At 41.4% G+C, this 576,716-nt stretch overlaps 2 protein-coding genes and 1 long non-coding RNA gene across 4 annotated transcripts; 2 read left to right on the top strand and 1 right to left on the bottom strand.

Annotated features, from left to right (window-relative positions):
- Positions 1-200,585: 200,585 nt before the first annotated feature.
- LOC139574437 (leucine-rich repeat and immunoglobulin-like domain-containing nogo receptor-interacting protein 2) lies at positions 200,586-528,378 on the top strand. 2 transcript variants are annotated; one of them, XM_071398999.1, is made up of 5 exons: positions 200,586-201,249; positions 266,649-266,720; positions 329,215-329,332; positions 412,112-412,184; positions 524,625-528,378. In XM_071398999.1, exon 5 carries the CDS (start codon positions 524,637-524,639, stop codon positions 526,479-526,481), a length of 1,845 nt encoding a protein of 614 aa, XP_071255100.1. In that variant the 5' UTR covers positions 200,586-201,249; positions 266,649-266,720; positions 329,215-329,332; positions 412,112-412,184; positions 524,625-524,636; the 3' UTR covers positions 526,482-528,378. The 2 variants fall into 2 exon arrangements, with proteins under 2 accessions (XP_071255100.1, XP_071255101.1); XM_071399000.1 differs by lacking the exon at positions 200,586-201,249 and adding an exon at positions 201,250-201,365.
- LOC139574436 (uncharacterized) lies at positions 335,799-336,160 on the top strand. The gene is made up of 2 exons (XR_011674773.1): positions 335,799-335,896; positions 336,009-336,160. It is a non-coding gene; the product is annotated as an uncharacterized lncRNA (long non-coding RNA).
- On the bottom strand, positions 433,633-435,672 carry LOC139572650 (uncharacterized). The gene has a single exon (XM_071395327.1). The coding sequence runs from the start codon at positions 435,670-435,672 to the stop codon at positions 433,633-433,635; it is 2,040 nt and encodes a 679-aa protein (XP_071251428.1).
- Positions 528,379-576,716: the final 48,338 nt, after the last annotated feature.

Here is a 576,716-nt window from a genome sequence, read left to right as displayed (position 1 = left end):
AGATTGTCAGTATGGCACATACCTTGTGCAAACACTGCAAACACAAAACAAACATTAGACAACAAGCCTCTTGAACCAGGAGGGGATTATCTGCTGTTAAAAAGAGAAGCTTGATTTTGCAAGAAGCTAACTGGCTAGATACAGTGGCAAGAAAAAGTATGTGAACCCTTTGGAATTACCTGGATTTCTGCATAAATTGGTCATAAAATTTGATCTGATCTTCATCTAAGTCACAACAATAGACAAACACAGTCTGCTCCAAATTCAAATATAGTACTATTAAAATCTATCTTTCATGAAATCACACATGAAAGACACCAAATTAAAGCTACACATGTTGTGAATCCAGCCAACATGTCTGATTTCAAAAAGGATTTACGGGGAAAGCACACCAAACAATTATGTTAGCTCAGTACATAGCCACAGAAAAACACAGCCATTTTCCCAGCAAAAGATAGTAGTCACAAAAGCAGAAATAGAGATAAAATTAATCACTAACCTTTGATGATCTGCATCAGATGACACTCATAGGACATCATGTTACACACTACATTTATGTTTTGTTCGATAATGTGCATATTTATATCCACAAATCTCGGTTTACATTGGCGCCATGTTCAGAAATGACTCCAAAATATCCGGAGTTCTGTTATACTCACAGACATCATTCAAGCAGTTTTAGAAACTTCAGAGTTTTTTCTACCCAATAGTAATAATACTATGCATATATTAGCATCTGGGACAGAGTAGGAGGCAGTTCACTATGGGCACGCAATTCATCCAAAAGTGAAAATGCTGCCCCCTATATCAAAGAAGTTAATAACTGGTTGACCCTCCTTTGGCAGCAATTACCTCAACCAAATGTTTTCTGTAGTTGCGTATCCTTTTTACAAAACTGTTTCAGTTCAGCAATATTCTTGGGATGTCTCGTGTGAACTGCTCTCGAGGTCATGCCACAGCATCTCAATCGGGTTGAGGTCAGGACCTCTGACTGGGCCACTCCAGAAGGTGTATTTTCCTCTGTTGAAGCCATTCTGTTGTTGATTTACTTCTGGGTTTTGGGTCGCTGTCCTGTTGCATCACCCAACTTTTGTTGCGCTTCAATTGGCGGATAGATAAGCTTACATTCTCCTGCAAAATGTCTTGATAAACATGGGAATTCATTTTTCCGTCGATGATAGCAAGTTGTCCAGGCCCTGAGGAAGCTGCCCCAAACCATGATGCTCCCTCCACCATATTTTACAGTTGGGATGAGGTTTTGATGTTGGTGTGCTGTGCCTTTTTTCTCCACACAGTGTTGCATGTACCTTCCAAACAACTCAACTGTAGTTTCATCTGTTCACAGAATATTTTTGCCAGTAGTGCTGTGGAACATCCAGGTGCCCTTTTGCGAACTTCAGATGTGGAGCAATGTTTTTTTTGGACAGCAGTGGCTTCTTCCATGGTGTCCTCACATGAACACCATTCTTGTTTAGTGTTTTACGTATCATAGACTTGTCAACATAGATGTTAGCATGTTCCAGAGATTTCTGTAAGTCATTAGCTGACACTCTAGGACTCTTCTTAACCTCATTGAGCATTCTGCACTGTGCTCTTGCAGTCATCTTTGCAGGACGGCCACTCCAAGGGAGAGTAGCAATAATGCTGAACTTTCTCCCATTATAGACAATTTGTCTTACTGTAGACTGATGAACATCAAGGCTTTTAGAGATACGTTTGTAACCCTTTCCAGGTTTATGCAAGTCAACAATTCTTAATCTTAGGTCTTCTGAGATCTATTTTGCTCGAAGCATGGTTCACATCAGGCAATGCTTCATGTGAATAGCAAACTAACATTTTGTGAGTTTTCTTTATATTGCAGGGCAGCTCTAACCAATCTTCAATCTCATCTCATTGATTGGACTCCAGGTTAGCTGAGAACTGACTCCAATTAGCTTATGGATAAGTCATTAGCCTAGGGGTTCACATACTTTTTCCAACCTACACAGTGAATGTTTAAATTATGTATTCAATATAGACAAGAAAAATACAATAATTTGTGTGTTATTAGTATAAGCACACTGTGTTTGTCTATTGTTGTGACTTAGAGGAATCATTTTTTGACCAATTTATGGAAATCCAGGTAATTCCAAAGGGTTCACATACTTTTTTTGCAACTGTACCTACTAAGTTAGAAAATTAAATGTACAACTTCAGAGCATTTAGCGTATTTTAGACAGTTAACTTAATAGTTATAAGATATCTAGCTGGCAAACATTAAGTTGTGAATTCCATACTGTAACTTGATCACCTGGTGCGTGCTGCAGTGAGTGACTCACAAGGCTCCGGTCTCTTGTACACTACCGGTCAAAAGCTTTAGAAAACCTATTCATTCAAAATGTTTCTTTATTTTTACTATTTTCTACATTGTAGAATAAAAGTGAAGACATCAAAGCTATGAAATAACACATATGGAATCATGTAGTAAGCAAAAGTGTTAAACAAATCCAAATATATTTTATATTTGAGATTCTTCAAAAAGCCACCCTCTGCCTTGACAGCTTTGCAAACTCGTGGCATTCTCTCAACCAGCTTCAGCTTTGCACAGCACACATAGCAATTACCTGTAGCATGTAACTAAATCATAGTATTGTCCTCAGAATCCACCTGGAATGCATTTATATTAACAGGTGTGCCTTGTTAAAAGTTAATTTGGAATTTATTTCCTTCTTAATGCGTTGGAGCCAATCAGTTGTGTTGTGACAAGGTAGGGGGTATACAGAAGATGGCCCTATTTGGTAAAAGACCAAGTCTATATTATGACAAGAACAGCTCAAATAAGCAAAGAGAAATGGCAGTCCATCATTACTTTAAGACATGAAGGTCAGTCAATATGAAACATTTCAAGAACTTTTAAGGCACACCTGTTAATATAAATGCATTCCAGGTGACTACCTCATGAAGCTGGTTAAGAGAGTGCCAAGAGAGTGCAAAGCTGTCATCAAGGCAAAGGGTGGCTATTTGAAGAATCTCAAATCTAAAATATATTTTGATTTGTTTAACACTTTTTTGCTTACTGCATGATTCCTAATGTATTATTTCGTAGCGTTGATGTCTTCACTATTATTCTACAATGTAGAAAATAGTAAAAAATAAAGAAAAACCCTTGAATGAGTAGGTGTTCTAAAACTTTTGACCGGTAGTGTAGTTGTGTGCTTTTAAACAAACACCATGTGACTGAGGACTACCGTTAAGCTTCATAATAAAAAATTATGTGACTGGGGAAATCAAGAGCGCAATCTGCATTATTTCCTAACGTATTGTACTAGTTGACTGCAGGTATTTACTTAAAATGTCGCTACAAATATATTGATGGTATTGAAAAACCATCACTTGGGTATTTCCAAATATTATTCTATTAGTATATGGTATATGTCTATTTGACTGTACACAATAGCAGACACAGTGAAGAACATGATTCAATTGTAATGAAAGGGAACTGGCCAAATAGGGTTTCAAATCAGTACTAGTAAACTAGGTGCACAGCACACATAGCAATTACCTGTAGCATGTAACTAAATCATAGTATTGTCCTCAGAATCCAAATGGAGGAAAAAGAAGTAGATGTTAACTTGACATGTCCTAGAGTCACCTACATGAATGCAATATATTTGTTTGTGTTGGTATGAGGTCTCCTCTCTTTTAGAGCAGTGTGGAGTAGAATAGAGTTATTAATCACATGATATTAAAGCTGTGAAAGGTTCTTCCACTGCTGAGACTCATCTATCAAGCGTAACTCAAACAAACACATCTGTCCAAATTCATCCACACACTTCCAATGCAAAGTATGAGACCGAGCTTATTGCATGGATATTTAGCATGCACAATATTGCGGATTAGCATCATTCTCCCCATATCGACCATATGGATACCAGCATCACCAGCATCAGAGACCAGATTCAAGGGACTTTGTTTTTTTCCCACAAACTATGCAGTTTAGGGCTTAATGACGACGTCTGGGAATATTGGGCTATTGCCTGGTCCAGTACTCATTTAGTCATGTCAGTATTCAGGGCAATATTACGATTATGCTGTGTTTGAAATGCTTATTCAGCCTATGCATCTAGCTATACTGGGTATCGGTTTATTTGAACTATATGTCTAAAAGCATATTCCACATCTTAAAGCACATCAAAACATGACATTTACAGCTATTGTGTTATGTTTAGATGTCGGTATTCCACAAATACTGTGAATGTTGTGGTACCAGTTTACCAGTTTACTCTGAATGAAACCTAAGGAAGTGGTTGTTTCTACAGTCAAGGTTCTGAGCCTGTTTTTTATTCTGAGTTTATTCAGTTCCTGCTCCTTCCTCTCCCTCAGACACCTTGGCTATAGCCTAATCCCTCTTGTAGGGACTGTCTGGGACTGACCTGCAAAACACTGACCTAGTACCTCTGTCACACCCTGATCTGTTTCACCTGTCTTTGTGATTGTCTCCACCCACCTCCAGGTGTCTCCTGTTTTCCAAATTAGTCCCGGTGTATTTATCCCTGTGTTTCCTGTCTTTCACTCTGTGCCAGTTTGTCTTGTTTTGCCAAGTCAACCAGTGTTTTTCCTAGCTCCTATTTTTCCCAGTCTCTGTTTTTCCTAGCCCTCCTGGTTTTTGACCCTTGCCTGTCCTGACGCCGAATCCACCTGCCTGACCTCGAGCCTGCCTATCCCCTTGTACTGTATGGACCTGGTTTATGAACTCTCGCCTGTCCCCGACCTGCCTTTTGCCTACCCCTGTTGTTGTAATAAATATCGGAGCTCAACCATCTGCCTCCTGTGTCTGCATTTGGGTCTCGCCTTGTGCCCTTATAACCTCAGTAACAGGAGCCACACAAACACCGTGCTTCTGTGAACACTTGGGGTGGAGATGTCTCTGAAATGGGGTTGTAACAACATACAGTATTTGCTAGACTGTAGGCATTACTTTGAGATGGATAAAGCGAAAACAGAAGATTTATTTACCACCCCTGGAGTCGAGTGTCAACTCAACCAATGTATCCTGCCATGTGTCTCCTACCATGTAGTGTAAAATGTCTCGTGTCAGTCAGCTTATGTCCAGTTTGTTGTTTTCCTTTGCTGCGGGTCTTGAGTGGATATAGTAGACACCACTGGAGGCTTCTGAGGGGAGGACAGCTCATAATGTCGAAGGGTGTAAATGAAATGACAAACACATGTAAACCATTTGTTTGATGTATTTGATACCATTCTACTCATTCTGCTCCAGCCATGTTGGTGGCACCCAATTAAGGTGCCACCAACCTCCTTTGGTAGACACCCAACCGTGTTGCAGACAACCAAGTCGCAGTGGTGTGTATCCATGGGTGCCAAGGGAAGCCAGGCTTCCCCTGAAAAATTACAGAAAAAAAAAAAAACATGATTTAACATTTTGTCTCTGTATCATCATTTTCCTTAATTTTGCTAGAGGCTGAATGTCTTTCAACAGAAAAAGCATTTGAGCCAATATATCTGATGCACTGGTCAAAAAGAGTATCATATTGTTGCCTCCTGTAGCATTAATTGCAAAGGAAGCCAGCGAGAATTTGGCCTCCCTTGATAAAAAAAAATTGTTAAACAGCGCTGAGCTAAACTGAGTCAACTGTGGTGCAAAAAAAAAAGTGTCAAGGGAAGCCAGTTTGGATTTGGCTTCACCCTAATCACATCAAAGGAAAAACGTCATAACAGAACTTGAATTGTTGTGTCGTTGTCCATCAGTGGCTAGCTATCTTAAATTGACCCTTTTTGAAATTAGCCATTGCTGGAGATAGGGATTTGGAGTTTTGGTTTTACCTAACCATTGGCCAATATGGATAATTATAACAGCGATTCTGATCCAACCATAAATTCATACATTGTGCACCTGGCCTGAGGATGGAAGTTCAGTATGCAGCTAGATGTAGTAGGCTAATGCTAACTAGCTGGCTCATTGTTGCTCATCAAAAGTAGTTAGTCTAGCGAGCAAGCATTTTAGCCAGGTAGCATAGGACAAAAAAATTAAAGTGTGTACTGTATGACAGTACACACTGTTTTTTCTACTTGCGCGCACAAACACACACACACACACACACACACACACACACACACACACACACACACACACACACACACACACACACACACACACACACACACACACAGAAATCAGAACCATGGACAGCCACATATTTAGCTTACGTTGATTGGACTAAATTGTTTTTGGTATCTTTTCACTGTATTAGACTAAGCATAGGTGAGTGGAATGGTGCTGGAATAGTGGAGTCAACTCCTGTTTTCATTCAGACTTGTGGTAACTCCCATTGGTTCTAAATAAATGGTTGTTTAGTAGTCAAATGAAATTATCGTTAATTTACTTGACCATGCTGTAGGTCCTTTAACTGTTTGTTACATGCAATATGCTTTACGGACTTCACTGGACAGTGGTTGCTCTCCAGTATTGTGAACAAAGGGGTGGTTGAATCTACTCTGCCACTGTCTTCTTATTGTCTCGGCCTCAGTCCTATATATCACAGTGGCAAGACATATGAACTAACAGGTTATAGAGCAAACAACACAATTCTCACAACACAGGTCCTAATCTGGCTTTTTTTCTGTCTTGGCTTCCACAGTGATTGTTACCCACTCATCGCTACTGCCAAGTCGTCTCAATGTTTAAAGATTTGAAGTCAAAATTATAAGAGAGGCTTTCTGGAAGGACTATTCTCTGAGCTGGATCCATCCAGCAGACATTTTAAATGTAATTGAAAAATACAAAATATTTAAGCGGATGTGAATGACTGGTCTCACGTACACCCGGCGGAAATTACTCCTTTCACCAGAGTCCATCTCTCAGGCGCTTTGTGGAATTTAAAAATTATTGAAAAGAGTGAGTGAATTACACTGATAAAGCACTCTCGAAAAGTCAGTGCTAAATGCTTTATCTTGAGCAAGTCATGCTTAGCACAGAAGTCTTTGTTGTCTTCCTCCCATCCTTGTTGTAAGGGTTAGGACCAGGTCTGAAAAGAGCTAACACGTTGGTTCGAGTCAACACATTCCTATCTACTAATGAAATGTACTGTCTGTTTAAGAACAGTAACGTAAATCACTTTATGGTTTAACCACAGTTTTTTTCTGTACTTTGGTACAAATGAAATTGTACCAATCATATGTTGGCTGAGAGCTTGGATCAGAGGTCACATAACTAATGACAACATTAACAAATGTTGACATGGCTTCTAATGCATATTTGTCCCACCGACCTGCACAAACTCCCTCAAGGGTTTCGACTGTGCCATGTCCAATGTAAACATAAACAGATATGGAGTTGCATCACATTAGCATTACCTTACGAAGCAGGACCCTATGTTCCAAAAGTTTAGATCATCCACATCCAATATATACCCTTTTTACAATGTTTTAGTTTGATCTGCTCATGACTGGGTTGTTTTAGTATGTTCAGTCATTTGTTTACTGAGATCTCGGATGAATTCATCTTTTATATCTTGCACGCATACTCATGACTGGAATGTATTTCTCATCTGAAAGGAATTAATTTGTTATTTTTTGGGGGAAAATGAGAGCACCAATAATATCTCCCCTGCTATAATAACCCCAATGGCAGCAACCTCAGGTTTGTCCTTTGTACAATTCTCAGCTGCAAACAATCAAACAGCTTTTATCTAGCACATCAATGAATGAATGAATTAAAGTCACTACATCAAGCACTAGCCATGCCTCAAGTCTATCTCTGGATAACTCTGGGGTATGACATGGCCTAAATCTCAATGTTAGTACTATATTATTGTCATCTTCTTATAACATCCTAGAAGTGAATACCTACTCCTCATGGCAAAAACCTCAGTGTGAAAACTCCCATGAAAGGGAGACACTGGAACATACAGTAGATAAGGACTATTTTTAGGTATTAAAATCCCCTGAAGGGGCTGGAAAAGGTTTTCATCTCTTAAAATACCTCTTATTTTTATCCTGTAATGCTTAACCTAGAAAATCATACATGAAATGTGCCTATTTTCCCCCCCATGTTCAGCATAAAAGTATGGCAGAGCATGTGCTTGCCACTAACATGATAAGAGGGGCTGACATTGAAGGCAACTTTCTTCGATCAGCATCAGTGGGAGGACAATCTCTTCCCGTCAGCAGAGGGAAATGAAAGCGCTCTCAAATATAATGGCCGCCTCATTTCTCTAATAGTAATATTAGGTTGGGTATACCACCACAGAGATCTGATTATGTAATAAGTTGGCAGAGGGATGAGATTGGGGGGACGTTGCCAGATATTGGCTAAAGCAATTCCGAAGCAAATAATTGTACATTTTTCAATCCACTTTGCCAGGGTCACAATGTGGGATGTTAAAATACCTAAAATATCTTCCAATCGATTCGTTCTGAACAGAAATACTATTTTCGTTCCGTTCCAATGTTCAGTCCAGCAAAATAAAGTTCTTAACCGGTTAGAAAAAAAAGATGCGAATGAAATTTTGCGGGTGGGGAGAGAGCAAGAGAGGTTTGATTTGAGAAGGTTTGAAGTACTGGGCATCTTATGACTTGCATTATCTGAATTAGGTCCACAGAATTATTCCTAGGAGTAGCGGCTTCTATGGAGGAACTTTGAATGTCCTTTGAGCTAGCCAGCTATCAACCTTGTGTGCAGAACGGCACCAGAATTAAAAACACGTCTTACCTTTTTGTAGTTAATAAATCCAATGTGAAACTTGATAACTAGGCCTGTAGTGTCCTTAGTAACTAGCATTGAAAAAGTTTAACCAAATCTCTCTCCTTATCTTCTGAATCATGCTTGTAATGTCAGTACAGTAGCCTATGCACACACACTGGCAAAGAGTTTCAGCTTGCAAGCAGACACTGGAAAAAGCTGAGTGACAGAGTGAGAAGTTTGCATAGGTGCTTTAAGTATTTTTTTTGTTGGAACTGAAAAAAAGGCATGGAACGTAAAATAACGTTATTAACCGCATTCAATGCTTTTAAAATAACAGTTCTGTTCCGGAACATTATAGATCACTTTCGTTCCCGGTTCTATTTCTGTTCAATGAAATGTTATTTTCCGGTTTACTGTTCTGTTCCCTGAACCAGTTCCAACCCCTGTCAGCAACTGACTTTTTAGATGAATATTCACTTCAAATTGTTATGATGTCTGTGTCATTGTTTGTCTCAATAAGTTTCTTTAATTGAGTAGCATTTACCACATGCCTGTGATGTTTGCTTGAGGCATTGTGCTCATATTCAACCATGCATAATTTAACTGTGATGCAGTCTATACCTAACATTTGAAATACCTGGGTACTGCAATATGAATAAAGTTTCAGATGAGAGAGAGAATCATCCATTGTATAGAGTATCCATAAAACCTGTAAGTGGATCATATAAAACTGGTCATTACAGTTAGTAGCTAGTGTGGCTAGAATTCGAGCAACACATTAGAGGACATCCAACAAATGCCAGGGTCAGAGGAAAGTTGACACCATCCCCAACCTTAGCATGGTTCCAAACATTATACCCCATTCATGTCGGTAAAGTTAAAGTATCATATTACTCTATAAATCCCAGCGAATTCATTGGCTATGGCTCATGAAGCGATAGGTAATGTTGTTATTCAGATTAAATTAAATGCATTCGTTTGCAAAGACCCCTATACATCATAGTTGCACAATCTGGCATTTCAGGTGCCCACGAATGGCTGACTGTTTTCCCTTTCCAAGGCAGCACGGAGGTGGCCTTATGTGGTCTTCCTTGTCCGACGGTTTATGTAACCAGAGTTTTTGAAATATCACTCTGAGGATTTAGCCAGGCTGAGGCTTTGTAATCCTCAGCACAGATACTTTTACAAATCCTGTATTTAATTAGATTTCCCCATTAGTCATCTGCAGTCTGAAGCCTAATTCCAGCATAATGCCCACAGTGAGAGTGTGTGTGTATCCCTGGCAGCCACAAAAACTGGAGTCTGTGTTATATTTCAGTGTCTAGTGGTCCAAGTTCCATTTCACCTTGCAGACCATATTGGCGTAATTTGACTGAAAATACAGTACAGGTATGTTGGTGTAGTCTTTCCCTTGACTGACAGGTCAGCCATTTGTGTATGAATAATTTCTCAGTCTCACCTAGTGAGTGACATTTTATCAGAGAGATACAGAGGAGATTTAATTTCATGTTAGAATTATCAACAATGTCCATACAGGGTAAACTTTAATAGAAATCGCGTTCGATTTGCTTGCAGTGATAACGGTTGTGTGACAAGGAGAGGTTGAATTACTGTCAGTCAATGAAAAGATCATGTGAGCAGTCATATTACAGACAGACTGTTAGATTGCTTCATTGATTTTGTGACACACTCGCCGACTTAATACTGTTACCTTGGGGTCCTTATGAGACCATTGACAACGAAATTACGTTGGAGATTCACAGTGGTCTGCAGTCGCAATTGTATATACAAATTCTGAGATTATGGAGCAATTTTGTATTGGAAGGTTGAAAAATGAATTAACTGGACTTACTTTCACAATGTCAGCTTTGTTTAGTGTTTGCAGGAAAATTTGATGAAAATACGTCTTTATGCTCAGAGTAAATCGTTTTACACAGCTACTCAAGCAGTGATACGTTTACCTACACTACAGCCTTCAGAAAAGCCTTGGCTATTATGGGTCTTTTGAAAACGGCTAATTCAGTAATGTGGAGATTCAACCCGACATAACCTCTCATCACTCAAGGGCACCTTATCCCGAGAGGTTTTTGCCACTGAATATATAAAGACCTAAATTTAGCGAGTTCAATTATTATTAGCTTGTGAAATAATTCACTATTGATTTTTTGTTTAACACCGTCTTTGTTCAAATCCATGACATTTTCAGAAGAAAATTATTCTGAAAGATTAAGCCTTGGGGCAGTTCCATCAATAATACCCCACATTTGCCCAGTCCACGCCTGGGCTACCCAGACCCCTCTTTTATACTGCTGTTACTAAGCATAGTCACTTTAACTCTACCTACGTGTACATATTACCTCAATTACCTCGACTAACCGGTGCGTCCGCATATTGACTCTGTACCGGTACATCCTGTATTTACACAACTACTGTTATTTTACTGCTGCTGTTTCATTTTTCCTTTAATAATCTATTTTCTACTTAACACTTATTTTTCTTAACTTCTTAAAGATTTGTTGGTTAAAGGGTAAGTAAGCATTTCACTGCAAGTACCTGTTTTATTCAGCGCACGTGTTAGGATTGTGTATTGGAGGCGAAGTCAGGTGCAGGAGAGCAGAGTGTAGTGAACAGGCGCACAAAATGACAAAATGACAGCACAAAGTAACATAAAATGTGCCCAAAACACGGAACATAGACAAAAAGTAATGCGCGTAACAATATCCACAATATCAAAATACACGTAACACAAACAATCCTACACACAGACATGATGGGGAACAGAGGAATAAATACATATCAATTGATTGGGGAATGAAAACCAGGTGTGCAGGGAACAAGAAAAAACAAATGGATATATGAAAAATGGAGCAGCGATGGCTAGAATGCCGGTGACGTCGACCGCCGCCTGAACAAGGAGAGGAGCCGACTTCGGCGGAAGTCGTGACAGCATGTGACAAATACAATTTGATTTGATTTGAAGGAGGTGCTGTGATGGTGTGGGGGTGCTTTGCTGGTGACACTGTCTGTGATTTATTTAGAATGCGCTTAGTGGGACTTTCATTTGTTTTTCAACAGGACAATGACCCAACACACCTCCAGGCTGTGTAAGGGATATTTGACCAAGAAGGAGAGTGATGGAGTGCTGCATCAGATGACCTGGCCTCCATAATCACCCGATCTCAACCCAATTAAGATGGCTTGGGATGAAATGGACTGCAGAGTGAAGAAAACGCAGCCAACAAGTGCTCAGCATATGTGGGAACTCCTTCAAGACTGTTGGAAAAGCATTTCAGGTGAAGCTTTTTGAGAGAATGCCAAGAGTGTGCAAAGCTGTCATCAAGGCAAAGGGTGGCTACTTTGAAGAATCTCTAATATAAAATATATTTTGATTTGTTTAACACTTTTTTGGTTATTACATGATTTCATATGTGTTATTTCATAGTTGTGATGTCTTCACTATTATTCTACAATGTAGAAAATAGTAAAAATAAAACCTTTGAATGAGTAGGTGTGTCCAAACATTTGACTGGTACTGTGTATATACTAGTCATAAGTGGCGCAGCGGTCTAAGGCACTGCATCTCAGTGCAAGAGGTGTCACTACAGTCCCTGGTTTGATTCCAGGCAGCATCACATCTGGCTGTGATTGGGAGTCCCATAGGGCGGTGCACAATTGGCCTAGCTGACTTGCCTAGTTAAATAAAGTTAACTTTTTATTTTTCTTCTTCTTCTAAATAACACGTTTTTGACTGCACTGGGCCTTTTTAAGAATTTTGTGAGCATGACTCAGGCCGAAAGGCTTCACTGCACGCTTTTGAGGAGACGGACATCTCAAAACAGAAACATAATTTGATTGATACAGTTGAAAAGGATTTGTTTTATTTACCTTGGGAAACAGACCTGCAGCATTCTGGAGATGTTTGCAGTGTCCATATTAGGTCAGTCACACAACCTTAGTTGTGTCAGAGAAGTTACTTGGAGTTCTTAGAACACTGGGTTCTTAGAACACGGATCCCGTTACCGGGGTCAAAAAAAAAACATCCGGGGAAGCTGGAGCGCGCCAAAATCAAATGACAAAATTGTAATATTAAACATTCATGAACATACAATTGTCCTACATTATTTAAAAGCTTAACTTCTTGTTAAGAATTTTATGTTTGGAAAAATAACGTTCCCATTGTAAGCTGCCTATTTATCAGGTCCAGATGCTAGGATATGCATATAATTGACAGAGTAGGATAGAAAACACTCTAAAGTTTCCAAAACTGTCAAAATATTGTCTGTGAGTATAACAGAACTGATTTTGCAGGCAAAAACCTGAGGAAATCCAACCCGGAAGTGACTTCTATTTTGAAAAATCACTGTTCCATTGCCTGCCTTTCATCCATTTAAAGGGATATCAACCAGATTCCTTTTCCTGTGGCTTCATCAGGGTGTGACCAGTCTTTAGACATAGTTTCAAGCTTTTATTTTGAAAAATGAGCGACATTTATCAAGACGTGTCAGTGGATAGGCGGATGTCCATCCATTAGTTGTTGCGACAGACACTCGTTGCTCGACATTTTCTTTCTCTCCAGTATTGAATAGTTTACAGTCCGGTTGAAATATTATCAATTATTGATGTTAAAAACAACCTGAGGATTGATTATTAAAAACGTTTGACATGTTTTTACGACCTTTACGGATACTATATGGAATTTCCGTCAAGCCTTGATGACTTGCCTAAGGCTGTGGAATACTGAACATAACGCGCCAAACAAATGGAGGTATTTTGATATTTAAAAAATCTTTATCGAACAAATGGAACATTTATTGTGTAACTGGGAGTGTCGTGAGTGCAAACATCCGAAGATCATCAAAGGTAAGTGATTCATTTTATTGCTTTTCTGGCTTTCGTGACCATTCTACATGGCTGCTAGGTGTTCTTACTGTTTTGTCTAGTGATCGATAAACTCACAAACGCTTGGATTGCTTTCGCTGTAAAGAATATTTTCAAAATCTGACACGATAGGTGGATTAAGAACAAGCTAAACTGTGTTTTGGTATATTTCACTTGTGATGTCATGACAACAAAGGGATCCGTGGGTCAAGAACTTAATCCAGGCGCTATGTCAGATTTCAAAAAGGCTTTATGGCGAAAGCATACCATGCGATTATCAGAGGACAGCGCCCCGCATACAAAAGCATTAAAAACATTTTCCAAACCAGCAGAGGCGTCACAAAAGTCCGAAATAGCGATAAAATAAATCACTTACCTTTGAAGATCTTCCTCTGTTTGCAATCCCACGGGTCCCAGCTACACAACAAATGGTTGTTTTGTTCGATAAAGTCCTTCTTTATATCCCAAAAAAGTCAGTTTATTTGGCGCGTTTGATTCAGTAATCTACCCGTTCCACTGGTTCAACATGCATACAAAGGAATCCCAAAAGTTATAGATAAACTTCATCCAAACAAGTAAAACAACGTTTCTAATCAATTCTCAGGTACCCTAATATGTAAATAAATGATACAATTTAAGAGGGAATGTAGTATGTTCAATACCGGAGATAAATAACGAGGTCCGTGCCCTCATCCAAGCGCGCCACAAGACTACAGTCAAAATGAGAGCCACCTTGAAAAACTACAACTACTAATTCATTTTTCAAAAAACAAGCCTGAAACCCTTTCTAAAGCCTGTTGACATCTGGTGGAAGCCATAGGAACTGCAATCTGGTAGCTATGTATTTGTATATCCCATAGACAAGCGTTGAGATGGACAGTGACCTCAAAAAAAACATTTCTGGATGGATTTTCCTCTGGTTTTTGCCTGCAAAATCAGTTCTGTTATACTCACAGACATTATTTTACCAATTTTAGAAACATCAGAGTGTTTTTAATTTAATGCTACCAATTATATGCATATCCTAGCTTCTGGGCCTGAGTAACAGGCAGTTTACTTTGGGCACGTCATTTATCCGAACTTCCAAAAACTGCCCCCTAGCCCTAAGAGGTTTTAAATGGACTGACAGCACTGTTGCCAACAACTTATTTCAAAAATATTTTTATAGAAGGCCTACTACCATCAGTAAACCAATGGTACATACAGTAACTGTATTCCAAAAAATCAAAAATCTAATCTAATTTTATTTGTCACATGCGCTGAATACAACAGGTGCAGACCTTACAGTGAAATGCTTACTTACAAGCTCCTTAACAAACAATGCTTCAAGTAGTTAAGAAAAATAACTGTTAAGTATAAAAAAACAATAATTAAACGGCAGCAGTAAAATAACAATAGCGAGGCTATGTACAGGGGGTACCGGTACAGAGTCAATGTGCGGGTCACCGGTTAGTCGAGGGAATTGAGGTAATATGGACATATAGGTAGAGTTAAAGTGACTATGCATAGATAATAAACAGTATCAGCACCATAAAAGAGGGGTCTGGGTAGCCCTTTGATTAGCTGTTCAAGCGTCTTATGGCTTGGGGGTAGAAGCTGTTAAGAAGCCTTTTGGACCTAGACTTTGCGCTCTGGTACCGCTTGCCATGCGGTAGCAGAGAGAACAATCTATGACTAGGGTGGCTGGAGTCTTTGACAATTTTTAGGGCTTCCTCTGACACCACCTGGTATAGAGGTCCTGGGTGGCAGGAAGCTTGGACCCAGTGATGTACTGGGCCGTACGCACTACCCTCTATAGTTCCTTGTGGTCGGAGGCCGAGCAGTTGCCATACCAGGCAGTGATGCAACGAGTCAGGATGCTCTCGATGGTGCAGCTGCAGAACCTTTTGAGGATCTGAGGACCCATGCCAAATATTTTCAGTCTCCTGAGGGGAAATTGGTTTTGTCATGCGCTCTTCATGACTGTCTTGGTGTAGTTGAACCATGATAGTTTGTTAGTGATGTGGACACCAAGGTACTTGAAGCTCTCAACCTGCTCCACTACAGCCCCGTCGATGTGAATGGGGGCGTGCTCGGTCCTCTTTTTCTTGTAGTCCACAATCACCTCCTTTGTCTTGATCATGTTGAGGCAGAGGTTGTTGTCCTGGCACCACACGGACAGGTCTCTGACCTCCTCCCTATAGGCTGTCTCGTCGTTGTCGGTGATCAGGCCTACTACTGTAAACTTAATGATGGTGTTGGAGTCGTGCCTGGCCGTGCAGTCATGAGTGAACAGGGAGTACAGGAGGGGAATGAGCATGCACCCCTGAGGGGCCCCCGTGTTGAGGATCAGCATGGGGGATGTGTTGTTACCTACCCTTACCACCTGGGGGCTGCTGTCAAGAAGTCCAGGATCCAGTTGCAGAGAGGGGGTGTTTAGTCCCAGGAACCTTAGATTATTGATGAGCTTTGAGGGCACTATGGTGTTGAACGCTAAGCTGTAGTCAATGAATAGCATTCTCACAGGCGTTTATTTTGTCCAAGTGGGAAAGGGCAGTGTGGAGTGTAATAGAGATTGCATCATCTGTGGATCTGTTAGGGCGGTATGCAAATTGGAGTGTGTCTAGGGTTTTTGGGATAATGCTGTTGATTTGAGCCATGACCAGCCTTTCAAAGCACTTCATGGCTACAGACGTGAGTGCTATGGGTCGGAAGTCATTTAGGCAGGTTACCTTAGTGTTCTTGGGCACAGGGACTATTGGCTTGACATCACAGTTCAGTTATGTTCTAAGGACTGCAGAATGATTCCCATGGTACCTCATTGAGCACCGAGCCACTGTGTAGAAGCCTGATTTCTGAAATTAATTACATTTTGAGCACCAGGAGGATAACCAAAGGATGGCATAAAAATAACATTATATATCATTATTACTATGGAGTTTTTATATTGAAAGAGATCTTTAATATTGACACCCATTCACAAACCCTAGCAAACACCATGGCATATACAGTACATCAAGGGACAAACGCACTCAACTAGTCTATAGGCTGGTTCCTCTATGCAGTCAATACAAGCTCAGCAGCACTGGTACTTTACCAGTTTTGTGACAACTTAATTTGTGATAGCTTAATTTGTGGAATGCGGCTCATTTGGCTAATCAACACTCGATTAGAGCTCACGTTGTGTTTCCTTAATATGGATGAAAATAACAACTCTTCATCATTGACATTTGATGGGTATTTAGATTTGTAGTGATGATCCCAAGTCATGCCGAATCCAAGCCAACACTGAGTGGATATTTCACTGGGTGAATTTCTTTTCCCTTCCATGGCAGAATTAATTGGAGAATAAGGCATTTATTGCACATCAAGTGCTTGGCTTGATTAGAGGAATACGACAGGGTAGCCTGAGGCCACATAACAAGCTTTGTTTTGAAAGGAGAGCTATGAAAACAATATTACATCTTAAAATACAACAAGTACCATGATCTCTCTATTACTCACCCTCCTTTCACACACACACACACGCACCAGACTGCATCCCTAGCCACGTCCTCAGAGCATGCGCAGACCAGCTGGCTGGTGTGTTCATGGACATATTCAATCGCTCTCTATCCCAGTCTGCTGTCCCCCAGGCTGCTGCCTACATAGACTCATATCACTGGCCACTTTAATAAATTGATCACTAGTCGCTTTAAAACAATGCCACATTAATAATGTTAATATTTTAAAATTTCTCATCTCATATGTACAGTTGAAGTCGAAAGTTTACATACACTTAGGTTGGAGTCATTAAAACTCGTTTTCCAACCACTCCACAAATTTCTTGTTAACAAACTATAGTTTTGGCAAGTCGGAGAGGACATCGACTGTGTGCATGACAGAAGTAATTTTTCGAACAGCTGTTTACAGACAGATTATTTCACTTATAATTCACTGTATCACAATTCTAGTGGGTCAGAAGTTTACATACACTAAGTTGACTGTGCCTTTAAACAGCTTGGGAAATTCCAGAAAATTATGTCATGGATTTAGAAGCTTCTGATAGGCTAATTAACATAATTTGAGTAAATTGGAGGTGTACCTGTGGCTGAATTTCAAGGCCTACTCAGTGCCTCTTTGCTTGACATCATGGGAAAATCTAAAGAAATCAGCCAAGACCTCAGAATTTTTTTTGTAGACCTCCACAAGTCTGGTTCGTCCTTGGGAGCAATTTCCAAATGTCTGAAGGTACCACAATCATCTGTACAAACAATAGTATGTAAGTATAAACACCATGGGACCACGCAGCCGTTATACCGCTCAGGAAGGAGACACATTCTGTCTCCTAGAGATGAACGTACTTTGGTGTGAAAAGTGCAAATCAATCCCAGAACAACAGCAAAGGACCTTGTGAAGATGCTGGAGGAAACAGGTACAAAAGTATCTATATCCACAGTAAAAACGAGTCCTATATCGACATAACCTGAAAGGCCGCTCAGCAAGGAAGAAACCACTGCTCCAAAACCGCCATAATAAAGCCAGACTACAGTTTGCAACTGCACATGGGGACAACGATTGTACTTTTTGGAAAAATGTCCTCTGGTCTGATGAAACAAAAATAGAACTGTTTGGCCATATGATCATCGTTATGTTTGGAGGAAAAAGGGGGAGGCTTGCAAGTTGAAAAACACCATCCCAACCGTGAAGCACGGGGGTGGCAGCATCATGGTGTGGGGCTGCTTTGCTGCAGGAGGGACTGGTGCACTTCACAAAATAGATGGCATCATGAGGATGGAAAATTATGTGGATATATTGAAGCAACATCTCAAGACATCAATCAGGAAGCTAAATCTTGGTCGCAAATGGGTCAAATGGGTCGACCCCAAGCATACTTCCAAAGTTGTGGCAAAGTGGCTTAAGGACAACAAAGTCAAGGTATTGGAGTGGCCATCACAAAGCCCTGACCTCAATCCTATAGAAAATTTGTGGGCAGAACTGAAAAAGCGTGTACGAGCAAGTAGGCATACAAACCTGACTCAGTTACACCAGCTCTATCAGGAGGAATGGGCCAAAATTCACCCAACTTATTGTGGGAAGCTTGTTGAAGGCTACCCGAAACGTTTGACCCTTAGTTAAACATTTGAAAGGCAATGCTACCAAATACTAATTGAGTGTAAGTAAACTTCTGCCCCACTGGGAATGTGATGAAAGAAATAAAAGCTGAAATAAATCATTCTCTCTACTATTATTCTGACATTTCACATTCTTAAAATAAAGTGGTGATCCTAACTGACCTAAAATATGGATTTTTCACTAGGATTAAATGTCAGGAATTGTGAAAAACTGAGTTTAAATGTATTTGGCTAAGGTGTATGTAAACTTCTGACTTCAACTGTATATACTGTACCTTATACCATTTATTTCACCATGCCTATGCTGCTCATCCATATATATATATATTCTTCTTCCTCCCTTTAGATCTGTGTGTATTAGGTAGTTGTTGGGGAATTGTTAGATTACTTGTTAGATATTACCTTACTGTCGGAACTAGAAGCACAAGCATTTCGGTACACTCGCATTAACATCTGCTAACCATGTGTATGTGACCAATGCGATTTGATTTGATTTGAAGAACACACAGTGTTGTATTGCTATCCTTGTGGGGACCAAATAAATTATTACCATCCAAAATCCTATATTCCCATCCAAAACTCTTAACCATAACCGTAACCCCAAACCGTAAGCCATAACCCTAACCCTAACATTAACCCTAAAGCCTAAAATAACATTTTTCCTTGTAAGGACTGACAAAATGTCCCAACTTGTCCAAATGTTCCTTGTTTTACTATCCTTGTGAGGACTTGTACCACAAGAATAGTTAAACAAAAACACACACTGTATGTTCAAGTGTCAGCATACATACACAGCCTAGGGCAATAAATATGTCAATTTAAAATGAAATCTGTTTTGATGTGGTAGGATTAAATGCTGTGCTGTATTGGTCTGGGATGGCAACCAAAGCTAACATCTCTTTATTATCTGCACACCACAATATCCGTCCATTATCAATTACAGGACAGTGGACTTAAAGAATCCCCAAATCCCTAATTTTATGCACCATGTTGGGAATGTAAACTGAGAGCATCTTATCTTCGGAATAAAATTCCTTGATCGGTCTGTGGCTTTTCACCAGGGCGATGGCAAGTAATTTCCTGTCCTATAAACCGTTGTTCTCCTCATGCATCTACTGATGTCAATCCAGATGATGTGTAACTGCATAGCTCCCAGGTCAAACACCTGTATTCATCTACCCACTCACTCTTCCTGTAGCTGTTCTCTGTATTGGTAAGGACGACAACTGTGGATACTATTTGTTGATCTACATCTACATTGCCTAAAGACAATGAACATCATATTTTATTCTTATTAACCACATATGTTAGTTAGTCACATGTTAATGTTGTGTAGTGATTGTCTGTATGAGTTTGTGATTTAATTATGTCTTTACGCTCTGACTTTCTATCTGATTATGTGAGTATCTGAGTGGTTTCTATCTCGGATTAAAAAACAATTAGTACATGTCAAAATGCATAGCATGTACTCTCTGATGCTTGCTTGCCTTGCAGCTCATAGATTTGTATTGATGTCACTGAGATGACTTGGTCTCACACGCACACAAGTGTAGGTTTGCCTGCCAATAACTTCCCATCAGAACAAATCGTTCTCCTCGTTTCAGTTAATGTTATCTGGCTGGTGGCTACACATGGACTTCTTTACACAGAGCGTGTGCAAGGTCGCCATGACCATCGCTACCTGTTTGTTGCACAGCCTTTGGCGTTGTTACAGAATCTGCTTTTCAAAGCAAATCCCTCCGTCATAGACAGCCTTGTGTATTCTCCTTGTAATTTTTATGGGCAGATACCTTTAGTGTAGGTTCTTTGAGTTTTTCAATAAAGCTGACCCCTTATTGTCCTGGCAGCTTGCATTTTAAATGTCAGCATTGACATGATTTCCTCCATAAGGACAGAGGATGACTGAGCTTAACATAAAAGCCCATGGTATTTTTAACCCAAAGTCAATGGTATACTGTTTTTGGGACTCACTTCAATACCGAGTCTGTTTCAGCCCAACCACAACCTCACCACATGGTTTGGTATAAAACTGAGGAAGGGGTCTGGGGAAATGTAACTACTTCAAAATTAACCCCCTAAGGTCAATGTCCGCGCCCCCATGGAAATCTAATTGGCATCGTAAAATAATCCCCATAAAAATCTGTCAGTTCAAACTAGAGATCTGTTTTTTTTGCATTGGATGCTGTGTTTGTCAGACCATAACTGTTTGTCAGACCATGAGATATCCTGAAAATTGGTCTTCTCACAAAATCGTCAGTAGCATACAAATGGTTTGGCTTACAAACTATTACGAGACTCTCACAAACACGACGGTGTTCTCCGTTTTGCTCTACGACCCCCACAAGCATCTTGGTACTTGTCTGAAGTCGGTACAACCGATCTGTCAACTTCTGTCTGGAGCATCCGAACAGTTTGGGCTACACACTAATATGACCTCTCTGTGAAAAGGTGAGCCTCTCACGAACACATCGATTGTTTTGCTCTGCGATGCGGACAGGCCTCACAAGACTCGTCTGAAGGTCCCCCAGTACCAGTTGAAAAAATATATGGAAGTACATATGGAGACTGTTTAGTGTCAAAAATAAGGGGTTAAGTGCAGTGCATTCGGAAAGTATTCAGACCCCTTGACTTTTTCCACATTTTGTTAGGTTACAGCCTTGTTCTAAAATGTATTAAATAAATGTTTTCCCTCATCAATGTATACACACAACCCAAGAATGACAAATGAAAACAGTTTAAGATTTTTTGCAAATGCATTAAAAACAAAAAATAGAAATACCTTACTTACATAAATATTCAGACCCTTAGCTATGAGACTCGAAATTGAGCTCAGGTGCATCCTGTTTCCATTTATCCATTTATCATCCTTGATGTTTCTAAAACTTGATTGGAGTCCACTTGTGATTCAATTGATGGAACATGATTTGGAAAGGCATACACTTGACTATATAAGGTCCCACAGTTGACAATGCATGTCAGAGCAAAAACCAAGCCACGAGGTCGAAGGAATTGTCCGTAGAGCTCCGAGACAGGATTGTGTCGAGGCACAGATCTGGGGAAGTGTACCAAAACATTTCTGCAGAATTTAAGTTCCCCAAGAACACAGTGGCCTCCATAATTTTTAAATGGAAGAAGTTTGGAACCACCAATACTCTTCCAAGATTCTCTGATCTGATGAAACCAAGACTGAACTCTCTTTGGCCTGAATTCCAAGTGTCACATCTGGAAGAAACCTGGCACCATCCCTACGGTGAAGCATGGTGGTGGCAGCATCAGGCTGTGGGGATGTTTTTCAGTGGCAGGGACTGGGAGACGTCAGGATCGAGGGAAAGATGAACGGAGCAAAGTACAGAGAGATCCTTGATGAAAACCTGCTCCAGAGCGCTCAGAACCTCAGACTGGGGCAAAGGTTCATCTTGCAACATGGCAACGACCCTAAGCACACAGCCTAGGACAATGCAGGAGTGGCTTCGGAACAAGTCTCTTTGACTGGCCCAGCAAGAGCCCGGACTTTAAACCGATCAAACATCTCTGGAGAGACCTGAAAATAGCTGTGTAGCGGCTCCCCCTATCCAAACTGACAGAGCTTGAGAGGATCTGCAGAGAAGGATGGGAGAAACTCCCCAAATACTGGTGTGCCAAGCGTGTAACGTCATACCCAATAAGAATCAAGGCTGTAATCGCTGCCAAAGGTGCTTCAATAAAGTAGTGAGTAAAGGGTCTGAATATTTATGTAAATGTTTTATTTTCAGTGTTTTTTATTTAATACATTTGCAAAAATGTCTAAAAGCCTGCTTTTGCTTTGTCATTTTGGTGTATTGTGTGTGTGTGTAGATTGATGAGGGGAAAAAATTATTTAATACATTTTGGAATGTAACGTAACAAAATGTGAAAAAAGTCAAGGGGTCTTGAATACTTTCCGAATGCACTGTACATGTAAAAATAAAGTAAAATGTTTCCTGATCTTTCTTTAATCTCTGAGATATAGGACAGACACTTCAGAACCAAATTCATTTTGATTTTTAGGGGAGGACAATCTGTTGTTCCATATAGTGAATCTGTTATTCAATATGTTTATTTGTGTTTGTATTTTTTAAGGATCCCTATTAGCTGCTAAGGAGTATTGGTGTCTCTGAGGGGTCTTTGGCCTGGTTTGCTAATTACCTCTCTCAAAGAGAGTCAGAACATCTTCTGTCTCAGCCACTGCCTGTCACCAAGGGAGTACCCCAAGGCTCGATTCTAGGCCCAGGTTCTCAATATACATCAACAACATAGCTCAAGCAGTAGGAAGCTCTCTCTCATCCATTTATATGCAGATGATAAAGTTTTATACTCAGCTGGCCCATCCCCGGATATTGTGTTAAACGCCCTACAACAAATCTTTTTTTGCATCCAACAAGCTTTCTCTGCCCTTAACCTTGTTCTGAACACCTCCAAAACAAAGGTTATGTGGTTTGGTAAGAAGAATGCACCTCTCCCCACCGTGTGATTACTACCTCTGAGGGTTTAGAGCTTGAGGTAGTCCGCTCATACAGGTACTTGGGAGTATGGCTAGACGGTATACTGTCCTTCTCTCAGCACATATCAAAGCTGCAGGCTGAGGTTAAATCTAGACATGTTTTCATCTATCGTAATCGCTCCTCTTTCACCCCAGCTACCAAACTAACCCTGATTCAGATGACCATCTTATCCATGCTAGATTAGAGACATCATTTATAGATCAGCAAGTAAGGGTGCTCTCGGACGGCTAGATGTTCTTTACCATTCGGCCATCAGATTTGTCCCACTAATGCTCCTTATAGGACACATCACTGCACTCTATACTCTGGAGAGTAAATTGGTCATCGCTGTATACCCGTCGCTTATTTATAAAACCCTCTTAAGCTTCACTCTAATGCACTCCTCACCCTCCACATACAACACCCGATCTGCCAGTCACATTATGTTAAAGGTACCCAAAGCACACACATCCCTGGGTCGCTTCTTTTTTCAGTTCGCTGCAGCTAGCGACTGGAACGAGCTGCAAAAAACACTCAAACTGGTCCATTTTGTCTCAATCTCTTCATTCAAAGACTCAATCATGAACACTTTTACTGACAGTTGTGGCTGCTTCGCGTGATGTATTGTTGTCTCTACCTTCTTGCCCTTTGTGCTGTTGTCTGTGGCCAACAATGTTTCTACCATGTTTTGTGCTGCTGCCATGTTGTGTTGCTTTCATGTTGTTGTCATGTTGTGTGGCTACAATGCTGTGTTTTCATGTGTTGCAGCCATGTTATGTTGCCTTAGGTCTCTCTTTATGTAGTGTTGTGGTGACTCTTGTCGTGATGTGTGTTTTGTCCTATTTTATTATTTAAAAAAAAGGTAACAGCTACTCTTTCTCGGGTCCAGCAACAATAAGGCAGTTATATACAATTGAATATATTACATGACATTAAGTGTGTTCCCTCAGGCCACTTTTCTATTATCACATATCTACAATACAAAATCCATGTGTACTGTGTGTGTAGAGTGCGTGTCTTACAGTACCAGTCAAAAGTTTGGACACACCTACTCATTCAAGGGTTTTTCTTTATTTTTACTTTTTTCTATATTGTTGAATAATAGTGAAGACATCAAAACTATTAAATAACAAATATGGAATCATGTAGTAACCAAAAAGTTTAAAACAAATTAAACTATACTTTAAAGTAGCAACCCTTTGCCTTGATGAAAGCTTCGCAAATGCTTAGCATTCTCTCAACCAGGTAGTCACCTGGAATGCATTTCCTTCTTAATTAACAGGTGTTCCTTGTTAATTTGTGGAATTTCTTTCCTTCTTAATGATTTTGAGCAAAACAGTTGTGTTGTGACAAGGTATGGGTGGTATACAGAATATATCCCTATTTGGTAAAAGACCAAGTCCATATAATGGCAAGAACAGTTCAAATGAGTGAAGAGAAACGACAGTCCATCATTACTTTAAGACATGAAGATCAGTCAATCTGGAACATTTCAAGAACTTTGAAAGTTTATTCATGTAGATGTGCAAAAATCATCAAGCTCTAAAATGAAACTGTCTCTCATGAGGACCGCCACAGGAAAGGAGGACCCAGAGTTACCTCTGCTGCAAAGGATAAGTTCATTAGAGTTAACTGCACCTCAGATTGCAGCCCAAATAAATGCTTCACAGAGTTCAAGTAACAGACACATCTCAACATCAGCCGTTCAGAGGAGAATGCGTGAATCAAGCCTTCATGGTCTAATTGCTGCAAAGAAACCACACTAAAGGACACCAATAATAAAAGACTTGCTTGGGCCAAGAAACAATGGACATTAGACTGGTGGAAATCTGTTCTTTGGTCTGTTGAGTCCAAATTTTTGATTTTTGGTTCCAACCGCCATGTCTTTGTGAAAACCAGAGTAGGTAGGTGAATGGATGATCTCTGCATGTGTCGTACCCACCGTGAAACATGGAGGAGGAGGTGTGATGGTGTGGGGGTGCTTTTCTGGGGACACTGTCAGTGATTTATTTAGAATTCAAGGCACACGTAACCACCATGGCTACCACAGCATTCTGCAGCGATATGCCATCCCATCTGGTTTGCGCTAAGTGGGACTATAATTTGTTTGTCAACAGGACAATGACCCTAAACACACCTCCAGGCAGTGTGAGGGCTATTTGACCAAGGAGAGTGATGGAGTGCTGCATCAGATGATCTGGCCTCCATAATCACCCGACCTCAACCCAATTGAGATGGTTTGGGACCGCAGAGTGAAGGAAAAGCAGTCAACAAGTGCTCAGCATATGTGGGAACTCCTTCAAGACTGTTGGAAAAGCATTCCAGGTGAAGCTGGTTGAAAGAATGCCAAGAGTTTTATATTTGGATAATCTCAAATATAAAATATATTTTGATTTGCTTAACACCTTTTTGGTTACTACATGATTCCATGTGTTATTTCATAGTTTTGATGCCCTCACTTATATTCTACAATGTAGAAAACATTTTTTGAATGAAAAGGTGTGTCAAAACTTTTGACTGGTACTATACGTGTATGTGTATGTGTATGCGTGTCTGTGCTTGTGTGTGTCTCTTCACAGTCCCCGCTGTTCCATAAGTTGTATTTTTATAAACAATGTTATCTGATTCGTCTGATTCATCAGTACCTGATGTGGAATAGAGTTCCATGTAGCCATGGCTCTATGTACTACTGTGTGCCTCGCATAATCTGTTCTTGACTTGGGGATTGTGAAGAGACACTTTGTGGCATGTCTTGTGGGGTGTACATGGGTGTCTGAGCTGTGTGCTAGTAGTTTATACAGACACCTCGGTGCATTCAGCATGTCAATACTTTATGAGCAAATTGCAGTAAGGCTGAATAATAATTAAATACAATGTTATCCTCCAAGGCATTTTAAAATTCAAAATCCTATAGCAGATTGATATGACCTTCTTAAAACAATTCCACACATCTCTTTGTAGAACATCTCCCCCCTTATATTTTCGATTATGCTGGGGGAACTAGCCTGGAGATACATTTGTGTACTCCCCTAGGTTGGGAAGTCTGGAGGAAGACAAATATTAAAGCGGGAGTGCACCAGCAGAAGAAGTAAATATTGATATATCCAAACAGCTTTACCCAAGTTAAGTATCTCAAAGCTTCCACTGAGTCCTAGAAAATAGTAATGTCCATTTGACACTATTGGGTGCTAGAAGGGAGCAGATGTGTTGCTCACAAAATAACATGAATGCATACCCTCAGGTAAAAGCTTTTAAAGCAAGTTCCTCCATTGTGTGTCGACATTACAGTACTTCAAAAAGGTCTATCAGTACAAAGAATGAATTTGAAGTAGGTCTATTTATATTCAACTGGGACTGTTATTTACTTAACTTGGACTTCATTTCACCCTTCAGTGGGTTGTGGTTTTGTTTTGTGTATCTTTCTGCCACATCCAGAACGTTAAAATGAATCCATTGTTTTCCATCCAGAGTAGTTGAAATGTTTGACTCAGAGATCAAATAAAGGTTAAAATGTATCAACGGAATTGCCACTTCTTCCCACTATGACAGTTTGTGAGAGAAAGGTTGTGGTGTGTCTTTGTGTTAGGTGCTACGTGAGCCCATCTTCAAAGAGTTTTTTTTGACTGCTGTAACATGCAACACCAACTGGATTTCAGTAGACTAAACACTAATAAACCAGGTGCAATAAGCCAGAGAACTGTATCGTAAGTGGGGGAAATGAACAGAGGAAGCCTTGCTGCTTTTTTATATTCCGAGGGCGTGCAAGGAATGCTGATGAATGCTGTTTCAGTTGGGTTCTCTCTCCCTTGGTGGGGAGTTGGTGGGATCTGGAGAGTAGGTTCCATCATTAGGCAAATGCATCAGTGAGTCGACTGTCAGACATTGAAAGGGAGTCAACCCTCATTTCTGATTCTGGGGGTGTCTGTGTGGCCCAAGTAGCCAAGCACAGCCGGGAGTGACTCGCAAGCAGATGATCTCTTTCATCGCCAGAAATATATTTGAAGCTATGGAACAGTTGGCGCAGTCCTTGAGCCCGCTGCAGACGCAATAATCAACTTAAAAAAAATATGGAGAGAGACATTGCTGTACTCATGACAAGTGTAAGAGGCAACATGTACATTCTGAGTTGCGAGGCTGCTGAATCAGTATTCAAGTCAAAACATTGTTCAGAGGGGGCACATTCATGTAAGTAATTGGTTCACGTTGCAGTTATTTAAAAGCAAAAAATTGAGTTAAAGAACAAAGAATTAGTTTTCACTCTAGGGCTAGAATTTAAAACCTCTTCTCTTATCTCAAGGTAACCAGGCAATCAAGAGCGCAGTCTGTTTTTTGGGAACATCTCATGGATCAAAATCGGGAAGTAAAATCCCCATGAAAGTTCCTAATGGTGTTAGAAATGGAAAGCTTCACAAGTGCTCGGGTTTCAAAAAGAAAGAGAAATTGCATTTATACCCAAAAGGCATTCTTTCGCCATCACAAACACATGCTGTATTTGGTATTCTCGCCTCATTTTTTCTCTTAAGGGTTTGAAATACTGTATAACAACATTCAAGTAAATTAATATGGTTAAGGTAATCTATGTTAACTCGATTAAGTCCTGGGTACACAATTGTTAAGAGAAGAGATGGAGATGCTAAAACAATGAGTGGAACCAGAATGAGGAGCTCCACCCTCTCTCTGGTAAAGTCTATGGGTCGAATGTCCCCTCCCTTACGTAACTTCGAAAGATGCAAAATTGTGATTTGTCCAATTAACCAATGATGAAAAGTCCAAGCACCGCAACTATTGCTGCTCGTAAGCTATTGTTGCCAATAGTATAAAGACCGATCTACGGTAGCATTTATGTTTACAGTGGTTATAGAGGGTGCAACAGGTCAGCACCTCAGGAGTAAATGTCAGTTGGCTCTTAAGGAGTCATCAGGCCAGGTAGTCCTGAGGCTGAGGCATGGTCCTAGGGCTCAGGTCCTCCGGCAGGGCAGGGCAGAGGGAGAGATAATTAAAGGGAGCATAACTAAGATCACACAGGACACCAGATAAGACAGGAGAAATAGGGCAGACTGACCCTAGCCCCCCGGCACATAGAATATTGTAGCATAGATACTTAGGACTCTGAGACGGGACGGGGGGTACCCCCGGACAGGGCCAACCATGCAGAATATAACCCCACCCACTTTGCCAAAGCACAGCTCCCACACCACCACGGGATGTCAACAGACCACCAACTTACTACCCTGAGCCAAGGCAGAGTATAGACCACAAAGAGCTCCCCCACCGCACGAGCCTGAGGGGACGCAAAACTGGACAGGAAGATCACATCACTGACCCAACCCAGTGGAGAGAGGGGAGACAGCCAAGCTGAGACAGCAAGGGTGATTCGTCATTCCAGTGCCTTGCCGTTTACCTTCGCACCCATGGGCCAGACCACACTCAATAATAGGACCTCCTGAAGAGAATAGTCTTCAGTAAAGACTTAAAGGTCGAGACCAAGTCTGCGTCTCTCACATAGATAGGCAGACCAATCCATAAAACGGAGCTTTATAAAATAAAGACCTGCCTCCAGCTGTTTGCTTAGAAATTCTAGGAATAACAAGGATTCCTGCGTCTTGTGACCATAGTGTAATTGTAGGTACATTATGTACGGCAAGACCAAATCTGAGAGATAGGTAAGAGCATGTCCGTATAATGCTTTGTAGGTTATCAGTAAAACCTTAAAATCAGCCCTAGCCTTAAGAGGAAGCCAGTGTTGAGAGGCTAGCTCTGGAGTAATATGATTGAATTTTGGGGTTCTAATCAAGATTCTAGCAGCTGTATTTAGCACTAGCTGAAGTTTATTTAGTGCTTTATCCGTGTAACCGGAGAGTAAACCATTGCAGTAGTCTAATCTTGAAGTGACAAAAGCATGGATTAGCTTTTCTGCATCATTTTCAGACAAAACTATTTTTGTAATGATATGAAGATGGGAAAAAGGGTGCTCTTGAAATACTTGTGATATGTTCGTCAAAAGAGATCAGGGTCCAGAGTAACGCCGAGGTCCTTCAGTTTTATTTTAGACGACCGTACAACCATCGAGATTAATTGTCAGATCAAACAGAAGATCTCTTTGTTTCTTGGGACCTAGAAATAGCTTCTCTGTTTTGTCTGAGTTTAAAGGTAAAACATTGGCCCCCATCCACTTCCTGAAACACAGGCTTCCAGGGAGTCGATGATGGCTCCGAAAGCCTTTTGGTGTGGGTCTGCGGACTTCTCCATGTGAATATTGAAGTCACAAAATGTTAATGTTATCTGCCATAACTAGAAGGACCAATAGGAATTCAAGGAACTCAGTAAGGAACGTGGTATACAGCCCAGGAGGGCTGTAAACAGTAGCTATACAATGTTAGTGAAAAGGCTACATATATTTCTTGACTAGAAGCTCAAAAGACGAAAACGCAGTCATTTTTGTCTCATAAATTGACATTTGCTGTCATAAATGTTAGCAACACCTCCGCCTTTGTGGGATGTGCGGAGGATATGGTCACCAGGAGAAGAAGCCTTATTTAACATAGTAAATTCATCAGGCTTGAGCCATGTTTCAGTCAGGCCAATCACATCAAGGTTATGATCGGTTTCCTGTTAGCGTCCCACCTCTACTGCTCTTATGAAGTTACTTTTCTGATTTGCTTGTAACATCTCTGGGCTCAAAAGGCTTATATACTGCCTGGTAAAGCTGTGTAACCTAATACTGTACAGCCTACTGTATACAGCCACCTATAGCCTAGCATAGCAACATAATTGTGTGGGCATGGTTTCTCATAACAGACCCTGTGCAGGTAGGGAGACGCACCATCACGCTGAGCAAAATGTGAGGGAGTATTTTTCTGCCCATCCCCACGCATCCTGAGTATTGCAGTGATTAGTAGTTGCAAGGCTCATTAATCATAAAGGCCAATCGGACAAAGAGGATCACACTGCACCCAGGGGCACAGTGGCTGCCGAGGGGTTCAACTTTGCGACGATAACAGCCACGATGAGAGGAGGGGCTGCGGGAAGTAGATTATCAGTACAAGCGAGGTCAGGGCATGAGAGTATAGAGTATAATTAATGCCCTATGAGGTAAACCTATGACATGCTCCTTCTGTGCTAACCAGCACAATCCGATACAAGTATAAAGGACAGAGGAGAGAAAAAAAGTTAACTGAACTGGGAGAGGGGGAAAAAAAATCTATGAGGAGCTAGGAAACGGTTTTCTCCCCTTTTCTGGGCTTAGTATTGCGCCGTCTCATCTTATTAGAAAGCTAATGCAACTGTCTGTTCTAATACTGGAGAGCAGCTTTTACAATTTCTCTTTCTCCCTCACACCCTTTTTCTATTCACCACTAATCTGTGCTGTGCCAGCAGACGATAAGACTGGGCACGTTCGTTGCTTCCTGTCCGTGGTTTAGCCGGGCTTTGTGAGAGCTTGAGTTGTACAATCATTTGTTTCAAGAACTTTGGAGTAGAATAAGAGAGAAAAAGTTTCAACCTTTCCAGGTGTATTTTACGTTGAATTCCGGTGTAATTCTTATGGTTTTGGGTTGATTTTTGCTTTCCAAAAACCTGAAAGAATGAAAAGTACATCCCTTTTGTTTTACATACATAGAAACCTCAGTCTTAGGGCCTTTGAAGTACACAGAGTGGTAGAGCTTATGGAGGTATTGTTGCTGAGGAGAGGGATGAATTGTGGAATGAATTGAAATCTACGTGATTAACTCCTACTGGCTTAGCTATTGTAAGGATAAAGCGCGTGTTACTGGACCTTGAATGCAAACTAAGAACCCCCAGGCAAAATGTGAAGGACTCAAGCTCTACTCCTATAGGGAATTCTTCATGAGTACTAGGAAAAGTATTATTGTAGTACAATATATCTTAAACTTATATGGAAATACAATTAAAGACTCCTAATTCATTCTTAAGGGATTACATTTAATAGTCTCTGTAGACACTAGTAGCTCACAGTTATACTTCGCACACATTTTGATGACAGGTGGTGAAAGACAATAGGGCTCATGATAAGTCACAGCCCCCACTGGTATCTGCAAAATCCCTCGCCGCTGGAAGTCTGCACGGGTTTAATTCACTCTTGAAAAATCTCTCCGGCAATAGAACAGTGTAAATCATGTACAGACTTTGCTCGTGATGAAGGTGTTTGGCATAAACGGGAAAGAGAAACAAGATCTTTTATTATTCTTAATGAATATTTGAAATATATTTGTAATATTTGTAATCTCTCTATCCAAGCTTAAATGATGCACCATTTACGAGTTGTGGTGAGAAGTAGTTTTAAGGACTTGACATTTCCAGATGGGTATTTAAATACTTACATTCCTTTGTGGATTTGTCAGACTAGGGGATCTCTACTTATTGCATGAAGTCAGTCTTTTGCAATATAGACTGATTCTCAGTGGATTTTGGCATGCCATGCATTTTGTCAAGAGTCCAGTGTTGGCAGCCAACTTGGCTGTATTGATGTTGTATTGATGTTGTATTGTTTGAGAAATTAAGTTGATTTGGCTGACAACACAACTGATGCAAGTTGTGGAATGAAGCCTTTTCATGTTAAGGTATACAGACTCCAACTCCTGGGGCCCGATTTTCTATACTTATCTATCTGGATTTCACCTATAGGATAGAATTAAATTCATAGAAATATAATGAGTAGAACAGACAAATAATTGACGTGAATGGGGACGGCCGTTCTGTTCATTCTATTTCTACGCATCAGCGCTCCCGAGTGGCACAGCAGTCTAAGGCACTGCATCTCAGTGTAAGAGGTGTCACATCCGGTGATTGGGAGTCCCATAGGCGGTGCACAATTGGCCCAGCGTCGTCCGGGGTAGGCCGTCATTGTAAATAAGAATGTTTTCTTAACTGACTTGCCTAGTTTAAAAAAAGGTTACATTAAAATAAAATCCTCTCCGATAGCCGAAATCCAGATAGTTAACTTTTGAAAAACTAGGCCCTGAGGATTGAGGAAGTCCTGCACATTCTATATTTACCTTTGGAAAGTATAATCCCTTGGACAAAATCAGCAAGGATAAAACATGACTGGGGTCTTGTTGTCTTGTCAGCAGAATTATATTGCATTTCTAAATAGCGTAGCTATTTGAATGAATCTGGCACTTTTTCAACTTTGTGAAATGTGGTACTTATTCTGAGACCACAACAAGGTGTTGGTTTCTCAAAGAGGGAGCAGCACAGGATCCAAGAGCCTACATCAATCAATCAATCAATTTTATTTTATATAGCCCTTCGTACATCAGCTAATATCTCGAAGTGCTGTACAGACACCCAGCCTAAAACCCCAAACAGCTAGTAATGCAGGTGTAGAAGCACGGTGGCTAGGAAAAACTCCCTAGAAAGGCCAAAACCTAGGAAGAAACCTAGAGAGGAACCAGGCTATGAGGGGTGGCCAGTCCTCTTCTGGCTGTGCCGGGTGGAGATTATAACAGAACTATGCCAAGATGTTCAAAAATGTTCATAAGTGACAAGCATGGTGAAATAATAATCATGAATAATTTTCAGTTGGCTTTTCATAGCCGATCATCAAGAGTTGAAAAACAACAGGTCTGGGACAGGTGGCGGTTCCATAACCGCAGGCAGAACAGCTGAAACTGGAATAGCAGCAAGGCCAGGCGGACTGGGGACAGCAAGGAGTCACCACGGGCGGCAGTCCCGACGCATGGTCCTAGGGCCCAGGTCCTCCGAGAGAAAGAAAGAGAGAAGGAGAAAATTAGAGAGAGCCAAGATTTTCAAAATTTCCATAAATGACAAGCATGGTCAAATAATAATCAGGAATAAATCTGTTGGCTTTTCATAGCCGATCATTAAGAGTTGAAAACAGCAGGTCTGGGACAGGTAGGGGTTCCATAACCGCAGGCAGAACAGTTGAAACTGGAATAGCAGCAAGGCCAGGCGGACTGGGGACAGCAAGGAGTCACCACGGCCGGTAGTCCCGACGTATGGTCCTAGGGCTCAGGTCCTCCGAGAGAAAGAAAGAGAGAAGGAGAAAATTAGAGAGAGCCAAGATTTTCAAAATGTTCATAAATGACAAGCATGGTCAAATAATAATCAGGAATAAATCTCAGTTGGCTTTTCATAGCCGATCATTAAGAGTTGAAAACAGCAGGTCTGGGACAGGTAGGGGTTCCGTAACCGCAGGCAGAACAGTTGAAACTGGAATAGCAGCAAGGCCAGGCGGACTGGGGACAGCAAGGTGTCATCATGCCCGGTAGTCCTGACGTATGGTCCTAGGGCTCAGGTTCTCAGAGAGAAAGAGAGAACGAGAGAATTAGAGAGAGCATACTTAAATTCACACAGGACACTGGATAAGACAGGAGAAGTACTCCAGGTAACCAACTGACCCTAGCCCCCCGACACAAACTACTGCAGCATAAATACTGGAGGCTGAGACAGGAGCGGTCAGGAGACACTGTGGCCCCATCCGAAGAAACCCCCGGACAGGGCCAAATAGGAAGGATATAACCCCACCCACTTTGCCAAAGCACAGCCCCCGCACCACTAGAGGGAAATCCTCAACCACCAACTTACAATCCTGAGACAAGGCCGAGTATAGCCCACAAAGGTCTCCACCACAGCACAAACCAAGGGGGGGCGCCAACCCAGACAGGAAGATCACGTCAGTAACTCAACCCACTCAAGTGACGCACCCCTCCTAGGGACGGCATGAAAGAGCACCAGCAAGCCAGTGACTCAGCCCCTGTAACAGGGTTAGAGGCAGAGAATCCCAGTGGAGAGAGGGGAACCGGCCTGGCAGAGACAGCAAGGGCGGTTCGTTGCTCCAGAGCCTTTCCGTTCACCTTCACACTCCTGGGCCAGACTACACTCAATCATATGACCTACTGAAGAGATAAGTCTTCAGTAAAGACTTAAAGGTTGAGACCGAGTCTGCGTCTCTCACATGGGTAGGCAGACTGTTCCATAAAAATGGAGATCTATAGGAGAAAGCCCTGCCTCCCGCTGTTTGCTTAGAAATTCTAGGGACAATTAGGAGGCCTGCGTCTTGTGACCGTAGCGTACGTATTGGTATGTACGGCAGGACCAACTCGGAAAGATAGGTAGGAGCAAGCCCATGTAACGCTTTATAGGTTAACAGTAAAACCTTGAAATCAGCCCTTGCCTTAACAGGAAGCCAGTGTAGGGAAGCTAGCACTGGAGTAATATGATCAAATTTCTTGGTTCTAGTCAGGATTCTAGCAGCCGTATTTAGCACTAACTGAAGTTTATTTAGTGCTTTATCCGGGTAGCCGGAAAGTAGAGCATTGCAGTAGTCTAACCTAGAAGTAACAAATGCATGGATTAATTTTTCTGCATCATTTTTGGACAGAAAATTTCTGATTTTTGCAATGTTACGTAGATGGAAAAAAGCTGTCCTTGAAACAGTCTTGATATGTTCGTCAAAAGAGAGATCAGGGTCAAGAGTAACGCCGAGGTCCTTCACAGTTTTATTTGAGACGACTTTACAACCATCAAGATGAATTGTCAGATTTAACAGAAGATCTCTTTGTTTCTTGGGACCTAGAACAAGCATCTCTGTTTTGTCCGAGTTTAAAAGTAGAAAGTTTTCAGCCATCCACTTCCTTATGTCTGAAACACAGGCTTCTAGCGAGGGCAATTTTGGGGCTTCACCATGTTTCATTGAAATGTACAGCTGTGTGTCATCCGCATAGCAGTGAAAGTTAACATTATGTTTTCGAATAACATCCCCAAGAGGTAAAATATATAGTGAAAACAATAGTGGTCCTAAAACGGAACCTTGAGGAACACCGAAATGTACAGTTGATTTGTCAGAGGACAGACCATTCACAGAGACAAACTGATATCTTTCCGACAGGTAAGATCTAAACCAGGCCAGAACTTGTCCGTGTAGACCAATTTGGGTTTCCAGTCTCTCCAAAAGAATGTGGTGATCGATGGTGTCAAAGGCAGCACTAAGGTCTAGTAGCACGAGGACAGATGCAGAGCCTCGGTCTGACGCCATTAAAAGGTCATTTACCACCTTCACAAGTGCAGTCTCAGTGCTATGATGGGGTCTAAAACCAGACTGAAGCATTTCGTATACATTATTTGTCTTCAGAAAGGCAGTGAGTTGCTGCGCAACAGCTTTTTCTAAAATCTTTGAGAGGAATGGAAGATTCGATATAGGCCGATAGTTTTTTATATTTTCCGGGTCAAGGTTTGGCTTTTTCAAGAGAGGCTTTATCACTGCCACTTTTAGTGAGTTTGGTACACATCCGGTGGATAGAGAGCTGTTTATTATGTTCAACATAGGAGGGCCAAGCACAGGAAGCAGCTCCTTCAGCAGTTTAGTAGGAATAGGATCCAGTATGCAGCTTGAAGGTTTAGAGGCCATGATTATTTTCATCATTGTGTCAAGAGATATAGTACTAAAACACTTAAGTGTCTCTCCCGATCCCAGGCCCTCGCAGAGCTGTGCAGATCCAGGACAGCTAAGCCCTGGAGGAATACGCAGATTCAAAGAGGAGTCCGTAATTTGCTTTCTAATGGTCATGATCTTTTCCTCAAAGAAGTTCATGAATTTATTACTGCTGAAGTGAAAGCCATCCTCTCTTGGGGAATGCTGCTTTTTAGTTAGTTTCGCAACAGTATCAAAAAGAAATTTTGGATTGTTCTTATTTTCCTCGATTAAGTTGGAAAAGTAGGATGATCGAGCAGCAGTGAGGGCTCTTCGGTACTGCACGGTACTGTCTTTCCAAGCTAGTCGGAAGACTTCCAGTTTGGTGTGGCGCCATTTCCGTTCCAATTTCCTGGAAGCTTGCTTCAAAGCTCGGGTATTTTCTGTATACCAGGGAGCTAGTTTCTTATGACAAATGTTTTTCGTTTTTAGGGGTGCAACTGCATCTAGGGTATTGCGCAAGGTTAAATTGAGTTCCTCAGTTAGGTGGTTAACTGATTTTTGTCCTCTGACGTCCTTGGGTAGGCAGAAGGAGTCTGGAAGGGCATCAAGGAATTTTTGTGTTGTCTGAGAATTTATAGCACGACTTTTGATGCTCCTTGGTTGGGGTCTGAGCAGATTATTTGTTGCGATTGCAAACGTAATAAAATGGTGGTCCGATAGTCCAGGATTATGTGGAAAAACATTAAGATCTACAACATTTATTCCATGGGACAAAACTAGGTCCAGAGTATGACTGTGGCAGTGAGTAGGTCCAGAGACATGTTGGACAAAACCCACTGAGTCGATAATGGCTCCGAAAGACTTTTGGAGTGGGTCTGTGGACTTCTCCATGTGAATATTAAAATCACCAAAAATTAGAATATGATCTGCTATGACTACAAGGTCTGATAGGAATTCAGGAAACTCAGAGAGGAACGCTGTATATGGCCCAGGAGGCCTGTAAACAGTAGCTATAAAAAGTGATTGAGTAGGCTGCATAGATTTCATGACTAGAAGCTTAAAAGACGAAAACGCCATTTTTTTTTTTGTAAATTGAAATTTGCTATCGTAAATGTTAGCAACACCTCCGCCTTTGCGGGATGCACGGGGGATATGGTCACTAGTGTAACCAGGAGGTGAGGCCTCATTTAACACAGTAAATTCATCAGGCTTAAGCCATGTTTCAGTCAGGCCAATCACATCAAGATTATGATCAGTGATTAGTTCATTGACTATGACTGCCTTTGAAGTGAGGGATCTAACATTAAGTAACCCTATTTTGAGATGTGAGGTATCACGATCTCTTTCAATAATGGCAGGAATGGAGGAGGTCTTTATCCTAATAAGATTGCTAAGGCGAACACCGCCATGTTTAGTTTTGCCCAACCTAGGTCGAGGCACAGACACAGTCTCAATGGGTATGGCTGAGCTGACTACACTGACTGTGCTATTGGCAGACTCCACTAAGCTGGCAGGTTGGCTAACAGCCTGCTGCCTGGCCTGCAACCTATTTCATTGTGGGGCTAGAGGAGTTAGAGCCCTATCTATGTTGGTAGATAAGATGAGAGCACCCCTCCAGCTAGGATGGAGTCCGTCACTCCTCAGCAGGTCAGGCTTGGTCCTGTTTGTGGGTGAGTCCCAGAAAGAGGGCCAATTATCTACAAATTCTATCTTTTGGGAGGGGCAGAAAACAGTTTTCAACCAGCGATTGAGTGCTGAGACTCTGCTGTAGAGCTCGTCACTCCCCCTAACTGGGAGGGGGCCAGAGACAATTACTCGATGCCGACACATCTTTCTAGCTGATTTACACGCTGAAGCTATGTTGCACTTGGTGACCTCTGACTGTTTCATCCTAACATCGTTGGTGCCGACGTGGATAACAATATCTCTATACTCTCTACACTCGCCAGATTTAGCTTTAGCCAGCACCATCTTTAGATTAGCCTTAACGTCGGTAGCCCTGCCCCCTGGTAAACAGTGTATGATCGCTGGGTGATTCGCTTTAAGTCTAATACTGCGGGTAATGGAGTCGCCAATGACTAGGGTTTTCAATTTGTCAGAGCTAATGGTGGGAGCCTTCGGCGTCTCAGACCCCGTAACGGGAGGAGTAGAGACAAGAGAAGACTCAGACTCAGACTCCGACTCGCTACATAATGGGGAGAACCGGTTGAAAGTTTCTGTCGGCTGAATGAGCGACACCGGTTGAGCATTCCTACAGCATTTCCCTCCAGAAGCCATGAGAAAGTTGTCCGGCTGCGGGGACTGTGCGGGGGGATTTATACTAACGTTACTATCTGTACTTACTGGTGGCACAGACGCTGTTTCTTCCTTTCCTACACTGAAATTACCCTTGCCTAACGATTGCGTCTGAAGCTGGGCTTGTATCGTTCTCCTGTATATTATGAGTACAGCGACTGCAATTAGAAGACATCATGTTAATGTTACTACTTAGCTTCGGCTGTTGAAGGTGTTGACGAACCATGTCCAGATAAAGCGTCCGGAGTGAAAAAGTTGAATGAGGGAAAAAAGTTGCGATGGAAAAAACTAAAAATATAAACGGTAATTAAAAACAAAAACAAAACAAAAAAACGTAAAGTTGTCAGCTAGCAAAGTAAAGTTGGCAGCAAAACGCACAGCAACAAAACGCACAGCAACACGTCTGCAGATTCAACAGGAAGTACATGAGTGCACCATTGGAATAATAATATTGTTTTAAACCACATGGAACATCCCTCAGGGTTTCTCTGCATGTTTAAGGCAACAGAGACTGATACTGTTGAAGTCATTCTTCTAGAGGTTTCCCAGTTGGAAATTGGAAAGTCTACACATGCATTGACGTAATCGGAATGCAATATGGAGGTATGGCGTGGGAGGAATAATTTTAATTGGCACCTCTCCCCAATGAAAACCGTAGTCTTTAACATTTATGAGTGTACTTTGTCACCTACTAACACATTAAAAGCCCAATGTCTTAATTGGCAAAAGCTTTTTGGTATTTATTGAGCTCATAGGGATAATGTAGTTAGCTTTGGGGGGGGAAGCCCTCGCGTGTCATCTGCACTTCATCATGCCGACTCTACCCCTGGTGACATGATTAAACTTTCAGGGAGTCACCAGATTTTCTGACACGGAGATTAGATTGATCTTGGTCAATCCCTCAGGCAGGAACTAGACTCCACCTTTGTAATGTTATTCCCATAGAAAGATATCACTCACAATGTAGGCAAGTGGTGATTCCAAATCTCTCTCAGACCCAGGCAGAGCTAATGCTGCAGTGACTGCTTCCAATTCATGTCATCTACATATGAGTTTTAGGATTGTGCTTTTGTAGAGGGCTTTCATACATGCTGTAAAGGCACAGGGAAGAAGATTTAGGCTAGATGCGGCTTAGATTTTAAAGAAGAAAAATAAATTTCGAAGTGTTCCAGCTGTATTTGAGTCTGACTGAGGTTGAAGCTAAATCTGGATTCACAGTAACAAATGGGATGAAACCCAAAATGTTAAAACAGTTAAAGAACAACTTAACTCTGAGACTAAATATAGGAATACTTGAAATTAAAATCACAAAGTGGACATAAAACCCTCCACTCATCATTATGGAGGCAACACATTAATTGGCTGACCCTTCTGAACTTCTCTTTAAGATCAGAATGTCCAATTTGGCATGTTTTTGAAAGCTTCCCATGTTGTGTTCAAGGGTTTAAAAAACGCTGAATCCCAAGCTTTTAAATCAATATCAGAGGAACTGCACGTGCTCGGATTTCAAGTCTTTTGATTTCAGCTGGCACGAAGTTGAACTCAGCTGGGAAACATGAAGCACTATCCATCTTCTCCTAAAGCTGCTTGGAGAGGTTAAGGTTATGGAGCTGTGGAGAGGCTTGAAGGAATATTCAAGATTTTATGGCTCTGCTCCAAGACATAGTGAGTGTTTCCCTCGATTACCACCAGGAGGATATCAACACTTGTCTGGTAAATCTATACTATTACAAAAAAACAGGTTTGGCCACTACACAGACAAGATTGTAAAGGTTTCAAGGAGAGCTCAGGGTTTACACCATTCACACACACACCTGTCCAAATGCTAAGTCCCAGAGATATAGTCCATGCAGTGGTGGGAAAAGTACCCAATTATCATACTTGAGTAAAAAATAAAGATACCTTCAAAGAAAATGACTCAAGTAAAAGTCACCCAGTAAAATACTTCTTGAGTAAAAGTCCACAACTATTTGGTTTTGACCGTACTGGTCTCGCTTTAAATTATGTTCAACTTATAAAGGCTTCATAAAGCCTTGATAATGCCTTCATAAGCACTACAAAAGTGTTACAATGCATCTATAACTATGTCATGCTTTATGAAGGGTTCATAGATGTGGCATAACTGTGTGACAATCACCAATGTCAAGTGCTTTATAAAGGTTGACATGTCGTGCTGAAGGATGACATACTCTCTAAAGTGAAGTCATGTTAGTCACATTACATCTCATTTCCAGACACTTCTGCCCAGATGTGCGGAAGGTCTGGTGGATCAACTCATCAAACTTGGCCTAGTTAGGGTTAGTTTAAGAAGATACATTGTGGAAATGGGCATGGCTTAGACATAATTATGACTTTTTGAACGTTTACTAGTGATGATGGGCCCTGTCAGTTCTTTGACAAATTCACCCACTCCCCCACTGAAAGATCAGCAACAAACTGTTGGCAACATTGTTAACAGGTTGTAATCAAGCCCTGGTCTCCAGCATGGGAACAGCAGAGGAATACCTGGTGAGGTAGTCTCAGGTTGGACTACTCCAAATCATCTTGATTCTGACACACACAAACACAAGCTTTGCAGGTCTATCAACCCATTTAAATATCTCTCACACCCTACCAGTAACCTCTGGATCATGAGAGATCCTTCAGAAATCAGCAAAACCTTAACCTATTTATTGACACCATGTAGTGACACATCCATAAAGACTCAATATTGCATGACGCTGTAATTATTTAAAAATCAGAAACATTTGTTCATTTATAACACTTACAGTTCCAGTCAAAAGTTTGGACACCTACTCATTGCAGTGTTTTTTCTTTATTTGTACTATTCTTCCACATTGTAGAATAATAGTGAAGACATCAAAACTATTAAATAACATATGGAATCATGTAGTAACCAAAAAAGTGTTAAACACATTTTTGGTGGAGGAATTGTCATGTACTTCTAGACGTAGTGGGTGGAGGAGTCAGGCGCAGAGAGCAGGGTAGAAGATACGTGGATAGTTTATTCCCAAAGCAACAGTGTCGGTCAACACCACACACACGGGTGCTAAAAGACCCAGTCCAAAACAACACGACGAAACGGTTCGGGAAAAAACATCATCCACAGAAATCACACACACCAAATAACAGAAAAAACAAGCCCGCACAAAAGCCGGCAGGCCTACCGGGTTTAAATAGCCCAAAACCTAAACAAGAAACAGGTGCAACTAATCAGACAACACTAAATGAAACAGAAAAGGGGATCGGTGGCCGCTAGTAGGCCGGCGACGACGACCGCCGAGCGCCGCCCGAACAGGAAGAGGCACCATCTTCGGCAGGATTCGTGACAGGAATAATGGTATGGGGCTGTTTTTCATGGGTCGGGCTAGGCCCCTTAGTTCCAGTGAAGGGAAATCTTAACGCTACAGCATACAATTACATTCTAGACGATTCTGTGCTTCCAACGTTGTGGCAACAATTTGGGGAAGGCCCTTTCCTGTTTCAGCATGACAAAGCGAGGTCCATACACAAATAGTTTGTTGAGATCGGTGTGGAAGAACTTGACTGGCCTGCACAACCCCATCGAACACCTTTGGGATGAATTGGAACGCCGACTACGAGCCCGGTGTAATCGCCCAACATCAGAGCCCAACCTCACTTATGCGCGTGGCTGAATGGAAGCACGTCCCCTTGGCAATGTTCCAACATCTAGTGGAAAGCCTTTCCAGAAGAGTGGAGGCTGTTATAGCAGCAAAGAGGGGACCAACTCCATATTAATGCCCATGATTTTGTAATGAGATGTTTGACGAGCATGTGTCCACATACTTTTAGTCATGTATTGTGTATGGTGTCATTTCATGGGGCTCTGAATAATACGGAGTGTTCCTGGCCTTTTACTCCACCCATTCCATTGGTGGTCACAATGCGAATCCCTGCATATGAAATACATAATCCTGTAACAGCTGTTTGAAGAAGAGGACCAAGGTGCAGCATGGTACGTGTTCATGATTTTTAATACAGCTGAACACTAGAACATAAAAAATAACAAAGCGGAACAAACGAAACAGTTCTGTCTGGTGCAGACACACAAAACAGAAAATAACTACCCACAAAACCCATGTGGGCAAGAGCTACCTAAGTATGGTTCTCAATCAGAGACAACGATAGACAGCTGCCTCCGATTGAGAATCACACCCGGCCAAACAACAAAGAAATACAAAACATAGAACACAAAACATAGAATGCCCACCCCAACTCACACCCTGACCAAACCAAAATAGAGACATAAAAAGGATCTCTAAGGTCAGGGTGTGACAAATCCTCACATGTGCACTTACTGTTCTACAGAAAACCAGCTAACCAAACAGTGCAAGGCTTATGGTACAGAAATTAACATTCAATTATCTGGCAACAGCTCTGGTGGACATTCCTGCAGTCAGCAAGCCAAATGCCCGCTCCCTCAAAACTTGAGACATCTGTGGCCTTGTGTTGTGTGACAAAACTGCACATTTTAGAGTGGCCTTTTGTCCCCAACACAATTGCACCTGTAATGATCATGCTGTTTCAGCAGCTTCTTGATATGCCACACATCTTGGCCAAGGGATGTAAACAAATGTGGCCAAAATTTTTGATAAATAAGCTTTTTGTGCATATGGAACATTTATTTCTGTGATCTTGTTTCAGCTCTTAAAATATGGGACCAACACTTTACATGTTGCGTTCAAATTTGTTCATTGTAGTAAAATAAAGTATAGATTACCCCCCAAAACTACTTAAGTAAAACTTTAAAGTATTTTTACTTAAGTACTTTACACCACTGGGTCCATGTTGCTGGAGGTCGTCAAGATGGCTGCCCCCACCACCCGTCAGTTGCTCAGCTGCTGTTGGTACGTTTGTTTGCCGGTAGTCTTTTGGCAGTCATTCCTCGTCGTCCTTTGGCATCAAGCGTCTGTGGCACCCAGCCCATGGTCCAGTCCATTGCAGGCCACAGAGAGGAAAACATGCATGAGCAGCGAGCCATTCTGAGCAGACGTGTTCAAACATCACTCATGTATGGTCCCGCTCTGGTTGCAAGGTCACCGGCAGTGGTGTGTGACGTGGTCTTCCTCCTCCAGCAGCAGTCCAGCAGTGAGCTGGGAGTTTCATTATATGGGGCTCAGGTAGCTCATTAGTCAATCAGGCCCAAGTGTGGCAGATCTGGGCCAACTCCCTTCTGCAAGAAGACCAGCCAAGGGGGAGGAATTTACAATAAATCAATTAGGAAACGTGAGAAGCACAGTAACCCATAGAACATCATGTCAAAGAATGGAGGCTGGTGGGAGGAGCTATAGGAGAATGTGTTCATTGTAATAGCTGGAATAGAAAAAAGGGAACAGAGTCAAACATGTCGTTTCCATATGCTTGATGTGTTTAATACCGTTACATGTATTCCATTCCAGCCATTACAATGACCCTGTCCTCCCATAGCTCCTCCCACCAGCCGCCACTGATGTCAAAGTATAGTGTATGACACAAACTATCTTCAATATAATGTCACTGCAAACTCTCAACACATTAAATACACTCAAAAAGGGCTGGTCTCCAATTTGGGGAAAATATAAGGGAGGGCAATATTTGACACTCATATCACCCAGAAGGAAAGTTATGACTAGATGCTGATACAAGCTGCTGATAGCCATCCTTCAAGATAAAAGGATCAACTTTCCAATCACACCTAAAAAGCTTACTTCCACGTTACTGTTGAGGTGAAAGTGCAAGTGTGGCGCTTCTTTATGAAAACCGGAGAGCAGCAGAACAGAGCAAAATGCCTTGCAGGGTCTTAGCGTGCAACTAGCACGAAGCACTATTTATCAGGCTTCTCTTCTAGCCGCCCACATGTCAACCTCATATAACCTTGAGTGGGTGGACTACATTTTCTGTTCCATCCTAACTACGGAGCCAGCAACCTTCTCAAGATAGGCAATTAGGAGGGAAGTGTTAAAGGGATGGGGGATCATTAATAGTTAGACTGAATGATGTTATCAAAGAGGCAAAAATTTATTATTTGAGGGATGGTACATATTCAACGGATTCATATGAAGGCTGAGGGGATATGTGCCAAGGCCTAATATTACTCTGAAGATATGCATGCTGAATCAACAACACACTAGCTGTCCCTGGGGCCAATGTCCTTACTTACCAATGTATGATTTGGAACAACCTCAATGGGAATTGACTTGATGTGCCAAACGGGTTGAAATGTGAACGCAGCTCTTTTAGGCAGAGCCTGTGGAATAATGTACTGTGCATGACAAGGGGAAACCACTCTGAAATGTCTGAAAGTAACTCTAAGCGGAAATTATTGACTGTATTTAGTTTAGAGGATGTGTCACACTGGACCCCTAACTCAGACGTTTGCTATTTTTCGTACATTCTTGTGCCTCCATTAAGTATGTTATGTTACACTACGTTAAAAACTGAATAATAGTCTGGATACATAAAGATGTACTCTGTTAAGCACAACAAGTTAGTAACATATGGCACAAATTGTATTTGTAACGTACCACAATAGTTGTATGATGTAGTACACAATTGGATGGCAAAGAACACAAAAAATGGGGACCCGTTTTGGCTCATGAGCACCACTTTCAAAACTACTGGCTGAAATGATACAGAAGTTTGAGAGTGCATCTTTGATAAACTAAAGTAGGGAGGTTGGTCCGGGAGGATAAGTGGGCCTATACCACAACCATCTAGTAATTCAAAGCTTGTGTGTTTGAGTCACGTCGGGGATAACTGTAGCATTTTAGCTAACCCTTTTCCTAAACTTAACCTAATTCTCAGAACCTTTTGCATAAAACCTCCTAACCTTTGTCGTAAGTTCTCCTAACCAGCAATGTACATTTTCCTACGACACAACAAGCAGCCTAGTCTCAAAGAAAGACATATAATACTGTGTCCTTGAAGACGTATGATAACTTATGTCATCCATTTCCTACGATATTGTACAACCACTATTCCATTTGTATGTAACGTAATGTAACATATCATACTAAATGGAGGTAGTTAAATGGAAAAATGCTATGAATTGCACTGACGCCAGTTTGGATGTGTGGGTAACTACCTTGAGCCACACTCACATGCAATAGCCTAAATAAAATCTAAATAACTTCATGTCTTACAAGGCCCAGGATGGATCAATAGCTATTGATCACTCCTGGTTGGCAGGCATTGGACTTCTTCTGAAGAGGTCTTTGACCACATGGTGTACGTAAGGTAAAAAAAAATGCTTTGGAAAAGCCAGAGTAGGTATGGATAAAAATAAGTCAGCCTAAGATACAAATATCAAAATGTCTACTTTAAGTGTTTTTCCCAGAATAATTAAGTTACTCCAACTGCTATGATTTCCTGTTTATCAATGTATATTTCTTATTGTCTGTGTGATTGTATAGTAGTCATTCAGGTCTTGTCAAATGTTAAGCCTACAATAACAATTGTATTTAACGCTTTATAATTGCACTGATGTCACTTTAATAATGTTTGCATACTGTTTTATCCACTTCACATGTATATACTGTATTCTAGTCAAGGCTCATCCTATATAACTACTGCTGTACACACCTTTTCGATTCATATACTGTCCATAATGTCTATACACACCATCATATACAGATATATTTATATTCCGGACTCTGACATTATAGTATTTCTATATTTCTTAATTCCTTTATTTTTTTGCGGGGGGAGGGGGGGGGGGTTTGCATACTGTTTTGTATTGTAAGGTATTGTTTCGCTACACCTGCAATTTGATTTTATTGAATGCTTATAGAAGTTTCTGTGCAATCAATCTACCTCGCATACACCCCCCATCAGCCCTTGAATCATCTTTATAATACAGTTGAGAAATATAACAGAATATCCTCATGTGTTAGTGGACCGTACCACCTAATCATCACCCTTATGTGGTTCTTGGCAATGAGTGGTATGGCCCAGGGAACGGTGCCCAATCAATCAAAAAGGGCTGGGAATTACTCGGAGCTGACAGGTGCAAACAGCCTTGCAGACTGTGGAGGCTCCCCAGTGGACCTGATCTCCAGTCGCCACTACACTCCAGTGCACACAGTCTCCCAGCCCATCTCTCTGTGGAGTCCTGCTCCAAGATGAGAGGAGGAAGATGCTAACCTAGTGGTAAGGTTGGCCACCATTCGCTCGTCACTCGCAAACAGGACATCGCCATCGAAATCCCCCAAGTGTGTAATAGTGGGAGCTTCTTTGAAGCAATACTCAAAAGACTCCAGCTTTAAAAAAAAAAAATGGGGACACATTGCCACACACTGCCACGCTGCTGTGGGAAGGTGGAGTAATCGTTCACGGTCCAGGCACAAGTTTCACCCAGGAGTCTAATTTAGATTTTCTCCGAAGACCCTGAGCTAGGTTGCAGTCACAGTGGTATCTATTGCTTTGCTATAATAACGCTCAGTGGTGGCCGAATACTCTAGTCACATTGGCACAAAAAGAGTGAGTTGGAAAATAGTCAATCTTTGTTTAATTTGTGGAGAACAGTATATACCAGTACATAATGTAGTGTCAAGAAAAAGGCTTTGGACATATCTGTGCATATCAACCTTCGAGATTAAATCTGTGAGGCTGATGGTCTCGAATAGGGAGACCGGGAAACCTCTTAACTGCATTACTTGCTATATCAAAGTTTAATGGTCATGAAAGCCATTTTACAGTCTTACGCATTCTCTTTGTATGCCATTACCTGGTCTCAATGAGACCCCTAGAGCTAAATGTTACATAGAAAAACATTAAAGGAGACATTAGACAGTTTGTCAGGCCCTTTCATTCATTTCCTATTTTTCTTAATTTCCTTCTCCCACTCATGAGGCAGGAGTGTATGTACAGTCAGGTCCCAAATTATTGGCACTGTTGATAACACTGAGCAAAAAAGACAGTATAAAATAAATAATACAAATACTGAGATATATTGTCTTCTAAAAAGAAGGGGAAATTATTTGATTTGATACTAATACAATTGCTCAGAGAAAGATTTTGTTTAACAAGTAATTGTTTTTTCTAAAAATTGGGGTTAAAAGTATTGGCACCCATGTTTTCAATACCTTAACACCTCTCCTTGCGAGGAGGTACTGTGGGTACTCTCCTTGCGAGGAGGTAAATAGGTACTGTGCCTATTTCGAAAATGAGTTTTATGAGATTGGAGAATACATTGGGAGGGATCTTAGACAATTCCTCCTTACAGAATCTTTCTAGATCCTTGATATCCTCCGTCTGATTTTGTGGTAAATTAAGAATTTCTTTGTGGATGTTGATGTGCTTGGGGTTATTGTCTTGTTGGAAGATCCACTTGTGGCTAAGTTTCAGCCTCCTGCCAGGGGCAACCATGTTTTTGCCTAAAATGTTCTGGTCCTGGGTAAAGTTCATGGGTAAAGTTCATGATGCCTTTGACCGTAACAAGGGCCCAAGGACCAGTGGAAGCAAAATAGTCCCATAACATCAAAGATCCACTACCATATTTTACAGTAGGTATGGGGATCTTTTCTGCTTTAATGAATCCTTATTTCAACGCCAAACCCACCACTGGTGTGCTTGGCCGAAGAGCTCTATAAACATGTTATCCAACATATGTAAACGTCTGGAGTTTTCTAAATGGCATTGGCACTTGGATAGGATTCTGTGCTATGGTCAGATGACATGAAAATAGAGCTCTTTGGTCATGCACACCAATGGTGTAGGTTTTCAAGTAGCTATTCAAGAGTATGCTGTGTCTCAACCGATGGCAGGCACAACACAAACACCTCATATGTGAAAAATAATAATAATATGAGTTTATGCGTTTCTATAGATAATTGACATTAAAGGCAAAAAAAAGAAATAATAATAATAATCAAGAAATGATACATTATGAAAACCCTGTTTACAAGATTTTATATGATATCAAAAGCAACCGTTTATCTTTTCCAGTGATGGAGACATTGATGTCTCATGGTAGGGTGGGGTATGCAAAACGGGTCAACTTTGATCACCTTTATCTCCTCAATGTTTTGGGAAAAAGTTACTTTCTGACCATTTCTACCATGGGCAAACATGTATGGGCAGTTTTGTTCAGATCAAAAGGGGTGAGGTGAAAAAGTGATTGAAATCACGATCTAGTATTGTAAAATAACATATTTTTTTATATAGCTCATTATTTGTGTTTATTTTATGCAGTCTTTTTTGCTCATCTTTATCAAGGGTGTCAATTATTGAGGAGATGACTGTATATACAGGTAAGCAAAATAATGGAAACAATTGAGTAAATGAGGGTGTGGTTCCTGGTTGTGGTTCCTGAGTTAATTAAGCAAGTAACATCCCATCATGCTTAAGGTCATTTATAAAAAATGCTGGGCAGGCCATTATTCTGGCCATTATTTTGTCTACAGGGCACGAGTGGTCTCTGAATGGTTTGATGATTATGAAAACGATTTAAACCAATAGAACACTTATGGGACATTTTGGAGAGGCGCCAGAGACAGCGTTTCCACCACCATCAACAAAACACCAAATAATGGAATTTCTCATGGAAGAATGGTGTTGCATCCCTCCCATAGAGTTCCAGACACTTGTACAATCTATGCCAACGGGCATTGAAGCTGTTCTGGCTTGTGGTGGCCCAATGCTCTATTAAGATGCTTTATGTTGGTGTTTCCTTTATTTTGGCAGTTTCCTGCATGTTTATGGCACAGCAGCTGAATGTCATTTTTAGATTGACAATTTATAACAAGATGTGCTTGGAAAGGTAGATCTATATTCACTCTGTGTACACCTGAATAGGCTGTGAAGGAATTGAAATTCAGACAATGTTATGCACTAGGCTGTATGATAAAAACCCTGAAGCCTTGAGTGAATACATGAGGCAAATATGTATGCACTAAATCATTTATCCTTAGCCCATGTTGCTATATGATGAAATTATTTCCTCTTTCAGAGGTGTAACAGTATTGCTTCCGTCCCTCTCCTCGCCCCTACCTGGGCTCGAACCAGGGACCCTCTCTGCACACATCGACAACAGCCACCCTCAAAGCATCGTTACCCATCGCTCCACAAAAGCTTGCAAAGCAAGGGGAACAACTTCTTCAAGGTCTCAGAGCGAGTGACGTCACCCATTGAAACGCTATTAGCGCGCACCCCGCTAACTAACTAGCCATTTCACATCGGTTACACTCACCCCCCTTTTGACCTCCTCCTTTTCCGCAGCAACCAGTGATCCGGGTCAACAGCATCAATGTAACAGTTTAGCTTCCGTCCCTCTCCTCGCCCCTACCTGGGCTCGAACCAGGGACCCTCTGCACACATAGACAACAGCCACCCTCAAAGCATCGTTACCCATCGCTCCACAAAAGCCACGGGCCCTTGCAGAGCAAGGGGAATAACTACTTCAAGGTATCAAAGCGTGTGACGTCGCCGATTGAAAGGCTATTAGCGCGCACCCCGCTAACTAGCTAGCCATTTCACATCGGTTACAGAGGCAGCTGCTATTCAATCTTGCATACTTTTTTTACATTGCTTTCTTGGAAGCAAATATCTTTGTACACTTTTCTTTTACACATACTGTAGATGTTTCCGTTGTTCCCTCAGTATGGTCACTACAATACCATTTATCTGAACACGCAGTACAGCATATAATAACAGATGGCATTTAACGTTTTTTTCCCTCTCAAGCTAAAACTAAAATGGCTTCAAATTCCATATGATTTATTTCCTAATAATATCGTAACTGACTGTGAAATTACCAAGTGGATCTGCATGACTATGTGCTAGGACTGAGTTGCCATTGAGAGGGCAGCGGTGCATTTTGAATGACTACACTAGACTGACTACTATATGCCATCTGCAGATCACATGAATTAGACTGTGGTTCATTTGATATGAGCACTGAATCAACATTGTAAGTGGTTTTACTGAGTGGGATATGTTCAGTTCAGGGTGGATGAATTATACATAAAGGAAGACTTCTAAAAACAGCTTTGGTAGAAGTAGAGTGGTTCACTGGAATCTGTCATTTGGTTTATGTGACTGGAAACCTAGTGCTAACTACTGTAACAGCCTTCCCACATACAAATTTAGTACCCTAGTACGCTGTACAAGTCTACACTAGTAACAGCCTTGTATCTCTAGAAATGGTTTGGCTCAATTTTGCAGACATATTGTAGTTTAAGGAAATTTACAGACATCCTTTAGGTTTGCATTTACTGAGTGGAATTGGTATCAACAACGAACTGATTTGTCACTACCAGAGTAAAGTAGTTCTCCAAATTCAGGAAAGACAGCGGTGACAATTTTCAAAAGCGTTCTAGACCTGCTTTATTTGTTCATGTGAAGCCTTGGGCAAGTCTCACCTTGACATATAGGACTGCTTTTAGCACAACTATGAGATAACATATTCTGCAGGAAAATCTATAAATACACAGATAGACCTGTCAGTCTGTGGACGCAGCACGGGACGAGCTGTCTGACTGTGTTTCTGGTGTGGAGAGAGAGAAAACACAACGCCCCGGGCTGATAAGGACTGGCACTGATATGGTGGCCAAGCTAATTAGCCAAAGAAGAAGCTAATCTAGCAGGGAACACTAGGTGAACAACCCCAGTGGAGCTGCCTGACATGGGGCTGCCATCGATAGCTGATAGTCGAGCCGAGTTCAAGTGATTTTTTTCGTGGGAAATAAAGTGTATTTTCTCAGACCGCCATCTGGCTCCTAGACAAATGTGTATAGCAGTGCCAGTTTCACTTTGGATCCAATTCTTGGAGGTTTCTCTGATGCAAATTGTATGTGCATACAGTGCACTACTTTAACAGTATGCACACTAACGCTTTCCTCCATTGTGTTGCACATGTACAAAGTTAGACTGTAGAAAAGTAATTAATTATTATTACAGTATGTCAATTCTTACTGCATTTCTCTCTTAGTTGGCTGTTGTTCCGCGTCAAGTCCAGCTATTCGGCTAATTTGGACTGTGGCTGGAGCACTGTGGGGCAGCTGGAGCTCTATGCCTCCTGGCAGTTATATTTTTTAGAAAGTGCTCATTAAATCCACAAACCAATTTGTTTGGGGGAGAGGAGGGGCAGGCTGAAGGAGCAACACACACACAATGGATCCAGTTTCTCTGTTGGCCCCCTCAGCAACCCCCAATGAGATGCCACATGTGGCACAGTGCCAGTGTCCGCTCAAAGCTGGTCTTTCATTGGCTCATACACATAAAAGGAGGATTTGTTTTTGCTAGAAAGATACTCTTCTCATTTCCTCCACACCGTGTTTGCATATTATGGACTGTGTAGCCTACGTGGGATAAATTATAACCTCATGTTATCAGTGTTACAAATTCAAATGAGATTTGCACGATGCTCCTTATGCACATACAGTGGCTTGAGAAAGTATTCACCCCCTTGGCGTTTTTCCTATTTTGTTGCCTTACAACCTGGAATTAAAATAGATTTTTGGGGGGTTTGTATCATTTGATTTTCACAACATGCCTACCACTTTGAAGATGCAAAATATAAAAATATCTTGTGAAGCAAACAAGAAATAAGACAAAAAAACTGAACGCTTAAACGTGCATAACTATTCCCCCCCTCCTCCAAAGTCAATACTTTGTAGAGGCACCTATTTCAGCAATTACAGCTGCAAGTCTCTTGGGGTATGTCTCTATAAGCTTGGCACATCTAGCCACTGGGATTTTTGCCATTCTTGAAGGCAAAACTGCTCCTGATCCTTCAAGTTGGATGGGTTCCGCTGGTGTACAGCAATCTTTAAGTCATACCACAGATTCTCAATTGGATTTAGGTGTGGGCTTTGACTAGGCCAAGACATTTCAATGTTTCCCCTTAAACCACTCAAGTGTTGCTTTAGCAGTATGCTTAGGGTCATTGTCCTGCTGGAAGGTGAACCTCCGTCCAGTCTCAATTCTCTGGAAGACTGAAACAGGTTTCCCTCAAGAATGTCCCTGTATTTAGCTCCATTCATCATTCCTTCAATTCTGACTAGTTTCTCATTCCCTGCCGCTGAAAAACATCCCCACAGCATGATGCTGCCACCACCATGCTTCACTGTGGTGATGGTGTTCTCGGAGTGATGAGAGGTGTTGGGTTTGCGCCAGACGTAGCGTTTTCCTTGATGGCCAAAAAGCAACATTTTTGTCTCATCTGACCAGAGAACCTTCTTCCATATGGTTGGGTAGTCTCCCACAAACCTTTTGGTGAACACCAAATGTGTTTGCTTATTTCTTTCTTTAAGCAATGGCTTCTTTCTGGCCACTCTTCCGTAAAGCCCAGCTGTGTGGAGTGTACGGCTTAAAGTGGTCCTATGGACAGATACTCCAATCTCCGCTGTGGAGCTTTGCAGCTCATTCAGGGTTATCTTTGGTCTCTTTTTTGCCTCTCTGATTAATGCCCTCCTTGCCTGGTCCATGAGTTTTGGTGGGAAGCCCTCTCTTGGCAGGTTTGTTGTGTTGCCAAATTCTTTCAATTTTTTAAATAATGGATTTAATGGTGCTCCGTGGGATGTTCAAAGTTTCTGATATTTTTTTATAACACAACCCTGATCTGTACTTCTCCACAACGTTGTCCCTGACCTGTTTGGAGAGATCCTTGGTCTTCATGGTGCCGCTTGCTTGGTGGTGGTGCCGCTCGCTTGGTGGTGTTGCAAACTCTGGGGCCTTTCAGAACAGGTGTATATATACGGAGATCATGTAACAGATCATGTGACACTTAGATTTCACACAGGTGGACTTTATTTAACTAATTATGTGACTTCTGAAGGTAATTGGTTGAACCAGATCTTATTTAGGGGCTTCATAGCAAAGGGGGTGAATACATAAGCACGCACCACTTTTCAGTTTTCTATTTTTTATATATTTTTTCATTTCATTTCACCAATTTGAACTTTTTTGTGTATGTCCATTACATGAAATCCAAATAAAAATCAATTTAAATTACTCGTTGTAATGCAACAAAATAGGAAAAACGCCAAGGGGGTTGAATACTTTTGCACGGCACTGTACAGTAATGTACAGTGTGGAACCGAGGTAATTATTTTTAACAGCACTCTCTGCTATTGGATTTGAGACTCATTGAAAATGTACAGACAAACATATTTCAGAGATGAACCTCACTGGATGAATTGGGGGTTGGGATTTGAGCCGGAGCAAAGTGACAAAGTAATTGGATTGCGACAAGCGAGCAGCGTAATTCCGTGGATTTAATAGAGCTCCATTCCTCATGTTATTTCCCAACAGCACAATAATAGACAGAACATGATTACAGTTTCATGGATGACCGTTTCGTAGAACATGTATGGACAGAAGCAATCTCAAAGCACAATTTTAACGTTCGGCTCTGTATCTGAGCTTCATGTAGCAAATGAGACTAGTAAGGCATTATCGGTTTTGATGATGAGTTCATTTTAGTGTCATTCACATATAATGTATGATCATGCTTGAGTCAATTGAATATCCGTGAGTTAATAGAATCCAAAGGGAAATCTATAATACTCTCTACATCTTCTGGAATTCATAGGAGCAGTGTCTGATGGCTTTAAGGCTGATTCCAATACTTAAAGGGGTAATCTGTGAAGAATACAACTTACAAATGCCCCAAGATGTTAGTTCAACTGTTGTACCCCATTAGAACACAAGTTAAAAGCTTATTTTACTGCATTGTTTTAAACAATGTGATTGTACATCCGTATCCGAATCAGAATTAGAATCACCTTTATTCTCCAAGTTTTTTTTTACAGATACTCAGAGCACTGCTAGTGATATACAATTTATAAAAAAAATTAACTCGGCAAGTCAGTTAAGGACAAATTCTTATTTTACAATGACGGCCTACCCTGGCCAAACCCTCCCCTAACCCGGACGACGCTTGGCCAAACATTTAGAGACAGTGGAGTTTAAACAAAGTTTCCATACATTATATACACCTAGGAAGACTGAGCATAGAGCTATAAGGGGTGGCAGGTAGCCTAGTAGTTTGAGCATTGGGCTAATAACTGAAAGGTTGCTAGATCGAATCCCTGAGCTGACAAGGTAAAAATCTGTCGTTCTACCCCTGAACAAGGCAGTTAACCCACTGTTCCTAGGCCGTCTTTGTAAATAAGAATTTGTTCTTATCTGACTTGCCTAGTTAAATAAAGGTAAAAAAAATAATAAATAATAACATCCCTGATCCTCCCTACTGCCTCTGATCTGGAAGATTCATTAAACACACATGCTTCATTTGTAAATCTGCTGGAGTGTGCCCCTGGCTATCCATAAGTAAACAAGAAAATGGTGCTGTTTGGTTAGCTTAATATAAGGAATTTGAAATGATTTATACTTTTACTTTTGATACTTAAGTATATTTAAAATCAAATACTTTTAGACGTTTAGTTAAATAGTATTTTACTGGATAACTTTAGTCATTTTCTATTAAGGTATCTTAATAGAAAGTAAGAGAATTGGGTACTTTTTCCACCACTGGTTTTAAGGCTATACAGCTTATTCTCTTATTTAACCTTTATTTAACTAGGCAAGTCAGTTAAGAACAAATTCTTATGTTCTCTTGATAAGCGTGTGAATTTGACCATTTTCTTGTCCTGCTAAGCATTGAAAATGTAGCAAGTATTTCTGGGTGTCAGAAAATGTAGGGAGTTTTCTTTAGGAATATAGTGAAGTTAAAGTAAAAGTTGTCAAAAATATAAACAGTAAATTAAAGTACAGATACCACAAAAAACTGCTAAACTAGTACTTTAAAGTATTTACAATTAAGTACTTTACACCACTGCTTAAAACAATGGTTATAACTATAATTTTTATCTCATGGATTGGCCAGTCCTTGCCTCCATTGCTCTGTCTATAAATGTGAGAGTGGGTATATTTCTCTTGACCCATTCTTCAGCTGTTTACCAAAATAGTGGCTGGTTGGACGCTTTGTTGTTTTTTTAAACTGCAGATTGCCCGTTTAAAGGGATATTACTGTCTAAATTCAAAGTTAGTCCGATTTTTTTTTTCAGACCTCAAAAGTAGTCTGATGTCAAGAGGAATCAATATCCCACATCATCAGCTTTGTAGATCCAGTTATCAACTCTAAATTAATTGGTAAAGATATGCACTGAATAAAATCAGAAAATGATATGGTGGTTATCTTTTTAATTCATTTTCAACACTGTATCTATACAACACATGACCTGGGACATGGACAATTCGCAACATTAATCTACTTTTGAGGTCTAAAAAAACTTTGGACAAATTTTGCTTTTGAAGCGAAATGTCCCTTTAATCCCCTGTGTGGGTTAAACCCAAAGATTTGCCAATATATTTAGGAGATGTGATTGTTCATGGTTGAGTTTTACCTGCCCTTTATTATTCACCCATCTAGTCCAGTAACAGATTTAATTGTTAATGTATGCACTTGCTTGTGTCTCTACTACCCATTCCCTTTGCCCTCTCTTGAATACTGCAGGCGTGTTCCTCTGCCTAGGCGTTGCTGACGCATACCAGATCTTACAACGCCTGGATAGGTATTTTAAGTATAAGCTAACCACATTGTATGTTATAGCAATCTGGTGCCCGACGGCACAGTCAATGACGTGGCATGCAACCATTGGTTGATGCATGTAACGTCTGAGCAGGGGAATTCGACCTACATCTTCACCACTTTGGGCTGTCAAACATGTGACACATGCAGGTGTTCTTGATGCAGGCACTGTGTGATGAAGTGATGCTGGTCTCAGTCTGTGTTGACCAGAAGGGGGAGCCATTTTGTTAACACAGTGCCCTGCACTGTCCCCCTATGTGGTGGCACTACATATTTGTGAATCCTCATTTCCTTCAGCTCACAAGATGGTGAAATGTAGTGTTTGTGTGATTATTTATTATGCTTTGTAAGAGATCTAGGTACGTAACATAGGCCTACCTCTGGTCTCATACATACAGCGAGAGCTGCATCTGTGTAATACATTGTGTGTGGGAGAAGAGATACAAGGTTATGAGAGATGTAGTCTTTAACATAAAAAATCTATAATCAAAGACTTGCCAAGGTCTGAATAGAGCTTACATGTTTCACTGTTACCTTTTCAAGTTTTACATTTATGTGAATACTTCAGAAGTGAACCTATTGCTTCATCACATTTTTATTTCATATGAAGCACAATTAATTAAACACTGTAAATCTAAGCAGGGTGTAATAAGCTGACATATATAATTATTTTCAGATAATGGATCATTTAGCTATTTCATTTAGAATTGTAAGTATTATAAAAAATACATAAAACATGTATAAAAAATGTATAAAATATACAATTTGGCCCATAGAAAAGCATTGAATAACACATTCATATATGGCAAAAAAGAGAGTCATCAAATAAATCATAAGGAATAAGGTTTTGAAGTGTCTGTCCTATATCTAGGAAATATACTGTATATATACACTGAACAAAAATATAAATGCAACATGCAACAATTTCAATGATTTGACTGAGTTACAGTTCATATGAGGAAATAAGTCAATTTAAATAAATAAATTAGGCCCTAATCTATAGATGACTGGGCAGGGGTTGGTGGGCCAGCCATGGGTGGGCCAGGGAGGGCATAGGCCCACCCACTTGGGAGCCAGGCCCACCCACTGGGGAGCCAGGCCCATCCACTAGGGAGCCAGGCCCAGCCAATACATTTTTCCAAAATAAAGGCTTTATTACAGACAGAAATACTCCTCAGTTTCACGTTGTCTGCAGTTGTGAGGCCGGTTGGACGTACTGGCAAATTCTCTAAAACGACATTGGGAGGCAGCTTATGGTAGAGAAATTAACATTAAATGATCTGGCAACAACTCTGGTGGACATTCTTGCAGTCAGCATGACAATTGTATGCTCCCTCAAAACTTGAGACATCTGTGGCATTGTGTTGTGTGACAAAATGACACATTTCAGAGTGGCCTTTTATTGTCCGCAGCACAAGGTGCACATGTGTAATGATCATCTTGTTTAATCAGCTTCCTGATATTCCACACTTGTCAGTTGGATTGATTATCTTGGCAAAGGAGAAATGCTCAATAACAGGGATGTAAACAAATTTGTGCACAACATTTGAGAGAAATAAGATTTTTGTGTGTATGGAAAATTTCAGCTCAGGAAACATGGGACCAACACTTTTGCATTTTTTGTTGTTGTTCAATGACGGTGGTTTCTCTTTGCTTATTTGAGCTGTTCTTGCCATAATATGGACTTGGTCTTTTATCAAATAGGGCTATCTTTAGTATACCACCACTACCTGGTCACAACACAACTAATTGGCTCAAACGCATTAAGAAGGTAAGGCACACAAGCTAGTTGAGAGAATGCCAAGAGTGTACAAAGCTGCCATCAAGGCAAAGGGCGGCTACTTTGAAGAATCTAGAAATAGAAAGAATAGAAAATATATTTTGATTTATTTAACACTTTTTTGGTTACTACATGATTCCATATGTGTTGTGTTATAGTTTTGATGTCTTCACTATTATTCTGCAATGTAGAAAATAGTAAAAATAAAGAAAAACCCTGGAATGAGTAGGTGTGTCCAAACTTTTGATCGGTACCAGTTACCTTCAGACTAGTGTTTACCGGTTATCTTCAAAATAGAGAACATCGTGTTTGTGACGGTCTCCCCTTCCGTACATTGGTCATAATAGTTTGTAGGCCAAACCATTCAAACATTACAGATGATTTCGTGAGAAGATCGATTTTCGGGGGGGCTCATTGTCTGACAAACATTGCTGTAGCTCGGCCACCTTCCACTGCAGATGCGGCAGGCCGCCATAGGTGGTTGCGGTGGATTAAGACGCAGCCCATGCAAAAAACAGATATCTCTAGCTTAAACTGATGGATTTTGATGGTAATTTTTTTTTTTATTAAGAAAAATGTATTGGCAGACTAATATATGAATTTACTTAGCGTTGTGCCAATTAACTGTATTTGGACATTTAAACACATATCAGTTCAAGTAATGTTATGTATTTATAACGAGTATAGAAACAGACCAATGGCAACCACTCTACTCAACATGTGACCAATTGCATATACAGTAGATGACTCAGGTAAAAATACTCCACTCGCCACACACAATGACCATACATTTTTTACCACTGTGCAGAAACACAAAGACTGGTTTTAAGACACTGAAGTGAGCACGCTTAGTCAAATTTACCTGGGTACAGTTATTCTGGGGAGGCGAACAAGTTAAAATGTCACCAGGGACAACTCTCACCATTTGGTTAAAATAAGTGAATGGCAGACACAGCCTTAGCTCTATTCCTCTTCATTGCACACCATTTCATGGGAAATATACCTTAGGTTTCTGAGGAGGGACTCTGCCCTCAACTTGGTCTTTTTGTTTCTTTCCCACGTCTTATTAAATATTTAAACAAGTCTGACAATGGCTGAAAAGCTCAACCTACCATGGAAGAATGGGAAATGCACGAGAGGACTTAGAAAGAACAAACCCAGGAGAGAGAGATAGAAAAAATATATTTCATCAAAGTAACCACAGGTTACTGTGTGTGTGTGTGTGTGTGTGTGTGTGTGTGTGTGTGTGTGTGTGTGTGTGTGTGTGTGTGTGTGTGTGTGTGTGTGTGTGTGTGTGTGTGTGTGTGTGTGTCAGAGAAAAATAGTTGAATAGTTAAAAGTTGACAGCATACAAATAGATTTGATTTTCAGCAGTATTCTGGGTCAGGGATGCACTCGCAACCACCACAACCACCAAGATGCACAGTCAGCAAGATGCTTGGCCAAATGATGAAAAGATCAGTAGCCTAAACATCATTATAAACACCAAGTGTGCTTGATAAATCGTGAAAATCAGCACAAAAGCAATAATACGTTATAATGCACGTGTTGATATGACAGCAGTCAAAAATAGTCAATTATTATCAGCTCGTGCTTACATGGTGTGCATATTCAAGCAATGGCATCAATTGGAAAATGTCACATAAACAAGGAAAGATGGTGAGTGCGTTGCTGATGTTGTTTTTTGCTTGAGATGTAAGGCCTGCTCTTTGTGTGAACATTTTGTGCTGATAATAGCCCGTAGCATTGTCACCGGCTTTTTCTATCCAAACAATATCCTCCCTCCTCTTTCCTGTGTCACCATTTCATTTAGTGTTGGCACATGCTCAGTGCGCATAGTTCTGGCTTTTTTGGCTTAGGCCTCTGAGGTGTAGCTTCAGTCTTAAGCACAGAATCAGAAGAATAATCATCAGAGATGTCATGATTCATTTCTTCCCCTGCATCTGAGTCGTTTTCATTCAGATTTTTTAGCAACGCTAACGCAGCATGTGCATCCATTCGTCTTGGTCTTCTTGCCATTGTAAATTACACACACTTTCACTGTGTACTCCAAGTATTGTATTTGTATTTATTAGTGGTCCCCAAGGCAACAATGTAGGGTCCCCCTTTCTCTTCCTGGGGTCCAGCAACAGTGCAGTGTGGAGTGCAATTGAGATTGCATCATCTGTGGATCTTTTGGGGCGGTATGGGAATTCGAGTAAGTCTATGGTTTCCGGGATGATGGTGTTGATGTGAGCCATCCTTTCAAAGCACTTCATGGCTACCGACATGAGTACTACGGGGCAGTAATCATTTAAGCAGGTTACCTTCGCTTCCTTGGGCACAGGGACTACGTGGTCTGCTTGAAACATGTAGGTATTACAGACTCAGCCAGAGAGAGGTTGAAAATGTCAGTGAAGACTTTTGCCAGTTGGTCCGAGCATGCTTTGAGTACACGTCCTGGTAATCCATCTGGCCCTGTGGCCTTGTGAATGTTGACCTATTTAAAGGCCTTGCTCATATCGGCTACTGAGAGCGTGATCACACAGTCGTCCGAAACGGCTGGTGCTCTCATTTATACTTCATAAAAGGTATTTAGCTCGTATGGTAGGCTCGCGTCACTAAGCAGCTCGCAGCAGCTCGCAACAGGTTTCCCTTTGTATTCTGTAATAGTTTTCAAGCCCTGCCACATCCAATGAGTGTCAAAGCCAGTGTAGTAGGATTCAATCTTAGTCCTGTATTGATGCTTTGCCTGTTTGATGGTTCATCTGAGGGCGTTGCGTGATTTCTTATAAGCATCCAAATTAGTGTCCCTCCATGAAAGCGGCAGCTCTAGCCTTTAGCTCGGTGCGGATAGTTGGGATATGTACGTACGTACGTACAGTCACTGTAGGGATGACGTTGTCGATGCACTTATTGATGAAGCCGGTGACTGAGGTGGTACACTCCTCAATGCCATTGGATGAATCCCAGAACATATTCCAGTCTGTGCTAGCAAAACAGTCCTGTAGCGTAACATCCGCGTCATCTGACCACTTCCATATTGAGCGAGTCACTGGGACTTCCTGCTTTAGTTTTTGCGTGTAAGCAGAAATCAGGATGATATAATTATGGTTAAATCTGTCAAATGGAGGGAAAGGGAGAGCTTTGTATGCGTCTCTGTGTGTGGAGTAAAGGTTGCACGTGACATGCTGGTACAGTGGTTCTTCCTTCTCTCCTGCTAGCAGGACACCTTCACACGCAATTCAAATAAATAATCATACAAATTATGGATATTAAACATTTAGGTATATATAAGTGTCTTATATCGGTTGAAAGCTTAACTTATTGTTAATCTACCTGCACTGTTCGATTTACAGTAGCTATTATAGCGAAAACATGCCGTGTGATTATTTGATGACGGCGCTCCACATCAAAATATTTTTCCACCGGCACAGGTTTCATAAATTCACAAATAGCGATTAAATATTCACTTTCTTTTTGAAAATCTTCCTCTGGTTTGTCATCCAAAGGCTCCCAGCTATAACATGTAGTGTTGTTTTGTTAGATAAAATCCTTCTTTATATCCCAAAAAGTCTGTTTAGTTGGCGCCATCAATTTGAGCAATCCATTTGTTCAACATCCCAAGATAGGTATCTGAATATCTACCACTTAACTTCGTTTCAACAAGTCAAAAAATGTTTCTATATAATCCTCAGATACCCTGAAATATAATCAAACTATAATATTTCTTACGGAAAGAAGTATGTTCAATAGGAAACGTTAGCAGGTGCATCCTGTCTTCATGGCGCACAAACACAAATTTCCCAGACTGTGTCCCTTTACTAAAACTGATATTTCTTATTCGTTTTGGAAGTTCCAAGCCTGAAACCTTGTACATAGACTGCTGACACCCTGTGGAAGCCATAGGAATTGCATCATGGGAGCTAATTTTATACTTGCCATTGTAAGAGCATGGTCTCTCTCAACAACAAAAAATTCCAGTTGGTTTTTCTTTGGATTTCCTCCTAGCATATCTACTGTGTTATATTCTCCTACATTAGTTATAACATTTCTACAAACTTCAAAGTGTTTTCTTTCCAATGGTACCAATTATATGCATATCCTGGCTTCAGGGCCTGAGCGTCAGGCAGTTTACTTTGGGCACGTCATTCAGGCGGAAATTGAGAAAAAAGGGGCCTAGCCCTAAGAAGTTTTTAAAGTTACGAGTTTATGCTGCGACTGTTTGTGGTAGATGGTGGCATTCTGTCATTGCACCGCACTTTCACAAGGGGAGTTAGAACGCTGATCTATTGGTAGTCTAAACTGTGGCAATTAATGGAGGCATTTTCAGTCCGAGAGTCTCTCCTCTGGTTCTAGAGTCCTGCATCAGGCAACAACAACAAAAACTGTTGGTGGTCCTGGAGTTAAGAGAGAATTTGGATAAATACACTGGGGGAATTTCACTTGACATATGTGTCAGGACCCGGTGCGAGAAACAGTCACTAATAATCGTCAGAACCCAGAAGATGAGGCAGACACAGCAGTACTAGAGATGGTGGTTTAATTAAAGAACAAAATCTTCAGGCAAAGAAACTAAATCCACAATGTCCAAAAATAAAGCCAAAAGGCACAAAATGGAAATCCTCCAAAATACAAAAGAAACTCCACAAAGTGGTAAAAAACCGCAGGGAAAAACAAACCTCAAAAGACTACTCAAATAATACACAAGAACTAAACCAGAGAACCTCTGGAAAATCCAACAAGAGAAATATCTGAATAAAACAAGGCTTGGGCTGGGGCTGGGTGCTAACATACAAACACTGAGCAAGGAACTGAGGAACACACAGGGTTTAAATACTAACAAGGGAATGACCTACAGGTGCAAACAATAATTAGAGCAAGAAAAACAAAAGGTACAAAAAAGGTGCAATGGGGACATCTAGTGACCAAAACCCGAACAGTCTTGGCCAAAACCTGACAATATGGACTGACGATTTTCCAAAAAATAGGCACGGTGGGATTTTGGTTTCTCTCCCTCTAAAAACAGAAACAAATAATTCTGAATAACAAACTGGCTATATTTACAAATTAGTAAGAATGTCTCACCTCATGTTCAAGAATGGCCTTTTTCTCTTTATTCAGATTACAATTGCTCACTTTCGGTTATTTGAAATGACATCATCTCCAAAATCTTGTTATTTTTTAAACAAAGCGATTATTATTATTATCATTAACCCTGCATTATAATTATATAAAAGCCCGTTAGATATTCTCACATATCAGATTTGCCCTAACGATGCCCCTTAGATTTTAATGTAGAATCCTCCAATCCTCTAAATGTAATAATTGGTGGAGAGTCAGGTGGAGTTGAAGAGGGTGAGGAACGAGATGGAGTCACAATCCATGCCAGGCAAACATGCAGATTATTATTTCAACTACATTTTAGTTGCAAAAAGTTTGATCGGGTTTAAATCAGGAGACCTACATGTAGAGATGAAAAACATATTTTTAGATATACTGTAGGCCTACAGTAGGCGACATGAGTCTCACTAATGTTGAGAAATGTGCTTTTAAAAGTGTTGTAGGTCTTATTTATTTATTTTTATTTAACCTTTATTTGACTACTTAAAGGTCTACTTACTCTGCTGGCATCTTGACCCAGTTTATGCCCTCATTTGCAATGCATACCATGAATTATGAATGAATTACTATGGGAATAAATGGAAGAGGCAAGTGGAAGGGGGGGAAGTAAGGAACTTCTGTCGGCCCTGGAGGCCATTTGAAAACATGTTTTCACAAGGGCTATTGGCAGGACAATAGACACGATGTGGTCCCAAAAACACCTCTCTGACATAGGGTCCAGCATATCTCTTGATGATGATCGGGCTCGGGCAGATTCCGATGTGAGTTATCTGGACCAAATGTATTACTTGGGGCTCGGGTTGATTGTGGCTACTCTCTGGCAGATGATTACATGGGCTGCTTTATATAATTAACATTTCATTATTTATTTATTTTTCCATATTTTCTCATTGTTTCTGTGATCAAAAAATAAAATTAACATTTAAATAAAATTCTTTAAGAGTCCTGTTTAAGTAGTATTTTTGTATTTTGATACTTTGTGGAAGACAATTGATCAACAATGGCTGACACAATGGCTGGCAAATAGGTGTGGCAATATCATCTGCTATTATCCTCCATAATATCCATCCAAGTTGTCAGACCCCGGTGGCTTGTCATTGTTGATAGACAACACTTTACGGAATAAAAAATTACAATAGTCTTTTATAATTTGATCAGTTATACTTGGATGTGTAGTGTCAGCATTTGTTACTGGCATGTCATGCTTAAGTTTGCTAATCTTGCCAATTCAAAATTATTTAAGTAGTTGGCAATATTAGTGGGTTTTGTGATGAATGAGCCATTTGATTCAATGAATGATAGACCTGAGTTTGCCTTTTTCCCAAAATGTAATTGAAGGTGCTCCAAAGCTTTTTACTATCATTGTTTGTCATTTATCTTTGTTCCATAGGGTAGTTTATTATTTTTTTATTCAGTTTAGTCACACAATTTCTCAATTTGCAGTACATTTGCCAATCAGTTGTGCAGCCAGACTTATCTTCCATTCCTTATGCATCATCCTTCTCAACCTTAAAATGTTTCAATTCCTCATCAATCCACAGGGATTTAACAGTTTTTACAGTCATTTTCTTAATTGGTGCATGCTTATTAGTAACTGGGATAAGCAATTTCATAAATGTGTCAAGTGCAGCGTCTGGTTGCTCCTCATTACACACCACAGACCAACAAATATTATTTACATCAACAACATAGGAATCACTACAAAAGTTATTATATGACCTATTATTTACTATTTTAGGCCCAGCCTTTGGAACTTTGGTTTTCCTAGCTTTGGCTACTATATTGTGATCACTACATCCGATGGATTTGAATACTGACTTAAAGTACATTTCTGCAGCATTATTAAAGATGTAATCAATACATATTGATGATTTAATTCCTGTGCTGTTTGTAACTACACTAATAGGTTGACTGATAACCTGAACCAGGTTGAAAGCACTAGTTACAGTTTGAAGCTTTCTCTTGAGTGGGCAGCCTGATGAAAGCCAGTCAATATTTAAATCACCCAGAAAATACTCTGTTAATATCACATACATTATCAAGCATTTCACACGTTATCCAGATACTGACTGTTAGCACTTGGTGGTCTTTAGCAAATTCCCACCAGTATAGGCTTTGGGTGAGGCAGATTACCTGTAGCCATATTACCTCAACAGTATTTAACATGATATCTCCACTAAGATTTATAGGAATGTGGTTCTGAATATAAATGGCAACACGTCCACCTTTGGCTTTTCTGTTGATGTTATAACCATGTTTTTCTACCACTGTATCATCAAAGGTATTATCTAAGTGAGTTTCAGAGATTGTCACAATATGAATGTCATCTGTTACTAGCATATTATTCATTTCATGAACCTGTTTCTTAAACTACATATGAAAACATGGGCTATTTTTAGCACTTTTCTGGGATGCTTGATTGTTTTCATTGCTTTACTGGGAAGCTTAGCAAAAGTAGACATGCTCATGTTATTTATGTTAGTGATAGGGCACACTGCCTCAGTGCTAACAGTATCACTCTGGTTTATAGACACATGATTACTGCATACAATAGCTGTGGGATTTTTTTATTTATAATTTTTTTATATAACCTTTATTTAACTAGGCCAATTGTGCGCCGCTCTATGGGACTCCCAATCACAGCCGGATGTGATACAGCCTGGATTCAAACCAGGGACTGTTGCAGCGCCTCTTGTACTGAGATGCAGTGCCTTAGACCACTGCTCCACTCGGGAGCCCAGAGAAGCGCTGGATCAGCAGAGGCATTCAGGGCAGTAAGAAGGACATAAATTAGGTTACTTACATTGTGTCTTCCAACGCCCCTAGGATAATGTACAAGTAGGCCAGAGTAGACTGATAAGACTGTTTGGATTCAGTGGACTGATATAAGGTAGGCTTACATAATATTTTGAGATTATAATTACAATAGATCAATACAATATAATGGCCTCCCTGTTCTTCATTCATAATTATGCATCGTTCGCTTCCCCTCGCTCATTAACTCACCCATTCTCCCTTTTTCTCCCCATCATACTTTATTTAATCTGTTATGTGTGAAATTAGCTAAAATCTCATTTTATTGGTCACATACACATGGTTAATCTAACAATTCCACAGCAACTACCTAATACACACAAATCTAAAGGGATGGAATAAGAATATCTACATATAAATATATGGATGAGCGATGATCGAGCGGCATAGGCAAGATGCATATGAATATGTAAACATTATTAAAGTGGCATTATTAAAGTGACTAGTGATCCATTTATTAAAGTTGCCAATGATTTCGAATCTGTATGTAGGCAGCAGCCTCTCTGTGTTAGTGATGGCTGTTTAACATTCTGATGGCCTTGAGATTGAGAAACAGCTTCTGTCTCTCGATCCCAGCTTTGATGCACCTCGCCTTCTGGATGGTAGCGGGGTGAACAGGCATTGGCTCGATGGTTGTTGACCTTGATGATCTTTTTGGCCTTCTTGTGACATTGGGTGCTGTAGGTGTCCTGGAGGGCAGGTAGTTTGCCCCTGGCGTTGTGCAGACTGCACCACCCTCTGGAGAGCCTTGCGGTTGTGGGCGATGCATACAGCCCGACAGGATGCTCTCAGTTGTGCATCTATAAAAGTTTGTGAGAGTTTTAGGTGACAAGACACATTTCTTCAGCCTCCCGATGTTGAAGAGGCACTGTTGCGCCTTCTTCACCACACTGTCTGTGTGGGTGTATCATTTCAGTTTATCCGTGATGTATACACCGAGAAACTTAACTTTCCACCTTCTACACTGCTGTCCCATCGATTTGGATAGTGGGGGGCTCCCTCTGCTGTTTCCTGAAGAGTTTTGTTGACGTTGATCCCTGTAGGCTATCTCGTCGTTGTTGGTAATCAAGCCCACTACTGTTGTGTCGTCTGCAAACTTGATTGAGTTGGAGGTGTGCATGTCCACGCAGTCATGGGGGAACAGGGAGTACAGGAGGGGGCTGAGCACCAACCCTTGTGGGGCCTCAGTGTTGAGGATCAGGTTGAGTTTCAGATTTGAGGCAATTATAGGAGTGTTTATCAACTGGGGCACAGCCAGGGCCGGTGCCAGAACAAGTAATTTGTACAGGCATTTCATTGTCATAGGGGGGCACGTTTTTTTCACGAGACCTCCTATGTGGATATATGTCAAATATATATAATTAAGTATTCAATCATTTGTGGAGTGCTTTTGTTACAACTATGAAACAGAAAGCGTTGGAGTTGGAACCTGTTATAATACATTTTTTAACAACAAAATAAAAAGAAATACCCCAATCACCAAGACGCATGGTTAGCAAGACACACGGTCAGCAGGAAGCATGGTCAGCAAGGCGCACGGTCAGCAGGATACATGGTCAGCAAGATACATGGTCAGCAAGACACACGGTCAGCAGGAAGCATGGTCAGCAATGCGCACGGTCAGAAAGATGCTCTGTCAGCAAGATGCAAATGAGGAAAAAACATCAGTAGCCTGCCTAAACATCATTATAAGGACCAAGTGTGCTTGATACTATTTAAAACATCTTCACAAAAGCAATAATGACATTATGAATATAAGTGTTGATAAGACAGCAGTCAAAAAGTAAATTATCAGTTGGTGCATGTCCATGTCACATGGCCGAAACAATGAAAGCTATTGAGTGCGTTGCTGATTTTATTTCTTGCTTGAGATGTAGGGCCTGCTCCCTCAGTGATTACATTTTTATAATTTTTTACAATTTTTTAACGTATTTTTTCTCCCCAATTTCGTGGTATCCGATTGGTAGTAGTTCATCGCTGCAACTCCCATACGGACTCGAGAGCCATGCGTCCTCCGAAACACAACCCAACCAAGCCGCACTGCTTCTTGACACAATGCACATCCAACCCAGAAGCCAGCCGCAACAATGTGTCGGAGGAAACGCTGTACACCTGGCGACCTGGTCAGCATGCACTGCGCCCGGCCCGCCACAGGAGTCGCTAGTGCGCGATGAGACAAGGATATCCCTGCCGGCCAAACCCTCCCTAACCCGGACGACGCTGGGCCAATGGGCCTCCCGGTCACGGCCGGCCGCAACAGAGCCTGGACTCGATCCCAGAATCTCTTGTGGCACAGCTAGCACTGCGATACAGTGCCTTAGACCACTGTGCCACCCGGGAGGCCCCAGTGATGACATTTTGTGCTGACAATGTCCTGTAGAATTCTCACCGGCTTGTTCTATTCCAAACGCTGTCTCACCTTTATATTTGGTTGTGGTGTGGGCACCAGCTCAGTGCACACAGTTCTGACTTTTTTGCTCTTAGGCCTCAGAGGTATAGGTTCAGGTTGAGGCTCAGAATCAGAAGAATACCCATCATGATTCATTTCTACCCCACCATTGGCGTAGTTTTCATTCAAATTTTGTAACAACGCTAATGAGTGCATTCATTCATCTTGGTCTTCTTGCCATGGTAAATTATGCACGCTCTCACTGTGTACTCCAAGTAGGCGAGAGTAGACTGACATTATAATTAGAATAGATCGATACAATAGAATGGCCCGCCCTGTTCTTCATTCACAATTGGTGATTACATAATTATGCATTGTTCGCTTCCCCTCGCTCATCAACTCATCCATTCTCCCCCATCATACTTTAGCCTACTTCATTTATTTCAGCTGTTATTATGTGTGAAATTAGTTTCAGGATAGTTTAGTTTCACTTTCGAGGCAATTATCGAGGTGATTTTCAGCTGGCCTTGGCATCTTCAACTATCTGTAGAAGGAGGGGACTGCTCCTACTGTCAAGAGGGGCAACAGGGAAAACCATAGATGAATTGGCCTCTGTCTATGTCACCAGTTTTGTTTATGATATTAAGATTTTAACAATGGCAGTGTGTATTATGTAGTTACTTAGGAAAAGTCAAGGACACAGAGGGGGGCATGACTTTAAAAATGGCAGAGTAATATTTATTTATTTATTATTGAGCAGTCCAAATGACTGCTTTAGCATTTACTGTGGGTTTTATAGTAATGACATGTCATTTAACTGTACAAATGTATTAGCCTACCCTTTGAAAGCGGCATGAACACAACCAGTCATGATGTTTTCATCTGTCTGTAAAACAAATCACTTCAAAAAGTAGGTTACCTTTGCACGTTAGTCCAAAATTGTTATGCTGGTGAATGAGGACCCAAAAGCGACGTAATAGAAACAGAGTCTTTATTCCAGTCTTAAACAAACAATGATTCTCCTGGATATTATCAAAGGTAAATCCAAAACAGGAAACTGAAATCCTCTCGTCAGTAGAGAGGAACGACTGGAGACGCGACCACAGACTGCAGGTCGCTTCAGGAAGGCACAGGCCGTAGCTGACAGACACCTGCTCACACGCAGCATCTGAAGAAGGCAAAAACACGACAGGGCGGAACAAGGACACAGAACAGCAAACATCAAACAAGAATCCGACAAGGACAGAAGCGGAAAACAGAGGGAGAAATAGGGACTCTAATCAGAGGGCAAAATAGGGGACAGGTGTGAAAGAGTAAATGAGGTCGTTAGGAGAATGAGAAACAGCTGGGAGCAGGAACGGAACAATAGAGAGAGAGAGCGGGAGAGGGAGAGAGGGAGGAGGAGAGAGAGGGATAGAAAGAGGGAAAGAACCTAATAAGACCAGCAGAGGGAAGCACAGGGACAAGACATGATGATCAAAGACAAAACATGACAAAAATAGTATCTGAAACAGCGCTGTTTTGTCTTACAATATATAGCCCCATGTATTTGATGTGGTCTGGCAAAAAAATGAATGTCCAGGCAGCATCAGATACATGGGCTACACATACTGACACAGAGAAGCACTGTGTTGCTTGCTCGGATGCTTTATCTGACAATGATGGGTCTTTTTGTCAGCGCTCATCTTGGTCAAATAAATTAACAACATTTCAATATTTTATTTGGACAGACAAGGAGGTACGGTAGGGTGGGCCAGGAGGTACGTTATGGCGGGCCAGGCCTCTTAAGGCCCGCCCATAATGCCGGCCATGGGCATGGCACCTTCAACTATCTGGAGAAGGAATGTCGGGAGAAGGAGGGGCAATGGGGGGAAACCATAAAAAAATCACATGCCCTCCTAGGAGTGGTTATAACAACTAGTGTGTTTTATAGACATATTTAAGAAAAGTCAAGGACGGAGGGGGGCATGACTGGCAGAGTAATAATTTGTTTAAATTCATGAGCAGTCCGTTACTGTAGTAAGACAGAGGGGCGCTGTTTCGCTTCCTCTGATAATTTATCTGAGATTGATCCGTCTTTCTGTTGGCGCACGTCTCGGTCAAATAAATGATCAATATTTTAATATTTTATTTGGACAGGCAAGGAGGTACGGTAGGCTGGATATCCTGATAAGCGTATAACACCGACAAGAATACAAGATACTGATCAACAGACACGAGCCATAGAAGAGGTAAGACAAATCATGGCATCAAGCATCAACTACATTTTATGATTTGCTACCCAGTCAAACAGCAGGTCATCATTTTGAATGGTGCTCATGAACATACAGTCTCTGCCTAATTGGCTTCGCTAGCCTACTGTGAGATTGTATTAGAGCGTAGAGGTCATTGCATTTCGGCTGCCATTTGGTGCCATCTTGGCATTGAGCTGGGCAGTTCTGCCCTAGCACATGCCTGTCAGAATTGGCTTTGATGTCACGTCACAAAATAAACATCTGTGACTCACTTCTGGCAGGGAATCCATTGTGACAAATGTGTGCCCTCATGGCAGTCTGGATGCCACATATTGACTGCGTACTGGCGACGGGTTGAGGCTAGTGGCAAAGACTTCCCATGTCACATGCCAGAGGGACATGCCAGAGATGGTTGAGATAGAGGAAAAGGCTGTGTCATTGTCTTTAGCAAAGGGCAACCATCAATATCTTGGGAGATAGTTTCAGATGATAGCTGTGTTTGATGTTTGGCTGTCTTTCTAGAGATTCTAGGAGAATGTGATAGAGGTCAAGTAGGATAGGAACAAAGGCAGATCTTACGATAAAGATCTTCAGCTATGATGACGTTAAATCGGCTGACATTTCTGTCTTTCTCTCCTCCTCTGCCTCTCTCTCTCTGTGTTTGGAATATAACAGTCTGACGATGTACTGTTATTTCTATAGAATTTCAATGCAAATCTATTCCCCCTTGCACAATGTTACCCAAGCAGGGTTCAGTGCACAACCTAAGCAGGGTTCAGTGCACAGTGCACACTCACAGATCACTGCACCTGTACATAGCCCATCTGTAAACAGCTCATCTATCTACCTACCTCATCCCCATACTGTATTTATTTATTTATCTTGCTCCTTTGCACCCCAGTATCTCTACTTGCACATTCATCTTCTGCACATCTCCCATTCCAGTGTTTAATTGCTATATTGTAATTACTTCGCCACCGTGGCCTATTTATTGCCTTAACTCCCTTATCTTACCTCATTTGCACTCACTGTATATAGATTTTTTGTTTTCTTTTGTTCTACTGTATTATTGACTGTATGTTTTGTTTATTCCATGTGTAACTCTGTGTTGTTGTATGTGTCAAATTGCTATGCTTTATCTTGGCCAGGTCGCAGTAGCAAATGAGAACTTGTTCTCAACTAGCCTACCTGGTTTTAAATAAAGGTGGGGGAAAAAAAGAAAAAAAAAGGTGAAATCAACTGAACCCATGATCTTATACACTTGCTGTGGAAGCAAGTGTGGTTTCCACGATACCATCAGACACCATCACATACCAAAGAAATGCATCTCATCAATTGAAATCACAGGTAGATGCTTATGGTTTTCAGATATACTGCATTTCCTTTCATGCATTAGTATCCAAATGCCAGGCAATCTGTAAAGGCTTAAAGAAAGTGTTCTGGTTGAGGAGGATGTGTATCCGGTTAGCATTGTCTCTCGAAAGTTATGCCTTATTACAACGTTTTCTTGCGAATAAAATAGAAAATGATCCAATGACAAGGCCATATTCCATTTCAATGAAAAGTCTCAGACAGATAAACATGTTCCCTGCCTAGCTGAAAGTATTAACCAAATTAAAGAATCTGTCTCACCACTGAACTGAACAGTTCTTCCTCCTAAACCTTATTCATTAAAACTACAGCACAATCGCCTTAGACTCTATGAAATGGATATACAGCTTTTCGAATGAACAGAGCCACTCTGCGCCATACATTCTCTTGATTGCTGCTCTGGAGCGGAAACAACTCCCTATTTCACTTAATTTTAACAGTGAAATGTAGAATCAGTCTAAACACAGAAAAGGTCTGTGAAATGTCTGTGAAGGTCCAACGATTTTCTTTTCTCTCAAATAGTCGGCCTTGACCTTCTTCTGACCTTGACCTACTCTCCATTCATCACGTACCAGGATCAATTTCAGAGTTTGATTTGAATGATATGCCAAGTGAATTGGGCCAGCTTTCCCCTGGCTCATATCCAAAACATTGCTCCATTAATATACAGTTTAAATGACACGTTTTGAGTGAGTGTACTCCACCAGATGCATCTTAAAATCAGAATAATCACCAGGCATGGCGGTGTTTAGACGAGTCGTGCACCTGCCATCGGAAATGTGCCATATCAATCAAACCTGAGGCGCTAATGATCATCTGCCAGAAGTTCTAGCAGAGGGGACTTCCATCTCCCCCCAATCTGTAACCTCGCTCCTCCTCCACAGTCCTAATAGTTCCGGTGCTTTGTCTCCCCCCATCCGCTCTCCTCACTCGAAGATGAATTATTCTCATCCACAATGGAGGTCTGACAGGGTTCACTGTGCCTTTGTCAAAAACAGACAAATAAATAGAAAGGGGAAATTCCAAAAGTAGCGTGCTTGAGACACAGCCCTGTTGCGCACCAGCTTGTTGCAGGCTTTAAGTACTGGGTAATAAATTTACAATATGAGTGTGCTCCCTTCCGTCAGGGTGCATCAGAGGTGCTGCTTAACCCATGTGTTGTCTTAAGGGTCAAAAATGACCCGCCACTATATTTAACAGCAGAGGAAATTTGATGACTTTTCCTAGATTAGTGACATTAGAAAAGGTGAAGCATCGCCTTTGTTCATATTTCCATGAAAGCTGTACACCACCAGGGTACGAAGATTTTCTTAGGGTCATTTTTGACCCGGCAGTTATAAAATAATTTACACACCACAAAAACCACAAATAAACACACACAAATGAGAAATTGAGATTATGTGTGCTACAGCTCCTGAAGAGGAAGATCACCATGGTTGGCACAGTTAGAATGAACAAGCCTGAGCTCCCCTCTGCACTCCTCGCAACAAGGGGGAGAGAGGTGTTCTCATCAGTTTGCTTTCTCCCCCACCACCACTCTAGTTTCTCACCTCCCAAATAGGAACACGATTGTGGTTCTCCTGAGCACACTGCACAAAAAGGCTGAGATCTGTGATCGTGAGAACAGGAAGCCAACCATCATCCTGGACTACAACCACAACAAAGAAGGTGTGGACAACCTGATTGGAACTGACAGCTGCAGGAGGATGACTGCCCGCTGGCCCCTGGTCATCTTACATAACATCATTGATGTGTCCTCATACAATGCCTTCGTGATATGGAACAAGATCAACTCTACCTGGATGCCTGATTAGCGGAACAAGAGGAGGGTGTTCCTGGAGCAGCTGGGAAAGGCACTTGTAACCCCACACATTCAAAGAAGGGAACGCCTCCCCCGCACAGCAGCCTCTGCAGCGCTTGTGAAAGCTGTTCAGGGGGCTGAATCTTGTCCTGATCCACCTGAGGCTGCAGCTGGGGCAGGCAAGAGGAGGAGATGCCAATTCTGCCTCCCCCAAAGAAGGACTGTAAAACAAATACCACGTGCTGCACATGTGAGAAATACATCTGCAAAGTCCATGCACACACACTTGCATACTGTCCTACATGTGCCAATTAGAGTTGATTGATTTATGTTCTTCACGTTTTTGTTTTGTATCTATTATCTTATTTTATTCCTATTTATTGTTGTTTATGGGTGGGGACAATGGTTCAAAAAATGTGAGAAGAATAGTATTTTGTAGTTGAATTCGTCATTGTACAGTATAAGAATATCACTATTTTGCCAAAAAAGTTCAAGACTTTTATTGTTCCCCTTCAATAAAATGCATTCAAAACTACTTTTTGCACATTTCTGCTAATTTATTAGGCTATACAAGTGCTATCTCCTGCTAAAAAAATTATGTTTACACCTATGCAGTACCTTTAGCAATAATACTAATTATAATAAACATCTACTTTAGTAAAGAAAACAATTATGACATGTGTGTTGTAATAAAAAAGAGTGGTGTCCACTGATTATATGCATTGTGAAGAGGGAAAACCCAGATATTCACAACGTTTGTAATGAATGACAGGTTGTTTCTACATGCAAAATAGATTTGGGGTTTAACATTCAATTCAGCTGCTTTATTTTAGGTGTTTTGAGACGGCGGGTCATTTTTTACCCTTAGGACAAGGGGAGTATACAGAATGTTGAGACTACACGAGGGTTAAACTTTTACTGCAGTGGCCTAAATCAGGGTCACACAGAGTGTTTCTTGGTAGTCTTAAACAAATCTATTTGAAACAAAGTATACACCTCACACACATGGCTAGGGGCTTACAAAGAGGGTGTTTGGTCATGTGACTATAGGAAAGGACTACCATCCCACTAGAGGGCATTTGGTCATGTGACTGCAGGAAAGGAGTGCCATTCCTAAAGCACTTGTTTGTGTTCAGTTGATTTCTTACCGGTGTGTTCTTGACTTTGATTTGTCTGACAAAACTTAGAAAATTTGCTGGGGAATGGTCCCGCGAGAAGGAGTTTGGTATAGTTCTATAAGATTAGACTAATTATAAAAATTGTCAAAGACTCCAGCCACCCAAATTATAGACACTTCTCTCTGCTACTGCATGGCAAGCGGTACCGATGCACCAGGTCTGGAACCAACAGGACCCCGAACAGCAACTACCCCCCTCTGAATTGATCCCCCTTTCCACTAACTCTTTTAACTCATCACATATGTTGCTGCTGCTGCTTATTATCTATCCTGTTGCCTAGTACCTTGATTTCTAGTTATATGTACTTCTCTACTTCAATTGCCTTGTACCTCTGCACATCAACTTGGTCCTGGTACCCCGTGTATACAGTATAGCCAAGTTATCGTTACTTGTTATGTATTTATTCCTCATGTGATTATTTTCTATTATTTTTCTCTCTGCATTGTTGGGAAGGACACCGTAAGTAAGCATTTCACTGTTAGTCTACACTTGTTGTTTACTAAGCAAGTGACAAATACAATTTCATTTAATCAATGTTTACACAGACATGGCTCCTCGGGTTCCGCAGGGATATTTTCAATATCGGACTAAGCTACTCAGGACAACGGGGTCACAGGGCATCTGAGTACGGGTTTTCTGGATGGAGGGTAGATAGTCTTTTGGGGAAAGGCTCTGGTGAGTGAAGGAATACTGAGTAGCCTAAGTCCTGTATGGTTTAGAGGGTTGAACCAATGATGTAGTAGTATGCTGTCCCGGGTTATGGAAATAGACCAGTCAAGCATCAGAGCCCTGGAAGTTCAAGGCTCAGATGGAATTACTGTGATGAGCCTAAACAATTGTATAGTGTAACATCACAGTATACATTTGCTTTAAATACAAAACAGCATTTTTAGATTTCAACAATTGCATTCATGTGCATGTCATTGTTTTATCTATTGAATTGGGGTCCCTCTACTGAATTTATATTTCAGAAATGCATTTTCTAATCTAGGTTGCTATTACAGACTGAGTATCTGCAGTGGGTTTGCAGTCTGTTGAAGATGGCCAAACAGAAAGTGATAGGTACAGTAGCAAGCCTCGACGTCTGTGCGGGGGATGAGATAGATCCATAGAGCATTCATTGGACGCCTCCACACATGTGCTATGGGAAAAGAGATGGAAACGCTCTTAAATGACACAGATGTCCTCTTTATCCCACTCAAACATCAAGACATCTCCGATCAGCAGGTGGTAGAACACTTCTTCTCCTGAACAAACTCATCTGAGCAGATGCCGGATCAAATACTGTAACGCTGTCATATTATGGTTTGCAGCTATCATAGAAAGTCCATTGATTCTTAGCATGTGGCATGACAGTAAAAATGGAGGATACAATTTTACCCGTAAAGCATTCTAAAGGAAGCAAATTAACACTTTGTCAAATTCACAGGCCTTTTATCCGAATGAATGTGCACAGAGTGTTAGTCATGCAGTATCGAGCTAGACTCTCCATCACTGCGGGGTGGTAGACGCCTTGCTCCCAGAGGCCCCTGCACTTGTTGCTGCACATACACAGACATCTAATTTCCCCTGGATGTTTCATCATTAATTCGCATTGACAGCTAGGGCATTGACACACACCTCAAATAACACAATTACATCCATGCCCTGACTCAGAGTGGCAGTATGAGGATATTATACACCATCTCTGGCATACCTTGGGATTTGGGTCCTGTATACATACAGTATATTATTAGTTCAAAGATATTTATTTTATTTCAAAGCTTAATAATATATTTTCTGATAGTGGTTGCTCTGAGTTTACCCGTAGGTTACCCAATCGATAATTTAGTGTTGCAGCACTACATGAGGCCCATTTTTCAGATTTTACTCCAGACAGACATCAGGTGTGGTTCCCTGTTTGATTGTTTGAATACTTTGAAAATGCAGCATTACTTCTGTCCCTTCTTTGAGATAATCACTGATCTTATATTAATAGGTAGGGGAAAGATTGAGTTTCACTAAACAGCTTCCACTGTCAGATCAGTGATTAGATAAATTATTTGCACGGGACAAATGCCTTGTACAGTACATTAAACAGTTACTTGACTACCAGACTACCTGACTATGAGAGGAATTGTACATGGAGCTCTTAGTACTTTGATTTCCAGGTGTGGGTGTTGCTGAGTTGCCATGATTAGAGGTGCTTAATTTAAATAGCTTCATCACAGCTTTATGAATGAGTAATATGTCAAATTGGACCTTTGGCCTGGCACTGATGAAGCAAATTAATCTTGACAACAATGATGAGGAAAACCATGGCTGATTGACAACATCACTTTTCACCCGAGTCCAACTCTGTGTTTGCTAGCTAGTTGTATACAGAATATATGGTAACAAGTCATTAGACTTTACTGTGTTTATATTCTCAAAAGTTTGTGGTATGTGTATGTGTTGGTATGTGTATCTGTTGCATCCGTTTCAAATCAAATATAGTAGGAGTCATTCATAGAAAGCAGTTGGTCATAAGAGTTGGATTGCATTTTAGCCCGAAATGAAATTATATTTAATTCATGGATTGGAAAAACAGAAAATGAATGTGCAGGCTTTTTTCAGGCATGCAAAATAAATGAGTGAGTTGTAAATTCACTTCAAAACAGAAATTTCTCCGCTTCTCTCTCGCGCTCTCCTCTCTCTCTCTGTACAATTTGTTTGTGTTAGCCTACAGTCTAATCCGCAGCAGACATTTTAGCTCTGGCAGGTTGTGTGGAACTAAGCCAAGCTGCAGCTGCCCTGCAGGAGCTGGGATTAAGCCCAGGCAGGAGGCGTGGCCATCTACCCAAATGGTCCCTCAGCTGACCCCTCTTAGACTTGATATTAACCCCTACTACCAAACACTTCAATACTACCCGCCACCGCCACCCTTTTCTGTAACTGAAAGAGTGCTTTTGTAGTGTTGTGTGTTTTGTTGTGTTGTGTATTGGTTGGCAATGCTCGTTTTGAATCTCAGGTCCACTCTGGCAAAGCTGGACCATGTACTGTGTTACATTAAGAATAGTTTGTGTAGAGTAGAAACAGAGAAATCCCTGAATGCAGAGTATTGTTTGTCTCCAAAGGCTTTCCCAAGAGGGACAATGGGGGCCACTTATAAACCCTGTCATTAGTTAATGTTTATTAGAGTCTGGAAGAGACAGCAGAGTGCATGGCCAAATCCAACCTCATAATGATTTCATACAATGGCCACCATTAACGTCCAGCAGAGTTTGCACAATGGAGCCACAGAGCATCTTATCCAGATGGGTCTCCACCTCCACCTGGACTTTCAGCACATCTCTCAGTTCCCCCAACAGGGACCTGGAGGAAGGCCAGTGGCCCGTCTCTTTCCAAGAAAAGGGAATGTATTATTTGGTGGAGATGCCCACCCGTGGTGCCAATACCTGTCAGAGGAAAGGGAGCCATCTGAGGTAGGGCAATGAGAGGAAGCTAAGTTGGGTCTGGAAATGAGAGATGCTTAAAGATACAGTATATGTGATATAAAATAAAATAGAGTTAAAATAGTTATTATAACGCCTTATTTTCTTTTAACATTTATATCTACATTTCTACAGACGGATTCAATTCCTGTGGTTTTGCAGCATTCTAGGAGAAAGATACTGGAGCTAAGATGTCACGTTCTGACCTTTATTTCCTTTGTTTTGTCTTTATTTAGTATGGTCAGGGCATGAGTTGGGGTGGGCAGTCTATGTTTGTATTTCTATGTTTTGCTATTTCTGTGTTTGGCCTGATATGGTTCTCAATCAGAGGCAGCTGTCAATCGTTGTCCCTGTTTGGGAACCATATTTAGGTAGCCTGTTTTGTGTTGGGTTTTGTGGGTGGTTGTTTTCAGTCTTTGTGTGTCTGCACCAGATAGAACTGTTTCGGTTGTCACTTTTGTTGTTTTGTATTATGAGTGTTCACCTTTATTAAAGTAAGATGAACAATTACCACGCTGCACATTGGTCCTCCGATCCTTCTAACTTATCCTCCTCAGACGAGGAAGACGACAGCCGTTACATAAGAAAAGCGAGAGCTTTGCAGAACAGTAGCAGGAGGAGTTATTCAAACACGTGTTTATCCAGTCTTGTGTTTACAGTATGTGATAGATGCCTCTATTTACAGTAAGATCCTGTTTAACATGACCTTTGTGTTCTTGGTCTACTAGCAGGTCTCAAGCCGAGCCTCTTAGTCACTCTGTGTGTAAGCCATGTTAGGAACATTCATTATGATCCCTACAAGGAGTTCTGAGGCACCTTTTCCATTGGCAAGTTTCATTGATTAAACCTTGGTGATATTTTACTGACGTGATGATGCTCAGCTCACAGACTATTGTTTGAACCATTTTCATTGTATTATACTGGGACTGAAATTACTTTCCGTAATTTCATTAAATGGAAAATGGAAAACGTCGGGTACAAATTTACGGCGGTATTGACGAATGGAACGGGCATGTGATCCGTCAAGCCTTGTTACCTTTGAGCCTGAATGGATGGGTGCTGCTGACAGTGGTGTCAGTGTCACCTCCAAAATGGAGGTAATGTACTCTGAACTGCAGTGATTTCATCAGAGTGAACTTAATTAAGCATCTTTATTATCCTGACATTAGTAGAAAAATATTGTGAGGGAATGTCTTCTCAATGTCTTCTCCTGTGGATTGAAAATTAACAATTTAATATTAGATCTGTCGTGAGGTGACATGCCATGTAAGTAGATAAGTCAGGATGTGGAAAGTGAAATCCCGAACACTGCACTACTCTTCAAAGCCACCATATGACCCAGTTTATTGGTTGAAGGAGAAGGATGCCAAGGGTCTTGACTTGAGACTGTCATCAAATGGCCCTTCATGGATGTTTGACCTGTTGCTTATTGGCAGCCACTAGCCCCCTTAGGCCCCCAGGGAGGCCCCAGATTTAGCATTGGTTCACCCACAAAGCCAGTAATCTACACCCCCCCCCCCCCCCCCCATGCCAATAGCAATTACAGAAAGCCATAATATTTGGCCCCGCTTCCAGACAGGATAATGTCGCTTGCATCCTGGGGGGGGTGTGTGTGCGTGTGTGTTTGTGTGCGTTTTTGTGCCATTGCAAATGTCGTCCCCAGCTGCCTCCCAGACACCCAATTGTCCTCTATAAACTCAGACGTGTTATTACTTTTGACATTTACAAAGCCATATTTACATTCCCAGGTTTATATTATCCCCTTCTCGTTTCCTCAGATTTAGTGCATGTAAAACTGTGTTGTTGGATTGGCCCCGAATTTCATATTAGCACTGAGAGAAACAGTGATTGAATCAGTGAATATGGCTTTCTAATTATACATTATGCATTTGTTCCCTGTTTTAAATGATCACATTTTTAAACATGATCACGTTCTAAGTCAGTGTTCCTGAACTGCAGTTGTTGAGGCTGCTGTGTGACACTGTGCTTTTTTTTAAAAACCTTTTTACCTAGGCAAGTCAGTTAAGAACAAAATTCTTATTTACAATGACAGCCTAGGAACAGTGTGTTAACTGCCTTATTCAGGTGCAGAACAACATATTTTGTCAGCTCAGGGATTCGATCTAGCAACCTTTCGGTTACTGGCGCAACGCTCTAACCACTATGATCTGAGAGATTGTAACACCTACAGATACATGTTGTATTCTGCTGGGCCTTGGTCAGACAGGGGGGAGTCTACTGTTTAATGGTGACCAACATGCTCATTTGTTACAGCCTCTGCCTTGTACACATTTTGTGCAGGCGTAGAGAGATGTTATCTTCGCAACTTTCTGACTGTCTATCAGAGTATGCGTCTGTGTCCGAAGCTTTGTGATTGGTTCAACCAAGTGAGCATTGTGCATCAGAAGGTCAGATTCAGCACGTGAGAGCCAGAAGCAGGGACGAGTGTTCAGGCTTTTTTCCCACAGAGGTGTAGGTGGAACTTTTAATGAAAATACCTCAACCATGACTAGGTCTAGGGGCGGGTTTTAATGTAGCACATTTTCTACCCCCTTTCAGATATTAAGAAAAGACGGTATAAAAATACATTATTGGTTAAAGAAGGCAGTGTTTTGTCAATATATAAACAGAATAGCTCATTTAAAGGTGAAACAAATAAAGCTAAAATGATTATATGACACTAATCCAAAGCTCCCTAATAGATCATTTGACCTTCCTGAAAAATGCAAAGGGAGGGATTTATGTAATGATATTCTAAAACATTGTATTGAGTGGGAGTTATACAACTGTAAAGTGGATTAAAAAAATTATACTGACTGCAATAATGCAGGCACTAGAGATTGGGGTGTGAGCATTCTTGTCTAGGCAGAGCAGATGTAGTCGTTGTTTGTGTACATCTGTAAGTTGTTGTTTGTATGTGTATGTTAGTATTTGGTGTGGAAAAAACAAAAAAAAACAAATGGGAGGGAAAATATAACAAATAATTATACCGATTGCAGTTTGGAGTTGTAGCCAGTTTTCTCCCCTTATTAAACATCTCAACAAGTGTTACAGATTCATTTTAAGGTGTCAGATAGTATTTTTCACCACGACAAGGTGTTATTTCAGGATGAATCAGGAGAGATTTGATTTCCTCATGGGAGGAAAGTTGGTCTAGCACTGACCAGTACTTACTACCTGCAGTATAGTCACTTACTTTCATCCTCCACTGGAGAAGAACTAGGTTTCTCAACTGGCTTTACATGTGCAAATATACAATACCAGGAAATAGTGTTACAGGTATTGCCATATTCCTTGACAACTGTATATAATCTACCCCAGCCCCTCACACATGTACAGTTGAATCTACAGTACAGCTTCTCTCTGCATGCTTGAAGTGAGAGTACTTTTGCACACATTAACTATACCATGACTAAGTGGAGAAGTGGAGCCTCTATAATATAAATGAACACCTTGTTCAAATTAGGGATTTAAATCCGCATGAAGCAGATTTAACTTCTTTAGGAAAACAGCCCTAATGTTGGAAACAAACATCATTATGTTGTCATCCAAATACACATGTATTTATTTTCCAAGCTATAGCACACAATATTTTACATCCAGCAGGTTTTTAAAGGAACAAAGAGTTTGGTCTGCTTTGTGTATTCATGTTTGCCATGGAAAAAATATTACAATACTGGTATTGTAGGCCTCCAATACAAATGGAGGCCTGGGTAACCCAGTGAATTCACCCCACAGGCACTGCATAGTTGGCTTCATACTGATGTACCTCCCAATGAAAATAAACCTCAGCAGCTCTGAAGTGGCACCAAACAGCAACTCATTACGGTTGCCCATTGTACGTGCATGAAAAAGAGCTGTAGCACTCATGCTGCAGACCTCTATGTACTGTGTCGATTTTGGACACCCAAGCTGACTTCTGACATCTATTATTTGAAAAAGTGACATGGTTTATCAGTTTATAAACATCAGCTGGATTGTCAGGTGACTGTTTATCCATCTGGAAATGTGTTTTCTTTGTGTATCTACTGTATATATAAATTCATTAGCATACTTAATAAAGGACAATATTTTAATAACTATATGATGAGATAATGAGAGTAGAGTATTCAATATAATAATGTTTGAGGGTGTAGAATAGATCAGTTCCAGAGTCTGGGAGTAGAATTGATCAATTCCAGAGTCTGGGAGTAGAATTGATAAATTCCAGAGTCTGGGAGTAGAATGGATCAGTTCCAGAGTCTGGGAGTAGAATGGATCAGTTCCAGAGTCTGGGAGTAGAATGGATCAGTTCTAGAGTCTGGGAGTAGAATGGATCAGTTCTAGAGTCTGGGAGTACAATGGATCAGTTCCAGAGTCTGGGAGTACAATGGATCAGTTCCAGAGTCTGGGAGTACAATGGATCAGGTCCAGAGTCTGGGAGTTGAATTGATCAGTTCCAGAGTCTGCGAGTAGAATGGATCAGTTCCAGAGGCTGGGAGTAGAATAGATCAGTTCCAGAGTCTGGGAGTAGAATGGATCAGTTCCTGAGTCTTGGAGTAGAATGGATCAATTCCACAGTCTGGGTTTATAAAAGATCAGTTCCAGAGTCTGGGAGTAGAATGGATCAGTTCCAGAGTCAAGGAGTAGAATGGATCAGTTCCAGAGTCAAGGAGTAGAATGGATCAGTTCCTGAGTCTGGGAGTAAAATGGATCAGTTCCAGAGATTGGGTGTAGAATGGATCAGTTCCAGAGTCAAGGAGTAGAATGGATCAGTTCCAGAGTCAAGGAGTAGAATGGATCAGTTCCTGAGTCTGGGAGTAAAATGGATCAGTTCCAGAGTCTGAGCGTAGAATGGATCAGTTCCAGAGTCTGGGAGTAGAATGGATCAGTTCCATATTCTGGGCGTAGAATGGATCAGTTCCAGAGTCTGGGAGTAGAATGGATCAGTTCCATATTCTGGGAGTTGAATGGATCAGTTCCAGAGTCCGGGCGTAGAATGGATCAGTTCCAGAGTCTGGGAGTAAAATGGATCAGTTCCAGAGTCTGGGCGTAGAATGGATCAGTTCCAGAGTCTGGGCGTAGAATGGATCAGTTCCAGAGTCTGGGCGTAGAATGGATCAGTTCCATATTCTGGGGGTAGAGTCTGGGCGTAGAATGGATCAGTTCCAGAGTCTGGGCGTAGAATGGATCAGTTCCAGAGTCTGGGCGTAGAATGGATCAGTTCCATATTCTGGGAGTTGAATGGATCAGTTCCAGAGTCTGGGCGTATAATGGATCAGTTCCATATTCTGGGGGTAGAGTCTGGGCGTAGAATGGATCAGTTACAGAGTCTGGGCGTAGAATAGATCAGTTCCAGAGGCTGGGAGTAGAATGGGTCAGTTCCAGAGTCTGAGCGTAGAATGGATCAGTTCCAGAGTCTGGGAATAGAATGGATCAGTTTCAGAGTCTGAGAGTAGAATTGATCAGTTCCAGTGTCTGGGAGTAGAATAGATCAGTTCCAGAGCCTAAGAGTATAATAGATCAGTTCCAGAGTCTGGGAGTAGAATGGATCAGTTCCAGAGTCTGGGAGTATAATAGATCAGTTCCAGAGTCTGGGAGTAGAATGGATCATTTCCAGAGTCTTGGAGAAGAATGGATCAGTTCCTGAGTCTGGGAGAAGAATGGATCAGTTCCTGAGTCTGGGAGTAGAATGGATCAGTTCCTGAGTCTTGGAGTAGAATGGATCAATTCCACCGTCTGGGTGTATAAAAGATCAGTTCCAGAGTCTGGGAGTAGAATGGATCAGTTCCAGAGTCTGGGAGTAGAATGGATCAGTTCTAGAGTCTGAGCGTAGAATGGGTCAGTTCCTGAGTCTGGGAGTAAAATGGATCAGTTCCAGAGTCTGGGTTTAGAATGGATCAGTTTCAGAGTCCGGGCGTAGAATGGATCAGTTCCAGAGTCCGGGCGTAAAATGGATCAGTTCTAGAGAGTGGGAGTAGAATGGATCAGTTCTAGAGTCCGGGCGTAAAATGGATCAGTTCTAGAGAGTGGGAGTAGAATGGATCAGTTCCAGAGTCTGAGCGTAGAATGGATCAGTTCTAGAGAGTGGGAGTAGAATGGGTCAGTTCCAGAGTCTGAGCGTAGAATGGGTCAGTTCCAGAGTCTCTTAAGCTCCTAGGGTTGTGGCCTCCTTCAAGTGATGGGCCAGAATGCAATGCATTCTATGGCAGGTCAAAAGCAATGGGCTTCCCCACTGTTTGCAGAGAGAGTACTAAGGCGGGGGGGGGGGGGGGGGGGGGGGGTTGTGTTGGAGACTGATCTCAATGTCTGTATTGTCTGTACTTTTGTTCCCCACAGGGTATGAGTCCGGTGTAGTATGCATACCAGACCACAGGACTCCTGGTGTGAATTGGAGAAGTATTCAGATGCATTGCTGGTGTTGTCTGCACTATATGACCTTATGTCTCCATCTTTGCTTCAGATTTGATACTTTCTTTTGATAAGGAGTACAATGCTTGATAGAGTGACACAAGGAGTCAATAAAAGATGTCCCAACGTCCACTATAACATGTAAAGATCGGCAGGATAGGGAGGTATTGTATGCTTTCTCATGTCGTTACTCAGCTGCTTAGTTGTTGGATGTTGAAGCCTTTCTATGTATAGTACCAGGGACGCTTTGCTGCAGTATGGAGACAGTAGAGTGCCGTGTAGTACCAAGAACTAAGTTCAACGCGAGTTCAATTCTTATCTTCTAACATTGGGATTTTAAGAGAATTAATATCAATGTGGCAAGATGAGGCTGTTGCATTTCCTTATAAAATATACAGTACAGTGTGTTTTGATATTTGAATGCGAGGTCGCCTGTAGATTCTCAGTGCAGTGGCAGGTAGCCTAAAGATTAGAGTGTTGGGACAGTAACCAGAAGGTCGCTGGTTTGAATACCTCAGGCGACAAGGAGAAAAATCTGCCGATGTGCCCTTGAGCAAGGCACGTACCCCATATTTGCTCCAGGTGCACTGTACTTCTATGGATCACCCTGTAGAACAACACATGTCACTTCACCTATCTGGTGTATGTGACAATAAAAAATGTATTCTATTTGTGACTCAAATATAAGCTACCTCCTATATCCCCAGCCTGTGATATTGACCACATCCGGGCCTCAACTGTAACACCTCTTTGCTTCATTTGTATCATGTCACTTTTGGTTGGGAGCCTACATCTGAAACGAATGTCCATACGTCTGTCAGATCCATTAAAGCTATCGTCACCAGGGCATTGCTGTTGGGACTCCAGACAACTTGTCAAACAGCAAGGCCTCCACTCTACCTTTCTTCTTCACTCCACAGTTAAAACCTCAGAGTCAATATAGGATCCCAGGTTAGCAATAGAGGCAGCAAAGAATCAGGGTGAACACAGCCACTTTGACATTGGTTTTTAGGTCCGCTATGTTTCCACCAGAAATGATTGTAAATGTAGCTAACGCTCAGGCCCACTTAGTCATAATGTGATGGGGAGTACCTTGACTTGCGCTGTTGATAGAAAATCAAGATTGGTTTTCTTTTGGGGAAATTACTTGAGACAAAGACGTTGGATTGAAAATCAAAACGGGTGTTGTCTCGCCCCACAAGAGGTTGACACTTAAAGACCTGTGATTTATCTATACACCACAGTGATGTATGGCTTCTCTTAATGTGAGGAACGAATAGGCGGCAAGGTGGGATTATTTGAGTCACTTTGATTAAGGCTCCGCAATGAGGGTTAATTAAAGTGTGTTTTTCCCTTGGTTGAATTCTAATTTAAGCAATAACTGACTGTGCGCAACATTAATTTCCAATCGCCAAAAGGCCACTGCGTGTCTGCGAGAGTGTGTGTGCATATCCTTGGGTACAAAAGTGTTTGAAATGAAAAATGTAATTAAGATTGTGGCAGTGCAATGGAAAAAGGATGGGTTACCCGATGCCTTTAGTGTGGGTTTGTGCCCAATTACTTTTATTCCAAATGATCCTACATTATAGTGCCTCTGTTTGTCAGAACAACCATCTCACTGAAATACTAGGTGAATTTAGATGCTATCACTGGAATTTAAATGACAGCGATCCTGCGTACTATGGAATATAATGGTGCCTTGTAATAGCGATACACTCTAAAAAGAAAAGGTTCCTGGAGTATCCTTTAATTGAAACTGTGGGGGAACCCCTATAAGTTCCCATTTTAATTGATCCTCGAAGAACCTTTCGAATTAAACTTTTGGGGTACATTTTTTAACTACCGCCCCTATTATTATTATTAATAATACGCATAACAATATTTTTGTTGTCATTGTTTATTATGATTTTTGTGGATAAGCAGAATAAAAAAAATGAAATATGAGGTAAACTCCCAGCAGAGGCCGAAGTCCAATGGGTACTGTTGAAGTCGGAAGCTTACATACATTTCGGTTGGAGTCATTAAAACTCGTTTTTCAACCACTACACAAATTTATTGTTAACAAAGTATAGTTTTGGCAAGTCAGTTAGGACATCTATTTTGTGCATGACACAAGTAATTTTTCCAACAATTGTTTACAGACTGATTATTTCACTTATAATTCACTGTATCACAATTCCAGTGGGTCAGAAGTTTACATACACTAAGTTGACTGTGCCTTCAAACAGCTTGGAAAATTCCAGAAAATGATGTCATGGCTTTAGAAGCTTCTGATAGGCTAATTGACATCATTTGAGTAAATTGGAGGTGTACCTGTTGATGTATTTCAAGGCCTACCTTCAAACTCAGTGTCTCTTTGCTTGACATCATGGGAAAATCTAGAGAAATCAGCCAAGACCTCAGAAAAAAAATTGTAGACCTCCACAAGTCTGGTTCATGCTTGGGAGCAAATTCCAAACGCCTGAAGGTACCACGTTCATCTGTACAAACAATAGTACGCAAGTATAAACACCATGAGACCACGCAGCCGTCATACCGCTCAGGAAGGAGACGCGTTCTGTCTCCTAGAGATTAATGTACTTTGGTGCGAAAAGCGCAAATCAATCCCAGAACAACAGCAAAGGACCTTGTGAAGATGCTGGAGGAAACAGCTACAAAAGTATCTATATCCACAGTAAAACGAGTCCTATGGGCTAACAAACCATACTGAAGTGAAACTTCATAAAATGAGACACGAAATTTGGAAAATACAGAAGCCTATTAAAAGATAAGTATGGATCTGTAACAGAGCAAGCCTCTGAGTTTACTGGCTAGAAAACAACCACTTTTAATTTGTTCCCTTCAACAGCAGCTTTGGACCTTTTTGACGAGTTCAACGAATTAGACAAGTGGGATAAAGCCTATGATCGATTGCCATGGGAATGCACAATGCCAGTCAGGAATCCATCCATTCTAATGCATCAACTCTCACATTTAAATATATTTCTCCCGCTGCCATAAAACTGGCATAACAATATCAAATTGATGCATTCTAAGCATGTTTCCCATGATTTATACCCCACACCAGAATAGATTGGAGACTCACTGAAGAGGTATTTTCCCCTCTCCGATGAACTAAAATACATTTATTGAATAAAGTTGACAAGCAATTTAAGACGCAACGTTTTCTTTGTCTCGGTGGATTTATTTTGTAGAATACCTTGAGAGAATCACTTTGTCTTCCACTCTGGTGCAATTATGCTTTTCGTGCTAGTGGGTAACTTCAAAAGCCAGAGACTGAGGTGATATTGTTTCTGGTCCATAGTTCATGAGGGCCATACTATCTGTTTAGTTACCTTACTTCATTATTAGAGATGCATTTTGACTGGATTTTGACGTTATACTATCAAGCATATGAAGCACCTGGATGAGTGCTATTATTTTGCTATCTATTATGAGTCAACCATTATTTTTATTTCAATATTTACATATCCCACGGACTTTGACTGTCCAATGTTCCCTTTTCAGGTGACATCCTTTTTCTCTTCTTCTTTCTGATAGTGGGGGCAATTCCCACTCCTCTTGTATTTTTACAAGCTAACCGCTAGACCACAACAGGCCACAACATCCTATTTTTCTAATTGAAAAGTCTCTTGAAGCAGGGGGGTTATACTCATCAGAGGGTGAAATCAATGACCTTCCTTGACACATGGTAGTTCTACTCCCTTCTCATTGATAAGGCCAAGGCTACTAAAGACATGAAACATTTTGATCTTTCCAACTGACCTTGCAGTAAACTCTCACTGTATGGCTTTCTCTTGTCTGTCCCTGTCGGATCAGTTTGATTGCCGATATAGGACATAGGATATTTTGAAAATGACAGATTCACAGCTCATGTGATCTGCTAACCCTGACAGACACACACACACACACACACACACACACACACACACACACACACACACACACACACACACACACACACACACACACACACACACACACACACACACACACACACACACACACACACACACACACACACACACACACACACACACACACCTCATCACCTCATCAGCCAAGGGCAAGCTGCCAACCACCCCCTGCTCTGCCAGTCTCAGAGCAAAGACAAGTTGTGTGTTAAAGTGCTCTGGGGTCTGATCTACCCACCAGTAAAGAATACTAGATGCACTCCGACATCTTCTGTTACTAGACTTGGTGTTCCTTTTCCATCATCAATGTCAGGAATACATCTCCTAAAGCAAAGTGTCGACCTCTTCTCTCTCTAGGCGTATGTTTTATGTAAAATATCCTCTGAGTGGCGTTACTGAACGACTGATGGGTTGAACTTTTAAGTTAGGGCAAAACGTATATTGAGTATTTTAGGTATCTACACTGAACAAAAATATAATATATGTTTCATGAGCTGAAATAAAGATCACAGAAATGTTCCACACTGTTCTACACTGTTCTACACTGAACAAAAATATAATATATGTTTCATGAGCTGAAATAAAGATCACAGAAATATTCCATACTCACAAAAAACATCTTTCTCTTAAATGTTGTGCACAGATTTGTTTACATTCCTTCTACTTAGCATTTCTCCTTTGCCAAGATAAGCCATCCAACTGACAGGTGTGGCATATCAAGCAGCTGATTAACTCAGGGATCGGCGTCCTGTCAACGGGACAGTTGTAAATCATGCAGCGCCTTGTGTCATTTAGCAGAATTTAGAGAAACAACAAATGCCGGTACATAAAAGTGTCTTATATCGGCTGAAAGCTTAAATTCTTGTTAATATAACTGCACTGTCCAATTTACAGTGGCTATTACTGCGAAAAAATGCCATGCTATTGTTTGAGGAGAACTCCTAACAGCAAAACACTTTTTTCACCGCGATAGGTTTGATAAATTCACCTCTGAAGGCGAAATGTGTACTTACATTCTGAAATCTTGCTCTGATTTATCATCCGAAGCATCATGGAGATAACAAGTGTCATTTTGTTAGATAAATCCTTTTCCATATCCTAAAAAGGTCCATATAGCATGCACAATAAATTTTGTATTTCCACTCGTTCAATTTGCAAAGAAAGGAATCTGTGAAAATCTCACCCTAAACGTTGTTTCAACCAGTCAAACCGCGTTCGTATCTATTCCTCAGAGATCCTAGAACTTAACAAGAATATTTAGTGTGGTAGTGTATCCTGTAGGACAACATATTTGGTCAGAGAGCGACGCCTTCATGGCACGCCGATGAGGCGGGCGGTCTTCACTTGAACAACTTTATCTTTGTCAAACAAAGCTAGCTAGATAGCCAATGAGCTGGGCTTTACGGGAGTATCCGGAAACCATGTATCTGTCGTAAAGTCTAGCTACTTACCTTGTACGACAGCATACCTTTTCATTTTGGACAAAAATTATAAGATATTCAGAGTTATGAAGTAATGAAAACTGATTGTTTTGCAAATGTTGAACTTATAATATGGCTACTAATACTGGAAAAGCTAAATCAAATAAAAGTATACAGATTTAACTGTAATATGAAGGCAAAGGTCTCCTTTAAGATTTGCCCAAATGTACCTGGATGACTTCACACTAAATGTCATGGAGAACGCTCATACTTCAAGTTATCCGTCTGAAACTTTGCACATACACCATATTGTGGACACCATTTGAATTACAACCAGAGTGATGGCTAGAACTGGGACCTTTCTCTCGTATTTCATAGATAGTGGTAGAAAATAAAACGGTTCGTTTTTACTTTGTATTTACTTCTACCATATCTATTGTGTTATATTCTCCTACATTCAATTCACATTTCCACAAACTTCAAAGTATTTCCTTTCAAATGGTACCAAGAATATGCATATCCTTGCTTCAGGGCCTGAGCTACAGGCAGTTAGATTTGGTATGTCATTTTAGGCAAACATTTAAAAAAAAGGGGGCTATCCCTGAGAAGTTTTAAACCGCATGATCAATCAATCAAATGTATTTATAAAGCCCTTCTTACATCAGCTGATGTCACAAAGTGCTGTACAGAAACCCAGCCTAAAACCCCAAACAGCAAGCAATGCAGGTGTAGAAGCACGGTGGCTAAGAAAAACTCCCTAGAAAGGTCAGAACCTAGGAAGAAACCTAGAGAGGAACCAGGCTATGAGGGTTGGCCAGTCCTCTTCTGGCTGTTGGCCAGGTGTAGATTATAACCGAACATGGCCAAGATGTTCAAATGTTCATAGATGACCAGCAGGGTCAAATAATAATAATAATCCCAGTGGTTGTCGAGGGTGCAACAGGTCAGCACCTCAGGAGTAAATGTCATTCACAGTATCTCTACCGCTCCTTCTGTCTCTAGAGAGTTGAAAACAGAAGGTATGGGACAGGTAGCACGTCCAGTGAACAGGTCAGGGTTCCATAGCCGCAAGCAGAACAGTTGAAACTGGAGCAGCAGCACGGCCAGGTGGACTGGGGACAGCAAGGAGTCATCAGGCCAGGTAGTCCTGAGGCATCCTGAGGCTCAGGTCCTCCGAGAGAGAGAAAGAAAGAAAGAAATAGAAAAAGAGAGAAAGAAAGAGGGAAAAAGAGAGAATTAGACAGAGCATACTTAAATTCACACAGGACACCGGATAAGACAGGATAAATACTCCAGATATAACAGACTGACCCTAGCCCCCCCAACACAAACTAATGCAGTATAAATACTTGAGGCTGAGACAGGAGGGGTCAGGAGACACTGTGGCCCCGTCCGACGATACCTCCGGACAGGGCCAACAGGCAGGATATAACCCCACCCACTTTTCCAAAGCACAGCCCCCACACCACTAGAGGGATATCTTCAACCACCAACTTACCATCCTGAGACAAGGCCGAGTATAGCCCACGAAGATCTCCGCCACGGCACAACCAAAGGGGGTGGCGCCAACCCGGACAGGAAGATCACGTCAGTGAAGCACCCCTCCTAGGGATGGCATGGAAGAGCACCAGTAAGCCAGTGACTCACCCCCTGTAATAGTGTTAGAGGTAGAGAATCCCAGTGGAGAGAGGGGAACCGGCCAGGCAGAGACAGCAAGGGCGGTCCGTTGCTCCAGTGCCTTGCCATTCACCTTCACACTCCTGGGCCAGACTACACTCAATCATAGGACCTACTGAGGAGATGAGTCTTCAATAAAGACTTAAAGGTTGAGACCGAGTCTGCATCTCTCACATGGATAGGCAGACCATTCCATAAAAATTGAGCTCTATAGGAGAAAGCCCTGCCTCCAGCTGTTTGCTTAGAAATTTTAGGGACAGTAAGGAGGCCTGCGTCTTGTGACCGTAGCGTATGTGTAGGTATGTACGGCAGGACCAAATCGGAAAGATAGGTAGGAGCAAGCCCATGTAATGCTTTGTAGGTTAGCAGTAAAACCTTGAAAATAAATGTCCTTAACTGGAAGCCAGAGGCTAGCACTGGAGTAATAGTAATTTTTTTTTGGTTCTGGTCAAGATTTATTTAGTGCTTTATACCCGGGTAGCCGTAAAGTAGAGCATTGCAGTAGTCTAACCTAGTAGTGGCAAAAGCATGGATTAATTTTTCTGCATCATTTTTGGACAGAAAGTTTCAGATTTTTGCAATGTTCGTCAAAAGAGAGATCAGGGTCCAGAGTAACGCCGAGGCCCTTCACAGTTTTATTTGAGACGACTGTACAACCATCAAGATTCATTGTCAGATTCAACAGAATATCTCTTTATATCTTGGGCCCTAGAACAAGCATCTCTGTTTTGTCCGAGTTTAAAAGTAGAACATTTGCCGTCATCCACTTCCTTATGTCTGAAACACAGGCTTCCAGGGAGGACATTTTTGGGCTTCACCATGTTTCATTGAAATGTACAGCTGTGTGTCATCCGCATAGCAGTGAAAGTTAACATTATGTTTCTGAATGACATCATCAAGAGGTAAAATAAATAATGAAAACAAGTGGTCCTAAAATGGATCCTTGAGGAACACCAACATTTACAGTTGATTTGTCAGAGGACAAACCATCCACAGAGACAAACTGATATCTTTCCGACAGATACGATCTAAACCAGGCCAGAACTTGTCCGTGTAGACCAATTTAGGTTTCCAATCTCTCCAAAAGAATGTGGTGATCGATGGTATCAAAAGCAGCACTAAGGTCTAGGATCACGAGGACAGATGCAGAGCCTCAGTCTGATGCCATTAAAAGGTAATTTACCACCTTCCCAAGTGCAGTCTCAGTGCTATGATTGGGTATAAAACCAGACTGAAGTGTTTCGTATACATTGTCTTCAGGATGGAAGTGAGTTGCTGCGCAACAGCTTTTTCAATTTATTTTGAGAAGAATGGGAGATGCATGTATGCATGTTGAACGACTGGAACGGGTAGATTACTGAATCAAACGCGCCAACTAAACTGACTTTTTTTGGGATATAAAGAAGGACTTTATCGAACAAAACAACCATTTGTTGTGTAGCTGGGACCCTTGGGATTGCAAACAGAGGAAGATCTTCAAAGGTAAGTGATTTATTTTATCGCTATTTCTGACTTTTGTGACACCTCTGCTGGTTTGGAAAATGTTTTTAATGCTTTTGTGTGTGGGGCGCTGTCCTCAGATAATCGCTTGGTATGCTTTCGCCATAAAGCCTTTTTGAAATCTGACAACGTGGTTGGATTAAATAGAAGCAGCAGGGTAGCCTAGTGGTTAGCGCGTTGGGCTAGTAACCGAAAGGTTGCAAGTTCGATTCCCCGAGCTGATAAGGTACAAATCTGTCATTCTGCCCCTGAACAAGGCAGTTAACCCACTGTTCCTAGGCTGTCATTGAAAATAAGAATTTGTTCTTAACTGACTTGCCTAGTTAAATAAAGGTTTTAATATTTTTTATTTTTTTAAGTTAACCTTTTAAACGATGTAAGACACTTGTATGTTTAATATTACGATTTTTGTATTTTGAATTTCGCTCCCTGCAATTTCACCGGATGTTGTCGAGGTGGGACGCTAGCTCCCCATCTATCCCAAAGAAGTTTTTAAAGTCACCAAAAATGTGAATATTACCTGCCATGACTACAAGGTCTGATAGGAATTCAGGAAACTCAGTGAGGAACGCTGTATATGGCCCAGGAGGCCTGTAAACAGTAGCTATAAAAAGTGATTGAGTAGGCTGCATAGATTTCATGACTAGAAGCTCAAAAGACGAAAACTTTTTTTTTTTTTGTAAATTGAAATTTGCTGTCGTAAATGTTAGCAACACCTCCACCTTTGCGGGATGTGCGGGGGATATGGTCACTAGTGTAACCAGGAGGTGAGGCCTCATTTAACACAGTTAATTCATCAGGCAATGTTTCAGTCAGGCCAATCACATCAAGATTATGATCAGTGATTAGTTCATTGACTATAACTGCCTTGGAAGTGAGGGATCTAACATTAAGTAGCACTATTTTGAGATGTGAGGTATCACAATCTCTTTCAATAATGGCAGGAATGGAGGAGGTCTTTATTCCAGTGAGATTGCTAAGGCGAACACCGCCATGTTTAGTTTTGCCCAACCTAGGTCGAGGCACAGACACAGTCTCAATGGGGATAGCTGAGCTGACTACACTGACTGTGCTAGTGGCAGACTCCACTAAGCTGGCAGGCTGGCTAACCGCCTGCTGCCTGGCCTGCACCCTATCTCATTGTGGAGCTAGGGGAGTTAGAGCCCTGTCTATGTTTGTAGATAAGATGAGAGCACCCCTCCAGCTAGGATGGACTCCGTCACTCCTCAACAGGCCAGGCTTGGTCCTGTTTGTGGGTGAGTCCCAGAAAGAGGGCCAATTATCTACAAATTCTATCTTTTGGGAGGGGCAGAAAACAACAGTTTTCAACCAGCGATTGAGTTGTGAGACTCTGCTGTAGAGCTCATCACTCCCCCTAACATCTTTCTGGCTAATTTACACGCTGAAGCTATGTTGCGCTTGGTGACCTCTGACTGTTTCATCCTAACATCGTTGGTGCCGACGTGGATAACAATATCCTATAGTCTCTACACTCGCCAGTTTTATCTTTAGCCAGCACCATCTTCAGATTAGCCTTAACGTCGGTAGCACTGCCCCCTGGTAAACAGTGTATGATCGCTGCATGATTTGTTTTAAAGTCTAATACTGTGGGTACATTACACAGGTGCATCTTGTGCTGTGGACAATAAAAGGCAACTTTAAAGTGTGCAGTTTTGTAACACAATGTCCCCCAGAGCCGTCGCCAGAGAATTTTAATGTTAATTTATCTACCATAAGCCTCCTCCACGTAGTTTTTGCGAATTTGGTAGTACCTCCAACTGGCATCACAACCGCAGACCACGTGTAACCACGACAGCCCTTCAACTGCGGAATCGTCTGAGACCAGCCACCCGGACAGCTGATGGAACTGTGGGTTTGCACAACTGAATAATTTTTGCGCAAACTGTCAAAAACCATCTTAGGGAAGCTCATCTGAGTGCTTGTCGTCCTCACCAGGATCTTGACCTGACTGTAGTTCTGCATCATAACCGCCTTCAGTGGGTAAATGCTCACCTTCAATGGCTACTGGAACGCTGGAGAAGTGTGCTCTTCAAAGCTTGTATGGCGGCGTGTGGGTTTGCTGATGTCAACGTTGTGAACAGAATGCCCCATGGTGGTGGTGGGATTATGGTATGGGCAGGCATAAGCTACAGACAATGAACTCAATTGCATTTTATGAATGGCAATTTGAATGCACAGCGATTCCGTGACGAGATCCTGAGGCCCATACTCGTTCCAGTCATCCGCCACCATCACCTCATGTTTCAGCATGATAATGCATGGTCCCATGTCACAAGGATCTGTACACTGTTCCTGAAAGCAAAAAATGTCCCAGTTCTTACATCGCCTGCATACTCACCAGACATGTCACCCATGTTTGGGATGCTCTGGATCGATGTGTACGACAGCGTGTTCCAGTTTTGGCTAATATCCAGCATCTTCGCACAGCCATTGAAGAGAAGTGGGACAACATTTCACAGGCTACAAACTACAGCCTGATCAATTCCACGAAAAGGAGATGTCGCGTTGCGTGAGGCAAATGGTGGTCACACACTTTTTTAAGGGTATCTGTGACAAACAGATGCATTTGTGTATTCCCAGTCATGTGAAATTCATAGATTAGGGCCTGATTAATTAATTTAAATTTACTGATTTCCTTATATGAATTGTTGCATGTTGCATTTATATTTCTGTTCAGTGTAATTGCTATTAGTTATATGATTCTCATAAGGATGAGGTAAAGCTTGATATGAACTGCATCCATTTTCCATGTTAACAAAATATAACTAGTAGTAAGCAGTGGACACATACACAGAAAATAGTGAACAGCAGTGGAAATATCAATGGCTCCTTTCTTTGTAGAAAATCACTCTACTCTTTGTCAAAGTATTCCTTAGATCTTAAATCCACCGATCATAAAGGATGTTCAACTCAAACTTTTTATTCATGAGTTCAGTTCTGTTAGTTGCAGGGAAGTCTCAAGTAAACATACAGCTACTAGAGGAAAAACAAACTTCTTTGCTGGTGTTTGATTTTCTATATTTGTTTTCTGAAAATGTTCTGGGTCGAAAGAAATTTACATTTGTATTGATGTCTATAAATTGAAAGTGAAGATGGAATATGTAGACATAGACTAACACAAATACATAGTGGACGTCTACACCAGTGTTTCCCAACCCTGGTCCTCCAGTAGCCCCAACAGTACACATTTTTATTGTGACCCTGGACAAGCACACCTGATTAAACTTGTAAACTAATCATCAAGCCTCAATGAGGTGTGTTTGTCCAAGGCTATAACAACAATGCGTACTGTTTGGGGGTACTCAAGGACCAGGGTTGGGAAACACTGACCTACATGATGGCTTTGAAACATAAAACTCTCACTCAACCTATGATGTATTGATGATAGGATAGTGAAATGTTTTCAGGGAAAAATCCACCACCTCTGATGTCCTGCTTAAACCATTGATATTTGACAACTCTGCTTTGGTTCCTACAGAAAATGACATGTGACATGGCTCAGCGTTGCTACTGTGCATGCATGAATTGGATGATTCAGCCCATTGTTCGCTTTCTTGCTCTGTTTTACAAAGTGCCTGGAGGGTTTAAGAAGAGGAATTGAGAGCCGTGAGGGCTGTCTAGCTATCTCAGTCTCCAGCTGCGTCTGAAATAGAAAATTGTGGAAACTTAAAGTAAACAAGAAGCACTAAAGTGTAATATGGGTTGACAATGCCTCCTGAACTCCACATTAAGAATAATAATTCACACTTGCCCATGTGAAAATTAATGTACAATACAGTATGTCTCTAAACTGTGTACTGTATATTTGAAGTGTATATGACATGTAAGGTGTGAAGACTGGAGTGCATGTATTGTATATTATACAGCGTTGACAAAATCAAATTCCTTCCAAGGATATAGTTATTATTTCTGATATGCACTCGAGATGAATTACAATGACAAGCCGGGCTAGTCTTTTGAAATGTTGTTGTTATGTGGCAGGGATCCTTGGGTAAGCAGGAACAAATCCTTGTTATTATTGACGTCGGGACCGGCTTGCGTTGACACTTTTCCGCATGGTGACTCAGTATCATCTTTTCTGCATGTAATCTTTGTGTCACCTCGACAATCGAAGGGAGACGATTCTCTCGCTCCATCTCTTCTGCATCGCTTGTAACCCAATTAACTTTTCTCTTATCAATCCTCCACTTCTGTATTTAAGACTCTTGTCATTTAGAAGACAATATTTTCTGTATATTAAATGCCAACACCTAACATTAAGTTGATGTTACATCAAGTGATGCTAGATTTTAAGTAAATGGCCATTATATGAGTCGTGACTGTGTAGTTACATGTAGTCATGACTGTGTTACATGTAGTCATGACTGTTACATGTAGTCATGACTGTGTAGTTACATGTAGTCATGACTGTTACATGTAGTCATGACTGTGTAGTTACATGTTATATTTTTTTATTTAACTAGGCAAGTCGGTTAAGAACAAATTCTTATTTACAATGACGGCCTACCTCGGCCAAACCCTAACCCGGATGACGCTGGGCCAATTGTGCACCGCCCTATGGGACTCCTAATCACGGCCGGTTGTGATACAGCCTGGAATCGAACCAGAGTCTGTAGTGATGTCTCTAGCACTGAGATGCAGTGCCTTAGACCACTGCACCACTCAGAAGCCCAATGTAGTCATAAACATATCTGGGATAGATTTAAAAACCTGGTATTTAGATTTAGGCCTTATGCGTTTAGGTTAACATACAGTACTAGTCAAAAGTTTGAACACACCTACTCATTCAAGTGTTTTCCTTCATTTGTACTATTTTCTACAGTACATTGTAGAATAATAGTGAAGACATCAAAACTATGTAATAACACATATGGAATCATGCAGGAACAAAAAATTGTTAAACAATATATTGAGATTCTTCAAAGTAGCCACCCTTTGCCTTGATGACAGCTTTGCACATTCTTGGCATTCTCTCAATCAACTTCATGAGGTACTCACCTGGAATGCATTTCAATTAACATGTGTGCCTTGTTAAAAGTTAATTTATGGAATTTATTTCCTTCTTAATGCGTTTGATCCAATCAGTTGTGTTGTGACATGGTAGGGGTGGTATACAGAAGACAGCCCTATTTGGTGAAAGTCCAAGTCCATATTATTGCAAGAACAGCTCAAATAAGCAAAGAGAAACAACAGTCAATCATTACTTTAAGACATGAAGGTCAGTCAATCAGGAACATTTTGAGAATTTTGAAAGTCTCTTCAAGTGCAGTCGCTAAAACCATCAAGCGCCATGATGAAACTAGCTCATGAGGTCCTCCACAGGAAAGGAAGACCCAGAGTTAGATTTTTGGAGGACGCACGGCTCTCGACCTTCGCCTCTCCCGAGTCCGCACAGGAGTTGCAGCGATGGGACAAGACTAACTACCAATTGGATACCACAAAAGTGGAGAATAAAAAATAAAAAGTTAACAACAGCCAACTTTCCGGGACATAGACATGCCTTATATGGGCAGAAAGTTTACTGTCCTGTTAATCTAACTGCAATGTCCAATATACAGTAGCTTTTACAGCAAAAAATACCATGCTATTGTTTGAGGATAGTGCACAACAACCAAACACTTTTATCACAGCAACTGGTTTGATACATTCACCACTGAAGGTAAATAATGTACCTACATTCAGTAATTTTGCTCTTATTTGTCATCCTGAGGGTCCCAGAGATAAAATGAAGTGTAGTTTTGTTTGAAAAAACTGGGTTCTACAGTTTGACCCCACTGCTATCTCTGGCTCCACACCCACCACGCCCGGCCATCTAGATGTGTGAAGGTTAGTGTCTTTTCTGTAAGGAAGCTAATTATCCATCATGTATGACATTCCTGGGAGTGAGTTAACTTACATTTTTATTACCATGGCATTTTGTATGTTGTCTACATTTATGTACTTGAAAATGTATAAATTGACCAATTCAGCACATTCAGTCAAACTCCTGGCAGACTTGATACAAAATATTGTGTAGTGATGTAATTATTCACTGGATCAGTCTGACATTTTGCACACACACTGCTGCCATGTTGTGGACAACATCTAAATTACACATAGGATCCTATCAATGTATGGCCTTTCTCTTGCATTTCAAAGATGATGAGAAAAAAAGTGGAGAACGCATGTTTTTCGTTCATATTATCTTTCATCAGGTATAATGTCATATATTATCCTACATTAATTTCACATTTCCACAAACTTCAAAGTGTTTCCTTTCAAATGATATCAATAATGTGCATATCCTTGCTTCAGGTCCCGAGCTACAGGCAGTTAGATTTGGGTATGTCATTTTAGGTGAAAATTGAAAAACACTTTTTTGGTTACTACATGATTCTATAAGTGATATTTCATAGTTTTGATGTAAAATTTTTAAAAAGCCCTTGAATGAGTAGGTGTGTCCAAACTTTTGACTGGTACTGTATACCTCCAGTCTAATATTCACCTAATATTAGTGTATCAGACAAGCCACTCACAACACCAACAGTACAGCTACAAGTTATTTTGTACCACACCACAGTTGCCTTCCCAAATCTTTGCAGTGAAGTGTCATGTTGCTTTTACAATGCTTTGGTAATATAATTGATATTGCCAGACAAGTCTGATTGTCAGATCCTGACGTCATTACAGAAAAGTTTGGGATCAGGATCGTAGACTCATCAGTTTTGTCTGTTTTAAAGTACTTCATGAAATGTAGTGGTAGTGGGCCGTGGGGAGGGACAGTCAGCCTTGGTGGCTGCAGTCATGTGTGACAGTCCTCTCTCTGCAAGCTATCTTTCGCTGCATATTTCATTCTCGCTCACCTTTTAATGGATCTAGAGACTCCAAATGTCACTGATTCCTATCATTTTTATCCCCTAAGCCTTACAGTACAGAGAAAAACAGAAAACCCATTGCCCTATACTTTGAGAGTCAAGGCAAACAGAAAGCACATTCCCAAGAGTGCACTGCACACCACTTATGATCTGTATCACAATTAGAAATCAAAGGTCTGCCTGTCAGTTCAGTGCCAAACAGTTCACCATTGTTACCCTTTCTCCATCTCTGTTAAGAATGAGCCAGAGAAACGGTAAATGATAAGGATCATTTGAATGATCTTCAGTGTCTTTCATGAAGGGCTGAACAGTTTGATTGGTGCGTGAAACAGCAAGAGGCGTCCATGCTTTCTTAAGTCACACAGAGATAGCCCCAGTATAAAGGTGTACTGCTGTAGGAAGAGGCAATTTAGTCATATTCGCAATTAATATTAAAACTGCGGACTACATATTTTATGCAAATGATGCAGAGCATCGAAAATGAACATATAAACAGTCAATATAAAATACATAGTTAATTCAGGGAGATCATCAAAACAATACACAGTTAATTCATTCAATAATTACATTTGTTTTTTTAAACAACACAAGGTCACATGCAATTAGAATAATATACACAGTTAATTCGGTGTGATCAGTATTTCTATCATATAACTTTGTCACTGACTTGACTTTACACACAAAACCGAGTATTTGAAAGTTAAAGGAACTGATGGTGTCCAGTTTATTCAGAATTCCAGCTGAATTGGACAACCACAGGTGAGCCATCTACAGTACCTTCAGAAAGTATTTACACCACTTGACCTTTTCCACATTTTGTTGTTACATTCTGAATTTAAAATGGATTAAATGTCGTTTTTTTTGTCACTGACCTACACACAATACCCCATAATAAAAATAATAGAAACACATGGATACTGTTTGCAAGAAGGCACCAAAGTAATAATGCAAAAAAAGTGTCAAAACAATTCACTTTTTTTCCTGAATATGAAGTTTTATGTTTCGGGCAAATCCAATACAACACATTACTGAGTACCACTCTCCATATTTTCAAGCATAATGGTGGCTGCATCATGTTATGGGTATGCTTGTTATCTTTAAGGACTGCAGAGTTTTTCAGGATAAAAAATAATTGAAATGGCACAAAGCATATGCAAAATCGAAGAAGAAAATCTGGTTCAGTCTGCTTTCCACCAGACAAGATGAATTCACCTTTCAGCAGGACAATAACCTAAAACACAAAGCCAAATCTACACTGGAGTTGCTTACCAAGAAGACAGTGAATGATACTGAGTGGTAGAGTTACAGTTGAAAATCTATGGCAACACCTGAAAAATGGTTGTCTTGCCATGATCAACTACCAATTTGACAGTTTGAAGAATTTTTTAAAGAATAATGGGCAAATGTTGCACAATCCAGGTGTGAAAAGCTCTTAGAGACTTACCCAGAAAGACTCACAGCTGTAATCAATGCAAAGGGTGATTCTAACATATATTGACTCAGGGGATTGAATACTTATCTAATAAAGATATGTGTTTTACAAGTTTTTACAAATGTTAGAATTTTTCTCCCAGTTTGACATTACAGATTATTTTGGATAGATTTTTGGAAAAAAAGACAATTAACAACATTTTAAGCCCACATTGTAAGACCGCAAAATGTGGGAAAAGTAAAGGGGTGTGAATACTTTCTGAAGGCACTGTACTCGATGTTCAACATGTGTAGAGGGATTTTCTGCACACCCACATTACCTCCTTAAAATGACACTTACTCATGTCACTCATTGGATACATGTACTGTAGTTGAAGTACCCACAGCTATCAGTGTGAATAATAGAAATGCATAAATGCATAAAATGATGTATGCAATCTCTAAACACGCCATCATCAACACAATTGTCTGTGTATTGTGCGAAATGGGTGGGTTGTGTGAAATCATCTGCTCATGATTTAGGGTACTGTATATTTGGTTTGACCATAAGACAGTCAAACCTATGAGATTGTAATGAGGTTAATGTCTACAAATGCAGTTTATCACTGTGTGGCTCATGAAAAGAAAAATCCATGTATTCCTTTGATAATTAACGAGTCTATTTTCTATGAGGTATTTATTTATATTCCTGTCACTGTCTTGAGCCTGTCAAACAGCCACTTGAAACCTATTAGTAGAAACACACAGACAGCCAAGTCAACGCTATCAATCATAAATGATACATCCATGACCTGCGGCGCACCTGTGGGATACAGAATACAATGTTGAATACAACATGATCATTTGACAGACACGAGGAATTGATGGATCTCATTGAGATTCAATCAGCTTCGATGTCTGATTATAGTACAGAGTTGGACCTATTGTTGGCTTTCTTAGATATTGACCATTTCTGACCATAATTTGTTTTTAAAAAGACACCTGAAAACATTTTTACTTTCTAGAACCTAGCTTAGAAGAAGTAATGTATATTTTTGTTTTAACACAAAATTATTCTGTGGAGATTCGACCAACATAAGTTGGTTTATTTAATAAATCTCATTCAATGGGAATGAGGCAGTTGATTTGGCGGGAACTGCTGCAAATGTCTCTTACACAAGGATTCTCTTAACTACTTACGTAAGTGCAACTGCAGAAGACGTCACTGAGGACAGCACAATGAGCCCATTTTGAGAAGTCGACGTCAGATCAACCATCCAATTTTTGGTTGAAATCTAGGTTAAAATAAGACTTTTTCCCCTGGTAGTACATTTTACAGGGTACATCTTTTGTTGACGGAACACTTTGTTTAGTTTTTTGCCCAACACAAAGAGAACTTGTTTGAGGAGAATAAAGCTGTAACCTATGAGGTGGAAAATCATACCTGCGTACTGATCAATCCAACTGCAAACAGTAACGCTTCTTGGCAAGCCTTTCAGGGACACAGCTGAAAACAAAAACTCTGGCCTGATTTCATATCGTGTAGCTACCTTTTTATCTCACTGGCATAAGTCTCAAAACCCTTGCCAGTGTGTGCACTGCTGCATACGACAGGTTTTATTTAATTTCATTTGGTTATCTCTGTAATGACCTTGCAAGAAATCTGTACCCCATTCTCAAAATTCACAAAAGTTAGTTGTGAGTCCAAGCCCAAGGAGTTGTGAGACTTTGAAGAGATCTGTCAAGATCAAACCCAAGCTATGTCCCTTTCTCAAATTTGTGATATCTATTTCACAAGGTAACAATTAAATTGCAGCTGTCAGCACTGGAGATATTAAACTGTCTTCCTCTGACAGTGACCTTGGCTGGTAAGACAACGGCTGTCTGGTGAAGCCTCATGCTGGTTGAAGGGTTTGCTTGTTCTGACTTGTGTAGGGTTGGCCATCTGGGATAGTGGAACCACACACAGTGGAACCACACACTCAGCCACTGGTATAGACACTATCATCACATCATTTTACCAGCACCATCACATTTTCACAGGGCCTGGGAAAGTCAGTGACCACCACATGTACAGAAGGTTGCTTCTGTGGAACAATATGTTTGTTGGGTGGAAATTTGAAATGTATTAACTAAGCTAATGTCAGAATTATAAAACACAGCAATGTCTTTCTTCAATTCTGAACCGTCAAGAAATCTGTCGATTTTACACTGTGAATATAATTTTTCTTAAAAAACACATTTCCAGTCAATTTAACAGACTTCAGATTTATGAGAATATATTGCTTGTCGTCCTTGTCTCTTGAATACAAGCCAATGGCCTTGTGAATATCGACTGAATGATCTGTAGGCTACTAGAACATGAGTCATACCAGAACTTCCAAATAATAGTTATTTATTGTCTAATATTTTATTTTTAATTGAAATATTTTAAGTTATTGACCTCTATGGACTGTTATGTAGCCACTCAACATTATACCCAACTGCATGGTGTCCATATTAGAGTCATTCAGAAGTGGAAGTGAAAGACGTAGAATGTTACCACAAAAAAACTTTTTGAGTTCGCAAAGAACTGTGGTGGGTCAGTCAACGAGATATGATCATTACACATCTTTGAATAAATCTGCAAAGATTCAAATACTGCATAATGTCCCATAGCTATACACCACACCTTTGGCTGTCTATTTTAACACCATTTTGGGGCAAAACACTGGATGCTCCCAACTTTTTTCTAGTTAAATAGCTCTATCCATACATACTTCACTGCTACTTATCTCCTTTCAAACCCAGCCTGCTTAAGTCCACTCTGTCTGCGTGGCTGGAGGTGTATGGGTGTGTTTCCTGGTGAATGACAACCCTGCCACTAGAATGGCACCTCAGATCCCATGCATTATTAAAGAATGTCAGCTCTGCCTCTGTGTTTGCATCCAAAGATCCTGTGTTTGCATCCAGAGACCCTGTGATGATGCACAGAGGCACACTGCCATGCATTATCATGGACTTGGAATATCAAAGATAAAGAAGAAAATGAAAAAGGAATTTCAATGCATAGGGATCTGGACACACGGTTTTCATTCCTGTCCATGCCTTCCATCATGCTGTTTGGTATTTATTCAATCACCTAGACATAGAGTTTCTACAGTTCTAGTGTGTTGGTTTAAGTTGGGGTACAGTATGTGCCAGGACTTAATACGGAAGTGTCAACCTAAAAACCTAAACAGAAAACAGAGGTAGTCTTAAATCCTGTATGACCTGTGTTGATATGGATTTTAAGGTTCTGAAAGTCCAGCAAAAGCCTCAACACAGTATCAGTCAAGTCAGTGCAACATGAATAAACTTCAATACAAAGGATAGTCCTTTTCTTGTTGCCTTCTACCTTCTATAACTCTGACATACCTATTCAATATTGAATGTATTGAGGTGATTGCCCCTGTCGTCTCATGCTATGCTTCTATTCTATTTTTGTTGTCACGTTTGAGTTTCCAGCGTTCACAAGCAAATATGTTGAGTCTATCATTCTTTTGGGAGGGGTTTTTGTAAAACATAGAATATTTCAAATAGGAAATAGGAATGGCTGCCCTGGCACATTTGAAGATATGAAATCACTGAGAATAAGATCCATCCCGTTAGTTGTTTTTGTTGCACACTTGAATTAAGGTCTCTTACCACTGGATTGCATCATTTAAGTTCCAGGTTTCGGGCGATATGATGAAATCATCATTAAGCACATTATTGTTTTACCCTCAATCTGCTTTTTATTTATTAATTGAATTTTAAAACATACAAACTACCTACAGTGTAGCCGCTCAACATTTACATTACATTCAGTCATCTAGCAGACACTCCATCCAGAGCGACCTACAGGAGCAACCAGGGTTAAGCGCCCCATCCAGGGGCACAAGGACAGATCCCCCACCCAGTCTAATCGGGTACTCTAACCAGCGACCTCTCGGCCACCGGCCCAAGATCCCAACCGCCAGGACACCAACCATATTGTTTTTGTTAGGTTTTTTTTTCTTTATTTTTTACTTTTAACTTCATTTTAACGTAATTTTTCCCGTCCTCCCAGCAACTTCACTACCACTTGTCCCTAAGCCCATCCCAACTATCTCTGCTGGCCACCCTGAATGTGTTAGTTAGTTAGAGGTAAAGTGCTGCATTACATGATATGTATAGGTCATATGGTTGATGCAATTCTTTTGTAAGATTTGACTTGTTAAAACTTCTTCTTAATAGGCAGCGCTATTTTCACTTTGGGAAAAAATCGTGCCCAAATTAAACGGCCTCGTACTCTGTTCTAGATCATACAATATGCATATTATTATTACTATTGGATAGAAAACACTCTGAAGTTTCTAAAACTGTTTGAATTATATCTGTGAGTAAAACAGAACTCATTTGGCAGAAAACTTCCAAACAGGAAGTGAAAATTTTGAAAATGGGGCTCTGTGTCAGGGCCTGCCTATTCAACTGGCTTATATTTATGGATCTGTATGCACTTCATACGCCTTCAACTAGATGTCAACAGGCAGTGGAAGGTTGAATGGGGTGTCTAGCTTGATGTGAGACCGAATGAGAGCTTTTGGAGTGACAGGTCCGCCTTATTGGCAGTATTCAACTGCGCACCAGGGAACCCCACATTGTCTTCTGAAATGCGTTAGGTATACACGATGAAATGCTCCGGCTCGGACTTTATTGGATACATATGAGAAAAACATCATAAAGATGGATTTTCAACCGAGTTTGACCAGTTTATTCAACGTTTATTGTGAATTCTGGAATTTTTCGTTCCATGCGCCAAGAGTTCTTGGACATGTGCGCTCATGAATGCTAATGAAATGGACATTCTAAAACAAAACAACGATTTATTCTGGTACTAGGACTCCTTGCACTACATTCTGATGGAAGATCATCAAAGGTAAGAGAATATTTATGATGTTATTTCGTATTTTTGTGGTTTATGTTGGCTCCAACAAGGCGGAGAATTGCTGGGCGCTGTCTCACAATATTGCATGCTGTACGTTGTACTAAAGTTATTTTTTTTTAAATCTAACACAGTGGTTGCTTTAAGAACCAGTGTATCTTTCATTTGCTGTACAACATGTATTTTTTAGTAAAGTTTATGATGAGTTTTTTGGTTAGATTACGTGACTGTCCAAAATTTCTCCGGACAATTTGGGGCATTATGGCTACGTATTCACAATGTAAAACCACGATTTGTAGCTCTAAATATGCACATTTTCGAACAAAACATAAATGTATTGTATAACATGATGTTATAAGACTGTCATCTGATGAAGTTGTTCAAAGGTTAGTGATTCATTTTATCTCTATTTGTGGGTTTTGTGAAAGCTATGTTGGCGGTGAATAAATGGCGTTGTGTGTTTGGCTATTGTGGTGAGCTAATATAAATATATATTGTGTTTTAGCTGTAAAACACTTTTAAAAAATCAGGAAATATTGTCTGGATTCACAAGATGTTTATCTTTCATTTGCTGTACAACATGTATTTTTCATAAATGTTTTATGATGAGTATTTATGTATTTCACGTTGCTCTCTGTAATTATTCTGGCTGTTTTGGTGCTATTTGTGACGGTGGCTTCAATGTAAAACTACGATTTATACCTCTAAATATGCACATTTTCGAACAAAACATAAATGTATTGTATAACAAGATGTTATAAGACTGTCATCTGATGAAGTTGTTCAAAGGTTAGTGATTAATTCTATCTCTATTTCTGGGTTTTGTGAAAGCTATGTTAGCGGTGAAAACATGGTGAAAACATGGCATTGTGTGTTTGGCTATTGTGGTGAGCTAATATAAATATATATTGTGTTTTTGCTGTAAAACATTTAAAAAATCGGAAATGATGGCTGGATTCACAAGATGTTTATCTTTCATTTGCTGTATTGGACTTGTGATTTCATGAAATTATATTATATGATATCCCTGTGGCGCTAGGCTAGGCTATGCTAGTCAGCTTTTTTGATGAGGAGGATCCCGGATCCGGGACGGTGAATCGGTAGAGGTTAAAAAACTGAAATATTGATTTGAACACACATATGCATTTCTTTCCCAATGAAAGACACATTTTCCCTCATTGTCTGATCATATCCATGCATCATAATTAATATGCCCGTGTTGATTAGAGCATCCCTTGCTTTATTATGAAAGAGATTAAGGCAAACGTTCTGAACATTACCTTGGAAATAATTGATGACGCAGCCAAATGAGGCGTTGTTTTGATGAATTTATTAATACTATTTCATGCTTCGACAAGATATATAGTTGAAGTAGGAAGTAACATACACCTTAGCCAAATACATTTAACCTCAGTTTCACAATTCCTGACAATTAAGTCTAATAAAAATTCCGTGTCTTAGGCCAGTTGGGATCACCAATTTATTTTAAGAATGTGAAATGTCAGAATAATAGTGGAGAGAAAGATTTATTTCAGCTTTTATTTATTTCATCACATTCCCAGTGGGTCAGAAGTATACCTACACTCAATTAGTATTTGGTAGCATTGCCTTTAAATTGTTTAACTTGGGGCAAACGTTTTGGGTAGCCTTCCACAACAAGTTGGGTGAATTTTGACCCATTCCTCCTGACAGAGCTGGTGTAACTAAGTCAGGTTTGTATGCCTCCTTGCTCGTACACACTTATTCAGTTCTGCCCACAAATGTACTATGGGATTGAGGTCAGGGCTTTGTGATGGCCACTCCAATACCTTAACTTTGTTGTCCTTAAGCCATTTTGTCACAACTTTGGAAGTATGCTTGGGGTCATTGTCCATTTGGAAGACCCATTTACGACCAAGCTTTAACCTTTCTGAACCACCCATCCCGGATCCGGGATAATTGTCATCAGAAACGCTGACTAGCATAGCCTAGCCTAGCGCCACAGGTATATAATATAATATAATTTCATGAAATCACAAGTGCAATATTGCAAAACACAGCTTAGCCTTTTGTTAATCCATCTGTCGTCTCAGATTTTGAAATTATGCTTTACAGCGAAAGCAATACGAGCGTTTGTGTAAGTTTATCGATCGCTCAACAAAACAATAAGTACACCTAGCATCAGGTAACTTGGTCATGAAAATCAGAAAAGCAATCAAATTAATCGTTTACCTTTGATGATCTTCGGATGTTTTCACTCACGAGACTCCCAGTTAGACAACAAATGTTCCTTTTGTTCCATAAAGATATTTTTTATATCCAAATACCTCCGTTAGTTTGATGCGTTATGCCCAGGAATCCACCGGAAAGAGCGGTCGCGACAACGCCGACAGAAATTTCAAATTATATCCATAATGTCCACAGAAACATGTCAAACGTTTTTTATAATCCATGCTCAGGGTGTTTTTCAAATATCTATTCGATAATATATCAACCGGGACAGTTGGCTTTTCACTAGGACCGGGAGTAACAATGGCTGCCTTTCTCTTTTGCGCACAAGTCACTCTGAGAGCCCCCACCTATCCACTTACGCAATGTGGTCGTTCACGCTCATTCTTCAAAATAAAAGCCTGAAACTATGTCTAAAGGCTGTTGACACCTTAGGGTAGCCATAGAAAAAGAAGTCTGGTTGATATCCCTTTATATGTGCAATAGGGATGCATAGGAACAGAGAGGTTTCAAGAACAGGGGCACTTCCTGATTGGATTTTCCTCAGGTTTTAGCCTGCAATATCAGTTCTGTTTAACTCACAGACAAAAAAAATACAGTTTTGGAAACTTCATAGTGTTTTCTATCCTAATCTGAGACTTATATGCATATTCTAGTTTCGGGGGCTGAGAAATAGGCAGTTTCAAATGGGTACGTGTTTTTAGCCAAAAACGAAAATATCACCCCCTAGTCTTTTAACTTCCTGACTGATGTCTTGAGATGTTGCTTCAATATATCCACATCATTTCCCACCTCATGATGCAATCTATTTTGTGAAGTGCACCAGTCCCTCCTGCAGCAAAGCACCCCCACAACATGATGCTGCCACCTGCGAGCTTCACGGTTAGGATGGTGTTCTTTGGCTTGCAAGCCTCCCCCTTTTTCCTCCAAACATAACAATGGTCATTATGGCCAAACAGTTCTGTTTTTGTTTCATCAGAATAGAGGACATTTCCCCAAAAAGTACGATCTTTGTCCCCATGTGCAGTTGCAAACTGTAGTCTGTCTTTTTGAATGGCGGTTTTGGAGCAGTGGCTTCTTCCTTGCTGAGCGGTCTTTCAGGTTATGTCGATATAGGACTCGTTTTACTGTGGATATAGATACTTTTGTACCTGTTTCCTCCAGCATCTTCACAAGGTCCCTTGCTGTTGTTCTGGGATTGATTTGCACTTTTCGCACCAAAGTACATTCATCTCTAGGAGACAGAACTCGTCTCCTTCCTGAGCGGTATGACGGCTGCGGGTCTCATGGTGTTTGTACTTGCGTACTATTGTTTGTACAGATGAACGTGGTACCTTCAGGCGTTTGGAATTTGCTCCCAAGGATGATCCAGACTTGTGGAGGTCTACAATTTTTTTCTAAGGTCTTGGCTGATTTCTTTAGATTTTCCCATGATGTCAAGCAAAGAGACACTGAGTTTGAAGGTAGGCCTTGAAATACATCCAGAGGTATACCTCCAATTTACTCAAATTATGTCAATTAGCCTATCAGAAGCTTCTAAAGCCATGACATAATTTTCTGGAATTTTCCAAGCTGTCAACTTAGTGTATGTAAACTTCTGACCCACTGGAATTGTGATACAGTGAATTATAAGTGAAGTAATCTGTCTGTAAACAATTGTTGGAATAATTACTTGTGTCATGCACAAAGTAGATGTCCTAAACGACTTGCCAAAACTGTAGTTTGTTAACAAGACATTTGTGAAGTGGTTGAAAAACTAGTTTTAAAGACTCCAACCTAAGTGTATGTAAACTTCCAACTTCAACTGTGATATATATATAAAAATATAAATAAATACAGTGCCAGTCAAACGTTTGGACACAACCAGTCATTTAAGGATTTTTTTTTTTTTTTTACTATTTTATGTATTGTAGAATAATTGTGAAGATATCAAAACAGTGAAATAACAAATATGGAATCATGTGTTAAACAAATCAAAATATATTTTATATCCTTCAAAGTAGCCACCCTTTGCTTTGATGACAGCTTGCACACTCTTGGCATTATCTCAACCAGCTTCATGAGGAGTTATTTTTTAATTTTACCTGGTAAGTTGACTGAGAACACATTCTCATTTATAGCAACGACCTGCGGCATAGTTACAGGGGAGAGGAGGGGATGAATGAGCCTATTGTAAGCTGGGGATGTTTAGGTGACCATGATGGTATGCGGGACAGCTTGGGAATTTAGCCAGGACAGAAAGGTTAACACCCCTACTCTTACGATTAGTATCTTTCGTGACCACAGAGAGTCAGGACACCCGTTAAACCTCCCATCCAAAAGACAGCACCGTACACATGGCAGTGTCCCCAATCACTGATATTTTTTTAGACCTGAGGAAATAGTGCCTCCTACTGGCCCTCCAACACCACTCCCAGCAGCTGGTCTCCTATCTAGGGACCAACCAGGACCAACCTTGCTTAGCTTCAGAAGCAAGCCAGCAGTGGGATGCAGGGTGGTATGCTGCTGGACATGGCGTGGTCCTTGTCTATTGCTGGAATGCTTTTCCAACAGTCTTGGACGAGTTACCACATATGCTGAGCACTTGTTGGCTGCTTTCCACTCTGCAGTCCAACTCATTCCATTCCATCTAAATTGGGTTGAGGTCGGGTGATTGTGGGGGCCAGGTCATCTGATGCAGCACTCCATCACTCTCCTTCTTGGTCAAATAGCCCTTACACAGGCTGGAGGTGTGTTGGATCATTGTCCTGTTGAAAAACAAATGATAGTCCAACTAAGCGCAAACCAGATGGGATGGCGTATCACTTCAGAATGCTGTGAATATTGAAACAATGTTGCAAAGGTCAGAGAGACAGACAGCTAGGTTTATACAAATCTCTGATGTTGAAAACCAAATTCCAGTCTAAAAGAATTGGGGGTTAATGTCTAGATACTTTTTAACAGCGGAGATCAAGTTTATAAAATCGCCTGGTTGGATTGATCATGGATTGAGCAGGCAGATGGAACAGAGTAAATAAGCATGATAGCACGGACCAATTCAGAATAGAGACAGCCGCGCAACACAAACAGTATGAAATGTCTGAAGCACTAAAAGGAACAATTGACAAAATGTTGGGAAAAATATACCACTCGAGTGCCCACGCTGGCATAATGCTCATCACTGCCCCCACCATCCTCTTTCCCCCTCTTTATAAAGCTCCCTTTCTCTCTCTTTCTCCCTTTTCCGCACGTTTGAGGATGCTTCGATCCCACATGGTGTGTGTGGGCGATCAACCCATAAAAGCAAAGGGACAAGCGAACCACAGGTGAATCACACTGCTTTGCTTTTATCTGGCCTGCAAACAGTCAACAGGCACAGTCCTTTGCCAAAGGTATTTGTGATGGGTCCTTGAATATACTTAGAACAAAGACGCACTTCAAAATAGAACCATAGCCAGGAGTTGTGACGAAGGCTACACATGTTCTCCCCATTGGAACATTGGATGGTGGTATGCTTTGTGTTATCAAGTAGTCCCATGTCTTCATGTTGGAATAACTGTAAAAGGGTCTGCTAAATGGCATATATTACTATATTATATTAACTGTCCTCAGTTCACTAATCTCTGGCGTTTTGCCAATTGTGTGTCAGAGGTTCAGTGGATGATAAAAAAATTGATGGGAATACAATTGATATTACTGACACATCCCACCAAGCTAGAGAACCATCATCAATTTGAAATCATGGTCCTCACATTCTGGTCACTTAAGAAATCAGACTAATTGACAGAGATCATTGGGAAGCACCCTATCCTTTCTCCAGAAATGTGTACTTGTTCACTACTTCCCACACATCTAAAAACATTGGATTGGTGGAGGCATGGGCCATTGGGATTTTCCACCATATGTCTTAAGGTTTACCAGTAATTTCCATTTAAATCGCTGAAGAGTTCCTTTCAGAGGAAGGAAGGAGAGATCTTCGCCTCCATGGCCTTTTATATTTTTATTTATTTATACATATATTTGTTTGCCTTCACCTCCCTTATCTCACCTCACTTGCTCACATTGTATATAGACTTATTTTTTTTCACTGTATTATTGACTATATGTTTGTTTTACTCCATGTGTAACTGTGTGTTGTTGTATGTGTCGAACTGCTTTGCTTTATCTTGGCCAGGTCGCAATTGTAAATGAGAACGTGTTCTCAATTTGCCTACCTGGTTAAATAAAGGTTAAATAAAAAAATAAAAATAAATAAAAAAGATCAATGGGACAGAGATAATTCACAGAGTTTGTCCATCAGATAAGGCACTTACTCTAGTCAAATCAAATCGAATGTTATTGGTCACATGCAACGAATACAACAGGTTTAGATCTTACAGTGGAATGCTTACTTACAAGCCCTTAACCAACAATGCAGTAAGAAAAATAAGTGTTAAGAAGTATTTACTCAAATGAGCTGAAGTAAAAAACAAATAAAAACATTTAAATAAAAAATAAGATCATAGAAAGAAAAAAATATTTAAAGAGCAACAATAAAACAACAGTAGCGAGGCTATATACAGGGGAAACCGCTACAGAGTCAATGTGCGGGGGCAGAGGTTAGTCAAGGTAATATATACATGTAGGTAAAGTGACTATGCATGGGTAATCAAATACAATTTTATTGGTCACATACATATGGCTAGCAGATGTTATTGCGAGTGTAGCGAAATGCTTGTGCTTCTAGTTCCGACAGTGCAGCAATATCTAACATGTAATCTAACGGTTCCACAACAACTACCTAATACACACAAATCTAAGTAAAGGAATGGAATAAGAATATATATGAGCAACGACAGAGCGGCATATCCAAGATGCAAGAGATGGTATAAAATACAGTATATACATGAGATGCGTCATGAAAGACATGTAAACATTATTAAAGTGGCAATACTAAAGTGACGAGTGATCCATTTATTTAATCCATTCATTTATTTAGCCTCTGTGTTAGTGATGGCTGTTTAACAGTCTGATGGCTTTGAGATTGAAGCTGTTTTTCAGTCTCTCGGTCCCAGCTTTGATGCACCTGTACTGACCTTGCCTTCTGGATGGTAGCGGGGTGAACAGGCAGTGGCTCGGGAGGTTGTTGTCCTTGATGATCTTTTTGGCCTGTAAACGTTTGTGAGGGTTTTAGGTGACAAGCCAAATTCCTACAGCCTCCTGAGGTTACTTTCAAGTTTGCAGGCAACAGTAGTAGGCTTGATTACCTACAATGACGAGACAGCCTACAGGGAGGAGGTGAGGGCACTCAGAGTGTGGTGTCAGCAAAACAACCTCTCGCTCAACATCAACAAAACAAAGGAGATGATCGTGGACTTCAGAAACAGCAGAGGGAGCACCTCCCTATCCACATCGACGGGGCAGCAGTGGAGAAGGTGTAAAGTTGTGTCATGTGTGAACAGGGAGTACAGGAGGGGGCTGAGCACGCACCCTTGTGGGGCCCCAGTGTTGAGGATCAGCGAAGTGGAGATGTTGTTTCCTAACTTCACCACCTGGGGGGCGGCCCGTCAGGAAGTCCAGGACCCAATTGCACAGGGCGGGGTTGAGACCCAGGGCCTCTAGCTTAATGATGAGCTTGGAGGGTGTTGAATGCTGGGCTATAGTCAATGAACAGCATTCTTACATGGTATTCCTCTTGTCCAGATGGGATAGGGCAGTGTGCAGTGTTATCGTTATTGCATGGTCTGTGGACCTATTGGCGCTGTAAGCAAATTGAAGTGGGTCTAGTATGACAGGTGATATGATATTTGACTAGCCTCTCCAAGCACTTCATGATGACAGAGGTGAGTGCTAAAATGGGAGGGGGGGGGCTACCCGGACTAATGCAAATAGTCCAGGTAGCCATTTAATTAGCATTTCAGGAGTCTTATGGCTTGGGGGTAGAAGCTGTTAAGAAGCCTTTTGCACCTAGACTTGGCACTCCGGTACCGCTTGCCGTGCGGTAGCAGGGAGAACAGTCTATGACTAGGGTGGCTGGAGTATTTGGACATTTTTCAAGGTCAAGGTCCTAAACGATATCATAACCGCCATCGATAAGAGACATTACTGTGCACCCGTATTCATCGACCTGACCAAGGCTTTCGACTCTGTCAATCACCACATTCTTATCGGCAGACTCAACAGCCTTGGTTTCTCAAATGACTGCCTCGCCTGGTTCACAAACTACTTCTCTGATAGAGTTCAGTGTGTCAAATCGGGGGGCCTGTTGTCCGGACCTCTGGCAGTCTCTATGGGGGTGCCACAGGGTTCAATTCTCGGGCCGACTCTTCTCTGTATACATCAATGATGTCGCTCTTGCTGCTGGTGATTCTCTGATCCACCTCTATGCAGACGACACCATCCTGTATACCTCTGGCCCTTCTTTGGACACTGTGTTAACTAACCTCGAGACGAGCTTCAATGCCATACAACTCTCCTTCCGTGGCCTCCAACTGCTCTTAAATGCAAGTAAAACTAAATGCATGCTCTTTAACCGATCGCTGCCCACACCTGCCCACCTGTCCAGCATCACTACTCTGGACGGTTCTGACTTAGAATAGGTGGACAACTTCAAATACCTATGTGTCTGGCTAGACTAAACTCTCCTTCCAGACTCACATTCAGCATCTCCAATCCAAAATTAAATCTAGAATCGGCTTCCTATTTCGCAGCAAAGCATCATTCACTCATGCTGCAAAACATACCCTCATAAAACTGACCATCCTACCGATCCTGGACTTCGGCGATGTCATTTACAAAATAGCCTCCAACAAATTGGATGCAGTCTATCGCCGTTTCGTCACCAAAGCTCACCAAAGCCCCATATACCACCCACCACTGCAACCTGTATGCTCTCATTGGCTGGCCCTCGCTTCATACTCATCGCCAAACCCACTGGCTCCAGGTCATCTACAAGTCTCTGCTAGGTAAAGCCCCGCCTTATTTCAGCTCACTGGTCACCATAGCAGCACCCACCCATAGCACGCGCTCCAGCAGGTATATCTCACTGGTCACCCCCAAAGCCAGTTCTTCCTTTGGCCGCCTTTCCTTCCAGTTCTTTGCTGCCAATGACTGAAACAAACTGCAAAAATCACTGAAGCTGGAGACTCATATCTCCCTCACTAGCTTTAACCTCTAATTCCTCCCAAACCCGGATCCGGGAGCACCCCCATCAGTAAAAAAGCTGACTAGCATAGCCTAGCATAGCGTCACAAGTAAATACTAGCATCTAAATATCATTAAATCACAAGTCCAAGACACCAGATGAAAGATACACATCTTGTGAATCCAGCCATCATTTCTGATTTTTAAAATGTTTTACAGGGAAGACACAATATGTAAATCTATTAGCTAACCACGATAGCAAAAGACACCACTTTTTTTACTCCACCAGTTTTTTACTCCATCAGTAGCCATCACTAATTCGACCAAATAAAGATATAAATAGCCACTAACCAAGAAACAACTTCGTCTGATAACATATTTATTGTATAGCATATGTTTTGTTCGAAAAATGTGCATATTTCAGGTATAAATCACAGTTCTACATTGCAGCTGCAATCTGAAATAGCGTCGATGCAGGCAGAATAATTACAGAGACCAACGTCAAATACCTAATTACTCATCATAAAACATTTCTGAAAAATACACAGCGTACAGCAAATGAAAGCCCAACATCTTGTGAATCCAGCCAATATGTCAGATTCTTTAAGTGTTTTACAGCGAAAACACAATATAGCATTATATTAGCTTACCACAATAGCCAGAAACACAACCGCATTTACCAGCAGCAAATGTTAGCGATCGTAACAATCCAGCAAAAGATATATAATTGGACTAACCTTGATAAACTTCATCATATGACAGTCCTGTAACATCATATTACACAATGCATATAGGTTTTGTTCGAAAAGGTGCATATTTAGCAGCACAAATCGTGGTTATACAATGTGATCAGTAGCAGCATTTCATGCATTCTGGCCGGCGCCATCTTGGAGAGGCACCTAATCTAATCGATAAATAATCGTAAACTTGACTAAAAAATACAGGTTGGACAGCAAATGAAAGATGCATTAGTTATTAATGCAACCGCTGTGTTAGATTTTTAAAATTAACGTTACTAGACATACAGTGTGCGTTACAGCCAGACCAGTGCCGCAATAATGGCGGACAAATCCTTTTACATTTTTCCACATAAATACGGAATAACATCATAAATAGCTCTTACTTTTGGACGAGCTTCCATCAGAATCTTGGGCAAGTTGTCCTTTGTCCAAAAGAATCGTTGCTCGGTTGTAAAACGTCCTCTTCAACTTTGGAATTAGCAGCTAACAATAGCTATGTGGCGCAGACATGCCCAAATGTTCAAAAAGCAATACTAAGGAAATTCCGAAAATAGCAATATACTCGCATAAACTGATATAACTCGGTTTAAAATAACTTCGTTATGATGTTTCTAACACCTATATCGAATTAAATTACAGACGGATATATCTAAGGCCGATTACTGAGCGTTTCAAAATGCCATCCTGAGGTCTTGCTTTGCGTCATGACGAACGTCAAAAAGAGAGCTCCCTCCGTTCCTTGGGGCTTTATAAGGTCTGAGATCTGCGTAGAAACTCCATTCCAATTCTCATTGGTTACTGACATCCAGGGGAAGGCGGGTGCAGTTCATGTCGACCCATAGGATACATACAGAGCTTTAAACTGATCTGAGAACAGAGCCTCGTTTTCAGACCTTCGCAGTTCCTGTCATGAATTTCGCTGCAGAATGAGTTCTGTTTCACCCACAGACATAATTCAAACGGTTTTAGAAACTAGAGATTGTTTTCTATCCAATAGTAATAATAATATGCATATTGTACGAGCAAGAATTGAGTACGAGGCAGTTTAATTTGGGAACGATAAATGTCGAAGTTGAAACAGTACCCCCTATAGTGGCAAGAGGATTTATTAAGCACCAGCTTTCAGAGCAGCTCACAGATCACTGGACCATCTTTAAATAGCCCATCCAAGTACCTCATCCCCATACTGTATTTATCTTGCTCCTTTGCACCCCAGGATCTCCACTTGCACATTCATCTTCGGCACATCTACCATTCCAGTGTTTAATTGCTATTTTGTAATTACTTCGCCACCATGGCTTGTTTATTGCCTTACCTCCCTTATCTTACCTCATTTGCACACACTGTATATAGACTTTTTCTACTGTATTATTGACTGTATGTTTGTTTGTTTATTTCATGTGTAACTCTGTGTTGTTGTATGTGTCGAACTGCTTTGCTTTATCTTGGCCAAGTTGCAGTTGTTAATGAGAACTTGTTCTCAACTAGCCTACCTGGTTAAATAAAGGTGAAATACATTTAAAAAAATGAATAAATAAATAAAAACATTCTGGGGATAGAAATTCAGACATGCGCCTACATGTCAACTGCACAAAATTGACAAATCATGTGATCAAATGTCATGAAGTTGACTGCAAATGACTGCTCTATTGTCAAAGCTGTTTATGTTTGAACCGCATGAACGTGACCAAAGACATGACTGAAACAGGATCCAATGTCTCGATTGATTTGTAAGGTGGATATATACAAATAAATGTGATAGGAGGCTCTCTCACTAACTGATGTACTCATACTAACTCATAATATTATATGATTACAGTTTGTGTGATAGTGTGTGTGATGGGGCTTTAGATACGTTAGTATTTCAACATTATAAATAAAACCTTTTATAACAATGGCAACACTGTCATGTTGATCTGAGCCTTGCTGTTTGAAAACCACATTAGTGTCCGACTTTTGGCTGTCGCTAATGCCCCCCCCCCCCCCCCCCCCGACTTCACTTCTTGACTTTCGTCAACAGGTGGTTGCTTTAGCCTTACCACTGAAACGCACCCAATATCTGTGGTGCTGAGTCTACCTTTAATCAATCTCAAAGTGACCAGCCAGAGTCAGAAGCTTGTACACCCTATTAGAAAATAGAGCTTGAAAACACTATTTGATTATTGCCCCAGAAAAAAAACTAAAACTGATCATCATGATGGTTTTTAATTTTGTTTTGGAGTCAAAGATAGTTTCAATAAAGTTGTAGTTTTTCAAACAGGTTTGTTAATTATTTTATTAAATATTGTTTTAATTTTCATTTATTATAATAACCTTGCTTCTCATCAACTCGAAATCAAACTAAATAGATCTTTAAGCAGTCTGGAAGATACCAAACACTTCTTAAAGACCTGATGCAGTGCTGCTCTCTAAGGTTGCCTAGCTACTGGGCAGCTGCTCATCTCATTGCTCCCACTCTTTCCCCTTGTATCTTGTCAGAACTGCAAAAGGCTTGCTGTCAGATGATAAAAAAGTAAGCACACTATCACATGAAAGTAAATTATTACGCTGCAGTATGTTCAGTTGACAATGTCTTACGCTCAAATAGAAAATTGTTCATTAAAAAATGAAAGTGAAAACCGAAGAATAACACAGCCTCAATTTGACCATAATTTCTGTCCGCACCAACTTTTGCCGTTTCAATGTGTAAATAACGTGTATGTATTGTACACATTGTATGTGGAGGCTTTATGCAAAAGTGTTCTTACTTGGCTCTGCTAACTAAATGTCACCTGCTTGGCATGTGTCAATGTTTACAATATAGTTTTCCTGAAATGTACAGAATAATAACATACACTACATGACCAAAAGTATGTGGACACCTGCTCGTCGAACATCTCATTCCAAAATCATGGGCATTAATATGGAGTTGGTGCTTTGCTGCTATAACAGCCTCCGCTCTTCTGGGAAGGCACTCCACTAGGTGTTGGAACATTGCTGCAGGGACTTGCTTCCATTCAGCCACAAGAGCATTAGTGAGGTCGGGCACTGATGTTGGGCGACTAGGCCTGGCTCACAGTCGGCATTACAATTCATCCCGAAGGTGTTCGATGGTATTGAGGTCAGTGCTCTGTGGAGCCCAGTCAAGTTCTTCCACACCGATCTAAACAAACCATTTTTGTATGGACCTCACTTTGTGCATGGGGGCATTGTCATGCTGAAACAGGAAAGGGCCTTCGCCAAACTGTTGCCACAAAGTTAGAAGCATAGAATCGTCTTGAATGTCATTAACTTAAGGATCGGCGTTCCGTCAATGGGACAGTTGTAAATCATGCAGCACGTTATATCAAGATCGCAGATTTTAGAGTAACAACAAATGCCGGTACATAGAAGTGTCTTATATCGGCTGAAAGCTTAAATTCTTGTTAATATAACTGCACTCTCCAATTTACAGTAGCTATTACTGCGAAAAAAATTGCATGATATTGTTTGAGGAGAGCTCCTAACAACAAAACACTTTTTTCAACAAGATAGGTTTGATAAATTAACCTCTGAAGGAAAAATGTGTACTTACATTCTGAAATCATGCTCTGATTTATCTTCCAAAGGTCCCAGAGACAACATGAAGTCTCGTTTTGTTAGATAAAATAATTTTTCATATCCTTAAAAGGTCTATATAGCACGCACGATCGATTTTGTATTTCCACTCATTCAATTTGCAAAGAAAGGAATCTGAAAATCTCACCCTAAACGTTGTTTGAACGAGTCAAATCACGTTCGTATCTATTCCTCAGAGATCCTAGAAGGTAACAAGACTTCACTATTTCGTTAGGGGTGTAGTATATGCTATAGGACACCATATTTGGTCAGAGAGCGATGCCTTCATGGCGGCCATCACTTGAACAACTGTATCTTTGTCAAATAAGCACCAATCAGGTTCAAACAAAGCTAGCTAGATAGCCAACGAGCTGGGATTTACGGGAGTATCTGGAAAACATATATGTCATAAAATGTCGAACCTTGTACGACAGCATGCCTTTTCATTTTGGACAAAAATAAGGAGATTCAGAGTTATGAAGTTATGAAAACTGGTTGTTTTGCAAATGTTGAACTTATAATATGGCTACTAATACTTGGAAAGCTAAATCAAAGTCCACGTATACAGATTTGACGATACTCTTGCAGAAAAATGGTATATGAATGCGAATGTCTGCTTCACGATTTGCCCAAATGTACCTGGGGACTTCATACTAAAAGTGTTGTTCTCCACTCATTTTTCAAGTTATCCGTCTGAAACGTTGAACACGCACTGCTGCCATCTTGTGGACACTATCGGAATTACAACCAGAGTGGGGGAAAAAGGAGGCTATCCCTAAGATTTCCTTTCACTGGAACTAAGGGGCCTATCCAGAACCATGAAAACTAGCCCCAGACCGTTATTCCTTCTCCATCAAACTTTACAGTTGGCACTATGCATTGGGCAGGTAGTGATCTCCTGGCATCCGCCAAACCCAGATTTGTCCATCGGACTGCCAGATGCTGAAGTGCGATTCATCCCTCCAGAGAACGCGTTTTCACTGCTCCAGAGTCCAAGCTTTACACCACTCCAGCCGACAATTGGCATTGTGCATGCTGATCTTAGATTTGTGTGCGGCTGCTCGGCCATGGAAACCCATTTCACGAAGCTCCCGACAAACAGTTATTGTGCTGACGTTGCTTCTCGAGGCAATTTGGAACTAGCGAGTGTTGCAACCGAAGACAGTATTTGCTGCTCCTAGACGTTTCCACTTCTCAATAACAGTGCTTACAGTTGACAGTGGCAGCTCTTGCATGACAGAAATTTGACTAACTGACTTGTTGGAAAGGTGGCATCCTATGATGGTGCCACGTTGACAGTCACTGAGCCCTTCAGTAAGGCAATTCTTCTGCCAATGTTTGTCTATGGAGATCGCATGACTGTGTGCTCGATTTTATACACCTGTCAGCAGCATGTGGCTGGGTGTGGCTGAAATAGCCAAATGCACTAATTTGAAGGGGTGTCCACATACTTTTGTATATATATGTATGTAGGTACACAACCACACAAGGGGGGTTGCTGTTTAGAGTAACCTGTCAAGCTGTGACTGGCAGTCTGACTGATATTGATCTTGATAGCCTTGTAACACAATGCTGTAAACACTCCACTATATCAAGATGGCTAGGACCAAGAATGAGTAACAGCTGTTCACAACAGATTTAGAAAGAGTCATAAACAAGAAATAAATACATTAAAATGTTTATTTTTCAACTCAACCAGTCAGACAGGTCCATGAGTGCCAGGACGTCAGAGACAGGTCTATGGGCGTCAAAGACGGCATCAAAAGCTTTTTAGATAGAAGATAAACAAAAGGATTATTACAAGTGTAGCCCAAACACACTTTTAGATTGTTATTGTATTACGGCTGAGTGCAATTGGAGCATCGCAGTCAACACACCATAGGCAACAGCTAAGCTGTGAAATTTTTATACCCGCCTTGAAAAAAATACAACCTTCCCCCAAATTATAACGCTCCCAAATCTAATAAACGAATGCCTTGGGAGCTTAGAGGTCTACTTTTTCCCCTAGTTTAGCTGTTCGATTCAGCCATAATAGCTTTAATGAAACTGAAAAAAAAGACGGTGTTGACATCACTGTAAGTATGGCTTATTATCAAATTGCTCTAAAACAGCTCCTGGTGTATGCAGCCCTTTAGAGATAGTCCTGGTATTATTCTTTAGTAAATGCGCCTCTCTGTGCTTCTGGCCTTGTAGAAGGCCTGGTTGCCAGTATTTTATGCCATCATCTCGTATCAATGGGTACTTTGTCATGCTGTATTTTCATGGCAATGAGGCAATGAAGCATAGCAGGCCCTGGTGAGAGGTCCGTTGACATTTATTATCTTCGAGCTGGCGTAACAATTCTATCCCCACATTTACTTCAAAGTGTTCCCGAGTTCTTGGTGTGTCTCCTCTACACCAAAAGAAAACACTGTTGTTTAGGAGCTAGAAAACAGCTATTATTGTGTATTCCATTACTTTCATTGTTAGTTTACTTGGTTAAGTTTTAGTGGGACCACAGAGGGACACCAGAGAGATTTAGCATTGTGTGCGAACAACACCAACTTTGCTGCCCTAAGTCTCTTACTTTATGCCAGAATGACAAATGAACTGTCCCTTTCTCACCAAAATCGACATGTCCAAATACCAAAACCATTCAAACAGCTTTGAAGTTCACACAACACAGATGGCACACTATTTCCAGCACTGCTCTACATCCTTGCCAGAGATCCTCACTCAAACAGTATTCCTTTAGATCTTAAAGGGTCTGCTTGCTTCAGACCTTAAAGGGGCTTCTTGCTTCAGATCTTAAAGGGGCTTCTTGCTTCTGATACATTTTAGTAATATAGTAGATGCTCTTACACAGAGCAACTTACACGAGTGCGCGCACACATTTTTGTGCTTTTCCCCCATGGGAGTTGAACCCACAACCCTGGCGTTGCAAGTGCAAAATTCTATCAACTGAGCCACACGGGACCATAACATGGATCCATATAACTTTTAAAAGGTACTAACCGCTGCCCGTGCATCCATTGAGGCTGTATTTCTGTAAGCCTGGAATCCAACTGAACATAGCTGAAACAAAAGTGAAAAGGAGTGATATTTAGTGGGGATTTCAGGCTATATTTCTCTATGACCTACACACATCTCTGGTCCCTCTGGTTTCAGGGCAAGCGTAGGGGAGGTATAACAGTGTATAATTGTATTGGCCTGATATCTACTATAATTACCAGAGTCCTATGGGCTATCTCTGATCTCAGGGTAAGCATATGGGGGGGGGGGGGGGCATGGATAGCATCAACGACATGGTCCATGACAACACCATGCTGCAGGCAGAACAGTAACCTATGGATCAGGTTCAAGGCCATGCAAAATACCATTGACTCCCAGAGGGCCAGACTCACATAGTGCCTCATTGACCATGTCAACCAAGTTCTGGCTGAAGTGGGTACATAGAGAGAAAAAAATATTCGTCCTAATTCACACTGCACCATGATGACTCAAAATCCAGGCTAGTGGGATAGGACGTGCTCTTATAGTAGCTTCTTCAGATGTTGCACATCATATGCTACTCTGGGGAGCTTGAACTATCCTGGAGGAACATCCCATGGCAGCTTGCCTCTCAGTGGGTGAGCTGGAATGAAGAACCTATAACCCTCTTATTATGATACTGCAAAAATGCACTCTGCCTGCAAACACAAATGTATCCATAGCCCCATCAATGAGCAGTCAAAGCAGAGAAGAGAGCCAGAGGAGTGAATGGTAGCATTTTTACACTGTGGAGTGAAGCAATTCCCATGTAAGTGGAAGTTGAAAAACCAGAGAGAGAAGCACAGAATATTACTAGTTTGATGTTCCCGCATTAGGAATTCACTCCGCACCAACAGGCACTATTATCACTGACATTGAACATAATCTGGGTTTCTAACTTTGTGTCAAAGTGTTATTCTGGGGAAGACTTCTAGCTCTGATTTAAGCCCTTGGAAAGCACATGGGAGACAGTGAACAGAGCTCAGTGTGGCTTTGAGAGGCACATCAAAAGAAGGAATCTAAAATTCTTCAAATACAATGAGAGCCTGCTTTGCAAGGAGCTTTGATGTATATTGTTCTCATATTCCAAAATGATTTAATCTGGTGTAATACAAAATATATGCAGGGACTGATAAACTCTCCAATCCCAATCCCAATCCCCAAACATGGCGTATCTTTTCTAAGCACTCACATTGCTTCAATACTACGTCCCCACATTTTCTCCAGCAAATGTTTCGATGGCACAGGTGGCATATGCATATTAATGAGAGTAACAAAAGGACATGTGCACTGGAATGTCATGACTGAGAGAAAATGCCATCACCTAATTGCATATTATTCCCGACATGTATCCATCCACAGCTGTTCCATGTTGCTATCTATTTCTTGGTTGCTGGTTGCTTTTTTAAAATGTTTAAATGGCTTTCTTTTATTGGCAGAGCTCTCCATAACCATTGTGAGAGTGCCGACTGGAAACTGTAAAAAAGAAAATATATAAAAACAATATAAAACGTTTAAGATGTTGTACATGACTGCCCAGCTACAATAACACCAACGTGTTTTCAGAATGTTCCGGGACAGTAAACAGAATATTCCCTCAACGCCGGTGTATAAAACTAGACCAATTGAGGTTCTGCACTTATTTCAAAGCCTTTGCAAACATTCTTAGACCCCAAAAAACATTTTGCTGGGTAGAGCAAACTTGTTATGGTTATCAAATGTATACGTGGGTGATGTCATGAAATTATAAATATTTATGAACAATTTACCTGCGATCTGTAAACACAATATAATGGAAATTGAATTTGAATGATTAATCAATCAAACAGACCTTGATGATGGGGAGAATATTATTCAGTCATAATACACTCATGACTTGGTAATGGAGTTCCAATAAAACCTGAGAATGGCCTTGGCGATGCAAGCAAGACAATTATGTGCTGAAATCAATGGTGGGTGCTTTGACAAATGTTATCATCAAGGCAACTGCAACAGAGGCAGAGTTCCTGTTCCTATATGACGACACTTTGATGAAACATTTACGTTTGAATGATTGTTTTGGGGGTGAGGGAAAAAAAGAGATCATCTTTTGTTTTCTTCGGGAATGCATTCACACGATTGTCCTACTTCAGTCCTGTTCGATACTATACCAGTCTTCAACAAACTCGTTTTGCCTATGGATGTTTGAGTCAAAACCTGAAAGCCAATCAGAATGCTCGGCAACTCCTCTGGACTTGAGCATTAACAATATCTTCATATAAATAGGTTGTCCATCATTATGATGTACTGTATATAGGCCATGATACCTACAGGTAAGGAGTGGTCAACTCATTTCAAACTCACAGTTAATACATTTAACATCTGTGATGTTAGTAGTAAAGAGCAGTCAAGGTGCCCTAATGCTGATAAACCTAACTGAGAAATATTAATTGTATAACTGTTTTATACCACAATACTCCAATCCTGCAGAAGAGGGCCTTTTGCGCGAGCGTTTACAGATAAGTGATTCTGAATAATGACTAAAGAGGCAATTGACAGGCTAAATCCTACCCTTATGACTACTTCTCAGCCCAGATTGCAGTAGGTATGAAGTCAAGGGTGGAATTATGTGACAATTATGCCATAGTGTTGATGCTCGCACCTGTTAGTGGCGGTACCTCAAGCGGGTCCCCTCGACTAGAAACAAAAATGGATGGCTTTAATCACTCCTTTTTAATGGTGAAAATATCACTTTTTATTGTTTTGGGTTCTGAAATATCTTTACAGCTTGGAAAAATGCAATCAACCGTCAGAAACAATTACTGTCATAATTGTGATGTATTAAAGGCAATTAGATGCTGGTGCTTGCCTTATTACTGTAGATCGTAGGGGTCATTTAGTGCTTAACTGACTCGCCAACAGAAACAGGAAACCACATAGCTCCCAGCAGCCTCGCTGTTTGTTTCCCTGTGGCAGGATCTAGTTATTGATCCTGGCAGGTGCACATTTCAGCATTACTTTTAGTAGGTATCTTGGGACAATAGGAAAGGAATGAGAGAAAACTAAGCAGAAAACAACAAACAGTCAACAGTGGAGGTCTTAGTGGGAGAAAGCATTGGTTGGGTGGACGTTGTATTGACATGAAGGGTCAATGTTCATGCGAAAGTGCTGAAATGGCCAAACAGCAATATAAAAGCACTTACTGCAAACTATCATTAAAGATTAGTTTTTTGGGATAATAATAATTAATAATTATAAAGGGGTCATTTTTGATCAGTGTAAGACATGTGGCAAGCATTAATGACAATTTTGTTGGGTCAGGGATTGACCTTTTGTAACAAATGTGTATGTGTGGGAGTGGGGGGGGGTTCTCTCACTAAAGGGCCTAACAAATCTAAAATCATGTCATACACAGCATATTGAAAGGCCTAGACAATGTGAAATAGGTGTCAGACAGGGACATATTGGACATTCTACTTTGAGTCCTGACAGGGCAGCACATGGTATATGGGTGTTCAGTGCCTTCAAACTGAAGAATGATGTGTTACAGAGACAGCAGAGTGATGTTCAACTACTGTCCTGTCCTTTCAGGGGAGACAGATTCACATCTGCTGCTAGTTTGCACACAAGCTAAGTGCATACTGACCAACATGGTTTCATTAGAATATGTAAAAAATTACTTTTAACTATTGTAGTTATATATCACCTGAGCTGACAGTTACAATATGTAATTTATGGTGACATATTACATATGAATGACACTAATGAGTGTCGAGGAACTTATGGCTTTGAGTGTGCTATGTTGGTAGAATGAACAGTAGTAGTGTTACGTCCGTCGTTAGATGAAAACCAAGGTGCAGCGTGGTAGGAGTACATTTTTTATTTTATTAAAATGACACCGAAAAACAACAAAATACAAAGAACGAACGTAAAGCTATATGCAGTGCAGAAAGCAACTACACACAAACAAGATCCCACAACTGAAGGTGGGAAAAAGGGCTGCCTAAGTATGATCCCCAATCAGAGACAACGATAGACAGCTGCCTCTGATTGGGAACCATACCCGGCCAACAAAGAAATAGACAAACTAGAATGCCCACCCAAATCACACCCTGACCTAACCAAATAGAGAAATTAAAAGGCTCTCTAAGGTCAGGGCGTGACAAGTAGAGATTTGAGACTTTCTGGAAATGTGCCTCTGGGAAATGTGCTGTTGTCCATGGTGGTGGAGGTACTGCAACGACTGTCCATCTGATCAAAGACATCAAATATAATGTTTTTACGCCATGCATTAGCCATCTCAGAGCTTTGAATTATTATAGGCATAAGTATCACATAGGGGATGCAGTGGTAGAACTAAAGTGCAGTGTTGGGGCTTAAATTACGCATTTAGTTTCAAGTTTCAAGTTTTATTAGTCGTATGTATGGGATACACATGGGATACACAATCTAACGCAATGCTTACTATCTATAAATAGCCTGATAATTGGCCAAACACCTCCAATGCAACCTCCAATTTCCTGAACTTGCCAGCCTACCACCATTATCAGCAACACTTTTCCAGCCTGTTATCAATAATACCCAATTAATGACAAAGAAACATGACAGAATTGTTTCTAATTTCATTTTTCAACACGGAGCTTTAACATGATCTGATTCAGGAGGCACACATTTTTATCAGATCTCAACATGTCAGCACTTTCTGACCATTTAATTTCAGTCTTTTGATTAATCCCATGAGCCATTCTTATGTGCTGCCTGCGCTCCATTCTGAAGAGTTCCATAATGCCTCTTGGGTAATCAGGACTATCATCAGATTACATTTTTTTTGTAGAAGATAAATTAATTGTAAGGTGCAGGAGATGAGATAATTGAACGTTCTGAAAGATATGGAATGTTGGAGAGCAGCCTGGGGCCACTCAGAGAATTCTAAACCAGGGGTTCACAAACCCTTTCCCTCGGGGGCCCCCTTCCAGCATTGGGGAACATCCCGTGCATGTGGCACGTCTATTTCTATGGGCACAAGCAGTGTTAATGACAAACTATTCACACCCCTCTTGTTGGTGGAGAGAATTTTACAGGTTTAAAGCTTATTCCCTGCAACTCTACAAATGTTGTCATGGGGTGCAACGAAAATGTTGCAGTTTTAAAACAAAATTTCTTACAATTCTATACATTTTGCCATGTCTAACGTGTATTCATTTGATATTTGAGTGACAAAAAAATAATACCTGAGGGCTAAAAATCCTAAATAAAAAATGTTAACTGATATGGGCTAATTGATCCGGACATTTCTGACAAGTTATAAATATCTCTAATGTATGCAATGACTAACATGACAAGAGGAACCGATGATGCACTACCCAATTTCAAAAGAATGCCCCTTGTGCATTCTACTATTACAACTTTAAAGAGTCAGTCCATTTAAAAAAGGAGGGACCCACAGTTGGAAGGTTGAAGAACAGCCTGGGGCCCCTCTGAATGAATGTTCTAAACCATGTGGAATGTTGGAGAACATCCCTCAATGATATTAGGACCCTATTATTCTTTGTCTTCTCTTAAGATGGTCTCAATTTTTTATTTTACTAGGCAATCAGTTAGAAACAAATTCTTATTTACAATGACGGCCTAGGAATAGTGGGTGAACTGCCTTGTTCAGGGTCCCTGAACAACATATTTTTACCTTGTCAGCTCAGGGATTCGATCTAGCAACCTTACAGTTACTGGTCCAACTCTCTAAACACTAGGCTATCTGCCACCCCTGGTTCCATACAGCCTGGTGTACACTACATGATTTTGTCCCGATTTAGCAACGTTTTTGAGATTGGAGACAATCTCCATGTCGTTGACTACTCGGGGCGCGCGGCTGTCACCGGCGCTCTTTTAATGTGAGTGAGTCAGAGACGCAATCTGAGGTCTACCGATCCCCTCTTTGAGCAGTCCCAGACGTCACGATATTTTCAAACGTTTGATTTTATTGGTACAAAATCTTCAACGCTCTTGTAGTGTAAGGTGTGCATCGACAAGATTTGAGAACGATGATCAGCAATAGCCAATGAGAGCTCGCCAGAGAAGAAGCCAGTGAGATGATAACATTGTATCGCATCACCCAGAATGTGTAGACTCTCAGGAGCGATGACTACTACTAGTGTGTGTGTATACTTGCAAAAGTGTCAAATCGTTACAGCTCTGACAAGCTCTTTACACAAAATGTTATTCAATTCAAAATGTATTGGCAAGATATTTCAACTCTGTATGGCAAGCATGAATGTCTGACTGAAAACATTTATGAGGCTGCTTTGAGCCACAGCTCGTTGTAGCTACATTAAATCGAATTAAATCACCACATTGTTGTTTTGGTGAGACAGCGTGGTGGTATGGAGAGTCCTCAAGACCAAGTGAAGAATCTTGTGTGTGACACCCTGTGCTACATCGTTTAGTGTGTTCACCACTACGTTGGCAAGACAAAAAAACTATAGGAAAGGCGATGTTAGGATTTTAAAGTTGTGTAGTCTGCGCCTGGCATAATGAACTGATGTGGATCACTTTAAATGCCTCTCAGCAAAGATTTCACATCTGAACTCCCAACTAAGTCCCATCAATGCCTACCTTTGTCTGTACATTATGCCTTGAATCTATTCTATTGCGCCCAGAAACCAGCTCCTTTTACTCTGTTCCGAACTTAATAGACAACCAGTTCTTATAGCCTTATAGCCATACCCTTATCCTACTCCTCCTCTGTTCCTCTGGTGATGTAGAGGTTAATCCAGGCCCTGCAGTGCCTAGTTCCACTCCTATTCCCCAGGTGCTCTCATTTGTTGACTTCTGTAACCGTAAAAGCCTTGGTTTCTTGCATGTTAACATTAGAAGCCTCATCCCTAAGTTAGTTTTATTCACTCCTTTAGCACACTCTGCCAACCCGGATGTCCTAGCCGTGTCTGAATCCTGGTTTAGGAAGACCACCCAAAACCCTGAAATTTCCATCCCTAACTATAACATTTTCTGACAAGATAGAACTGCCAAAGGGGGCGGTGTTGCAATCTACTGCAGAGATAGCCTGCAGAGTTCTGTCTTACTATCCAGGTCTGTACCCAAACAATCCGAGATTCTACTTTTAAAATCCACCTTTCCAGAAACAAGTCTCTCACCGTTGCCGCTTGCTATAGACCACCCTCTGCCCCCAGCTGTGCCCTGGACACCATATGTGAATTGATTGCCCCCCATCTATCTTCAGAGCTCGTGCTGCTATGTGACCTAAACTGGGACAGGCCATCCTACAATCTAAGCTTGATGCCCTCAATCTCACACAAATTATCAATGAAACTACCAGGTACAACCCCAAATCCGTAAACACGGGCACCCTCATAAATATCATCCTAACCAACTTGCCCTCCAAACACATCTCTGCTGTTTTCAACCAAGATCTCAGCAATCACTGCCTCATTGCCTGCATCCGTAATGGGTTTGCGGTCAAACGACCACCCCTCATCACTGACAAACGCTCCCTAAAACACTTCAGCGAGCAGGCCTTTCTAATCGACCTGGCTCGGGTATCCTGGAAGGATATTGACCTCATCCCGTCAGTAGAGGATGCCTGGTTATTCTTTGAAAGTGCCTTACTCACCATCTTAAATAAGCATGCCCCATTCAAAAAAAATTGAACCAGGAACAGATATAGCCCTTGGTTCTCTCCAGATCTGACTGCCCTTGACCAGCACAAAAATATCCTGTGGCATTCTGCATTAGCATCGAATAGACCCTGTGATATGCAACTTTTCAGGGAAGTTAGGAACCAATGTACGCAGGCAGGCTAAGGCTAGCTTTTTCAAACAGAAATGTGCATCCTGTAGCACAAACTCAAAAAAGTTCTGGGGCACTGTAAAGTCCATGGAGAATAAGAGCACCTCCTCCCAGCTGCCCAGTGCACTGTGGCTAGGAAACACTGTCACCACCGATAAATCCACTATAATTGAGAATTTCAATAAGCATTTTTCTACGGCTGGCCATGCGTTCCACCTGGCTACCCCTACCCCGGTCAACTGCCCTGCACCCACCACAGCAACTCGCCCAAGCCTCCCCCATTTCTCCTTCACCCAAATCCAGATAGCTGATGTTCTGAAAGAGTTGAAAAATCTGGACCCCTACAAATCAGCCAGGCTAGACAATCTGGATCCTCTCTTTCTAAAATTATCTGCCGAAATTGTTGCAACCCCTATTACTAGCCTGTTCAACCTCTTTTGTATCGTCTGAGATTCCCAAAGATTGGAAAGCTGCCGCGGTCATCCCCCTCTTCAAAGGGGGAGACACTCTAGACCCAAACTGCTACAGACCTATATCTATCCTATCCTGCCAAGTTTACAAACAGATTACCAACCATTTCGAATCCCACCGTACATTCTCCGCTATGCAATCCGGTTTCAGAGCTGGTCATGGGTGCACCTCAGCCACGCTCAAGGTCCTAAATGATATCATAACCACCATAGGTAAGAGACAATACTGTGCAGGCTCATTCATCGACCTGGCCAAGGCTTTCGACTCTGTCAATCACCACATTCTTATCGGCAGACTCAACAGCCTTGGCTTCTCATTTTTTTCATTTTTAGTCATTTAGCAGACGCTCTTATCCAGAGCGACTTACAGTAGAGTGCATACATTTTATTACATTTTTACATACTGAGACAAGGATATCCCTACCGGCCAAACCGTCCCTAACCCGGACGACGCTATGCCAATTGTGCGTCGCCCCACGGACCTCCCGGTTGCGGCCGGCTGCGACAGAGCCTGGGCGTGAACCCAGAGACTCTGGTGGCGCAGCTAGCACTGCGATGCAGTGCCCTAGACCACTGCGCCACCCGGGAGATGCCGTACCTCCCTTCTCAAATGACTGCCTCGCCTGGTTCACAAACTACTTTTCAGACAAAGTTCAGTGTGTCAAATCTGAGGGCCTGTTGTCCGGACCTCTGGCAGTCTCTACGGGGTCTCTACGGGGGTGCAGTCTCTACGGGGTCTCTACGGGGGTGCCACAGGGTTCAATTCTCGGGCCGACTCTTTTCTATGTATACATCAATGATGTCGCTCTTGCTGCTGGTGATTCTCTGAACCACTCTACGCAGACGACACCATTCTGTATACTTCTGGCCCTTCTTTGGACACTGTGTTAACTAACCTCCAGAAGAGCTTCAATGCCATACAACTCTCCTTCCGTGGCCTCCAACTCCTCTTAAATGCAAGTAAAACTAAATGCATGCTCTTCAACCAATCACTTCCTGCACCTGCCCGCCCGTCCACACTACACATCACTACACTGGATGATTACTGGACGAATATGTGGACAACTTCAAATACCTAGGTGTCTGGCTAGACTGTAAACTCTCCTTCAGACTCACATTAAGCATCTCCAATCCAAAATTAAATCTAGAATTGGCTTCCTATTTCGCAGCAAAGCATCCTTCACTCCTGCTGCCAAACATACCCTCGTAAAACTGACCATCCTACCGATCCTCGACTGCGGCGGTCTCATTTACAAAATAGCCTCCAACACTCTACTCAACAAATTGGATGCAGTATATCACAGTGCCATTCGTTTTGTCACCAAAGCCCATATATTACCCACCACTGCGACCTGTATGCTCTCGTTGGCTGGCCCTCGCTTCATACTCGCCGCCAAACCCACTGGCTCCAGGTCATCTACAAGTCTTTGCTAGGTAAAGCCTCACCTTATCTCAGCTCACTGGTCACCATAGCAGCACTCACCCGGAGCACACGCTCCAGTAGGTGTATCTCACTGGTCACCCCCAAAGCCAATTCCTCTTTGGCCGCCTTTCCTTCCAGTTCTTTGCTGCCAATGACTGGAACGAACTGCAAAAATCACTGAAGCTGGAGACTCATATCTCCCTCACTATCTTTAAGCACCAGCTGTCAGAGCAGCTTACAGATCACTGCACCTGTACATAGCCCATCTGTTATTAGCCCATCCAACTACCTCATCCACATACTGTATTTATTTATTTATTTATCTTGCTCCTTTGCGCCCCAGTATCTCTACTTGCACATTCATCTTCTGCACATCTATCTCTCCAGTGTTTAAATTGTATATTGTAATTACTTCGCCACCATGGCCTATTTATTGCCGTACCTCCCTTATTTTACCTCATTTGCACACACTGTATATAGACTTTTTCCACTGTATTATTGACTGTATGTTCATTTATTCCATATGTAACTCTGTGTTGTTGTATGTGTCGAATTGCTTTGCTTTATCTTGGCCAGGTCGCAGTTGTAAATGAGAACTTGTTCTCAACTAGCCTACCTGGTTAAATAAAGGTGAAATAAAAAAATGTAATAAGGCAATTTACACAGTCAATTTAAGAAATACCTTACTCTAGCATTAGCTCAGGCTAACAGCTATAACACAGTTGCCATGCAGTGGTACAGTAGGTAGACTTATTTGCCCAGTGAGCCAATGATAGGTGTTGATGGACAGGTGAGTAGACCAATCACGTCAATGAGGATTGGTCAATTGCATAGCGATTGGAGAGGCTGCAGGTGGACTTGCTTGACCTCTTTGCAAATAAGGGAAACCTTCTAAGTTTTTACAGAGCAGGGGAAACTAGCTGAATATGTGCATGAATTTCATGCAAGCAGAATGTACTTTAGCAGGTTCCCATTTAATAGAAGCTCCCTTTTCCTACCCCCGAGGCCGCCGCTGTGGCCTTAGATCATTGGGCCCAGTTTCCCAAAAGAATCTTAAGGCTGTGTTCATTGTGGTTCTAAGATTAACTTAGCCTTTAGACGCTGGTGGGAAACCGGGCCTGGTCAATTGAACAGTACAAACTGACAATATGCGAGTATGTTAACCTCTGTTAAGCATGTTAGCAGTGCTGAATTAGAATGTCAGCCCACCAAATTATAAAATGGTGTCCTATTTTGATGTTGCCCAAATCTTGGTGGGCTCAGAATAATGTAATGCACAGCCAATCGGCATGCAGAACACGAAAGAGGGAATTGGAAGGAATGATTTGAATAATAAATGGTCCTAGACAGGAGAAGAGGGAGGAAAGAGGACCGCATCAGCAGATCTGGGTCAAATAAATAGGACAGGGGTGCTTCGTTCACATACCCTGTGAAATTTGACTAGTCACCCTCTTTTCCACAGGCTGTGTGAGCAAGTGGAAAACAAAGAACTCAGCACTTGACTAGTAATGCCAAAAGCCCCCTCTGGATTAATTTACACACTGCTTACCACATCATATTTATCTGCACTCTGCACCTTCCGTTCATCTCCCACTGTTGTCTATATCTCTGGATCACCATCTGTACGTTAATGGCCAGCTTGAATTTATACTCTTCTCACCCTGATGCTCTTTAATGTATCTATATCACCACCATGCTTTGCTGTCAACTTTGTTGTTCTTGTGGTTCCTGTGGCGACAAACAAATGTGACATCACTTAGGATTGCCCCCACTGTCATTCCCTCTCATTCCCCAGAAACACGAGACATCTGCAAACCGGCAGATTTTTGACTGTGCGGAACAGCATTAGACAGACAACAGAGCAGAGAAAGCAGCACGTAGTGCAGAACTGCCACGGCCAATGAGAAATGCTTGGTATATTTACAATGATAATAGAAAGCACAACAGGCTCATTGTTAAATGGGGAAAGCTACTGTAGTGGAGTTGCATTAAAAAGGCTTTTTCCATGCGTGTAGCGTTAATATCTGATTTTCCTTGGGAGATAATCATCTTTCTTCTGGTACTCAATCAGTGGCACTAGTGCACGTGACAATAGACTGAAGAGGCAAAGGCACAAATTCTAATGATTTTCTTGAGATCCCCAACAATAATATTTTAGCTCTTAACTCAAATGTGGGAAATAATTATTAATTAACTTCAATCATTTTCAGAAAATTCACCATTCTATGTCCACTACCTTTGGGCTGTTCATTTCCATTAATTGGGTGTCAGTAATTTATATTTTCCTGCTAGATTGGAACAGTTGCAGCTGGTACATGTCAAGCAATTGAAATAGTTAAGAGGGACTGCACAACTCTTAGATCAGTCTGAATGAGGAGGATCATGCTTCAGGGAATAGCAACTCGCTCAATTGGTGGAAAATCTGATATTAGAATTTTCAGTGAACTATCCCTTTAATCTTGAAGTATAGAATATAGGTCACGTGTTTGAAGTAGAGAAGGTTTAAATCCGTCTTTGCCGTCAATCTCCACACCTGCCCCAGACACCTCTGAAATGGGCAAGATGCAGTAACCAATATGTTGAGGGTGACAAAAGTGAAAATATATTCAAATGTATTGAGGGCTTCATGTCCAAGGGAGCCAAACAAGAATCCTGGCGGCATTTAAATTATTCACTGATTGACTGGTCTTGCGAATCTTGTATCAAGCACACTGGGATGATTGAGAGCCCTCAACACTACCATCAGAGCTATGCGTTTGAATTGAAAAAAATGTATATGCTGGACAAAACTATGTTCCTAACATACCTACCAGGAACAATGCTTACGCTGGAAAATTACATCGTGTTTCTCACATATGTATCGCAAGCAGGGTTGAGTATCATGGGAGTTGATCTCAGATAAATGGAATAATAAGCATCTCAGATGTGGTAAATAATGAATGAGGACACACATGACTTAATTCCATGTTGAGGCTTTGAAGATGGACCATCAACATGCATCTATCCATGAGCTCAATAATGACGAATAGTTTCTCTCTCAATAGCTCCATGAATGAATATCATGCTACATAAGACTCTGGTGATTTTAACCAACTGACTGTTACACACTCGCCAGCTACAAGGGACACCTTCACTTGTCCTCACATACAGTAGTGCACCACGGAGAGAACTGTGAACGTTCTTGTTGTAATTCCAACTTTTGAAACTCTGCAAATTACTAAGCTCATGTGGAAAGTTCAAATGAAGTCGAGTGGGTGTGTTTGTTTGTGCTTGTACATTTTTTATTGTCATTACAAGACAGCAGCCCGCTCAGATAAAGGCTTGATTGAACAGGCAAAAAAAAATGCTGATAACGACAGAATGAGGTGGCGGCAAACATCCATTTCATCTCTCGCCATGCAAATCAGTGGGGCCCAGCTGTGAAGTACAACGGGCTTTGCAACAAAAAGGGGCTAACTAAATACAAGACGTTACCCGCATTGCATTACACCAGGAGGGCAAGGAAATGAGGCGACGACTACACTCTCTGCATTTAGCTTGCATCCCAAATGGCATCCTATTCCCTATAAGGCACTACATTTGACAAAAATGGTGCACTATATAGGGAATAGGGTGTCATTTGGGATGTATTCTTAGTCGGGCCGCTCTTAAGGTATAATTACTTTGCCATGAAAATACAGGAGAGGGATAAAAAATAACATTGCTGAATCCACACTATGACGTGATGAATGAGGGAAAGAATGGAACACGCACTATCCAACAATTCTTATTATATTGTGTGCATTTATCATGAGGACATAATAAGCAGGCCCACACAATAGTCTAGTATTTGTGAAATCGAAAGAATAAAAGACCTCGGCTATTAACTTCTTATTATGTATGTCATATAAAAATACCATTTGATGTATGGTGGTGGTTACTGGTTACTAACAGTCAGTGATAGTTTGGAAAAATATTTGGCTTCAGAAGAACTATGTTAAGTGCAATTCATTTTACCTTTGTTACCTGGAAATTGTGATTTATTCAACCAAACTGTGGATGTTGTGATTCTAATACATCCAGTACACGGTCTATGGTAGGTGGCGGTATTTCAACACTGACCAGCCAACTGGATCATACGGTTGTCTTATAACATCTCTTTAAGTTGATTTATATATCATAGAGCCTATACTGTAGCGATGACATACATATGTACAATCTTAATCTGAGCCAATTTGCTTCAGAAGGAAAATAATCCTGATGCAATAGGAAATGTAAATTATTATGAGGATTATAATGAATGGCCATTTTTCGTGTAGACAAAATATAGTCTGAAATTTCAAAATGGAGATTAAGCCAGCTTGGATTTGACGTCTCTCCTATCAAATCTCTTTGAGAGCATGTGTCATTAAGAGAAACAACTTGAATTTATGTTGTCCACTGGTGGCTAGTTCGCTAAAATTGTCATTCCTAAATTAGCCATACATGTAGATGGAGATAGGGATTTGGACATGTGGTTTAACGTAATTCTCCATACTGAACAATGATTATAACATCGATTCTGATCCAAACATTCATTCATACATTGTTGTGCCCCTGGCCTGAGAAGATGGCATTTCACCGTAAGTAAGCATTTCACTGTAAGGTGTCAAGGGAAGCCTGTTGTATTCAACGCATGTGACAAATACAATTTGATTTGTAAGTTCAATATGTAAAGCAGCTAGTTGTAGAAGGCTAATGTTAACTAGCTAACGTTTCCATGAAAGGAAGTAAGGCTAGTGAGCAAGCATTTTAGCCAGGTAGCCTAGGACAAGAAAAACTAAAAGTGTGTAATGTATGACAGAGTGGTAGACCATTATGTTAACATGAAAGAGAGGAGGATAGCATTGGAGTTTCTCGCGCGCGTGTGCGTGCAAACAGAAATCCAAATCATATTTAGCTTATGTTGATTGGACTAAATTGTTTTTGGTTGTGTCTGTATTAGACTAAGCAGAGGTGATTTGATGATGTTGAAATGGTGCTGCAGCTCCTGATGTCTTTGCAACTTGCGGTAAATCTCTGTGGTTCTAAATCAATAGTTGTTTAGTGGTCTGAAAATGTCGGAAACATTAACTTGCTTAACGGTTAGGTCATGTAACTGTCACCAGACAGAGGTTGCTATCTGGTTTTGTGATAAAACAAAGGTGTGGTTGAATTTATTCTGTCACTGTCTTCTTATTGTCTCGGCCTTTAGGCCTATATATCACGGCTGCAAGGCATATGAATTAACAGCAAACAATGCAATTATAACAACACATGTAGTGTAGGTTGTAATAATTGTTTATTTATTTTGCTGGGGGAGGGGGTGGGGGGGAACTTGGCTTCCCCTAGTGATTTTACCCACGCACCGCTACTGAATACACTACGAATTTTATCCTTCTATAGGGTGATCAAATTAAGATCCTACAACTGTACTCTGTACTGTCCAAAATAACCCTTTTTATTACAAACACGTGTACAATTCTTCTCCCACTACATTTGCAAATCATTTTGTTGCCGTTGTTTCTCTTTTCCCTGCAGCCATTGATGTCGCTCTTCAGAATCTCTCCAACCGGGAAGAGTGGACCCTGACTGGAACCGTGCTGTGTGATGTCTTCAGTCCCGCACACAATTGACTGTAAATTCCAAAACCCACCTCCCATCAAGCAAGTGTTCAAATGTCTCCCACTGCAGATTAACCTGTTTAGCTCCCCCTGTGCTCAGAGCTGTCGGGCCGGGGAGGGGGTTGGAGGGGGCTCACAGGGATTGCTCAATGATGTGTGCAAACTGACATTTCACACGGCCATATTTAATACTATTTTCAAGCCCTTGCTGCCAAGATCTCCTGCAGCTCTCTGCAGATAGAGTGATTTGTGGTCCATCAACAGGTTCTGTATAAGGCCACACTGATTTGCCTCATTCACGAGAAGCCTAGAGAAGCGTGAAACAACGGGGGCAAGGCTGCTTACAGTAGGTAGAGATAGCAGTTGCAGGAACCATGATGACAGTGTACTGTTATCTTTAAATTGAGTATGAAATCAAATTTTTATATTTGCGTAACTTAAACCTGCATATTTTCTATTATTTGATAACACTAAGATACTGTATACATACTAGCAAATTATCTTCTCAATGACAAGAGCAATTTAAAATAGGCAGGACTTGTGTTTGACGAGATGACAACACCAAAGTCAAATATTTACAGTGACTGTGATTAATTTACTTTTGAAGTGGCATATATCGACTGTATTAAGCAGATGCCCACTATGTGTAAATGAATCAGGGTTTAACCCTTGTGGTGTTTTTGTTATTCACCCAATGTTTGCAGGTCTGATGGACCCACAACATTATTGGATTTTAAAACAATGATTGCTAATCTACCATTAAAATATCCATCATGCCACATGTAATTATTGATTATTGTGGACATCACGTCAAGGAAATTTGCATTTTGCTTATTATTTGACCCTGCTGGTCATCTATGAAAGTTTTTGAAGGCCTTAATAGCCATGTACTTTTATAATCTCCACCCGGCACATCCAGAAGAGGACTGTCCACCCCTCAGAGCTTGGTTCCTCTATAGGTTTCTTCCTAGGTTCCTGTCTTTCGCTAGGGAGTTTTTCCTAGCCACCATGCTTCTACATCTGCATTGCTTGCTGTTTTAGGCTGAGTTTGTCTGTATAAGCACTTTGACATCTGCTGATGTAAAAAGGGCTTTATATATAAATCCAATTTTATTTTGTTTTGCAGCGCACAAGACCGGTCAAGAGTGTTGACGTCAGTTCAGGTTCGGTATTGATGAGTAAAATATCCATCTGTACAACAAATGGATGAATTTGAAAACATTACATTTAATTTTGAAAAGCCCAAGCATATTCTAAGATTCGTGACGCAATATTGTTGAAAAGTGTGACATTCACTGCTCTCATTTGAAGTGACTTTCATTTTTTCCAATCTCATTTAAATCGAACTGAGGCACTCCAAGTACTCTCCAGCATCTAATTAAGTTGGACTTCAGATTGAATTCCTCCATTCTTTGTTTTATCATGTGCAAGCATTTACCTTGAGCAGTCTCAGGCACTTATAGAAGACCCTTTAATCAAGGTGAAATTCACATGATAGTATAGAGAGCCAGATAATATTGTTTCATGTGATCCCACTCTTTAGAGCCACCTTTCTCATAAAACCCTAATTTCCTCCCTTTTGTTGATGTTAATAATTTGATTTTGATGAATCCTAATCCTGAATCCCAATTCATCACGTAGAAAACAAGCGGTTTATCTGCCCTCCTAGCCACAAAGATCTATTCCATCATAGGGGTGGATTGCATTTATTAAGCATATCCCATGAGCCTTTGCTTCTCATTTCACCCGCTCTTCTAATGGGCTATTTTCAGGGTTGGTATTCAAATGAAGGGTATGCATTGGGTTTCCAGGAAACATGGCAGTGTTGAGAAATCACATTAGATTATCATGGAGAGCACCGGTCTCTTAAAGATTTGCTTTGGCATGCTGAAGTAAAGCAAATGGGGTTACACACCTTTTTATCAAATCCGGTCATGGAGATGAGGTGTAGATTTGCTTTCATTTGTATGAAACTACCTTCATGGATTCTGATACTGCATAAGTTTGTCTTCCTTGATTATGAACACACTGAACAAAAATATTAAACAAAACATGTAAAGTGTTGGTCCCATGTTTCATGAGCTGAAATAAATGTCCCCAGAAATTCTCCATACGCACAAAAAAATATATATATCTAAAATGTTGTGCACAAATTTGTTAACATCCCTGTTAGTGAACATTTCTTCTTTGCCAAGATAATCCATCCACTTTACAGGTGTGGCATATCAAGAAGCTGATTAAACAGCATGATCATTACACAAGTGCACCTTGTGCTGAGGAAAATAAGAGGCCGTTCTAAAATGTGCAGTTCCCTACACAACGCCACATATGTCTCAAGTTGAGGGAGCATGCGGTTGGCATGTTGAGTGTAGGACTGTCCACCAGAGCTGTGGCTGGAGAATTCAATGTTAATTTCTCTACCAATGTCGTTTTAGAGAATTTGGCAGTACGTCCAACCGGCCTCACAACCACAGACTAAGTGTATGGCGTCTTGTGGGTGAGCGGTTTGCTGATGTCAACATTGTGAACAGAGTGCCCCATGGTGGCGGTGGGGTTATGGTATGGGCAGGCATAAACTATGGACAAAGAACACAATTGCATCTTATCGATGGTAATTTGAATGCAAAAAAAATCTGTGAGGAGATCCTGAGGCTCGTTGTGAGGCCCATATCTTTTAAGGTATCTGTGTCCAAAAAATGCATATCTGTATTCCCAGTCATGTGAAATCCACAGATTAGGGCCTAATAAATTCTGATTTCCTCAAATCAAATCAAATTTTATTTGTCACATGCGCCAAATACAATAACCTTACAGTGAAATGCTTACTTACAAGCCCTTAACCAACAATGCAGTTTAAAAAATACCTATAAAAAAGTAAGAGATACGAACATCAAATAATAAAAGGGCTATATACAGGGGGTACTGGTACAGAGTCAATGTGCGGGGGCACTGGTGTCGAGGTAATTGAGGTAATATGCACATGTAGGTAGAGTTATTAAAGTGACTATGTATAGATAATAACAGAGAGTAGCAGCATGTGGGTCTTGGGTTTCTGGGATAACTGGTGTTGATGTGAGCCATGACCTGCCTTTCAAAGCATTTCATGACTACAGACGTACGTGGGTCCTACCGGTCATGTGGTCATTTAGGCAGGTTACCTTAGTGTTCTTGGGCACAGGGACTATGGTGGTCTGCTTGAAACATTTTGGTATTATAGACTCAGATAGGGAGAGGTTGAAAATATCAGTGAAGACACTTGCCAGTTGGTCAGCGCATGCTCGGAGTACCCGTCCTGGTAATCCGTCTGTCCCTACGGCCTGACCTGTTTTAAGTTCTTACTCACATCGGCTGCGGAGGGCGTGATCACACAGTTGTCCGGAACAGCTGATGCTCTCATTCATGTTTCAGTGTTACTTGCCTTGAAGCGAGCATAGAAGTTATTTACATCGTCTGGTATGCTCGTGTGACTGGGCAGCTCTCGGATGTGCTTCCCTTAGTTGTCCGTAATAGTTTGCAAGCCCTGCCACATCCGACGAGTGTCGGATCCGGTGTAGTTTGATTAGATCTTAGTCCTGTATTGATGCTGTCCCTGTTTGATGTGTTGGAGGGCATAGAGAGATTTCTTATAAGCTTCCGGGTTAGAGTCCCGCGCCTTGAAAGCGGCAGCTCTGACCTATAGTTCAGTGTGAATGTTTGCCTGTAATCCATGGCTTCTGGTTGGGGTATGTACGTACAGTCACTTTGGGGATGACGTCCTCGATGCACTTATTGATAAAGCCAGTGCACTTATTGATAAAGCCATCTGGTGTACTCCTGAATGCCATTGGAAGAATCCTGAAACATATTCCAGTCTGTGCTAGCAAAACAATAATGTAGTTTAGCATCTGCCTGCCCAGAGTAAACTGCCTGCTACTCAGGCCCAGAAGCTAAGATATGCATATTATTAGTAGATTTGGATAGAAAACACTCTGAACTTTCTAAAACTGTTTGAATGATGTCTGTTAGTATAACAGAACTCATATGGCAGGCAAAAACCTGAGAAGAAATCCAACCAGGAAGTGGGAAATCTGAGGTTTGTAGGTTTTCAAGTCTTTGCCTATCCACTATACAGTGTAAAATTGGTCCGATTGCACTTCCTAAGGCTTCCACTAGATGTCAACAGTCTTTAGAACCTTGTTTCAGGCTTCTACTGTGAGGGGGAGAGAATAAGAGCTGTTTGAGTCAGGTGTCTGGCAGAATGCCATGAGCTCAGTCAGGCGCGCACCCGTGAGAGTTAGCAGCGTTCCTTTTCCTTTCTAAAGACAAAGGAATTGTCCGGTTGGAATATTATTGAAGATTTATGTTAAAAACATCCTAAAGATTGATTCTATACATCGTTTGACATGTTTCTACGAACTGTAATATAACTTTTTTGACTTTTTATCTGGACTAAGTGCCCTGCGCCTCTTGAATTTGGATTTGTGAACTAAACGCGCAAAAAAAAGGAGGTATTTGGACATAAATGATGGACTTTATCGAACATAACAAACATTTATTGTGGAACTGGGTTTCCTGTGAGTACATTCCGATGAAGATCATCAAAGGTAAGTGAATATTTATAATGCTATTTCTGACTTCTGTTGACTCCACAACATGGCGGGTATCTGTATGGCTTGTTTTGGTCCCTGAGCGCTGCTCTCTGATTATTGCATAGTGTGCTTTTTCCGTAAAGCTTTTTGAAATCTGACACAGCGGTTGCATTAAAGAGAAGGATATCTTTAATTCCATTTATAACACTTGTATTTTCATCAACATTTATGAGTATTTCTGTAAATTGATGTGGCTCTCTACAAAATCACCTGATGTTTTGGAAGCAAAACATTACTGAACATAACGCGCCAATGTAAACTGAGATTTTTGGATATAAATATGAACTTTATCGAAGAAAACATACATGTATTTTGTAACATGACGTCCTATGAGTGTCATCTGATGAAGATCATCAAAGGTTAGTGATTCATTTGATCTCTATTTCTGCTTTTTGTGACTCCTCTCTTTGGCTGGAAAAATGGCTGTGTTTTTCTGTGACTTAGCGCTGACCTAACATAACAAAAATATAAACTTGCAACAATTTCAATGATTTTACTGAGTTACAGTTCATACAGTATAAGGAAATAAGTCATTTGAAATCAATTCATTTGACCCTAATCTATGGATTTCACATGACTGGGCCTGGGAGGGCATAAGCCCACCCACTTGGGAGCCAGGTCCACCAACTGGCGATGCCCAGCCATGCCCAGCCAATCAGAATGAGTATTTCCCCACAAAAGGGCTTTAATACAGAAAAAACACTCCTCAGTTTCATCAACTGTCCAGGTGGCTGGTCTCAGACGATCCCGCAGGTGAAGAAGCTGGATGTGGAGGGCTGGCGTGGTTACATGTGCTCTGTGGTTGTGAGGCCAGTTGGATGTACTGCCACATTCTCTGAAAGGAAGTTAGACAGAGAAATGGCAGAGAAATTAACATTCAAATGATCTGGCAACAGCTCTGGTAGACATTCCTGCAGTCAGCATGCCAATTTCACACTCTCTCCAAACTTGAGACATCTGTGGCATTGTATTGTGTGATAAAACTGAACATTTTAGTGGCCTTTTATTTCCCCCAGCACAAAGTGCACCTGTGTAAAGATCATGTTGTTTAATCAGCTTCTTGATATTCCACACCTGTCAGGTGGATGGAATATCTTGGCAAAGGAGAAATGTTCACTAACAGTGATGTAAACAAATTTGTGCACACAAATGTTTTATTTCAGCTCATGAAACATGGGACCAACACTTTACATGATGCGTTTATATTTTTGTTCAGTAAATGTTTAGGATATTTGAAGGACCAGTGTTTGCCTTATAATGTAATTATCTGAAGGGCATCATTATTTGAAATGAAGGGAGTTCCCAAATATTTCTTAGGCATCATGCCTGGATAGAAACTGTCAGTCTCTTGTTGGCTGAGGACAATACATCCATTCACAATTTAAACATTTCCAACCTGTTCTTAATCAGACTAATACATGACAGCAGGTAGGTCATAAAGTACAGAGGTGTTAGTATTTGTTCATCATTGCTAGCAGACAGAACCACAGCAGGCACAAATGCCTCAAGCCTTGCTTGTACTTGGACAGAAATAGGAGAACGAGGATGTAAGTAACTAGTGCATTTCACAAGAGGGAAGGATGCCCGAAAGGGCTCTCCAGAGTAGATCTGTTACTAAACATTCTCTTGGGACTCTTCCACCAACCAATGATATTGGTTCACAGTCCCAACATGGAGGACGAGCTCATCAGCCTATTACAGACATTTTGCATTTGATCTGGGTTCCGACATGGACGCATATTTCATGGAAACCTGCTCCCAGCTTGTACACTCCTTGGCTCCAATGTCAGCATTTAACCCTGCACGTTACCATGGAGCTCGGTCACGATGGAAACCCACTAAGTCATAACGTAATAATTTTCTTCCCTGGGTAGCATCCTATGGCTGTGTGAGCCTGATAACCAAGGGCCAACAGCAATGTCTATGATGTATTCTGTATAGGATCCATATACAACTAATGAAAATGGTTTGGTTTATGTCCTTGTGGTAGTCAAACTTTTGGGAAAGCCTCCTTGTGTGCATCCATCCACTATTCTTTACTCTGTGGACGTCATACTTGCATTGTACATATTGACATTATTCAGAAACTGTGTGTTGAGCTACAGTTTAAGGCTTTTGACCAACACTTAAACACCTGATTTAGCCCCCCCCAAAAACATAATGATTTAAATTCACTTAAGCGTGCATAAATGGAATGTAATGACCCCCCCTTTCCTCTATGTGTATTCTGACCTTCAATTTAAGCATGAGAATAGCATGCTATTCACCCGTTATTTGTTCTGGGTGGAGATCTAATAAATTAAGGTGTAGTGGTGGTGCATTTTCAGATATGCCGTATCCTGAACTTGATTTAATTCCCTCATAATTCCACCACCTTTACACATGAATAAGGTCACGGGAACCTGGTGGTTTCAAGTGGGAAAAGGATCAGAACTGGGAACTAAAGTCATCTATACGGTTCTGGAACATAACCTTAATTTCAAATGCATGGGAACCGGTTAATAAATTTATTTTACGTTTCACGCATTTTTTTCAGTCCCACAAAAAAAAGCAACAAGGCACCTTCTTATTATAGAAGAATGGATTCAAATCAAATTATACACCTGAATACAATGGGTGTAGAGGTTACAGTGAACTGCTTACTTACGAGCCCTTAACTCTTATTTTCTGAACTGCATTGTTGGTTAAGAAAAGATTTACTAAACAAAAAAAAGTGACACAATAAAATAACAATGAGGCTATATACAGGGGGTACAGATATTGAGTCAATGTGAGGGGGGGAAAGGTTAGTTGAGGTAAATTGTACATGTAGGTTGGGGTAAAGTGACCATGCAAAAATAAACAGCGAGTAGCAGTGGTGTAAAAAAAAAGGGGGTGGTGGTCTATGTCCAGGTAGCCATTTGATTAATTGTTCAGCAGTCTTATGGCTTTGGGGTAAAAGTTGTTAACTTCAGGTGGGTCTATTTTTCTCCACTTCCTGTCTGACTGACGTGCACAAAGTAAACTGCCTGTTGCTCAGGCCCTGAAGCCAGGATATGAATATAATTGGTACCATTGGAAAGAAGACACTGAAGTTTGTAGAAATGTAAAAATAATGTAGGAGACTATAACAAAATAGATATGGTAGGAGAAAATCCAAAGAAAAACCAACCTGAACTTTTTATTTTTTGAGAGCCCATGTTCTTACAATGGAAAGTATAGAGGCCAGATTACAATTCCTATGGCTTCCACTAGATGTCAAGTCTTTGTTCAAGTTTTCAGACTTGTTTCTTCCAAAACGAGGAAGAATATTAGTTTTAGTACTGGGACTCAGAGTTGGAAATCAGTCTGTCCGTGCGTGATGAAGGAGACGTGCACCTGCTAATATCGCTTTCCTATTGAACATACTTCTTTCCGTATGAAATATTATAGTTTAATTACATTTTAGGGTACGTGAGGATTAAACAGAAATGTATTTGGACTTGTTTTAACCAAGTTTAGCGGTAGCTTTTTGGATTCCTTTCTCTGCATGTTGAACGAGTGGATTACTCAAATCGATATCGCCAACTAAGACTTTTTTTGGGATATAAAGAATGATTTTATCTTACAAAACGACACTACATGTAGCTAGGACCCTTGGATTGCAAAACAGAAGAACATTTTCAAAAAGTGAGTGAATATTTAATTGCAATTTGTGAATTTATGAAACCTGTGCTGGTTGAAAAATATTTTGATGTGGGGCGCCGTCCTCAAACAATTGCATGGGATGCTTTCGCTGTAAAGCCTATTGTAAATCGGACAATGCAGTTAGATTAACAATAATTTAAGCTTTTAACCAATGTACCTAAATGTTTAATATCCATCATTTTAACTATTATTTGAATTGCGCACCCTCCAATTTTGCCGGAAGTTGTCAACAGGTGACCCGCTAGCGGGGCCCTTTTGTCTTGGACTTGATGCTCCGGTACCGTTTGCCGTGCAGTAGCAGTGAGAACAGTGTATGACTTGGGTCGCTGGAGTCTTTGAAATTGCCTAGTATAGAGGTCCTGGATGGCAGGAAGCGTGGCCCCAGTGATGTACTGGGCTGTACGTACTACCCTCTGTAGAGACTTACGGTCGGATGCTGAGCAGTTGCCATAACAGGCGGTGATTAAACTGGTCAGGATGCTCTCGATGGTGCAGCTGTAGAAATTTGAGGATCTGTGGACCCATGCCAAATCTTTTCAGGCTCTTGAGGGGGAATAGCTGTTGTCGTACCCTCTTCACGACTGTCTTGGTGTGCTTGGACTATGTTAGTTTGTTGGTGATGTGGAGACCAAGGAACTTGAAGCTTTCAACCTGCTCCACTACTGCACGGTCCTACTTTTCGTAGCCCACAATCATCTCCTTTGTCTTGATCATGTTGAGGGAGAGGTTGTTGTCCTGGCACCACATGGCCAGGTCTCTGACCTCCTCGGTATAGGCTGTCTCATCGTTGTCGGTGTTTAGGCCTACCACTGGTGTGTCATCAGAAAACTCAATGATGGCGTTGGAGTCGTACCTGGCCATGCAGTCATGAGTGAACAGGGAGTACAGGAGGGGACTGAGCACGCACCCCTGAGGGGCCCCCATATTGAGGATCAGCTTGGCGGATGTGTTGCTACCTACCCTTACCACCTGGGGGTGGCCCATCAGGAAGTCCAGTATCCAGTTGCAGAGGGAGGTGTTTAGTCCCATGGTCCTTAGCTTAGTGATGGGCTTTGAGGGCGCTATGATGTTGAATGCTGAGCTGTAGTCAATGAATAACATTCTCACATAGCTCCTTTTGTCTAGGTGAGAAAGGACAGTGTGGAGTGCAATAGAGATTGCCTCATCTGTGGATCTGTTGGGGCGTATATTTGATCTGCATCTTAACTTAGTGGCAAACAGCAGTAGAATCAATAACAAAGTGTCTCCCTGCTCCTCTTTCAGTAAAAAGCTGAGGGATGGGGCAGGAGATATTTAACCTCTCAAATTCATAGACAGAGCTAAAGATGCAAGGACTGACCATCCATGATATCAAAATTGTAATCCTGTTTCTATGATCCGTTTCCACTACCATGTACCCAGTTCGCTTTGGATAAAGGCATCTGCTAAATGGGATATTATTGAAGTCTACTTGTCTCTGCCTACTAGCTGCCCAGTGTAGTTACCATTCCTTTCCAATCGATGATAGCCAAAGCTAGTTGAATTCATTACTCTAGCAGCAGGGACATGGGATTAGTGATAATATTATAATAATAGTTTTTTACTTAAGGCGCAGGCATTAGTGTATGTCTTAGGCTAGGCTAGATGTATTAAATTAACTGGTTTAATTCAAACTTTATTCAATGCCTTTGCGTCTGGCTATGCGTGCCTTATGGAAGAAACGACACGCAGGGATGAGACGCTGTACACCTTGTCCAAGTCTCTCGTGCCCATAGGGTGAACCGGCGATAAACTGCCAGCCTGTACCCTCTGCAAACAAAATCAGAAGAAAAGTTAGTCTGATACCGAACCTAAATCACAATGTATTCATAATCAGGATGCCGTCTGCGATTCGAACTCTGGTTGTCTAATCTAAAGGTAAATGTGTTACCAATGCGCCAAACAGCACTGATGATAAACACAGTTATAGTATATATATGAGTACCTACCCACTACTGACATTAACCTTAAAAACAATGAATAATCAAGCAACACTTCACCAATTATTTAACTGGCATATCGGCTGCTGACTGGTCGAGTAACCTCTTCTGCCAGGAAGTCCTTCATAAGGATTAGTAACATGTCCAATAAATACATCGCCACCTAGACAGACTGACAGGAACCTGATGATGTAATACAGCCACCATCCGCTGGGATTTCGTGCTGTATCACCTACAACACACTCCTACTCTAGCCATTACCTGGCAGCATCCCCACTCACACCAGTTTGTGTTTGCCTACGCCGACCCTCTAGCTGAGGTGTTTCAGGCAGCATGTTTCTGTTGTTAGTGCTACGAGAACAAACTCTGATCTGGGGCAACGATCGGCTCAAACATGAATGGCTTCAGTAGGTTTATTGGCTCCCCAACATAATTTCATTCTCTGTAATAAACTTATTCTCAGACTCGCAGTTACTCGGTAAATTCAGACATTTTTGGGAGTTCCAAAATGTTCTTTCCTGCCAGTGACTCAATGCCAATATGACGATTTACACTTAGCTGGTGTTATAAACCATAGTATTTCCATTCCCATTTTAAAGTGGCAGATCCTTTAAAGCGGCAGCTCTACCCTTTAGCTCAGATGTTGCCTGTAATCCATGGCTTCTGGTTGGGGTATGTACGTACAATCACTGTGGGGACGACGTCCTTGACGCACTTCTTGATGAAGCCAGTGACTGATGTGGTGTACTCCTCAATGCCATCGGAAGAATCCAAGAACATTTTCCAGTCTGTGCTAGCAAAACAGTCCTGTAGCTTAGCATCTGCTTCATCTGACACATTTTTTTTGACCGAGTCACTGGTAGGTCCTGCTTTAGTTTTTGATTCTAAGCAGGAATTAGGATAGAATTATGGTCAGATTTGCAAAATGGAGGACGAGGGAGAGCTTTGTACACGTCTCTGTGTGTGGAGTAAAGGTGCACTATAATTTTTTCCCCTCTGGTTGCACATTTAACATGCTGGTAGAAATGAGGTTAAACAGATTTAAGTTTCCCTGCATTGAAGTCCCTGGCCACTAGGAGCGCCGCCTCTGGATGAGCGTTTTCCTGTTTGCTTATGGCCGTATACAGCTCATTGATTGGAGTCTTAGTGGCAGCATCGGTATGTTGTGGTAAATAGACAGCTACGAAGAATACATGAAAATTCTTGGTAAATAGTATGGTCAACAGCTTATCATGAGATACTACCTCAGGCGAGCAAAACCTTGAGGCTTCCTTAGATATCGTGCACCAGCGGTTTACAAAAAGACTGCTACCCCTTGTCTTATCAGAGGCTCCTGTTCTATCCTGCCGGTACAGTGTATAACTGTACAAGCCTGGAGGTGTGTTTTGGGTCATTGTCCTGTTGAAAAACAAATGATTGTCCCACTAAGCACAAACCAGATGGAATGGCGTATCACTCCAGAATGCTGTGCCTTGAATTCTAAATAAATCAGTGTCACCAGCAAAGCACCCCCACACCTCCATGCGTCACAGGGGGGAACCACACATGCGGAGATCATCCTTTCACCTACTCTGCGTCTCACAAAGACACAGCGGTTGGAACCAAAAATCTCAAATTTGGACTCAGACCAAAGGACAGATTTCCACCCGTCTAATGTCCATTGCTCATGTTTCTTGGCACAAGCAAATCTCTTATTGGTGTCCTTTAGTAGTGGTTTCTTTATAGCAATTCGACCACGAAGGCCTGATTCACAGTCTCATCTGAACAGTTGATGTTGAGATGTGTCTGTTACTTGAACTCTGTGAAGCATTTATTCTGAGGCTGGTAACTCCAATGAACTTATCCTCTTCAGCAGAGGTAACTCTGGGTCTTCCTTTCCTGTGTTGGTCCTCAGAGCCAGTTTCATCATATGTCTTGATGGTTTTTGCTAATGCACTTGAAGAAACTTTCAAAGTTGACTTCATGTCTTAAAGTAAAGGACTATCATTTCTGTTTGTCTTTTTGAGCTGTTCTTGCCATAATATGGACTTGGTCTTTTACCAAATAGGGCCAAATACCACCCCTATCTTTTCACAACACAACTGATTGGCTCAAACACATTGAGGAAAGAAATGCCACAAATGAACTTTTAACAAGGCACACTTGTTAATTGAAATGCATTCCAGGTGACTACCTCATGAAGCTGGTTGAGACAGCAAAGCTGTCATCAAGGCACAGGTAGGCTACTTTAAGAATCTCAAATATAAAATATATTTTGATTTGTTTACCTCTTGTATTACTACATGATTCCATATGTGTTATTTCATAGTTTTGATGTCTTCAGTATTATTCTACCATGTAGAAAATAGTGAACATGAGTAGGCGTTAACTCTTGACTGGTACTGTATTTATTGTCTAGGCAAGTAAGCTATGAACATTTTATTATTTATGTCGGCCTAGGAACAGTGGGTTAACTGCCTTGTTCAGGGGCAGAACGACAGATTTTTATCTTGGCAGCTCAGGGATTCGATCTTGCAACCTTTCGGTTACTAGTCCAATGCACTAACCACTAGGCTACCTACCACCCCTGCATTTCTGAAACCTTTTAAGACTTTTTCTGGTAGTTATTTTCTTAGACCCCGTTTCCATCTGTTTATCCAGAAATCAATGCCTTTACCTATGACAAAATATATTCTCTTAGCTTTCATATGACATGCTCCTATGCACTTGGGTCCTTTTACATGGAAATTCTCATATTTTGTTTAACAGCTTTTGATGCAAGAAACATATTTCTGGAGAAACATAAATAACTCAAGTGAGGCTTTAGCTTCCCCAGATACAGTAAGGTTTCAATAGTTTTTAGTACAATTCATATTTTCCTTTAATAGTCTCTTTAAGTCAAAATGCTGGTGAAATGGCCTAGAAAGCATTCATGGCTCTATTTTCAGCTGGTGTTAAGGAGGTGCCAGTGTCAAACGCACGTTAGCTTAAAATGTAGTAATTTCAAAACTGTCGCACTGGCATTTTCCACCCCTTACTCGAGATTTGGCAATTTACCTGTCTAACATCAGCTCGCTCGCCCTGGGGGGGAGGGGTGTCAATATTTGAGGTGTGTGCTTAATGTGACAATTTCATGCAGGGCTAAAGGAAGTTAAAACCAACCAAAGGCAGGTCTTAAATTAATGGTAACGCAGTTGATTGGCAAAGATTTTGAGAGCGGAATCACAGCCATGACACACAGTGCCCATTGAACTAGAGATGTACCTTTAGTGCCGGTGAATCTCTATATAGAAACGATTAGTTACGCCCCATTTAGTTTAATTTGATTGAAAACCAAGCAAAACCTACCCTCCCCTAAATCAAGGCTGGTTTAGCAGCTTTCGCATAGGTGCGTCTTTTTATCCTGGCCATGCATTAGCCAAGTAGCATATGAATAGAGGGGCTTTCTACTGAGAGGGCCTTGAAATATTGTGGAAGGTTTTGCCTCAATGCTTTTTCATGAGTCGCAATTCACATACTTCATTTTAGTAGGCTATTCATCCCCATTTTAGTCTATCAATCCCCAGTAGGCCATTTTTGATAATCGTCCTATTACCAAAGCCACACTCCTCCAAACTATTCTGTCCTATAATAATTTGTTGTTAACCTTTTCTCAATATAGGGGGTGCTGTTTCAACGTTACCATTTATCGTTCCCAAATTAAACTGCCTCGTACTCAATTCTTGCTCGTACAATATGCATATTATTATTACTATTGGATAGAAAACAATCTCTAGTTTCTAAAACCGTTTGAATTATGTCTGTGGGTGAAACAGAACTCTTTCTGCAGCGAAATTCATGACAGGAACTGCGAAGGTCTGAAAACGAGGCTCTGTTCTCAGATCAGTTTAAAGCTCTGTATGTATCCTATGGGTCGACATGAACTGCACGCGCCTTCCCCTGGATGTCAGTAACCAATGAGAATTGGAATGGAGTTTCTACGTAGATCTCAGACCTTATAAAAGGGCATGGCATGGGGGGTGCGCTCTTTTCGACATTCGTCAAGACGCAAAGGAGGACCTCAGGATGGCATGCTCAAAAGCTCTCGTTATAGGCCTAAGATATATCCGTCTGTGATTTAATTCGATATAGGTGTTAGAAACATCATAACGAAGTTATTTTAAACCGAGGTATATCAGTTTATGCGAGTATATTGTGATTTTCGGAATTTCCTTAGTATTGCGTTTTGAACATTTGGGCATGTCTGCGCCACATAGCTATTGTTAGCTGCTAGTTCCAAAGTTGAAGAGGACGTTTTACAACCGAGCAACGATTATTTTGGACAAAGGACAACTTGCCCAAGATTCTGATGGAAGTTCGTCCAAAAGTAAAAGCTATTTATGATGTTATTCCGTATTTATGTGGAAAAATGTAAAAGGATTTGTCCGCCATTATTGCGGCACTGGTCTGGCTGTAACGCACACTGTATGTCTAGTAACGTTAATTTAAAAAATCTAACACAGCGGTTGCATTAATAACTAATGCATCTTTCATTTGCTGTCCAACCTGTATTTTTTTGTCAAGTTTACGATTATTTATCGATTAGATTAGGTGCCTCTCCAAGATGGCGCCGGCCAGAATGCATGAAATGCTGCTACTGATCACATTGTATAACCACGATTTGTGCTGCTAAATATGCACATTTTCGAACAAAACCTATATGCATTGTGTAATATGATGTTACAGGACTGTCATCTGATGAAGTTTATCAAGGTTAGTCCAATTATATATCTTTTGCTGGATTGTTACGATCGCTAACATTTGCTGCTGGTAAATGCGGTTGTGTTTCTGGCTATTGTGGTAAGCTAATATAATGCTATATTGTGTTTTCGCTGTAAAACACTTAAAGAATTTGACATATTGGCTGGATTCACAAGATGTTGGGCTTTCATTTGCTGTACGCTGTGTATTTTTCAGAAATGATTTATGATGAGTAATTAGGTATTTGACGTTGGTCTCTGTAATTATTCTGGCTGCATCGACGCTATTTCAGATTGCAGCTGCAATGTAGAACTGTGATTTATACCTGAAATATGCAAATTTTTCTAACAAAACATATGCTATACAATAAATATGTTATCAGACTGTCATTTGATGAAGTTGTTTCTTGGTTAGTGGCTATTTATATCTTTATTTGGTCGAAATTGTGATAGCTACCTATGCAGGAAAAAAATGGTGGAAAAAAAAAGTTGTGTCTTTTGCTATCGTGGTTAGCTAATAGATTTACATATTGTGTCTTCCCTGTAAAACATTTTAAAAATCAGAAATGATGGCTGGATTCACAAGATCTGTATCTTTCATCTGGTGTCTTGGACTTGTGATTTAATGATATTTAGATGCTAGTATTTACTTGTGGCGCTATGCTAGGCTATGCTAGTCAGCTTTTTTACTGATGAGGGTGCTCCCGGATCCGGGATGAGTACTAAGTAGAATTAACAGACTTGCCTAGTTAAATAAATGTAAAAACATAAAATTGAAATGACAAATTAAAAAAGACATATCAACGATAGTTTTTTTTTTTGTGCCTCGCACAAAGGCAACGTTACAATTGACAGAAGCCTAGTATTTTGGAGATGTACAAATGTAATGCTTAAAGACATTTAGGCCTAGGTGTGCACACAGTGCCATGGAACAAGACATGCGATTTATGATAACATCCTTATGACCCCATCTTGTCAAAAACTGATTGCTTGTTTTTCATTTCATTAAAAACCAATAGGCCACCCACCCCCCCAATAGTTTTTGTCCTGCCCAATGCAGTCAAAAAATAGCAGCCTATCAATAAAGGTTTGATTTGTGAGACTGCTTTGAAAAAAAATTGTCCCCAAAGCTTTAATAAATATCAAGTTTAGTAGCAGCAAAACAGTGAGTACATGAAGTCCATAGTTTACTTTAATATTATATGCCCACTGGGAGAATTATGGTGCCTTTAACTGTATTTAGACAGCCTATTTAAAACTTTTTTTCATTTTTATTAGAATTATTCTCTTTTTAAGTCTTATCAATAGTGAATGTAATATTGCTTATTGACAAGGTTTGAAATGTCCATAACTCAAACATACAGTATATAATAGTGTGAATGCTATGTTCAACCATATACAATATCTACAAACACGTTCAACATATTTTGCGAAGATGGGATAAGCCTACATACATTACTTTGTTTCTGTAGGCTACTTAACAAACTAGGATATAACTGACTAACATTCAAATTGGATTTTATGACAACTTGATACATAAAATACAGTAAATACGCAACTTGAAGCAACCACATATTTAGCTATGGAGCACGTTCCCATTGGCCAGTGAGGGGTCGAGCCCCGACACACCACAACTTGTTTATTCTTCTAAACCTAGCCCCTTGGGCCACCTCTAGCTACTGCGCCCATAACTCCTGTTGTGATAATAGCTCAAATACTTCTGACACCCCACTGAACCTATAGTGCTAAGATTTACCATTGCGCTGTGTTTGTTAAGATAGAGCCCTCCGTCTTTGAGTTCCCACCTAACATTCAGTATGCTCCCAGTGTACTGGCGCCTTGGGTTCACTTTTTACTGGAAATACTCTCATCCTCATTCAATTCACATGTTGCTATCTGCAGGGAACACAGAGGGATTATATTGAAATGTTATATGCAATGTTTCACTCAAGATGAGGCTTGTGTGATGCGTGCATATAGTCCTGTCACATACATATCTGCTTCCTCTTCAGTTGATGTCAAACTAGGAATGTGGTGGGTGGAATAACTTTAATTTACTTCCATAAATGACATACTTCAAACATTATTTTGTACTTGTTATACAGCAGTATACGACAGTCATTTTAAAGGCGTATTCTAGGAATATTGATCTATACATGCTACAGTAACTTCGTGGTTATAATTTTATACTAACCAGTTTAACCTTGAACATTTACATTCTGATGACCTATTGCTAATCCACATGTCAGTGGATTAGTAGCCTGCATGAGGCAATCAATATTGTTCATATGGTCTGGGATGAACATAAGTAAAGTTCAAGGGAAAATAGCAACACAAAAACACTAATAAAGTTCTGCACTATGCTCTGCTCATAACAATATTGTAACAAGCGTGCATAAATCACGAACTGGTGAATAATACTGCATTGATAGGACAAACATACGGTGTCAACATAAGCTTATGCTGAGTGGCGCAGCATTCTAAGGCACTGCATCTCCGTGCAAGAGGCGTCACTACAGTCCCTGGTTTGAATCTAGGCTGTATCACATCCAGCCATGATAGGGAGTCCCATAGTGCGGTGCACAATTGGCCCAGCATCATCCGGGTTTGGCCGTCATAGTAAATAAGAATTTGTTCTTAACTGGCGTGCCTAGTTAAAATGAGCAATTAAAAATGAATTGACAAATGCAAACAAATGAATAGCCCTGTAAGAGCCAACATTCAAAAGAGCAAAAAGAATGACCTGAAAACCTACCTGAACCTCTGGTTGAGTCTTTTGCTGTGTCCACAACCAAGTGGGAAGGTGGTAATTACAAGATGTGAAGTTGTAAATACCAGCTGGATACATTCACTGGCTTTGAACTCGTTGAGAAACACAGATTGTCTAATGGCCAACAAGCTGCGTCAACAGTAAACTAAAAGTACAGCTATCATGCTTGTTGTCACGTTGTATAAATTGGAGACAGGCACAGGAATACGTAATAGGGGGGTTTTTAATACTCCACCCAAAAATACAACATGCCATGAAAGGCACTGGGACGAAGCCCAAAACAAACACGTGCACAAAAACACAGGGATGTAACACAAACAAAAGAGTGAGGTTAAACCTCAAATATACGTGACGAGACCAATAGTAACATGTGTACAACAATACACAGGACGAGACCCGTAATGACGAGTACACAATACGTGCAGAATGAAAGACCAAACAACAAAGCACAGGTACTCACAAGACCAACGGACATGGGAACAATAACCGACCAGACAATTGTGAACAGAGGGCACATATATACAGTTACTAATCAGGGGGGAAAGGGAACCAGGTGTGCGTAATGAAACAGTTCAGTGACGCCTAGAGGCCAGTGACGTAGAACTCCGGAGCTGGTGCACGGAATGAGCAGCAGTACTGGGGGAATCCATGACACTTTAAAAAACAAATTATAGTGTTCATAAACAATATTAATATATTTATTTTGTAAATAATGTTTTGCTGTTGCATTTAACTGCTGAAAAGTACATCATTTTTCCCCTAGTAATTACTAGTTGGAGGGTTATTCAGGTGGATTTTTCACAGTGGTATGAGGTAAATACCACCTTCCCACTTGGTTATGAATGCAGCATTAGTTGAGCACTACATTGCAGTGCCTTTCCATTCAGCAAAGGTGACCTTTGCAAGGCAGATACTGAGAGACAGGCAACAAATGAAGATGCACCTGCACAAAGGTCATTGGCTCAGCTCAAAAGGACATCACAGAGAGGGCTCTGACTGAGGCCATCGATTGAGAGGTCGTGGACCGTCGTGTGAATAACAATGACACAAAATTGTCTTTAGCCAGGGTATCGACAGCCAACTGCGATAAACATTGGGGTGTATTGTGGTGTTGTGGACTAAATTAAATCCCCATGTAGGTATTGACAGGGGTATTTTGGTTGTTTTAGTTTTTTTGTGGAATAAGTTTAGTGTTGGTGCAAAATTGAGTTGACAGTGTACTGAACTCAAGCATAATAACTGCAGAAATTAGAACAAAATTATAATTTGGATTAATTGTTCACTGTGACTGTGGAGGTTTATTCTCCAGAGTCATACCTGCCTCTATTACGTGAATTGCAGTAATTATGTGATTAGAAACTGTGAGTTTATTGGTCCGTTTGAATAAATTGTTTGTGTGTTATTGGTTGCAGGTATGACTCTAGACAACGTACATTCACCAGGTATGTCTATAAGTATTACTCTTCATTTATCCTAAAGTGAGGCTATACGTGAACCTGGGGAATGATCAAAAAGAATAACAATGCTAAAAAAGCAAAGCAAAGCTGGCTTTATGAAGACGTCTCAGAGGACAAGATTAGTTCAAGTGTTGGCTATGTTATAGCCTGTGGTGCTATTCTTATGAAAAGCCATCACGTATATCAGTAGAGATGGACACATTGATAGAGAAGAAGGTGGATTTTGTGGTGTTTATTGCGCAGGTGATTCATTGTAATGTCAAGAAGCTGGACACAATTGTAACTGTGGCTGCAAGGTTTTTGGGTATTCAGGAATTAACAGCTGAAACATTGCAGGGAATACTGACAGAAGATGACCCCCTGCCAGGTCCCTGAGCCTGTAGGAGTAGGAGTTTTTTAAATGGATTTATGTATTTTTGTTTTTGTATAATGTTGTTTGATTTTCCATTTTCACATTTTTTTCTCCAGTTCGCTACCCGTATAGCAGGTGGCAGCATGCACATTAAATTAGTGCGAGTGCCATTATATCAGAGAAGAAGAAGAAGTAGAGCTGGCCGGACCATGAGTGACAAGGGGATGACTTCTTCGATTAGACACGCCGCACAGTTCCTAACACGTAACTTTGACTGCAGTGCTTTCAGAGGTCAGAAACGGTCTTGTTTGATTTGTGATTGGTCATATCTTTTTTTGTCCCTTGGTCATATCTTTTATAAAGGGGTAATGGATGTGGTTTGGTTTGTCATTGAGTATTTAGAATGAACATTCAATTGAATACAAATTCTTTGAATATTCAAGTACTTCATTGTTGAGAAATCGGTGTCCAGAAGTTTACAATTTTTGGGGGGTAATTTAGCAGATGCTCTTATCCTGAGCGACTTACAGGCTCAATTAGGGTTAAGTGCCTTGCTCAAGGGCAAATGGACAGATTTGTCACCTAGTCGGCTCGGGGATTCAAACCAAAGACCTTCGGTTACTGGCTCTTAACCACTAGGCTACCTGCCGAGGACATGGACTTTCTCTGACAGACAACTTTTGTGCAGCTGTATACAAAAAGTGTCATGTCAAAGCTGGATTAACAACATGTTAGCAAGGCCGCTTCTCTGAAACGACATTGCAATTATACCAGTTGACATACTGTAGGTCTTGGTGTGCAGAATTGTATGTTAACTAAACTGAAGATATTATCCCATCAAAACATCATGGTTCATTGTAGCTTCACCTCGCCCATAACTTTGAGAGTGCACTTCATCAACATTAATTAACGTCTACATAAACTTTGATTAAGACCGGCAATCCAGGACATTTTAATATGTAGGTCTTCCACCAAATCTCTCACTCATTTTCATGTGTTGAGCAGATTAATTAGTTCATATTTAATGGAACGGAGAGGGATTTCAAGTGCTGTCACTTTGAATAAGGCTTGCTAAAAGAAGAAGAATTGTGACTGTATCAGTACCCTATAGCAATAAGTATACCTTCCTACAAGCCATGTAACTAATTCTTCCATATAGCTCACATTCATGGTACCAATTATATGATGTTATAATCATAGCCAGGGATGTATAAATACATATGGATGTATACAGCTTATGAAATTACAGTATATTTAAATTTAGCCATTCTTGGAAATTTGTTGTCCGTGTAGATATGTTAGTTTGCTCTGTACACAATCAAAGTAATCCCATTCATGCAATTCAATTATGTACTATTCGAATTGACCACACAGTGAATTTTTGAAAATTGTATGGAAATAAAATAACTAAAAGATAGCATACTTAAATGTGTTCCTCTCCACGTGAGTGATATACAGTACCAGACCAAAATTTGGACACACCTACTCATTCCACTAGGCTACCTGGGGCGCAGGTAGCCTAGTGGTTAGAGCGTTGGACTAGTAACCGAAAGGTTGCAAGATTGAATCCCCGAGCTGACAAGGTAAAAAATATGTTGTTCTGTTCCTGAACAAGGCAGTTAACCCACTGTTCCTAGGCCATCATTGAAAATATCAATTTGTTATTAACTGACTTGCCAAGTTAAATAAAGGTTAAAAAAATCCTGCGTATATTGTAGAATAATAGTGAAGACATCAAAACTATGTAATAACACATATGGAATCATGTAGAAACCAAAAAAGTGTTAAACAAATCAAAATAAATGTTATATTTGAGATTCTTTAAAGTAGCCACCCTTTGCCTTGATGACAGCTTTGCATACTCTTGGCATTCTCTCAACCAGCTTCATGAGGTAGTCACCTGGAATGCAATTCAATTAACATGTGTGCCTTGTTAATTTTTGATATTTCTTTCATTCTTAATGCGTTTCAGCCAATCAGTTGTGTTGTGACAAGGTAAGTGTGGTATACAGAAGATAGCCCTATTTGGTAAAAGACCGAGTCCATATTATGTCAAGAACACCTCAAATGAGCAAAGAGAAACGACAGTCCATCATTACTTTAAGACATGAAGGTCAGTCAATACGGAAAATTTCAAGAACTTTGAACATGCAGTCGAAAAAAACATCAACCGCTATGATGAAACTGGCTATCATGAAGACCGCCACAGGAAAGCAAGACCCAGCTTTACCTCTGCTGCAGAGGATAAGTTCATTAGAGTTAACTGCACCTCAAATTGCAGACCAAATAAATGCTTCAGAGGAGACTGCGTGAATCAGGCCTTCATGGTCAAATTGCTGCAAAGAAACCACTAATAAAGGACACCAATAAGGAGAAGAGACTTGCTAGGGCCAAGAAACACGAGCAATGGACATTCGACCGGTGGAAATCAGTCCCTTGGTCTGATGAGTCCAAATGTGAGATTTTTGGTTCAAACCGCTGTGTCTTTGTGAGACGCAGAGTAGGTCAACGGATGATCTCCGCATCTGTGGTTCCCACCGTGAAACATAGAGGAGGAGGTGTGATGGTGTGGGAGTGTTTTGCCGGTGACACTGTTGGTGATTTATTTAGAATTCAAGGCACGGTTAACCAGCATGGCTATCACAGCATTCTGCAGAGATACGCCATCCCATCTGGTTTGCGCTTAGTTGGACTATCATTTGTTTTTCAACAGGACAATGACCCTCCAGGCTGTGCAAGGGCTATTTGACCAAGAAGGAGAGTGATGGAGTGCTGCATCAGATGATCTGTCCTCCACAATCACCTGACCTCAACCCAAGTTTGGGATGAGTTGGACCACAGAGTGAAGTTAAAGAAGCCAACAAGTGCGCAGTGGATTATGGTCATTATAGTTAATTAACACATTTTCCACGCTAAACTATGTAGAATAGTAACTTAACATCAAGCTTACAGAAGAAGAAAAAAACAAACGAAATTACTTCTTTAAAAAATGAAAAATAACCGACATTTCGGTTAATCACGCAGCACTAACAGGAACCTTATGAGCTTGTGCTGTTTTCTCATGCATAAGACAATTTGATTCAAACCTCTAAGCTGTCACCACATAGACACAGATAAATAGGTTAGGCATATTTTTTTATTAGATCAACTTTAAGCAGTAGCAGCCGTAATCCACCCTAACATATACTGTATCCACCCCACCCAATAAAGACTGTGGAACGTAGCTTTAAGTGTTGCCTTTTTATGGTGCCATTTTTTACAGACTGATCGTTCACACAGGCTGAGTATAGTGGTCTGCAGCTTTCTAAACTGAGTGCTCGGTAAGAGAGCATGAGTCTACCTTTTGACAGGTAGGACTACATTTTGGAGGATAAAAAGCTGCATCTGTGATTCCTCAGGAGTATTCCTGGCTTCCTTGGCCTAGTTTTGTATGAAATATGTTATCCGAGCAAGATCTCTGTGCAGCTCTCACTAACATCTGACTGACCTATTCAGGCTGTCAGTCCAGTCAGTTCTATTCAGGCTGTCAGTCCAACGAGACCTCATTAAAATGTGTGGTGGTGAGAGGATATGTAGAAAGCCACAACCTCACCTTCCATTATCAGAACATCAAAAGATGTAATCCCACATACTTCTCTTATCCGCTGCTCAATGTTTTAGTGGAAAATGCCTATAGTCAATTTTTAAGACCATGATAAGAAAAAGGCCGGTATTTAAGATATGTCCTGATGAAACATACACTGCTCAAAAAAATAAAGGGAACACTTAAACAACACAATGTAACTCCAAGTCAATCACACTTCTGTGAAATCAAACTGTCCACTTAGGAAGCAACACTGATTGACAATAAATTTCACATCCTGTTGTGCAAATGGAATAGACAAAAGGTGGAAATTATAGGCAATTAGCAAGACACCCCCAATAAAGGAGTGGTTCTGCAGGTGGTGACCACAGACCACTTCTCAGTTCCTATGCTTCCTGGCTGATGTTTTGGTCACTTTTGAATGCTGGCGGTGCTTTCACTCTAGTGGTAGCATGAGACGGAGTCTACAACCCACACAAGTGGCTCAGGTAGTGCAGCTCATCCAGGATGGCACATCAATGCGAGCTGTGGCAAGAAGGTTTGCTGTGTCTGTCAGCGTAGTGTCCAGAGCATGGAGGCGCTACCAGGAGACAGGCCAGTACATCAGGAGACGTGGAGGAGGCCGTAGGAGGGAAACAACCCAGCAGCAGGACCGCTACCTCCGCCTTTGTGCAAGGAGGAGCACTGCCAGAGCCCTGCAAAATGACCTCCAGCAGGCCACAAATGTGCATGTGTCTGCTCAAACGGTCAGAAACAGACTCCATGAGGGTGGTATGAGGGCCCGACGTCCACAGGTGGGGGTTGTGCTTACAGCCCAACACCGTGCAGGACGTTTGGCATTTGCCAGAGAACACCAAGATTGGCAAATTCGCCACTGGCGCCCTGTGCTCTTCACAGATGAAAGCAGGTTCACACTGAGCACGTGACAGATGTGACAGAGTCTGGAGACGCCGTGGAGAACGTTCTGCTGCCTGCAACATCCTCCAGCATGACCGATTTGGCGGTGGGTCAGTCATGGTGTGGGGTGGCATTTCTTTGGGGGCCGCACAGCCCTCCATGTGCTCGCCAGAGGTAGCCTGACTGCCATTAGGTACCGAGATGAGATCCTCAGACCCCTTGTGAGACCATATGCTGGTGCGGTTGGCCCTGGGTTCCTCCTAATGCAAGACAATGCTAGACCTCATGTGGCTGGAGTGTGTCAGCAGTTCCTGCAAGAGGAAGGCATTGATGCTATGGACTGGCCCGCCCGTTCCCCAGACCTGAATCCAATTGAGCACATCTGGGACATCATGTCTCGCTCCATCCACCAACGCCACATTGCACCACAGACTGTCCAGGAGTTGGCGGATGCTTTAGTCCAGGTCTGGGAGGAGATCCCTCAGGAGACCATCCGCCACCTCATCAGGAGCATGCCCAGGCGTTGTAGGGAGGTTATACAGGCACGTGGAGTCCACACACACTACTGAGCCTCATTTTGACTTGTTTTAAGGACATTACATCGAAGTTGGATCAGCCTGTAGTGTGGTTTTCCACTTTAATTTTGAGTGTGACTCCAAATCCAGACCTCCATAAATTTGATTTCCATTGATAATTTTTGTGTGATTTTGTTGTCAGCACATTCAACTATGTAAAGAAAAAAGTATTTAAGAAGAATATTTAATTCATTCAGATCTAGGATGTGTTATTTTAGTGTTCCCTTTATTTTTTTGAGCAGTGTATATCACTGTTTAACGTGCCAGAACATCTGAAAGCAATACAATTTAATAATGAAGTTGTGCAGAAGAAACGGCAGCTGAAAAGATGCTACTTTAGAACACGTCCCTAATACATACACAGCTTTTCAGTCCCACTTCAAACTTATCTAACCTTAGTCTACATCAACAATTAAACTACTGTTCCAATAGGCTCAACAACAGCCCAACTTGTGAGTATGAGAGAATCATCACTTCTGATTGGTTGCCCTACAAGTATTTGTTTATTTGTTTACTTTGACCAGGGAGACAGTCTTTGAGTACCTTTGATGTGAGGACTGTGATTTAAAATGGGAACGCAGCACTGGTGGAACGTCCCAGATCGTTCCTCCTCTATCCTCTCCAAGCTGTTATTGGAAGCCATATCACATAAAGCAGTGAGGCACACAATCATAATTATGAGACATTTGTGAGGGGAATTCAACTAACATTATGGCTGGCCCAACAATCCCCCAGTCTGCTGCCCTACTGGGCCTCCAGTGTCATAAAGGACAATATGGCCGCCTCAAGGTCCATTGCGAACCCAGCCCAAATTAATCTCCAGCCAGATATAAGCAGCTTTGTGATGATACAGTATGTTGACAGGGACTGTGTCTTAGGACCATCTTGCACTTTGATGCCAGCAACAATGGCGCAGAGCAGATTCGGAAATGTTTACAGAGGGGGCCAAAGGGTGGGACTGGGAATTCTCATATCACCCAACAGGCAATTTCGTAAACAAAAGCTAGGGAGCAATGAATGTGGAAGGGGTTAGTGGGTACACATAAGCCTCATGTGTGAGGGAATGCAGACATGAGTCCACCTCGCGGAGCTCTGAGCAGACGTAGACTTGCCAACTGTAGCAAAGAGGAGAGGGAAAAAGCATTGATGTACTCCTCTGCACCAGTCACTGTGTGAACAACAGCCATGGTTTAGACTTGGCCGTACTCAAACATGCTGCACATCAAATACCTAAACTTGAAATACGTCTGTGCTATTTGTGCTTATTTTCATTAACTTGGTGTCTTGCTTTATCTTGGACCTAATGTTTTCCATTCAAGAGACATTAATCTTGCAAGGGCCACAAACCATGAATTCATGTCACATTGTTGGGCCTCCTAAAGTTTGCAAAAACAAAAAACAGGTTATGGAAAGATCTACTTGTCATTATCCAGGTAATAGAAGAGATATTGAATAATCCCAGTACACCCTGCTGTGAATGTGTTACTTCTTCAAGCTCTGTTTATTTAGCTGGAGGTGAGAAGCATAACCAGCAACTCTTGGAGGATAGTAAAAGTAGTCTTGAGAAATACTTATTTTGGTTGGACGTGTACATTGTAGACTTCATCAGGGTTTTCATATGATTATTTAGCTACAGGTGAAGAGCTATGAATGTTCAGTAACAAGCAATTAACAGACACGGAAGTTATAATTCAGTCAGGCAGGTCCTCATGGATTTGAGTAGGCATATTGCAGTTATTATAGTGGAATAATATATTTTGTGGTTTGTCTGTTTATGTTGTCTTCCAAACCAGGACCATCAAAGTATAGTTGAGAGAGCTGTAAAATTGTAAGATAGCAAAATGTATCCAAATCTTTGAGTATTTCAACCAAATACATTCAAATACATGAAGAACCACATTAGAAAGCACCACAGTCATATATTTAATCAATCTATGTTCTATGCAGTAACAAACTCACATACTGTAATATACCATAGAATCGTAATGTATTCCACCCACACTGAGGCCAGTGGGAAATGTGTTAGACAACATCTCGTAGACGGTTTTGATCTGGGCTTGTGTTTGGAATTTCTCTTTAACAACCCTTGACAGCATCTTCCAGGGCCAGAGTGAAACCATCCAACAACAGAATGCTTTCAAAACTAAACCAACCCCGAAAAATCTATATCCAGGTCCAATTTCTGGAGTTAATTTGACAAGCGTGGGGGACAGAGTTGAATAAGCGTGAACTGTGGAATAAAAATGAAGAACCCAGGCCATAGAACGTCACTACATATTTTCAAGCAAACAGTAAACAACGCTGTCTCTACAACATCCCAAGTGGTTTTCATGGCCAGTTCACAGTAGGAAAGCAAAAAAGCGATATCACATCACAGGCCAATAAAAATCTTTTTTTTTTCTTCAAAATCTTCTGTAATTGAAAACATAGGCTTTGCACATTATCCGTGAACTGTATTGGACGTAAGCCTTTCTCACTTGACTGAAAGAATCACAATTATATGCCAGAAAAAATTCAACAAACACTCTAATTACCACTTAAAAGATAGCGGAAAGACCCACACCTCCCCTGCCCACTTCATGGAAGAACTAAAGAGTTGGACAGTAATAGTGGTCCTCCGTAGCGCAGTTGGTAGAGCATGGCGGTTGCAATGCCAGGATAGTGGGTTTGTTTCTCAGGACCAACTGTATGTAAAATGCATGCACGCCTGGCTGTAAGTCACTTTGGATAAAAGTGTCTGCTAAATGGCATATATTATAGTAACCGATAGGCAACATGTTATTCAAATTCATTATTAAGACCAGGTACGCATACAGTCCTCGAGTACGACAGCCAGCACTTTGTATTCAAAGCCGCATTCAGTCCTCATGCAGTTACTTTCAGTTGCAGCTCATGAATAACATCAAACAGACCATGAAGTGCATAGAAATGGAAAATGTGCTAGCTATGAGGGTGTACCCAGACAGTTTAAAGTACCTTTGAGGATCTTGACATGTGGATAAAAGGAAACCCTGTGTGGTGTCTCTGATGATGTGGTGATTATGGTCCTACTGGACATAATATGAGACATAACTTCTTACATCATCTCATCACTGAGCACCATACTGAATATGCATAACCATTCAAATGGTTGGGGGGGGGGGGGGGGCACAGGTGAAAGTTTAATCTTGGTTATGATCTATGTGACAATATTATCTTCTATTTTAATTCCTAACATATTTAAACTAATGCATAATTAACTGACATTCCTTAATCAGAAGATGAGTAACCTACTGTATTTATAGCTAAAGCAGATAAAACTGTTGTCAAAAGGCAAGCCAGGATGTATATAAAACACCATACTCTGCATTTCAGTTGACAAGACATCAAATATAACTTCCTGTTCTAGAACCCAAACCAGAGAGCTTGCTCATCAAACTGCATGGCTCTTCTGAGGTGAAATGCATTGCAAATTCAAGGATAACAAGGGACATAGTTATGGAGCCACTCCTGTCAAAGAACTGTATGTGTGTACAAACTCACTTCAGATTAAAGTAACAGTCTGATTATAAGGAATGTAAACCACTTCTCAATAACCAACATGATTTGCATCCAAATGACTATTAACAGATCCAGTATATTTAAGATGTATTTCATCCAATGGTAATTGCATGGTGCAAGAGCTTGTGATGTCTAAGCCACATGAATGACAAGGGCAAGGCTGCCTTTTCAAATTGATTTAGTCTAGATTCTCCCCTAAGTGTTGCAAAGTACACATGCTCATTATAGCACCCCGAAGTGGCAATCCAGTTCCTGCTAATCCACCCACAAAACCCTGAGGGGAGTGCAACCTCACCTACCTATGCCTAAGCCAATTAAAACGGACTTCCTATTACCATAAGGAAGTGTAGGAATGTGTGGAACCTCCTCCCTCTTCATGGTTACTGTGTTTCTTCAATTATTTTCCCTTAATAATACACAGGTAGTGTATGTACTGTAGCCTAATAAATCAGGGTTGAGCTCCATTTCAGAAAAAAATGCAGACAGGATAGAATGTGGTACACCACTATAAATCATTATTTATTTACTGCCACACAGCTTTTGTGTTCTTTGAACAATGTCGCCAAGATGACTATGACGGAAGTTGAGTGGTGGTGGGGTGCATCTCAAATGGCACCCTATTCCTAATATATATTGCAAGACTCATTTATAAACCGTTGGTACAAACAAAATATACCCAAAATGTGTGCGCACCAGTTTTCACGCAAAAGTTGGCATTTATAAAAATTATACTTGACCTGAGAATGTGCTCACCTCCCCGTAAACTTTAGACCATGCATACACACATATGCTAGTGGTTGAAATATTGTATTGCAAGCTGGCAAGTAATTATTTTGTGCAAATCGGGGATATGATGAAAAGCTTAATCATAAAAAACTAAAAACGTATTACCAAGAATGCAGCCATTTGCCGTTAGGTTAGCGACAAGAGCGAAAATATGTGTTTTAATTTTTTTTTAAATCTAAAATAATTAGACATAGATATCTAACATAGGTCCCGTGTGGCTCAGTTGGTAGAGCATGGCGCTTGCAACGCCAGGGTTGTGGGTTCATTCCCCACGGGGGGACCAGGATGAATATGTGTGAACTTTCCAATTTGTAAGTCGCTCTGGATAAGAGCGTCTGCTAAATGACTTAAATGTAAATATCTTTTTCACATGTTATCTTTCATAACCATTGCACCTTTTCTGGCCGTATTCATATTCCCGAAAGGAGCCATACAACAAATTAACATCTGCATCTCTTATTTAATTGGACGTGGTAGCCTAGTAAATAGATAGGCTATATGAAATATCATAGGCAGCACGATTTATAATATCAGTATACAGTCAAATATACACTTGATCTTTTACATTGAAGTAGGCCTTAGTAAGTTACTTTAAGTTCTGAAATTGCATTTTTTGTTGCTGTTGCCTGCCTTAGACAATGTTTCAGAATTCGTGGGCAGTCAATCATATTTAGGTTGAGGAAAAGTAGAAGCAAAACATCAGGGGCTCAACTTGCACTGTCATCCACCCAGTTTTATTATTGCACTGTGATACAAAATGCGGCGAAGGGTGTGCTTTAGGACCATGCGGACGCATCAGAGCGGTCGGGTAGGCTGTTTGGAGGTTGCATTTGGCTGGATTTAGGAGAGCGGGCGAACAATCTGTGTGAAGGCAAAGCTTCTAAAGAGCTGTCTGGAAAGGCACAGGAGAGTTGAACATTGACAGCTGCTTGCTGTCAGTGTGTATGTTTTGCTCTCTTTCTCCGAGTTGTAAAAACAAGCAGAGCAGAAACGGGCTATTCTTTAGTTGACTGATATAGCTGGCAAGGTAACTGCTGTTGAACTTAACATAAAAAAACGAGTGTTTATTCCCAGTATTGAGCTAGTAGCGTAGCTAACTTACTGACATGTAAAGTTAGCTAATGTTTCATCCCCTCTCGGCTGAGGTGACTTAATTAGCTAGCTAGTAGCTACCACAGCCAGTTCAGCTCTAGCCTCTAACTATCTGTCAGATGGTATTAATAACCACCTAATATCGCAATCTAAAAGCTGTTGTTTGTATGGAAATGTTTTTCAGACTTTGCTTTGTCCCGTTTCAACAGAAGTAAATGAACTTGGCTAGCTTTCGCCAAGCTGGCCAAAAGTTGGCTAATGTTATCTAGTTGGCAAGGTATTTTTGCCACAATCACACTAGACCTGAATCAAATGATGAAACCAGCAGCCAAATGTTTGAAGGCTGATATTAGGACTTTTTTTCAGTGCAATGTGAGTTTGTATTAGTCAGAATAGCAATGTAACATTATTGAGCTGTCAGTTTCCTTGGCTAATTCCCTACATTTCACACTGACACAGTTCCTATTAAATAGTTCTGCAGGCTTCACTGTCATAGTGCCAGTCAGTACACAACACTATGCGCATCATGCCTTAGCAGGATCAGATGGTGACAGGTGTCCCAGCAGGGTCAGACAGCCAGGGAAGACCAGTCTACAGAGCTCACGTGAATTTTGCTGTATATTAACAATATCAGTGAATGATACAAAGTTCCATCTTGAATTGATGGGTAGACCTACAGTAGCAACAGGACAGCAGCTTAAAGCTACAGTCTGGGATCTGGGAATAATGGTCATTTCAATTATTGAACCATTGATTATATTCTTGGATAATATAATGTATAAATGTACACCAAGGTAATTCTTTATCATGCCTCATCTTAACAGGATCAGATGGTGACTGGGGTCTCAGCAGGGTCAGGCAGCCAAGGAAGACCAGTCTGTGACAGAGCTAACTGTCACTTTATTTTCTCTGTGCAACAAACATTGGACAATCCAGATGCTTCAAAGATTGAAACTATTTTAACGCAGTCTGACAAACCTCCAAAGTTGATTTCCAAAATGTATCAACGGTTAAAAGAGGCTTTTCCTGATCACACAACATGTAAAACAAAAATGTGAGGAAGACCTGGTATAATCTATTGATGACGATTAATGGATATAGATATGTTTGAATGCCCAGTCATGTTCAAATAATCTCAGACATAAATTACTGCAGTTGAAGACCATCCATAGAACATACTATATATGCCAGTGAAACTGAATAACATGCATTCAGAAACGTCATTCCTCTGCTGGATGTGTAAAAGGCGGAGACTCTCTCCCCCTGGCCATGCAGAAAGAGAGACACATAGAGAGAACAAAGGATTTCACCTGGCGAACTCCTAAATCTCCAAAATGGGAATTTGATACAAAATGTCCACTTGTGAGAAGGTGGGAGTGGTCTGTGGACACTTAAGGGACGGGTATGACGAGTGTGTTTCATTTGGTGACCTCAGAGTGGACAGGAAACACACATAACTATATCTCTGAATGTGTACATCTAATTCTTGTATAAAATGAATGAGTAAAGATGAAACTATTTGTGAAATGATGTAATGTTATGTTAAACCTTTAATGTGAGAGAATTGTATTCCCTTGAAAAACTTCTTAGGGCTAGGGGGCAGTATCCTTAATTTCTGCCTGTTTGACGTGCCCAAAGTAAACTGCCTGTTACTCAGGCCTAGAAGCCAGTATAGGCATATAGAAATAGAAAACACTCTGAAGTTTCTAAAACTGTTGAAATAATGTCTGTGGCTATAACAGAACTGATATGGCAGGCGAAAATCCAAAGAAAATCCAACCAGACATTTTTTTTCAGCCCCCAGGCTCTTATTTTGTAAACCTATTGGAAACCCCTATGTCCGTCACCCAAATTGCAATTCCTATGGCTTCCACTAGATGTCAACAGTCGTTATTCAAGGTTTCAGGCTTCTTTTTTGAAAAACCTACAAGTATTTGGAGTTTCTGTTGGGAGAGCACCTGGACCAAATCAGTCTTTTGGCGCGCGAGGGAGAAGGCGGGCGCTTACGAATTTTCCTTTCCTATTGAACATAGTACTTTCCGTCTGAAATATTATAGATCATTTACATTTTAGACTACCTGAGGATTAGATAGAAACATTGTTTGACTTGTTTGGACTAAGTTTACCAGTAGCTTTTTGCACTCCTTTGTCTGCATGTTGAACGAGTGGAATACTGAAATCAATGGCGCCAACTAAACAGACTTTTTGGGATATAAAGACAGATTTTATTGAACAAAACGACCATTCATGTTGTAGCTGGGACCCTTGTGTAACGGCTTTCGTCGGTGGAAGAAGGAGAGGACCAAAGCGCAGCGTGATTAGTGTTCATCATGTTTAATAAAAGACAATAAACTGAACACTTCCAAAATACAAAACAACAAACGTGAAAACCGAAACAGTTCTATCTGGTGCAGACACACAAAGACTGAAGACAACCACCCACAAAACCCAACACAAAACAGGCTACCTAAATATGGTTCCCAATCAGGGACAACGATTGACAGCTGCCTCTGATTGAGAATCATATCAGGCCAAACACAGAAATAGCAAAACATAGAAATACAAACATAGACTGCCCACCCCAACTCACGCCCTGACCATACTAAATAAAGACAAAACAAAGGAAATAAAGGTCAGAACGTGACACCTTGGGATTGCAAACAGAGGAAGGTAATTGATTTATTTAATTGCTATTTGTGATTTTGTGAAGCCTGTGCTGGTTGAAAAATATGTTTATGTGGGGAGCTGTCCTCAGATAATCGCATGGTATACTTTCGCCGTAAAGCCTTTTTGAAATCTGACAACGCAGTTGGATTAAAACCTCTTGAGAATACAGGGGGTAATATTTTCGCATTAGCATATAATTTGCTCTACAGATTAAACTGCCTCTTATTCAATTATTGCTCTTACTATATGCATATAAATCATACCATTGGAAAGAAAACAATCCCTAGTTTCTAAAACGGTTTCAATTTTGTCTCTGAGTGATACAGAAGTCATTCCACAGCACTTTCCATGACCAAGAACATAAAATCAAGATGTGTTATGCTGGCTTCAAAGCTCTGCCTATATATGGTCATGCCCCCTATGACCAGAAACACACCTCATTCGCCTTCCTCTGGTTGTCAAGAGGACGTCAGAGGAGAAATTCTTTGTTTATCTGGGACTGACGTGAAATAGGACCCATTTCTTTGGCGTGACCGACAACTTCCGTTTTGGTGAATGGCTCGAATTTGAGCTGCGTTGGTGTACTGTTTTGCTGGCGTTATGTATGCAAACTATCTCCGTGTCGAATTTTGTTTGATACATGTGACCATATCATCGTAATGTATGTTTTTTCAATATAGTTTAATCAGATTATTTGAATTTTTCCGGGAGTTTTTTGGTGTACCGTTGTCGGATTGTATTTACGTTTGAGAAATTCGTGCCACTCGACCGGTACCTGTGCTAAATGGAGTGGGCAAGGAAGAATTCTGAACGGAACCAACGACTCATCTTGACAAAGGACACTTTGATCAACATTCTGATGAAAGATCAGCCATAGTAAGACCCAATTTACGATTTTATATCATATCTGTTGTGCATGTGAACTGGACGTGGGCGCCTAGCCGAATCTGCCTGGTAAAAATATCGTGTCCTCCGCTAACGTGGTTAGCTAATAGATTTACATATTCTGTCTTCCCTGTAAAACATTTTAAAAATCTGAAATGGTGGCTTTATTCACAAGACCTGTATCTTTCATCTGGTGTCTTGGACTTGTGATTTAATGATATTTAGATGCTACAAGTTACTTGTGACGCTATGCTAGCTGTGCTAATCAGTGGGGTGAGTTGGGGGGTGCTACCGGATCAGGGTTGGTGACTCGTGAGAAGTTAAGCTTTTAAATGATATAGGACACTTGTATGTTCATGAATGTTTAATATTACGAATATTTATTTGAATTGCGCGCCTTCCAATTTCACCAGATGTTGTTGGCTTTATCCCGCTAGCGGGACACCGAGCCCAAAGATTAAAGTTTAAATAAGTCATTGGCCCGCCCCAGTGAGCACAGACATGAACTGGCGTCACAGAACCTCCTTTTCTATTGTTACAAATAAAACCCCCTCATGAGGAAATCCTCTTCAGACCACGCGTACCTCGATGGACACCGAGGGGGCACAGGTTTGAGTTTAGACTAAGCAAACCCACAGCATGAGCTGTGATTGTGAATAGTTATTGAATTCCTAACCATACCACGTGGAGCATTGGCTACACGACTGGAAATGGTTCAACTCTGAGACTATCGATCCCTATAGAATAAGAACAAATCTTAGATACTAATTACTAGTCTGCAGCTAGAAATTATGTCAACCTGGGATGCGAAGACCGACAACCGCCGAAACACCTATTCTATGAGAACATTTCGGAACGGTACTCTAAAGTATCCATTTTAACCACAAAAGACTTCAGGGAAGCAGAGAGAGAGAGAGACATTGATGAACTGACTCTCCGCAGACTGACGATTCCAACAGAGATCACGACAACACACTGGGCATAAATATATATTGATTGCAATTATTCCCGAATGAGTGAGTGTTCATGTGCAAAGGATTAGCATTTCAATTAATATAATTATCAACTGTGTAGTGATACCATTTTGTCTTTCCCGCCTGTCTCAGTCCACACCCACTTTGTCCACACCCACTTTGTCCCTTTGTCCACCAAACCGTCATATCGGCTTAGCCCACTAGGGAACCTCCCCTATCATTTCCTTGTAACCATATCTACTGTGTTGTTTGTTTATGCATTTCTGTAATTATTTAGTTAATTAGTAAATAAATGATTAAGACAATTGATGTATGGATGATTCATAGTAAAGACTGGGTTCGTGAGGATAACCAACAATTTACAACGTTTGGAATGAGACTAACGTGAGGTAAAGAATAATTCATTAATTAGAAGACTAATTGATCAGATATTAGGAAAATTATATTAGTTATATTAGGTTATATTAGGAAAATGATATAGTTATATTAGGAAAATTATAACTTTGTAATCTGAGGATTTTCCTTCGTGCCCCGATTTCCTAGTTAATTACATTTACATGATTAGTTTAATCATGTAATAATAATTACAAAGAATTGATTTGATAAAATAATAGTCTTCACTTTTAACGATGCCAAACACACGACGATGTCTACAGATTCTACCTATATTTGTTTGCTTGGAAATGTTGATACTGGAGACTGTTATCAGAAGAAACTGTGTAATCAAGCATTTATAGCGGCTAGAGAATGTATTGCCATTAATTTTGGTTATCCTCCCACAATGTCACAATGGATGGCAGAAATGTCAAGTTATGTATCACTAGGTCTGATTTATTAGACGGTTATGGTTATACTGTGAAACTTTCATAAGGTCTGGATGCCTTATATGGAATACTGTACGACGAAAGGAGTCTGTATTGAAAACATGCCCACGTCATTTAGGCAATGCCTAGCTGCTGGGCTGCTCAGTCCTGGCCCTGGGGCTCTGCCGTGCTGTTGGTTGTAACTCTGGCCTTGGCCTTGGCCTAACACCCAAAACCAATAATGAATGTTTCACTAAGATCCTAAAGCTAAGTGGGGTGTGTTAGGTTGGGGCGCTGCAGGGTGGTGGACCCCTAGGGGCAGGATGGGGTGACCCAGCTAAATTGTGCACAAGTACTATTAGTCCTATGAGATTAATTACAGTGCATTCTGAAAGTATTCAGACCCCTTGATGTTTTTGTTACCTTACAGCCTTCTTCTCAAATGAATTAAATTGTTTTTTTCCACTCATCAATCTGCACACAATACCCCATAATGACAAAGCAAAAACTGTTTTTAGATTTTTTTTTTGCAAATGTATTAAAAATAAAAAACTGATATCACATTTACATAAGTATTCAGACCCTTTACTCAGTACTTTGTTGAAGCACCATTTGCAGAGACTACAGTCTTGAGTCTTCTTGGGTATTACTCTACAAGCTTGGCACACCTGTATTTGGGGAGTTTCTCCCATTCTTCTCTGCAGATCCTCTCAAGCTCTGTCAGGTTGGATTGGGAGTGTCGCTGCACAGCTATTTTCAGGTTTCTCCAGAGATGTTAGATTGGGTTCAAGTCCGGGCTCTAGCTGGGCCACTCAAGGACATTCAGAGACTTGTCCCGAAGCCACTCCTGCCTTGTCTTGGCTGTGTGCTTAGGGTCGTTGTCCTGTTGGAAGGTGAACCTTCGCCCCAGACTGAGATCCTGAGCGCTCTGGAGCAGGTTTAAATCATGATGGAGGCCACTGTGTTCTTGGGGACCTTCAATGCTGCAGACATTTTTTGGTACCCTTCCCCAGATCTGTGCCTCAACACAATCCTGTCTCGGAACTCTACGGACAATTCCTTTGACCTCATGGCTTAGTTTTTTGCTCTGACATGCACTGTCAACTGTGGGACCTTATATAGACAGGTGTGTGCCTTTCCAAATCATGTCCAATCAACTGAATTTACCACAGGTGGATTCCAATGAAGTTGTAGAAACATCTCAAGGATGACTAATGGAAACAGGATGCACCTGAGCTCAATTTTGAGTCTCCTAGCAAAGGGTCTGAATACTTCTGTAAATAATGTTTTTCTGGTTTTAGTTTTTTTATAAATTGGCAAAAATTTCTAAAAACCTGTGTTCAGTTTGCTGAGGAAAAATACATATTTAATCCATTTTAAAATAACGCTGCAACTTATCAAAATGTGGAAAAAGTCAAGGGGCCTGAATACTTTCCAAAAGCGCTGTAAATGGAGGATGTGCTGTTTCTGTGTGTTACTGTATATGTGTAGTTGTATGTGTTTTTTTTTTGTTTTTTTTACAAACCTTTCCCTTGGGAATTATCAAAAAGAAGGTGGGAAGGAAATTGTGTCCAGGAGAGAGTCGAGTTTTACCACAGGTATGTATGGCGTGCGCCAAGTTTATAAATTTCATTATTTTTGTAGACTTTTCAGAAATGGTGCACACAGAAATTTAGTGTGAAATGCACGCAACGTTTATAAATGAGGCCCCCTGGTCCAAAGTAGTCCACTATAAAGGGAATAGTCTTTAATCACACACTATATGATCTGTTTCACACGAAAGTGGTCCATCTGACTTGATCATTATATTCCAACACCAATACAGATTAAGGTTAAGCTAGTGCTGTGAAGGTGAACCTGATTCAACTTCAATTCCTCTTTACAGCATGGTCAGCCCATATCAGTATTCAACAAACACTGACAGTGTTAATATGAAGTGCTTTCTACAACAGTTTATTTTATTGATCCCTTTCCGACTTGGCTGGCGTGCGGTTAATAAGTCAGAATAAATAATGCCAAGCTTCTCCTGTAGGCTGTCCTATGCCACCAACTGACGGTAATACAGTGAAAATGAGAATGCAGGACGGTTTTAATGAAACATTACACCTGACACAATACAGGGTGTCTCTTTCCGGGTTTGGCAACCCCCTTTTTTTCAAGATGACTAGCATAACATTGGAGCGAAACAAGTGTAGAGACACGGTACACTGTAACAACAGCCCCGCAAGCATCGCAAGTAAATTATACAATATTTCATTCTAACTGCAGTTTGACAGTTAGAATAATCAGCCAGTAAAGTCGATCTGTGCATTGCAATTGATCATCATTTTCATTCATGAACATGTTGATTAATTCAATGACGCAGAGAGAGTATTTGACATGGTGTTTAATGTCTTTTAGACCTTAATCTTCATTATTCACTTGTTTAGCAGACAACACTATTCCTGTTCGACACTTTAGCCCTTTTTCACAAACTAAGCAATGACTCACGGCAGTATTAGGTGGTCTCTCATTAATTTTAGTATTTTGACAGAACATTAGAAATGGTATTATATGAAACCATGGTGCAAACCGGCAACATTTTCTTCAATAAGTTCTGTTACAAGACTTTATACGTTTATATATTAATAAACATCTTATATTAAGAGTATGTTTGTCAGTTAAAGATTGAGGCATTTTTCTGATCCACCGTTGAATCACCACAGCTTTTTGTGACATCATCAATATGTCTCTTTTTATTGTCTGTTTTTTCAAACCCAAAGAGAGTCCACTGAGAGGTTAGGGGGTCCTTGATGACTTCTGAAATGCAACCACATCTGTATTGTTGCCTGGATATTGTGGTTATCTGTAATTCTCATTATTTCACAACCTTGGGTGCATGGGTCTTAAGGTTGTTATGAGATGTATTGTATTATGGAAGTGTAATACCAATATGTTATTCTGGAGCTGCACTGAGGATTGGAATAATATTCCACTGGGGATTGGAATAATAACTATGTGTGGGGAGATGAGCAATGCAAGCCCAACTGCCTTGTTTAAATTCTAGAGCATTACAAAATGTTTAAAATCTACAGCATTACAAAATGAATTGAAATGCTGGGGGTAGATTTGGTTTAACTGGGCATGCTGTAGTCAAGTCAACTTTTATGACAGCTGAGCCAAAGTCTCAGAAGCCTTTGCAGCGTCTGATAATCGTAATATTAGTGAGCTGGTTAATGTGACCTTAAACTTCACTCACTAAATATGCCTCTTATTTTCATTACAATGCAGTAAAATATAAAACAATTTCAAATGTAAGGAAAACAATTATCCCAAAAAGTTAAACAAATTATTTGCCACCCTTTGCCTTGATGACAGCTTTTCACACTCTTGGCATTCTCTCAACCAGATTCATGAGGTAGTCACCTGGAATGCATTTCATTTGACAGGTGTGTCTTGTGGAATTTCTTTCCTTAATGTGTTTGAGCCAATCAGTTGTGTTGTGACAAGGTCAGGGTGGTATACAGCAGATTGCCCTTTTTGGTAAAAGACCAAGTACATGTTATGGCAAGAAAAGCTCAAATAAGCAAAGAGAAACGACGGTCCATCATTACTTTAAGACATGAAAGTCAGTCAATACGGAAAATGTTAAGAACTTTGAAAGTCTCTTGAAAGTGCAGTCGCAAAAACCATCCAGCGCAATGATGAAACTGGCTTTCATGAAGACCGCCACAGGAAAGGAAGACCCAGAGTTATCTATGCTGCAGAGGATAAGTTCATTAGAGTTACCAGCCTCAGAAATTGCAGCCCAAATAAATGCTTCACAGTTCAAATGTTCAGAGGAGACTGCGTGAATCAGGCCTTCATGGTCAAATTGCTGCAAAGAAACCACTACTAAAGGACACCAATAAGAAGAAGAGACTTGCTTGGGAAAAGAAACACGAGCAATGGACTTTAGACCGGTGGAAATCTGGTCTGATGAGTACAAATTTGAGATTTTTGGTTCCATCCACTGTGTCTTTGTGAGACGCAGAGTACGTGAACGAATGATCTCTGCATGTGTGCTTCCCACCGTGAAGCATTGAGGAGGAGGTGTGATGGTGTGGGGGTGCCATGCTGGTGACACTGTCTGTGATTTATTTAGAATTCAAGGCATACTTAACCAGCATGGCTACCACAGCATTCTGCAGTGATACGCCATCCCATCTGGTTTGCGCTTAGTGTGACTATTGTTTGTTTTTCAACAGGCTGTTTAAGGTCTATTTGACCAAGAAGGAGAGTGATGGAGTGCTGCATCAGATGACTTGGCCTCCACAATCCCCCGACCTCAAACCAGTTGAGATGGTTTGGGATGAGTTGGACCACAGAGTGAAGGAAAAGCAGATAACAACTGCTCCTTTAAGACTGTTGGAAATTCGAGGTGAAGCTGGTTGAGATAATACCAAGAGTGTGCAACGCTGTCTTCAAGGGAAAGGGTGGCTACTTTAAAAAATATAAAATATTTGTTAAACACTTTTTTGGTTACTACATGATTCCATATGTGTTATTTCATGGTTGTGATGTCTTCACTATTATTCTACAATGTAGAACATAGTAATAATAAAGAAAAACCCTTGAATGAGAAGGTGTGTCCAAACTTTTGACTGGTACTGTATATGTACATAAGGAAAACCAATTTACACAAGATCAGCTAAGAATGATATGTACAGCAGTAGATATTTGAGTAAACTATATCAAGAATTCAGTGTATAGATAAATGTGATGTGTGTATATACATTGTAACTAAAATACAATGTACAGTAGTAATAAATCCAAGAACAATAGCTCTGCTTATGGTCCATTATGTTAGATGTGAGCGCTTTTTCTCTTTCAACAATAACACTGTTGATTACATACCAAATCCACTGTGCCACTCAGGTATGCAATATGGACATTTTGCTCAAGAGGTTTCCAGTGTGTTGTGATCTGTCATTGCTGGAGCCAGGTCCGGGTCAGTGTAACACAATGACATTTAGATAACAGTAATTTAACCATCCTTTGCCCTAGTGTGGGAAAATTGCAATGCCATTGATGAGCTTTGAGTTCATTGACTTTGGTCTTATGCTGCTATTAGAAAGCTGTAGAAAACATTTAGTGTTCTTTTTTTTAAAGGACATTTGAGATTGGATTTTCACTGCCTGAATGAGCAACCAATTAATTTTTCATGCAAAAATGTCTAGTAATTCAGTATAACATGGACACAGCCAGACTTTAGACATTACCCAAGGTTGAAAATTAACGGAATATCCCTTTAGAAACAAGTATCTTTTCATGCTGTGTAAGTAATAGCCCCGACATGCGTTGGTCCCCCGTGTGAGGATGATTATGAAAGACCATTTTTGAAAGCAGTTAGCCACTGGTTAGATTAAATATGACATTCTGAGTTCCCTCTATAGGCGAAAGACATTATCAAAGGTGAAAGACATTTATTTTTGGCCACTGTATAACACGTCAATGTGATAAGGTGTTGCTGCAAATTATCAGAAAATTGGTCGCAAATGATCAATTATAAATTAAATAATTTTAACACAATCCTTTGATACAAATTAACATTTTGATGAAATTTGAGGGTTGAATTCATTGTTTTGACAGGCTTAACACAGCCAGTTTAGCACTAGTTGAATTCAAGCCATATCATGTGAAAATTCCAGTATAATGGACTTAATATGTGATAGTATAACACCAGGGATTAGGATTCTTGGTCCTCCAATTACTTGAATCTGTAGGATCTTCCATGTCAGGCAGGATTGATATTTCATTTCTTAGGAGCATGTATTTATTCCTATTCTGCAATGTTTTACAAATCCCTGTTCCACTGTATGTTCAATTTACCTTATCAAATGATGTGAAAAGTGTGTTGGCAGATTGAGGAATAAACCCTCACAGCTGACATTCAGTCAACCTATTCCAGTGCCAGTAGCTAGTGAGCACAATAGCTTGCATGTTAAAAACCGAACCCAAAACATAGGGACATATCTCGTAATAAACTACACCAAAAGCATGACCGCATCAATAGTGAGACAAATGTTCATCTGACTACTTAGTCGCCCCCGCCTCCTTATGAATTCATAAAAATCTGAATGCCAAGCCAATTACAGGAGCACCATATTATATTATTTGTCTGTTTCGGTTGCTTCGTTATAAAAGTAGAAGGGTAAAATGAGAGCGGAGGCCACAAACATACCATAACGCAAATGAGACCTATTTTCTCTGTTGCTCTTCCTAAACCAGATACGATTCGCTTCGGTTAATTAGGGTTTCCTGGATGAAAAAATGGTATTAGCATAACTGTCGGGCACCCTCCCATCAACGATGAATTTCAGAGCTTTCCTCAAAGCCTGATGCTGCTGCAGTCGTTTTTCTAGGCAATGTGTAGAGGTCCCCAGTTTGTAGCACCTGGATAAAATGCAAGATGGTTCAATGTTTCTTTCAAAGAATGCTTTCCTCCGTACTAGAAGTACCATATCAGAACCACCATATCTGGCCCTATTTTATCAGGTTTGAAGTAGCAATTTTTATGTTTACCTCTGTTATTTTTACTATTTTCTACATTGCAGAATAATAGTGAAGACATCAAAACTATGAAAGAATACATATGGAATAATGTAGTAACCCAAAAAAGTGTTAAACAAATCAAAATATATGTTATATTTGAGATTCTTCAAATAGACACCCTTTGCCTTAACTTCTCTGGGATATGTGGGACGGTAACGTCCCGCTTGGCCAAAAGCCAGAAAAAATGTAGCGCGCCAAATTAAAATATATTACTATAAAAATCTATCTTTCATGAAATCACACATGAAAGACACCAAATTAAAGCTACACATGTTGTGAATCCAGCCAACATGTCTGATTTCAAAAAGTATTTACGGGGAAAGCACACCAAACAATTATGTTAGGTCAGTACATAGCCACAGAAAAACACAGCCATTTCCCCAGCAAAAGATAGTAGTCACAAAAAGCAGAAATAGAGATAAAATTAATCACTAACCTTTTATGATCTTCATCAGATGACACTCATAGGACATCATGTTACACAATACATTTATGTTTTGTTCGATAATGTGCATATTTATATCCACAAATCTCGGTTTACATTGGCGCCATGTTCAGAAATGCCTCCAAAATATCCAGAGAAATTGCAGAGAGCCACGTCAAATAACATAAATACTCATCATAAACTTTGAAAGACACATATTTTACATAGAATTAAAGATACACTTGTTCTTAATGCAACCGCTGTTTCAGATTTTAAAAAAACTTTACGTAAAAAGCACACCATGCAATAATCTGAGACGGCGCTCAGATAAAAAATAAAATTTCTCCGCCATGTTGGAGTCAACAGAAATACGAAATTACATCATAAATATTCCCTTACCTTTTATGATCTTCATCAGAAAGCACTCCCAGGAATCCTAGTTCCACAATAAATCGTTGTTTTGTTCGATAATGTCCATTACTTATGTCTAAGTAGCTACTTTTGCTAGCATGTTTAGTGCACATGTCCAAACGCTCGCGCAGATGCAGGTGAACTCGGACAAAAACTTCAAAAAGTTATATAACAGGTCGAATAAACTGGTCAAACTTAGTAGAGAATCAATCTTCAGGATGTTGTTATCATAACTATCCAATAACGTTCCAACCGGAGAATTCCTTCGTGTCTCTAGAAGAAATGGAACGCAAGGCGATATCATGTGTAATGCGCATGACCAGGAACTGGCATTCTGCCAGACCACTGACTGAAACCTCCCATCCGGCCCCACATCACACTAGAGGCTTCATTCCACGTTCTACAGACTGGTGACATCTACTGGAAGGCGTAGGAAGTGCAAACAGATCCATATCTTACAGGGAATTGAAAAGGCGATGAGTTGAACATCGACCAGCCTCAGAATTCTCACTTCCTGTTTGGAATATTTCTCAGGTTTTTGCCTGCCATATGAGTTCTGTTATACTCACAGACATCATTCAAACAGTTTTAGAAACTTCAGAGTGTTTTATATCCAATAGTAATAATAATATGCATATAAGAGCGTCTGCTAAATGACTTAAATGTAAATGTAAATGTATATTAGCATCTTAGACAGAGTAGGAGGCAGTTCACTATGGGCACGCAATTCATCCAAAAGTGAAAATGCTGCCCCCCTATCATAAAGAAGTTAATGACAGCTTTGCACACTCTTGGAATTCTCTCAACCAGCTTCATGAGGTAGTCACCTGGAATGCATTTCAATTAACAGGTGTGCCTTCTTAAAAGTACATTTGTGGAATTTCTTTCCTTCTTAACGTTAGCGTCCCACCTGGCTAACATCCGGTGAAATAGCAGAGCGCAAAGATTCTAAATACACCATTCGTAGTATTAAACGTTGTTGTAAATACATGTGTCTAACATCATTTAAAAGCTTAACTTCTTCTTAATCCAACCGCTGTTTCAGATTTCAAAAATGCTTTTCGGCGAAAGCATACCTTACGATAATCTGACGACAGCGCGCCGCACACACAAGTATAACTAGCATTTTCCTACCAAGCAGTAGCGTCACAAAAGTCAGAAATAGCAATAAAATAGTAAATTACCTTTGAAGATCTTCTTCTTTTGGCAATACAAAGGTCCAATCTTCACAATAAATGGTCGTTTTGTTCGATTAAATCCATTTTTATAGCATAACACGACACATTTTGTAAACGGCTTGTGTCATGAGTTCCGTCTCCTTCAACTTTCGACGAAACATTCGATGTAATTACTCACACTAAATGTACGTTTATCTAGTCATGGTTGGTTTCATTGCAATCCTCTGTTTGTTAGTAACACAACCATACCTGATGGTTATTTTTACGGGATGTATTGACCGAAAGGAACTGATTTGAACACAACAAACAATGACCTCATTGCGCGCCAATGAAATGACCAGTGCTTCTTTGATTGACTGTTTTTCGGACCAATGACCACTGATCGTCTTGAAATCTAGCTTGGTAGATAGCCAATGAGCTGAGGTAAATGGCAATATCTAATGGTTATATCCGGGAAGACCAGCTCTTGAACGAAAGTCGAGCGTTACACAGCCATTCACCATTGAAATTTCTACCTGAAGGAGCCACTTTGTTTGCTCGTAGCAGTATTGTGTCGAAATCATTTTCCGCTATTTTATTGAAAGAATTATGGCGAGTAAATCTGGAAAATCAAAGGCAAAGTCCAGGTATACAGATCTACATGATATTATTGACGAAATTGAAAGAGAAAGTGACACAGAGTTACTAGAAGATGTGTCAGATTGTGAGACAAGTTTGGACTCCCAATTTAAAGAAATGTTTTTGTATGGAGAAGACGCAATTCTCGATTGGTAAGTAACTCTCATGCCGTTGTTTGAAATTAATAATATCAAATATTATTAATTTGAGTTGTTTTGAAGATATTTTTTACATGTATTTTATCTAAACATGGAATAGAACAGATCACCAAAATGATTGAGGTTCCCTACTCTATATATAATCTGTGTGTCTGTATATATGAGATATTTTTTTACAGGTATTTTATCTAAACATGGAATAGAACAACAGATCACCAAAATGATTGAGGTTCCCTACTCTATATATAATCTGTGTGTCTGTATATATGAGATATTTCTTACATGTATTTTTATCTAAACATGGAATAGAACAACAGATCACCAAAATGATTGAGGTTCCCTACTCTATATATAATCTGTGTGTCTGTGTCTTTATTTCAGAGTCCTTCCTATTCTGATTGGGAGCCCCCACTGCCAAGGTGCCCATCCCCCACAGGAGCTCGTTCCTCTAGCCGGACCCCTGCTGTCTCCGGCTCCACACCTACCCCCGCCCTGCCAGGTGTGAAGTCTGTGACAAAGAAGCAGAGGTGGGGAAGAGATAAACCTGCAATCGGAGAGGAGGAGGGTCGTTGGCACTCTGTGCTGGAGGAGGATGTGGCGCCTCCACCTCCAATATTCAGACCGAAAAGGCCATCAGGACCTCAGCTGGACATGACCTCCAAGTACAGCCCCATGGAACTTTTTCAGCTGTTTTTCACCTCATCTGTTGTTGATTCCCTGGTGTTGAACACTAATAAGTATGGTGCTAAGAAGCAGGCAGGCAAGAAAGAGGGATGGAAGCCCATTTCCATGTCAGATCTTTTTTGTTACCTGTCAATGGTCATTTACATGGGTCTTGTGAAGCTGAAAACCCTGAAAGACTACTGGAAAACTGCTCCCCTCTATCAACTGCCTTTCCCCTCCACTGTCATGTCATGCAAAAGGTTTCTGACAATTTCACGGGCGCTTCATATCAGTGACCCAGAAGTTGATGAGAACAACGAGAAGACGAGAGGCACAGCAAGGTTTGATAAGCTCTGCCAAATAAAGCCTCTCTACCCCAGCATCGTTGAGGCCTGCAAGACCTATTTTCAGCCCGCCCAGAACCTTTCCATCGATGAGAGGATGGTAGCCTCAAAGGCCAGAATTGGCCTAAAACAATACATGCGTAACAAACCAACTAAGTGGGGTTACAAGCTATTTGTTTTGACTGATTCTTTGTGTTCATACACGTGCAATTTTTTGGTCTATGAGGGGAAGAGCAGTTTTGCGACCGGTAAGGGACTCAGTTATGATTCCGTTATGCAGTTATTCGATTTTCAGCTGATAAGGAAGCGCTACAAACTTTTTGTGGACAACTTCTACACAAGCCCTACCCTGTTTGCAGACCTGAGGAAGCTGGAGGTGTGGGGTTGTGACACCATTCGGACCAACAGAGTGGGCTTTCCGAAGACAAAGGTGAACGACATGCCTAAGCGGGGTAAGCGGGGGACCATGAGATGGATTCGCCAAGATGGCCTGCTGTTTGTGAAGTGGATGGATACCAGAGTGCTCCACTATCCACAAGTCCTTCAGTGGAGATCACGTTGTCAGGCGTGTGAAGGGCGCTGATGATAATGATCTCCATGCCCGAGATCATTATCTCGGGCATGGACCACCAAAAATGTCCCCATTCCTTCAGCTATCAAGGACTACAACAAGGGCATGGGAGGTGTGGACCTGTCAGATGCACTGATTGGCTACTACAATGTTCTCTACAAGACAATGAAATGGTACAAGACATTTTTCTATCATTTCATTGACATTGCTGTGGTGAATTCCTTCATCCTCCAGAAGGAAATGGCTAAGAGCTGTGGACAACCCCACATCTCACAGCTAGCCTTCCGAGAGCTGCTCATCCAGGAGCTTGCTTGCTACAGCAAGTCTACTGCAGCACCTTCTGTCCCCTCTACCTCTGCCCCCTCTACCTCTGTCCAATCTGCTCCAACCAGTGCTGTTCACCTGCCCAGATTCATCTCTGCAGGCATGAATGTGCCTCAGGGCAAAAAGGGCACAGTGGGGAGGCGTCGATGTGCACTTTGTCACAGGAAATTCCCCATCACCTGCATCACTTGTTCAGTAACCCTCTGCTTTACAGCAGAAAGAGACTACTATTGGGCATGGCATCAGCAGAACAATATTGTGTAGAGGACTGAGGGTCTTCACAATATTGTATATTATACATTGAATGTGTGTAAATATTTACCCTTGTTATTTCAAATTTTCATATATATATATTTATATATATTTTTTGGGGGGGTGTGTGTTAGAATAGCGTTTAGTATTTTGTATATAGTCATTTACTTCAAAATGTATCACTGTACCAATTTGGCCACTTGGGTACATTTGGGCAACTTGTGTGGGACACCTGGGTGACTACATGTTCAATGTCATGTAGCTCACTCGTTCCTGAAGATATCTTTCTGAAACTTTTTTCAAATACTGTTGCCCTCTTATGTACTGCATCGGAATTATCCCCAGCATCATATCTGAATGTTTGGCTGTTCTTGTTCAGTTGAAAGATGATGCAACAACAATAAAAAACAGAAAACGTATGTTTATTTCCTTGTATTTTCTTCTACCAGATCTATGGTGTTATATTCTCCTACATTCAATTCACATTTCCACAAATTTCAGAGTGTTTCTTTTCAAATGATACCAAGAATATGCATATCCTTGCTTCTCGGCCTGAGCTACAGACAGTTAGATTTGGGTATGTCTTCAGACGGAAATTGAGAGAAGGGGGGGTATCACAAAGCAGTTAATGTATTTGAGCCAATCAGTTGTGTTGTGACAAGGTAGGGAGTATACAGAAGATAGCCCTATTTGGTGCAATAACAGCTCAAATAAGCAAAGAGAAACAGCAGTCCATTACTTTAAGACATGGAGGTCAGTCATTGCGGAATATTTCAAGAACTTTTAACATTTCTTCAAGTGCAGTCGCAAAAACCATCAAGCGCTATGATGAAACTGCTCCCATGAGGATCGCCACAGGAATGGAAGACCCAGAGTTACCTCTGCTGCCGAGGTTAAGTTCATTACAGTTACCAGCCTCAGAAATTGCTGGCCAAATAAATGCTTCACAGAGTTCAAGTAACATACACATCTCACCTGTCGAATTGCTGCAAAGAAACCACTACTAAAGGACAAGAAACACGAGCAATGGACATTAGACCGGTGGACATTTGTCCTTTGGTCTGGAGTCCAAATTTGAGATTTCTGTTTCCCACCGCCATGTCCTTGTGAGATGCAATGTGGGTGAACGGATGATCTCCGCTTGTGTATTTACCACCGTAAAGCATGGAAGAGGAGGTGTAGGGGTGCTTTGTTGGTGACACTGTCTGTTATTTATTTAGAATTCTATGCACACTTAACCAGCACAGCTACCACAGCATCCCATCTGGTTTGGGCTTAGTAGGACTATTATTTGTTTTTCAACAGGACAATAACCCAACACATCTTCAGGCTTTGTAAGTGCTATTTTACCAAGAAGGAGAGTGATGGAGTGCTGCATCAGATGAGCTGGCCTCCACAATTAGCCCGACCTCATCCAAATTGAGATGGGTTGGAATGAGTCGGACCATAGCTTGAAGGATAAGCAGCCCAAGAGTGCTCAGCATATGTGGGAACTCCATCAAGACTGGTGGAAAGGCATTCCAGGTGAAGCTGGTTGAGAGAATGCCAAGAGTGTGCAAAGTTGTCATCAAGGCAAACGGTGACTATTTGATCAAATATATTTTGATTTATTAAAAACTTTTATTTGGTTACTACATGATTCCATATGTGTTATTTCATAGTTTTGATGTCTTCATTATTATTCTACAATCTAGAAAACAGTACAAAATTAAGAAAAACCCTTGAATGAGTAGGTGTTCAAAAACTTTTGAACGGTAGTGTTAGTGTCGAGATGTGTATGAAGGCGAAGTCGGGTGCAGGAGAGCAGAGTATGATTAAATAAAGCGCACTTTATTATAGTTCCAAACCGGGAGCACAACAAAACAAACGCGCTCAAAAAACGGAACAATAAAGTGAAGCGCTAAACAAACATCACTTGAAATGAAGAAAATTACACACAAAACATGATGGGAAACAGAGGGTTAAATACAAGTAGATTGATTGGGGAAATGAAAACCAGGTGTGAATGAAAACAAGACAAATGGATATATGAAAAATAGAGCGGCGATGGCTAGAAAGCCGGCGACGTCGATCGCCGTACGCCGCCCGAAAAACAAGAGGTGCCGACTTTGGCGGAAGTCGTGACAGTTACTCATTCATCATTATAGTGATATAACTAATCCATAACTATAGTGATATAACTAATCCATCATTATAGTGACATAACTAATCCATCATTATAGTGATATAACTAATCCATCATTGTAGTGATATAACTCATTCATCACTATAGTGATATAACTAATCCATCATTATAGTGACATAACTCATTCATCACTATAGTGATATAACTAATCCATCATTGTAGTGATATAACTAATCCATCTGTCACGCCCTGACCGTAGAGAGCTTTTTATGTCTCTATTTTGGTTTGGTCAGGGTGTGATTTGGGTGGGCATTCTATGTTCATTTTCTATGTTTTGTATTTCTTTGTTGTTTGGCCGGGTGTGCTTCTCAATCAGAGGCAGCTGTCTATCGTTGTCTCTGATTGAGAACCATACTTAGGTAGCTTTTCCCACATGGTTTTTGTGGGTAATGGTTACTGTTTTGTGTCTGCACCAGACAGAACTGTTTTCGTGTTGTTCTAATTTTTGGTTATTTTGTCTCAGTGTTCAGTTTTAATAAAAAAGCATGAACACTTACCACGCTGCGCTTTGGTCTACACCTTCTTCAACAGACGACCATTACACCATCGTTATAGATATATAACTAATCCATCATAATAGATATATAACTAATCCATCATAATAGATATATAACTAATCCATCATTATATTGATATAACTAATCCATCATTATAGATATATAACTAATCCATCATTATAGTGATATAACTAATCCATCATTATAGATATATATCTAATCCATCATTATATATATATAACTAATCCATCATTATAGTGATATAAAAATTCCATCATTATAGATATATATCTAATCCATCATTATATATATATAACTAATCCATCATTATAGTGATATAACTAATCCATCATTATAGATATATATCTAATCCATCATTATATATATATAACTTATCCATCATTATAGATATATAACTAATCATCATTATATATATAAAACTAACCCATCATTATAGTGATATAACTAACCCATAATTAGTGATATAACTAATTCATCATTATATATATATAACTAATCCATCATTAAAGATATATAACTAATCCATCATTATAGTGACAACTCAATCATCACTATAGTGATATAGCTAATTAAGCACTATAGTGAAATCACTAATCCATCATTGTAGTGATATAACTAATCCATCACTATAGTGAAATCACTAATCCATCATTGTAGTGATACAACTAACCCATCATCATAGTGATATAGCTATCCCATCATTATAGATAGATAACGAATCCATCATTATAGATATATAACTAATCCATCATTATAGATATATAACTAATCCATCATTATAGATATATGACTAATCCATCATTATAGATATATAACTAATCCATTATTATAGATATATGACTACTCCATCATTATAGATATATAACTAATCCATCATTATAGATATGTAACTAATCCATCATTATAGTGATATAACTAATTAAGCACTATAGTGAAATCACTAATCCATCATTGTAGTGATATAACTAATCCATCACTATAGTGAAATCACTAATCCATCATTGTAGTGATACAACTAACCCATCATCATAGTGATATAGCTATCCCATCATTATAGATAGATAACGAATCCATCATTATAGATATATAACTAATCCATAATTCTAGATATATAACTAATCCATCATTATAGATATATGACTAATCCATCATTATAGATATATAACTAATCCATTATTATAGATATATGACTACTCCATCATTATAGATATATAACTAATCCATCATTATAGATATATAACTAATCCATCATTATAGTGATATAACTAATCCATTATTATAGTGATATACAGTAACTAATGCATAACTATAGTGATCTAACTAATCCATCATTATATTGATATACTGTAACTAATCCATCATTATAGTGATATAACTAATCCCGCACTATAGTGATATAACTAATCCATCATTATAGTGACATAACTAATCCATCATTACAGTGACATAACTAATCCATCATTATAGTGATATAACGTATCCATCAAAGTGACATAACTAATCCATCATTATAGATATATATAACTAATCCATCATTATATATATATAACGTATCCATCATTATACATATATAACTAATCCATCATTATAGATATATAACTAATCCATCATTATAGATATATAACTAATCCATAATTATAGTGATATAACTATTCCATCATTATCGATATATAACGAATCCATCATTATAGATATATAACTAATCCATCATTATAGATATATAACTAATTCATCATTATAGATATATAACTAATCCATCATTATCGATATATAACTAATCCATCATTATACATATATAACTAATCCATCATTATAGATATATAACTAATCCATAATTATAGTGATATAACTATTCCATCATTATCGATATATAACTAATCCATCATTATAGATATATAACTAATCCATAATTATAGTGATATAACTATTCCATCATTATCGATATATAACTAATCCATCATTATAAATATATAACTAATCCATCATTATAGATATATAACTAATCCATAATTATAGTGATATACAGTAACTAATGCATAACTATAGTGATCTAACTAATCCATCATTATAGTGATATAACTAATCCCGCACTATAGTGATATAACTAATCCATCATTATAGTGACATAACTAATCCATCATTACAGTGACATAACTAATCCATCACTATAGTGATATAACTTATCCATCAAAGTTACATAACTAATCCATCATTATAGATATATAACTAATTGATCATTATAGATATATAACTAATCCATCATTATAGATATATAACTAATTGATCATTATAGATATATAACTAACCCATCATTATGGTGATATAACTAATCCATCAGTATATTGATATAACTAAACCATCATTATAGTGTTATAACTATCCATCAATTTAGTGATAACTTGTCCATCATTATATTTATATAACTAACCCATCATTATATTTATATAACTAATCCATAATTATAGTGATACAACTATTCCATCATAGATATATAACTAATCCATCATTATAGATATATATCTGATTCCATCATTATAGATGTATAACTAACCCATCATTATAGTGATATAACTAATCCATCATTATAGTGATATAACTAGTCCATCATTATAGTGATTTAAGTAATTCATTATGATAGATATATAACTACTCCATCATTATAGATATATAACTAACCCATCAATATAGATATGTAACTAACCCATCATTATAGTGATATAACTAATCCATCATTATATTGATATACTGTAACTAATCCATCATTATAGATATATAACTAATCCATCATTATAGATATATAACTAATCCATCATTATAGATATATAACTAATCCATAATTATAGTGATATAACTAATCCATCATTATAGATATATAACTAATCCATCATCATAGTGATATAACTAATCCATCATTGTAGTGATATAACTAATCCATCATTATAGATATATAACTAATCCATCATTGTAGTGATATAACTAATTCATCGTTATAGATATATAACTAATTGATCATTATAGATATATAACATTATATATATAATTAATCCATCATGATAGATTTATAACTAACCCATCATTATAGTGATTTAACTAATTCATCATTATAGTGATATAACTAACCCATCATTATAGTGATATAAGTAATGCATCATTATAGAAATATAAGTAATTCATCATTATAGTGATTTAACTAACTAATCATCACAGTTGAACTAATTCATCATTACAGTGATTAAAGTAATTTGTCATCACAGTGATTTAACTAATCCATCATTATAGTGACAAAACTAATTCATCAGCACATGATAATTACATGGTTAAATGTCATGTTTTTAAAGCACATTCTTCTTCCCTTAGAAACTTCAGAATCAATTCACAAACTTTGTTTTATGTAGCTGAAAAGTTAAATTCTGCAAATGGATTGATGGATGTGTTCCCAGTCAATGGATGTAGATTTTATTCCAAATTGAATTAATTAAAATACTGAGGAAACTGCAGGACTTGATCCTCCCAGGATATGATTGGGTTTGACCTGAGTGTGTTTAACTTTTCATATAGTAGGTAATCCTATGGTAGAGATTTTGGTGAATTTATATAATTAAATAGTTATTTATTTGTTTACTGGGGTTTGTTTGGTACATTGTTTTCTTTTTGTGGTTTTTGCTTAAGATAATATTCAGCAATGGGTGCTGATTGCAAGGTAAATGTAATTAACTTATCATTATATGTTGTGAAAGAAGAGATCCACTCATAATGAGACACCTGAGTACATTTCATTAAAAGAAATCGCATTTCGCTATATAAAAATCTTTCACTTGAGTAAATATGTCCTGGTTGTAAAACTGGTAATTTAACCAAATCACTTAATAACAGATGTCCTCGTTGCAATAGAGCTGAATGGAGCAATCTTTTCAGTGACTTCAGACTTTTGCATGACAGACTCACACAGTTATTACAAATGTTTACGCCTATGTCAAGCCACAAGAGAAGATGGAGGATAATAGGTGCCCTTATTGATTTCCAATGTACGATATTCATTTCAAGTGTATTTATGCCTCTTATAGTGTTTACTTGAGTGCTATTACTCAGATCTCTCACATTGCCTACCTTTAGTACCTAAACATCTTAACAGTAACACTGCAACGGAATATGTTACGATCAGTATCCAGTACTTCACGTTGTAAGGAGAGGGAAAATAATGATAAGGGAGTGGTTGTCATTTCATGCAAATATCTGCCACCCATAAAAGCACCATTTAGTCAGAAAAAAGTATATTTAAAATGGTTCTTACAAGCATGTGACTCACATTCCCTACTGAGATTCTGTGTGCAACAAGGCTTTACAACTTTGTATCTATGCAATTCCTAACAACAGTATGAAGATAATAACATCTTAATCTTTCCCTAGCTCGCTTCTAACTCATTACCGCATGCAAATGAATGCAAACAGTGCATATTTCTAAATCAGATAATCTGGCAGGTAGGAAAGCTTTATATTTTCATCCATCATATCTGTTAATTACCATTAAATGGGGGTAATTGTCCTTCCTGTCGACAGTAAATTGTGGCTACTTGGTCCCTCCCCTGTAGACAGGGAGACAACGAGCAGACTGACCTTACAAGCATTCTGCTTCAGAATATTAATGGACATCATCATCACTAGACGTCGCAGCCTCATGAAAAAGGCAATAAGTCACCCAGACTGTCAAGACTGTTTCTTGAAATGTTAGTGCAACACAACCAACAACTTTCAATGACTATCACTTATCTAGAGGGACATAGATGGTAACATGTTGTTGTCAAGGGTCCTTTACTTTCTTACTTTCATATAAAAGTACAAATGAAATGGTCATTACATTTTCCTGTAATGTATTTCACAGTCCTTATTACTGTATTAATGGTGGTAACACTTGGCACAATATCTAAATAGCCTATTAATTATATATTGCACTTGACTCTACCCTGAACCTCTTGATTTTTCCATTAGAATACTAAAGGGAAATGATGGTTATTCTGTGTATACTGTACCCAAAATGGCTCAAAGCCATGGAGAAGTATTGCAGTACAAATATGTTCCTTTTAAGTAGACAAGTCATTTTGGAATGTGTGTCCTGGGCTGTCTAGGCTATTCAATTGCATCTCGTAGACGTAATTTGACAATAATTCATTCTTAATGACCGGCAATTTATTTCCTGTGTATTATTTCTAAAATCATTATCTTCTCAGTTAAGACCTGATTACGCATATTTACATAAAGAGCTCATAGACTTATATTGACCACAAGAAAATGTGTGTTCAATGGCTCTGTGAATAGCGTCACACAACAGCCGATATAAGAAATCCCGCTATGCACCTCAGACGAACCATCAAACAAGCAAAGCGTCAAAATCAGGATTAAGACTGAATTCTACTACACCGGATCTGATGCTCGTCGGATGTGGCAGGGCTTGAAAACTACTACGGACTACAAAGAGAAACCCAAACGTGAGCTGCCCAGTGACGCGAGCCTACCAGATGAGCTAAATGCCGTTTATGCTCGCTTCGAGGCAAGCAACACTGAAGCATGCACGAGAGCACCAGCTGTTCTGGATGACTATGTAATAACGCTCTCGGTAGCCGATGTGAACAAAACCTTTAAACAGGTCAACGTTCACAAAGCCGCTGAGCCAGACGAATTGCCAGGACGTGTACTCAAAGCATGTGCGGACCAACTGGCAAGTGTCTTCACGGATATTTTCAACCTCTCCCTGACCGAGTCTGTAATACCTACATGTTTCAAGCAGACCCCATAGTCCCTGTGCCCAAGGAAGCGAAGGTAACCTGCCTAAATGATTACCGCCCTGTGGCACTCAAGTCGGTAGCTATGAAGTGCTTTGAAAAGCTGGTCATGCCTCACATCAACAGCATCCTCCCGGACACCCTAGACCCACTCCAATTCGCATACCGCCCCAACAGATCCACAGATGACGCAATCTCACTCACACTCCACAATGCCCTATTACACCTATGTAAGAATGCTGTTAATTGACTACAGCTCAGCGTTCAACACCATAGTGCCCACGAAGATCATCACTAAGCTAAGGACTCTGGGACTAAACACCTCCCTCTGCAACTGGATCCTGAACGTCCTGACGGGCCGCCCCCAGGTGGTAAGAGTAGGCAACAACACATCTGCCACGCTGATCCTTAACACTGGGGCCCTTCAGGGGTGTCTACTTAGTCCCCTCCTGTATTCCCTGTTCACCCATGACTGGGTGAACAGACACGACTACAACACCATCATTAAGTTTGCTGACGACACAACAGTGGTAGGCCTGATCACTGACAACGATGGGTGGACTATAGGGAGGAAGTCAGAGAACTGGCAGTGTGGTGCCAGGACAACAACCTCTCCGTCAATGTGAGCAAGACTAAGAAGCTGATCGTGGACTACAGGAAAAGGCGGGCCGAACAGGTGGGGCTGTAGTGGAGTGGGTCGAAAGTTTCAAGTTCCTTGGTGTCCAAACATTCTAAGACAGTCGTGAAGAGGGCACGACAAAACCTTTTCCCCCTCAGGAGACTGAAAAGATTGGGCATGGTGGAGTTTGGAGTGTGACTGTTTGAGGTTGTGGACAGGTGTCTTTTATACTGATAACAAGTTCAAACACGTGCCATTAATACAGGTAACGAGTGGAGGACAGAGGAGCCTCTTAAAGAAGAAGTTACAGGTCTGTGAGAGCCAGAAATCTTGCTTGTTTGTAGGTGACCAAATACTTATTTTCCACCATAATTTGCGAATAAATTCATTTAAAATCCTACAATGTGATTTTCTGGATTTATTTTCTCATTTTGTCTGTCATAGTTGAAGTGTACTACCTATGATGAAAATTACAGGCCTCTCTCTTCATTTTAAGTGGGAGAACTTGCACAATTGGTGGCTGACTAAATACTTTTTTGCCCCACTGTATGCATGGTCACTTCTTCCCACCTACATGTGCAGATTACCTCAACTAGCCTGTACCCAGCACACTGACTCAGTACCAGTGCCCCCTGTATATAGCCTTGTTATTCTTATTCTTATTGTGTTACTTTTTATTATAATTTTTTATTTTAGTCAATTGGTAAATATTTTCTTCTTCTTGAACTGCACTGTTGGTTAAGGGCTTGTAAGTAAGCATTTCATGGTAAAGTCTTCACTTGTATTCGGCGCATGTGACAAATAAAGTTTGATTTGATTTTAAATTAACTCTAACTCAAAGGACTATAAGTACTTCTGTAAATACTTGAAGGTTAGACACCACTGAAATTGAAATTGTGTCAACAGAGTTTTGCAATATCCTAGCTTGAGCCTGTTAGCCATTGTTGGGGTTACAACCGGGCACGTACTAACTGACAGACTAATGTAATGTCAGAAAGATTTACTTGAAAGTACCCCGCTTAAGAAATAGTCATAGTGTAATTGTTTTTATCCAACACTTGTAATACACAGTACATTACATACAGTACCAGTTAAACGTTTGGACACCTACTCATTCAAGGGTTTTTCTTTATTTTTTACTATTTTCTACGTTGTAGAATAATAGTGAAGACATAAGATCTATGAAATAAGACATATGGAATGATGTAGTAACCAAAAAAGTGTTAAACCAATCAAAAGCTATGTTATATTTGAGATTCTTCAAAGTAGCCACCCTTTGCCTTGATGACAGCTTTTCACACTCTTGGCATTCTCTCAACCAGCTTCATGAGGTAGTCAACTGGAATGCATTTCAAATAACAGGTCTGCCTTGTTAAAAGTTAATTTAAAAGAATGTATTTCCTTCTTAATGCGTTTGAGCCAATCAGTTGTGTTGGTAGGGGTGGTATACAGAAAAAAGCAATATTTCGTAAAAGACCATGTCCATATTATGGCAAAAACAGCTCAAATAAGCAAAGAGAAATGACAGTCCATCATTACTTTAAGACATGAAGGTCAGTCAATGCGGAAAATGTCAAGAACTTTGAAAGTTTCTTCAAGTACAGTTGCAAAAACCATCCAGCGCTACGATGAAACTGGCTCTCATGAGGACCGCCACAGGAAAGGAAGACCCAGAGTTACCTCTGCTGCAGAGGATAAGTTCATTATACTTATCAGCCTCAGAAATTGCAGCCCAAATAAATGCTTTACCATGTTCGAGTAACAGACAAATCTCAACATCAACTGTTCAGAGGAGACTGTGTGAATCAGGCCTTCACGGGCGAATTGCTGTAAAGAAACCACTACTAAAGGACACCAATAAGGAGAAGAGATTTGCTCGGGCCAAGGAACGATCCAAATGTGAGATTTTTGGTTCCAACTGGAGTTTCTTTGTGAGACGCAACATAGATGAATGGATGATCTACACGTGTGGTTCCCACCGTGATGGTGTGGTGGTGCTTTGTTGGTGACACTGTCAGTGATATATTTAGAATTCAAGGCACACTTAACCAGCACGGCTACCACAGCATTCTGCAGCCATACGCCATCTCATCTTGTTTGCGCTTAGTGGTACTATCATTTGTTTTTCAATAGGACAATAACCCAACACACCTCCAGGCTGTTTAAGGGCTTTTTGACCAAGAAGGAGATTGATAGAGTGCTGCATCAGATGACCTGGCCTCCACAATCACCCGACCCCAACCCAATTGAGATGGTTTGGGATGTGTTGGACCACAGATTGAAGGAAAAGCAGCTAACAAGTGCTCAAAATGTGTGGGAACTCCTTCAAGACTGTTGGAAAAGCATTCCAGGTGAAGCTGGTTTAGAGAATGCCAAGAGTGTGCAAAGCTGCCATCAAGGCAAAGGTTGGCTACATTTAAGAATCTAAAATCTCAAGTGGATTTTGAATTGTTTAACACTTTTGGTTAATACATGATTCCATATGTGTTATTTCATAGTTGTGATGTCTTCACTATTATTCTACAATGTAGAAAATTGTACAAATAAAGAAAAACCCTTGAAAGAGTAGGTGTGTCCAAACTTTTGACTGGTACTCTAAATGCACGCAAATATTGGTGATATACATAAAATATTTATTGTGTTTTGGTCAAGCAGAAATGCAGCAGATCTATAACTTACTTTTCTTTGAAGCTGCCTTGGGGGTACACCATTGGAAGAATTAGCTAAATATCCCGTTTACATTGTACAGTAGGCCTACATTCCACCAGTCTTTCAGCAAAACAAGAGTCCAAAAGAATAGAGTCTTTGCCCTCACAAGAGCTGTCAAGGGAAAGAACATGATTTTCTCTGAGAAACATTTCTTCTTTCATAAGCCTGCATTTATCACCTCTCGTTTAGTCCATGTTAATTAATTAGCAGACTTATTACTTCTCCAGCACAATGGTGAAACTCCACTCATCATGTGAAAAGTCCTTGGCACATCATTCAACAAGGAAGGCACATGACAGGAAAGGATGTGCTTCTTTGAACGTTAATGGGCTGGTTTCATGGACACAGCTTAAATGTAGTTCTGGACTAAAAAGCTCTTTCAATTGAGATTCTCCATTGAGCATGCTTTTTATTCCAAGACTAGACTTAATATGTCTCCTGGAAACCAGCCATAAATGTATTATGATTCACCCAGATTGAAATTGGGGAAGTATGCTGTGTATTTTAAATGATTTAACTAGGCAAGTCAGTTAAGAACAAATTCTTATTTACAATGATGTCCTACACCGGCCAAACCCTGACAATGCTGGGCCAATTGTGTGCAACCCAATGGGACTCCCAATCATGGCAGGTTGTGTACAGCCCGGATTCGAACCAGGGTGTCTGTAGTGACACCTCTAGTGCTGAGATGCTAAGGCACTGCGACACTTGGGGGACCGACCTCAATTTTGAAACTTAGACAGACCAGCAGGGTAGAATCTGGGGAATCTTTTCTGCCATGTAAAGAGTCTGGTGTTCAAAAGTTCCCTGAGTTCATAAATTAAACTTCATGAAGCTTGGCATACATTTATTAATTCATAGATCTGTTTCTGTCTGCTAATCCCCTCTCTCTTTGTCTGAACCAGAGGTGCATAGCTGTATATTAAAGTAACTGTTCCCAGATTTGACCTATAATTAATTACTATATGAGTGAAATAGTTTTCCTTTCAAAAAGGAAAAAGGTCATTTACAGTAAGTAGGTTAAGGATCGGACCCTTTTTTTCAATTTTTGCCTAAAATGACATACCTAAATCTAACTGCCTGTAGCTCAGAACCTGAAGCAAGGATATGCATATTATTGATACCACTTGAAAGGAATGTGTAAATGTAAAATTAATGCAGGAGAATATAACACATTTCATCTGTTAAAAGATAATACAAAAGAAAAAAAATGTTTTTAAAATATTTTTATCTGATTTGAAATGCAAGAGAAAGGCCAGAATGCATTATTGCAATTTAGGCGCAATTTAGATTTTGGCCACTAGATGAGAGCAGAGTATGTGCTAAGTTTTTACTGATCCAATGGACCATTGCATTACTGTTCAAAGTGTTGTGTCAAGTCTGCCCCCCCAAATGTGCCTAATTGATTTATTGTTACATTTTCAATAACATAACTGTGCACTCTCCTCAGACAATAGCATGGTATTCTTTCACTGTAATAGCTACTGTAAATTGGACAGTGCAGCTAGATTAACAAGAATTTAAGCTTTCTGCCCATATCAGATATGTCTATGTCTTGGGAAATGTTCTTGTTACTTACAATGTCATGCTAATCACATTAGCGCACGTTAGCTCAACCGTCCCATGGGGGGGGAACCGATCCCGTAGAGGTGAAAAAGCTATTTTTTTGTGTTGAAATGGTGTGGGCGTATAACGGTCATAACGGTCATAAAAAAAATATGCATGCCAGTAGACATCCTCTATGAGGAAATAGTTTGAGTAAAAAATTTGAGATGGGGTGATTTAAGTGGTTTTTTTTTCTTCCAATGTATGCTTTGGTCACATACGTGTATAGGGCAAGTCAACAACATTATTTGGGTATGAGTTAACAGAATATGAACTTTTAAAAGTGAGATTTTTTTATGCTTAATGAGCCATGCTACCCTAATTAGCTATGCCTTAACATGTGTCAGTATCAATTCCACTGTTGATCAATGGGGTGGAGACAAGCCATTTCCTGTTCCTTGAGGCAAAAGTGTCAGACAAGCACTTAGTGGAAATCCCTAGGTATAATCAGTGAGACCCTTAGGGCTGACAACACAGACAAGACAAACAGACCCATAGCGTGAATGGTTAACAAAGGAGGCAACGCAGCGATTGTGGATAACGTCTAGAACAGGTGCCTACATGTAACTGACAAAACCTATTCCTCTTGTTGCCAATGAGCAAACCCAACACAATGTCCTTCTTGTGGCCAATTGGCCACACTTTTATCCTGCTGTTCCCATTAGCCTGTTATTTACCATGTCTGTATGATATGTAAAATACTGGAAGATGTAATGGTGAAGCAGTATTATGAGTACACACCAATGTTCCTGTGAAGAAAGCCTTACAGGGTAAGTGTTGCCTGATTCCTGTAAAGCTATCACTTACAATTCCAGGAAAATTGTACAGGCAAGGTTGGAATTCATCTCCAGTATGTCATCAAGGCTCTATGTAATAATGTGGCTGGCAGTACTTCTTATTTTCTACATACTTAACCGGTTTTGCCAGATACTTGATTTTACAAATTACTGTATGTATAACGATCATGTAATTGGATGCCCTGTATATAAGTAATTAGCGAAGCAACTTGACTATGCGTGCATGCCGCTGCTGTTTTGAATGTAGGTTTGGACCGTGGAGAGTTGTGTTGGAAATGGCACCACCTGGATAATGAGATGCGGAGAGGCATGTGCTGGTATCTAAGCCCGAAGGCTTATCTGCAAGCTGTACCGCATCAGGCGGACACTGTAGAGCGACCACTGTAGTCCACACGGAGCACTGTCTTAGGTCTGACTGTTCTCCTTTTAACTTGGACTCCAATGTCATTGTATTGCCTACATCTAGCCATTTCTCTGCTGGGTTGTTATGCATATCAATTAGATAAAAGAGGGTTATGTTTTCACTTTGATTGCTTTGACATCCCATTCTATAACGCTGTAGAACGTTCTTATTTATCATTGGTGCAATGTAACACAGTTCTAACATAGTCCTTACTATCAGAGTATATGGTTCAACAGGGAAGAAAGGAGCCATCATTGTGAACAACAGGAGTGTAGTGGTGATGATGGAAAGGAAGCAAAGATCTGTGGACAGGCTGAAGGTTCTTCATCCTTCAACTTCATAGTTAGACGACCAGACGCAGGTGTGAGGTTTAGCAATTTATTGGGATATCCCATTCGCTGTTGAAGAAGCAGCAGCTATTTTTCCTGGGGTCTTGTAGAGATCAAGGTCATGCTACTCGCTGTTATCACAATCTACATAAAACATGATCTAATGTCTGTATCGGTAACACTTTACATGAAGATGCTCGTGTACCGGTGTAATTATTTCGGTAACAGCATTATCTTAACTGTCAACATGCTGTTACTAGAGTGATTACTCCATTACTACACAGGTATAAGAGCACCAGTCACTGGAGTGTTTTGGGACAAATGTTAGGCAAGCAAGATTGTGTGATAAGGAAACTGAAAGTAGTAAAACAAATGACCAGCAATTAATTCCTGAGGTGATAATCATCAGTCATTATTCATGCTTGGTTTGTAAAAATATCCCTCATATACTATCACTATGACTAGCACATGACAAACTGATAATGCCTGAACGTTCCTTTAGTTATTTAAAGTCTAAAGACAGGTTAGATACATGCAGCTGCTCCACTTGAAATGTTTTCTTTTGTTTCTAAATATTGTGCATATTGTCTCTAAATTTGTTTCTAAATGTTGTGCATATTGTCTCTAAATCAGCTTCCGCGTCCAGGGTAATATTCTGTGTGTATGAGGGAACTGCTGGCAATTTTGTTTCGGCTGCTAATTGTATAATTCCACAGTTTGCTATAGCGCTTGGATTGTCCTTGCCTCGATGCAGAAGACTGGTCTGTTGCTGCTGCTATTTTCATCTCCATCTTCAATCCATCTTAACATTTGGCCAACATCAACTCCTGACCCGATACACTATAAGGAGTTTGCAAAAAAAGATAGATGGAAAAGCCCCATGCTGAAGGGAGGCAGGCTATTTATCAGTTAATAAAGAAACAAATATGATGTAGTCAGAGGTTTACACTTCCTCATTCCTTGATTTGATGTCATGTTGTTTCTTTACTCACTCTATTTTCTTTTCCATATTTATCTGACCATTATTTGTATCCCTAAGGATTCCTAAGGAGTGCAGGCAGCCAACCTTTCTATCTGACATGACTGTGAATGCCAACGCTGTAATTGTCAGACAACAGACCTGGGAGTGAGCGGGAGAGGGAGGAGAGAGAGAGGAAGGGAGAGAAAACAAGGGGATGGGAGATGCAGTGTGAGGCAGGAAGGGGAGTGTGTGAGCGAGAGAGAGACTGAGAGAAAGAGAGCGAGGGAGGGGAGCGAGAGAAAGAGAGAGAGCAGATTTCATTCCGGCACTTCTCAGCATCCAGTCTCCGAGACAGCGTTCTAGAGAGTAGAGCTACAAAATAAGGTACATTGGAGAGGGAAAAAATCTAAGGAGGAAATCGAGGGAAATAAATTACAAGAATAGTTTGCTATCCACTACTAACTCCTATCGGGTGGTGAGAGGTGTCAAAGTTTGCACTCTGGGGGACCCCCCCCCCCCCCATGCTGGGCTGAACAGAGGACAGCTCCCGTTTTCTAGGTGTGGAGAGCACAGACTGCCTGTAGTCACTTTCGGGGGTTGCCAGTGCGCACTAGGAGTGTTCTCCATCTGTGGATCTCGCACTTCATCGCTGCCTGCCTGCAACACGGGAGGAGAAGATCCAATCAGTGTTTGGGTTTAATAAGGTGGAATACCAGGGGAGACACAACAGAAAAGATACAGCACAACCTGGGAAATAAAGGAAGTAGGAGCACACAGCAGTGAAGGACATCCTTCAGAGGAGGAAAAATAACGTTTTACGGAATTTTGAATTCAGAGGCTCCTGTTCCAGGGGGACTTGGGCAGCATCATTTTCTTTTTGGGAGGAGCAGCTCTCAGCTTCAGTCAGCTAATCTTGTGGACTATAGGATCCTGGATGGCATGTCAAGGTAAGGACCTATCTTCACTCTCCCGGTGTATCAGCCAGCCAGCCAGCTACTGCTCAGATTAGGTAACGGCAACACTCAGCAGCAGATGAAAAGAGAGAGAAGAAGCAGACGGAAAGGTATGTGTTTCACTAATCTCCAGACTGTTTACTGGCACTAATAGTGAAAAGTTGCGATAACGCCTTTCTGCGATTCATTTTCTTTATGCCGTATCCTGATGCACAGTGGGAAGATGATTGCTTTTTTCTAGGAGGGATATTTTGATCTATGGATGAGAGGGTAGAGGGCTGTTGAGGGGTGTTATGGGGGGTGTTGAGGGGTTGGTATGGGGGGTATTGAGGGGGTGGTATGGGGGGGAATGTTGGAAAGTAAAAGATGCCGGTGTGCAAAGCAGTTTATCTCTGGGGTCTCTGTTTCTGTATGGTGGCTTCCAGCAGGAATGCTGGATGGAAGGGCATAATTACCACTGGTGTTTTGTCTTCGTCTTTGTAGGGGCCGTATCTTTGGGACATGAGATTACGTTTTGTTCACCACCTGCCTCTGAGTCGCACAGCTACTCTGCATATTAAGGGATGTTTTTCCCTTTATCGCAGCAGACGGCAAACAAAATGTTTTAGTTGTTTCGAAAGCTGCCCAAATGTCTTACATGCCCCACATAATAGTTCTGCATCTTTCCTGTCTTACTGTCATGCCCATCTTTGGTCACGCTAAGCTGATAAGGTGATGAAACATGTAGATGATAAGCATGTGTTTTCTCTCCTCAAGGTCCTTGTATGTAAATGAGGATAAAATGATTCATAGGATGATGGAGGGTTATAAAATAGGGGTTTATAAATATAACTGCAGCATCGTTGTAGTGAATCTACAGCACCTCCCTGTCAACACCGGACAAGTGCCCCTTTGTAGGAACAGGCTGAAGTATTTATGATTGCATGTGCATCCTGTCTGCCCTGAAATATTTAAAATAATTGAATAATAAATAGCCTGTGCCTGTCAAGCCCTGCACCTGCCGTGGAGGATGAATATGATGCAGCCTCCTCATGTAATATGTAAAGCGGTGTCCAATAAATCCCTCTGCCTCTAGAAATGAAAATGTAAAAAGTGTCTCCTCTTGTGAGACATCGACAGGGGGGGTAGAGGGGGTGGAACGGGCAGGAAAGGGTGAAATGAAGTTGATGACAGTTTCCTAGGTACAGTCACTAAATGTCCACCAATAGGACTGGCTAATTCTTATCTGTAATTTATAGCTAGCTGGTGGATGTATATAGGATGGTGCCTGTCCTAATGGTTCAGAGATTAAAGTGACAAAGCTCTGGTATTGGAATTACTCATGAAAGAGAATGTTGGCTTTTCATCTATTCGTTTGTCCGGTCCAGATATAGGTGTAATCTAATGAGCATTATGGCGGACGTGCATTTAATGTGTGTGTGTGTGTGTGTGTGTGTGTGTGTGTGTGTGTGTGTGTGTGTGTGTGTGTGTGTGTGTGTGTGTGTGTGTGTGTGTGTATTCAGTGTGTGGTTGTATGTGTCCAGAGCTGTGAGCTTCATCCTCTTTGATGTTTTATTGAGTGTTAACCATGTCCGCACTGACGCACAGACTCTGATCCGGGGTTACATGGTGAAGGGAATCTCTGATTTGGACCTCATTCAGCCTTGTACTGCTTTTCACTGTGGATTAGCAACACCGATTTTGCTTTCACAGCATTTTGAATCTGCTAAACGATTTAGTCCAGGTATATGTGCGTCTGAGTGTGTGTGTGTGTACATGTTTGTGTGTGTGTAGATGTTTGTGTCTGTGTGTATATGTTTCTGTGTATGCTTGTTTGAGTGTCCTTGTTTGAGTGTGTGTGTGTGTGTGTGTATATATATATTTGTGTGTGTGTATGCTTGTGTGTGTATGCTTGTGTGTGTGTGTGCGTGTATGCTTGTTTGAGTGTGTGTATGCTTGTTTGAGTGTGTGTGTGTGTGTGTGTGTATGCTTGTTTGAGTGTGTTTGCCCAACCCTTGTAAAAGGAATATATGCTGTCTGATGGTGGCTGAGGGAGGAGTCAGAGACTTGGTCTACCATTTCACTTGGATTATGCATCCACTGAATTATAGTATGGAAGGCGAATAGAAGGCATTTTTATTTTCCCAGTGATTACTCTGAATTGTAGACAGCACATTCACAGGGGGTAGACATTAGAGAAGAAAACAACTTTGATGGCAAAAAGGCTGTGCTTTTGATTTATTGCCTACAGCTACGGTTTGAATCAGTATGCATGCACGTAACTAGGCAGCTGAAATATGACTGACATACCTGCTTCTAACTATAATAAATCATTTTCAATCATCTCATGCCTTTTGGACCCACACAGTTGACACATTTTCTGCTTAGTTGTGAATTATGCCTAATATTTATATTAGGAATTTGTTTAGTCTAGTTTATAGCCAATATTACTTCACAATTTACCCAACATGTGTATGCAGACAGAAGCAGAGGGTTCTTTTGAATGGTTTTGTCATTATCCAAACATATTCAATAACAACATTTGACAATATATTGTATTTTTACCCCTTAAGATTAAGATTTTATACCCCAGCTAATACAGGACGTGTAAGATGTGCTTATACGGATCGGAGTATCATGGGTAGAGTAGCTATGGACTACTCATACATCAAGGAGACTTGTCAGACCTTCAGTGATCAATAAGAAGGTCCACTTCCGCTCTAGAGATTGTCATATTCAACGTTGGCTAGCCATTAGAAGCTAACTATGCATTGATGTTGAGGAGAAATTTCAATTGAATTAGTCTCAGAAATTCTACCAGAACATGCTCTATGCAGGCCTCTGAGATGCATAGGGTACTCAGCCTTTAAGTGGACATTAAACAATCTTCTTTCAGCCCAGGGTAATTAACTGTAGTATTCTAAAATGCCACCATCTTAAAATGTCAATACTTCAGGCCTCCTTCCCAACTGTCTAAAAGCTCTCTACAGGACATTACTGTAACATTAGCATCGTCATGTTATTATCCAGGCTGTAGAAGCAAAAATTCCGCCATTAAAGGAGGTTAAGCACATAATTTCTCTGTCGGAAGTAGCGCGGTTGAACTGTATGAAAGGGAAGACGTGGCCCGAGCACAGGGGCATATTTTTAGACAGTCCATTAAGGAATAGGAAAATCAATGCTCGCAGTTCTGTCAACATTGGGTTTCAGTTTTTTTTAACACGATGACCTTTGTCGGGTACAGTGAGGAACCTGAATGGCATTGTCATACTGTGGCTTGGCGAAAGAATAACACAGGTCATTATGAAAATAGACAAAGGCAGTGTCTTGTTGGCATGTCTAGCGCAAACATGAATGACCGTCTTCCATCTGCTTTCAAAAATGAATTTGATTTGGGCTTGAACACGCTTTCTCCTCTACTGTTTCTTGTTAAAAGGATTCCTTGGGTGAATATTCAATATCTGACAGGCTGATAGATGCACCGCTGATAAATCAATTTCAGGCTGATTATAAATACATTTCAGGCTTTACTTAGCCACATGCTTCCACATATCAAATCAATAAAATAAAACATGTGTAGACTTTACTGTGACATGTTTAATTAACCAATGTTTAAGCCCTTAACCAACAGTACAGTTCAAGAAAGAGTTAAGAAAATATTTACCAAACAAACAAAAGTAAAAAGTAACAGAATAAAATAACAGTAACGAGGCAATATACAGGGGCTACCTGAGTCAATGTGCGGAGGCACAGGTTAGTTGAGGTAATTTGTACATGCAGGTAGGGGTGAAGTGACTATGAATAGATAATAGGCAATGAGTAGCAGCAGTGTAAATAAACAAATGATTGTACATGTAAATAATCTGTTGGCCATTTGATTAATTGTTCAGCAGTCTTATGGCTTTGGGGTAGAAGCTGTTAAGGACCCCCCCCCCCCATATTTTCCTGATAAAGCAAAACACCATACATTACGACAGCTGGGCCATTTATGGAATATGTTTACTCATCAGCATTGTAAAACTCCCATCATCATGGACACCGCTCCTTCCAATTACCCTCCAACTCATTGAATCCCATCAAAGTCAGCCAAACATTGGTTTGTGAAATGGAGCATCTCTAGTTCTCTGAAATGTGGCCCGCTTGTCGCACCAGTACTGCTAAAGGTAGTGGGGGTTTGCAGTTTTTCCACCAAAAATAATAATCAAAAGGAAATGTTTTACTATTCAGGGCATGAACCCAGCACAGTGCCCTTGTCGCACGGCACAATGTCGCCAGTGAGGGCATGGCGGGGCCGCATCCTCTGTTCCCTGCTTCTGTGGTGGGTGGCAGAGTGACCACTGGTGGCAGCGCAAATCCATCTTGGAAGAGCACACAGGGAGAGGTTGAGGCTTGAGGACAGATCGTGGACGACTTCCATTGACACTGACCTTGCCACCTATGTCACTTTCGAGCATGACATTTGAGTGAGCTGTGGGGACTAGCATCTGAGGGCCACCTCCAGCAAAGTCCCCTTTGCTTCTCCCGCTTGTGTCGACATGAAGCTTTAGTAAGAGTCAGAGGGGTGAGCGCGGGGTGAGAGGACTTTGTGCCAAATGGCAGTTGTGATGGAAAGGGGGAGAATAGACATCTGTTGGCCTCAATCCATGAAAAACAGAAGATCCAATTACCTCAGGTTGTCTGTCTGACTTAAGTGAAGGCACCCCAGGTTTGACCTTGAACTGAGGTTTGATGCCTTTAATATCTGTCCAGGTCTTCTCAGGCTCAACACAAGCCCAGTATGCCACCACGAGGCGTGGGAGGCCACAGTAAGGTGTTGTGACACTATCAGTCTGCCACAGCTTGGCTTCTCACACATATTGAATTCCAACAATAGCACTGAAATGCCAACCTGACAGCACGTTTACTTAAGCACTATTATGTTTGCAGAAGGAGAACAGAGAGAGGGTAACATTTGGCTTTGAACACATCAAAGATTATTATAATATGCCATTAGCTGCAGTTATATTGGAGGGGACTGACTGGTGCAACAAATATGTAAATTTAGAACAAATATGAGATTCAATGTGCTTTTTTGTTGTAGAATAGAATATCAAACATAGAGGAATTGAAAGTTATGAGACCTTCCACTGATAGGCCTTTTTAACATATTTTTTAGGAGGAGTGGAAGTGAACCCTGGACCTCCAAAGAACTTCCAGTGCATTTGTACACAACAGATGTTCCGTCACGGCTGTAAACAGCTAGCTAGCTAAGCTAACTTAGTCTAGTTGTTTTCTCAAGGTCAAAATTTGCATTTTTGACCATAGTATTCATGGGTGGGATAGTCCTTTTGTCCGGGGAACATTTAAAATGGAGGTGAAAGCGCCAGGATGATGTGTAGCAGACGGGTACGTTTTTAACGTTTTTTAACAACCATCTATTCTAGGTAATGTCAGGTAGCTGGCTAGCTACATATAAGTAGGATCGACAGCCATCAAATATTTGTTTTTTTAATTACACAAACATTAGCTTGATCTGCTAAAAACATGTCAGCTACCTAGCAAGTAGCTAAGCTAACTAGCTAATTAACAGATGTCCCGTCCCAAAGAGAGAACTATGACAATAACAAAACTCAATTGCAACGAAATATAAAATGTTATATCACTTGAGAATAATGAAGCAAGTCCTGGTCTAATTTCTGTTTTTCCTAATCTCAGATACAGAGACCTGTGAAGCTGCTAAACCGTGTCTGTGGATGAAGGTCCCAAAGAAAGTCCCTAGTCCTGGAGAGACTGCAGTTCATATCACCAATGGGTTATATATGGTACTGGTTTACTGTTAGAATTGGTTGTAGGACCACAAAAATTATGTTAAAAGTAACAATGCATATACCTAGAACATGTATGGCCAACCTTGCTCCTAGAGATCGAGCTACTTGGCTTGCAGGTTTCTGTTCCTGTCATGCAATCTATGCGTAGTGGGTACGGAGTCAGGCGCAGGAAGCAGAGGGTAAAGAACAATGTTTTATTCCGCCGCAGGGAAAATGGTCACGCCAAAACACCAGGCGCAAATAACAAGACCAGCCCAAAACCAGGACCCAACCAGTCTGGAGGAAAAACAAAGGAAATCGCACAACCACAAACATGAACAGAGGAAAAATAAGCCCGCACAAAGAGCAGGAGGGCATACCGGCTTAAATAGCCCAACTAAAACTTAAACAAGAAACAGGTGTAACCAATAAGACAAAACCAACAGAAAAGGGAAAAAGGGATCGGTGGCAGCTAGTAGACCGGTGACGACGACCGCCGAGCGCCGCCAGAACAGGAAGAGGAGCCACCTTCGGTGGGAGTCGTGACAGTTCCAGCCCAACACAGACATTCTGTTTATTTTTTGTATTAGACACATCATTTAACTATTCAATCATCTCTTGTTTTGGAGTAAGATGAATGTCGAAACACATTAACCATCTACATAGGCGTTCTTTGTATGATTTTAAATAAAGTGTTGATTATTTGAATTAAGTATGGTGTATTTTTTGGTCATTGAACATTTCCTGTGTGTCTGTTTTATTTGGTTATCACTCACTCTCATTTTTCACTTACTCTCATTTTGATGGTATTGCACAGATTTGCAGCTGGTGTCCTTGATCATTGGTGTGGGTGTAACAATCCCTGTATGGCCGACCTAGGATCCCCTGTCCACAACAGCACTTCATACCCACAAAGCACCATTCATTATCATTCCAAAACATGATCTTGGTTGGGCTATGATAACAGTTCTTTAGGTCTCAGGTCTCAAGAGAATAGCACTCACCTGTGAACTAGCTCACATGTGCTACACACTCATCCCTCTGCTACACTCACTGACCTCCTCCTTCTCATCAACCTCAACACACTCACTCCTCTGCTACACTCACTGACCTCCTCCTTCTCCACATCAACCTCAACACAATCACCCCTCTGCTACACTCACTGACCTCCTCATTAATATCAGCTGCCAGCAAAGCAGATTGTGTCAACTGAGTCAATCTTGCACCCACATTATTAATTTTGTGGGTATTTAATTATGCTACATTGACTCAGATCACAGTCGGTGGCTGAGTTATACTGGCATAGGAAGAGGTGAAAGGGGTGTGAGCGTAGCAGAGGTGAGCTGCAGTTGAGTTCTAGTAGCCCTGTGATGTGATGTCATTCCCCTTGAGACTTGAAATAGTGTCTCCTGTCTATCATGAATGTATATTTTTTAATACTGTAAGCATCTCGGCTCTGGAGGATCTCCTCCTGCGATTTTGCTCACCGATTTGCTTAATTCCTCTACACTCACTGTCCTCCAGTTGTTGGCATGCTAGCTACACGTGTAATTTGACTAGGGTTTGTGTCCTGGCCTGGTCAGCCATACAGGGATGGCACTCCTACATTACACAGCCACTTTGCAGCCAATGTAAAATTTACCCTTCACTGTGGTCACTCACCAGGGGATTTTTCTCTTGCCACCACTATACGTGGTCTACCCTTTTGGTTACAGTGGATATGAGATTATTTATGGCATGCATTCCCAATGCAGACATATGATTGGATTAGTATTGGCCTCGTGGGCACATCCAATGCAGACATATGATGGGATTAGTATTGGCCTCGTGGGAACGTCCAATGCAGACATATGATGGGATTAGTATTGGCCTCATGGGCATTCCCAATGCAGACATATGATGGGATTAGTATTGGCCTCGTGGGCATGTCCAATGCAGACATATGATGGGATTAGTATTGGCCTCGTGGGCACGTCCAATGCAGACATATGATGGGATTAGTATTGGCCTCATGGGCACGTCCAATGCAGACGTATGATGGGATTAGTATTGGCCTCGTGGGCACGTCCAATGCAGACATATGATGGGATTAGTATTGGCCTCATGGGCACGCCCAATGCAGACATATGATGGGATTAGTATTGGCCTCGTGGGCACGTCCAATGCAGACATATGATGGGATTAGTATTGGCCTCGTGGGCACGTCCAATGCAGACATATGATGGGATTAGTATTGGCCTCGTGGGCACGCCCAATGTAGACATATGATGGGATTAGTATTGGCCTCGTGGGCACGTCCAATACAGACATATGATGGGATTAGTATTGGCCTCATGGGCACGCCCAATGCAGACATATGAGGGGATTAGTATTGGCCTCGTGGGCACGTCCAATGCAGACATATGATGGGATTAGTATTGGCCTCGTGGGCATGTCCAATGCAGACATATGATGGGATTAGTATTGGCCTCGTGGGCACGTCCAATGCAGACATATGATGGGATTAGTATTGGCCTCGTGGGCACGTCCTATGCAGACATATGATGGGATTAGTATTGGCCTCATGGGCACGCCCAATGCAGACATATGATGGGATTAGTATTGGCCTCGTGGGCACGTCCAATGCAGACATATGATGGGATTAGTATTGGCCTCGTGGGCACGTCAAATGCAGACATATGGTGGGATTAGTATTGGCCTCATGGGCACGCCCAATGCAGACATATGATGGGATTAGTATTGGCCTCGTGGGCACGCCCAATGCAGACATATGATGGGATTAGTATTGGCCTCGTGGGCACTGTCCAATGCAGACATATGATGGGATTAGTATTGGCCTCGTGGGCACGCCCAATGCAGACATATGATGGGATTAGTATTGGCCTCGTGGGCACGCCCAATGCAGACATATGATGGGATTAGTATTTGCCTCATGGGCACGTCCAATGCAGACATATGATGGGATTAGTTTTGGCACTTGTACATGTTGCTTGTCATTTGTATGCTGAAACAGGATTCACAAATCCTCACACATTGTTTACATTTTACAGAGACGTTTTCTGCATTTGAAATGATACTATTAGAAATAGGAAAAGCACTCACACATCTGATAAATTGTCTGTGTTAATAATTTGCTAATAAAAATAAATGGCTGGATTGATATGGGCAAGATCAGTGTGTGTGTGTTTTTTTTTCATTAGACAATTAATGATGGTAACCGAATTAAAGGCTACCAGATTTGACCAGATTTGACTACAGCTACTGGACATGCCATCATGAAATGGATTAGAGCAAGCCCTACCCTTGTAATGAAAGTAGGCCTTAAGAATGACATGCTCAGGAGAGAGACATTATTAGCAAATCTCACTGTCAAGAGGGTGTAGAAAGTAATATTAAGGTTCATTTCATTTCATTTCAAAATACATGTTGCTTGAAATAGTTGCAATTTGTTTGCTTCATGTGATGTATCATCCTGGTGTATTTAATATGCAGTTCAACATTATCACCACAAGGTGGACCACTAGCTTGGTCTCATAATGTGAGAACGATAATACATGCCTAGCACAAGCTACCGGTTCATTAAAACTACAGTATGTGTCTTAATTGAAACTAAGTGAGCAAAAAACGTATGTAAAATATAGTTGCGTTAAGGAGGGAGCAGACGAAGAGCTAGGAGAGACAGATTAGTGAAGGGGGAGAGAGTGGGGTAAATACTGCTGCTAGCTAACTTTGATGTATAAAATGTGGCCGTCAAACACTGCACTCGTATGCTAGAAAAATGTAGTTTATTTATATTGTTGGCTGTCGCGAGAGAAATGTATCTTGTCTGATGATTTTGTTGAGTGGATCTGGTAGCAAATAAGTCAATGTGTGTATATAATTAATGTTACATTTTTGTGTCGGATCAAGAAGTACGAATTTATCATTTTGTGTTAGCTAGCCAACTAACTAGCTAGTTAGCAATTATGGCGTGCTGCAGCACCGGATGTTTACTGGGGAACATCCATTGCTGCAGAACATGTTATTGTTTTGACAGTTTAAAAGGTCTATATAAAAGGCACAGTTTGTATCCTAAATGTCATTAAGACATTTTAGCACCAATCATCCCAGCATGGAAATAACAACCCATTTCTTCCATTGACGTCGGAAGTTTACATACACCTTAGCCAAATACATTTAAACTCTGTTTTTCACAATTCCTGACATTAAATCGTAGTAAAAATTCCCCGTCTTAGGTCAGTTAGGATCGCTACTTTATTTTAACAACGTGACATGTCAGAAAAATAGTAGAGAATGATTTATTTCAGCTTTTATTTCTTTCATCACATTCCCAGTGGGTGAGAAGTTTACATACACTCAATTAGTATTTGGTAGCATTGCCTTTAAATTGTTTAACTTGGGTCAAACATTTCGGGTAGCCTTCCACAAGCTTCCCATAATAAGTTGGGTGAATTTTGGCCCATTCCTCCTGACAGAGCTGGTGTAACTGAATCAGGTTTGTAGACCTCCTTGCTCGCACACACTTTTTCAGTTCTGCCCACAAATGTTCTATGGGATTGAGGTCAGGGCTTTGTAATGGCCACTCCAATACCTTGACTTGTTGTGCTTAAGCCATTTTGCCACAACTTTGGAAGTATGCTTGGGGTCATTGTCCATTTGGAAGACCCATTTGTGACCAAGCTTTAACTTCCTGATGTCTTGAGATGTTGCTTCAATTTTCCTGCCTCATGATGCCATCTATTTTGTGAAGTGCACCAGTCCCTCCTGCAGAAAAGCACCCCCACAACATGATGCTGCCATCCCCGTGCTTCACGGTTGGGATAGTGTTATTCGGCTTGCAAGCATCACCCTTTTTCCTCCAAACATAGCGATGGTCATTATGGCCAAACAGTTCTACTTTTGTTTCATCAGACCAGAGGGCAATTCTCCAAAAAGTACACAGTCAACTTAGTGTATGTATACTTTTGACCCACTGGAATTGTGATACACTGAATTATAAATTAAATAATCTGTCTGTAAACAATTGTTGGAAAAATGACTTGTGTCATGCACAAAGCAGATGTCCTAACCAACTTGCCAAAACTATAGTTTGTTAACAAGAAATTTGTGGAGTGGTTGAAAAATGAGTTTTAATTTAACTTCCGACTTCAGCTGTATTTCTAAACTGAAATAATCTGTCTATATTGTAAAACCTGATAAGAATGATAAGGGAGTAATGGCAGGGCCATCGATTGTGTGTTTTGCCTTCATCAGCCACTTTGAGGTGTCCTCACGACGACTTTGCCACCTCCCCCCTCTTTCTCTCTGCCCCAGTTATTCAGCAATGAAGCCAGGTAGGTATTTAGAGTATTGACCACTTTGCTCTTTCGACGGTTACAAAGTGCTGTGTGTGGGGAGACAGTTGAATATAACTCCTTGCAGCATTTGTTATCCTAATAAGCCATGTTGTGCTGGTTAGCAATGTTGTCCTGGTAAGCCTGTTATGGAGTAATTTGTGTCCTGGTAAAGGATGTCGACTTCGTCAGCACAGTGGATTAGAGTTGAGTGGGTGAGTATTAGCAAAGGTCTAATCCTGACTTGTAAACTTGATTCTAGAGTCAAATGTTTCCTTTTTGTTAATCGAAGAAAGGCTTTTCAAATTTGCACAGACAATTTGCATGATAATTTTGACGATTCAGACACAAATCCAATTATTGGACATGGACAAATAAGAAAAGACCAACTCAAAATAATAACAGAACATTAGGACATTGGGTCTGGTCTTATTAGTTCAAGCCATTGATCCTCAGTCCCTTCAGGCCTGTACTGTCAGAGCAGTAGACCAAGTCGTGCATTTGTGTCTGCTTTAACAACGAGTTGTGGAAACAGAATGTGGGGTTTCTGCATGCCTTGAAGACTCTCAACACGTAGATTGGCCACTAACGCTTGGGTAGCAAAATTACTGTCTTGTGTCTTGGCTCATGAGATAAAATAAAATGTTATTTGTCACATGCTTCGTAAACAACAGGTGTAGATTAAAAGTGAAATACTTACTTACGGGTCCTTTTCCAACAATGCAGAGTTAAAGAAAAAATTGATAAAATCGAAATTGTGACATGAGTAATAAATACACCGTGAATAATGAATAACAACAAGTAAAAAAAAACTTGGCTACTGTATAAAATGTGTATACAGAGTACCAGTACTGAAGGGATGTGCAGGGTTACGAGGCAATACCATGGCTATATACAGGGAGTACCAGTACTGAAGGGATGTGCAGGGTTACGAGGTAATACCATGGCTATATACAGGGAGTACCAGCACTGAAGGGATGTGCATGGTTACGAGGTAATACCATGGCTATATACAGGGAGTACCAGTACTGAGTGGATGTGCAGGGTTACGAGGTAATACCATGGCTATATACAGGGAGTACCAGTACTGAGTGGATGTGCAGGGTTACGAGGTAATACCATGGCTATATACAGGGAGTACCAGTACTGAGTGGATGTGCAGGGTTACGAGGTAATACCATGGTTATATACAGGGAGTACCTGTACTGAGTCGATGTGCAGGGTTACGAGGTAATAACATGGTTATATACAGGCAGTACCGGTACTGAGGAGTGGATGTGCAGGGTTACGAGGTAATACCATGGCTATATACAGGGAGTACCAGTACTGAGTGGATGTGCAGGGTTACGAGGTAATACCATGGTTATATACAGGGAGTACCAGTACTGAGTGGATGTGCAGGGTTACGAGGTAATACCATGGTTATATACAGGGAGTACCTGTACTGAGGAGTGGATGTGCAGGGTTACGAGGTAATACCATGGCTATATACAGGGAAGGGAGTACCTGTACTGAGTCGATGTGCAGGGTTACGACGTAATAACATGGTTATATACAGGCAGTACCAGTACTGAGGAGTGGATGTGCAGGAGTACGAGGTAATACAATTAGCTATACTGTATACAGGGAGTACCATTACTGAGTCGATGTGCAGGGGTACGAGGTAATTGAGGTAGCTATGTACATCTAGGTAGGGGTAAAGTGACCAGGCAACAGGATAGATAATAGACTGAGCTGTGGCAGCAGCAGTGTGTGAGTGTGTGTTGTGCCAGTATGCATGTGTGCATGTTATGTGTGTGTGGGCCTAAGTAGTGTGTATATGTGTGTTGGGGTGTCAGTGTGTGTGTGTGTGTGGGTGCATATATAGAGTCAGAGCAAGGGAGTTAGTTAAAAAAGGGTCAATGCAGGTAGTCTGTGTAGGCATTTGATTAGCTATTTAGCAGTTTTGTTTAGCAGTTTTATGGCTTGGGAGTAGAAGCTGTTCAGGGTCCTGTTGGTTCCAGACTTGGTGCTCCGGTACCGCTTGCCGTGCGGTAGCAGAGAGAACAGTCTATGACTTGGGTGGCTTGAGTCTGACGTTTTTTAGGGCCTTCCTTTGACATCGTCTAGAATAGAGGTCTTGGATGGCAAGGAGCTCTGACCCAGTGATGTACTAGGCCATACTCACTGCCTTGTGGTTGGGTGCCTTGCAGTACCAAGCGGTGGTGCAGCCAATGAAGATGCTCTCAATGGTGCAGCTGTATAACCTTTTGAGTATCTGTGGGCCCATGCCAAATCTTTTCAACCTCCTGAGGGGGACAAGGCACTGTCATGCCCACTTCGCAACTGTGTGCGTGTGTGTGGAGCACATTCATTCCTTAGTGGTGTGGACACAGAGGAACTTGAATCTCTCCACCAGCTCCACTACAACTGCTAGGTTATGTCCCATTCAAGGGTTTCATCCACCATGTGGAAATTACTCATTGAAGAGCCATATGCTTTCTTTCTGTGAGAGAGGGAAGAGTGAGAGAGAGAGAGCCTGTGAGAAGAGGGAAGAGGAGAGAGAGAGAGCCCCTAGAGAGAGAGAAGAGGATAGAGAGAGGGACGAGGAGAGAGAGAGACCGTAGAGAGAGGAAAGAGGGGAGAGAGAGAGCCTGTGAGAAGAGGGAAGATGAGAGAGAGAGTCCCTAGAGAGAGAGAAGAGAACCCTAGAGAGAGGGAAGAGGAGAGAGAGAGAGAGTCCCTAGAGAGAGAAAATAGGAGAGAGAGAGAACCCTTAGAGAGAGGGATGAGGAGAGAGAGACACTAGAGAGAGAGGAGAGAGAGATCCCTTAGAGAGAGGGACGAGGAGAGCGAGAGCCCTTAGAGAGAGGGAAGAGGAGAGAGCACCTAGAGAGAGGGAAGAGGAGAGAGAGAGCCCCTAGAGAGAGGGAAGAGGAGAGAGAGATCCCTTAGAGAGAGGGAAGAGGAGAGAGAGAGCACCTAGAGAGAGGGAAGAGGAGAGAGAGAGCCCCTAGAGAGAGGGAAGAAGAGAGAGCACCTAGAGAGAGGGAAGAGAAGAGAGAGAGACCCTAGGTCTTTGAGGAGTTTGAGATAAGATCCTGCCTCAAAGCTCTAGGGGGCATTAGTTTGTTGTATCGCTGGTTCACCATAGAAATGATGATTGGTAGTCATGTAACTTTCATGCACATTACACACAGACACACAACTTACCCCACCTTCTTTCTGCGGTGCATAAATACAGAGGGAGCTTTCTTCAGGTTATTCTTGGATTGTATACAATTTTGCCTGTCCTAATATGTACACCGAAAATACACTACATTGCCAAAAGTATGTGGACACCTGCTCGTCGAACATCATGGGCATTAATATGGAATTGGTCCCCCCTTTGCTGCTACAACAGCCTCCACTCTTCTGGGAAGCCTTTCCACTAGATGTTGGAATATTGCTGCGGGTACTTGCTTCCATTCAGCCACAAGAGCATTAATGAGGTCGGGCACTGATGTTGGGTGATTAGGCCTGGCTCGCAGTTTCCGTTCCAATTCATCCCAAAGGTGTTCAATGGGGTTGAGATCAGGGCTTTGTGCAGGTCAAGTTCTTCCACTCCGATCTCGACAAACCATTTCTGTATGGACCTGGCTTTGTAAACGGGGGCATTGTCAAGCTGAAACAGGAAAGGGCCTTGCCACAAAGTTGGAAGCACAGAATCATCTAGAATGTCATTGTATGCTGTAGTGTTAAGATTTCCCTTCACTGGAGCTAAGGAGCCTAGCCCGAACCATGAAAAAGAGCCCCAGACCATTATTCCTCCTCCACCAAATGTTACAGTTGGCACTATGCATTGGGGCAGGTAGAGTTCTCCTGCACTGACTGCCAGATGGTGAAGCGTGATTCATCACTCCAGATAACGCATTTCCACTGCTCCAAAGTCCCATGGCGGCGAGCTTTATACCACTCCATCCGATGCTTGGCATTGTGCATGGTGATCTTAGGCTTGTGTGCTGCTACTTGGCCATGGAAACCCATTTTATTAAGGTTTTGGGACTAACAGTTGCTGACGTTGCTTCCAGAGGCAGTTTGGAACTCGGTAGTGAGTGTTTCAACCGAGGACAGACTATTTTTACACACTACTCTCTTCAGCACTCGGCAGTCACGTCCTGCGGTCCCCAAAGCATCACACTACCACCATCATGCTTGACTGTTGGTTTGCGGTTCTTACTGTGCAATGCAGTGTTTGGTTTTTGGCAGGCATAATGGGACCCATGTCATCCAAAAGGTTGACTCAAGTTTTCCAAAAAGCACCTGGATGATCATCAACAATTGTGTTCTATGTACAGATGATTCAAAGTATAACTTTTTGGATGAAATGGGTCCCGTTATGCCTGGCGAAAACAAAACACTGCATTGCACAGTAAGAGCCTCATACCAGCAGTCAAGAATGAGAGAGCACCAAGAGAGCACTTAGAGAGAAGGAAGAGGAGAGAGCCCCTAGAGAGAGGTAAGAGGAGAGAGAGAGAGAGCCCCCTTTGAGGAGTTTAGAGATAAGATCCTGCCTCAAAGCTCTAGGGGGCATTAGGTTGTTGTATCGCTGGTTCACCATAGAAATTATGATTGGTACTCATGTAACTTTCACATTCGCATACACACAGTCACACAACTTACCTCACCTTCTTTCTACAGTGCATAAATAAAGACAGAGCTTTCTTCAGGTCAGACTTGGATTGTATACATTTTAACATGCACACCGAAAATACACACCTAATCCCAAATTAACATGTTGTGGCAGGACTTGAAACGAGCAGTTCATGCTTTAAATCCCACAAATTTCGCTGAGTTACAATAGTTTTGCATGGAACAGTAGGCCACAATTGCTCCACAGTGACATGAGAGACTGATCAACAACTACAGGTCATTTTTGTTTGCAGTCATTGCAGCTAAAGGTGGCACAACCAGTTATTGAGTGTAACGGGGCAATTCTTTTTCATTGGGTGTTGCATAACTTTGTTTATGAAATAAGTATGTAATTGTTGTTATTTGTTTACTCAGGTTACATTTATTTAATATTAGGTTTGGGTTGAAGAACATTCAGTATTCAAAATATGCAAACGTAGAGAAAATTAGAAAGGGGCAAATACTTTTTATCGGCACTGTACATTAAATTCATGTAAATGTTTCCATACCTACAGTATGTTATGAAATCAAAACTTTTCACCTCTGGTACTACATAGTTTCCCATGCAGTTTGTTAATGAGTCAGTAAATAATGAAGACATATAGTATATTTGCACCCCAATTACCTCGACATTGACATTAAAGACTTTTTTTTTTGCATTAATTTTAGTTTCTTGATATGCAGCATGGAACTATCTTCTCCCACCTCCACTCTAATTTTCAGTCTGTAGCGTGAACTGTGTCACTTGCTCTTTTAAGCTCTTGCAGATTTCCCTTCTCTTTTTTCCATTTAATCTGAGTCTAGCTGTCAGTGGGGTGAGGGAATCATTAGCCCCGTGCCACTGTGATACTGCTGTACCGAGAAACATGCTTAACCGAGAAAGCTCCCCATCTCTCCCATTCAGACAGATGCTGGAGGTTTTATTGTCAAGTGGTAGCTCTCTCAAGAGGTGTTTTCATCGTTCAAAGAGATGGGTGTTTTGCTGAAGGAAGTAATCCTGTGCTATAGCAGCAGCCTGCCGTTCGCTGGTGGGTTGTTATATGACAAGTCAGCCACATATCAAGAGTCTCACAATGAATGCTTAGTGTGTGTGTGTGTGTGTGGTTGGGGGGGGTTCAGGGTTCTTGATGGACAGATCCAATCCCTATTCTAGAACAACTGAAACACCCAACAGGCTTATGAGAATAAGATAAACAATATAATATATATATATAATACATATGGTGTACAGCAAATGTGTTGTCAGAGTACATACATATACACACTGCTGTGCTAAATGGGGATGGAACAGTATGCTGAATCAAATTAACGAACAGACACCTTACAGTTGACAAAGATTAAACGAACATGTCTACAACACAATGGATGCACCTTTCCTCTAGTGGAATTGGATGCACACAAGACACTAATGTTCCCCCTTTGTCACGGCATCTAAATGATGACCTTTACTTCCTCTAGTACAAGCGTGGCTGCTATTGTCAACATGTGTAATTCCTACCCTTGGTTGCCAGCACAGCTGTGAATTATAAATCAATGAGCTTGCAATACTGTAAAATCCCCGGGCCCTGGGCTTTGCTGATGATCGAATATTGGATGACGGGGGACCTTCTTGGGGAGACTTTATGCCCAGTTCTGGGTCCACTAGCCACATGATGGCTCCCATCCATACTGAAAGGAAAAAAGAGGGGTTGTATATCACACTGGCTCAGACAGGGAGCTCTGTGTGTGGTGGGGCGGGAGGTTTGTTGGAGGGGGGAGTTGTGTGTGTGATTGTGAGAAACATCTTGCCCTGTCAAAAACCTGTCAGCATGGAAACAAAGCTCTTTTGGTGTGTTTTTGGATCAGATCGGTGGTCTTGGTGGACATTATAAGGTGTCGGTCTGTCAGTTCTGTCAGCGCTTGTTTAATACACACCCCTTAATCTCTGCCAGGAGGTCTGGAGTGAAACCATGAAGACAGAGGAAGAGGAAGTGAGTGGGAGACACTGAATGAGAACAGTCGGCGAGTCAAGTAGTTCAATTATTCAACAGGAGCTTGTCTGTGATTGTCTGAGGCTTAGGAGGAACTCTCCTGGAATTTCAATAGGGGATGTAATACCTCTGCTTAACCATCGTTACTATCCAGCGCATCTGCGCTCTGCAGTGAGCATATATAGCCTACTTAATCTTTAACGTTTACAGTGGCTTGCGAAAGTATTCACCCCCTTGGCATTTTCCCTATTTTGTTGCCTTACAACCTGGAAATATAATAGATTTTAATAGATCATTTGATTTACACAACATGCCTACCACTTTGAAGATATATGTTTTATTGTGAAGCAAACAAGAAATAAGACAAAAAAACTGAAAACTTGAGCGTGCATAACTATTCACCCCTAACAAAGTCAATACTTTGTAGAGCCACCTTTTGCAGCAAATACAGCTGCAAGTCTCTTGGATGAACTTGAAGCTCTATTTGGCCATTCTTCAAGGCAAAACTGCTCCAGCTCCTTGAAGTTGGATGGCTTCCGCTGGTGTACAGCAATCTTTAACCTTTTATGGCTGCAGGGGCAGTATTGAGTAGCTTGGATGAAAGGTGCCCATTTCAAACGGCCTGCTCCTTAGTCATAGTTCCTAATATTTGCATATTATTATTAATATTGGATAGAAAACACTCCAAAGTTTCTAAAACTGTTTGAATTATTTCTCTGAGATTAACAGAACTCATATTGGCAGGCAAAATCCTGAGTTGAAATCAAACCGGAAGTCAGAAATCTGAGATTGTCTGTATTCAACAGAGTCCCAAAAGAATTCCAAATGACGTATGGCTGAAGTTGCACTGCCTAGGGGTTCCACTAGATGTCAGCAATAAATAGAAATTCCACTATGAGACCTCTATGGTGTTCTGGGAGATAATGAGAGCAGAATCAGTCAGGTGACCATCAAGCACCCATTTCCTGATCATGCGTTTTCTTCATGCAAGCCACTGCCGTTCCATGGCTCACGCAGACAGAAGGAATATTCCGGTTGGAACTTTATTGAAGCTATATGTTAAAGACATCCTACTGATTGATTCAGTACTTAGTTTGAAATGTTTCTTCGACCGGTAATATCACATTTTGAAGTTTTTGTCCGATATGAAGCTGACCAGAATTAGCGTTTGGATATGTTTACCAAACGCGCTAACAATTGGACATAAATAACAGATTTTTTCGAACAAAACAAACATTTATTGTGCACCTGGAGTTTCTGCTAAGCCTTCTGATCGAAACCAACAAAGGTAATGAAATATTTATAATATATTTTGTTGTTTATAGTGACGCTATCTTTGTTAGCTGTGACATGCTAATTTGAGCGCCGTCTCAGATTATAGCGTGCAGTTATTTTTCCTTAAAGTTTTTTTTAAATCTGACATTGCGGTTGCATTAAGGAGAGGTATATCTATAACTCAATGTGTATAACTTGTATTATCATCTATATTTATGATGAGTATTCATGTTGAAACGACGGGCTATGCAAAGTCACTTGATGTTTTTGCATTTAGTGATTCTTGTAGCCTCAATGTAAACTCAGATTTTTTGATATAAATATGAATTGAATCAAACAAAAAACGCATGTATGATGTAACATGAAGTCCTATGAGTGTCATCTGATGAAAATAATCGAAGGTTAGTGAATCATTTTATCTCTATTCTGGTTTTTGTGATGCTATCATTAGCTGGGAAAAATGCTATGATTATTTTTTGTTTTGTGGTGACCTAACATAATCGTTTGTAGTGCTTTCGCTGAAAAGCCTATTTAAAATCGGACAGTTTGGTGGGATTAACAACAAGATTACCTTTAAAATGATATAAGACACATGTATGTTTGAGGAATTTTAATTATGAGATTTATGGTTTTTGAATTTGGTGCCCTGCACTTGGACTGGCTGTTGTCATATTGATCCCAATTTAGGGCTTGCAGCCCAAAGAAGTTTTAAGCCATACCACATATTCTCAATTGGATTGAGGTCTGGGCTTTGACTAGGCCATTCCAAGACATTTAAATGTTTCCCCTTAAACCACTCAAGTGTTGCTTTAGCAGTATGCTTAGGGTCATTGTCCTGCTGGAAGGTTACCCTCTTTGGAAGACTGAAACAGGTTTCCCTCAAGAATTTCCCTGTATTTAGTGCCATATATCATTCCTTCAATTCTGACCAGTTTCAAAGTCACTGCCGATGAAAAACATCCCCACAGCATGATGCTGCAACCGCCATGGTTCACTGTGGGGATGGTGTTCTTGGGGTGATGTGAGGTGTTGGGTTTGCGCCAGACATAGCGTTTTCCTTGATGGCCAAAAAGCTAAATCAGACCAGAGTACCTTCTTCCATATGTTTGGGGAGTCTACCACATGCCTTTGGCCGAACACAAAACGTGTTTGCTTATTTTTTTCTTTAAGTAATGGATTTTTTTCTGGACACTCTTTTGTAAAGCCCAGCTGTGTGGAGTGTACGGCTTAAAGTGGTCCTATGGTCAGATACTCCAATCTCCGCTGTGGAGCTTTGCAGCTCCTTCAAGATTATCTTTTGTCTCTCTGATTAATGCCCTCCTTGCCTGGTCTGTGAACTTTGGTGGGCGGCCCTCTTTTGGCAGGTTTGTTGTGGTGCCATAATCTTCCAATTTTTTATAATGGATTTCATGGTGCTCCGTGGGATGTTCAATGTTTCGGATATTTTTTTATAACCCAACACTGATCTGTACTTTTCCACAACTTTGTCCCTGACCTGTTTGGAGAGCTCCTTGGTCTTCATGGTGCTGCTTACTTGGTGGTGCCCCTTTCTTAGTGGTGTTGCAGACTCTGGGGCCTTTAAGAACAGGTGTAGATATACTGAGATCATGTGACAGATCATGTGACACTTAAATTGTACACAGGTGGACGTTATTGAACTAATTATGTGACTTCTGAAGGTTATTGGTTGCACCAGATCTTATTTAGGGGCTTCATAGCAAAGAGGGTGAATACATATGCATGCAACCACTTTTCCATTTTTGATTTTGTAGAATTTTGAAACAAGTAATTTTTTTCATGTCACTTCACCAATTTGGACTCCAGATAAAAATCCATTTAAATTACAGGTTGTAACGCAACAGAAAAGGAAAACGCCAAGGGCGATGAATTCTTTTGCAAGGCACTGTATTTGAATGAATGTATAGGGTTGAATTCATACGCTCTATGATTCTGCATGCAACATGTTTTTGAATAGATGTCCAGTAGCTTTCGTGAAAAGGGACATGTAAGGTACCTACAAATACCAGCTCTCACAGCCTCTCGTCAGAATTAGCCATTTCATACATGTTTCTCAAACGTGACATTTCGAAGTTGTTCCAAACGTTAAGTTTAAGGTTAAGTTCAGGCATTAACTCCAAGTTCTTAAGGTTAGGCATAAACTCCAAAATGTTTAGGTATAGGTAAATGTTGGGGATAGGCTTAAAACTATCTCAAAAACAACTTTCTATTATTTGAACTCGCAACCTTCAGAATCAGAGGCCGACGCTTATGCCCATCTGCCATCCCCGTCCATAATGTTCATCCCCGTCCACAATGTTCTTGGAAAACCCAAAGGTAACAGCACTCATTGTTTCCCCCTAGTGGCCGGTTTCCACGTCATCTCCTGACGTCCGCAGACATGGATGGACGTTGAATACTGACTTGTATCACGGGTGACCTGGCACACCTAAAACATGAGTAAGGCTACAAAGAGTGAAAATCTATAGTGAGCTACATTATGTGAAATGGGTTTCATCCACAGGTTGGATAATGGGAAGGAGAAGAGGATATGATTGAGAGCATACAAAACATTGGGGGTGCAACTCAATATTAGGAAGGTGTTCGTAATGTTTAGTATACTCAGTGTACATTTTGCTGGGATATTTGCACTACTGGGAGTCATCACATACTTAACAAAATGCCTCTAAAGTACAGTCTTGTGTAGTGACTCCCTACGTAGCTCACTGCTCCAAAGGACGTAATCACACACTCAAGCACACACACTTTACCTGTGGTAGAAATTGTGCCCATTCACAACACTTTACTAAGTTGAATTATTTAAAAGATGTGAACATGGTAAGAGGCATTATTTCTAAAACCACTCAAGAGAAATTAATTTGATAGAATAATAAATATATGCCATTTAGCAGATGCTTTTATCCAAATGGACTTAGTCATGTGTGCATACATTTTACATAGGGGTGGTCCCGGTAATCAAACCCACTATCCTGGCATTGCATTGCATGATGCTCTACCAACTGAGCTAAAGAGGACCACTAGCTCTGCATGAATGGACTTCAAACCCATTCAAACTCATTTTCTACATGTTTGTGTTGCATACAGTGGGGGAAACATATTCCCTTTTTAGCAGCGGATTCAGGTGACAATGTCAAGACAAACCACAAGAGTGAAGGAGAAGAAGAGATTGAAAAAAATAGATGGTTCCCTTCATGCACTGCCATAGCAATGCATGCATTTTTATTCTGCTGCATAGTATGTGGAATGATTGCCTCTGCCACACCACACATAGAGTACTATTCACCCCTCCTAAACCCACTCACGGCACATGATAACAGAGAGTGACCCAAAATGTTATTCTGTGCACAACCTATTTTCTGTGCCAAACCTGACGCCATCTTCAGTCAGCAGCTACAGTAGATGGGGAAACCAACCACTATCAGGTTTTGCATTTTTGGATGAGGAGAGGAATGCAGAATTTGGCTAAAATTAGGGACCAGGCTGTTGCGTTGTATTCAAAAGGGAGCCAACATCTTGAAAGTTGTCTATGGAGATGATCTGGTATTATAATGAGCATCAATTGATAAGTACAATTGATAAGTACGGCTATCTCTGATTGATATGCCCAGTCCATTCGTGTGCAAACTGACGACAGAGGCTTGGCTAGGTTGAGGTGTACATTATCTCGCCAATTACTGCACAGTACACAGTCAGAGATAGAAACCTCTACTAGACTTAACCCTTGTGTAGTCTTAACATTCTGTATACTCCCGTTGTCCTAAGGGTTAAAAATGACCCGCCTTCACTAAACCCGTAAAATGAAGCAGCTTAATTGAATGTTAAACCCCAAATCTATTTTGCATGAAGAAACAACCTGTCATTCATTACAAACTTTGTGAATATCTGGGTCTTCCCTTTTCACAATGCAGAAAGACTGCATTTAATCAGTGGACACCACTCGTTTTTATTACAACACACTTGTCTTAATTGTTTTCTTTACTAAAGTAGATGTTTATTATTATTACTTTTATTGGTGATCTTCCTCTCTTACACATAGGTGTAAACATAATTTTTTTTGCAAAATATATACTTGTATAGCCTAAGAAAGTAGCTGAAATGTGCAGAGTAGTTTTGAATGCATTTTATTGAAGGTAAACAATAACATTCTTAGTGATATATTCTTATATACTGTACAATGAGGAATTCAACTACAAAATACTAGTCTTCTCCCATTTTTTAACCATTGCTCCCACCCACAAGGTGTATAAACAACAACAATAAATAAGAATCAAATAAGATAATAGATACTGTCAGGATGGTGTATTGGAGGCGAAGTCAAGTGCAGGAGAGCAGATTATAATGAACAGGCACACTTTTATTATAGTTCCAAACAACGAGAGCACTACATGAATCAAACGCTCTCAAATAACGGAACATAAAAGCAAAGCGTGTAAACTAACACCACATAACATGAAAACAATTACACACAAAACATGATGGGAACCAGAGGGTTAAATACAAGTAGATTGATTGAGGAAATGAAAACCAGGTGTGTATGAAAACAAGACAAGACAAATGGATATACGAAAAATGGAGCGGCGATGGCTAGAAAGCCGGTGACGTCGATCGCCGAACGCCGCCCGAACAAGGAGAGGAGCTGACTTCGGCAGAAGTCATGACAGATACAAAACAAAAACATGAAGAACATAAATCAATCAACTCTAATTAGCATATGTTTGACAGTATGCAGGTGTGTGTGCAGGGACTTTGCAGATGTATTTCTCACATGTGCAGCACATAGTATTTGTTTACAGTCCTTCTTTGGGGGGCAGAATTGGCATCTCCTGCTCTTGCCTGCCCCAGCTGCAGCCTCAGGTGGATCAGGACAAGATTCATCCCTCTGAACAGCTTTCACAAGCACTGCAGAGGCTGCTGTGCGGGGAAGGCACTCCCTACTTTGAATGTGTGTGGTTACAAGTGCCTTTCCCAGCTGCTCCAGGAACACCATCCTCTTGTTCCGCTTATCAGGCATCCAGGTAGGGTTGATCTTGTTCCATATCACAAAGGCATTGTATGAGGACACATCAAGGATGTTATGGAAGATAACTAGGGGCCAGCGGGCAGTCATCCTCCTGCAGCTGTAAGTTCCAATCACCTTGTCCAGGTTGTCCTCCTTTGTTGTGGTTGTAGATCAGGATGATGGCTGGCTTCATGTCCTCACGATCACTGATCTCAGCCGTATTGTGCATTCCTCTTTGGGAGGTAACAAACTAGAGTGGCGGTGGGGGTGAAGGCAAACTTTGATGAGAAGGCCTCTCTCCCCCTTGTTGCGAGGAGTGCAGGGGGGAGCTCGGGCATTTTCTTTCTAACTGTGCCAACCATGGTGATCTTCCTCTTCAGGAGCTGTAGCACACATACTCTCAATTTGTCAGTGTGTGTGTGTGTGTGTGTGTGGTTTTTGTGGTGTGTAAATTATTTTATAACTGCGGGGTCAAAAATTACCCTAAGACAGTCTTTGTACCATGGTGGTTTACAGTGTTCATGGAAATATGAACAAAGGCGATGTTTCACTTTTTCTAATGTTGGGGTCATTCTAGGAAAAGTCATCAAATTTCACATTGAAAAAATACAATTTAGGGGGTTTTCTAGGCTGTTAAACATAGTGGCGGGTCCTTTTTAACCCTTAAGACAAGAGGCTCTCCATAGACCCCCCCCCCCCCCCCCCTCCAAGGTCTGGCTCCGACTCTTCCGGTGGTGGTGGTGTGACTCCAGTCCTACCCCATTATTGCCTGTGACTTGCTTCCTTTCAGCAGTTATAAAACATGCATAAATTATCTATTCCTTCGGGTGTTTCCACCCCGGATCAATGGCAACACAAAAAACATCTACAAAGGCGCTTGGCTCAAGGCCATATTTGATCACTTCCTCCTTTATGTCAGCCCACTGAGACTTCATTATATCCAAGTGGTTCTAAGCTATTGTTGAAAGAACAAGAAGGGAAATATTTAAAGTTGGTTGGGGGGGGGGAATCTTTGACACATGAACAGCAGATGGATGGTTGTACCAAACTGTTAAACAGTGATGGTGGGAGAGAGAGAGAGGAAAAAGTATTTGATTCAGCATCACATTCCTTGATAGATCGTAGGGAAAAAGTTATTGGATGACAATAGGGTCGACTTTGCATGTTCATGTATTGTGACTGTAGAAAAAAGCACCAAATTACAGAGTACTTCAAATCAAATTCACAGAATACAACAGACCTTACAGTGCACTGCTTACTTACGAGCCCCTAACCGACAATGCAGTTTCAAAAAAAATGAAAGTAAGAATGAGAAATAAAAGTAACACGTAATTAAAGACCAGCAGTAAAATAACAATAGTGAGACTACACACAGGGGGGTACCCGTGCAGAGTCAATGGGCGGGGTCACCTGTTGAGGTAATATGTACATGTAGGTAGAGTTATTAAAGTGACTGTGCATAGATGATAACAACAGAGAGTAGCAGCGGTGTAAAATAGGGGGGGGCGGGGGGGGCATTGCAAATAGTCTGGGTAGCCATTTGATTCGATATTCAGGAGTCTTATGGCTTGGGGGTAGAAGCTGTTTAGAAGCCTCTTGGACCTAGACTTGGCGCTCTGGTACGGCTTGCTGTGGTGTAGCAGAAAAAACAGTCTATGACTAGGGTGGCTGGAGTCTTTGACAATTTTTAGGGCCTTCCTCTGACACCGCCTAGTGTAGAGGTCCTGGATGGCAGGAAGCTTGGCCCCAGTGGTGTACTGGGCCGTACGCACTACCCTCTGTAGTGCCTTGCGGTTGGAGGCCGAGCAGTTGCCATACCAAGCAGTGATCAATCAGGATGCGCTCGATGGTGCATCTGTAGAACCTTTTGAGGATCTGAGGACCCATGCCAAATCTTTTCAGTCTCTTGAGGGGAATAGGTTTTGTCGTGACCTCTTCACGACTGTCTTGGTGTGCTTGGACCATGTTAGTTTGTTGGTGATGTGGACTTGAAGCTTTCAATCTGCTCCACTACAGCCCAGTTGATGAGAATGGGGGCATGCTCGGTCCTCTTTTTCTTGTAGTCCACAGTCATCTCCTTTGTCTTGATCACGTTGAGGGAGAGGTTGTTGTCCTGGCACCACACGGCCAGGTCTCTGACCTCCTCACTATAGGCTGTCTCGTCGTTGTCGGTGATCAGGCTGTTGTGACACTGTTGTGTCATCGGCAAACTTAATGGTGTTGGAGTCGTGCCTGACGTGCAGTCATGAGTGAACAGGGAGTATAGGAGGGAACTGAGCACGCATCCCTGAGGGGCCCCTGTGTTGAGGATCAGCGTGGTGGATGTGTTGTTACCTAGGCGGATGTGTTGTTACCTACTTAACCTCTCTAGGGTATGTGGGATGGTAGCGTCTCACCTCGTCAACAGCCAGTGAAACTGCAGGGCGCCAAATTAAAAACAACAGAAATCCCATAATTAAAATTCCTCAAACATACATGTATTTTACACCATTTTAAAGATATACTTGTTGTAAATCCAGCCACAGTGTCCGATTTCAAATAGGGTTTACAACGAAAGCAAAGAAAACGATTATGTTAGGTGAGTGCCTATTCACAGAAAAACACAGCCATTTTTCCAGCCAAAGAGAGGAGTCACAAAAAGCAGAAATATAGATAAAATTAATCACTAACCTTTGATGATCTTCATCAGATGACACTCATAGGACTTCATGTTACACAATACATGTATGTTTTGTTCGGTAAAGTTCATATTTCTATCCAAAAATCTCAGTTTATATTGGCGCGTTATGTTCAGTAGTTCCAAAACATCCAGAGATTTTGCAGAGAGCCACATTAATTTACAGAAATAGTCAACATTAATGTTGATGAAAATACAAGTGTTATACATGGAATTTTAGATCCACTTCTCCTTAATGCTGCCGCTGTGTCAGATTTCAAAAAAACTTTACGGAAAAAGCAAACCATGCAATAATCTGAGTACGGCGCTCAGATGGCAAATCAACCCAAAGAGATTTCCGCCATGTTGGAGTCAACATAAGTCAGAAATAGCAGTATAAATATGAACTTACCTTTGATGATCTTCATCAGAATGCACTCCCAGGATTCCCAGTTCCACAATAAATGTTTGTTTTGATCGATAATGTCCATCCTTTATGTCCAAATTCCTCCTTGTTGTTCCCGCATGCAGTACACAATCTAAACTCACGACGCGCGTGCAAGTCCAGCGGAAAGTACGGACGAAAAGTCCAAAACGTTCTGTTACTGTCCGTAGAAACATGTCAAACGATGTATAGAATCAATCTTTAGGATGTTTTTAACATAAATCTTCAATAATGTTCCAACCGGAGAATTCCTTTGTCTTCAGAAATGCGATGAAACGCAGCTAACTCTCACATGAACGCGCATGGTCAGCGCATGGTCAGCTCGTGGCACTCTGGGAGAGACCTTACTCAATCTCCTCTCATTCGCCCCCACTTCACAGTAGAAGCATCAAACAAGGTTCTAAAGACTGTTGACATCTAGTGGAAGCCTTAGGAAATGCAACATGATCCCATTTCCACTGTATCTTGGATAAGCAAAGAGTTAAAAACCTACAAACCTCAGATTTCCCACTTCCTGGTTGGATTTCTTCTCAGGTTTTTGCCTGCCATATGAGTTCTGTTATACTCACAGACATCATTCAAACAGTTTTAGAAACTTCAGAGTGTTTTCTATCCAAGTATACGTATAATATGCATATCCTAGGATCTGGGCTTGATTAGCAGGCAGTTTACTCTGGGCACGCTTTTCATCCAGACGTGAAAATACTGACCCTACCCCAAAGAAGTTAATCATTGCTTAGCATTCGATAGAGCATAGTGCCATGTTGCTGTCACAACTCATTGGAATGCTAAGAAAGAGATAAACATTAATGCACTTTCCCCTGATGAGATGTATAATTTGAACTTTTTCGATTTAGCCTCCAGTAGGAGATGACTATGTTTAAGTATGTGGATCTGGTTTTCATACCATTGGATCTTTAATGCGGCAAACTTTGTTATTGTTAACACATGCACTATGCCTCTCAAGCCAGTCCTATTTTCTGGGTAAGAATCTTTTAATGGTCTTCATTGTGGAGAAAATGGGACTTTAAAAGGTATCAGAGGTCATTAAAGAATACACTTAAGAGGTTGACGATAGCCTTGAGACGTGAGCAGCCCGAGCACCAGACAGCAGACGCTCTTACAACAGAGGCATATATTTATTTTTCCTCTCACACCCCTCCGTAGTTCTCTTCATTAAACCCAGATGTTTGGGCTTGTGACCTGAGATTTCCTTTTTTGAGAAAATAGTTTTTGTGCCTTTTTTCTCGTCCTGACTGCAAAGTGAACTCTTCGCTCCATCGGCACAGAGTAACGGTGCATCCAATTGGCGCCGTACTGCAAGCCAACTGTGCCTCAGATAATTAGAGGAGTGTGAGTGAGGGAGTGTGAGTGTGTGAAGGGCAAGACACTCTAAATATAGATCAAAAGGTCCTTCAGCACTATAGGCATCAAACAGGGACAGAAGTTATCCTCCATTTCATGGAGCGTCCTCCAAACTCTGTTATTTATGACTAGTACAATTTGTCTCTCCATAAGGACCATTGACATTGGGAAACCAAATAACTCAACATTTTGGTTTGATACATCCGGTATAATACTGTTATACCGGATGTATCAGTTTCTCGGTCTCTGGTGAATACCTTCTCTGAGATGCTTCATCTTTTAGATCAGAAAGTATTGGCAAAGACACTTTAAGTACAAACGCAAAGGCTAATTATATACTGAGTTCATGTACAGTAGATACATTATAATGACATGTGTCTTATTACAAAGGAACAATATTAGTGTAATATTTAACATTGTGCTGGGTGTCTACCCATACTGTATGTACAGCAACAACAAGCTTGCTGATAATACACACCTTTTTGTTGGACTTCCTGAGGAGCTGTCTGGATCCTTTAATTATAGCTATAAGATTCTATTCCAGGCGGACTATTGCATTTAAACTGACCACGTAGATGCACCATAATTGTCTTCAGTCACAGTTATTTCCCCCTTGTTTTTGCCCAACTATATTTATGGCTGAATAGTCACATGTTGGTGATGAGATTGAGACCTTTTAACTGTAATGTAGCCATGAACACTGTTGAATTAGGTAAATAAACCCATAAGGTAAATGGAAGAATATGTCGTTGTACATGTATTCACTTCATTACTTAACGTAACCAGTCTTCACATTGTATAAGATTTTCTCAGGAAACAATGGATCATCCAGAATAGCCTGAAGCAGCTGGTTACAAGGAGTGTTCATATGACTGGCTAGTTTGTAAATGAAAACACCATTGCTTCTTGACTATTGAAATAGCATACCTGGAAAAGCTGATTGAGTTAGGAGAAGACCATTTGGTTAAGTACAGTAATTACAACTGGACTATGCATTTACACTGCAGTAACTTGGTGACAAATGCAATACATGTGCATAGTAAATATGGCAAAGAATATTCTTGCTCCAGATTGATTGCAATCACTATTATGTAATCTATGGTCAAATTCGTAGTTGTAATGATGTATGATTAAGCCACATTCTCATGTGTTGTCAATGAATGAACACTAGTAATCTTCATTTTGTTTCACCTGTTCTATTCAAGGCCTGTTCAGATAGCAGTTTGCGCCAGCCAACCTCCAAATCATTTGCATTCTGTAAATTGTCCCTTGACTTGATAGAGAGCATAGCAAAATGTCACAGAGGATGTTGGAGATGACCATCAGACAAGCTCTTTTCATCTGATGGTTAATTATAAAGTGAGGAAACCTCGTTGGGAAAACAGCCATGACTAATTGAGATGTGTGCAGTTGGCAGCAGTCAGTCCTGCTGTCTTTCAAAAGGGGGTGGGGGAAAATGATAAAAAACTTTGAGTGATCAAGTGAACATTTCGCTTTGGTTAATTGGCACAATGTCGTCTGATTCATGTCCTGTCTGCATGTAGAAGTAACGGTCTATTTGGCCATTAAAATGTACGTTTTAGCAGCAGTGTGAATTGATTCCTTACACAGTTTAAATAAATCAGGGCCAATAATTAATAATTCCAAAGATGAAATAAATAAGGAAATAGAGTGGTTCTTAGTAGCTGACTCGATTAACTTGACAGCCATCTTGCGTGTTTACTTAACCAGTAAATCATGAGACGATAACCACCATTTTAACAACTGAGCCACAGTCCCGTGTGGCTCAGTTGGTAGAGCATGGCGCTTGCAACGCCAGGGTTGTGGGTTCATTCCCCACGGGGGGACAAGGACCAGGATGAATATGTATGAACTTTCCAATTTGTAAGTCGCTCTGGATAAGAGCGTCTGCTAAATGACTTAAATGTAACTACCGCAGCCTGGTACTTGATAATCTGTCTCGGCGAACCCTTGCAAAGAGGTGTTTATTTCCAGTTCTGTATATACTTCACTTGGACACTGTCCAAATGTTTTCTTGGTGGTGTTGAGGTCAGATAACCTTGCATGTACTACTTTGATGAAAGAGGGGAGTGCTGCTTTCATTAGATGGGGAACTAGGTCACTTTGTGTGCAGGGACAAGATGGAGGAGATAATAAGGCCGGTGGTGGGAAGTATACGCTCTCAGAGGGGGAGTGCTACAGTCGGCTTTGGCATTGGCAGCAATAGAGAACAAAATCCACACTGAGAGCCACCTTTATTTTTCTATAACAACATAGGCCACCATTATTTTTCCGCTGTATTTGAAGTACTGCTAAGCTGAATCAAAAGCTTGACTGTGATGAAGCATTTTATGTTTAACCTCTAATTCCTCCCAAACCCGGATCCGGGAGCACCCCCATCAGTAAAAAAGCTGACTAGCATAGCCTAGCATAGCGTCACAAGTAAATACTAGCATCTAAATATCATTAAATCACAAGTCCAAGACACCAGATGAAAGATACACATCTTGTGAATCCAGCCATCATTTCTGATTTTTAAAATGTTTTACAGGGAAGACACTATGTAAATCTATTAGCTAACCACGTTAGCAAAAGACACCACTTTTTTTACTCCACCAGTTTTTTACTCCATCAATAGCTATCACAAATTCGACCAAATAAAGATATAAATAGCCACTAACCAAGAAACAACTTCATCAGATGACAGTCTGATAACATATTTATTGTATAGCATATGTTTTTTTAGAAAAATGTGCATATTTCAGGTATAAATCACAGTTCTACATTGCAGCTGCAATCTGAAATAGCGTCGATGCAGGCAGAATAATTACAGAGACCAACGTCAAATACCTAATTACTCATCATAAAACATTTCTGAAAAATACACAGCATACAGCAAATGAAAGCCCAACATCTTGTGAATCCAGCCAATATGTCAGATTCTTTAAGTGTTTTATATTAGCTTACCACAATAGCCAGAAACACAACCGCATTTACCAGCAGCAAATGTTAGCGATCGTAACAATCCAGCAAAATATATATAATTGGACTAACCTTCATATACTTCATCAGATGACAGTCCTGTAACATCATATTACACAATGCATATAGGTTTTGTTCGAAAATGTGCATATTTAGCAGCACAAATCGTGGTTATACAATGTGATCATTAGCAGCATTTCATGCATTCTGGCCGGCGCCATCTTGGAGAGGCACCTAATCTAATCGATAAATAATCGTAAACTTGACTAAAAAATATAGGTTGGACAGCAAATGAAAGATGCATTAGTTATTAATGCAACCGCTGTGTTAGATTTTTAAAATTAACGTTACTAGACATACAGTGTGCGTTACAGCCAGACCAGTGCCGCAATAATGGCGGACAAATCCTTTTTCATTTTTCCACATAAATACGGAATAACATCATAAATAGCTCTTACTTTTAGACGAGCTTCCATCAGAATCTTGGGCAAGATGTCCTTTGTCCAAAGGAATCGTTGCTCGGTTGTAAAACGTCCTCTTCAACTTTGGAACTAGCAGCTAACAATAGCTATGTGGCGCAGACATGCCCAAATGTTCAAAACGCAATACTAAGGAAATTCCCGAAAATGGCAATATACTCGCATAAACTGATATAACTCGGTTTAAAATAACTTCGTTATGATGTTTCTAACACCTATATCGAATTAAATTACAGACGGATATATCTAAGGCCGATAACTGAGCGTTTCAAAATGCCATCCTGAGGTCTTGCTTTGCGTCATGACGAACGTCAAAAAGAGATCTCCCTTCGTTCCTTGTGGCTTTATAAGGTCTGAGATCTGCGTAGAAACTCCATTCCAATTCTCATTGGTTACTGACATCCAGGGGAAAGCGGGTGCAGTTCATGTCGACCCATAGGATACATACAGAGCTTTAAACTGATCTGAGAACAGAGCCTCGTTTTCAGACCTTCGCAGTTCCTGTCATGAATTTCGCTGCAGAAAGAGTTCTGGTTCACCCACAGACATAATTCAAACGGTTTTAGAAACTAGAGATTGTTTTCTATCCAATAGTAATAATAATATGCATATTGTACGAGCAAGAATTGAGTACGAGGCAGTTTAATTTGGGAACGATAAATGGTAACGTTGAAACAGCACCCCCTATATTGAGAAAAGGTTAAGATAAAAAGTTGTGGTTGTTCATGGGCTGTATAGACCCATTGTTATAGATTGTTATAGAGGGCCGATCACTAGCATCCCCACATTGCGGTTCAATTCCCATTTGTCTGTCTCATTAGCTGCAAAGAGAACTTAACCTTGTGTGGATCGCACCATTTAACTTTAGTTACAGATGGTCTTGTCTGCAGGGAATGTGTTCCCAAAGAAGTACAAAACTTACAATCAAATGTGTTAGCTTGAATGATGGCCAAATGTAAAACATGTTCTTGAAACAATTTTTGCATACTGGAACAATGCCTAAGTGTTAATTGTTATAAATTATTAGTTTTGCTCTTAAATAGTCATCAGCATACAACAAACAAACAAACATCACCGTTTGCATGCATAAAGATTCAAGTCCTTTATATTGCTCACTTACAGGTGGTTTACCAGTTATGAATGATTTGCCTAATTTATTTAGTTGTAACAATCCAATACCACTCAAGATGCCTGTTTAAACTTCTTAGGGCTAGGCCCCTTTTTTCTCAATTTCCGCCTGAATGACGTGCCCAAAGTAAACTGCCTGTTGCTCAGGCCCTGAAACCAGGATATGCATATAATTGAAAAATAAAACACTTTGAAGATTGTAGAAATGTTAAAATAATTTAGGAGAATATAACACAATAGATATGGTAGGAGAAAATCCAAAGAAAAACCAACCAGAATTGTTTGGAGAGATACCATGCTCTTACAATGGCATGTATAAGGGCATACTGAAAATTAGCTCCTGGGATGCAATCCCTATGGCTTCCACAGGGTGTCAGCAGTCTATGTTCAATGTTTCAGGCTTGTAACTTCCAAAACAAATAAGAAATATCAGTTTTAGTACAGGGACACAGTTTTGGAAATGTGTGTTTGCGCGTGACATGAAGACAGGACGCAACTGCTAAAATCGGTTTCCTATTGATCATACAAATAAAGTAAATACAAATGTATTTTGACTTGTTGAAACAAAGTTTAGGGGTAGATTTTAAGATTCCCTTCTCTGCATGTTGAACAAGTGGATTACTCAAATCGATGGTGCCAACTAAACTGACTTTTTGGGATATAAAGAAGGATTTTATCTAATCAAACGACACTACATGTTGTAGCTGGGACCCTTTGGATGACAAATCAGAGGAAGATTTTCAAAAATTAAGTGAATATTTAATCGCTATTTGTGAATTTATTAAACCTGTGCCGGGGGAAAAATATTTTGATGTGTTGCGCCGTCCTCAAACAATCGCATGGCATGCTTTCACTGTAATATCCACTGTAAATCAGACAGTGCAGTTAGATTAACAAGAATTTAAGCTTTCAACCGATATAAGATGTACCTACATGTTTAATATCCATAATTTGTATGATTATTTATTTGAATTGCGCACCCTCCAGTATCACTGGAAGTTGTCAATGGAAGTTGTCACCAGAAGTTGTCACAGGAAGTTTCACCGCTAGCGGGACGCCTAGCCCTAAAAAGCTTCTTAACTGAATCAGTTCACATGCAGTGTAGAAGGCTGTTGCTTCCTATCTCATTTTATTGTCAACTAAAGCACACATACAGACACTTTATGTCGTAAATCTGCATCACTTAACAGAAACCCCATTTCTTACCTTTTATTGTAAAGACAAGTGGCCCAAAAAAAAGCTGAAGCTTTTATAGAACAAAGACTTGACAAAAAAACTCAGTGAAGCTTTACATCTCCATTCATGTTACCCTGCTGATGCATTTTCCAGTAGTTTTTAAGTAACATTCGGTGTACTTCAGCTTGGTAGATATATATGAATGTACCTCTGCAGCAATTCTGTCTGAATATTTAGGAGATGGCACCCACAGACATGGCAGCTCTGCTTCTAGCTCCAAAGCAACTTTGCAGTATTGTGTTTTTCTGTGTGTTACTTCTTACGTTATTAGCACAGATCATTTTTTGTGAGTTTACATACAACCTGAAATAACTTTTGGATATCAGAGCGGTGGTAACTTACCAGCATCAGGGCCAGGAATACGACTTTTCCGAATTGGATGCTTGGTTCGTACCCCCCAGGGCAATTGAACTTATCCCAGAGGCTGCTCCAAGATGCTGCCGGTGGAGAAGAGGTATTCAGAATGGACTTCTAGTACGACTCAAGAGGCATGCACACCATCCACCACTTCCAAGTTATTACTCGCTAATGCTCAGTCTCTGGACAATAAAGTAGACAAGCTCAGGGCGAGGATCTCCTTCCAGAGATACACCAGGGACTGTAACATACTCTGTTTCATGGATTCATGGCTCTCTCTGGATAAACTGTCCCCATCCAAACAGCCAGCTGGGATCTCAGTGTAACGGTGTTCCTCCTCCTCTTCATACGAAGAGGAGGAGTAGTGATTCGACCAAGGCGCAGCGGGTTGTGAATACATAATGATTTATTTACAAGACGAACTAAACACACGAAGAACACTTGATATATTACAAAACAACAAAACGATGTAGACAGACCTGGACGACGAACTTACATGAAACACGAAGAAAACACGAACAGGAAAATGACTACACAAAATGACGAACGCACGAAACAGTCCCGTATGGTGTAACATAGACACAGACACAGGAGACAACCACCCACAAACAAACAGTGTGAAAAACACCTACCTTAATATGACTCTCAATCAGAGGAAATGAAAAACACCTGCCTCTAATTGAGAGCCATATTAGGTCACCCTTTAAACCAACATAGAAACAGAAAACATAGACTGCCCACCCAAACTCACGTCCTGACCAACTAACACATACAAAACTAACAGAAAACAGGTCAGGAACGTGACACTCAGGATATTGACAGGAAGAAGAAAGGCGGTGGTGTATGTTTCATGATTAACTACTCACAGCGTGATTGTGATAACATACAGAAACTCAAGTCCTTTTGTTCACCCGACCTAGAATACCTCACAATCAAATGCCGACCGTATTTCCGTCTATATTCCTCCTAAAGCCGATACCACGACGGCCCTCAAGGAACAACACTGGACTTTGTGCAAACTGGAAACCACATATCCTGAGGCAACATTTATTGTAGCTGGTAATTTTAACAAAGAAAAATTGAGGTAAACACTACCAAAGTTCTATCAACACATTAACTGTAGTACTTGCGCTGCTAAATCGCTCGACAATTGCTACTTCCCCTTCCGGAATGCCTACGGCAAATCAGATCACAACTCCATTTTGCTCCTACCTCCCTATAGGCAGAAACTCAAACAGGAAGTACCGGTGCTAAGGTCTATTCAGCGCTGGTCTGACCAATCGGAATCCATGCTTCAAGATTGTTTTGACCATCCGTACTGGCACACAGTATGTTCTGGGTAGCCTCTGAGAATAACATTGATGTACACACGGACAAGGTGACTCAGTTCATCAGGAAGTGTATAGGGGATGTTGTTCCCACTGTGACTTAAAACCTACCCAAACCAGAAACTGTGGATAGAAGGAAGCATTCACACACAACTGAAAGCGCATTTAACCATGGCAAGGTGACCGGAAATATGGTTGAATACAAACAGTGTAGTTATTCTCTCCGTAAGGTAATCAAACAGGCAAAACGTCAGTATAGAGACAAAATCGAGTCACATTTCAACGGCTTAGAAATGAGACGTATGTGGCAGGGTCTACAGGCAATCAAGGATTACAAAGGGAAAACCAAGCCACGTTGGGGACACCGACGTCTTGCTCCCAGACAAGCTAAAGACCTTCTTTGCCCGCTTTGAGGATAACACAGTGCCAGCGATGAGGCCCGCTCTGAAGGACGTGCTCTCGTTCTCCATGGCCGATGTGAGTAAGACATTTAAGCGTGTCAATCCTCGCTAGGCTTCCGACCCAGATGGCATTGCTAGCCACGTCCTAAGAGCATGCTCAGACCAGCTGGCTGGAGTGTTTACGGACATATTAAATCTTTCCCTATCCTAGTTTGCTGTCCCCACTTGCTTCAAGACGTCCACCATTGTTCCTGTAACCAAGAAAGCAAAGGTAACTGAACTAAATGACTATCACCCCGTAGCACTCACTCTGTCATCAAGAAGTGCTTTGAGAGGCTAGTTAAACTTGTTCAGGATCGGTGGGTCCCCTGCGGGATGTTGAGCTAACGTAGGCTAATGCGATTAGCATGAGGTTGTAATTAACAAGAACATTTCCCAGGACATAGACATATCTGATATTGGCAGAAAGCTTAAATTCTTGTTAATCTAACTGTTCTGTCCAATTTACAGTAGCTATTACAGTGAAATAATGCCATGCAATTGTTTGAGGAGAATGCACAGTTTTGAACATGAAAAGTTATTAATAAACAAATTAGGCACATTTTGGCAGTCTTGACACCAACTTTTGAACAGAAATGCAATGATTAATTGGATCAGACTAAAACTTTGCCATACACTGCTGCCATCTAGTAGCCAATATCTAAATTGCACCTTGGCTGGAACAATACATTATGGCCTTTCTCTTGCATTTCAAAGATGATGGTACAAAAAAACATTTGGTTTTTTCTTTTTATTATCTTTTACCAGATCTAATGTGTTACATTCATTTCACATTTCCACAAACTTCAAAGTGTTTCCTGTCAAATGGTACCAAGACAATGCATATCCTTGCTTCAGGGCCTGAGCTACAGGCAGTTAGATTTGGGTATGTCATTTTAGGCGAAAATTTAAAAAAGGGGCCGATCCAACTTCTTAGGGATAGCCCCCTTTTTAAAATTTTTGCCACAATAAACCAAGCGGTTTTTTTCTACCACCATCTTTGAAAAGAGAAAGGTTCCAGTTCTAGCCATCACTCTGGTTGTAATTTCGATAGTGTCCACAAGCTGACAGTAGTGTATGTTCAAAGTTTCAGACGGTTAACTTGAAGTATGAGTGAACTACATGACTTTTAGTATGAAGTCCCCAGGTACATTTGGGCAAATCGTGAAGGAGACATTCACATTCATATTACATTTTTCTGCAAGAATATCGTCACATCTGTATACTTGGACCTTGATTTAGCTTTCCAAGTACTAGTAGCCATATTATAAGCAACCAGTTTTCATAACTTCATAACTCTGAATACTCTTATAATTTTTTGTCCAAAATGAAAAGGCATGCTGTCATACAAGGTTATTAGCTACTTTTTACAACATATACATGGTATACATGGATACCCCCGTAAGGCCCAGCTCATTGGCTATCTAGCTAGCTTTGTTTAACCTCGATTGGAGCTTATTTGACAAAGTGACAGTCGTTCAAGTGATGACCGCCCGCGTCATCGGTGTGCCATGAAGGCCTCGCTCTCTGACCAAATATGGTGTCCTATAGGATATCTTGTTATGGCTGCAGGGGGCGTATTGAAAAACTGGAAAATATGTGCCCATTTTCAAACGGCCTCTTACTCAATTTTTGCTCGTACAATATGCATATTATTATTACTAATGGATAGAAAACAGTCTCTAGTTTCTAAAACCGTTTGAATTATTTCTCTAAGTGGAACAGAACTCTTTTTACAGCCCATTTCCTATCCGGAAGTGAGATTTCCAAAATCGATGTCTCTCTTCAAGAGCTTGTCTATAAAAGGGCATGTCACTTAAGACTGTAGAAACACGTCATACGCCTTCCCCTGGGTGTCATGCGGAAGTGAGAGCAGAAATGACTTGATTATCTCGTCCTGGGATTGAACACAACCTCTTGGAGTGAGAGCTGCGCACTTTATTTTTTTTTCTGGGCGCGAAGTAGGACCTGGACTCGGCTCCTGGAAAACCCTCGTTAAAGGTGAATATGATCTCCGGCTTCGATTTTATTTGATACATGTCACAATATCATCCTAAAGTATGTTTTTTCAATATAGTTTAATTATATTATTGACATTTTTTCTGGACTTTAGACGTGATGCGACGCAAGAATTTTGTCAAGACGGAGAGGTTAGCTCCACACGGCCAGTATGCTTGCTAATTCAAGAGGGAAATCGTTCGTTATGGATCCAAAGAAAGACGGTTCTGAACAAAGGACCCCTTGGAGATCAACAAAGATAAGGACCCAATTTGGGATGCTTTTTCATATATCTGTCGAACTGTGCTATTGCTACCGTTTGACTAGAATCGATGCTGCTGTGTGCTAGCTATTGTAGTAAGCTAATATAACGATATATTGTGTTTTCGCTGTAAAACACTTCAAAAATCGGAAATATTGGCTCTATTCACAAGATCTTTGTCTTTCATTAGCTATCCACCATATATTTTTCTGAAATGTTTTATGATGTGTAATTAGTAGTTGACGTTGGTGTCTGTATTTTCTCTGGCTACTCCCGTGCGATTTCTGACTGTAGCTATGGTAGCAGTAATGGTAGCAGTAATGTAAAACTGATTTATAGCTCAAATATGCAAATTCTTTGAACAAAACATAGATTTATTGTGTAACATGTTATAGGACTGTCATCTGAGGTAGTTTTTTCTAGGTTATTTAGGTTGGTTCTAGGTTAGTTAGGTTGGCTTGTGCATGCTACTTGCATCCTACTTGTGCTGTGAAAAATGTCTGTCCTCTTTTTTATTTGGTGGTGAGCTAACATAAATATATGTGGTGTTTTCTCTGTAAAACATTTAAAAAATCGGACATGTTGGCTGGATTGACAAGATGTTTATCTTTCAAATGCTGTATTGGACTTGTTAATGTGTGAAAGTTAAATATTAAAAAAAAATAGATTTTGAATTTCGCGCCCTGCACTTGAGCTGGATGTTGTCATAGGTGTACCGGCGTCGGGCTGCAGCCATAACAGGATATACTACACCCCTAATGATATAGTGACATTTTGTTACGTTCTAGTATGACGAATACATACGAATGTGATTTGACTCGTTGAAACAACGTTTGATTTTCGTAGATTCCTTTCTTTGCAAATTGAACGAGTGAAAATACAAAATTGATTGTGCATGCTATATGGACCTTTTAGGTTATGAAAAAGGATTTTATCTAACAAAACGACACTTCATGTTATCTCTGGGACCCTTTGGATGATAAATCAGAGCAAGATTTCAGAATGTAAGTACACATTTCACCTTCAGAGGTGAATTTATCAAAACTATCGCGGTGAAAAGTGTTTTGTTGTTAGGAGCTCTCCTCAAACAATAGCATGACATTTTTTTCACAGTAATAGCTACTGTAAATTGGACAGTGCAGTTATATTAACAAGAATTTAAGCTTTCAGCCAATATAAGACACTTATATGTACCGACATTTGTTGTTTCTCTAAAATCTGCGATCTTGACATAAGGCGCTGCATGATTTACAACTGTCCCGTTGACAGGACGCCGATCCTTAACAATAATTATAAGGATCATATCACCTCTACATTACCTGGCACCCTAGACCCAGATCAATTTGCATACCGCCCCAATAGATCCACAGATGATGCAATCACCATCGCACTGCACAATGCCCTATCCCATCTGGACAAGAGGAAAACCTATGTAAAAATGCTGTTCATTGACTATAGCTCAGCTTTCAACACCATGGTACCCTTCAATCTCATCATTAAGCTCGGGAACCTGGGTCTGAATCCCGCCCTGTGCAACTGGGTCCTGGAAATCCTGACTGGCCGCCCCCAGGTGGTGAAGGTAGGAAACAACACCTGCACTTCGCTGATCCTCAACACAGGGGCCCCACAAGGGTGTGTGCTCAGCCCCCTCCTCTACTCCCTGTTCACCCATGACTGCGTGGCCATGCACGCCTCCAACTCAATCATCAAGTTTGCAGATGACACAACAGTAGTAGGCCTGATTACGAACAATGACAAGACAGCCTACAGGGAGGTGGTGAGGGCCCTGGCGGAGTGGTGCCAGGAAAATAACCTCTTCCTCAAAGTCAACAAAACGAAGGAGCTTATCATGGACTTCAGGAAACAGCAGAGGGAGCGTCCCCTATCCACATCAATGGGACAGCAGTGGAGAAGATGAAAAGCTTCAAGTTCCTCGGCGTACACATCACTGACAATCTGAAATGGTCCACCCACACAGACAGTGTGGTGAAGATGGTGCAACAGTGCCGCTTCAATTTCAGAAGGCTGAGGAAATGCGGCTTGGCCCCTAAGACCCTCACAAACTTTTACAGATGCACAATTGAGAGCATCCTGTCTGGCTGTATCATCGCCTGGTATGGCAACTGCACCGCCCGCAAATGCAGGGCTCTCCAGAGGGTGGTGCAGTCTGCCCAATGCACCACCGGGGGCACACCACCTGCCCTCCAGGACAGCTACAGCACCCGGTGGCACAGGAAGGCCAAAAAGATAATCAAGAACATCAACCACCCGAGCCACGGCCTGTTCACCCTGCTACCATCTATAATGCGAGGTCAGTACAGGTGCATCAAAGCTGGGACCGAGAGACTGAAAAACAGCTTCTATCTCAAGGCCATCACACTATTAAATAGCCATCACAAGCCGGCTAGCAACCGGTTACTCAACCCTGCACCTTAGAGGCTTCTGCCCTGTAGACATAGACATGGAATCACTGGTCAATTTAATAAAGTTTAAATACTGCTTTACTCATTTCATATGTATATACTGTATTCTATTATACTGTATTTTAGTCAATGCCAGTCCGACATTGCTCGTCCTAATATTGATATATTTCTTAATTCCATTATTTTACTTTTAGATTTGTTTGTACTGTTGTGAATTGTTACATACTATTGCACTGTTGGAGCTAGGAACACAAGCATTTCGCTACACCCGCAATAACATCTGCTAAATATGTGTTTGTGACCAATAGTATTTGATTTGATTTGAATGAACAGGTTCAGAAAACGGTGGTGGGCACAGAACACTCCCCATGGGGGACTCCACCTGTGTGGGGGGAGCGGGATGTTAAGTGGCCGTGCCACCGTTGCAGAGCCCTGCTGAGACCAAAGGAAGATCAGTATCTTTGTGGTTAGTATCGGTCTGTCTGTCTGACCAGCCTAAACAAAACCCTTGATCTATAGACCCCACTGAGAGATGTTGACATTTGGCTAGCATTGACCTTTTGACCTTCAGTTCCAGCAATCCATTTCCGCATTTGAATCTGATTCAGGAATGTGGTTGGACAGGACTGCTACCTCCAGAGAATGTCAGCAGAGAAACAAAATCCCAGCACAGAAACAACAGTGAAACCCAGTTTTTTGACAGGGCTAGGTCACTCAGCAAACTTGGAAAATGTGAAGTGGAGCAGCTGCTGGATGTGGCATGCTCTTGCCAAGTGCTTGGAACAGGTTTTGAGCCCAGACCAATGGCGAATCAGCAAATCAGGGAACCACATGGTCTCATTACTGGGTGAAATCACCAGGTCTGCCAGGCTGAAGATTAATCTCATCTAACGCCCAATGAAGATTAAAGTACACTTCTCATCCTCCATTACTTTCCCTGCTATGCTTATGGATATAACTGTTGTCATGTTTGCAGTGATTTGAGCAGTGAGTCTCTAGAGGTGCTTACAGGAGATGGAGGAGAACACTTTGCAACAACAGACTCCAATAGTCTGTCAATGTCTGTCTGTCAATGTGGCCATAATTCAATTTCACCGTCATGACTGGCACATTTAATCAATAAGCTCAATGTACAGTGGAATACATGAGGCGCGTGATTAACATCATAAGGATTGTTATTGTCAATATTGTAGAAAGTGGAAAGTACCTGTTTAATTCATCATCATCATCATCTCAAGAAGTGCAAGCATCGTATGTGATATCACTGATGTACACTTATTCCTTGTAACAACATTGTATTGTAACTGACATGCAAGTTATTTAGCTTGTTCACCAACCTGGGATTTAACTGAAGGGATACAGCTTAGATGTGATGTTGTTGATTTGTCACCAAGGACTGCAGTGGAGCTGTTAGATACTATCCTCATTTCATCATTGGTTAATCCAATCTGTTTTCAAACTAGAACAGTCCTTGGGTAGGCATTGTACTGTATACTAGAATATGTTAGCAGTATTGCTTATTTCATCAAAATTTGGCTAAAGAGGATTTCACCTGTTCTACTTACAATAAGCCATGGAAGATTAGGTTGCGTTACCCTGCTCAGACTTAGCATGCATCAACCAATGATTGCGTGCCACATCATCGACTGTGTCATCGACTGACAGATTGCTATAACATATGATGTGGTTTGTTGATACATAAAATACCTATCCAGGCGTTGTAAGATCTAGCATGCTTCAGCAACGCCTGGGCAGAGGAACTTAGATTTAGAGTTCTCATCAAGGGGCTAAGTGTTAGTTGGTTCATCTCTGCACAATGGACTCTTAATTAAAGTTCATAAAAATTGATATAATAGTGTTAATCTCACTATATGTTATGAAGAGAAGTACACTTGGAGTACTTAACAAGAAAACAAACAGGTACAAGATTATTGGAATGACTGAGATAGAGTTGCAACCATTAGTTCACATTCTACACATCTATAATCAAGAGGGAACACATTTAGCAAATGAACCATTGTAATGGACAATTGTAATTGTATTGTAGAGGAAGACAAAAGCTTTATTTAATTAAGACCAGTCATCTTAGTCTTTGAGCTTTTCAATGATGGGAACTCTCAGTCGTTTGCAAGAATTGTGTCAGTTAATGTAATTGGCCTCAGCATTTCAAAGCTTTTGAGTGCCAATACAGTCCATAAACAGGCGAATCAGGAAAGATGTTATAATTTTACAGAGACCTCTTTTTAGCAGCCCAAAGGCAAGGATTACATGGATGTCTGGATAACATAGTTTTTTTTCTTCAATATTGCTAGCTAGCTGTGTTGCAATTAATTCTCAATTAATTTTCACATAGTCAGGGCCAAAAATATGACTTATGAAATAATTAAACAGCATGGAAGCATTAAAATAATGAGCCTTTACAAGTTAACTCATAAATGTCAATCTCGTTTTCCCACTCGACATGTGAAGCAGCACTAAATAAGTAAAAAAACAAGATGAGAAACTAAGATGTCTGGTGTTTAAATAGCCATGCTCCAGACGTTTAGCATGCTAGCTAGTATTGGTTTTGTGAAGCAGATAATGAAAATGTTACAGTTGAAAAGGTGGAGATAGGGGGGATTGAGGGGGATATGGAGGATATGGAGGGGATGAGGGGAAGGTTTTCGGGTTGGAGGGGACTGTGGGGTCTTGGATAGTTTAGTGGCTTCACTGCAGGTGGATTGTATGTTTTAAAATTATATTTAAAGAAAAGTATAAAGAAAAAACATTTTGGAAGCAATGTGGTAAATTAATAAAGATGGAAGTGAAAGAGAGATCATATTTGACTTGTATTTTGCCCTTTCATGGGAGGTACTGTAACGTGTCACTTTAAAAGTCAAATGCAGCCTTTTTTTCTCAAATCATTTCTGGGTAACAATTAAGTACCTTACTGTAATTGTTTTCAATTAAAAGGGTCAAAAAGAAACAAAAATTGTTTCTCAGTAAAGAGACATTTCTCAGGCAAGAATTTTGCTAGAACTGTCTGGGAGTGGTCTGAGTTGGGAGGGGAAAACAGAACATTGGCTGTTATTGGCAGTGAGGTTTGGAGCTCTCTTTCTTATTGGTCTATTAACTAATTTACAGCATAGTGATGTCACCATGGAAGACCGAAACAGGCTGAAATTGTAGGTGGCCTTTTCAAACAGCTCCTACACTAAAAGGACATTAACATAATTTTCACATCATTATTCCAACCCAATAGTGTGGACATTTAAAACACAAATCTTGTTTTTGACAGCACTGGCCTTTAAACATTTTGTGAGTGGGGGCCTCCTTCCACAAAGATACCACAGGCACTTTAATTAAGTAGCTTTTAATCACTGGACATGCTAACAGAGGAGGAACTATCTCTGACTCAAGGCTAAAGCCTTCTGAGCGCTGCCTGTGGCTCATACATTGTGCTGAAGGAGAATGGGATTATTTGCTAACTCATGGATTTCCACCATATTGTCTCCACCCTCAAATTCCCATTCTCCTACTCCCACACACACAATCCCCTTCTTTGAGGAATCCTACGTCCTCTGAACCCCTGGAAAGTCAAACAGTGTAATCCATTTGTCTGTTGAATGGATTTGCAGAGACTTGGATTCTATAGTTAGTTCCTTCAAGAGACTACCCCAATTGAGCTGAATATGGAAGCTCTCATTGTAATTTCCTATTGGTTGTTTGAAATGTGAAATGGGGTTCACACTGATTTATACGAGGCATTAGATTGATAAATCTTCCTAAATTACTTTCAGCCTACTATCTACTGCATGCTTAGTAGCAGACATTTCCTAAAATATTGGGAAATAATGTGCCAACTGTTTTCAGTCCAGGCTAGACCTTGAAAATACCGTTCATTTGGGGGAAAGAAATATTAACCTATCATACTTAGGATTCCCAGTTTCAGAGGCAGGTAACATGTAAATTATGAATTTGTCCTGCTTTGTACTGCCATTGAAAGCATTGCAGTGACTACTCATAATGACTCATGGAGAGGGGACATTTACTATTTTTGAGAACAATTTAGATCCTGCTTTCTAGTTCCAGCAGAATAGATTACATGACCATTTAAAGGAATTAGGTCAAAAAAAATCTATTGTGTGCCCCTCAAACTCATTTTTATATTAGAGATGAGATGTGTTTTTTGTAAAACATGCTCCAGGTAAAATCAGCGCTTCTTTGATTTCCCAGTTTGTCAATGTCATTTTCAACAGTCTCTACACCTAACATGAAATCTTAAGACCAAAATCAGTCTTCTGACAAAGCATATTATAACATAAAACATATTTTGGGTAATCCTCAGAACACCTACATGGATGTAGCATTTTTCTAACACGTACAACACTGGAACTCACATCACAGGTATAGTTTGATTAAATAGATTCATTATTCAACACTGGAACTCACATCACAGGTATAGTTTGATTAAATAGATTCATTATTCAACACTGGAACTCACATCACAGGTATAGTTTGATTAAATAGATTCATTATTCAACACTGGAACTCACATCACAGGTATAGTTTGATTAAATAGATTCATTATTCAACACTGGAACTCACATCACAGGTATAGTTTGATTAAATAGATTCATTATTCAACACTGGAACTCACATCACAGGTATGGTTTGATTAAATAGATTCATTATTCAACACTGGAACTCACATCACAGGTATAGTTTGATTAAATGGATTCATTATTCTAATCACCCCCATGCATACCACCACAAGAAATGACATATATAATATCATACAAATTTTACTAAGACAGTATTTTACTACTACTACTAATAATAATCATCCATTGTCATTTAGGAAAATGCAATGATATAGTTAATTCATGCAGCAGATGGTGTGTTTTTGTGTTATTTTTGTCCTCATGCACAATAGCAGGGAGAAAATTACTGCTAAAGGTCACGATAATGTACCATATGGCCGGGCCTCCACACACATACACACACACACACACCTAGGCCTGTTGTCTTGAGGTGTGTGACGATGGCAATCAACGAGCGTGGGCGTGAGCCAAGTGGCATCATGCATTGCACACTCATAATTACATGTGGGCTTTCTCCCTGCCTCCCCTCTTATTTTTCATGAGTTATAGCTTCACCACGGCTGTCAGAAGTTGGGCTTCTCCGATTGGGTTCTAACTGGAAGTATTATTAAAAACGTTAGTGTGGCCCATGGCAGCCCAAGCCCAAATGACTGAACCGAGAAGCCAATGCAAAGTGCTGTAACGGCGACAAGTCAGTCAGCTGCTCCCGCATAGTGCAACCAGAGCAGGGTAATGAGCAGATGAACCAGCTTTATCCCTAGATCATCCTTGTCTGGAATGAATTGCCTCATGTTGAATGCATGCATTGTTACTGGGATATACATTTCAGATCCACATTTTCATGCATAAAAGTGTACAGCTGTGACATACCTAGCCACAACAGATTGTGTTCGGTTGACTTGAGTGAATCTGGAGGTAAGGGACGTATCTTTATTTGCACGTATCTTTGACTTAGATTATGCAAATAGAAAATTCAGAAGGATTTTTGCCACAGGCTTATGACTCTGCAAATAGTTATGTGATCATTCAGGATGATTCCCATGAATACCTGTCTACACTGCAAACACCTGTTCTCCGTCAGGCCCCGCTCCCCTTTTTTTCTGGGCCCCCAAAGTCACTAGGAAAACATAACTGTTCAATCAAACTGTCTCACCCGTCCACTGAACTGGACATGGCTCCCATTTGTTGCCTCTGCTATAGCATGGGGCTGTACTGTGTCATGTCCTGTCCAGTCGCCCAGATGTTTTAATCTTCTTACTACACTGGCTACAGAAACCCCTAAATGCCTGTGGAATGGCCACATCATTGCTTCTAGCAGGAATGAAAAAGAAGCCAATCCTTTTTACCAAACGTTGAGGCCTTCCAGGCAGCTGACTAGCCACCTTTGGGGGTCCTAGACTCCTCGTTCCAGTCTTGGACTGGGAGAGTGGGGTGTGAAAAGCCAGCAACCTTGTGATAGGAGAGTGGGTATACACACTCAATCATGTAAACAGCTAGTACATGTCTGGAAGTACAGAGACAACAGAGCCTATCCAATTAGCCAAGCATCAGGGCTGTGGCTCAATAAACGCCTGCTGTTGGATTGGAAGGCAGTTACACAGAGTAGCCTAATGGGTTGTTGAGAATGAGTGATCATGGGGCTGGTCGTCTTTGGCAGGTGGGATCCAATGAACCTTACCGTGGATTGGAAACAGAGTACCTCCTTCTCTCTGATCCATGGAAACGTTATTAAGCCCGAGTCCTTGAGGTTAGGAGACAACACTACCACCACCACGCTCCAGGGAGCCTCAGCAGCTTGGACTGCAATGCTTTATTGCCTTGTCGCAGACATGGTTGGCCAATATCTCTCATGATCGCATGCACAGGCCCTATGAACTCAAATATTACATTGAGCACGTTTACATGGATACTAATCATTTGATATTATACTGATTATGGCTGTAGGCCGAGTGTGGCGATAGTCATGTAAACCCCTTACGCTGCTTATCTTAATCAGCGCAAGGTCAAAATTGAAGTAAGCATACGCAGGATTTCTGAGCAATCTTTCAAATTATTTGGACATGTTAACACCTTAATCAGAGTTGCAGCGGTGTATTTGATCTGTGTGTGTTAGCACCAGAAGCGCCAGCCTCCCTCTTTTGCACAAATGAAGCGAGATCAGAAAAACTGAAAGTATGCATCTTAGAAATCGTTTTCACATACAAAATGTATATGTCAACTCAGAATCAAATAAGCTTCCCAAAAATAACATGGTTGCTGTGATATAACGTTTATTTTGATTGCCAATTTTCTGCATTGATCAACGTCCCAACAGGTAGCCTGATTTCAGATGTTTCCATGTAAACAGGATTGTTAAGAAAAAAAAAATTATTGCAAAGCATGTAAATGTTTTAATTGAACAATTATATGAATCTGAGTATTCACAATAATCGTATTATTGTGTGCATGTAAACATACCTATTGAAGGATTCGTGGATGGACTTATGTTGCTAGTTGCTACATCCCAAATGCAGGGAGCGAGGAGGAAGCAGAACAGGAGGGGAAACGGGCCGGTGGATGCCCTCTGAACACAACATCTGTCGCCCCCCTTTCCACGTGATTCAGGATTTGGGCGCTGCGTCGAAAGTACATTGTCAGAGTGTTGACGGATGGCAGCCCAATCTCTCTCCCCCAATATGGTTATTTGTGGACCAGTAGTAAATAATTTGCTGTGCGGTTGGACGATGGGGATTGTAATTGTATTATGTTAGTTAGTTACAGTTCCTATGAAAATATAGTTTCCCTACTCTCTCTCTCTCACATCACCACTGTTTCGCAGTATACTGGAAAACAAACCATTAACAGCCCTAATTCAATACTGGTCATCATCAAGCCTCTGTCTGCTCGGTCTGACGTGTTGCCTGCCTTTTGTCGGAGAAGTCACAAGGGGATATTTATGTAAATTGGTTTCATGGGTAACCAAGCATTGAGGTAAAGTTTGGTGTTTCCCTGGTCTCTACCCAGCTTGGGGGAGTTATATCCTGGTCTCTACCTAGTTGGGGAGGGTTATATCCTGGTCTCTACCAAGCTGGGGAGGGTTATGTCCTGGACTCTACCCAGCTGGGGAGGGTTATATCCTGGACTCTATCCAGCTGGGGAGGGTTATATCCTGGACTCTACCCAGCTTGGGAGAGTTATATCCTGGACTCTACCCAGCTGGGGAGGGTTATATCCTGGACTCTACCCAGCTGGGGAGGGTTAAATCCTGGTCTCTACCCAGCTGGGGAGGGTTATATCTTGGTCTCTAACAAACTTTAGAGGGTTATATCCTGGACTCTACCCAGCTGGGGATGGTTATATCCTGTTCTCTACCCAGCTGGGGAGGGTTACATCCTGGTCTCTACCCAGCTGGGGAGGGTTATATCCTGGTCTCTAACCAGCTGGGGAGGGTTACATCCTGGTCTCTACCCAGCTGGGGAGGGTTATATCCTGGTCTCTACCCAGTTGGGGAAAGTTATATCCTGGACTCTACCCAGCTGGGGAGGGTTACATCCTGGTCTCTACCCAGCTGGGGAGGGTTATATCCTGATCTCTAACCAGCTGGGGAGGGTTACATCCTGGTCTCTACCCAGCTGGGGAGGGTTATATCCTGGTCTCTACCCAGTTGGGGAAAGTTATATCCTGGACTCTACCCAGCTGGGGAGGGTTATATCCTGATTTCAGCTCTCCTGACCTTGGAAGACGGGCAATTCTCTCCTCGGTTTCACAACACAGTCACCCTACACCTGCAGCAAATCAATGGTAGGGTGCCAGGACAGGCTTCCATAGAGCATTAGCTCGCCCCCGTTTATAATGGATTGCAGCTGGGCCCATGGGAGCAGCATAGTAACAAGGCTAACAGTTTGACAGCTACCTCAGGATAGCGAAGGGATAGGAAATGGAGTCAACTCTGCTTGGATTTCTCAGCCTAGACTGCGGTAAGCTGCTCTTTGGGGGACAGGTGTGAAGCATGCAGCAAAAACTCTTTGTGGTTGCTTAAAAAATACTAGATCATGAAAGATGCAAATTTCAACCTGCCAAAATGAATTATAAATCAAAACACAGCGAAGGGGGTTCAGTAATCCTTTTATTTAATTTTTCAATTGTCGTTTAATCAATGAGAGGGAAGACGACACATACCCCTTTTGACGATCACACCGCCCCACTGCAATGTGTCTTGACAAATGACTCCAGTTACGTTTACATGTATTTTATTTTGCCCCCCACCTTGCTCAAATGTGTCCGTACATGAACGAGCACAGGGAGATTACTGACAAGGTGACGGTGAATTGATCAACATGCCAATATGGCAGCCATCGTTGCCTCCTTCACTCTTTCCTCCTATAACCTTTTGTCCCCACATGTAAACATTGTTAGTAATGCTGGAGGGTTGAGGGCGAGTTGGTAGGGGCGGTAAAGGGTGGCAGAAGGCTCCTGTTGGTGACATGGGCTGTACACAATCTTCCCTTGGCAGTGCCCGCCTGGGCGGTTTGGCTACGTGCGTAGCACGAGGTTCATTCTCCCTGCCTCTGTAGTTTTGCGTTCCATAAATAACAGGGGGCAGACGGAGGGGAGAGAATGGCTGAGAGAGGACAATGTGGCGAAGGGCTTGAGAGCCTGAATAAGAAACAGACAGTTTGTGGTCACAAAGACAAAAAGAGGGGAATGGTGATTTGTTGTGGACAACAGAGGCAGATTGTGGATGAATTGTAGCATGACATTGGAAGAACAAAAACGGCAAACACTGCAGAGAGGAGATAAGGCGCATGGTGGAAAGGTATGAAGGGGAAAAGGCAAAATATAGTTTTCCCCTGAATAACAACTTAAGTAAATTTGCTCGCATTACTCTTTGCTATTTATGTCGTTTTCATGCAAGGCGTTGCTAAACGAGGAGAGCAGTGGGAACGTTGCTATGCTCTCATTAATTATTGTGCAAACATTAACCAGGGATGGCAACACCAGAACTTTCTGGTTTCAACATACTTACATGCTGAATGTGAAACGGCACCGTAACTTGTAATATTAATCTTTCACATCACACCACTCCAAATTCCTTTATGGAGTCAACGTAATTCCCTGTGGTACTTTGTTTCTGATTAGTTGCAACTCTTTTGGGATGAAGGCAACTTTTGATGACAAAAAGTTTTTTATGCTGTCTGAGCAGTCTGTATACTGTAGTGGTTGTACAGAACAGTTCCTTCACAGTACTTAACCTGTGCTTGCACAAAGAAATGAATGTCCCACTGAGCACAGACGTCATTTCAACGTGAGTTGTCAACTAACGTGAACTCAACATGAAATCAACAAAATATGTCACCGGATTTTGGTTTAAAGTTGGGTAAAATTTACGTTGACTTTCAGTTCATTCAACGTCATTTTTAGTTGAAATTATGTGGAAGCAACATTGATTGAACCAGTTTTTGCGGAGTTGGACGTTTACGTTGTGGTTCCAGTGTTTTTGCTCTACATATGGCCTACATCAAGGTCAAACTCATAAAGCTTTTACAGGATCCTACATGGGCTTAGTCCAATGAGGACATCCCGCTTCCTTGGTCCTCTTAATGCACTATGACCCATTAGGACATATAAAAATACAGGCTCAGCACACGCCTCAACCATGATCCTCGGCAGTCCTCTTTACATTATTTTATGTAATGGTCACTCGGACCGCTGGGTGGAAGTACAAGGGGAACGCAGGCAAATGAACAGCTGCAGTGTTCTATAGTTTGGAATGCACCACTGCATACAACCTAGACTCAGGGGTAGATGTAACATGGTAAATGTAAATCTGCAACTCTCCAATTAGTATGGTATGTTTGTATGTATTACTTTGTGGATGTCCATCATCCATTTCGTACAATATGTTATGAATATGCAAAACGTATGATATGTTACGAATTCCAATTTGTTGTGGCTGACGTTAGCTAATGCTAACATTAGCTAGGGGGCTCATCTTAGCTAGGCTAGGGGTTAGGGTTAAGGTTAGGTTTAGGGGAAGGGTTAGCTAACATACCAAGTAGTTGCAAAGTTGCTAATTAGCAAAACATGTAAAGTTGTCCGTGATGAAACTTCATTCTGTCTGTAACCATATCAAACATAACATATTATACTCACTTAAGTGTCCCGGATATACATTTACTATTTTATGTCCAGTCTATGAGACCAGGCTGCCGTATAAAGTTAATGTTTCATTCATGAACATGTATTGCGCAGGGGGCTTTCAGAGCACGCATGTATTTCATTGCTATCTTTTTGCAGCTAACACAGGGACTGCACTCTGTTTGGGTCAGTGAATTCAGCAGGGCTGAGTATGATAGCAGTATATACTGTATATACTGTAGCTGGTTGAAAAGGGATTGTTCATGGATCATAGATTATTCCTTTATCAGATTTGATCTCATGACACTTTGACTCTTTCAAGTTGGAAGTGGTGATGTGACTCTTTTCTGTTACAGTGTGACATTTCAGAATGTGTTTCTTTGAGATTCAAAACACACATTGCAACACATGTGGTGTGATAAAATGACAGCACAGACATCCTCCTATGATGCTGTGATAAAACGATAGCAAAAACATCCTCCTATGATGCTGTGATAAAACGATAGCAAAAACATCCTCCTATGATGCTGTGATAAAACGATAGCAAAAACATCCTCCTATGATGCTGTGATAAAACGATAGCAAAAACATCCTCCTATGATGCTGTGATAAAATAACAGCACAAACATCCTCCTATGATGCTGTGATACAATAACAGCACAAACATCCTCCTATGATGCTGTGATACACCTGCATTGCTTGCTGTTTGGGGTTTTAGGCTGGGTTTCTGTACAGCACTTTGAGATATCAGCTGATGTAAGAAGGGCTATATAAATACATTTGATTTGATTTGATTTGATAAAATGACAGCGTTAACATTTTCCTACGATGCTGTGGTAAAATGACAGTACAAACATCATCCTATGATGCAGTGATAAAATGACAGCATAAACATTCTCCTACCATGCTGTGGTAAAATGACAGCACAAACATCCTCTTATGATACTGTGGTAAAATGACAACTCAAACATCCTTCTATGATGCTGTGGCAAAATTACAGCACAAACATACTCCTATGATGCTAAAATGTGTTAAAGGTGTTATGATGGAAACAGGTTCCAAGATAAAGTGTTACCGCCAGTCTGACGATCTTCAACATCAATATCGTGTTGAAGTCTTATCAGTCATACTATACAGCGTGCAATGTATTACTTATACCCTAACCCTTACAACTGTGACTGACAATGTATTCTCGACTTAATCATATCCTGTCAACACCATTATGGATTTGCCCTTAGCTTAGATTGTAATCTTAATGCATGTCAAGTTATGGGAAAAAATATATAAGGATATTTATAAGATGTCAATGCAGTCTCATGGTGTTCATCTCTTCATCGTAGCTTCGTTGTTGACATTGCCCTAAAGAAACTTTTGTTTGGCATTCGAATCTCATTGACTGGCTATAGGCCTATCCTATAGAGAATGATAGAGGACTCTAGGGCCCAAAAGATCCATTTAGGATTGGGCAGCACCATTGAGGACTTTCACCATTTTGAAGTAGTCAACTGGGTGGGACTTCCTGTGGGTTAATAAAGGATCACATAATTCCATCCGGGTCATCAGGAGGGATCAGCCAATGAATTATACTTGTGAGTAAGCATTCCAAAACTGCAGGTGGCAGTAAATCTCCAACCTTTGCTTTATACCTGTTCAAACAACACACTCCAGGTGGCAGTGTACAACCTTTCAGTTTGTTTGCCAACTCATACAAGTAGTAGAAGAAGAAAATGTACTACCTTAAAATGGAGATGGCCTTAATGGCACTGCCTGTGCGCTCACAGATTCCATAATCCGACAGATCCAATGAAAAGTCCTCTAACCATATCGATGGCCTATCCTAAAGCAAAAAGAAGAGAAGTCAAACCAATTAATGGCATTGACCTGTCAAATTATACTTATTAATAGTTCATTAGCTCCTAAACCGTATGCTAACGAACAAATAATTGGGAGATGTTTGATCCATGTTGATGGTATTCGCGAAGGAGAAAATTGTTATACACTATATTACTATAACACCTTTAGGTGAATACTACACATTACAATCCTAGCCTCACACTGCATATCTTATAATTAAATACATTTACTTCCAATTGAAATCGATTCCTCTTAAAATGAATGACTTCCGACAGGATTATAATGGCCTTAAAAAAGCTTTTGATTAAAGCACTTTACTTTGTTCTGATCGAGGAAAACAAAAGCCAGTTTTTATCAAAGGAAAAGGAGGCCAACAGCCATGCCACTAACTATTGAATGTGCTTATGCTGGCAGATAGCTCGGTACGCGGTATACTCAGCGCAATCTGTTCCAGGATATGGCCCTATTGACTTCTCCCCACTGTACCCCTGAAAATACCCTGCTCACATGCATAGGAAATGGCCTGGTCCTTCAATTATTCACAAACACACTACTCCTGTATGATAAGATACAACAAAACACAGCGCTAAGGCTAAGATATAGATCCTAGTTATAGGTACCTATGAGGTACTGAATAGTGGCCTGAGTTGAAGATAGTAGAAACATAAACATCCAGAATACAATGGTTTGTAGTGAGGTTTTGATTCTCTATGGGTACCTACTGTATGAGGTACTGAACAGTGGACTGAATTAAAGATATTAATACTACACTGTTTAGTCTCATACTCAAGATTTTCACAGTTAAAAAATGCAACTGTGGTGGTCCATGCTATTACTGCCTTAACTTGTGATATGAGGTACAGTAAAGCTTATTCAACTGATAGGTAGGCTAAGATTGAAATGTGCTGATGTTTGAGATGGGAACAAACAGTGGGTATGTAATGTATATAGATGTTGAATGGAGGAGACAGGAGTCGTAAAATGTATTGATGCTAGTTCCCCAAAATGATTTATGAGTTTATTTCCTTTGTTTTCCCCTTTCAGAGCATTGATTTATTGCTGGTATAAAACCCCATATCCAGTGATGTCACATCAAAATGTGACTATGTCCTCTGGTTGACAAATTACAGTTGTGGTAAAGTTTGGGACACAAACACATGAGTAAAGTGGGCATTTTTGCCAAACATTAAAGGTAACATACGAAAAGCATCTTTAAAATGCCTTAGTTTTATAATTTATTTAATTCTAGATTATATATGCGTTCTGAGTGTCTCAATGTGTAATTTGAAAAAAAAAACATTATAGTTATTGTTGTTGCATTTATCAATTTAAGTGGGCTAAGCTTATTCATGTTGGTATGCCCCATATGCGGTATGCATTAAATGATTTAATAGGCATACATAGGCAAAGGTATGAGAGTTTACTTCATAAATAGTGCCCGTTGTCATTGTAAACAACAAGATTTACTCAGTGCCTTATCTATTTGTCTCCTTGTCTATATGAAACACCATCCAGGAACACTGCATTTGTGTTTTACATTGTAACCCACACGTGTCATCAATGAGTCAAATGCAAACATCATTATGAAATGAACTGAATCCACATCATATTTGAGAAACATTCTACTGTACTCATCATGGATAAAAGGCATTGCTGGTGAGAATGATGGATTGCCTGGGCTTAATAATACTTCATAAGGGAAAAACAAAGTCTGCAAGTCCAACAAAACTAATTAAAATGACAGAACCTCACAGCAGCAAATAAGGAATGGAGTCATTTAGGGAACCGGCGTGGTGGTATACGATGCCTCTGATTGGACTTGACGCTTGAACAGCTCCACAGATCTGTTGTGTATTAATATGTTGATGGCAATATTGCCTCTCGTCTTCAGTTCTTCCCAAACATCATAGCTCAGCGAATCTATGGATGCCTCAGCCATTTCAATACATACTACCTTTCACGGCGAGTAAAGAAAATATAAATATTTTAATTGCAAACATTGCAAATGGCTCCACTTCTCGGCCCAGTGGCTTCGTACATTAGCATGTAAAGAGAATCATGGATGAGCCCATCGAAGTAGACGGAGAAAGCCTTCCTCTCATTGATACTCACTTAAGGGGGTTGTGTCAATGCCATCATTATAATAGTTATTTTTGCCGTTGATCTGCTTCCACACTTGAGAGAGGGTGCAAGGGTGAAACATTTAGCATGAATCACTCAATATTTGATGGTTGCCTCATTGAAAATGAGTGGGAAGAATTCATAATGTCTTTTTTTACACAAACCTCAGCTAAAACATCAGGTTTTTGCTATACATTATTGTTCTAAACTTTTGACCGGTAATGTCCATCTACTCATTCAAGGGTTTTTTTCTACATTGTAGAATAATTGTAAAGACATCAAAACTATGAAATAACACATATGGAATAATGTAGTAACAAAAAAAGTGTAAAATCAAAATGTATTTTATATTTGAGATTCTTCAAATATCCACCATTTGCCTTGATAACAGCTTTGCACACACTTGGCATTCTCTCAACCAGCTTCATGAGGTAGTCACCTGGAATGCATTTCAATTAACAGATGTGCTTTCTTTCCTTAATGCGTTCGAGCCAATCAGTTGTGTTGTGACAAGGTAGGGGCAGTATACAGAAGATAGCCCTATTTGGTAAAAGACCAAGTCCATGCTCAAATAAGCAAAGAGAAATTACAGTCCATCCTGACTTTAAGACATGAAGGTCAGTCAATCCAGAAACTTTCAAGAACTTTAAAAGTTTCTTCAAGTGCAGTCGCAAAAACCATCAAGCACTATGATGAAACTGGCTCTCATGACCGCCACAGGAATGGAAGACCCAGAGTTACCTCTGCTGCAGAGGATAAGTTCATTAGAGTTACCAGCCTCAGAAATTGCAGCCCAAATAAATTCTTTACAGAGTTCAAGTAACAGACATCTCAACATCAACTGTTCAGATGAGACTGTGTGAATCAGGCCTTCATGGTCAAATTGCTGCAAAGAAACCACTACTAAAGGACATCAATAAGCAGAAGAGACTTGCTCGGGCCAAGAAACACGAGCAATGGACATCAGACCGGTGGAAATGTGTCCTTTGGTCTTGAGTGCAAATTTGTGATTTTTGGTTCCAACCGCCGTGTCTTTGTGAGACGTGGTGTGGGTGAACGGATGATCTCTGCATGTGTATTTCCCACCATAAAGCATGGAAGAGGAGGTGTTATGGTGTGGGGATGTTTTGCTGGTGACACTGTCTGTGATTTATTTAGAATTCAATGCACACTTAACCAGCACGGCTACCACAGCATTCTGCAGTGATACGCCATCCCATCTGGTTTGAGCTTAGTGGGACTTTGATTTGTTTTTCAACAGGATAATGACCCAACACACCTCCAGGCTGTGTAAGGGCTATTTTACCAACAAGGAGAGTGATGGAGTGCTACATCAGATGACCTGGCCTCCACAGTCCCCCGACCTCAACCACATTGAGATGGTTTGGGATGAGTCAAACCGCAGAGGGAAGGAAAAGCAGCCAGCAATTGCTCCATTAATGATTGAGTAGATGTTAATGAATGAATGAGTAGATGTTCTACAACTTTTGACCTGTCGTGTACTGTACATCCTGTGACTTAACTGTATAAAAAAATAACCTCCAAATGAAATTGTAAAGACGCACATGGATAGTTGCATAACTGTTTGTGTAAAAGGTATAGGAATGGCCCGGGAGAACAGTTTGCTAAAAGCAAAACACATTAGTAACAGTACAGTACATGTGTCAACTAGGCCTAATTGTCTTGCTTTTATTGATGAAATATTGCTTGCTGATTTTAGCTGACAAACTGTTGCACTAATGTATACTTCAGTGTGTCCATGTGGAAATCCATAAACTGCACATGTCTTTTAAAGTCTGTGTTTTATGAATTATAAAACATAGAATACATAAAACATAGAATACATAACACACATCTCAAGTTGTTCTGCAGTGTGTTGTCATTGTGGTTTACTGTTACTCTCCTATAAAAGTTACTAAACTATGTAACACAAATAGGAGTGCTAAAACCTACTTTGTTCAAGTGAGAGGACCGGTTATGTCAGAATAAACGCTCCATCCCGCCATGCTACCTGGTGCCCATGAGTGGTTAAGGATATGGGAGATGATGGTCCCAGGATTCTGCATGCTTTAGCCGCGCTAACAGCTGAGCCGTCAATCTCCAGGGGGAGAGATGGTGGTGGACGATTTCTGAAGTCAACCACCATCACCACGGTTTTGTATGTGTTGAGTTCCAGGTTACTTGCGACTGCACAAGACCACCAGGCAGGCAACCTCTCCACGGTACATGGACTTATCACCGTCGGTGATGAGACCAACCAGAGGGGTGTCACCTGGAATCTTGAGTACTTTGACAGAAGCATTGTTGGAGGTGTGGTCATTGATATAGAGTGAGTAGAGTAGAGGTGAGAGCACGCATCCTTGCGGCGCTCCTGTGCTGAGGGATAGAGAGTCCGAAAAGTGTTTTCCCAGCTTCACTTGTCGCGTTCTGTTGGTCAGGAAGTCAGTGATCCACTGACTGATGGAGCTGGACACGTTCAACTGGGAGAGTTTGTCTTGTAGCAGTTCTGGGATGATGGTATTGACGCAGAGCTAGTCCACAAACAATACAGTGGCTTGCGAAAGTATTCACCCCCTTGGCATTTTTCTTATGTTTTTGTCTCACAATCAATTAAAATAGATTTAAATAGATTTTTTTGGGGGGGGGTTGTATCATTTGATTTACACAACATGCCTACCACTTTGAAGATGCAAAATAATTTTGGGGTGTAAAACCAACAAGAAATAAGACAAAAAACTAAACTTGAGAGTGCATAACTATTCACCCCCCCCCCCCCCCCAAGTCAATACTTTGTAGATTCATCTTTTGCAGCAATTACAGCTGCAAGTCTCTTGGGGTATGTCTCTATATGTTTGGCACATCTACTCACTGGGATTTTTGCCCATTCTTCAAGGCAAAACTGCTCCAGCTCCGTAAAGTTGGATGGGTTCTGCTGGTGAACAGCAATCTTCGAAGTCATACCACAGATTCTCAGTTGGATTGAGGTCTGGGCTTTGACTAGGCCATTCCAAGACATTTAAATGTTTCCCCTTAATCCACTCAAGTGTTGCTTTAACAGTATGCTTAGGGTCATTGTCCTTCTGGAAGGTGAACCTCCGTCCCAGTCTCAAATCTCTGGAAGACAAACAGTTTTCCTCAAGAATTTTCCTGTATTTGGCTCCATCCTTCAATTCTGACCAGTTTCCCAGTCCCTGCCGATGGAAAAACATCCCCACAGCATGATGCTGCCACCACCACGCTTCACTGTGGAGATGGTGTTCTCGGGGTGATGGGAGATGTTGGGTTTGCGCCAGACATACCGTTTTCTTTGATGGCCAAAAACTAAATTTTAGTCTGATCTGACCAGAGTACCTTCTTCCGTATGTTTGGGGAGTCTCCCACATGCCTTTTGGCAAACACGAATGCCTATTTTTTTCTTTAAGCAATGGCTTTTTTCTCGCCACTCTTCCATAAATCCCAGCTCTGTGGAGTGTGCGGCTTAAAGTGTTCCTATGGACAGATACTCCAATCTCCGCTGTGGAGCTTTGCAGCTCCTTCAGGGTTATCTTTGGTCTCTTTGTTGCCTCTGATTAATGCCCTCCTTGCCTGGTCTGTGAGTTTTGGTGGGCGGCCCTCTCTTGGCAGGTTTGTTGTGGTGCCATATTCTTTAAATTTTTTAATAATGAATTTAATGGTGCTCTGTGGGATGTTCAATGTTCCCGGATATTTTTTTATATCCCAACCTTGATCTGTACTTCTCCACAACTTTGTCCCTGACCTGTTTGGAGAGCTCCTTGGTCTTCATGGTGCCACTTGCTTGGTGGGGCCCCTTTCTTAGTGGTGTTGCAGACCCTGGGGCCTTTCAGAACAGGTGTATATATACTGAGATCATGTGACAGATCATGTGACAATTAGATGACACACAGGTGGACTTTGTTTAACTAATTATGTGACTGCTGAAGGTAATTGGTTGCACCAGATCTTATTTAGGGGCTTCATAGCAAAGGGGGTGAATACATATGCATGCACAACTTTTCAATTTTTTTTTGTTCTAATATTTTAAAACAAGTAATTATTTTCATTTCACTTCACCAATTTGGATTATTTTGTGTATGTTCATCTCATGAAATCCAAATAAAAACCCATTTAAATTACAGGTTGTAATGCAACAAAATAGGAAAAACGGCAAGGGAATGAATTATTTTGCAAGGCGCTGTATGCGGAATGGAAAGCTGCAACATGGAAAGCTGCAACGTCATTGTTGATGTGCTCCGTCCTGCATTTCTACCAATGTCTCTTGAGACATTTTCCTGTGTCAGTGTAGCAAAGCTCAGCAACTTTACCTTTCCTTGACGCCACATTTATAGCATTAAGGGAATCTGATGTTCTTTTGGACTCCAAATGTCTTATTCTGTGGCCTACATACTGTCTTCTGAGGCGCAAAGCATGATATTTTTTGGGGGAAATTTGACACTGTTTTCAAATCCACTCCTGATAAAAAAAATAAAAAAACAGCAGAGATATCAATTAGTTGTATTTTTCCTGCTAAATCAATTGAGGCTGACTCCTGTTTCATAAGTTTGATGACGACAGTGATTACTTAAAACACCTGAAGCTGTATGTATGATATCTTGTAGCTCGCAGCAAAGTACACGGTAGCAAGGCTCAATTTCCTTGCATGCTTAACGTTGCATATTATGCAACTGAATATTCAACTGCACCTCAATCTCTCAACATCTTCATAAACAGAAGGGGCCTGCAAGAAGAACAGGCCAACAAAAGCTTTGATGTCTGTGCCTGCAAGGCTTCCAGAAACTGCATTGTAATGTCTGACAGAATGCACAGACTGCTCCAAACAGTGAGCTATGTGATGCTAATGCTAACGGAGGCCCTCATACGGTCTCTTGTTTACATTCTGGTTGTGACTGCATCCCCCAAGAGTGACATTCGTTCTTCTCAGACACACTGGCTTTCAGCTCCATAAATAATATTCCTTTTTACTGGCCTTGAACTCCTGAGATGGCATTAGGGCCTAGACTATCAGACAGTGACAAAAAGCTCTCGAAGCTCATGTGAGATGGAGTTCAATAATTTAGTATAGACTTTTTATTTATTTGGGATTTTCTTTTTTTTTACACGGCAGCTTGATGCAACCAATATGAGAAAAAGCAAAATGGAGTGTCAGGCTAGCTCTTAGCCCCGTGGTTACATCAAGGATACATCAAAAACTTCACAAGAAGCCAGTCTGACGATTGAGAGAAGGCCTCTCCAAATGCACACTGTCTGAAGCGTGTAAATATCCTTGTGATGTGAAGATCTTATGCATATTCTCTCCTCCACCACAGCAAACTCCTTCATTATGAATACGCATTATGAATGATAAATGACCGATAACTCGTTGAACCGATAACTCGTTGCAGCCAAACAAGCACAAATGCCTTTTATGCTCGCTTTGAGGCAAGCAACACTGAAGCATGCACGAGAGCACCAGATGTTCTGGATGACTGTGTGATAACGCTTTCGGTAGCCGATGTGAGCAAAACCTTTAAACAGGTCAACATTCACAAAGCCGCGGTGCCAGACTTATTACCAGGACGCATACTCAAAGCATGCGCAGACCAACTGGCAAGTGTCTTCACTGACATTTTCAACCTCTCCCTGACAGAGTCTGTAATACCTACATGTTTCAAGCAGACCACCATAGTCCATGTGCCCAAGGAAGTGAAGGTAACCTGCCTAAATGATTACCGCCCCGTAGCCCTCACGTCAGTAGAGATTAAGTGCTTTGAAGGGGTGGTCATGATTAATATCAACAGCATCCTCCTGGATACCCTAGATCCACTCCAATTCGCATACTGCCCCAACAGATCCACAGATTATGCAATCTTAATCACACTCCACACTGCCCTTTCTCACCTGAACAAAAGGAACACCTATGTGAGATTGCTGTTCATTGACTACAGATCAGCATTCAACACCATAGTGCCCACGAAGCTCATCACTAAGCTAAGGACCCTGGGACTAAACACCTCCCTCTGCAAGTGGATCCTGGACTTCCTGACGGGCCGCACACAGGTGGTAAGGGTAGGCAACAACACGTCTGCCAAGTTGATCCTCAACACTGGGGCCCCTCAGGGGTGTGTACTTAGTCCCCTCCTGTAATCCCTGTTCACCCATGACTGTGAGGCCGAACACGACTCCAACACTATTATTACGTTTGCTGACGACACAACAGTATTAGGCCTGATCACCGACAATGATGAGACAGCCTTTTTCGAGGAGGTCAGAGAACTGTCAGTGTTGTGCCAGAACAACAACCTCTCCCTCAATGTGAACAAAACAAAGGAACTGATCATGGACTACAGGAAAAGGCAGGCCAAACAGGCCCCCATTCACATTAACGGGGCTGTAGTGGAGCGGGTCGAGAGTTTCAAATTCCTTGGTGTCCACATCACCAAAAAACTATCACGGTCCAAACACACTAAGACAGTCGTGAAGAGGGCACGACAAAACCTTTTCCCCCTCAGGAGACTGAAAAGATTTGTCATGGGTCCCCAGATCCTAAAAAAGTTATTCAGCTCAACCATCGAGAGCATCCTGACCAGTTTAATCACCGCCTAGTACATGTATGGCAACTGCTCGGCATCTGACCGTAAGGCACTACAGAGGGTAGTGCGTATGGCCCAGTACATCACTGGAGCCAAGCTTCCTGCCATCCAGTACCTATATAATATGCGGTATCAGAGGAAAGCCCATAAAATGATCAGTGGCTCCAGTCACCCAAGTCATGGACTGTTTTCTCTGCTACCGCACGGCAAGCGGTACCGAAGTCTAGGACCAAAAGGTTACTTAACAGCTTCTACCCCCAAGCCATAAGACTGCTGAACAATTAATAAAATGGCCACCGGACTATTTACATTTTTACATTGACACCCCCCCTTCCATTTATTTTGTACACTTCTGCTACTTGCTGTTTATTATCTATTCCTAGTCACTTCAGCCCTACCTACATGTACAAATGACCTCAACTAACCTGTACCTCCGCACACTGACTCAGTACCAGTACCCCCTATACATAGCCTCGTTATTGTGTTACTTTTTATAATTTTTTCATTTAGTTTATTTGGTCAATATTTTCTTAACTCTTCTTGAACTACACTGTTGGTTAAGGGATTGTAAGTAAGCATATCACGGTAAGGTCTACACTTGTTGTATTCGGCGCATGTGACAAATAAAATTTGATTTGATTATGAGTGACCTGCAGGAGCCGTCTTTAATGGACTATGGAGCATTGTGCTTTCTACTGTAGCAACAAATCTTTCAACCCAACATCCAATCTCCAACATAGAGAATTACTATGTTATTCATCTGAACCTATCTAGTATAATAACCTATCCTCTGGCATAGCTCATAGGTTCTTTGAGCCATGCAAGCCTCTTCAACAATGAGAAGCTCACATAGAGAGAAAATCTGAAATACAATCAAAATTACAATACGGAAAACTGCACTACAATGCAATCCTATATCGAGCAGTCTGGCTGAATCTGTGGAATGAAAACGCACAATCACATTCACACTGAATGAGTGAGTGAGAATGAGTGAAACAATGAGATTTGATGAGCGAAAGAGAACAATGGAGTGAAATATAGATATAGAAAGAAGGGAAACAGGAGGGAGGGAGGTAAGGTATGCAGGGCCAGAAATGGCAAAACGCTGCAAAGCTCCAGGATGGAGGAGACTATGCAGTGGGCCATAGCAGAGAGAGAGTGGCTGAATGGAAAATCTCCATGGCGTTGAGTTAAAAGATGGACCCCATGCAGGCCGTTGGGTGAGGAGAGACTCGCAAGATGATTAGCACACTTGGGGAAAGCCTGTTTGGGACTGAAATGTAGATGGAGCTAGCTAGAAAATAACAGTATTTTCCTCCCAACCCTCTCTAACATACTTCAGCCCTAACAGAGGCAAGCCTGTGTATTTTCAATGAGTAATCCTTTTCAATTGACCAGCACTTGTGTTGGGCTATGCTCTTTATTGGCTGTTGGCTCTATAGTGGGTGGACTGAAAATATATTTAGATAGTATCCTCATCGACAGAGTCCAGCTAGAATGGAAACAGCTAACAATGGAAACACTTAACATTATGGTCAATTGACAGACACTTTAATTCATAGCGACTTGCAGAACAGATTCAGTATTTCGCCCAGGTGGGAATCAATCCCACAACTCTGGTGTTGCAAGCACCACAGTCCAGCCAACTGAGCCCCCTGAACCACCAACCTTCTCCCCACCCATATGAATGCCTCAATCTGGGCAACCTCTCTCCTCTGAGCCTTCTCCACTAGGGGACAGAGTCAGTGAAGAGTGAAGATCTCAAGCCCAATTCTAGGGCATCGCCATGACAGTCTTAGTCTGGCTGCTCACCCTTTACCCCAACCATTACATACGCCATCCTTCCCCTCATCCATCTATCCCTTCCTCCCCCTGTCTATCCCTCTCTTTGGGGGATGAGACTGGGGCCAGACGTATCCAGACGGAGCCAGCAGCTGTGTGTCCATCCACCTGTGCCAAACCCCACCAGTCTGCAGGCTGAAACCTCTGCAGGCTACCTTTCAATGGCGTAAGGAGACGCTACCAAAAACTAGACCCAGTCATTAAAAGGCTTGTGTCAGAAAGCCTCTGCTCTATTTCACTCTACCTGTCATACACATTTCTGCTGGCTCATAACTTTCCGGGCAACAGTGCAAGTGAGCTCATTTTTACAGTGAGACTGTCAAAAAGTCTCCCCTTTTTATATTTTCAGTGAGAGACTTTTGCTATTCTGTCTTTTCCCTTCATTTCAAATGCAACATGGTGAAACATAAGAGATGTGGTTATGTTGGGGTGGGAAATATAAAGAGCACGAAGCTGCCAAGTGCAATACGAAAAGAGGAGATCAATGGCCATATCACTGTCAGATATTCAAAACAGTTTAGCAGTAATGAGGGCATGGCGTTCCACGACTATGCTGTCGTATAATAACATTTGCTGTGGAGGAAATAACAAGGTAACACATAGCTGGTTGTTAGATGCAGGATAATTTCTAGAGGAGAATATACTGTACTTTAGTTCTAAAGGCTGGTTTCCATAACAGGTTAAACACATAGGCCTGGAATAAAACACATTTTCCAACGGCTTAGGCTTAATATGGGTCAGGGAAACTTTTACAAATCTCCATTTCGCACAACGACAGTGTATGGAACCAACACTATCTAATTTGTGGTTGGAAATCAATCTAAAAAATAAAATAAAATGTGCCTGTTTGTTTCATTCTCATTCCGTTTTTTAGTACACTCTAGTGTTATTTAGTTCTCTATTGTTTTTTAGTTCACTCTATTGTAAACTCTACGGTCAGCGTATTTTATCCCATTCTCCGTCTTTTAAGAAATAATGTCTCTCTCAGAGAGAGAGAGAGAGAGAGAGAGAGAGAGAGAGAGAAAGAGAGAAGTCGCTAGACACTGTTGGAAAGCTCTTGGATGACTTAGTATCCAGTGAACTGACAGGGTAAATCTGAGCTCTCCTACCATTAACATATCATCTCAACCATTAAGGATATCCTGACACTAACTCTGCCCTTCTCTTTCTGTGATTTCAGACTGACTCTTCAACGGTCCCTCATCTTCTCTAGCCAGAAAGAAAACATGTTGTCCGCCCATGTTTTGATATGGTAAGTTGCCTGGTTACGTCAGTGTTATGCAGGGGTAGATTCGTCCAGAGGGCTAAAACGGCACAATATTCACGCTATGATTGCTTATTACATATTTTGATAGTCACGTTTGCCCTGATTATTCATCCTTGGCGTCATAGCCCCACAAAAAAATCAAAGTTCATCATAGACTGTACACAATTGGCCACAGCCACTAAATACATTATTACAGAAAAATATATATATTTTCCTCTTGGCAGCACCGATTAAGGGGGAAGATGTGCGATATAGTCAGAGTTGATTAAAAGCAACTTCAATCTGCTATTTTTTGCCTCTTCACCCTTGTTGTCACTGCTTGTTACAAGAAAAGGAAAAAGCAGTGGGTGGCTTTTCAAAGGTGTGTGTGTGTGTGTGTCTGTGTCTGTGTGTGTGTATGTCTTCACACAGGTTTCAAATACTAATATATGCATGCTAACAGTGGAAGCAAATTAAAAAATGACATAGCCTTGACATCCATATGTCAAATCAAATCAAAGTTTATTTGTCACGTGCGCCGAATACAACAGGTATTACAGTAAAATGCTTACTTACAGGCTCTAACCAATACTGCAAAAAAAGGTATTAATTGAACAATAGGTAAGTAAAGAAATAAAACAACAGTAAAAGGACAGGCTATATACAGTAGCGAGGCTATAAAAGTAGCGAGGCTACATACAGACCCCGGTTAGTCAGGCTGATTGAGGTAGTATGTACATGTAGATATGGTTAAAGTGACTATGCATATATGATGAACAGAGAGTAGCAGTAGCGTAAAAGAGGGGTTGGCGGGTAGTGGGTGGCGGGACATAATGCAGATAGCCCGGTTAGCCAACGTGCGGGAGCACTGGTTGGTCGGCCCAATTGAGGTAGTATGTACATAAATGTATAGTTAAAGTGGCTATGCATATATGATAAACAGAGAGTAGCAGCAGCACACACTGCAAATAGTCCGGGTAGCATTAAGAAGAGATCAGATGAAAACAAATTAAACTTGGGCTTTAAGAGACTAAAATGCAACGCAGAGCCTGAAATGCAATGCATCTCTTTCAACCCATCAAGCTCTATCTATCCGGTGACGCAGATGCATAGACCCAAAGGCATGTATGCTATTGTATGTTTGTTACCATATACAGCCATTGGCAATTTCCATTTTCATGTTTCTAAAAAAGAGGTCATCAACAGAAAGGTTTAATATGTTAATCACATGATTATCATTGACATTTTTGATCATTACTAAGCTTTCCATGTCAATTGTTCTTTTATGTAAGTATAAATGGTTTGATTACAGCAATACCGGGTTACGTCAATAACACATATAACAAATAATGTCAGATATGATCAGTGTTTCCAGGGAAAATAGCACACATGATGTAACTCAGTGGATTTGTCTTTCTACTGCAGTAGTCTTAAGACTGAGGCAGTATAATTCATTGATTGAGGGCTTAAGCATCAGGACAGGGGTGACTCTAGGTGAATAGGGCCCTAGGGCACTGATCCAGGATCATTCAACTCAAACCCAATACAAATCCTCCCTTTGTGTGCTACAGCTGACTAGAGGCCTTTGCCAATCATGGCACCGGATCCCACCCATTCTATGTTCCCACATTGTACTGGGAATGGTAGGACATTGTTCATGTGGACAGAGACACTGGCACAGCACACAGCCAATTACTCATGTACTGAGAGTTTATACCTGTTTTTCTCTGTTTATATTGGTGTCAGAGAGTAAGAAAGTCACTGATTCTACAATAATAATAATGTGTTTTCTTTCCATTGATGACTGCAGTATGCAGGAGTGTTTTTACAATAGGTAAAAGAAATGTCAGCACAATAACTGTTCGTCGGCAGCTTCATGAAATGGGTTTCGATGGCCGAGCAGCCGCACACAAGCCTAAGATCACCCTGTTCAATGTCAAGCGTCGACTGGAGTGGTGTAAAGCTTGCTGCCATTGGACTCTGGAGCAGTGGAAACACGTTCCCTGGAGTGATGAATCACGCTTCACCATCTGGCAGTCCGACGGACGAATCTAGATTTGGAGGATGCCAGGAGAACGCTACCTGTCCCAATGCATAATGGCAACTGTAAAGTTTGGTGGAGGAGGAATAGTGGTCTGGTGCTGTTTTTCATGGTTCAGGCTTGGCATGGCAATCTTAATGCTACAGCATACAATGACATTCTAGATGATTCTGTGTTTCCAACTTCGAGGCAAGGCCCTTTCCTGTTTCAGCATGACAATGCCCATGTGCACAAAACGAGGCCCGTAAAGAAATGGTTTGTCGAGATTGATGTGGAAGAACTTGACTGGCCTTCACAGAGCACTGACCTCAACCCCATCGAACACCTGCGAGCCAGGCCTAATCGCCCAACATCAGTACCCAACCTCACTATTGCTCTTGGGTGAATAGAAGTACGTCCCTGTAGCAATGTTCCAACATCTAGTGGAAAGCCTTTCCAGAAGAGTGGCTGTTATAGCAGCAAAGGGGGGCCCAACCTCATATTAATTGCCATTGATTTTGGAATGAGATGTTTGACGAATAGGTGTCCATGTACTTTTGGTAATGTAGTGTACATTGGGCTTATCGGGGTTCCTACATTGGGTTTATCTCTGTTTTCTGGCCTAACCAGCTAGTTCAATAGAGACAAATTGCATTGGGACTGAATTCCACATGGGAAGATCATTTGAAAGGTGATTGTTAAATTCAAAGGGCAGCACATTTATCCCCCTTTGGTTCCTTTCATTAGGAAATGGTATTTGCATTAGGTGTAGACTCCAAAGCAATGAACAAGTGATAGGGAGCAATTTTTGCTTCTTTAACCCACTATGGGCTCATTGCAAAATGCAGGGTGCAGTAAGAGAAATAGGTTGTAAATTGAGCTGTCTGGGGTCAACTAGTATGTGACAAATTCTTAGTGACAGTCGGAACATTTGAACATTGTAGAAACAAAACTATAACATAAGCATGCACAAGCATAAAAAAGCCCCCTTTTGTTACAAAAACATCTCATTATGAATTCAGCATACATCAGGCTGTAATTTAAATCGAAAGCTGAGAATAAAAAGGGAAAAACTATAGTTAAAGGCAATTAATTCAACCTGGAATACCTGGAGCACTGTTTAATTCTATTGCTATACTTCTTCTAAAAAGGAAAAAGAACTCTGCAAAGAGAGTTTGTCCCGAAACTGAAGGCCCCGCATCACTGTTACAGGCTCAATGCCATAAATAGGTCGATAGCAGTAAAAATGACACACATGCACCTACAGTAATCCCTGTATTTTACATCCATACAAATGCTGGGTTTATGAATTTCCTGTTTTGTAGCCAGATAAAGTTTGCTTTCTGAAATACAAATAGATGTGCCCTGTAAAAGATTAATAAGGCTGTCACTGACTAAAATTGGAGCATGGGTCCCCTTTGATGAAGGCAATGGCAGAATTCAAATGTGAGAGGAAAACCCAATGTTCTCTCTGATAACATCCTACAACAACAATCAACTTTGATGTTGGAATTATAACAGTGTCTGGTTTGTTTTGGGGGAACATCTATACCAAGACAACCACAATGCTCCATGATGGACTAAAATGACCTTAATTTGATCACTGTTGTTGCTGCGTAATGTCCTGCACAGCAAGAAATGCAAACTTGTAGACTGTTCAATGTTTAAAAAGGCTTATAAAGTTTATAATTTCCACTTTAACACTTCAGACTTGATTTTTCCGTAATAAAAAATGGCTCAACTCCTACAAAAAATGTTCATTAATTAAAATCCACAAAATAATTCACATTTCCTGCTGCTGTGGAATTATTTTCCTGCTGTAGCAAACTGGCTCAAATTAAGATCCTACATCTGAATATGTCATTGAATGTATACTATACCTTAAGAGTATGCATATCCTAAACCCTAATAAAGATATTTACCTGCCACGGGAAGCTGCTAATCACATCTCCCTTCATCAGCTGTTGTTATTTTTAGAGCGCTCCCTTATCTTTTTTTCTCCTGTGAGGGAATGTAGTGACGCGACAGCAGCACAGTTGGTAATCAGCAGCCGTACTACTGTTTTATACCCAGCTAAAGCCTTTGAGGAGACCATTGAACATGGGCAGTGATCTCTAAAGGACGGGCGGCTCTACCGCGGCTCAGCCGCAACATTACAGCGAATGCTGCAGGGAAATCTCCCCCATAATGCCCCGCATGAGCATCCTCCTCCTGTGGAGATGGAAACCTTAAAGCCATGGATGGTAGAAAAAAGCTTCTTACTACCTTAGAAGACGCTGAAACCTATTCAGACGTTGTATCTGGGCTCCCTATATCAAATTAGCACCTCATGTTCATCTTCCATCAGATAAAAGCAGCATATAACCAGGGGTACTCCATTGTCATACTTGAGTAAAGTTAAGATACCTTAATAGAAAATGACTCAAGTAAAATTGAAAGTCAGCCAGTAAAATACTACTTGAGTAAAAGTGTAAAAGTATTTGGTTTTAAATATATTTAAGTATCAAAAGTACAAGTAAAAGTATAAACCATTTAAAATTCCTCATATTAAGCAAGCCAGAGGGCACAATTATCTTGTAATTCTTTTATTGACCGATAGCCAGGAGCACACGCCAACACTCAGACATAATTTACAGACAAATAATTTTTATTTAGTGAGTCTGCGAGATCAGGCAGTAGGGATGACCAGGGATGTTCTCTTAAAAGTGTGAATTGGACCATTTTCCTGTCAAAATGTTACTGGTTCTTTTGGGTGTCAGAGAAAATGTATGGGAGTAGAAAGTACATACTTTTTTTTAGGAATGTAGTGAAGTAAAAGTAAAAGTTGACAAAGATATGAATAGTAAAGTACAGTCCAGATGATAACCCAAAAAATGAATAAAGTAGTATTCAAGTTTTTTTTACTTTATTTAACTAGGCAAGTCAGTTAAGAACAAATTCTTATTTTCAATGACGGCCTAGGAACAGTGGGTTAACTGCCTTGTTCAGGGGCAGAATGACAGATTTTTACCTTGTTAGCTCGGGAATTCAATCTTGCAACATTTCGGTTACTAGTCCAACGCTCTAACCACTAGGCTACCTGCCACCTTAAGTACTACACCACTGCATATAACAGATTATGCACAACACAGTAGTATTTTGAATAACAATAATCAATGGGGTAATATTATGTTAGTCAGCCAGCTTTGCTTATTAATAGAACATGGCAATCATATTTGCGGCTCTGTAATGCATATAGTAATTTCTATTACATTATACCTGAGTATATTTACAGTTGAAGTCGGAAGTTTACATACGCCTTACCCACATGTAAACTCAGTTTTTCACAATTCCTGATATTTAATCCTCGTAAAAATTCCCTGTCTTAGGTTAGTTAGGATCACCACTTTATTTTAAGAATGTGAAATCTCAGAATAATAGTAGAGAGAACAATTTATTTCAGCTTTAATTTCTTTCATCACATTCCCAGTGGGTCAGACGTTTACATACACTCAATTATTATTTGGTAGCATTGCCTTTAAATTGTTTATCTTTGGTCAAACGTTTCGGGTAGCCTTCTACAAGATTCCCACTTGTTGTCCATAAGCCATTTTGCTACAACTTTGGAAGTATGCTTGGGGTCATTGTCCATTTGGAAGACTCATTTGCGAGCAAGTTTTAACTTCCTGACTGATGTCTTGAGATGTTGCTTCAATATATCCACATAATTTTCCTCCCTCATGATGTCATCTATTTTGTGAAGTGCACCAGTCCCTCCTGCAGCAAAGCACCCCCACAACATGATGCTGCCACCCCCGTGCTTCACAGTTGGGATGGTGTTCTTCGGCTTGCAAGCCTCCACCTTTATCCTCCAAACATAACGATGGTCATTATGGCTAAACAGTTCTATTTTTGTTTTATCAGACCAGAGGACATTTTTCCAAAAAGTATGATCTTTGTCCCCATGTGCAGTTGTAAACCGTAGTCTGGATTTTTTTTATGGCGGTTTTGGAGCAGTGGCTTCTTCCTTGCTGAGCGGCCTTTCAGGTTATGTCGATATAGGACTCCTTTTATTGTGGATGTAGATACTTTTGTACCTGTTTCCTCCAGCATCTTCACAAGGTCCTTTGCTGTTGTTCTGGGATTGATTTGCACTTCTCGCACCAAAGTACGTTCATCTCTAGGAGACAGAACGTGTCTCCTTCCTGAGCGGTATGACTGCTGCGTGGTCCCATGGTGTTTATACCTTCGTACTATTGTTTGTACAGATGAACGTGGTACCTTCCGGCGTTTGGAAATTGCTCCCATTTATGAACCAGACTTGTGGAGGTTTACAAAAAGAAATCTGAGGTCTTTGCTGATTTCTTTTGATTTTCCCATGATGTCAAGCAAAGAGGCACTGAGTTTGAAGGCCTTGAAATACATCCACAGGTACATCTCCAATTGACTCAAATGATGTCAATTAGCCTATCAGAAGCTTCTAAAGCTATGACATCATTTTGGGGAATTTTCCAAGCTGTTTAAAGGCACAGTGAATGTAATGTGTATGTAAGTGTATGTACATTTCTGTTTCTTGGGGGGGGGCTAGGAGATAGTGGGCCAAGGGCAGGTAGGAGACCTGCGCCCACTTCCCAGGCTTACCGTGGAGAGCGGGAGTACGGGCAGGCGCCGTGTTACGCAGTAGAGCGCACGGTGTCTCCTGTACGAGTGCATAGCCCAGTGCGGGTTATTCCACCTCCCCGCACTGGTAGGGCTAGATTGAGTATTGAGCCAGGTGTCATGAGGCCGGCTCAACGCGTCTGGTCTCCAGTGCGTCTCCTCGGGCCGGCATACATGGCACCTGCCTTACGCATGGTTTCCCCGGTTCGCCTACATAGCCCGGTGCGGGTTATTCCACCTCCCCGCACTGGTCGGGCAACCGGGAGTATTCAACCAGGTAAGGTTGGGCAAGCTCAATGCTCAAGAGTGCCAGTACGCCTCCACGGTCCGGTATTTCCGGCACCACCTCCCCGCCCCAGCCTAGTACCTACAGTGTCTACACTACGCACTAGGCTACCAGTGCGTATCCTGAGACCCACTGGAATTGTGATACAGTGAATTATATGTGAAATAATCTGTCTGTAAACAATTGTTGGAAAAATGACTTGTGTCATGCACAAAGTAGATGTCCTAACCGACTTGCCAAAACTACAGTTTGTTAAAACAAGAAATTTGTGGAGTGGTTGAAAAACGAGTTTTAATGACTCCAACCTAAGTGTATGCTAACTTCCGACTTCAAAAGTACATGCAATATGACAGTCGAGGAAATGAAAATCTCCTGCCATCACAAGAAAGAGAAAAAATAATCCCACTTTTTTGTTACGAGACAATCCTACTAAATCCACCGCTTGTGGATTGTTTGCTTTGGGCTTATCGGGATTACTACATTGGGCTTATATGGCTACCTACATTGTGTTTATCGGGCTACCTACATTGGGCTTATCGGGCTACCTACACTATATATACAAAAGTATGTAACACTACCTGTCCCAATGCATAGTGCCAATTATAAAGTTTAGTGGAGGGTGAATAGTGATCTAGGGCTGTTTTTCGTGGTTCAGGCTAGGTCCCTTAGCTCCAGTGAAGGGAGATCTTAACGCTACAGCATGCAATGACATTCTAGACAATTCTGTGTTTCAAACATCGTGGCAAGGCACTTTCCTGTTTCAGCATGACAATGCCCATGTGCCCAAAACAAGGCCCATATTGAAATGGTTTGTCGAGATCGGTGTGGAAGAACTTGACTGGCCTTCACAGAGCACTAACCTCAACCCCATCGAACACCTGCGAGCGAGGCTTAATAGCCCAACATCAGTGCCCTCTTGTGAGTGAAAAGAAGTACGTCCCTGTAGCAATGTTCCAACATCTAGTGGAAAGCCTTCCCAGAAGAGTGAAGGCTGTTATAGCAGCAAAGGGGGGCCCAAACTCATATTGATGCCCATGATTTTGGAATGAGATGTTTGACAAATAGGTGTCCATGTACTTTTGGTAATGTAGTGTACATTGGGCTTATCGAGGTTCCTACATTGGGTTTATCTCTGTTTTCTGGCCTAACCAGCTAGTTCAATGGAGACAAATTGCATTGGGACTGAATTCCACATGGGAAGATAATTTGAAAGGTGATTGTTAAATTCAAAGGGCAGCACTTTTGTCCCCCTTTGGTTCCTTTCATTACCATACCCCTGTCTGCACATTATGCTCAGAATCTATTCTACCACGGCCATAAATCTGCTCCTTTTATTCCTTGTCCCCAACGCTCTAGGCGACCAGTTTTGATAGCCTTTAGCCGCACCCTCATCCTACTACTCCTCTGTTCCTCGGGTGATGTGGAGGTAAACCCAGGCCCTGCATGTCCCCAGGCACCCTCATTTGTTGACTTCTGTGATCGAAAAAGCCTTGGCCTCATGCATGTCAACATCAAAAGCCTCCTCCCTAAGTTTGTCTTACTCACCGCTTTAGCACACTCTGCCAACCCTGATGTCCTTGCCGTGTCTGAATCCTGGCTTAGGAAGGCCACCAAAAATTCTGAGATTTCCATACCCAACTATAACACTTTCCGTCAAGATAGAACTGCCAAAGGGGGAGGAGTTGCAATCTACTGCAGAGATAGCCTGCAAAGTTCTGTCATACTTTCCAGGTCTATGCCCAAACAGTTCGAACTTCTAATTTTAAAAATTAATCTCTCCAGAAATAAGTCTCTCACTGTTGCCGCCTGCTACCGACCCCCCTCAGCTCCCAGCTGTGCCCTGGACACCATCTGTGAATTGATCGCTCCCCATCTAGCTTCAGAGTTTGTTCTGTTAGGTGACCTAAACTGGGATATGCTTAACACCCCGGCAGTCCTACAATCTAAGCTAGATGCCCTCAATCTCAATCAATCAATTTTATTTTATATAGCCCTTCGTACATCAGCTAATATCTCGAAGTGCTGTACAGACACCCAGCCTAAAACCCCAAACAGCTAGTAATGCAGGTGTAGAAGCACGGTGGCTAGGAAAAATCTCACACAAATCATCAAGGAACCCACCAGGTACAACCCTAAATCCGTAAACATGGGCACCCTAATAGACATTATCCTGACCAACTTGCCCTCCAAATACACCTCTGCTGTCTTCAATCAAGATCTCAGCGATCACTGCCTCATTGCCTGTATCCGCTACGGGTCCGCGGTCAAACGACCACCCCTCATCACTGTCAAACGCTCCCTAAAACACTTCTGCGAGCAGGCCTTTCTAATCGACCTGGCCCGGGTACCCTGGAAGGATATTGACCTCATCCCGTCAGTTGAGGATGCCTGGTCATTCTTTAAAAGTTACTTCCTCACCATATTAGACAAGCATGCTCCGTTCAAAAAATGCAGAACTAAGAACAGATATAGCCCTTGGTTCACTCCAGACCTGACTGCCCTCGACCAGCACAAAAACATCCTGTGGCGAACTGCAATAGCATCGAAGAGCCCCCGCGATATGCAACTGTTCAGGGAAGTCAGGAACCAATACACGCAGTCAGTCAGGAAAGCAAAGGCCAGCTTTTTCAAGCAGAAATTTGCATCCTGTAGCTCTAACTCCAAAAATGTCTAGGATACTGTAAAGTCCATGGAGAACAAGAGCACCTCCTCCCAGCTGCCCACTGCACTGAGGCTAGGTAACACGTCACCACCGATAAATCCGTGATAATCGAAAACTTCAACAAGCATTTCTCAACGGCTGGCCATGCCTTCCTCCTGGCGACTCCAACCTTGGCCAACAGCCCCGCCCCCGCAAACTGGATGCAGTTTATCACAGTGCCATCCGTTTTGTAACTAAAGCACCTTATACGACCCACCACTGCGACCTGTATGCCCTAGTCGGCTGGCCCTCGCTACATGTTCGTCGTCAGACCCACTGGCTCCAGGTCATCTACAAGGCTATGCTAGGTAAAGTGCCGCCTTATCTCAGTTCACTGGTCACGATGGCTACACCCACCCGTAGCACGCGCTCCAGCAGGTGTATCTCACTGATCATCCCTAAAGCCAAAACCTCATTTGGACGCCTTTCCTTCCAGTTCTCTGCTGCCTGCGACTGGAACGAATTGCAAAAATCTCTGAAGTTGGAGACTTTTATCTCCCTCAACAACTTTAAACATCTGCTATCCGAGCAGCTAACCGATCGCTGCAGCTGTACATAGTCCATCGGTATATAGCCCACCCAATTTACCTACCTCACCCCCCATACTGCTTTTATTTATTTACTTTTCTGCTCTTTTGCACACCAGTATCTCTACTTGCACATGATCATCTGATGATTTATCACTCCAGTGTTAATCTGCTAAATTGTAATTATTCGATTTATTGTCTACCTCCTCATGCCTTTTGCACACATTGTATATAGATTCTCTTTTTTCTACCATGTTATTGACTTGTTTATTGTTTACTCCATGTGTAACTCTGTGTTGTTGTCTGTTCACACTGCTATGCTTTATCTTGGCCAGGTCGCAGTTGCAAATGAGAACTTGTTCTCAACTAGCCTACCTGGTTAAATAAAGGTGAAATAAAAATATAAAAAAATTATAAAAAAATTAGGAAATGGTATTTGCATTAGGTGTAGACTCCAAAGCAATGAACAAGTGATAGGGAGCAGTTTTTGCTTCTTTAACCCCAGCACTATGGGCTAAACGTTAAATGCAGGGTGCAGTAGGAGGAATAGGTTGTAAATTGAGCTGTCTGGGGTCAACGAGTATGTGACAAATTCTTAGTGACAGTCGGAACATTTGAACATTGTAGAAACAAAACTATAACATAAGCATGCACAAGCATGAAAAATACCCCTTTTGTTACAAAAACATCTCATTATGAATTCAGCATACATCAGGCTGTAATTTAAAACGAAAGCTGAGAATAAAAAGGGAAAAAAGCCCACCAGATTGTATGGCGGACAGATTTACTTAAAGGGTAAAATATCTTTTGTATGCATGTTGCGTGCAAGAGAGAGGGTTTGAGAGTTACTAATTGAATTTACCAATACACGAGGAACGATACTGAACACGCTCACTGGCAAAATGACCAGGGATTTTCAGTGTGACTCCTTTCCTTTGCTCTATCCCTTTGCCATCTCTTTCTCTGTCTCTCCATCTCCACTATCTCTGTGTATCCTTCTTCTTCTTCTACCTCCCTTCCTTCCTTCCTTCCCTCCCACCATTTCCCTTTCTCACCACTTCCTTCCTTTTCCTCCATCCCTTCCTCCTCCCTCCGTCCCTCCATCCATCCCCTGTCTTTTCCATCTTCCTCCCTCTTCCTCCCCCTGCCTTTCACCATGCATTTTTCAGGCCACAGTTTTCTCCACACAATTAGTGAACATTACCTGGAGCAGTTCCTACATGCATGTTTGAAGAGCAGGGGCCTTCGACTGCCACTGTATGGCGGAGGGCCTGGTGAGATAATGGAGGCTGAGAGAGTGCACACGACCCAGCCATCCACCGCTGCACTACTGCATTACAGCACTACATTACACAACTCTCTCTCTCGCTCTTTCTCTCTCTCTCTCTACAACACACATGCACTAACACCACACCACCCAGCATTCAGGAGACGGAGGAGGGAAAAACATGCTGTGTTGATCTACGGCATTCAAAAAAGGCTTATATTGTAAATTCCTGAAAGTATTGCTCGCTGGTAAATACCGTTTAGGGGAGGAGTTTAATCGTAGGGTGTTTTTTGCCTTAGAGAAGTGCTTATACATTGGCCGTTGCTTGGTGAAGGATTAGGATTTAATGATGTGACTGATATACAGTGCATTCGGAAAGTTTTCAGACCCCTTCCCTGTTTCCACGTTTTGTTACATTATAGCCTTATTCTGAACTGGATTAAATACCCCAAAATGACAAAGCGAAAACAGGTTTTTAAGAATGTTTGCAAATGTATTAAAAATACAAAACAGAAATACCTTACTTACATAAGTACTCAGACCCTTTGCTATGAGAATTAAATTGAGCTCAGGTGCATCCTGTTTCAATTTATCATTCTTGAGATGTTTCTACAACTTGATTGGAGTCCACCTATGGTAAATTCTATTGATTGGACATGATTTGGAAAGGCACACATCTGTCTGTATAAGGTCCCACAGTTGACAGTGCATGTCAGAGCAAAAACCAAGCCATGAGGTCGAGGGAATTGTCTGTAGAGCTCCGTGACAGGATTGTGTCGAGGCATTGATCTGAGGAAGGGTACCCATTGAAGGTCCACAAGAACACAGTGCCCTCCGTCATTCTGAAATGGAAGAAGTTTGGAACCATCAAGACTCTGCCTAGAGCTGGCCGCCTGGCCAAACTGAAGAATCGGGGGAGAAGGGCCTTGGTCAGGGAGGTGACCAATAATCCGATGGTCACTCTGACAGAGCTCCAGAGATCCTCTGTGGAGATGAGAGAACCTTGCAGAAAGACAACTATCTCTGCAGCACTCCACCAATCAGGCATTTATGGTAGAGTGGCCAGACGGAAGCCAGTAAAAGGCACATGACAGCCCGCTTGGAGTTTGCCAAAAGGCACCTAAAGGACTCTCAGACCATGAGAAACAAGCTTCTCTGGTCTGATGAAACCAAGATTGAACTATTTGGCCTGAATGCCAAGCGTCATGTCTGGAGGAAACCTGGCACCATCCTTACGGTGAAGCATGGTGGTGGCAGCATCATCCTGTGGGGATGTTTTTCAGCAGCAGCGACTGGGAGACTAGTCAGGAATGAGGGAAAGATGAAGGGAGCAAAGTACAGAGAGATCCTTAATGAAAACCTGCTCCTGAGCTCCCAGGACCTCAGATTGGGGCGAAAGGTCACCTTCCAACAGGACAACGACCTTGAGCACTCAGTCAAGACATCGCAGGAATGGCTTCTGGTCTCTTAATGTCCTTGAGTGGCCAGGCCAGATCCCGGACTTGAACCCGATCAAACATCTCTGGAGAGACCTGTAAATAGCTGTGCAGTGACGCTCCCCATCCAACCTGACATAGCTTGAGAGGATCTGCAGAGAAGAATGATAGAAACTCCCCAAATACAGGTGTGCCAAGCTTGTAGCGTCATACCCAAGAAGACTCAAGGCTGTAATAGCTGCCAATGGTGGGTCAACAAAGTACTGAGTAAAAGGTCTGAATACTTATGTAAATGTGATATTTAAGTTTTTTTTTGTCTAAAATGTCTAAAAAAAGTTTTTGGCTTAGTCATTATGGGGCATTGCGTGTAGATTGATGAGAAAAACAACAACAATTTAATCAATTTTAGAATAAGGCTGTAACATTACAAAAAAGTCAAGGGGTCTGAATACTTTCCGAATGCACTGTATGTAAGATTTAAGGCACAACAAGGCAACACTGCATAATTACAATAGTAGAGGGGCAATGTCTATGCAAGTGTCACCCCCCAAAATAATAACTCAGTCTAGTGTTCTAATTGGCCACTAATTACTCTGTCAGTTTGATAGCCTATTCTCTCAAATCAGTTCACCAGAGGGCATATTTTAGGGCAGTCATCATTCATGGGGTAACAGTATGTTGTTATCAATCATTAAAACATTGTTTTGGTAATCTTACACTACTGCTCATCAATCATGTATTCTCACAAGAAAAGAAGGGGAAGGGCATTGATTGGTCTCGAGGCCTATGGCCAATGGTCTATCCTCAACCCTAACATCATCAGGCAACATATCAATCATTCAATCATTTTGCCTCTCTCTGCTCTCTATCCTCTCTGATTTTCAAGAGAATGCTTATCAAAAGCTTTTCTTCTCCATTTCTGAACTCTTTAGACAAACATTTAAAACTACAGTATAAACATGGTAGCTGTAGCGCTTCCCTGTAACTACGGTGAGTCATTAGAAGCAAGTCCAGACTGGTGTTTTTTCTCAACAACCTGGACTTTGACCTTTCCAAATATGCTGATCACAGCATAAATGCTAACAGTCCTTGTAAATGATTGAAATTCAGCAGTAAGCCCAGCTAGCCCGGCTCTGAGATAAAAACTGATTGTACCTACACTGTCTTTGTCCTTCTGAGAGTAGACCTTTTATTTTCCATTTGTGAAGGACTGGCAATTTTAATAGGATGACTGTTCTCTTCCTCTTTTACTGTCAAAGGCTACGAGGATATCTCTGTCCCTGAGGTAAAATGTGGACTCTTCCTGTACTCGACTCCGACAGTCCGGCAATGACTCTTCTACGCGTTTGTAATTGAACAGTAAATCTTTCCGGAGTTTTCTTTTTCTCCTCTCCACTCCTTCTCTGTTAGGCGCTACAAGGAACAAAGTGACACTGTCCACAATTTAATTGTCTTCGCTTATTGGCCAGTAAATAAAATAAAATGTCAGTCCCACCATTTTCTCACTCTCTACATTCCAAAAACATCAGTTGTTGAATGACTGTAAAGGGAGTCTTATGTAGGATCATTAACGTAATTCCATTTGATCCAATGGGCCAGATCTCTGCCATCTTTAACTGTTTAAGCCTTGGGGTCTTTTTCCATATCCCTGATATTTTAATGAAAGTGATTATTTTCCTCACCTAGTCTCCCATTAGTGACTCACTTGCTGATTGAACTGTAATGTTTAATTAACTAGTTGTGTGCCTTAATTGCATGGCTTCTACTGACCCAAGGACAAGATCCCCCACCTCCCCCACCTCACCAGATTTAGAGGTGGTCTGATTTAGTCTCATGTCTCGGTCTCTATCCTTCAGCTTCCCTATGCTGCAGACTGTCTTTGAAGGGGGTTCATTGTTCTACATCGGTGTGTTATTGGTCCTGGCTGGGCCAAATAAACAGATGGGATCCTCCGTCGTCTGCTGACAATCATTACATTCCCTGTTACGAAAGCATAAAGATATTCGATGAGATTGGTTGTCATGGCAGCACGGCATCTCCAGTCTAAAAAAGTAAGAAGTGAAAGAGAGGAGAGAGCGGGGCGCCGCAGATTGAGAGAGTTGTGTGTGACATAAGAAAAGGACACCTAGCAGCTCCGTCCTTTGGCAAATGCTGATTAAGCCCAGGTCTATGGCATAAGGAGGGACTTAACGAGGCTGTTTCAAGAGGGCTGGGCTAATCAAAATTGACAAGTCTTCCTCAAAGAGAGTAGAAGTGTTTCATGTTTCAAAGTGACCAAATTGCCTTAGGAAAGTTCCTGTTTGATTAGCATGTCTCACTGAAGTCGCTCCTTCAACAGATGCACGTGTGTTGCTGTTCAAGCTGAATTTGTTCTCTTCCCCCTACCGTTGTCATGTGTCAAGATGAATAGCCCAGTGTGGAAGGTAGCTGTCATGCTAATAAAACGTTTATTTTATAGATTTTGTGCGAACAGTGCGACTTGTACTCAGGCTTTCAATGAAGAGTGAGAACTTCAATTTGACTTAGAGACCGGTTTACTACTGCCTCGGGCAAAGTGGTAGAAAGAAGATTTAGACAGCTGGGTCCTGAGTTGTAATCTGCAGGAAGAAAACAAGCTTTTCATCAAAGTGGATTTACTGTTTTCCCAGTGTGAAGCGTCTGTATATCCTGGTAAAAGCTCCTCTACAATAGGAGGCAAATGAAAGGAGACTCAAAGCCCCACTGTGCTATCAGGGTGGATAATAACAGCTGAGGGCTCAGATACAGGTGGGAGGGCAGTAACCGAAAATGACACAGTTGCAGCCCTGAATGAGGTACCTAGATAATCTGTTTACATATTTAAGTTCTGGTAGCCCTCTTTTATTTCCCAGGAGAAGTCATCTAGCCCTATAATCTCTTCCAAAGCATACACCCACCAGACTGATCACAGCTAACACCAGCCAGACTGATCATAGCTAACACCAGCCAGACTGATCACAGCTAACACCAGCCAGACTGCTCACAGCTAACACCAGCCAGACTGATCACAGCTAACACCAGCCAGACTGATCACAGCTAACACCAGCCAGACTGATCACAGCTAACACCAGCCAGACTGATCACAGCTAACACCAGCCAGACTGCTCACAGCTAACACCAACCAGACTGATCACAGCTAACCATCATGTAACCTAGATATATGAAAATGATGTGGTTTCAGGGACAGGCAGACAACACAAGAAAATTATATTTTTACCATTTATGAGGCTATACACCTCCAGGAGGAAACTGGATGGTAAAAGGGGAAAATTAATCACTGTATGGATAACTGTATGTGGACACTTGTTTCATACCAGTTTCATTTGACAATATGTACTCAATGGATGTATTTGGTGTGCTCTGTCTCTACATGGAAGATCATCACTTCCATAACTGCATTCCACCTTCCATCCAACCGAGTAGTGTGTAGTTAGTGCAGATGTCCTAAAATGGACACCGTACAGCTGTTCCATTTCATACCTGTTCCATTTACTCATATGAACTACATTTCATACCTGTTCCATTTACTTATATGAACTCAATGCCTTTGTTTGTTGTGCTACATCTCAACACACAAGATCATCCCTTCCCTGGCAGCATCCCACCTCCCGTTTGCCTTTTAGAGTAGCATACCAGCTGCAGTGCTGAGGTGCAGCATGGGTGGATCTCCCAAAAAACAGACAGTCAGCAGCATGGTGCATGGGGTGAGCAGGTGGCAGAGCATGAAGAGATGCATAAGGTGTCACGCAGCTGCACACTGAACGTAAATACCTTATTCAGCCACTTAGCGAGCTGTTAGAGAAGGAGGAAGATAACATTGGAGAGATAGAACGGGGGGGGGCAGAGAGAGAGAATGACTGAGAGGCCAACAGCATGCGTGTCAAGGGAAATCAGCCAACAGCATGCATGTCAAGGGGAATCAGGCTCAAGAATGTCCTTGTGACCACTTCTATCCAAAAGTGTACTTTTGAGACTTTTTGGTTGCGTGAGTGGGGTTTAAGAGGTGTATTTCCCCTCTTGTTGTGGTTATTTTTGTAAGAATTTAGGTGTGGATGCTCTGTGACAGTATCTTCAATAAAAGTAATTTCAGTAGTATATACTTTAGAGTCAAATAACTTGAAATTACAAAAGCAAATAGATGTTTGATGGCAAAACGCTGTGAATGTACAATAATAGCAATCCATAAATTGTGGTCTTTGAACGCTGTGGTCTTTAGATCCATCAGGATTTAAGTGCTCAAAGTTCCAGTTCTTTCAAACCTAGTCAAGCATAATGACAGTTAGGGGAGTGATTATTGGTTGTATTGATCCAACACTTCCCCAAAAATGTATCTCCAAGGCATGCCAGGCTTCAACTTCTGGCTAGAACCTCGAAGTTCTGTGCCAAGAAGCTTAACGTCACTTAGAAAGCTTGGCAGAAATCTGTTGCCTGTCGGGTCAAATGTGAGCGCGGAGATAGCAAAAGTCATGCATAAATTTCACCCACCTTCTGACAACATAATCAATCACCTGAGATATGGTTGCATCAGACGCAGAGAGAGTGGGGGATTGTGGGAAGGCTAATGTCACCCACCACCACTGTGGCTTTTTTCAGAGACATGATTGAAAAGGTCTCGGTGACAGTGTATTGTTCAATTGACCAATATCACGCCTCGTATCAATTTATTTATCTGATTTAGTCGAGACTGAGTATTTTACCCTTTGGATCCTAGCATTTTCATACTGCATCAATTCCAGTTACCTAGGCACTAACACTCAATGGGAAATTGATAGATTGTGGCCCATCTGTCATGAGTAATCTATAAGACTTTCATCTCCGACTCATTCAACTAGCTCTCTCTCTCTCTCTCTGTCTCTCTGTCTCTGTCTCTCTCTCGCTCTCTCGCTCTCTCGCTCTCTCGCTCTCTCGCTCCAGTCGATTTGTATTTGCTGTACACGTGTCTTTTTGTTGCCGAGCCAATAAAGGGGATGTGACGGTTTGATTGACAAGGCAATGTTCCAAGAGAGAGACTGGCAAATGATCTGAATATTCAACATGATAAGGAATGATTCTACTCCTCATGTAGTCTCCAGGATATCTTCAGCTGAAGACCGAGGGAAGGGGGAAAAAAAGAGTGTTGAAAATGTAATTGTGTTGAGGTAGCTGTTAATTGAAGACGATGTGGAGTAATCTATTAACAATACTGACACACCGTCAAGTGTCTTTTTTGTGAGGAGACTGGGAGCTGAGTTGACTTGGAATCTCATCAAGTCCACCCATTCATTAGTTTGTTTAAGCAACACCCTACATTAGCTGGCTTCACAATGACCTTGAAGAAACATGGGGTGAAATTACACATTTATGGAGTGCATCTAAACCTACATTAATGTATTATCTGCATTATTCATGAGTTAATAATATACATATATGCATATTCTATTAGTCATGGATGATTAATAGTATGCATATATGCATATTCCATTATTCATGAGGATAGCTCTGTGTAATAGCTTAATATAAGCTGTGTAAATGCATAGGTATTGTTAAATATTTTGGTAAAGTTCGTCAGATGTTTGACGGGTAAACCAGGCAAATTCTAACGAGGAGATTAGACTTTGGTCTTCACTTTTTGTTAGTGGGCTTTGATGACTTTATTGAAAGGATGACTCTTGACAGGTTCATGGTTGTCCTTGAAACACTAACTTCAGTGCTGATGAGCCATGCCATGCCATGTTTCTTTGGGAGTAGCTGACCCCATGTACTGACTGAGCCACTGGGGGTTCAACAATGGAGAGAGTAGGTCATTCCATTAACTCTGGTGCATTTAGTACAACACCTTAAATAAGACATGGCCATCTCAGTCAGCTGTCTAACTCCTCAGTCCTTTGAAGCCATTTCTCTGTCTCATTTCCCACCGTAGTGATGTCTTTAAGTGAGCTGCCCAACAGCTTGAGGGGTCTGGATGTTTTATAGATTGCTAGCAGGGTGTCCGGAGTCAGAACACCCCCCACTAGTGGATCTCAAGTATTGGCCATGCTCCTATGACCTAGGACCCACTCAATCTACTAGTATTGCATTAACTATAAATCTGTCAATGCCTGTAGATAGCGTCCCCAAATAAAAGGACATGTAACAAATAACAAACTTTAGCGAGACAGCCAGCCCCAAGGTGGTCTGGCCTGGCAGATATTACCTCTCCTTAACAACTGTTGTTATTTTTATTGTTGAACAAAGCATACACTTCTAGGAATAGTCCCACGTAGATGCTCTACAGATGGTCATACTATCAACAAACTATCTGTTGATAAGAAACTGCTTGCTAAGGTTACAGTTAGGGTTAGAATACAGGCTAGGGTTAATAGCTAGTTATTTGAAATGTTACTGATAGTCTGTAGAGCATCTACAGATGGACTATCCAAATAAAATGTTACCCGAATGGCAACAATGTCTTGGTTCTTTCAAGACTACAAAGGAAGAACATTGTGTTTTTCTGTTGGGCTGCCATGGAATTCTGTGGTTCAGAAGACATGTGTTGGTTTCCATGACCTTTCTGCAGCCAGCTGTGATGTGTTGTTACTTTGAGCTTCACAGTAGCTTTACTGAAGTTAATGGGTCCTAGTATACAGGTCGAACATTGATTTGACCAGGGGGGAAAATGTGACCAAGATATGATGCCAGTAGAGATCTCCCTGGCAGGCTTCCTGAATGTTTCATGTGCCCCGTTCACAGAATCCCAAGAGATTTCAGAAGGCCAGAGCTGGACATGACTCACAACACAAGTATGAGATATTTTTAAAGCCAGATAGGGCCAAAGAGAAGGCTAAGTGTATATACAGTGCAGCTTATCCACTGTGAATATCTCTGTGTGGCCATAGTCCAATGCTACCCAGGTCTGAGAAGACCATTTAAGGTAGATGTATCATAACAAATCAACTTGGAGTATCTCATGAAGTATCTTTCGATTATCGACCCACTTTAGATTTCACCAGTATTTTCAATGTACAACACAGTATTGACTCCCCAACTGTCTGTCTTTCTGTAGGATTTAGTTACAAACTGTTAGTAGCCTAGCAAATGATGGAAAGGTGAAAATGCTTTAGCATACAGTGGATTATGGCGTATTTACAGCCTGTGTTTGACTAGCAATTAGCATGTTAGCTTTGACACCACATGTGTCAGGTGTGTAGAACACATAAGTTCCACATTGGAAGGTGACTGCTCTACTGCAATTACTCTGCAATGATGACTGGACTTTGAGACAAGGTCCCGAGTAGCAGACGGTAAAAACTGGGAAAACACATAAGCGCTGACCCCTCTCTGTGACCCGTAGCCAGCTTTCTCTTCTACACACAGAAGACAATGAGAGATGGGGGAAAACATTATATCATTTCTGCAGGTAATTGCTGATGGTAATTATAGCCATATTTGAGTGAGGGAAAAACCTCTGGCATTTTCATAGCGTCAGAGGAAGCCAACAGTCAGCTACCCCTTGACCGTGCAGAGCTAAATTGACTAATTACCGTAGTCTGGCTACACATACACGCACTTCTTCCATTCTTATCAGACAACAATGTACTGCCTAAAAAAGCATGTTTTATTGATAAACACAACAATGCTATTTTCCTGTCATCGTGCCACTGAGAGACTCCTGGTATTGAAATGTGTCCTGTATTTAGGCCACATTCAGTGAGTCACATCTCTGCATGGACGAGTTTGATGCATGGCACACATCTCTGCATGGACGAGTTTGATGCATGGCACACATCTCTGCATGGACACGTTTGATGCATGGCACACATCTCTGCATGGACCAGTTTGATGAATGGCACACATCTCTGCATGGACGAGTTTGATGCATGGCACACATCTCTGCATGGACACGTTTGATGCATGGCACACATCTCTGCATGGACGAGTTTGATGCATGGCACACATCTCTGCATGGACGAGTTTGATGCATGGCACACATCTCTGCATGGACGAGTTTGATGCATGGCACACATCTCTGCATGGACGAGTTTGATGCATGGCACACATCTCTGCATGGACGAGTTTGATGCATGGCACACATCTCTGCATGGACACGTTTGATGCATGGCACACATCTCTGCATGGACACGTTTGATGCATGGCACACATCTCTGCATGGACACGTTTGATGCATGGCACATATCTCTGCATGGACGAGTTTGATGCATGGCACACATCTCTGCATGGACCAGTTTGATGCATGGCACACATCTCTGCATGGACACGTTTGATGCATGGCACACATCTCTGCATGGACAAGTTTGATGCATGGCACACATCTCTGCATGGACAAGTTTGATGCATGGCACACATCTCTGCATGGACGAGTTTGATGCATGGCACACATCTCTGCATGGACACGTTTGATGCATGGCACACATCTCTGCATGGACGACGTTTGATGCATGGCACACATCTCTGCATGGACACGTTTGATGCATGGCACACATCTCTGCATGGACGAGTTTGATGCATGGCACACATCTCTGCATGGACGAGTTTGATGCATGGCACACATCTCTGCATGGACACGTTTGATGCATGGCACACATCTCTGCATGGACGAGTTTGATGCATGGCACACATCTCTGCATGGACAAGTTTGATGCATGGAAGACATCTCTAAAATATAATAATACCAGATAGAAGATGCATTTTGATACCAACTGTAGACTCAAAGCCCATGCATTTCTAGATATTTTTATGTAAGGTGTCGGGCTTTCACTCACTGCTCTAGAATGTCGTGAATTACCGGTAAATGTAAGAGCGTGCTATTAAATGAAATTCATAAACTTAGTTTTATTTAGCCTATATCATTATGAATCACATTTACTTAATACTTGTTTTGGCTAGGGTCCTTTTTTCTCAATTTCCGCCTGACTGACGTGCCCAAAGTAAACTGCCTGTTTCTCAGGCCCTGAAGCCAGGATATTCATATAATTGGTACCATTGGAAAGAAGACACTTTGACGTTTATGGAAATGTTAAAATAATGTAGAAGATTATAACACAATAGATATGGTAGGAGAAAATCCAAAGAAAAACCAACCATAATTCTTCCTTTTTTGAGAGTCCATGCTCTTACAATGGAAAGTATAGGGGCATTCTGAAATCTAGCTCTCAGGATATACAATTCCTATGGCTTCCACTGGGTGTCAGCACTCAATGTTCAAGGTATCAGGCTTGTTTCTTCCTAAACAAGGAAGAATAATGAGTTTTGATACAGGGACACAGACTTGGAAATTCGTGTATGTGCGCACAAGGAAGAGGACACGCACCTGCTAATATCGTTTTCCTATTGAACATACTTCTTTCCGTATGAAATATTATAGTTTAATTACATTGTAGGGTATCTGAGGATTAAATAGAAACATATTTTGACTTGTTGAAACAAAGTTTCGGATTCCTATCTTGGCATGTTGAACGAGTATATTACTCAGATCGATGGTGTCACGTTCCTGACCTGTTTTCTGTTTAGTTTTGTGTGTTAGTTGGTCAGGACGTGAGTTTGGGTGGGCATTCTATGTTGTCTGTTTCTATGTTGGTTTAGGGTTGCCTGGTATGGCTCTTAATTAGAGGCAGGTGTTTGGCGTTCCTCTAATTAAGAGTCATATTTAGGTAGGCGTTGTCACAGTGTTCGTTGTGGGTGATTGTCTCCTGTGTCAGTGTTTGTCGCACCATACGGGACTGTTACGGTTTGTTCATTTCATGTAGGCTATTTTTCCCTGTTCGTGCGTTCTCGTGTTTATGTATGTTCGTCGTTCAGGTCTGTCTACTTTCGTTTTGTTATTTTGTATCATTATCAAGTATAGTTCGTTTTCGTCTTGTCTTTAATAAATATTATGTGTTCACAACCCGCTGCGCCTTGGTTCCCTCACTACTCCTCCTTTTCGGTAGAAGAGGAGGAGGACCGCCGTTACAGAACCACCCACCTATCCAGAGCCAAGCAGCGGTGTAAACGGAGTAAGGGACAGTGAAAGAAGGAGGAATGGACTTGGGACGATGTATTGGACGGTAAAGGTTGCTACACATGGGAGGAGATCCTGGCTGGAAGGGATCGCCTCCCATGGGAACAGGTGGAGGCACTGAGGAGAACAGAGGCAACCGGAGAAGGGAACCGGCGTTATGAGGGGACGCGTCTTGCACGGAAGCCCGAAAAGCCCGTGAGTAACTCCCAAAAATTTCTTGGGGGGGGGCTAAGGGGTTGTGGGCCAAGGGCAGGTAGGAGACCTGCGCCCACTTCCCAGGCTAACCGTGGAGAGCGGGAGTACGGGCAGACACCGTGTTACGCAGTAGAGCGCACGGTGTCTCCTGTACGTGTGCATAGCCCGGTGCGGGTTATTCCACCTCCCCGCACTGGTAGGGCTAGATTGGGCATTGAGCCAGGTGTCATGAGGCCGGCTCAACGCGTCTGGTCTCCAGTGCGTCTCCTCGGGCCGGCATACATGGCACCTGCCTTACGCATGGTTTCCCCGCTTCGCCTACACAGCCCGGTGCGGGTTATTCCACCTCCCCGCACTGGTCGGGCGACCGGGAGCATTCAACCAGGTAAGGTTGGGCAGGCTCAATGCTCAAGAGAGCCAGTACGCCTGCACGGTCCGGTATTTCCGGCGCCACCTCCCCGCCCCAGCCTAGTACCTACAGTGCCTACACTACGCACTAGGCTACCAGTGCATTTCCAGAGCCCTGTTCCTCCTCCACGCACTCTCCCTATAGTGCGTGTATCCAGTTCGGTGCCTCCAGTTCCGGCCCCACGCACTAAGCCACCTGTGCGTCTCCTAAGTCCTGTACACACTGTCACTTCTCCCCGTACTAGTCCTGAGGTGCGTGCCCTCAGCCCGGTGCCACCAGTGCCGGTACCACGCACCAGGTATAGAGTACGCTTTGAGAGTCCAGTGTGCCCTGTCCCTGCTCCCCGCACTAGTATGAAGGTGCGTGTCCTTAGCCCGGTGCCTCCAGTTCCGGCACCACGCACCAGGTCTACAGTGCGCCTTATCCGGCCAGAGCCATCCGTCTACCCAGCGCCATCTGAGCCATCCGTCTCCTCAGCGCCATCTGAGCCATCCGTCTCCCCAGCGCCGTCTGAGCCATCCGTCTGCAATGAGCCTGCAAAGCCGCCCGTCTGCCATGAGCCTGCAAAGCCGCCCGTCTGCCATGAGCCTACAGAGCCGTCCGCCAGACAGGAGCCGCTAGAGCCGTCCGCCAGACAGGAGCCGCTAGAGCCGCCCGTCAGACAGGATCTGCCAGAGCCGCCAATCAGACAGGATCTGCCAGAGCCGCCAATCAGACAGGATCTGCCAGAGCCGCCAGCCAGACAGGATCTGCCAGAGCCGCCAGCCAGACAGGATCTGCCAGAGCCGTCAGCGAGCCATGAGCAGCCAGAGCCGTCAGAGAGCCATGAGCAGCCAGAGCCGTCAGAGAGCCATGAGCAGCCAGAGCCGTCAGAGAGCCATGAGCAGCCAGAGCCGTCAGAGAGCCATGAGCAGCCAGAGCCGTCAGCCTGCCATGAGCGTCCAGAGCCGTCAGCCTGCCATGAGCGTCCAGAGCCGTCAGCCTGCCATGAGCGTCCAGAGCCGTCAGCCTGCCATGAGCGTCCAGAGCCGTCAGCCTGCCATGAGCGTCCAGAGCCGTCAGCCTGCCATGAGCGTCCAGAGCCGTCAGCATGCCATGAGCGTCCAGAGCCGTCAGCCTGCCATGAGCGTCCAGAGCCGTCAGCCTGCCATGAGCGTCCAGAGCCGTCAGTCAGCCATGAGCTGTCCCTCAGCCAGAAGCGGCTAGTAATTCAGAACTGCCCCTCAGTCCAGAGCTGTCTCTCTGTCCGGAGCTGCCCTTCAGTCCGGAGTTGCCCCTCTATCCTGAGCTACCTCTTTATCCTGAGCTACCTCTCTCTCCTAAGCTATCCCTCTGTCCTGAGCTATCCCTATGTCCTGAGCTACCTTGTCCCAGAGCTGTCCTTGATTCTGGTGTTGCCCCTAAATTTAGGTGGGGTTATTTGGAGGGTGGTCATTGTGGGGAGGATACGGAAGCGGGGATTGATTATGGTGGGGTGGGAACCACGCCCGGAGCCTAAGCCACCACCGTGGTCAGATGCCCACCCAGACCCTCCCCTGGACTTTTTGGTGATGCGTTCGGAGTACGCATCTTGAGGGGGGGGTTATGTCACGTTCCTGACCTGTTTTCTGTTTAGTTTTGTGTGTTAGTTGGTCAGGACGTGAGTTTGGGTGGGTATTCTATGTTGTCTGTTTCTATGTTGGTTTAGGGTTGCCTGGTATGGCTCTTAATTAGAGGCAGGTGTTTGGCGTTCCTCTAATTAAGAGTCATATTTAGGTAGGCGTTGTCACAGTGTTCGTTGTGGGTGATTGTCTCCTGTGTCAGTGTTTGTCGCACCATACGGGACTGTTACGGTTTGTTCATTTCATGTAGGCTATTTTTCCCTGTTCGTGCGTTCTCGTGTTTATGTATGTTCGTCGTTCAGGTCTGTCTACTTTCGTTTTGTTATTTTGTATCATTATCAAGTATAGTTCGTTTTCGTCTTGTCTTTAATAAATATTATGTGTTCACAACCCGCTGCGCCTTGGTTCCCTCACTACTCCTCCTTTTCGGTAGAAGAGGAGGAGGACCGCCGTTACAGATGGTGCCAAATAAACATACTTTTTGGGATATAAAGAAGGATTTTATCTAACAAAAAGACACTACATGTTATAGCTGGGACCCTTTGGATGACAAATCAGAGGAAGATTTTCAAAAAGTAAATGCATTTTTAATCGCTATTTGAGAATTTATGAAACATGTGCCGGTGGAAAAATATGTTGATGTGAGGCGCCATCCTCAAACAATCCAATGGCATGCTTTCGCTGTGAAGCTTACTGTAAATCAGACAGTGCAGCTAGATTAACAATACTTTAAGCATTCACCCAATATAAGACACTTGTATGTACATACAGTAAATGTTTAATATCCATAATTTGTATTATTATTTATTTGAATTGCAAGGAGGAGCACTGCCAGAGCAGTGCTCAAAATGACAAAATGACCTCCAGCAGGCCACAAATGTGCATGTGTCTGCTCAAACGGTCAGAAACAGACTCCATGAGGGTGGTATGAGGGCCCGACGTCCACAGGTGGGGGTTGTGCTAACAGCCCAACACCGTGAAGGACGTTTGGCATTTGCCAGAGAACACCAAGATTGGCAAATTCGCCACTGGCGCCCTGTGCTCTTCACAGATGAAAGCAGGTTCACACTGAGCACATGAGCACATGTGACAGACGTGACAGAGTCTGGAGACGCCGTGGAGAACGTTCTGCTGCCTGCAACATCCTCCAGCATGACCGGTTTGGCGGTGGGTCAGTCATGGTGTGGGGTGGCATTTCTTTGTGGGGCCGCACAGCCCTCCATGTGCTCGCCAGAGGTAGCCTGACTGCCATTAGGTACCGAGATAAGATCCTCAGACCCCTTGTGAGACCATATGCTGCTGGGTTGTTGCCCTCCTACGGCCTCCTCCACGTCTCCTGATGTACTGGCCTGTCTCCTGGTAGCGCCTCCATGCTCTGGACACTACGCTGACAGACACAGCAAACCTTCTTGCCACGGCTCGCATTGATGTGCCATCCTGGATGAGCTGCACTACCTGAGCCACTTGTGTGGGTTGTAGACTCCGTCTCATGCTACCACTAGAGTGAAAGCACCGCCAGCATTCAAAAGTGACCAAAACATCAGCCAGGAAGCATAGGAACTGAGAAGTGGTCTGTGGTCACCACCTGCAGAACCACTCCTTTATTGGGGGTGTCTTGCTAATTGCCTATAATTTCCACCTTTTGTCTATTCCATTTGCACAACAGCATGTGAAATTTATTGTCAATCAGTGTTGCTTCCCTAAGTGGACAGTTTGATTTCACAGAAGTGTGATTGACTTGGAGTTACATTGTGTTGTTTAAGTGTTCCCTTTATTTTTTTGAGCAGTGTATAATTTCATGAAATCACAAGTCCAATACAGCAAATGAAAGATAAACATCTTGTGAATCCAGCCAACATGTCCGATTTTTTTAATGTTTTACAGCGTAAACACAACATATATTTATGTTAGCTCACCACAATAGCCCAAAACACAACGGCATTTTTTCACCGTAAAGATAGCTTTCACAAAACCCACAAATAGAGATAAAATGAATCACTAACCTTTGAACAACTTCATCAGATGACAGTCTTATGACATCATGTTATACAATAAATGTATGTTTTGTTCGAAAATGTGCATATTTATAGCTACAAATCGGGGTTTTACATTGCCGCCATGGTCACAAATGGCACGAAAATGTCCGGAGAAATTTTAGACAGCCACATAATCTAACAGAAAAACTCATAAACTTTGCTGAAAAATACATGTTGCACATATAATTAAAGATACACTGGTTCTTAATGCAACCGCTGTGTTAGATTTAAAAAAATTACTTTAGTACAAAGCACAGCATGCAATAATCTGAGACAGCGCTCAGGCATTCTCCGCCATGTTGGAGTCCAAAGAGTCCACAAAAATACGAAATAACATCATAAATATTCCCTTACCTTTGATGAACTTTCATCAAAATGCAGTGCCAGGAATCCTAGTTCCACAAGAAATCGTTGTTTTGTTTTAGAATGTCCATTTCTTCTGTCGAATTAGCAACTTTGGCTAGCATGTGTAGCTCACGTGTCCATGAAGATTTTACGCATGAACGAAAAATTCAAAAAGTGATAATAAAAGTCGAATAAACTGGTCAAACTCAGTTGAGAATCCATCTTTAGGATGTTTTTCACAAATATATCCAATAACGTCCCAGACGGAGCATTTCTTCGTGTCTACCTAACGCATTGCAGACAAGATATGACAAGCCCTAAGTGCGTAGCCAAATACTGCCAATATGGCTGACCTCTCACTCCAACGACTCCCCTCCGGTCCCAGAGAAGGCTAGACACTTCATTCCACGTTCTACTGCCTGTTGACATCTAGTGGAAGGCGTATGAAGTGCATACAGATCCATAAATACAAGACAATTGAATAGGCGAAGCCTTTCACAGAGACCCATTTCAGAATTTTCACTTCCTGTTTGGAAGTTTGCCTGCCAAATGAGTTCTGTTTTACTCACAGATATAATTCAAACAGTTTTAGAAACTTCAGAGTGTTTTCTATCCAATAGTAATAATAATATGCATATCATATGATCTAGGACAGAGTACGAGGCCGTTTAAATTGGGCACAATTTTATCCAGAAGTGAAAAGGGCGCCCCCTATTTCCAAGAGGTTTTAATACCCTAGTCATTTTCATCACCAGATATGTGGTGTTCTTTTCCACTAACCCCGGTCAATTAATGTTGAGAGGGGCCATTTATATGGCAATATAAAGGGAAATACTCAGAAATACACCATGAAAATTGGAACAGATTGCCTTCAGAGAAGGTAGATATTAAAATTCAGTCTGTTAAGCTTTGTAAATTAATAAATACATAGACCCATGTTATCACACACAAACCTGCAGTGACCAGCTAGCTGGGGGGACAGTTCTACTGAGCAGCGACCATTATTTCACCATGGCCATAATGATATTCTATTCACTGTAATCATTCTAAATTCTCTGAGAAAATAGTATGTATCTTGTGAACCATATATAGTAGAGATATAGGGTTTGGACTATTGTTTTTCCAATGCAATTCTCTACTGAATGAATATATACTGAACAAAAATATAAATGCAACATGCAACAGGCTCAGCGATTTTACCTAGTTTCTGTTCATATAAGGAACTTAGTCAATTAAAATAAAATCATGAGGCCCTAATCTATGGATTTCACATGACTGGGAAAGGGGGCAGCTATGGGTTGGCCTGGGAAGGCATAGGCCCTACCACTGGGGAGCCAGGCCCAGCCAAACAGAATACGTTTTTCCCCACAAAAGGGCTGTATTACAAACATAAATGCTCCTCAGTTTTATCAGCTGTCCTGGTGGCTGGTCTCAGACGATTCCGCAGGTGAAAAAGCCGGATGTGGAGTTCCTGGGCTGCGGTTGTGAGGCCGGTTGGACGTACTGCCAAATTCTCTAAAACAACGTTGGAAGCAGCTTATGGTAGAGAAATTAACATTAAATTATCTGGCACATTCCTGAAGTCAGCATGCCAATTTCACGCTCCCTCAAATCTTGTGGCATTGTATTGAGTGACAAAACTGAACATTTTAGAGTGGCCTTTTATTGTCCCCAGCACAAGTTGCACCTATGTAATGATCACGCTGTTTAATCAGCTTCTTGATATGCCACACCTGTCAGGTGGATGGATTATCTTGGCAAAGGAGAAATGCTCACTAACAGGGATGGTACCAAATTTATGCACATACTCAGAGAAATAAGCTTTTGTAACATTTCTGGAATCTTCTATTTCATTCAACACTTTATATGTTGAGTTTATATTTTTGTTCAGTATATTTGTATTAGCACTGAATGAAATAATACTTCTATGGGTGAACACAGTACACTCATGTACAGTATCTGGGTTTTGTTGTGTTAGCATGCATTTGCTGTGTGCTAGTGGGACAACTAAAGAAAGTATCCCCCCAGTATCTAGTCTATGCATGTTGGTGGATTGGCAAACTGGTTTTCTGAGGTTTTCCGGCTTCCATCCACAAAACTTAAAATGGACTATTTTTCTCCAGAGTACACTTTGCCTTTGATTGTTGAACAAAGCATACATTTCTAGACCTCTTATATGCTATCCTAAATGGCTGACTTGATGTCCCCTTATCTCTTATGCAACCTTGCTCCTAGACTACCGGAGCTTGCCTTCCCACCTTCTTCCTTGGCTATGTTGTCGATAAAATGAATTGATTTTATTTTATTGCTTTCAGTTGGCACGAACCAGGAGCGAACCATTTTTGTGAACAGTGTGTACCTAATAAACTGGCCTCTGAGTGTATTTCACAGTTGTAAGATACATTACACCATCTTTATCATGATTTTGGAATTACAACAAAGATCTCTATCATTGAGATTTGGCACGCTTCAAAAGTAGTCCTACGTGTACTTTCACCAAAATTGAAACTTCAAAAAGAACATGCAGTTTTGTACCTCAATGTGCAGAATGAGGCAAAGATGAAAAAGAATTAGGGGAAAATGTGAACATAATGTAGACCCATGAAGCAAATATGACTAATGACACAGTTTGGGATTCATTTCACAGGAGTTGGAATCCAATTCTTTCCGTAACTTATCTGAGGCTTATCGTTGATTTTTGCCAGGGGCAGTCCAACTTCTTATCATTGCTTAGTGAATTATGTTTCCTACCCTTTATAAATTCAAAGTAGAGACAGTTTCATATACTATGTGTTTAATTTTCCATTTGAGACAATTACTCACATTCAGTGAGACAGAAGACGTTGGTAGATTGAAGAAAACAACACGTCTAACTGGTTTACAGTTAAAGAATAGCAAAGAAAGTGTCAACCCCCAAAAAATAAATGACAATGTCTCTTATGAGGGCGCAATTAATTGAGTAGCTTCTACAGTGGCCCTAAAGGTGGGGCAAAGGAGTCTTCGGAAGTGCCCTTTTTTCTTTCTGCATTGTAGGAGGTCATTAAAATGTTTAAATAGCATAGTGAGGATTATTTTAAAACAATGTATTGAATTGCCAAAGCCAAGTCGTTTCCCAGTCCCACCACCGCAATAAACAGTAAGCAGCAGCGCAGCCCTTGATCAAGGAAAAATATGTTCCCCAAACAAATGGAATTGCATTGCATTAGCAATGCATAATTGCAGCGTAACATACATCAGTGAAAAAGCAACAGAAATTGTCTGGGGACTAGACATACAGTACATTTCTCCTGAAACATTATGTATGAAGACTATGTGTTTAGGTGGCAGTAATACACTCTGAAAGTACAGCTTGAGCCATTGCTTTTAACTTGTGCTAACAATTCGAGCTGTCATCCTCGCTCTCACTTCAACAGTCTTTTAAATAATTTTACCAATTTTGTTGGCAAAAATGTTATCCCCGCTGTATCAGACTCTTTCTTTAGCTACATACTGTATTAGGCTTTTACACATACTTTCATGGAGGGGTTAGTATTTTCCTCTCCTAACTTTAATTCAGAATACATTAATACATGTTTGTCTACAGTACAACTGTGCCTATGTGCATTGTGTTGATGGCATGTTGGATCTAACTTCATGCATAATCATGACATCGTGACATTGTTTTTGAAATGAACACAGCACAAACAGCATGTATTTTGGAAACAGCACCATGGGTGTTCACAGTTAAACTGTCACCTGTAGTCAGAAGGTAGTAGGTACCATGTTTTAACTCAGATTAGTAGCATTCACACCCAAAGAAAAAAAGGAAACACATAGGATGTCCCAAATGGCACCCTATTCCCTACAGAGCCCTATGTAAATAGCACACTAAGTAGGGAATAGAGTACCATTTGGGACACAGTACTTCGTCCAGATCACGAAAGGATGAGATGCCCCCTCCGACCAGTGTTTCCATCCCTCAAGAGCCCACTTAACTGCCAAGAGCTCCCGGTTGCCTACATCGTAGTTGCGTTCTGTGGCGAGAACCGCTTTGAGAGAAATGCGCATGGGCTCAGGACCACAGAAAACACATCTCTTTTAACAGGGACACAATCATGGAATAATAAGACACAGCTGAGTCCAATAAATGTCTCTGCGTTTTTTGCTCTTAATGCAAGGTTCACAGCATTACAGTAGTGTCCAGTCTGAGACCATCTCCTTGTGAGGATGAGGCTGTCCTAATATGGACACCATACCAATAGTTAAAAACACACAATGCAAGTGATCCTTGATTAGACAATGTGTGACATTGGGGTGACAATTCCCTTCTCTTTGGTGGGAAGTATGTGGTCAGCTGTGCTTCTGATCCAGTGTTGTTTTTATTTCTCCTACTAGGGCATGACTATGCCTTTGTTTTTTCCATCGGACCCAGGTACTATTAACATGCCTCAGCTAGCCCCTATCAGGTGTCAGTACATACCGAGTTAATTGAAATCAATAGATAGAGTGAAACCCTCCTAAAAAGAGGGAAAATCAATGTGTTGCTTCCCTCCTTATTATCAGAACTGAAGCATAGCCCATTGGGTTTCACTCACTCTCCCTATTGATTGCGAAAGGCCATAATTTGCTTTTGTCCAAAAGTCAGCTTTTCACCTCATTAAGCTCTGCTCATGGTTTCTCTTGCCGGAGAGGACCTTCAGCTTCATCATCATTAACACATGCCTTGGTCATAACACTCGCTAGTCGCTAGCTAGACGGAAAGGAAAGAGCATATAGATTCCACCAATCCATCTTCTCATAGCTTGGCTAATGATTTGCATAAATGTCTGATGGTTAGCATTAGGCCTCATGGTTGAAAGTCACAAGGAGGTGAGAGAAGTTGGCAGATATCTTCTGCTGCTCCATATTACTGAGATGACTGACGGCCATTTTGAGATAGGACTCCTTGTAAGTGGATGCAGCCTAACTGTATAGCAAAAACTGTTTTTTTACACATCTGGGGAATATGATGATGATGATGTGTCTAAAGAGACTTTATTACTAGACTAAACTTAATTCTTGGTGAAACTCAGACAGTCTAGCAACATAATTTTTGGTCTGACCTGCTCCAGTGATATTTAAACCAAAAGCGAAACACAGGAAACTAACTTGTAGACTAGCCACATAAGAGGTCAATTAAGGTAGTCATCCAGACGCTGTAAGCTCCAGTCTGCTGTTGCATAAAGCTCAGAGTAGTTTAAGAGGATCTGTGAGAAAAAGTCAAGTTTAAGAGATTATAATTTTGCGTAAGTGCAGTATTTTGTGAAAGCACACTGAGAAGTGTGCAATTGTAAAGGCACAGCAGTTGGGAGAGGAGTAGAGTTAACCTGAGAAGGAGATATGTCTAAATAAGTAACTTTTCTTCTTTGATGTTACAGTATGTATGTTGTAACTATTAAATTATGCTTTGTGACTTAGATATTTCAATGAAACACACACACGCACACGCACACGCACACACACAAGAACAAGTTTGAATACATGCTAGGAGACTACCTAATTCTGACAGCTCTGGTAGTCTTTGGTTTGGTTAGAAAAATAAAAGAGTCACAGGATCTGTCTATAGTCCCCAGTCATTGATCTAAAAAGAAGCGTGGCATTTGATGCAGAGTAAAGATTCAATCCCCTATTGATCCACAACCAATGTGTCTGCTGACTGTCAGTTAACCAAAAACACAGCTTGATGAAGATGGCAAGTGAACCTTTCATCCTCTGGTATCAACAAGAGCAGGTGTAGGTGTAGGTAGGTAGGTAGGTAGGTGTGTGTGTGTGTGTGTGTGTGTGTGTGTGTGTGTGTGTGTGTGTGTGTGTGTGTGTGTGTGTGTGTGTGTGTGTGTGTGTGTGTGTGTGTGTGTGTGTGTGTGAGAGTGAGTATCACAGTATTTCCAGTCCTTATTGTTATGACTGTAGCGTAGTTTCAATACTGTGGTTCATTAGGCTGGAGTTGTCCTTATGTATTTACTTTGACACTGTGCTATAGATGGGTATGAACTGACACTGTGCTGCAGATGGATACATGGGTATGAGCTGACACTGGAGATGGAAAGAGGGGTATGAACTGACACTGTGTTGGAGATGGGTATGCACTGACACTGTACTGGAGATGGGGATGGACTGACACTGTGCTAGAGATGGGTAGATGGGTATGAACTGACACTGTGTTGGAGATGGGTATGAACTGACACTGTGCTGGAGATGGATACATGGGTATGAACTGACATTGTGCTTGAGATGGATAGATGAGTATGAACTGACACAGTGTTTGAGATGGGTAGATGGGTATGCACTGACACTGTACTGGAGATGGGTATGCACTGACACTGTGCTGGAGATGGATACATGGGTATGAACTGACATTGTGCTTGAGATGGATAGATGAGTATGAACTGACACAGTGTTTGAGATGGGTAGATGGGTATGCACTGACACTGTACTGGAGATGGGTATGAACTGTCACTGTGCTAGAGATGGGTAGATGGTTATGACCTGGCACTGTGCTGGAAATGGGTATGAACTGACACTGCTGGAAATGAGTATGCACTGAAACTGTGCTGGAGATGAGTAGATGGGTATGAACTGACACTGTGCTGGAGATGGGTAGATGGCTATGAACTGACACTGTGCTGGAGATAGATAGATGGATATGAACTGACAGTCTGCTGGAGATGGTATGAACTGACACTGTGCTGGAGATGGGTAGATGGCATGAACTGACACTGTTTTGGAGATGGAACGATGGTATAAACTGACACTGTGCTTGAGATGGTATGAACTGACACTGTGCTGGACATGGATAGATGTGTGTGAACTGACACTGTGCTGGAGTTGGGTATAAATTGACACTGTGCTGGAGATGGGTAGATGGGTATGAATTGACACTGTGCTGGAGATGAGTATGAACTGACACTGTGCTGGAGATGGGTAGATGGGTATGGACTGATACTGTACTGGAGATGGGTATGAACTGACTGTGCTGGAGATGGGTAGATGGGTATGAACTGACACTGTGCTGGAGATGGGTATGAATTGACACTGTGCTGGAGATGAGTATGAACTGACACTGTGCTGGAGATGGGTAGATGGGTATGGACTGATACTGTACTGGAGATGGGTATGAACTGACACAGTGCTGGAGATGGGTAGATGGGTATGAACTGACACTGTGCTGGAAATGGGTATGAATCTGACACTGTACTGGAGATGGGTATGAACTGGCGCTGTGACCTGGAGATGGGTAGATGGGTATTGACTGATACTGTACTGGAGATGGGTATAAACTGACACTGTACTGAGATGGATAGATGTGTGTGAACTGACATTGTGCTGGAGATGGATAGATGGATATGAACTGACACTGTGTTGTAGATTGGTATGCACTGACACTGTGTTGGAAATGGGTATGCACTGACACTGTACTGGAGATGGGTATGAACTGTCACTTTGCTAGAGATGGGTAGATGGTTATGACCTGGCACTGTGCTGGAAATGGGTATGAACTGACACTGCTGGAAATGAGTATGCACTGAAACTGTGCTGGAGATGGCTAGATGGGTATGAACTGACACTGTGTTGGAGATGGGTAGATGGGTATGAACTGACACTATGTTGGAGATGGTTATGAACTGACACTGTGCTGGATATGGATAGATGGGAATGAACTGACAATGTGCTGGAGATTGGTAGATGGGTATGCACTGACACTGTGCTGGAGATGGATAGATGGTATGAACTGACACTGTGCTGGAGATAGGTAGATGGGTATGAACTGACACTGTGATGGAGATGATTAGATGGGTATGAACTGACACAGTGCTGTAGATGGGTATGAACTGACACTGTACTGGTGATGGGTAGATGGTATGAACTGACACTGTGCTGGAGATAGGTAGATGGGTATGAACTGACACTGTACTGGAGATGGATAGATGGTATGAACTGACACTGTGCTGGAGATAGGTAGATGGGTATGAACTGACACTGTGATGGAGATGATTAGATGGGTATGAACTGACACAGTGCTGTAGATGGGTATGAACTGACACTGTACTGGAGATGGGTAGATGGGTGTGACCTGACACTGTGATGGAGATGATTAGATGGGTATGAACTGACACTGTACTGAGATGGATAGATGCGTGTGAACTGACAATGTGCTGGAGATGAGTAGATGGGTATGATCTGACACTGTGCTGGAGATGGGTAGATGGGTATGATCTGACACTGTGCTGGAGATGGGTAGATGGGTATGAACTGACATTGTGCTGGAGATGGGTATGATCTGACACTGTGCTGGAGATGGGTATGAACTGACACTGTGCTGGAGATTGGTATGAACTGACACTGTGCTGGAGATTGGTATGAACTGACACTGTGCTGGAGATTGGTATGAACTGACACTGTGCTGGAGATTGGTATGAACTGACACTGTGCTGGAGATTGGTATGAACTGCTCTGAGGACAGAAGATAATTGTCCTTGTTATGACTGCACCCATAGTGTTGATAGAACATGTATAGGTCATCATTTACATATTACTAGAATGTCAGCCCCAGGAAGGTCATATGTATTACTAGAATGTCAGCCAAAGTAAGGTCATATTTATTACAAGAATGTCAACCCAAGGAAGGTCATATGTATTACTAGAATGTCAGCCAAAGGAAGGTCATATTTATTACAATAATGTCAACCCAAGGAGATGGGTCATGATTGATATGTACTGAGAATGTCAGCCCCAGGAAGGTCATATTTATTACTAGAATGTCAGCCCCAGGAATGGACATATTTATTAGTATGAATGTCAGCCGCACAGGAAGGACATATTTATTAGTAGAATGTCAGCCGCCAGAGAAGGACATATTTATTAGTAGAATGTCATGCCCCAGGAAGGACATATTTATTACTAGAATGTCAGCCCCAGGAAGGACATATTTATTACTAGAATGTCAGCCCCAGGAAGGACATATTTATTAGTAGAATGTCAGCCCCAGGAAGGACATATTTATTACTAGAATGTCAGCCCCAGGAAGGACATATTTATTACTAGAATGTCAGCCCCAGGAAGGACATATTTATTAGTAGAATGTCAGCCCCAGGAAGGACATATTTATTAGTAGAATGTCAGCCCCAGGAAGGACATATTTATTAGTAGAATGTCAGCCCCAGGAAGGACATATTTATTAGTAGAATGTCAGCCCCAGGAAGGTCATATTTATTAGTAGAATGTCAGCCCCAGGAAGGTCATATTTATTACTAGAATGTCAGCCCCAGGAAGGACATATTTATTAGTAGAATGTCAGCCCCAGGAAGGTCATATTTATTAGTAGAATGTCAGCCCCAGGAAGGACATATTTATTAGTAGAATGTCAGCCCCAGGAAGGACATATTTATTAGTAGAATGTCAGCCCCAGGAAGGACATATTTATTAGTAGAATGTCAGCCCCAGGAAGGTCATATGTATTACTAGAATGTCAGCCCCAGGAAGGACATATTTATTATTAGAATGTCAGCCCCAGGAAGGACATATTTATTAGTAGAATGTCAGCCCCAGGAAGGACATATTTATTAGTAGAATGTCAGCCCCAGGAAGGTCATATGTATTACTAGAATGTCAGCCCCAGGAAGGTCATATTTATTAGTAGAATGTCAGCCCCAGGAAGGACATATTTATTACTAGAATGTCAGCCCCAGGAAGGTCATATTTATTACTAGAATGTCAGCCCCAGGAAGGACATATTTATTAGTAGAATGTCAGCCCCAGGAAGGTCATATTTATTAGTAGAATGTCAGCCCCAGGAAGGACATATTTATTACAAGAATGTCAGCCCCAGGAAGGACATATTTATTACAAGAATGTCAGCCCCAGGAAGGTCATATTTATTAGTAGAATGTCAGCCCCAGGAAGGACATATTTATTACAAGAATGTCAGCCCCAGGAAGGACATATTTATTACAAGAATGTCAGCCCCAGGAAGGTCATATTTATTACAAGAATGTCAGCCCCAGGAAGGACATATTTATTACAAGAATGTCAGCCCCAGGAAGGTCATATTTATTAGTAGAATGTCAGCCCCAGGAAGGACATATTTATTACAAGAATGTCAGCCCCAGGAAGGACATATTTATTACAAGAATGTCAGCCCCAGGAAGGTCATATTTATTACAAGAATGTCAGCCCCAGGAAGGACATATTTATTACAAGAATGTCAGCCCCAGGAAGGTCATATTTATTACTAGAATGTCAGCCCCAGGAAGGACATATTTATTAGTAGAATGTCAGCCCCAGGAAGGACATATTTATTACTAGAATGTCAGCCCCAGGAAGGTCATATTTATTACTAGAATGTCAGCCCCAGGAAGGACATATTTATTAGTAGAATGTCAGCCCCAGGAAGGTCATATTTATTAGTAGAATGTCAGCCCCAGGAAGGTCATATGTATTACTAGAATGTCAGCCCCAGGAAGGTCATATTTATTAGTAGAATGTCAGCCCCAGGAAGGACATATTTATTACTAGAATGTCAGCCCCAGGAAGGTCATATTTATTAGTAGAATGTCAGCCCCAGGAAGGAAATATTTATTAGTAGAATGTCAGCCCCAGGAAGGACATATTTATTAGTAGAATGTCAGCCCCAGGAAGGACATATTTATTACTAGAATGTCAGCCCCAGGAAGGTCATATTTATTAGTAGAATGTCAGCCCCAGGAAGGACATATTTATTACTAGAATGTCAGCCCCAGGAAGGTCATATGTATTACTAGAATGTCAGCCCCAGGAAGGTCATATTTATTAGTAGAATGTCAGCCCCAGGAAGGACATATTTATTACTAGAATGTCAGCCCCAGGAAGGTCATATTTATTACTAGAATGTCAGCCCCAGGAAGGACATATTTATTAGTAGAATGTCAGCCCCAGGAAGGTCATATTTATTAGTAGAATGTCAGCCCCAGGAAGGTCATATTTATTAGTAGAATGTCAGCCCCAGGAAGGACATATTTATTAGTAGAATGTCAGCCCCAGGAAGGTCATATTTATTAGTAGAATGTCAGCCCCAGGAAGGACATATTTATTACGAGAATGTCAGCCCCAGGAAGGTCATATTTATTAGTAGAATGTCAGCCCCAGGAAGGTCATATTTATTAGTAGAATGTCAGCCCCAGGAAGGACATATTTATTAGTAGAATGTCAGCCCCAGGAAGGACATATTTATTAGTAGAATGTCAGCCCCAGGAAGGTCATATTTATTAGTAGAATGTCAGCCCCAGGAAGGACATATTTATTACAAGAATGTCAGCCCCAGGAAGGTCATATTTATTAGTAGAATGTCAGCCCCAGGAAGGACATATTTATTAGTAGAATGTCAGCCCCAGGAAGGACATATTTATTAGTAGAATGTCAGCCCCAGGAAGGTCATATTTATTAGTAGAATGTCAGCCCCAGGAAGGACATATTTATTACAAGAATGTCAGCCCCAGGAAGGTCATATTTATTAGTAGAATGTCAGCCCCAGGAAGGACATATTTATTAGTAGAATGTCAGCCCCAGGAAGGTCATATTTATTAGTAGAATGTCAGCCCCAGGAAGGACATATTTATTAGTAGAATGTCAGCCCCAGGAAGGTCATATTTATTAGTAGAATGTCAGCCCCAGGAAGGACATATTTATTACACGAATGTCAGCCCCAGGAAGGACATATTTATTAGTAGAATGTCAGCCCCAGGAAGGACATATTTATTAGTAGAATGTCAGCCCCAGGAAGGTCATATTTATTAGTAGAATGTCAGCCCCAGGAAGGACATATTTATTACAAGAATGTCAGCCCCAGGAAGGACATATTTATTAGTAGAATGTCAGCCCCAGGAAGGACATATTTATTAGTAGAATGTCAGCCCCAGGAAGGACATATGTATTACTAGAATGTCAGCCCCAGGAAGGACATATTTATTAGTAGAATGTCAGCCCCAGGAAGGACATATTTATTAGTAGAATGTCAGCCCCAGGAAGGACATATTTATTACTAGAATGTCAGCCCCAGGAAGGACATATTTATTACTAGAATGTCAGCCCCAGGAAGGACATATTTATTAGTAGAATGTCAGCCCCAGGAAGGACATATTTATTAGTAGAATGTCAGCCCCAGGAAGGACATATTTATTAGTAGAATGTCAGCCCCAGGAAGGACATATTTATTAGTAGAATGTCAGCCCCAGGAAGGTCATATGTATTACTAGAATGTCAGCCCCAGGAAGGTCATATTTATTAGTAGAATGTCAGCCCCAGGAAGGACATATTTATTAGTAGAATGTCAGCCCCAGGAAGGTCATATTTATTAGTAGAATGTCAGCCCCAGGAAGGACATATTTATTACAAGAATGTCAGCCCCAGGAAGGTCATATTTATTAGTAGAATGTCAGCCCCAGGAAGGTCATATTTATTAGTAGAATGTCAGCCCCAGGAAGGACATATTTATTAGTAGAATGTCAGCCCCAGGAAGGACATATTTATTAGTAGAATGTCAGCCCCAGGAAGGTCATATTTATTAGTAGAATGTCAGCCCCAGGAAGGACATATTTATTACTAGAATGTCAGCCCCAGGAAGGTCATATTTATTAGTAGAATGTCAGCCCCAGGAAGGTCATATTTATTACAAGAATGTCAGCCCCAGGAAGGACATATTTATTAGTAGAATGTCAGCCCCAGGAAGGACATATTTATTAGTAGAATGTCAGCCCCAGGAAGGACATATTTATTAGTAGAATGTCAGCCCCAGGAAGGTCATATGTATTACTAGAATGTCAGCCCCAGGAAGGACATATTTATTAGTAGAATGTCAGCCCCAGGAAGGACATATTTATTAGTAGAATGTCAGCCCCAGGAAGGTCATATTTATTACAAGAATGTCAGCCCCAGGAAGGACATATTTATTAGTAGAATGTCAGCCCCAGGAAGGACATATTTATTAGTAGAATGTCAGCCCCAGGAAGGACATATTTATTAGTAGAATGTCAGCCCCAGGAAGGACATATTTATTAGTAGAATGTCAGCCCCAGGAAGGACATATTTATTAGTAGAATGTCAGCCCCAGGAAGGTCATATTTATTACAAGAATGTCAGCCCCAGGAAGGACATATTTATTAGTAGAATGTCAGCCCCAGGAAGGACATATTTATTAGTAGAATGTCAGCCCCAGGAAGGTCATATTTATTACAAGAATGTCAGCCCCAGGAAGGACATATTTATTAGTAGAATGTCAGCCCCAGGAAGGACATATTTATTAGTAGAATGTCAGCCCCAGGAAGGTCATATTTATTAGTAGAATGTCAGCCCCAGGAAGGACATATTTATTACAAGAATGTCAGCCCCAGGAAGGTCATATTTATTAGTAGAATGTCAGCCCCAGGAAGGACATATTTATTAGTAGAATGTCAGCCCCAGGAAGGTCATATTTATTAGTAGAATGTCAGCCCCAGGAAGGACATATTTATTAGTAGAATGTCAGCCCCAGGAAGGTCATATTTATTAGTAGAATGTCAGCCCCAGGAAGGTCATATTTATTAGTAGAATGTCAGCCCCAGGAAGGTCATATTTATTACTAGAATGTCAGCCCCAGGAAGGTCATATTTATTACAAGAATGTCAGCCCCAGGAAGGTCATATTTATTACTAGAATGTCAGCCCCAGGAAGGTCATATTTATTACTAGAATGTCAGCCCCAGGAAGGTCATATTTATTACAAGAATGTCAACCCAAGGAAGGTCATATTTATTAAAAGAATGTCAGCCCCAGGAAGGTCATATTTATTAGTAGAATGTCAGCCCCAGGAAGGTCATATTTATTAGTAGAATGTCAGCCCCAGGAATGTCATATTTATTACAAGAATGTCAGCCCCAGGAAGGTCATATTTATTACTAGAATGTCAGCCAAAGGAAGGTCATATGTATTACTAGAATGTCAGCCCCAGGAAGGTCATATTTATTACAAGAATGTCAGCCCCAGGAAGGTCATATTTATTACAAGAATGTCAGCCCCAGGAAGGACATATTTATTAGTAGAATGTCAGCCCCAGGAAGGACATATTTATTAGTAGAATGTCAGCCCCAGGAAGGACATATTTATTAGTAGAATGTCAGCCCCAGGAAGGACATATTTATTAGTAGAATGTCAGCCCCAGGAAGGTCATATTTATTACAAGAATGTCAGCCCCAGGAAGGACATATTTATTAGTAGAATGTCAGCCCCAGGAAGGACATATTTATTAGTAGAATGTCAGCCCCAGGAAGGTCATATTTATTACAAGAATGTCAGCCCCAGGAAGGACATATTTATTAGTAGAATGTCAGCCCCAGGAAGGACATATTTATTAGTAGAATGTCAGCCCCAGGAAGGTCATATTTATTAGTAGAATGTCAGCCCCAGGAAGGACATATTTATTACAAGAATGTCAGCCCCAGGAAGGTCATATTTATTAGTAGAATGTCAGCCCCAGGAAGGGCATATTTATTAGTAGAATGTCAGCCCCAGGAAGGTCATATTTATTAGTAGAATGTCAGCCCCAGGAAGGACATATTTATTAGTAGAATGTCAGCCCCAGGAAGGTCATATTTATTAGTAGAATGTCAGCCCCAGGAAGGTCATATTTATTAGTAGAATGTCAGCCCCAGGAAGGTCATATTTATTAGTAGAATGTCAGCCCCAGGAAGGACATATTTATTACAAGAATGTCAGCCCCAGGAAGGACATATTTATTAGTAGAATGTCAGCCCCAGGAAGGTCATATTTATTAGTAGAATGTCAGCCCCAGGAAGGTCATATGTATTACTAGAATGTCAGCCCCAGGAAGGACATATTTATTAGTAGAATGTCAGCCCCAGGAAGGTCATATTTATTAGTAGAATGTCAGCCCCAGGAAGGTCATATTTATTAGTAGAATGTCAGCCCCAGGAAGGACATATTTATTAGTAGAATGTCAGCCCCAGGAAGGACATATTTATTACTAGAATGTCAGCCCCAGGAAGGACATATTTATTACTAGAATGTCAGCCCCAGGAAGGACATATTTATTAGTAGAATGTCAGCCCCAGGAAGGACATATTTATTAGTAGAATGTCAGCCCCAAGAAGGACATATTTATTAGTAGAATGTCAGCCCCAGGAAGGACATATTTATTACTAGAATGTCAGCCCCAGGAAGGACATATTTATTACTAGAATGTCAGCCCCAGGAAGGACATATTTATTAGTAGAATGTCAGCCCCAGGAAGGACATATTTATTAGTAGAATGTCAGCCCCAGGAAGGACATATTTATTACTAGAATGTCAGCCCCAGGAAGGACATATTTATTAGTAGAATGTCAGCCCCAGGAAGGACATATTTATTACAAGAATGTCAGCCCCAGGAAGGTCATATTTATTACTAGAATGTCAGCCCCAGGAAGGACATATTTATTAGTAGAATGTCAGCCCCAGGAAGGACATATTTATTAGTAGAATGTCAGCCCCAGGAAGGACATATTTATTAGTAGAATGTCAGCCCCAGGAAGGACATATTTATTAGTAGAATGTCAGCCCCAGGAAGGACATATTTATTACTAGAATGTCAGCCCCAGGAAGGACATATTTATTACTAGAATGTCAGCCCCAGGAAGGTCATATTTATTAGTAGAATGTCAGCCCCAGGAAGGACATATTTATTACTAGAATGTCAGCCCCAGGAAGGTCATATTTATTACTAGAATGTCAGCCCCAGGAAGGACATATTTATTAGTAGAATGTCAGCCCCAGGAAGGACATATTTATTAGTAGAATGTCAGCCCCAGGAAGGACATATTTATTAGTAGAATGTCAGCCCCAGGAAGGTCATATTTATTACAAGAATGTCAGCCCCAGGAAGGTCATATTTATTAGTAGAATGTCAGCCCCAGGGAGGTCATATTTATTACTAAAATGTCAGCCAAAGGAAGGTCATATTTATTACAAGAATGTCAGCCCCAGGAAGGTCATATTTATTACAAGAATGTCAGCCCCAGGAAGGACATATTTATTACTAGAATGTCAGCCCCAGGAAGGTCATATTTATTAGTAGAATGTCAGCCCCAGGAAGGACATATTTATTAGTAGAATGTCAGCCCCAGGAAGGTCATATTTATTACAAGAATGTCAGCCCCAGGAAGGACATATTTATTACTAGAATGTCAGCCCCAGGAAGGTCATATTTATTAGTAGAATGTCAGCCCCAGGAAGGACATATTTATTAGTAGAATGTCAGCCCCAGGAAGGTCATATTTATTAGTAGAATGTCAGCCCCAGGAAGGTCATATTTATTACAAGAATGTCAGCCCCAGGAAGGTCATATGTATTAGTAGAATGTCAGCCCCAGGAAGGTCATATGTATTAGTAGAATGTCAGCCCCAGGAAGGTCATATTTATTACAAGAATGTCAGCCCCAGGAAGGTCATATGTATTAGTAGAATGTCAGCCCCAGGAAGGTCATATGTATTACTAGAATGTCAGCCCCAGGAAGGTCATATTTATTACTAGAATGTCAGCCCCAGGAAGGTCATATTTATTACTAGAATGTCAGCCCCAGGAAGGTCATATTTATTAGTAGAATGTCAGCCCCAGGAAGGTCATATTTATTACAAGAATGTCAGCCCCAGGAAGGTCATATTTATTACAAGAATGTCAGCCCCAGGAAGGTCATATGTATTAGTAGAATGTCAGCCCCAGGAAGGTCATATTTATTACTAGAATGTCAGCCCCAGGAAGGTCATATTTATTACAAGAATGTCAGCCCCAGGAAGGACATATTTATTACAAGAATGTCAGCCCCAGGAAGGTCATATTTATTACTAGAATGTCAGCCCCAGGAAGGTCATATTTATTACTAGAATGTCAGCCCCAGGAAGGTCATATTTATTACTAGAATGTCAGCCCCAGGAAGGTCATATTTATTACTAGAATGTCAGCCCCAGGAAGGACATATTTATTACTAGAATGTCAGCCCCAGGAAGGTCATATTTATTAGTAGAATGTCAGCCCCAGGAAGGTCATATTTATTACTAGAATGTCAGCCCCAGGAAGGTCATATTTATTACTAGAATGTCAGCCCCAGGAAGGACATATTTATTACTAGAATGTCAGCCCCAGGAAGGTCATATTTATTACTAGAATGTCAGCCCCAGGAAGGACATATTTATTACAAGAATGTCAGCCCCAGGAAGGACATATTTATTAGTAGAATGTCAGCCCCAGGAAGGACATATTTATTACTAGAATGTCAGCCCCAGGAAGGACATATTTATTACTAGAATGTCAGCCCCAGGAAGGTCATATTTATTACTAGAATGTCAGCCCCAGGAAGGTCATATTTATTACTAGAATGTCAGCCCCAGGAAGGTCATATTTATTACTAGAATGTCAGCCCCAGGAAGGACATATTTATTAGTAGAATGTCAGCCCCAGGAAGGACATATTTATTACTAGAATGTCAGCCCCAGGAAGGACATATTTATTACTAGAATGTCAGCCCCAGGAAGGTCATATTTATTACTAGAATGTCAGCCCCAGGAAGGTCATATTTATTACTAGAATGTCAGCCCCAGGAAGGTCATATTTATTAGTAGAATGTCAGCCCCAGGAAGGACATATTTATTACTAGAATGTCAGCCCCAGGAAGGTCATATGTATTACTAGAATGTCAGCCCCAGGAAGGACATATTTATTAGTAGAATGTCAGCCCCAGGAAGGACATATTTATTACTAGAATGTCAGCCCCAGGAAGGTCATATGTATTAGTAGAATGTCAGCCCCAGGAAGGACATATTTATTACTAGAATGTCAGCCCCAGGAAGGTCATATTTATTACAAGAATGTCAGCCCCAGGAAGGACATATTTATTACTAGAATGTCAGCCCCAGGAAGGTCATATTTATTACAAGAATGTCAGCCCCAGGAAGGACATATTTATTACAAGAATGTCAGCCAAAGGAAGGTCATATGTATTACTAGAATGTCAGCCCCAGGAAGGTCATATTTATTACAAGAATGTCAGCCCCAGGAAGGACATATTTATTACAAGAATGTCAGCCAAAGGAAGGTCATATGTATTACTAGAATGTCAGCCCCAGGAAGGTCATATTTATTACAAGAATGTCAGCCCCAGGAAGGACATATTTATTACTAGAATGTCAGCCCCAGGAAGGACATATTTATTACAAGAATGTCAGCCAAAGGAAGGTCATATGTATTACTAGAATGTCAGCCCCAGGAAGGTCATATTTATTACAAGAATGTCAGCCCCAGGAAGGACATATTTATTACTAGAATGTCAGCCCCAGGAAGGTCATATTTATTACAAGAATGTCAGCCCCAGGAAGGACATATTTATTACAAGAATGTCAGCCAAAGGAAGGTCATATGTATTACTAGAATGTCAGCCCCAGGAAGGTCATATTTATTACAAGAATGTCAGCCCCAGGAAGGACATATTTATTAGTAGAATGTCAGCCCCAGGAAGGTCATATTTATTACTAGAATGTCAGCCCCAGGAAGGTCATATTTATTACAAGAATGTCAGCCCCAGGAAGGACATATTTATTACAAGAATGTCAGCCAAAGGAAGGTCATATGTATTACTAGAATGTCAGCCCCAGGAAGGTCATATTTATTACAAGAATGTCAGCCCCAGGAAGGACATATTTATTAGTAGAATGTCAGCCCCAGGAAGGACATATTTATTAGTAGAATGTCAGCCCCAGGAAGGTCATATTTATTACTAGAATGTCAGCCCCAGGAAGGACATATTTATTAGTAGAATGTCAGCCCCAGGAAGGTCATATTTATTACTAGAATGTCAGCCCCAGGAAGGTCATATGTATTAGTAGAATGTCAGCCCCAGGAAGGTCATATTTATTACAAGAATGTCAGCCCCAGGAAGGTCATATGTATTAGTAGAATGTCAGCCCCAGGAAGGTCATATGTATTAGTAGAATGTCAGCCCCAGGAAGGACATATTTATTACAAGAATGTCAGCCCCAGGAAGGACATATTTATTAGTAGAATGTCAGCCCCAGGAAGGACATATTTATTAGTAGAATGTCAGCCCCAGGAAGGTCATATTTATTACAAGAATGTCAGCCCCAGGAAGGACATATTTATTAGTAGAATGTCAGCCCCAGGAAGGACATATTTATTACAAGAATGTCAGCCCCAGGAAGGTCATATTTATTACAAGAATGTCAGCCCCAGGAAGGACATATTTATTAGTAGAATGTCAGCCCCAGGAAGGTCATATTTATTAGTAGAATGTCAGCCCCAGGAAGGTCATATTTATTACAAGAATGTCAGCCCCAGGAAGGTCATATTTATTACAAGAATGTCAGCCCCAGGAAGGACATATTTATTACTAGAATGTCAGCCCCAGGAAGGACATATTTATTAGTAGAATGTCAGCCCCAGGAAGGTCATATTTATTAGTAGAATGTCAGCCCCAGGAAGGACATATTTATTACAAGAATGTCAGCCCCAGGAAGGTCATATTTATTACAAGAATGTCAGCCCCAGGAAGGTCATATTTATTACAAGAATGTCAGCCCCAGGAAGGTCATATTTATTACAAGAATGTCAGCCCCAGGAAGGTCATATTTATTAGTAGAATGTCAGCCCCAGGAAGGTCATATTTATTACAAGAATGTCAGCCCCAGGAAGGTCATATTTATTACAAGAATGTCAGCCCCAGGAAGGTCATATTTATTACAAGAATGTCAGCCCCAGGAAGGTCATATTTATTAGTAGAATGTCAGCCCCAGGAAGGTCATATTTATTACAAGAATGTCAGCCCCAGGAAGGTCATATTTATTACTAGAATGTCAGCCCCAGGAAGGACATATTTATTACTAGAATGTCAGCCCCAGGAAGGACATATTTATTAGTAGAATGTCAGCCCCAGGAAGGACATATTTATTACAAGAATGTCAGCCCCAGGAAGGTCATATTTATTACAAGAATGTCAGCCCCAGGAAGGTCATATTTATTACTAGAATGTCAGCCCCAGGAAGGACATATTTATTAGTAGAATGTCAGCCCCAGGAAGGACATATTTATTACAAGAATGTCAGCCCCAGGAAGGTCATATTTATTACAAGAATGTCAGCCCCAGGAAGGACATATTTATTAGTAGAATGTCAGCCCCAGGAAGGTCATATTTATTACTAGAATGTCAGCCCCAGGAAGGTCATATTTATTAGTAGAATGTCAGCCCCAGGAAGGTCATATTTATTACTAGAATGTCAGCCCCAGGAAGGTCATATTTATTACTAGAATGTCAGCCCCAGGAAGGACATATTTATTAGTAGAATGTCAGCCCCAGGAAGGACATATTTATTACTAGAATGTCAGCCCCAGGAAGGACATATTTATTAGTAGAATGTCAGCCCCAGGAAGGTCATATTTATTAGTAGAATGTCAGCCCCAGGAAGGTCATATTTATTACTAGAATGTCAGCCCCAGGAAGGTCATATTTATTAGTAGAATGTCAGCCCCAGGAAGGTCATATTTATTACTAGAATGTCAGCCCCAGGAAGGTCATATTTATTACTAGAATGTCAGCCCCAGGAAGGACATATTTATTACTAGAATGTCAGCCCCAGGAAGGTCATATTTATTAGTAGAATGTCAGCCCCAGGAAGGACATATTTATTACAAGAATGTCAGCCCCAGGAAGGACATATTTATTAGTAGAATGTCAGCCCCAGGAAGGACATATTTATTACAAGAATGTCAGCCCCAGGAAGGTCATATTTATTAGTAGAATGTCAGCCCCAGGAAGGACATATTTATTAGTAGAATGTCAGCCCCAGGAAGGTCATATTTATTACAAGAATGTCAGCCCCAGGAAGGTCATATTTATTACAAGAATGTCAGCCCCAGGAAGGACATATTTATTACAAGAATGTCAGCCCCAGGAAGGTCATATTTATTAGTAGAATGTCAGCCCCAGGAAGGTCATATTTATTACTAGAATGTCAGCCCCAGGAAGGTCATATGTATTAGTAGAATGTCAGCCCCAGGAAGGTCATATTTATTAGTAGAATGTCAGCCCCAGGAAGGTCATATTTATTAGTAGAATGTCAGCCCCAGGAAGGTCATATTTATTACAAGAATGTCAGCCCCAGGAAGGACATATTTATTACAAGAATGTCAGCCCCAGGAAGGTCATATTTATTACTAGAATGTCAGCCCCAGGAAGGTCATATTTATTACAAGAATGTCAGCCCCAGGAAGGTCATATTTATTACTAGAATGTCAGCCCCAGGAAGGACATATTTATTACAAGAATGTCAGCCCCAGGAAGGACATATTTATTACTAGAATGTCAGCCCCAGGAAGGACATATTTATTACTAGAATGTCAGCCCCAGGAAGGTCATATTTATTACTAGAATGTCAGCCCCAGGAAGGACATATTTATTAGTAGAATGTCAGCCCCAGGAAGGTCATATGTATTACTAGAATGTCAGCCCCAGGAAGGACATATTTATTACTAGAATGTCAGCCCCAGGAAGGTCATATTTATTAGTAGAATGTCAGCCCCAGGAAGGTCATATTTATTACAAGAATGTCAGCCCCAGGAAGGTCATATTTATTAGTAGAATGTCAGCCCCAGGAAGGTCATATTTATTACTAGAATGTCAGCCCCAGGAAGGACATATTTATTACTAGAATGTCAGCCCCAGGAAGGACATATTTATTACTAGAATGTCAGCCCCAGGAAGGTCATATTTATTACTAGAATGTCAGCCCCAGGAAGGACATATTTATTACTAGAATGTCAGCCCCAGGAAGGTCATATTTATTACTAGAATGTCAGCCCCAGGAAGGACATATTTATTACTAGAATGTCAGCCCCAGGAAGGACATATTTATTACTAGAATGTCAGCCCCAGGAAGGTCATATTTATTAGTAGAATGTCAGCCCCAGGAAGGTCATATTTATTACAAGAATGTCAGCCCCAGGAAGGACATATTTATTAGTAGAATGTCAGCCCCAGGAAGGACATATTTATTACTAGAATGTCAGCCCCAGGAAGGTCATATTTATTACAAGAATGTCAGCCCCAGGAAGGTCATATTTATTAGTAGAATGTCAGCCCCAGGAAGGACATATTTATTAGTAGAATGTCAGCCCCAGGAAGGTCATATTTATTAGTAGAATGTCAGCCCCAGGAAGGTCATATTTATTACAAGAATGTCAGCCCCAGGAAGGTCATATTTATTACAAGAATGTCAGCCCCAGGAAGGTCATATTTATTACAAGAATGTCAGCCCCAGGAAGGTCATATGTATTAGTAGAATGTCAGCCCCAGGAAGGACATATTTATTAGTAGAATGTCAGCCCCAGGAAGGACATATTTATTACTAGAATGTCAGCCCCAGGAAGGACATATTTATTAGTAGAATGTCCGCGCCAGGAAGGACATATTTATTAGTAGAATGTCAGCCCCAGGAAGGACATATTTATTAGTAGAATGTCAGCCCCAGGAAGGACATATTTATTAGTAGAATGTCAGCCCCAGGAAGGTCATTTTTATTACTAGAATGTCAGCCCCAGGAAGGTCATATTTATTAGTAGAATGTCAGCCCCAGGAAGGTCATATTTCTAAGATGGAAGTCATCTCTCTGGTTTAGGGTGTCTGCTGATGGTTTGTCCAATACGATACTGGACTGGATTCACTGTGGTTTGAAAAAGGCTAACAAGATGCACAGAAAACCATACCATACTTGTATTTCATGCAAATAAATGTTTTTATTTTATTTCACTAGGCAAGTCAGTTAAGAACAAATTACTATTTACAATGACAGCCTTCCCGTAACCAAACCCGGATGACGCTGGGTCAATTGTGCACCGCCCTATGGGACTCACAATCACGGCCAGATGTGATTCAGCCTGGATTTGAACCAGTGACACCTCTTGCAATGAGATGAAGTGTCTTAGACCACTGCACCACTCGGGAGCCCCGAAATGTAATGAGATGTGCTATACAGCCAAGATATATCAACCCCTGATTGATTTGTTATACAGCCAAGAGATATCAACCCCGATTGATGTGTAGCCTAATTGTAAAATGAGTGGTCACCTGAGTGGTCCAATAGGCATAGACCTCCAAGATAGACCTTCCAGATAAAATGTGGCATCGGACGTCATAATGACCTCATTCTAGTTTAAAAATGCATTAGACGTGACAAAAGACGTCAGCCCGACTTCACTGCAACCAGTTTTGCTCACTGGGGACACAGATCCCAACTCAACATTGAGGCATGAAGAGATGGGGAAGATGAGGAAACACCGGGAACAAAATATAAGGCCAAATGATACGTTTAAACTTTAAAGGCTCACGGTAACACCTATAAATCTGGATATTCTGTGACAAATGAGAAAAGAAGTAAGGGAAATCAACGTCCACCCACGGTTTCCCAAGATGGGAAATGGTCCTGTGCTGTGCACCATTAGTGAGGGCCCGGGCTTCACGGAACGCAGGCGGCCCTCTCTATTTTCCAACCTGCCTCCTCCCACGGCCTTCCACACAAATCAGTGTGACACAGGAGCTCGCTGATAAACAGTTGATGGAGAGTCAAGGGGACCGAGCCACTCACTCACCGGCTGCCTCATTTCGACTGAGCTGGCTCGGTTGGCCTATACGAGATACACAGACAGACAGGTTTACAACGGCTCTATTTACTGACGGTTATGCAAAGAGAGAGAGACGTATAGAGGAACAAAAACATTGACCTTGCGTAGATGTTCTGTAAATGCTCCATTTGCATGTCGGATGTCACGTCAACACTTGTCACTGTTAAGGGTGCAATGTTGGAGTGGAGACCTAGCAGATACTAGGGCTTTGTGTTTTGGTTACAGGGTGTAAAGGTTGAGCGTACAAAACAAGCGGTTAAAGTATTGAATCAAAACAACATTACTATAGTAGCAATTAATCATCTTCTGCATAATAAAAGTCATTGGTATTTGTCGGTTACACATTTTGGAAAGGGTTAGGAATGTTACATTTATTATTGAAAGTAATATAAATTGTATTTGTATCCAATTACAGCAGTTATAATTTCAGCTGTGCCCAATGTTGACTAGGCCTGCATGCCATTTGAGTACAAAGTTGCGTGCTAGGGATCTGGCCACAGGGCAACTCTGATTGTTAGCATTAATTTATGGAGCTACTGCTCGTGGGTAAACCATATGCGTCTGTGACCAGTCAGACAGCACAAAGTACTATCTGACCCCCAGAATATTTCCCAAACTTTTTAATTTACTGGAATTTAGGCATGTTTTAGTTACCACTGGCCAGATGTGGTTTGAGTACAACACTAGTGTTTTGCAGGAGCAGGAAGTATTTCAGGTGTATGCAGATGAAAATGTGGATAATATTTGGTTCTTGAGCTCCTAAATGAGCTTTTCCTTTTATCCTATCAGCCAAATGTTATACACTTTGCTTTCAGGTTGATAAGTATAGTTGTTTGATAGAGGTTTAGATGAAGATATGAGTCTTTTAAGGCAAATATATGACTTCATGACACCCCAACGTTCTGTCAGTTACTGTCAACAGCAACAAGGTGAGCAGAATGGCTAAATGGATGCCTGTCAAGATTCCAACGGAAACAGAGAGAGAAATCAAATGAAAAGAATGCAGATAACAGCTGACATTTTCCAGTTGCATGTAGGAGATTGCTATCGTGACGATGAATGTTAAAGCTGAGATGTTTTGATTGGGCCATTTTCCTCGACAGCTGAGGCCACTAACGCGGGATTGCTAACACATTATTAGAAAACCACATCTCTTGAGATTGTTGAATTTAGGGGTGTGAGTGTTTGTGAGTCATTTCAGTTATTTGAAGTTCAGGTGTTTCATCTTTCTCTCCATCCGCCATCTCGTCCTTCCTTATTATGCAGCAACAGAAAAAGTCTGTGTTTTGGTTTATTTTCCTCCGTAATTCAGTAATTGGAAACACAGAAATGAATGAATAATTTGGGTTTAATGACCTTGTTGTGAGTGTTTCTAGCCAGCCATCATCAAATCTCATGTTGCAAAAGAAAGAAAAGTACAGACATTGTTTTCAGAAAAAAAAATGTCAAGAAAGAAGAGAATTAAACTGGAACACGACTGCGTGACCAAGTTGTGCGTCTTACTGTTGTTTGGACAGAAATAAAACTTAATTCAATGGGCATGAATAATTTTCATTCAGGCTCTGTAAAATAGCTAATCAACATCTTGAATAAAATAATAGAACAAGGGAGTCCTTAGGGCAGAACACTGTGCAAGCAAGAAGAGTTTTGTACGGAGAGATGCAATGTGAAAAAAGACATGCATGTGGTGTTTGTTTTATGGGTCACAGATGGGCAGAGCAGACAGACACATGGACAGTTTTGGCCTTTATCACGAAGAAAATTATAATTAATAACTCATCAGCACCATAAAGCACACACAAGGCAGCCCCTTACTGCAAGTTGGGGCCTGGCACTCCAAAGCCGAATAGACCGACACCCCGCCTTCTGAGGCTGAGAAGCATACAACCGGCCAATCAGAATTATCCATTAACAACTCAATCAATACAGGTGTCAAAATGGCACCATTCATCTACTCAAGTGCATTTTGCACTTGACCAGTTCAATGGAGGACCTCCATTTTAAATGCATTTTAGTCTAGGAGGAAACTCAGTATTGTTTAGCTCAACCCTCTCAAAGGGTATTGTCATGTGTCCATGACCATTGGTCACAGCTATGGCCTACTACACTGGTTCAATCTTAAATTTTTTGACTCAAATTTTATTAGACAGAAATGTACAGTGTACATTTTATATTATGTGACAACCGTAGGCTAAATGTCCATTTCTGGTTAATTAGGCATAGTCACTTTGATGTCACTTTAAGGGCACACACCATCATAGGACAGGCTATTTCCATAGAGCTTATATCGCCGAGACAAATCAAGAAATATTAATTTTGGGAAAATTACATCATTCAAATGCATGGACCAGTGTCCAATTAGCTTTTTCGTCACCCATGAAATTAAATTTTTACAACACTTGTTCGGAGTTGATGGAAATGCTGCAGGACACACAAGCATACCAACAAGCGGATTAATGTAATTTTTCAGAAATAAAGGTTGGTTATAAGAGTACAGGTGAATAAGTCAATATATTAATATCACTGAGGCAGAATTGATTATTGTGTTGCACTTGTCTTGGAGTGGTTATAGATGCAGGAAATGTATTCGACATACTCTTGACATGCTTTTATTTTCGAGTAATTTACTCAGTTTCCAAAGGACCCTTGATTTGAATATCAGTCGTACACACCCAGTATATAGTACAAAATAAACATAGCCTTGCCTAAGGTAAGCTATGCAAATAGAATGAGCTAATCTTCTCTTATACCATGTAAATAACAGTGGCAACAGGAATTGAGCCCAGCAGATGCTGACTGTCAGGTAAATAGGATTTTTCCTCCCACTGGGTTCTGTTTGATGTCCACTTTCAAGTTGCCTCCACTGAAGCATGTTTCACCTCGGTCACTTCGACCCTGACATGTACTTTTTCAAGTGACTATACTTTCTCAGCCTGCACATACAGTAGAGCTTGTATCTTTCTTTCGTTCTTTCTCTCTCATCTCTATACCTAACCTAAAATGAGAGGATAAGCATTCTCAACGCAGGAATAGCAAACCATTTTCAATGAATAACTTTCACTACCTCAAATTGATGAGCATGTATTACATTTCTAAAACACCCCTCACTATACAGTAAATATACAATACCCTAAGGGGGACAGCGGAATCTGCTAAATGTGTACCCTAAATTGAATATAGTGTATAAACAGTGCAGGCAAAGATGGACTTCCACGCAGTGTACCTCTCCACAACTAATGAGCTTGAAGGTAAAAGAGACCAGGCAATTGAGATAGTGTGCCTTGCAAAAGTATTCATCCCCCTTGCCGTTTTCCCTATTTTGTTGCATTACCACCTGTAATTTAAATGGATTTTTATTTGGACATCATGTAATGGACATACACAAAATAGTCCAAATTGGTAAAGTTAAATTTAAAAAATAACTTGTTTCAAAAAATAAAAATAAATAAAAAAGGAAAAGTTGTGCGTACATATGTATTCACCCCCTTTGCTATGAAGCCCCTAAATAAGATCTGGTGCAACCAATTACCTTCAGAAGTCACATAATTACTTAACTAAAGTCCACCTGTGTGCAATCTAAGTGTCACATGATCTCAGTATATATACACCTGTTCTGAAAGGCCCCAGAGTCTGCAACACCACTAAGCAAGGGGCACCACCAAGCAAGCGGCACCATGAAGACCAAGGAGCTCTCCAAACAGGTCAGGGACAAAGTTGTGGAGAAGTACAGATCAGGGTTGGGTTATAAAAACATATCCGGAACTTTGAACATCCCACAGAGCACCATTAAATCCATTATAAAAAAAATGGAAAGAATATGGCACCACAACAAACCTGCCAAGAGAGGGCCGCCCACCAAAACTCACAGACCAGGCAAGGAGGGCATTAATCAGAGGCAACAAAGAGACCAAAGATGACCCTGAAGGAGCTCAAAGCTTCACAGCGGAGATTGGAGTATCTGTCCATAGGACCACCTTAAGCAGTATACTCCACAGATCTGGGCTTTACGGAAGAGTGGCCAGAAAAAAGGCATTGCTTCAAGAAAAAAATAAGCAAACACATTTGGTGTTCGCCAAAAGGCATGTGGGAGACTCCCCAAACATACCGAAGAAGGTACTCTGGTCAGATGAGACTAAAATTGAGTTTTTGGCCACCAAGGAAAACGCTATGTCTGGCGCAAACCCAACACCTCTCATCACCCTGAGAACACCATCCCCACAGTGAAGCACGGTGGTGGCAGCATCATTCTGTTGGGATGTTTTTCATCCGCAGGGACTGAAAAACTGGTCAGAATTGAAGGAATGATGGATGGCACTAAATACAGGGAAGTTCTTGAGGTTAACCTGTTTCAGTCTTCCAGAGATTTGAGACTGGGACGGAGGTTCACCTTCCAGCAGGACAATGACCCTAAGCATACTGCTAAAGCAACACTCGAGTGGCTTGGAACATATAAAATGTCTTGGAATGGCCTAGTCAAATCCCAGACCTCAATCCAATTGAGAATCTATGGTATGACTTAAAGATTGCTGTACACCAGCAAACCCATCCAACTAGAAGGAGCTGGATCAGTTTTGCCATGAAGAATAGCTAAAAATCCCAGTGGCTAGATGTGCCAAACTTATCGAGACATACCCCAGGAGACTTGCAGTTGTACTTGCTGCAATAGGTGCATTTACAAAGTATTGACTTTGGGTGGGTGAATAGTTATGCACGCTCAAGTTTTCCGTTTTTTTGTCTTATTTCTTGTTTGCTTCACAATAAATTGCATCTTCAAAGCGGTAGGCATGTTGTGTAAATCAAATGATAAAAACCCCCCAAAAATCTATTTTAGTTCCAGGTTGTAAGGCAACAAAATAGGAAAAATACCAAGGGGGGTGAATACTTTCGCAAGCCACTGTATTTCCTTAATTATTTTCCCGTGCTCTTTTTAATCATGAGCAATCCCTCACAATACCTGGCGGCCGACCATTTTTACTGTCGATTTGGCATGAAGTATGTGTCGGACATGATTCTGCTTAACATTTGGAGCCAACAAATTAGAGGAAAGTGCCAGGTGCTGAGCACAGGAAACTGATCAGTTGAACAGGATGTGGAGAATTACACGTTTAGTCTTGTTGTGTCTGTCTCAGACATCTTGTTGGTTTACTTTAGTTTCCCTTACTTTTTCTTGGATCTCGTTTAAGCTTTATTATTTGCTCGCTGTTGTCTTTCCGTCAGGCTGTGGTGGGGAGAAATTCTCCCAATTAAATACAGATTTGGTGGCGTGTTATCACATCAGAGAAGGCCACACGCTTTCTTGTCATCTGGGTGTGAGCTGTTTAGGCCACTGAGTGTAAATCACCTTCCTTAGCTAATTGTGCTTGCAACACCACATGATGTGTGTGTGTGTGTGTGTGTGTGTGTGTGTGTGTGTGTGTGTGTGTGTGTGTGTGTGTGTGTGTGTGTGTGTGTGTGTGTGTGTGTGTGTGTGTGTGTGTGTGTGTGTGTGTGTGTGTGTGTGTGTGTGTGTGTGTGTGTGTGTGTGTGTGTGTGTGTGTGTGTGTGTGCATACACTGGCGAACAAGTCTATTTTAAGAAGTGTCTGCTTGTCTGTGTGTGCAAAGCTTTCTGGTAACACTTTACTTAAAACCTGATAATGAGAATTCATTATGATGCAGTTATAATCTATTTTAGCACTTGTCATAAGCATGTATGTGCCCCTCCCTCTAGTAAATCAAGCTGCTGATCTTCTCTGGTTAAAGGTTAGTAGAGGTGTCTACATAACAGACCCTACACGACCCCTGCCATTTGGGATTCAGGCAGAACATGATCTACAGGTCTCTTCCAGAATACCATTCTGTGACTCTTCTCATGTTCTGGAATACTGTCCCATAGGGAGGCAGTTACTTTTGACCTGAGCTATCTTTGAGACGGCAAGGTAGCATGTGTGGTGGCACTGTATGGAGGATGGTGTGTGAATGGTAGAAATGATGCCATTGACTATATATTCTGCATGTCCCTGAGGGACCTATTAATTTAGAAATGACTAGCAGTGATTCCCTAAGGCCCACCGTCTTCAAAACAATAACTGATAACTGTTCGGATCATTTCTGACTTAACACTCCTTCTCCTTAACATCAGCTGCAGTAGCACTTCAATTGGGACAGATGTCACAGTTTAAGTTTGACAATGCTGCAGATGGAAAAGAGCACTTTGTCTCCTGAGGGAGCCTGTCTTGGCCTTTTCCCTGCCCATTGTGTAAGATTTGTCTAATGAAGCCAGTCCCACTGTCGGAGTCTGACTCACACACAGTGCCGCTCTGAGCAATAATGCAATAAACCTTTGTGTAGGAAGAGCGTTCACGTGGCATTACTGGGTCTTATTCACCAAGCTCTCAGCAACAACTCTCAACGTAGGCCAAAGGCACATGCAGTTTTCTCCCTTTCCATCCGTCTTTTTTATCTTCTAAAAAGGTTCTCTTTAAAAAATGTACAGCTGTGTACCCCCACAACCATATTTTTTCATGCGTTCCTTTTATCTGGATATTTATGTATTTGTCTCGGGCCCCAGCAGGTACATTTGCATTCAACTTTTATCCCACTTCTTTCCGTCTCTCTGCGTCCGTTTTTGACTTGCTGTTCTTTACTGACTGCCTCCAGGCTTAAGTTCCCCTTGTTTGTTTCATCCTCATCGTTTACATATCAATTTGTTCTCTTGAACATCACTTTTATCCTGAAGTTTTCATGATATGAATGCTGACCTCTGTTTGCCTTTTTGGAAGAGAAGGAAACATTCCTAGGCTATGTACTGATGCCTACTGACAATGTTTTCTCTGCATTCAGTGCTTCACTCACTCTCAAAGACAATTAATGATGTCTTTGTATCCAGCAAATTATATCTAGGGTACCACCCTGTTTATCTACACTCTTGATGACTGAAATGTATTGTATCACCGTGAAAATACTGCTTGGATAAACTCACCGACTCATTGTTATAGATGAAACCTTTTCCCTGTAGAACTATATAAATATTTTGTCATTGACATTAGTGGCCCCATTCACCCCATTGAAATCAACGATGAGAGAGATATTTAGATTGATAAAAATGTGATGTAGAATATCTGCTGATGTCAAAATCCATTATTGTTGCTCTAGTTTGGAGGCAGCAATTAATTGCATGTGGTACAATGGCAGTTTGCCCCAGCTGGTTGTACACACAAGTAATTGTATGTCCTGGTTAACTCTGGTCCAAGTATCGTAACTATCAAATGTTTATGGTCAGTGCTAATCTAGACGGCTAACTTCTGGCTAATGCAATGTAATTGGACATCACATTGAAACAGAATAAGAAATTGTTGCTGTTAATGGTCCTCAGTGTGCGTGTAATCGAATTCAGCTGTGGATCAATGCAGCTGAGCCTAAAACCTCCTTCGGCATATATGTGTCATCAAGTTGAATTGAATGCACAAGCTCAGACTTGCTTCAGTCTGTCGCCACATAATGGAATCACAATGGTGACCAAGCCAGAGGGGCTTGAGTGGGGATTGCAGTGGACTGCAAGGATTAAGAGGCATACGTTTCTCTTAGGGCTCAGACATACCTATAATGTTTGCTGGCCGAGAGTACAATAGCACCTCAACTTGAGTGCGCACCGATTTTACATGTAGCATCGCGTGACAAATGTTGTGTACAGCAGGTGGTCCCTAAAAGAAAGTGTGCTGAACGATCGGCAGATGAACGCTAGATCCACATTCGGTGCAATGTGTGCAAGCCTTGTCTGGGACAAACTGAGATACGACACCAGGCCTTGACAGCAACACAATTCAATTGTGAAATTATTATTGAAGCAGAATGCAAAGTAACACGGTAAATCCTACCAGGTTAAGTGTTGATGTAGAGATATGGGAACAGACACAAGTGGAGTTTTATGGTTATTGTGCAGAGACGTGAGTTGAGACTGCACGAAGGTGAAACTGCTCAATAAAATGCTACTAACTCAATCAGGACACATACTAAAACCAACTAGTTGGTAAACAAATAAGAATCCAGATGGGAAATTATAGATTCTCAATGGCATGCAGATAGACTAATACAGGATTTTCAGGCATTCATCTGACAGAAAATGCTGGTTGGTCAACGGATGATTCCTCAACGTAGGCATTGAAATCTGACTATGAAAAAGAGTAAACAATGAGTAATGACTGTCTGTGTAGACTCTGTGATATTTTGTCTACAAAACAACACCTAAAGTGTGTGTGTGTGTGTGTGTGTGTGTGTGTGTGTGTGTGTGTGTGTGTGTGTGTGTGTGTGTGTGTGTGTGTGTGTGTGTGTGTGTGTGTGTGTGTGTGTGTGTGTGTGTGTGTGTGTGTGTGTGTGATGATCACATAATGATCACATTTAACCACCTGGTGTTGATCTAAATGACATAGTTAGCTAAGTGTTCACACTAAAGTATTGCCAGGAAGACAAACAGCCGAAGCAAAATGCCAAACCAAAAGTAATTTAAAGTCCATCTGAATGCCCTACAAGATCTAACGCTTGAAGAAAACGTAATCCAATAGCATACATCTACAAAGAAATCTAAGGTAGTTTAACTTGTAGAGCATTTTCAGAGGGTCAGCATTCCTACCTACCTGGAACAGATTCGTATGTATTCTAGCTATCCTTTATTAATCTGGTCCCCATTGACAAAATAGACACACATCTGTTTTACATGATTCGGGATTATGTTGTTGCCACTTATGCTCCGTTCAACTGAAGCACCTCTCCTGAAATTACCCCTTTCTTTAGCCTCAAAATAAAGCAAGTGATGAGGGACACCAGAGACACCCTTCTTCAGTTTTCTTAACAACCTCACCGTCAGGCTCAGGCATGGAATGGAAAAACCCTGCTATTATCATTTGGAAAGCCTGATCTCTTTGACCGTGCTCTCTCCCTACCTGGGCCATTCCTCTGCCACTGATTACAGTCCTCAAGGCACTCTCATTAAGTCTTTGCTCCAATTAAGCTGCACTCATTTGCCGCTTCATAATCCCTCCACGACTCCAGTCTTCCAAATCCTTCAACGGCGGATTATTCCAATCTGTGGGTGGGCTGCCGTCAGAAAACGGCAACGTTCACAAGCATTTATAAGGCATTGAACATTTGTTGGTTTGTCAACGCCCACTGACTGTACTTGTTGGATGGGAAGTCTCAGTTTTCATTTGAAATAAAATAAGATTTGTTTGTTTGTTTTTCGAGTACATTGTCGGTGCTCAGGTGAACTAAGCTATAAAAAGGCTCATATTTTGACATGCTGAAAACAACGGGGGGAAAACACTTCACACTCATGCTCTGAAATAACGGGAACTGTATAATTGTGTTGTGCAGACAGGCCTTTGCCTCTTTTGTCTAATCATTTGCGACAGGATATTGTCGGCTTATGTCCCAGTCAAATGCCTTTCTGCTTCGTCAAGCTCAGTTTAAAAAGTTCTACCAGAACTTTAACGTGTCCATTTTGGAGATTTGTTCTGCTGACCAATTCGGAGATTACAAGGAAAGGCTTTCCGCTCTAAAGCCACCACGAAGTTGAGTTCCTACACTGCTATCATAGATTGCCACATTGGACACTTACTGTGGATTTCCTGGATGACCAACAGCCATCCACTTTCAGCCTGCACAAGGAGAGACTTCATTTCTGTATCTTTAATACCAGTATACAGATCGATGTGTGCAAATCAGTACCAGAACTAAATATGACAAAGACACTGTTGAGAGAAGACCTAGCAAGTTATTTAGGTGGTGTTGAGCAGCTCTAGTTAAGACAGTAGATCAGGTGGCTTACAGCACAGGTGAAGGAGAAGACTGGATCCAGAGTTATATTTACGAATTATAAACTGTGTGGTTTGAGCCTTGAATGCTGATTGTCTGACAGCCGTGGTAAATCAGACCATATACCACGGGTATGACAAAACATTTATTTTTGCAGCTTTACTTACGTTGGTAACCAGTTTATAATAGCAATAGGTCATCTCTGGGGTTTGTGGTATATGGCCAATATACCACAGGTAAGGGCTGTATCCAGGCACTCCGTGTTGCGTCATACATACGAACAGCACTTACCTGTGGTATATTGGCCATATACCATGACCCCTCATGTCTTATAGCTTAAATATACAGATGCAGAACAATTATGAAAAATAGTTGGCAAAATACTTGAAAAACATTAAGTGTACTTGGCCAATAGAAAATGTTATCTAGACTATGCATAAACATTTGTTCTTCACATGAGAAAACATAATGTTTTATGGGACTAGCGATAGCATAGTTAGGTTAGCAAACATTAGCAGCAAACTTTGCTCTCCATTACTCAAAAGTAGATTGTGCCGATTAGTTAGCACATTGAACCATGTTGCGTGCCGTAGTGTAAAAACTATGTGGGTTGTGCTGAAACAATGACATCATATCTGAATTCCTCCACCTTTATGCAGTTTCTCCATTGTTGAGAGTGTTATTAAGTGAATACCTAGATGACTTGATAGTAGGAAGTGTGATTTTCCTCAATCATATTAACATACAGTATCAGTACTTGTCCTCTGGGAACAAACCCATCTCACTCACTGACAAGGTGTTCAATTCATTTGATTACTTATCACATTTCTTATCTGTTATCAGGTTTATCTACACCTAGGACTGATAAAAGCAACATCATTGATTTTCATTACTCTAAAATTACTGTGAATTTCATATGAATGTAATGCATGGTAGTTGTGCTCACAATGTAAGTTGGTGCCATCATACTGTAACTGTCTTATTAAGTATTTCTCACTGAATGATGGAATTCCTTTAACATGGCCCGGTGCCCTGGGTGGGCGGAGTTTAGCCATGTTAGAGGAACTCCACCATTGATTCAAGTGAACTGAGTCTCCTCCCCTTCATTAGGAAGAGCTATAGCATCCTGAGTCGACTAAAATAAAATGGATTGATATGAATAATCATGTATGTTAATGAATGCATCCTTTCCCCTCCTATGACATTTACATTAGTAGCCAAAACATACAGTTAGGAGTTAAATCAGGATCTTCTTTCATTGAACCCTTTCCTTGGCCAGTTGGTCGGTCAAGAAATTAGGATTTAATGAAGCGTCCCTCGGCTGCCGTTTTTGGCAGAAAAATAATCAAGCTGCTCAAGCGTTTAAGGAAGATACTGTGCATATGTCAGAGGTCTTTTCCTTCTTCGACTTATAGGCCTTCCTCTGTCTTCCTTGGGCTGACAGTCTTCAAGGATGTTTATCTTGGTTGGTTGGGCTTGTTACTGCTCAGACTTGTGCTATCACTGGAAAACTCCCACTGTATCTCTGCTAAAATTTGTTCTCTTTTATTCATTGCAGACATCGGAATCTTGGAATAAGTGACCTGTGAATTCCGTTGGCACTGGGGATTTTTAAGGACTGCTCAACTACTCTTCAGTCACATTGTATGGACATCTACTATCAGAGGCCTTGCCAAGTAAGGAAATAATGCTTTTCTTTAAAAGAAAATTAAAAAATTTACTCATATTTAGTGTACATTTTCCAACACGTGTTATTTTTTTGATGGGTCAGAGAATTTCATTGTCAACAAAACTGATTATATGTGGGGCATTACATAATAATATGTAATATGGTTATGGGCAGCAGGTAGCCTAGAGGCTAAGAGAGGTGAGGCAGCAACCAGAGGGTTGCCAGTTAGAATCCCGGGAAGTGAGCTGGCAACCGGAGGGTTGCTGGTATCAAATCCTAAAAAACAATGTATATATACGTATGTGTGTGTACAGTATGTATGTGTGTCTTTCAGAGGGGCTGTGTTAGAAGTAGAAGTCAAATTTCGATTGAACCTTTTGTGCAATTGACCATTAAAGTAATGTTAATGGTTCCGGTTAACTTGGACTGACTGACTAGTTAGAACTGGAATAGATACAGTACATGGTTCACCACCAGCTTCTTTAGAAAACTGAGTTTACTTCATTTGATCTTTGACCTTATCCTCTTTACCACTCCTTTGAGGCCATTTTCCTCCCAAAGGGCATACAGTACATGACATATGATTACACGGAGGTGTCAAACGCGTCAAGCCAACATGCTTAAATGCTCAGTTTCAAATGCTAACCCTGTGTTGCATGTGCCTGACACAACAGAATTCCAAACAGGGTTCTGAGTTCTCTGGAGTTTTCCGCCCAAGAAAATGTTGTTCTCTGAAACCCTTCATCGCCGTGAGGCATAACACAATTAGACTTATTTTCTTCTCTCTCTTTCTGCCCATCTGATTTCTATTCTCTCCACTTCCATCCGTTTTAAGTCTAATATTGTCATAATGTAGCAGTAGAACCCTGAGTGCTCTCTCAGATCACTCTTACAGCTTATCAGTGGAGTGGTCCCGCTTGAAATTGGGTCCCCCTAATTTAGTTGTACTACATTCCTACTAAGGGGTACATTTCAATTGGAAGGAAGAGAAGGAAACAGACAGTGTCTGCCATGTCATTATGTGCATGTGTTAAAGTTGTTGTCTGTGTTTTTGTTCAAATACGGAGCTAAAGTGTTGCTATGACAGATTCTGTTGAAGATAGCAAGTATTGAACAATTTTGGACTGTGGCTATGCTTTATTGGAACCAATATAAAGGCTGGATTAAGCCATTAAGGCCACATCTGCCATCTTAATTTATTTTTAATTTGGTGAACTCGGCCGCATATTGCTCTGACGTTTTAATTAAGTAAGGGCTATAAAAATGATTACTACTACCGGGTTGCAGAGAACCAGTGCTCATAACACTGTGGAGAATGGAGAATGGGGAACCAGTGGTCCAAAATGACACCCCCATGCCAAGTCTATTTCCTACCACAGAGAATTGAGATGACCTCTTTTTGTACATTCAGTGGCACTGATTATCTGTGTGGTCTCATGAAATGCACTTCCGATGTCCCAGGGCTTTTTCAGTGGTTGAATATGGCATTTTAAAAACACTGGCATAGTGATCTATTCAAGGATTTGCTTCTGAGCCTATTACATCAATGCTTATAAATCTATTTAGGAGTGTGTTTTTTTTCCCGTCTTCTTTTTACGTTAAATCCCTCTTGAGATTTTCCTTTTTTTATATATAATGTTGCCTCTGGCATAAACAGTGCAACTGAAAATAGAAGTCAGTGGCTTTCAGATTAATTTGACACACAGAATCCAAACTTGAAACACAGGAGGCAAAACACAGTAAATAGGAACGGTAGATATGTATATTGAAGCAGGGGGAAATCAATTTAGCATATTAGGCTACATGCATTATGATATGCCTTTAGTGGTGAAGGACTGACAGAACTGAACATCTTTTTGTTTATACTGAGTGAAATTAAATACTGTACATATATGATTTCAGAGTGGGAGTTAAAACGATGAAACAGTATGGAACGGCATGCCTTCTGGGGGCATTCACAGGATATTTAAATCCTATCACAAAGTCTTGCCTAAAGAGACACATAGTATGATGGTTACTACTGGGACTTGAGACCATCCACATGTTTCTTTACATTAACCAGGTTTCCTTACAACCATTTCATGCAGATGCACCTGACGCATGAAAAAAGTCACGACCGGGCTGATGGAAACAGGACATGCCGGTACAATTTTATAAATGTCGACCGTAAGGTTGGGTGGTATCCAGATATTGTCATACAGTCCTTTGCTCATCCCGGGATTTAGAGTTTTACCAGCTTAGTACACAAGGGGGCGTCCCCAAAAAACTCTAAAAAGCCCATTACCAGAATGCTAACAAAATTAGCACAAGAAATATTGAATTTCCATGGAGGTTGCTAATGAGCACAAAGCGAATGTAAGCAAATTGCAAAAACAGCTCGTAAAGTTATATATACACTACCGTTCTAACTGATCAGAAAAACAGTGTAGACATTTGTTAATGTTGTATATGACTATTGTAGCTGGAAATGGCAGATTTGTTATGAAATATGTACATAGGCGTACAAAGGCCCATTATCAGCAACCATCACTCCTGTGTTACAATGGCACGTTGTGTTAGCTAATCCAAGTTTATCATTTTAAAAGGCTTATTGGTCATTAGAAAACCCTTTTTGCAATTATGTTAGTACAGCTGAAAACTGTTGTTCTGCTTAAAGAAGCAATACAACTGGCCTTCTTTAGACTAGTTGACTCTCTGGAGCATCAGCATTTGTGGGTTCGATTACAGGCTCAAAATGGCCATAAACAAAGAACTTTCTTCTGAAACTCATCAGCCTATTCTTGTTCTGAGAAATTAAGACTATTCCATGCGAGAAATTGCCAAGCAACTGAAGATCTCGTACTACGCTGTGTACTACTACTCCCTTCACAGAACAGTGCAAACTGGCTCTAACCAGAATAGAAATAGGAGTGGGAGGCCCCGGTGCACAATTGAGCAAGAGGACAAGTACATTAGAGTGTCTAGTTTGAGAAACAGATGCCTCACAAATCCTAAACTGGCAGCTTCATTGAATAGTACCTGCAAAACACCAGTCTCAACGTCAACAGTGAAGAGGCGACTTCGAGATGCTGGCCTTCTAGGCAGAGTTGCAAAGAAAAAGCCATATCTCAGACTGGCCAATAAAAATAAAAGATTAAGATGGGCAAAAGAACACAGACACTGGACAGAGGAACTCTGCCTAGAAGGCCAGCATCCCAGAGTTGCCTCTTCACTGTTGACTTTGAGACTGGTGTTTCAATATAAAACACAACCTCTGTATATACACAGCTGGACTCACCTGCTCCTGCTTTCTACCGTTGTGCTATTTACAAACAAACACATGACTGGCTCAACTGTTCTGGGGAACTATGGAAAGCTTCATAATATAAAATAACGTGACAGGTGAAATGAAGAACGCAATCTGCTTTTTTTGTTTTTACTTAAAAAGTAGACACAAATATTAAAATGTATTGAAAAGGTAAAATAAATCGTTTTAACGGTATTGACAGTATGGAAAAACCATCCCGTGGCTTTTTCCATATACCTTGGTGTACGGTATATACGGTGTACCTCCCAAGCCTAGTCGACAGAGAATTTGCTCGTTTGGCATGGTGGGATATGTGTCGGTAAAATGAATAATGGACGGTGGAAACACCTTTATGTGAAAACATTGATATAATAACCCTCATATCGAAGTAAACGTGGAGTCACACGCTGATAGTGTATGCTGTGTGATCCTCCAACTCGGGAAAACATGCAGTTTATTAGGCTACAGATTTAAAAAGTTATGATTAACTTTGCTGGATGGTGAAAGTGCACGGTGATGATGTTCCTTTCCAATAAATTTCCATGTTCTTATTCCAGTGACATGATGATCGATGCTTGGCTGCTGTTTGACAAATAAAAATAATCTTCCTTTTTCGTCCATAATAATTTCAACATGTAGTTAGCACTGTATCTGCCAGCTGTTGGCTATACTGTACCACACGTACCAAGACCAGAGTGGGAACATTTGCTATACACTGAGCATACAAAACATTGTTCTTTCCATGACATAGACTGACCAGGTAAGTCCAGGTGAAAACAATGATCCCTTATTGATGTCACTTGTTAAATCCACTTCAATCAGTGTAGATGAAGGGGAGGAGACGGGTTAAAAAATGATTTTTAAGCCTTGGGACAATTGAGACATGGATTGTGTATGTTTGCCACTGAGGGTGAATGGGCAAGACACAATATTTAAGTACATTTGAACGGGGTATGGTAGTAGGTGCCAGGTGCACTGGTTTGTGTCAAGAACTGCAACTCAATATTAGGAAGATGTTCCTAGTGTTTTGTACACTCGGTGAGTTGAAAATGCAATGAAAATGTTTTATTCTGTAAAGTTATTTTTATGTCCACTGCATCAGCACACACAGCCTTTTATCCAAAATAAGTCTGTTTAAAAGAAAAATGCACAGATTTTAGAATATTCTAATGAAAATCTGTTGCCAATTGGATGGAAACCGAGCTAATGACGGCGTGATGTCATATCCTCACCTTGACAGGCTCACTCTATGGTCTTTGCTTATTTGACAATGACATTCACAAGATACTGTCAATCTCTTTTTGACGAACTGTTCTACATGTTACAGTTTGCAAGTAAAGAAAAACACAGCATTATTTTAGCATGTGGATCACTTCAGTTTATGAGCAGGCTACATTAGAAAACTTGTGAAAGATATTCAGATCTGAAAGGCGTGTATTGCACTTATGTCAATAGGTGGTTTCTCCTTGGCAGAAGAAGGTACAGCAGTGGGGGAAAGCTGTCTGAACATTACTGATCTCCGGGTTAAGCTGTCGGCTCTGTCTGATGTTTTGAACCCAGCGGAGAGCTGCTTTCTAGCCTGGACAGCTGCTTTCAGGACCCTGGACAGCTCCCGTGTCTTGCCCTACTGAGAAACTGTCCACAGGCTCAGCGCTGAAACATTTTCTGTGAGCTGATCTTGTTCTAATCACCACAGCCTTCATTCTAAAGGCATTACAGCCCTACTCAACAACATATTCCCTGGTGTTATTGTCTTCCTATTGGATTCTGTTTTAGCACCATCTTCAGAAGTTTACAATGTTCTTAATGCACACAAGTAAGTTCAAGCTGACATTTTGCTTCTGTCCAGTGAAATGCTGTAGCAGATACTTGCATATGCTGCAGTTTTATAGACCGATGCACAATGTTAGCAAACACATCCACAGCTGCAGAACTTTCCGTTTGAAGGAACAGCTGAATTGCTTGGCATACATCAAGCATAGATGTCAACTGTAAGTGTCTCATTGTTTGGGAAAGAGGCACTTGCACATTGTTTATGGAACTGGCTCACCTTGCATATGGCCCAAGGGGGAGTCCCACATACCAAGTAAACAGCCATGGAAATAGAATGAACAATATGGATAGCACTACATTAGTTGAGTGAGCGTATTGGCAACTCTACACTCTCTTTTCTTCTGCACAGGTCTCTTATGCTTTTATGTCACAGTGCAATATGCAGGAGGATATACAAGTCTAACCATGAGACGCCCATTATTTGACCAACCAAGGTTATTTTTGTAGATGTCTGGTACTTTTCTACGTGGACTGTTGAGTCGTGCTGTTCATTGTGCTCGGCGGTTTTGTGTCAAGCTCTCAAAGTCCTCGCAGCAATGTGAAACAAGGTGAAACTTAACTGTTTTGTTAAGAGGTACAGGAACTGCAGAAATTGAGGTTTGTTAGCCTAGCAGTCTGTTCTCCATTGAGAGCTATGTCAGAGGAAGTTCAAGCATGGATTCAAGGAAGAAGAATGGACTTGGAGCTGAATCATAAAAAAAAAATTCAGCTCCACTTCTTTTGTTAATTTTTAAGACTGAAATACCAGATACAGTGGGGCAAAAAAGTATTTAGTCAGCCACCAATTGTGCAAGTTCTCCCACTTAAAAAGATGAGAGAGGCCTGTAATTTTCATCATAGGTAGTACACTTCAACTATGACAGACAAAATGAGAAAAAAAATCCAGAAAATCACATTGTAGGATTTTTGATGAATTTATTTGCAAATGATGGTGGAAAATAAGTATTTGGTCACCTACAAACAAGCAAGATTTCTGGCTCTCACAGACCTGTAACTTCTTCTTTAACCTGTTATGGCTGCAAGGGAAATTATTGAGTAGCCAGAAAAAAGGTGCCCATTTCAAACGGCCTCGTACTCAATTCTTGCTCGTACAATATGCATATTATTTATTACCTTTGGATATAAAACACCTTCTAGTTTCTAAAACAGGTTTAATTATTTCTCTAAGTGAAACATAACTCTTTTTACAGCCCATTTTCTGGAAAAAGTGACATTTCCAAGAAGCTATGTCTCTCTTCAAGATACTCTCTATAAAAGGCCTTGGCACTTAGGACTGTACAAACACGTCACACATCTTCCCCTGGTTGTCATGCGGAAGTGAGAGAAAAAAGGACTTGATTATCTCTGTCAGGGACTGAAAGGAACCTCTTTGAGTGATAAGTGCGCACTTTATATTTTTTTCTGGGCGCGAAGTAGGAACTGGACTGCGCTCCTGGAAAACACTCGTTATAGGTGAATATGACCTCCAGCTTCGATTTTCTTTGATACATGTCACAAAATCATCCTAAAGTATGTTTTTTCAATATACTTTAATTATATTATTGAAATTTATTCTGGACTTTAGACGTGATGCGACGCAAGAATTTTGTCAAGACGGAGAGGTTAGCACGGCATGGCCAGTGTGTCATGCTAATTCAACAGGGACATCGTTCGTTCTAGGTCCAAATGAACACGGTTCTGAACAAAGGACCCTTTGGAGAACATTCTGATGGAAAATCAACAAAGATAAGGACCCAATTTGGGATGCTTTTTCATATATCTGTCGAACTGTGCTATCGCTAGCGTTTGACTAGAATCAATGCTGCTGTGTGTTAGCTATTGTAGTAAGCTAATATAACGATATATTGTGTTTTCGCTGTAAAACACTTCAGAAATCGGAAATATTGTCTGTATTCACAAGATCTTTCTCTTTCATTAGCTATCCACCATATATTTCTCTGAAATCTTTTCTGATGTGAAATTAGAAGTTGACGTTGGTGTCTGTTTTCTCTGGCTACTGCCGTGCGATATCTGACTGTAGCTATGATGGTGGCTAAGATGGTAGCAGTAATGTAAAACTGATTTATAGCTAAAATATTCAACTTTTTCGAACAAAACATAGATTTATTGTGTAACATGTTATAGGACTGTCATCTGAGGGAGTTTTTTCTAGGTTATTTAGGTTAGTTCTAGGTTAGTTAGGTTGGCTTTGCATGCTAGCTGCATGCTAGCTGCATGCTACCGGTGCTGTGAAAAATATCTGTCTCTCTTTTTGTATTTGGTGGTGAGCTAACATGAATATATGTGGTGTTTTCGCTGTAAAACATTTAAAGAATCTGAAATATTGTCTGTATTCACAAGATCTTTCTCTTTCATTAGCTATCCACCATATATTTCTCTGAAATGTTTTCTGATGTGTAATAAGGTAGTTGACGTTGGTGTCTGTATTTTCTCTGGCTACTCCCGTGCGATTTCTTACTGTAGCTATGATGGTAGCAGTAATGTAAAACTGATTTATAGCTAAAATATGCATTTTTTTTTAACAAAACATAGATTTATTGTGTAACATGTTATAGGACTGTCATCTGAGGTAGTTTTTTCTAGGTTATTTAGGTTGGTTTTAGGTTAGTTAGGTTGGCTTGTGCATGCTACTTGCATCCTACTTGTGCTGTGAAAAATGTCTGTCCTCTTTTTTATTTGGTGGTGAGCTAACATAAATATATGTGGTGTTTTCTCTGTAAAACATTTAAAAAATCGGACATGTTGGCTGGATTGACAAGATGTTTATCTTTCAAATGCTGTATTGGACTTGTTAATGTGTGAAAGTTAAATATTTTACAAAAATAGATTTTGAATTTCGCGCCCTGCACTTGCAGTGGCTGTTGTCATATTGATCCCGATGTCGGGCTTGCAGCCTGAAGAAGTTTTAAGAGGCTCCTCTGTCCTCCACTCGTTACCTGTATTAATGGCACCTGTTTGAACTTGTTATCAGTATAAAAGACACCTGTCCACAACCTCAAACAGTCACACTCCAAACTCCACTATGGCCAAGACCAAAGAGCTGTCAAAGGACACCAGAAACAAAATTGTAGACCTGCACCAGGCTGGGAAGAATGAATCTGCAATAGGTAAGCAGCTTGGTTTGAAGAAATCAACTGTGGGAGCAATTATTAGGAAATGGAAGACATACAAGACCACTGATAATCTCCCTCGATCTGGGGCTCCACGCAAGATCTCACCCTGTGGGGTCAAAATGATCACAAGAACGGTGAGCAAAAATCCCAGAACCACACGGGGGGACCTAGTGAATGACCTGCAGAGAGCTGGGACCAAAGTAACAAAGCCTACCATCAGTAACACACTACGCCGCCAGGGACTCAAATCCTGCAGTGCCAGACGTGTCCCCCTGCTTAAGCCAGTACATGTCCAGGCCCGTCTGAAGTTTGCTAGAGAGCATTTGGATGATCCAGAAGAAGATTGGGAGAATGTCATATGGTCAGATGAAACCAAAATATAACTTTTTGGTAAAAACTCAACTCGTCGTGTTTGGAGGACAAAGAATGCTGAGTTGCATCCAAAGAACACCATACCTACTGTGAAGCATGGGGGTGGAAACATCATGCTTTGGGGCTGTTTTTCTGCAAAGGGACCAGGACGACTGATCTGTGTAAAGGAAAGAATGAATGGGGCCATGTATCGTGAGATTTTGAGTGAAAACCTCCTTCCATCAGCAAGGGCATGACAATGATCCCAAACACACCGCCCGGGCAACGAAGGAGTGGCTTCGTAAGAAGCATCTCAAGGTCCTGGAGTGGCCTAGCCAGTCTCCAGATCTCAACCCCATAGAAAATCTTTGGAGGGAGTTGAAAGTCCGTGTTGCCCAGCAACAGCCCCAAAACATCACTGCTCTATGTCAGGTTTTGGCCAAGACTGTTCTGGTTTTGGTCACTAGATGTCCCCATTGCACCTTTTTTGTACCTTTTGTTTTTCTTGCTCTAATTATTGTTTGCACCTGTAGGTCATTCCCTTGTTAGTATTTAAACCCTCTGTGTTCCTCAGTTCCTTGCTCAGTGTTTGTAAGTTAGCACCCAGCCTCAGCCCAAGCCTTGTTCTTTACAGATATTTATTTTATTGGATTTTCCAGAGGTTCTCTGGTTTAGTTCTTGTGTATATTTTGAGTAGTCTTTTGAGGTTTGTTTTTTCCCTGCTGTTTTTTACCACTTTGTGAAGTTTCTTTTGTATTTTGGAGGATTTCCATTTTGTGCCTCTTGGCTTTATTTTTGGACATTGTGGATTTAGTTTCTTTGCCTGAAGATTTTGTTCTTTAATTAAACCACCATCTCTAGTACTGCTGTGTCTGCCTCATCTTCTGGGTTCTGACGATTATTAGTGACTGTTTCTCGCACCGGGTCCTGACAGAAACACTGAGCCATTATAATGAACCCAGAGGCAGCCAGTACCCAGGATCTTTTTTCCATGCTGTCCCACCACGAGGGGACTGTCCAACGCCACGAAGCTGCTCTGGTTCAGCAAGAGGCCTTAATGGCTAGACATTCTCAACTTCTGTCAGAGATGCTGACTTCCATAAAGCAGATTTCGGATCGACTTTCCCCGGCAACCGCTTCTGCTCCAGTTCATCAGATTCAAGTGCCCCTGGCAGTTAACCCCCTGGCTGAACCTCGTCTACCGCCTCCCCAACGGTTCTCAGGGGATCCGAGTGTTTGTAAGGGGTTTTTCACCCAATGTTCTCTCTCCTTTGAGCTGCAACCATCGTCGTTTCCCACCGACCGGTCCAAGATAGCATATATCATCACCCTGTTGTCGGAAAAAGCCCTAGCCTGGGCTACTGCTGTGTGGGATGCCCAAAGTCCCTGCTGTGCCAGCTACTCTACCTTTGCTGAAGAATTCAAGCGAGTGTTTCAAGGTCCTACCAACGGCCCTGACTCAGCCAAACAGCTCCTGACTCTCCGCCAAGGTCGGCGCAGCGTGACGGACTATGCCATCCAGTTCCGCACTGTGGCAGCAGCAAGTGGCTGGAACGACGAGGCGCTCACAGTGTGTTTTTTGAAGGATCTTTCTGACACCATCCAAGATGAACTGGCCACTCGGGAACCACCGGACAACCTCGAGTCCCTTATCAAGTTGGCTTCACGCATAGACCAGCGTCTGAGAGAGAGAGACTCAACCGTAGACCGCTCACCCTAGCTCCTATCGGTTCCAGCTCCGAGTCTCCACCTTTATCCTCGCTGGCTCCACCAGAACCCATGCAGGTTGGACGCATCTCCCAGGCTGAGAGAGACCGCCGGATGAGGGAGCGATGCTGTCTATATTGCGGCAAACCGGGCCATTTCCGCTCCACGTGTCCCGGGCTCCAGGGAAACGCACTCTCCCGTGCAGGCCTGGGAGGACTGTAACGGGAAACATAACCTCCTCCCATCCATCCAACTCCCGCCTGCTCATTCCAGTTACCCTTTCCTGGGACGACCACGAGTTTTCTCTTCAAGCCTTGGTAGACTCTGGAGCCGCAGGTAACTTCATGGATGGGGTCTGGGCGAAAGAGAATGGCGTTCCTTCTGAACCTCTGAGTGACCCCATAAGGGTTACTACGTTGGATAGAAGCCCTTTGGGATCTGGACTTGTTACTCGTGCCACTACCCCCTTGCGACTTTCAGTTTCCCAACACCAGGAAGTGATGAACTTTCATCTGATCTCCTGTTCCGAGTTCCCTCTCGTCCTTGGTTATCCCTGGCTTCACAGCCATAACCCTCACATCGACTGGTCTGTGGGCACTATCAAGCAGTGGGGTCCTACGTGCCAAGCCACTTGTATCTTCCCGAGTTCCCCGAGTTCCCCTTCCGAGTCTCTAGAATCCATCGACCTGTCCCGAGTTCCCGAGTGATACCATGACCTCAAACTGGTATTTAGCAAACAGAGGGCCACCAAACTACCACCCCATAGACCTTACGATTGCACCATCGACCTGTTTCCGGGGACCTGCCCTCCCAGGGGTCGGATCTTTTCCCTTTCTCCACCCGAACGAGCTGCTATGGATACCTACATCAAGGACGCTCTGGCAGCAGGCCTCATGCGTCCATCTACCTCGCCGGCGGGAGCAGGGTTTTTCTTTGTGGCCAAGAAAGACGGTGGATTACGACCTTGCATTGACTACCGGGGACTCAATGCCATAACCGTCCGTAACCGCTACCCGCTACCCCTTATGGCCACAGCCTTTGAGCTGCTCCAGGAAGCAGTTGTCTTCACTAAGCTTGACCTGCGGAACGCATACCATCTTGTGCGGATCAAACCCGGGGACGAGTGGAAGACCGCTTTCAACACGCCTACTGGTCACTACGAATACTCGGTGATGCCCTTCGGCCTGACCAACGCTCCGGCTGTGTTCCAAGCGCTCATAAACGATGTGCTTAGGGATATGCTTAACATCTTCGTGTTTGTTTACTTGGATGACATCCTCATCTTTTCGAGCTCCCTTCAAGAACACACTAAGCATGTCAGACAAGTGCTCAAACGCCTCCTAGACAGCCATTTGTACGTTAAGCCGGAAAAGTGTGAATTCCATTCCTCTCGAGTACAATTCCTGGGATTTATAGTGGAACCCGGTCGAGTCCAGATGGACCCCAAGAAGGTAGGGGCGGTAGCGGATTGGCCCACCCCCAAGTCCGTTAAGGAAGTTCAGCGTTTCCTGGGCTTCACCAACTTTTACCGCAAGTTCATCAAGAACTTCAGCTCGGTGGCAGCCCCTCTCTCAGCTGTAACCAAGGGTGGCAACACAAGGTTTCTTTGGGGAAGAGAAGCTGAGACGGCCTTCCAAGGACTCAAGCAGCGCATCCTCTCTGCTCCCATCCTGACACTACCAACGGCGGATGAACCTTTTGTGGTGGAGGTAGACGCATCAGAGGTTGGGGTTGGAGCTGTCCTGTCTCAGAAGGGTGAAGACAAGAAGCTTCATCCTTGCGCCTTCTTCTCTCACCGGCTTACCCCGGCCGAGAGGAATTACGATGTGGGGGATCGTGAACTCCTAGCGGTTAAGATGGCATTGAAGGAATGGAGACACTGGCTCGAGGGGGCTTCTCAACCGTTTCAAGTGCTTACGGACCACAAAAATCTGGAGTATATCCAGCAGGCGAAGCGGTTGAACTCCAGACAAGCTCGATGGTCTCTTTTCTTCAGCCGATTTCAGTTTATCCTCACCTATAGACCCGGGTCGAAGAATCTCAAACCGGACGCCTTGTCACGAATCTACTCTCCTGCCATTCGAGAAGATACTGACATGACTGTCCTTCCGGCCGCTAAGATCGTGGCTCCGATCTCGTGGCAAGTGGAGGATACCGTGAAACAAGCTCAAGCCATCGAACCGGGCCCTGGAGGAGGTCCTGCTAATCGGTTGTTTGTTCCCAAGGCAGCAAGGTCCCAAGTCCTTCTGTGGGGGCACTCCTCTCGCCTCACCTGTCACCCGGGCGTAGGTCGCACCTTGGAGTTCATCCAGCGTAAGTTCTGGTGGCCCACCATAAAAGAAGACGTTGCCACTTTCGTCAAGGTTCCGTGTGCTGCCAGGGCAAATCTTCTCACCTCCGCCCTCAAGGACTCCTTCACCCTCTATCTATTCCCCACCGACCCTGGTCCCATATCTCGTTGGACTTTATTACTGGCCTTCCTCCGTCCCATGGTAATACTACGATCCTAGTCATCATCGACAGGTTTTCTAAGGCGGCCAGGTTTGTTCCCTTGACCAAATTACCTTCTGCCAAGGAAACAGCTGAGTTGGTGATTAACCATGTGTTCCGAGTCTTTGGGATTCCGCAAGATATGGTTTCCGACAGAGGTCCCCAGTTCGCCTCAAGGTTTTGGAAGGCCTTCTGCCAACTCATAGGGGCCACGGCCAGTTTATCTTCAGGGTACCATCCGGAGTCCAATGGCCAAACTGAGAGGATGAATCAGGAGCTGGAAACCACCCTCAGATGCATGGTTTCCAACAACCCGTCCACATGGTCATCCTTCATTGTTTGGGCCGAGTACGCGCACAACACCTTGTGCTCCTCCTCCACTGGTATATCCCCGCATGAGTGTCAGTTTGGCGATGCGCCTCTATTGTTCCCGGACCAGGAGGCAGAAGTCAGAGTGCCTTCAGCCTCGAGGTTCATCAGACGCTGTCGGCTTACGTGGAAGAAGGCACGTCTTAATCTTCTGCGTTCCTCTAAGCAGTACCAACGACAAGCCAACAGACGTCGCCGTCCCGGTCCTACCCTGTACCCCGGCCAGAGAGTATGGCTCTCAACTAAGAACTTACCACTACGGGTGGAGTCTCGCAAGCTGTCCCAGAGGTTCATCGGTCCCTTTAAGATTGCCAGGAGAGTCAATCCCGTTACTTTTCGCCTGCACTTACCCAGATCCCTTAAGATCAATCCAACATTTCACATTTCTTTATTAAAACCTGTTGTTTTTTCTCCCCTTATCCCGGCAGGCAGACCTCCCCCTCCGCCCCGTGTCATCGGTGGCCAGTCGGCTTATACCGTCCACCGGATACTGGATTCCCGCCGGGTGCAGCGGTCCTGGCAGTATCTGGTGGACTGGGAAGGCTACGGTCCCGAGGAGCGCTCCTGGGTTCCTGCCAAGGACATACTGGACCCTGACCTCATTCGTCAGTTCAGGACCCTCCACCCTGAGAAGGCTGGTAGGAACGTCAGGAGCCGTTCCTAGGAGGGGGATTCTGTCAGGTTTTGGCCAAGACTGTTCGGGTTTTGGTCACTAGATGTCCCCATTGCACCTTTTTTGTACCTTTTGTTTTTCTTGCTCTAATTATTGTTTGCACCTGTAGGTCATTCCCTTGTTAGTATTTAAACCCTGTGTGTTCCTCAGTTCCTTGCTCAGTGTTTGTAAGTTAGCACCCAGCCTCAGCCCAAGCCTTGTTCTTTACAGATATTTCTTTTTTTGGATTTTCCAGAGGTTCTCTGGTTTAGTTCTTGTGTATATTTTGAGTAGTCTTTTGAGGTTTGTTTTTTCCCTGCTGTTTTTTCCCACTTTGTGAAGTTTCTTTTGTATTTTGGAGGATTTCCATTTTGTGCCTCTTGGCTTTATTTTTGGACATTGTGGATTTAGTTTCTTTGCCTGAAGATTTTGTTATTTAATTAAACCACCATCTCTAGTACTGCTGTGTCTGCCTCATCTTCTGGGTTCTGACGATTATTAGTGACTGTTTCTCGCACCGGGTCCTGACACTCTAGAGGAGATCTGCATGGAGGAATGGGCAAAAATACCAGCAACAGTGTGTGAAAACCTTGTGAAGACTTACAGAAAACGTTTGACCTCTGTCATTGCCAACAAAGGGTATATAACAAAGTATTGAGAAACTTTTGTTATTGACCAAATACTTATTTTCCACCATCATTTGCAAATAAAATCATTAAAAATCCTATAATGTGATTTTCTGGATTTTTTTTTCTCATTTTGTCTGTCATAGTTGAAGTGTACCTATGATGAAAATTACAGGCCTCTCTCATCTTTTTAAGTGGGAGAACTTGCACAATTGGTGGCTGACTAAATACTTTTTTGCCCCACTGTAGGTGAATATCTTGAAACATCTTTGGGTTGACTTTAGAATTTCGAGCAGTTACTCTCTTAGATATCCTTTAGATTGTGTGCATCGTTGGATAACAACAGGTTGACAGACAGAGGTACGAGCTAAGTGCTTTTCCACATTTTCCTTTGCAATCTTTTGCTATTCACATTTACAAGACTGCATTAATTTCCATGAGTTCAACTCGTGTCCTTTGCCTTTATTAGTAACAAAGAAACTACCGATATAGACATTGTGACAATTTCTCAAGAAGCGAACACATTTATTTGGCATGCTGTTGCATGAACAGTCACAAATATTATATTAGGACCACAGTGAACTCTGTTTGACTGTGAGCTAATGTCTTTAAGACCCAACACTCACAGGTTGTCACATGTAGCATTGCAACACGACTTCCTTTGCATCTAAGTAGACCCTTGGTGTCTGTGTGTGTGTGTGTATTTGTTGTGACATCATGAGAGGGATGACTCACGACAACATCTCCCGTTAGCACAGAAGACATTCATGTGATTACACTTCTCCTCACTACCTCAATGTTTAACAGAGGCACAAAATGGCGGAAGCCATTACCCACCATGCTGTGCTGTTTCTCACCCCCGGGATCTCCTTGCTCTCCCCCATCTCATCCTTATTTTAATTCTCAAACGAGCCGTGTTTTTTTCTTGACAAGGGTGAATCAAGCACATCATAATTGTTTCTCTCCCTCCTGCCTTTGTCTCTCTTTCTCTGTGCTCTTAAACTCCCCTTGTTTCCATTAGCAGCAACACAGTGTATTATGGTCGCTATTATCTCACGCTGGGTGTGATTGGGGATGGAGTTGTACAAAGCAAAGCACTTCTCCCATGTCCATGCCCATTGCAATAAGTAGAACCAGGGCCATTTCCCCTCAAAACCAATAAAACCTGCTGTCAGCTCCTTACACTGTAAATACTATCCCTTTCTTCTTTGTCATTACGTTGTGCCTTGTGGAGGTGCTGTTGTTGTAGGTGGACTAATGGTGTACGATACCCAGAGGGAGTGGTTGTCCATGCCTGTTCTGTCAGGAAAATGATGGTAGCATTCTGAATGAGGGAAGATGCCTCATGTATTCTACCTCAGAACAGCCTAAATTTGTTGGGGCATGAACTCTCCAAGGTGTGTCAAGTTGGCTGGACATCCTTTGGGTGGTGGACCATTCTTGATGCACACGGGAAACGCTTGAGCGTGAAAGACCTAGCAACCGTTGCTCCTGGCACCTACTACCATACCAAGTTCAAAGGCACTGAAATCTTTTGTCTTGCCCATTCATCCTCTGAATGGCACACATACAGGGAAAGGGGAAAGGGGGATACCTAGTCAGTTGTACAACTGAATGCCTTCAACTGAAATGTGTCTTCTGCATATAATCCAACCCCTCTGAGTCAGAGATGTGTGGGGGGCTACCTTAATCAACATCCACGGCGCCCGGGGAACAGTGGGTTAACTGCCTTTCTCAGGGGCAGAACAACAGATTTTTACCTTGTCAGCTAGGGGATTCAATCCAGCAACCTTCCGGTTACTGGCCCAACGCTCTAACTACTAGGCTACCTGCGCCCTCACAATCCATGTCTCAATTGTCTCATGGCTTAAAAATCCTTCTTTAACCTGTCTCCTCCCCTTCATCTGCACTGATTGAAGTGGATTTAACAGGTGACATTAATAAGGGACCATAGCTTTCACCTGGATTCACCTGGTCCTATGTCACCTATGTCATGGAAAGAACAGCTGTTGCTAATGTTTTGTGCACTCAGTAGTTACCCAACCAAAGCTAAGAATAAGAGATGGATTGTTATTGAGAGATCTTCTGTAATTCAATGTACATATTGGGGACACTCTTTAGGTAGTCATCAGTCATGGTATGACATTAGAACAGTGAAATAATAGAGTCCACAAACACAATGTATTTACCACTATTCACGTTGTTTACCTCTATGATTCGTGTGATGAAGTACCCGTAACAGACATGTTGCATCGTATACAAACAAATTGCATTCTCCACTATAGCAAGCTCCTGATCTCGCAGGAGAAGCACTGCTGTAGACACGCAGAGAGGAAACACGGGAATCGCCCACAAGTAATGAAACACCATTCAATCTCGTCTCATTGTGACTCTTTTGAGTGTCCCTTTAGCGAAAGCTTATATCTTAAACTGCCTGCTCAATAACTAAATTCTGCTCTTATCTCAGGTGGGACGGTAAGATTTAGAGTGGGGAGGGGAGTATCTCCCCCCTCTCTCTCTATCTTTCCCTCTCTCTGTCCCCCCCTCTCTCTCTCTCTCTCTCTCTCGCTCTCTCTCTCTACCTCTCTCCCCCCTACCTCCCGGGAAAGATACGTCTGTGGTGGGATTGTAAAGAAATATGGAGGACAGCTATCAATGATTTCTTTGCGAGATTACAATAGAGACAGACGTTAATAACAGGACCCAGCATGTGACATTGGATGGTTTATTGATAGGGCCACAAAAGGCATTGAAAACACAAGGCGGGGGTGACAAATTGTTGCACGGCTAGCGTATAAACTCACAGGAAGCTTATAAATGGCAGCGACGTGTCTATTGGTGCATCGATTTTTTACAGACAAAAGTTATTTCATCACAAATGTTTTTTCACCTTTTTTTTCTATTATGTGAAAATTGTTAAATAGACAAGGCCTACACATCCTGTCGATATTATCATAGAAACAGGTATGATATGTTATGTTCAGTTCTCATCATTGTTATTTCTTTCCAAGACGTCTCTCCCTTTTATGCATGGAATGTTGTGGACAGTATCATCTAATTAACTAAGAAGATGAATGGGGGATAGCAATGTTGTTCACTCCATCTTTGCAACAAAGGACCTAAATACAATTCTGATCGCTTTGAATAAAGGGACAAAGTGCAAGTAGTGAGTGGGTGGGTGGGTGTTGATGATTAGGATAAGGCCCTGCAGATGTAGCTACACAATATGCATAATGGCCCTATTCTACAAGTCATGTTTTAGCTACACAATATGCATAATGGCCCTATTCTAGAAGTCATGTTTTAGCTACACAATATGCATAATGGCCCTATTCTAGAAGTCATGTTTTAGCTACACAGTATGCATAATGGCCCTATTCTAGAACTCATGTTTTAGCTACACAATATGCATAATGGCCCTATTCTAGAAGTCATGTTTTAGCTACACAATATGCATAATGGCCCTATTCTACAAGTCATGTTTTAGCCACACAATATGCATAATGGCCCTATTCTAGAAGTCATGTTTTAGCCACACAATGTGCACAATGGCCCTATACTAGAAGTAATGTTTTAGCCACACAATATGCACAATGGCCCTATTTTAGAAGTAATGTTTTAGCCACACAATATGCATAATGGCCCTATTCTACAAGTCATGTTTTAGCTACACAATATGCATAATGGCCCTATTCTACAAGTCATGTTTTAGCCACCCAATATGCATAATGGCCCTATTCTACAAGTAATTGGACATTTACACCTGGATCTTGCAGCTAACTAGCTGCTATCCGAGTGACTATTGGCTAACATCAATTCCGGAGCAAACACCAATTATCCCGGAGCTAGCCAGCTGAAGAGTTCCATCAGCCACTCCTGGGCTACAATCACCTATCCGGACCCGTTTTACTGCCGATGCGGAGCCCCGCCGGGCCTTCACGACTGGGATACCGACGTTATCTGCCCGAGGGAGTTATTCATCTAGCCAGAAGTTAGCCAGCTCACAAGCTAACGTGAGTAGTTCAGCTAACCACAGCTAGCGCTTATCAGCTATCCTTTAGCTCTGAAAACTATTGCCAGTTTTGTACAACGCGACTCAGACCAGAGCATACCAGACCTATTTTCTCTCCATATCCCCGGATTTTTACCGCAATCTCTGGACATTTACACCTGGATCTTGCAGCTAACTAGCTGCTATCCGAGTGACTATTGGCTAACATCAATTCCGGAGCAAACACCAATTATCCCGGAGCTAGCCAGCTGAAGAGTTCCATCAGCCACTCCTGGGCTACAATTACCTATCCGGACCCGTTTTACTGCCGATGCGGAGCCCCACCGGGCCTTCACGACTGGGATACCGACGTTATCTGCCCGAGGGAGTTATTCAACTGGCCCCTCCATCGCGACGTAACCTGAACGCACATATGCTAACTGCGGCCCGCTAATCGTTAGCTGTCTTGAGCATATCGGCTGCTATCTGAACAGGTCTATCGAACAATCTTACGCCGCGGGCTAGCTTAGTGGAGGCCTCACTGCTCCATCTACGGCTGCCCCCTGGACACTATGATCACTTGGCTACATAGCTGATGCTTGCTTGACTGTCCATTAATTCACGGTACTCCATTCCGTTTATTTGTGTTTTATCTGTCGGCTCTGTGCTTTAACTCAGGATCTGTGTGTAGTTAATCCGACCCTCTCTGCCTAGCCGTCGCCATTTTTACCTGCTGCTGCTGTGTTAACTGACTAGCTGCTGTTATCTCACCTGTTGTTTTAGCTAGCTCTCCCAATCAAGACCTGCAATCACTTTATGCCTTATTGTATGTCTCCCTCAAATATCAATATGCCTTGCATACTGTTGTTCAGGCTAGCTATCATTGTTTTGGTTTGCAATGGACCCCGTAGTTCCACTCTCCGTACCTCTGATACCCCCTTCGTCCCACCCCCCACACATGCGGTGACCTCACCCATTGAGACCAGCATGTCCAGAGATACAACCTCTCTTATCATCACCCAGTGCCTGGGCTTGCCTCCGCTGTACCCGTGCCCCACCATACCCCTGTCTGCACATTATGCCCAGAATCTATTCTACCACGGCCATAAATCTGCTCCTTTTATTCTTTGTCCCCAACGCTCTAGGCGACCAGTTTTGATAGCCTTTAGCCGCACCCTCATCCTACTACTCCTCTGTTCCTCGGGTGATGTGGAGGTAAACCCAGGCCCTGCATGTCCCCAGTCACCCTCATTTGTTGACTTCTGTGATCGAAAAAGCCTTGGCCTCATGCATGTCAACATCAAAAGCCTCCTCCCTAAGTTTGCCTTACTCACCGCTTTAGCACACTCTGCCAACCCTGATGTCCTTGCCGTGTCCGAATCCTGGCTTAGGAAGGCCACCAAAAATTCTGAGATTTCCATACCCAACTATAACACTTTCCGTCAAGATAGAACTGCCAAAGGGGGAGGAGTTGCAATCTACTGCAGAGATAGCCTGCAAAGTTCTGTCATACTTTCCAGGTCTATGCCCAAACAGTTCGAACTTCTAATTTTAAAAATTAATCTCTCCAGAAATAAGTCTCTCACTGTTGCCGCCTGCTACCGACCCCCCTCAGCTCCCAGCTGTGCCCTGGACACCATCTGTGAATTGATCGCTCCCCATCTAGCTTCAGAGTTTGTTCTGTTAGGTGACCTAAACTGGGATATGCTTAACACCCCGGCAGTCCTACAATCCAAGCTTGATGCCCTCAATCTCACACAAATCATCAAGGAACCCACCAGGTACAACCCTAAATCCGTAAACATGGGCACCCTAATAGACATTATCCTGACCAACCTGCCCTCCAAATACACCTCTGCTGTCTTCAATCAAGATCTCAGTGATCACTGCCTCATTGCCTGTATCCGCCACGGGTCCGCGGTCAAACGACCACCCCTCATCACTGTCAAACGCTCCCTAAAACACTTCTGCGAGCAGGCCTTTCTAATCGACCTGGCCCGGGTTCCCTGGAAGGATATTGACCTCATCCCGTCAGTTGAGGATGCCTGGTCATTCTTTAAATGTTACTTCCTCACCATATTAGACAAGCATGCTCCGTTCAAAAAATGCAGAACCAAGAACAGATATAGCCCCTGGTTCACTCCAGACCTGACTGCCCTCGACCAGTACAAAAACATCCTGTGGCGAACTGCAATAGCATCGAAGAGCCCCCGCGATATGCAACTGTTCAGGGAAGTCAGAACACAATACACGCAGTCAGTCAGGAAAGCAAAGGCCAGCTTTTTCAAGCAGAAATTTGCATCCTGTAGCTCTAACTCCAAAAAGTTCTGGGATACTGTAAAGTCCATGGAGAACAAGAGCACCTCCTCCCAGCTGCCCACTGCACTGAGGCTAGGTAACACGGTCACCACCGATAAATCCGTGATAATCGAAGACTTCAACAAGCATTTCTCAATGGCTGGCCATGCCTTCCTCCTGGCGACTCCAACCTTGGCCAACAGCCCCGCCCCCTCCGCTGCTACTCGCCCAAGCCTCCCCAGCTTCTCCTTTACCCAAATCCAGATAGCAGATGTTCTGAAAGAGCTGGAAAACCTGGACCCATACAAATCAGCTGGGCTTGACAATCTGGACCCCCTATTTCTGAAACTGTCCGCCGCCATTGTCGCACCCCCTATCACCAGCCTGTTCAACCTCTCCTTCGTATCATCTGAGATCCCCAAGGATTGGAAAGCTGCCGCGGTCATCCCCCTCTTCAAAGGGGGAGACACCCTGGACCCAAACTGTTACAGACCTATATCCATCCTGCCCTGCCTATCTAAGGTCTTCGAAAGCCAAGTCAACAAACAGATCACTGACCATCTCGAATCCCACCGTACCTTCTCCGCTGTGCAATCCGGTTTCCGAGCCGGTCATGGGTGCACCTCAGCCACGCTCAAGGTACTAAACGATATCATAACCGCCATCGATAAAAGACATTACTGTGCAGCCGTCTTCATCGACCTGGCCAAGGCTTTCGACTCTGTCAATCACCATATTCTTATCGGCAGACTCAGTAGCCTCGGTTTTTCTAATGACTGCCTTGCCTGGTTCACCAACTACTTTGCAGACAGAGTTCAGTGTGTCAAATCGGAGGGCATGTTGTCCGGTCCTCTGGCAGTCTCTATGGGGGTACCACAGGGTTCAATTCTCGGGCCGACTCTTTTCTCTGTATACATCAATGATGTTGCTCTTGCTGCGGGCGATTCCCTGATCCACCTCTACGCAGACGACACCATTCTATATACTTCCGGCCCTTCCTTGGACACTGTACTATCTAACCTCCAAACGAGCTTCAATGCCATACAACACTCCTTCCGTGGCCTCCAACTGCTCTTAAACGCTAGTAAAACCAAATGCATGCTTTTCAACCGTTCGCTGCCTGCACCCGCACGCCCGACTAGCATCACCACCCTGGACGGTTCCGACCTAGAATATGTGGACATCTATAAGTACCTAGGTGTCTGGCTAGACTGCAAACTCTCCTTCCAGACTCATATCAAACATCTCCAATCCAAAATCAAAGCAAGAATCGGCTTTCTATTCCGCAACAAAGCCTCCTTCACTCACGCCGCCAAACTTACCCTAGTAAAACTGACTATCCTACCGATCCTCGACTTCGGCGATGTCATCTACAAAATAGCTTCCAATACTCTACTCAGCAAACTGGATGCAGTTTATCACAGTGCCATTCGTTTTGTTACTAAAGCACCTTATACGACCCACCACTGCGACCTGTATGCCCTAGTCGGCTGGCCCTCGCTACATGTTCGTCGTCAGACCCACTGGCTCCAGGTCATCTACAAGGCTATGCTAGGTAAAGTGCCGCCTTATCTCAGTTCACTGGTCACGATGGCTACACCCACCTGCAACACGCGCTCCAGCAGGTGTATCTCACTGATCATCCCTAAAGCCAAAACCTCATTTGGACGCCTTTCCTTCCAGTTCTCTGCTGCCTGCGACTGGAACGAATTGCAAAAATCTCTGAAGTTGGAGACTTTTATCTCCCTCAACAACTTTAAAAATCTGCTATCCGAGCAGCTAACCGATCGCTGCAGCTGTACATAGTCCATCTGTAAACTACCCACCCAATTTACCTACCTCACCCCCCATACTGCTTTTATTTATTTACTTTTCTGCTCTTTTGCACACCAGTATCTCTTCTTGCACATGATCATCTGATGATTTATCACTCCAGTGTTAATCTGCTAAATTGTAATTATTCGATTTATTGCCTACCTCATGCCTTTTGCACACATTGTATATAGATTCTCTTTTTTTTTTTCTACCATGTTATTGACTTGTTTATTGTTTACTCCATGTGTAACTCTGTGTTGTCTGTTCACACTGCTATGCTTTATCTTGGCCAGGTCGCAGTTGCAAATGAGAACTTGTTCTCAACTAGCCTACCTGGTTAAATAAAGGTGAAATAAAAATAAAAAATAAATAAATAATGTTTTAGCTACACAATATGCATAATGGCCCTATTCTAGAAGTAATGTTTTAGCCACACAATATGCATAATGGCCCTATTCTAGAAGTAATGTTTTAGCCACACAATATGCACAATGGCCCAGTTGTTGTAGCAGTATTAGTGGTAGAGTTGGTACCTCTTTACAACAGTAAAAAAAAATGCAATGGAAACCTATTATTATAACAGATCTCAACTGCTTTCATCATTTCCACTACACAGGAATTTTCCTAGAAAAGTGAAAGTGAAGTACCCTAACGATATAACTTTTCATAAGTTTTCATAAGTTTTCCCGAATAAACTTGCAGACAGATATTTGTGCTCAGATTTCACTGTGCTCTTTTTTTCCATTTGAAAATTTCCCTGCCCGTTTATAGTTGTATTCATTCCCCTCATTTGCTGTGTATTTATAGATTGGAAGAAATGCATGACATTCTGTTATTTTGTACTACAGATGGCTGAGAAATGTAAATGTAACTACATTTCTAAAACCGGGCCATCTTCCATCTGATTGATGTGCTGTGCACTTCATTACAGTTGCGCTTGGCATTTGTTGTTTCCTGGATTGGCCCGCTTGTTTGTTGTCATACAATATTCAAGCCCCTGTTTTGGTTATTTGCATATTTACATTCATGTTTGCAGAAAGCTAACATGTGTTTGCTTTCTTGTTGGGTTTGTACTCTATAGGGTTAGAGAGCAGTATTATATACTGTAGAACAGGCAGACTGCAATAGGAACATGAACTGGAAATTCCTCCTGCATTAACTATACAGTAGGGCTGCAGTATATCAAAATGAGATGTCACGACATGATATGTTTACTGACAATTCACTCCATCATAGGCCGGGATTCATTCTGTGGAGTGCTGTCGACCATGCGGTATTTAAAGGTAATTTCCGATAGAGCCGATCTCTGCAGTGTTTACTGTGAATGCAATCTCGGCAAACATTGCCTTTAAAAGCCGCCATGTCGTCAAAAAGCGATCAGATCGAATCCCAGCCATAGTCTTGTTACCAATTTTGTTTCCATTCATCTGTCAGCTCAAATTGTTTTGTTTTTTTATCAACAAAAACAACCATTGTTGTTACACAGTGAATGGTGTACAGTATCATTCAAATGGACAAAAGACCAATATCACATGGAGCACCAATACTACTTGCTCTCAGTATGTCCTGTCCTTGGTGTGTTGACACCCACCGGCTTGTTAAAGGTCAGCACACAGGAAGAAAAGACACATTTTTCAATGGCTACAGAGTCGGGTTGATTTATTTGTCCTCTTCGTGGGGTGGACGAACATCGCTGTCTCACAAAAGGCAGAGGAACTGGCTCCAGTGAAAAGTGGAGGACCCTGGTGGGGCGCTGTGCTCTAGACCACACTAGACCACACTAGACTTCAAGGTCTCATACCTATTATATAACTCTTCTATTTCCAAGCAAAGATTATTTGATTCGCAGACATACAAATGTCAAGTATTTCTGCGTGAGCGGAGTTGTGGACACCCTGGGGGGATAGTCTCTCTTTCTCTGTTCCTCTCTCTATTTGTGCTTAAGCACGCAGGACCTGTCCTCCGCATTCCGAGGCTGCCGTGGTAACGCAGCGTGGCAGTTGCTGAGGACGATGGCTGGGGGGCGTATTATGATGAAATGATCCCCGCCATCGCCCCTCGTCCCCTAGAGGGGGGTGGATGGGGACAATGAGGGTGGGTGGAGGGGGGTACAGTCTCTATCAGGATGAGCAATGGTCAGGATCACATGAAGCTGTTAACCATTAACTTCCAGTGGTCTGCCTGCCCTCTGGGGAGGAGATTACAGTTACAATCTAAGACTTGTCACTCTGAGATGGGCAGGGTGACTATTTGACAGAAGGGGATTGGCTACCATCGTGACAGACTTCAAATCCACTATACGTGTTAGTATGATTTTGTGGGATGTTGGAGTGTGCTAGCTAATCAACTTACAATTAAAAAATATTTGTATGAGAAAAATCGTGGACTTACATGTCAAATATATAACTGTACTAAAATACATAACTACACAAAAAAACATAACTATGCTAAAATATACACTACCGTTCAAAAGTTTGGGGTCACTTAGAAATGTCCATTAATTTGTTTTAAAGAGAAGCATTTTTTTTGCTCATTAAAATAACACCAAATTGATCAGAAATACAGTGTAGACATTGTTAATGTTGTAAATGACTATTGTAGCTGGAAACAGCAGACTTTTAATGGAATATATACATAGGCCCATTATCAGCAACCACCACTCCTGTGTTCCAATGACACGTTGTGTTAGCTAATCCAAGTTTATCACTTTAAAAGGCTAATTGATCATTAGAAAACCCTTTTGCAATTATGTTAGCACAGCTGAAAACTGTTGTCCTGATTAAAGAAGCAATACAAGTGGCCTTCTTCAGACTAGTTGACTATCTGGAGCATCAGCATTTGTGGGTTCGATTACAGGCTCAAAATGGCCAGAAACAAAGCACTTTCTTCTGAAACTCATCAGCCTATTCTTGATCTGAGATATGAAGGCTTTTCCATGCGAGAAATTGCCAAGAAACTGAAGATCTCGTACAACGCTGTGTACTACTACTCCCTTCACAAAACAGTGCAAACTGCCTCTAACAGAATAGAAATAGGAGTGGGAGGCCCCGGTGCACAATTGAGCAAGAGGACAAGTACATTAGAGTGTCTAGTTTGAGAATCAGACGCCTCACAAGTCCTCAACTGGCAGCTTCATTAAATAGTACCCGCAAAACACCAGTCTCAACGTCAACAGTGAAGAGGCGACTCCGGGATGCTGGCCTTCTAGGCAGAGTTCCTCTGTCCGGGGTCTGTGTTCTTTTGCCCATCTTAATCTTTTATTTTTATTGGCCAGTCTGAGATATGGCTTTTTCTTTGTAACTCTGCCTAGGAGGCCAGCATCCCAGAGTCACCTCTTCACTGTTGACATTGAGACTGGTGCCTTTTAAAATAATAAACTTGGATTAGCTAACACAATGTGCCATTGGAACACAGGAGTGGTGGTTGCTGATAATGGGCCTCTGTTTTATGGAATATCTACATAGGCGTACAATCTGCCGTTTCCAGCTACAATAGTCATTTACAACATATTAACAATGTATACATTGTATTTCTGATCAATTTGATGTTATTTTAATGGACAAAAAATGAACGATAGTGTATAACTATACTAAACTAGATAACTATAATAAAATACACAGCTATCCTAAAATACACAGCTATCCTAAAATATACAGCTATCCTAAAATACACAGCTATACTAAAATACACAGCTATACTAAAATACATAACTATACTAAAATACATAACTGTACTAAAATACATGCAATACGAGTTGTATCTTAAATCCTTTTTAGACATCGTATTGAAGTCCTGTGTGTTTAATCTCTTTCTGACCACATCCAGTACACCCTGTATGTCATTAGTGTGTACAAATACCAGACACCAGGAATTTGAATGTTAGAATATTTGTGTTAGCTTTCCATAGTCGACCTTTAGTAGCTGTGGTGTGTTGGGCTTTCTCCTAACCGGCAAATGTCTGATATCATCTGTTCAAGATATAGCTGGTAGGCAGTGAGCAAGCAAGAATAGAAATATTTGTCATAACATTGCCCTGAGCTTACCATACAGTGCTTGTCAACATGAAAGACCTGAGAGAATACACAGGAGATAGATTGAACACATGTATAAATAGAGTGCAATACGTGTGTAATGTGTGGGTGTGTGTGCACATACATGGGCGCGTGCTTGCAGGCGGACACACACACACACACACAAGCTGTCAAGCCAATGAAACAGCGATAATCAAATATCATCACCAATCTATGTCATTTAGAAAACGATCAAGCAAAATGCTCTTTCGAGGGATTTATGTTTATTTTCCGAACCATTAAAACCACATCAGTCAGGATTGTACATTTATATAGATTCAAAATTGTGACTATAAAATTAATGGGCTGAACACCAATAATGACTAGAGAGAAAAGCAGTGTCTGTAATGCAACATGAGTACCATTGAAGCAATAAAACAACAAGCCTGAAGTATACTATTCAAAGGAATGTCATTCCACCTATTCAATAAGGATGCACACAGGACTGAGTGAATTCAACCCAATCCAATATTAGATTGAGTTAGATTGGAAGATGCTTTTCTTTCATCTGGAATCCTTGAAATAGAGGGTGGGGAGTCGTTATCAAGGTGATTATGAACATGACAGTGAAGGATAGTACTTCTCCATGTATATCTCATGAGAATACCACCTCAGACCTACATATTTCCATCAAAAGCCTGTCAAAACCCAAACACCTTTAATGGTCGGAAGTTGTGTGTAATTAAAAAGTGCATTAGACACCACAGGCTGCTTTCCCCATCTGTTAATCACACAAGGAGGAGCTTGTTAAACATGTGCTTTGGCAATATGTTGCCTTCAAATACATTCCACACCAATGAGGATGACTTAGTTGATGCACAGTTGCAACTGATTCATTGTCATTGGGTCTATCTGTTTGCCTAGGTAGAGCCATGATTTACTTAGAAGAGCATGGGATTGCAAGGGGAGTAACGTTTCCAAGTATTGCACCACCATTTATTTATTTTTTCAGACATTTGTTATTCTCCCCAATTAATTATGATATCCTCTAATGAACGCTGAGTTTGTTTTTGCCCTCGTTATTATTCTATGTGATAACAGGAACTTTAGTTCCCTCAGAGGATATTAACAGAGGACCACCGGTATTTTGTTCCATAATTTGGAGAGGCACAAAGCAGGCTGGCAAAGTGAGCTCCTTTATTCCATTATAATGCTGTTACTGTTATAATGCAGGCACCTTTCACACATAACATTAGTTTGTTCAAATCCATTTAACGTTCTACAAAGTCATGATACATTTCTAATACGGCAAACATTGTATTCAAAATGCAATTTTCCAGATAACTGTTTGTTGTCTGTTATTGGTGAAATTCCAATACATGGAATCAGTCTAAATCTTCTTTGAAGACGTTCCATTTTTGTTTTAATCAAAGCTTTTTTTCAGACAGTAATTGGGCGATTGAGCAACAGTAGGCTACATTGACTACCCAATCAATGGTACTTTTTCCCTAAATCTTTAAATATTCTAGTTATGTTCTCTCTTTTATCAACATCAAACAATGCGTACGAATAACATGGCGACCAGAACAATGCAACCCCATTAGTCTTCATGAAAATGTATCATGATGTACAAAAACAAAAGTTTAAGCAAAGGTGATATCCCACAGAAACAACATCACACTTAGGCTTAATGCTATGACGTTCATATTAATGACCCACTCTTGATAAATGACGTTGGATATCCACTTGGATGTTTATGTGCTCATTCATCAACATGTCAGCCTGCTGTTGACTCAATGCTTTGTGCATATTTAATGTTGAATATACTCTGGTAAAGTTGTGTTTTTGGCATTTTGTCTGTTGTTCCTGAAAAGTAATAGGGTACTAAAGCACCAATTGATTGGAATAAGCAGTAAAGCAAAAGTAGTTCAGTTTCCTATTTCATGTCAGTTAAAAAATATGGTGCCAGAGCTCTCAAAGTCAGCCACTGACAGAGAAACATTGTCAACTGGGATAATATATTCTTGCTTTTGGAGATATTCCAAGGCCATGTTGTGAGAGATGTGGCAGTTTTGTCATTGAAAGTACACAGTCTTCCTAGCAAGGGGGAAGGATCAATTTCCTTCGAATATAACAAGAATAGCACATCAGCCACTTTTTTACAAAGACTTCTCCATCCATGCAACACAGCATAGCCCTGTTCTAGCCACAAACCTTCAGGGAATTATTCTGAGTGTTGGGTCTGTGGTTATTAGGGTCAGAACACATTGGAGTGCTATGCATTTAAGCAGTGCTGCTTCTGCAATCCAACTCAGTTGTACAGTATGTGCTGCTGCAGTTAAAGAAGCGTTCGTTATCTTGTTCGAGTTTATGCCAATTGTCCTTATCTCTGTGAAGAACACGATGGCAGTGCATTCTGATTGCGGTGATTCACTCTTGAAAATTAGTGGCATTTCTCTTAATGCAAGACTTGCTTCCAGCAACAAAAGCATGTTTAGCATTTTTTTGTCTGTCCAGCCCTTCATTTTAAGTGGCTTCGCCCACGCAGCCATCTTAAAGCAAAGGGATTGGACGGTTGTTGCCAAGCAAACGCAATGAGGCAAATCTATGGAGGGGGAGGTTCGTGGAGGAGAAATCTGCTTGTGATGTCTATACCAGCTGTGTACATTCGAACAAGAGAGACTGAATTGAGCTGGTTTGAAGATGCAGCACAGCGAAACTTGAGCACATCAGCGGACTCCTTGACACATCTCATTATCTCAATAGCATAAATGCCAAGTTTGGGAGAGACTTGGCGGGAGCCAAACACCTCGCTGTGCAATTATCTCCTTATATGTTGTCATGCGCTCTTGGGGAAGGTAACCACACGGCAACCACTGTACAACAAACGGGGTTTGACAAACAAACATGCAACTGACACCTCCAGGCTCCCCCTCTATTTATCTTTCCATGCTATTAACCTCTTTTCCTTTGTTGCTAACGAACTGGTTGGATGATTGGCTCCGTATAATATAGGCCTACAGTTTCCAGCGTTCATTGTTTCTCACCTCAGTTTTTCTTGTATGCCGTTCCTTACCGCGGTTATCTTAATTTCAGTCACTTCTTACTCCCACAGAGTATGACGTGCAGTCGTGCACTCTCGACTTACTGTATCAGACCCTGCTGTTACCCTCTGTGCCGTTGCCGGAGCTGTGTAGGGCCTTTGAGGTTTGCCTAGATGGTAGACTTTTGGAGGAGCTAGTTCATGTCACAAACACCCCAGGCATCTTTCTCACTATGGTCTCGCAGGCTCATCTTTAGCACCCCACTTATACAAACTGCTTCTTTCCCCACATTGAGACACATTTTGTGGACTGAAAGTCACCATATGTGGCAGAGTTCCAGCTCCACCGCAAAAGCAGGCCATGCCGGATGTCCCTGTGTTTCAGGGAGACTTTGAAGTGGCAGGCAGTAGTAGAATGTCCTGTAAACGGTGGCCATTTTAGGACATTTATTGTTTGATACATTTTTCAGCATGTTGGATGCAGTTTTTGTAGGATATTGATTTTAGGAAGTTATAATCTCTAACGTTGAATGGATGTCCTAAAATGGACGCCATACTTACATATCCAAATGATCAGTTAGTTTATCCATTCACATTAATTTTTTTGGCAGAATCAAAAATTCCCGCATATTTTTCAAGGGCTTGTAAAATTTGACCAATCACCACACTATTTCCGCATAAAACAGTCAAATCATCGCAGTATTATCGCATAAAACTGACCCATCACTGCAGTACAAAAAGAGGGCTCCCAATTTCAACCAGTCACTGCACATTTAATGCATAATATGGTTCAATCAAGCCACGTGTAAAAAAAACGTTTTCCCTCGTAAGCGCATTTTTGCGACAAATTGGACAACATCCTCGCATATTGCCATATTGCCAAATGTCAGAATTGCAGCAGCTAAATCCTAGAGGGACTGACCAGTATGTGGGTGATTACCTCCATGGCATTCAGATGGCCAAGGCTGCTGCTAGGCAGACGAGCTTAGGCCTTCATCCTGCTTCAGATCTGGCATGGGCTACCCACTTTCTCATGCTCAGGACCCTGTTTCCCCTGCCACCCACTGGGATCCAGTCAGACACTGTAATCAGAGAGGCCCATGGAAAGTCTGCTGGAGGTGAAATGTCTCCGGGGGCTGTCATTACTCAGTGGACAGATGGTAAAATGCCTGTTTTGTGATCGGACCAAGAACATCTAGACAAAATGGAAGCCAATCATTCTAAGCATACAATCATGAAAAAGAGAAAGGGGTTGTACAGCAGAACATAAACCTTTTCTCTGTTAAAATAAATTAGGATTGTTGTGAATATCCAGAGTAGATAATGACAGAGATGCTAATGATTTTTTCCGACTTCTAATTATTCAGGTAGAATATTAGAAAACAGAGACAATTATGTTAACAATCAGACAATCTGAATAATTTTGTAACAAGTTCTCCATAACATTGTAAAATATTGTATAAGAGGTTGCCTTATGTTTTCAAACCGATTATATAATTTACACAGCCCTTCTATGAAAATATGAATATTTCTCTATCTCTTCCTCTCTCTCTCTCTCTCTCTCTCTCCCTCATTCTCACACATACACAGACACAAAATCTATCAAATTAAAATGAGCCCAGCTCAACAATGTTAATATAATACGTGCAATATGGATACAGTGGTTGTGAATAGACAGATTGAATCTGTTTGGGCTGGAGATTAATGGTGCGTTGTTTCCACGTCATTTCAATTAAATTATGTTGAACCGATGTGGAATAGACGTTGAATTGACATCTGTGCCCAGTGGGTCTCTTGTTTAGGTAATTACATACAGCATTAGCAACAATGGCTTGCAACAGTGCTGAAAGCACACATCATCTGGCAGCTAAAAGCAGACATGGCGGGAGAGACAGTGCACTTAAATATGTGTCCCAAATGGTACCCTATTCCCAAAGTAGTGCATTTATGTTGACCAAGGCTCATAGGGTAGTATTGCACTATATAGGAAATAATGTGCCATTTAGTACGAAGCCGAAACATGTGACCATTAACGATGTCAATGCAGCAGGGCATTTTACTTCAAACGCCCTAGGAAACGTGTGTTTGTATCCCGTTCAGTAATGTATCAAGATCTGTCCACTAAATGAGAATAGGTATTTACTAAACAGGCGAGTCTAACTAGATAGCAACTTCACAAAATAACGTATGGGGATTGAGCCAAGGTTGTCGTTGATGGAAATGGAAACTCAGCAATCTAGTACAACAGTGGAACAAGCTATGTTTACTTACAATTTACAATTTGATCAGGTATACTGCAAGCTTGGATTATTTCTGCTTGCTGATGACAATGGTGAACTGATGCCAATTGTGTACAGGATATGGGCTGTTCAATTGGCATTTATTGAAGTTATGCTCAATTCTGATCTTTTCTTAACTTTTTCCGCAGTTGAAGGGTAGAAGTAGCACAGAGACAGTATTGTCCTGTCCAAAGGCGATTCTCTTCTCTGCTCTTGTGTGAAATACAGAACCTCAGAGATCAATCAGCTACAGTAAGTTGCATGCCACAACCTAGATGAACTACTCATTCCAATACAATGATCTCCCATCATAACTGTGGGATTATCTCTATCTCACTTGTACACATGCAAACATAGCTTCTGTTGTACTGTACTGTACTGTAAATATCAATTCAATCGATAGGAGCAGCCCAGGGGATGCATGATGCCTATTAAGAATTTTAAGACATCCTTGTAGCAATCACACATGTCTGTTCGTGGCTGTTGTCGACAACATCAAATTGGCATCATTCCTATCGACAGAGACGCGTGACAGTAATGATAGATGATAGATAACGGCAACGTCAGCCAAGGAGCAAATAACGTCTCGCCTCTATGTCAACTATTATGTAGATGACAGGACCTGAGAGAGAGCAAATCCCTTATCTAGGTAGGGCTCAGATGTGGTGCGAGAGCAGAGAGAGTAGAGACGTAGGGTTTTATTTAACAAAGACTAGGTCTAGGGGCTTCCAGGGGTCTTAAGTCTGGGGACTCGTAGGGCCACCAGGGTCGTCTCCTGGCTCGTCTGATGTGCTATTCTTAACTATCCCGCTTGGGTTCATTATTTATTTGCTCCATTGAACCTGCTTAACCTCGGTGCCCTTTAAAAGGAAGACATTTAGGAAGGGCCCGGGAATCCGCAGGGACCACAGCCCAAGAGAGCCATAGAGGTTCACATCTCACTTCTTTAAAGTCATCAAGAGAAATTACTCAAACTCCCCAACCTGGAATTTTGTGTAATGTCTAATTCAGATCACATGATAAAAGGTGCAATGTTGTTGAATGGCTGCTTGAATGATGAGGCTGAAAAAACAGAGCAGTTATGGAGACCAAGTTTGCACACAAGATTGGATCTTTTTTTAATTCCCAGTGTTCTATTGTTAGACGGCATTTAATTATTGTTTTGATTTACTTACCTTTTGTATTTAATAGATGGATTCAATGGATTCAACAATCCTAACCAAACCATGGCCATGAAATCATCAGCTCCAGAGGATGGTGAATGTCATTAAGTGTGCTGTTGCAGTCAGTCTTAAGGCAGTGCTTGACGAAAATGACATTTATGTCACGGAATATGTCACACCAGGTCATAACACATAATTGAGTGCATGCATTCCAGTAATGCCACTATGATGCCAATGCAGGAGCTACTTCGAGGAAAGTGGCACCAACTGTGGAAGCTAGTTGGCACTAGTTAGACTGCCATTTAGAAATTAGCTGGGTCATCATTAGCTAATTGCTAGAGGGTTTAATACGGTCTACAAGTTCACACATGAGTGCTGTAGTATTTCTGAACTCACAATAAGGATATTTTAATAAATCAAAACAATCATTTCCTTGAGCAAAGCTTGCACAGTAACCTACATCCAGTGAATACATCCAAGCTTATTATTTTCGAAGTACACTATTTAGAGATAATATCTAAATTGGGGGGAATTATACATTGATTGTGCCAATAACATTAAGAAAAATGGAAGTGTTATATTCAAATGTAAATGCCCATTTGATTGTGTCAAAGAGTTATTTCATTCTGGTAGGCTGAGCGTTACCTAGTTCCATCCAAATGACGAAGTAAAATTGTCTCAGACTGATAAACCTCAACTCAGAAACACCCGTCAGCCACATGTCATTGGGCAAATGTGTCTGTTTACTCAAAGTCCTTGAAGAGAGTCTCATGGTCATATTGTCCTGCTGTTGCCATGGCGATGTTAGCTCTGATGGATAGTACAGGGATCATTGTTGTCTACCTTCAGCATCCCTCCTCCCTGACAACATGCTTTGAGAAACAGAGTCAAACGGTGCACTCCAGTTTGGGTCTCAGTTGGTGTCAGAAGTTGAAGGACGTATTGGTCTATAAATTCAAAACCAAACAAGAATAAAGAAAAGAACATGACATTTTAACTAATATTAACTCGCATCAACTCCGAACTAAGTGATTCTCCATTGTGCTGAATATTTGAATAACAAAACATGAAAAAAATTCTTAACTACATTATTCATTCAATGACAATCAGCAGGGTTTGGCTCGGCAATGAAAGGAAATGCCTTCATATCAAACTGAATAACGGAGTAGCTCTTGAATATTGGGGTCAGCGGTAGATGCCTTTGTGTCCATATCACAGGGGCTTGATTTGAAATTAAAATGTTAAAGAAGAAAAAACATATTGTGAACACTCCTGTTGCAGGTGGATGTGGAATCATGCTGTCATGCTGATGCAGAGCAACGCGTTTATGAAGCTGCTTGGTGAGACATTTGCATGCATATGCAATATGCCAGCAATTCACACAATGTAATACACACTGAACACCAAGAAGAACCTCCGTGATTAGTCTTTCAGTGTTTTTGCCATTACCATTGCCAACAAAGTGTTAAAGGAAAGGAAAGTTATCCGACAAACCCTCTCTCCAAGTCTTTTGTTGTTGTACGGATGGCTTGCTAGGACCTCTCTTATAATCTCTCCGTAAACTATACCTCATGCCGAGCTTGGTAGGCGGTCTGGAACAATCAGGGCGTGACATAGCCTCAAAACAAAACATGCAGTAATGCTCTCTCATCCAGTGTGAGCTGGAGCCCCGTGTTTTAAGCCACTATTCACCAGTCTTTTTCGAGTAATCATTGAATCGCGGTCTGAATACATTAGGCTTTTCTACTCAAATTGAGGGCTTAATGGTTTACACTTCTATGTCCAATTAGCATATTTGCATGAGTTATGAGAGGAAAATACATCAGTGTTGTTGCGCCCCGTCAGTATTGAGGCGTTCCTTCAGTGTTGCGGGGCTCTGTCAGTGTTGTTGTGCCCCGTCAGTATTGAGGCGCTCCTTCAGTGTTGCGGGGCTCTGTCAGTGTTGTTGCGCCCCGTCAGTATTGAGGCGCTCCTTCAGTGTTGCGGGGCTCTGTCAGTGTTGTTGCGCCCCGTCAGTATTGAGGCGCTCCTTCAGTGTTGCGGGGCTCTGTCAGTGTTGTTGCGCCCCGTCAGTATTGAGGCGTTCCTTCAGTGTTGCGGGGCTCTGTCAGTGTTGTTGCGCCCCGTCAGTATTGAGGCGTTCCTTCAGTGTTGCGGGGCTCTGTCAGTGTTGTTGTGCCCCGTCAGTATTGAGGCGCTCCTTCGGTGTTGCGGGGCTCTGTCAGTGTTGTTGCGCCCCGTCAGTATTGAGGCGCTCCTTCAGTGTTGCGGGGCTCTGTCAGTGTTGTTGCACCCCGTCAGTATTGAGGCGCTCCTTCAGTGTTGCGGGGCTCTGTCAGTGTTGTTGCGCTCCATCAGTGCTGCGGGGCTCCATCAGTGTTGCAGGGATCCGTCAGTGTTGAGACGCTCCATCAGTGTCACGGGGCTCCATCAGTGTCACGGGGCTCCGTCAGTGTTGCGGGGCTCCGTCAGTGTTGCGGGGCTCCGTCAGTGTTGAAGCGCTCCATCAGTGCTGCGGGGCTCCATCAGTGTTGAGACGCTCCATCAGTGTCGCGGGGCTCCGTCAGTGTCGCGGGGCTCCGTCAGTGTTGAAGCGCTCCATCAGTGCTGCGGGGCTCCATCAGTGTTGAGGTGCTCCATCAGTGCTGCGGGGCTCCGTCAGTGTTGCGGGGCTCCGTCAGTGTTGCGGGGCTCCGTCAGTGTTGAAGCGCTCCATCAGTGCTGCGGGGCTCCATCAGTGTTGAGGTGCTCCATCAGTGTTGAGGTGCTCCATCAGTGTTGAGGTGCTCCGTCAGTGTTGAGACGCTCCGTCAGTGTCGCGGGGCTCCGTCAGTGTTGCGGGGCTCCGTCAGTGTTGAAGCGCTCCATCAGTGCTGCGGGGCTCCATCAGTGTTGAGACGCTCCATCAGTGTTGCGGGGCTCCATCAGTGTTGCGGGGCTCCATCAGTGTTGAGGTGCTCCATCAGTGTTGAGACGCTCCATCAGTGTTGAGGTGCTCCGTCAGTGTTGAGGTGCTCCGTCAGTGTTGAGGTGCTCCGTCAGTGTTGAGGTGCTCCGTCAGTGTTGAGGTGCTCCGTCAGTGTTGAGACGCTCCGTCAGTGTGGCGGGGCTCCGTCAGTGTTGCGGAGCTCCGTCAGTGTTAAGGTGCTCCGTCAGTGTTGAGACGCTCCGTCAGTGTTGAGATGCTCCGTCAGTGTTGAGACGCTCCGTCAGTGTTGAGACGCTCCGTCAGTGTTGAGATGCTCCGTCAGTGTTGAGACGCTCCGTCAGTGTGGCGGGGCTCCGTCAGTGTGGCGGAGCTCCGTCAGTGTTAAGGTGCTCCGTCAGTGTTGAGACGCTCCGTCAGTGTTGAGACGCTCCGTCAGTGTTGAGATGCTCCGTCAGTGTTGAGACGCTCCGTCAGTGTTGCGGGGCTCCGTCAGTGTTGCGGGGCTCCGTCAGTGTTGCGGAGCTCCATCAGTGTTGAGACACTCCATCAGTGTTGCGGGGCTCCGTCAGTGTTGCGGATGATAAAGTTGCCGCTCAACAACTCTGATTACAAACCATAACACGGCAATCGAGGCAATTCACAGTCAATTGCCTTCACCATGTAAGTGAGCCTGAATCCAGCTATATCCCTGTTTAGGATAAGCACAGACACCACTAGCAAAGCCAAGCATGGCCTTGGGTTCTATGTCTCCATCAGAAACATGTATGGTTAAGTGCACAATAACATCTCCTCCAGAACGTGTACAGAAGCTCTTACAACTAACACATAAAGCAGAGATCTAACTGTTCTATTTTTCTCTGTCTAAATATCCACTACTATGTGCCAACAGTAAGAACATGTGAGGTCTTCTTGGTTGGCCTGACAAAAGTACACGCTCATGACAAAATACTTCCAGATGTGAAAGGTTTGATTGTCCATACAACGATAATATAATGTCAGTGTCAACTCGAAGCCCCAAGGCACTCTCTAAGTTGAACATTGCTGCCAGTTTACGCTGTCCTGATTCCTAAATGAATCGCTTATGTTAATTCACATGAAAACATTAAATGATAGTTATTCAATTAAAACAGACTCACGCCCAGATGTTTTGGCCCAGATGCGCTAGCATAGCCACTTAGTCACAGACGTTACGCCCACTAGGCTTTAACAACCCTTGATAGCTCCACTGGGGTATGTCCGTAATGTTTACATCTGTCTGTTTACCATTATCTTGAACCATTGTGACTGTGACTACACTGACAGAGCCTTGGTGCAGAAGTAGTGCCTTGCTCTTTGTTTTACAAACACAATCGAATCATCACAATTTGGGTTTAGATCAGGCACTTGTTATGTTGGCCTACTTACTGTTGAAGTTGGAAGTTTACATACACCTAGGACAAATACATTTCAACTCAGTTTTTCACAATTCCTGACATTTAATCCAAGTAAAAATTCCCTGTTTTAGGTCAGTTAGGATCACCACTTTATTTTAAGAATGTGAAATGTCAGAATAATAGTAGAGAGAATGATTTATTTCATATTTTATTTATTTCATCACATTCCCAGTGGGTCAGAAGTTTACATACACTCAATTAGTATTTGGTAGCATTGCCTTCTCTGAGGTCTAATTTCTTTAGATTTTCCCATGATGTCAAGCAAAGAGGCACTGAGTTTGAAGGTAGGCCTTGAAATACATCCACAGGTACACCTCCAATTGACTCAAATTATGTCAATTAGCCTATCAGAAGCTTCTAAAGCCATGACATTTTCTGGAATTGTCCAAGCTGTTTAAAGGCACAGTCAACTTAGTGTATGTAAACTTCTGACCCATTGGAATTGTGATACAGTGAATTATAAGTGAAATAATCTGTCTGTAAACAATTGTTGGAAAGAATTACTTGTGTCATGCCCAAAGTAGATGCCAAAACTATAGTTTGTTAACAAGAAATGTGTGGAGTGGTTGAAAAACAAGTTTTAATGACTCCAACCTAAGTGTATGTAAACTTTTGACTTCAACTGTGCCTTGCGTTCTGACTGCCTTTGATTCTTGATGCCAGAAATGTACTGCCTTGCGGGGCTTGGAAATTTCTTTGCACAATGTAACGTCAAAATAGAGAATAGAATAAGATGCAGGGTCATAGGCATGATGTGATGACTTTAACTCTATAATACGCTCTGTGCTGTCCAAGGCACTGTGCCAAAAATACTGCCATTCTAATGCTGATTTTATTCATGTATTCATATCATAATCAATGAAAACCAGATTCCCCCATCACACTAGAGCACATTGTTGCAAAATGAATGACATGGATGGATGAATTGACAGCTAGATGGGGGATGGATAGATAAACTGACAGCTGGATGAAAATATGACAAAACGGTTGATTTAAGGGCATGTATGATTATATTCGACATATCTGTGCGTTTCATAAGAATACGTATTGTAAACAAATCACTCTTCTCTTTGCAATACAAGAGACTGTCATCTGTCTTGTACTGTACCTGTACTGGGAAGGGGGAGGGGTATAATACCTTGCCCATTCTCCCTTTAATGAGCTTTTTGATAATGTCAGAGGTTGACACAAAGCCATCTCTTTGTCAAATGCCTTCTCCCGTTTCCGTCACAAGACAATATGCCTGCCGCGACAACACCTTGTTGTACAGCCCTCCGACTGGCGTTTGATTTCCTTGTCATCTTGCTATGCTTCTGTATAAGCGTTTGGATATCCGCGCTCCAGAGTTTCCATGATATTGCATTGTATTTCCATGATTTATTCCATGACCCCTTCATGATTGTTTCCATATGCATTCAACTCCTCCAATTCATCTGTTGAGATTGTTCTTTCTGCACACAGAAAGAGAGTCAGATGGAACATTGCTGGCAGCAAAAAATGGGTTCTATTGAAATGTTGTTACATTAATTGTTTCTGACAGAGTCAATGCACCATTCCGTGTATAGCTGCATGAGAAAGTCAAATATTTTCAGGGTCGTTTGCTGTGTGTACTTGTACTCACCTAAGTCTAGGTCTCATGCAAATAACGTGCCTGCAACCGAGCAGGAAGTGAGATGTGGAACAACCCTCTCAGGGCTCAGGAAGTTAAATGGCGCACTTGTAGTGCGACTCATCACAACGCCTCATCTCAAGGACGCTCTCATTAGAGGGAAATTAGGTGAAGCGTAGCCCATTAACATTGTAGCAATCCACCAGGATGGATGAGTGAGGCTGCATGTACAGTGCATTTGGAAAGTATTCAGACCCCTTGACTTTTTCCACATTTTGTTAGGTTACAGCCTTATTCTAAAATGGATTAAAAAAAAGAAAAATCCTCAGCAATCGACACACTACATCCAATAATGACAACTCGAAAACAGGTTTTTCAAAATTTTTGCAAATGTGTTACAAATAAAAAACAGAAATATCTTATTTACAGTTGAAGTCGTAAGTTTACATACACCTTAGTCAAATACATTTAAACTCAGTTTCACAATTCCTGACATTTAATCCTAGTAAAAATTATATATACCTTAGTCAAAAACATTTAAACTCAGTTTTTCACAATTCCTGACATATAATCCCAGTACAAATTCCCTGTCTTAGGTCAGTTAGGATCACCACTTTATTTTAAGAATGTGAAATGTAGGAATAATAGTAGAGAGAATGATTTATTTCAGCTTTTATTTCATCACATTCCCAGTGGGTCAGAAGTTTACATACACTGAATTAGTATTTGGTAGCATTGCCTTTAAATTGTTTATCTTGGGTCAAACGTTTCGGGTAGCCTTCATCAAGCTTCCCACAATAAGTTGGGTGAATTTTGTTCCATTCCTCCTGACAGAGCTGGTGTAACTGAGTCAGGTTTGTAGGCCTCCTTGCTCGCACACGCTTTTTCAGTTCTGCCCACACATTTTCTATAGGATTGAGGTCAGGGCTTTGTGATGGCCACTCCAATACCTTGACTTTGTTGTCCTTAAGCCATTTTGCCACAATTTTGGAAGTATGCTTGGGGTCATTGTCCATTTGGAAGACCCATTTGTGACCAAGCTTTAACCTGTTTGGGGTGCAGCCCGACACCGGTACACTTATGACAACATCCAGCTCAAGTGCAGGGCGCGCAATTCAAAAGCTATTTTTTTTTAAATATTTAACTTTCACACATTAACAAGTCCAAGACACCAGATGAAAGATAAACTTCTTGTGAATCAAACCAACATGTCCGATTTTTAAAATGTTTTACAGGGAAGACAAAATATGTAAATCTATTAGCTAACCACGTTAGCAAATGCCACCACTTTTCCAACTCCATCAGTTTCTTACTCCATCAGGTGCTATCACAAATTCGACCAAATAAAGATATAAATAGCCACTAACCAAGAAACAAATTCATCAGATGACAGTCTGATAACATATTTATTGTATAGCATATTTTTTTTCGAAAAATGTGCATATTTCAGGTATAAATCATATTTTACATTTCAGCTACACTCAGAAAGTGCACCGAAAGCAGCCATAATATTTACAGACACCAACGTCAATTAGCTAATTACTCATCATAAAACATTTCCGAAAAATATATAGTTTGCAGCAATTGAAAGATAGGCAACTTGTGATTCCAAACAATATTTCCGATTTATAAAATGTTTTACAGCGAAATCAAAATGTATCGCTATATTAGCGCGTAGCCACAATAGAGAGACACATTGGGCGCCCACGACCCGTTCACATGCACGACAGATATATGAAATAACATCATAAAATGAGTCTTACTTTGGCTGATCTTTCATCAGAAGGTTGAAGAAGGTGTCCTCTGTCCAGATGAGTCGTTGTTTCGATTCAGAATGGCACATTTCCCTCTTCAATTAGCATTGGCACGAGCCGAGTGGCATAAATTTCTCCAACGTAAACACAGTCAGAGGACGGAACACGGCAAAACTCCCGAATAAAGTTTCAATAATCTGATTAAACTATATTGAAAAAACATACATTACGATGATATGGTCACATGTATCAAAAAAAATTCGAGCCGGAGATGTTAGCCGTTCATTACGAAGGCAAAACAGAAGTCAATCCCACTTCCTTCAGAGTACCGGAAGTGGACGCTCACGTCAAAGAAATCGTTTTTTTCCCACCACAGGACAAGATGAGCACAAAAAATTATTCTCTGACATCCTCTTTACACCAATAGGAAGGCGTATAGAGTGTCAGCAGACTCCTAAGTGTCAAGACCATGTATAGGCATCATGTTGAAAAGAGCATCGATTTCTGACATTTCACTTCCTGGTCAGGAAAAGTGCTGCAGAAGGACTTCTGTTTCACTCAGAGAAATAATTCCAACTCTTTTAGAAACTAGAAAGTGTTTTCTATCCAAAAAGAATAATAATATTCATATTGTACGAGCAAGATTTGAGTAGGAGGCCGTTTGAAATGGGCACGATTTCACTGGCTACTCAACACTTTGCCTTGCAGTTAACTTCCTGACTGATGTCTTGAGATGTAGCTTCAATATAGCCACATCATTTTCCTCCCTCATGATGCCATCTATTTTGTGAAGTGCACCAGGCCCTCCTGCAGCAAAGCACCCCCACAACATGATGCCGCCACTCCCGTGCTTCACGGTTGGGATGGTGTTCTTCGGCTTGCAAGCCTCCCCCTTTTTCCTCCAAACATAACAATGGTCATAATGACCAAACAGATCTATTTTTGTTTCATCAGACCAGAGGACATTTCTCCAAAAAGTAAGATCTTTTTCCCCATGTGCAGTTGCAAACCGTAGTCTGTTTTTTTTATGACGGTTTTGGAGCAGTGGCTTCTTCCTTGCTGAGCGGCCTTTCAGTTTATGTCGATATAGGACTCGTTTTACTGTGGATATAGATACTTTTGTACCTGTTTCCTCCAGCATCTTCACATGGTCCTTTGCTGTTGTTCTGAGATTGATTTGCACTTTTCGCACCAACGTACGTTCATCTCTAGGAGACAGAACATGTCTCCTTCCTGAGCGGTATGACTGTCCCATGGTGTTTATACTTGCATACTATTGTTTGTACAGATGAACGTGGTACCTTCAGTCGTTTGGAAATTGCTCCCAAGGATGAACCAGACTTGTGGAGGTCTACCATTTTTTTTGCTAAGGTCTTGGCTGATTTCTTTTGATTTTCCCATGATGTCAAGCAAAGAGACACTGAGTTTGAAGGTAGGGCTTGAAATACATCCACAGGTACACCTCCAATTGACTCAAATTATGTCAATTAGCCTATCAGAAGCTTCTAAAGCCATGACATCATTTTCTGGATTTTTCCAAGCTGCTTAAAGTAACAGTCAACTTAGTGTATGTAAACTTCTGACCCACTGGAATTGTGATACAGTGAATTATAAGTTATAGCACGTGCCCACATACGTTTGGTCATATAGTGTACATACATTTTCATATTTTTGCAATCATGGCAGTATTTTAAAATGCATTGTTAAAAGACATGCTGTTATATCTCACTCTGGTCCCTCTCCTTGGACTAAATAACTACCAGTAACAGTAATCCAATTTCATGGATCTTTTTTCAAAACAGGGGCTTTGTTCCAATATCCACACTAGCATACCACTTATTAAGCACAATATTGGTTGTGTATTCTATTGTAAGTGGTATGCTAGTATGGACAGTGGAACATACATAGCTTGGGTGTCGGATATTGTTATGCAGATATTCCCAAGTATTTATACAAACCCCATATCTAGTATGATTTACTTCACCACCAAGCCTATCCACAATAGTGTTAAAACTACCCATTATTGTTGGTGCGTTATGATTTATAACACGCACCCCACCCCCTCCCGATCAGCAGTTTATCTCACTGTAAATGAGAGTGGCTGGTCCGCGTGAGTGACGGCTAATGTTTGAATGGTAATGAGGCTATAGATGGAGGGATGGCAAAGCACTCTTGTGAACGGTGACTTGGTCATTAGGAGATGCATCTTTGCCCGGCAGAAGTGCACCGCTTAATTGGTTCAGTTCATCATGGCATAACAACTTAGTTAGGTGCCAGGTCCAAAGATGGATGGGGGGGTGATGGTTGTGTGTGAAGAGCGGAAGGATGTTGCACGTGGCTGAGGATGTGATGATGTGACTAATACACAGTGCATTCGGAAAGGATTCAGACCCCTTCCCCTTTTCCACATTTTGTTGCGTTACAGCCTTATTCTAAAATAGATTAAATTACATTTTTTCTTTCTTCAGCAATCCACACACAATACCCCATAATGACAAAGCAAAAATGTATTTACAAAATAATACTAAAACCTGTTTTTGCTTTGTCATTATGGGGTATTGAGTGTAGATTGATGAGGGGAAAATCTGTTTAATTAATTTTAGAATAAGGCTGTAACATAACAAAATGTGGAAAAAGTCAAGGGGTCTGAATACTTTCCGAATGCGGGTGGTGAACGTCCAGAGAGGCAGTTTATGTGAGGCGTCACTGTGCTGCATCCTACACATAATGAAGCAATAGGAGGATGAACCACAAGCACAGGGCTACAGTATGTGGGTCTTCAGTGTAGCCTAATACATATACAAGTTGTGAAGTCACAACTTAATCTGCCAATCTAAAAATGATTGATATTTGATTTACCTGTGAGACATAATGCTTGGATAGCTTGGTCTCAGACTGGCACATTATACTAGGTTAGGTTGTTTCTATGTTGTTGTATCAACTGCCAAGGGAACACATCTCTTGATTGATTCAAAGAAAAAGCCAAATCAACGTTTTTTTATGTTGCACATCATGTAGTACAACCATTTAAGTAAACACGTCATTATGTTCATCACTTCTTTTGTGGAACGGAGGGAAATTAGGCGGTTTTGTATTTTCTGCTCATTTTGATACCAAATTAAAACAGCAAATGACTGTGATGATAGGTATTCACAACGGTATATCTTCATTTGTTCTGGAAAGGAGAGAGAATTACTCTACTATGGTTGTTCTTCACTAACCATGACAGTAACAGGGCAGCTGTTGGGATTTAGTATTCACACCACATGAAACACTAAACAGTTTCACCAAAACACTCTTTAGCCTGTGCTTTTATACAGACACATTTGGTCTGAACTTCTGTGTGAAAATGCATGTTTTTAGGCACTCAGCAACAACAGCAAGCTTCAATAACTGGCGTAAATGGAATACCTATACAATTTCACGTGTGACAAAGCTGAACGAATCCTGTCAAATATCTGCTGGATTGTAAAAAAGCTAACAATTTTGTTTGGCTCTTGGCGTGAGACGAGTTACAGTATTTCTTTGATGCAACTTTATACTGCCTGCACAGCCAAAATAGTGTTTAACTTTAGTTTAAGGCCACTGCAACAATGACAAACAACAATCATAGTATGATTATGACACCAAGAGGCATATAACACAAAACTCCCATTTCACTGTCATCTCCATTCACTGTGGTCCATTCCAGTCGGACTACATTACAAATGTTGCATTGCATCAACCAACGGTTGCATGCCAGGTCATTGACTGAGCAGTCAGGCATCAGATTGCAATGGTTAGTTATATCTTAAACATCTATCCGGGGATTGTGAGATATGGCATGTGTCTCCAATGCAAAGCTTACACAACATGACTGCAGAGCAAAGAAACTGTCAGGAGAGCCACAAAGACAATGAGTGAGAGGGGTTTGTTTGGCATCACTTGGGACCCTGTGCTAGAGAACTGTTCTTTGCACTGTCCTCCACCACTGGAACCTGGGCATGCGAGCAGCAGCAGTGGCATCAGAGGTGAAAGGACTGCGAAGAGCCAGTCAATCCTGCAAGCCACGGCCGCCCCCCTAGCTGGAACTCCAGCAGCTCTCATATTAAATACAGCTTTTATGTAGACCCAACACTTCTTTGAGATTCACCCACAAAGGACCAGAAAGACAAAAGGTCAACATTTGTTAAAACATTTCTAATTGCATATTGTATCTCAATGTCCTTGAGGCATGCTATTTTGCACGAGGACTAACGTGTTGTATACAGAAAATGTCCTGTGGTGGTGGTACAGGATAACATGATTCTACAATGTGAAACCATACCTGTGACGTAAGAGTTATCATGTGGGATCTAATTACAGGATACTAGCACACTGACAGGTAGTTCGTGCACAAAAACAACAGGCACCTGCTTTGCTGCTGCTATATTGCAGAAAACAAGCTCAGGTATTTTTCTGTCAGTGCTCCCTATCCCGACGGTGCTAGCTAGCTACACAGCAGTTTTGCCCCACAGGCAGGTGACCTATTTTCCTGTGTTAAATGGAGAATGGAAGCAGCTAGTGTTTGAAAAGAGGGGGAGATGAGGGGGAGGGATATGATCCTCTCCTTGATTGGGACCAGGCTGTGGATTAATTACCCCCTACCACAACCCGATCCCGTGCTATGAGCGTGACACTTATGCCTCCGTGGATCAATAATGCATGTTTCTGTCTCTCCAGTTAATTTGCGCAGGGGCCCTCGAACTGGCGTCATCGTCTCCTGCGAAAGTGCAGGAGACACCTGATACCCAAGGTGCAACACTCCACCACCGTCCTCCCCATCGTCGACTCCCATCCCCTCCCCTCCCAAATGTTGGCTGACAAATTGATTCTTTCTTAATGTGCTGGGTGAAGAGAGAGAAAAAAATATTCTCAATTGAGAGATGTGATAGGGTGGCGCGTGTTGAAATAAGCTTTGGGGGTTTCATATTCCTGTCCTGTTTGGGTGAGGTAACGGAGCTACGTTGGCCTTTGGATGGTTATTCTACCATATAGGGGAATGTTAAGGTTAAAACTTAAATAGTATAAATGTTTAAGCATACAACTCAGGACAGTGTTAGCATGGAGTCAAGCATTGGGCCATGAACGGATGGTGTGAGAAAGAGCAGGCTAACATGTAACAGAGGTAGGTAATTCGATCCTGTGTGATTTATCTAGTCTGTGTAGAGTTTTGCATGGAAAGTAGAGACGTTTGTTGGGACGGGTCAGTAATTAGCATGTTTGACATTTCAGTGGAAATACCACTACTATCAGCTTTTTTGATAAACGGCTTAGCAAAAAAAATGAGTCCCGTATTACCGGCAATACAGTCCCCAGTGATCTGCCACCTTAATATTTTCTTCAATTACAAAATATATCTGTTTCATTTTGTTCAAAAATTAGAAACCGACCTCGTATCCGAAGTGTTTACTAGATAGTTGGCTAGCCTTCCGGTAAAAAAAAATGACTTGCATGTCAACTTTTCATTGCGTAGCCCGGTGTGCCCTCCTGTGGAATCTTAAAATACGGTTCTTCACCAAAATATTCAGTGTTGTAACCAAATAATGTCTCATAATTGGTTTTACAGATTAATCTTATGTTTTGAGAAAGTAGATAACAGTTCAATACTAAAATATAAATGAGTTTAAATAAATACAACTTTAATTTCAGTCATGTGCATTGACATTAACAATTAAAACACTGTTGGAGTTTGTGTTGCAGAGATACACTTGGAAAGTAAAGGAAGAAATACAAAAGATTGGTAGAATAAATATATATTATATTTTAGCCATGTATTTTTTTTAACAAATAAATCAAATAAAACATGAAAACAAACAAAACAAACAATTAAATCTCGACCTCCATCCCCGTATATAAAAATCCAGCTTCACCCACCACCTCTAGATCCCACTGCACACACCTACGGTGGAACCAGTGCTGGCAGAAGTCACAGCACACCCATGGCACCTCGGACCTACATTCCTGCGGGGAGCTTGCAGGTGGATCACGCTCCCCGCAGTGAGCACAGCAGGTGGTGTCTCCTTTTATTTGAAAAAAAACACACACAAAAAAACACATCAAATTGACTAAAATGGTTTTGCAAAATGTAGAAGTACTACAGCAACAATAGTAATTGATACAACTGAGAGTGAAAAACAAATATTATGAAGTACCTGAGAATGCTGCCATGGGTGGTACGCACCGAGGTGGCCGGCGACGCTTTTCTCTTCTTTTTCTGTGCTGCAGTTAAGAGAAAAAGTAGTGTTAGACAGAACATGTTTCATGAAAACCCTTTTCAACTTTTTTACAACAATACCTCTGGAGGAAGCTTCAGATGTTTTGGAGGAGGTGGACATGCCTTGAGGCTTGTGCTATGGACTATAGATATGTAAAAATAAATAAAAAGTTAAACATTGCAGTTTATAAAACACATAACAGTAATTTTTTTGTAATTTAACATGTGTTTACCTGTGGAGGTGGCTATATTCAAATTGCAGGGGGCAGCGACACCAGACGAGGCTTCTATGGTGGTGTGACCAGGGGAGATGGAGGAGGCAGTTGGTCTAGAGGAGGCTGCGTTGGTGGTGACAGACAGGGGGAGTGGTGTGCATCGTGGTGGTGGACGAAACCGCCGATGATGGCTTGGAGGAGCTGGTGTTTGTAATGGTGTGGTTGAGGAGCTGACGATGGTGTGGCCCGGAGATTAGGCACGTGGCCTCCTTCTGCAGCTGGGGGCTCCGGCGGCTCCTACAGGTGTTGCACACTGGGAGGCACTGGTGGTGGTGATGCAGCTGTCAGGAGTGGTTCCAGCGGGAGGTCCAGCAGAGGCGATGGCGTCGATGGTCTCATCCATGGCAGCCCTCTTCCGTGCCCGACGCTCTTTCTCCTCTGCCTCGGACCTCTCCTTCTCACCCCTCTCCTGCCACTAGCGCGTGTATTCCTCCCCGGTGAGACATGTGGCGACCACAAGGAGTCTTCTGTATTGGTCTAGCCGATACTTCAGGACAGTAAGGATGTGCCCCAGGTCCTTCGCTATCAGCCCACCCTCTATTAGGGGGTGCTCTTCTAGAGCTAGGGGCTGAAGCAGGGACTGGGACTGGAGCACTGAGGGTCCTCCTGTGGTTGCTGGGGAGGAGGTGCTGATGGACGGCACAGTGCTGCTGGTTCCAGGAGAGGCGGTATTGGAACCCGGTAGGGACCGTGACGGCACTAAATGGGACCCTTCAATGGCTGAACGGTCAAAAGAGAAGTGGCCACACTTCTTAAACCCTTCCACCACATAGCGTATGTCCTTGCAGCGCTGGTAAGGGTAGCGGCATACTCTGGCAAATTCTGATTTGTTTACAATGTAGGAGTGGTCAAAATGGCTGAGGTCTCCAGCTACCTTGGTGTGTAGTGGCCACCGGGGAAACACTTGGGTTAGATGATAAACGGAGGGACATCCTCCCCAGCTGCGTTGAAGCAGGCTAGCACTGTGATGTGCTCATTGGTGCCTGCTCTTTGTGCCTGCAGACCGGCACTTTGGGCCTGCTCTGGTCGCTACGCAACCCAGACTCATCGCAGCTATAGATTTGCCTTGGTTTCTCCCTCAACCCACTCTCCTCCAAGTGCTTCTCATAAGAAGCAAAGAAGGTTTCCATCGTCGGATGTGTGGCACACTCAGCTCTCCCCCGTCTAGGGTGTGCGGCCTCCTCATGCTCTGGTTCTTGTGTCTCCTCCTTTACATTTCCCATCAGCTCTTCCCCAGTGGTGAGATTGTTTCCTCCTGGGTGCTGAAACCTACAACAGAATAAAATATACAATTGTCCATCAGCATGAAAATGCTTGTTTTGGCATCACCATACAAATCCACATTTACATCACACACATTGAGAACATTCAGTCCAGCATTCTACATACATAAACATACATAAACACATAGAACAACAAATACCTGCGTATTTTGTCAACGTATTTCATCAGCCTCTGTCTGGTGAAGGGGAACCCATGGCTGGCGCAGAATTTTCATCCTCTGGTGAAAGCAATGTGGGTGGTCCACTGCGACAACCATGGGTCACCCGGCCGCTCAGCCTGTCCGCCAGGGTCTGCCGAGGTACACTATGCACCTTGGTAGAAAAGAAAATTGTTATTAGCAGATAAAATTCACATACATGTGGTAATCTCCTAAAATCAAAAGATGCCTAACCTTGGCAGCCTGGCGGATAGCCACCCCTGCCCCACAGTCCTCCATGGCATGGAACATGTCCACCTCACTCCACTGCTTCCTCTTGACTTTCTCCATGCTGTGGTGGGAAATACATGTCGCTAAATAACTTGGCACACAATGCACATTTTAGAAAGAGAACTCTGAATATGTATAATATGTATATCTGAATATAAACATTACATTTTCAGTGCTGAGGCATTTTTTTAACCTTTATTTAACTAGGCAAGTCAGTTAAGAACAAATTCTTATTTTCAGTGATGGCCTAGGAACCGTGGGTTGCTCTAACCACTAGGCTACCTGCCGCTCATCAGCATTGAAAGCTGATGATGAAAGTTTTCACAATAACTGAGTGTACCCACATTTTTTGTTTGAAATTAGTCTCCCAGTTAGTTTAATATTGATGCATACATTGTAACATTTGACTAAGTTCTGCCTCTATGTAGCTGATGTTAGATTAAAAACTTAGCCTACAGTGATCGGTGTCAAAACGTTAATGGTTCAAAGTTAAAAATAAAAATAATTGTGCAAAACGCCCCCGAAAGATGACTCCAATTTTGATATAGTAAAGCTTGACAACATTCAGTTGGTTTCGTGATATGTATTATCTGACACTTACAATTTATTTCCTTTTTGCTTACTTAGCAGTTATATCAACATTTAGCAACCAAGCTGGCACCATGTGTGGTCTGTCGCGCAGTGGAATTGTACGATATACAGCGTATCCTACAAAATGTGTATACATGTTACTTTTTTGAAAACTCTCCAAACTTACCTTAACTTACATAAATTGCAATAAAAATCAGTGGTCAGCTAGCTAGAAGGGTGTATTTAGTCTCAAAACATACCGTTATTTTCCAGTTCATTTAAATGTTGAGCTCAAGGTGATTTAGTGTTGGAGGACAATTAGCTAATGACTTAGACTTCAAAGTACATTTTATGCATTTTAGGCTATTTTATTTCAGTGGAAGGAGACAATTTTTCAGTGTCCCAAGTGCTGCTCAATCAACTTCAAGGAGAATAATTAGAAATAAAATTCTACATTTAAAAAAATATTTCCTAGTTTTCAAATTTTCTTCATTGAATGTTATCTTATGTATAGTCTTTTTATGTTAAATGCTGCACTTTTTATAACTATTGACTGTTTTCTGAACGTCCTCAAAGTCGTTGTCCACCCTATTACATTGTGGTTACTGGCACTTTAAGATAATATATATTTTCTACAATGGCATCACAAACAGGAAATTGTCACTTACTTCCTTGGCGGGAAAACAACTGTGGGGAACCTGGTGAGTATCTAGATTTCATACTATTACATTTGCATCATTATATGTTGGTGATGTGATGTGGGAAAGCATAACATGTCCACCCTGTTAATCAAAAATACAAAAGATGTTCATCGAATTTCATAATTTCTAAATATATTTGTCAAACAATGCAAATTCCTTTTCAAGTGGCAGCCATTATCCTAGCTTTATCACGATCACTTGGAGCATAGTTGCTAATTTTAGCTCAAAATGTCCACCCTGTTTTTGTTCATAAATTGTATTACATAATTACAGTATATATAGCATGTATAGTATTTTAAGAATAACCCTCCTTCCTCCCCATACACACATACAGTACATATTTTTCTTGTACAGTAGCTGGTTGAGTATTGAAATGTATACCGTGTTTGTTACTCTTTATATCTTACCATATGCTATCTCTTCTCACCTCTAATGCCTGCCTTAGATTCCATTAAAGGAACAATGAAGATTCATCAGGTTATCAGTGTTTCACCAGGCCAGATAAAATACAGGGACATTCCTTGTCTGTGCAAGAAGGATAGTGGCATGTTGGACTGTCCTTGTTTTCAGCTCAAAGGGGCAACTCTGGGTGACCCTGCAGCATCTAACCAGCGCCTTGCATCTCATGACAAAGCTGACACCACATAGCGACCTGGCACCATTGAACTTAATCACATAGGGGAGTGGTGTGTTGTCAATTATGACCATGAAGGATACCCTGGCATCATCATGGATGTAGAGGAACACAACATTAAGGTGAAGTGCATGCACCGGAATGGCATCAACAAATTCTTCTGGCCAAGCCCAAAGGAAGATATTTGTTGGTACTCTGATGGACAGATAATTTGTCTGATGCCAGAGCCACAGGCTGTTAAAAAAACACTCTGTGCAGATGGAAGAGCATTTGGGGTGAAAGGGGGGAGAGATGGAAAGAGGGGGAGCGAGAGAGGGGGGTAGGAAGAGAGTGACAGGAATGTGTGTTAATGCTAATTTCAATGATTTTGTACCGGCAATGTATGTTTGTGTTGTTTTTCACAATGAATATGTAACTAAATAGCAGTTCCAATGTTGTTACTATATGTATTTCTATGTAGATGTCTATTCAATGTTCAGTATTCAGTGTTCAGGGTTTAATTTCTGTTCTGTCCCGTTATAGCTGCCCACCCTGTTACACCTTGGTCCACCCTGTTATATTGGCATGTTTTTCAAATTAATTCAGTTACATTGTCAAATATCGATAATTTGTGTCATGTATTTTAAAGAGTAAAACACAGCCAACACCACACAATTATAAACTTGGATAAAATATAATTAATACCTGTCTCAATTTAGAAAGATAAGGTGCAAATTAAATGACTTTCTGAATAAAACCACACATTGTATACAAAATCTGTTATTTCTTTATAATTTGACCAGAACAAATGGACAGGGTTGACAAGGGGACACAATAGCTTTATGAAAATGTAAATATTATTAAAATCGTCCAATGAAAGTAATTAAATACAGTTAAGTGCATGTCTGTGACAGGGTGGACATATCATATAGCTGATTCACTGAAAATGTGTTTAGAATGATCTAACTCTAAGTGCTGGAGCTTGGCCAACATGTTTTTCTACAAGTCTAATATTTCCCTTTTATAGTAAAACATAAAAGGAATACAAATTCGGAAATAAAAATGTTAAATGATGCATGGTCCAAATGGTAGTGTTTTGTGATATTGACCCATAAATCTTAGTTTACAATTACATAAAACTCATGTTTTTCATTGTATTGTTTTGTCCTATACTTATTCTATTATATTTTTAAAGCAGTTTTGTGTATGCAATATGCATGCAGATTGACTCACCCACACATCGAATTGTCAATATTTAGGTCATGGGCATTCAACTCAACAAGATCCGGATCCTGCTGGTTTTCTGTTCTACCTGATAATTAATTGCGCTCACCTGGTGTCTCAGGCCTAAATCAGTTCCTGATTAGAGGGGAACAATGAAAAAATGCAGTAGCGCTGGCTTCGAGGTCCAGAGTTGAGTTTGAGGAATGTAGGTCATCAGAGCATTCCCTAATAAATTAATGATTTCCGTGACCAAATGTAATGCATGTGGCAAAATGTTGTACAACATTATGCTCATTCTATAGTTGCTGTAAACCATGAAATGATGAATCTCCTGAAGATGGTAAACGGAAATGTCCCGCATATTCACATATCAACACAGATGGCCGTCAATAACAGGAAGATGGCAAAGCAATACTCTTCCCAAGAGACATCCTGTATGCAGTCTGATAATGGATTCAGTGTGGGATCCCATCGCCTGTTAGGCAGCAGTGTGACTGTGCTGAGAAGAAAGGGCACGTATTTCATACCATGTGGTTATTCTCTTGGGAGCAATTCATGGCAAAATTCTCATGCATGCTAACGCTTCAGCCCCCTCCCCTCTCTCTGATTCAGAGGGGTTAAATGCGGAAGACACATTTGTAACCAACCACCTCAATTCGGTCTTATGTAGCACAATTTGTAATTGTGTTTTTACATTGGATAAAAGTAGAGACTCAGAGCTACAAAATAGTATATCATACACTGCAGTTGAGGAACAATGGGAAAGTAATTCTGCTTTGAAATTTGAAAAACTTAATAACCCCACTGTTGAGAAAATTGCCTTTAAATGATTTGGTACACCTACTGGAGAGCTCTTCTTTATCTACACCTATTCAGCATCGATCACACACTCTTAAGCCTTAGCCCCACCCATCTCTTTAAGGATTCACATGTGAGGCCATGTGCTGAACAGGTGGAAGGTAGTGTACTAAACAACCAAAGATTTCAAGACTGAAAATGGTGAAAGTAGTGGCCTACAATTAAGGAAAAACTCCAGGTATATCCTAGTCTGACTTTGGTGCAGGTCACTTTGTCCTTCACATTACCGTCTCTGGTAAACACACACTATATCAAATCAACGTTTATTTGTCACATGCACAGGATACAGAATGTGTAAATGGTACAGTGAAGTTGTTGCTTGCATATTTGCATAGTAGCAATATCAAAAATAGAAAAGGTATAAATATTTTATAATTATTAGATGATTCTTACCCAGACACACTTGTCTAAATTGATGGGTCATGTGAAATAAATGCTTTAACCACCCCCCAGGCACATCTAGCTAAGTGGATGAGTCTCTATTGTCTAGACATGTACACATGTTCATGAAATACAATAGATAGTCGTAATTACCCCCAGACACACCTGGCTAACTTGATGGGTCATGTAATAATTTGGCAAAGTGGAGTCTTTTGTTTAGACATGTACTGTAGCTAGCTAGCTAAACAATGAACCATAATCCCAACCCATAGCTACAGTACAAACAGATTGTTATAGCTAGCCACCAGGCATGAAATGCTGTAGTATGAATCTTCAGGTAGCTAAAGCTAACCAACTAGGTTCAATGTTAGCTAGCTGGTTAACATCAGGCTATAACTAGCAATGCAAATGGGTTTCTGAGATATGAATAATATTACTACACAGATCATACATGTGGCCTTAGCTAGCGAGCCAGCAAGCTAATGTTCGCTAGCTAGCCAAAAGTATGTTTTAACTTGCAATGAAAATGACTTTCTGAAAAAATTTGAAACGTATAATATCGGAAAATGTAGGTAGACTCTTACCCGTGGATGAACATGGATGAACGCTTCTCAGCAGACTGGAACCACTTTAACTAAGTATGACTTCCTGTGTCTTTTCCGTTTTGTTTGTAGCTAGCTACAGCTTGTTTGCCCCGTTGTGTGAAGTCACTCCGGTTCACATTGACCATGTGCAGAAAGTAGTCCATCACAACTTTTTTCCACTGATCTTTGTGGATAGCGTCTGCTTAATTCAGGGCAGTAATGTTGCTGAGAGCAGTAGCAACACTTTTGCAGTTCTCCATGGCTAATGTTATATCTTTCAAAAAAATCCATGGTAGCAAGGATTATCTACACATACCGAGAGCAACTCATATTATAGACAGAGGGGTGCTACATGGCAGACCAATCTCACAGCATTTCTGTGGCTAAACCAACTAGGCTTGTAATTTATTTATTTTTATTCATATTTACAGATGGCCTACAAGTTTGTTATTAACGCACATGAAAGTTCACATGTTCCAGGAGGTATTTCTGAAGAAAAAAAAAGAATTTTGATACAAATAAAAACATTACGTTCAAATGCCTCTCCTGCGAAGTAGTGATGTACGACATACGCCTAGCTTCTTGAAACAAGTCATATTTCGGTTGAATGCATTCAGTTGTGCAACTGACTAGGTATCCCCTTTCCCTTACCTGATAACTCATGAGCCACTCATGCATTAATAGAATCAACTTTTTTAGAAAATACTTATTACCAACAACTGGTGTTGCTTCGTAAAGCACTGCACAGAATACTAAGAATACCAAGTCATTATCGGAGGCCTAAGCTTTGGAATATCTCATCAACGTCTCTCCAGACAAGTTGGGAAATGACATCATCATTGTGCACCCAGGAGAATTCTGAGCCAATTAGCAAGCCGCATGACTTCTGGCGAACTTCTAGTGAACAAACAAAACCCCTTCTGGAGAGAAAAGCCAATTAATTTAGCCCCGATGTACTAGGGCAACCCAACTTCACTTAAAAGCAGCAGCTGATTATTTTAATATTTTATCATACTCTGTTATTCTAAGGTAGAATCTTAAAATTAATTGCCTATTACATGTCTTTCTAGGGAGTTTTTCCTAGCCACTGTGCTTCTACATCTGCACTGCTTGCTGTTTGGGGTTTTAGGCTGGGTATCTGTAAAGCACTTTGTGACAACTGCTGATGTAAAAAGGGCTTTATCAAATCAATGGAGAGTTGAAACAGCAGGTCTGGAACAAGTTGAGAGAGAGAGGAATCATACCAGATAGGTCAGACTGAACCAAGCCCCCATATGTAGACTGCTGCAGCATACATATTGAGGACTGAGACAGGGAGGGGTCGGGGACACTGTGGCGGTGCAACCGCATCTAGGGTATTACGCAAGGTTAAGTTTAGATCCTTGGTTAGGTGGTTAAATTATTATCCTCAATCATGTTGGAAAAGTAGGCTGAGTAGCAGTGCACTCTTGCACTCTCTTTCCAAGCTAGTCGGAAGACTTTTAAATCCGTTCCAATTTTCAGGAAGCCTGCTTCAGGGCTAGGGTATTTTCTGTTTGTCAAGGAGCATGTTTCTTGTACCAATTTTATTTAGTTTTTAGCGGTGCGATCACATATAGTATATTACGCAAGGTTAAGTTTAGATCCTCAGTTAGGTGGTTAACTTCTCTGGGATATGTGGGACGCTAACGTCCCACTTGGCCAAAAGCCAGTAAAAATGCAGAGCGCCAAATTCAAATAAATTACTATAAAAATCAAACTTTCATCACACATGAAAGATATCAAATTAAAGCTACACTTGTTGTGAATCCAGCCAACATGGCAGAATTCAAATAGGCTTTACGACGAAAGCACACTAAACGATTAAGTTAGGTCAGAGCCAAGTCACAGAAGAACACAGCCATTTTTCCAGCCAAAGAGAGGAGTAACAAAAAGCAGAAATAGAGATAAAATGAATCACTAACCTTTGATGATCTTCATCAGATGACACTCATAGGACTTCATGTTACACAATACATGTATGTTTTGTTCGGTAAAGTTCATATTTATATCCAAAAATCTTAGTTCGGTGGGACGCTACTGTCTCACTTGGCCAAAAGCCAGAGAAAATGCAGAGCGCCAAATTCAAATAACTTTCATTAAATCACACATGGAAGACACCAAATTAAGGCTACACTTGTTGTGAATCCTGCCAACATGTCAGAATTCAAATAGGCTTTTTGGAATTTGGGTATGCTTTTCATCCAAACGTGAAAATGCTGCCCCCTATCCTAGAGAAGTTTTAACAGATTGTTGTACTCCAATGTCTTCGGGTAAGTGGAGGGAGTCTGGAAGGGCATCTAGGTATCTTTGGGTTGTCTGAGAATTATTTGTTGCAATTGAAAACGGAATAAAGTGGATTATCCATAATCCATGATTATGAGGAAAACAAACATTTACATACACAATATCTATTGCACGGGACAAAATTAGATCCAGGGTATGAGTGTGGTAATGTGTAGGTTCTGAGATATGTTGGACAAAACCAACTGAGTCGATGATGTCTCTGACAGCCTTTTGGAATGGGTCTGTAGACTTCTCCATGTGAATATTGAAGTCACCAAAAATATGAATATTATCTGCCGTGAATATGAGGTCCGGTAGGAATTCAGGGAACTCAGTGAGTAAAGCTGTATGTGGCCCAGGAGTCCACATACAGGTTAACAGTAGCTATAAAAAGTGATTATGTATATTGCATAGATATCATGACAAGAACCTCAAGACGAAAATGCAGTAATTAATTTCTTCCGTTAATTGAAATTTGCTGTCATAAATGTTATCAACACCTCCACGTTTGTAGGATGTGCAGGGAATATGGTCATTATTGTAACCAGGAGGAGAGGCCTCATTTAGCGCTGTAAATTCATCAGGCTTAAGCCATGGTTGTCAGGCCAATTACATCAAGTTTATGGTCAGTGATTAATTAATTGACTATGAATGCCTTGAAAGTGAGGGATCTAACATTAAGTAGTCCCATTTTGAGATGTGAGGTATTATCACAATCTCTTTCAATATTGACAGGAATGGAGGAGGTCTTTTTTTCCAGTGAGATTGCTAAGGTGAACACCACCATGTTCAGTTTTGCCCGGCCTCGGTCTGAATGGGGAAAACTGAGCTGACTACACTGACTGTGCTAGGGGCATACTTAACTAAGCTGGTAGGCTGGCTAACAGCCTGCTGCCTGGCCTGCACCCTATCTCATTGTGGAGCTAGAGGAGTACTGTCTATGTTGATAGATAAGATGAGAGCACCCCTCCAGCTAGGATGGAGTCCGTCACTCCTCAGCAGGCCAGGCTTGGTCCTTCGTGGGTGAGTCCCAGAAAGTGGGATTAATATCTACAAATTATATATTTTGGGAGGTGCAGAAAACAGTTTTCAACCAGTGATTGAGTTGTGCGAGTCTGCTGTAGAGCTCATCATTCCCCCTAACTGGGAAGGGGCCAGAGACAATTACTCAATGCTGACACATCTTTCTAGCTAAGTCACACGCTGAAACTATGTTGCGCTTGGTTACCTCTGACTGTTTCAACCTAACATTGTTGATGCCAACGTGGATAACATTATCCCTATACTCCCTAAACTTGCCAGTTTTAGCTTCACCCAGCACCATCTTCAGATTAGCCTCTACAGTAGCCCTGTCCCCTGGTAATCAGTGTATGATTGCTAGACTATACTTTTTATGTCTAATATTGTGGGTAATGGAGTCGCCAATGACTAGGGTTTTCAATTTATCAAAGATAATGGTGGGAGGCTTCGGCGGCTCAGATCCCGTAACGGGTGGAAGAGAGACCTGGGAAGGCTCAGGCTCTGACTTCGAATCGTTGCTTAGTGGAAAGTTGAAAGTTTCTATCAGCTGAAAGACCGACACTAGTTGAGCATGCCATCAGCATTTCTTTCCAGAAGTCATGGAAAATTGTCTGGCTGCGGGATTACAGGGGGGATTAACACTACTCACTGTATTTACTGGTTGCACAGATGCTGTATCATCCTTTCCTACACTTAAATTGCCCTTGCCTAACGATTGCGTCTGAAGCTAAGCTTGCAAAACGGCTATCCTAACCATAAGGCGATAGTTCTCCTGCATTTTATGAGTACAGCAACTGCATAATGTTACTTAGCTGCGGCTGGTGGAGGTCCTGCAAGTCCATGTACAGATAAGGTGCTGCAAGTCCATGTACAGACTGCCCTTTCCCACCTGGACAAAAGGAACACCTGTGAGAGTGCTGTTCATTGACTACAGCTCAGCCTTCAACACCATAGTGCCCACAAAGCTCATCACTAAGCTAAGGACCCTGGGACTAAATACCTCCCTCTGCAACTGGATCCTGGACTTCCTGACGGGCTGCCCCCAGGTGGTATGGGTAGGCAACAACACATATGCCATGCTGGTCCTCAACACTGGGGCACCTCAGGGGTGCGTGCTTAGTCCCCTCCTGTACTCCCTGTTCACCCATGACTGTGTGGCCATGCACAACTCCAACACAGTCATTGAGTTTGCTGATGACAAAACAATGGAAGGCCTGATCACTGACAATGATGAGACAGCCTATATCAAGGAGGTCGGAGACCAGGCAGTGTGGTGCCAGGACGACAACCTCTCCCTCAATGTGAGCAAGGCAAAGAGCTGATCGTGGACTACAGGAAAAGGAGGGCCGAACAGGCCCCCATTAACATCGACGGGACTGCAGTGGAGCGGGTAGAGAGTTACAAGTTTCTTGGTGTCCACATCACCAACAAACTATCATGGTCCAAGCACACCAAGACAGTCATGAAGAGGGCACGTCAACACCTTTTCCCTCTCAGTAGACCGAAAGGATTTGGCATGGGTCCCCAGATCCTCAAAAAGTTGTACAGCTTCACCATCGAAAGAATCCTGCTCGGCATCTGACCGTAAGGGGCCAAGCTTCCTGCCATCCATGACCTACAGTTGAAGTCGGAAGTTTACATACACTTAGGTTGGAGTCATTAAAACGCGTTTGTCAACCACTCCACCAATTTCTTGTTTAAAAAACTATATATATATTTTTTTGACACAAGTAATTTTTCCAACAATTGTTTACAGACAGATTATTTCACTTATAATACACCGTATCACAATTCCAGTGGGTCAGAAGTTTACATACACGAAGTTGACTGTGCCTTTAGAAGCTTCAGATAGGCTAATTGACTTCATTTGAGTCAAAAGGAGGTGTACCTGTGGATGTATTTCAAGGCCTACCTTCAAACTCAGTGCCTTTTTGCTTGACATCATGGGATAATCAAAAGAATTCAGCCAAGACCTCAGAAACATATTGTAGACCTCCACAAATCTGGTTCATCCTTGGGAGCAATTTCCAAATGCCTGAAGGTACCATGTCTGTACAAACAATAGTACGCATGTCACGCCCTTACTTTAGAGAGCGTTTTTATGTCTCTATTTGGTTTGGTCAGGGTGTGATTTGGGTGGGCATTCTATGTTCTTTATTTCTATGATTTTGTGTTTCTATGTTTTGGCCGGGTATGGTTCTCAAACAGCGACAGCTGTCTATCGTTGTCTCTGATTGGGAATCATACTTAGGCAGCCTGTTTTGCCACCTTAGGTTGTGGGATGTTGTTTTTGTTAGCTCTGTGTAGCCTTCAAGATGTTACGTTCGTTGTTCTTTTGTTGTTTTGTTTGGTGTTCATTTTTTAAATAAAGAAGCATGAACACGTACGACGCTGCACCTTGGTCTACATCCGATGAGCATTATAACGTAACTATAAACATCATGGGACGACATACCGCTCAGGAAGAGGATGCGTTCTGTCTCCTAGAGATGAACATACTTTGGTGCGAAAAGTTCAAATCAATCACAGAGCAACAGCAAAGGACCTAGTGAAGATGCTGGAGGGAACAGGTACAAAAGTATCTATATCCACAGTAAAACAAGTCCTATATCGATATAACCTGAAAGGCCACTCAGCAAGGAAGAAGCCACTGCTCCAGAACCACCATAAAAAAGCCAGACTACGGTTTGCAACTGCACATGGGGACAAAGATCATACTTTTTGGAGAAATGTCCTCTGGTCTGATGAAACAAAAATAGAACTGTTTGGCCATAATGACCATCGTTATGTTTGGAGGAAAAAGGGGGAGGCTTGCAAGTTGAAGAACACCATCCCAACCGTGAAGCACGGGGGTGGCAGCATCATGTTGTGGGAGTGCTTTGCTGCAGGAGGGACTGGTGCACTTCACAAAATAGATGGCATCATGAGGCAGGAAAATTATGTGGATATATTGAAGGAACATCTCAAGACATCAGTCAGGAGTTAAAGCTTGGTCGCAAATGGGTGTAGTGTGTAGGGTGTAGTGAAATGCTTGTGTTTCTATCTCCAACAGTGCAATACGATCTATACGATCTAACAATACACACAATACACACAATACACACAACCTAAAAGTAAAATAATGTAATTAAGGAATATACAAATTTTAGGATGAGCAATTTTGGAGTGGCATAGACTGAAATACAGTAGAATAGAATACAGTATATACAGTTGAAGTCGGAAGTTTACGTACGCTCGTAAGCTTGTAAGCTGAAGAACACCATCCCAACCGTGAAGGATGGGGGTGGCAGCATCATATTGTGGGGGTGCTTTGCTGCAGAAGGGACTGGTGCACTTCACAAAATTGATGGCATCATGAGGCAGGAAAATTATGTGGATATATTGAAGCAACATCTCAAGACATCAGTCAGGAGTTAAAGCTTGGTCGCAAATGGGTCTTCCAAATGGACCACGCCAAGTATACTTCCAAAGTTGTGGCAAAATGGCTTAAGGACAACAAAGTCAAGGTATTGGAGTGGCCATTACAAAGCCTTGACCTCAATCCTATAGAAAACGTGTGGGCGGAACTGAAAAAGCAAGGAGGCCTACAAACCTGACTGAGTTGACAGGAGGAATGGGCCAAAATTCACCCAACTTATTGTGGGAAGCGTGTGGAAGGCTACCCAAAATGTTTGACCCAAGTTAAACAATTTAAAGGCAATGCTACCAAATACTAATTGAGTGTATGTGACCTTTGGACTCTCTGGGAATGTGATGAACAAAATAAAAGCTGAAATAAATAATTCTCTCTCCTATCATTCTGACATTTCACATTCTTAAAATAAAGTGGTGATCCTGACTGACCTAAGACAGGGAATTCTTACTATGATTAAATGTCAGAAATTGTGAAAAACTGAGTTTAAATGTATTTGGCTAAGGTGTATGTAAACTTCCGACTTCAACTGTATATACTAGGGGGTGTCAGAGGAAGGCCCAAAAAATTGTCAAAGACTCCAGTCACCCAAGTAATAGACTGTTCTCTCTGCTACCGTGGAGAACTGGGGCGCCAAGTCTGAGTCCAAAAGGCTACTTAACAGCTTCTATCCTCAATCCATAAGACTGCTGAACAATTAATCGAATGGCCACCTGGACTATTTACATTGACCCCATCCCCGTTTTGTTTTTACACTGCTGCTCCTCGCTGTTTATTATTTATGCATAGTTTATCTATGCATAGTCACTTTACCCCTACCTACATGTACAAATTACCTCGATTAACCTATACCCCCGCACATTGACTCGGTACCAGTACCCCCTGTATATAGCCTCGTTATTGTTTATTTATCGTTATTTTTTAGTGTTATTTTTTAGTTTATTTTTTAGTTTATTTTATTTTGTCAATATTATTTTCTGTAAGCATTTCACGGTAAGCTCTACTGTTGTTTTTGGAGCAAGTGACAAATACAATTTGATTTGATTCTATTTTTTATCATTGAACCATTTAAATTCACAAACTGCAATACGGCACCAAAATCAATGGCCACATTATCCTTATGCTATTGGCATTATTCCGTGGCAATGCACATTTCTTCCAGATGATCAGAACTGTATTATTTATTAGAATGCCCATTTATGGATATTAAATGTCAGGGGCGCTAATAAATAATTTAGTTGAATGGTGTTCTTGGACTGGATCTGTGTCCACTGAAGCAGTTGTTACAGTGGCTGATAGATGCATTAGTTAAAATGTGATAATCACCCAGATTTTTAGGATATTGTTGTAACTGACCATCATTGCATGGCGATAATGAGGATCCAATCAGGGGAAATGCCTATCAGTGATATATTAATCCGTGGCTAATTCCCTTGGCAACAACACGAGCGGAAATCTGCTTATCAGCCTAGATACATGTGGTCACTGGTGATTAGGACCTGGAAATGCCTATGACACACAATGTGTCATAGGTCTAAAGAAGAACGTGTTCCCGTGTGGTTCCTAAAAACATTTTTGGTGACGCTTTCTAATCGGCCGAAGTCTCTTGCTGTCATTGCTGGATGTTAGACATCCACCAATGAAATGCTTGTCCAGTTTAGCATGTCTTCCTTCCAGTCTAAGGTCATAGTGGTCTGATAAGATACATGTTGGCATCAATAATCCGGGTTAATAAGGTGGCTAATGACCTTAACGACCGCTCTAATAAAAGTAATGTGTGGGGTAGCAGGACACTGCGTCAGACTCCCCTTGATTCAAAGAACTGATAGCGAGTCCCATTAGTTATATTGATATTTGGTTACATGTATACCAACTTGGCCTGCCTAAGTGGTCGAAATTGCCTTAGTGAGCTTTTTTTCCTGAAAAAGCTCTCGGTGGCCATTTAAACATAATCTGCACACTTTCAATTTGACAAAACATGGCTTCGAGAGCAATTAAATTACACATTTTGGATGTATTCAAAGTGTACGTCTCTAGTTGTGAGTGAGCTCAGAAAAACAAAGTATCACTCATATACGCCGGTTCAACTGGTCTATTGCTGCTGCTTTTACCAGCTATTAACTAGTTACTCTGAAGACCTCATCAACATGTTGCAGTGAATGTTATGCAACATCATCATTTAAGATGCAGGGTTTCTGAGTGTCGTGACTACACGTCTAACCTACAGTAAATGTTTGCTGTTGTTTAAATTGGTATGACATGTTAGTATTGTGTTCTTAGAATGAAAAGTATGGTGTGCTGGTGCTGGTAAAAAGCACTGGGCTCTGGGCTGAATCTGGGGACATAACCCTGAGGGGGACTCGGGGAAATGAATAAGCCCTTGTAACGCAAGACCTCCATTGAGAATGTTGAATGGAGTGTGCGGTCTTCTCTCATTCTTGTGTAGTGACCTTTTCAATTCCCTTCTGCTTTGGGACTAGCTACTCCCACAGCAGTCATTGAAGAGAGCAGGGCTACAGTAAAGATACCTCTGTATAATGTTCTGTCACCATTTACAGTCAACATATACCAGTAGAGATAGCTCTATATAGAGCTAGTTGCTCCATAGTTTACCTCCAGACAAGCACTGTGCTAACTTTATTAAATATGTACATTTTATTCAGAATAAGGAGATATGAATGTTTCGATCAACAACCAATTTTCTGGTATTTATGTATAAACTACCTATCCCCAAGTGGCGTGGATTACAGAAAACAGAACAAATCAGGCTTAGGTTATTGCTTGAAGTCCTAGACTGCTGAATCCTGCCTCTGTAACTAAACTTTTTTTCAGGCTCAGAGGATGTTTTTGTCTGACTAGGAGACGTATCCCTGACAACCAAAATGGAGACTACCTCCAAAAAGGACTTGTTTTGTAGGCCTAGAGGTGTTACAACATAATAGAATGCAATCAGATGTGTTACAATGAGTTGTTGGGGTCATAGTACTGCAGTAATTCTAACAGTAAAACACAGAGAGGACCAGACTTTGCAAACAGAGTCTATGCTTTCACTACGGTAGTTAGCACTCACGCCTATCAAAATACCCTATAAAGCAAATGAGTATTTTGATTTGAGACAACGCAGCTGGTGACTGCGTTGACTTTGACAGTGTGAGACAATAGGGTAGCACATGGAATAGCTTCACAGTAAACATACTTTCCATCACTTGTCCCAAACCCTAAACTATATCTTACTGTAATCATATTCATACCGGGATGCCCACATTACACATTCCCACCAAAAAGATTACTGCTCTGATTGCTCTGACAAGAACAAGAAGAGTCACCACTTCAAACGCATTAGGGAGTCTTTCCTTTCTCTCTGAACCCTCTAACAGGGGGTTATTTCTTGAAACCTATTCTCAGACCTATTCTGTGCCTCAACAAGCATAACAGTGGAGGGATTGATCTCTGTCATGTCGTGATTACCTCTCACACGCTGATACTGAATATAATCTCCATATTCTAGACATCCACCATATGCACATGCTGATTGCACAAATAGCCCCTAGCGAAACCAATCACCATCAACTTCTCTACTTGTCAACAACTGGGGGGCAAGCACCACAGCCGAAAGCCACACGTCATCCCCAAAGCCCCCCATTAATATCAGCGACTTGACTAGACACTGTCCAGGTTCCCCTCTATCTCTCTCTCTCTCTCTCTCTCTCTCTCTCTCGTTTTTGCTCACTCTTGATCTCTCTCTCTCTCTCTCACTCTCTCTCTCCCGCCCTCTCTAGGTGAGGCTGGTAAATCAATCCCACTTAGCCACTGTGCCCTATCCTTAAGCATCTATGTTCAACTGCATTGTTCAACTGAATGGCTACCCATTCTCTATCATTACTTGCCAACAAGATGTAAATTAAAGTTTATGTACCACTGCCAAGTGGCAAATGGAGTGCAGTTCCCATTTGGGATTGGAAACGAAAAAGAAAAACCAGATGCATGTTTCTTTGCCCTCTTAAGGCGTACGCATACATAGGTTCGGTTTGCTCCTAGCAGAACCTGGCTCGGCGAAGCAATCGTCTGTCGCATACTCCCTAAAGACCTTTGCTAGAAAAAAGGGGGAAAAGTGTCAATATTACTCTTGTTAGTCCTTCTTGAGCCACCGTAGCAACAACATAGCTAGAAACACTTCCTCAAAATAGTAAATCAAGAAATCTGTCATTAATTTTGATTTTTTTGCAGAGGAGGTCTTAGTTGCACAGGTGTTTTGTGCAGTATTTGTGCATGAAAACTAGTCGTCTCTCCTTGAATGACAACAAACACGTCATGTTCCCACTCCTACTAGGAGTAGTACTGTTGACCAAACTCCTACTAGGAGTAGTACTGTTGACCAAACTCCTACTAGGAGTAGTACTGTTGACCAAACTCCTACTAGGAGTAGTACTGTTGACCAAACTCCTACTAGGAGTAGTACTGTTGACCAAACTCCTACTAGGAGTAGTACTGTTGACCAAACTCCTACTAGGAGTAGTACTGTTGACCAAACCCCTACTAGGAGTAGTACTGTTGACCAAACCCCTACTAGGAGTAGTACTGTTGACCAAACCCCTACTAGGAGTAGTACTGTTGACCAAACTCCTACTAGGAGTAGTACTGTTGACCAAACTCCTACTAGGAGTAGTACTGTTGACCAAACTCCTACTAGGAGTAGTACTGTTGACCAAACTCCTACTAGGAGTAGTACTGTTGACCAAACTCCGATGAAGGGCCGCACTTCAACTTGCCTCAAGAAAATGTTTATTTGCAAAACAATTTAACAAAATGGTGTTATAATATACACGCACACTGTTTTGACTGGGAAGCATGTGACTGGCTTAACTGCACTTGTATGATGAGAATAGCATTGGTGGCTTCCCGATTGGTGCAGCGGTCTAAGGCACTGCATCGCAGTGCTAGAGATGTGTCACTACAGACCCGGGTACAATCCTAGGCTGGTTCACAATCGGCCGTGACCGGGGGTCCCATAGGGCGGCGCACAATTGGCCCAGCATCGTCTGGGTTAGGGGTGGGTTTGGCCAGGGGGTGCTTAACTTGGCTCATCACGCTCTAGCGACTCCTTGTGGCGTGCCGGGCACCTGCAGGGTGACTCCGACACATTGGTGCAGCTGGCTTCCGGGCTAAGCTGGCGAGTGTTAAGGAGCATGGTTTGGTGGGTCATGTTTCGGAGGACAAATGACTCGACCGTGGCCTCTCCTGAGCCCGTTGGGGAGTTGCAGCGATGACACAAGATCATAATTGAAATTGGAAGAAAAAGGGAGTAAAAAATGTATCAAATATAAAAGAAAAGAAAACAGCACTGGTGAGCAAACATGGATTCAACTACTATTTGAAATCTTTCAAATTCTTTAAGCGTTTAATCAAGTCTGCCTGCAGTGCCATACGGGCGGGGCTTGCAGTGCTGGAACTATAACTGGTACATTAAGCAAGGCAAGCTCAAGCAAGTACAGATTAAGTGATATTATTTCAAATAGTATGTGAACCCAGAGCTGTTGGTGACCTTTGTTTCTTCCTCTACAGTGATGTTCCACCAGCAGTGAAAACATGATGGGTAGATGAGTGACAGAGCCATTGCAAGGTGTTGTGTGAGCCTGAACATAGAATGAGATTGCCTCAACTGACAAGTATTTCACTTCATGTTAAATTGGACTCACAAAGTAAGCTCTCGCTCTCTCTTGAGTAAACAAATATCAACGTACTAGCTGTCATTTACCATTATGTCTACAAAGTGTTACATGTGCATGGGGTGTGCCTTCTGACTTGAAACTAGTCATATAAAATAGCTTTTGTAATTGAATAAGCCCTCCAATTGAGATATATCCAGCAATATTTTCTCTGAAAAACTGTGCATGTATTATTTGAAATAGCCATAGAATGCAGCACATAAAGCTGTAAGCCATTGCTGGTATCTGGACGGTTTACTGTTTAGCTTAATAAACTGACTCTGGAATCAATGGCACCGTTGTGAGAAGAGATCTGGCCCAAAAAATGAGAAAATAATATATTTTTTACTTGGGGGTGTTTGGAGACTGGGCATAAAACAAATGAAGCATGCTTATTGATTGTCATTTTGCTATCTTCAGCTTCCCGGGGAACTAGGAAAGACCTCCTTCCTCTATCAGCTGACACGGCTCATTGTTCACTACGAGCTAATAAACAGCTTTACTGGCACCATCGTGTATTCTCTAAGGCTCTTAAAAATGGAGCCCATTTTGCATGCAAACAGGGATCATAGAAGGTACTACCACTCGCATGCGTTCAGGGAATATTTGAGATTTGGGTAAGCTTTGTTATCATATGGATGGATGGTTTTAATAAAAAATTCCTTCTGGACATTTGCTATATCAATTTAGGCTGACCTTTAAGCTGACCTCACTTGGATTGCGCTGCTGTGTACTGTAACCATGTACAATCTGCATCTGAACCACAGTTACAGCAGAACAACAGCTGGATCTCAGAGGGTGCAAAGGCCAAGGTTATTGTTCTGATCTGAGCAGAGCAGGTTGGCCACAAAATCTGCATTTTGTCTCCTGCGTCATCAAAGCAAACCTGAAACTCCTATAAGGCTGTGTTTACAATACCCTCTCTCTGCCCTCATGTTGTTCTGTGGGGTGAACTCCACCTGCAGGTGTAATCAGTGTCCTGACCTTTCAAGTCCATTTCCTGCAAATAATGATAATCACCTCTTCACATCCTCTCCTCTACAAGTCCTCATTAGCATGGTCAAATGATGAGGCACGCTTGAGCACTAGCTGCCACTATGTGGGTCGTTGGTATTCCAACGACCCACATCCTATCCAGGTCGTTGGTATTCCAATTGTTCAGTCGTCGCAGGTGTTTTTCTTGTACTTATCAAATATTGTGTTTATCTTGGATTCAGAGACAGGAAGTTCTGCCTTGGTATCTAGTCTAGCGGAAATGTTCTTTCTGTTTCCTTCTTGATCATCTATCTCATGGTTGGTTTAGAAGACTTCAACACGTCTAGAAGACTTCAACACGATTACCTAAATGATGCATCTAGAAACCAGTCCAGTTGAGAATACATAACGCCAGTGGCTATGCTATGCTTTGCTATGCTATGCAGCTGCCTGTGCTTTCCCCACTAGTATTATGCTTGGGTCAGCAGTGTAAGAGGCACTGTAAGAGGCACTGCAGTGCTAGACGTGTTAGAGGCTGTTTGAAAGGCTCTCTAGGTGTAACATACCTCTCTAAATCTGATGAGCTCACGAGACTGGACGGTTGTGAATCATTCGTCTAAATTAGAGTCCCCAGGAAAACCCTCACTGCTAATGGTGAGATCTACTCCCAACATGCATACGTAATCTGACAGAGAGATTCCTAATTATTCTGAAGAAAAATATTAGTACTTGACACTGCTTGATTTGATATGACTGGAGTCTGGACTCATGCCAATAGTAGAAAAAGAAGAGCCATGGTAGTGATATCATTGACAGTGAAATAGACTCAAAATGGCAGCTCCTTTCATGTGAGTATCTGTATGTGTTCATGATGAGTGTGTTGTTGTTTCCCAAGGAACCGATCTTAAAACACTCCCCATCTCTGATGGTGGGGAAAGAGAGCTTTTCGCTGCGCACAATTTCAGAACACTTAAGCGATTCTCCATCCCAGTGTGTCTCGGCTTGCCACTGCCTTAACAGATGCTCCAAAATTGAATATAGATTTCAGTGAGCAAGAATGTATGCCTGATGAATCTCAATTTGCCGCTGTCCATATTCCATAGTCACAACTGTGGTTAAGGGGGGTTGGTGCGGCGATTTCAGCTAGACCTGCCAAACTGTCACTCAATAGTAGTCTGAGGTTGCTCTGCATTCCAAGAAGCCTGTACGCTCCATTCAAGACAGATCCATCTTATCTTCTGGTGCTGAGCTGCAAAGCAAAGTACCAAGGCTCTGTCTTCAAGGTAAAGGCTATCGTTAGTCCAATATGAAAACTTTAAAAAGTCTTTGAGTAACCATACCTTTAATGTATCCCTTTATCGTATGGTAATAAGCAGTCCATACAATTACTCTTGTATAGTAACTTCAGTTTGGAAACTCTACAGATAATGTACCTTTTTATAGGAAGCAGCTTTCAATCTATGAATAGACCCATCCGTATGCAGCAGCAGTGCACTTCAAAAAGTATTTGGTATAGATTGTTCTTATAAAACAAATGTTTTATGTAGTTCTGTCCGTGAGCTGTTCTTGCCTATTAATGTTCCGTATTATGTCATGTTTCATGTTCTGTGTGGACCCCAGGAAGAGTAGCTGCTGCTTTCACAACAGCTAATGGGGATCCTAATAACATACCAAAAACAAACAAAATATGAGCAATTAGCCTCTATTGTGTTGCTTCAACAGCATATACAATTTCTTCGCTTTCACTCATCCATAAAAACATTAATGAAGGTGAGAGAGGATTTATTTCCTTTAAATAAGTTCACTGTGAGAATACTTCCTTGTTCTTCAAGGCTCAGCAGTATTACAATATCATTTCAGTTTATATGTATTCATATTTTCTTTAGCCGCTCGTATGAAGTGCCTTCAAGTGGAATTTGAGCCGACTGTTTCTAGGCCATTTCCCTTCAGACTCCACCACACCGGAAATTACACCTCTGAGTCTTCACCCTGTTACAGAAGGTATAATAAGGATATTCAAACCCCATACAATAGTGTAAGGGGTAGATTATGGTCAAATTACATTTTTCCAACAAAACCCCTTCAAGGGCATATCATGGTTAAAAGAGTGAATCATCGATTCTGCTCTCATTCATGGCCCTCTTTTTATATTCTTATTTTACCCTTATTTTAACAGGTAAGTTGACTGAGAACATATTCTCATTTACAGCAATGCCCTGGGGAGTAGTTACAGGGAGATGAGGGGGGATGAATGAACCAATTGGATGCTGGGGATGGTTAGGTAGCCATGCTGGTAGGAGGGCCAGATTAGGAATTTCGAGAGCACACCCAGGTTACCCCCCCTACTCTTACGATAAGTCCCATGGAATCTTTTAGTGACCACAGAGAGTCAGGACACCCGTTTATCGTCCCATCTGAAAGACGGCACCCTATACAGGGCAATGTCCTCAATCACTGCCCTGGGGCATTGGGATATTTTTTTTAGACCAGAGGAAAGATTGCGGCAATGTACCCCTGGAGCTAGATGTTCCACGATGGCGCAGCAGTCGGATATGTGTTTGTCTTGTCCCGTCTTGTCCCATGTAAATAATCGTTTTCCTCGTTTTTTTTCATATATATTTTGGATATATTTTAATATCATATGACCAACCTCATAGATATCCAACACAAAAATCTCCTTCCGTGGCCTCCAACTGCTCTTAAAAACTAAATGCATGCTCTTCAACCGATCGCTGCCCGCACAGCATCACTACTCTGGACGGTTCTGACTTAGAATATGTGGACAACTACAAATACCTAGATGTCTGGTTAGACTGTAAACTATCCTTCCAGACTCACATTAAGCATCTCCAATCCAAAATTTAATCTAGAATTGGCTTCCTATTTTGCAACAAAGTATCTTTAACTCATGCTGCCAAACATACCCTCGTAAAATGTACTATCCTACCGATCCTTGACTTTGGCAATGTCATTTACAAAATAGCATCCAACACTCTACTCAACAAATTGGATGAAGTCTATCACAGTGCCACCCGTTTTGTCACCAAAGCCCCATATACTACCCACCACTGCGACCTGTACGCTCTCGTTGGCAGGCCCTCGCTTCATACTCGTCGCCAAACCCACTGGATCCAGGTCATCTAAGTCTTTTCTAGGTAAAGCCCCGCCTTATCTCAGCTCACTGGTCACCATAGCAGCACCCACCCGTAGCACGCGTTCCAGCAGGTATATTTCACTGGTCATCCCCAAAGCCGACACCTCATTTGGCCGCCTTTCCTTCCAGTTCTCTGCTGCCAATGACTGGAACGAATTGCAAAAATCACTGAAGCTGGAGACTTATATATTCCTCTCTAACTTTAAGCATCAGCTGTCAGAGCAGCTTACCGATCACTGTACCTGTGCACAGCCCATCTGTAAAAAGCACACCCAACTACCTCATCCCCATATTGTTTTTTGTTTTTTTGCTGTTTTGCACTCCAGTATCTCTACTTGCACATCATCATCTGCACATCTATCACTCCAGTGTTAATGCTAAATTGTAATTATTTCACCTCTATGGCCTATTTATTGCCTTACCTCCCTAATCTTACTACATTTGCACACGCTGTACATTGATGTTTCTATTGTGTTATTGAGTGTATGTTTGTTTATCCCATGTGTAACTCTGTGTTGTTTTTGTCGCACTGCTTTGCTTTATCTTGGCCAGGTCGCAGTTGTAAATGAAAACTTGCTCTCAACTAGCCTACCTGGTTAAATAAAGGTGAAATAAAATAAAAAAAATAAAAAATGTACCCCCTTGAGCTAGATGTGAGGCAATGTACCCCCTGGAGCTAGATGTGAGGCAATGTACGACTGGAGCTAGATATGAGGCAATGTACCCCTGGAGCTAGATATGAGGCAATGTACCCCTGGAGCTAGATGTGAGGCAAATACTGCCATCCATATATAGCATGTACATCTATAGTAGAATATGATATTTAACACATTTTATCCTTGACATTTTAATATGGCATGGTGTGTCCAGAATTGAACAAATAGCAAACTCAATCAGAGAGATGGCAACGAATAAATCCAATATGCTAAACAATAATCCTTGCCTGCATCTACAGTTTTGTTGTTGGCATCTTTTAATGTGATTCAACTGGATGCACTCAGAAAGCACATTAAGATCTTTTGCCTTTTAGAAACCCTTTGGAGTACATTACACAATGCCACTGAGGGGCCACAGCTGAGAGGCAGTGCTTTCTAATATAATTACAGTTGACACGGTACATGTGTCTTGTGTGTGTTGCCGGTTCTCATTAACGGAACATGTGAGCCACTGAGCCGGCAGAGGGGAACAGAAAGGGAGCATGTGAAGCCCCTTGGAGGCCCTGTCAGCCATAGCCAGTGAAGGGTCCTTGATTTTATATAGAGCCCTTCAGGACCTGAGTGTCACAGAGCGCTGCACACACTGCCTGGTGGTTTGGAGGTGGTTGGGAAAGAAAAGCACAATGCACAAGGTATAAATTATCTAATGCTCTTTGTTGATAGGATCTGAATTACAAGGATACACACTAAAGTTGCTACAATATGGCTTGTCTATAAAAAAAATACATACTTTGAGTTAGGGTGGCTATTGTACACTCATACCAGTTGTCATGTTTCGTATTGCTGATGCAAAACAGTCTTTCATAAACTTAGATATATTGTACATATGTGTATTTAGAAAGACCTCTCTACACTATTAGTAAAAAGGGTTCCAAAAGGGTTCTTCGATTGTCCCCATAGGAGAACCCTTTTTAGTTCCACGTAGAACATTTTGAGCTCCAGTTAGAACCCGTTTGGGTTCCATGTTACCCAAAAGGGTTCTACCTGGAATCAAAATGGTTCTACCTATAAGCAAAAGGGGTTCTTCAAATGGTTCCCCTATGGAGACAGCTGAAGAACCGTTTTAGGTTCTAGATAGCACCTTTTTTATGTGTGAATAAATAATACATTTTTTACGGCATAGTTCAATGGGATCTATTTGTTTATTTGGGAGGGCGAGTAAAGGGGTGGAGTTGGTGAGTCAGATCACCTTCCTTGAGGGTCTCATTGCTTCTCTCGGTTTTTCACCTCCATCGGAGCGAACATTCTTTTTAATTGGCATAATGATTTGATTAATTGGTTTCTTGTCATCCGTCACAACAAGCTGGCAGATTTGCACACAGTGAAGAGTAAACCAAGCATGTGTTTACAAATAATAAAATGCTACAGATTGAAAGGAACATTTAAAGGATCTCCGGCTGATTGAAAGGAACATGTAAATGACGTCCAGCTGATTGAAAGGAACATGTAAATGATGTCCAGCTGATTGAAAGGAACATGTAAATTATGTCCAGCTGATTGAAAGGAACATGTAAATGATGTCCAGCTGATTGAAAGGAACATGTAAATGATGTCCAGCTGATTGAAAGGAACATGTAAATGATGTCCAGCTGATTGAAAGGAACATGTAAAGGATTTCAAGCTGTGCAAAGCAATTGGATGATCTATATTTCCGATGTAGGATCTTCATTTGATCATTCTTTTGTTGCTGAGAATTTTCCTGCACAGTAGGAAATGCAAACTTGAAGTGTATTCGAGGTTTAAAAAAGTTTCAAAAGTTTCTAATTTAGACTTTAAAATGTCAGACTTGATTTTCCGTTACAAATGTTTTTATCAACCCCTACAAACAGCATCAATGAATTATAATCCACATAATAATTCACATTTCCTGTTGCTGCAAGATCCTACATCTGTAGCAAACTGGCTCAAATGAAGATCCTACATCTGTAGCCGCAACTCCTTTAGAGAAAGACATCCATTCAGTGTTTGGGACAATAAGCATTTCTCATTGGCCTTTTATACTATCTCAACAATATTTCTTGTAAAATTGAGTATTTGCTCGAACATTTGACAATGAATCATTGGGTTTTCAGCACTTTCGTCTTGCAACCCTTCGTCACTCCTTTGGTTTGTTTGTTACATGGAATGTCAACGATCACTGTGTAGTTTGTCATCTGTTGGTGCACCATAGAAAACATTTTCCGTCACTCAGTGAGGGATACCCAGAAAGAAAACAACTTGGTGATATCTCTTCAGGACAGGGAGGAACTCCGTTGTCCTCTTTTAACATGTTTACGTCTTGTCATATTGAGCCATTGGATGCGTTCATGAATTGTCAAGTGTTCTTCCAAGATAACCGACTTCAGTGTATTTCAATACAATTTAATCATGTTGTCTGCACAATAATTCAGAAATGATATGCAACAACACATGTAAAGGACACTGCCTCATGCCACCCCATGAGAAAAGTACACATTAAAAAAATCTATTGGCATTATATGCACTTTTGGTGAGAAAAAATAGCTTCCCAGTGAATATAGGAGGACAGGCGAATGGCAGCGTACTGTGGTAGTTCTAACTTTGTTTTACTCACTGCTACCATAACAACATCACCATCATCATACTGTAGGTATCACATGATGTAAATGAAAAAGCGACCTTCCTACAATGTTAAACTCCTGGTCTTAGAACTTTGATGGGAAACCACTCATGGTGATTTGATGGTCCAATACTCAGCTCACTTGAAATATACTCATCATGGAAAACATGATAAAATATGCTGCTCTAATGACATCAAATGGAAGTGATTTTCCATGATGTACAGTTCGTGTAACCTCCATAAACTATGTAGTTCTGGTTCTACAAATCAAGAATAATTGTCACAATAACTTGACCCCTGGAGGGGAGAGTATCCATCGTTCTCAAGGAATGCAAGCCTCTGGGCAGAGATAAAATATAAATAAAGGGATGCATCTCATCCCCCAGGGGTGACTCCTAGTGCTCATTTGCGATGAAAGTGAATGTGTCTCTAGTTCACTGCTGACATGTATTCTGAAGAATAAAAATGCCCTCTTCCTCCCTCAAATCCAGTATTTCACTATGCATCTCTCTCTCATTAGGTTGTTTTACATAGTGCTTTGGTTTAGTGGAAGATGACAGATGGCATTTCTGTTGTGTTTTTGCTAACCTTTCCTCAGTCAGTTTATTGAGGTCATAGTGCAATGCTTATGAGACAGTCCACCTGAAAAAAAAAAAAGTGTTGTCCATTTGGTAAAATATAAGTATTATATTGAAATGGGTTCACAGAGGAAGGAGAGATTGACTCGCACACAATTTCATTGCTAGAAGTCACAAGTGCTGACAGGGGAAACATTACAACCAATTCACTGACAGAAATATGCAAAGCAGGTAATTAGGCTGGCAGGTTTGGATGGTGCCAATCTCAGTTGGGGTTTGAACAAATTCATTTTGGCCACAATGTCCCTGCACCCAGATGCTCTTGACAATTAAGATGCAGGATGGTCTTGTAATTAAGAAGGGTTAGTGTTGACTTCCATGTTATTCATCTTCATTCCAGGTAGCAAATGTGGCAGCAGTGCCTTTAGGACAAGGCACTGAACCTTATATTCTGCAGTACCTATTCAGTTTAGTAACTGCATAATGTTAATATATGTTGGCCCTAAGGGGAAGGGTATTCATGTATAATACATGAATAAATACAAAGACAACAAATATAGTACGCAAAAAATAAGAGTAATTCCATCTGAAATCAATGAAAACCTCCACATTTTTATTACACTCTCCATAAAATCCATTATAATCAAAAGGAGTTAGGTCAAAGGTATGATATCTTAATGTGGGATGACAGTATCGTGGTTGGTCTACGACATCAAGGACAGCCTCAAAGAGATTAAAACATTTCACCAAAATCACCCCTTCGCAGCCCATCAGTATTCACAGGGCAGTGTGGAAAAAGCCAGGTTTGGCTTAACAACGGGATCCAATGGATACATGATCAAATAGCAGGGCAGCTATTGTCCTAGAACTCTTAATGGGGTAGTAATAGTACTGGGTGTCAAGGCTGATTTTACAAGAATTGTCCTGAAACAAACTTTTTATCTCCCTGCCTTAAGACGTATCGGTTGTGTGCCAAATGGAGCCCAACAGGGTGCCATTTGGAATGCAACCATTGAGAATCCATCTCAGCCTCACTCTTCTATCTCATCATGTCTCATTAACAACTCAGGCACACCTTCTGCATAATCACCTTCCTCTGAGCTTCCCCCTTCTAGCCTGTGTGGAGGGACTCATAAAGACAGAGGCCAACGTGTATTACTAAGGTCACACTGTTTTGCAGAGGGCAGAATATAATTGTGGTAGGGTTTTGGATTATAGCAATATTCTTGGTTAATGGGTGGTCATCTTTGAGATGGTCACGAACTGCAGTATTCAAGCCTGATGGGGTACGTATTGCTGCAGGGTGAATAACACAATAAATAAGTCTGCATAACCATTTTGTTTTGATCCGTGTTCTTTATGTATTGATCCACTCTACTTACCAGATCACGAGTCTCTCTCTCTGTGTCTATGTAACTCTGCATCTCTCTCTCTCTCTCTCTATGTAACTCTGCATCTCTCTCTCTCTCTCTGTGTCTATGTAACTCTGCATCTCTCTCTCGCTCTGTGTCTATGAAACTCTGCATCTCTCTCTCTCTCTGTGTGTCTATGTAACTCTGCATCTCTCTCTCTCTCTACACATCTCTCTCTCTCTCTCTCTCTTCATGCATCTCTCTCTCTCTCTCTGTGTCTATGTAACTCTGCATCTCTCTCTCTCTCTGTGTCTATGTAACTCTGCATCTCTCTCTCTCTCTGTGTCTATGTAACTCTGCATCTCTCTCTCTCTCTGTGTCTATGAAACTCTGCATCTCTCTCTCTCTCTGTGTCTATGTAACTCTGCATCTCTCTCTCTCTCTGTGTCTATGTAACTCTGCTCTCTCTCTCTCTCTCTCTCTATGTAACTCTGCATCTCTCTCTCTCTCTCTGTGTCTATGTAACTCTGCATCTCTCTCTCTCTCTGTGTCTATGAAACTGCATCTCTCTCGCTCTGTGTCTACGTAACTCTGCATCTCTCTCTCTCTATGTAACTCTGCATCTCTCTCTCTCTCTGTGTCTATGAAACTGCATCTCTCTCTCTCTCTGTCAAAGTAACTCTGCTTCTCTCTCTCTTTCTCTCTCTCTGTGTCTATAACTCTGCATCTCTCTCTCTCTGTGTCTACGTAACTCTGCATCTCTCGCTCTTTCTCTCTCTCTGTGTCTATAACTTTGCTTCTCTCTCTCTCTGTGTCTACGTAACTCTGCTTCTCTCTCTCTTTCTCTCTCTCTGTGTCTATAACTCTGCATCTCTCTCTCTCTGTCTATGTAACTCTGCATCTCTCTCTCTCTCTCTCTCTATGTAACTCTGCATCTCTCTCTCTCTCTCTCTGTGTCTATGTAACTCTGCATCTCTCTCTCTCTCTGTGTCTATGAAACTGCATCTCTCTCGCTCTGTGTCTACGTAACTCTGCATCTCTCTCTCTCTCTCTCTCTCTATGTAACTATGCATCTCTCTCTCTCTCTCTCTCTCTATGTAACTCTGCATCTCTCTCTCTCTCTCTCTCTCTCTGTGTCTATGAAACTGCATCTCTCTCTCTCTGTGTCTATGTAACTCTGCATCTCTCTCTCTCTCTGTGTCTATGAAACTGCATCTCTCTCTCTCTCTGTCTATGTAACTCTGCTTCTCTCTCTCTTTCTCTCTCTCTGTGTCTATAACTCTGCATCTCTCTCTCTCTGTGTCTACGTAACTCTGCATCTCTCGCTCTTTCTCTCTCTCTGTGTCTATAACTTTCCTTCTCTCTCTCTCTGTGTCTACGTAACTCTGCTTCTCTCTCTCTTTCTCTCTCTCTGTGTCTGTAACTCTGCATCTCTCTCTCTCTGTCTATGTAACTCTGCATCTCTCTCTCTCTGTCTACGTAACTCTGCATCTCTCTCTCTTTCTCTCTCTCTGTGTCTATAACTCTGCATCTCTCTGTCTATAACTCTGCATCTCTCTCTCTGTGTCTACGTAACTCTGCATCTCTCTCTCTTTCTCTCTCTCTGTGTCTATAACTCTGCATCTCTCTCTCTCTGTCTATGTAACTCTGCATCTCTCTCTCTCTGTGTCTACGTAACTCTGCATCTCTCTCTCTTTCTCTCTCTCTGTGTCTATAACTCTGCTTCTCTCTCTCTCTGTGTCTACGTAACTCTGCTTCTCTCTCTCTTTCTCTCTCTCTGTGTCTATAACTCTGCATCTCTCTCTCTCTCTATGTAACTCTGCATCTCTCTCTCTCTCTGTGTCTATGAAACTCTGCATCTCTCTCTCTCTCTGTGTGTGTCTATATAACTCTGCATCTCTCTCTCTCTCAATTCAATTCAAGGGGCTTTATTGGCATGGGAAACATGTTAACATTGCCAAAGCAAGTGAGGTAGATAATATACAAAAGTGAAATAAACAATAAAAATTAACAGTAAACATTACACATGCAGACGTTTCAAAACAATAAAGACATTACAAATGTCATATTATGTATAAATACAGTATTGCAACGATGTACAAATGGTTAAAGTACAAAAGGTAAAATAAATAAGCATAAATATGGGTTATATTTACAATGGTGTTTGTTCTTCACTGCTTGACCTTTTCTTGTGGCAACAGGTCACAAATCTTGCTGCTGTGATGGCATGCTATGGTATTTCACCCAGTAGATATGTGAGTTTATCAAAATTGGGTTTGTTTTCACATTTTTTGTGGATGTGTAATCTGAGGGAAATATGTGTCTCTAACATGGTCATACATTGGGCAGGAGGTTAGGAGGTGCAGCTCAGTTTCCACCTCATTTTGTGGGCAGTGTGCACATAGCCTGTCTTCTCTTGAGAGCCAGGTCTGCCTACGGCGGCCTTTCTCAATAGCAAGGCTATGCTCACTGAGTCTGTACATAGTCAAAGCTTTCTTTAAGTTTGGGTCAGTCACAGTGGTCAGGTATTCTGCCACTTTGTACTCTCTGTTTAGGGCCAAATAGCATTCTAGTTTGCTCTGTTTTTTTGTTAATTCTTTCCAATGTGTCAAGTAATTATCTTTTGGTTTTCTCATGATTTGGTTGGGTCTAATTGTGCTGCTGTCCTGGGGCTCTGCGGGGTGTGTTTGTGTTTGTGAACAGAGCCCCAGGACCAGCTTGCTTAGGAGACTCTTCTCCAGGTTCATCTCTCTGTAGGTGATGGCTTTGTTATGGAAGGTTTGGGAATCGCTTCCTTTTAGGTGGTTATAGAATTTAACGTCTCTTTTCTGGATTTTGATAATTAGCGGGCATCGGCCTAATTCTGCTCTGCATGCATTATTTGGTGTTCTACGTTGTACACAGAGGATATTTTTTGCAGAATTCTGCATGCAGAGTCTCATTTTGGTGTTTGTCACATTTTGTGAATTCTTGGTTGGTGAGCGGACCCCAGACCTCACAACCATAAAGGGCAATGTGTTCTATGACTGACTCAAGTATTTTTAGCCAGATCCTAATTGGTATGTTGAATTTTATGTTCCTTTTGATGGCATAGAATGCCCTTCTTGCCTTGTCTCTGATCGTTCACAGCTTTGTGGAAGTTACCTGTGGCACTGATGTTTAGGCCAAGGTATGTATAGTTTTTTTGTGTGCTAGGGCAACGGTGTCTAGATGGAATTTGTATTTGCGGTCCTGGCGACTGGACCTTTTTTAGAACACCATTATTTTGGTCTTACTGAGATTTACTGTCAGGGCCCAGGTCTGGCAGAATCTGTGCAGAATATCTAGGTGCTGTTGTAGGCCCTCCTTGGTTGGTGACAGAAGCACCAGATCATCAGCAAACAGTAGACATTTGACTTCGGATTCTAGTAGGGTGAGACCGGGTGCTGCAGACTGTTCTAGTGCCCGCGCCAATTCGTTGATATATATGTTGAAGAGGGTGGGGCTTAAGCTGCATCCCTGTCTCACCCCACGACCCTGTGAGAAGAAATGTGTGTGTTTTTTGCCAATTTTAACCGCACACTTGTTGTTTGTGTACATGGATTTTATAATGTCGTATGTTTTACCCCCAACACCCCCTTCCAACAATTTGTATAGCAGACCCTCATGCCAAATTGAGTCGAAGGCTTTTTTGAAATCAACAAAGCATGAGAAGACTTTGCCTTTGTTTTGGTTTGTTTGGTTGTCAATTAGGGTGTGTAGGGTGAATACATGGTCTGTTGTACAGTAATTTGGTAAAAAGCCAATTTGACATTTGCTCAGTACATTGTTTTCATTGAGGAAATGTACGAGTCTACTGTTAATGATAATGCAGAGTATTTTCCCAAGGTTACTGTTGACGCATATTCCACGGTAGTTATTGGGGTCAAATTTGTCTCCACTTTTGTGGATTGGGGTGATCAGTCCTTGGTTCCAAATATTGGGGAAGATGCCAGAGCTAAGGACGATGTTAAAGAGTTTTAATATAGCCAATTGGAATTTGTTGTCTGTATATTTGATCATTTCATTAAGGATACCATCAACACCACAGGCCTTTTTGGGTTGGAGGGTTTTTATTTTGTCCTGTAACTCATTCAAGGTAATTGGAGAATCCAGTGGGTTCTGGTAGTCTTTAATAGTTGATTCTAGGATTTGTATTTGATCATGTATATGCTCTTTATTCTTTGTTATAGAGCCAAAAAGATTGGAGAAGTTCTCTCTCTCTCTCTCTCTCTCTCTCTCTCTCTCTCTCTCTCTCTCTCTCTCTCTCTCTCTCTCTCTCTCTCTCTCTCTCTCTCTCTCTCTCTCTCTCTCTCTCTCTCTCTCTCTCTCTCTCTCTCTCTCTCTCTCTCTCTCTCTCTCTCTCTCTCTCTCTCTCTCTCTCTCTCTCTCTCTCAAATGCAATGCTATTTCTCTGTAAAAAAAAATAACAACTGACTTTCAGCATGCTTATAGAGAAGGGCTCTCAACATGTACTCCACTTACACAAATGGCTGATGATTGGTTGAAATAAATTTATAATAAGAAGATTGTGGGCGCTGTACTGTTAGATTTCAGTGCAGCCTTTGATATTGACCATAACCTGTTGTTGAGAAAACGTATGTGTTATGGCTTTTTAACCTCTGCCATATTGTGGATTCAGAGCTATCTATCTAATAGAACTCAGAGGGTTTTATTTAATGAAAGCTGCTCTAATGTCAAACAAGTAAAGTGTGGTGTACTGCAGGGCAGCTCTCTAGGCCCTCTACTCTTTTCTATTTCTACCAATGAACTGCCACCGGCATTAAACAAAGCATGTATGTCCGTCCATGTATGCTGATGATTCAAGCATGTACGCATCAGCAACCACAGCTAATGAAATCACTGAAACCTTTAACAAAAAGTTGCAGTCTGTTCTGGAATGGGTGGTAATAAACTGGGCCTAAACATTTCTAAAACTAAGAGCACTGCATTTGTTACAAATCATTCCCTAAGTGTTAGACCTCTGGTAATGAATGGTGTGGCTGTTGAACAAGTTGAGGAGACTAAGTTACTAGGTGTTACCTTAGATTGTAAACTGTCATGGACAAGACATATAGATTCAATGGTTGTAAAGATAGGGAGAGGTCTGTCTGTAGTAAAGAGATGCTCTGTTGTTTTGACATCACACTCCAGAAAGAAAGTCCTGCAGGCTCCAGTTTTGTCTTATCTTGATTATTGTCCAGTCATATGGTTAAGTGCTGCAGTGAAAAACCTAGTTGAGCTTTAACTTGTAATCAGAGTGCTAATATTAATACTATGCATGCCAGTCTCTCTTGGCTAAGAGTTGAGGAAAGACTGACTGGGTAACTTGTTGTTTTTATAAGAAACATCATTCTGACTCACCACCTGGATTTGGTCTTATGCAGCAAAATCTGAAATTGTGTTTTTTACATTTGATAAAAGTAGAGACTCAGAGCTACAAAACGGTATATCATACACTGTATTTTTGAGGAACAGTAAGAAAGTAATTATGCTTTGAAAGTTGATAAACTTGTGAACTCGCTTTTGAGAAAATGGCTCTTCTTTGTCTACACCCATTCAGCATCGTTCACAACCTCTTAATCTTTAGCCCCACCATCTCGTTTCGCTCTCAGAGCATTCAGAGCGCACACTTGACGCTCTGGCCGATGATTTGTTTACCTCTGGATAATATGAAAACAGCCTAACCAGCTCTGCTGGCAACAAATTACTTACGCTTTTTTGCCAATGTTTACTGACACCGGCCATATTCAATGGGTGTTGTACACTTTAGCTTAAGACATGGAGCTAGCTAGCTAGGCAAACAATGAACCTAGCTAGGTAAACAACGTGTAAGATCACACACGTCATGTAAAGTTTTGCTAACGAGCCAGCCAGCTAACGTTAGCTCGTTAAACAACAATGAACATAGTGCCAAATCATGTCATTACTACACTGCATTAATATGCTGGGAGATTAACCAACCAGGTTTAATGTTAGCTAGCTAACATTAGGCTCAAACTAGCAAAGCAAACTGCTCTGGGATACGAATAATAATGTCATACACGTAACGTTAGCTAGGGAGTAAGCCAGCTAACATTAGCTAGCTAGCTAACAGTACACTTTAGCTTAAGACATGTAGCTAGCTACCTAGGTAAACAATGAACCTAGCTAGGTAAACAACGTGTACCTAGCTGTACCTAGCTAGACAGCCAGCTAACGTTAGCTAGTTAAACAACAATGAACATAGTTTCAAATCATGTCATTACTACTCTGCATGAATCTGCTGGGAGCTAACCAACCAGGTTCAATGTTAGAGCCTAATGTTAGCTAGCTAACTAGCAAAGCAAATGGTTCTGGGATACTAATAATAACGTCATACACGTAACATAGCTAGGGAGCCAGCCAGCTAACCTTAGTTAGCTAACAGTACACTTCAGCTTGAAATGAAACCAATTTCTGTCAAAATTAGAAACGTTCAATATCTGAAAATGTAGCTAGCTAGACTATATTTCCCGTCATATACATCACCATGCATGATAGACGTATCTCTCTGTCACGGATGCCATACCACAGTTGACATTAGTTTGAAGATGTAATCTCTTTAGCTATCATACTCAAATTCCACTGATTTTATTTGCATTTACAGATGGCATACAAGTTTGTTATTAAGGCACATGAAAGTTCGCATGTTCCAGAAGGCATTTCTGCCCCCAAAAATGCATTTTGATGAAAAATAAATAAATAACCTTCAAATGGCTCTCCTGTGAAATTGTGACATGCGACATACGCCTAGTTTCTTGAAACGGGTCACCTTTAATGTGTTGAAAATTCCAAATTGTTTGCATAGTTAGCTTACACACAGCACTGACACCTACTTGCACCACCAAAAATACCACCATGGGTCTTTTCACAGTCCCCAGGTCCAGAACAAATTCAAGGAAACGTACAGTATTATACAGAGTCTTTTGTCTGTAATGTATTTTTTGTTATGTGTCGGACGCTAGTAAGACTAGCTGTCGCCATTAGCGTCGGCTGATAGGCATCCTAATAAATCAAATCTCTCTCTCTCTCTCTCTCAACCACATATAGAAGCCTGAAAAACAGTAATAACTGGGGGAAATACAACAGACCATGGCTGAGAGGATGATTGCTTCTCAAAGTGGTAAGTACCAAGCATTTACACTGTCTGATCATCTGTTTTTGTCTCAACTGTTTGACTTTGATTACAGTTGTGATCAGAGCCATATATTGTATATACAGCACCAGTCAAAAGTTTGGACACCTACTCATTCAAGTGTTTTTCATTATTTTTTTACAATTTTCTACATTCTAGAATAATAGTGAAGACATCAAAACTATGAAATAACACATATAGAATCATGTAGTAAGCATAAAAGTGTTAAACAAATCAAAATATATTTTACCTTTGAGATTCTTCAAAGTAGCCACCCTTTGCCTTGATGACAGCTTTACACACTCTTGGCATTATCTCAACCAGCTTCATGAGGTAGTCACCTGGAATGCATTTCAATTAACAGGTGTGCCATGTTAAAAGTTCATTTGTGGATTTTTTTTCCCTTAATGCGTTTGAGCCAATCAGTTGTGTTGTGACAAGGTAGGGGTGGTATACAGAAGATAACCCTATTTGGTAAAATACCAAGTCCATATTATGGCAAGAACAACTCAAATAAGCAAAGAGAAATGACAGTGCATCATTACTTTCAGACATGAAGGTCAGTCAATGCTGAAAATCTCAAAAACGTAGAAAATTTCTTCAAGTGCAGTCGCAAAAACCATCCAGCGCTATGATGAAACTGGCTCTCATGAGGACCGCCACAGGAAAGGAAGACCCAGAGTTACCTCTGCTCCAGATGATAAGTTCATTAGAGTGAACTGCACCTCAGATTTAAGCCCAAATAAATGCTTCACAGGGTTCAAGTAACAGACACATCTCAACATCAACTGTTCAGATGACACTGCGTGAATCAGGCCTTCATGGTCGAATTGCTTCAAGGAAACCAGTACTAAGGGACACCAATAAGAAGAAGAGACTTGCGTGGGCCAAGAAACACGAACAATGGACAATAGACCGGTAGAAATCTGTACTTTGGTCTGATAAGTCCAAATTTGACATTTTTAGTTCCAACCGATGTGTCTTTGTAAGATGCAGAGCAGGTGAACGGATGATCTCCGCATGTGTGTTTCCCACCGTAAAGCATGGAAGATGGGGTGTGATGGTGTGGGGGTGCTTTGCGGGTGACACTGTCAGTGATTTATTTAGAATTCAAAGCATACTTAAGCAGCATGGCTACCACAGCATTCTGCAGAGATACTCCATCCCATCTGGTTTCCACTTAGTGGGAATATCATTTGTTTTTCAACAGGACAATGACCCAAAACACACCTCCAGGCTGTGTAAGGGCTATTTGACTAAGAAGGGAAAGTGCTGCATCAGATGACCTGGCCTCCACAATCACCTGACCTCAACCCAATTGTGATGGTTTGGGATCAGTTGGACTGCAGAGTGAAGGAAAAGCAGCCAACAAGTGTTCAGCACATGTGGGAACTCCTTCAAGACTGTTGGAAAAGCATTCTTCATGAAGCTGGTTGAGAGAATGCCAAGAGTGTGAAATGCTGTCATCACGGCAAAGGGTGGCTACTTTGAAGAATCTAAAATCTAAAATATATTTTGATTTGATTAACACTTTTTTGGTTACTAGAAAATAGTACAAAATAGTACAAATAAAGAAAAACCCTTGAATGAGTAGGTGTGTCCAAACTTTTGACTGGTACTGTATATATATATATATCGCTCTGGTTGTGATGACCTTTTTCAAGGTGGTGTATGAAGCATAGTGTGAGTCATGTTGTCATTGGTTAATCATGGTCTACGGTAGCCATTTTGAGTTTGGAGAAGGGAAATGTGTTAAGTGGTTGTATTGAAACATACAAGCCATTAGCAGGTAATTGATGGCCCTCTGGGTGTTTTTCCTCAACTGTGGTCCTATTGTGAGGGGAACAATTATAGAGGTGAATGCTTGATTGAATATACGGCTAATGCACCTGAATTGGAAAGAGCAGGGAGTCATGCATCAAATTGAGGGTGAGCTGTAGAGAAAACAGGAGGAATTTACGGGCTGCATTAGATCTACTTTATAACGGTATAACATATTACAAGATGGGGCAGTGACATTATATCACCTAATACTCTTTGTTGGTTATATACTGTGTGTTCCACATATTCCCATGATACAACCCACAGAGATGATCAGGGATTCCTATTTCTCTGATACATCTCATTTGACTGCTGAAACATATTGTGGTTGGGGACCAGTCATTTGACCCCATTAAAGGCTCTAACTGGTCACAAGAAGGTGGGATTAAAATAACAAACATAGGTGGATCTGAGGCTTATGGGCAATCTAACGTTAGTCGCCTAACTGCTGCTTGTGATATTTTAATGCCATTCAAAACAGACTGAAGGAATTTTCAAACAGTACTGAGTCGCCCTGAATATGAAAGATTTATTTGTTCCCAAAAGTGACACATTTTTGCCTTCCCTAAGTATTTTTCCTTTGTTTGTTTTGCATTTTACTTTCCAGTATTTATCAAGCTCTTTGCTTAGGGAACTGACCCTCCAGACCACAGTGGGAAAATAATTGGTTTACATACAATGTGATTCACGTCCCCCACCATGCATTGGGCCATTTTATTGGTATTAATAATATAATGACAAACATCATACATTTCAAGTGTGAATGATGAATATTCCAATTAAAAAGGCGATTGAAGGTCAATACGCAACAGCGTGTGCAGTTAAATTTGAATAGGCCTATGTCAAGTATAAGTTACTATTTAACAACATGGTAGTGCTCCTCCCACTTTTTCCCCTGCCCTGGTACAAAGTTTCTCCCTGCAGGCGGTCACTGAGTCTGAGGTGCTAAATGAGCTCCTTAAACTTGACCCCCTAAAAACATCTGGGTCAGATGGTTTAGACCCTTTCTTCTTTAAGGTTGCAGCCCTTATCATCGCCAAGCCTATCTCTGACCTTTTTAACCTGTCTCTGCTCTCTGGGGAGGTTCCCATTGCCTGGAAGGCCATCACGGTGCGTCCTTTATTTAAAGGGGGAGATCACGCTGATCCTAACTGTTATAGGCCAATTCCTATTTTGCCCTGTTTATCAAAAGTGTTGGAAACACTTGTCGATAATCAACTGACTGGCTTTCTTGATGTCTATGGTATTCTCTCTGGTATACAAAATTCAAAAGGCACTCGCACATCTGAGCAATCTTATTTGCAGGTGCATGGCAACAATTGAACAAATTGAAGGAAAAAGGAAACCTTACACTGCTCTTGATAGTATCACCGATATTTAATAAGCTTACGTATCGGCCACACGGCCTTCGTCAGAGCTTTTGGGATTTTTTGAAAGTTGCACCCTTATGTAGACCTGGCCACACCCACATCCGTTCTACACATCGAAGGGGGTTGGAGGCAAAGGAAAAACAAATAAGTGCTACCAAATATAACAATATGCATTTCATAAATATTACAAAAGTGTATAAATAAGGCGTATTGAACACGTCTGTAAAATCTCAATGAGGACATAGCAAGTTTTCATTAGTCATTGGGTACATCATACAAAAAACGTCAGAATAATCTACAAGAGACACATATTTCATGTTCAAATTCACAACATAACATACATAGGCATTTCATCATTAAGTCCTTTAGGAAATAATGTCTGGAGGGTGAAAATCCCAAAACATTCTCTTTTACTCAGAGTATTATTAATATCTCCTCCCCTGTCTGATATCTTAACTTTCTCTATGCCACAAAATCTAAAGGTGGAAATGTCATGCTTCTCTCTGGTATGCAATCTGGTTTTCCGCTCACGTTATGGATGTGTCACTGCAACCTTATAAGGTCCTCAATGATGTCACCATTGCCCTTGATTCTAAGCAATGTTATGCTGCTATTTGTTTATTGACTTGGCCAAAGCATTTCATACGATAGACCATTCCATTCCAGCTAAGGAGTATTGGTGTCTCTGAGGGGTCTTTGGCCTGGTTTTCTAACTACCTCTCTCAAAGAGTGCAGTGTTCAAAGTCAGAACATCTGCTGTCTCAGCCACTGCCTGTCACCAAGGTTGTACCCCAAGGCTCGATCCTAGGCCCCATGCTCTTCTCAATTTACATCAACAACATAGCTCAGGCAGTAGGAAGCTCTCTCATCCATTTATATGCAGACGATACAGTCTTATACTCAGCTGGCACCTCCCCGGATTATGTGTTAAACGCTCTACAACAAAAGTTTTTCGCTGCCCTTAACCTTGTTCTGAACACCTCGAAAATAAAGTGGTTTGGTAAGAAGAATGCCCTTCGCCCCACCGGTATGATTACTACCTCTGAGGGTTTAGAGCTCGAGGTAATCACCTCATACAAGTACTTGGGAGTATGGCTAGACACTACACTGTCCATCTCTCAGCATATATCAAAGCTGCAATTTAAGGTTAAATCTACACTTGCTTTCCTTGCTTTCCTTAATCGTCATCGCAACTCTTTCACCCCAGCTGTGAAACTAACCCTGATTCAGATGACTGTCCTCTGTCATGCCCTGACCTTAGAGATCCTTTTTATGTCTCTATTTTGGTTGGTCAGGGCGTGAGTTGGGGTGGGCATTCTATGTTTTTGTTCTATGTTTTCTATGTGTTTGGCCGGGTGTGGTTCTCAATCAGAGGCAGCTGTCTATCGTTGTCTCTGATTGAGAACCATACTTAGGTAGCCTTTTCCCACCTGTGTTTTGTGGGTAGTTGTTTTCTGTTTTGTGTCTGCACCAGACAGAACTGTTTCGCTTTCGTTCTCCTATTTGTTGTTTTTGTTAGATTTGTTTTTTGGGGATTAAATCATGAACACTTTAAACGCTGCACCTTGGTCCACTCTTCCTTCAGCCCATGAGAACCGTTACACCTACCCATGCCAGATTATGGATAATTATTTTACAGATAATCAGGAAAAGGTGTTCTTGAGTGGCTAGATGTTCTTTACCATTCGGCCATCAGATTTGCCACCAATGCTCTTATAGGACACATCACTGCACTCTATACTCCTCTGTAAACTGGTCATCTCTGTATACCTTTCACAAGACCCACTGGTTGATGCTTATTTATAAAACACTCTTAGGCCTCACTCCACCCTATCTGAGATGTCCACCACAGCCCTCATCCTCCACATTTAACACCCGTTATACCAGTCACATTCCATTTAAAGGTCCCCAAAACACACACACATTGCTGGGTCGCTCCTCTTTTCAGTTCGCTGCAGCTAGCAACTGGAACGAGCTGCCAAAAACACTCAAAGTGCACAGTTTGATCTCCATCTCTTCATTCAAAGACTCAATCATGGACACTCTTACTGACAGTTGTGGCTGCTTCATGTGATGTATCGTTGTCTCTACCTTCTTTCCCTTTGTGCTGTTGTCTGTGCCCAATATCTGCACCATGTGTTGTGCTGCTACCATGTTGTGCTGCTGCCATGTTGTGTTGCTACCATGTTGTTGTCATGTTGTGTTGCTACCATGCTGTGTTGTCATGTGTTGCTGCCATGCTATGTTGTTGTTTTTGGTCTCGCTTTATGTAGTGTTGTGGTGTCTCTCTTGTTGTGATGTGTGTTTCGTTCCAAATTGTTATTTTTAAACCCAGCTCCTGTCCCCACAGGAGGCCTTTTGCCTTTTGGTAGGCCATCATTGTAAATAAGAATGTGTTCTTAACTGACTTGCCTAGTTAAATGAAGGTTAAATACATAAATAAAAAGTAGTTCTATAGTAATAACTTCATCAACTGTATACTTTCAACATTACGTGATTTTTGGGAGGTTTCACAGGATATTTCATCACCTTTGGCTGAGATGATTTCTGGTGGGAATTGCGTGTGTTTATAATATTATCTCATTTTTAACAATGCATGCAAGCCCCGATCGCTGATACTCCATTAATCAATGCCCCTCCTGTCATTTCTGCACACAGCATCACTCTCATCCAAGCCGTGTTCCACAGCTGCATGTTTGTTCAGACTATCATGTTTGGGGGAGGAGGATACCCAACGCTGTTAATCCATAACACTCAAGAGTTTTTAATTAACACGTCAGAACTCTGACAGACTTTTATCCTAGCCCCTCAACATGAATGATAGAGATGATAGGCCTTGATTGAAAGACAAGCGAAGGTGATGTTGTGTGAAGGAAAAGAGGCTCCAGACAGATCGTGTCATCCCACAGTATTACTCTTAAATGTTAATCTCTCCATTCTCACGGGAAGACTCAGCCGAGCGTGGCGTACACTTTTTAATCTCAATTAAGACACCGTGTCCCTCCACAGATTTTATTGATGCAAACGTTGTGTCTATTTAAGCTACAAGCAAAACATCCAGTTGCAGTTTAATATTAAACGATGCATTAAACTAAACTGCCTCACCAACTCCCCAGATTTCCTTAATCAATATAAATGTCATTAATGGCTCCCTATCCTCTAGGGCTCTGGTCACAAGGAGTGCACTATGTAGGGAATAGGGTGCCATTTGGGCCACAGAATGGTGTCTGATGGGCACTCTGTTCAACCTACAGACACTGTGCTGTAGTTTCAGGGGATCATTGAGAATTGTCCTCAACAAACCTAGAGGACCCATCAGTATGCACCATTGGCTCAAAAACAAAGAAACGTCATTACATATGAGAATCAATACATGTATTCGTTTGCAAAACCATTGACTGATTTCCAACCTGCATGTTGGCAACTTCCAACTGTAAATTAGGTGCATTATTGATTGTTTTTGTATAACAATCATTTCTCGCTCAATACTGCACTCCTGAATGTATTTCAACTGTGCAGTTGAGTTGTACATCAACAACATATGACTAGTTGCACAGCAAGGGATAGCGTGCTCAACCTCTTGGCAATGAGATTTGCATTTACCTATATTTCTTTTAATACCACAAGGGAAGGTAACATTATCTTTGATGTGGAGCAGTATACTGTAATTAGTAGTAGTAGTAGTAGCAGTAGTAGCAGTAGTAGCAGCAGCATTAGCAGTAGTAGTAGAAGCAGTAGTAGTAGTAGCAATAGCGGTAGTAATAGCAGTAGCAGTAGCACTAATAACTGTAGCAGTAGTAGTAGCAGCAGCGGTGATAGTAGCAGCAGCGGTGATAGTAGCAGCAGCGGTGATAGTAGCAGCAGCAGTGGTGATAGTAGCAGCAGCAGCGGTGATAGTAGCAGCAGCAGCGGTGATAGTAGCAGCAGCAGCGGTGATAGTAGCAGCAGCAGCGGTGATAGTAGCAGCAGCAGCGCAGCAGCGGTGATAGTAGCAGCAGCAGTGGTGATAGTAGCAGCAGCAGCAGCGGTGATAGTAGCAGCAGCAGCAGCGGTGATAGTAGCAGCAGCAGTGGTGATAGTAGCAGCAGCAGTGATAGTAGCAGCAGCAGTGATAGTAGCAGCAGCAGTGGTGATAGCAGCAGCAGCAGTGATAGTAGCAGCAGCAGTGGTGATAGTAGCAGCAGCAGTGATAGTAGCAGCAGCAGTGGTGATAGCAGCAGCAGCAGCGGTGATAGCAGCAGCAATGATAGTAGCAGCAGCAGCGGTGATAGCAGCATCAGCAGCGGTGATAGCAGCAGCAGCAGCGGTGATAGTAGCAGCAGCAGCGGGGATAGCAGCGGTGATAGCGGCATGGGTGATAGCAGCAGCGGTGATAGCAGCAGCGGTGATAGTAGCAGCAGCAGCGGTGATAGTAGCAGCAGCAGCAGTGATAGCAGCAGCGGTGATATCAGCAGCGGTGATAGCAGCAGCGGTGATATCAGCAGCGGTGATAGCAGCAGCGGTGATAGCAGCAGCAGCAGCGGTGATAGCAGCAGCAGCAGCGGTGATAGCAGCAGCAGCAGCGGTGATAGCAGCAGCAGCAGCGGTGATAGCAGCAGCAGCAGCGGTGATAGCAGCAGCAGCAGCGGTGATAGTAGCAGCAGCAGCGGTGATAGTAGCAGCAGCAGCGGTGATAGTAGCAGCAGCAACAGCAGCGGTGATAGTAGCAGCAGCAGCGCAGCAGCGGTGGTAGTAGCAGCAGCAGCGGTGATAGCAGCAACGATGATAGTAGCAGCGATGATAGTAGCAGCGGTGGTAGTAGTAGCAGCAGCGGTGATAGCAGCAGCAGCAGCAGCGCAGCAGCGGTGGTAGTAGCAGCAGCAGCGGTGATAGTAGCAGCGGTGATAGCAGCAGCGATGATAGTAGCAGCGGTGGTAGTAGTAGCAGCAGTAGTAGTAGTAGTAGTAGTAGTAGTAGCAGTTGTAGTAATAGCAGTAAAAGTAGTAGTAGTAGAAGTAGCAGTAGCAATAGCAGTAGTAGTAGTTATCTGCCTAGTAGTAGGCTTAGCATTAGTAATATGCCTAGTAGTAGTAGTAGTAGTGGTAATGTGCCTAGTAATAGTGGTAGTAGTAGTAATACTGGCCGTAGTAGGAGTAATGTGCCTAGTGGTGGTGGTGGTAGTAGTAGAAGTAGTCCTAGTAGTAGTATTATCAGTAGCAGTAGTAGTACCGGTAGTAGTAATAGAAGTGGTGTTCTGACGCCGTGTCCCTCCACAGATTTTATTGATGCAAACGTTGTCTATTTAAGTTACAAGCAAAACTTCCAGTTGCAGTTTAATATTAAACGATGCATTAAACTAAACTGCCCCACCAACTCCCCAGATTTCCTTAATCAATATAAATGTCATTAATGGCTCCCTATCCTCTAGGGCTCTGGTCACAAGGAGTACACTATATAGGGAATAGGGTGCCATTTGGGCCACAGAATGGTGTCTGATGGGCACTCTGTTCAACCTACAGACACTGTGCTGTAGTTTCAGGGGATGGAATCATTGAGAATTGTCCTCAACAAACCTAGAGGACCCATCAGTATGCACCATTGGCTCAAAAACAAAGAAACGTCATTACATATGAGAATCAATACATGTATTCATTTGCAAAACCATTGACTGAATTCCAACCTGCATGTTGGCAACTTCCAACTGTAAATTAAGTGCTGATTATTGATTGTTTTTGAATAACAATCATTTGTTGCTCAATACTGCACTCCTCTAAATGTATTTCAACTGTGCTCAAAGCATCATGGCAATGAGATTTGCATTCACCTTGTTTTCTTTTAATACCACAAGGAAAGGTAACATTATCTTTGATGTGGAGCAATATACTGTAATTCATAGTAGTAGTAGTAGCAGTAGTAGCAGTAATATTAGTAGTAGTAGTAGCAGCAGCAGCAATAGCAGTAGTAGTAGTAGTAGTAGTAGTACTTTTAGTAGTAATAGCAGTAGTAGTAACAGTAAAAGCAGCAGCAGTAGTAGTAGTAGTAGTAGCAGGCCTGTTAGTAGTAGTGGTAGTTGTTGTTTAGTAGTAGTAGTAGTAATAGCAGTAAAAGCAGCAGTCGTAGTAATAGTAGTGGTGGTAATAGTAGTAGTAGGTGATAGTAGTAGTAGTAGTGGTGATAGTAGTAGTAGTAGTGGTGATAGTAGTAGTAGTGGTGGTGATAGTAGCAGTAGTAGTAGTAGTAGTGGTGATAGTAGTAGTAGTAGTGGTAGTAGTAGTAGTAGTGGTGATAGTAGTAGTAGTAGTGGTGATAGTAGTAGTAGTGGTGGTGATAGTAGCAGTAGTAGTAGTAGTAGTGGTGATAGTAGTAGTAGTAGTGGTGATAGTAGTAGTAGTGGTGGTGATAGTAGCAGTAGTAGTAGTAGTAGTAGGAGTAGGTGTAGTTGTTGTTGTTGTTGTAGTGGTAGAAGTAGTCCAAGTAGTAGTAGTGTTCTGGATGATGAGCTCTGTTTGAACATACTTAAATTATTAGTTGACCTACGTATGTCTGTGTGTATGTATGCATTCCCTCCAGCAATGGGCAGACTTAAGTATCAAATCAATATTTTCCTTAGCAAGGTTACTCCTTTTCCTGTCTGGCCATTGAAGATACATTTCTTTCCACATATCACATGATCAAATTTAAGCTTGAGGCAATAATGCCCTCATCCTCTCCAATCTGTGAATAGTCAATCTGTCGCATATTCCATGCATTTGCACCACTGTTTACGTTATTGATGGTGGCCCACTTACAGAATGTGACTTTAAGACACTAATCAACTCACACTTCCACGAGGGCCAATAACAAGTTTTGACTGACATTCTTGTGACTCGACTTGGGCTCACTCTATATATTGACCTGGAGGAGAGGTGGGCAGATGGGGGTGGCCCACAGGAATCAGCTTGACTACATCACAAATTAGTTTGGTTCGTCCTCTCTATGCCTCACCATACCTGCTCCCTTCCTCCCTCCTCCCAACCACCCAGCCCCTCTTCCAGCTGGATGGCTGTATAATAGAAAGGCCCCACTGCATTTCAAAACATCCCTGGTACCCAGGTGACATCCTCACCTGCCACACTCCATCCTGGCGACGCAGCTAGAACGTGACAAAGTTGTTAATTAGAATACATCAATGTATCAAGAGGGATTACACAGCTTGCCACTGACACATGGGGATAATACAAAGAGTGCCGCAATACTTTCCCACCAGAAAATGTAGAAATGTTTGGGTATGTTTCAGTTTCTCCTTAGTGTTGGAATGCAATGGGGATGCATTTGTGGCAAATGTTCAGCCGTGAACAAGATTTGACCTCATACAGTATGTCTTCTATGATCCTATAATGTGTCCCTATAATGTGTCCCCAAAATGCTCAGTCTACTCTGCTCTCACGTGGTTGGCCAGGGACCTTGGCTTAGTATCAGCTCACTCAACACATAGCTGCAGATGACCCTATGCCTGTTAGCTCTTAAAGGAAATAGGCAGAATACCCCCTCTGACTTTAAGTCTCGTAGGGGGCTTGAGCTAATGCAGCTAAAGGTGCAAAGTACTGTATGATTTCAAAAATGGACACAATTGGCATTTGGGTACAGGACTTATGTCCTGACATTCTGGTTCTCTCTGAAACATGAAATGGTTTTGTCGCTGATAAAGACAGTGAAGTAAATTATTATAATGTATTCAGATGTGACAGATTATAGAAAGGGGGAGGAGTAGCCATATACAGTACCAGTCAAAAGTTTGGACGCGGCATTCAATGGTTTTTCTTTATTTTTACTATTTTCTACATTGTAGAATATATTTTGATTTGTTCAACACTTTTTTGGTTACTACTGTACATGATTTCATATGTGTTATTTAATCTTTATGATGTCTTCACTATTATTCTACAATGTTGTTGTGTTGCTGTGTCATGTTGTGTTGTTGTGTTGCTACCATGCTGTGTTGTCATGTGTTGCTCCCATGCTATGTTGTTGTCTTAGGTCTCTCTTTATGTAGTGATGTGTTGTCTCTCTTGTCGTGATGTGTGTTTTGTCCTATATTTTATTTAATAAAAATAAATGATCCAAGCCCCCGTCCACGCAGGAGGCCTTTTGCCTTTTGGTAGGCCTTCATTGTAAATTAAGAATTGTTATTAACTGATTTGCCTAGTTAAACAAATAAAATAAAAAACAAATTACAATGTGTAGAACATACTAAAAATAAAGAAAAACACTTGAATGAGTAGGTGTAGCCAAAATTTTGACTGGTTCTGAATGTAACATCTAATTTCATGGCATCCCAATCTTTAAATATTTCTGCTCCCAAGAGATTTCAGCTCCTGGTTGTAGATGTGTCCATAAACCAGATTATCCATTTATTTGTTGCTGGGATTTATCGCCCCCCTGCTGCCATGACAGATGGTATTGGTGCTACTGTATATCCGAGTATTTAACACCTTTTTTGTCCTCTGAGTTGGTCATTTTATGGGATTTGAATCTGGATTGGCAATCCCCGGCCTCAGATCAATTTAATAAAAGTATATGCATTGATTTTAATCCGAATCAAAACCCACATGGCGTAACTTGAAAAATCCTGTTATCTACACATTGATTGATTTAATTCTTACTAATAACCGCCATAAATATTTGTCTATTGGAGTATTTGCATATGATCTCAGTGTTCATTGTCCCATAGTATGCATTACAGATACAAAACAGCAAAATACTAATCCGTGTTGAATTAAGAGTCATTTTCTCCTCAATAGTTTTTAAATGACATGTTAAGTCACTATCTCCTGTATTCCTGACCCAGAGTTGGCTATATAACATTTCTCCTACGTATTGATTTCTCTGGCAGATAAACACACCCCTTTTAAACAATGCAGAGTCAAAGATACAATCTCCATAGACAAACATTGGCAGTAGAATGGCCACACTTAACTGCTCAGTGACTTTCAAAGTGGCAACAAATCAGTTTGTCAAATTTATGCCCTGTTAGAGATGCCCCGGTCAACGGTAAGTGACAGCTCAGCTGCGAAGTGGTAGGCCACACATGCTCACAGAACGTGGCCGTTGCAACACTCACTGCCAAGTCCCAAGCTGCCTCTGGAAGCAACTTTAGCACAAGAACTGTTTGTCGGGAGCATCATGAAATGGGTTTCCATGACCGAGCAGCTGCAGACAAGCCTAAGATCACCATGCGCAATGCCAAGCGTCAGTTGGAGTGGTGTAAAGCTCGCTGCCATTGGACTCAGTGGAAACGCTTTCTCAGGAGTGATGAATCACGCTTCACCAACTGGCAGTCCAACGGATGAAACGGTCTTAGATAAAAAGGTGCTATCTAGTAGCTTAAAGGGTTCTTTGGCTGTCCCCATTGGAGAACCCTTTGAAGAACCCTTTTTGGTTCCATGTAGAACCCTATTCTACAGAGATTCTACAATGAACCCAAAAGAGTTCTACCTGGAACCAAAAAGTTTTTTTTCCTGGAACCAAAAAAGTTGATCCTATGGAGACAGCCAAAGAACCCTTTTGGAACCCTTTTTTCTATAAAGTGTACAGTATAGGGTGTCTTAAAATAACTCTAAAATAAGAATAAAGGTTCCTGCCTCACCATCACCATTACAAAGCCTTTAACATTTTTACAAAACATGCTTGAATGTGGGAACCAATCCACAAGTTGAATAACAATATCCAGTATCAAGTCAGCTCAATGTCTCCAATTCTCTTCCCTGGAATTCTTGACCTTCCCATTCCACAATGGCTCTATCCGGAAATACTATTATTTACGATGATAAGGGAAATTGCCAGTCATGATCAGGATTCCTAGCGCTGATTAGGGACTATCCTTCCATCCTGCTGTTTTCAGATCCATTGCAAGAAGAGACAGTGAGAGACAGGAGGTAGTGACTGAATAGATCTATATGGATGTGATGGGAAGCAGCCTCCTCTGACTAACACAATGACAACCTTCCCCTAGATCACATTAACATGCCGTCGGCCCGTCATCTCTATTTCACCTTAATTAAACCAGATGCGTCTCATTCAGACTTTGTCCCAAAGATGCAGTCATTTGGGAAACTTAAATGTCAGGCTTGATACAGCGAGCCTGCAATTCATGTCTGACTGGAATTAATGGAATTGAAGGGCGTTTACGTATGGATGTGGAGTTCAGGTTGTCAAAATGGCAACTGTTGGTTAGGTTGGCCCCCCGGAGGTTTGGAACAAAAGGTTAGCATTGATACTCCTGAAGGGGTTTGATGGTGACTAGAGTTGTCCTTGTTTCACCTGCAAGGAGGGTAGGGGAGAGGAGGGGAGGGGAGTTTTATCAGAATATATTTCTTAGGAGTCTCTTTTCATGAACTACTTTAAACATGGCTGGTTATAACAGAGCTCAGGTCAACCAGATGTAAATTTCCTATGGTTTCGATTTTGTCTATTTCCTGTGGTTTAAATGTCTATTTCCTTTGGCCTAGATCTCCATTCCCTTTGCTTGTTTGTTTGAGGTGTTGGTACAGGAAATGTGAGGATACTAATTAGCTCTTGAAGTGGCGGGGGGGGGGGTGAAATGTCTTGGCTGGCCAACTTTGAGTGGCTATCCGGAACTTTGTGTTTAATGTTTAATTTATACATGCTTTATTATTTATGGATGCCGTGATCCATATGTATGTGGGGATGAACGTGTGTGGGTGTGGTGGGTGTGTGGTGTGGGTGTTGTGGGGGTGTAGTGTGGGTGTGGTGTGGGTGTCATGGGGGGTGGGTGTTTTAGAGAGATAAATATAGAGGCAAGAAGGTGACAGTACAACATACAGTGTATGCTTTGGGGTCAATCTAAACACGACTAGTAACTCATTAGTCATTATCTCTTACTCACTCAAACACACACAATCTAACATGCATGCATTCATCCATATATATTGTCATCCTCTGTATATCAGAGAGATGATGAGGAGAGGATGAGGAGAGGATGGGGAGGGGACGAGGGGGAGAATGAGGGGCGGACTGAGGAGAGGATGAGGTGAGAATGAGGAGTGGATGAGGAGTGGATAAGGAGGGACGAGGGGGAGAATGAGGAGAGGATGAGGGGAGGATGAGTAGAGGATGAGGGGAAGATGAGGAGGGGACGAGAAGAGGATGAGGAGGGGACGAGGGGGAGGATGAGAAGTGGATGAGGGGAGGATGAGGAGAATATGAGGAGAGGATAAGAAGGGGACGAGGGGGAGGATGAGAAATGGATGAGGATAATATGAGGAGGGGATAAGGAGGGGATGAGGAGAGGACGAGGAGAGGATAAGGTGGAGGATGAGGAGTGGATGAGAGAGGATGAGGAGAGGACAAGGATGAGGGGTGGATACACAGGGGTGCAGCCAACTGAGGCCTAAACCCTCCCCCGAAAAAAGACCTTGGATCAACAAGTGTGACTGTGAAGGATAGCCCGGATTTGTCAGGTGAAAATGCAGGGTAAATAAATGTTTCATGGGATATCTTAGCATAGATGCAGCTGGAAAAGAACTGCAGGCGGATAGGGGAGTGAGGGGGATATAGATCAGCTGGTTGCAGAACACATTGGTAGGCATCAGCCCATAGGGGCAGCAACTTTAGGAAATGACACCAACGGCTCACTACAACAACTTAGGGCCTGTATTCACACAACTCTTATTAATTTGGATTTAAAAGGCAAAACTAATCTATCAACACTCTTACTCTGAGATGCTTTGTGATTGGAACTGATCGGGAGCATACCCTATTAAATAGATATAACTGACATTCATAACCAGTGAGTGTAGAGCCCTTCCACACCTGCTTTCCTTCCTATACAGTTTTATTCAATCTCTTTTAATCCTGCGTTTACAGGTAATATATGATGCTGGTAGCTCATGAGCCTAGGTTTTATGTGTTTCAAATGGGAGTCGAAATTGCTTGAGATTGATGACAGCACAATGAGGAGTGGACTTAATTTGTATGCCTGACTGAAGGTGAGTCTGACCTCTGCTTGGCTGTAAAGGTTTAAGTACTATAGCATAAACACACACACACACACACACACACAAATACACAGGACCACACACCGGGTATTTTATTTATTATTTTTATTTAACCTTTACTTAACTAGGCAAGTCAGTTAATTCTTCTTTACAATGACGGCCTACCAAAAGGCAAAAGGCCTCCTGCAGGGACAGGGGCTAGGATCAAAAATAAAAATGATTTAAATAACAATATAGGACAAAACACACATCCCGACAAGCGAGACAACAACACTACACAAAGAGAGACCTAAGACAACAACATAGCATGGCAGCAACACATGACAACAACATGGTAGCAGCACAAAATAGGATACAAACATTATTGGCCACAGACAACAGCACAAAGGGCAAGAAGGTAGAGACAACAATACATCATGCAAAGCAGCCACAACTGTCAGTAAAAGTGTCCATGATTGAGTCTTTGAATGAAGAGATTGAGATAAAACTGTCCAGTTTTAGTGTTTGTTGCAGCTCGTTCCAGTCGCTAGCTGCATCGAACTGAGAAGACGAGCGACGCAGGGATGTGTGTGCTTTGGGGACCTTTTAACAGAATATGACTGGCAGAACGGGTGTTGTATATGGAGGATGAGGGCTGCAGTAGATATCTCAGATAGGGGGGAGTGAGGCCTAAGAGTGTTTTATAAATAAGCATCAACCAGTGGGTCTTGTGACGGGTATACAGAGATGACCAGTTTACAGAGGAGTATAGAGTGCAGTGATGTGTCCTATAAGAGCATTGGTGGCAAATCTGATGGCCGATAGGTAAAGAACATCTAGCCGCTCGAGAGGACCCTTACCTGCCGATCTATACATGATGTATTACGTCTCAGGGATCTAGCATGGGTAGGATTGTCAACTGAATCAGGGTTAGTTTGGCAGCTGGGGTGAAAGAGAAGCGATTACAATAGAGGAAACCAAGTCTAGATTAACTTTAGCCTGCAGCTTTGATACGTGCTGAGAGAAGGACAGTGTATCGTCTAACCATACTCCCAAGTACTTGTATGAGGTAAGTAAGCATTTCACTGTAAGGTCTACACCTGTTGTATTCGGCGCATGTGACAAATAAACTTTGAGTTGATTTGAGGTGACTACCACAAGCTCTGAACCCTCAGAGGTAGTAATCACACCTGTGGGGAGAGGGGTAATCTTCTTACCAAACCACATAACCTTTGCTTTGGAGGTGTTCAGAACAAGGTTCAGGGCAGAAAAAGCTTGTTTAACACTAAGAAACCTTTGTTGTAGAGCGTTTAACACAAAATCCGGGGAGGGGCCAGCAGAGTATAAGACTGTATCATCTGCATATAAATGAATGAGAGAGCCCTCAGAGACACCTCAGAGACACCAATACTCCTTAGCCGGCCCACAAGAATGGAATGGTCTACTGTATCAAAAGCTTTGGCCAAGTCAATAAAAATAGCAGCACAACATTGCTTACAATCAAGGGCAATGGAGACATCATTGAGGACCTTTAAGGTTGCAGTGACACAGCCATAACCTGAGTGGAAAACAGATTGCATACCAACGATAATGCTATAGACATCAAGAAAGCCAGTCAGTTGATTATTGACAAGTTTTTCCAACATTTTGATAAGAATGGCAAAGTAGAAATAGGCCTATAACAGTTAGGATCAGCTTGATCTCCTCCTTTCAGGGTCATTACCTTTAAGAGATGGAGTAGGAAAGTGAAGCCAGGCCATTATTAGCTGTTGGGAGTGCTGATTAAGGTTTCCTCTCCTATAAACCTAACACAGTGTACAGATGATAAACCATTTTTAGTTGTAAGGTTTGGAATGTAGATGCTTGCATTGAAGAAAGTTCAGCTATCTATTTCTGCTTTTTCATGTAGTAAATTAATTGGAATGTTTCTAGGACACAGCTTTGCTGAAAATGAGTCTCCTACCCACCACAGTCACCTGTTATGACAGCTATGACAGCAACACTAGAACTGTGAGGCCTGTATGTTTCTATGGAGTGAAACCACTGACCTGGGTTTATAAATCCATAACATGGAGGATGTGCCACAAGATGGTACTCCTTTCTGTTCTCTCTTGTTTCATTCAATGGATTTGATAACGACTGAAAGGGGACTGTAGGAAGATAGAACATGTTCATACCAACCTGCTCCTGCTCCTCTTACATTTATATTAAACCACTGGTTATATTGCTTATTGTCAAAGACAGATGAGAGTTGAAGGTAACTCGTGACATGCAACACTAAGGAGTGGGTATGTGAGCCAGTCTCTTACTATTGGAGTGAGGTACAACTCCGAGGGGATGAGATGTCCAGAGGGTTTGTTTTCATCAATTAAGTCAGTCACAGATAGTCAAGAGAAATTGCAGCAAAAAAAAATGAAATCAAAACAATGTCTGTTGCTGTTGCTTTGTAATACTGACATAATGTAACATTGTGGCTTGTCGTGTTCTAAAAAAAAAAGAGACCAATATCAACATGCCGTTCATGTTAGATCACAATTTACTGTAGCAGCCAGCCTACAATTGGCAAGATGGGCTCCCGAGTGGTGCATCTGTCTAACGCACTGCATCTCAGTGCAAGAGGAATTACTACAGTCCCTGGTTCGAATCCAGGCTGTATCACATCTGGCTGTGATTTGGAGTCCAATAGGCCAGTGCACAATTGACCCGGTGTTGTCTGGGTTTGGCCGGGGTAGGCCGTCATTGTAAATGAGAATTTGTTCTTAACTCACTTGACTAGTTAAATAAATAAAATTAACATATAAGAACATTAACATGACTGGGTCAATGTCAACACCAATTGGATTGCATTGTACGAGAAGGGAAGGCAGGAGAGGACTTCATGAGTACAGTCCCTTGGACTAAAAGCTCCATATAGCACGGATGCCTAATGACAAGTCCCTTACCCCTCGTCAATCTAAATGAATATAGACTACAGCCCAGCGGAACTTTCTTTGTTAGTGTGACAAGCAAGCATAATGATGAAAGAGTCGTAGCTATCACAGTCCAACCGGGACCTCTGGGGGATGGATGTATAGTTGCCTTCGCTTTAGTGTGGCATAATCAGGGGAGAAGCACATATGAACAGTGCTTTCCAGCTGACGGCACGGCCTCTAAAATGCAGTCCTCAGAGTAAACAGAAAACAAATGTGACATTTGGAAAATGGGCAGTAAATAAGGAAGCGTGAGCATGCTGTGTGCAGAAGGGTGAGGAAATTGCCCATTTGTCAGTTGGGATAAGGTCACTGTGTAACTTGCAAAAGCCCATTAATTGAATGGAATGGGGAGGACGTTCGCCCACTGCACCTCCAAAGAGAGAGGCATGCATCTCGTTTACCTCATAACGAATACAGTACCAGTCAAAAGTTTGGACACACCTACTCATTCAACAACGTTTAAGACTCACGTCACGTAACATTAGATAACGAGTCAGCCAGGAAACGTTAGCTAGTTAAACAACAATGAACAAAGTGCCAACAATGCCACAGTGCTGGGAGCTAATCAAGCAGGTCCAATGTTAGCTAGCATACATTAGGCTTTAACTAGAAAAGCAAACGGCTCTGGGAAACAAATAATAATGTCAGCTAGGGAGCACGCCAGCTAACGTTAGCTAGCTAACAGTACGCTTTAGCTTGAAATGAAACAACATTCTGCCAAAATTGGAGAGGTGTAATATCGGACAATGTAGCTGACGCTAGACTATCTTACCTGTATACATCATCATGCATGATGGACACGTCTCCCTGTCAGGAATGCCATACCACGGTTAACCTTAGTTTGAAGATGTAATCCGGGGACAGGTGTTTTTGCCATCTCTTTAGCTATCATACACTAATTCCACTGATTTCAAAACTTGATCCTCCAGAAAGTGGAGAGCAACACTTATGCAGCTCCACTAGACAATACATTTTTTAAAAGCCGCGTTTAGGATTACCAACACAGGATTACCAACACAGGATTACCAACACAGGATTACCAACACAGGATTACCAACACAGACTAACGAGCTCAAATAGACAGCAGCCTTCAATATTTCAGACCAATCCGAACTTCTCTCTCGGGATGTCCAGCCCACTCATTATATCAGCCAGGCATAGCTATTGGGAAGGTTGCTCCGTTTTTCTGTGGGTTAACCAACAAGGCTCATAATTTAACAATTTTATTCGTATTTACAGATGTCATACAAGTTTGTTATTAAGGCACATGAAAGTTCACATGTTCGAGAAGGCATTTCTGCAAAAAAACGCATTTTGATATAAAAATATTTTTTTTGCGTTCAAACTGCACTCCTGTGAAGTTGTGACTTGCTACATATGTCTAGTTTCCTGAATCGGGTCACATATCTAGAAATAATGAATGACTGACATATGGATTAGAAAACAGTGGAGTTTCCTTATTTATCCAAGAAAAGGATTCTGACAAACAGTAATGATGGTCATAATTCATTATTTCATTAAATAATGTTTTTTTCTGAAACCATCAACTCTTTCATCACAATGTGACATTTTAAAGACAAAACAGATTCATTTTATGTTCCAACATGTTCATAATAGACTCTCGTCAAATCTAATTAGCAAGTATCTTACCATTATAAGGTATTACATGAATCAGCAGGGACATTTGAGAAGACAGTAAGTGCCCCCACAGCTCCACAGGAGTGATCATCAAGGACTGTGTAAAACAATTCCATAACAGCTTGAATTCTACTCAGAGGGAATACATAACCCCATGCGACAACAGGTTCTATCTAGTTGCACTTTTACCAGTGTAGTAATGAGGCGATTACACTGATAACACTAGTGCTAAGATGTGACATATACCTTAGGAATGGAGTAGAGCATTTTCATTACTGCACAGGAGGAATATGGACTATTCTTAAAGACTCCTTATTGCCCTTGTGTAAAAAGTAAATAACGTTTAATTCTTGCATCCGAGGAAAGCTAGAACAGATATTTCACATTGTTCTTTTTCAACTCTGCTCTCCTTGGCAGATCATTGGTGTCATCAATTTCTGAGCTCAGGAGCCCCTCTTGTAAAAGGCCACCCCCAATAAAATGGTCATGCCTGCCTTTCACTTTATGTGTGCCATCCATTTTGATAGTGACAGGATATACCATTGGAACACTCAGCACACCATCCCTGTCTCTGTAATTCAACCTAGTGCCAGAGGTTACCTGGGTAAAACACATTGACGCATTACCAAGGAACGTGCATCACACAGAATGATTGTGTCATGTACTGTATTACTGATAAGCCTAAATCTTGTATACAGGCTATACAAACATGCATGACACATGGTGAACTTGCCATGTTACTTAAGTGCACTTGAACATGAAGATATCACACTTCTCACCCATGTGTGTTATACAACCTGACTTGTGAGAGAAAAATACGTGTTTTTCTTGAAGAGTATATATTTCAGCAATAAGGCCCGAGGGAGTGTGGTATATGGCCAACAGCTAAGGGCTGTTCTTAATCACAACACAACACATGTGCCTGGATACAGCCCATAGCCATGTTATATTGGCCATATACCACACTCCCTCGGGCCTTATTGCTGAAATATATACCCTTCAAGAAAAACACCTGTATTGCTATTATAAATCTGGTTACCAACGTAAATAGAGTAGTAAAAATAAATGTTTTGTCATACCTGTGGTATACGGTCTGATATAGCACGGCTGTCAGACAATCAGCATTCAGGGCTTGAACCACCCAGTTTATAACATAGAGCATAATAAGAGAACATAGGAAACAAATAATTTGTGAGCAACTACAATCTTTTACAGCTGGCTATACAAATAAATGCATAATACATACAGTACATAAAACTAGCACTTGGCATACGGCGTTGACCTGCCATGTGTTCTCAAGCATGACGGGGGCAGAACAGGGCCTAAATAAACAAAATAAAAATCGTCTGCCAACTTACGGGGTCATCTCGGTGCTGTTTGAGACATAAACAACTCGAATAAAAAAGTGTGAAATTCCAGTGACCCTGTGATGACTCCAGCCCCTCTGTAAGATGGTCAGGGCTTCCCAAACTGTTTTGCTTTGTGACCCACCACAAGGGTTGAGCGGTGAAAAAACATACACAGACCAAAGAATAAATAAAAAATATATGAATAATACCCTGTTTTTCGAAACATTTAGACCTAACTGAATGTAGATTTGAGTTTGGGGTCTTGTGACCAATGTTAAAAATTGACTGTATAGTTATGAAATTAGTTGTAACAATGCAGGGTTTTTTCTGTATCAAAAAGGGGTGTAGGTGATGGGTGTGAAGGGGCATGGTCGTGGTGTAGGTGATGGGTGTGAATGGGCATGGTTGTGGTGTAGGTGAAGGGTGTGAAGTGGCATGGTCGTGGTGTAGGTGAAGGGTGTGAAGGGGCATGGTCGTGGTGTAGGTGATGGGTGTGAAGGGGCATGGTCGTGGTGTAGGTGATGGGTGTGAAGGGGCATGGTTGTGGTGTAGGTGATGAGTGTGAAGGGGCATGGTCGTGGTGTAGGTGATGGGTGTGAAGGGGGCATGGTCGTGGTGTAGGTGATGGGTGTGAAGGGGGCATGGTCGTGGTGTAGGTGATGGGTGTGAAGGGGCATGGTCGTGGTGTAGGTGATGGGTGTGAAGGGGCATGGTCGTGGTGTAGGTGATGGGTGTGAAGGGGGCATGGTTGTGGTGTAGGTGATGGGTGTGAAGGGGGCATGGTCGTGGAGTAGGTGATGGGTGTGAAGGGGCATGGTCGTGGTGTAGGTGATGGGTGTGAAGGGGCATGGTCGTGGTGTAGGTGATGGGTGTGAAGGGGGCATGGTCGTGGTGTAGGTGATGGGTGTGAAGGGGCATGGTTGTGGTGTAGGTGATGGGTGTGAAGGGGCATGGTCGTGGTGTAGGTGATGGGTGTGAAGGGGGCATGGTTGTGGTGTAGGTGATGGGTGTGAAGGGGGCATGGTCGTGGAGTAGGTGATGGGTGTGAAGGGGCATGGTCGTGGTGTAGGTGATGGGTGTGAAGGGGCATGGTCGTGGTGTAGGTGATGGGTGTGAAGGGGGCATGGTCGTGGTGTAGGTGATGGGTGTGAAGGGGCATGGTTGTGGTGTAGGTGATGGGTGTGAAGGGGCATGGTCGTGGTGTAGGTGATGGGTGTGAAGGGGCATGATCGTGGTGTAGGTGATGGGTGTGAAGGGGCATGGTCGTGGTGTAGGTAATGGGTGTGAAGGGGCATGGTCGTGGTGTAGGTGATGGGTGTGAAGGGGGCATGGTTGTGGTGTAGGTGATGGGTGTGAAGGGGCATGGTCGTGGTGTAGGTGATGGGTGTGAAGGGGGCATGGTTGTGGTGTAGGTGATGGGTGTGAAGGGGCATGGTCGTGGTGTAGGTGATGGGTGTGAAGGGGCATGGTCGTGGTGTAGGTGATGGGTGTGAAGGGGCATGGTCGTGGTGTAGGTGATGGGTGTGAAGGGGGAATGGTCGTGGTGTAGGTGATGGGTGTGAAGGGGCATGGTCGTGGTGTAGGTGATGGGTGTGAAGGGGGCATGGTCGTGGTGTAGGTGATGGGTGTGAAGGGGGCATGGTCGTGGTGTAGGTGATGGGTGTGAAGGGGGCATGGTCGTGGTGTAGGTGATGGGTGTGAAGGGGGCATGGTTGTGGTGTAGGTGATGGGTGTGAAGGGGGCATGGTCGTGGTGTAGGTGATCGGTGTGAAGGGGCATGGTTGTGGTGTAGGTGATGGGTGTGAAGGGGGCATGGTTGTGGTGTAGGTGATGGGTGTGAAGGGGGCATGGTCGTGGTGTAGGTGATGGGTGTGAAGGGGCATGGTCGTGGTGTAGGTGATGGGTGTGAAGGGGGCATGGTTGTGGTGTAGGTGATGGGTGTGAAGGGGCATGGTCGTGGTGTAGGTGATGGGTGTGAAGGGGGCATGGTTGTGGTGTAGGTGATGGGTGTGAAGGGGCATGGTTGTGGTGTAGGTGATGGGTGTGAAGGGGGCATGGTCGTGGTGTAGGTGATGGGTGTGAACGGGGCACGGTTGTGGTGTAGGTGATGGGTGTGAAGGGGGCATGGTCGTGGTGTAGGTGATGGGTGTGAAGGGGGCATGGTAGTGGTGTAGGTGATGGGTGTGAAGGGGGCATGGTCGTGGTGTAGGTGATGGGTGTGAAGGGGGCATGGTTGTGGTGTAGGTGATGGGTGTGAAGGGGGCATGGTCGTGGTTTAGGTGATGGGTGTGAAGGGGCATGGTCGTGGTGTAGGTGATGGCCGTGGGCTGAACTCTGTCTGGGCCCTGGGCAAGAACATTTGAGGCTCTCATCTTGGCAGTAGAATAATTTCTTTGCAGTTTTAAAGCTCATTTCCTGTAATTTCCTGTGTTCTTAGGCTCAAACATTATAACAAAATCAATGGGGGCCTGATTTTCTAGCTTTTATTTTGGTGATTGTAAGTTCTCAAACATTATGGGCTATTATTATAAAAATATAATATATTTTCTACACACTTTCTATTTGGTTTTAGTGATTGAAGTTGAAACTGAAAGCGTTTTTCCAACCAGAAAATAATATTTATAGAAATGCACAAAAAATGTCATCCCACGACCTAAATGGACCCCTGCCATGACCCACAAGTGGGTCGCGACCTACAGTTTGGGATTGTGGGTTCACCCAACCATGTTATACTGTGAGAGCTAAAGTAAAAAAAAAATGTTTTATTTTATTTAACTAGGCAAGTCAGTTAAGAACAAATTCTTATTTACAATGAAGGCCTAGCAACAGTGGGTTAACTACCTTGTTCAGAGGCAGAACAACAGATTTTTACCTTGTCAACTTGGGGATTCAATCCACCAACCTTCCAGTTACTGGCCCAATGCTCTAACCACTAGGCTACCTGCCGTTGAAATATAATAAAGCTGCCACTGAAATATAATAAAGAACATCAATATATTGTACTGAGCTAATAAAGCAGCAGACAGCGCATATGGTCTGTTATTTTACTGATGTCGAAGGTTAATTGATTTCTCTAACAAAGTTGGATGTTTTGTTTAGTTTATTCCATTTGGAATATGATTAAGCTTTTTTAATCTCTATACCTTGCCTCTAGAGCATTTATCTCCTGAGTGTGCAAATGCATTCTGGGTAATCAAGGTAGCCATACTGTTGTGTTGATTTCCAATATCCTGAAAGCAAAAATATGTTATTGTTTGTTAGTTAATGCTGGCAACAGAGTCGAGAAATATTGTGCACACAATGCATACAATGCATATCTCAACTCAGAGTTTTTTTGTTCTGATTTCATATCTTGAAACCCTGTGCAAAGCATTCTCAGTCAGAAATAATTGTTTTATCTTATTTACTTTTGCTTTGTGCTTTCATTTTTCCCTCTTTTTCCAAAATCTGTCATGATAGGCAAAGGATCTCTTGCCCCACAAACATAGAGATGGAGAGTATTCTACTACCCTACCCTTCTCTTCTTTATTCAGTCTTGGCCCTCATGATTAATTGCATTGTCAATATACTGCAGTCAAAGATGTCAGGCAGGCCCTCCTCTTTAACACTCCCAGAGCTCAATAACTTGTTACTGTCATTGGTGAGGAGAATGCGCTGCCTTGCCAGTGCACTGCCAGGCTGCTTCCTCCCAGTGGCACCCTTGTCTTTCAGCTTGTCTTTCTCATCCTGTTTTAATTAGATTGAACGTTCTTGACACCTCTGGGAGACTGAGTCGGGGCCTTGGCCAATGGTCTACGAGCCTTTACGTGCTCCAGTACCGAGTAGATATTGTGATTGTCAAAGGCTGCCAACAGTGTGTCATTTTGTTGGCATTGACAGTGAATAGTGATGACTCAGAGGCTGAAATGGTCTATCAAAAGTTCACCTTCGGTTGACTAAGGGATGTTATTATGATTCAGATTACGATTAAGGTCAGTTTCAGTGTCTTTCTGGCCTGCTGAGAAGGTCGTTTAGAAAATATGAAGACTAAGTTGAGTTAAGTCTTTGAGTTGTTCATGATCGAATACCGAAAGGATTCAGTTAACAACTTTTCAAATCAGTGGTCCTATTCCCCCAGCCAATTTCTTGTTATTCAAACAAGGACTCCATTTCAGGCCTTCATAACCCTACAACGTCAGTGATTGATAGTTATAGTGAAAGCTATCGCATGGATATCAATACATTAGATTGATTGTTCGACCTCATATCAGAGGCACAATTAGCAAGCCTGAATAAACCTAGCCAGAGTAGCTCACATAGTGGGTGAGTATGACACATCACCTTAGTGAAAAGTGCCTGTCAGTTAGGATTGAGTCCAGATCACTGCGTTTTGTTCGGGACGCTCGGCAGATGGAGTTGCACTTGTGGCTCCTTGAAGGCACAGAAGTTGTGTGAGAGAGAACTTCAACTGATCCCAGACCAGCGAATAAAGCCTCGATATGTTGCAAGCCTAACGGTCTTATTAAATCAAAACCGGAAACCAAGTTTTCAGGGTCAGGCAAAACTGAACAAAATGCATATTTGAATTTGGAATGCAGGTCATCAATAATGCAATGTAAAGCAACCCAATGACATAAAGTATTAATTCAAGCTTGCAGTTCACAGAAAAATCAGTTTTACCTTACCCTGATCCTTATGGTGACAGATTTTGATTGAGTGGGGGTGTAAATTGATGGCAGGAAAGGCAAGTTGTGTTTTTGTGCTGCAAATACTTGGACACATTTTGATAAGCATAGAGGTTACTCTGGTTAATTAACATGCATGGCCACTATACTTTCGTGAATGGAACAACACACCCCAAGCATCAACTTGCTATCAAAAGAGCAGGGCAGTTACAAAGGAACCATCTGGCCTACTACAAAATGTAAACAACAAATGTGTGTGTTTAACATTTAAACATCGATCCACATGCTATTAATCGACTTTGGACAAGCTTGGCTCTGTCAGGTGGACATTATATTTATATATTTTTTATTATTATAATTTTTCAGGAACATTTTGGCATATGACCAACATTCGTTGATATACTGTAATGCTGGCAAAACCTTAACAGGTTTGCTTCAGCTCTGATTTTGATGGAGGCTGAGAAAGTAATGATAGATTATTTCCCACTTTACAATAAGTGTCCCTAAGACTTATTTGTTTGTATGATAGTTACATAGACTGGTAATTAGTGTAATTATAGTGTAGGTACACATATTTATACCGTATGTTAACATTAGTTGTAAGTGCTATTTAACAATATATGATTACACTGTTCTGGCCTATGAAACTACCATTGCAAATACATAGGCATTGAGGACAGTTCTCTATCATTTAATACAAGTGAATCATTTTGAACACTGATTTTCTCATCAGAACAGACAAGATAAGGTTGTACTGCTACTCTTTAAAAGGGCCTAGCATGTGAAAATATACCAACCATCTAGTAGAATTACACAATAGACATTGTAAATATACTCTAATTTCATTTTGATGCATTTTCAAGCCTTTCAGGGTTCTGTTTCCTCAGATGGTTATTTGTGAAATGCCTGAGACTTTGTATATAAAGAGGGATTTGAATTCGAAGGAAAAAACACCTTATTTGCCAGGAAAGCATTTGGTATATGAATGGGGCGTTTTATCTTCAAATGCAATTACTTAAGGTGCGAGCAGAAAGATACAAGGGCTGTTTTAAGATAAGTAGGGGAGTGCTGGGGGAATTTCAATAGGAGAGTGGTGTTGAATGAAGATTGAGGAGCTCTGGCATACTTTAATGTCCAACTTGATGATTAATATCTTGATATTATACCTGAAGCCCTCACTCAGACATTGTGCTGACAGGGGAAGACTTGTGCTCCAGTTAAAGCACTTTGAACAAAGCCAGTGATGAAGCAATATTTTATTTTATTTATCTTACTTCTCCCGCTTTTCATTGCAGCTATTCATTACTTCGTGACAAGTAAGCCATGCAGTACATAGATATGTGGGAGAATGAGTTGTGAAGTGCAGGCAAATATTCTCTGGAAAGCATTTCCATTTATCGTAAAGAGGAATCTTATCATAGAGAAGGTGAGCAACAAGGGAGGGGAGCCGGAATAAATGTTTTCCATGTGTCTTGGTGCATTGATTTGTGGATGGACCACTGTATTAATTAAGATGATGAATGATACCACAATAATTATGTTTGTGGCCTTCTCTAGTCATGGTGAGCCACTGGGTTGACTAATTAAAGCTAGTCTGTGCCATTTCCACGCTCTCATTGGCATTTTCAACAAATTAAATATAACATCATAAATTTGGAGGAATATGACTCCAATGGATAATAATGTGTTGAAAAACAACATTTAAAGACAGCTGGAATTGAAAATGAATTCACAACAGAGTAATACGATTCTTCCTATGTAGCGTAAATATACATTTAATATAATCACTTGATACAGTTGAAGTCGGAAGTTTATATATATGTTAGCCAAATACATTTAAACTCAGTTTTTCACAATTTAATCCTAGTAAAGATTCCCTGTCTTAGGTCAGTCAGGATCACCACTTTATTTTAAGAATGTGAAATGTCAGAATAATAGTAGAGATAATTATTTATTTCAGCTATTATTTATTTCATCACATTCCCAGTGGGTCAGAAGTTTACATACACTCAATTAGTATTTGGTAGCATTGCCTTTAACTTGTTTAACTTGGGTCAAATGTTTCGGGGAGCCTTCCACAAGCTTCCCACTCTAAGCTGGGTGAATTTTAGCCCATTCCTCCTGACAGAGCTGGTGTAACGGAGTCAGGTTTGTAGGCCTCCTTGCTCGCACACGCTTTTTCAGTTCTGCACACGCTTTTTCAGTTCTTCCCACACATTTTCTATAGGATTGAGGTCAGGGCTTTGTGATGGACACTCTAATACCTTGACTTTGTTGTCCTTAAGCCATTTTGCCACAACTTTGGAAGTATGCTTGGGGTCATTGTCCATTTGAAAGACCCATTTGCAACCAAGCTTTAACTTCCTGACTGATTTCTTGAGATGTTGCTTCAATATATCCACATAATTTTCTATCCTCATGATGCCAACTATGTTGTGAAGTGCAACAGTCCCTCCTGCAGCAAAGCACCCCCACAACATGATGCTGCCACCCCTGTGCTTCACGGTTGGGATGGTGTTCTTCACCTTGCAAGCTTCCCCCTTTTTCCTCCAAACATAACGATGGTCATTATGGCCAAACATTTCAATTTTTGTTTCATCAGACCAGAGAACATTTCTCCAAAGAGTACGATCTTTGTCCCCATGTGCAGTTGCAAACCGTAGTCTGGCTTTTTTATGGCAGTTTTGGAGCAGTGGCTTCTTCCTTGCTGAGCGGCCTTTCAGGTTATGTCGATATAGGACTTGTTTTACTGTGGATATAGATACTTTTGTACCTGTTTCCTCCAGCATCTTCACAAGGTCCTTTGCTGTTGTTCTGGGATTGATTTGCACTTTTCGCACCATCTCTAAGAGACAGAACGTGTCTCCTTCCTGAGCGGTATGACGGCTGTGTGGTCCCTTGGTGTTTATACTTACATACTATTGTTTGTACAGATGAACGTGATACCTTCAGTCATTTGGAAATTGCTCCCAAGGATGAACCAGACTTGTGGAGGTCTGCAATTTTTTTCTGAGGTCTTGGCTGATTTTTTATTTATTTTTCCCATGATGTCAAGCAAAGAGACACTGAGTTTGAAGGTAGGCCTTGAAATACATCCACAGGTACTCCTCCAATTGACTCAAATGATGTCAATTAGCCTATTAAGCTTCTAACGCCATGACATAATTTTCTGGAATTTTCTGAGCTGTTTAAAGGCACAGTCAACTTAGTGTATGTGAACTTCTGACCTACTGGAATTGTGATACAGTGAGTTATAAGTGAAATAATCTGTTTGTAAACAATTGTTGGAAAAATGACTTGTGTCATGCACGAACTAGATGTCCTAACCGACTCGGTATATCTATAGTTTGTTAACAAGAAATTTGTGGAGTGGTTGAAAAACGAGTTTTAATGACTCCAACCTAAGTGTATGTAAACTTCCGACTTCAACTGTACATGCGAACAGCTTGAAACCAAACAGCTTGCAAACAAACAAAACGAATTTAATTTGAATGAAAATAGGTTTTCTGGGCCTCCTGAGTGGCGCAGAGGTCTAAGGCACTGCATCACAGTGCTAGAGGCATCACTACAGACCTGGTTCGATTCCAGGCTGTGTCACAACCAGCCGTGATCGGGCCTCCCATAGGGCGGCGCACAATTGGCCCAGCGTCGTCCAGGTTAGGGGAGGGTTTGGTTGGGGGGGCTTTACTTGGCTCATTGTGGCGTGCTGTGTTCCTGCTGGCTGACCTCGGTTGAACGGTGTTTCCTCTGTCACATTGGTACGGCTGGTTAACCGGGTGGGTGTTAAGAAGTGTTGTTTGGCGGGTCATGTTTCGGAGGCCTTTGCCTCCCGAGCCCATTGTAGTGATGAGACAATTTTGAAAAGGGGTTTAAATTTAAATATTTCCCCTGTACTGAGCCATTGCTATTGTGTGGTTCCCACTGTGGAGTTGATTGAATTCTGCCCTTTGACAGTACTCATTTGATTTATAAACTGTTTTAAGTGGAAGCCCTTATAAGATTTTAGTGTCTGTCTGTGAGACTGTCTGTGTAGACTGTGTCTACACAGTCTGCAAGAAATAATATCAGACACTGACCTGAATCACGTTAGTAAACATTTAGGAAAACACCCTCAACCCTCCTCTAGTCAGTGAGAGAGAACATTTCATGAAGATTTGTCTTCAGCTCCACATGACAATGAGGACAAGATAATGAGTTGTAAAGGAATGCCTTTTTGGCAGGACTGACTGAAATCCCACCCCCAAAATGAAGGCTTTGCTAGGCGTCGTCTGACTGTCATATTTCATCTAAAATAAACCTTGCAGAAATGAGGGTTGTAGACCGACTTGACCTCTCGCTGTGTCATTGCAACCGCTTGTTGTTTATCTTTGTGTAGTCGGCTGGATTGAAAGCATTGTGCATGTGATTATCAGCTGTCCACACGGACCGGCGCTGAATGGAACTGTGATAATGTTGCTGTACTGCCAAAATGGCCTGTAAATCCCTCCTAGATTAGCATTGAATACTTATGACTGGGTTGCTGGCGATACCAGAGAGCCTGGGGTGATGAGAGCATACACTGTATGGCAGGGTAGAGCAAAGCACTGTCATAAACAGCCCACTGAAACTGCAGACTCATCTACTATAAGAACGAACATGAGAAATGAAAGACAGAACTCATGTGAAGTTGTATTTTCTGACAGCTCTAGGAGAGCCTTATATCTGCACACTACAGTTGGCCCCTATCTGTGAGTCTGTTCTCCAAATATAAAGCATAGCAGCTGTGAGAGGCGGCTAAGAAAATAAAGAGAAAGAGAGAGAGAGAGAGAGAGAGAGAGAGAGAGAGAGAGAGAGAGAGAGAGAGAGAGAGAGAGAGAGAGAGAGAGAGAGAGAGAGAGAGAGAGAGAGAGAGAGAGAGAGAGAAAGAGAGAGAGAGAGAGAGAGAGAGAGAGAGAGAGAGAGAGAGAGAGAGAGAGAGAGTGTAGTGCAGTGCAACACTGCAAAAGCAGCTAGCTAGGCCCCACAAAAGGCTTGTTAAAGCTGTGTGTCTGGAGTGAGGATGAGTCAGAAACAGGGAGCTGTTGTTTGCGAGTCCAGTCCAGTTTGATCTCATCAGCTCTGCTCAGGGCTCTGTAAACCCAACACAGCACTCCTCAGGATGTTCTCTCAGGATGTCTTCCCATTGACATTTCCTCAGGAAGTGAGTCATCTGGGCTTTCGAGAAGATTGATTTTCATTGTATTTCACATCTTGAAATGGGATTACGAAATATTAAATGTCTATTTCCAACAAGTTATCACTTCAGTAAATTACTAATGAAATGAGCGCTAGTCATTTGCTGTGAATTTAACAAGTGGTATCTCCATATTCATCGGAATTCACATAAGATAAATGAAATGTTAATAACCGTTTTTAAAATGTGTTTGCTCCTCTCTCTAGGTTAAAAATGATATCAAGAATATTTTTGATTAGTTAAAATACCTGAATATAGCTAGAATAATGTACGTTTTGCAAAAAGATCTTATCAAATGTAATCACTTTAAAGAAAGATGTGGACTTGGAATGTGCCACTTGACGATGCCACTTTAGAAGACCATACAGAAGGAATTATAGCTTACTGCAACTACTTTATGAAATGACAAAATGATGAAAACATCATAGGTGTGAAATAACTTGAGTGAGATGAGTATCAGCCTGCATCTCTGTGGATTAATCATAGCTAATCATAGCCACAAATGTACTCTTGTCCTAACTTTAGTACACTGAGATGCAAAGGACGACAGACATCATTGCTGTCAGTAACAACGAAGCTCATGCATGTTGGGAAGAAGCATTGTTGTGGCCGGAGGCAAAACTTTGAAGTTTAGCAGACAATTATTTAATGAAATTGTTTTTAATTACCATTAGATACTATGTACACTATATATACAAAAGTATGTGGACAGCCCTTCAAATGAGTGGATGCAGCTATTTCAGCCACACCCAGCTGCTGACAGGAGTATTAAATTGAGCACACAGCCATGCAATCTCCACAGACAAACATTGGCAGTATAATGGCTTTACTGAAGACCTCAGTGACTTTCAACATCACACTGTCAAAGGATGCCACCTTTCCAACAAGTCAGTTCATCACATTTCTTCCCTGCTAGAGCTGCCCCGGTCAACTGTAAGTGCTGTTATTGTGAAGTGCTAACTCATAGGAGTAACAACAGCTCAGCCGCGAAGTGGTAGGCCACACAAGTTCACAGAACGGAACTGCCGAGTGCTGAAAGTGTAGAGTGTAAAAAGTATTTGTCCTCAGTTGCAACACTCCTGACCGATGGAACTCTGGAAGCAACTTCAGCACAAGAACCATTCGTTGGGAGCTTCATGAAATGGGTTTCCCACACAAACCTAAGAGCACAATGCGCAATGCCAAACGTCGGCTGAAGTGATGTAAAGTTCGCCGCCATTGGACTTTGGAGCAGTGGAAACGCATTCTCTGGAGTAATGAATCACCCTTCACCATCTGGCAGTCCGAAGGATGAATCTGGGTTTGGTGGATGCCAGGAGAACGGTACCTGCCCAAATGCATAGTGCCAACTGTAAAATTTGATGAAGGAAGAATAATGGTCTGGCGCTGTTTTTTATGGTTTGGGCTAGGCCTCTTAGTTCCAGTGAAGGGAAATCTTAACGCTACAGTATCCAATGACTTTCTAGACGATTCTGTGCTTCCAACTTTCTGGCAACAATTTGGGGAAGGCACTTTCCTGTTTCAGCATGACAATGCCCCCTTGCACAAAGCGAAGTCCGTACAGAAATTGTTTGTCAAGATCGGTGTGGAAGAACTTGACTGGCCTTCACAGAGCCCTGACCTCAACCCCATCGAACACCTTTGGGATGAATTTGAATGCCGACTGCAAGCCAGGCCTAATCGCCCAACATCAGTGGCCAACCTCACTAATTCTCTTGTTGCTGAATGGAAGCAAGTCCCCACAGCAATGTTCCAACATCTAGTGGAAAGCCTTCCCAGAAGAGTGTAGGCTGTTATACTGTATCAGCAAAGGGGGGACCAACTCCATATTAATGCCCATGATTTTGGAATGAGATGTTCGACGAACAGGTGTCCACATACTTTTGGTCATGTATTGTATTACACTATCTCTGGAAAATAAGCATGATGTAACTATATTAGGTATGCATTTATGAAGTGAATAACTACAACAGAATTATCACAGGAAGTTGAGGTAACAAGTTATGTACAATCTACATCCAATAGTGTAATCCATCTTGTGTGAGTGTGTGGGTGGGTGTGTACATGTGTACATATGCATGTGTTGGTGCTATGAAGGTGAGGGTAGAGTTTGGAGAAAAAAAAATGTGCAGTATCACCAAGGCTATTAAGCCCTCAACCATGTCAGGTTGCTGCACCTTTGCCCAATGATGTCAGTTTACCCTTGAGTGACATGCTATGACAGATTACATTTTCTCTGTGATTTTAAAGACAGTATGACACATTTAGTGAAGTGTGCATTTTATAGAAAGGTGGAGTTAAAATCCTTAAGAGTCTATTGACGCACCCGTGCGGAAATCTAAGTAGCACAATAAAAAGATCTGTCAGTTTAAGCTCGCGATACAGCGGTGTTTGTCAGACAATGAGACCTCCCAAAAATCAGTCTTCTCACAAAAACGTCTTTAACTTCTCTATGGAAAGGGGAGACTATCACGAACACGATCCGTTTCGGTAACCCATACAAACGAATTGAAGTATGGAGGTAGTTTTGTGCCAACAAAAATAAAGGGTTAAATATGTGCCCCAAGAAACTCTTCACATCCTTATTCCTTATGATAAAAAAATGTTTTACTGTCTTTTTTGCCATTTATGAATGTGTTATTCAATGCATTTTATATGGGCTATAGGAGTAAAGGCCACATTTAAATTGTTATATATGTATCATTTTTTTATATACCTAAAGGGTTCCTAAAATTATAAATTAAATAGCTAAATGATCCATGGTATGACCATCTTAAAGCAATTCCACATTAGCTTAGTACGGTGCCCCTGGATCAAATTAGGGTTAGATGCAAGGGCACAAAGATAGATTTTTGACCTTGTCAGCTCAAGTATTTGAACCAGCGACCTTTTGGTTACTGACCCAACATCCTAACCACTAGGCTACAAGCCGACCAGATTTAGTGACCACGAGCCCTAAGAGCCAAGTCTTATCAGAAGCAGTGTCACAGATTGGAGACTGTCAATACTTTTTTATTTTTTATTTAGTCAGTTTAGAACTAATTCTTATTTAGAATGACGGCCTACACCGGCCAAACCCAGACGACGCTGGGCCAATTGTGCGCCGCCCTATGAGACTCCCAATCACAGCCAGTTGTAATGCAGCCTGGATTCGAACCAGGGTGTCTGTAGTGACGCCTCAAGCACTGAGATGCAGTGCCTTAGACCGCTGCACCACTCGAGAGCTGCATGTGGGTACCCACCAACAGGGGCAGGTTAGCAGGCCCATTGCATGCCAGTGCCCCAGAGAGTCTTTCATTTTTCAACCTTTTTTCTCTTCTTTTGTCTTTTTTCTATGGTCCTTAAGGTTAATCTGCAGGTTTGTAGTGTAACAGAAAGCTAATGGGGGATTTTGACTTTCTATGTCAAATAAATCATGATGTTATTACATATAAGTGTATATTTTATAACATTGTGTAATCAACATGGATTAGGGAGCAATATCCTATCCATGATGATCAGACATTAACCCAATGATTTACACTGTTGTGCCTGCTTGATTTAAGACTTCAACCCTTTTTTTATTGTGTGAGCTGCAGATTTCTGGGTTGGATTAGTCTATTTTATTCTGCTTGTTTTGAACATTATAAATAATTTCCCTTTAAAGGGACAATCATCAGTCGCTACTTGTAAAATAATGATATGTATCCATTGATTCTTGAAGAATATAACTTAGAAATGCCTCACGAGCTTAGACGTACCCCATCAGAGCCCAAAATATACGTTTTTTTTACTCCAATGTTGGCAAACAAAGTGAGAAGAATTTCTAGTGCTGCTTTGAAAACCGTGTTGTTAGGGACCCAGCGCTAGGTGAGCTCTTTTGGCTGGTGAGTATCCACCAGGACACAATGCCATTGAACAATAGCAGAGAGAAAGAGGCGAAGCGAGAGGCTTTTCTCCGCCCAAGATCTGTCCACGAAAATATGTTTTTTGTATGGAGAGTGTCGAATTTGAGAGTGAGAGTGTCAATGAGTGTCGAATTTGGTCAACAAAAACATTGAATTGCTCATTTGCTACGTGAGGCTTATTTGATCGATTAGAAATTTCGTAATAGTTAGGTTGTACAGATTTCCACGCAGTATACAAAACATGAAGTACACCTGCTTTTTCAATGACATAGACTGACCAGGTGAATACAGGTGAAAGCTATGATCGCTTATTGATGTCACTCGTTAAATCCACTTCAATCAGTGTAGATGAAGGGGAGGATACAGGTTAAAGAAGGATTTCTAAGCCTTGAGACAATTGAGACATGGATTGTGTACAGTACGTGTGCAATTCAGAGGGTGAATGTGCAAGACAAAATATAGAAGTGTATGGTAGTAGTTGCCAGGTGTACCAGTTTGTGTCAACAACTGCAACGCTGCTGGGTTTTTCATGCTCAACAGTTTCACGTGTGTATATAGAATGGTCTACCAACCAAAGGACATCCAGCCAACTTGACACAACTGTGGGAAGCATTGAAGTCAACATGGGCCAGCATCCCTGTGGAATGCTTTCGACACCTTGTAGAGTTCATGCCCCGATGGATTGAGGCTATTCTGAGGGCAAAAGAGGGGGGGTGCATCTCAATATTGGGAAGGTGTTCTTAATGTTTGGTATACTTAGGGTAAGTAGACACAGTTCAGTGTATCGGAGTTGTCCCTGTTGTCAAAGAGATAGATAGAGGAATCATCATGGATATAACCTGTTTCAGCATGGACATTGCCATTGAGGGCTTCCACCATTTTAAAGTAGTCAACTAGGTGGGGATTCCTATGAGTTTGAGTAAATCAGCCAATGAAGAAGAAAATCGACTACTTTTGAAGGAGCCTCAATGGAGCCCTCTAAATGGCAAGAACGTTCCCACCTAATCTTGCCTCCTCCCTCCATAAATGAGGTCATGTATTTCCATTGTTATAGCGGTCACTTGACTATCTTTTCAATATAATAGACAATATTTGACAATCTCAATCTCCAATTGCTGCCACCAATGCCCGTCCTGGTCGTCAAGCTCAAGTTCCACTCGTAGGTATTGATTATGCCTTCTCATCGATTATTTCCTTATTCATCAATTTATCAATCCTGTCAGACAGAAATATGAATTGTTTGCCCTATTCCAGAATATCTTTGATGTTCCAATGAATGAAGAAATGTAAATAATATAAAAACACTGCTCTCTTAATTAAGATAGGGGGCAGCATTTTAACGTTTGGATGAAAAGCATTCCCAAATTCAACTGCCAGCTACTCATCCCCAGAAGATAAGATATGCATAGTGTTACTGTTAGTATATTTGGATAGAAAACACTCTGAAGTTTCTAAAACTGTTTGAATCATGTCTGTGAGTATAACAGAACTTGTTTAGCAGGCGAAACCCCGAGGACAAACCATTCAGATGTTTTTTTTTTGAAGTCACTCTCTTTTCAATGGATTTTCATTGGGAATACAGATTTCTAATTGACCTTCTTGCAGTTCCTACCGCTTCCACTGGATGTCAACAGTCTTTAGAAATTGGTTGAGGGTTTTTCCTTTGTGTAATGAAGAAGTACGGCCATTTTGAATCAGGGTCACTTGTTGTGTCCTGTTTGTTAGAGGCGCATGACCAGAAGGCTAGCTACATTTTGTTTAAACCTGTATTGAACACAGATCATCCCGTCTTCAATTTTTTGATTATTTACATAACAAAATACCTAAAGTTGTATTACAAAGTAGTTTGAAATGTTTTGGCAATGTTTACAGGTAACTTTTGAGATATTTTGTAGTCAAGTTTCACAAGTTGGAACTGGTGTTTTTCTGTATCAAACGCGCCAAATAAATTTACATTTTGGATATATATTGACGGAATTAATCGAACAAAAGGGCCATTTGTGATGTTTATGGAACATATTGGAGTGCCAACAACAGAAGCTCGTCAAAGGTAAGGCGTGAATTATATTTTTATTTCTGCGTTTTGTGTCGCGCCTGCAGGGTTGAAATATGCTTCTCTCTCTGTTTACTATGGTGCTATCCTCAGATAATAGCATTGTTTGCGTTCGCCGAAAAGCCTATTTGAATTCTGACATGTTGGCTGGATTCACAACCAGTGTAGCTTTAATTTGGTATCTTTCATGTGTGATTTAATGAAAGTTAGATTTTTATAGTAATTTATTTGAATATGGCGCTCTGCATTTTCTCTGGCTTTTGGCCAAGTGAGACAGTAGCGTCCCGCCTAAACTCAGATTTTTGGAAATAAATATGAACTTAACCGAACAAAACATACATGTATTGTGTAACATGAAGTCCTATGAGTGTCATCTGATGAAGATCATCAAAGGTTAGTGATTCATTTTATCTCTATTTCTGGTTTTTGTTACTCCTCTCTTTGGCTGGAAAAATGGCTGTGTTTTTCTGTGGCTATGTACTGACCTAACGTAATCGTTTTGTGTGCTTTCGCTGTAAATCCTTTTTGAAATCAGACATGTTGGCTGGATTCACAACAAGTGTAGCTTTAATTTGGTGTCTTTCATGTGTGATTTCATGAAAGTTAGATTTTTATAGTAATTTATTTGAATTTGGCGCTCTGCATTTTTACTGGGTTTTGGCCAAGTGGGACGTTAGCGTCCCACATATCCCAGAGAAGTTTAACCTAGCCTTAAAGGCACAGTGCAGTCCAAATTTAGTTTTTCCTGTGTTTTATATCTTATTGTACAACAGTTGATTAAACTAACACTGCAAAAGTGTGATGCCATTAAAAAAAATTTGGTTAGATTTTATTTTATATAAATACAGCTGCATTGGACCTTTAAGGTAAACATAACCAATGTTTAGAGTGGGCCTGTCCGATCTGGGGTTTATAAAATTATCCTAAGAGCCTTTTGTCCTGACTCTCTTCCTTATCTCCTTTTTGGAAAAAGGCCCACAGTAAATTGTCTCCTGCGATGCCTTCAGAGAGGAGAGGGAGATGAAGTGGAAGGTGACAAGAGCGCTGTTATTGTCTTTGGCTGTAGCAGTATACAATTATCAAGTATAAGGTATTCAAATGAATCATAATTATACAGAAATCAAGCAGGGTTCAATCTTTCCACAACTTGGTGTTCCATTTAAGAATACATATTTTCCAATTACTCATTGTGTTACACAAAAACTATGTTAAAATCTCAAGTTCTGTGGTGTAGAAACAAGCTTTTCTTTTTTGTTCTTGCGAATCCAAGAGTTAATATTTTTGTCACTTTTTCTTGATGACATTTCTCTAAAACTAGATTGTTATTTTATTCTCCCTGAAAAGACCGTGAGACAATGCCTAATGGTTCTTTTGCACCATTACAAGTTGCATTACCAAAAAGATGCACCTTGATAGACAGCGGGCGGGGGGGGGTGATTGAGTACATTGGTTTCTACTGAGAGTCACTCAGTAAAATGGCTTTCCACTTCACCTCTGAGCTAATTTAAAAAATAACTGTGTGACAGTGCAGACCGCCTTTCATCCGCTGTTTAGAAATGGCAGTAGAAGAAGCCAGCAGGTGTCATATTCTAAAAAGAAAACTTCTCTCTCTTTCTATCCTCCATCTTCTACTCTCACTTTCTCTTGCTCCCCCACCTCTCTCTCTCTATCTCTCTCTCTCTGTTTCGCACACACACACAGAGGCACTCGCTCTCTCACATTGCAAGACCGTGCATCAATAAGGTTTGAAGATGTTATCACAGAGCCTGTGAACGGATTCCATCAACTCGCTGTGATTTGCATTTCTTAAACTAGGCAATGCAAGAGCGATGCATTATGCACCGCTGGCAATGTACTCTGCATAAATCCAGTATTTGAGCCTGCATTCAAGAATGTGTAATTTTATGGATTCCATTTTAAGAGAATTTGCTTGCGTAGAGAGAGATGCATTGCTGGTTGTTTCTATCGTATTGAGCTTCTCCACTGGTAGCTTGAAATTGAAGTACTAAAGGGGGTCTGAACTTCCTGATTTGGCCTTGTTTTTGGGCTTGGTCGTTAAGAAATGCAGCGGCCATGACTGAAGCCAAACAAGAGTTGTCTTGGGGGGAGGTTAATGTGGGTGTCTTGTGTGTGTTTGCAAGTGGTAAGCGTTTGCACATTCACTCTGCCAAAACAGTACACAGTTACAGTCACTCAACCTTTTAGATAGCCAGTGGTAGCCAACTTCTTTAGGCTAGTGTGTGACCGTGGAAAAGTTGGTTTGACATTGGATAGCCTGTCTTTGGTGTTAGTTAGGGACAGTCAATAAATGACACAGTGTAAATGGGACAATATTTTAATGTTGCACATATTTAGCTACTGAACTTTTTAAATATTGTCACGTGTACACAATGTAACTTACTGATGGTCCCTAACTAGCCCCATAGGGATATCGAATGTCAAACCAAATTGACCATAGGCATTAACATTGGTTTGCAGCTGCACTCTGAATGTATGATTACTTGGGTGCTTCCAGCTGTGGGCATGTGGGCAGAAATTGAAATAAACCCAACCCAAGGAAAACTGTTACGGTAGCCTTCATTCCATGATATACAATTTTCTACAATCATTTCGCAAATCTCAGTTGTAGTCAAATTTGATGCCACATAGGCCATTAAAAAAATTTGAAGTTGCTTTTTAGGGGCAGTGACTCTTTAATAACCTGCAATCAATATAGCCAAAATAGTCAATGCACTGCTCCAAACAAGTACATGTATTTAAATACTGTCCAGGCTAGCTGGAACAATAGATCACTTGCCATGTAGAGATACACATTCAGTTATGCGTCAATAAGACAGGCCTGCGTGGTCTTGCTTTGCACACTGACCTGTGTTTGGTAGTGAAGGTTGTGTGTTCAGGCAAGCTGAGTGTTCCAGAGAAACGAGTGAGGTGGAATACCACAACATCCCTGGCTTTGTGTAGGTGTCATGCTCTTCTTTGGAGAATACTGATCCGGAATAGATGTTTAAACAGTAGTAGAAGTAGTAGGTGGTAGCTGTAGATGAATGACTTGTGGTTGAACTATTACAATGCGTTGTGTGTCTGATTAATATAAACCACTAGCTTGTGAGAGAAATTTCAATATATTCGGTGATTATAAAGTAGAGAAAAAATCCCACCTCCTGTGAAACATCCACTTGACCATTAAATATAACTGGAGCATACATGACATTTTCCAGTGTGCTCTAGTCACACAGTGATAATGGATAAGGGGAAAAAAAATATTTGCTATGCTCTTCTCTCCCCACAATTCAAAGTTATGGCTATGTGTCACTGACTGTGTGATATGCTTTAGACTGGGTTAACACTGACATTATAAATCACTCACCTGTACAAACGCTGCAAAGAGCCACTACAGAAATGCCAGACAGAGCCAGAAGATAAATCATTGATTCTGTCGTCACACGGTGAAAATTATTTAATTGCGGTCCGTGGTTAATGACGAAACCTAGCAAATGTTGTCTTTCCTCTGCAAAAATCTGCATCAATCTTCGTTCACTCAGATCAAAAATGGTTTGGTCATTATTGAGTCCCCAAGCATTATGGGTGTTTAATAACCAGTCCTGGAGCTTATTACTGGCTGGAATGGTGTCTCTCAATACCGTTCAGTAGGGTTGACACTCTGCATCACCACTGACGTGACCTTTGCACCAGGACTGAGGTCAAGTCCATTTAAATTCCCAGACAATTCAGGAGGTACACTGAAATTCTCATTCTAATTCTAATTCTCTGTAATGCTTTTCAATAAGGAACAATTCGAATTTGGTTAATTTTCTGAATTGACTGGAATTGAAATTAAATTGACCCCAACCCTGCTTTGTCGACTGACGACTGTATGTCGACTGACCACTGTATGAGAATTCCAATCACGGTCTCCCAAAAGCATAGGACAATATTTATCTCTCTCTCCTCTCTCTGGCTTTCTCCTCGTTTACTTGATAGGACCACAATGATTTGAATCCTCCGTTATAAGCTGTTATTTTACCATTGGTAGCGCAGCACTTTGAATCTATTCCAGTTTTCACTGCATCAAGGAAACTTTGCTCACACAGAGTTGGGAGTTCTGTCTTACATGAACAGAATGTCCTATTCCACCCAACTGAAGCACAGGCAGCATGGGGGGGAAATGGCGACAGGGAGACCTTCCAAACTAAGTGATAATAGCATACAATAAACCCCATAACAATTGGAGTCCACTGAAAAACATTCCCATCAGTCATAACTGGTTGCAGTCATTGACTGATTGCAATATCGTCATTGCAAGCAGTTTTGCCCACTTGGTTAGATGAATAGTGTTATCTGTATATGTCCACTCACTGTGTGTAAACCATCAAATCTGAGATTTGTTCAAGCTATGTTGTCCAAACAGCCTTATTTTCCTTTAAAGGGTGTATTTACAAATCAATAAAACATGTGACCCAAAAGTCAACTGGCTGTATGATACAGGCAGTATCATAAACTCTAAAGCCTCCCAGGATATTTATTTTGGTGCAAGGTGCTTCTGTAACGTATTGTAAGGAAAGGCGATGAAGGGCACAAATATTTGCATGCGCATTTTGTAACAGCACCAAATGTCTCTCCCCTCGAACCTTTAACACTCTGAGAACATGGGGGAGGAAACATTATCCAGTGAGGTTTACTTAAACAAGGGGCCCTGGGTGAGCTAACAAAAACCTTGCAACACTCTTTAGACTCACTCATCTGTTTTGGGTTATTCTTCATTGTGCCCTGTAGTCATTAATTGGAAACATACAACTAGGCTGTGGTTTGGGTAGAAAGTCACTTGGTTTCCCAGGTGTAGATCAATTATTCAACAAGAGGTGACAGAGAAGTGAGCTTTAAAGTTCCCCTTCATAGTTTCACTTTCCTGTGACTACTTCCTCCCCATTTTATTTTTGCACAAAGTACCAGGCACAAAACGGTGGTTACCCTCTTCAATATTTACAAAAATATAGATACATGGAAATTGAAGTATATTTATCTCTATAACTTTATGTCAGGTCTTTTAAGGATTCAGCATTATGCTTTTTGAATAGTCTGTGACAAGTTCTCTGATATAGTATTCCGATTTTGTGTTAGATTGGGGGCTGAAAGAAAAACTTTGAGAAACTTTATTTTCAATTATTCATGCGGATGAAATTATTCCTTTCATAATATTTTCATTCTCTGGAGAGTTGACATCCAAATTTAATATAGAGGCATAGATAACAATTATTATTTGATTTGCTGTCTATAAGCATTAGGAATGCAAAGCATGTGGATAGTTGATGCATTTCCGAGTGTTTAGCGTTACATTAACCTGAGTAACCTTGGTGGGCCCACTTCTGGATTTGACACATTTTAATTGGCATGTTTCAAAGTATCAAAGCAGGAAATGATAAGGGAATTGAGTATTAATAATGATGAGCGAAGGTGGGGTTTACAATATACTGTGTGTTTATCACCTGCCAATTTCATGCATGTCACTGTGCAATCCATGTGAAATTCCATAAATACTTCAGGGAATTCCAACATCCGAAAGGTACAGTAGGCAGGCCCGATAGAAAACTTGTAGATCCACTAACCTTGTCCACAGGAACCTTCATCTTAAGACTTGAAAGAGCATGAGAGAAGAAGTGCAAAAGTGGCCGTAGTAACGAAATCATAAGCAAGCTTTCCTTTGCCCTCCTTTTTAGTTCTAGGAGAACACATCATGTCATTAGGATGGCCATTTTCTTTCCCCCTCATTGCATCATAACAATACTGTATTACAAAACACCTGGCATCTGGATACAGGACAGTCCATATCTACATAATGGATTATAATGAGTCATTTTGTTCACTCAAAATGTTTATTTCAACTCATCTGACATGCCCTGACATGCCCTCCCAACATGTCAAGCCTTCTGCATCATTTGAAGAAAGTTGGACCTAGGATTTCTGGAAACATAACTTTCTGTGTGCTAACTTCCCTCAGCACATATACGTAGATATAACTGTTGTAACTGATATAACCATTACATCGTTGTCACTGGATCTGTGGTTCCAACCATCTCCCAGCACTGGTCTCTACTACAGTCAATGGGGAACATGTCAATAAGACAGCTTCTCTCTACCCTTCCATCTTTTTAAAGTCCAGAGGGACTTTTCCCCTCCCTGGAGCATTCCAGCTCCCCTGCCAATCAAGAGATGATGATTGAATTAGTGCAAACTCTGGCTGTTCGGCTTCCGCTGGACGACAGACAGATCCCGAGTAGAGATTAGGCAAGTGTGAAGTTCACCCTCCTTCAGAACTCGACTGTTGCCCCGCTCTCCCTACAGCTCTCAAAGGCAAGGAGAGGCTTCTTGTCTGTCATTCCTAGAATCATCCACCCTGAGCGGAATTTAAACTAGGGAGACACGCATCTTGTCCATCACGTACTCAGGCAGGGGGAAATGAATGGTGGATCAGCTTGGAGAGTGTGGTATCAATGTTTCCGCAGTTTCTCGAAAACTCCCTGCAGCTAAAGTGGGGTTGGTGGTGATAAGAATGCAGAAAGCTTGCTGTGCCGTCATGGATAGCCATTTAGGGATAGCCTGTAATATGACAGGAAAGGCAGGCAAACTCCTGTGGAAACGTCTTCAGCATCATTTAACATGATGATTTAAATGGTCTGCCTGACACAATAAGTCGCCAAACAAAGCAAATAACAAACTGAGGCCCAGGGCTCATTTTGGGACGCTTAAATAGGGTATTGTCTTTTGTTGTTTTCATAACTATCTTGTCTTTTCAAAATGCCTCTCGTGTGTCGATGTTCAGTGGAGAAATCGAGGCCTGTTCCCAACATGGGGCTTTTATCCACCCAGCCAGAAGTAAATCGTGCAGATGTTAAAAATGTGCCCGGTTCCATGCGAGGTATCCAAGTCAGTTGGGGGGAGTCATGCTGGGAACACGAGAGAACTGCTTCAGAGAACAAAATAACACTACCCCAACATCAAGATTGACAAACAACTTAGGACGCATTGCTTGGATAAATCAACATGCTTTTCCTGCTCATTGGCATTTGTCAAAACACAACAGGAACTGCCTTCAATGCTCAATGGTTCAGTAATAATTTGGCGAGAGGAGGTGTTGTGAGAGTGAAATATGGTGACACTCTAAATAAAGGGCCCAGACTCTCTTGAATTGTTCCAGGAAGTGAATCTGTGGACTGTTATCTAACTGGTTGGGAATGTGGTATAGGCAGTACTTTTCAGTTAATGGAGCTCCTTTTGAGAATGAGCTTTATGAAAGGAGTCTATCAGAAATACTCAAGATGTATTGAAGTAACTGCAACAGTAGCTGATGTTCAGCTTATTCTGATATGTGGAGAGTGGTACAATATTCTACAACACGGATGAAGTTACTTTCCATTGTCAGTATTGAAAGAAAAGCACCAACTAATATGAATGATTAAAGAACCTGGCCTTCTGACACAAACCCTGCAGGCAGGGCGCAAAGCATGGACTGTGTAGACTGTGTGTAGAGGAATTGCAGCAATATGATTCCTTTGTACCGAGAGGACCACGTAGCTCCACCCATGTGTGCAATCTAACACTTTAGTTATGGGTTTTTAATTGGATTTCATAATGTGTTTTTTCTTCTAATAGACCAAGATATTGTTATGGGTTATGATTCAGCCCTTTTTTATGAGACCACTGAGTGAAAATAATGACTCTCTTGGACTTTATTTTCTTAGAGTTTCCTGCATGCCGGAGAAGAGAAATGTTTTCTCTTCGTATTAAAGACTGGTGTGTCAGGTACTTTATTGCGTCCATTAGGAGGTCGATTATCCAGTCCAGCCCACTTGAGGTGAAAAAAAAACGTACACGCTTCATTAATTGCAGGAGCATCTTTGGGTGAGGCGCGGTCAAAAATATAACAAACTGCTGATCCAGGCAGTAAAACAAGGCCGCGATGAGAAACCCATATTCTTTCTTTTTATATAGAATTTTAATAGTATCATTTTGTGGTATCATGTGTGAAAGTTTTATGGACAAGATTTATTTATTTTTCTCTGAAAAATGTACGAGATAGTTTACTGTTAATAGGCCCATACCAAGATTTCTGAATGTGGTTTTGATTTGGAATCATTTACATTAATCATTTACATAAGTTCTTGAAATGAAATATTGGAAAGTGGAGACATTTGTTTAATTAGGAAATATATAATTGTCTAAATTAAAAATATGATATTTGTCAAAACAAAATACCAGTAGACACACAAGGCTGATTAAACGATCCAAAATGGTGCTGAAAGCACTTTATTAGACAGTAAAACAGCGGACTACACAGATGGAGAAGTGGAAGCATCCGCCAGCCAAAATGGTAATCATATTTTATGCTTCAACTCAGTGCCGGATATCAGCCAGAATGCCATTATCGATAGTCATCATCGACCACTGCTGTGTAAGCACTAAACCTCAGCCTTAATGATTGCCTGTGAGTTCTCTGCTGAGCAAGAGAGGAAGAAGGAGAAAACAAGGGGATTAGTGGGCCTTTAAGTCTGTGAGTGTCATTAGAAATACACTGTCAGACCTGTCTCCAGTACTGTCCTAAAGAAGAGGAGGTATTTTATGTGAGAAAAGTGTTTGTGTGTGTGTCTGTCTCAGTGTGTGTGTGTGTCTGTCTCGGTGTCTGTCTGTCTGTCTGTCTGTCTGTCTGTCTGTCTGTCTGTCTGTCTGTCTGTCTGTCTGTCTGTCTGTCTGTCTGTCTGTCTGTCTGTCTGTCTGTCTGTCTGTCTGTCTGTCTGTCTGTCTGTCTGTCTGTCTGTCTGTCTGTCTGTCTGTCTGTCTGTCTGCCTGCCTGCCTGCCTGCCTGCCTGCCTGCCTGCCTGCCTGCCTGCCTGCCTGGGCAGGAGGGTTTTCCTTACACTTCTAGCATCAGGACAAGCTGATACAATTGGCTCAGTCGGAGCCCTCTTCCCAACCACTGGGGAAGTAAACACAGAGAGAAAGAGGGCTTCAGGTATATTTGCGGGGGAAGAGTAAACAGAAACAAACAGAGAAAGCAGTGGCTCTAAGGGACTCCTCAGCAAACAAGCTCAATGTTGGAGAAAAGGGTTGATAACTCACAAGAGGTTCTTTCTATTTCCAGCTACATATTACATCTTTACTTCATTCTTTGGTGTCAAAGTGGACATTTACCGTGTAAGATTCTAGTCATTTGTATTAGAAAACTAAGAATGGAATCTCCTAGCCTCGAACGAACCATCCTGATCTCGCGACCGTTCATTCTGTTTAGCAAAACAGATCGGGATGGTTCGTACGAGGCTACGAATCTCCATTCCTTACTCTCAAATTAGCAAGCACATTTCTCTCTCAAGTTGTGTCTCATTACGTGGCTCACTATCCACAATCCTATTTATGATTGGATTTTCTAGTATAATCTGGTTCTTAATACCCCTTTCATATAACACTTTGGTGGAATTAGTCCATTAAAAGGTTCACGATCAAGGCATACCAGAACCATATAACAACTTTCATCATTGAGCTCCAATGACCTCTAAGAAAATCAAACTGGTTATGTTGTGATTCTGATATGTGAAAGATCTGTGAAAACCGAATCAAAACCTGCCATCGATATTTGCTATGATGAAGAGACTTGCTCAGGAGAAAGTAGAACTAATCCTCGTCTACCTGATTTAAACAAGCCTTCTGTAATTGTTATTAACACAGCGGGTTCATTGAAAAACAGACAGTTGTTTGAAAACCTTGTGTTGCTGTTGTCTTGCTTTGTGGGTTAATTTATGCCATTAAGTAGTAGTTCAATGCGTGGGCATTTGTATGAGTTGATATTCATCTCAAGGATCTTGGAAGGATTTCGGACGATGTCACTAGAATTGAACCAAAAACAATGTTCATAGGTTCCATCACTATGAGAACAATCAATTATATATATATTACATCTATATTAAGTAGCAGCACTGTGCTGTACTTCATTTGTCACTTTTGATGACTGGAGTTCTTAAATTGTGATTTCTCTCTGACTTTCATCAGCCTGCTAAGACTTCAGAGAAACAGTTTTGTTCGAGACATGATGTCCTGTTGGATACGTCTACCATTCCAGCCTCATCCACCAACAATCCATTTCTGGAACCAGTGGATGCACTTGAGTGATGGGAGTGCAAAAGTAATGACATTCGACCATCACCGAATGAGAGAGTCAAAAGATTGCCTTGGATCAGTGAAATTGCTATATCTTTGGCTGTTTTGAGAATATCTCCCCTTGTCCTTTTTCTCTCTCTCCTCACCAGGACTTCAAGAGTAGCCTTTGACTTATGTTATCAGTTTGTGGTTCAGTGCAGTGCACAGTCTTGTGAGACGGCTATTTGGTGTTGGAGGATGCTCACAGCGGAAATTCCATTACCCTCCACCTAGATTCTCAACCGAGATTTAGACGTTTTCTAACTCACAGAGAAGGACAGAGGTGGATTTGCAGTTGAGAAAAAAAGTGAACATGTGGTTATTTGTGTTCATCCCCTACTAAAGCAGCCATGCTGGAAAGAAACACACAATCAACTCTCTCTCCCCCTTTCCCCTCTAGAACTCCAATTGGGCTGTTCTCCAATCTCTAAGGCTGCGTTTACACAGGCAGCCCAATTCTGATCTTTTGCCCATTTATTAGTAAAAGAACTGATCTGATTGTTCAAAAGACAAATGAATGGAAAAAAATATCAGAATTGGGCTGCCTGTATAAACGCAGCCTAACTGACAAGACGCAGCAATGAATTCACTGGCAGACTGTGTACTTTTCTCTCCTCTCAAAGAGCCACTGCGTGAAGAAACGTCTCGATCATTTCTCCACACACAATTCACTAAATACCTGGGTGTCCTCTTTCAAAGGACGAGGAGGCTGGTGAAGCCTTCATCCCCAGAAATAATGGTTTCCAAACTGCCTTCTGTCATGTGAGGAATGATAATTAACAGTAACGGGACCAACTCACAGGAGGGCTGAAGTGGTTGAGATCACTTTAGTGGATGGTGAAGCGGGAAGATTCAAATTGGAGGATTATTAATATTTCATTAACACTCCTTCTACCTTGTTCCCAAATGTTTCTGAGGTAATTAAGCTCTGTCCTATTCACTTCAACCAAGGGAGACGTTTTCTGGAGGCCCATTCTTGGCTGCAGTAAGCTCAAGCTGAATATCACTGCAGTGTTGGTGTAACGGCTCTTGTTTGTAGAATGAAGAGTGCACCAAGTCGCAGCGTGGTAGGCGTACATCGTCATTTTTATTGATGACACCAAAACAAAATAACAATGACAAAAACCGAAAGCGAACAGTTCTGTCAGGCACAGACACTAAACAGAAAACAAGATCCCACAAAACCCAAAAGGAAAATGACAACTATGATCCCCAATCAGAGACAACGATAGACAGCTGCCTCTGATTGGGAACCACACTCGGCCAAAAACAAGGAAATAGAAAACATAGACTTTCCCACCCGAGTCACACCCTGACTTAACCAAACATAGAGAATAATAAGGATCTCTAAGGTCAGGGCATGACAGTTGGGCTGTTTCTCTGATATCCTATTCCACGACAAGACGCTGTGTTATGACTCACACAACCACCTGTCATACTGTGTTTTTGTGGAGGCCATTAAGATTGACGTTATGAGAATATAGGAAATCAGCCAAACTGACAGTCTGTCATTTTATTATCATCGTTATGCATACTGCTATAATGAATCATTTATATTGCTTTACTAAATAAAATGGTATCAGAAACCATACTGCATTATTCTCTTTATTAGACTAGTGCAGACAGCATCAGGAGTTGAATAATAGCCATTACTATGTAAAATAACCACATTAGGCACAAGCCCAACCATTCGTTTACTTGCCTGAAAGAGTGTAATGACTTTAGAGCATTGTCACAAACAGAATCTCAAGGGGGCGATAAAAAATGCAAATAAATAATTTTCATTTAAATGGTGGAAATCAAAAACAGCCCTAGGTTGTGTTTAGGTGGTTAGTAGTTGCAGCGGATGATAATTGGTGGTACCCAGGGACTGTTGGTTCGTCACTTAGCCATTGCTATCATTTATTTGTTGCGCGGATGCCTCCTCAATTTGCCTCAGCAGTTTGTGTTCTTGTTAATATGCAGTGTGCAGCATTTAGGATAGTAGCCCAACATGAGTGCAGACTACATTGAGTAATTGATTATTTCAACATAAATATTTAGTTACGTTTAATTTTGTAAAGTAATGTTCGTGTGCAGTGCATTACTGAATGAACTCAATTTATTTGAAAAATCCACCAGGAAAGTTAATACTGCCAATAAAGGAACACGTCCAGGAAGTGTTCTTGAAGTTTTAAGGTACAGTAGCAACAAATCTCTCTACAACACTACACCAGGTCCCATTTATCTCTACTAGTTCCTCACCATCTTGCAAGAACCCCAGTACCTCCCAAAATGCCCTTCTTCATCCACACTCACTATATCGCCATCCATGCTTTCACACTCCACCGAAAGAATTGGCTCCTGAATGATATGTGGGCCGGATCCAGGGTGATACTGTCATTTCTCACTGTGGTCTCTCCACTCTCTCTCTCGGATGCTGGCTGGGCTGGGAAACCTATCTCGCTGTAAAATGTGGTCTCAAGCTAATGGTAGCAACTAAATCCACCTATGATTTATGAGTCCCCACTGGCTTCAGCTTTTGAGGCGAGAGCCGCAGATCTGCTAGTGTCACTCACACCAGGGACACTAAATCATGCTAGATGAAGGCCTCTACTATATTTGAGCAGTTTGGAGTTGAAATACCAAGTACACTTGCCTGTTATCCAGACTCTGAAACATTGAATAGAGTGTTTGTTTTGGTTTAATTGGGAAGCAATTTTGTTATAAGAGTCTAATTCAAGAGGCGCCAACGTTTAGTGGTTGATTATAAAGCCGGAAGAATATTGGCATAGCGTTTTTGGATAGACTACTGATGTCCTCTAGAATTCAATTGAAATGCGTGTGACCACGTTGGCCTAGTTAGCCCCTGGCCACCATTGTAGAACAAGGGAAGCAAACATGTTAATTGCAATAGTTGACCTGCCCAGAGCAATAAAACTGCATGCTGATGTTCTGTTGTGTACCTGTGTACCCTGTCTGTTTACATCCCTTGTGGTTTTAATGAATCTTTCAATCAAGTTAACAACCAATATTGCAGTGGGTGCTTGTTGAATTCTGGATGTGTCAAATGAAACTGAAAGGGATACATTCACTTTTGGTTATGTTTTGTGTGTCTAAGGATTGGACGACATCATTTCACAGGTGTAAAGCTGTGTAAACGTGCATTGTTTCATTACTAATGTTCTTTTCTCTTCTCTTTTCTTTTTATTTCCTACTGCTTCTATGATGAACAACTGTCCTTATTCACAATGTAGGTGAGTATTACTTTGAGTGAGCAAATCGTTAGTGCATAAAGTATCCAAACTCATGGTCCTCTCATCATGTCAGTCTTGTATTTGTGTCATTAATAACACCATTAGCTCCAGTCAATAGATGGTCCTCTTTTATGAATGTATGCATTCAATTGCACTATAGTTAGGAACCATGAAAGTTGTCATTTGGCATTTCAGTCTCTTCCACCTCATTGAAAATAACCTAGTCCTTCATGTTTCTTTCTCGGGTCTGATTTGCAGGCCAGATAGAATGATTTGGTCTGGGGGTTTCTGTTGTCATGGAAACCATATTTTTCAACAGACTGCTGACATACTGGATGTTTAGGTCCCTAGTAACTCTGATATGATCTGTCTAGGAGATTAATAAGTCGATTATGATGATGGTGATGTTTTTGGGGGTCAGCAGAAGGGTAGAAATTAGAGCTAGAATAGAACAGACAAGATATTTTAATTTAGAGAGAGGAGAAATATGAGCTATGGAAAAGAGAGAGAAAGAAATGAAGAGACAGAGAAATGCAGAGGATAAAAATGATCAGTGCCCAGACCAAAAATCCACACAGTGCAAACCAAAAGCATTGGCATTTGTTAGTACACTGCAAAATGAATTTGGTCGTTAGCCCTGTAGCGCTTTTAATCTAGGCCAGGAGAATTTACTTGGCATACCTGGAATTTTCACTAGTTTACCTACTATAGTGTCTCCCGATACAGTCCTAATCTTTGAGGTGGACCCATACTGCTGAATGCTACAGTAAGTCATACACAGCTGATGTTCAGACTCTTACAAAGTCCCTACAAGCCTTGCATGACCTACCCATTGACTGTGGTTGACTGTCAAAGGCCCCCAAATCCTTTAATGTTGGTGCAGAGACTTTAGACTTGGAGAGACTTGGAGGCATCAGCAGGTCTCTCGCTGGGATCTAACTCACCTCCTCTGGGGAACAGCGATGTCCCAGTTTCCATACCTAATGTCACTTTGTCCATAGCGACTTCCCCTCTCCATGGCTCCCAAAAGATTCAGCGATTGGCTATCACTCCCTCTGTGTCTCAAATGTTACAGTTGTGACGGGACCTAGAGGTTTTTAAACCTCCGGGGTTTAGCTCGCTGTGCAAGTCAGAAGGATGGCGCACATAATAACCCAGATATCCATCTAACTATCATGACTATAAGCAGTCCCAAATCAACCCATATTCCCTACCCCCCTAGGCACTTGTGTAGTGCCATAATGTGGACGCCTATTAAATCAGTTCAGATTTACATGTGCCTAGGGGTTAGGAGCCAGATATTTTCTCCAATGCTTAGTTGACAAGACCTCAATAATAGTCATACAGTGTTGCGCGGGTAAAGTGATCGACAGTATTTTCTTCTTCAAGCTTGTCCTCTTTACCCTCCCACTGCAACAGGCATCTACCCTAACATCCACTTCAGCCAGACACTGTGTTGGTATACTGCTCAAAACTACAGAGGGACAGGTCTGTGTGTGGGTAGATCAGGAATGGCAGGGAACCCTTGTGAAGGTTTTGAACGCGAGTCGTGAATGGCAGTCAATTCAGATCAATGGAATATACATTTCCGTGGCTAGAACTTTCTTTTTTTTGGTCGGGCAGTGAAGAAGGCCCTTGTGGGTCAGCTTTTGATGGGCCGGATCAAAACGGGGGCCTGTGGGGGAGGCTCTCTCTCGAATCCACATGAATGTTTCATCACCACAGGCTTCATGGGGGAAAGACACTTCCCGGTTGATGGATGGAGGAGATGAAAGGAGAAAGGGAGAGGAGGGGGAACCAATATAACCAAGATGTAAAAAGAAGCATACATAGAGAGAAAAGACACTGAGATTAGTAGTTCAGTGCCGAGAAAGGGAGATGGAAAGAGAGACCAATGAAAAGAGAGTAAAGGAAAGAAAGAGAGCGAGAGAGAGGAGTAGGAGAAAAAATGAATTAGCTGAGGAGAGAGAGAAGGGGCAGCAACAACAACAGAATGAGAAAAAATGCATTTGTAAATAGGTAAAGAGCCTTTACTTTGGATCATATATAACATCTGTGTCAGCCCAACCAGGACCAATATTCCTACAGTAGAGTGGTTAAATTCCGACTATGGTTGGGCGGGGTCTGGGCCATTAGATGCATAATTTTTTTCCAACCTGTATTACCTTTCCACACACAAAGCAAATGAAAGTAGGAATCCGGATGTTGTGTCTTCAGACAGAAGCCTGTGGTTTTTCTAGTCTCTGCTGAGAGAGGAAGTCTGAAGTACTCTAGTAGCCACTCACCACTTCCAGGGGGGGAATGAAATGGTGAAATAAGTAGTAGCCTGGGAGAAGATGGACCAGCTCTAACCGAGGCTAAATTGCCCGGGTGATGAGATGGAGAGTATAGGCTCGGACACCACACATGAGGGAATTTCACCACGGGCCAATTGCTGAGGCATGATCGATCCTGTATTCTTCATTCCAATCTCACTTTAGTGTCAACACAAGGCTTATGAATGCAAGTATTTTTTTCTCCCTCTCTCTCACCCTCCTCCTAACAATTACATTTGCAGTGCTGAGGCGCATTAGGTTTGAAATGGACATTCTCCTGCCTGGATCCTTCTGTTCCTTTGAGAGATTACTCCAGGGAGTTTGACAACGAACCAACAAGAACACATGCTGCATTTACAATGGCTGTGGCCAGTAAAAACACACAGACACACAGACACAGTATGCTACAGTATGCCACAGCACCACATTTTCCCCTTCTCTTTCTTTGGTTCCTTCCCTTGTGGAATACCCACCACATTTGTCATGTCACACTGCATAAAAGTCACGCTTCTGCACCTCCAAAGCTATGCATGGTGCAGGACTACATTTTGGCCATCGATAATACCAATTTCATGCAGAGTTGTGTTCTACATATAGGTACAGATTGGAAAACGAACAACAATGTACAGACACCACCAGGGATACATCATATTAGTCTATTGCTCTGTTTTGGAGAGATGCACGCTGGGATGCCAATTGACAACAATGTGACCGTTATTGATCGTGATGCAAAGTATTCATTACTGAATGCACACTTACTGCTGATAGTATATTTACCCAGAAAACACCATTGATTAGTCATTTCAGCCACAATAAGCAGGCAGGCAATGTTGTTTTCAGGCTTGTCATATGAAATGGTTCTCTTCTCTCTGTTTGTCTAGGTCAGAGGTTCTTTAGCTTTTTCAGCTCAAGACCCAAATGAGAAATGTACTGTCCTCGAACGACCCAAATTAAGAAAAAATAGTGTGTGATTATAATGTTTACTCATAACTCGCGACCCGCCTCTCACATGTTCAGGGCCCACTTTGGGTCCCAAAACATAGTTTAAGAAATCCTGGTCTAAGCCATTGTAAACTGAAGCATTCAGCCCAGCTGTGCAATATGCAGTCTTTTCTCTTCATTACGTAAGTACAGATGTGTTCCTCTTGAAAAATCCAAACCAGACAGGTTATGACTGGTTATGATCACCAGTCTGATTCTCCTACCAATACCTCCCATTGGCCACCTTTATTAACCAGCATCACTCATGACTTTGCCAGACGGGTGAAAGGGAACAAAATACAACTCAGAAGGTTCGGCTAATGGATGGCCAGTGTTGAAGATTAGACTTGACAGTTTGTAGCAGCAGCTAGACAGCAGCTCTGTCATCATTACACCATCTAACTCTGGGTCCCTAGCTCCTTTGCCTGGCTACCCAAACTCCTTGCTCCGGCCAAACGCTACGCCATGCCCACGGACGTTAGTTTCTTCTCCCCAATGAGTCTGGATCTGAGTACATCCCCGATGACTTCTAGAATGGAAAAACATTTTAACCATTCTGATTGGTCCCAAAAACTGATGGGTTGGGCCAGAACACACGTGGGTAAAGCAGTGTTTTGAAAATGTGCCATTGGCTTTGATACTCTGATTGGTTAGAGATGATCCAATCGCTGATGACTTTGTTTTGTACAATACCCTTCATTTTGACGTCACCACAGATGACTTCAATGATGGCAGTCTCAGACTGAAGTATGTAGCGAACATTGAGCAGCGGAGGAATTTAGTTTCAGTCTTCAGGCAACAATCTCCTAGCTACTGGAGATACTCTATATCACTCTCTTTTGTTTGCATTTTTATGAGTTGTGTGGACCAGTAGTGGATGATTTGCTTAGACAAGCACTTCAAAAGACCATGGACTTGTTAAGGGGAAAAAATGGCGGGTAGACACCGTCAGGCATTTGATGTTATGGGTAACTAGTGTTCAGTGTTTTGATGAGGTCTGGATGGAAGCTTGCTTGATCTGAGAGGGTTGTGGAACACAAAGCAGACAATAGAATATACTCTTTACAATAGACTCAAAGTCTTTCTTTCCTCGACAAACTCTTTACAATAGACTCAAAGTCTTTCTTTCCTCGACAAACTCTTTACAATAGACTCAACGTCTTGCTTTCCTCGACAAACTCTTTACAATAGACTCAACGTCATTCTTACCTCGACAAACTCTTTACAATACACTCAACGTCTTGCTTTCCTCGACAAACTCTTTACAATAGACTCAACGTCATTCTTACCTCGACAAACTATTTACAATAGACTCAACGTCTTGCTTTCCTCGACAAACTCTTTACAATAGACTCAACGTCATTCTTACCTCGACAAACTCTTTACAATAGACTCAACGTCTTGCTTCCCTCGACAAACTCTTTACAATAGACTCAAAGTCTTTTTTTCCTCGACAAACTCTTTACAATAGACTCAACGTCTTGCTTTCCTCGACAAACTCTTTACAATAGGCCCAGCGCCTTGCTTTCCTCGACACTCTTTACAATAGACTCAGCATCTTGCTTTCCTCTCGACAAACTCTTTAGAGTAGACTCAACGTCATGCTTTCCTCGAGAAACTCTTTACAATAGACCCAACATCTTGCTTTCCTCAACAAACTCTGTACAACAGGACCATTTCTCTGGCTTTTCCTTCTCTTCCATATGTATGATACAGTATAAAGTACACTGAGTACACCAAACATTGGGAACACCTTCCTAATATTGAGTTGCACCCCCTTTTCCCATCAGAACAACATCAGTTCGTCAGAGAATGGACTCTACAAGGTGTCTGAAGCGTTCCACAGGAATGCTGGCCCATGTTGACTCCAAGGCTTCCCACAGTTGTATTGGCTGGATGACCACCGATTGAAGTGGTTTGAACATGTGACATCAATAAGGGATCATAGTTTTTACCTGGATTCACCTGGTCAGTCTATGTCACGGAGGAGCTGATGTCCTTAATGTTTTGTCTACCCAGTGTACGGTTTACTAACAATATATACCAATATTGTCTCCCTGAAGGGATGGTCCCATGTGGACCTCTACTGCTTCCACTGTTGCTACCGTTTGTAGTTTTGCTCCTTCTTTTTATCTTATGAAATTAAAAAGCAATGGTGCCACTTTAGGGTCAAGTAACCATGGGTCAAGGGGGATGGTATCACTCTGGCGCAGGATTGGGAGGCAGTCATGTGATCATGATGGATGCCCCTGCGAGTTGCCACTCGTGTTTTGAGTCACTTGAAAGAGCCTACAGTGCACCTCGAATGATTTCAGGGGCTTATCGTCCCTCTCTCTACTCTGTTACAGCTCAACCCTCATTTTCTTTCACACGCATGCCAGATGTAGACACGCACGCACACACAAGATGTACACCCTCACTCACACACATACACACACACTCAAGCATTCTCTTTCTCTCTCTCTCAAACACACACACATATTCCCACACAGTATAGGACGAACACATTATTACACTATTCCCTCTTTTTTACTCTGAGACAGAATGATTGGTGTCAGAGTGGGAGAAGCATTGCTCCCATCTAATCACCTCATCTTGGCAATCTCAACTCTTACTTAATTATTAGGGGGGTGCTCTTGAGGACTGCCTTAATTTGCCACCGTGTAGTGTGCAATTAATCAAGGGGCTGCTAACTGACAGGCCTAATGGACACGTTAAACTCCTTTGTGATTGTCTGCTGGTGGCTGCTTCTTCAGCGGAGCTGGAACTAGACAAGCATATCCTTCAAGAGCCGCACATACCAGGACTCTTCCACTGAATTGAATGGGGAGGGAGTGGAGAGGGTTCTAGTGTTGATTGAATCCATCCATTTACCTTCCACCTCCTTCCCCTAGTGTAAAGGTGAAGAAGTCATAATAATAGTGGCTTCAACATCCATCTTTGATTGGATGATACTGTGGTCTGGTGTTGTACTGGGATGTTTCCTCATATTAAAATGAACACTTGCCCCGGGGCTTTTCAGTGAGGAGTGGGATAAAGGTTTTAATGTCGAGATCAAAGTACTGAAAGTGTCAAAGACAAAGTCATAGGTGCTTCTGCGGTTTCCGAACCTTCCTCTGCACTCCAAAGACGAGATTGAGGGAAACAGAGTATGTCGCCTTGAGCGTTACACAATGACAGAAATATGGACACATTTACACTGGTAAACTTAAAAAGAAGTTCTGACTTCACCGGAGGCCTGTTCTCATAAGATCCCTGCAAACGAATGTCGAGGTAAGACACTTCCTCTCAAGGGTCCCATACACACTCAGGTTGTACAACTATCATGCATTTGACAATGCATTTGTGATTCAGCAGATATTTAGCATTTGTCTGCAGAAACATGTATATGTGTGGTGCTTAGTAAATCAAATCAAATCAAATTGTATTTGTCACATGTACATAGAATTGTATTTATCACATGTACATAGAATTGTATTTGTCACATGTACACCGAATACAACAGTGGAATGCTTACAAGCCCTTAACCAACAATGTGGTTTTAAGAAAAATAAGTGTTAAGTAAAAATAACAAATAATTAAAGAGCAGCAGTAAAATAACAGTAGCGAGGTTATATACAGGGGGTACCGGTACAGAGTCAATGTGCGGGGGCACCAGTTAGTCGAGGTAATTGAGGTAATATGTACATGTAGGTAGAGTTAAAGTGACTAGTAAAGGAAGGCAGGAAGGTCACATTTGATAATGTAATATTTAGTGTTCTGACTGTTTGCAATAGTCACTCATTTTTGGTCAGCGCCTCTTCACCAGTTGTTTGAGCAGACTTTATTTTGTTAGCCAGATATTTAAGTTGGTATATCTTCTGTCGGCAAACAGCCTTTACATTGTGGAAAATCAGTCTAGTTCCGATGTTACATATTTCTTCTTGGTGTAACTGTTTGATGAATTGGAAACAAATTTGTTTCTGTTTGGTTCACTATACATACCTATAGCACATGTGTGGGCATGATGCGTCAGCATGACAAAAGCCTGGCGCACTAAGTGCCAGGGCACAGTGATGGGCACAAACTGGGCTTCCAAGATGACAGGGTACCATAGGGTACCACAGGGTGGGGAGAGAAGGGAGGGCAAATGCCCCCGAAAGCGCCTCAAGCTACTTCCTGACAAGAGAGACACAGAGTGCACTCAGCCTGCTAAAGAAATGCAGCACATGAGACATATTACTGCACCGCGGAGTGACAGGGAGGCAGAAGCAGACTTCGCTCCGTTCTCCAGATCCCCATGTATCACTCTATCCAGAGTCATTTACCCTCACTGGGAGGTTGTCTAAGGTTTGGCGAAGAGGAATATTGTAATTTAACCCTAACATGGGACATCTACAGTGCTGTATTTAGATCCCTAAGCATTTTGACATGGTGCCCCCTATGAGTATAAGATCAGACACTGTTTAAGTGGTATAACATTCTGTGTACTGCCTGTATAAGGGATACTTATTGTTAAGTAAGTGACCTCAAGGCTCTACAGAGAGTGGTAAGCTCAGCCGAAAGTACCATTGGGTGCACACTGCCTGCCCTCCAGGACATCTACAATACCAGGTGTCACAGGAAGGCCAAGAACATAATCAAGGACCTCCGAGCCACAGCCACCCGAGCCACAGCCTGTTCTCCCCGTTTCCATCACTCAGACAAGGGCAGTACAGGAGCCTCATGGCAAAAACTGTCAGACTGGCTAATAGCTTCTACCCCCACCTACTGGAGAGCTCTTCTTCATCTACACTCATTCAGCATCATTCACACCCTCTTATGCTTTAGCCCCGCACATCACTTTAAGGAGTGTTCAGAGCGCACACTGCACGCTCTGGCCGGAGTAGGTTTGCCCTAGCAACACCCAAGCTAACTGGCTAATGTTGGTTAGCTTGAGAGAACAGCTAACTGACCGTTTTACTCACCCTAGCAGAGCTGGTTAGGCTGTTTTTATGTTATGCAGAGCATTGGTGACTGCAACTGTGCTGCTGGCAACAATTTAATTATGCTTTTTTGCCAATGTTTACTGACACCAGCCATATTCAGCGGGTGTTGAGCGTTTGTAAATTCGTCAGTTATTCTGTGCTCTGGCACACTCAGACGAGAGTGCTCTGAAATCAGAGTAAATAGCCAGAGCGAATTTACCAGCTATGTCTATCAACAGTTGTCTCAGTGACATCATGAACATTCTATTGAAATGGTTACTTGCATAGTGGAGTCTTTTGTTAAGACATGTAACTAGCTAGCTAGCTAAACAATGTACCATAATTCCAACTCATGACGTTACTACGTTACTGCATGAATCTGCAAGTAGCTAACCAACAGGTTCAATGTTAGCGAGCTAACATTAGGCTATAACTAGCAAAGCAAATGGCTCTGCAAGTAATATTACTACACAGATCAGACACATAACGTTAGCTAGCGAGCTAACGATACACTTTAACTTGAAATGTAAACAACTTTATAGCAAAATTTGAAACGTGTAATATCTGAAAATGTAGCTAGCTAGACTATCTTACCCATATACATGGATGAACGCTTCACCCTCTCTGTCACGGATCCCATGGTTGCCCTTAGTTTGAAGATGTAATCCGGAGACAGGTGTTTTCTCCATCTCCTTAGCTATCATACTTTAATTCCACTGATTTCAAAACTGGTTTGTCAGAAACTGAAGAGCAACACTTATGCAGTTTTACTACGTAATAACTTTCAAAAAAAGACTCGTTGAAAGGATGACCTAATACACATATTGACCAGCTCAAATAGACAGAAGCTTGCTGAATGGCAGACCAACTCAAACTCATCTCTCAGCATGTCCAGCCCACTCATTATCTCAGCCAATCATGGCTAGCGGGAAGGTTGCTCCTTTTTCTGTGGCTAAACCAGCTAGGCTCCCATTTGAACCATTTTATTTGCACACTATTGCTTGCATCTAGTATGAATGTGGGTGTAATCATTAGTCCAACAGCTGTCAACAAGAGTTTCTATTTGACAAATGCAGGTATGTTTATCCCTGTTTTGTAACATTCGCTTCTGTTTAAGAAACAGAAGCGGAATGAATACATCCCTGATCATGGGTAAACACAGTTCACAGTTTCATAGCAGCCACATTGTATTCCTTCTTGCATCTACGTTATGCGCTCTGTGACCAGGCAAAAAAAACTTTCCAAGCCAAACCGCTACACACAACCTAAATCTTTGTCACCATATTAGCTAAAGTAATGTAATTGTCAGCATAGGTAATAGAACTAACGCGTTAGTAAACCCACTACAATCATACAGTAACGTTTCAGTAAGCAGTTACACCGGCGGACCCCTGTGGCAATAAATTAATAAAACCAAAAGCTTACCTGGACTTGAAAGAGTTCCAGTGTTCCAGGATAGTCATAGCCAGATAGCTAACATAGCATCCCTCTATTTGAGCAGGGTATTTCAGTAGGCTAAACTAGCTAGCTGCATTTGCTCGCTAAGTAAGTGAAACTGAAAGTGAAAAAAACCCATTGAGATCTCTCTCTATTTCTCTCTTGTTTCTCCTTCCTTTAGGAATGAATTAATTTGTTGAAAACTGTTCAAATATTTTCTCTCTTTCTCTTTAAGTCGACTACTCACCACATTTTATGCACAGCTGTATTTGTGGAATATTTTGCCTTGTTAATGCATTTGAGTCAATCCGTTGTGTTGTGACAAGATAGTTGGTAAAAGACCAAGTCCATTTTATGGCATTTTATAGCTCAAATTGTGAGGACCGACATTGGAGACGAGAAGCAAGTACAGGGAGTGAACATTTAATGGAAAATGGACATCAAACAGAACAAGAACAGCGTCTGGATGGGGGGGAACAAAACGATATGATGACAGTAATGCTGACACAGGTAACAAAACTGAGGAACAAACAGATATAGAGGTGGCAATCAACAACGTGAAGGAGTCCATGTGAGTCCAATGAGTGCTGATGCGCGTCATGATGGTGACAGGTGTGCGTAATGAAGGGCAGACTGGCGCCCTCGAGTGCCAGAGAGGGCAAGAGGGAGCAGGCATGACAGTAATCCCCCTCTAGGGGCGCCACCCGGCGTACCACCTGGGCGAGCCTGATGGGCCGGCCGAGGCATGGGCGCCGGACTGGCCGGCTGAGGCGTATAAGCCAGACGTGCCGGCTGAGGCGTGGGAGCCTGACGATTCCGCTGAGGCGTGGGAGCCTGATGATCCCGCTGAGGCATGAAAGCTAACGATCCCGCTGAGGCTTGGGAGCCTGACGAGCTGGCTGAGGCATGATGTGGGATGGGAGCCTGCCAAGCCAACTGAGGCAAGGAAACCTCTCATCCCAGCTAAAGCGTAGACACGCGACGAGCCAGGTGAGGCACCCCCAGTTCCATCGGCGGCGGCACCCAGACCCGGCGTCACCACCAAAAACAAAAACACCCTGATGCTTTGTCAGCATTCTGTGAGGACCGACGCTGGGGATGAGTAGCAAGTACAGGGACTGAACATTTAATGGAAAACGGACATCAAACAAAACAAGAACAGCGGCTGGACGGGGGAACAAAACGACATGATGACAATAATGCTGACACGGGCAACAAAACTGAGGAACAGACAGATATAGAGGTGGCAATCAACAACGTGAAGGAGTCCAGGTGAGTCCAATGAGTGCTGATGAGCGTAATGATGGTGACAGGCGTACGTAATGAAGGGCAGCCTGGCACCCTCGAGCACCAGAGTGATGAAGCGGGGGCAGGCGTGACACAAATAAGCAAAGAGAAACGATAGTCCATCATTACTTTAAGACATGAAGGTCAGTCAATCCGGTAAACTTCAAGAACTTTGAAAGTTTCTTCAAGTGCAGTCACAAAAACCATCAAGCGCTATGATGAAACTGGCTCTCATGAAGACCGCAACAGGAAAGGAAGACGCAGAGTTACCTCTGCTGCAGAAGATAAGTTCATTAGAGTTACCAGCCTCAGAAATTGCAGCCCAAATAAATGCTTCACCGAGTTCAAGTAACAGACACATCTCAACATCAACTATTCAGAGGAGACTGAGTGAATCAGGCCTTCATGGTCGAAATGCTGCAAAGAAACCACTACTAAAGGACAACAATAATAAGAAGAGCCTTGCTTGGGCTAAGAAACACGAGCAATGGACATTAGACCAGTGGAAATCTGTCCTTTCGTCTGATGAGTCCAAATTTCAGATTTTTGGTTCCAACCGCCATGTCTTTGTGAGACGCAGAGTTGGTGAACGGATGATTTCCGCATGTGTGGTTCCCACCATGAAGCATGAAGAAAGAGGTGTTATGGTATATGAGTGCATTGCTGGTGACACTGTTAGTGATTTATTTAGAATTCAAGGCACACTTAACCAGCATGGCTACCACAGCATTCTGCAGTGATACTCCATCCCATCTGGTTTGCCCTTAGTGGGACAATCATATGTTTTCAAATAAGGGCTATTTGACCAAGAAGGAGAGAAGGAGAGTGATGGAGTGCTGCATCAGATGACCTGGCCTCCACAATCACCCGACCTCAACCCAATTGAGATGGTTTTGGATGAGTTGGATCGCGGAGTAAAGGAAAAGCAGCCAACAAGTGCTCAGCATATGTGGGAACTCCTTTAAGACTTGGAAAGGCATTTCAGGTGAATCTGGTTGAGAGATTGCCAAGAGTGTGCAAAACTGTCATCAATTCAAAGGATGGCTATTTTGAATAATTTCAAATATAAAATGTATGTTGATTTGTTTAACCCTTTTTTGGTTACTACATTATTCCAAATGTGTTATTTCATAGTTTTGATGTCTTCACTATTATTCTACAAAGTAGACAATACTAAAAATAAAGAAAAACCCTTGAATGAGTAGGTGTGTCCAAACTTTTGACTGGTACTGTATTAGTGGGGTTTAATGCTGGCCGCTGCTGGTCCTCTTACAGATGTTGTGCAGTGATGTCGTTCTGGGGGCCTTGGGGGGTCTGGGTAATACAGATGTCTGGATTAACTCTTACCTCCCCTGACTCTGAATAGATGGCTCCTTAAGGAGGTTCGCCCTCTGGGCTGATGCGCTAGGAGGGAATACCAGAGTCTCGGTGGCACATCTCTCTATATTCTGTATAACCTTGGTGTTGGCATTGATGCAGCCTAGGTTTCGTAACACTCAATATATTTGTATTTTTTGGGGAATTATATATTCTGTTGTGTTCATAAGTGTTTGTTCACAGAATAACAGTTTAACTTTCTTGAGTTAAGAGGAAAGATTATGTCACAGGGGACAATGTGAACATATTAAATAAGGCTTCTAGACCACACCAACAGCAGAGCTTTACCACACTGTACTGTACTTTAGCTACAAAGGATCCTTGATAAGACATATGCCTTCCTTGAGTCAAAGGGTAATTTTAGTGAGGTTTTGCATCAGTTTGTACCTGGTAAAGTGATAGATCGCTTGAGATCAAACAGATTTTACTCCGAGGGAATGATTCAATGCCATGCTCCATTCTAGGTTGCAAACTGTGTCAGCATTGGAGAAAAGCCAATGCAAATCATGCCTGTATCCACCCAAACAACATTTGCTAAAGTATAGTATAGTATGGTCAAGCTCTGCTGTTGGTGTGGTCTGGAAGCTGTATTTAATATGTTCACATTGTCCCCTGTGACATGATCTTTCCTCTTAACTCAATAAAGTTAAACTGCCCTACTCCAAACAAACAAGGCACAGGAACTTGGGAAATGCAATGTTCCTTCTGTGTGTTTAAACCTAGCATCACTGGAAGGAAACACACAGTATATTGAACATTAAATGATTCCGCTTGAAATGTCCATCTCCTCCCGTGTCTCCGTTCATTTTCTGCCCACTCCTGTGTGTTACTGTCACTTTGATCTGTGGTGGATGTGGATGGATGTGGTCGAGATGCATTCATATTTCTAGACATTTTCCGGGGAAAAGATAAATAGTGCAGATATGTTGTTACAACATTTTGCTGGTCCAGTGCATTTGTAAAGCTTGGGTGACACCGTAGCCGAGCAGTCCTTATGGATCACTGGAGTAAAGGCAGAATGTGGACTGTGCTGTAGCCGCCTACCGGAGCTACTCTTTTAAATGGAGATGCCACTCTCATATAGCATCGGACCACCCCGCTATCTGCAGCTACATAACGTATTATATTAATTATGGGCTCCAGTCTCTCTCTCTCGACTTGCTTTAACCTACGAGGGGAGCCGCGTGGAGCAGGGTGAATTATGGCGTGTCAGCACAGTGCCTTAGTCTTACTTTTTGTGAGGCGAATGTGGATCTCTCTCTCTTTTTCACGTTCTCTCTCTCCCATTCTCTTTCTCTCTCTCTCTTTCCCTCTCTCTCTCTCCCTCTCTCGCTCTCTCTCCGTTTCTCTTTGTCGCTTTCTTTCTTTTGCTATGCAAGTTCCACTGCAAGGCAAATGAAGTGCAGCTAGCCAGCAGACATTGGTTCTAACTGTAGGGCCTAATTAAACAATAGGAATGAAACAGGCTAGAGGATGCGAGGTTAAGATTGGCAAAAGGTGGGAGGTGGGTGCATCTTCACACCTCTATCCCTCTTATCCTGCAGGTCTCATCTCGAGTGGTTCCCCGCCAACCGATGTGTCTTATCTTCTAGCCTGATGCTCCTACGGTCAAGCCGCCCATCCAGAGGTTGATTGGGGTCCCCATGGGGCTCTGCGCTGGGGCTCTCAGGCAGAGAAGCTGGGCTGGGGAGAGTTAATTAAATCTGGGCTAATTGAACCAGCAGAGTTTTTTAGGCAGGCGATGGCCACCCATCCTCCCTCCCGGGCAGGGACCACATAGCGTCCTGTCAAACAGAGTAGCAGAATTGATGTGGCGCCCAAGAGGAGAGCAGGGAGGGTGGGCAGGCAGGCGGGCAAGGGGCAGGAGGTCAGGCAGGTGGGCGAGGGGCAACATGGCGTTAAATTGAACACCGGAGATCTATGGGATAAGGGAAATATACTAGAGTTGAGGACACAGCCGCAAATTCCAAAGACTAATCGTATAAATGACAAACTATGTTTCTGTTGTACCTGCACATAGCATGTTTCTGTTGAACCTGCACATAGCAGGTTTCTGTTGAACCTGCACGTAGAATGTTTCTGTTGTACATGCACAAAGCATGTTTCTGTTGTACATGCACAAAGCATGTTTCGTTTGAACCTGCACATAGCATGTTTCTGTTGTACCTGCACATAGCATGTTTCTGTTGAACCTGCACATAGCATGTTTCTGTTGTACCTGCATGTAGCATGTTTCTGTTGAACCTGCACATAGCATGTTTCTGTTGAACCTGCACGTAGCATGTTTCTGTTGAACCTGCACATAGCATGTTTCTGTTGAACCTGCACGTAGCATGTTTCTGTTGAACCTGCACGTAGCATGTTTCTGTTGAACCTGCACGTATCATGTTTCTGTTGAACCTGCACGTAGCAGGTTTCTGTTGTACCTGCACGTAGCATGTTTCTGTTGTACCTGCATGTAGCATGTTTCTGTTGTACCTGCATGTAGCATGTTTCTGTTGTACCTGCACGTAGCATGTTTCTGTTGTACCTGCACGTAGCATGTTTCTGTTGTACCTGCATGTAGCATGTTTCTGTTGAACCTGCACGTAGCATGTTTCTGTTGTACCTGCACGTAGCATGTTTCTGTTGTACCTGCACGTAATGTCCTTTAGTATCTACAGTACATACATTTAATTTGGTATTTTATACCCAACTGGGGTTTGTTCCAATTGTCTTGATCCATATTGCTTCTTTCCTTTTTTATTCCCCACCAAAGACTGGTACAATGTAAGAAATGGGTATGTTAGTGGTATGTTATGCATGACTACATAGACAAATATTACCATATTAAAAAACTAGACCCAGGGATTCCACAGTGAAAAAGCAGAAATTCACTACTTTCATTAATCTGCTTGCTCTGCCCTCATAGCCTCATATTGAAGTGTTTTACAATTTTATTTTCAGGACAACCAGGGCTAAATTATTTGACATAAACAGTTGCATTCATGAGTTTTATTGTCATGTCAATAAAACAATTACGTCCGCCCAGCAAAAACCTGATGGAAATGAATTTATATGAATACTGTAAGTACATAAATTGTTTGCTCAGTGGGAAATTAATATCCAACTAGTCAGTGACAACTGTGTGGAGTTTGGAGTTGGTGACAGCAAGTATGTGAGCTTATTACAGTATTATAGACACGATGTCCTGGGATTTTCTATGATCTTCTATGTAGAAGAACACATTACATCCTAACGACTCTTGTGTAGCTTGCGAGCATCATAGAGCAGGTGACATGTGCGTGTTCGTGAGAGTCCCAGCTTTTCAAAGTGAGAAACAATAGTTTGTGGCTCATACAGTTCAGACTTAACAAATGTTTTTTGTGAGAAGGGCCATTTTCAGGATCCACCCATGTCTCACAAACGGCGCTCTATCTCAGGCTCCATTAATCACACTTAACATTAAGGCAAATGGTTGGGATCAGCGGATGCAGAAGAAATAGACAAATCCAATGCAACAGCCCAGAAGTCTGTAGTTCAAACACACAATATTTAAAATGGGCTAGCAGCACTAAATCACGCTGGCGTTTAACATACAAGAATGTTACCAGGTTACCTTGACTATCCACTGACTTGTCTCCTCCTTGTCCTCATCTGAACTGCTTTGTTTTGTAACTGTAGCCAGTGCATTTCTCTCAGAATGTTTTTTTATATAGCAAGCTGGTCATCGGAAAGTGATGGTCAGTCCATTAATATTATTTTTCATATAATTGGAAATATAGTACATCATTTTTGCCTCTGTTTATAACAATTATATTTTAGGAAGCAATTATGAAATAGTTTTGTGCTCTAGCTTTGGCAGGGAGGCTGTTTGATTGTTAAGGGATATCCTCGGTTCTTTATGTCAACATGACATATTCATATGGTCATGGTGGATGAGTCATGGTGGATGGGTCATGGGTGGATGGGTACAATGTTACCTTAATCTCAATTTTCGATCAAAGAGCACTGCACATTGTTCCCTGGTACAGCTGATGGAATTTCACAGTGCTAGGATGCAATGAAAACAAAACCGGTGGTCCATTTGTACTTTAATATGACCCCAAAGTAACCTTCTTAATAACAGAGGTGTGTGTGTGTGTGTGTGTGTGTGTGTGTGTGTGTGTGTGTGTGTGTGTGTGTGTGTGTGTGTGTGTGTGTGTGTGTGTGTGTGTGTGTGTGTGTGTGTGTGTGTGTGTGTGTGTGTGTGTGTGTGTGTGTGTGTGTATATATATATACATCTCTGGGTATAAGGGCCTATGCTTTACATTATTCATGACACAAAGGAGAGGATATGTTCATAGAAGCATAGACAAAGAGAGGAGTTTTATGTCTCCCTCGGTTGGTGACACTTGTGCCCCATTGATGAACCTTGAACCTCCTCGAACCTGTAAAATCAATGGCTTCCAGACTGGTTCATCCCAGAGCCCCCATCCAGGCTGCCCTCTCCTTCACGCCCTTGCCAAAGTCCACAAGGATTGAAGGATTCAGCTGTCCAGACTCCATCTAGAAGCCTCCCATTCATCATCTGAGAGCATCACATAATTTCAATCAGCTTTCATTATTTCTTATGCTGCTCTATGTTGGATAATTTGGGGTGCTACAGATGGTAATTTGGGGGGCTAAAGCTGGTAATTTGGGACGCACAGATGTTAATTTGCGGGGCTAAAACTGGTCATTTGGTGGGCTAAAGCTGGTAATTTGGGACGCACAGATGTTAATTTGCGGGGCTAAAACTGGTCATTTGGTGGGCTAAAACTGGTCATTTGGAGGGCTAAAGCTGGTAATTTGGGGGGCTAAAGCTGGTAATTTTGGGGGTGAAAGTTTATGGTGATTCCAAAGATGGCCTTGATTGAGAATGGATGTTGTTCTCAGATGATAGGACAGTAACCTTCACCATCTTGCACCAGTGAGATAATTCTCGTAATATCGGCAGGTTTTGTGCTTTAGGATTTTTCAATTTGGAGTGGGGGTGCCTGTTCACATGCTGCTAAATGTAATATACAGCATAAACAGGGAGTATTGGTCACGTCCATGATTGTTAAGAAAAGTATGACATACTGTAATATACTGTGCTGTACTATACTGTAATATACTGTACTGTATTGTACTATACTGTACTATATTATACTATACTGTACTGTACTATACTGTACTGTATTGTAAATAGTAAATCTATGCGTCCGTTAGCCGAGGCGTTTTGCCAGTAACCAAAATGTTGTTAGTTCGAATCCCCAATTTGACAAGGTGAAATAATGTGATCGATCTGCTGCTGAGCAAGGCACCGGAATTGCTCCAGATTTGCCATCAGTGATGGCTGATCCCTGGCTGGGACCCCTCTTCCTGAGGATCTCTCAGGGCAAGTTCAGATAAGCAAAAAACACATTACCATTTCACACCTCAAACTTGTATAGGCTAAACACTTGTACTGGCAGTGGAACAGGACAAATATAAGCACCACCTATTTGACATATGCTTGTATTGCTTTGTAAAATGTGTCATATGGTTTTGTGCTACTGTACATGTAAACAGTGACACTCATCCTTGTCGTTATGCTAATTATCTGATGCTACCCAAGCTACAGTTGAAGTCGGAAGTTTACATACACTTAGGTTGGAGTCATTAAAACTCATTTTTCAACCACTCCAAAAATGTCTTGTTAAACGTCAGGAATTGTGAAAAACTGAGTTTAAATGTATTTGGCTAAGGTGTATGTAAACTTCTGACTTCAACTGTATGTCTTTCATCATACTGTATTACAAAGGTGCAGCCTCCATTATGTTCATGCATGCCTATATCAAACTGATGAGTCATCATTTCCTTGCTCTTCCCTCCCCAAAGTTTTTCGCTATACCATCCTCAAGTACTGCAGATACCCAACACTGAATAATTTCCTCCCATCAATTGACTACTTGGCGCTCTGTGGGAGTCTATGTAGTTAAACCCAGAGGGGGGTTAAATGTATGTCTGTGATTCGCTCCTCCTCACACGTTTTCTTCCTTTTTCTCCTCTCCTTTCCGTTTCTGTCGAGGCACCATCATTAGTGCACTGTGGTTTGATTAAAAGGTCCCTCTGGTGGGTGGGGCGAAGAGATTGTGTTTACTACAACACTTTTATGCCTTATACAATGTTCAGTTTGGGCCCTTGATTGCGCCCAGTAGGCCTGTTGCAATCGGCGCCTCTGCTCCCTGCCAATCCCCAAGGGTTAATTAACTAGCTAGCACCCTCGCTCACATTAACCTCTTAACAGACAAATGGACCACTTCGATTCACTCAACTAGATTTTCTCATTCAGTCAGCCATTGTTTACCAAACAACCCCAAGTCCTGCACCTGTTTTGCGAGATAACTGACGACTGAAGTTTGGAGTTTTCGCTTTTCTCCCTGAGGTGTTATGATTGATTCTGGAGAGTGCTAGCCTGGTCACTGCCTGGACTGGACAGAGTGGTGCTATAGTGCTGCTGCTGATGTTACGATGGCTCCTGAGAGATTTCCTGGTCATGGATAGAGACGCATACGCAGGATGAGAGCAAGGATCCACACTGCCGCAGGGGTTGTTTTTTTATTGCCTGGGATTGCGTCCTGTGTCGTCTCTAATATCAGTCTTTTCTGATTGTCCATGGTAAGACAGTATTCTATTGGCTCTCTGTAGCTACAGTACATCTTATGCTGGGATGATTGAAGCATGTAGTCCAATCACAGTCTTTCTTCTATTTCATATAATAGCCCCTTATTGGAATTAGGACTTTTCAGAATCAATAAGATCTTGATCAATAGAGTTTGGATTCATTGATTAATATATTGATTACTTTTTATTGCCACTCTAATAATTGTACCCTGATGCTAAAGGAAATCTCCCATGAAGTTTACAAGAGGGTCATACCAAGCCGGTGTCCTGATTTCTACCAAAGGGAAATCCAGTGAACACATTTGACAATATGTCATTTACTCAATGCTTTTCGTCAACATTGAATGAAGCCTGTGTTTGAGCAAATCCAAGCAATCTAATCGAGTCCTACTATGACGTTGCCAAAAACAGGTTCCTCTTGAATCACAAAATGGCCCCATTTGCGACATGGTTGAATTAATAAGAACAGGTCCAAGTTCAACCCACATAGTGAGTTAGTGGCACATTTTGTGTCGGAGTGAATTTGTAAAATGAGAATTAAGAGCTATTCACATTTTATGAATAGTGAAGAATGTGAGAATTGATTTAGTGGTCTCTCCATTCTCATTCTCGGCCCTAGGATGGGAGGAACTGTACAGTATACATGCCACACTTCACAAGGACAGCTGTACTGTTCCCCCAAACCCAATCAGAGAGGATTCCGAAACCTCTTGATACTCTCTCCATTCTCGTGTGGGATTAACATTGTGGTGTACTCCAGCACGATGTTACGTAATTGACTGTCCCTTCTTGTATGTGTCGAATAAGGCAGTGCACCTCCCATTTGGGAGGGAGGACTCCACATGGCAATCATTTTGCTTCTTAAGGTACCAAGTGTACCTAAGCTCTCCCTCAACTTGGGCGGGTTGGAAATCCGACCCATTATTGGCTTCTGTGGTACCTTGTACTCCTAATGAGCATACAATGGTACATTAAGATGCCTCACTAAAGTGCTGAGGCTTGGGGAAAAAGAGAAACACGATTCATCTTGTTTGGAAGGCAATCCTTTATCAGGACAATGTGGTGGGGGAGAGAGGCTTGGGCTAGCTTTTCCACCCAGTGTTTCTGTAATTGCTTTCGGCTACACCTTGAGAGAATTTGATGAGTCGATTTGTGACTTTATTTGAGTGAGTGAGCAAAAAGGGTGCCCTTGCAGTGAAAGCGAGTAATCGCCGCATCGCAGTGGAAATACAAAGTCAAGGAGGTGCGGTTAGATTTGATGCATTAAGTATTGGAGACGTCTTTGTTTTGTTTTGGTAATTGCTTTCTATTGGATTAACTCAAGACTGGTTCAACTCGTTTGGTGCACTCAACCCATTGTAGTGGAGTTGCTACATGCCTTGGAGGAATGATTGAAGCTAAGACTGCTTGAAATCATTTGAATTGTTGGAATTAGAATACATAGACACACACACAAACCAACACTGATCTGCTATTGGAAAATGACACGTTGCTGAGGGTGTTGTTTACATGTACTGTACAGTCTTGCATAATAGTTAATTAGATCAGTTTAGAGCCTATTTAATGAACTAGGTACTATGAATGAGGTGTTCAATCTGATAGTATGTCTTGTATTTCTAGGTAATTAACATTCATTCCACAATCCAGTCTACCGTTTAGATGTACAGCAATCAGTGCAGTATTTACCTGCTTTTTATGGTTCTTTGCAACAAATAAAATAAAATCAAGTCAAAGTTTATTTGTCACGTGCGCCCCCGAATACAACAGGTGTAGACCTTACAATGAAATGCTAACCAACAGTGCAATTTTTAAGTTAAAAAAAGGTATTGGGTGAACAATAGATAAGTAAAGAAATAAAAACAACAGTAAAAAGACAGTGAAAAATAACAGTAGTGAGGCTATATACAGGCACCGGTTAGTCGGGCTAATTATTAAGGTAGTATGTACATGTAGGTATGGTTAACGTGACTATGCATATATGATAAACAGAGAGTAGCAGCAGCATAAAAGAGGGGATGGGGTAGCGGGACAATGCAAATAGTCCGGGAAGCCATTTGATTACCTGTTCAGGAGTCTTATGGCTTGGGGGTAAAAGCTGTTGAGAAGCCTTTTGGTCCTAGACTTGGCACTCCGGTACTGCTTGCCATGTGGTAGTAGAGAGAACAGTCAATGACTGGGGTGGCTGGGGTCTTTGACAATTTTTAGGGCCTTCTTCTGACACCACCTGGTGTAGAGGTCCTGGATGGGAGGCAGCTTAGCCCCAGTGATGTACTGGGCCGTACGCACTAGTGCTCTCGATGGTGCAGCTGTAGAATCTTTTGAGGATCTGAGGACCCATGCCAAATCTTTTTGGTTTCCTGAGGGGGAATAGGCTTTGTCGTGCCCTCTTCACGACTGTCTTGGTGTGTTTGGACCATTCTAGTTTGTTGGTGATGTGGACACCAAGGAACTTGAAGCTCTCAACCTGCTCCACTACAGCACCGTCGAGGAGAATGGGGGCGTGCTCGGTCCTCCTTTTCCTGTAGTCCACAATCATCTCCTTTGTCTTGATTATGTTGAGGGATAGGTTGTTATTTTGGCACCACCCGGCCAGGTCTCTGACCTCCTCCCTATAGGCTGTCTCGTCATTGTCGGTGATCAGGCCTATCACTGTTGTGTCATTTGCAAACTTAATGATGGTGTTGGAGTCGTGCCTGGCCACGCAGTCGTGGGTGAACAGGGAGTACAGGAGGGGACTGAGCACGCACCCCTGAGGATCAGCGTGGCGGATGTGTTGCTACCTACCCTCACCACCTGGGGGCGACCCGTCAGGATCCAGTTGCAGAGGGAGGTGCAAATGATATGCATGCAAATTATATGTTCAATGTGCTGCAATGTGCTGTTGTGGCATGAATAGTCATTTTGGCTTGTTGATGCAGACTGTGCTGAAGCTATCTGTCACGCCCTGACCATAGAGAGCTTTTTTATTTCTCTAGTTGGTTTGGTCGGGGTGTGATTTGGGTGGGCATTCTAGTTTTTCTATTTCTTTGTTGGCCGGGTATGGTTCCCAATCAGATGCAGCTGTCTATTGTTGTCTCTGATTGGGGATCATACTTAGACAGCCGTATTTCCACCTTTAGTTTGTGGGATCTTGTTTTTGTGTAGTGCCTGTGAGCACTCCAGTCGTTACGTCTCGTTTGCTGTGTATTGTTTTTGTTGGTGAGTTTCATTTAAATAAACATGTGGAACTCTATGCACGCTGCGCCTTGGTCCGCTCATTTCAACGAACGTAACACTATCTATCTGGACCCTATCTGATACAGACCTAACCCCCCACCAAGCTGATATTAGAGCCAGACTGATAAAGCACAATGCATTGCTTCAGAAGCTCCTGGTTACAATATAAATATTTTTTAATATGTTTTCTCACAGATTTGGGCAACCTCATATTAGAGCAAGGATTCACACCGCCACAGGGGTTGTTTTTTTATTGCCTGGGATTGCGTCCTGTGTTGTATCTAATATCAGTCTTTTCTGATTGTCCATGGTAAGACAGTAGTATATTGGCTCTCTGTAGCTACAGTACATCTTATGCTGGGATTTGGGCAACCTCATATTTTCAAGTGAATATAATATTTAAAAAAATATATGGAAACTCAATTAAGGATGAAAGCAGCTATGCCGCCTTCTCACTTTCTAGTCAAATATTTGAGAGTTCACACAGTGTTTTCCCTGTAGCTACTATAGACTAAGACTGCCTTGTGGATTTCTAGTATTTATTTTGGTTCCCCAGGTTTAGTCCTACGGTCTGTTTGGGTGCTACTTTGTAATCGTTATGCTCAAGAGAAATACTTTGCCACAGAAAGTAATTTATGCTCAAGGGAAAATACTTTTGTTTTCAAATAAAGTTCCTTTCTAGTGATGATGTTGCTTAGTAGTACTCCTCTTACCTCTCTCTTTGCAAGTTTCTCGTAGAGGCCAGCAAGAGCCAAAATTTGAAAGAAACAAAGATACTTTGTACGTGCTTCTACACCTGCATTGCTTGCTGTTTGGGGTTTTAGGCTGGGTTTCTGTACAGCACTTTGAGATATCAGCTGGTGTAAGAAGGGCTATATAAATACATTTGATTTGATTTACTTCCAAGAGAAAATGAAATAATCACAATGGAAATTACTTTGAAAACTACAGGGTGTTTTATGCATTGCAGAGATTTGCTCTCTTTAGCATTCGTATCCATATGGCGTATGAGATGATGTACCATTGGACGTCATCATTGCTAAGGGGGAGTGTCTTAATGCATTACACGGCTACAGCAACCAAAGAAGAAGCTTTTGACATGTTGATTGTAAACACAACAAATGTTCAAGAACAATATATGAAGTTGTGGAATTCTGACGCAATGCCCCTTTAACTGTGTCGAAAGAAAACAAGAGTTATTACATGGAAATTAAAGCACATTTAAGGCATTGGAAGCAATGCACAAATCCCACTGTTTGGCTCGAAGTCAATGTAATAATTTCCACAACCCACAATTATCCAAGGATGTCTTCTTCCCAAGCCCTCGTGCCTAACCATGAAAGACAGCTTGATCTGTGCTCTATGGGGCCGATTCCAACCCGGGTTAAGCATGCGTATTCTGACCATGAACTTAAGCATGAGAATAGCATGCTATTCACCCGCAATTCGTTCTGGGTGGAGATCTAATAAATGAAGGTGTAGTGGTGGTGTGTCTACGTATACGCTGTATTCTGAGCTTGACTTAATTCCCAAATAATTCCACCATCTTTACATGCGTGGAAAACATGAATAAGGTCTAGTGAAAATACCAGTTCCAAGTGGAAATAGCATCTACTTCTGATATAAATAACATCCTTCTCCGTGCACTGTCATCTACAACTTGATAAGAGCTATTGATTAAAGCTAGGTAAATGAGTAATCAGTTTGGATAAGGTGATTGTAAATATAAATGATACTTGTTTTAGATCTATTTTACCTTCTGATCGCTGGAGACAAATGTGAAACAGGTCATATGACAGCAAACGGAAGCATATCGTCATATCAACTCTCCCACAGTAAAGTTTATGAAATGCAGTGCCATTATGTAGAATTTCAATTGTACAGCCTTTTAACTTGCAAGGATAGGCACTCTCAAATGTCTTATTTATAGGCTATCCGGACTTTTTCTATTTTCTGTTTCCTATTTCAGTCATGTTAAATATTGCCTAAGTCTGAATCGGCCCCTATCTTCATATATCATTATCATAATTTCCAAAGTCCCCCCCACCCCTGCACAAAATGGAGCACATCAATGCATGTTCCGCTCACCACAGTAGTGAAAACCCTTTATGTTGGAGCTTTGTTAAGTCTGCAGATGGTGTATCTTATCTCCGCACTCGTGACTCCATGATCACACCAGCTGCATGATTGTGTTATGGCTCTCTGTTTTCTTCCCGCTCACAAAGTCCTGGGTCTCCGCAATTACAACCCATTTCCATAATCTCCCATCCCAAAAAGAGCTCCCTCCATTCTCAACTTTAAGCATGCCATTGATTGTTTAAAAAAATAGACAGCTGTGTGAAAGGACATGAAAAGCCTTCTCTTCCCCCTTATTCCTGGAATATAGTGTATCTGTTGACTAAGGGGAAGTTTGTCTGCTAGAACCAGTGATGTCCCAGATCTCTTTACGGGGCCCCTCTGGCTTTGTCATACATCATACTGTATACATTGGCACACATAAAAGAAAGGTACCATATAAAAGAAAGATATTATATAAATGAAATATACCATATAAAAAATATATATTATATAAAATAAATATACCATATAAAATAAAGATACCATATCACCTTCCTTTTGTAAGCAAGTACCCTTCTTATACTTTATCAGAAGTGACGGGGGAAAGTTCCCTCTCTCACGCTGTCAAGTTCTCTGTTGGGTAATTGGTGACATCCCCCTGAACACCCCGTGTCCCCTCATGCAGGTTGGCAGGAATGTGTTTGGTGATCCTTTTCAGAGCCCTAGACAACTCATTAAAATTCCCACATGGTGACAACTTCATTTTTTCGAGCCGGAGCGATTCAGTCCCCTTCACCTGTTCAAAGGTGACACTTGGTCAGTGAAGAAGTGTTAAGTCTCTGAAGGGAGCCTATTTGTATCTGGCACAGTTTGATTCTGAAGTCAAATGTGAGGAGCTATCATCTGGGAACATTTACGCAGCATAAAAGAGGCTTGTACACATGGGATAAGATGATAGTGTGAGAGATAGTGTGTGGTTGTGAAAAATTCTGTCAAAATTGCAGAGACGAGACAGTGAAGTGAAAATGGCAAGGAAATATGAGACAACACCATGATAAGAATCTGCCTTATTATGGCTAGGTTTTGAGAACATGTCGTGAAAAGCTCTACATGGATACCAACTACAATATAGTCTGTCAAAACCATGGCTTGACTGTCTCATCTTTGGACTATTAGAACTAAACCCATCCCACCTCTCTCATGACAGTGGTAGTGGCAGTGGTGTAGCAGTGTCAGCGGTTTGATACTATTCAGTTATTAAATGTAAGAGGCCCTACCCATCAGGACCATGGGTGTGAATTATTCCACTGTGCCCTCTGGCTCTTAATATTCCTGTGTTATTCCTCCAGATTGGTGGGGTGAGGGCACCTAGGGGGCTGTCGCCTTTGCCCACAAATGTAGCGATCACACTAACGTATGCAGCATCTTCGTACCCCAAACCTCAGGGGCGTCGTAGACCTTTCAGAGCGTAGCGGTGGCTTCGTTTTGCAGGTTTAGCTGCACTAACACTATTCCTGATGAAAATGGTAGAACAAGTGCACACCAGAGTTAAAATTGCATTCAGTGCAATTAACAGATCCCTTGATGCTCGACACCTTGAGGGCAGAGATAGGCCACATCCCACACCAATGTATTTGGAAAGCCACGGACAATGGAATGAAAGTCCTCACATGCAGCAATATTGCAAACCTCAGCCAACCAACTTCATCATATATGCAGGCACTTGATAGTTCGGTTCTCCGTCCATCCATTGAAACCATGCTCGAGAAATAATTCCCACCAACATGTGGTAGCGGTGACAGGTTTTGGGTTGTTTTGTAGGCATTCTGGATCCTACTGCACTCCTGGCTGTGTTAGAAGTCCCCATGAAGCTTGGCATTGGTATTTGGCTGCAGGGTCAGGAATTTTAACGAGAGCTCCAGAGACAACCGAATGGGCTGTGTTTGGGCCAGAATTTTCTAAATGATATTGTCTGGCAGAGAATTTTAGCTGACACATGGGACGGTAAGATGGGGAGAGAGCCTGTAAAGTGTAGCTGCCCTTTTAATACAACTGCTGGGGTTGATAAGCCATGTGCACTGTGCTCCATGGATTTTCCTATTTTAACTTTGAACATGAAGAAAGAAAATGTTCTTGACCTGCAGCAAAGTGGTGTATCTATCACATTTCAGCTCATACTTGCACAAAAACTGCATCAACCATTGGTATTCTGTACTTTTGGTGTTTTGACATCCATACCACGTCATTTTCTTGCCAAGACTGCTGTTATTTGCCACTTGGGGCGGCAGGTAGCCTAGTGGTTAGAGCGTTGGGCCAGTAACTGAAAGGTTGCTGGATTGAATCTCCAAGCTGACAAGGTAAAAATCTGTTGTTCTGCCCCTGAACAAGGCAATGTTCCCCAGTAGGCTGTCATTGTAAATAAGAATTTGTTCCTAACTGACTTGCCCAGTTAAATAAAAGTTAAATAAAAAATAAAATATCACGGCACCATTAGAATGAACAAAAAAAGGTTAAACGTTAAGTTTCCATTTCCAAAAGCCAATTTCTATTCACTCTTTTTCAATGTTACTTGTCACGTTCCTGACCTGTTTTCTGTTGTTTTTCTATTTGTTTAGTATGGTCAGGGCGTGAGTTGGGGTGGGCAGTCTATGTTATTTGTTTCTTGTTTAGGTTCATGGTTAATTAGCCTTATAGGGTTCTCAATCAGGGGCAGGTGTTTGACGTTTCCTCTGATTGAGAACCATATTAAGGTAGGCTGTTCTCACTGTTTGTTTGTGGGTGATTGTCTTCCGTGTCAGTGTATGTACCACACGGGACTGTTTCGTTTGTCTAGTCTGTTCCTGTTCGTGCGTTCTTCGTTTCATGTAAGTTCTCATGTTCAGGTCGGTCTACGTCGTTTTTGTTATTTTGTAATTTGTTCAAGTGTACTTCGTGTTTCGTCTTGTCTAAATAAATTCATCATGTATTCATCACCCGCTGCACTTTGGTCCGATCCTTGCTCCTCGTCGGAGGAGGAGAACGACTTAGACGTCCGTTACAGTTACTATTCAACCTCTTTTAAAGGATTAGACACTATCAAGTCAATCTCCTGGAAGCAGTTGGGAAAGTCGATAACTAAAGTAAGCATGGTCAGTAAGGAGAGGCACAAAACGAAATCAGTAATATGCCATGAGAAATGGCTGTGCTAATGATGGTTTGTGAAGAGGTGTGTTTGCAGGGGAGCTCATTTTAAGCTTATCTTCAAGAAACAGGCTCTCTGTGTACCTCACCTCAGGTCTCCGTGGGGCAACAAACTCTTTATGTGGGCGAAATACCCATCCTGTGAAGTCACAATCCACAAAGCTCCCTACAAAGCTCCCTGCAAAGCTTCCTACTGACTGATTGATGAGGGGGGAGTGGGAGTATAGAACACTGATATAAACTGTCTTTGAAATGTGACTTGAGGTTTAGTATACTTTCAGTTAGGCTATGTCTACAAAGTACATGACTGTGCACTTATGCAAACTAAGGGATAATCTAATCAATTATATCTGCTCATATGGCACCTGAAGCATCTGGAATTGCACTCTGCATGCACCTTTGTGCACTGCATTTATTTGTGGTAGAAAAATGAAGCATTAGTGGTTGCAGAGTCCACGTTGTACAATGTGATAATTGTACCAAACAGTATCAAGATTTGGGGTATTTCATGATATGGGTTGTGATTTGTATCAATACTGCAGAGATTCTGCAGATATTCACTCAGTATTTTGAAGACCTGCAAATCCAGTATGATGCAAGAGGGAGGACAATACATTATTTTATAGTGACCTACTAGTTATATGTCACCATAAGTAGCATATGTACAGTGCATTCGGGAAAGTATTCAACCCTTTGACTTTTTCCACATTTTGTTACGTTACAGACTTATTCTAACATTTTTTTTTAAAATGCCCTCATCAATCTACACACAATACCCCATAATACCCCCATAAATAAAACTGGTTTTTAGAAAATGTTGCTAATTTATTACAAATATAAACCTAAAATATGACATTTAGATAAGTATTCAGACCCTTTATCAGTACTTGTTGAAGCACCTTTGGCAGCGATTACAGCCTTGAGTCATCTTAAGTTTGCCGCTACAAGCTTGGCACACCTGTATTTAGGGAGTTTCTGCCATTCTTCTCGGCAGATAGCTTGAGAGTATGTCAGGATGGATGGAGAGCGTTGCTGCACAGCTGTTTTCAGGTCTCTCCAGAGATGTTTGATCGGATTCAAGTCCGGGCTCTGGCTGGGCCACTCAAGGACATTCAGATACATGTCCCGAGGCCACTCCTGCTTTGTCTTGACTGTGTGCTTACGGTCGATGTCCTGTTGGAAGGTGAACCTTCACCCCAGTCTGAGGTTCTGAGTGCTCTGGAACAGGTTTTCATTAAGGATCTCTCTGTATTTTGCTCCGTTCATCTTTGCCTCAATCCTGACTAGTCTCCCAGTCCCTGCCACTGAAAATCATCCCCAAGGCATGATGCTGCCACCACCATGCTTCACCGTAGGGATGGTGCCAGGTTTCCTCCAGATGTGTCACTTGGCATTCAGGCCAAAGAGTTCAATCTTGGCTTCATCAGACTGAGTGGTCTGAGAGTCTTTAGGTGCCTTTTGGCAAACTCCAAGAGGGGTGTCATGTGCCTTTTTACTTTTACCTTCTGGCCACTCTACCATAAAGGCCTAATTGGTGGTGCTGCAGAGATGGTTGTCCTTCTGGAAGGTTCTCCCATCTCCACAGAGGAACTCTAGAGCTCTGTCAGAGTGACCATCGGGTTCTTGGTCACTTCCCTGACCAAGGCCTTTTTCCCCCGATTGCTCAGTTTGGAGCAATCAGGGAGAGTCTTGGTGGTTCCAAACTTCTTCCATTTAAGAATGATGGAGGCCACTGTGTTCTTGGGGCCCTTCAATGCTGCAGACATTTTTTGGTACCCTTCCCAAGATCTATGCCTCGACACAATCCTGTCTCGGAGCTCTACAGACAATTTCTTTGACCTCATGGCTTGGTTTTTGCTCTGACATGCACTGTCAACTGTGGGACCTTACATAGACAGGTGTGTGCCTTTCCAAATCATGTCCAATCAATAGAATTTACCACAGCTGGACTCCAATGAAGTTGTAGAAACATTTCAAGAATGATCAATGGAAACAGGATGCACCTGAACTCAATTTCGAGTCTCATAGCACAGGGTTTATTTTTGTAATTTTTTTTTACATTTGCAAAACTTTCTAAAAAACTGTTTTTGCTTTGTCATTATGTGGCATTGTGTGTAGATTGCTCAGGATAGTTTTTTATGTACATTTTAGAATAAGGCTTTAACGTAACAAAATGTCAAGGGGTCTGAATACTTTCTGAAGGCACTGTATAACTCGCAATTGTAAATGAGAACGTGTTCTCAATTTGCCTACCTGGTTAAATAAAGGTGAAATAAAATAAATAAATAACTACAATGGTCTAATGTCACTATTTTGGCATATTCTAATGAGACCACGTTGGAGGATTATTGAAAGATTAGTGGAATCTGTGTGGGTAGCTGGACAGGTAGGATGACTGACAGTGATGGTGAACAGGTGGTCACTGGTCAGGTGACAGAGGAATGGATGAGACTGAGGCAGGAATTCCATTAACCATGAAGTGGTATATTTACTGGGTAGTCTGTTTGTGCTGCATAACAAAGGAAACAGAATAACATGTATCCAATCAAATTCATAATCACAAAGGTCAAATCATTCTCATTATTAAGATAATTAGGTAATTCAGCAATTCAGTTCAATAAGAATTCAATAGGAATCATCATTGAGTCATTTAGGCTCATAACTACTCATCATAAATCAGGAGAATAATAATACAAATAATTCAATCAGTGATCGGTTATTCAATCTATATTTTCCATCAGTTTGATATCAGAATTGATCAGTTCAGCAAACAATAATGACGTTTCATATTTCACCCTTTCAAGTTTTCTTCATATATACATGTAATTTCATTACATGTTAACCATATATCGACGGCCTGTGATGATCTGTAGGGCCGTGATCATTGACCATTTACATTACGTTCAATAGGTTTGAAGTGTGTGCGCCAAGCCGCGCTCCACTGTAATAACTATAAACAATAACAGACGGCCCGCTCTCCCGATTGCAACAGATAGTTCAGATGAAGGGTAACAGATTCGGTGGATTTACGTGGATTCATGGATGCACAGAATGTCTGGATTAGACTGAGTTATTTTATATTTTCCACCTGACCTAATTAAAGCACCCCTGGCCCAGTTGAGCAAGTGGCCATGAATTAAAGGATTATTCCACCAACTCCATGGGCCTTTTCTACAATTTTATTCTTATATTGCCTCTCCACTGTTTTGTATATCATGTCATGCATTATTTCAGTAATAATAGACACCATTGGGTTACATAAATGGTTATTTACTAGGCACTCTGGCTAGGATACCAAGGGTATATTTTGAATTGATAGTGAGTCACGTGAGTTCGTGACCAACATGATTTAGATTATTGTGTAATTCGGTCATTTATTTCATTTTGTGGTTTTTAACGAAAGGTCACTCAAATTAGAAGTCAGAGTAGCCACTTAATTAGCCTTTAGGATTGGCCATTATTATGAATGATGAGATGAGTCCATTGACTGAGATCAGAATGGTCCTTTTCCTTAGTCCTAGTGCTCAAGTCAATCACCTGCTTTGCAGGAAACTCCCCACAACAATAATTACCTGTCGGGGTACATTTTTATTTTAATTCATTTCAAATTACTTTGTTTGGTTTCAACCAGTAAACATTGCCCAAGTGGCAGTTACATTATACTTGCGCCGGTCGGCTTAATGTTCTATTTTCATTTATTATTTATTATTTCCATACGTTAAGAAGAAATCGATTTGCTACCTTTTTGTAGCATTTCTGATACAGGAAGTTGCTGTTTGCCTTAAAAATAAAAGTTCCCCAATTTGAAATGGTTCAAAAGGACACAAATAGTGGAATCATGCCATATTTGTTTTGTGTTTTATTGGATTTGCCCCAAACATAACACTTTGTATTCAGGACAAAAAGTTAATTGCTTTGCCACATTTCTTGCAGTATTACTTTAGTGCCTTGTTGCAAACATGATGCATGTTTTGGAATATTTTTTTTCTGTACAGGCTTCCTTCTTTTCACTCAGTCAATTAGGTTAGTATTGTGCAGTAACTACAATGTTGTTGATCCATCCTCAGTTTTCTCCTATCACAGCCATTAAACTCACAGCCATGAAAGGCACCATTGGCCTCATGGTGAAATCCCTGAGCGATTTCCTTCCTCTCCGGTGACTGAGTTAGGAAGGACGCCTGTACCTTTGTAGTGACTGGGTGTATTCATACACCATCCAAAGTGTAATTAGTAACTTTACCATGCTCAAAGGGATATTCAATGTCTGATTTTTTTTAACCATCTACCAATAGGTGACCTTTTTTGAGGCATTGGAAAGCATCCCTGGTCTTTGTGGTTGAATCTGTGTTTGAAATTCACTGCTCGACTGAGGGACATTACAGTTAATTGTATATGTGGGGTACAGAGATGAGCTAGTCATTCAAAAATCATGTTAAACAATAATATTGAACACAGAGTGAGTCCATGCAACTTATTATGTGACTTGTTAAGCATTTTTTAACTTATTTAGGCTTGCCATAACTAAGGGGTTGAATACTTATTGACTCAAGACTTTTCAGCTTTTCATTTTCTATTAATTTGTGAACATTTCTAACAACATAATTCCTCTTTAACATTATGGGGTATTGTGTGTAGGCCAGTGACAACAAATCTCAATTGAAGGTAATGAACTGCCTATTGATCATGACAGCAATAGATAAAACAGGACCATGTTTGCAAAACAAGGTAAGCTAACGGTGACAGAAATCAGGAATGGAGACAGGCTCTATAGACCTCTATATTGGAGTGACTGTGTCTAACAGACCACCACCTGGTGTTATGTTGGGCACCTGCTGACCAATACATTTTTATTTTTCTCAATGATAAAATAAAGGTTTGTGGAAATACAGGCAGACACCACATTACTAAACTGAATTAGGCTGTTTGAGAAGGTTTGAATACTAAGCAACCTGCCAACACCTTGTTTGAAGCACAATAGACCAACATAGCTACTGTAGTAGGTCATAGCTGTGTGCTGGAAAACCTTGGTACTGTAGAGCATTGTGATGCTCATGTGGATTTTCATTATTTTTCGGCTTTACACCAATGCCTACTTCTCACTTAAAACATATTTTTTTGTTATTTTGTTTTACCTGTGTGCATTTTTCACACAACAAAGTAACTATGTTGTTTTGTCCCAGGTTTGATTGAATTCGGCTGTTAGCTGCTTGTCCAAAGCAGTGGCTTTGACATATCTTTATTCAGATTCACACGTCGCTCTCCCTGTTTCGTCTTTTCATTCCTCTTTCAACACTTGCTTCTATTCAGCCTGTTAAAAATTAAAGGTGTGCGTGGGGGAGGAGCACCCATGGGCTTCCTCAGGAATAATTCAATAACGGGAGGCAGAAAACCAACATGTTAGGATAATTCATCGTGCAACTACATATAGATGGACAGTAGCAGTGCGTGGGTAAAATCACTGGTGAAGCCACAAAAAAAAGCTATATTACAACCTCTGTGTTGTGATAATTGCATTGTTTGCTCTATAACCTGTTAGTTCATATGCCTTGCCACTGTCATATATAGACCTAAGGCTGAGACAATAAGAATACAGAATAAATTCAACCACACCTTTGTTTCATCACAAAACCGGAGAGCAACCTCTGTCCGGTGGAGTCCACAAAGAATATTGCATGTAAACAAACCGTTACATGACCTACATTATGGTCAAGCAAGGTAATGTTTACGACATTTTCGGACTACTAACCAACTATTAATTTAGAACATCAGAGAGTTACCGCAAGTCGCAAAGAAAAGAGGAGCTGCCTCCACTACTCCAGCACCATTCCAACTTCCACATTTCAACATCATCAAATCACCTATGCTTAGTCTAATACAGTGTCAACTAAAAGATACCAAAAAATAATTTAGTCCAATCAACATAAGCTAAATACAGTATGATGTGGCTGTCCACGGTTCTGATTTATGTGTTTGTGTGTGTGTGCGTACAATAGAAAAAACATGCTGACTCAACCTACTTGTAGAGAAACGCCAATTCCAAACTCTTCTCTTTCATGTTGCCTAAACGGTCTATCATACAGTACACGCTTTTATTTTTTGTTGTCCTAGGCTACCTGGCTAAAATGCTTGCTTGCGAGCCTAACTTCCATTCATGAAGAACGTTAGCTAGGTTAACATTAGCCTTCTACGTCTATCTACATACTGAACTTCCATCCTCTCAGTTCAGGGGCACAATATATGAATCTACTGTATGGTTGGATCAGAATCGGCGTTATAATCTTTGGCCAGTAAGGAGAATGAAGTAAAACCACAAATCCAAATCCCCGTCCATGGCTAATTTAGGAAAGGGACAATTTTAGCTAGCTAGCTAGCCACCGGAGGACAACAACACAACGAGATGCAACAATTCAAGTTGTCTGTCAATGATGTATGCTCTCGATGCCATGTGATGGGAGTGAAGCCATGTACAAACTGGCTTCCTTTGACACTTGTTCTTTGGGGCGCCAGGACCATTCACAGTTGAGCTCACTCAGTTTAGCTCAATGCTGATTGGCTATTATTTTATACTTTTTTATCAAGGGAAGCCAAATGCTTCCCTTGCATTCAATGCTACTGGAGGCAAGAATGTCATACTCTTTTTGACCAGACAGCATCAGATAGATGGCCTACACATGCAGAGACAGTGGGGCGCTGTTTCGCTCATTTGGATGCTTTCTCCTGTGAGATACATTCAGCCTCTTGAGAATTTAAGGAAAATTGTTAAACACAGAGAGACAAAAGAAAAAAAATGTTATATGTTTTTTCTTGATCAGTTTTTTGGGAAAGCCTGGCTTCCCTTGGCATCCATGAATTCACACAATTGATGAAATGGATTGTTTTGTTGCACAGGTTGGGAGTCTTCTCTTGTAGGCGGAACATGAAAGCGACATCAGAGATGGGGAGGAATAGAACAACCTGACTGATTAGTGGGGAAACCGTTCAAATGACTGAATCATTTGAGTGAGGCATGTCACTCCGTTAACACATCTACATATCTGCATCTTGACACCTGCATTTGTTTTAAGTGGAAATCAAAAAATGTAACTGGCGTATGTGTTGTAATATGGATTACTGTGTGATCGCTAATAATATGCTGTTTACCACATACTGCAGGTTATAGGAGCTAACAATATCTTCTGTTTACTAAATACTGCAGGTTATAGGAGGTAACAATGTATTCTGTTTACTACATACTGCAGGTTATAGGAGCTAACAATATCTTCTGTTTACAAAATACTGTAGGTTATGAGGTAACAATATATTCTGTTTACTACATACTGCAGGTTATTGGAGCTAACTATCTTATTTTTACTACATATTGCAGGTTATAGCAGCTAACAATATATTATGTTTACTACATACTGTAGGTTATGTGGTAACAATATATTATGTTAACTACATATTTCTGGGCCGAACATGAGACCAAACTTGACCTAATCAATAGCCTGTAAATGCTGAGGACACCTGAATAGTCTTTAATGCCATTAACAGTGTGGTATTACTTGAGGCTTTCTCACAATGATCCTCTGAGGGGTTCATTAACTACTTTGATTACAAAACCTCTGTGTCTCAGGGAATAAATCAAGACAAGTGGAATTGGCTTTGCTAGATTTATCTCTTAGGGCTTTCTCCGGAGAGAGTCTTCTACCCTCATTGGTAGGGTCTACTAGACTTAGATTGCTTCCCAAATGGCACCCTATTCCTGATTTAGTGCACTACTTTTGACCATGGCCCACAGGGCTATGGTCAAATGTTGTGCACTATATAGGGAATGGGGTGAAATTTGGGACACAATCGTAGATATGTGTCCCAGTATTGGTCTATGTTTGTATCAGTAACAAAGAAAACAAACAATCTGGACCCTAAAATTTGGTTACATGGATGGGCAGGCTCAATCTCCCTCTAGTTCAGCCCATTGATATGACAGTAGCAATTGTACTAAACTGCACAGTTCTTAAATCCTCTTATTCATGGATACGTCATCAACCATCAAAGCAAATGCTACTTTAGCAGTCACAATTATAGATTCAGCTGTATGTTCTGCCACAATTACCACCCTCACCGTGGATGGACTGAATGTACAGTGTGTCAAGGCAGCTACATTCAGTGTCAAACTCAGGTAAAATGTATCCCTTTGCCAGCGTTCACATCACATTCACATGAGGATCGACAACACAAAGGGCTGAATTGCAGCTAATTTGGGTGCTTTTCAATTCATTTGTTTGTTTCATTCGATATGCATGGGATGCCTATGTAATCCAGTTGGACACAATGCTCTTAACCATGATCATTACTTTGTTATTTGTTATCATCTTTGAGAGACAATTATGCAGTGTGTCTAGGTATTTTAGTATGTTGTGTTGTTTAATATGTTATGTCAGGGTACTGCACTTTTGATGGATGCAATTAGACAGATCAATAGTGTCCTCTGTAATTATTGGGACAGTGAAGCATGTTTTCTTCTTTTGGCTCTATACTCAACTCCAAATTTTGAATTTGAAATCAAACAATGACTATGAGGTTAAAGTGCAGGGTATTTTCATCCATTTTGTGCGAACCGTTCAGAAATTGCTGCGCTTTTTGTAAATAGTCCCTCCCATTTTAGGGGACCAAATTCACTTATGTGTGTATTAAAGTAGTAAAAAGTGAAGTATTCATAGCTCGCAATGACTACATCAAGCTTGTGACGCTACAAATGTGTTGGATGCATTTGCTGTTTGTGTTGGTTGTGTTTCAGATTATTTTGTCATTTTGGAGTCACTTTTATTGTAAATGAGAAGATAATATATTTGTAAACACTTCTACATTAATGTGAATGCTACCATGATTCCAGATAATCGTGAATGAAGAATGAAAAAATTTGAGAGAGAAAGTTAGACGCACAAATATCATACCCCACAAAAATTGATAACCTCCCCTGTTGTAATGATGAGAGGTTAGCATGTCTTCGGGGTGCATCTGTAGAGCCAAAAGACCACTCTTTTACAACAAAGGAATTACTCAGATGATTTCAAGCAAGTGGCCAGACTTATACAGGCTGACATTTAGGACTGGGAGGCTTTCAGTGTGAGTCTCAAGTCCCTCCCTGGGAGGAGCCACATCTGAATGGATTTTAATGGCACTGAGTAGAGGGCCAAAGGTCAAGTCTCTTGATTGCACTGATTTGTCTGTCTGTCAGAGAGAGAGAGAGTGTGAGAGAGAGGGAGGGAGAGAGAGAGAGAACTGGGGATGTGTGGGCTAGCAATTGGTGAACAAGAGATGGTTGTGGCAGAAGGATTTTCTGAGATTCCTGTGTCATTGGATCATGTATCCAGAGACATTATTGGGATGACATGAAGATAAGGAACATGGGTATGCTATCATGTGTATTGCATTGTCTCACTCTGTCACTGAAGTAGATAACTTACTGTAACAGCATTTCAAAAGCGTTGTTATTTTGGTTTGCCAAGAGTAGACTTTGTAGTAATGTGATTCATAAAATGTGTGTGATATTGATCTTTAAATTGAGTAGCCATAAACAGATGAGTTCTGTGGTGAAACGACTGTTGTTTATAATGGTGGAAATGCTTCTTGCATGTCAGATGTGTTGTTAGTGTACCTGAAAGTTGTTGGGTCAACGGAGTGCAGGGCGATGCACACCCACAAGGTTGGTGCAGATAGTACTGCAGGAGCTTGCTTGTGTAGTGGTTATTGGTACGGATGTTGCTTGTTTGGGGCTGATAATGTTTCACATTTAGAGGATACTGAGGGTATCAAGGAGGTGATGGATGTGTATCCCTCCCTATATGACACAGGGCCATCAGCTTGAAGCATGCTAAAGTGTATGTTTGTGTAGTGGTAACATTCATGTTGGATATCACACAACATAGCTGTGAGGCTGTGGTAGCTCTGAATGCTAGTGGCTGACACATTTTATTAAGGACTAAGCAACAAGGTGCTGACGCAAACCTACTGTTTCTGACTCTGATTGCTAAAAATGCTAGCTGCGGCCCACTAGCTGTCTAGAGCATATCGGACTGTTAGCTGAAGAGGTCCATCAGCCAATTTTCTTGGGCAACAATACCTATTTTACCAATTGGCCTGGACCCTTTTACTACACGATGCCCTGCTGATCGATCACGACTGGTCTGCCGATGTAACCGCCCGAGGGGGTTGCAACTGACTATTCCATCGTGACGTCCCCCTAAGGCCCTTCTGCTAGCCTGCTAGCCCCGGCCCACTAGCTGTCTGAATCGCTGTGTCTCCAGCCCGCCTAGCTACTCACTAGACCCCATGATCACACGGCTACTCATTCCTCTCCCTAATGTCAATATGCCTTGTCCATTGCTGTTTTGGCTACTGATTATTGTCTTATTTCACTGTAGAGCCTCCAGCCCTGCTCAATATGCCTTAGCTAACCCTTTTATTCCACCTCCCACACATGCCGTGACCTCACCTGGTTTAAATGGTGTCTCTAGAGACAATACCTCTCTCATTGCCACTCAATGCCTAGGTTTACCTCCACTGTATTTACATCCTACCATACCCTTGTCTGTACATTATGCCTTGAATCTATTCTTCCGTGCCCAGAAACCTGCTCCTTTTACTCTCTGTTCCGAACGCACTAGACGACCAGTTCTTATAGCCTTTAGCCGTACCCTTATCCTACTCCTCCTCTGTTCCTCTGGTGATGTAGAGGTTAATCCAGGCCCTGCAGTGCCTAGCTCCACTCCCATTCCCAAGGCGCTCTCATTTGTTGACTTCTGTAAAAGTAAAAGCCTTGGTTTCATGCATGTTAACATCAGAAGCCTCCCCTCTAAGTTTGTCTTATTCACTGCTTTAGCACACTCTGCCAACCCGGATGTCCTAGCCGTGTCTGAATCCTGGCTTAGGAAGGCCACAAAAAAGACTGACATTTCCATCCATAACTATAACATTTTCCGACAAGATAGAACTGCCAAAGGGGGCGGAGTTGCAATCTCCTGCGGAGATAGCCTGCAGAGTTCTGTCATACTATCCAGGTCCGTGAGAATTGAGAATTTCAATAAGCATTTTTCATGCTTTCCACCTCGCTACCCCTAACCCGGTCAACCCCTAACCCTAACCTGGCTACCCCTACCCCCCCACAGCAACTTGCCCAAGCCTCCCCCATTTCTCCTTCACCCATTCCAGATAGCTGATGTTCTGTAAGAGTTGCAATGTCTGGACCCCTGCAAATCAGCCGGGCTAGACAATCTGGACCCTCTCTTTCTAAAATTATCCGCCGCAATTGTTGCAAACCATATTACTAGCCTGTCAAACCAACCTAAAGATTGGAAAGCTGCCGCGGTCATCCCCCTCTTCAAAGGGGGAGACACCCTAGACCCAAACTGTTACAGACCTATATCTATTCTACCCTGCCTTTCTAAAGTCTTCGAAAGCCAAATTAAGAAACAGTTCACCGACCATTTCGAATCCCACCGTACCTTCTCCGCTATGCAATCTGGTTTCTGAGCTGGTCATGGGTGCACCTCAGCCAAGCTCAAGGTCCTAAATGATATCATAACCGTCATTAATAAAAGACAGTACTGTGCAGCTGTATTCATCGACCTGGCCAAGGCTTTCGACTCTGTCAATCACCACAATCTTATCGGCAGACTCAACAGCCTTGGTTTCTCAAATGACTGCCTCGCCTGGTTCACAAACTACTTCTCTGATGGAGTTCAGTGTGTCAAATTGGAGGGCCTGTTGTCCAAACCTCTGGCAGTCTCTATGGGGGTTCATTTCTCAGGCTGACTCTTTTCTCTGTATACATCAATGATGTCGCTCTTGCTGCTGGTGATTCTCTGATCCACCTCTACGCAGTCGACACCATTCTGTATACTTCTGGCCCTTCTTTGGACACTGTGCTAACTAACCTCCAGACGAGCTTCAATGCCATACAACTCTCCTTCCGTGGCCTCCAACTGCTCTTAAATGCAAGTAAAACTAAATGCAAGCTCTTCCACCACTCGCTGCCCGCACCTGCCCGCCCGTCCAGCATCACTACTCTGGACGGTTCTGACTTAGAATTTGTGGACAACTACAAATACCTAGGTGTCTGGTTAGATTGTAAACTCTCCTTCCAGACTCACATTAAGCATCTCCAATCCAAAATTAAATCTATATTTGGCTTCCTATTTCGCAACCAAGCATCCTTCACTCATTCTGCCAAACATACCCTCGTAAATTTACTATCCTACCGATCCTTGACTTCGGCGATGTCATTTACAAAATAGCCTCCAACATTTTTCTCAGCAAATTGGATGCAGTCTATCACAGTGCCATCCGTTTTGCCACCAAAGCCCCATATACTACCCATCACTGCGACCTGTATGCTCTCGTTGGCTGGCCCTCGCTTCATATTTGTCGTCAAACCCACTGGCTCCAGGTCATCTATAAGTCTTTGCTAGGTAAAGCCCTGCCTTATCTCAGCTCACTGGTCACCATAGTAGCACCCACCCATAGCACGCACTCCAGCAGGTATATTTCACTGGTCACCCCCAAAGCCAATTCCTCATTTGGCCGCCTTTCCTTCCAGTTCTCTGCTGCCAATGACTGGAACTTATTGCAAAAATCACTGAAGCTGGAGACTCATATCTCCCTCTCTAACTTTAAGCACCAGCTGTCAGAGCAGTTCACAGATCACTGCACGTGTACATAGCCCATCTGTAAATAGCCCATCCAACTTCTTCATCCCCATACTGTTCTTTTTTTTTGTTGCTCATTTGCACCCCAGTATCTCTACTTGCACATTCATCTTCTGCACATCTATTACTCCGGTGTTTAATTGCTAAATTGTAATTATTTTGCCACTATGGCCTATTTATTGCCTTACCTCCCTTATCTTACCTCATTTGCACACACTGTATATAGACTTTTCTATTGTGTTATTGACTGTATGTTTGTTTATTCCATGTGTAACTTTGTGTTGTTTGTGTCGCACTGCTTTGCTTTATCTTGGCCAGGTCGCAGTTGTAAATGAGAACTTGTTCTCTACTGGCCTACCTGGTTAAATAAAGGTGATATAAAATAAATAAAAATTTGCTGTTCGTTTTCGTTGTTTTTCAGATAATTTTGTGCTCATAGTAATTGTGTCAGTTCAAACTGCTGGAGTACAGAGCCAACAACAAATGTGTCACTGTACCAGTACTTTCGGAGCTCACTGTATGTGTGTCATCTTAGCCTGAGTAGTTCTCACTCCATCATGGCTGTACCATTTTGAGGAAAATTTGGGGATTATTAAAGACATTCTTCTCACCTCAGCAGCTCTTCTGTCTGAGTCACAATACAACAGAGACACCCCTGACTCATGTCAGATGTGGGATGCCCAGACTTGGGAGATGGAGTGTATCAGAAGACACTTAGCAGCCCGCACATTGAGCTTTTAGCTCTTTGTAATGTATTTTAATCATCAACCACTTCCCCTGTGGGCAGAGGATAGGCTACACTTCCCTCACGGCCAGACGGAAGGGTTGTGTGTCAGTGATGCCACTAATCACAAATACCAAAGAGTAGGAGGTCGGTGACGATGTGCTGAAGCAACTTACCAATGGCTCGTATGCAAATGGAGGATATAATTAACGAAATAATGAAAATGGCAAAGATGTTAGTGATTCTGATTTCACGCAAGCCTTGTTCAATAGACCTCATGCTATAGCATATGGAACACATCAGGATGGTTTGAGTTGCATTCAGGATTACCGTTGTTAATGATAAGCATTTTATTCAGCTGTGTTATATCTTTATGAAAGGAGTTGTGGAGAATCACGCTGCAGTTCATGTTTGATCAAATGGATTACACTTAGATGGTTTCCACTTTAAACTATTTGCTGTGGAGTAGGACTTTATAATGTACTATATAGTATTGCTCATTTACAAAACTGTTCCCAGCACTTATCCCCCTGCCACCATATATATATATTAGGTCATTTCCATGTAAAAGGATCCGTGAGCATCAACATGTGAATTTCACAGGAGCATGTCAAATTGGGTGTCAATGAAAGTTAAGAGTGTATATGTTGGAGAAAGGTATATACAGTGGGGAGAACAAGTATTTGATACACTGCCGATTTTGCAGGTTTTCCTACTTACAAAGCATGTAGAGGTCTGTCATTTTTATCATAGGTACACTTCAACTGTGAGAGACGGAATCTAAAACAAAAATCCAGAAAATCACATTGTATGATTTTTAAATAATTAATTTGCATTTTATTGCATGACATAAGTATTTGATCACCTACCAACCAGTAAGAATTCCGGCTCTCACAGACCTGTTAGTTTTTCTTTAAGAAGCCCTCCTGTTCTCCACTCATTACCTGTATTAACTGCACCTGTTTGAACTCGTTACCTGTATAAAAGACACCTGTCCACACACTCAATCAAACAGATTCCAACCTCTCCACAATGGCCAAGACCAGAGAGCTGTGTAAGGACATCAGGGATAAAATTGTAGACCTGCACAAGGCTGGGATGGGCTACAGGACAATAGGCAAGCAGCTTGGTGAGAAGGAAACAACTGTTGGCGCAATTATTAGAAAATGGAAGAAGTTCAAGATGACGGTCAATCACCCTCGGTCTGGGGCTCCATGCAAGATTTCACCTCGTGGGGCATCAATGATCATGAGGAAGGTGAGGGATCAGCCCAGAACTACACGGCAGGACCTGGTCAATGACCTGAAGAGAGCTGGGACCACAGTCTCAAAGAAAACCATTAGTAACACACTACGCCGTCATGGATTAAAATCCTGTAGCGCACGCAAGGTCCCCCTGCTTAAGCCAGTGCATGTCCAGGCCCGTCTGAAGTTTGCCAATGACCATCTGGATGATCCAGAGGAGGAATGGGAGAAGGTCATGTGGTCTGATGAGACAAAAATATAGCTTTTTGGTCTAACTCCACTCGCCGTGTTTGGAGGAAGAAGAAGGATGAGTACAACCCCAAGAATACCATCCCAACCGTGAAGCATGGAGGTGGAAACATCATTCTTTGGGGATGCTTTTCTGCAAAGGGGACAGGACGACTGCACCGTATTGAGGGGAGGATGGATGGGGCCATGTATCGCGAGATCTTGGCCAACAACCTCCTTCCCTCAGTAAGAGCATTGAAGATGGGTCGTGGCTGGGTCTTCCAGCATGACAACGACACGAAGCACACAGCCATGGCAACTAAGGAGTGGCTCCGTAAGAAGCATCTCAAGGTCCTGGAGTGGCCTAGCCAGTCTCCAGACCTGAACCCAATAGAAAATCTTTGGAGGGAGCTGAAAGTCCGTATTGCCCAGCGACAGCCCCGAAACCTGAAGGATCTGGAGAAGATCTGTAGGGAGGAGTGGGCCAAAATCCCTGCTGCAGTGTGTGCAAACCTAGTCAAGAACTACAGGAAACGTATGATCTCTGTAATTGCAAACAAAGGTTTCTGTACCAAATATTAAGTTCTGCTTTTCTGATGTATCAAATACTTATGTCATGCAATAAAATGCAAATTAATTACTTAAAAATCATACAATGTGATTTTCTGGATTTTTGTTTTAGATTCCGTCTCTCACAGTTGAAGTGTACCTATGATAAAAATTACAGACCTCTACATGCTTTGTAAGTAGGAAAACCTGCAAAATCGGCAGTGTATCAAATACTTGTTCTCCCCACTGTATACAATTTTCAACCATTTTCCATCCAGTCAAACAGATGGAAAAGGGGTCTTAGTCAACATCTACCAGGAAAAGTCATAAAATGTATTAGAAATACATAAAATGCATTAATGTTGAAGTAAAGACCGCTGCGGACTAATATCAACACCTGCGGACTAATATCAACACTTATATTTTGTTTTGGAGAAATGTTTCTGCCTTCTGTAAGTTTAAGAAACAAGAAATGTATATCTTTAAGATATTTTATAATTTCTCACCCTCATGAGGAGGGAGAATAATGAAAGGTCGCAGAAGTAACAAGTAAAGGTAGACCTATCAATTCGTTAGTGTTTTTTATGATATCAATTTTGTTTATGAATTAAGAGATTAAAACAAAATATTCCGTTACCGCGGAATTTTAAAAAATCATTCACAAACCACAGTTGGGTTCACAAGTTTAGACAGTACAGTACAACACAGTAGAGTACAGTAAAGTTCAGTACAGTACACAGTAGAGCACACTAGAGTTGAGTACACTATATTGTACTGAACTATACTGTACTCTACTGTACTCTATTTTACTGTACTCTACTGTACTGAACTATACTCTGCTCGACTGTACTTTTCTGTACTGTTCTGAACTCTGCTGTACTGAACTCTACTCTGCTCTACTGTGATGTACTGTACTTTACTGAGCTCTACTTTGCTGTGCTTTGAAGTCCAAACTTGTGAAATATAGACGTCTATGATTGGTTCAGGTTTGGTCCAGTCCGGACCAACAAAATTTGGTCTTGTTTGGGGGCAGAGCTCAAAATTCAATGTGTCATGTCATAGCTGACACCACATTCCTTCTGCAGATATCGTTGAAGCTTAATTCTGAGCAAATATTTAGGAGTTTGGGGAAAATGTGGACACAAAAAAAACTATTTTGTCTTACCAAACTTTGCATCTGCACACTTCTTCCAGTTTTTAAAAATGTTTTCAGTGTAAATTGTTAAAAGTAGTCATTGTGCATACAGTTGAATGGTTTGTTAAACTTTGGAATCAATGGTTTTTGTTTGGCATACATTTTAACTGAAAAATATGAGTCTCAGCACAATTCCGTTACCGTGGAATTGTCCATTAACAACCTGTGTCCACTTCCAATGACATAAGATAACTAAGAATGCTTCCTTCCCAGACATTCAGTTAGTCTGTTTATCCTATTAAACACTGCTTTATGTGGTACATTAAGCATTCTTACTTGATTAATTGCATTAGCCTGTGTGTATATGTGGTAAAAGGCTTGCATCTATATCATTTGGTGCGGCGTAGAAATACAGATGGGAGCCATCAGTTTTCATCGTCTTAAAACGTTTGCGCCGGACGTCATGATTAACGTACCATAGGGTTATTATAAACCCTAGTCTTACCTTTATCTGACGTGGTACATTATTTATGTCTGGCTAACACATAGATGCTAGCAGAGGTGCCATTTAGAATAGATAGAACATGTTATAGTTGATTACTCATCTACACCAGTGTTTCCCATCCCAGTCCTTTGAGACCGTGAGATTTTACATATATTTGTTCTAGGCCTGCACTAGTATGGCTAGCAACTAATCCAGGGCTTGAAGACTGGTTGACTATAGTGGAATTAGATGTTCTGGGATAGAACAAATATGTACATTGTGTAAGGGTCCCCACGGAAAAGTTTGGGATACGTTGATCATCACATTACTGTCAGTGTTGATAGCTGTCTTGTGCTAATCATAACATATTCATCCACATTGTGGACTTTATAGTAGACCAAGCTTACACTCCCCATATATACAGTAGCTAGTTGCAATAAGCCTGAGCTTAGAGTCCAGGTTTTCCGGCTCTTGTATTTTCTTCAAAGGCAACTCAACATGACAGCGTTCTACAGCTATTACAGAGACAAATGTATATTATATCCTCAGGATGCACCTTTTAGACTACTGCCCTGTTAACGATAGATGAAGTACCTTTCCTGAACTTCCTACTCATGGTAGAGAGCACGTTCTTCCTTTGAGGGATTTTGACCTTAAAGTGGTGCAATACAGCACAATAGTCACCTCAATAGCAATATGGAAATACATTCATGTTGATATGGTAAGGGTACTGTAGTGGTTTATAGTGAGAAATATATGCTTATATGCTTTGAAATTCTGCTATTGAATAGGCCGTATATACCTTATTCAACCCCAACTGAAATGAGTGACTAAAATCTTTAGGACTTCCCAATTGCTTCTTATTTACCGGATGCCCATCTATGGTGGACCTAAGGGTTAAAGTACCCATTGCTTGACTTTTATTTTGAAAGTCATCACTTACCCAGGGCTCGCCAATGTCATCCATTCGCTGCCATTATAATTGAATCCTGGCACATTTAATTACAAAATATTCAACCACACTTACACGCTCTTGTTCCTCTCCACAGCTCAGTCATATTAATGAATAACTATTAAACATGGGATTAAGACTGTAAGTCATGGTGTTAAATACTTTCTGCAGGGTTTGGTTGGTCGTGGGTAAAGTGAGGCCCAACCATTTGACGGTGCTCTTCGGCTGCTCTCGAACTCAAGGGTTATCTGACATAATTATAAAGAGCAGCTGATTCAATCTTCCAAAGTGTATAGCTCATTAACACAGATTCAATTCTGTTTGACTTTGCTATGCGAATAAAGCACAAGGCCAATTGGAGAAGAGCGTGTTATTAGCCCACCTAAGGCCCTAGATTCTCATAGTTATGGATGTGGTCCCAAATCTCTCTCTCTATATCTCACATCACTTATGTTGGTAATTATGTTGCAGCTGTGCATTCATCTTGAGCCGCTTTCCCTTTCGTTTGCTTCTGATTGTTGACAATATTTGGAGAACATTTGACTAATGGTTTTTAACAATAAGGTCATAATTAGCCAATTTAAGTCCATACAATGTGATTCCAATAATTTGTTTATCCTTATTCCCTCCAAAATATGCATTATCTTGCTGAACCCTATGGTGTTTTATCACGCTGATAAATTGATATTCTAACATTGGCCAGGTGAGGATGATGTGCAGGGAAGGATGTCAGACACAACAACATACTGGTACTGACGATACATTGCACTTATCAAAGATACAAAACAATCAGTAGTGTTGTTATTGTACTAGTGTGGCTAAGCTACAGTAGTGTTGTTCTTGTACTAGTGTGACAAAGCTACAGTAGTGTTGTTATTGTACTAGTGTGGCTAAGCTACAGTAGAGTTGTTCTTGTACTAGTGTGACAAAGCTACAGTAGTGTTGTTATTGTACTAGTGTGGCAAAGCTACAGTCGTGTTGTTATTGTACTAGTGTGGCTAAGCTACAGTAGTGTTGTTCTTGTACTAGTGTGGCTAAGCTACAGTAGTGTTGTTCTTGTACTAGTGTGGCTAAACTACAGTAGTGTTATTGTACTAGTGTGTCAAAGCTACAGTAGTGTTGTTCTTGTACTAGTGTGGCTAAGCTACAGTAGTGTTGTTCTTGTACTAGTGTGGCAAAGCTACAGTAGTGTTGTTATTGTACTAGTGTGGCTAAGCTACAGTAGTGTTGTTCTTGTACTAGTGTGGCTAAGCTACAGTAGTGTTGTTCTTGTACTAGTGTGGCTAAACTATAGTAGTGTTATTGTACTAGTGTGGCAAAGCTACAGTAGAGTTGTTCTTGTACTAGTGTGGCAAAGCTACAGTAGTGTTGTTATTGTACTAGTGTGGCAAAGCTACAGTAGTGTTGTTCTTGTACTAGTGTGGCGAAGCTACAGTAGTGTTGTTATTGTACTAGTGTGGCAAAGCTACAGTAGTGTTGTTATTGTACTAGTGTGGCTAAACTACAGTAGTGTTGTTATTGTACTAGTGTGGCAAAGCTACAGTAGTGTTGTTATTGTACTAGTGTGGCAAAGCTACAGTAGTGTTGTTCTTGTACTAGTGTGGTTAAGCTACAATAGTGTTGTTCTTGTACTATTGTGGCAAAGCTACAGTAGTGCTGTTATTGTACTAGTGTGGCTAAGCTACAGTAGTGTTGTTATTGTACTAGTGTGGCGAAGCTACAGTAGTGTTGTTATTGTACTAATGTGGCAAAGCTACAGTAGTGTTGTTATTGTACTAGGGTGGCTAAACTACAGTAGTGTTGTTATTGTACTAGTGTGGCAAAGCTACAGTAGTGTTGTTATTGTACTAGTGTGGCAAAGCTACAGTAGTGTTGTTATTGTACTAGTGTGGAAAAGCTACAGTAGTGTTGTTCTTGTACTAGTGTGGCTAAACTACAGTAGTGTTGTTATTGTACTAGTGTGGCTAAACTACAGTAGTGTTGTTATTGTACTAGTGTGGCAAAGCTACAATAGTGTTGTTATTGTACTAGTGTGGCTAAGCTACAGTAGTGTTGTTCTTGTACTAGTGTTGCTAAGCTACAGTAGTGAGCTTCACTGGTATTGTAACAGCACCATGGGAGAATGTACTTCATGGTATTTGATGTTTTCAACCTAGATCACATACTTTACATAGACACCAGTGCATGCTCTGAGAGAGTTTTAGTTACGCAACTCCCAAGCTTATTAAAGAATAGGCCAGTGTCATGTTGCGCCTTGGCAGGCCATATGTCTGTAACCCATGCCATCTGGTATCCTTTACAAAAATTATTTTAATAATGGATAAACCAAGAAGAGAATGTTCCAGGATTGCCTTCTCATTTCCACCGTCACCTACCTCTTTGATTACATGCAGACGCTCCCTTTAAAAAAGGTGGGTTAATTGCACACTCTGGCAACACAGTAACCTGCAAGTTAATTACATCTTTCCTTCAGGGAAGCGTTATTAGAAGATATAAGGCTTCATTAAAATTATGATTTAATAACTTTTCCATACAATTACCATTATGATGATTGACTGTCATTTCATTCTTGATATCTGGGAAATTCAAATGTCAAAAGCTGCGCTGACATGTATGTTATATGCGCATGTTAACCCCTTAGTACTGTATTTGAGAGCGATCTTGTAGTTAATGATGGGGGTGTGCTGCATGTTGTCTCTGTAGCGTGGAGTGTACTAGAATTAATGAGATGCGGCTCGTGTGTGTGGAGTTGGTGGAGCTTCCGTTCATGTCATGGCCAGGCCAGCATAGTTCAGAAGGAGAGTGTCAGGGACCATGGGCATCCATCTTCCATTCTTTATCCAATTGTGTCCTTCTACAGTAGAATTACCATGACATCACTTTTTCGTTTCCAATTGGCATTAATGCAGCATTTACTTGGAAGTTTGAGTATGAGTAGCATATATCAAGTCATAGAATTTGTTTATTTTTGTCTACCGTGATGTCAGTCATATTCTTTTTGGTACATCGTATAAATCCAAAGCAACTATAACTAGTGGTTATAGTTGCAGCATTTTATTCTGAGCTGCAGGCTTGAGGGCAACCTACACTTAAGTGATAAGGCCCGAGAAGCCAGTGTTTGGATGATATATTGGCACGGGTGTTGTTGATTGAACCGTACCAATATATCCTCCAAACACCAGCTTCGAGGGCATTATCACTTTTATACAACGCTTTACCTACATATTCAAATAATGATTGACATATTTTCATAAACGCTACTTGATTAATTTATTCATACTATTTCATCCTTCCACAAGATATAGTCCCAAAACAAATCTCGGGTTGCTAGAGACGCGACCCAGTCGTTCGTTCTAAATGTTCCATTGCCATATTGGCTGGCAACGTTCTTATCCCTTGCTTGATAGCTAGCCAACTATGGCTAACTTACAGTCACATCAAAAAGTGCAGCCAGAATGACAGAAAGTAGCTTCATTTGCATTTGTTTAAGCTGTTTTCTAGTGACATTTCTTTTGATACATGCATAACAATAAGCTGAGGAGGCTCGATTTCGCCTGGCATAGAACATGTGCTCACTCGTCAGGATACTGTTGTTCAGAGGAGCTAGCCAACAACATAGCTACAGTAACACAATCACTTCAAAAAAGACTGCAATTTTGCTGCGTTTCATTTGAACCTTCTTCAATTTAAATTTTTTGTATATGTCTATAAAAATGATGCCAGCTGAATCATGATTTCGACTGGCTGAAAACGTTGCCTGCCAGTCAGTCTTGTCCCGACTTCCAACATGTTCATTACTATGGGACAGCAGGAGATCGAATTTGAATATTGAAACAATGTTGCAAATGTCTGAGAGACAGGCAGCAAGGTTTATACAAATCTCTGGTGTTGAAAACGAAATGTTAGTCTAAAAGAAATGTGAGATAATGTCTAGATGTATTTTACAGTGGAGATCAACTTCATAAGTTGTTTAGCTGGGCTGATGAGACAATGGATTGTGTAGTCAGATGGAACAGAGTAAATAGGCATTTTAACATCATAGATTTAGCCGATGGCAACTTGTGGAATAGACACCGCCTGGAATGCGGTTCTAACCAATCAGCATTAAGGATTCGACCCACCGGTTGTATAAATATAAATGTACAAGACAACCAAACATGAAAATCCAGCTCCCATGATAGAACACCCAATGGATTTGTTGATGATTACATTTAATTTAGTTCCATTGTAAGTTAATTCCTCTCCTTTTTTCCCAGATCACATTTTGACACTTTGATTATGGTCTTTAAGAGCTTTGATAATTGCAGTCTAAACAAAGAAACCATCTTGGAACATCCGTCTGGAGCGCAGGGACACTTCTGAGTGTGAACAGCCATGGCATTACGTGGGGTGATGGTCACATCACCCCATGAAAGGCCACATCAAACACACTCTGAAGAACTTCCAGTGGAGATATGGGCCAGGCAAACTTCACAAATAATTTTTATTGGTCCATTGCACAGGGGCAAAGTTTTTAAAATCTAAATCCTCAAACTACTTGGGCAAAAACCAAACACCAGGAAATAGGAAGTGTGTCACGGATACTAGGAGTGGTGGGTAGGAGTCAGGCACAGAGAGCAGAGGGTTCAGTGATTTGTAGATTTATTTCTCCGGCACAAAACGGTCACGCCAAATACAGGGCGCATAAACACTGACCAGCCCAAACACAGGGCGAACGATCCAGAGAACAATGAAAAACACATCCACAACCGACAGAGAACACAAATAATCCCGCACAAACCTTATCGGGCCTAACAGGCTTAAATAGACCAAAAATCAAGAAACAAAAAGGAACAGGTGCAACTAATAAGACTAAACTAACAGAAAAGGAAAAAGGGATCGGTGGCGGCTAGTAGACCAGCGACGACGACTGCCGAGTACCGCCCGAACAGGCAGGGGAGCCACCTTCGGTGGGAGTCGTGACAAAGTGCCTGCCTTTTGAGGGTTTTGGGGTTTTGTTCAAGCCTCCTCCTTAGGCTTACTGCATTTAGCGCTGCTTTAGTTGTGTGACCTGGAATGCTATTTACTTTAGATGAATACCTCTTAGAAATAATACATGACAGTGAATTCCATTGCATTTCACTGGGGTGGGTTTATCACCATGAGGGTTAGATGGGCCAAACATTTCATACTCTGTCGGCTGTGCTCTCTGTCGCTATCATCTTTCACTGGGATAATCATTTTTTGTGATTGAGTCGGCATACGAACTCTGTTGAGCTTGGATTTTTCAGTCTAAACAGATGCGTAATGATGAGTTACACAGAATCCACAGAGCATAAACAATCAATTATTGTAGTAAATTATGTTGAATACTTATTTTTTAGGGAAAGTGAGCTAGTTGACATTTATTATTGCTGTGAATGTTACAATTGTCAAGTCTCTGTGATATGCGAGTATTCCCAATTTTAAAGATGTTTTGAAAAGCATCAACTTTTAATGTGAGTATGCATAAATGTTTCTTAATCTATTGTGTGCCACGTTATATTTTACTGACGCCTTATAAAAGAGAAATGGTAGTGGAATGGTTGTTTAAACATCAATGGATTCTTAATTAAATTAATCTCCCATTGAATCTCAATTATTAAACATGGTCATTTCCTTCAGGATGCAACTGAATATTGAACAGCTTCTACAGTATTGCCTATGTGGATGTTTTTGTGAGAAGGAGTACTGTTCACAATCGACTGAGAAAGGGAGGAGGGAGAGGGAGAGGGAGAAAGCTGTGGTGACCCATGGAAGATACCTGGGGAGTGATTGCAATCTCCTGCAAGCTCATTTGGCATTCATACACTCAGACAGTGAGTAGGGCGGCCGGCCTGTATTATCAAATGAGCGCTGCAGCAATATGAGCCTACATTTTGATGTAGCACTCAGTCTCAGGGACAACGCTCAGCTAGCCACCCTAAGGTCATCGCAGAGATGCGAGAGCCAAGAGCACTTGGGGAGAATGGGGAAGCACTATGGTGAAGTCGTGCTGGGCAGGATGGCAATGTGTGTTGGCTGTGACTATGTGAGACAAAAGCCATACACTTTGGCACGTCATAGTTACTCATGTATTACGTCAATGGCCCCGGGTTATTTTGCAAAGCTAAGAGCAGCATCCAGGGGCCGAAAGGCCCCATGTGTTTTGAGTGATTATATGGAAATGAAGTTAATCAAGAAATTCTAACTATAATGCGAGAAGACTATGTTGTAATACTTTATTTACACCTGCTTGTGGTGAAATAATACATGTGGAATTCAACACTTTAACAAACAATATCTATCCGTTTCCAAGTGCCAATCCATTTTGCATGCTTGTCAAGATCTTCTCCCAGCAACCCCCAGTGTAACAAGGTCTTCTCCCAGCAACCCCCACTGTTTCAACTGTCAGCAACCTCTCACGGACGTTGAAAGAAGAGGACCAAGGCGCAGCGTGTTGAGCGTACATTTTCTTTTTATTAGAAAAGACGCCGAACAAAACAATAAACACTACAAAACAAACCCGTGAAGCTAAAGGCTATGTGCCATAAACAAAGTTAACTTCCCACAAAGACAGGTGGGAAAAACGGCTACCTAAGTATGGTTCTCAATCAGAGACAACAATAGATAGCTGTCCCTGATTGAGAACCCTACCCGGCCAAAACATAGAAATAAGAAATTATAGGACATAGAATACCCACCCCAACTCACACCCTGACCAAACCAAAATAGAGACATAAAAAGGATCTCTAAGGTCAGGGCGTGACAGTACCCCCACTGTTTCAACTGTTACAACTGTCTTCAACATGTTCTGTATGCATAATCAGAGTAGTGGTATCAAACCCACCTAGGATCAACATGTACTGTATGCAGAATCAGAGTAGTGGTATCAGACCCACCTAGGCTCAACATGTACTGTATGCAGAATCAGAGTAGTGGTATCAGACCCACCTAGGATCCAACCTGGCCCTAATTTGTGTCTGAATGTCTTGTCTGTGTAGCATTTTGCTGTCATCAGAGCAGCCCTTCTAGCTTGTTCTGCCCATGATGATAGTGCACTCTGTACATAATAGCTTTTCTATGCACCGGACTCAGGTGAGGGAGCACAATCATGAGCCTGCTCTTGTCCTGATTAGAAGCACTCTCCATAATTCACTGTGCTATTTCACTGGTGGACAGAGATGTGTGGCGAGGGTCTGTGTGTGTGTGTGTGTGTGTCTGTGTGTGTGTGTGTGGTGCGAGCGGGAGGGGGGATATTGGTCACACATGTATGACATACTTACTACATACAGTCCCAGTCAAAAGTTTGGACACACCTACTCATTCATTTTTATTATTGACTACATTGTTGATTAATAGTGAAGACATCAAAACTATGAAATAACACATATGGAATCATGTAGTAACCAAAAAAAGTGTTAAACAAATCAAAATATATTTCATATTTGAGATTATTCAAAGTAGGCACCCTTTGCCTTGATGACAGCTTTGCACACTCTTTGCATTCTCTCAACCAGATTCACCTTTTCCAACAGTTAAGTGTTTCATGAATTCTAAATAAATCATTGACAGTGTAACCAGTAAAGCACACCCACACCATCACACAGCTTTACCTGGAATGCTTTTCCAACAGTCTTGAAGGAGTTCCCACATGTGCTGAGCACTTGTTGGCTGCTTTTCATTCACTCTGCGGTCCAACTCATCCCAAACCACCTCAATTGGTTTGAGGTCGGGTGATTGTGGAGGCCAGGTCATCTTATGCAGCACTCCATCACTCTCCTTCTTGGTCAAATAGCCCTTCCAAAGCCTGGATCATTGTCCTGTAGAAAAACAAATGATAGTCCCACTAAGCGCAAACCAGATTGGATGGCATATCGCTGCAGAAAGCTATGGTAGCCATGCTGGTTAAGTGTGTCTTGAATTCTAAATCATCAAATCAAATCAAATTTATTTATATAGCCCTTCTTACATCAGCTGATATCTCAAAGTGCTGTACAGAAACCCAGCCTAAAACCCAAAACAGCAAGCAATGCAGGTGTAGAAGCACGGTGGCTAGGAAAAACTCCCTAGAAAGGCCAAAACCTAGGAAGAAACCTAGAGAGGAACCAGGCTATGAGGGGTGGCCAGTCCTCTTCTGGCTGTGCCGGGTGGAGATTATAACAGAACATGGCCAAGATGTTCAAATGGTCATAAATGACCAGCATGGTCAAATAATAACAATCACAGTAGTTGTCGAGGGTGCAGCACCTCAGGAGTAAATGTCAGTTGGCTTTTCATAGCCGATCATTAAGAGTATCTCTACCGCTCCTGCGGTCTCTAGAGAGTTGAAAACAGCAGGTCTGGGACAGGTAGCACGTCCGGTGAACAGGTCAGGGTTCCATAGCCGCAGGCAGAACAGTTGAAACTGGAGCAGCAGCACGGCCAGGTGGACTGGGGACAGCAAGGAGTCATCATGCCAGGTAGTCCTGAGGCATGGTCCTAGGTCTCAGGTCCTCAGAGAGAGAGAAAGAAAGAGAGAAAGAGAGAATTAGAGAGAGCATACTTAAATTCACACAGGACACCGGATAAGACAGGAGAAGTACTCCAGATATTACAAACTGACCCTAGCCCCCCGACACATAAACTACTGCAGCATAAATACTGGAGGCTGAGACAGGAGGGGTCAGGAGACACTGTGGCCCCATCCGATGATACCCCCGGACAGGGCCAAACAGGCAGGATATAACCCCATCCACTTTGCCAAAGCACAGCCCCCACACCACTAGAGTGATATCTTCAACCACCAACTTACCATCCTGAGACAAGGCCGAGTATAGCCCACAGACAGTGTCACCAGCAAAGCACCATCACACCTCCTCCTCCATGCTTCACGTTTGGAACCACACATGCGGAGATAATCCGTTCACCTACTCTGCATCTCACAAAGACACGGCATTTGAAACCAGAAATCTCAAATTTGGACTGATCAGACCAAAGGACAGATTTTCACTGGTCTAATGTCCATTGCTCGTGTTTCTTGGCCCAATCAAGTCTCTTCTTATTATTGGTGTCTTTTACCAAAATAGGGCTGTCTTCTGTATTCCAACCCTACCTTGTCACAACACAATTGATTGACTCAAAAACATTAAGAAGGTAAGAAATTCCACAAATGAACTTTTAACAAGGCACACCTGTTAATTGAAATGCATTCCAGGTGACTACCTCATGATGCTGGTTGAGAGAATGCCAAGAGTGTGCAAAGCTGTCATCAAGGGTGGCAACTTTGAAGAATCTCAAATAGGAAATATATTTGTATTTGTTTAACACTTTTTTAGTTACTACATGATATGTGTTATTTCATAGTGTTGATGTCTTCACTACTATTCTACAATGTAGAAAATATTTTAAAAAATATTTTAAAAAACCCTGGAATGATTAGGCGTGTCCAAACTTTTGACTGGTACTGTATGTGTACAGCATAATATGTTAGTATTATTGTTGTATTATAGATGTGGGCCAAACAGTTATGTTTTCATATGTAGTCATTAAAATGGATATGAAAAATAATAATAATATCATAATAATAATAATAATAATTGTGTAATAGCAATTTAAACATGATTGTTTAGTAAACATCTTTAATTCTTCCCTATATGCCGTAATGACGGCATGTTTGTGTTTCCTAAACTTTGTAATGTTGTATTTGTGCTCGCAGGGAGTCGTGCTGATTATTCTCATTACAGTTCAGTTTAGTACACGTCATGACACACCTGATGAAGCGGGAATAGTCTTTTCACAACCTGTTTCACAATCTGTCTATAAAGAGCAGTGGATTCCATGGAAATTATTGTAAATATTTTCTGTCCCTTCAATGAATATTTTACATATTAATATAGTATACCATACATATACAATCATATTGTTTATATTCTTTTATAATCCGGTACAAAATTCTACCAAATGTTTTAAGACGTAGTTTATGAAGTAGACTTTATTTGAATTCCTCCCACTATTCCTACTTGCTTTTTAAATATGTCTTTACAGTTGTCATATCACATATTGTCTATCAAGTCTATGTTGTTGGGAGCTGATATGAACTGACCACTGCCTACAGACTGTGGCCTCCTAGTGGTCAGAAGGACAAGCACACAACAAAGCAGTATGTATGATGCAGGTGATGTACTGTATTTGTATCCACAGTAAGTTTGGTATACTTAAGAGTGTCAGATAAAATACGCATTACAGGTGAAGGAATAAGGCTTCAGCCCATCCTATTACTACCCTACTCTCTTCTCCTGAAGACCTGAGCAGACACATCTTGACTACAGATGCTACTATTTCAGAGTGTAATTGATTTGATTCTTCCACCATTTGTTTGGACACCATTTAAATGAATGTTTAAATTGGATTTTAAAAATGTATTAACCTCCCGGACCTTCATTTATTAGCCTTCGCAGCTTTTGTGATAATCTGTATAATTACCAGCCTAATGTTCTCCCCCTTAGGTTGTGCCCTCCAACAATTTCTACTTGTTGATTGTGTTCACTATTAATTGTGTTTGGACTTTGGAAATTCGCATGCATTTCCCATCATGTTTTTTTCTTCCATTAACATTTTGCAGCTTGTGTGTTCTTTGACATATGAGGGGTTGTGTGTAGGAAAATCAATACAATCATGCTCATTGTTTCACTGCATAAGGGTCAGAGAAACCGACAATATGCTCCTGTAGTAACAATAGAGCTGTTTCTATGTGAAGAAAAAACACGGAGATGGAAATAGATGGAACATCTTTGATTAAAAAAGGTTGAATTCGGCTTAGCAAAAACACGTATCACTTGTGGACTTCATGAAAGAATTGTTAGCAATAGATTTGTCATATTCCTTAAATTGTATTGTACTATCAATTCCTCACTTGACAATATGAACGTACAGTGCCTTCATAACGTATTCATACCCCTTGACTTATTCCTCATTTTGTTGTGTTACAGCCTAAAATCAAAATTGATTAACTTTTACTTGGTACTCATCCCGGATCCGGGAGCACCCTCATCAGTAAAAAAGCTGACTATCATAGCCTAGCATAGCGCCACAAGTAAATACTAGCATCTAAATATCATGAAATCACAAGTCCAAGACACCAGATGAAAGATACACATCTTGTGAATCCAGCCATCATTTCTGATTTTTAAAATGTTTTACAGGGAAGACACAATATGTATTTCTATTAGCTAACCACGATAGCAAAAGACCCAACTTTTTTTTCTCCACCATTTTTTTACTGCATAGGTAGCTATCACAAATTCGACCAAATAAAGATATAAATAGTCACTAACCAAGAAACAACTTCATCAGACGACAGTCTGATAACAGATTTATTGTATAGCATATGTTTTGTTCGAAAGATTTGCATATTTCAGGTATAAATCATAGTTTTACATTGCAGCCACCATCACAAAATCTCACCAAAGCAGCTAGAATAACTACAGAGACCAACGTGAATTACCTAAATACTCATCATAAAACATTTATGGAAAATACACAGCGTACAGCAAATGAAAGACAAACATCTTGTGAATCCAGCCAATATTTCAGATTTGTTAAGTGTTTTACAGCGAAAACACAATATAGCATTATATTAGCTTACTACAATAGCCAACCACACAGGAGCATTGATTCATGCACGTTAGCGATAGCGAATAAACCAGCAAAAGATATTACATTTTTCACTAACCTTCTCAAAACTTCATCAGATGACAGTCCTATAACATCATATTACACAATACATATATGGTTTGTTCGAAAATGTGCATATTTAGCGGCACAAATCGTGGTTATACAATGAGAATAGTAGCCAAACTGCAAACAAAATGTCGGGAGAAATCTTGGGAGAGGCACCTAATCTAATCAATAACTAATCATAAACTTGACTAAAAAATACAGGTTAGACAGCAAATGAAAGATACATTAGTTCTTAATGCAACCGCTGTGTTAGATTTTTAAAATTAACGTTACTACGACATACAGCGTGCGTTAAAGCGAGACCGCACCAAAATTAATGGCGGAATAATAGTTTAACATTTTTCAACAGAAATACGAATTAACATCATAAATAGTTCTTACTATTTGATGAGCTTCCATCAGAATCTTGTGCAAGTTGTCCTTTGTCCAGAATAATCGTTGCTCGGTTGTAGATTGTCGTCTTCAACTTTGGAATTAGCAGCAAACATTAGCCATGTGGCGAAGACGTGTCCAACTCACCGTAACGCAGCACAAATAAAATACCGAAAATCGCAATATACTGATATAAACTGATATAACTTGGTTTAAAATAACTACATTATGATGTTTTTAACACCTATATCGAATAAAATCAGAGCCGGATATATCTAACGCCTATAACGAGAGCTTTTCAGAATGCAATCTTGAGGTCTGTCTTGCGCCATGACGAACATTGAAAAGACTGCACACCCGGTTCCAAGAGCTTTTGTACGGCCTCAGATCTACCTAGACACCTCATTCCAATTCTCACTGCTTACTGACATCTAGGGGAAGGCTTATGCAGTGCATGTCGACCCATAGATTACATGCAAATTAATAAACTGACCCTGGAACAGAGTGCCCGATTTCAGATTTCTCACTTCCTGACAGGAAGTTTGCTGCAAAATGAGTTCTGTTTTACTCACAGATATAATTCATACGGTTTTAGAAACTAGAGAGTGTTATCTATCCAATAGTAATAATAATATGCATATTGTACGAGCAAGAATTGAGTACGAGGCAGTTTAATTTGGGAATGAATTTTTACAAAGTCGAAATGGCGCCCCCCTATTGAGATCTTGGGATCTCGTTAACGGGATCGATATGACAACAGCCAGTGAAAGTGCAGGGCGCCAAATTCAAAACAACAGAAATCTCATAATTAAAATCCCTCAGACATACAAGTATTTTACACCATTTTAAAGATACAATTGTTGTTAATCCCACCACAGTGTCCGATTTCAAAAAGGCTTTACGACGAAAGCACAACATATTATTATGTTAGGTCAGCACCTATTCACAGAAAAACACTGCCATTTTTCCAGCCAAAGAGAGGAGTCACAAAAAGAAGAAATAGAGATAAAATTAATCACTAACCTTTGATGATCTTCATCAGATGACACTCATAGGACTTCATGTTACACAATACATGTATGTTTTATATCCAAAGATCTCAGTTTACATTGGCGCGTTATGGTCAGTAATGTTTTGCCACATCAATTTACAGAAATACTCATAATAAACATTGATAAAAGATACAAGTATTATACATGCAACTTTTGATAAACCTCTCCTTAATGCAACCGCTGTCAGATTTCAAAAAAACTTTACGGAAAAAGCACACCATGCTATAATCTTAGTACGGCGCTCAGAACCCAAACAAGCCATAAAGATATCCGCCATGTTGTTGAGTCAACAGATGTCAGAATAGCATTATAAATATTCACTTACCTTTGATGATCTTCATCAGAATGCACTCCCAGGAATCCCAGTTCCACAATAAATGTTTGATTTGTTCTATAAAGTCCATAATTTAGGTCCAAATACCTCCTTTTTGTTCACACGTTCAGTACACAATCCAAACTCATGACGCTCTTGCAAGTCCATGCGAAAGTTCAGACGAAAAGTCATATTACAGTTCGTAGAAACATGTCAAACGAAGTATAGAATCAATCTTTAGGATGTTTTTAACATAAATCTTCAATAATGTTCCAACCGGAGAATTCCTTTGTCTGTAGAAATGCGATGGAATGCATGTCTAACTATCACATGAACGCGCATGGTCAGCTCATGGCACTCTGCCAGAGCCCTGACTCAAAGAGCCCTCATTCCCCCCTCCTTCACAGTAGAAGCATCAAACAAGGTTCTAAAGACTTTTGACATCTAGTGGAAGCCTTAGGAAGTGCAATATGACCAATATCCCACTGTGTATTCGATAGGCGATGAGTTGAAAGACTACAAACCTCAGATTTCCCACTTCCTGGTTGGATTTTTTCTCAGGTTTTTGCCTGCCATATGAGTTCTGTTATACTCACAGACATCATTCAAACAGTTTTAGAAACGTCAGAGTGTTTTCTATCCAAATCTACTAATAATATGCATATATTAGCAACTGGGCCTGAGTAGCAGGCAGTTTACTCTGGGCACCTTATTCATCCAAGCTACTCAATACTGCCCCCAGCCATAAGAAGATAAACATATGTTTTTTTTCACCCATCTATCTACCCACAATACCACATAGTGAAAACATGTTTTTGGAAATGTTTGCAAATGTATTAAAAATGAATCAATACATGTTAGAATCACATTTGGCAGCGATTACTGCTGTGAGTCTTTTTCTGCATAAGTCTCTAAGAGCTTTCCACACCTGGATTGTACAATATTTGCACATCATTCTTTTTTTTATTCTTCAAGCTCTGTCAAGTTGGTTGTTGATCATTGATTTTCAAGGCGATTTAAGTCAAAATTGTAACTAGGCCACTCAGGAACATTCAGTGCCGTCTTGGTAAGCAACTCCAGGGTATATTTGGCCTGGTGTTTTTGGTTATTGTCCTGCTGAAAGGTGAAATTGTCTCCCAGTGTCTGTTAGAAAGTAGACTGAAACAGGTTTTCCCGTAGAATTTTTCCTGTGCTTAGCTCTATTCTGTTTCTTTTCCTCCTAAAAACAAACTCACTTGCATATGACAAGCATACTCATAACATAATGCAGCCACCACCATTCTTGAAAATAGGAAGAGTAGTACTGAGTGATGTATTGGAGTTGTATTCAGGACATGAAGTTCATTCCTTTGCCACATGTTTTGCAGTTTTACTTTAGTGCCTTTTTGCAAACATGATGCATGTTTTGGAATATTTTTATTCTGTGCAGGCTTCCTTCTTTTCACTCTGTCAATTGGGTTAGTATTGTGGAGTAACTGCCATGTTGTTGATCCATGCTCAGTTTTCTGAGGATCACAACCATTAAACTCTGTATGTTACGTTCTGACCATAGTTCCTTTTTTATGTCTTTATTTTGGTTTGGTCAGGGCGTGAGTTGGGGTGGGCATTCTATGTTGTTTTTCTATGTTTTCCATTTCTGTGTTTGGCCTGGTATGGTTCTCAATCAGAGGCAGCTGTCGATCGTTGTCTCTGATTGAGAATCATACTTAGGTAGCCTGTTTTCCCCATTTTGGTTGTGGGTGATTGTTTCCTGTTTTTGTGTTTGTTTCACCATTCAGGACTGTTTCGGTTTTTGTTGTCATTCACTTTGTTATTTTTGTATTTTGTCGTGTTCAGTTATATTAAAATATTATGGACACTTACCACGCTGCGTATTGGTTCGAGCCTTCATACTCCTCGTGTGAAGAGGAGGAAAGCCGTTATACTGTAACTGTTTTAAAGTCACCATTGGCCTCATGGTGAAATCCCTGAGTGGTTTCCTTCCTCACCGGCAACTGAGTTAGGAAGGACACCTGTATGGGTGTTCTTCACCATGCTCAAGGGGACATTCAACTTTTTTTTAGACATCTACCAATAGGTGCCTTTCTTTGCGAGGCATTGGAAAACCTCCCTGGTCTTTGTGGTTGAATCTGTGTTTGAAATTCACTACTCAACTAAGGGAACATACACTTATCTGTATGTGGGGATTACAGAGATGAGGTAGTCATTAAGAAATCATGTTAAACACTATTATTTCACACAGAATTAGTCCATGTATATTATTATGTTACTTGTTAAGCACATTTTTACTCCTGAACTTATTTAGTCTTGCCATGACAAAGGGGTTATAGACATTTCAGCTTTTCATTTGAAATGTATTTGTAAACATTTCTAAAAACATAATTCGCATTATGGGGTATTGTGTGTAGGCCAGTTTTACAAAATCTATATTTAATAAATTTTAAATTCAGGCTGTAACACAACACAATTTGGAAAAATTCAAGGGGTGTTTCAGAAGGCACTGCACATAGGTGAAGCCCCATTGCTTAGCTGCTGCTTATGGACTTGTTTGTCTTAGATATTTTGCACTTAATATATAGAAATCATACTATATCCACTGAAGTCCTTGGTTAGAATAATTATCAGATAGCCTCCACAGACTTATCATAGAGGCAGTTTCCTTTCTTCTCCACTCTTCTCCCTTCGTCAGTTTGCTTTGGCTAAAACACAACAAAAGACGGCAGACTGTTTGAACTGATTGTGGTGTGAGAAGACAACCTATGTAACAAATTACTTTTGGCAATTTGTTCTTAAATTCTGAGAATAAACCAATGGAAGATAAGAGCAAAATTGTGAAGTTGTGCCTGTATGTTGACTAAGTGAGCCAGTGGATATAGGGGTGTGATCGCTGGCCAAAACTGCAATAGAAAGAAAGGATGATTCAGGATGTTGGAAATGAGGCATTTGCATCAGAGAATCTAATATGACCTTCATTTTTATTGAGATAAGATGCCAGTCAATTTCACCACAATAGTAAAATGACGTCATCCATTTAGATTCCATTTATAATCCCAAAATAATTTCCTTCAAAAGATTGCTTAAGCATGTGGATTGACACCCATTAAGGTTTTTACACATTCCTTATTTTTACCAATTTATGCTCTCTAATTGTGTGCTCTTTCTGTCTGTTTTCCCTCTCTTTCTTGTAGAGCCGTGACAGAATGGTCGACTGTATGAGCAAAGTCATGCTGCACACAGCCCTCTCATGCTGGCAACCGTTCCTGGGACTGGCTCTAGTGGCCGTCTTTGTGGGTTCTGCCCTGGGATGTCCCGCCCGCTGTGACTGCTCAGCCCAGAGCAAGTCAGTCATGTGCCACCGCAAACGCCTACCGAGCATCCCAGACGGCATCCCCATCGAGACCAGGATCCTGGACCTGAGCAAGAACAAGCTGCAGGCCGTCAACCCAGATGACTTTGCCCCCTACCCTGGACTAGAGGATCTGGACCTCAGTGGGAACATTATCAGCTATGTGGAGCCGGGGGCCTTCAACCCTCTGTACAGTATGCACTCGCTCAGTCTCAAAAGCAACCGCATCAAGCTTATTCCCCTGGGGGTCTTCACAGGCTTGTCCAACCTCACACGGCTGGATGTCAGCGACAACAAGATTGTCATCCTGCTGGACTACATGTTCCAGGACTTGCACAACCTGAAGTTCCTGGAGGTGGGTGACAATGACCTGGTGTACATCTCCCACCGGGCCTTCAGTGGACTGCTGAGCCTACAGACACTAACCCTGGAGAGATGCAACCTAACAGTGGTGCCCACTGAGGCCCTGTCCCATCTGCACAACTTGGTCAGACTTCACCTCCGATACCTCAGCATCAGCACATTGCAAGCCTACTCCTTCAAGAAGCTTTTCCGGCTGCGCCACCTGGAGATTGACAGCTGGACCTCGCTGGACAGTGTGCCTGCCAACACGCTACACAGCCTCAACCTGACCACGCTTTTCATCACCAACACTAACCTGTCCACCTTCCCATACCAGGCCCTAAAGCACCTGCACTACCTAACACACCTCAACCTGTCCTTCAACCGCATCAGACACATCGAGGGGGGAATGCTGTTTGAGTTGGTGCGCCTGAGGGAACTTCATCTAGTTGGGGCCCAGTTGTCGACCATTGAACCGTACGCATTTCAGGGCCTCCGGTGGCTCAAAGTCCTCAATGTTTCCCACAACCATTTGGACACCCTGGAGAAGGGTGTCTTCCAAGCCCCTGAGGCTCTGGAGGTCCTCTTGATCGACGACAACCCCCTGGTGTGCGACTGTCGCCTCATGTGGATCCTGCAGAAAAGGCACTCCATCTTCTTTGGTGACTCGCAGCCAGAGTGCAGCACCCCTGAGGGTATCCGCGGAAGGCCTTTCAGGGAATTCAAGGAGACCCTGCTATCCTATTACGTGACATGCACCAAGCCAAAAATCCGGGAGAACAAGACACAGACGATAGCAGTGGACGAGGGCCAGTCAGCGAAACTACACTGCAGTGCTGAAGGGATCCCCAGGCCGGTGGTGTCGTGGCTGTCCCCACGCCGGCGCCTCCTCACCAACAAGAGCTACGGTAGAGTCAAGGTCCACAACAATGGGACGCTGGAGATCAAGGTGGCCGAGGTGCAGGACGGGGGCGTGTACCTTTGCATGGCAACCAACACGGCGGGTAACGACTCATTGATGGCCTCCCTAGCAGTGAAAAGCCTGGGGTCGCTCTACGCAAACAGGACCCAGTACTACACAGATCCCAGCAACGCCACTACCAATGGGACTAGCAACGTGACCTACGGCTTGGACCTAAAGACTATCTTAGTGTCGACAGCAATGGGATGTTTCACATTCCTGGGGGTGGTCTTGTTCTGCTTTCTGCTACTGTTCGTTTGGAGCCGGGGCAAGGGAAAGCATAAAAACAACATAGATATTGAATATGTCCCTCGGTCCAAGTCTAATGGCACTTCTGTAGATGGAGGGGCAGAGGGACAAGCTGGACCTCATCGCTTTAACATGAAAATGATCTAACACGGTTTGTGAATCTGGGAATCCATATGTTGGGAATGCTCTAAGGATTAAGTCTTTTTATTGCAAATGGAACAACATTTCCCACTACTTCAGGAGAATGCTACTGGGCAATTCTATGGTAACAGAGTGATACTGAGGCTCAGATTTTTCACTTTGAAATGTATGCCAAACAAAAACCAATGATTGCAAAGTTAAACAAACCCTACAACTCTATGCACAAGGACTAGTTTTATTAATTTCCACAGACATTTTTACAAACACACTTGAAGAACATTGCAGATGCAACGTTTGGTAACAGAATGACGGCACCAACAGCACAAACCATCATTCTGTGGCCAAACTTTGCATCTGCACTGTTCTTCAATTAAATGTATTTTTGTAAAAACAAAAACGTGAAAATTGTTTAAAGCAGTTCTTGTGCATAGAGTTCTATGGTTTGTTTAACTTTGCAGTCAATGGTTTTTGTTTGACATACATTTTATAGGTAACATTGAAGTACCTTACTGTGATTGTTTTCAATTAAAGAAACAAAAATTGCAATTTCTCAAGCAAGAATTTTGCCAGGACCGTCTGGGAGTGGTCTAAGTGGAGAGGGGAAAACTGATAATTAGCTTTTATTGGCAGAGAGGTTTGTAACTCTTTGTTATTGGTCTATTAACTAATTTAACGCCAGGTGGTGTCACCAGAATGGCCAAAACTCCATCCCACCAAAACAGGCTGAGATTTCTCTTACACTAAAAAGGCATTACCATACTATTCACAATTTCACAGTATTATTTCAACCTCATAGTGTGGAAATATAAAAGGAAAATAACTGGAGAATCACTTTTTTGACTGCACTGGGCCCTTTAAAGTGAAGAAATCAGAGTATCAGGATCACCCTTTGGTTTACTAGGAATGGAAAAAGTACTGCAGAGTGCCGTAACAGGACACAGGAGTGCAATCCCCAACTATGGCATCTTATTGGATACAATGCCAGGACATTGTGACAAATGTTCTTGCTGTTGCTAGTGAGCTTGTCCACAACGGATCCTCCGAAATGATCTGAATCTCTACCCAGGGGACCCGAAAGGAACAGGTGTCATAATCAAGCTTTTCAAATTCTATTTACATGCCCAAGTCCAGTATTGGGTTTAAAGACACTACAGAACCGTGTACAGTACACATTTGTATCGAAAGGTATTACTCTTATTGATTTGGTCCACCATGCTTACTCACCGAACAGATTGATGAAACAGAGCATTCCCTCCAACCATAATCTTTGCATATATGTACTTAATGCTTCATTATGTACAGGTATGTACATACTCATTTAAACAAACTGTTCATAGCAATACTCGTGGGATGCAATGTCAGCCAAAATCTCAATCCCCCCCCCAACAAGCAAAATGGTAACTCTTCACTTGTGAAATTGCCCATGAATATAGGAAAGGGCTTCTACAGGATTGCAATGTCACACTGGAGAAAATATATCCCTGTTCCCCAAATATACCCCTAGATATTGAAGATATTTTTGTTTATTGTCAACCATAAAGGAAAAAGATTTTATTTATCAAAGTGGTTTGAGGGTTTTACAAAAGTGAGTATCATAACACTATTCTGGGAGAAATAATCACATTTGATGATTTAGAAGTTGACATATTGGTCAGAGAACCTACATGGACCACTTTCCTGTCCTTTTCTTGTCTCTTTTTATTCCTTTGACTGTAACCTTTGCCTGATGGCAAAATACGTGTCCAGCTTACTACAGTGAAGTTGTCATCTTTTCTCCCCAGTAAAACATTTGGACTTTGTTGTGGTAGTTCCTCATTTTTGTTGTTGAATCATTTAGATTGTGAAAAGTTCAAAGTAAAATAAAAAAAATCATGTATGTGAAATAAAATAATATTTATTTGTACCATTTAGTGTGTCTATATATTTACTGCAATGAAGCAATAGAGGGTCATGATCAGTATATAATATGCCTGTTGAACATCTGGAAACAGCATAGTAACATTAGCATATGGTTGAATACAATTGTTAAAATAGAACATATCAAATATCAATCACTGGCACCAAGGAAACTGTCTTACAATGTATGCTAATTCTAAGGGTTATTTGTATTTCTACAACATCAGATGAAGTTGACAAGTCCATTCGAGGAACGAGATCTGCAGAAACACAAATACGACAGATCACAGGTTGAGAAAATGAAATGGTTGGGGCATTGCCTTTCCAGAATGTACAATTAAGCACACATTCTCCCTTTTACTCAAACCATAACCTTTGAATATTACATTTTTATCATGCAAAAAAGTCTGATATCCCCCTCTAACCTTTCAAATCAGAAGAGGGAACAGGGCAAAATGTCTAGTGCCTAAGTCTGGACAGCATGATGTTGCAGGTAGTGTGCACCAGGAGGAAGGCACTATCAGAGGTGTAATCTGGAGGAATGCAGTTAACCTTCTGACACAGTCCAGATGAGCACCTGGAGGCGTTACATTTATCAGTGAGATGAAGACTGCAAACCGGAGGGGTATCCTGGGTTAAGAAGATAGCAGATTGCAATGCTACAGAAGATACAATGCTGCCCAATTCACTATATTCACAAGACTGATTTATTACGTTGTTCTCTATTTAATGTGTGCCAGTGTTTTTCCTCTGTCTTTATATGTTTACATCCTATTCTCTTGCTTTACAGTTAATGTTGCCTGTGTTGTTAGCTTGAAAATGTAATTTTATGTCATGATTTTTACTATTTTACCCAATTTTTCTCCCAAATTTGAAGCTTGTCTCATCGCTGCAACTCTACAACGGGCTCGGGAGGTGAAGGTCGAGTCATGCGTCTTCCGAAACATGATCAAACTGAGCTTCTTAACACCAGCCCGCTTAACCCGGAAGCCAGCACGACAAGGAGTCGCTAGAGCACGATGTAAAGCCCCCCCGGCTAAACCCTCCCCAAACCTGGACGATGCTGAGCCAATTGTGCGCAGCCCTATGGGACTCCTGATCACAGCTGGTTGTGAGTCAGCCAGGATCGATTCTGGGTCTGTAGTGATGCCTCTAGCACTGTGATGCAGTGCCTTAGACTGCTGCGCCACTCGGGAGGCCCCATAGGTAAACATTTTAATACAGTACAATAAACATTTAGAGAATATCATGTATCAGTTAAGTTTAGCACTTATCACTTTGCTTATGACTTTGCTGTAAATTTGTTTTCCCATAATTAACCATATAGTAGTTTTTACATGTATTTTTTCCTCATGTCCTTTCTATTCACCTTATACCATTTATGCAATCACAATAACCACTTTCATGGGCTTTTCTGGCTGTGTTCACACAGGCAGCCCTATTCTGATATTTTTCCCACTAATTGGTCTTTTGACCAATCTCATCAGATCTTTTCACATCAGATCTTTTTCAGGGCTGATTTGAATGGTCAAAAGACCAATTAGTGAAAAATATATCAGAATTGGTCTGCCTGTGTAGATGCAGCCTTTGTTTCGATGTCCTCAATCCCATGGGTCTCTTGTGAAATGGGTCTTGCACTTCCTAAAATACAAAATAAATGAGGTTGAGTTTGTAGGTCAGTGATGGCCACATCCTGTGTTTGGCACATAGAGCTGTGCTAGATGAAACCTGTACTACAAATGGATCCCCCACTTTGACCACCGTTTCACTTCTCTCCCCAGTCACTGAAAGAAACTTAAAAGCTGGGCCGTATGATTGTATGAGGATGTTTTTGCTCAGATGGAACCCTGCAGAAATGTGTCAGGGAGCGACAGGGGTCTCCCTTAACCCCCATGACACTCTGTCCTGCTTGGGTTATGAACTGCCAATCCAGGTGATGTACTCATCTGTTATGACCCTCGTGGGGCAGTATCAGAAATACACCCCACCAGACGGACCACCACAGTGCCTTTGTTCACATGCCATGTTTTAGCAGGGTCTCGTTGTAACCAGTGGTAAGAAGTCATTTTTTCTTAATTTGTTTTACCTCTGATGTTTGAATATCTCTTTCCCAATGGAAAGGGAAGGGAAAATCTTTTGAACTATTTCAAAATGTATTTATCAACTGCATTATCATTTTGTTAAAAGTTATGGAGGATAGGGTCAATGAAGCCGCTAATTGTTATTGCTCTTGACAAGATATTTGGCAATGGGGCTATTAAACCTCAAGGTTTTCCTTAATATCAACAAATCTAACCCAATGTAGTCAGTACGTTTATGGGGACGCTCTCAAACTTTCACTATTCACAAATGCAAAGAGGTATGTATATTTCCTGCAACATGTCTCTGTTTGTTTTCTTGATGTAGTCAAACGTACACATTCAGAATGAAATTTCAGCAACATTTCATCTCACAGCAGCTACCATTGACATGATTCAACGTTCCCCATGTACTATAGAGCTTACAAACAGAATAATCATTGCCTCTGCAGGACTCGAGACATGCTGCTACGAACTTACCCCTGCACATTGACTCGGTACTGGTACTCCTTGTATATAGCCTCATTATTGTTTTTATTGTGTTATTATTATTTATTTATTTTTGCAAATATTTGTCTTACTTTTGAACTCTGCGCTGTTGGGAATGGGCTCATACGTAAGCATTTCACTGTAAGTCTACTCCTGTTGAATACGGCGCATGTGACCAATACAGATTGATTTGATATCACCCTGTGGTCACAACAGATTGCATAATATGTGAACAGTCTTCGCTGTGTAAGGGGAAGGAATGTAAAGATGTGGGAGGGAAGGGAGGGGGATGGGATGCCCAACATTAACATCAAATAGTCCTAGAGTGAGGCTGGCAGTTACCGCAGTCTGGGCAGATGTAAGCGGGGCAGGTTGCGTGCTGTGTGCTTTCATTAGGTGAGCTTTCATACATTCCCTCATGGTGTGCTTCCCTGCCAAATGAGCTCCCTTGTGGTCCCACTGCTCTTCCACCCTTCGACCCACTAGCAGCTGTACTGGTGGGAAATGTGTAGAGTAAAATTGTGTGTGTGTTTAATCTTTAAATAATTATTCAAGCTCTGTCAATATGTTGGGGATCATGGCAAGACAGTAATTTTCAAGTCCTGCCATAGATTCTCAAGAAGATTTATGTCAAAACTGTAACTTGGCCACTCAGGAACATTCACTGTCTTCTTGGTAAGCAACTCCAGCGTAGAGTTGGCCTTGTGTTATAGGTTTTTATCCTGCTGAAAGGTAAATTCCTTTCCCAGTCTCTGGTGTAAAGCAGTGAAGCAGGTTTTCCTCTAGGATTTTGCCTGTGCTTACCTCCATCGCGTTTCCTTTCATTCTGAAAAACTCCCCCGTATTTGCTGATGTCAAGCATACCCATACCATGATGCAGCCACCACCACGCTTGAAAATAAGTAAGCAGTTACTCAGTGATGTGTTGGATTTGCACCAAACAGGGCTTTGCATTTAGGCCAAAAAGTTCATTCATTTGCTGTTTTTTTACAGTATTACTTTAGTGGCTTGTTATTATACAGTAGCATGTTTTGGAATATTTTTTCAGTATATTCTTTTCACTCTGTCATTTAGGTCACTGGTGGAATCACTGCAATGTTGTTGTTTCATCCTCAGTTTTCTCCCATCACAGCCATTGAACTCTGTAGCTGTTTTAAAATCACCAATGGCCTCATGGTAACATCCCTAAGCAGTTTCCTTTCTATCCTGCAGCTCAGTTCAGAAAGAAAACTCCATCTTTGATGTGTCTGGGTGGTTTAATACATAATCCACAGCATAATTATTAGCCTGACCATGCTTAAAGAGATATTCAATGTCTGTTATTGTTTACCAATCACTGCCCTTCTATATGAGGCTTTTGAAAAGCTCCCTGATCTTTGTAGTTGAATCTGTGCTTGAAATTCAATACTTGACTGAGGGACCTTAAAGTTGTTGTATGTATAGGGGACAGAGGAAGGATTAGTCATTCAATAATCATGTCAACCCCTTTTATTTCACACAGAGTGAGTCCATATAACTTATTATGTGATTTGATTAGCCACATTTGACTCTTGAACTTTAATTTAGGCTAAACAAAGGGTCTGAATACGTATGCAATGTTAATATTTTAGTTATCATGTTTTAGTCATCTTAAAAAATATATATATAATATTTCTTCCACTTTGACATTCCAGAGTAGTTTTTGTAGGTTGATAAAAAAACGACAATAAAATCAATTTTAATCACGACTTTGTAACACAGTAAAATGTGAACAAATCCAAGGGCTATTAATACTTTTGCAAGGCACTGTATGTACAGTACCAGTCAAAGGTTTGGACTCATTCAAGGGTTTTTCTTTATTTTTACTATTGTAGAATAATTGTGAAGACATCAAAACTATTAAATAACACATGTGTACTATCCAAAAAAGTTTAAAACAAATCAAAATATATTTTATATTTAAGATTCTTCAAAGTAGGCACCCTTTGCCTTGATGACAGCTTTGCAACCTCTTGGCATTCTCTCAACCAGCTTCATGAGTTAGTCACCTGGAATGCATTTCAATTAACAGGTGTGCCTTGTTAAGTTAATTTCAGGAATTTCTTTCCTTTTTAATACATTTGAGCCAATCAGTTCTGCTGTGAAAAGGTAGGGGTGGTATACAGAAGATAGCCCTGTTTGGTAAAAGAACATTTCCGTATTATGGCAAGAACATCTCAAATAAGCAAAGAGAAACGACAGTCCATCATTACTTTAAGACATGAAGGTCAGTCAATTCGGAAAATGTCAAGAACTTTGAACGTTTCTTCAAGTAAGGTCGCAAAAACTATCAAGCGCTATGATGAAACTGGCTCTTATGAGGGCCGCCACAGGAAAGGAAGACCCAGAGTTAACCTCTGCTGCAGAGGATAAGTTTATTAGAGTTAACTGCACCTCAGACTGCAGCCCAAATAAATGCTTCACAGAGTTCAAGTAAGACACATCTCAACATTAACTGTTCAGAAGAGACTGCGTAAATCAGACCTTCATGGTCGAATTGCTGCAAAGAAACCTCTACTAAAGGACACCAATAATAAGAAGAGACTTTCTAGGCCAAGACATTAGCAATGGACATTAGACCGGTGGAAATCTGTCCTTTGGTCTGATAAGTCCAAATTTTAGATGTTTGGTTCCAACAGCCATGTCTTTGTGAGACACAGAGTAGGTGAACAGATGGTCTCTGTATGTGTGGTTCCCACCATGGAGGAGGAGGTGTGATGGAGCTTTGCTGGTGACACTGTCTGTGATTTATTTAGAATTCAAGGTATACTTAACCAGCATGGCTACCACAGCATTCTGCAGCGATACACCATGCCATCTGGTTTGCACATTTTTTTAACCTTTATTTAACACGGCAAGTCAGTTAAGAACAAATTCTTATTTACAATGACGGCCTAGGAACAGTGGGTTAACTGCTTTGTTCAGGGGCAGAACGACAGATTTTTACCTTGTCAGCTCAGGGATTCGATCTCGCAAACTTTTGGTTACTGGCCCAACGCTCTAACCACTAGGCTACCTGCCACCCAACTTAGCGGGACTATCATATGTTTTTCAACAGGACAATGAAACAACACACCTCCAGGCTGTTTAAGGACTATTTGACCAAGAAGGAGAGTGGTGGAGTGCTGCTTCAGATGACCTGGCCTCCACAATCACCCGACCTCAACGGAATTGAGAGGGTTTGGTTTGAGTTGGACCGCAGAGTGAAGGAAAAGCAGTCAACACGTGCTCATCATATGTTCGAACTCCTTCAAGACTGTTGAAATAGTATTCCACGTGATGCTGGTTGAGAGAATGCCAAGAGTCTGCAAAGCTGTCATCAAGGCGAAGTGTGGCTACTTTGAAGGATCTCAAATATAAAATATATTTTGACTTGTTTAACACTTTTTTGGTTACTACATGATGCCATGTGTTATTTCATAGTTTTAATGTCTTCACTATTATTCTACAATATAGAAAATAGTAAAATAAAGAAAGACCCTTGAATGAGTAGGTGTGTCAAAACGTTTGAATGGTACTGTATGTACACTCTACACACACACACACACACACACACACACACACACACACCCTGCAGATCATAGTATTTGCTCTTGTACATCGTGTAAAATGCAGAGAGATCTCACAGAAGGGCTTGCACCATTGGTATGTTTGTGTATTGTTTGTGCCCACCTTTCAAATACATCCACTACCATTCAAAAGTTTGGGGTCACTTAGAAATGTCCTTGTTTTTGAAAGAAAAGCAAATTTTTCGTCCATTAAAATAACATAAAACTGATCAGAAATACAGTGTACACATTGTTAATATTGTAAATGACTATTGTAGCTGGAATTCTTAATGGAATATCTACATAGGCGTACAGAGGCCCATTATCAGCAAACATCACTCCTGTGTTCCAATGATATGTTGTGTTAGCCTCACAAGTCTCCAACCGGCAGCTTCATTAAATAGGACACAGACACTGGATAGAGGAACTCTGCCTAGAAGGCCAGCATCCCGGAGTCGCCTCTTCACTGTTGACGTTGGGACTGGTGTTTTGCGAGTACTATTTAATGAAGCTGCCATTTGAGGACTTGTGAGGAGACTGTATCTTAAACTACTCTAATGTACTTGTCCTCTTGCTCAGTTGTGCACCGGGGCCTCCCACTTCTCTTTCTATTCTGGTTAGAGACTGTTTGCACTGTTCTGTGAAGGGAGTAATACACAGAATTGTACGAGATCTTCAATTTCTCGCATGGAATAGCCTTCATTTCTCAGAACAAGAATAGACTGACGAGTTTCAGAAGAAAGTTATTTGTTTCTGGCTATTTTGAGCCTGTAATCGAACCCACAAATGCTGATGCTCCAGATACTCAACTAGTCTAAAGAAGTCCACTTTTATTGCTTCTTTAATCAGGACAACAGTTTTCAGCTGTGGTAACATAATTGCAAAAGGGTTTTCTAATGATCAATTAGCCTTTTAAAAATATAAACTTGGATTAGCTAACACAACGTGCCATTGGGACACAGGAGTGATGGTTGCTGATAATGGACCTCTGTACACCTATGTAGGTATTCCATGACAATTCTGCCGTTTCCAGCTACAATAGTCATTTACAACATTAACAATGTCTACACTATATTTCTGATCAATTTGATGTTATTTTAATGGACCAAAAATTTGCTTTTCTTTAAAAAACAAGGACATTTCTAAGTGACCCCAAACTTTTGAACGGTAGTGTACATTTACAGTTAATATGTTTCAAGTAATCTTGTTGCCAATACAAAGTCAAGGAAAGCCTTTACACAGCCTTTGTATGTGCACACAAAAGCAAAGTACATTGCCAGCAAGGAAATATAGTACTCTTTCCCTGACTCATTGTACAATCATGCAGGAAATGGTAAATCATATCTCAATGATATTCACACTCTGAGCCAACAGTCAATATTTATTTGTTAGTGTGCTGCACAACTCTGTAATTACGTGTTTGCCCTTTACCGAAAACAATATAATGAATACAGAAAAGAGACAGCGTAAATAGAATGCATATCTGTTTAGTGATGTATGGACCCATGGACTAGAGTTAATGGACACAGTACACAATGGCTGCGCATTCCAGCTAACGAAGATACTATATCACAAAAAACTCTCTGGTTAAATGTGGGTCTCACAATGAAATGCCTGGAACAAGTATATCTGCCTTAGATAAAGGCTCTTGTGTTTATATGTGTTGTTTGGTGTGGTGTTTGTTGTGTGAGTAGAGATCAGCTGGCTATATTCCAAGCACCAATTGGCTGTAAATGGAAATTGATCGTTTCTTTGTAGCCTTTTGTAGAGAAAGCAAAATGCCCCCTTGAAGCAGGCACATTAATGACCCCATAAGTTTGACATATAATTAGCATAATACAAACATCCCCATAAAAATCTGTCAGTTTAAGCTACAGATATTTTTTTGCATTGGATACATCTCAATCCACAGCCTCTGCCGATATCGCACTTTCACATCTGCGGGTGAAAGGTGACAGAGTGAGAGCAATGTTTTTCAGACCATGAGATGTCCCGAAAATCGGTCTTCTCACAAAATCGCCTGTAGCATCTGAACGGTTTGGCCTATAAACTAGTATGAACATGTCAGTTATTTTGCTCTAGGGCGCCCATAGGCCTCACAAGACTTGTCTGAAGGTCCCCCGGTGCAAGTTGAAAAAATTAATGGAAGTATATATGGAGACTGTTTAATGGCAAAAATATGGGGTTTAAATACCATACTCTAGGCAGGTTCATAATATAGAGTACACTAGAGAATGTCCTAAACATTTACATCTTCCTCTCTGGGGGGAAAAACATTCACTGTACAGATTTGTTTTCAATTGTTGATATTAACCTAGACCCTTGAGTGAGAGTCCTTTTAGGCTTAGGTAACAACATACAGTACAATCGCACTTCATTCATTACTGCATAGACTCTCTACTCATATATTATATATGCAACAAGGGGTGGGGGAAATATATTATAATTCCATCAGGTGCCGTTAGTACAACGTCTGGATGCTCCAGAGAATCATATTATGGTGCCAGTGATGGTCATCTCTCCTCAGGGGACTGTGATTGTCTAGAGGCACCTGTGTCCCAGGTCCCTACAGCAAGAGGGATAAACACCATCAGAAGATGAAAGCCACACCACCGGGCAAGTTTGACTTGTGTCTTTTAATAGCTCCTTCCATCACACAAAAAGAGAGCAGAAAATAAAAAGAAGAGAACCTCCCTTGGTAGTCCCACTTGGTAGTCCCATTTAGTAGTCCCACTTGTTTAGTCCCGTCAGTAGTTCCATCAATAGTCCCATCAGTAGTCTCACTTGGTGGTCCCATCAGTCGTCCCACTTGGTGGTCCCTTCAGTCGTCCCACTTGGTGGTCCCATCAGTCGTCCCACTTGCTAGTCCCATCAGTAGTCCCACTTGGTGGTCCCATCAGTCGTCCCACTTGCTAGTCCCATCAGTAGTCCCACTTGGTGGTCCCATCAGTCGTCCCACTTGCTAGTCCCATCAGTAGTCCCACTTGGTGGTCCCATCAGTCGTCCCACTTGCTAGTCCCATCAGTCGTACCACTTGGTGGTCCCATCAGTCGTCCCACTTGCTAGTCCCATCAGTAGTCCCACTTGGTGGTCCCATCAGTCGTCCCACTTGGTGGTCCCATCAGTCGTCCCACTTGCTAGTCCCATCAGTCGTCCCACTTGGTAGCCCCATCAGTAGTCCCACTTGGTGGTCCCATCAGTCGTCCCACTTGGTGGTCCCATCAGTCGTCCCACTTGCTAGTCCCATCAGTCGTCCCACTTGGTGGTCCCATCAGTAGTCCCACTTGGTGGTCCCATCAGTCGTCCCACTTGGTGGTCCCATCAGTCGTCCCACTTGGTGGTCCCATCAGTCGTCCCACTTGCTAGTCCCATCAGTAGTCCCACTTGGTGGTCCCATCAGTCGTCCCACTTGGAGGTTCCATCAGTCGTCCCACTTGCTAGTCCCATCAGTCGTCCCACTTGGTGGTCCCATCAGTCGTCCCACTTGCTAGTCCCATCAGTCGTCCCACTTGGTGGTCCCATCAGTCGTCCCACTTGCTAGTCCCATCAGTAGTCCCACTTGGTGGTCCCATCAGTCGTCCCACTTGGTGGTTCCATCAGTCGTCCCACTTGCTAGTCCCATCAGTCGTCCCACTTGGTGGTCCCATCAGTCGTCCCACTTGCTAGTCCCATCAGTCGTCCCACTTGGTGGTCCCATCAGTCGTCCCACATGCTAGTCCCATCAGTCGTCCCACTTGGTAGCCCCATCAGTAGTCCCACTTGGTGGTCCCATCAGTCATCCCACTTGGTGGTCCCATCAGTCGTCCCACTTGCTTGTCCCATCAGTCGTTCCACTTGGTAGCCCCATCAGTAGTCCCACTTGGTGGTCCCACTTGGTAGAGTAGTTAGTACTCTAGACAGGTACAGTATAGCACTCAGTTATCTCAATTGTGAGATTATTTGCAAATCCTCTAAATGGTTTATAATATACCTGTAACACTTCTTATATATTGTGATACCCATTTCTGCTTTGTAAGTCATTTTTCCTTTATCCACAGTACTGTGTTGGAAATAATAATTATATTAATACCACTACTACTAATAATAATGATACTATTACTACTACTAATAATAATAATAATAATGCTATTAATACTAAACTAACATAATTGTGTGAGAAACATATGTGAATGCTATGTTAGATGAGTAAGTGGTTTGCTAGTTCTTTCTGACATCTGGATCGAATTTAAATATATGTGCTGTGGCTCATTAGCAAAATCATATGTGAGCTGGTCTAATGAGATGCATTTTAAGCACGTCGTTTGGTACTAACAATTGTGAAACCAGCCGGTCTCCATTTTCTATCCTTGAGAATGTAAACACAGGGGTATTTACAACCCTCTTTTTGGATTAGAATGCGAATTATAGGATTTTACCAATCATGTATCTAATGAAGGGTTGTCCTGTATTTACTTTAAGTGATAAATTGATCAAAAGTGTTAAATACACATATATTATTTTTGATTTTCCCAAGATCAAGTTCAATCCGATATGCATCCTCCTTTTAAGGGACAAAACTGAAATGTACATCCTTCCAGCACTTCCCTGTTTTTCATTCTTCAAGGACATTTTGTTGTCAGGGCGTTCACGACAGAAGTCTTATCTGAATATCAGACAATTGATTCAGATCTGCCAATACCGTGTGACTTGGTGATCGTCATCAAATAATTGCCCTGGTGTCAGCTGCAAGTACAGATATCTACAGTGACTGGCAAGAGTTCAGACATGATTGTTGAGATTATATTACACTACACATTAACCATCAGGGGTGAAAACTAGCCATGTAAAAATATTTCCCAGGATTCTGTAAGAATAGTTACCAATTGTGTTGAATTCACCAATTCCCTTGAATTACCGGCAGTAAGTACCATAGACTGAACAGAGTTTTTTTCAACACGTATATGTAACACTCTCAGAATGTTGGGGTAATGTACACTAGCTGTGTGATTACCCCCAACATTCTCTAGACTGTAGCTTTAAGTAACAGGCAAATACCAGTCGAAACAGGACTGAAAAATAAAGGTGCTACTAGATCTATTTTCTTTAATGTCTTAGTGACTTTTTTATTGGGGGCATTTTGTGAAATTTTACCTTTGTGATAAAGTGCCACAGTGAATATCATATGCAATCTGTCTTTATTTCTGTCAAGTGTCAAGTCAAATCGCTGCTGCGTTGAGAACTGCAACCAAGCAACACAAATTGCGCTTTGACTTGATATACAGCCTTGCCCATCACTTAAACCCTTCAAGGACTCCAACAACACCTCCATTCAGCAAGGAATGCATAATCAGTGGATGGATGGATGGAGGGTGGGAGGGAGGGAGCGAGCAAAGAGTTAAAGCAAAGTCATATTGTACATGTAACAAATGAACATAGGCTAGGTGTCTGTTCCATGTACTCCTTCTACGTATCTTCGGCCTATCGAGAGAAATCCGACATTTCTACCATCTTCATGTGTTAAGCTTTCCCCATGTTTTTATCTCTCTTGCATTGGCATTAGAGTGTTGGGCAGATGGGAAAATCTACAGTTGAAGTTGGGAAAATTATATATACCTTAGCCAAATACATTTAAACTCAGTTTTTCACAATTCCTGACATTTACTCCTAGTAAAAATTCCCTGTCTTAGGTCAGTTAGGAACAACACTTTATTTTATGAATGTGAAATGTCAGAATAATTGTAGAGAGAATGATTTATTTCAGCTTTTATTTCTTTCATCACATTCCCAGTGGGTCAGAAGTTTACATGCACTCAATTAGTATTTGGTAGCATTGCCTTTAAATTGTTTAACTTGAGTCAAACATTTCGGGTAGCCTTCCACAAGCTTCCACAATAAGTTGGGTGAATTTTGGACCATTCCTCCTCACAGAGCTGGTGTTACTGAGTAAGGTTTGTAGGCCTCCTTGCTCGCACACGCTTTTTCAGTTCTGCCCACAAATTTTCTATAGGATAGAGGTCAGGGCTTTGTGATGGCCACTCCAATACCTTGACTTTGTTGTCCTTAAGCCATTTTGCCACAACTTTGGAAGTATGCTTAGGGTTATTGTTCATGTGGAAGACTCATTTGCGACCAAGCTTTAACTTCCTGACTGATGTCTTGAGATGTTGCTCCAATATATCCACATAATTTTCCTGCCTCATGATGCCAACAATTTTGTGAAGTGCACCAGACCCTCCTGCAGCAAAGCACCCTGACAACATGATGCAGCCACCCCCGTGCTTCACAGTTGGGATGGTGTTCTTCGACTTGCAAGCCTCCCCCTTTTTCCTCCAAACATAGTGATGGTCATTATGGCCAAACATTTCTATTTTTGTTTCATCAGACCAGAGGACATTTCTCCAAAAAGTACAATATTTGTACCCATGTGCAGTTGCAAACTTCAGTCTGGATTTTTTATGGCGGTTTTGGAGCAGTGGCTTCTTCCTTGCTGAGGGGCCTTTCAGGTTATGTCGATATAGGACTCGTTTTACTGTGGATATAGATACTTTTGTACCCATTTCTTCCAGCATCTTCACAAGGTCCTTTGCTGTTGTTCTGGGATTGATTTGCACTTCTCACACCAAAGCACATTCATCTCTAGGAGACAGAACGTGTCTCCTTCCTGAGCGGTATGACAGCTGCGTGGTCCCATGGTGTTTATGCTTGCGTACTGTTGTTTGTACAGATGAACGTGGTACCTTCAGGCGTTTGGAAATTGCTCCCAAGGATGAACCAGACTTGTGGAGGTCTACAATTCTTTTTTCCTGAGGTCTTGGCTGATTTCTTTAGATTTTCCCATGATGTCAAGCAAAGAGGCACTGAGTTTGAAGGTAGGCCTTGAAATGCATCCACAGGTATACCTCCAATTGACTCAAGTGATGTCAATTAGCCTAGCAGAAGCTTCTAAAGCCATGTCATCATTTTCTGGAATTTTCCAAGCTGTTTAAAGGCACAGTCAACTTAGTGTATGTAAACTTCTGACCCACTGGAATTGTGATATAGTGAATTATAAGTGAAGTAATCTGTCTGTAAACAATTGTTGGAAAAATGACTTGTGTCATGCACAAAGTAGATATCCTAACCGACATTCCAGAACTATAGTTTGTTAACAAGAAATTTGTGGAGTGGTTGAAAAACTAGTTTTAATGAGTCCAACTTAAGTGTATGTAAACTTCCGACTTCAACAGTATTCATTTTTAAATGTATTCACGTTTGGGCGTCTCACTGCTAGCTGAACTGATTATGAGTCACTGTCTAGGTAAAAGCAACAATATTGTAAAAAATCTATCCATAAGTATTGTGTTTCTCATTAATCCTAATCTTCTCAATTTCTCTATGTAAAGAAATGCAGCCACATGTGGGAAATATGTCCCAAAAACACAAATTAATATAACAATCTTATGGAAATCACTATGGTAACCCGTATGAGAGCGTGCATGTAAGCATTTACGGGCATGACAGGTTACTTACATTTACATTTTAGTCATTTAGCAGACGCTCTTATCCAGAGCGACTTACAGTAGAGTGCATACATTTTATTACATTTTACATACTGAGACAAGGATATCCCTACCGGCCAAACCCTCCCTAACCCGGACGACGCTATGCCAATTGTGCGTCGCCCCACAGACCTCCCGGTTGCGGCCGGCTGCGACAGAGCCTGGGCGTGAACCCAGAGACTCTGGTGGCGCAGCTAGCACTGCGATGCAGTGCCCTAGACCACTGCGCCACCCGGGAGACCGGGTGGCGCAAACACATCATGACATCTGTAGGCTATGTGTGATGAAGCAGACAGAAATTGATTTAGAGCATTGGATCTCTAACACTCATCTTGATCTACACTGCACTTTGAGAAGAATACACATTTAAAATGTATGCAAATGTTTTTGTTTAAAATGTATACAGTCTATTAAATATGATTTGTTTTGAAAGCTACACTGACCCAAATGAGAGCTCTCAAAGGGACACAATGTTGAAGCCAGAATTGTTGACAAAGGATTATATTAAAAACCTAGCAAACACAGTTGACATCAGGCTCAGTAAAGTACGGTGTTAAATATTTAAATTTGTGCCCTCCACTTTGCTGAATGCAAATAAAAATGTTGTTTAGCCTTGCTTTTTAATCAGACAACTGTATGCCTCCCATCACCTAACAGCATTCTGAATTCAGGCTGCATCCTCCCTCCCTGAGATGCACCAAGACGGGTGCATAGCAAACTAAGATTTATGAGGCGCAGTTCAACTTAACCATGTCAAGTTATGACTGTTGGGCCATAAACCCAAGCTATTTAATCCATTGATTTTTATCAGGGCGGAGGAGTTCATTCATTAAAGGGGATGATTTATGATATCAGATGCTTTTAAAATGAGTTACCCCTTCATTTCGCTGAGGTGGTTTGACCCGAGGAGGCAGTGGAATGTATGCTATTTTTGAAGCACAGGGTCTCCTGTGGTACGATTCATGTTTGAGAACTGTCAGAGAAGCATGAGAAGCTAGGCCTCTTTGCGAAATCCAAACATTTAACTGTTTCTTTTATCATACAGTACCAGTCAAAAGTTTAGACACAAAGGATTCAAGGGTTTTTCTTAATTTTTACTATTTTCTACATTGTAGAATAATAGTGAAGACATCAAAACAATGAAAAAACACATATGGAATCATGTAGTAACCAAAAAAGTGTTAAACAAATCTACAAATATTTTATATTTGAGGTTCTTCAAAGTAGCCACCCTTTGCCTTGATGACAGCTTTGCACACCATTGGTATTCTCTCAACCAGCTTCACCTGGAATGCTTTTCCAACAGTTAAGTGTGCCATGAATTCTAAATAAATCATTGACAGTGTAACCAGAAAAGCACCCCCACACCATCACACACTCTCCTCCATGATTCACGGTGGGAATTACACATGCAGAGATCATCTACTCTGCGTCTCACAAAAACACTGCGGTTTGAACCAAAAATCTCAAATTTGGACTCATCAGATCAAAGGACAGATTTCCACCGGCTAATGTCCATTGGTCATGTTTCTTGGCACAAGCAAGTCACTTCATCTAATTGGTGTCCTTTAGTAGTGGTTTCTTTGCAGCAATTCGACCATGAAGGCCTGATTCACTCAGTCTGAACAGTTGATGTTGAGATGTTGTTACTTGAACTCTGTGAAGCATTTATTTGGGCTGCAATTTCTGAGGCTGGGAATTCTAATGAACTTTTACTCTGCAGCAGATGTAACACTGGGTCTTCCTTTCCTGAAGTGGTCCTCATGAGAGCCAGTTTCATCATAGCGCTTGATGGTTTTTGCTTTAAAAGTTCTTGAAATTGTCTATATTGACTGAACTTCATGTCTTAAAGTAATGATGGACTATAGTTTATCTTTGCTTATTTGAGCTGTTCTTGCCATAATATTTACTTGGTATTTTACCAAATTTGGCTATTTTCTGTATACCACCCTACCTTGTCACAACACAACTGATTGGCTCAAACTCATTAAGAAGGAAATAGATTCCACAAATAAAATTTTAACAAGGCACACCTGTTAATTGAAATGCATTCCAGGTGACTAACACATGAAGCTGGTGGAGAGAATGCCAAGAGTGTGCAAAGCTGTCATCAAGGCAAAGGGAGCCTACATTGAATATTTTTTAGTAACACTTTTTTTGGTTTGTACATGATTCCATATGTGTTATTAAATAGTGTTGATATCTTCACTATTATTCTACGACGGGGAAAATTGTAAAAATAATGAAAAACCCTGGAATGCGTAGGTGTGCAAAAAACTTTTGACTGGTACTGTATATTAAATAATAATGTGAATGGAAAAGGCAGGAGCACAGGGAAAAACACGCTGGTTGACTTGGACGTACAAGACGAACTGGCACAGAGAGACAGGAAACACAGTAATAAATACACTGGGGAAAACAAGCGACACCTGGAGGGGTTGGAGACAATCACAAGGACAGGTGAAACAGATCAGGGTGTGACAGCAGGTTGACCACGGTTGCCAGCTGGACAGTGTTTCCTCTGACACATTGGTGCGGCTGGCTTCCGGGTTAAGCGAGCAGTGTGTCAATAAGCAGTGCGGCTTGGCAGGGTCGTGTTTCAGAGGACGCATAGCTCTCGACCTTCTCCTCTCCCTAGTTCATAGGGGAGTTGCAGCGATTGGACAAGACTGTAACTACCAATTTGGGGAGAAAAATGAGTAAAAGCACAACAAATTTAGAAAAAAAATATATTCAGCAACAAAGTCAGTCTCTTTATTTGGACACAGTCACACTATAGCCATTAAAACAAATGTATTAAACCTTTATTTAACTATGTATCAATAACTGTGTCGAATCAGTCAACGACAGTCAACGGAGAGCCTCTATATTCAATTATTTCTTATTTTCCCCCATTTCCTTTGCAGTCTATGTTTTCTTAATCAGCTAAGATTAGAGACAACCCTAGAGGCCGCATCTGAGTTATTCATAAACAGAGGAACTACAGTTGACACCCAGAATTCTAATAGAAAGAGAATAGGGACACTTACGTAACACAGTTAAGTAAGTTACTGCATGGAGAGGAAATGGACAGCAGTGTCCCAGCTTGGGTGTACTGCCTCAGGCCTTGAGTCCAAGGCTCTGGGTACACAATGTGTGCTGCCACAAAATGCAAAAATATCATGTAATGGAGGGTAAGTATATTTGGGAGGAGGCATACATATTATGCTAATGCAAGGTTAAAATTTTTGTTCCATTGTTACCAATCAAAAATATTGTTTCCTGTTGTGTTACTTATAATCATGATGCCAAATATGGAAATGCAGTAAACCTGTATGCTACGTGAAACAAATGTGGTACAAAACAAAATAAACCCTGAAAAGGTTCTAAAAGAGAGCCTTTATGACCAAAATATCCCCAAAAGCACACTACATAGAATTATTACGGCTCCTGAATGTACAGTGCTGTACAGCCTTGGACCCCATTAGGAAGACAAAGGTTGACAAGACGGTACATTGACAAAAAAACATTAGAGTGAAAACAGTGAATTAATGAGAGTAAACTCATGTTTATTAGCGTAAAAAACCCTCTGAGAGAACAAAGCTGTAATAGCATTAAAGGTGATGAATAATGAATGGGTCTAACCTCTCTCTCCTTTTCAGAATACCTGGCATGAAGATTTAATTTCCGGTTATAACCTCATACTGTTGGATGTAGTTCATGTCTCTTATCCACAACCACCACCTTTACAGTTTTTGCAGATTGCTTACACACTGAAAGTGAATGCTTAGACAAAAGCATCAAAACCTTAACTTTTGTAACCATGCCTTAAACAAAGGCACCAAAAGTACAAAGAGATTTTCTGCTTTGCACTTTGTTTGCAATTCGGCAACACACTTTGCACTTTGTTTACACTTTGTTTGTAATTCTGTAACACACTTGCAAAACACTACACGCTGTTTCTTCCAATAGACACTTTGTTCAAGAACGAAACCTCTTGCAATCATTGGGAAAACACTTCTATTCAAAATGCAAAACATACCTGAAATTGGCAGCACCCACACACACACATGAAAACCCTTCTACAGTAATTGAACACCAGTTAGTCTGAGCCTTAGCACCACAAATAGACCTCAGGTAAGCTCACCTCTTTTGTGAGAACTTTGCAAACATGGAGGCAGTGAGAGCGAGAGGAAGATGGAGAGAGGGAGGAGGAGGAGGAGGAGGAGGAGGAGGAGGAGGAGGAGGAGGACGAGGACGAGGACGAGGACAAGAACAAAGAAGGGGACCAGACAATAGACTGAGACATATTTCCGACGACATTAGGGCCACTTTGGTGAACCATGTCATAAATCATGGCCTGACGATGAGGGAGGCTGGGCAGAGAGTCCAGCCCAACCTGAGTCGCTACAGGGTAGCATCCATAATACGGACATTTAGACTGGAGAACAGGTATGTCTTCAATTTAGACTGTATCTACAGTTGAAGTCGGAGTCATTAAAACCTGTTTTTCAACCACTCCACAAATTTCATGTTAACGAACTATAGTTTTGGCAAGTCGATTATGACATCTACTTTGTGCATGACACAAGTAGGCTAATTGACATCATTTGAGTCAATTGGAGGTGTACCTGTGGATGTATTTCAAGGCCTACCTTCAAACTCAGTGCCTCTTTGCTTGACATCGTGGGAAAATCAAAAGAAATCAGCCAAGACCTCAGAAAAAAGATTGTAGACCTCCACAAGTCTGGTTCATCCTTGGTAGCAATTTCCAAACGCCTGAAGGTATGAACGTTCATCTGTAAAAACAACAGTACGCAAGTACATCACTCAGGAAGTTAAAGCTTGGTCGCAAATGGGTCTTCCACATGAACAATGACCGCAAGCATACTTCCAAAGGTGTGGCAAAATGGCTTAAGGACAACAAAGTCAAGGTATTGGAGTGGCCATCACAACAGCTTGTGGAAGGCTACATGGAACGTTTGACCCAAGTTAAACAATTTAAAGGCAATGCTACCAAATACTAATTGAGTGTATGCAAACTTCTGACCCACTGGGAATGTGATGAAAGAAATAAAAGCTGAAATAAATCACTCCCTACTATTATTCTGACATTTCACATTCTTAAAATAAAGTGGTGATCCTAACTGACCTAACACAGGGATTTTTACTAGGATTAAATGTCAGGAATTGTGAAAAACTGAGTTTAAATGTATTTGGTTAAGGTGTATGTAAACTTCCGACATCAACTGTATGTAATTGTTGCACATCATTCCTAGTCCTACAATATCAGGTCTATGCTCCTCAGTGAACAAAATAAAATAGGTACAGTGCTGTGAAGTACATGTAATACAGTTTTGATGTTACTGTGTACAATCTGACAGTACAGTAAGTAAAAAAGAACCTAACTAATGACATCATATTCTTACATTTTCTACAGAACTGCCAGATGACCTCCTGAGGGTGGAAGGCAACGTCTGGTCACCATGAACAGGAACTGGCCATTGTCAATCTAGTGTTGGCAAACAACACATTCGCCTACATCAACTACGAGAGCAAATCATCGCAGATCACACTACATTCCATAATATCAACCATGTCAGTGTGTCGACACGCTGCCGCATCTTGCGTCAACACCAACTTACGATGAAGCAGCTGTACAGGGTTCCATTTGAGAGGAACAGCGTTAGAGTCAAAGAACTTCGCTATGACTATGTGCAAGTAAGTGTCACTGTTCTATACTGTAATACAGTAATGGCAGTAGATTGTGTCCTATTGGCACTTTCATAGATACATTCAGACAAAGCAGTATGTGACATAGGCAGGTGCCCCCATTCTGGGGGTGGGGGGGGCACCTGCCTTGCTTGTAGTTTTGACTGAATGTGTCGGACCCAAACCACCCCCCCACCCCCATCCTTGTGTGAAAATGTAGACATTGTAGTCCTGTGTTTTGAGTTACACCATATTCACGGTACAGTGTATGCATTTTCTGTTACTGAGTCCTGGACTTTGATGCATCTGACAGCCTCATGAGTTCATTTTCATTGATGAAGCTGGATTCAATCTAGCTAAAACCAGGCGTCGGGGCCGAAATGTTATAGGACAAAGAGCTGTGAATGTCCCTGGGCAGCGCGTGGGAAATATCACCTTGTGCTTCACCATTAGTCTGCAAGGACCTCTCCATCACCATGCCACCCTGAGTCCCTACAATACTGCACACACATAATCATATTTCTGGATTCAATACATAATGCAGTTGTACAGTACAGACCAGAGCAGCACAGGTTTGTTGTCATCTGGGATAATGTTAGTTTCCACTGGGCTGCTATGGTCAGAGACTGGTTCACCAACCACAATAACTTCACAGTTGTTCTGTATACTTGCACCCTTACTCCCCATTTCTCAATCCGATTGAGGAAATATTTTCGGCTTGGCGTTGGAAAGTGTAGGACCGTCAACCACATGCCCGCCTGCCTCTTCTGCAAGCAATGGGAGACATTGAGGTGGGGTCAGTCCAGGGTTGGATACGGCACGCAAGGCGATATTTTCCCCGTTGCCTAGCCAGGGATGACATTGCTTGTGATGTGGATGAGGTGATGCCAGACCCTAAAAGAAGGCGGGATACATAAACCATCCACCCCATCCCTTACAATCCCTAACAATACAATTTTTTGTTTACCATTGCACTGTCATTTTACTGTAATTATTTGTTTCCATGGGTTTACAGTAACATATTGTATTACTCTACTGTAATTCTACTTTTCTTTGTGTTTTTTTGTTGTAAAACCTGCAATGGCAAAAAAAGAAGCTGTATATATTTTTTTCTGAAGCCTTTCTATTTTTGTGTTCATTGAAATATGAGTAGATGTACTGTACTGGAACAATCTTTCACAGAAGCCTGTATGAGAAAAAAAAATGGTATACAAAGTACTAAAGACAGCAGTGTTTTGTATAAAGTACATCAGTGTGTTGTTGCTGCTTTGAAATAGTAATTCAAATGGTGCATGTATGTATCATTTTGTTGCAAAAATGCCATTTTGAAAAAGGATTGTTAGGTTTTGATTGCAGTTTCATTTTGACATAGACGTGAGATGTTTATCTCCAAGTGTTGTTTCTTATTTGGCTTGTGTGTAGAGTTTTGTCACAATGAGCCAAATTCCGCAACAAGCGTGTAAGCAATCGTAAAAAAACTGTATTTGGATTCTCATTAGCGTTTGCAGAAGCAGTAACAAAACACTGATAGACACAGACAGTCACACTAATTTAAAATACAACAACATACAAACAATATAGAAACAATGCCACTATAAAATTATGTGTGTGTTAGTGTAACAGTATAACTTTAGTACGTCCCCTCGCCCCGACCTCGGGCGCGAACCAGGGACCCTCTGCACACATCAACAACTGACACCCACGAAGCGTCGTTACCCATCGCTCCACAAAAGCCGCGGCTCTTGCAGAGCAAGGGGCAACACTACTTCTAGGTTTCAGAGCAAGTGACGTAACTGATTGAAACGCTACTAGCGTGTACCCGCTAACTAGCTAGCCATTTCACATCCGTTACACTCACCCCCCTTTCAACCTCCTCCTTTTCCGCAGCAACCAGTGATCCGGGTCAACAGCATCAATGCAACAGTATAACTTTAGTACGTCCCCTCGCCCCGACACGGGCGCGAACCAGGGACCCTCTGTACACATCAACAACGGTCGCCCACGAAGCATCGTTACCCATCGCTCCACAAAGGCCACAGCAACACTACTTCTAGGTTTCAGAGCAAGTGACGTAACTGATTGAAACGCTACTAGCGCGTACCCGCTAACTAGCTAGCCATTTCACATCCGTTACATTAGAGTATGTACAGTATTTGTGTGAAAGTGTGTATGCGTGTGTTAGAGTATGTCTGCATGTGTTAGAGTATGTCTGTGTGTGTTAGTGTGTCTCTGTGTGTGTGTATGTGTCCCCTCACAGTCCCCACCGTTCCATGAGATGTTGTTGAATCAACATTTTTAAGGTCATTTTGCTGTTTGCTTGAATAATTTGAGATGGAAGTGAGTTCCATATGATCATGGCTCTGTATTGCCATGAATAATATTTTGACTTCATGATATTTTCAGACCATTTTTGCATTTCAGTCCAGGGTCAATATGCTCTGAAATCAAACCAAACACTCAGTTGCCTGGGGTTTGCATCAGGAGACACGAGGAAATCTGCTTTTTATGTCATCCCCCTACAGCATTTTGGATGAATGTCATTCATATTCCATTCATCCAGCTCAATGTAAAATCGATAAGTTTAGGCTACTACATGATACTCAATTTCCCCTATACCCATTATGAGGTTGCTACAACCTAGCCTATGAATGAAAGTTTACAATGAAGGTGCACAGGTTGAGAGAAATTTGATTAATCAAGGTGACAGACATTGACACATTTAATACTGCCTTGCTCACTCTTGCCTGCATCGAGCTGATCTAGTGTATAATCAGTAGTCTAACAGTTGCAAACGAGAGTCTCTATTGGACAAATTCATGTATGTTTATCCCCGTTTCATTCCATTTGCTTCTATTTTAATAAGAAACGTTTTTCAACAGAATCGGTGGAATGAATACACCTCTAATCAAAGGCAAACACTTTCATAGCAGCCACATACAAACAGCATGACCCCTTTGATCTTTGCATAATTCTCTCATCTACGCCCTCTCCTCCTCTCACCTTTTCCCTTAGATTGTGGACTTCAGTGCACAACACATCAGCTGTCTGTGACCAGGCGAAAAAACATTTCCAAGCCAAACCTTCATATCATAACCTCGAACCGCTACACACGGCCTTAATCATTGTGACAATATTAGCTAACGTCAAGTCAACATAGCTACATGTTAGTAAACCCGCTACAATCATACAGTACAGTGTACAGTTAGCAAGCAGTTTAGCAATTACACCGGCGGGCCCCGTTGGCAATAAATTAATAAAACCAAAAGCTTACCTTGACTTGGAAGAGTTCCAGAGTTGGATAGCCATAAACAGCTAGGTAACATAGCACCCCTCTAATTGAGCCGGGTGTTTGAGTAAGCTAAACTAGCTTGCTGCATTCCCTAGCTAAGAAAGTGAAAGTGAGAAAAAAAGAAATATACATGTTGCTCTCTCTCTCTCACTCTCTCGCTTTACTTCATTTTGAAGAATTGTATTTGTTCAAAACTGTTCAAATGTTGTCTTTCTCTCTTTTTGAGTCAGCTACTCACCACATTTTATGCAATGCATAAGTGTTGCTTATGCTTTCAGTACTAGATTAAATCTCTGATTCTTAGATTTGGTGGACAACATGTGGACAACATGCTGCAAGAGCTCTGATAAGTTGGAGGATGACCTCCAGAAGTTGTCATAATTACTGTGTAAGTCTATGGAAGGGTTTGAGAACCATGAGCAGACTACACCATGATGCCACCCTATAGAGTACTGTTGATGTTACTGTAGAGCTTTATTGCAAAACAGTGTGTTTTAATCAAGTAGTTGGTGGTGTGAATCTATTTATTATAGTTGTATCTAAAAAGGATAACTTTTTTAATTGTTCACTATTTGTATTTTTTTCATTCACTGAGGAGTATGGTCCTCCCCTTCCTCCTATGAGGAGCCTCCGCTGCATGACATTTACTTCCACTCTGGGAGCCCAAGGAGCTGAGATGGCTGCCAGTCGCACTGGAGACATTCTTAGACTTACTCAGGCAGTTCACACTTATAAGCCGGTCGGTCAGTCCAGGGAGTCTTTAATGACTTCAGTGGTGTTGGAGCTCCTTTTAAGTAGCTCTCAACCTCTTTTAATGAGTAAGAGTAAATCCTACTTCGCCATAGTTTGTGAGCCCTACTCTGTTAAATCCAACTCAGAGTGATCAGAGTGAGAAATGGAATGTTCGACGTCTGTAAAGCCTACACAAGTGTTTGATTTGAATCCACAGTTTGGTTGGGAGAGTAATGCTGTCGGTTTGTCGCAGTGGAGAAGTGGGAAGACGTCCCTTCATGGCGCTGAAGGGAGCTGTTGCACAGGCATCATGCTGGGGTTGAATAGGGAGCTGTCCATGGTGCTGAAGGGAGCTGTTTCACAGGCATCATACTTTTTTTAAATTGGGAGCTCTCCATGGTGCTGAAGGGAGCTGTTGCACAAGTAACATGTTGGAGTTGAATTGGGTGATATTGCTCCAGCTGTCTCTTCAAACAAGTCAATAACGATGACATTTATACTCACAGGTGACAATAAGCCAAATTTGAGTTTGCATCCCAATATTACACTTTATATACACAGAAGACTGAAAAAAACTCAGCAAAAAAAGAAACGTCCTCTCACTATCAACTGCGTTTATTTTCAGCAAACTTAACATGTGTAAATATTTGTATGAACATAACAAGATTCAACAACTGAGACATAAACTGAACAAGTTTATGCAGTACTTAAGTACTGCAGTGCCTCTCCTCCTCATGGACTGCACCAGATTTGCCAGTTCTTGCTGTGAGATCTTACCCCACTCTTCCACCAAGGCACCTGCACGTTCCCGAACATTTCTGCGGGGAATGGCCCTAGCCCTCACCCTCCGATCCAACAGGTCCCAGACGTGCTCAATGGGATTGAGATCCGGGCTCTTCGCTGGCCATGGCAGAACACTGACATTCCTGTCTTGCAGGAAATCACGCACAGAATGAGCAGTATTACTGGTGGCATTGTCATGCTGGATGGTCATGTCAGGATGAGCCTGCAGGAAGGGTACCACATGAGGGAAGAGGTCTTCCCTGTAACGCACAGCGTTGAGATTGCCTGAAATGACAACAAGCTCAGTCCGATGATGCTGTGACACACCGCCCCAGACCCTGACGGAGTACAGGCCTCGGTGTAACGCTCATTCCTTTGACGATAAACGCGAATCCGACCATCACCCCTGGTGAGACAAAACCGCGGCTCGTCAGTGAAGAGCACTTTTTGCCAGTCCTGTCTGGTCCTGCGATGGTGGGTTTGTGCCCATAGACAACGTTGTTGCCGGTGATGTCTGGTGAGGACCTGCCTTACAACAGGTCTACAAGCCCTCAGTCCAGCCTCTCTCAGCCTATTGCGGACAGTCTGAGCACTGATGGAGGGATTGTGCGTTCCTGGTGTAACTCAGGCAGTTGTTGTTGCCAACCTGTAACTCTCCCGCGGGTGTGATGTACCGATCCTGTGCAGGTGTTGTTACACGTGGTTTGCCACTGCGAGGACGATCAGCTGTCTGTCCTGTCTCCCTGTAGCGCAGTCTTAGGCGTCTCACTGTACTCACTGTACGGACATCTGCCACAACTGCAGTCCTAATGCCTCTTTACAGCTTGCCTAAGGCACGTTCACACAGATGAGCAGGGACACTGGGAATCTTTTTTTTGTGTTTTTCAGAGTCAGTTGAAAGGCCTCTTTAGTGTCCTAAGTTTTCTTAACTGTGACCTTAATTGCTTACCATCTGTAAGCTGTTAGTGTCTTAACGACCGTTCCACAGGTCCATGTTCATTCATTGTTTATGCTTCATTGAACAAGCATGGGAAACAGTGTTTAAACCCTTTACAATGAAGATCTGTGAAGTTATTTTTTAATTTTTACGAATTATCTTTGAAAGACAGAGTCCTGAAAAAGGGACGTTTCTTTTTTCGCTGAGTTTATAACAAAACTGTTTGACATAGGAAAACTGGATTTTCATCAGGTTTTAAAAAAATAATCTTTATTTGTGATGAAATGATTTAAGATATTAATAACATTCCAGCCATGAGGCCACTAGAAGGCACTTTTGGTCATTGACTGCAGGAAAGGGGTAGCTACAGAACAGTGACGCAATGGAAAGAGAAACTCATTCTTTGCTGAATATAGTAATGGTACAGTATACATTTAAGGAGTGACGCTAGAGAGGAGAAGCAGGTACAGGGAGTAAAACATTTAATAAGGAACAGACATAGAACAAGACAGGAACAGCGTCAGAACACGAGTAACACGGACACATGACAATCAATCCCAAAGCAGGGAACAGAGCTTGGGAACAGACAGATATAGGGAAGGTAATGACACAAGTAATTGTGGCTTGAGAGCGTAATGCTGGGGATCCTGGCGCCCTCGAGCTCCAGGGGGAGGAAGTGCGGGAGCAGGCGTGACAATGCAAACTCAACTCAACAATCAATGTACTTATTTTTCTACAAGGCTGTTTGATCATTGAATTTCTATTAATACTGCAATCACAATCAAATGTTGGACTACGTTTCACAGCATACGCATTTCCCTCTTTCTCTCTGCCCACTCTCTCCCTCCTTCTCACTCCGCCTCTATTTATCTTTACTGGAGTATTTCACAGCATGTCCTCACTGACACTGTAAGAAGCTCATTGTTCCAAAGAGAATGCTCTCAGAGGAGGAATAATCAGTCGCAATGGATTACTTCAGGGCCATGCAATTTCACTTCTCTCCATCAATTGTGACTGTGGGGAGTGTTCCTTTACGGTATTCTCAGACATACAGTCAAACAGGAGCCAGTTATTATTTCCATAAAAGAGTGGTGTATTCAGTCTGAGACTGTATGTTCAAAATCAGTGGTTGTGGCAACCTGGGTTTTGTTGAAACAAATGGCAAGTACCTAGAAATTACATTTTGAATTCATCTTCAACAGAATAAAATAATCGGGGTTGCAGTACAACTTTGCCTCCCTGTAAACCACCCGCCTCAGATTGCCAAACAGGGAAGGCAGTTCCTCTTTACCAAAGTTCCCAACTCCTGTTCAAAAGGCACTGAACTGTTGAAAGGCTGAACTGTTTTCAAAAAGTTATTCCCTCGTTATGTCGACATCACAACTTACTTATCTCATTATCACAACATAAACTCTATCAATAGGAATGGACGTATTGATGATATATTGACAGTAAGGTTGAGGTGGCAGAGCCTACGGTCGATCAGCGCACACGTTTCTATTGATTGCTACATTAAGGGATGGTACATTTCATGCTAACATCATGCTTTAATTTGTGTTTGGAGCTCATTATCAGTTTATACCTTAGAATGTTAGCAAGCTTAATGTCCTTTACCTTGAGCTAAGAGCTCCTGGGGCAGCTAAGCCCTTGTGAGGTATTTAAGACCTGAACATTGCCTGACAGGCAGCCCTGTCTCCCAGGCTGTGTGCCACCCCCAAGACCAAATGCAATTGCAAGCAAGCAACAACGCAGCTAACTTGGCTAGTCTTGTGAGTGAGCGAGTTAGCTAAGTAGTCTTATTAGCTAGCTAGCTTGTTATCTATGCTGGTTGTTAGCTTGCATAACTGATATGTATATAATTGTAAGATACACTTAATGTTTTATGGATAATATTTACATTTACATAGTGGTTGATCTCCATTCCTGACAGGCTGATCAGATTCAATAGCAGCGTCAGAGGTCTGATAAGTCAGGATTGAGCTCCATTCCTGTAAATGTAAATATTATCAACAAAACATGAAGTGTCCCTTATAATTATACACATCAATGATATATAACAAGCTAGCTTGGTAGCTAGCTAGCTTACAAGACTAACTAGCTAACTAGCTAGCTCACAAGACAAGCCAAGTTAGCTGTGCTGTTGCCTGCATGCAATTGGCTGTGGTCTTGGGGACGACATGGAGCCTGGGAGACAGAGCTGCCTGTCAGGCATCATTCACAGCTTAAATACCCCACAAGCGCTTTGCGATCAAAGAGAACCTTGATGAGGTGGTTATTCTGCATCTGAACAAATACATGGATGATGCATGATACTTTTTATTATCTTCTGATCTTGACAAAACAACTTTTGATATGTAGTGATCATAAAATAAAGAAGTTGTGATCTCAACATAATAAGGGAATTTGTTTATTTAGTCATATGTCCTCTCTGGACTCTTGCACACATACAAATAAATAAAAAGTAAGTTATATAGGATGTGCCATGACTACAATACAGTATATGCATATAAAGTGGATGAAACAGTATGTCAACATTATTAAAGTGACCAGTGTTTAATGACTATAGGACAGCAGTCTCCAAGGTGCAGGATTTCATCTTCTGATGAGGAAATTATTAGCAAAATCGCATTAAATAATGTGTTTTCTCCTTTGTGTAGGCCAACCAGGATGTGCAATTCAGCACCAGATTTGTCATTGTACAGCATGGATTAATCATTCAGAGCAGCTAGGCAAATAATTTTACTTGTAATAGGAAGCATAAAGAACCCGCCAGTAAGCAGGCCAACACTGAATGGAACAAAGATGGCTGCAAATCGAGTGCATTTCTATTTAGTTCTATAAAAAAATACATTAACTGTCAATTTACTACCTGTTCATGTATTTCTTATTCGTTATGTATCAACACCAGGATGGCTCAACTTTTCTATGCTACAGTATCCTGTTGGGAGAGGGAAACTACAATTAAACTGCATTAGGAAAATAAGCCATGACCAAGAAACATTGGCAAAGCGCCTCATATTGCTCAGAGTGTACAGTATTAAAAACAATAGTTTACGGCACTCCAAACTCATACGACACAGAAATGAGCTAACAAACGATATCGAAAACATGTTGCATAGAGCAGTAAATTGATTGAAGGCTACAATATTGCAAATAAGACAATAACCTATCAGATACCCACCAAAATGAGGTATAATAATACCAGGTATCTCTGTATCTCTTGCCCATGTCCTCAGTTTTAGGACATTTCATTTGACCTCCTTAGCTAGCCTAAAGGTTTCAATTTGAGCTTCAGTAATATATATTTGATTATTTTCTACAATTTTGAAATGACAAATCAATTAGCATCAATATTGTCAATGAATACTTTCAGGTTTAGGTGTTGTCTTTTAGCAATACATTTCATTACTGGGTTGGTTTGGCTCTAAAGGCAGATAGTGAGGTGAATCTTAGATCAAAATAAAGTACAGCCTCTCATCTTTGCAAATAAATCAACTTTTAATATAATGTCTGCAGACATTTTAGAAGTAACCTTACTTTAGGTAACAACGTCAGTAATCTGCTGATGTGCTCTAGAATTATTTTGGGTTTAAAGGGTTATGTAGCCTAGTAGACAACAATGTTACATTTGATTGTATAGTGGTGTCATTTGATTGTATAGTTGTATCATTTGTTTGTATAGTTGTATCATTTGACTGTATAGTTGTATCATTTGATTGTACCCTTTGATTGTATAGAGTTGATTCATTACTGCATACATGGTCATCTATACGGCATTTTGTCATCAACATTTTCAAATGCAATGACATTGAATACCAGCATATACCACCCCAAAATATCTGTAACGGCCCCGTAAAAAAAACTCTAAATTGCATATTGTACACAGGCAAAATAGGTATTCTCAAAGTGCCTTTATTTGGTGTCCTATTTGGGAAGCCTAGTCTAGCTCTTACCAAGCTGAAAAGGTGAGGTCAGAGTGTAACTAAGTTTACCAACCAGGGGACTAACAGTCTCACCTAGCCTCTGATTTCTCTCTGAGATATCTGTGCCCTTTAGCAATCTCTCCGCAACTCTCGTATTCCAACTGAACCCTGAGGGCTGGCCAACCGATGAACTCCGAATGAGGGGACTTATTCTGACACAAGGGGATTATAAAAGGATGTTTAGGAAGGAAGTGCGGGGCTCTGTATGAGGCAGGGGACTAATCACTGCGCAAGATTCACCCTACTCCACTACAATAGAGTGGTGCGTCAGAGTACAGACCCTGATGAATGTACCGTAACTATTCAGCGCCTAGGAATCTCGGGGGAGTGGGGAGAATGAGACAAAACACCATATCCTTCTGATCTGTTTTCGATGCTGATTATTGCACATCAACATTTTTGTATTGTCTAATAACTAAGACAAATGGAGTAGACGTCTGCACACCATTCTCTCCCAGACAAAATAGCAGGGAGCGCAGTCACACCAAACCCACATCCAATCCACAAGGTTTCTGTAACACCTTGAGACATATACAACAGTAAAGTATAATAGACCCCATCCATCTGTGAGGAATGAGTCATGTTTTTCCTCGTAATCATCCTTGGTCAGAAATAGCATCTGCTTCTTTTCTGCCAAGTGATTCTGTAGGCATAGAAACTGAATACCAAAGTATGCCTCGCCATTGGTCAATTTTCAACCACACAAGTAATAACAAACACTCTCCAAATTATTTTAGGGCATAGTTAGACTGAAATTCCAACATCCTGGGATGTAATCAGCATACATCACCCCTCAAATTAGATGATATTACTGACAAACAAAACAAAGAAGCACCTCTAGCTGACTAATACCTCCTCTCCTGTCTCCTCCAAAATATATTCCACGGGGGAAGGGATGATGCGGTACGCACCCTGCAGTTCTCTTTTCTCATCACTCTTATTGCACTCGCTCCCTACGACAATGCAATATTATCTCCCGCTGCAGGCCTCAATGCACAACTTGTAAATAATAAACAAGGCTGGACAGAAGCCTGTGAGGCCACGGCTAATCCCTCTATTATTTCTGTTTTTGTTGTGCGACGTGTTCATTACTCCCATCTTCTCCTTCCCAAGGCAGCCAGTTAAATAATTTTTGCTGCATTGTTTTGCTGCCATATAGGCCAACTTAGCATTGAGGAATCGGGACTGATTGGATATGTAATGATTACCTTCCCACCGTCCCCAATCTAGTAAATAAAACTTGTACTGTGTGTATATAATGTGCTAGGCACGATTACCAACAGTAAATACATTGGTTTGTTTTTAACTCATTTTCAACCATCTTGGTATTCAGAGAAAATAAACGTTGAGGAAAGCCCAAGTTTCATTCAGAGACATGTTGTCGCGGCACTGGCAAACTGTCAAAGGACGTGCCTGCAAACACACAGTTACTTAACATTCAACACAGCTAAAGTGTCAGTGTTTGCCAGATGTTTGTCAGCAGTCAGAGCTACAGTATGTTGGATCTTACTGAGGGAACGGGAACCCTTCAGAGAGCAGTAATAGGATACTTGATCAATTTGCAGAGACACATTTATTTTCAGAAATGGCAGAGACTATCTTTCATTCCCTAGTGGGACTGTGCTTTAGCAATTTTTTGATTACTCTTTATCAGGTCCATGTTAGACAGGGTGATACCAGTACCCCCCCACAGGACATTCTATAGCTAGATTAGGGATTTTCTAATGGGTAGAAGTGCTATCCAGAAATGTACTAATGAATGGAGCCCGACCTTGCTAGTCTACCAAACTGAGCTAATTTGGGCATCATCATAAATATTTAACTTGCCTCATTACATAAATACCCAGTGAGGGGTCTAGTCGTCTGGAAAAGAGCCTTACTGAGCATGCACTTTTCTTCAGAAAAGGTCTCCCAGTCTTACTTGTCATTTCCGTCATAGCTGTCATACATGGACTGAAAGGCCCCTTCAAGGTAGTTTCAGCTCATCCTGAATCATGGAGGAGAGAGCTATGACGACAGCTGACTGTTAGTCAGCAGGTAAAAGAAAAGAGGGAGAACAGGAGAACGTTCACTCACAATGGAGACGTATACTCTCTGAAGAGAAAGAATGAAGATATTTTTATAATCTCAATCGACATGACTAAAGAATAACTAAGAGGTTGGGAGTTGCTATAGCAGCCAGCCAACTTCCCTGCTCCCTCTTATCCATCATGCACAGCTGTCTTGTAGACCATGAGGTTTACGCCCCCAACCAAGTGTCTGTATTGATTCAATCAAGGCAGTCTGAAGGCTGTCAACTGTTCTCTGCTTTGCTTTGAAAGACACTGAGACCTCGATGACAGCAGGGTGGGGAGAAGAGTCGCAGGCAGTTCATCGTGTTACCCTCCCCCCCCACCCCCGAAACCTAACTGGATCCTCACTTTGCAATTTGTATTTCTGTCTTTTTTCCTCTAATGTGTTTTGATACTGTTCATAGAAATCAATTGACAATGTTATGTAATAAGGTTGGCTTGGGAGAGAGGATGGATGTGAAACTAACAGTGTCCAAATTATTGAACCGTTAAAAGAATGATTCCTCATGCATTCACTCAAACCTATGTTTGAATATTTGATCACAGGGTTGGGCTTCCTGGACATGCTTAAGTGGGAGGGACAGATGGGACGGACAGGCAGTCAATCAATCATCTACTTGATTGCTAAGTGATCCTCAGTAAGCAAAATGTAATTGCTAATAGGTTAATAAAAGGAAGCAAATGATGAACATATTACCCAGAAACTGAACTATTTGTGAAGTTGAAAGCATGTATTTCATCAAGGCTTGTTTTAAATTCAAAGTCCCTTTCTTTTCAGAAAAGGTTGTTGAGAAGGCAAAATGAGGACATTGAGATTTGAAGAACTGTGGTAATCAGTATAGTGCGGAATATAATGTGTCTTGCTCAGCTTTCTCTTACTTCAGTTTGACAACTTCAGTAGGACTCCAGAATGAAAATATAGTAATTATTCTCCTCTATGATTGTGTTTATACAGCAGGGAGAAAGTAGAACTTCTAACAAGAAAAGCTGCCGTGGAATCATTTGATCCTAACCTAGGGTTTAATTGAGGAAACAATGTATGTTGTAGCAAACTTGGAAGCAATCATAAATGACCATTCTATATCAAATAAGCTGACAGATTGGGACCAGTGTTATTGCGGCACAGTGTTAATGTTGCTTAGACATAGGAAAAGTGTTTACACATTATTTATTCCAAAGGCAGGTTGAAAAAATATCTAACCATTGCACTTACATACATTTAGCCAACAAGGCCAACATTTCATAGAGACTTCATTCACACTTACTCTGTGCTGGAACAAAGTTGGGATCTTCTGTTATTCGCTGCGTGGGATTCAAACTATTCACTCAATCTAACTTGTCAATAACTGACCGTAAACTGTATACAAAGATTACCATGTTCTGCGAAATGAAGTACTCAATATCAATATATTTCTTTACAGTACAGACTATCTGGAAAGATATTAACTCATCCAATATGGTTGTTTGTTTGCTTGTCTTTCTCAATAGTCAAATATCTTGAGTTCAACCCTGTTAAAAAACTTAAGTCTGAGACACTTCAGTGACTAAAGGTGATTACACTAATCCCTGTTTCAAAATGTAACCAATCACGCCTTAAAAGTAGGTATTTAGGGGATAGTGTCCTGTGCCATGTTGTGAGAGAACTTGATAAGCCCTCTTAAGTAAAAAGATCAGGAAAATGTGGTGGCTTAAAGCAGAGAAGTGACTTTGACATGATGTTAGACTGACGTAACCACGTTGAACTGAGAACTTGGATGTGAAATGCTGTCTGCCAGTCTCTAGGAGTTGAGTAGATGTGCAGAACACCACATAGTGTGTCCTCACAGAGACTCAGCAAGTCACTATCTCTTTTGATGCATTGGACTGGTATGTTCAGACCAGCAGGTCCTTAGCTGAGTGGCATGCATTTGCTTTGACAGTACTTCTACTGTATAACTCATCACAGAGCAACTTTGGAGCATTCAACACTTTGTCATACAACACCTTTAATAATCCAACCAGAACTCGGTGAGGCCTAGATTCTGTTTGTCGTTTTTCACTTACATCGCCTTCTATGAGCTACACAAGTAAAATCACACAAACGGCAGAAGGAAATGGTGTTTTCAGACAGAATCCAGACTACCATCACTGGATTCGCTGTCTTTTTTAGCTCTTAATGGGCCAATTATCGCACCTCTGAAGCGGATCAATGGAGGCCTGCCAGCCCAGACTCCTGACACAATGGGAGGTGGGATGGGTGTGACAAGACGCTCTGAGATCCTTTCAGTAGAGGTGACAGGCCTCGGTGAGTCTGTCTTTCTCCAGAGCAACGGCTTGTGACAAAAAGCTGTCCACCAGAATAGATAGAAAGGGCACCAGTCCTGTTTTGTTTTGTACCAGACTGATATAATGGTTCTGTTGGACGAAGAACATCTTTCCCAATGTGGTGTGGTGTATGTAGGAGATTAGGTTTCGTTAGTACAGCAGCTGAGGAAATGAGAGACATCCATAGATCCATTACTTCGATAGAAGACAGTGGGAAAGGGGAACACCTAGTCAGTTGTTCAACTGAAATGTGTCTTCTGCATTTAACCCAACCCCTCTGAATCAGAGAGGGGGCTGCCTTAATCAACATCCACATCATCAGCACCCGGGGAACAGTGGGTTAACTGCCTTGCTCAGAACAACAGATTTTTACCTTGTCAGCTCTGGAATTCGAACCAGCAACCTTTCGGTTACTGGCCCAACACTCCTACCCACCAGTCTACCTGCCACCCAGGTAGGTGTGTGTGTCTGTGACATTTAGCGGGTTTATGCCACTTTCAATTATAATTAAACTATTCATTATCAGTTGAATTTGTGAGAGAAATAATGCGGTTGGAAATGTACTTTTAGCTCATTTGTCCTCTTCGATTCATTGTATGTATCCAATACTATTGTATTTACATGGTTAATGCGGAGCCCAAAGTGTAAAAATACATCCATTACAGCTTATAAAATGGATGGAGTTTCTAATTACATTAAGAGTTTGGTCACAATAAGTGTAAGACTGACCTTTTCTTTTTACAGATGCTTCACGGCAACCCTGATGCCATGTTGTCGTCACGTTGGCAGTTTATCTATGACTAATGCTCTGAAACACCTCCTATTCTCTGTGCTAGTGATGCGTTTAACTCGTGGTAATGGTATTGCATTTGGTCTCACAGCAGGTGATAGGAGGATCATTAATCAGCAGAGTGGTGACCATGGCTTCCCATCGCTCAAATATGTGTGGCTCCTAGATCTAGGGACAAGCAGCTGTGCAGCTCGACTTTGTGCTCCTGGAGCGAAGATATCTCTAGGGACCATGAGCCACATCATATGAATGGCAGGCACACTGTTTGAGTCTCAAATGGAACCTTTTTCCCTATATAGTGCACTCCTTTTAACCAGAGCGCTATGTGCCCTGGTCAAAGTAGTGCACTAAATAGGGAATAGGGTTCCATTTGGGACATAAGAACTGACTGCAGGGTCTACTGATCAATTCACATGGCGTCCAAATTATCTGGTGATGTTCCCAGAGTCAGCTGGATTACTACGTGGGAGCACTGGTCCTTGGTGAAAAGACTGTGGAGACTAATCCAAATTGGTCAACATCTGTACAGATGCTATCGCTCACCAGCCTATATTGGAGGTCTGGTCCAATTCCCATCTCTCAACAGTGGAATAGCTTTAGCACAGGGAACAGGTTCGCAGGGAAAACAGAAGTACTGTAGGTTAGAATACAAATCACCCTCTCTAGAGTCTACAAACGTATGTACTGCTATATATGCCATATAATACTTGGCAGAAATCAGATCTTGCGCAAATGTAACAGGTCTGTTTCATTTTTTCATACTTCCAGATGTTATACCGTATTATGTTCTCAATCTCTGGGTTTATACAGACACTCAAACAAGTCTATATATTGCCTGCGTATGTTATCATATTTAGCACCGCAAAATATGCAAAGCACATAGGGAAAACATCTGTTGATCTTTCACTGAAATGAGCCCCAAATGCATTATGGTCCAAAGTGTGTAAGTTTGTCACACGTCTGGATACAAAATAGTGCATCTTTAAAAGAATAGGAAAGCTAACGCCAGGATGTATTCAGTGTCTACTCTAAGTGAGAAGCAATGAACTATTGTCATTAAGAAGCGTTGAATATTACTAAGATCTGTCTTAGTTTGATGTGGCTCCCTGTGGCCAGCATAACATAGCTCACCCCTGCAGCAGCCCTCTTCCATTGCAGCTCTGTTCTGGAGTGATTCCCTATCTGTCCAGCATGTCAGCAGTGGATATTCATATGCCTCCCCTCCACCTCTTTATTGCCAATGTAACTGAGGGATCGGCTTTCATCTGAGAGGGCCCACCATGAAAGTGCAGATACCTGCCAGACATAACTGTATAGAGAAGCCAGCACATCCCCTTTTCCAGAGCCAGGCAATTCACATCTATGAATATTCCTTCATTGCTATGCCCAGTGTGACAGGACAAGAGGAACAAAGGAGGGACTCTAAACAACGGGCTCTGTGTTTTAAACTCTGTATTTCTCAGCTAATGGAAACTTATTTTTACAATCCCTCGCTCCCTCCTTCTCTACCTCATGTCTTCCTCTTTCCAGACATTCAGTTAATTGGTATAACAAGCTCCTAGTTCTTTTTAAATGTCCACTGAGTACTACTTCCTGTGTTTCTCTTTGTTGTGATCTCCCTCGTTTGGGTTGTTCGTTTGAAACTGGAAACATGAGTCGCTGTGCTTTGTGAGATTAGTCTAACACTGTTATCAAACTGTAGCTTCAAGTTTATTTCCACATTTTTTTCTCTGTGTCTCATCGCATGTTTTGAAGGAACAGCGCTGAGTAATTGGACGTTTAATCACTTAATAACCTGAGATTCTCACTATTTCAGTCTTTTGTTAGGTCTGTACCCCACATTTACCAACAGTAATTGCAACTGTGTCACATGAAGAATTCCGAAGGGGAGAAAATATGAAAAATAATAAACATTTAAAATTGAGGGTAGTCCACTGGGAGTGTAGTCACCCCCAGCCTTAGTGTCTATGACCTCAACATCTCAGAGGCTGAGGAAATACCTGCGCAACTGCAAAAATCAATCCAGTAGGATTGAGCTATGTGCATTAGTATTTAACGCTTTAATATTTCAAAAAATCCCATAAATCCTCTGCTCCTATGAGACGGCCCCGCTAATTGATTTGAGTTATGGAACTTTCTATTCAAAAGGGAAACCCAGTCAGGGATGAAAGGCTTGGCATACCGACGTGCCTCTTGATTAACGCCAAATGGAGATCCTCCTCTCCGGTTGACCCCCGTATGTGTCATCAGCCATAATCTCAGAAGCATTTGATAGGAGGTTCTCCTTTCATTGAACAAATGCTGCAAGCTTTAACCCCTGCCACACTCCTCCCCCTCATCCCCCATGCTTCAAGAGCAACGCTGATTGACTTTGATGAGGAACAGCGTACACATTGACTGAGGGTGAGATCTGTTGCGTGGTGTTAATTCTGGGGAGAAACTTGTGGACATTAAAAACGGTTAAACATAAGTAGCTTCAAAAGTTGTCTTCCATGAGCTCAGCAAGTTATACACATGAACTGATGAACTGATAAGGCATGATACAAGACTCTATACAACAGTTCTGCATAGCACCTCATCAATGTGTTATCCTCCATATTAACTAGTACTAGGTACAATGGAACTGATCAAAGATGAAGGTCAGATGTGGATACTCACAAGACTTACCATCATTTAGCGTTCAGCTGATCCATTGACCAACCACGACCATTCATCAGTTTATGAGTTCCAGCAAGTCCCAGTTAACCGGTCAGCTCCGCATTTTCTGCTATGCCTGATAGAAGGCATTATCCAGAAAGAATGCCGCCTCCCTCCAATACATAGTTTTCTGGTTGAGTGCCATACTGTTGAAAAACAGTGTTCAGAGCATCATTTAACATTTCTAACCAGAAGTGACATTTTTTATTCAGGGAGCAGATTGCCTTATTCTTGGTTATGACCTTCCCATACCCCAAGGATTTACTGAATCGATTGCACCAATATGCTTGACATAGATAGCCCATAACTGCTTTCATGAGCGTCTTTTCAATGACATATGAAACTATTAAAAGGCAAGACATTGCATCTGATTCATCCTTTAACAAGGTTATTTGCATGTTGTTGTTGAAATGCTTTTGGCTCCCCCATAGTAATATAGTAGTATCACCACTACAGCCCAAAACGATACCTCAACCAATATATAAGCCAGCAAGGGATTTATTGGAGAAATGTGTTCTATAGAGCATAACCTTTACTTGTTAAATGTAAGGTACTTTGGAATACCATGCTTAATGGCACTTGGTCCGATGTCGTTCACCTGTACCTTCAGTTACCATGACATTTAGTTACCATGACCTTTAGTTACATTGAAAATGAGTTTGTTAAGATTGTCCTTGTATACTTGTTGTCCTTATATACTAAATATACAGTATGTACTATCCTTACATACAATCCCATACTCTAAACACAGTAACTCCACAAAGTGGCCCTCCTGAGATAAGCGGTAAAGCCCATGGTAGAGATAAGAGGGAATAACTGTCAACAGGTCTTACAGAAGTGTGTTTTGTCAACACATCTGGAACTAAAGATAGAGCCTGTTCTTACTCCCAGCTCCAAGGTCTCTCCGTGACTTTGTAGGCTGTAGGCTAAATGTAACTGAACAGGACACGGAAAAAGAAAATACAAAGATTGCCACCAAGATATCTGCAAATCCTGAGGTATGATTGCACATGACAGTGAGAGATTAAGCCACATAGACGTGTCACCTTATCTCACGGCAGACACTTTTGCATGGAAGTGTCATGACGTTGGCCTGTTGGTGAGGTTTATGACCCCCATAAATACCTTTCCCCTGTTCCTCTCTCTCTCTACTCTACAGAGTGACTCTTGGAAAGCCCTTTGTTAACATAGAGAGTCTGAAAACATCAAAAGGGTGGGGACCAGAACCATATTTCAGTAATCCAACCAGTTGAAAATATGCATTGGTACTTAAAGAATATGATATCAGATCAGTTGTCATCTGAGACATTATTACTGATGATAGGATGACATAAACTGTATCTTGGAAAGTCTACACATTGTAGTTATCAGATTCAAATGGAATTGTTGTGCAATTTAAATGTTTAAATATGAAACTATTTGTGAAAAGATTAAATGTAATTTTAGCTTCTAAATGAGATAATTGGTTTTCATCAGTGATCTTCTACCAAACACACGATGTTACTACAATGCATTCTACCAGACATTCTTCAGAGGACAGGAAGATCTCTGTTGGGCAACACGGCCTTCCATCTACGACCAACCTATTGAAACACAGCTCAGAGTAAATATTCCTTGCATTTTCCTCTTCCAACTGGGCTATTATTTAGAATGCATAAGATTCTGTATTTACGATAGCATAGCTTACAAGGTCCGATCAGAGACCAAATTCCTTTGTTCCTCAGTCTTCCCGTGCTTTCATTCAAAACCCAACCCCCTTTCTTTGTGTAACCAGCCGTCATATCTGTTCCGTCCACCAGGGACGTTTTCTTTTATGACATAATTAGTAATCAATGTATGACCCATCCTGTGTATGTGTAATTCTGTGTGATTGTTTAGGTATTTAGTAAATAAATAATTAAACCAAATGTTGTATTGCTGATTCAACTTCAGATGAGACTGAATAAGGTGACGATTAAGAATTGACCGCTATTGATGTAAAAGATTACCAGGTCTTTAAGAGTTTATTCGGAAGATAACAGCTCTATAAACATTCTTTCATGGTGCCCCGACTTTCTAGTTAATTACATTTACATGATTAGTACAATCAGGTAATATTAATTACAGAGAAATGATTTTATAGAATAGCATGTCATATCACTTAATCCGGCATAGCAAAGACACGACAGAAGACTCCAAGCTGCTAGGCTAGCCATTTTTATCAGACAGCTTTGCAGAGAGAACTAGTATTGAATATGAACATTATATCATTAATATCAGTCAAAGTCAGTTTGATTGAAAAGAAAAGGTCAATGAACACACAAGGTACCTTACTGTTTACTGCTTCAACTCAAATCAATCTTATTTTCCAAGGCTGGTAAAACAGTTATGAGTAATGTTTATTTAGTTACATTTCTATTTAAATAGGTTTGTATTGTCAATATGTGCCTTCCCATATGAAAATAAATGATTTGACTAATCTAGATAATTTGGTTTTGGGTTGCCTTGCCACATGCAGAGGGCCACTTCAACTCACACTTTGCACTTTGATTGTCGCACAAATAATTTTTCAATCAGGTAATAATCTGCCACTTTGCATACACATATTACTGCTACTGTTCTGCCATGTGAAATGAGGGAGGGGGCGAGGAAGGGGTTAGATAAGAGGACATTGAAACAGGGCACCAGCCATGACCTGTGTTAATAAGCCTGTGATGAATTTGGACCGACCCGGGTTTCCCTGGGCTCAGCGGTACTGTCAAGATGGAGGAAATTAAAGGGTTGTAATTATGCTGTCCTGCAGGCCTGTGCTGGTGACAGGGAGATATTCATCAAAGCGCGCTGCAGCAGGTGCGCCTGCCACATGCTCTCTCCGATTTATCATGTGGCGTCTCGTCTCCTTCATTGCCGTTTCATCTTGTACCGCTTTCTTTCATTGAGTTTTTTTTCTTTGTATTCGCCTGATGATATAATATTGTAACTCTCTTTTCAGTTTAAAAACATATGCCGCCAGTGTCCCGATAATGTCGAGAGTTTGGCTATGCTTACCCTGCCCTCTGGCATCAAGACGTATTGAGCAATCCTGCAAGCAGATGCCTCCGAAATCTAATTTGGGAGTCCTGGCAGCATGGGCAGCAGTCTTGTCCTCTGTCCCAGTTTCTTTATTGCAATGAAATCATTGATGTTGAAATCCACCTCATCATGGCTTTAGCCAGAAGAGGCTGCTGCTTTCCACTAACAGAGGCTAAGGCTCATACTATAGAAGATATTGCAGACATGTAAATAAGGGGCGTGTCTTGACATGTCCTCTGTCTGACAGGGCTAAAGACATTTCCTTTTTAGAATTGCTTGAGTTCAATCTTCCCACTCTTTCTCTTGGTAGTCCATAAATTGGATTCATGAAAATCCCACAAAGCCAATCTAGTACCCTGAAGTCACCACATCTTGTGTTTCAAGTTTTAAAACCAATTTTCTCCCACGTGATGTTGGAGCCCTGTTTTTTTGCCAAATGCACCTCATTATCATCAACTCCTTGTCCAGCTTCTCAATGTGAAAGAATAGCTCTTCTTCTACACAATATTTGGAGTTAGACAGAATGATTCCCAGTACAGGGCCATCACAATAGGTGTTTATGTTCTCTTTCACAATACCCAAGTCAAGACGATACGTGTAATAGCAGAGAACATTGGCTACTATAGCTCGTGCCTGTAGACCTTAGCGAGTTCTTGGGTGTATCTTTAATCAATTCGAGATGGTATTGTATGACCATGCTAAGGACCTCTCCACCCACGCCCACCTACTGTCATCCCCCTGCAGTCAGCTACCTGACCCATTAGCGATGGGTTAAATTCGTTACTGACCCATTAGTGTGCGGCTCATTGCCTTATGTAGGCTGAAGAGTGGGAAATGGTTGAGACGCTCTAACGGCCAGATACCTATCACCTTTCTGCAGTAAAAGCGCCATGGAGTCGAGGCAACAGCAATAGGGGACGTAGAAGTACTGTCTATACACACACACTGCACTGAAGAAATACACTCACGACTCAGTTCTGGTACTTGTAGTACTGGGACTGGAGTTGTATTCACCACAAGGTCGAGCCAATGTAATCTTATATGACTTTTCTCACAGACAGAAGAGGTGTTAATCCCATTATGACATTGTGTACTCTGCATGTCAGGAGGGTGAATGACACATAGTGACCAAAATGGGAAGTTTCAGGTGCAAACTATGGCAGAAAGATATACTGTAAATACGAATTGAATAAGTGAATCAAAGTAATTCACTACAGCAATTGCTGTTTGATAACCGCAAATCAATGAAGGGTAGTAGTTCATTGAAAATGTCACCCATTATTAATTAGATTCTTTTGATGTCTTGATGTATGATATGGTACAGCAACACTGAGCAACGCTAAATGCCATTTCCCTTTTAATTCATCAGATTGACTTGTCAACCCAATCATAGACTGAATATCGTGTGAGCATGAATTTACAAAAAGTGGCCCATGTTTGATACCTTGCAACAGACTTTGCAGGATGGGTACTTAACCCCTAAATGGGTGTGATGTACAGAAGTCTGGAGGACTGAGTAATTGGATGCCTGGCCCCCTCCAGAGGTTTGGGTCTAACCTCTTCCTGATGAGTTCTCTTCTTCTCCTGCAGCGTCTGGCGGAACACATCCCCTCTTAATCAGAGAGCACATCCTTTAATAATGCCACCATAACCTAATTTCCCTCCCAGTGTTTTTCTCCCCTCACCTCTACAAATAGAAGTTACGTCAAGGCCAGTGAGTGTCTCGACCCACTTTCTATATTTACTTTGTAACATGTACTCAACTGACATCATCGCAAATCGTTGGCCATCGTTGGCTATGAATGGCCTCTATCTGCCCCAAGGTCAGTGCTTGATTCTCCCTTGAAGATCTGGAAGGATTAGATAGGAGTTAGATCAGTTAAAATACACTGAGTGTACAAAACATTAAGAACACCTTCCTAATCTCGAGTTGCACCCCCTTTTGCCCTCAGAACAGCCTCAATTCATCGGGGCATGGACTGCAAGGTGTTGAAAGTGTTCCACAGGGATGTTGCCTCATGTTGACTCCAATGCTTACCACAGTTGTGTCAAGCTGGCTGGTAATGTCAGTGGATCTCTCTCTCAAATATCTTGTTTCATTTCATCCCACAGATGCTCAATTGGAATAAGATCTGGTGACTGGGCAGGCCACAGCAGTAAGCTGAATTCACGGTCATGTCCATGGAACCATTCCTGGACAATCCTAGCCTTGTGGCATGGGCCATTATCCTCCTGAAAAAAATCAGTTAGCAGATGGATACACTGCTGCCATGAAGGAATGCACCTGATTGGCAATGATTTTCAGATATCCTGTGGCATTCAAATGTTGGTCCACTTTTATCTTGGGGCCCAATGTGTGCCATGAAAACACACCCCACACCATCACACCACCAGTCTGCAATGTTGACACGTGGCATGATGGATATATAGTCCTCCCATCAGCGTGAAACAGCCGGAACCGGGATTTATCAGACCAGGCAATGTTTTTCCAATTCTCCAGTGTCTAGTGTTTTCGTTCCTTTGCCCACTGCAACCGCCGTTTCTTGTTTTTGTGGAATAGAAGTGGAATATGGGCTGCCATACCCCATTCGTGTCAAAGTATGACGGGTTGTGCATTATTTTATATGGCACCAATGTTATACTGGACTGTCAGTTGACTAACTGTAGCCTCTCTGTTGCTCTGCACAATTTGTGTCAGCTTCCTTTGTCCTCTTTCATCAATGACCCATTTTTGACCACTGGCCTGCCATTGGCTGGATATCCTTTGGGTGCTGGACCATTCTTGATACACACAGGAAACTGTTGAAACATGAAAAACACAGCAGCATTGCCGTTCTTGACACATTTAAATTGGTGGGTCTGGCACACTAGCACGCTTTTGGTAGGTTTACACAAATTCACTGAAAACCCAAACTAACACAGAGTTATGTTAACTTGGCCAGCTAATAGACCAAGCAACATTATTGGCTAAACATTCAAATCCTGTTCCTGAAGGATCATTTTTCTATGACAATATAGTTCAAATTAAGATCCTACATCTGTAGACTTACTACTATCAATATGTTGCTTCCCCATGCTCATTAATGGTTTTATAGCCCATGTTTAAATGTACATTAAAAACATAGACTGTCTAGAACTCACCTTTGTATTTATTTAACTAGGCAAGTCAATTAGGAACAAATTCTTATTTACAATGACAGCCTAAAAACAGTGATAGAGAACTGGTTCTACCAGTTCTGCCTTGTTCAGGGGCAGAACAACAGATTTTTACCTTATCGGCTCGGGGATTCGATCCTCCAACCTTTCGGTTACTGGCCCAATGCTCTAACCACTAGGCTACCTGCCGCCCCTTCATGTCGCAAATTAAGCCTTGGATCACATGTGCTTATTGGAGTAAGGCACATAGCTACTATAAGTCACACATCTTCCAGTAACCTAGTGATGCTTGGTACCAGCAAATGAAAGGGACTTCTCTTTGTTAGAATAAAATACTTATTTTGATCAGGTTTTATTTTTGTGACTCGTACCAGCCAATTTCTTTCCTTACTTCGGCAGAGGCCCTTGGCTTTGATATCACTTTAAATTAGATCATGGTTTCTATGCGGATCATTTGACGAAATTACATTTCCACATTTTCTTAAGAGGGCTTCCGAAGCTCTTGAGAGATTCCTCTGACAAAATAATCTGAAGGGAGGTTTCAACAAATGTGTGCAATCGGATGACCAAAAACAATGACAGTCAGAGGGGCTTACTTTTGTCCTACTTGTTTCTGGGAGAGGAAATCACATCTCATATTCAATCTTTGCACACATAACTTCTTATTGTCACACAGAAAGCTTCACCAATAGCAGCAGCTGTATCTCATGGAGAAAACGTTTGAGATATGTTCCAGGAAATGATACTATATGGTCAGTGCTTTATTTGTTTCTTCCTGTCAATATCCGTTTGGCTGGTATAGCCTGTCGGCTTCCCACAGAGAAGGTGTGCAAACACGGCACAGGAAAATAACTGAGGACTGGAAGATTCTCTTGTATGGGAAACTTTCGACAGCAGGCCGATATAATTTACACCCCATACTCCAATAGTTTGTTGAGTCCACACCACAATTCATGTTTTTCTCCCCCCTCTTTCCTCTCGGTCTATAATAGGTCTTATTAGTTGTGCACCACCTCGCCTGCACCGGGTTCTACCAGTTCTACAATGTGTTTTTCATGTGAAGTCTTGCATAAATTATAATTAATTCAAAAATGTCTCTGCTGAATCAATCTTCAGATGGCATAAACCAATAGGGAAAAATACCTTTGGAGAAAACCAATGACTCTTTTTTTGGTAGACTGTGACATTGTCGCTGCACTGTGTTCAATTATTGTGCCCACGTTGCATGGCTAATGAATCATTGGTTGGCAAGGCAAAAAGACTCAGCCTTCACAGGAAGACAAGCAGAAAGAGAGGGGGAAGTGGCACCGACTGCCAGAAGTCTGTCTGTACAGCAATCGGTGGCTCTGTAAAAACTGACTTGAGGTGAAGTGAGTGGTCAGTAATTAACATGCTGGTGTAATTAACTGTTTAGGCTGACGGAGGTGTTTACATGCTGGTGTAATTAACTGTTCAGACAGATGGAGGTGTTTACATGTTAGTGTAATTAACTGTTTAGACTGATGGAGGTGTTTACATGCTGGTGTAATTAACTGTTTAGACTGACGGAGGTGTTACATGCTGGTGTAATTAACTGTTCAGACTGATGGAGGTGTTACATGTTGGTGTAATTAACTGTTCAGACTGATGGAGGTGTTACATGCTGGTGTAATTAACTGTTCAGACTGATGGAGGTGTTACATGCTGGTGTAATTAACTGTTCAGACTGATGGAGGTGTTACATGTTGGTGTAATTAACTGTTCAGACTGATGGAGGTGTTACATGCTGGTGTAATTAACTGTTTAGACTGATGGAGGTGTTACATGCTGGTGTAATTAACTGTTCAGACTGATGGAGGTGTTGCATGTTGGTGTAATTAACTGTTTAGACTGACGGAGGTGTTACATGCTGGTGTAATTAACTGTTCAGACTGATGGAGGTGTTACATGTTGGTGTAATTAACTGTTCAGACTGATGGAGGTGTTACATGCTGGTGTAATTAACTGTTTAGACTGATGGAGGTGTTACATGCTGGTGTAATTAACTGTTCAGACTGATGGAGGTGTTTACATGCTGGTGTAATTAACTGTTTAGACTGACGGAGGTGTTACATGCTGGTGTAATTAACTGTTCAGACTGATGGAGGTGTTACATGCTGGTGTAATTAACTGTTCAGACTGATGGAGGTGTTACATGTTGGTGTAATTAACTGTTCAGACTGATGGAGGTGTTACATGCTGGTGTAATTAACTGTTCAGACTGATGGAGGTGTTACATGCTGGTGTAATTAACTGTTTAGACTGATGGAGGTGTTACATGTTGGTGTAATTAACTGTTTAGACTGATGGAGGTGTTACATGCTGGTGTAATTAACTGTTTAGACTGATGGAGGTGTTTACATGCTAGTGTAATTAACTGTTTAGACTGACGGAGGTGTTACATGCTGGTGTAATTAACTGTTTAGACTGATGGAGGTGTTTACATGCTGGTGTAATTAACTGTTTAGACTGACGGAGGTGTTACATGCTGGTGTAATTAACTGTTCAGACTGATGGAGGTGTTACATGCTGGTGTAATTAACTGTTTAGACTGATGGAGGTGTTACATGCTGGTGTAATTAACTGTTTAGACTGATGGAGGTGTTACATGCTGGTGTAATTAACTGTTTAGACTGATGGAGGTGTTACATGCTGGTGTAATTAACTGTTTAGACTGATGGAGGTGTTACATGCTGGTGTAATTAACTGTTCAGACTGATGGAGGTGTTAAATGCTGGTGTAATTAACTGTTTAGACTGATGGAGGTGTTTACATGCTGGTGTAATTAACTGTTCGGACTGATGGAGGTGTTACATGCTGGTGTAATTAACTGTTCAGACTGATGGAGGTGTTACATGCTGGTGTAATTAACTGTTCAGACTGATGGAGGTGTTACATGCTGGTGTAATTAACTGTTTAGACTGATGGAGGTGTTTACATGCTGGTGTAATTAACTGTTCAGACTGATGGAGGTGTTACATGCTGGTGTAATTAACTGTTCAGACTGATGGAGGTGTTACATGCTGGTGTAATTAACTGTTTAGACTGATGGAGGTGTTACATGCTGGTGTAATTAACTGTTCAGACTGATGGAGGTGTTGCATGTTGGTGTAATTAACTGTTCAGACTGATGGAGGTGTTACATGCTGGTGTAATTAACTGTTCAGACTGATGGAGGTGTTGCATGTTGGTGTAATTAACTGTTCAGACTGATGGAGGTGTTTACATGCTGGTGTAATTAACTGTTTAGACTGATGGAGGTGTTACATGCTGGTGTAATTAACTGTTTAGACTGATGGAGGTGTTACATGCTGGTGTAATTAACTGTTCAGACTGATGGAGGTGTTACATGCTGGTGTAATTAACTGTTTAGACTGATGGAGGTGTTACATGCTGGTGTAATTAACTGTTTAGACTGATGTAGGTGTTACATGCTGGTGTAATTAACTGTTTAGACTGATGGAGGTGTTACATGCTGGTGTAATTAACTGTTTAGACTGATGGAGGTGTTACATGCTGGTGTAATTAACTGTTTAGACTGATGGAGGTGTTACATGCTGGTGTAATTAACTGTTCAGACTGATGGAGGTGTTACATGCTGGTGTAATTAACTGTTCAGACTGATGGAGGTGTTGCATGTTGGTGTAATTAACTGTTCAGACTGATGGAGGTGTTACATGCTGGTGTAATTAACTGTTCAGACTGATGGAGGTGTTGCATGTTGGTGTAATTAACTGTTCAGACTGATGGAGGTGTTTACATGCTGGTGTAATTAACTGTTTAGACTGATGGAGGTGTTACATGCTGGTGTAATTAACTGTTTAGACTGATGGAGGTGTTTACATGCTGGTGTAATTAACTGTTTAGACTGATGGAGGTGTTACATGCTGGTGTAATTAACTGTTTAGACTGACGGAGGTGTTACATGTTGGTGTAATTAACTGTTCAGACTGATGGAGGTGTTTAAATGTTGGTGTAATTAACTGTTTAGACTGATGGAGGTGTTACATGCTGGTGTAATTAACTGTTTAGACTGACGGAGGTGTTACATGCTGGTGTAATTAACTGTTCAGACTGATGGAGGTGTTTACATGTTGGTGTAATTAACTGTTTAGACTGACGGAGGTGTTACATGCTGGTGTAATTAACTGTTCAGACTGACGGAGGTGTTTACATGCTGGTGTAATTAACTGTTCAGACTGATGGAGGTGTTTACATGCTGGTGTAATTCAGACTGATAGAGGTGTTTACATGCTGGTGCTGTTCAGACTGACGGAGGTGTTTACATGCTGGTGTAATTAACTGTTTAGACTGACAGAGGTGTTCACATGCTGGTGTAATTAACTGTTCAGACTGACGGAGGTGTTTACATGCTGGTGTAATTAACTGTTCAGACTGATGGAGGTGTTACATGCTGGTGTAATTAACTGTTCAGACTGATGGAGGTGTTGCATGTTGGTGTAATTAACTGTTCAGACTGATGGAGGTGTTACATGCTGGTGTAATTAACTGTTCAGACTGATGGAGGTGTTGCATGTTGGTGTAATTAACTGTTCAGACTGATGGAGGTGTTTACATGCTGGTGTAATTAACTGTTTAGACTGATGGAGGTGTTACATGCTGGTGTAATTAACTGTTTAGACTGATGGAGGTGTTTACATGCTGGTGTAATTTTAAGTCATTTACATTTACATTTAAGTCATTTAGCAGACGCTCTTATCCAGAGCGACTTACAAATTGGTGCATTCACCTTATGATATCCAGTGGAACAACCACTTTACAATAGTGCATCTCAGTCTTTTAAGGGGGAGGGGGGGGTTAGAAGGATTACTTTATCCTATCCTAGGTATTCCTTAAAGAGGTGGGGTTTCAGGTGTCTCCGGAAGGTGGTGATTGACTCCGCTGACCTGGCGTCGTGAGGGAGTTTGTTCCACCATTGGGGTGCCAGAGCAGCGAACAGTTTTGACTGGGCTGAGCGGGAACTGTACTTCCTCAGAGGTAGGGAGGCGAGCAGGCCAGAGGTGGATGAACGCAGTGCCCTTGTTTGGGTGTAGGGCCTGATCAGAGCCTGAAGGTACGGAGGTGCCGTTCCCCTCACAGCTCCGTAGGCAAGCACCATGGTCTTGTAGCGGATGCGAGCTTCAACTGGAAGCCAGTGGAGAGAGCGGAGGAGCGGGGTGACGTGAGAGAAC

The sequence above is a fragment of the Salvelinus alpinus genome, chromosome 4, assembly GCF_045679555.1.
Source record: "Salvelinus alpinus chromosome 4, SLU_Salpinus.1, whole genome shotgun sequence".
In the NCBI taxonomy this organism is placed as follows: Eukaryota; Metazoa; Chordata; class Actinopteri; order Salmoniformes; family Salmonidae; genus Salvelinus; species Salvelinus alpinus.
This window is presented reverse-complemented; position numbering and strand designations above follow the sequence as displayed.

Bases quoted from the DNA above. Each gene is read 5' to 3' on its own strand.
- LOC139574437 (XM_071398999.1), top strand. From the start codon at position 524,637: ATGGTCGACTGTATGAGCAAAGTCATGCTGCACACAGCCCTCTCATGC.
- LOC139572650 (XM_071395327.1), bottom strand. From the start codon at position 435,672: ATGAGAGCCTCAAATGTTCTTGCCCAGGGCCCAGACAGAGTTCAGCCC.